The sequence below is a fragment of the Varanus komodoensis genome, unplaced genomic scaffold, assembly GCF_004798865.1.
Source record: "Varanus komodoensis strain SLA01 unplaced genomic scaffold, ASM479886v1 scaffold3, whole genome shotgun sequence".
Taxonomy (NCBI): domain Eukaryota; kingdom Metazoa; phylum Chordata; class Lepidosauria; order Squamata; family Varanidae; genus Varanus; species Varanus komodoensis.
The window spans coordinates 22199145-22775860 of NW_025335761.1; the positions used below are offsets into that span (position 1 = coordinate 22199145).

At 41.4% G+C, this 576716-nt stretch overlaps 5 protein-coding genes and 2 long non-coding RNA genes across 10 annotated transcripts; 3 read left to right on the forward strand and 4 right to left on the reverse strand.

Moving 5' to 3' along the window:
- The first annotated feature begins 30589 nt into the window (after positions 1-30589).
- On the forward strand, positions 30590-33924 carry SRP14 (signal recognition particle 14). The gene is made up of 5 exons (XM_044435724.1): positions 30590-30732; positions 31938-32010; positions 32868-32980; positions 33335-33367; positions 33558-33924. Exons 1-5 carry the CDS (start codon positions 30709-30711, stop codon positions 33645-33647), a joined length of 333 nt encoding a protein of 110 aa, XP_044291659.1. The 5' UTR covers positions 30590-30708; the 3' UTR covers positions 33648-33924.
- A 398-nt stretch (positions 33925-34322) lies between these two features.
- On the reverse strand, positions 34323-94217 carry EIF2AK4 (eukaryotic translation initiation factor 2 alpha kinase 4). 4 transcript variants are annotated; one of them, XM_044435721.1, is made up of 39 exons: positions 93942-94216; positions 89376-89491; positions 87656-87758; positions 82341-82514; positions 80705-80782; positions 78384-78532; positions 77615-77730; positions 74098-74255; positions 72987-73522; positions 71525-71634; positions 70381-70538; positions 69728-70149; positions 67844-67913; positions 66850-66933; positions 66028-66150; positions 63696-63800; positions 63174-63231; positions 61293-61372; positions 60579-60680; positions 59777-59827; positions 58856-59092; positions 56950-57025; positions 54893-55014; positions 50632-50681; positions 48885-49053; positions 47880-47996; positions 47564-47629; positions 46419-46589; positions 45355-45489; positions 45165-45272; positions 44414-44542; positions 43017-43103; positions 41084-41196; positions 39634-39692; positions 39227-39324; positions 38483-38551; positions 36719-36763; positions 36120-36238; positions 34323-34630 (listed from the first exon to the last, which is right to left on the reverse strand). In XM_044435721.1, the coding sequence occupies exons 1-39, from the start codon at positions 94101-94103 to the stop codon at positions 34573-34575; spliced, it is 4983 nt and encodes a 1660-aa protein (XP_044291656.1). In that variant the 5' UTR covers positions 94104-94216; the 3' UTR covers positions 34323-34572. The 4 variants fall into 4 exon arrangements, 3 of the variants coding, with proteins under 3 accessions (XP_044291656.1, XP_044291657.1, XP_044291658.1); XM_044435722.1 differs by lacking the exon at positions 80705-80782; XM_044435723.1 differs by lacking the exons at positions 87656-87758; positions 89376-89491; positions 93942-94216 and adding an exon at positions 81602-81675 and having other exon boundaries at positions 82341-82410.
- Positions 94218-101818: 7601 nt separating this feature from the next.
- On the forward strand, positions 101819-138822 carry GPR176 (G protein-coupled receptor 176). The gene is made up of 3 exons (XM_044437130.1): positions 101819-102698; positions 134958-135210; positions 137445-138822. Exons 1-3 carry the CDS (start codon positions 102473-102475, stop codon positions 138550-138552), a joined length of 1587 nt encoding a protein of 528 aa, XP_044293065.1. The 5' UTR covers positions 101819-102472; the 3' UTR covers positions 138553-138822.
- A 10263-nt stretch (positions 138823-149085) lies between these two features.
- On the forward strand, positions 149086-232208 carry FSIP1 (fibrous sheath interacting protein 1). Its single transcript, XM_044437129.1, has 12 exons — positions 149086-149116; positions 150800-150931; positions 151761-151923; positions 153475-153576; positions 154715-154893; positions 155571-155664; positions 158542-158634; positions 159458-159570; positions 161366-161476; positions 163311-163475; positions 187982-188116; positions 231666-232208. The coding sequence occupies exons 2-12, from the start codon at positions 150806-150808 to the stop codon at positions 232206-232208; spliced, it is 1824 nt and encodes a 607-aa protein (XP_044293064.1). The 5' UTR covers positions 149086-149116; positions 150800-150805.
- Positions 232209-251164: 18956 nt separating this feature from the next.
- On the reverse strand, positions 251165-273201 carry THBS1 (thrombospondin 1). The gene is made up of 22 exons (XM_044436059.1): positions 272884-273201; positions 272462-272556; positions 270146-270720; positions 269550-269625; positions 269074-269270; positions 268350-268475; positions 266025-266118; positions 264266-264439; positions 263690-263866; positions 263281-263454; positions 262826-262953; positions 262561-262713; positions 261144-261362; positions 260512-260619; positions 259720-259879; positions 258819-258937; positions 257620-257854; positions 256859-257086; positions 255706-255977; positions 254754-254851; positions 254474-254613; positions 251165-253697 (listed from the first exon to the last, which is right to left on the reverse strand). The coding sequence occupies exons 2-22, from the start codon at positions 272526-272528 to the stop codon at positions 253690-253692; spliced, it is 3528 nt and encodes a 1175-aa protein (XP_044291994.1). The 5' UTR covers positions 272529-272556; positions 272884-273201; the 3' UTR covers positions 251165-253689.
- Positions 273202-298352: 25151 nt separating this feature from the next.
- On the reverse strand, positions 298353-304439 carry LOC123026616. Its single transcript, XR_006415337.1, has 4 exons — positions 303944-304439; positions 303141-303331; positions 301865-301957; positions 298353-300772 (listed from the first exon to the last, which is right to left on the reverse strand). It is a non-coding gene; the product is annotated as an uncharacterized LOC123026616 (long non-coding RNA).
- A 127831-nt stretch (positions 304440-432270) lies between these two features.
- Positions 432271-444178, reverse strand: LOC123026904. Its single transcript, XR_006415409.1, has 3 exons — positions 444085-444178; positions 440364-440494; positions 432271-432738 (listed from the first exon to the last, which is right to left on the reverse strand). It is a non-coding gene; the product is annotated as an uncharacterized LOC123026904 (long non-coding RNA).
- Positions 444179-576716: the final 132538 nt, after the last annotated feature.

Here is a 576716-nt window from a genome sequence, read left to right on the forward strand (position 1 = left end):
TTCAGAAAATAATCAAATATGTTTGCTATTGCTGTATAAAGACTAAAGGGCTTTCTGTGTGGAGACAACACTGAGATTGCCACATAGTTCTGATGCATGGTTTATTTGATCGATGGGTTGTTGAATTCTGGGTTTTGAGATCCCAGTCATGTTAATAATCTATGGTTTGTTAACCATGGTCCATCAAAGAAGAGGAGCCATAGTTTGTGGCTGGGTTGTGAACTCTGGGTTATTGAAACCATGGATCTTCATTATGGGTTGTTCATGAATTGTTTTACCAGGCTACAGGGACATCCAGCAACAGAAGTTTAAAAAAACAAACAAACAAAAAAACAAACTCCCAGATGCTTTGCTGGCCAGTATGTCCTCACTCTGAAGATATTTGGAATATGAGGAGGGTACAGGTGAAGGAGGAAGGAAACAACAAAGGGAGAGAGTTGTCTTTCTGTCAGACAAACCTTGGGTAGGGCAACAAATCATGGGTTAATGAATAGAAAACCTATGTATCATAGCCCTGTAGCTGAATCCTGAACAAAGGCAAATTACTGAGATGTTAAACCATCTTAGTAAAAGGTTGTGGAACCAACTTGGATGTTAGAGGCCCTGCAGTGCAGCTGAAGGAAAACAGAATCAGCCTTTTAAGTGGGAACGTTATGTACGTGGACAATGAGCTGAGAAAAGTGCACTTTATTGAAACTGCTTAACCCACAAAACCTCTTCTCTGTGATGATAGTGGTTTTGTTACCACAGCAATAGGCCTCCAGGCAGTCGTAGCACTGCAATGTCATGTCGCAAGCTCTCCATTTACAGTTACTGCTTCACTCTCTGCTGCAGAATCACAGATGCAGCTGACAGAAGAAACCACACACCACAGACCTGCAGGTGCTCATGGGGCCTCTGGGGAAGAATATTAACCATTTCCTGTTAAACAGAACTCAAGCACAGGAATCCAGGCATAAGAACTGAAAATCACCAAAGCATTGCAACATATACTCTGGTTGGAACTTCCAGGGGCATATTTGCTGGAGCAGCAAGGGCCAGCTTCAGAAATCTTAGGGGGCCTTTGGTAAGATTTCCAGATACTGGCCCAGGAGAACAGTCTTAATGATTTCTGGGAGCAAGAACTTCAGAGTTATGGGTTCAGGCCCAGCTGGAACAATGCATGTAAATCCCACAGAGATGGAGTTTTCAAGTATGGATGGTTTTTATTTCTTGCAAGGGCACATATTTTGCTCGGATGAATGAAACTACAAGACAAAGAACACCACAGGCAAACCCTTTTCTATCACTTTGATGAAAACTTTGGAGAGTTTTTCAGGCATTAGATAAAATAGATTTGTGGAATCTCCCTCTAGCCTCTAGGGCTTGTCATGCCCATCCTTGTGCAAGCTTACGCATTCACATATTTATAGTGGGAATATTAAATCTCAAGCCTAGGGGCCATAGCAGCCTGCCCAGGGCACCAACCCAGTCCTCCAGGCTTCCCCACAGGGCCAGACCCCTTCTCCTGGCCCCATTCACTTTCTCTTGATGACTGCCTGGTGGTCCCTTGGCTGTTCTGAAGATTTTCCCCCCATTCTGAAAGTTTGGAATGTTTTTCCTAAGGTTTAGGCAGTAAGAGCTTTAACCTAAAATATGTTGGTGCCGTTGCTATTTTGGACCTTGCCCCTTTGTCTTCAGCCCTTTTGGCTCCTGAGAGCGTCTCCAAAATTGAATTTGGACCTTGGCCTGAAAATGGTTAGACACCCCTGATCAGTGGAAACAGACATTCCTGTATGGTACTATGCACCCTTTCCTCACCGAATGTTATCCAGATATATTAGGCTGTATCTGCCACCTTTCCCATCTGGCATGCGATTCAATATATCTGGAGGGCATCAAGTTGAGGGAAGATGGTATAGCAGGGAAGATTATCATATTAGGGCTGGGAAAAATCAGTTTCAAAAAATGAAACTCACAAGGTGATCTTTGATCAGTCATTTTCTCAAAGGGTTGGTATGTGGAGAAAATGAGGGAAAGAGTATCCTGTCTAAGCTCCTTGGAGGAAGGGCAGGATAATTATGCAGACTTTGTGGCACTAAGGGCACGATTCTTTGCACAGATCAAGCAGAAGAAAACATGGTGGGGTCTCATGCTGGTAGCCACAGGACTTTTATTTTTGCTTAAACTTGCAATAAAATTGCATCTTAAGAGCAGTTGTTAAAGGGTGGAAAGCGAGAGAGGACCATCCTTCCTATTGGACACCCTCCTTCTTTTAAAAAAAAGTAATTCCCACGAAAGAACCCTAGCAGCCCTCAGGATGAATCTGTTGATACACACTAGCCTATCCAGCTGTTTCTGACCCCTTTGACCCAGCACTAGGATCTAATAAAAGGAAAGGTGCCTTGGATTTGCTTAGAGACACTGAACTTGTGAAAAACCTAAGAACATAATTAGTGGCTTTGTAACCACAATCCTTCTCATGGGGACGAGTCTAACACGAAATTCCATTTTAAAAATGCAGCATCAGCATCTCCCTCTCCCTCTATATATAGGTGCAGCAGGGTGGAACAAGGAAAGGCATCCATCACACACAGAATTCCATCAAAATCAGTCTAATTTATGTATCCACTTGAGCAGCATCTTGGTTCCCTATATAATATGCAGGGTTCATTGCAGGGTCAATGGTCTAAGAGAAAGATTATTTCAGCCTATAATTGGATACTATATTCCGGACTCAACAGGAGTGAGCAAACTCACTTCTATGGGAATTTTTCAGTAAAAGTAAGCCCCTTAGCCATTCCTGATTGCTGTTTTCTGCAATAAAGTGATAGACTCAATTTCGGACATCAGTGATTTTACCAATTAATCAGCAAATTACTTGGTGGCATCTTCAAATTTCCATCTTAAAAGATCAGCCACTTTCAACCTCTTAGTCCATTATAAAAAGAGATTTTGAATGTTCAGCAAAAGGGTACCATTCAGGCATGGTGCCAATGCACCAGACATGCCTGGGTGTAGTTCTCTTCAGCTAAATCAGAAATAACTGTGACTTTGAATGTTGTGCACTCGTGTGCAAAATAAATACATCATGCATTCACATTGCATGGTTCCAGTATAGCATTTGAATATAGAAACTCAGCATGCTAGGGTTTTTCTCCAGGGCTTCCATTGTTCTTTGAAACTATTTCCATGACTTTTTAAAAATTGATGGAAGTCTGGTATTATCTGCAAATGGCAGAATGGAACCCCAGTGTAGTCGTGCAGTTCTGCTATGCTACAGCACCTCCAAAACCCTGGAAAACATGTGTAAAAGGAGCAAATGTAAGAAGCAGAAGTCTTGGTAAACTGGCAGGTTGAAACCTCACAAATGCCTTCATTGCCCCTTGAAAAATCATAGTGTCCCAACCAGCTTAACATTCTATGTACACTACAGAAATAATTTAGTTTTATACCACTGTTAGCATTATTTTATACCAAAGAATCTTAGCAAACTCTCTTGCTTCACATAAATTTACCAATGTGTATATAATAGTTAATGTTGCCATGTGCTTCACTATGTCCAGAATCCAGATGTGAGGAACCTGAAGAGTTCACAAACCCTACGTTTATGTGACTACAAAGGATTATGTAAACAGACCCTGAATGTGAGTGAGAAAGGAAATGGGAGGGGTTCAAAGGACATGAGATAAATTCAGAGTAGGGGAAGTTTAGGCCATTCTTAATTATATCTACCTAAAAATTAGTGGAAGGCCATCCTATCCCATCCCATCTTTGGAGCATTGTGTATTAGAGGTGTTGAACCACAGCCAAAACTAATCCCCTTGGGTTCCCAGTCGGCCCCTCCATCTGGGGTTCCCCAAATGACTTTACTCCTTTTCCTTGGTGAATTCTTGACTTTTCTGTAGACAATCCCTCATTCTAAAAGGTTGAAATGCCTTTCTAAGGCTTAATGACTGGCAATTTGCAGTAGAATATACTGGCCTTCAGTATTTTTAGTATTTTGACCCCACACTTTTTGCTTCCAGGCCTATCCACCAATGGAATATGTCCTCCAACATCTCCTCTGAAATTAGATTGGTCCTCAGCTGAAAGAGGTTCAACACCCTTGCTATATAAAAATAAGAATGAGCCAAAGTCCACATGGATATTTTGTCTGAAGTTTTGTATATGTTTGACAGATGTATATAAACACCTCACTGAACCACTGAACTTCTCTAATTTGTTTATTCATCATCATAATTTGGTGGAATTGGAAGCTGTAGCTGTTCTGCTTGGTTAATTTAACTGACTGTGTGAGAGGCAGAAATATATCAGGTAAAGCTTTTCCTGACACAGAGACAAAACAATGTCCAAAATTTCCCCTGCTACATTTCTGCCTATTGGTGCAGAAGTCTGCCAGAGAGAGAGCGAACAACCTTAGCTTGAGCAAATTCTGGACGAATGACTCGCATGGAAGTTTAGGCAAGTGACGGCTACGAGGAACGATGGCTTTGTGTTGCCTCCAGTATTGGAGGTAGCAGGCCAGCTGCTGGGGAACATGGACAGGAGGCTGCTGTTGCACCTGTCCTGCTTGTGGGTTTCCAGTGGGCATCTGATTGCCCGCTGTGTGAAGAGAAAGTGGTCTAAGCAGGATTCTGCTCTGATCCAGCTGGGCTTTTATGCATCCACAAGATGACTCATGTGGTAAATAATGTATGAATAACTTTTGATAAATGAGTTGTGTTTACACTTCACTGACACGCTATTCTGTTAACTGAAACTATCCAGGATCTAGTCTTGGCTCACAGGCTTGGCAAATAGTGTGGATGACACATCCAGAAAAAAGTATGCCTTCTTGGGACCATTCCTTGGCGCTCTTGGGACTGGCTCAAAGTCAGTAGTTGCAAATGATAGTTCTGCCTTTTAGAGATGAAACATGGGACAATCAAGGACTGTCAAAAACTGGCTAAGAACTTTTAGAAGAGCAAACTAATGAAGACAATAAAATATCCTGTCAAAAGAACAAATCAACTATCTTAAAACAACAGAAGCAATCAAAGCAAGACCAACGCAAAAGCAGAATAGAACCAGTTCAGATGAAATTTTGAAAGGATGGGGAGAATGCAAAGGCTCAGTGGTTACCACCTGTTTTGTCTCAGAAGCATCAGAAAATGGGTCTCTGGCGAGAACATCAGTATAGAAGCAGGTTTGTATGGAAAAGGCAACCCATCACGTCTCTTGCCCTTTGAATGGCATTTTGAAATTGTCTGGAGGCACTGTAGTCATTTCAAAACTAGCAATATGCATTTTCTAAGGCTGATCACAGCCATATAATTTAGCAGTCATAGCCTGGATTAACTGAAATTTCTGCAATGTTTTTAAAGGCAGCCCCATATATAATGCATTGCAGTAGTTTAACAATGAAATTACCAGATTATGAGTACCTGTAGCCAGTAGATTAATTTCAGGAGGAGCTGCTAATTTCAGGAGGAGCTGGTGAAATACGCTTCAGAGGATAGAGCCCTTTGGGGTCTATGAAAGACAAGAGTTCTGACCTCACCATCCCACATGCAAACTGCAGATGTAGCCCTTGGTGCAAGTTGGTGCACAACAGGTTGAACATCATGGTCTCCAGTCTAGGCAAATAAGCAATTTCTCTATCTTGTCAAGATCATGCTTCCGTTCTCTGACCTTCAGCCTGTTCATCTTGATACTTGATAATCCCTTGGTCACTATCAAGGGAATAATTCACACCCCACCCCAAATATCCAGAATAGTTCAGGAATTTGCTTTTTAATGTTAGCATATGAAAAATGTAGTTGCATATTTAAATTTCCAAAGTACGATTCCTGTAACTAGCTGAAACCATAGTCTATAATTCAGTCACAATTCTATTGTAGGGGATCATGGAAAATGCAGTTCGCAAATAAGAAAATGAGGTGTCCCTAGGGCTGGACCCTGCAACTTAGGGCACCCCCATTAGGCTACACAGAGTAGCAAATGCTGGGGCCAGCGGGCCAGCCCAGCATCAGTACTTGGGTTGGTATAATAAGGCCACAACTCTCCAGGGGTGAGAATTCTTGCTACAGCACAGCAAGAACCCTTTCACAGGGGAGGGTGGGGCATCTAGACATACATGATCATGGTTATTTATTATGTTTACTTAAATACATTCCATCATTTTCTGGAACAAAATTGTATGTATTCTCAAGTAAATGTGTGCAGATTCAGGAGCAAACACCATTTTATTCCAGTAAGCAGGATGGTGCTAATGTTTAAGTGGAACATGTGAACCTGTAAACTCAGTTGTTTAGGGCTAAAACAATCCAGACTTAACCCAGAGACAAACCATGGATTAATGCTGGGTTGTTCAACCCTTAAACAACCCAGAATTTCCAGGTATGCCTATCATGAATTATCTGTTCCTGGGTTGGTAATTGAAAGCTGAAGCAGGGAACAGCACACTCACTCACTTGGTTCAGGCATGAGTTGTCTTACCATGCAAACCACCTTTATGGTTGATTATCAAGACGTTTAGTTAGGTTCTATGCTCTGTTTCTATTGCTTACTGTACCCTATTTCTTGTATCTTAAAACAAAAGAAAACTGTAATGCAACTTGCAAAGTGCTTTTGAGCATTTCCCAAATTCCTCTGAATGACAAATCTAGAGCTAAACCTTTATCTTCTGTTACTATAAATATGTAGGCTTTCTTGCCACCTTTGATTTTAGCACATGCTTCATCTGTAAGAATTGACAGATACTGATGCCAAGATAATGGCCTTTCTTGAAGATCCTGCCCTGTTACCTCCAGTTAGAAAGTGGAATTGCAGCATGGTTTAGCACAGCTGAGAGTTTGCAGACCCTTCTAAAAGAAGATTCAGCTCAAGTCTGGGCAAGTCCTTATCTGCAGTGATTCATCACCTGGATCAAAGTCCTGTCTTCTGAAATATTTATTGATGACATATTCACATTGGCTCCATGTACTTGATGAGAAAGAGATGATATTGTCACTATGTGCCAGAACTGGGAAGATGCTAAAGCTGGGCTGCATCTCCCAGTACCCCTGAGATAGCATCAACCTGGTAAAGGTGGCTTTAAACTTTCCAATTTAGGTGAAGTTTGAACTAGAGCAGACCATTGTCATTTAGGGTACCAGTCCAGAATAAATCTGGACTGGTACCCTAGAATAAATCTGGGTACCAGTCCAGATTTGGGTACCAGACTGTAATCAGTCCAGAATAAATCTGGACTGATTACAGTGGGAGGCAAACAACCAGATTCAAGTGTCCAAGACCCCACCCACGTTTTGAATATGCTCTCATCGCTTAGTGAAACTTTTAACATTCTTTTGTCTCCAGAGCAGGAAAAGATTCACCTGCTTAATTTCTTGGAGAAAGGCTGAAGAAAAGTATAAAACACACACAAGCATTTAAAAGGATAAGTTGCCCTAAATCTCTCAGTTGCACGTTCACTCTCCTGGTTTTCTCTGCTCTTTCACCTTTCTGTAACACTAACCTCCTGAAAACTTTAGAACGCTCTCTCTTTAAGAAGGGCTGCACTCTGTGCCCAGCTGTTGACTTGCCTGAAGGTGAGACCTCTGCTTAAATTCATGGCTCCAGCTGTCAAAAGCAAAGAAAAGCAGCTTTTCCTTGGCGGCTCTCTGCTTTGGGTAGAGTTTGACATCTTCCTCCGTCAGCAGAATTTAATCAGCAAGGAGTACCCACAGCCTCTCAGCTCCACCACAGCTCATTTGGGGGGAAGGAGGGGGACAAACTCTCACTAATAGAAAAAGGAGGGGAACTGAAGGCACAGCATGCTGAAAGGCACATGCTCGCCAGTGCCTATAGGAAATCTGAAGCCGAGCTGACTCTAGAGACAGTCCCATGATGCCTTTTGATTAAGGAATTGCTGCTTCCATTAACCACAAACCTGAACTCTCACTAGATTACAGAAGACCTGTCTCTCTTGCAAAGTTTGTTGCAGCTCTGTTCCCTACTTCCAGCTGCTCATGAAATGCTGTTTTAATTTTCAGACCCTGGACCTGCACAATCTTATGATTGTGGTCCGTCAGTTGTTAGGGTGCTTCCAGATGATGCTTTTATCCTGCAACTGCCTTCCCTCAAATACAGAATCTAGGGAAGGGGCATGTGTGTCCAGGTGTCATGATCTTCCATTCATAGCTCTCTCGTGTTTTCCCAACACTTCTTCCATCTTTTTTTCTTACTAGGAAAACAGTTCTAAGGAAGAAGTGCTTTAACTTGGAGCCCTGCACTGAGCAGGGGTTGGACTCAATGCTCATATTAAACCCCTTCCAGCTCTACTGTTCTAAGATTCTATGAAATATTGAAATAGCCACACAATCTCTTCTGATTGGTAATACTACAAGCCCATAGACTAGAAGCTCCCATAGTCACCTGGGTTTAGAAAAGGGGTTCATTCTCATGTCTTTCTGTCCGTCTGTCTGTCTTTCTAGTGTAACTTCCATCACTATAGAGATATGCTGGATGTTTTGGGTTGTGCATCAGTAGGCATTTTCTATGCGAATTATTCATGGTTAGTTTTCCCCATAAGCTAGAAAGTCACTTCTATCAAGTTCAGATTGGTTAGTGAGTCTAGGGACTTAAGGTGCTATCCTGTGCAAGTTTAGCCCTCTGCCCCCACCCCAAAGCCTACAATTCCCAGCATGACCTAGCCAGCATAGCTACCTGGGAATTGTAGGCCTTTTTCAGTGTGAACTTGCCTAGGATTGTACCCTTTTTCCTTTGTTCATACCATGTCACTTTTCCTGCATCTTGAATCATAGATGGATGACATGGGCAATGAGGCATCTAGAAAGTAACCTTATCATAGCTCAATACACACTTATTTTAACCCTTGTAGCAGAAGCCAATTTAAAGTCCTGTGTACTTTTAATGTGTATACTCTGGCCAATGAAGGCAGTATGTACACTTTGTAACCCAATGTAAACAAGAAGTATTGTAATGTTAAAACATGAAGGGATCTAAAGTTCCTTTAAGTGTTATTCTGCTCATGGGTCACTCCCAATGAGGAAGGCAAATTTCACACATTCATGCTTGAGGACAGACAATAGTATTTAAAACTAGCAGAGCTGTGATAGTTGCTATTCAGAGATTGCAGTCTGGATTCTATTATCCTTCATTGGTCAATTAGGAACTGAAGAATTTTGAAGGACCACAACAACTCTGAAAGGTGTTTGACAAAGCAAATAGTAGGATGACTGTGCTTTCCCATGACAGTGATGGCTCTTGGTATACTCTCAACTGCTTATGTCTGAACAGGAAATGCCAAGGTATATAATGGGTTCAGGATTCTGAGGGCTAGCCCTGGTTCTGTCTACCTTCAACCTTCCTGCATTCAGTATACACATATCTCTCCCTGTTGAATGTGGAAGGCTTTCTGTGATCAGGAACCTAAAAATAAAGAGTTGGAGACTGCCTCCTTGCTTACTCCATTCTGTGGTATATTGAATATATCTTAAGGGGGCTGTAATGGAACAACCAAGTTTGCTGTGACTCTGGTTTTGTCTCCTCCAACTGCATGTGCATGTGTGCATATTGGAAGATAATGGGAAGTCTGCATAAACTGCTTTGCTTTACTACTAGAACTTTGCCTTACACAATGTTGTTCCTTACAAAAATGAAGCTGTTTACCACTTTGCTTGTCTCTGCTGAGTTCTGTTTGATCCGACAGCACTCAGGAAGTCCGAGTAAGTACATTATAGCCCCAAAACCCACAGGCAAAGAAATATAATAAATTCAGTGCAATGGCTAAGGGACATAATGAAAAGTGAGCTCTTCAGACACTAGTTTGCAACATGTCTGCTGCACCAGACCGGAACAATTGCTCTGTCGTGAAGTTGTAGAGAACTTAGGTCTCCAAGGGAAATGTTTTCAAACCTCAGGGAAAATGCTATGAAAAATATCAAATATATTTCTTATTAGGGTTATTAATTATTCTTCCGTGCTTTTATGAGCCATTTTAATAGTTTGGGCTGGATAAAGAAGTCTGCAGACAACTTGGCATCTGTTTATCAATGCCTGAGACCAGATACAAAGTTCATAGCTAACAACCTGTGACATGCTGACATATCAGTCACTGCAGAATCTTCCAGAACTGCAGACTGTCCTGAAGATCTGTATCAGGTAGAACAAATTTGTTTACCTGTGGCAATGTACAGCCTGCACACAGATAGGCATTCATCTTTAACCTCACAGACCATCATTTAAGGAGAAAGAAATGTACGGTAACGAGTTATTGGTCTCCCTCTGCCCTTTTTGCTGCTCCTCCTCCTCCTCCTTCAAGCAGAAATGTTCTGCCAGCACACTTGTCTTGGCAGGCACAATCGCCATATAATAAAGCCAGCTCCAGCTTGTTCGTGATTCACACAAGCTTCGAGGGTGCTCTTCACCCCCTCCTGTGAGAGACAAGTGCAGATTGTTAGATACACTGAACAGATGCAAGCCTCCAGGATTCCACACAGAACTCTAAGCAGCACTTCGTAAAAGAATTTATGCACTGTGCTTCCATAAATCAGGGCTTACACCTCAAGTACTGTAGCAAATGTATGTCCCACATTGCCTGTGAGGTGTGAAAGACTTCTCAGCGCAGTGCTGAATGATGACAGGTAATGTACTGTCAGCCCACAAGGTGGTTTTCCTTCAGGAGGCATCCATTCACACCTCCTGTTAACCACCTGCGTAGGCAGGTCACAGCTAAGGCACTGCTTACCTGTGGAAGGGCAGTTGCTCAGTGGCAGACCGCAACCAAGCATCCCCAATTTCATCCTTGGCATCTAGAGACAGGGCTAGAAAAGCCTCCGCTCTGAGAACCCAGGAAGCCAGTGCTGGTCAGTGGAGGCAAAACCAAGGTGGAGGAACCAGTGGTGTGATGCAGCAGGGCAGCTTCCTGTACTGGTAACTCCATGGCCTTCAGCCTGAAGCGGCTGCTCCATACCAAAGCTCCTTGAAGATCCCCGCCCGGATCCTAACAGGCCAGTGCATCATTTAATTTCCCTTCACTCTGTGAGAGATGAAAGCCATGTGCATTAATTCATATTCATGGTTGAAGCCCCAATGGGGAGGGTGTTCAAGGATAGACTGGACATGCACATGGTAGGCATGTCATGAGTGGAGCCAGCTGGAGCCAGGGGTCAGACTAGATGGCCTGGGAGACCCCTTCTGACTCACTCTGTTTCTATATGTCTTCCCTATATATGGTGTGTGTGTGTGTGTGTGTTCTACATAAAATGGAAAGTGCAGCTGAGGGGAGCAAAACCAGCCCTCCCTCAGCTTGCCTGATTGCACTTGGTTACTTCAAGCACTTTCCACCAAGCCCAGTTCCAGCAGCAGAAGTGCGGCAGCGGGCAGTGAGGCAAGGTGCCCCCCTCATCTCTGCACTTCACTTCACACGAAGCATAGGCACCCCCATCCCTGCTATATATCAGGGCAGGCATGTGAATAAAATGCACCTGGCTGCCTCTCACTGTATATTTGATACCTGGCAGTTGAAAGGTGTGAAGCCGCTCTGTTGAAAAGCACATCTGGTGAGCTAATGCAAGAGTTATCTCTGTGGTGTGACACCCTTCATTTCATGTGGCAAAGAGACTATGGTTGAGTACATCATGCGCAGCAATGCCCTTGAGGAACAATCCTTCAAAATGCACGGGAGGCCTTTAAGCCTTCTTCCTTGTGAACCCTTGAGATGCCAACTCTGCAGTTTTCTTGGTTTTTTAGTTCCTTCCCTCCTCTTCTCTTGTTGCATCTGTGATTCGTACATGGAAATCAGCACCTGATGTTGAAGTGCAGTGTGTGTGTGTGTGTGTGTGTGCACTCATGCATGCATCGACTTGCCATTTGTAGAAGAGCTCTAATCAGAATGACATTACAGTGCCATCTCTCAGACGTGGCCAACCCACAAGCAGTCAGAACATTAGAACTTAAGAGGAGCCATGCAACAGAGGATCCCACACATGGAATATGAGTGCATCAGCATTCTCCTGTACAGGTTGCCCAGAGGAAGCCTGCCTCAAATACTGAAGGCAGCACATTACCATCAGGACCTACAGCCATTGATATCATTTTGGAAGCAGTATAGACAAAACCAATAGGAAGAGATGCTTTAGGTATGGGGTTTCCAACTTTTTCTGTAAAACATTTACATTCTATCTTTCCTTAAGAAGAATTAAAGGTAGCAAACATGCCATTAAATATGCCTTTAAAAATTTCAAATCTTCAAAGCAGCAGCCTCTAATTTAAAACACCTATAAATATTTACATAAAATAAAAACCAAAAATCCCTTTCCCAAAAGAGGACTGGATTTAACTGGCTAGCAAGGGAGAGGCATTCGTGTGCATAGGATTGCCAACTTTTTTCCCTGCCAAGGCCTCAGTGCCTTCAGTATGCAGAGCAGACATTTAGCAAATGATGCTTTAGCATCGCCTACTGAACATTTTGGTTGCTGTACAACAATCAAGGGCCTGCTAGGGGAAAAAAGGCTGACTTTAGCAAGTTCACTGCACCATATCCCAGCTTTCTTGCCAATGATAAGATTATATATCTATTCCAAGTACTGGGACTCAAGGAAGGTTAAAACATTAAACAGGTATAAAATTAAAACATAGATAGACATATGCAAACATTAAAATATAATTAAATCAGTGGAATATTAAAATTATTTAATATTCCAAAATTAAAAATGCCCAAAACATGTAGAATAGAACTAATCAAAGGCAGTCTCACAGGTCCAAACTATTCTCAAAGACCTGCTAGAACTGGAGACTTTTGGCGGTCACCAGTCTAGCCATTCTGGGAGGGACGTTCCAGAGCCTTGGGGCAGTCACCAAGATGGTCATTTCCTGTGTTCCCACCAAGCATGTTCTTGTGAAAGCGGTGGAACCAAGAGAAGGGCCTCACCAGAATAACTGAGGGTTCAAGCAGGCTCATACGGGAGAATACAGTCATTCACATAGCCTGCACCTGAACTGTATGGAGCTTTGTAGGTCATAACGAGCACTTTGAATTGTGCCTGGAAACAGACTGGGAGTCAGTGAAGCTCTTTCAGCGAAGGAGTTGTACGCTCCCAATAGTCAGCCTCAGACAGCAGTCTGGCAGCAGCTCTCTGAAGCAGCTGGAGTTTTGGAACACTCTTTAGAGGCAGCCCCACGTAGAGCACATTACAGTAATCCTAACAGGATATAACTAAGACTTGTGTCCCTTCAGCCAAGCCAGGCACCTCTAGGAACGGGTGCAGCTGGTGCACTATTTTCATTGTGCCAATGCACTCCTGGCCACCACCAAAACTTGGTTCAGGGCTGAATCCAGAAGTGCACCTAAGCTGTGGCCCTGTGTCTTCAGGGGATGTGTAGCCCCATCCAGCACAGGCTGAATCCCTTTTCCTTGATCTGTTCTTTGTTTGCCCACATCCAGTCCATTGGTATTGACAGGCACTAATTTAACACCAGAAGAGCTTCCATGGATTGAGATGGAAAGGAGAAAACGAGCTGGGTGTCATCAATGTACTGGTGGCACCAAATCCCAAAACGTCAGGTAACAGAAACCTAAGGAACTTCACAGTTCAACCCCTCTGGAGTTGGGCAGTCACAACACACTCTAATACCTTACCCCAAAAATGTAATAATGGAGACTGGGTGATAATTACTTAATACTATGGGATACAGAGAGGGCTTTTTCAGCATGACTTCATCTATGCCTCCTTCAGGCAGGCTGGGACCCTGCCTTGACTAGAGGCGGCACTCGCCGCACTGCACACCCACTCAGCCTATCTCCCTTTGGCTGCCTTTGTGAGCCAGGGAGGGCAAGGATCCAGAACACACACTGTGGCTCTCGCCTCTCCAGTGATCCTGTCCGTATGCTTAGGCTGTACAAATGGAAAAGTATCCAGGGGGACAAGCAGGAGACACAATTACATCCACTGGGTCTGCATCAACTGCAACACCCAGGTAACTTTGTCTGCAATGTGTTAAGCAGTTGTTCACAGCAGACTGCAGAGAGGCCCAAGTCCTCCTTGCGTGAGTCCATGTATAAAAGACCTGGACAACTGGAAACAGCTCTGCAGAGCAGCTCTTTGCAGATGCAACAGCAGCAAAAAGCATCTCTACTTTCCCGGTCGCCACAGAGCAGGCCTTCAAATAGGCTCTAGACTGTGTTTGTTCTGATTCATTCTATCCTTTTCCCAACCTCACTCTAGCCATTCATTTCCTTGCTACCAACTCCCTAGATTACCAGGGTGTAGGGGTGGCTCTGCTTCAAATGAGGGGGTGCTCAAAAAAGATACCTGGTCACTTCTTTCCAGTGATTGGCCAGGGCTTTAAAAGAGTAACAGGAAAATCTCTAAAAGCCATTGGGAAACCATTTGGATCTAGTAGTCCCCTTGGGCAGACCATGTTAATCAGCTCTGAACTCCTGCAGAGGTTCTGTGTATCAGTGAGTTGAAAGCCCATCAAGTAGTAATCTGTCCATGACAGTGGTCCTTCAGAGGATTCCTCTACTCTCAAATCACTATCAACCTGTTCCGCATGGGAAACAAGATCCAGCAATATGGGTGGGACCACATACCACTTGGGACAGACCCATGGTTGTCACGGTGAACATGAAGTCCTGAGCCACTCCCAACAGGACAGCCTCAGCACGGATGTTGGCATCTCCCAGCACAACAAGCTAAGGCGTTTCCAACCTCAGCCCCAACACTATCCCAGCTCAGGCATCGAGTCTGTTGAGCAGTAGGGTGGTGGGTACACCAACAGAATCCTCATTCTATCCTGGGCACCCACTTTCTGTCCAGAACTCATCTGGAAGGCACCTGGTTGGTCAAGGCTGTTTTGGAAAATAGAAGTGTTATGCTGATGAAACACCAAACATGTAAGTGTACGACACCTCAGAAATGCATGCAAAGTTTTGAACAGCCATTGAAAGATGTGTTTAAAAATGTATACACACATTTGTATGATGCCCATGCATTATGTATTTGCTACCAGTGCTGCAGCTGCTAGCATGTAGATTTGCCTTAAGTTTCAATGTGCTATGATAAGTCTAGGTGGCTAACAGAGGAAGGCAGGAGACTGCCTTGGACCAGGTCAGATTACCTGCCCCTCTAGCCCAGTACTGGCTGCCTGACAGGCAGTAGCTCGGCAGAGGGTCATTTTCATTGCCTGCTTCCTGACTGTGCTCAGTGGAGAGGCAAGAGACTGAACTTGGGTCTTTTGCAGGAAAAAACAGGTGTCCATCAAGCATGCAGCATTGTCTTCCTCTCTTCTTTAATGAAGTTCAGGTACACATATAACCAAGAAGATGCCCCCCCCCCTTCCATACTATACTACATTTTATGGTTTATCAGAAATCTAAATTGTGAATGCACAGTGCAGATATAAATGAGATGGAAGCAAGGGAGAGGAAAAATCCAGGCCAATGGTTAAACCATATACACAGGAACATCTAGCAAGATCGCTTTCTCTTTTCTTGCCCACATATTGTCCCTTTGGCCACCTGCTTGAAGACAGTGTGCGGTGGAATGTGGCGATATGTCCCAAGGTATTCCCAAAACCCTTCTCATTCAAAGGAAAGATTGATTCATCAAACTGATGATCTAATTCTTGCAGCCATACAAACAATACAAACATTTGGTAGATGGCTTGGTTCTGACATTAACATCAGATTGCCAGTTCTATATTCCTGTGCTGAGACTTGAGAGGAACACAGATGAGTGATAAGCAGGGAGGGAAATTGTTCCCTGCATGACTCATAGGTATCCCCCCAAATGTACAATCCCCTTGAAAAGAGACAGCAAAGAAAACAGCAACTCCCACTCTTTAATCAGCACCTCACAGGCCTCTCTTTCCCACAACTGTATTTATTTTTACAGAAAATGAATAAGTCAAGGTCTTTGTTCAAACATAGTATCAGCTGTAGTTTGCGTAGTCCTGAAACGCTAGCTTGGTAATCGGTAGAGAGAGCTGGGAAAAAACAAGGAGCTGATATGCATCTTCTCTCACGCTCCTGAGCTGTGTTCAGTGGTGTTCTAGCTTTTTGACATGTTCATGGCTTACAGGCAAATGTAGTGGTGAAATTCAGTCATCATCCTGACTGCTACATTCAAATCTGTTTGTTAAGCAGCTATTGACAATAATTCAAGGGGTTTATACTGTCAACTTTGCATCCCGTTCCACTACATCCCAGAGTACAGAGTTCCACTGTTACATTAAAAGACTATAGTAGAATTTTTATTTCATTTTCCAGCACTGGTTCCTTTCTGTCCCTTCAGCAGCCCAGGGAGGCAGGGGGCAGCAGTGGGAAAAGGAGCAGCACATGCTTCACCCTCGTCCAAACTCCTATACCACGATTAGTGGACCCTTGTGATGACTTGAAGGAGAGGCATATATAAATTATAAGTCGTATTATGTGAACCATCTTACAATAATTATAAGGTATATAAGAACTTTTAAATACATAATCCATCAGATTGATCTTCCACTCTACTGTTCCTGTCCAGGTGAGTCCTAACCTGGAATGCCTGTACCTGTTGTTGGGCTCTTGGAACAGGCTACAGCTCCTGGAGGCATTGCTGCCTCCAGTACCCAGCAGGTTCCCTGCCTGAGCTGATGGACATGGCCTCAAACTTGATATTGAGGACAGCCAGGCCATTTGGCTTGGGTGACTTTAACTTCCATGTTGAGGGAATGATTTCTGGGGCACTTCAGGATTTCACCACTACCATGACAATCATGGGGCTGTTCCAACATATCATTGTCCCAATGCAGGTGGCAGGATATATTCTTGATTTTGTCTTCATTAAAGGGCAAGAGGCTGCTGATCTGGCTATGGAAGGCCTAACATTGGGTACATCATCCCACTGGATCACACTTGACTGAGGTTTAGATTTCTGGCTCCATTCCCCCTCTGGAAGGGCAGGTAGCCTATTAGAATAATTCACTCCCAAAGAATGATTGCATCTGATGAGTTCCTGAGGGTTCTGGGTATGTTTCTTGCAAATATGGCTGGTGCTTCTGCTGAAGCCTTGGTCTCCTGGTAGAATTTGGAAGTAACCAGGCTGCACTGCTCCCAAGAACTCTCAGGCTGAGCCTACATGTCAGACTTGCCATTACACCACTGCACTTCTGTAATCTTCTTAACTAACATATATTCAGTTTGTCTCTACTGTTGCTCATGGTTTCCATACTCTAATCACATGCTATCATATCAGTATGATAAGTTCTACTTCTTCCTAGGAAGAAATTAAAATATTGCCCACTTGCATTTTTACTCTCCCCATGTCTGCCTCAGAGGTGGGTCAACATAAGAGGTGGAAGGATACAGTAGTCTGGAATAGCATCTTGAAGTCCTGAGGGAGAAAATATTCAAAGATGATATTCGTAGACCAAATCCCCAGCAGATCAGCAAGTTCTTTGTGCAAGGCTTGCTTTTGCTGTTCTTTTACAATAAACATGATTCAACAAAAAGCCACAATCCCACAGCAGTAGGCATTCCCTAGTGGTGTGTTTCCTGAACTTCCTACCTTCCAAGCAGCTGAAACTGTAGACATGATGTTTCCAAACCTGGTTGCTCCAGAGGCCAAGGTCAGCCCTGACATCTGTCATCACAGTGAATGGATTTACTTTTTGCTAATATTCCATCTCTTCAGTTGGCCAATATTTGCAGAGAATGAAACTGCGCATGATGCTCTTCACTAAATGGAAAACCACTTGACCTTTGTAAGGGTTTCGGGTCTTGTCCCACGCAGCTTTCAGCCATGGACTATACTGCAGGACTCATTTGTCACTTAGGCAGAGGCCAAGCATTAAATCTGCTAATCTCCTTCAGATTTAAGAGGCTCTGGGCTGCCAGGATTTCTCTGCCAAAAGATAACTTTACAATCCTGATAATAAGGCACTCAGCGATATTTAAATGTCTGCTGCCTGAGCTTGTATGACGAATTCGATTCTGACAAGCTATTGCTGACCTTTTAGATGCAGCAAAACAGAGCCCAACCAAAGGCCTCCACTCGAAGGTGTCTGAATGCTTTTGCCAAGCGGACATTGGGGGAAGAAAAGATACAAGAAATCTTTCAAGGAAGAAGGTTTGCACCTGCAATAATACGTAGCTACGTATTACAGTGGGAATCACTGATAATATGACTCACTGAAGACATTTAGTTTATGGTGCAAGTTTGTGTGCATGGGGTGAAAAACTGGGTCTGAATGAGTGCGCCAAAAGTGGTACTGTATACCAAAGCTTAAAAATAAACAAATTTTAATAAAAGGCTTTTGAAATGAAACAGCAACATGAGATGACCTTGCTGACCTTTCATCTTCAGACTAGGAACATAGAAACATAGAAACAGAGTGAATAAGAACGGGTCTTCTGGGCCATCTAGTCTGACCCCCTGCTCTAGCCCGATCCACTCTTGACATGCCTACCATGTGCATGTCCAGCCTATCCTTGAACACCCTTACCAATGGTGCCTCAACCACCTCCCGTGGAAGCCCATTCCATACCCTTGGGATCCTAACTGTCAGGAAGTACTTCCTCGCATGCAAATTAAACCTTGTTCCTTGAGCTTGGCTCTGCTGGAGTATGTCCTGCCCTCCCCTGCAGGGCAAGAACAGGTCTCTACCCACCTCCATGTGATACCCCCTCACATACCTGTATGTCGCCAACAGATGCCCTTGGAGTCTCCTCTTCTCCAGGCTGAAGAGACCCAGTTCCCTCACTCTTGTGTCATATGGCTTTCCCTGCAATCCGGCCACCATCCTTGTGGCCCTGCACCGCACTGGCTCTAACCTGGCTGACATGGGAACAAGTGAAGCTTCCTTACACCAGGCCTTGGTCCCCCTGCCCAGCACTGTCCCCACTGATTGGCAGTGGCTCTCCAGGTTTCAGGGAACAGTTTTTCCAGCTCCATCTGGAGATGCCAGGGAACAAGCACGAACCTTCTGCATACAAAGCAGGTACTCTGCCACTGCAGCTTTCATTCTGGACAAGGCCACAGAGCTCTCAGGCAACTCAGGATTTCCCACTTAGGTCAGTACAACATGCGGCAACATTAACTTTTGTGTTGAAGTCAGTCTGTGGAAGTTTCTATTTGTGCACAACATCTGCATACTAGTGAGATTGTCCCTTGTGTGGAAGAAGTGGCCAGATGGGAGAGATAGTGTCCTAACTCATGGCAGATTGTTTGGCCCCCTGAGCCATACAGGATTTTACAGCCTGACATTCTTTTATTCTAGATTATGTTGTATACAACATAAAGTTGGTGGAATGTCCAGGCCCAGTAGTAAAAATGGAAAGTGCATTAAAAACTGATGAATTTGGAGCATGAAAGAGCTCTGTGCCCACTTTTCTTCAGATTACTTTAAAACTGTGATCAGATGTTCAATATATTAATAACAAAATGGGCATTTCAAATAGAGCAGGTTCTGCACAAATAATATATAGGGAACAGGTATGTGAGTTTCAGTTAATAGGTCATGATGACATTTATACTTTGATTTTAAAAGAATGGAGATATTTTCACGGATACTGCTTTTCATCATTAGGAGCCCAAGGAACACAGCTGAAGTCTACAAGGGACTAAAAAAGAGTGAATGGGTTACCAGTTACTAAGGGAAAATGTCAGAATTACCCAGGAAACTACAAGCAAGGGACTTCAGAGTTGGTAAATTAAAAGGATAAATAACTGAGCCATCTAGTATATTAGGAGCCTTGAAGACGCCACACTGCTAAACATGACAAATGGTTTTGTAAAGAACAAATTAGGTCAAACCAAACTGCTAGTAGAGAGAAAATGCATGCATCTTGATTTTCTACAGGTTTACATTCATTAAGAGATTAAATTCACATTAGCTGGATGTATTATTGGTTATATTCTTATCTCATGTTTCCTCCAGGGAGCTGTGATTTAGCAGCATCCTAACAAAAACCCATTTAGCATGGATGCAACCCAGAATCAAATGAGCCAGATGTTTGAGGGGTAAAAGTCAGAGGTGGGATATCACCTCAAAATGCAGAGACAATCACAGGAAGTGCAGGTGGTTGCAGTGAGCAGTCAGGACCAACTGCAGGGCAAAGAGAGGTCTTGGAGGGCATCTCCTGTTATGCATAGCAGAAAATGGTCAAAAAAACAAAATCAAAATGCAACATTTCAGCAGAGAGTTTGTGGAGATCTCTGGCAAGTTTTGAAGATTTGAGATAAAAGCTCTACATAATGGCGAGCAAAAGAAAACAATACACTGACCACGGCTGTTGTGCAGGAAACAGGGCTGTCCTAAGACATGCTGAGGCACTACAACAAGTGGGTTCCCACCCCTCATGTAAAGATGCATAACAATGCATTTTGTTCTACATTTATATGCCACTTTTCTTCCTCTTGCAAGAAAGCCAAGGGGGCTTACAAGGTTCTCCTCATCTCCATTTTATCCCCACAATCATAACCGTGCAAGGTAGGTTAGGCTGAGAGTCCATGACTGGCCCAACGTCACCCAGTGCATCTCATGGCCAAGTGAGAAATAGAATGTGGATCTCCCAGGCCATCCACCGTACCACATGAAAGCCGACTAAGATTTTCCATCAGATGAGACAGAAAATCTCACAAGCACCTCTCCCCATCCCTAGCTAAAGATGTGTGAAGAATGTGGGGGTTCTGGCAGTGGGGAATCCATCAGATTCCCTGGGCTCAGCTGCCTGGACTCGGGGCCTGTTGCAGCCCAGATTCTGAGGTCCTGCTGAGCACGCCCAGTGTTTACACAAGGCTCACCGGGATCGAGCCGCGCGCAAATGCTGTGCAAGCAACGTCCCTCTTCTGCGCCTTCAGCAATAGCCTTTGTTTGTGCTGCTGCATGGGGTGCAGAACAAAATTTCTGGGTGTGCAACCTTCCTTCCGCAAGCATTTGCAGACTCCCTCTCAGCCGGGCTTGCTAAGACTAGGCTGGAAGCCCATGAATGCTAGAGGTACGGATTCTGTTCAGTTTCATCCCGGCCCCATCCCTAGCAGTAAAATGAAACAACAGACTACTTGCTGCCCTTTCCTGGCACTCAGTACCTGTAGCTGAGGTGATTGCCTTACTCTGCCTACTGTAGAACTAGCCCGGGCAGGGAGTCAAAGAAAGCAGACGGGGCGGGGCCCGGTTGCGAGGCCCCTGTTTACAGAGCAGAGCTCCGGAAGTGCTCCTGGTTAGACTGCTCGGGGGCAAGGCCTCTGACTGCAAGCCGGTGGCCTTGGGTGTGAGTGACACTGTCCTTGGCATTTCTTCTCTCATCATGTCATTTTAACCTGTCCCAGTCAGTTCAGGGAGAAGCAAGGAACATTTGGTTTCTTGGCACCCCACAGCTGGATGTTCTCATTCCATAATGATGCAACAGTCTCTGATTCTGAGGGCCATTTGCTACAACACAACCTTGATTTCTAGTAGGTAGCCATAGACTGGGATTCTTTAAAGTTTTGAAAACTTAAATTACTTGCCATTTTAGCAGCTGCAGTGTGGTCCTGTATCTGATGGCTTTACAACTTTGCATCTGTATTATATTTGATGCCGTGTTCACATGTCTACTGATTTTATATTGTGTTTCTATTTTTAGTGTGAAACACACCATTTTATCACTATTTTATCATGTTACTATGCTTTAAGTTATACTGTACAATGCTTAGAGGAAATCTATGTTATGAAGCATTAAATATTATTAACAATAATTTAAAGCCTTCCTTTTGTTCCAGTAACTTTTAAGTTCTACTTCATTGAGGATGACTCAAGTTAGCACATTCTGTTATGTACTCACTGTTTGGATTGGGTTTTGAAGAGGAGTCTAGAAGTATCAATATCTTTGAGGCCCTGTAACATGCCAGTCTTGCAAAAGTTGGAAGCGGTTTGCTCAGCAGTAGATGGTTAGGTGTTGAAAATAATTGAGAGATAAAGGAGCAGGCAATCCAGTTCCCTGTATTAGGTTTTGTTCTTTGAAAAACCTGCTTTCTGTTGTTGAATGGCACTAGCCTCACTTTAAACAAATATAGCTATCTGCAGACTTACATTGAGCATTTATTTTTCTTCAGGTATTTATTTATTTATTTTGAAGTTTTTGTATGCCGTCCTATTCGCATGAGCCTTGGGACAGCTTCCAACACAATAACAAGCACATAAACAATAAATATTAAAATCCGGATTCAAAATTAAGCATACAGGGCACTCAAACAGTTTTGCCGGAAAAGTGTCCCAACTGCACCAAAGGGCCAGCTATCATTTATAGTAGGAGTAATTGTGTGAGCGGCCTTTATAAAGGGACCCAAAGGTCCAGGGAGCCCAACTTAGATTGGGACCCTGCCCTAGGCCTACAGGAGCTTTAACCCTTCAGCTCTCGCTGTACCTCAAGACTCTGTGCCTGTTGCTCACTCTGGGAAAAGTGCCCATTCACTCCAGTGGGAGATTACACCCCTCTCCCTGTTGCAAATAGGCACAAGAGATCTCAGAACCAGATCTCAGCCACATTGCAGGGCAAAACCCACTGCCACCCCCTGCCAGGGTCCTGATCCAGACCTGGTCGCCCGCACCTGCATTTCACTTTTCAAAAGTCACAAGTGCAGTTGCGAATTACATGAATGGCGACTTCTCCAGGCGGACCCTCAGAGGCACAATGCCTGGCCTCTGCCACCCTCCCATTCCGTTGGTTCACAATGAGCTCTTGTTCGTGGGTGCAGGCATGAAAGGGCCTCGCTCAAATGAGTCGTGAATTGTGAGCCATTATCTGCTATTAACTCATCTGCAATATGCTGCAAGCCAGCGATGATGTCTGAGGCCATCACATCACATTCTCTTCGCTGTGTGCCGCCTTTTAAAAAAGCCTCCATGATCCAGGTTGAAGAAGACATTTTTTCCACTTCAAGCATAATTTAGTCAATATTCAAATCTTGCGCTCAGAAATGTTCTTTGCTCTTTTAATTGTTAGCTCCTTCTGAGTTGTGGATAGTTCCCATGTAAGAGTTCTGTACCTTTGTTTTTTGCCATCAGTTTTAAAATCAAGCAGTTAAAACTGTTTGTTCTGCATGGCTTGTCAGGGTGCGATTTGTCAGAGGTCCAGGCTCATCCAGCACAGAACAGGAGCAGCAGCAGAGGCAGTTTTCATGTCTCCATCCCTCTCGCTCTGCACTTCCACAAGATGCTACTTTCCAGTGTCTCGCAATAGCATTTCCGAACAGGAAGGAGGGAGGCTGGAGTGGCTTCAAGACACTTCATATCCTGGCTGCGTCAGTCTCCTCCCCTTCCCTGAATGCCCCTTTATCCCCTCTCAGAGCTCCAATCTTTAGCCCAAGCTTTGTCTCAGCCAAAGCAGCTGTGAATCTGACCCATCCTATGGCCCCCAGGTGATGTCTAGGAGCCATAGGATCATTGCATTAATACTTTAAATATCTTGGCTCCGCATTATGTTTTTAAGATTCTTTTCTGTTCTTGTTTCTGTGGTGGCTGAATTAAAATTCCTTGAATATTTAATGGTAAGTCACCTTGAAGACCCAATTAGGACCAAAAGATGACTTAAAAGTTACATTCAAAGCCCAAATACAGATTGCATACTATTTTTGAATCTTCTTTCCAAGGTATATAACTATGGAAGTGGGCAGGGGACAACAGAATGGCGTTCAATGCAGATAACGACTTAATTATTAACAACTTAATTAATGTAACTTAATTTATATTGTTTTATTGGATTCTATTTATTTATGGTTGTGAGCCGCCCCGAGGCTTCAGCGAATGGGGCGGCATAGAAGTCCCCTAAATAACTAACTAACTAACTTGGGGCATAGGAATGGGTGTCACAGATAAAGGATGGGGGACAAGTGGCTGGAGAGCAGCACTTGTGGGAGAGATCTCGGGGTACTGATCAACTGCAGGCTAAACATGACTCAGCAGTGTGATGTGGCAGTCAAGAGGGCAATGCCACCCTTGGTTGCATAGTCAGAAGCATGGCTTCTAGATTGAGAGAGGTATTACTGTCATTCCCTATAACTCTGGTGCACCCTCAGTTGGAGTATTATGTTCAGTTCTGGGCTCCACATTACAAGAAGGATACAGCCAGGTTGGAATCAGTGCAGCGCAGGGCCACAAGGATGGTGGCTGGGTTGCAGGGAAAGCCATATGAGGCAAGACTGAGGGAACTGTGTCTTTTCAGCCTGGAGGAGACTCCAAGGGGATCTTTTCTTGACATATAGGTATGTGAGGGGGTGTTACATGGAGGTGAGTAGAGACCTGTTTTCCCCTGAAGAGAAGGGCAGGACACATTCCAGTGGAGCAAAGCTCAGGGAACAAAGGTTCAGTTTGCATGCCAGGAAGTACTTCCTGACAGTTAGGATCCCAAGGGTATGAAATGGGCTTCCACGGGAGGTGATTGAGGCCCCATTGGTGAGGGTGTTCAAGGATAGGCTGGACATGCACATGATAGGCATGTCATGACCGGAGCTGGGGCTCAGACTAGATGATCTGGGAAACCCTTTCTGACTTGCTTTGTTTCTATGTCTATCTTTCTTTAACAGGATTGATGAACTGGCTTAGTTATTCTCAGCTTACAAATTGTGCCCCTACCTGCCAGTTTTGCCTCACATCTTCACATACTATTTCTCCCATGTTTGCGTTTTCAACTTCTTGAGATACTGTGCCAGTCCTTCACTTTCTAGTACTTATATTACCCAGAACCTCTATTTTGGGTATTTCTGTGCCACTACTGTATTGTTTTTCCTATCTCCTGTATTCTGACTCACTGTCACATACTACCTGACGGTGATGTATCAAGGGGTATTAAAATGCACAATCACTTCAGTTTGAAGGTGGACCTTGAGAGAAGCAGGGCCTAAGGCAGTGGTGGAGAAGCTATGGCACACGTGCCACAGCAGGCGCGCAGGGTCCTCTCTGTCAGCATGCAAGCCAAGTCGCCCCAGCATTGCCCCAGCAGCCGAGCATCGGATCACAGTGCACATAGGGGCCATGCGCATGCTCAGAAAGGAGCAGCAGTGCCAGGCGATGATTTCACAAGCCACAACTCATTAGCCACGACTCATCTGAGCTTTTGCATGGTCGGTCAGTGCTCTGCCAAGGATATATATATATATATATTTTCTTGGACTGGCCGTGAGTTGTTTTTTCTAAACTAAAACCTAGGTATTCAGGTTTGATAGCAGTGTTGGCACTTTGCGATAAATAAGTGGGTTTGGGGTTGCAGTTTGGGCACTCGTTCTCTAAAACTTCGCCATCACTGGCCTGAGGTGATGTCACTCCTTGCATCTTCTTTAGGTTTCTCCTCGGGACAAGATGGCACTCTGCATTCCAAGTGCAGACGCTGCCTGGAGCAGAGGTTGCCTCTTGCTTCGGCGCTGGCGATGGAGCAGTGACCTGTGCCGCAGCGCTCAAAAGCCCAGGGCCGGCTGCATGGCACACAGAGCTTAGTCTTCCGAAACCTTGCAGCAGTGCCCTTCCACCAGCATCCTCTGCTTGATGCCAAGGCCTCATCCTGCCTAGCGATGCTTTAGCCCCGTGCGTCCTGCACTGAGTGGCAGTAGCTGTCGTCATGCAGGGTTGTCCAGGGTTGCATCACCCATGGATCCTTCCGCCTTGTTTTCTGGTTTGTCAACAGATGGCTTCGGATGGCTTATTTAGGGTTCTTCTACACAAAGGGCTCCTAGTGCTAAGAAGGGCCTTGTGGATGGAAACCAAGGCCCTTTTAGTCCAGGATTCTTTTCATGCAGCGAGAGGACAAGTAGGACATGAACGCAATAGCCCCCTCCTGCCCATGTTCCCCAGCAACTGGTGTATATGGGCATACTGCCTCTGATACTGGAGGCAGCATGTGGCGGTCAGGACTAGCAGCCACTGATAACATATTCCTTCATAGAGTTGTCCAGTCCCCTACTTAAAGCCATCCAAATTGGCAGCCATCACGGCATCTTGTGGAAGTGAATTCCACAGTGGAGCCAATCAAGACTGCGATGTGCTTTGCTTGACTTCACAAGCAATATGAGAAGCAGTTAAAATGAACAATTATGTGAATAATAATAATTAGCACAACCTGGAACAAAGACTCTATGTAGCTGGCAAAACAGCATAATAATGATGTTATTATAAGTTTGTGAAATGGCTCTCATCTGGATAATAATTTATCTTGAAGTTCCAGAAATATTAGTGGCACTTTTAATGTCTTTGGAAAACTTAATCCATAAAATATTATCTCAAATGAATACATCTTTCTGCTCCTAGTATGCTGGCTTACACAACTTCAAAGATGGTGGCTGTTTGTCATTATGACTCACATTAAGTATTATAGCATGGATCTGAGTAATAACAAAAGGCCAGCTCCCACTGTTAACTTTTCTGAACTTCTCATTCAGAAACGCAGGTTTATTTTTAGTTTCTCAATGCAATCACACTGCCTCCTATCGCAACAGTGGCAAAACACAAGTAGGTTTCTGTGAAAGGCTGTGTCAGAAATAAATAGGTGGCACTCACCTCCAAGGCTCCATAGAGAAACAGGAAAAATGTTGCAGGTCATATCTGAAAAGATATGTTAAAGCATCATTATTTACATATTTTTGCATTTTAAAATTCCATCACTTCAGACTCAAATCAGAGCATTCAAGTTTCATTAAAGAACAGTAAAATATGAGGAAACTCAAATAATAATAAAACTCTTAAAAAAAACGGCAGATAAAAGATTAGCAAGGCCTCTGCCGGTTGCCAGAAGGGCGGAAAAAACAGTCTTGGTGCAAGATGTGCCTTGAGGACACAGCTCCAGAGAGAGGGTGCCATACTGAAGAGGTCTTTTCCATATTCCCCACCTGCCTCGCCTCATAAGCCAGGGGCACCCAGCAAAGCCAGGCACGATTGCTTGCCCTGCTCTTCTGCAAGCAGGGTCAGGAGCATGGTGCTGTAAGTCCCTCCCTCTTTTTGTTCTGAACTTTTAACTCCCACTAGGGAGTTAAAAAAGAGAAAAAGTCTCCACTGATTCCATGGAATAAGTTAGGAGACCATTTAGTTTGGGCAGATCCATGAGGAAGTAGAGTGGGTTGCTTGGATGCACCAATAATAGCCATTAGCTCAGGGATAGGAAACATGTGGCCTTCCAGATGTTGTTAGATTGCAACTCCCAGCCTGATTGTACCCTTTGGTTTTTCTGGCTGGGGCTAATGGGGGTTGCAGTCCAACTACATCTCCACCCCTGCATTAGCCCCTTTTAAATCCTCTCTTGCACTCATGTAGAGGGTTGGTGACACTGGATACAGTCAGCCAGTGGGTACAATCTTTCTCCACCCTGTGTGTGGAGGGGATGGCTGAAAGAAGCTATTAGCCTTCTCCAACCTTTTGCTCTCCGGATGTATTTGACTACAATGCCCATCATCCCCTAGCCAGCATGTTTTTGCTCCAGGTTGGGGAAGGCTGTATTAACTATAGCATTGCCCAGGAAGATTTTGTATTTCAAAGGTCTGGTTGGAATTGGTGTGAGAAAGGCTTCCTTGGACGGATCAAGGGAAATCCAGTCTGTCCGGTATTTAGATGTGGAACCTTTGAGCTGCAGAGGTGTTCAGACTTGTACATCTTGGATGCTGCAGTTTTCACTTTTTGGAAGCAGTAGTTCTGCCACTGTGGAGGTTGGGAAAACAGCTATGGCTGAAGTCCATGCCCACAGCCCCAACCCAAAGTCTCTCGCTGCAAGGGGCACAAGAGAACATACACCACCGTTCTGTCGTGTGCCCCTTGCACTCTGCTGCACGCCCACCATCTCCGTCGCACTGGCCCTTTCAGTAGCTGAGAGAGCTCAGCCTGGCTTCATGAGATCCAGGCAAGCTTTCAAAGCACTGCCACCGCTGCTGCTTCCAGCTGCACAGTGGCAAAGGGACAGGCACGCAACCAGGAAAACAGAGGCTGGGTGGCCACTGTTCTACTTCAGCAAATGCCACAGCTGGTGGGGCTCTCCAGAACCCACAGGGCAATGGTGGGCCATCCTGCTGGGCAAGTCAGTGCTTCTTGCTCTTTGTCACCTGATGTGAATGTCTCACCCTCCTTCATCATAAGGCCAACCTTGCTTGAACCGCCCCCCCCCCCTCGCATTTTTTGTACATGTGGAAGTAGTTCGATTAATTAATTAATTAATTAAAAGCATTTCTACCCCATCCCCTACAAACGTCTTGGGACAGCTTACAATAAATAAGTAGAATAAAACAAACCGCACAGCATCTGACCACTAATATACTAAAACCCCAGTTAAATCCCAATTAAACATTAAAATAGCGGGAAAATAGAAAGGGTTTTGCCTGATGCCAAAAAGAATATAATGTTGGTGCCAGGCTAACCTCTCTGGGGAGCATATTCCATAGTCGGGGTGCCACCACAGAGAAGACCCTCCTCCAGGTACTGTACTCTCCCTCCTAATCTCCTTCAAGGATGGCTCCCAGAGCAGGACCTCCACCTCAGATCTCAAGGGGTGGGAAGAAGGTACTTCTTCAGGTAAAGGAGTAAAACAAGCAGCTAAAAGCTTTCAGAAGTACTGTGTAGACTGGATTTAGAACCTGGACCCATGTCTACAGCAGAAGAAGATAAGCATGAGTTGAGAATCATGGAGCACCCTGGCAGTGTGTACTATGTGTCGTTTTCATGAGCAAGCATGCTCAGTGGGGTGGGCAGTTTATGGCCCTCCAGAAGTTTGGGCCTACAACTCCCATCGTCCCTCACCATTGGTTATGCTGGCCAGGGCTGATGGAAACTGTAGGCCAGAATATCTGGAGAGCACAAGTTGCCTACCCCAGATGTACATAACTCCTTTCCGTGTTATGCTCTCAGTTATGGGTGTGGTTGTGGTTGTTAGTCTCCCATGTTCTTTCAGAAAGAAGTTCAGAATTACTTCAGTGCGTAATCCTTTGACTTTTCGTTTAAGGCTCCAACCCTAAGCATATTAATCCATTGTACTCAGCAGGATTTATTTCTAAGTAAACATGCTTAGGATTGCACTGCATGTGATCATTGTGAGATGCAATGTCATTCTTCTGCCAGGCTTCTAGCTTGGTTATTTAAGTCTACACGAGTTGCTCACTATTTAGAGGAAAGCCCCTACAAACCACAGTGTGTCTTCTATGGTCCCACAAAAATTGAGTCCATCTTCTAGCCTATCAAATATAGCTTTTTCTTACATCCCACTCCTTAACGCTCAGTCCTATGCACACTGATGTCTGAGTTAACCAGATGAGATGTATGCCTAAATGGACATGTACAGGATTGCATTACAAACCTACTCTGTTCTTTCCCCTGTGCCTCTTGTACTTCCTTGACTTCACCCAAGGATACAAAGAGTTTACTGATGCCATATTGGCTCAGAGATTGTGCTATGAATCCTAGGGTACTTGCAGATTGAGGGCATCTAGCACTAGCAGGCAGAAGTCATGGTGCACCTCAGGTCCCCCCCTCCACCTGATTTTTAGGGGTAAGTAAAATGGTGGAAGCAGCAGTGGGAAAACACTGCAGGGGTGCAGATTACAAACTCAAGACAGCATCATCTGGACCCCATGCTAAAATGGCACGAATGACTAGGGAGACTGCACAATAAAAGCCTTGTCTGGTACCACCCCCAAAGGCCTGGTTTCAAGTTTTGCTCCTGCCATGAACTTGCCAGATGGCCTTAAGGAAGCCACTCTCTCTCAGCTTCAACTTCCATCTACAATATGGTAATAATAATAATGCCAATATAAGAAATGTGAACTACTGTATCCTGAACATTTTTAAACACCATATTATTATTACTGGTTATTTCTAAAAGGCTGTAATAATGTATTGCTTAACAAATAGTATTGCCGTATTAAAAAAAATATCTGGAAAGTCTCATGGGTGTAGGAATCTGTGGCAGGAAGAAATTCAAGTTTTTAGCTATACTAAACTTCACCTGTTGAATTTTGGGGCTTCAAAAAACCGGAAAAAGAGGATCATTCTCCTTTTTTAGTTTTATCAACTCCTTTGAAAGATTGCCTTTCCCAACCTGGTGCTTTCTAGGTGTTTGGGACTCCAGTGTTCATCGGCCTCAGCCATACAGTTATTGGTCAGGATTTCTAGGAGTTATGGCACAGGCCATCACATTCTTAGGGAAATAACTTCATGGACTCATTATTTGGTGAGGGTGGGGGGCGGTGGATGAATGCGTGTGCATTGGTGAAAAGGTCCCTTCCCAATCCCTTTTCGAAGTGACGCTTTTGAAAGTCAGAAATACAAGAATTATCTGGCATCGCTTATTCCAGGCTTCAGCGCCCTGATGCCACCCAGATGTTTTAGAGGACTCCTCTCGTCCCCAGCCTGCATGCTGGAGGGTACCGGGTTGGGGAAGACTGATTCAATTGATGACTCCCTTTCAGCTGAAAATGCCAAGGGCTGAACGGAGACCTTCTGCGTAGTGCATTACCCCGCACCACCCGGCTAGCGAGCAAAGGCACCGGGGCGAGGGGCAAGGCTCGCGGCTCTGCGCTGATTCGCCAGCTTCCTTCGTGGGCCGACAGGCTGCAGCGTCGGCGGGAGCCGCGCGGGGGCAAGAGCGAGTCGGCTGTGCTTTCCTTTCTAGCCTCACCGCTCGCTGCATTCCCGAAGCCCCGCTGTTTCCGGGCCGGTTATCCGAGCCCGGAATCGTGACGGGGCGTTTGCTCGCCCGCCCGCTCGCCCGCCTTTCGTGGTTGCCCGCACGGCGAAGAAGGCGGCGGAAAGAGGGCGCGAGCCATGGTGCTGCTGGAAAGCGAGCAGGTGCGACGGGGCTGAACGCGCTCCCGGTCCCTGCCCGGCTGCCCGAGTGTGTGGCGCGGGAGGTGGCCTCGTCGTTCTTTGGTGCCCGGGACGCCACTTGGATGCAGGGGCGGGGACCCTGTGGCCCTCCCGACGTCGTGGCCTGCGACTCTTACCAGCCCTAGCAGAATAGCTGATGGGGAGAGGAGTTGTAGGACAGAACTTCTGGCGGACACTAACTTGCCCCCTCCAGCGCTTTAGCGGGTGTGGATAGTAGCCCTCGCCCACTATGTAGAGCCGATGCTGGTGTGGGTGGCGGCGGGTTCAGAATCAGGCAGTGGCGCACCTGGGTAGGTTACGTTGCAGAGCAAACGTGTATTTTCCATCTGCCTTCCTATAATTGTGGAAACACTGGGAAAGGGCTTTGAGGTGCGCCGCGTCTAGAGAGATACAGAGTACTGCCTGCTTCGGCATGTTTCCCCTGTAGAATTATCTTTAACCAGGTTAGCGAGAAATTCACGCAGTGCTTATTCAGAAACTTTCTTCTTACCACTCTGTATACTCAAGGATTGAGTCTGAGCACAAATTGAGGCCTTGGAGCTCTTCTTGTTCGGCTTGCATGGCAGGAACCGGGAGGGGAAGCTAGGCACAGCCCACTGACTCCTAATGCTTTGGGTATTGTTGTCACGTTATCATTAGAGGTATGAATGTATGAGGTAAAATTCAGAAGCATTTCATATAACTAATTTAAACGTGATGACTTGCACTTTTACTAAGTTCTATTAAGATTTCCTATTCAGGGTACTTCTTTGAGAAGTTCATATCTGTATTGTGTTTAAGATACTCAGCTTTAAAATTCAAACCTTATGTAGATCATTAGAGCAGATCATTGTAACTTTCTGGTTTCATTCGTATATTCATCCAAAGCCAGATATTGTTTATGCAGTTATGGACTGGTGGCAGGCTTGTGTACTTTTTCTTCTCCAATGGCGCATTTGGTATGGAGATCCTGGTTTATATTTAAGCAGAATTCCCAATAATATCCAAACAAGGAAACTCAGATTTAATGTTGGTTAACAAACTAGAATATTATCCTGGTTTACTCTCCTGATTTGTAAATTGACAGAAAGTCAAAATTTTAAACAGCACTGAAAATATTTTATTATTCAGTAGCTAGGATTTTTTTTCCTGTGGCCGTACTTAATCAGAAATTTTCTTGTTTGCAGTTTTTGACAGAGCTAACAAGACTTTTTCAGAAATGCAGGACTACAGGCAGCATCTATATAACATTAAAGAAATGTAAGTATTAACTACTAAAACAGTTTTGAATAGTATGTTTTCCTTCAATTGTTCCTTAAAAAAGAAGAAGCTATGAAGGATTTTTCTGTTGAACTGCAATTCAATTAACATGCTCATCCTGAAAAACTTGTAATCTCAGTAATGTAGTATATTACATAGAAAACAGTGGACTTTTTTAAAAAATCTACAATTCTTAATTTCTGTGTTTGCCCAAGTTAGATTGCAGGTTCACTCTTTTTGAAGACAGTACTTTAACCAGTGAATGAAGTAGATAGTGTATCTTTTTCAGCCCTTACAAGAGTGCCGCCGCCACCACCTAATGTCTCTTCAACATGTGCTGGGCCAGATAGGCCAATTACTTCCTGTCCAATGTGGGCATCTCCATAATGTTTTTGGGTAAACATTCCTGTAACACTTTCTGTGTTGCTGGGCAAGGAACAGTCACACTTAAAAAAAACTAAATCAGTAAGAAGTAGGACAAGCCCTAGGTTACAGAAATATAAGCAGATCTAAATTTTTAAAATTTCTGACGTAAGGAGAACGAAGTTTCCTTCTGAGACAGCATTAACAGGATTAGATCATGACCGAAACATCCTTTGGCTTTTAGTGAATAAGCTGTATGTGTACTTTTTAACAACCCTCTTTAATTGTACCTAGTTTAACATAGCAACCTGACATTCTAATAAAGATGTTTTTTCTCAGTTTGTGCATTTAGAATTATCAATAATATTTGATGCAAACTTCAAAAGCCTAGAATTACAAAGCCTGCATTATTACACTGTTCTTTTGCCATCCTTGGATCTTAGGCAATTCATCCTCCTATATAAATATGTATTTTATGCTTCTGTGTAATATAGACGATGGCAGGACAAGACCCATTCCACGCAAGGGCCACGTTGAAGGATTTGAGCCGGTAGACAACAAATGTCTTCTTAGAGCAACAGATGGGAAGAAAAAGATAAGCACAGTGGTAGGTAGTACTCTTTGGTGGATGTTTTCATTCAGCTGAGTTCTAAAGTAATGAAGGCCAAAAAAGGAAGTCCCTATCTTGAGTGCTAACTCAAGTTGCTTGGAGATTGTCACAATAAGGCAATATCTGAATCTTACTCTAACTGTATAGAGTTTCCCAGTCTAAATGATTCAATCTCTTGGAAGATCAGTTTTCCTCTGAAACTTTGATCATGGCCTTGAGCCATATTGAGATGCTGTAGCCCTTTTAAAAATAATTTTCTGATTTATTCAGTTAAAATGGTGATCAGAGGGATTTTTTAAAGTATTGATGTTTCATTTCAGTAAGTTGTATAACATGATTGATTTCTTATAGGTGAGTTCAAAGGAAGTCAACAAATTCCAGATGGTAAGTTTTTATCTGATATTCTTCATTTTCAGAATGTTTTATGGATGGGCTTCACATGCTAAAATCAACACATGAATGAAGGTGCAGTGCTTTCTAGAAAAAGAAGGCCAAGTTCAATTATATTAACACTGAATCTGCAAGTCATGGCACTTGAATTTATCTTCTTTAAAGCCCTATTTCTTGGTTGCAGGCCTATTCAAATTTGCTCAGAGCTAATATGGATGGCTTAAAGAAGAAAGACAAGAAAAGCAAGAATAAGAAAAGCAAAGCGACACAGTGATGGAGCAAATGTTTCCATATATATGATGGACCCAAATTATAGCACGTGCCCTCTTTTCTTTATGTTATCCTTTGACTTCCCTTCCATGTGATAATTAGAATGTAAGCAACTTGTTAAAACAAAGTACTCTGGATTGTGATATGCAGAAGTAAGTGACCCCAAGGCATGTATATTGCACCTGCTCATTTTTGTATCTGGTTTCATTTTTTGAGACAGTTATTATTGGGAAAAAATGAGCATTTGAGAAATAGTACAAAAATAAAGAATTAATATTTGATGTGCTTTTATTTATACTGAAATTCATACCTTGCCTTTATCTCTGTGCTGAAAGAGTTATGCTTTAGGATTGGGCAGAATCATTCAATAGTGTTCCTTTGAATTCGGAAGATTATGGCCTTCCAAGGTAGGGCAAGAAGGAACACAGAGGTAAGAAGAAATTGGAGTGATAAGTTATAGCCTAATGTGGGGAGATGAGTGGCTGATGTAACTTGCAGATGTTTCCAGCTGTCTCTTTCTGTGAGAGAAGATAACTGCTATTTCAAATGCAAAGGGGTGGTAGGAAGGTAGATATGACAGGTGTGAAAATGTAATTTGTAATTAGCACATGTTGAAGCCTTCACACACAAATGTTTGCAACAACTGCTCTTGCTTTAAATAATGATGTGAGCCTCAGAATATTTTTAAAAAGTCATTGTACAATATATTCTGAAAAGTTTACAGCTATATATAATAGACATGGAGCAAGTGAGGCACAGAGGCTATACCCTGAACACCGTTCCAGTCTTGCATTTGGCCCCAGCCATTGGAATTTCTCTCAGGAACAAGAGCAGGCAAATGTTAATTCACAGTATTGGAGCTGGAAGCACATATTTGGTTCCAGGCAGTCCTTTGCTACTGCCACAGTAATCTCTTTAAATGTTCATAATTAAAATATGATTTTGTAATAGTCATCTCTGTAACTGTAGAGGACAAGCACAGGCACTCTGAAAGAAAGCAAGCAAAACACTGGAAATTGTTTTAGCCATTAAATGAATAATAAACAGGAAGTCAAAAGGGATCTCCTGCCCATCTAGTCTGACTCTCAGCTCCAGCCAGCTCCACTCATGACATGCCTACCATGTGTATGCCCAGCCTATCCTTGAACACCCTCACCGATGGGGCTCCAACCACCTTCCGTGGAAGCCCATTCCATACCCTCAGGGTCCTAACTGTCGGGAAGTGTTTCCTGGCATCTAAATTGAACCTGGGTTCCCTGAGCTTTGCTCCATTGGAGCGCGTCCTGCCTTCCTCTGCAGGGGAGAACAGGTCTCGACCCACGTCTGTGTGACATTCCCTCACATACCTGTATGTCACCAACATATCTCTGAGTCTCCTCTTCTCCAGGCTGAAGAGACCCAGTTCCCTCAGTCTCGCCTCATACCCCACCCCCTGCAAACCGGCCACCAACCTTGTGGCCCTACAGTGCACTGACTAACCTGGCTATACCTTCCTGTAACAAGGGGCCCAGAACTGAACACAATACTTTCTCCACTCTGGCCTTCAATTGACCAAAGTTGGCCCTCGTGAAGTCCCATCTTCTAGTACTTGTCCTACCGCTGATTCCAATTTCCAAGATGTGTGTTTGTGTCATAATTTGAAGAGCACAAGACACCTGAAACTTGCCATATGTATTTACAATGTGCACCTCATAGTTACTTGATTTTTGGAACTCGGTAATTAATTTTATTTAATGTAAATATGTCTGTAAGTTTGAAGCATGCAGTATCACTGGCAGTGGACAGAGGCAGACGTTCCTAAGCTGTGCATAGCTTTGTCACTGAAACAGTCTGAAATTAGTGGGTAGCCTAAGGACCATTTTACAGCTGCCCTCCACTCACTGCTGTAGGGCATCTCCCACTCCAAGCATTAGGGATGTGTTGTGTCAGGGACTCTGCCTACATGCCATTCGGTGTGGTTTTACACAGACAAACTAGGCATGCAATCTGTCCAATAGCTTTTACAGCTATGTAACTTTGCTTGAAGGCTGGGCGATATCAAACTTGGGGCTTTTCCAACTGTAAGTAGATAAAGCCAGCTCTTAGATGATAAAGAAGACTCCATTTCAACACAGATGTTGCACTTCACAGTCTGTCAGGATGTTCAGTGAATTATGTCCATGTGTGGTACCCATTCACTTGGACAGTTAAATGGGGCACTGTTTCCCACCACAAATCCCACCTCAATCCAAATCATGGTGTATTTCTGCTTTGGTCTTGTCTCCGTATCTCCAAAGTTACAACCTTTTAATGGAAACCCATATAATTTAAGATTATAATTTAAGTGCATATAATTTAAGCACTCAAAGCCCTCAAGACTCTTTCTAGATATGATGCCCTGTGCTGACCATCTTCACAGAATTTGCAAAATCACATTCAGGGTCCCACATCAGAATCCCATGCCATGTACACACATTTGGTGTACAAGTACTCTCACCTTTTTTCAATTTTGATATTGTAGATTTCATCACAAACCAATTTAAGGTATCTTTGCTTTGGCAATCGTGACATCAGTTGTTTCACAGTTGTATAGAACGTTTGCTCGTCTGCATCACACTGAAAAGGAATCAACCATTAAGGAAATTATTTTATTACAGAATAGGGGTGTTTCCTATTGAGACATTTCTACTGTTGAGAATGTCAGTTTGGTTTTTGATACTAACTCTTCAAGCTGCGCTCAAATGCAGGGGCTATAGGTATATTTAAATAGGCAACTTAGAGAAGGAAGGTAGGTAACTAAGAATGTGGAACTTTCCTATCACCCACAACCATTCTGTGCTATCTTACCCTTGATTCATAGTGCATTCCTATACATGCCTACTCAAAGGTAACCCTCACTGAGGCTTACTCCCAAGTGAGCATTGAATCTCAGGCTTGAAAAGGTTATACTTAAAAGGGGCAAAAACTAGTTTCTTATGCCCCAGGAAGTATCTTTTTCTTGCTGCATGTGGCAAATGGAATGGTTAAGCTTAATTCCTGAGTTATTCATCTTAACACATGGTTTTCATAAATTCAATTAGAAATTCATAGTTTTACCTCTAATGATAAAAAGTGTATGATAGTTTCTTTGGGCAGATCTACCTGCAAAAAGCAAGACACAGAATGTTAAATCATGGTATCTTAAGTACAAGATATGTTTGAGATGCAGGTTTCATCTTGCATTTGTAAAAAAATCCCCCTGTTCTGAAACAGTAATTCTATGAACATTTGAATATTCACCCTGTGCACTTCTTAAGTATTTCCTCCAACAGCCATTTATAATGAATTGGAACTGTACCTTCCAGGAAATAAAGGTAAAATGTGAATTGGTAAGGGAAAACAGTAACCTTGAACTTTCTGAAATCAGTCACAATAAAGTGCACAGGTTCCCCCCTCCCAAACATCCAGCACATTATCCTGTTAGTTACTGCTGGTTGTCAACCAGTGATGAGGTGGAGGACAGGGCTGTGAAGCAACCTATTTCAGGGAACATTCTGTTTGGGGTACTGTGCAAGCTGAAGCTATGACATTTATCCACAGGGCTGTCATTTATGGGAAAGGTGACAGGCTGCAAAGCAGTTCTCACTCCCAAAAGAGAGTGCAAATGAATATAAGCAAGAGAAGACTACGTTTGAAAGAAAGCAAGCTAATTAGAGGCTTAGAGTCTTTGCAGTAGATGTACTGTGCGGTGAGGAGGGGTGGAAGAAAAGCTGTTCTTGGTGCCCTTCTCATAAAGTGCTTATGTTAATAGTGCTTAAGCTTAGTGGGAAATCTGAGACATTGCCTCAAGAGCCCCATAGACACATAGGGGTCTTGAGTGGTGAACAACTAGACTGGTAATGGGAAAGACCAACACCAAATGTTCACACTCCAACTTAGCCTTTCATGCTCCAAACCCTACAAACAGGATGGAAGAGATTCAGACACTCTTCTTGATACCATTAAATTACAACATGGTGGAAACAGAATTGTAGCTTTGTCTGTACTGCCAGAGTTCCATATAGGGAGGAGAAATCCATAGGTTTCCCCCAGAGGCTTGGATAAATCAAGAGATTTAGGCAACTGCCAAGCAAAAGCCCTACTTTCTGGAATTCAACCAGAAATCCAAGTAGCTTCACCACTGATTTCTAAACCCCCACCCACAGACACATCTTTAAAACATTATTATTTCAGTCTGCATTTCATTAATTGATTTTCATAGGATTAATCTGTACTGCTCATTTTACAAGACAATTTTATTTGGACAATTTCAGAACTACACACCACTTTTAATAGCTTAAGTTCCAAGGTGGTTTAGAAACCTTTAATATTAATAGCTACTTCTCTTTTTATTTTCCTGTTAAATGTTTATAAGCTCACCTGGCATAGAAAGGTTATAAGGCTACCACATTCCTTTAAATTTGTAAAGTATTAGCTGCAGAGGCAGTGCCGCTACACCCAGCACCTTCTCCCGCTGCCTCCTTCAAAATACTGTTTGCGGAATCAGCTGATAAACTGTGGTCAACTTCAACAGGCCAGTTAATCCAAACAGTTTATCCCTAAACCAAAAAATGAGTAGTAAATATTAAAAGGGGTAAAAGTTCAGAAAATATGATCATTTTCTTCGAAGTGAGGGATGGCAGTGGAAGTGGTAGTGCTGCTATCAAGGGGACACCTTCCTTCCTGGAGAGCAAGCCTCAAGAGTTGCTACAAGTAGATAGAAGTCAGAAAAGTTGAACTAGTTATTAGAAACACCTGTCTCACTGAACAAACTGTCAACTTCAGTTACTTTATGAGAATGCATATCTTACTTAATTTGGATTTAAGAGCAAAGTGACTTACTGCTAAAATTTCAACTTCACTTGTCTTCAGTTGCAGAGTGGCAATGCAGGTTTGGAGTTTAGTTTGCACCTGGATATTTCATGCAATTCAAAGAAAGGTGTACACATAAGCTGAAATTTCTTTTCAAATTAAAATATGAATAAGCAATTCTGTAAAAGTGCGTATTCTTTGCGGCCCCTGTGACTCATGCATTTCTGAAAAAGGCAGTTTTCTACATCTTTGTTCAGACTCTAGGGCCACACTGTGTCAGGGCTCAGCCAAGGAATTCAATTTCAGAACCAGGGCGGAACCCAGTATATTTTCCCTGTCACAAAAAGAAATCCTTTCCAGTGTCTCTCTTTACCCACCACATCCAGAAACTTCCTTCCAGAGGAGTAAAGGATCAGCTAGACAGGAACTTCATCTCCCTGAGTGGGGGAGGGAAAGAGACCCATCCCTGAAAAGGGAAGCAACTTTACTGAGACGAAGAGATTCAAATATTGCCCACCAAGTTTGAGGTCAGAGTAAACTGTGGCTTTCTCCCCTCTCTCAAGAAAGGGCTGTAACAATGCCACAGAGCATGCTCTGCATGCAGGAGGTGCCAGGTTCTGTTCCCAGCTCCTGCAGGTAGTTTTCCCCAGCTAAATGAACCAGTGTTCTGACTTGGAAGAATACTCTCCCTGCTCTCCACACAATTTATGGTGAAGCTACATGGCTATGAGCACACAGTAAAGCAGTTGCTGAAGAGAGAGCCATCCTCAATACCTGGCTTTCATACCGCCGCCTGGTACTTGCAGATAACTTCTCAGGTGGAACAATGGAGACATTTGGTATTGCTACAGTCCCATGTGATTCAAACAAACCTAAAATGGTACAAAGATTGTGTTAGTCATATTTTATGCGCCCTCTATGCATAAACAATACTGTAAAAACTATTGCTTGTAGTGCCATACACTTAAAAAGAATCTGGATACCAGGCTGCACTACTGTAGTTCCTTGCAAAAGTTGAAACACAGACATAGCAATCAAAATAAGTTTCATGAAAATTGCATTTTCCATGGAAGTTGCTAAAATCTAAAGCTATATAGCCCCTTGAGAGCAACCTGTTATAATAGAAATCAGTTGTTTAATGAACAGTACTAGATTATTCTAATTATATTGTTATGACATACCTGAAGTGCTAGAAAATGATCCTTTTAGATTTTGTGCTGGCAGATTATCAGATGTTTCTCTAAAAATGAAATAAATAAAACAAACAGGTCAATTAAAAGATTTTTACTAGGTAATGTTATCTCTTTAATAAGACAGAAATGGAATTGTCAAGTACTTGACAGCAGAGGCAAATTGAAAATAGGATAAAATTATAACTGACTCAGAGTGCTTAAATAAACATGTCTAACTATGCACAGGATTGACACATAGCAAATCTCTGTTAACTGCATCCAATTAGATGAAGGTTTGCCTTTCCACAAAAAGGGCTCCTTTCCTTTGCAGACGGGCTCAAAGGCCACAAAAGTTTATCAGAGGAGGAGGGATGGGCAACCATTTTTATGCTTTCTCCAGCATCACCACCTCCCACACTGTTCTATATGGTCACCCCAACACTTCAGAGCAGATTCTGAGGCTAGGGGCTGCAGGAATAAGTGAAAATCATGTCAGCCTCTTTCCACTCACAGTCTGGATTTAACCCACAGTATTTTATGAATGGATAAAGCTTTAATACAAATTTAGAAACAGCTTAATAATACTTAACCAGATGAGGACAATTTTGTATTTTACATTTATTTTCAAATATGCACTTATTTATCCTGAGCTACTGGCGAAACCCAGTATCTGCTTTGCAGGGTTGTACCAGAGCAAATTCAAATAGCAAGATAGATTATGTCTGGCTTTCTAAAACACACAGACATGCAAACACTTTTGACTACCATTCTTTACTGTTAAAAGAAAACACTGGTTCTATGACAAGTAATAGTGGATTGATTAGACTTAGCTTAGGTGTTTGGTGATCACCCCAAAGTGTGCTTAATTGTCAGCTTCCATTGTTTGCCGCAGCATCCATGTAAAGTGGGGCCATGCACAGACAGTGCAACATCACAGACCTACCTAAGGTTACAGTGCTGCTGAGTGCAACACTGTCTAGCTCAGCATGCATCACCTGATTTGCACAACTCAGGCTGATGAATTATATCCTAGGAACCGTAGGAAGAGAATAACTTTAAAATACAAGTTAACTTGCATCAACCCTAGGAAATACTGAGATGAAAATGAAAATTGGATTCTAAGCAATGAAATTTAAGGAATGAATGAATGAGTAACTTTTTCTGTGTTTATGCAACTTGATACATTTTGATGCAAAATGATTTGAATTTAGTGTGCAAAGATGAAAATATTTCAGGAAAAGCTCACCACCACAACTTATACTGAAAGTTGCACTTAATTAAAGATACATTGGAAAAAGAAATAACATGGATGGGTGGTACACTAGTTGTAATTTTAAAAAAATGAATCATTGAAAAAAATGATTCACATCATTTACATAACTTGCTAATTCAAAGGAAGATCTTCATTTCTAAATTGCTTTCCAACCAAATATGTTTAAGTAAGTATGAATATGGCTACCTGTTACTTCTTTCATCACAGAATTTGGTCCTTAGTTTCTGAGCTAAATGCTCCACCAGATCAGACTCCAAAACTCTTTTTTCTGTTTGCCTTTCCTTCTCAAATGATTTAACCTGAACAAATACAAATTAAATGTTTCAATTGTTTTTATATTCCTAAAATTGAAAAAAGTAAACAGAATTAAAAACAGGGAGGGAAGAGACATGGGTACTACTATAATGTGTTGCAAATAAAGATTGCCTGTGAAGCTGCTGCAGAATGCAGCCACCAAAATACTGAAGGGGGCTAGGTGAGCTGATCATGTGACATCAATGCAGTGTCAGTTGCACTGGGTGCCAGTAGGTGTCTGAACCCAATTAAAGTGCTGGTTTTAAGCTTTACAGCCTTAAATGATTTGTGCTGAAGTAATTTGATTTTTTTTCACATATTCTTGTATCAGCCTGCTTGCATTCAGAGGTTATCAACAGCATTCTTGTCATTTGCCTGTCCCTAAGAACTATTTGGCTGGTGAGTGCAGGGGAGAGGGGGTCTTTCAGATGTAGCCCCCATGTCTGGAGTTGGTTTCCATCAAGGATTTTTTAGGTCCCCTCTACATAACTTCAGGAAAACTCAGAACACCCACTTGTTTTCACTGGCTTTTCTGCGGTCTGTGGACTGCAGGTATTCTATTGTTTTACAACATTTTATTGAATGTTTAGTTACTTATCATTATTTTATTTATTTTGCATATATTCTTTTTTTAATTTTGCACACCAGCTCAAGAGGGGGTTACCTATAAAGGCAGCCTAAAAACAGCATTGTGCAAGATAAAGCATCAATCCTTATTCTGAAAGGCTTTTCTCCATGATCAAAATGTGCTCCAGCAGCATTTGCCATTCCTTTTCCAGGAAACACAATGTGATAACTACTCTGTGTGAAATGAATGGGTGAAGAGAGAAGGATCGCTTCCTTCAATCCATTTCAGAAAAAATATGTAAAAAGGGTTATGCTGGATCAGGCCAAGGGTCCATATAGTTCAGCATTTTGTTCACGCAATGGCCAACCAGCCACCCACAGGAAACCTAGAACTAGGACACAAGTACAACAGGTTGTCTTGCACCCAGATTCTCCAACAACTGTTGTACAAAGAACTATCATCTCTGATACTGGCAGCAGCACAGATCCACAGGAACTGGTAGCCACTGATACCCTTATCTCCATGAATTTATTTAATCCCTTTTCAAAGTCACCCAAATTGGTGGCCATAACTAATTCTATAATTCACCTTTATGTGCCTGAAGAAGTTCTTTTTATTTGTCTTGAACCTCTCCCTGACCTCATGGGATGACCCCTGGACCTACTGTTAAGGAGAGGGGGAAAGTCCCCCTACCCACTTTCTTCACATCCCATGTTTATTTCATGTTCATTCTGATTTATTATTGCTCTTTCCCACATATGCACAGAGCACAGGAGATGGAGCATACAAGACTCTCTAAACTAGTAAAAATACCACCACACAGTAATTTGGACTGAAAGGATCCAGTGTGCAAATGCCTCTTGACAATCCCCCCACCCTGCACTGCTGCAAGAACACATCTTGCAGAACCAAAGGATTCTCTGCCCCTGGAGGGGAAGAGAAGTCCCACTGTGCAAGCAGAGTTCCCTTCCTACTATTTGGATCCAACGCACTGATGACAGAACAAAGGCAAGGCATCTAAGGCAGCCTTGTTGCTCTCTGTCCCTTTTTCAAAAAAATAAATATATTAAACATCTATCTATGCATTTATTATAACAAATATTACAATTATTTATATTATTTTGTAAATTTATATCTCACCTTTCTTCCATCATATGTCCTCAGACCAAAGCAGTACAGCAGTTGGGCAAGTGAGCAAACAGAGCGGGGGCACAGGAAGGGCAAGTGTGTGTTTAAAGATTCCTATCAACATTTTACCTTTACATGATTTCCTTCTTTATCGGAGATGAGGGCTACATAGGTGATTCCAGAACACCTGCAGTATTCCTGTAATTCTTCCTGAGACTAAAGCAATCACAAACAATACAAAATATAAATATGAGTTTCTACATCACCAAAAGCATTTTCATTCCAAAGGGGGAAGATACAGAGGCATCCAGTATGGTTACAGTTCTGCCTTTGGCTTACTTGGATCAATCACGATTTTTCTGCCTGACCTACCTCACAGGGTTGATGTATGGCACTCTGAATTCTCCAAAGGAAGAGAAAGATAAAAGCAAGTAATAAATACATTTCCTAACAGGCTCATGTGCCTCATTTTTCTCAGCTTGGTCAAATGTTAATGGTAGCACTTATCTAACATCCCTGTTTGAAAATGTGACTTCCATATAAGGGAAAATATATAAAGGTGTATTCTCTCTCTCCAAATTGCCACAACAACAAAAGTACAAGTCCTTACAGTACATTCAGTTGATACTGTTGTATCACATCCCATCCCTTTGATAATGAACTCTTATGAGAAACTACCTTAACAAAATGTTTGCATTAAGGACTTGCTCCTAGGTTCCAATTACCAAAGGCAGTTTCTGACTGGTCCAGACTGTTGCAACTTAAAATGTAGCTTAAAATCCATCCTTCACATGCAAGTTCAACCGTAATGTCATAAGTCGAGCTGGCTGGAGCTGGGGGTCAGACTAAATGGCCCAGGAGACCCCTTCTGACTTGCTCGGTTTCTGTGTTTCTGTGTAATCTCTGCACTGTGCCAGTGGGACTGGCCAGAGGTAGAAGAGCTACCAACCCCACAGGTTAAAAAATCCCTAGGAGGAAGACGGCAGCTTTGGTGGCCAGTGACAGTAGGCTTTCCTGCAGATTGCAGGTGGATGGGATCTTTAGCTACAGATGGAGAATACTGGCGGGTGGAGTTTTGCCTGGCTGCAGGTGGGCCGGAGGACCTACAGGCAGGACTATGCTGAAGACTCACTAAATTTACTGGCCAGGTGGTAATGGTCACTCTGCTCTGCTCTAGTGTGGCACCACTTCAAACAAAGAAAGCGTAGCCAGCACCTGAGGCAGAAACCCCAAGCTTTGTCCTCATGGTGGCAAAACAGCAATTTGCTTGGTTTCAGTGATGCCCTACAATTTGCCTCCTGAGTTGAAATACCTCAGAGAGCCTAATGGCAGGCCTAGCTCTGACTGTGGTTGTCATCCTGGCATGGGCATCTCGTGAGCGGAGCCGGCTGGAGCCAGGGGTCAGACAAGATGGCCCGGGAGGCCCCTTCTGACTCGCGCTGTTTCTATGTTTCTATCCTGTGGCTCCTAGAAAGATATAGATTAGGTCTGTGAGCATGTAACCCAAACCCACAAAGAAAATTTACCTGGGACCAGTCATACATGATTTCAGCAGCAATTCCTGCAGCCCAAAGTTTCTGAACAACATTGATTGCTCTGGTCATTGACATCTGGCCCACACTAACAACTAACAGGTCACAAGTGCTCAATGTAACCTGGAGAAAAAAAAGGAGAACAGCAGGTTATAATATCTGAGGAATTGAAGTAATTTAAACTGAATGTTAGGGAATCTTTCTTCAGTAACATAAAGGCACTTCAGCCTGCTTAATATCCTTCAAAATATTAGTTGATTATATTTTTATTAAAATACAATTGCTAACATTAATAATGATGGTGTATTCTATTATTACTACTGATTACATTTTCATACTACCCTTAACCAAAGCTCTCTGGGTAAGTCACAATATTATGTAACAAATCCAGATCTCTCACAAGCCCAACCCTGCTTAGCTTCCAAGATTAGGCAGGATCAGGCACTTCAGGTTATACAGAAGCTTTATTTGTTGGGCTACATGTAAGATATATTTAAGACAGTTTTACCAGGATGGAGAAAGATCACAGACTGAAAAGTAGACTTGAGTAGACTTGTTTCAAGTAAAAGGTTACATATTTTCCCCTCAGGTTCCTATTACATGGCTCTCTGCACAATTTAATACAAGAATTACTAATCAAAAGGCAATTTGCTCTCAATTCAAGTAACTCAGAATGCCCAGGCAAGATCTTTACTGAGACTACCTGAGAGGACTTAAAATAGGTAAAGCAGAAAGACAAACGTACTGGCTCTTCCAAATTCAAAACTGCTGAACTTATTCTGTCTATAGCTATGCTGACTCCAACTGCTGAAGGAACTGGACCAACTGCTTGTGGACCTCTGAATTGTGGGATCTGAAGAGATGAGAAGCAGAGTTAGGCTAAAAACCACTCATTTCCTTCTGTCTCAGTAAAAGGTATAGTTTGTAACACTCACCAGATGATCGTATCTACCCCCAGCAGCGAGAATGTCAGTAACTATTCTCTGTCTGCGTTTTATATATGCAATAAATTGGAATATAATTCCATTGTGCTGCTGTATTTTATATACCAGCCCCAAATTTATGGAAACCTGTAAGATAAAAAGTTTAGTTTATTTTGTTATCCTAGCCACAGGTGATTATGAGCAGCACAGCCCAGTTCACCTAGAGAAATGGTATAAATATATGCCCTCCCGCCCCTTGAGATCAGCAACAGATGCCCTTCTCCGGGAACCCTCTGTGAATGATATTAGGAAGGTGAGTACCCGGAGGAGGGCTTTCTCTGCGGTGGCGCCCCATCTATGGAATGAGCTCCCCAGAGAGGTCCGCCTGGCGCCGTCGTTGTTTTTCAGCACCAGGCTAAGACCTTTTTATTTAAAACTTATTTTAATTGTTAATTTATTGGTTATTTATAGGATTTTAAATCTTTTAAGCCGAGATGCACCAGGTTTTAATATTTTCATTGTACAATTTGTTATATTTTGTTCTTGTTGTGAGCTGCCCCGAGGCTTTGTTGTGATGGGGGTGGCATAAAAATGTTTTAATAATAATTATAATAAATAATAATTATAATAAATGCTTAGGGTAACACATGCACAAGGAAAACATGCATTGGACTAAAATGGTTTACTTATTTATTGTATTTATATCCTGCTTTTTTCCTTCAAGGAACGCAAGGAAGTTTTTATTATCCACCCTCCCATTTCAAAGTTCGCTGGGTGGTTTACAAATAATTAAAATCCCCTGAGGAAAGCAGCAAGTGACCTAAAAGTATCTAACGTCTTTGAGCTGGCTTTACACTAGCTGGGAAAGGTTAAAGACTGCTGGGCAAACTCAACCATTCTTTCTCCTTTGTGCAGTAAAAGCCACATCCCTTACCCCTTGATATTACACCATGCAAAATGTTACATACTACTCACTCAAGATGACTAGTTTCAACTTGTGCTTTTTGTACAGCATTTAAAGATGAAGTTATGTGTTTGACCTACAAGGAATTAGTTATACAGTCCACTTCACAAACCTGAGATTTTATGCCAAGTTTCTTTAACAGACCCATTGTTTCTTCTAATTCCTTCATGCCCAGTTTCACCATTGAGGTGACCCCTGTCTTTTGCTTTAACATTGTGTTTAACAAAGGGGTTAGATCTTGCAACTCTCCTTTCTGCTCAATAAATCTGTAGAGTCGTACAAGCTGAAAAGCAAGTCAGAGAAATACAGTATATACATGACAGCCCATAAAGTAGTAGAAAAATTCTAACTGCTACCCTGTAAGCATCTATGAGATTTTTCCTGTAAGCATCTAGCACTAAATAAAAACAGTTTGATCATCCTAATATCTATGAACTCCAGCTCTAGTCATCCAGCAGCTCTAGTCATCACTGGACCTGGCTCTTACTGGATAAGATACAAGAAAAGATTGAATAATTTTCCCAGAAAGTAATTGCCCACTCTTGGAACCCTCTGATACTATCTATGGAAGAAATACAAATTTAAGCACACTGGCTGGATTTGCACATTGCAAGAAGCCATAGTAATTTCTTATCCTTGTTGGTTAGCTGTGTCATCAGAACCCAGGTGTGGAGTTTCAGCATGGTATGTCTGGTTTCCCCAAACCACAGTAAGACAGGGCATTTTGTTCAAAGGTTTCCACACTTCACCACACTTTCTCATGACAGCTGGACCTGGATGCTCCATTTTACCACTTGTAGAGAAGAAACAGAGGGCCATGGAAAGAGCAACAATGGAAAGGGGGCTGGAATGGCTGATTAGTGATACAGAGATGCAGATATACTTGGGAGGGGAAAGAGGGAGAAACCACCTCAAAACCTCCATGGACCAATCAGGGAAAGGCAGATGAAGTCATAGGGAGCCTCTTTGAAATCAAAGAGGGATTTTACTCCCAGGGACTGCTGGGATGCATGGTGAGAGCTAAAGGACCAGTCAAACTGTGAGTCTGTTAGGCTTTGTGTGACAGGTAGGCTCAAACAATAACTTACATCCTGTGGAAACTGCACAGAGTTGTCTGCTGTGACATGTGAAGCCGGTCACTGGACTTAATTGCTAACCATTCTGAGACTCCTTCAGGGTGGAAAAGTATGATATAAATGTATCCACAAACAAACAAACAAACAAACACAGCATCCAAGTAAATTTCAAATTACTTACACTGTTTGATGACAGAGAAATATTGTAAAACTTGGCTTCCACTTCCCTTTTAGTTAGTTTTTCAGTCTGCAGCAAAATAAATGATCATTATAGATTGTTTGATAGTGCCTTATTCCTAGTTTTATTTAAAAACACATAATGAGAAAGTTAAAGTGTGGCATTAAAGTTTCCATTCTATCACCCATAGCTGTACAATATTTACATGCAGATCCTCAGAGAGTGTTGAGGTAAATGGTTTTAAGATTCAGTATGCCAGTGATTATTGAACAAATTTAAATTTAAAATTTAGTGATTATTGAACAAACAAGTGCCTTACCACAGCCTCATACAGAATGGCGTAAACTTGATTGAGTTTATCTTCAGGTATTCCACAATGCAGGAGGATAGCTTTCAGTAAAGCTGTGTGATTCAAGAAGATGCTGTAATTTCTTTCCTAATAAAGAGAAGAGAGTTTAGCTTTTATTCCTATTACCTGTTCTAATGTAATGGTATCCACATGTCTACATTCACTAATTTTCTATTCTTACCCCTCCTAATTCAAAAAACCCTGAAACTCAGTCAGCCCAAGGAGTCTTAAGATTGTTTTTTCCTTGTATCAGCTCTTCCCAATGACAAACAGCTTTAAAACTCTACCTGAGTTCAAAAATAACTTGAAATGTGTATGGGGGTGGTGATCAGCTACTGACAGGAAAACAAGCCAAAACTCTTACATCAGCCAAAGCAGCTTTGGCAATGAAGGCAGGTATATCAACTGGCATTTGCAGTATGATCTTTTAAAGCATTACTTATTCATTAAAAGTGTAATACTACCCATTCAAGATTCAAAGGGCTTAAGGGGGTTTGGATGGTGTACTGGAACCTCTCTGCTGGTTGAGAGAGGTGCTGCTGCTGGCCCCTGCTCTGCCCAGGGTGGTGCAAACTACCACTGGCTGTTCTCTTGCTGGGGCAGGGGTGAAAAGCCCTTACAGATGGTAATCCGGTGGTGTTTTGTGGGTGGGGAGGAGCCAGCATGGATCTCTGTTGGCCCTAAAGCCATTCTGATTCCCTGACTTGCCTGGAGCTTACATAGCAAAACCCACAAAAAGCTTCCAACCTGCCCTGATTATTGTGAGCTAGCAGGGCTTTGAATACACAAACCCATGTTAGATTGCTCTGTGAGATAGTTTTAAGGTTGCATTAGATAAAAATTAGGCTTATTCCTACTCTTGTCTTCTGATAAATGGGTGTGAGGAGGCAGAGATTGTCTCCTCTAACCCATCAATATTACACTAACCCAACAATATTACAAAAGTTGGAAAGAGTGAGGCAGCAGAACACCTACCTGCAGCACAGGAAACTCCTGGATTATTTCAGAAATAGTGTAGATTGTTTCTGCAATGGGTAAAAAACTGTTGCCAGCAGGGGTGATGATATCAAATGCACATTCTAAGAGTTCTCGTGGGTGACAGCGATCCAATTTTCGAGGCCTGAAAACCCGCTCAATGCAATATCTAGAGGGGAGAATGTGACCATTTAAACATATGAAGCTGTTTTCTACTGGACAGGACGCTGGCCCATCTCCTTCCTTTCTGTCTACTCCAACTAATGGTGGTACTCTAGAACAGTTTTCTCTAATCAGGTGACCCTCCAGATGTTTTGATGATGATGATTTTTTATTTACCTTTCTTTTAAAAAAGACATCAGCTGACTTATAACGAAGTTATTAACACCTGGCTAAAACCAATTTCCATTAAAATATCATAATAAAACTAAAACATCTATACAAGATAAAAAAGTTATTGCATGCCTTGAAATGACTGGGAATAGAGAACAGTTTTGACTAGGTGCCCAAAAGGTGACAATGTTAGTGGCAGGCAAGCCTCTCCGGCAGACTGTTCCAGGCTGGAAGGCTGCTTTGGAAGAGGCACCCCAAAGAGGGCCTTAGATGTTGATTGCAGTGGATTGGTAGTTTCATAAGAGGAGAGGAAAACCTGTATACCACTGGATTTGTGGTTCCAGGCCACATACAGCTTTATATGTCAAAACCAGCACACTGAACTGGACTCGGAAACCAGTCTAAGCATGTAACACCAATTCTGGCAGCCAGTACAAAAAAATCAGAATTGGTGTTATATACTTAGACCTTCTGGTCTTGGTTACAAATCTGCCCGCCACCATGGAGGTGCCAGGAACTCAATCTGGGACTTATGGCTTGCAAAGTATGACTGCTGCCACAGCATCTCCCTTACAGGTCAGTTGTTGTTTTTTTAAAGTAATAAAAATATACACATGCATGTGTTTGTCCAATTTATTTTATTTATTTAAAACTTTTATATGCCATCACCACATGTCTTTGCATCTTGGGACGGCTCACAAACGTACAATTAAAACAATAACAAATTCCATAAAATTATATAAAAACAAAAAAGCGACTGTTAATGATAAAATATTGATTTTTAAAATAGCAATTAAATAAAAAGGTTTTAACCTGGCACTGAAAAGAATATAAACTCAGTGCCAGGCACACCTCTCCAGGGAGTGCATTCCATAATCTGGGTGCCACCACAGAAAAGGCCCTGCTCTGGGTAGATGTTCTTTTTATCTCCTTTAAAAAGGGCTTCCAGAGCAGAGACTCTCCCACATATCTTAAGGCGTGTGAGGGCAAGTAAGGAAAGAGGCACTCCTTCAGGTATCTTGGTCCCAAGCCATTCAGGGCTTTATAGGTTAAAACCAGCACCTTGAATTGGGCCTGGACTTCAACTGGAAGCCAGTGTAGCTGGTAGAGGACCAGCGTTATATGAGAATAACGACCGGTCCCCGTCAGCAACCTGGCAGCTCTGTTCTGTACCAGCTGAAGTATCCAGACCATTTTCAAGGGCAGCCCCATGTAGAGCGCATTACAGTAATCCAACCGGGAGGTTACCAGAGCATAAATCACCATTGCTAAGCAGTGCTTGTCCAGGTAAGGGCACAGCTGGTGGATCAGCCGAAGCTGTAGGAAAGCACTCCTTGCCACCGCCGCCAGCTGGCAATTGCTCTTTGTCCAATGTTGAAGAAAGGAGGAAATAATTCATTCCTTATTCTCTTACCTTTTCAGGTTTGTTATATTATTTCTAGCTACAAATCTTGCAAAAGGAATCTGAAGGGTAAAAAAGGTAAAAAGCAGAGTATAAGTTGTAAAATAATCAAATAAAACAAAGACAGTTGGAAATATTTTTAGAAATTATTACATTTCTTTAGCTAAACTAAGGTACTCTACTATCCAAATATGAGATGGCTTGATTCCATAAATGAAGTCACAGTTTTGAATTTACAAGAGCTGAGCAGGGCTGTCATGGATAGGGCATTCCAGAGGGCTTTCATTTGTAGGGGTGCTGTAAGTCAGACACAACTTAAATGCACATAACATCATCTCAATATTCCATTAGTCCTATCAGCTCCCTTTACTTAAGAAATCAGGAGAATTCTGTCAAGTGAGTGAGCTTCCACTTGTACAATGGAGACTCCCCTTTCCCTTCTCTCCACTGCATGCTCCCGTGTGCTCATCAAACCCTACAGTGCAGATTTTGGGAAAGGTTCAGTGGCTGAAAGAGACAGAGCCCACTGCATACTACCCATTGTTTCTATATCTTACCAGGAGTTTATTTTAATTTCTAAATGGTAATTGATAACCAAATGGCTATTTATAATTTTATAAATTAAAATTTATAAATATCTAATGCCATTATTTAGATTTTCTAGGAAAATTTCCCTCCAAAATTAAACTGTTTCTCTACAGCAATAGTCCACATTCTAATTTAAGTCACTAGTCACAGGTCTCAGTTAGAATCCAAGGCAAACCATTCAATATCACCACAGTCCAAGTCTATGCCCCAACCACTGGTGCTGAAGAGGCTGAATTTGACTGGTTCTATGAAGGTCTACAACACCTTCTAGAATTAACACCAAAAAATGATATCCTTGTCATCATGGGGGATTGGAATGCTAAAGTAGGAAGCCAAAAGATAACTGGAATAACGGGCAAGTTTGGTCTTGGAGTACAAAATGAAGCAGGGCACAGGCTGGTAGAATTTTGTCAAGAGAATACGATGGTCATAGCAAACACTCTTTTCCAACAACCCAAGAGACGACTCTACACATGGACATCACCAGATGGTCAACACAAAAATCAGATTGACTATGTGCTCTGCAGCTAAAGATGGAGAAGTTCTATACAGACAGTAAAAACTAGACCAGGAGCTGACTATGGCTCAGATCATGAGCTTCTTGTTGCAAAATTTAGGCTTAAATTGAAGAAAGTAGGGAAAAGGACTAGGCCACTCAGGTATGACCTAAATCATATCCGAGCACTAGACCACTCAGGTATGACCTAAATCATATACAGTAGAGGTGACAAATAGATTTCAGGAATTAAATCTGAGTGCCTGAAGAACTATGGACGGGAGTTCGCAACATTGTACAAGAGGTAGCAACTAAAACCATCCCAAAAAAAAGAAATGCAAGAAAGCGAAATGGCTGTCTGAGGAAGCATTACAAATAGCTGAGGAAAGAAGGGAAGCAAAAGGCAAGGGAGAAAGAGAAAGATACACCCAATTGAATGCAGAATTCCAGAGAACAGCTAGAAGAGATAAGAATGCATTCTTAAATGAACAGTGCAAAGAAATAGAAGAAAACAACAGAATAGGGAGGATGAGAGATCTCTTCAAGAAAATTGGAGATATGAAGGGAACAAAGGGAACATGCAAAGATGGGCATGATAAAGGACCAAAATGGCTGGGACCTAACAGAGGCAGAAGACATTAAGAATAGGTGGCAAGATTACACAGAGGAACTATACAAGAAAGAGCTTAACTTCCCTGATAACCATGATGGGGTGGTCACTGACCTCGAGCCAGACATCCTGGAATGTGAAGTCAAATGGGCCTTAGGAAGTATGAGCAACAACAAAGCTAGTGGGCGCGAAAGTCTTACAGCTGAACTATTCAAAATCCTAAAAGACGATGCAGTAAAAGTGCTATACTCAATATGCCAGCAAATTTGGAAAATTCAACAGCAGCCACAGGATTGGAAAAGGTCAGTTTACATTCCGATCCCAAAGAAGGGCAATGCCAAAGAATGTTCAAAATACTGCACCACTGCACTCATTTCACATGCTAGCAAAGTTATGCTCAAAATCCTACAAGCTAGGCTCCAGCAGTATGTGGAATGAGAACTACCAGAAGTACAGGCAGGATTTTGAAGAGGCAGAGGAACTAGAGATCAAATTGCCAACATACGCTGGATCATGGAGAAAGCTAGGGAGTTCCAGAAAAATATCTACTTCTGCTTCATTGATTATGCTAAAGCTTTTGATTCTGTGGATCACAACAAACTGTGGCAAGTTCTTAAAGAGATGGGAGTACCAGACCATCTTATTTGTCTCTTGAGAAACTTATATGTGGGTCAAGAAGCAATTGTGAGAACTGGACATGGAACCACCGATTGGTTCAAAATTGAGAAAGGAGTTCGGCAAGGCTGTATACTGTTGCCCTGCCTATTTAACTTAAATGCAGAGCACATCATGAGAAAGGCGGGGCTAGATGAATCACAAGTTGGGATTAAGATTGCCAGGAGAAATATCAACAACCTCAGATATGCAGATGATACCACTCTAATGGCAGAAAGTGAAGAGGAACTAAAGAGCCTCTTGATGCAGGTGAAGGAGGAGAGCGCAAAAGTTGGCTTGAAACACAACATTAAGAAAACTAATTTCATGGCATCTGGTCCTATCACTTCCTGGCAAATAGATGGGGAAGAGATGGAGGTAGTGACAGATTTTATTTTCCAGGGCTCCAAAATCACCACAGATGGGGACTGCAGTCAAGAAATTAAAAGACGCTTGCTCCTGGGGAAGAAAGCTATGGCAAATCTAGACAGCAAACTAAAAAGCAGAGACATCAACCTGCCAACAAAAGTGCGTATAGTCAAGGCGATTGTGGTGAAAGTTGGACCATAAGGAAGGCTGAGCACCGCAGAATTGAAGCCTTTGAATTGTGGTGCTGGAGAAGACTCCTGCGAGTCCCTTGGACTGCAAGGAGATCAAACCGGTCAGTCCTAGAGGAGATCAACCCTGACTGTTCTTTAGAAGGCCAGACAATGAAGATGAAACTCAAATACTTTGGCTACCTAATGAGAAGGAAGGACTCACTGGAGAAGACCCTAAGGCTGGGAACAAAAGAAGAAGGGGATGGCACAGGATAAGGTGGCTGGATGGAGTCACCGAAGCAGTTGGCGTGAGCTTAAGTGGACTCTGGGAGATGGTGGAGGACAGGAAGGCCTGGAGGAATGTTGTCCATGGAGTCGCAATGGGTTGGACACGACTTCGGACTAACAACAACAACAAAGTCACAGGTCTTTTGAAATTCTTCCATTGAAGAAACTGATAATATTATGATACGGTCCTAGGGGGATGCCAGTAAGTCTCTAAATGCAGAGGCTTACAGCTATCCAGTGTCGCGTAAATGACATGACAGAGGCAATCATCACCTCCTCACTTCTCCTGCTTTTTATTTTTGATAGATGACTGTTTTCAGCTGTCTAGTTATGGCACTTAAAGAAGGAAAGGGAGGCTGGAGCAGCATGACAACCCCTCAGAGCATGGCCTCTCCAGTCACCTCTCCACCCCCTTTGACACCTCTCTGAGGTTGTTTTCCTGTCCTTGGAGAGCAGCCAACACAGTTATTTCTGTGCTGGCTGAAAGCTTGTGGGACAGAGAATCACAGTTCTGCTTCTGAGCTCCAAGTTCAATGCATTGTTTCCAGCACTGCAGTACGAATCTGAAGTATCCTATAGACTCCTAGACAACATTTAGGAGCCTTGGGATCTTTTCCTTAAGCAATATACTTTGCACACAGTAAAACTTTCAAATGTTTACTAGTTTATCCTGATGAATGTTCCTTTTTTGTTAGATTTAATGAACAAAACATAGCTTAAATGAGAAGGAAAAGCATCAACAAGCTGTCTAAACTCCTTCAAGAAATTAAAATGCTTCCATTTCCTCTCAAACTGCATAATCATACCAAATAAGATCTTTTCTGTACCAGTTAAACCTAACTGAATTGGTTTGTTATGCTGAGAATGGCTTGTTGGCCATGTTAGATCTAATCTGCCTTTAGTTGGAAACTGTCTCCCTGATATGCAACTTCCCCACATCTGAGGATAATTTAAGGGAGCCTGTGTGTCTGCAAACAAGCAATGCCCTATATGAATTCTGAAATGGTAAACTATCTCTGCATCAGATTTTAGTCAGCAACAGAAAGAAAAAAAGGTTGGAGAGAGATTAAGGTCTTTCAAGGTCACACTGATACTCACCCTAAGATCATAAGGAAGCATCACTAGCATTCCACTGTGGTCCATCAAATATGACGCTTCACTGTATTCATACAGTTTTCTATTCCTAGGCAGTAGCAGAGGGGTGTGCAACTTGATAGCTCCTATTCAAAATTGTTGAAAAAGTATAAATTCCATAATACAAACAGGGGACCATTTTTGGAAGAAAGACAATTTTGGAAAACCAGATTACTTTACACAACTATCATGTGTTTCAAATAAAAGCATTTTGTATTCATGATGGGGTTGTCAGACTCTAAATAGGACAGAATGTTTGTCCTCTGTAATAGTTGCAAAGGAGTTGTTGTTAGTCGTGAAGTCGTGTCTGACCCATCGCGACCACATGGACAACATTCCTCCAGGCTTTCCTGTCCTCCACCATCCCCCGGAGTCCACTTAAGCTCACCCCAACTGCTTCAGTGACTCCATCTAACCACCTCATTCTCTGCCGTCCTCTTCTTCTTTTGCCATCTATTGTTCCCAGCATTAGACTCTTCTCCAGGGAGTCCTTCCTTCTCATTAGGTGACCAAAGTATTTGAGTTTCATCTTCAGGATCTGGCCTTCTAAAGAGCAGTCAGGGTTGATCTCCTCTAGGACTGATCAGTTTGATCGCCTTGCTGTCCAAGGGACTCACAGGAGTCTCTGCCAGCACCACAATTCAAAGGCCTCAATTCTTCGGCGCTCAGCCTTCCTTATGGTCCAACTTTCACAACCATACATTGTAACTGGGAAAACCATAGCCTTGACTATACACACTTTTGTTGGCATGCAAAGGAGGGTATTGCCTATTTAATATCAGTGTAGACTATTCCCTAGCGCTGGATAATTTCCTAGGATTATTTAACATTTTGGCAAACTTTTTAATTCCATAATTTTTAAATTTATCATCTTCCTATAAAAACTTTGGAGTGAATGATCTGATTATACCAACATTGCCTGAAATCTTGTGAAATGGTTCAGAATGGGTGGAATCCAATGTTAGTCCTACTTGGAGCAAACCAATTGAAATGGACCTTAAATCAATTTAGGTATATGGCAATCAATAAGGCAAGATTGCATATAGGCTAATTTATGCACACTTGTCACAGACCAATTGCCAATTGTTTATGCAAAAGTCCCCCAAAAGGTGGGGAAGTGTCAAAAGTAGGTATGGCAAAGAGTTATCAGTATCTTCCACTTAGAGATGTAATCTTTTTGATTTTACATGTTGAACTGAGACTTTTCAGTGTCCTCTATCTTTTGAACACTTCCCCAAGTCTCCAGGTACTTCAGAATGTGAAGTTACTCAGTTCCCCAAACTTTCTTGGGTCATTATTGGAGCACTTACTACTCTGGTTACTGCAATTCCCCGACAGTTCTAAAAACAAAAGAAAAACCCTGATGAGGCATAGCTTATTGGCAGGGTGGCTTCGGGTGTCATGTAAATCTGCCCACTGTCTTCACTTGCCATTTTAATGAGTTATCAGCAAGGAGTTGATCTTCACTAGGTGATTGTAGGACTGTAAAATCACTCTTCTTTGGGGAACTGTCACATCCACAGAGATCACAACGGACAACTGTTCCAAACTGCATTTTGAACAGTGAAAAAGCTATTCAACTGATTTATTCATTTTGTTGTTACTGTTACTATTATTAATCCTGCCTCATAGCCCATTTAAAATATATAAATAACAATACAATAATCAAAATGAAATAAGTGAAAACAGTAACACCAGTATAACAAAAAGTCAACAACCTACAGAAGTTAAAATAAAATTAGTGCACAGCATAGCAGCAGATATAATAAAAACACAATAAAAGAGAACTTATCTATTGAAATATTTGGATAATTAAAAAGGTCTTTACCTGGTGCCAAAAAGAAAATAAGGATGGCACCAGGTACACTTCCTTGGGGAGCATGTTCCAAAGATGGATTGACAGGAGGCAAAGTTCATCAGTCCCCCTATATTCCTTCAAGCACCCTTTAGTTAGCAAAGTGATAGACATTATGTGAGAATGGAAGTGAAAACAAATTTACAAATTGTATAAATAGACATACCATGTCTTTTAAAGATTCGGCTAACTGTCTCACATACATGCTGTTGAATCTTGGCTGCCCGAACTGAAAAGTTACCCTAAAAAATCAATAATGAAGATGAAACATAAGCAGTACATACATACTAGTCAGCACAGAAAACATTTAGAACCCAAGCACTAAGTATTTTAGTCCACTTTTTTATGTGAATATTTTCAATGAGATAAGTTTGTTCTATGGTCATTTTTAATACTATTTATAGCCTAACTCTTACAGTATTCTTGGTAATATGACATTTTGTTTCAGAAATTAAAAAATCCACAACAGCCTAAGAATCAAGATGTTATAAATCTTAGGACATAAAGGGCAGTTGTACTGCAGTAGTCAAAATACTCAGTATTTGCTAAAAAAAAGCTCCTAAAAATATTTCCTCTCATTCAACAGTGTTAAAAATAGTGCTTTTCACAGTTCTAATTAAGTACTAAGGTACCAAATTTGGAAAATGAAAAGTTCAACAGTGTTTTCTTGCTGATAAGGTAAGGAGTTGCACTGAACAGTATTTCATATAGTGGTGTTCACAACACAAAATGTTTTCTTGTACATGAAAGATGAGGTTCCAAAGCCTCATTACACTCAATGAACTCTGGTTGCAGATTGTAGCCTGCATCCTGAGGTGTCTTTAGCACACCACATGCCCATTCTGTATTGTAATTAACAGATGAGTAGTCCTACAAACTTGTTCTTGGTCCACAATGTCACAAAGTGTCCGGTCTAAAATGTTCTCAGCTTTCCACCTCCCAGCTTTTACATTTTTAAAAACTTAAAAAAAAATCCTGGTATGACCAAGTCACCTTACACACTCTATAGTTAAGATTCTAAGCTAAAACCTCAAACAAACAGAATGAAAATCCTCTGAGGGAAAGCAGTGCTATTTTTAAACGTTAGTAGGTCAAATCATTGTTATGCAGAGAAAAATCAATGAGTCTGCTACGATTATGCAGATCTTCTCAGTTTGTATAGCCTCAGGAAAAATCAAACCATGTATTACCTGTGCTTGCTGAAAGCCAGTCTTATGCTTAAGGGAAAATTTCACCCAAAACAAAGGTTTTTAGGTGTTTGTATTTTTATAGCCATGGGTAATTTCTCCTGGGTTATAAAATCACCCTAGAAGTAACATATTTTGTGCTATTAATGCAGGATTAGGGAATCCAAGCCATCAGTCTAGTTTGGACAGCATGGCTACCCAGGTTTTAAACAAACTTTGGGCAGCTATGAGCAAATGTAAGAGATAAAGCAGGCTGGCACCCACCCAGCTCTGCTACTTTGAACAACCTTGACCCCAGGCTGTTTATTGGAATGTCTGAATCCAAAATCTAAAAGTCTGGGGGAATAACAATCCAGACTTGTAACCCAAGAACTTTGGACTGTTTTTCCCTCAAGAATCTCCAGGGTATGGGTATGATAAACCATCTGGGACGAGCATCCCTAGATAGTTTAGTATAGCAGGAGCAAGTGAGACTCAGCACACTTGGTTCCTCCTGCTTCATTATTGATTAAGGGCTTTTTGCAGCCTGTGAACTGGATCACACACTCCTTTCTGCTGAGCCAGGATGCTGGTCTGCTTAATAAGAAATGTCCATCTTATGTGCAATTGTCACTGGTGTGTGGAACATTTATGATCAAGAGCAGGAAATGTATTCATACATATTAACCTCTAGAGTCAGCACAGATATATTTGCAAGTCCCTTCATACACAACCAAACAAAAAAAGTCAGAGTTGGATCCCTGTAATATCCAGTGCTGTTCGCATAAACTAAACTGCAATATAGATGAGCCCTGAATTATTAGATGAGATGTCTAAATATGGCGTTCCAACATAAGAATTCATGGCCCAATGGCAGCTATGGCAGTTGCTTGTTTTAAAACAAACCTTGAGGATATCACTGTCATAGGTGTAATCTATTGCAGGAGAGATGCGTTGTGAGAATATCTGACCCATCATTGTCCGGTAAGCTTTTCCATCCACATTGGCTAAAGTATGATGAAGTACTTCATGAAGTTCAGACTCCTCCATCTGAGGAGGTGGCATATGTTCACTTTTTAAAAGCTCCATAGCAGTTGGTCGCTTCGAAGGATCATGATTCAACAGCCAGGTGATAACTAATTTCTAAAAAATCAGACAAAATGCATAGTCCATGAATGAAAGGTATTTACCTGCAATCATTTTTCTCTTGTTAGTCCCAGGACTTCCTGATAATACTTTCAGCATAAAGGGTTCTATCCAGGGGTGGCCTTGGGCTAGCAGAAACAGCTTATGTTCTTACAAAGCAAGACACCAAACTTGTGTCCATCTTTTCAGCTTTTTGTCTACTGCAGTGTTTTCTCTTCTCAAGGGTTCTCCTAGCCCTCAGGGCTAAACTTTAGGGGTTTGTGGAGGGCTGCAGTGGGTAGGCTCTAGTGAAACGTGTGTATTCCACTTTGCATGAGAGCTAGTGTCTTCTACTAATGCAAAGCCATCATTAGATGCAACCCAAAGTTATTTACAGCTTTTATTCTCCTGCTAACATCAATCTACTGGTGGTGGCATAAGACCCAAAAGTACAGGATAAATTAATCTTTCAGAACGAAGCTAATGAGCTCTGCAGGCTGTAAAATACTCAATATTCCTTGAAAAATATACTTCAGTGTAATTTATTACATTCCCTTTGTGAATGTTCTTTTCCTTTGTTTCAAGTGTCATAGCATAACAACTTGGGCATGTTATTAGTTTGAAACAAAGATGGGGAAAATAATGATTATATATTTTTAGCACAAAATACAGCAATTACCAAAAAAGAAAAAGTATGAATACCTGCTTTGCATTTTTCATTTCATCGAAGTCTTTTGGAAATTCAATAGAAGGCTGAGAGATAAAGTAGATTAAAAACAGTTATGGACAAAGTAACAAAGGATATGCATACCAAAAGCCAGAATGTTTTTGGCATTCATAACTGTAATTTAGAGATTGCCTGTACTTTGGTTAAATTCCCAGCTGTAAGTCCAGTTTTCAAAACCAAGTTTTCATCATTTGCAAAGTAGTAACACTAACAATTGTTCTACTTAGCAGTAGAGATTCTGTGGTTCTCTGAAGCATTCCACAGTCAATGTAGACTTCACATTTGCAGAGACAGACTGATTATGCTTTGTACTAGGTGCATGCCAAAGTCTACTCACATGCCTACTACACCACTACAAAAACTTTCCCGACTTTCTTAACTAAAAGTAGAAGTGAGGCATAGGGCAAAGTTCTCTTCATGCTTTTTACTGGGTAGGAGATAGGTTCTCTATTGTCACCATTAATATTTATACCAGAATTTATTTTTCAGAATTTATCTGATACACTGCAACAAAAAATTGTATCTATGCTTTCAAGACTTTGCATTGCTGTCTGGGAGTGCGCATCAGTAAAAGCTTATAAACTCTTGGAAAAGGTCACTAGGAAGATCCAGCATAGATTTATTAGACAGAACAGTACGTATTTTTAGTGCTTGAGCTAAAGTTTTACAAGCTCCACAAAATAAGCAACAGATCTTGCCTTTAGGGGATTATGAAATGTTTGGCCTGTTACCAAATTGTGCCTGACAGACAGCTTGTCATGAAGCTTTTATACATACATGCCGTAACTGACTGAGAACAACGATCCTTTCCGATGCAGTAGTTAATGGATGGTAGGACATCTCAAAGAACATTATACCCAAACTGTAGAGGTCCACTTTCTAGAATAAAAACATTGAAGGTCTAAGTGCAGTTACAAGGCACAGAAAAGCTCTAATGCTGCTCATTCCCCTAACTTTCCAAATCTGATCGGGACATACACAGTGAGTCCCTAAAGTCCCACAGGTCAACAGCTCATTCTTAATATAGTTGTTTTACTGAAGATTCATTAAAAAGCATTCTCATGATTGCAAGCATAATCTTAGGGCATTTGCAGCAGCAGTTAATTCACATTTTGCAGTAGTTGCTGCTATTGTATTTTTCTATATTCTTATGTCAGTGCCTAATGCAGACTCGAGTGGTGGGATACAGAGATCCACATATGCAAGAGGAAGACATATACACAAGTTCAAGGAAGTATCTCACCAAACCCCTTTTCGTGTTCAAGTTCCTGCACCAAAGATCACCTTGGGGGGCTTTTCATGAGGGAGCAGCACAGATATTTCAGTGGAGAAAGTTAATGACAGAGCCACTTCATGCACAAACAAAACTGCCTTCCACTGGTGCACTGGATCCAAAAAGCTCCATGTATCCTTGCCCCACACCCCGTTTTGTTCCAGTGTGCATGGAGCAATTTCCCCAACAGAACAATACTGTTCTTAAGATACATTTACCTGATTATAGGTAGATTTCGTATTTCCTTGCACTTCTGGACTCACATAAAGAGCAGTGCCAACCATTCCTGTTAAGCTACCTGTTAAGGACATTTAGTTTTCAATAATTTCATAGAAGCCTCATAACAGTAAACAGAAAAAATTATGAATTTAAACCATTTCTTTAAAATTGAAAAGTCTTAATTTTTAAAAAGTATGTGCCTAGCTGGTGATATTGGTCAAAATATTTGGAAAACCACACCTCCTTTATAACCTCCTGAGCAAAGCAGCTAAGATTGACTTTATCTACAGTGGTACACTAGATGTAATTACATATTCCTTCTGAATGTATATATCCACTTTTTAATATTATTTCTACTACAGCTCTTCATACTCTAGTCTCTTAGCATGGACTTCCCAGCCTTTGATGCAGCTATTAATTAATTTCTCTCTTATAAGGTTGATCTGATCACCAATTACATCTTCTTAGAAGAAACACCATGAAAAATGCCAACCACATCTTTTGATGAAGCAACAGTACAGCTTCCCTGTCAAGTTGAAATAATGAAAGCCAGCATTATGCTCAAAATATTAAGGATCTATCTGTGAGGGACAACTGCTCAGACACAACTAAGTCTGGAGGCAGAATGCATACAGAACTAGCTTTGGGCTTAAGGAAGACAGGTTCCTGCAATAAGAAGTCCCTGGAAAGATACTGAATTGGGTAATGGTTAAAAAACACTGGAATTGCCCAGGCAACTTGCAACACAGTACACTAGACAGAAAGTAGGTGTGCTGGATATGTAGAGACAAGTCAGAGATGGACTTGGGCTGGACTAACTAGACGATACAGCAGCTGGAGAAGCCCTGTTGAAAGAGATGATTAGAGCAAGGTACTGGAGGACACCCTTCCCCAATATGGCACCCTCTGGATGTTTCAGGCTAAGACCTCCCAGAATTCCTGATCATTAGTCATGCTGCCTGGGGTAGGTGAGAGTTCACGTCCAAAACATCTGGAGACCATCAGGCTGCTGTAGGAACTCCTGCTCTGAGGATAAAGTGGCTGAAGTAAATGTTAATGATAAATCCAGAGCAAAAGCAGAAATCAGAGAAAGCATGTGAAGTCCAAATCCTTAGAGGAAGTCAATGGATTTACTGGGGTTCAGCATCCAGGAAGTGCTATCCAGAAGGAGCAATACTTTGGTATCAGACAAGGAAGCAACAAGCATCAAGGGATCACAGTGGAAAAGCCTGAAGTCAACACCAAGGCAGACAGGTGGAAAATTAGCTTTAGAACAGGTGTGTGAAGAAGATGACATTTCCAAATGTTTTTTTACTTCAATTTCCAGCATTCCTAGACATGCTGGCAGGGAGGTAAAGTCCCAAACACCTCAAAATTTCATCTTATACTGATCTCCGGTTTAAAATACTACAGCACAGCAAGGATGAGCACAGATAGAAGTCTCAGTAGGCCCAAAGCACATGATGCCTAGATGCAGCTAGCAACTAACTCCTTTTTCTTTTAATCTGGTATAAATGCAGGGGAGATGTCAGGTTGGAAAAGATTGCTTTTGTGGATTATTTGGATACAGAAATTGCAGCAATTAAGTGAGGGGAAGTTGTGCTTACTCTAGTCTATACTAAAAAAAGGGTAAAAGGCATAGCTGCTAGCTACAGGTTTAAACTAGCATATGCTTTGGATCATAGTGTTCCAGATTTCAATGTAACTGGTAGTGATGAGTTTGAATTACATCAAGGTCTACCCAACCTCAGACTACTTAAAAGTTGAGCCTGGTAAGCACTCAGTGGCAATCCAAACATGATCCTGCAATCTGAAGAGCATTAGTTAATTGCAAGAATGACTCTTGATCAGGTAGAATAAACACTTTGCTTTATACCTACCTGAAGGATCACTTTTAGCCAAACAATCATCTGAAATTCCTCCTCGTTTAGTGTCTGTCTGAAAAAGCAATGAAAATAAACCTGACTATATGCAAAACTATATGCTGCTCTTTAATGGATCTTTAATTAAGAGTGTTTTGTTCTACAATGTATCTGTGCAACAGATGTCCTCTTAATTCCGAACTTCACTCAGACATGAAATGCAGAGTTATTTTGGGCTTATAACCTCTCAGTGTAACCTACTTCACAGGGTTTTTATAAGGATAAGAAGTAGGTTTGAAGAAACCATGCACTTAGCTAGGAACTCCTTGAAGGAAGAACAGGATAAAGCTGAAATAAAAACTGCTGAACTCTTAAAGTATGGCATCGTAACAGTTATTAACTCTTCTATGCACATGATGGTTTTCCATAATGTTCACAGAAGGTAACACTAAAACATCATCCACTCTATGTAGCAGTGGCATTTTCAAGATCACCTAAAGTATATATTTTAGGGTTCAACTTTTCCTCAACATTACTTACTGCATATGCTGGGTGATCCGTGGCCAAACCAAAGTCACCAATTTTTACATGATCTCCAGAATCTAAAAAAATGTTTACAGGTTTCAGATCTCGATGAATCATCCCCTTTTAAGGAAACAAAACAAAAGGTTAATATGAGAGAATTAGCAGATACAAGGATCACACCTCTGGATATGGTTTTGGCTTAGAACATATGAGACTGTATCCTGGTTTTTTTAGACTGCTTCTTTAGATCTCTTCTCCAAAGAGTGGTCCAGTGTGGGTGGAAGCATAGCTGGTTAGGATAAAGGGGAGTGAATTTTCTATGGCTGAGATTGCCTGTGGAACTCCCTGCCATGAGAAGTTCATTATGACTCTCTCCAGGCTTTGTTAGATAATTAAGGTAGGCTGTTGGTCTCCAGGCTTAGAGCTCTCAGTGGTGTACTGTCCTGTGCAATATATTTCAATCTGCAGGACTTGGCTCCAACTTCGAAGTGGTTAGTTACAGAATCTGATGTTTCTAATTTCTTTACCACTTTAACTTTTGTAATATGTCCTGAGCATTGCTATTACAACAGAAAAGCAAGATATAAACACATTATTTTGATAAGGAACATAGGACTAGTTAAATGTAGAGTTCAAATATATGTCCAAAAACTCAATTCAATATTACTACAGTAACATGAGCACAGTAGTCCAAGTGGAGAACTTTTTCCTCTTGTCCTTTCTTGTCCGTCAGTACCAAACAGCCAGAATGCAGATAAGCCACGCTATGCCGGAGGCTATTCCCAATGATCCCAAAAGCTTTGGGAATGCTTTTGTTGACAATACAACAGGCAAAAATCAGAAGGACCTCTGAAGCTCCACTGTGCATGCAAACCTTCCCAGTGTTGGCTGCTGGCCACTATTTAGAACAGGGCTGCTTTGGAGCACCAAGCGAACATACAGTCTTGGAGCCAAATGCTCCTTTTTGCAAACAGAAAGGCTCTTCCAGCCATGGAAAGCTTTTGATCCAGAGGAGGGCTCCAACTGGAGAAAGGTAGGGAGGAGACTGCTGCTGATTCCCTCCTTGCTCTACAGAAGATTTTCAGAAGATACAGAAGACATAGGCAAGTAGGCAAAATCAGCATAGGTTGCCTCGCTTTCTGTTGGTGAGAGCAAAGTCTGAATCCAAGCCAATGGTTATTAAACAAGGGACTGCAACTCTAAAATCTTCAGAGGTACATGAAAATAGAGACAATTTCATTAGAAGCTTATCCTAATAATATGCTTAAATTAATAACTGTGGCTAGCAGAACTTACCACAGTAATATTATATAATAGCTAACTGTTCCTTTTAGCTTTTTAAAAAACTAACTATAGCTCAAACTTTTCCAACCATACTCAATATATGAAGAACTGAATCTGAAATGTCAGTTTGCAAATCTTGATCTTCAAGTTCTGAAAGTTGGAGGATAAAGTACCAACTAGATACTGGTGCCAGTTTTTTCACATGATAGTCTGTTTCTTAATAGTGTACACATAATTTCTGGCCAACAACCAGTTTCTTTCAAATGGCATAGAAGACTGACAAATACAATACAAGCAAGAGCAGTATAACAAGTTGCATGCTACTAACCCTAACCCTAAATATACCTGCCATTGCTTATATTTCTAGTAATTTCTAATTTTAAACAAATTGCATTTAAAAATACACATTGACTTGAACTCTCTGAATGGATGAGGAACCTCCGAAACTGCAGCATTCTTGAGACTTGGTAGTTGTGATCATGATCCATGGGAGGGATACTACTAACAGTCCAACGAAACAGAATGCAAGTATAATAAATGTATTTTAAAGGGCATATTGCGTCAATATAAAGTAAGGAAGGGCAGCAGTAACAACAGGCTGAATCCAGATTAAAGTTTCAATTTCATGCACATTTTCCAGGAATAGATCCCATTGAATTCAGTGAAACCTACTGTTGAAAACACATCTAGATATGATAATAAATGAAAAATATATGCTGATTAAATAAGGTATTGCTCTAAACAATATGAGGCCTGGTAATGTGAACCAGTATGGTGATATGTAGTAGGACTAGTAGTAGAAAGATGTAGGTTCAAACCATGGTTCAAACCATCACTTAGCCATGAAGCTCACTGGGTCAGTCACCTTCTTTCAGCTTACACTACCTTAATCCCTGCAATTTGTTACTCATACAAAAATACCTGGAAACCACCTATGAAGCTGTGAGGTCCTGAGATGAAGGGCAGCGTTTAGTAGATAAACAAATATAACAAATACATCCTGACAAAGCTAATGAAATATGAGTGATTTTAATTAAATGTGCTTGGCATGAGCATCACTAACCTTTTCATGGATATAGGCTAAGCCATCCAAAATTTCCCGGAAAAGCCTCCAAAGGCGGCTGGTATCTTCATAAAGGCCTTGGTCAATGGTATCTCGTAAGGTGCTTCTTTCACAATATTCCATCTTTGAATGCAGCACAAAGAAACACAGTTGCAAAAGAGGAAATTGCACCCTCCTAATGGTTATGCTTCATTCTGGACACACAGTGCTATCATCACTGTATGTAACAATTACTGTTCTGCTTTGTAGACTACCCTTTTCTTCAGTGCAGAAGTATAGTATAGGGGTGGTATAGAAATGAAATAAATAATATTAATAATTAGTATGTGGGATTTTAATATTTGTTATGAACAGGATATATTGTGCAAACTGAACATATTATTAGGCAGTAAGCTTTTGAGATGGGGCAAGACAGATCTCTCTATCCAGTTTCTTGTTGTATTTTATGGACTCTTTTATTGTATTACTAATTTTCATGTAATATACACCACCCAGACTGCCCAAAATTGGGCATACATTGTGGTATATAAATTTAAAAATGAATGAATGAATGCTTTTGAAATTCATTCAAAGTAAGTGAGGTATGTAACACACTTTTAAAAAGCACCTGGATTCATCCATACTCACATTATAGAGAACACAGTGGGATATGCTCTGAAGCCATACATTTTATGCCTGATAAAGATAATAAGGATTTCACCAGTAACCTTACCCTGCAAGCTCCTAACTTTGAATGCTGAACTTTCTGACCAAGAAAAAAGATTATTCACATATGTAATTATGCATAAGCAGCTCCCTCTAGTTAGTCCAACAAATTCTAACCTGAATGTACAGATGGTGCACAGTCTGAATCATCGACATTCCATCCTCTTCACTAGGACTGTCCTTTTCCTTGCCGTCTTCATCCTGTGTCACAGAAACATATAAATGCAAATATAGGATGCAAACAAAGGTCTCCAAATACAAATACAAACCCAGATTCAGATACCAACCCCATTATGCAGCCTTTCTCAACCTTTTTACATTGGTGGAATTCTTGAAATAATTTTCATGTCTTAGGAAGTCCCTGCATAAAAATCGTAGCAATGTGCTATTTATTTCAATTTTGCTGCACTTGTTTCCAATTAATTTAAACATTATTTAGTATTATGCTATTAAGATTATTGATACAATCAAATAACTTGTATGTTTGTATTATAAACACACACGTGAGATTGTGAAAGTATGATGTTTAATTTTACAATCTCTAGTGAAAGCCCCAGTCACCAATCAAGACCTTTCAGGGAACCCCAGCTGAGAAAGGCTGCTTTAATCTGACAAAATACTTTAATCATCAACAGGTTTAGTATGTTTGCTCATTAAAGCCAGAAAGCATAGCTTGCTTTAGTGGCTAGGAAGTTGGAGTTATGGGTTCTAGTGCCCATGCTGCCATGAGCCCACTGGGTAACTTTGAGCCAGTCACTGATATTTAGTTTAGCCTACCACACAGGGTTCTTACAAGGATTACCAGAAAAGATGATTGTGTACCTTGAAGAAAAGGAGGGATGTAAATGTAGTAAGTTAAAATTATATGACTAGTCAACTGACCAACATGCCAATCCTAGGATTGCTGGAATGAGGCAGCAGCCGTATTAACTGTCTCTCTTTACATCTGGTTTCTCCTGTGATTTGCAGCTTATAAGGTAAGTGTAGGCAAAGAAAGATGATAAATGTTGCATTGGCCACTTTACAATAATAGTTGTACCACATGAACTGTATCAATACCTCCAACATAAGTTTTATTACAGGAAAATGTAATATATAGTTTTATATTTACCACCACAGCATTTTTACTGTTGTCTTCTTCATGATCAAAAATTATATCACTTTCAGAGTCTGCTGCTGGCCTAAAGCAACAATGAAAAATGGAAAAATCAAAGTCTGAAAACAATGCTTTCCAAACTATGTTCTACAAACATAGATGCTTACTGGATGTTTTACAAGGTAGCATTACATAATAACATGTTGAGATTGAAGTTTTAATTGATCTTGCACAATGCTTTTTGTTTACTGATCGTGTAAACATGTATTTTCTTGTGGGTTTGTTTTAACTACATTACAAACCACTCTGGAACAGATGTTATGATGGGTGGTAACTTAATGCAAGAAAATAATCATGAAAGATAAGATGCTCAAAACACAGTTTATCTTTCATTAAAGTTGATGTCTAGCATTGAACAGGGTGGCTAGAGCCCTGAAAAAAATGAGTCATGAAATTGCAAAACTAGGCATTTCTCAGATTTTGCAATGATTTGTTTGTGTTTAACAGTAGCTGTTTGTCTCAGGAAATCACAACCCACAATTATATCAATAACATGATAGTATGGGCTTATACCTAACAAAAGGAATTATAGGTATATAGCTGAGCATGGAAAACAAAAGTAGTAGGTGAGAAAGAAAGCACAGATACATAATCATGCAATCCTAAGTATGCCAGGTCAGAAGCAAGTCCCACTGTGTTCAGTACTGGATACTCCTAGGGTAAGTCTGTACAGATATGTGACCTTAATGTTAGCTATCAAAATTCCTGAGATAGCTCATAGTGCAAAAGATTCTGTAGCTTATCCTGACATTTTTCTTCATCAAAGTCTGACCTGACGTTTGATTTACCTTGCTTGTAATATACAATATTATAAGTACCAGTAACAGAATGAATCCTACTCCATTTTGAGCTTGATAATCCTCTAGTTGAAAACATGTACATACTAGTACACTAATATACTTTTGGTCACTTCCTTGTTCTCACTAGACCACAAACCATGCACACACCCTCTTGTAGTAACAATGAACCAACTTTCCGTGCTCTGACAGGTTATTATGAGTCTCATTTCAACATTAAGAGGCATCCCATTCAATTCCATCTCTTTCAAAACCAGTTAATGCCAGTGTGTCTATTAGCAGTGGCAATATCAAGTTATGGTTTGTGAGCCGCCCCGAGGCTTATTTATAAGTCCCATGAATGAATGAATGAATGAATGAATGAATGAGAGAGAGAGAGAGAGAGAGAGAGAGAGAGAGAGAGAGAGAGAGAGAGAGAGAAAGTTGCATGATATTTCAATGCCTGACTTGCAAGCATAGACACATCCAGATCAAAGATCTCAGACAATTTCTGCATCACCTCATACACAATTGTTTACAATGCAGGAATCAGAATTCAGCTGCAGTAAAGTCCAGCACACCTAGAGGGTGCAAGGTTGTGTTGCACATGCCTGGCTTAATTAACCTTAAGAAGACTTCTGATGAGTTTCAAATATTAGCAGGTGTATGGTAACAGAACAAAAGAAGAAAATCAATACCTAAAACCTACCCTGGCTTGGATCAAGAGTTATAGTGAACCAAACTTTGCTCCAAGGAAGTGGGAAAAGGAAACTGCAGATGCTTTCTCCCAGTTCCTGTAAATTTTATCCCAGTTCATAATGTTTTGAGGATCCTCAACAACAATCTAAAAAGTGGTGTGGATAGGATAGGGTGGAAGCTGCAGAGGGAATAAGCTAAAATCATTGCTGACCCTGTCCTTTTATCAGTAGAAGCCTCCACTAGACTGCAGCCCCTTCCACAAATAAGAGAATCTTGACATGAATGGGAGGGCAACTCAAAATCTAATCTATTGACAATAAATGTTCTGGGATGGAAAGGGTAATACCCCATGTCCCCTACTCACAAGAATGACTGTGAAAATACTCCTCCGCCATCATCGTCGTCATCATCATCGCTGGATTCTTGATCAGCTGCACTGAACCTGGCACTTGATGATCTCTCACATGAAGTGCTCCACTCCACTGAACTGGTCAGAACGGGAGGAGGGGCATTTGCTTCTATGTCATCCATGGATTCCTCTTCAGTTTTCCCATTCAGAGCCAGTTTCTCAGATGCTTTTTTCTCTTCGGTGGTTTCTGATGCCAGATCATTACGCAAAGGCCTTTCATGTTTCTCTATCCATGCATTGTAATACCGTACAATGTTCTCATGGTTCAGACGTGACAGCAACGTCACTTCCCCTTTAATTCTTCGAAACTGCTTGCTTGAGGGATTTATGTGAATGCGCTTTACTGCATAGCAGCAGCCATCCAGCTTGTTCTGGACCTGATCATTGAAAATATGACATGATCAATGTTTCAATCAAAATCTCACAGCTCTGTTCCTTCTGGGCAGTACATCCAGTCTCACCCAAAAAAGTTCTGCTGAGCAATGCTATATTATTTATCATGCGCGCACTTACTGTTTTGCTATAAACTACTATATAGAATGATCATTTACATTACTGTTTACACATGATAATCACAGGAAGATCACAGATCAAAATGTTTTTCGTACCTTAATGACTGCTCCAAAGGCTCCTTTACCAAGTAGTTGTAACTCTTCAAACTCAGTGTAATAACGGGAAAATTGCCTCTGTGTCTCCGTGAAGAATATATCACTTGCAAGCTGACTACTAGGAATAACAGTTTCAAGATCATCTATTCCTGCTGAATCTGAAACGGAAAAAAAAAATAATGAGGGACACACCTATCGGCTGAAAGCTTTTTGCTCATACAGGCATTTAAATATTGTGCGTGCGCACACACACACACATCTATATACATTAGCTGGATGAAACAGTTACAATGGTTGTGTTGATGTTTAGGTTTATGCTTTATACATCTTATCAAATGTATTATTGCTGTGCATACCATCTTGAAATTCTTTTTTTTATGAAGGTACCACTATATATTGTCCTGCTAGTTCAATACAATGGCTTTACACTTTGGCTTTCTTCAGTACCCAAAGTATATGAACATTTTTGGGAAAAGGATTAAAACTTAGTTGACTTTTAAGATTAACAATTAAAACTTTTTTGAAAGAGCTTGAACTTTCATAGGTTTCAACTTCCTTACATGTTAAAGTGGGACAGTGGGTGATATTCTGCAGCTATTTGTTGTCATTCAATGGATATATTTTCACTTTTATTTTTGAATACAACTGAATTCATCTTAGGACTTCACTTTCTGCCTTTGTGAATATTTTAAGGCTGCCATGATGGGAGGCTATGGGTGTGGGCTCAGGCATGTTTGCAAATAGTTAAGAGATAAATACCCATTAAATTAATATGTTCCATGCTAGGAAATAGTCTTTGCAGGAGATATGTGAAATAAAAATTATCCTCTGATGTTATACAGGCAAGTATGTTATTATATAACTTTACTTGTTATAATTTGTTATTGTTAGAAATTACAGTCTTGTATAGTTCTCTCAAAGAAAATGTTCAGATTAAAAAATAAGCATATATCAAAAGCTAGAACAACTTCAAACAATGGTCTTATAATACTGAGAAGCATTTTATAGTAATGTATTAGATCTGTTGATTAATACTTAAGCAGTATCCAAGCTATCTGAATACACTTTGCTTTTACATACACAATTATGTGTTGATTCTCCATAACTAATATACTAACATTTTAGAAACTGTTGAATTATTTACCATATGGGCTCTCTTCTATTACAGGTATTTTCAATTGCGGTGGGTTTAGAAAATCATGGTGTAACAACTGTTGAGGGCTCCATCGTTCTTTATCTTCCAGGCAAACACACCTGAACAGAACCAAAATAATATGAGTGTAAAATTGGTATCAGTCAACAGATCAGGTATTTCTAATGTCTGTGTTATAATTTTGCAACTAAGGCTGTACCATTAAGTAAGCTAGTATGATGTCCTCCTGGATCAACATCTGTTAGTAACGAGATATTCAGGGATAGTAGAGTTCTGGAGAAATCAAAATTAGCGTAATCCCCCCATAATGTGTCAGTTTATTCAGATAATGACCATATCACATTTAGCACCTTAAAATCACAACAGTGTACCACACAGTAAATGTTTAGCATAGGAACAGGCAATGCTGAACAGATTCCCCCCTTTCTTCTGCATACCACTGAAAATCTGATGGACAGCTCTGGGGAACCCCCTAGAATAGAGTGAGGAAATGGGGGCCTAGCAGAAGAAGTGGATGACCTCTTATGCAAATGGAAGTCTGCTCAAATGACAGTGGATGTTGCCCACAATACACAATGACCAATATGACTTCACAGCAGAAATGCAGAAGCTCTTTGAGCCTGAGAGCCAAATTCTCAGGGGTCATATTCCAATGGCATGTGGGGATGAAACAAAAAGGAGCCAAGCCAAAAATGTGAAATATAATAGTATATTTGAGTTTAAAGTTCTTAGTGCCAGTTACTAAGCTTCAAGAAAGACAAAAACCTGCACAGAAACCAAGAAGCTACCAATTGAACAGTGGTCAGAAGAAGAGTAAGTGGGCATAGCCCTCTGTGGAATCTGTGAGAGCAAGACTGGAATCCTTGGAAGACCAAATGTGGCCCCTATGTCTGAGGTTCTGGGCCCAGCTTAACAGTCCTGTATTGGTTAAAAATTTCAACCAATAATCCTCTGTGAGCCTATTTACTAAGATGTTGTTTAGGTAAAAAGCCTCACAGAAAATAAGTGCACACTGAAGTACTCAAAGCTTATTTCCAAAATAATTTGGAAGCAGGAAGGATCAAGCAGAGACTTGGACAGGACAATAAAGGATGGATAAGAAGATCCTTTTTATGGTTCCAATCTGAATTATTTTCATGCCTACAAGCAGAAAGTATGAAAGGAAGTGAAATACTCTTTGAAGTATTCAATAGTCCTCTCATTGCTAAATAAGAAGCTCGTCTCTTTGGCCATCTTGAATTAATATGGTAAAACATTTGAAGTTTTTCTGGATGCACAGACTCAACCAGGACACATAAACAGTTTCCTTGGCTTGTAATCCTTGAGAGTTCATTGATGTTAAAATGACTATGAACACCACTGCTGGAATCCCCATCTTAATTAAACATAAATCATAGGCATGTGGGTTATTTATTTGTAATTTTATGAGGTAGAAAATGAGAAATGTACATACTTTTTCAAAAAGTCTTGAAAATCAGCAGCCAAATCGCTTGGAATTGTGACTGGATATTCCTTAGTGATATGCCCCTGGCTGAGAGCCAACAGCAACAAGCCCAAGCACCATACATCGCCTTTCTTCCCTGGTTTGTTTGGCAAAGCATCATTGCTAAATCGAACCCTGGTTTGCTCAAATACATCCTCTTTACAGATATCTGCCAAGCGTTTGGAAATACTGTAGTCTGTCACCTTGATATTTCCTTCAGTATCCACCAGAATGCTGGAAGCACTCAAAACCTTGTGAACCACTGAATTACTATGCAAGTATTCAAGGGCTGATAAAAGCTGGGTTGTGTAATGACGCAGCTGATCCACAGGAAGAGGAATCTCTTTATCCAAATACATGGAGAGGCTGGATCCACTAATGTGCTCCACCAAAATGTCTACTACGATCGAATCACTGTGCTCTTTAAAGTTCATAGATAGGTAACGGACTATGTTGGGATGATTTAACTTCACGAGAGAGCTGAATTCAGTTTCTGCTCCCTGAATCTGTTCAAAACAAACAGGAATAGTGAATTTTTCCCAAGTTAACAATTTAGTTATCACCTCTCATTAAAAGGGCCTTCCATATCAGACACTGTACAAGTTCATGTAGAGTCAGTAAAGGAAGATGAAAATAGGACACAGGTTGCTCACTTATAAACAAACCCAACACTCTGCAAAATGCTTCACTAGGATCTGGATGGTGGGATAGAAGGTGACAGAATTTTGGTCATGGCCATGTGATGGCTGTAAGACATATGGCATTAAACCTAAAGTTTAATAGGTGGAACTTTAATTTAAGTTCCACCTATTAAATACTGAAAACCCAACCTTCTTCTCCAAGTTTCTTAGCAAACGCTTGCTACAGAACCTACTAGCTTCTTCCTTACTATTATACCAAAGCTATCCAGAGAAGTTTCTAGATTTATTGTTTAAATCTCAATCAGTTTATCACTATTTTCATATAGCACATTTCTGATGCCTAGTGCTCCAAGACTGTTCTAGTATTCATGTTTCAAGAGCGCCTATCCTCTACCACATGAATGTAAGGTTAAACATAATGCACATGAAAGTGCTGTTACCTGTTTTTTGCATTTCTCAACTTTTTCCTTTTCCTGACTTGTGAGAAATTTTCCCATTTTCTTTTGCCACTTAAGTACCCATTCATGCACAAAGACAAAGTTGCCAGTGCACAGCTCCAAAGCATTGTAGACTGATTTACCAAGCTGTTCATCTTTTTCTATAAACAGAAATATGGATAAAGGTATTGATGAATAGTTTTATAATTCCAAGACCATTACAAAAATTAATTTGTTCCAAGTTTTCATCAACATGTCTTTTCAGCATCAATTTGCTTAATACACACACATGGGAGTGAGTGTTCACCAACAATATTTCCAACAACATTTTCAGTGGTAGACTAAAAATGCTGGGTAAGCAGTGTAAAAATACCTTGTATGGAAGGTTACTTAATAAAATCTTAATGTTCTTAATGTTCACAGTCCAAATAAAGGGCTGCCAGTTGAAGTTTGAGGCAGATTCAAAGTGCCGGTTGTTGTTGATAGTCGCGAAGTCGTGTCTGACCCATCACAACCCCATGGACAACATTCCTCCAGGCTTTCCTGTCCTCCACCATCTCGGAGTCCACTTAAGCTCATACCAACTGCTTCAGTGACTCCATCTAACCACCTCATTCTCTGCCGTCCGCTTCTTCTTTTGCCATCTACTGTTCCCAGCATTAGACTCTTCTCCAGGGAGTCCTTCCTTCTCATTAGGTGGCCAAAGTATTTGAGTTTCATCTTCAGTATCTGGCCTTCTAAAGAGCAGTCCAAGTTGATCTCCTCTAGGACTGACCGGTTTGATCACCTTGCTGTCCAAGGGACTCACAGGAGTCTCTGCCAGCACCACAATTCAAAGGCCTCAATTCTTCGGTGCTCAGCCTTCCTTATGGTCCAACTTTCACAGCCATATATTGTAACTGGGAAAACCATAGCCTTGACTATACGCACTTCTGTTGGCAGGGTGTCTCTGCTTTTTAGTATGCTGCCTAGATTTGCCATAGCTTTCCTGAGTGGTCTAGTGCTGGGATATGATTTAGGTCATATCTGAGTGGCCTAGTGCTTTTCCCTACTTTCTTCAATTTAAGCCTAAATTTTGCAACAAGAAGCTCATGATCTGAGCCACAGTCAGCTCCTGGTCTAGTTTTTACTGACTCTATAGAGATTCTCCATCTTTGGCTGCAGAGCACATAGTCAATTTGATTTCTGTGTTGACAGAGAAATGTGTACACATGTCCATGTGCAGAGTCGTCTCTTGGGTTGTTGGAAAAGAGTGTTTGATATGACCATCGTATTTTCTTGACAAAATTCTACCAGTCTGTGCCCTGCTTCATTTTGTATTCCAAGGCCAAACTTGCCTCTTATTCCAGTTATCTTTTGGCTTCCTATTTTAGCATTCCAATCCCCCATGATGATAAGGACAACATTTTTTGGTGTTAATTCTAGAAGGTGTTATAGGCCTTCACAGAACCGGTCAACTTCAGCCTCTTCAGCACCAGTGGTTGGGGCATAGACTTGGACTACTGTGATGTTGAATAGTTTGCCTTGGATTCAAACTGAGATCATTCGGTCATTTTGGAGATTGTATCCCAGTACTGCTTTTCCTACTCTTTTATTGACTATGAAGGCTACTCCATTTCTTCTGAGGGATGCTTGGCCGCAGTAGTATACCTGATGGTCATCTGAATTAAATTCACCCATTCCTGTCCATTTTAGTTCACTGATTCCTAAGATGTTGATGTTCAGTCTTGTCATCTCTTGTTTGACCACATCCAGCTTGCCTTGATTCATGGATCTTACATTCCAGGTTCCAATGGAGTATAGATTTTTACAGCATTGGACTCTCCTTTCACCACCAGATACATCGGCAACTGAGTGTCCTTTCGACTTTGACCCAGTCGCTTCATTCTTTCTGGCGCTACTAGTACTAGCCCTCTGCTCTTCCCCAATAGCATATTGGACACCTTCCGACCTGAGGGGCTCATCTTCCGGTGTCATATCTTTTTGCCTTTTGGTACTGTTCATGGGGTTTTCATGGCAAAGATACTGCAGTGGGTTGCCCATTTCCTTCTCCAATGGATGTTTTGTCAGAGCTCTCTGCTATGTGCAAGATTTTAATAAATAGAAAAGTATCATGGGTGGCCCTGCACAGCACAGCTCATAGCTTCATTGAGCTACACAAGCCCCTTCGCCACGACAAGGCAATGATCCATGAAGTGCCGGTACTAACATTCAAAGCTCTAAATGGCTTGGGACCAGGTTATCTCAAGGACTGCCTCATCCTATCTGTACCTACCCAGACCCTGAGATCTGGGAGCTCCTGGGGAGCTCTTCAGGGTTCTTTTCTGGGAGACCCTTCCAAAGAAAGGGCCTTTTTGGTTGTGTCACCCCAGGTGTGGAATGAGGTGTGGAAAGAGGTATGCCTGGCACATACTTTGTATTCTTTTCAGTGCCTGGCGAAGACCTTTTTATTGTCTCAGCATTTTAACAGTTTAATATTTAACTTCATTTTTAATATTGCATTTTACTCTGTACTGCTGCTATGCTGATTCCATTCCTAGTGTGATTTTGTTGTTTTAAGTTGATTTTATCTTATATGTGTGTTTGTGTGTTTTAAATCTTTCTTAACTTTTGTTAACCACCCAGGGATCCTTGGTATAAAAATGAAATAATTAAATAAGGACTCATGTGCAAATGGTAGGAAGCTGTGTAAAATGCCACAGCTTTGTTGCCTATTATCACAAATGTTTTCCACTACTAGTTTAAAATGTGGCTTGTCTCTTTAGCATCCAGAACTGCTAAAACAGAAACATACTAGCAAAGCACTAGCTACCTCTGTGGCTCTTTTCTCTCCATACAAGGAGAATTTGTTCCTGGAATCTGTCCACTGTGTGATAAACAATAGTGATTTGCTTTCTTTGATGGTGGTAGTTGTCTTTTGTTGTCATGCCACTCCTGTTCAGCCTGTATTCCTACAGCTAAGTCTTGTGTTTTCCATTTCCTTGCCATTAGGGTTTCTTTTTTATTTAATCTTTAAACATGTTCAGTGTTCAAACTGTTCTTGTTACTATAACTAAAGAAAGCCACCATGATACTTTTCTATTTATTAAAACCTTGCACAGCTGATAGCTCAATAGCTAAGAACTATTGATGTTTTTTTCATAAAAAAATCAATAAATGTTCCAGGGTTTACATGCACTCTAAACCTCTGGATCTTGCAGAACGATTGTCACAGCCCAGCTATCCTAATTTGTTGCTAACAATGCACTGAGGACATATATTGAAGGGTGCTTAAATTAAGAAATCTCACATCTGGAAATAATAAGATACATGTAATGGTAAAATAAAGAGATGAAGGGAGTGGTACCTTCAAAATATTAAGTTATGAACTGCACATTTTAGCTTCCTCCTTATATTTCACATATAAGACCATTTTATTCCCTAGACCTTTAAAAGAAAACTTTTACTATCCTCACATTTCCATCTGTAAAAATAAACAAATGCAACAAAAGCTCTTATATATAGTAATTGTTCCACATACCTATGCACTTTCCTTTGTGTACTTTAAGCTGACCACTGCCACTCGTGTTGAAATGAAGAACTTCAGAAGATCCTGGAGAATCATCACTACTGCACATAGAATATTGCCGCTCTCTCCTGCAAAGCAAACAAACGGATTGAGTTGCTCATATATACTCAGTAAATATTTTTCAATAAACTTAAAATGCCAACCTAAGTCAGCCTTCTTTAACCTGTTTCTCTCCAGTTGTGTTGAACTACAATTCCCATCATCCTCAGTCAGTACGACTAATAGGATATTCTACACATGTTGCAATCATAATGTTAAGTTCCTGCATCCAACTGTATTTGGTTCAGTGACAATTGAAATTAATGTTTAAAGGAAATAAAACTGCCATTGTTAGTGTACAGAAGCAAAAAGAAACCTACCACTATACTCTTCTTTTTTATTAAAACTGTATAGATGATAGCTTCAATGACTTCAATGAATGAGTAGCCATCATTTTGACAGTATTTTTCTGCCTTTCAGATAGCAGTTTGCTATGCTGCATAATCTCAATAAAAGACCCATGTTTATATACATTCAAACTCACTCACTCTGTATTTTTAAAGCTGGTCCACAAGGTTATTTTTTCCTAATCCATACTTACCAGAATTTTACAACAGTTGTATGAAAAAGTACAGAAAAGTGAACAAATTGGTCCACTCATCTAGCAACTGTGAGATGGGATGTACACACATGCAACTGAATAGAACACTCCCAATCCATTCAGGGGAACAGCGATACATACTTCGAACGCCCTGTAGAATGTGCACGATGTTTATTGTTCCCCGCATGTTCTGTTGCACCTCCATTTAAACTGGCAGTGTTTTTGTTCCCTGCAGCTTCTCTACTGGTACAGATGTCCTGGTTTGTCAAGGCGGCATTTTCCAAATGTTCCTGAAAATACAGAAAGAGGTGCTGAAACTCCCTCCAGGGCATCTGAATCCACAGGCCAAGGAGGGCCCAAATGTCCACAGTTCCTCAAATGACCACACCACCTTCCTCACATGCTTCCACTTCCTTTCCAGTACCACAATTATTTTGTTGGTTTTCCAGCTTTTGTCTGGTTTGAGTCTTGCCCTATAAAGCAGAAACAAGTCTGCCAAGACGTTTTTTGCCAGCAGTAAAAACTTTAAGCTTTTTTTTCACATTTTGTTTCCTTCTAATTTTGTTTTTAGCTTGCCCCTTACTTCTCCCTGCTTGCCATTGGAAACGGAAAATTAAATTCAGACCTTGGGCTGCTGCTTTAATTAGCTCAATACATAAGGTTGGTGATGGGAAAGCAGTATGTCCTTTAAAGCATGACTCTTTTCCTTGGGTTATTACTCATGATGTCAGGACGGTCTCTGTGAAGAGCACTGGTCACGACAAACTCACTACTTGAGATAGCAGACAGCAGTACTTATACATAGGTAATTCCTTGTGCAAGTAGACTGAAAATTATCACATTAAAGTGCATAATCATACCAAGATAAAGTAAAACCAACTAATTCTACATGAAATGGGACCAAGCGAAAACTGATACGAACACTTCCTGCTAGTGAAAAAAGGGATTTGGGGAAGCAGTACAGAGAATCACAAAAGTCATAGAGTTTGATCCCAAGGCCTGCCTCTCCACTAGAGATGCATGAGGAATTTGATGTGTGTGTACATGTGTATGGGGGGTAATCTATGGATTTTCACAGTTTGCCCCCCCCCCCCCCCCCGATTTCAGTTGACCATTCTTTTGCTGACAGCAGCTCACTATGGTGCTAGCTAAGCCATTTCCAAGACAGGCTGTGATTTGTACATTTAAAAAAAGAACAGCTAAGGAAACTCGATTGCCACAAAACCTGATTGGCTTCCACAAAGCATATGCTTCTCATGTGATTTGAGAATTCATGTGCTTGTTGGAAGCTGATTTTCAGAAAATGTGCAAAATACTGTGATCTGAGATAATAGCAAAAATAGCACAATTTGCTTAGTGTTTCAAAAAATATGCAAACTGCAGCCCATCTTAGAGATGGGAGTCCATGGAAAAATCCCAACTTAGACCACTTCTAGTCATTAGATCAGAAGCAGGCAAGAAATCTACTGCATTCAAAGAGCCAGATTTCCCAGCATTGGTACATCACAACTTTCTGCAATGTAAGCCCCGCCCCCAACACATTTGCACAAAGAACCAGAATTCAGCTGAATGGAGGGCAGTAATTTCCTCCAGTTCTCCCTTTCCATTGCAGCTTCCAGTGCTGCTTTTCCTACTGTTCCCCAGTACACCTCAATAGTCTGGAACAGTACAAGGGCAATGTATGTCAGCAAGATTAGGGACCTTTAAGCATTGGATAGATCAATACAGATTCTGTGAAATCCACTGAAAATTTGGTACATATAAATTGCAAGCAAGCATCCAAAAGGAACTGGTCCTCTCCCCCCAATCCTGTACATCTTGCAATATATAACAAAGGACAGAAAGGGTTGACAAACAACTCAATTGTCAGCCACAGAAGTACTGAACATGCATACCGGCCACCAAACTTTGATTTCTGTTTGGAGGTTTTTAAACCAGATGACTAAATTGTTTAACCAAAATTTGGAGACTGCAAGCAAATCCAAGCCATTGCTACAAAACTTTAAAGCAGGGATAGGAAACCTATGGCCTGTGAGGACTCCTCATCTGAGCTGGCAACTTCTTTTGATGGCCCCACCTGGTCTGCCTGGGTGAGAACAGCTCTTTAACCTGCTCTGCTCTCTGATGGGAGAGAAGTGCTTTTCCCTGTGGAGCACTGAAAAGCAGATGGCCCACTTAGTGAAATTTCTGACTACTTTATCTGTGGCACCTCCCAGCATTTGCTGTGCGTATACCTAGGAACATCTGCAAATGGAATGTGGTTCTCAGGACAAAAAAACTGCTCTACATTAAATCTGATTGGACCCCTTCTCAGAGAAATGTATTTTTATTTTGCATACTTGTAGGCTCCAAAATGAGATGACACAATTTTTGAAGTATTTTACAGAGTTTTAATTATTAATGAAGAATTATGCACATATTTCTTATATTCTGGCATCAGAACAAAGATTTTTTAAAAATACCTGCTTTGCCATTTCTTTCCTTTTTCTTTCTTTCTTTTCTTCTTCTCTTTTCTGAATCTCATCAAGAATTTCACGTTGCTGCAATAGATACTACGCTTATCTTATTTCAGTAGAGTGAAAAGACTTTGAACTTAAAAAAACAGTTAATAAAAAAACTTAATGAAAAAAAGTTTCACCCATTGCATATGCAGACAGTTTTAGAGAGCAATCCCGGCATCACTGGGGGCAAGGGGCATCAGAGGGTACTTTGGATTCTCACATCTGTACTCAGGTTCTCAGCACTCCAATCTGCCTCCTTGCCTCATAGCTGGTGTGGAAAGAAGCGGATCAGATGCCTCTCTGACATCAGAAGCTTGACCTTAGGGAGGAGGGTCATGGGCATTCTGGGCAGTGGGAGGAGACTGAAAAGGCCAGGATACAAACTATTCTATGTCTTTGTAGCCTTCTTCCCTCCTCCTCAGAAGAGCCACAGCTAGATGGCTTGAAACTGTCATCTAGGAAAATGTAGAGCAGATAGTGTGGATAGCTGGTGATCACCTCTACCATCCTGTTTGCGCAGGATGCTTGTAAGCTTCTGAGTTTGGGAGGTTTAAACATTGAGGGCAAAGCCCATAGGATAGTGCTCTTAGACAATGAAAAAAGCTGAAAAGAGGATGGAAGGCAAAATTTAGTTTCAGAGAATATTGCTGTGGAAGGAGGAATACATATGCTCCTAAGTTACATGCTAAAAACAGGTTACTACAGAAATGATGCATGAAACAGTACTGGGTAGAGAACCTTAACGAGGTTCAACAGATCAACTTAAACCTTCTTCCTTACAAAGCAAACAGAAATAACATGAACACATTTTGGACAAACGTGAGCTAGATCTACAGGCAGTCATAAAAATATACTCACCAGTTCACTAGAGATAAGTGAGCCCAGTCCTCTAGTGAGCAGCATAGCCAGCACAGATCTCATTTCCACCACAACTTTTGAACAGGTAAGAAACAGCAAGAGAAATGCCTGGGGTTTTGTTCTGTTTTGCTTTTACTTTTTACATACCTTACCCAAATGAGAACAGGTTATGCCTCTCTCTCAAGACCTCTGTATATGCCAAAAGACTCCTAGCAGCAGTATGGATTGATGGTAACCACAGATATTGGTGGCTAGGAAATTGAGCCAACATTTGTGGGCCTTTGTATACATGCTTAGCAGGTCATTACTTATTTTAAAATACACAGGATCATGGCCATCCATCTCCCCATATCAAGCCAAATTTTAATCTTGGTGAAAATTCAAACAGAACTTGAGACACAACTTGACAAGGCTCTCAAGGTTGTTTCATGCACCTCCTCTCCCTTTTAACTTCACACAACCTTGTCAGGCAGTTAGGCCTAGTACAAAGTCAACCAGTGGACCTCAAGGCTGAGTGGAGACATGAACCTGATTCTCCCAAGTCTCAACCCAAACCTCTAAACCTGACAGTACACTGGCTCCTATATGCAAACAGAGAGTTACCGGATACATGCGCAACCCTTATTCTACAATCTTAATTGAAGAACAGTTTTAATAGCTCCGGAGTACAGACAGAGGTTGTCTGGCTGTTCATATGTAGAAGGGGGCTGGGTGGGACAGAAATATGAGAAGCTCTCACCATTTCCTCTTCTTTCCTCTTAAGATCCTGAATTCGCTGCTGTTCTTCCTGGGCTAGCCTTTCCTGTTCTTTTTGTTGATTCTTCAGCATTTCTTCATGGAATGATTTTGAAGGGGGTTTATTGTAGTCATTGAGAAATGACTGTATATAATCTGCCAGTTCGAAGATCATCACCTGGATAGCAATGGCAAAAGTAAAATCTGATGCATTTAGATTAAGTATCAATCATAATTGCACTTATTTGAGGAACTTACTACTGATCTCAGTGGAACACTAATTTTTTATTTTTAAGCTGGCTAGCAGGAGCAGTCCATGCCAAAAGCTGCTTGGGACCTCTTTTTGCATGTAGTTTGGTGCTAAGAATTCCAACTGCTTCTGCTGTATGCACACTTTTGAGACTGAAAACAGCCATGCATAAAAACCATTCTAATGTTATATTGATAATAACAAATCATGTTGGTAAAAGAAGAGTTTCAAAATAATATCTTAGCAATGCCTTTAAAAATGGAACAGTAAAAAAGGAAGCATTTATTTTTTAAAAGACACAACTAATCAGAAACCTCTACTTGACAGCATTCAAGTTCATCATTCAGAAATGTATATGGTGCACTATTAATGGTATTCTATCAGAATGAAGACAAATGATGATGACATTTTAAGAATACCAGTGAAAGGGAGAACTTGATCCATCTGCCTTGTGAATAAAATCTGAACTCACATTAATCTGAGAACAGATAATCAAGATTTACAAAGTATAAGGTCATTATTACAGTTCTGCTCTGCAGAAGATACTATGATTTAAATTGTAATTGCAGATATTAAGATCACATTATCCAAGGAAAGGACAAATTGCATTTCTCACTATAGAAAAACCACTTTTGCTTTCGACTGGCTGAAAAAATGTAGACAGATGGGGCAGCTAGTTGATCAAAGATAAGGTTTCTGTATACTTCTTTGCAATATAAGAATGCATTAGTTTTGCAGAATAGTTAGCAGAATCCAGGTGGCAGTTAATAAGGCAAGGTTCCCCTGCATGCCACAGCAATAGCCTAGAAGCTGCTTGTAGGATAGCTCTTTCCCTATGTGTGCTTACCTCTTGATTTCTAAATTCCCATGGCAAAAAAAAAAAAAAAAAAAAGGGAGATGGAGATCAATGCAAACTTAATTGCAAACACTTAAAGGTGTTAGGGCACACCTTTCCAGGCACCCCCAAAATAATTGTATATGAATAATCTGTAAATATTTGCTACAGAAAACAACGGTGCATTTCCATCTACTGTGTTAATTTGAACAAAGTTAAATGTTACCTGTTTATTTCACATAGCAATGAAGATCTTTCAGTTATAACATTTAGATATTGTTGGTATGATGTGATGGTTATATTACACATTTATACCATATCTTTCCACTTTCATGATGAAGAAAACTAGCAAAACCATCTAAGAAAACCACTAAGAGCCTCAGAATAGTAAAGAATAACACTAGGATACTAACTTGCAAATTATCTGAAAAAAGTAAAACTATCTGTGTTGAACATAATATCCAAAATCTATTAAGCCAACCAAGAGGATCACAAAACATGTATTACCAAAATATTATCATCATCATCATCATCATATTTCTATGCCGCCCCTTGCCGAAACCTCGGGGCGGCTTACAACACAATAAAATACATTGAAATACAATAGAACATAATAAATTACCATTAAATACAAAAATACAAAAAATACACTGAGTTACAAATATAAAATTAAAATTATCAGGATAAAATAAGTAAATAAAAATATAGGAGGAGAAAAGAGAAGGAAGAAGAAGTTGCCCTGGCCAGATCATATGTTTTAACAATTAAAATGATGTTTAAATAAAAAGGTCTTTACCTGGCGCTGAAAAACCAGTAACGATGGTGCCAGGCGGACCTCTTTGGGGAGTGAATTCCATAGGTTGGGCGCCACCACAGAGAAAGCCCTCCTCCGAGTACTTACTCTCCTAATTTCTTTCATGGAGGGTTCCCGGAGAAGGGACTCTCCCACAGATCTCAAAGGGCGATCGGGCATATACGGATGTAAGCGCTCGTTCAGGTAGCCAGGACCCAAGCCGTTTAGGGCTTTATAGGTCATAATCAACACCTTGAATTGGGCCCGGGCTTCAATGGGAAGCCAGTGAAGCTGACGGAGGACTGGAGTCATGTGAGCATAACGCCCTGTCCCCGTCAGCAACCTGGCAGCTCTATTTTGCACCAATTGAAGTGTTCGGACCGTCTTCAGGGGAAGCCCCACGTAAAGCGTGTTACAGAAGTCTAGGCGGGAAGTCACCAGCGCGTGTGTCACCGTCGCCAGGCAGTCGTACTCCAGGTAGGGGCGCAGCTGATTTATCAGCCGAAGCTGAAGGAAGGCGTTCCTCGCCACCGCTGTCACCTGAGCTTACAAAGAAAGCTCCGGGTCGAGGAGTACTCCTAAGCTGCGGACCTTATCCCTAAGAGGGAGTGTTGCACCATTCAGGACCAGGTCAAATCCACCCTCTCCGAAACCCAATCCGCCAACCAACAGGACCTCCGTCTTGTCTGGGTTGAGTTTCAGTTTATTGGCCCTCATCCATTCCCTTACCTTGGCCAAGCACCGGTTCAGCACAGCCACTGCCTCACCTGGATTAGTGGAAAACGAGAGGTAGAGCTGGGTATCATCAGCGTATTGATGATTCCGCAGCCCACACCTCCTGATGACCTCTCCCAGCGGTTTCATATAGATGTTAAATAGCAGAGGGGATAGAATGGAGCCCTGTAGTACTCCATGGCATAACTGCCATGATGTAGAGACATGGTCCCCCAGCACTACCTTCTGGAATCGACCGTTGAGATAGGAGTGGAACCACTGCAAAGCAGTGCCTCCAACCCCCAATCCCACAAGCCTATCCAGAAGGATACCATGGTCGATGGTATCGAAAGCCGCCGAGAGGTCCAGAAGAACCAACAGGGATGCACTCCCCCTGTCCTTCTCCCTGCACAGGTCATCGTACAGGGCGACCAAGGCAGATTCAGTACTGTACCCGGGTCTGAAGCCCGACTGAAAAGGATCCAGATAATCAGTTTCATCCAAGAGTGCTTGGAGTTGTCCCGCCACCACTCGCTCCAACACCTTGCCCAGAAACGGGATGTTGGCCACAGGTCTATAGTTAGTGGCCATCTCTGGATCCAGTGACGCTTTCTTCAGGACCAGTCGTATTACCGCCTCCTTTAAAGGGGCAGGCACTCGACCCTCCCTCAGAGAAGCATTAACCACTTCCAAGATCCAGGTCCCAATCCCGTGCTTGGAGTTATTTATTAACCAAGACGGGCAAGGATCCAATAGGCAAGTGGTGGGACGTACTCGTCCAAGCACCTTGTCCACATCATCGGGCCGCAATAATTGAAATTCCTCCAATAATTTTGGACCAGACGGTAGCATTGGCGACTCCTCAGAGACCTCTGATTCATTAGTGGAGTCCAGCTCGTGACGAATCTGAGCGATTTTCTCCCTGAAATGCCTGGCAAAGTCGTCACAGCGGGCCTTTGAGGGTGGCATTGGATCTTCCTTAGGACCCGGGCGAACCAGGCCTTGTACCACTCGAAAAAGCTCCGCCAGACGGCATTGTGAGGAGGCAATGGAAGCGGAAAAAAACTTCTTTTCGCCGCCTTCACCGCCACAGCATAGGCCCGATAGTGGGCTCTCAAGTGTGTTCGGTCAGATTCATCCCGTGATTTCCTCCACCTACGCTTTAGTTGTCTCCCAACCTGCTTCATTGCCCGCAATTCAGGTGTATACCAAGGGGAAGAGCGGACTCTGCCCGGTGGGAGAGGACGCTTGGGAGCGATCGTGTCCACAGCCCTGGTCATCTCTCCGTTCCACAGTTCGACCAGAGCCTCGACAGGAGCACCAGTCTTGTCAGCCGGAAACTCCCCCAGGGCCTTCAGGAATCCATCCGGATCTATCCGGCTCCGGGGGCGGGCCCATACAATCGGGTCCGCACTCTTATAGAGGGAGAGGCCGCTCTCGAGCACAAACCTCACCAGGAGGTGATCTGACCATGACAGGGGAGTCAAACATAAGTTCCTCACCCTCAGGTCATCCTCTTCCTGCCCCGTCATGAATACCAGGTCCAGAGTGTGTACACGTTCATGGGTTGGGCCAATGACGTGTTGAGACAGGCCCATGGCCAAAATACTACCAAAATATTACCAAAAAACTTGCCCCTGGAGGCAGGGGGACGACAAGAACAACAATCACATACATACAAATTAACAAGTATAGCAAAGTATTTATTGGTTGGCAAAATGAAATAACTGTGAAGTCCTACACCAGCTTGTAGATCTTCTTGGAAAATGAGTGTCGTAACACTGAGGCCACAACTGGGAAGGCTTCGTTTTGCCTCCTCTCAGCTCCCCAGGCTTAGCTTTACAATTAGTGGAGATCCATGTAATGTCTACTCACTCAATGACACAATGCTAATACATATACTGCATGCAATGGGGTAGATTCATACTAAGTCATTACTACCTTTCAGTCCCATTGATTTCAATGGTAATTATGGTTAAAGTTTGACTAAACTCAGCTCTATTCCAGCATTCCTTATCTATGTGAGTTAAATACATGGGGAGGTCAAACATTTATTTATTTATTTAAAGCATTTTTATGCCGCCCCCTTTGCAACAAGCCTCGGGGTGGCTTACAAAGCAAATAAACAAATATTGAATAAAACTTTAAAATGCTAGAACCACACCCTCCTCATACATTTCCCTCTACACATGGAGAACCACCTTCTGAAAAGGAAAACCTACTCTACACATGGACAGTCTCCATGTATTCTGGAATAATGGAAAATCATTATGGTCTGTTACTTCATGTAAGCTTCTGTCTCTTCATACCCATATAGAGCCTTTATCTCTAGTCTAAATGGGTATGGATATGCTCAGACCTTATAAGAAAGGTATTGCACGGCCTCAACCTAAGGAAGTAGGTGCTTGTCAAACTCATTTAGAGCATAAGAAAACATATGACAAAACTTGTTTCCAACAATGTAAGACATATTAGGGCTACCATCCTAGGATGGTCTCTATTTTCATTGAGTTCCGATAAGGTCAGTTGAGTTCAGACAGTCCTGCAGGATGTCATGATTAACAAAAAAGAGAACTCATGGTTTAAAATTCACAACTGTCAGTAGAAGCTGAGGTTCTCAACACAATCTCTCAGGTTCTTGATATGTACACAACACAGCACGTCAGACTCCACTTGACAAGCCACATGCGTGTTGCTCAATATTGAAGGCAAAATTAACAAGCTTACCTCTCCGCAACGCTCTTTTGCCAGTTCCTCTAGCCTGGATTTTAACAAGTTGATGGTTTCATTTGATAAACCCTTTGCATTTTTAAGTTCAATTTCTGGAACGCTACAGGAAAGAAATTATTCACAAGAGAGGAGATGCATATGTAAGTTATATAACAGCATTGCACTCCATCATTCAAATAAATAATCCTACTTCAAAAGTGTAAATAATTTAAAGGACTTATATGCCACCATTTAGTGCCCTCTCCTCAATATAACCAACTTCAGTCAAAAGCTTTTTTTAAAAAAAATGAGAGGAATCCACAGTAAATTAGTGTTCTGTAGGAGTCCAGAGCAGCTTGCAAACAAGCTAATTTTGATGTCTGGGTGTTCTGTAGCCACTACAGATACCCTCCCCTCTTCTTTGGCACTACACTGTTTGTGGAGAGGAAGGGGTGAAAACATATTCTGATATCCCAAAGTTGCTACCTATGCTTTAGGGCAAAACCCTCTCAACCTAGCTTACTTAAAAAGGATAAAACATTCTGTTTACAAAATACAACAGAAGTTAAAATATTTCAAGAATACACAGCCCCCCTCATAATACAACTCACAAAAGAAATAGAAGACAATATTAGCATATCATAATTAAAAATAGTGTAGAATAAAAGGGGTTTTCTAAGCCTGTTCAAGAGACGGTATTGAAGGGGTCAAATATGAGGAGTTCTGCAAATATGCAGTCAATGAAAAGACTGTTTCTAGCACTTGCCAGACTGAAGCAATTTGTCAATGTCTAGGCATGTATACGGTATCATATACGCATAGGCATGTGAACCCTCAATAAACATTCAGCTGACTGCATTCTGTACTAGTTGAAGCTAATGAGCTGTCTTTAAAAGTGTCCTTACTAGAGTGTATTGCAGTAATCTGGTCTGCATCAGTAACTGAGGCTAGGTCTGCCTTCCCAAGTTTGATTTACAACTCAAGTGTTAGCCTAGTTTGGTAAAGGCATAAGCCACAATTCTACAGAGAATGCTGAGTTCAGGAAAACCCTGAAAATGTGAACTTGGTCCTTTAGGGAAAATACAATCCTATCCAATACGTCTTCCATTCAGAGCAACTGATTTCTCTACCAACTGTACCTCTGGCTTATCTGGATTAAGCTCCAGATTGTTTACCCTAGGCATCCAAGGAAATTTGAAGGAGAAAAATTTGTGAAGTTGCGAGTGTTAGTGAGGGAGGGCAATCTGGATAAGATGAATAGCTAAGGAGGGAGAAAGGGTTACAGAGCTCTGCATAAAGGACCCAATCAGGCTTCCTGTTCCTACTCTAGTGTAAAAAGAAAAAAAAAGACATATCTGCCACCTTCATCTTTTGGTCCTAAGGCCCAGCTGAGGAGATACCACTGGTGCCTGTGTAAACATTACACGTTTTGTAATGTTTACAAAATGATTCATTTTGAATCATTCATTTTCTGTTCATTTGGTACAAGAAACTTCTGTAATCTCAACAAGTCGTCTGCCACCTTGACCTGAAGTTGGCAATCTTCATCATTACTTTGGTTATCCCATGCATTGAGAAGCATGATTTGAATAGATTTAGACAGATAAAACCCTTTCCATATCTCATTTTAGTATTTCTAACAGGTAAGAACACATTCAGTTTAAATAACAACAAAAACTGTGCAGGTGTGCTCTTTTTCTAATTAGTAAAGTACAGTATATATTTATTATTTACTTACATATCAGGATAGGTTTGTGGACATCTGACTCGCAGGTCAACTTTAGCATAGACTTCATGGTCACCGGCTAAGCCCTGAGGTCGCAAAACTAGATTGATTTCTGTAGAACACCGTACCTGAAATATTTAAAAACCACAACCAGAGAGTTAATTCTTATATTGAAGGAAAGCAACTGAGAGCCTGGGTTGTCAATAAAGCCCTCACAAGCTGCCTATTTGCATCCAGCATATGTATTAGATAACAAGGCTGTTGCTTTCTTCTGTTGTTATTCTCACTGAGAAGGATGCAATTAGAAGAACCCTTTATTCAGGAGAGCTTTTGGCCTAGACAGGGGCTTTTGGCCTTGGTTCAATGTAAAATATGGCTCATTTGAAATACAGTCACCAAACAAATTAGGGAACAGTGTGAACAGTTATAGAACATTCCAAGGTTCAGGGCAAATCAGTAAATCACCATCACATAATAAAATGTCGATCATTATGACAGATATACTGCAGAAATGTGTATAAGACTGAACAGATTGGTTGAGTGGGGGAGAATGTGCAATGTCCGTCTCTCTCATTGTGCATCCTCTGTAGAAGCCTGCAGTGAGTGACTGGGTTCGCACAGTAACAGTGGCTTGTCATGGCCTATTTAAGTCACAAAGAGCTGCAGCATTCCTCTAGAACCCGCACATTAACCACAATCCATGGGGTCAGATGTCACAACAAGCCACAGTTGCAGCCTGAATATTTAAAATGGCTGCATGCACAGCAACCATGCAAACTGACCCAGTGAACCAGGAAACACAGTTGTTGCAATAGTGTCCTCAAATGCATTCCTTTACTTTTAACAGTAAGGTTAAAAGTAACAGTCAATATCAATCATTCACATATGGGATAGTACCAAGAATGTGGGGGTGAGCGTTTCCTCACTTATATCTCCAGAATGAAAATAAATCATACCCTTATTTTCAATTCTGGGTAGCTTCTCTTCATCTGCCTAAACCAAATTCAGCTTCTTGGTTGAATGGATAGTCATGCTATTTTAAATAAATCTCCTAATGTGTTGTTGGTAATTTAGAACAAAGCAAGCTGTCAGTATTTTTAAAATAATAAAAGTAACTCTGTTTAATCACAGCTGCTGTAAACATTCACAAAAAGACAGACTACAAGCTTCAATGGAGTTAATCAATGTAATCTAATCAAATATAGGTTTTAAGCAAAGGTGGGACTGACAAGAGATAAAGCTCTTGAAGCCTATTGTGGTATATCTGTGAAGTATTTTCACCCTTCAAGAAACAAACTTACTTTCTAGTCTGTACCCAAAGCAAACTGTTTCAAACTGCAATTTCTCTGTAAAAGGCAAAATGGCCCACATTCTTCAGGTGGTTCAACCTGCCCCTGCTGTCCATTGTTGTGATTGTGAAATACATAAATTGATCAAATCAATCATTTAAAAGCCAGAAAGGTTTTGAAAAATGATTACTATCCTTTGAAGCAAGTTATCTTTCAGGTACCAATTTATTTTTCTTAAAACATTTTTATTAGAATGGACAAAGGATATCTGCCTACAATGTTTTAGAATGACATTATCACAAAGAAGTATAGCTATTGGTTTTGGAGACAGAAGGATTTTTCTTTATAAGATGCAACATTACGTATGTATGCAGAAGTAGTTTACTGAAGAAATTCTGTTCTCTCTGCATTTGGATGTATATACTTTAATCACCATTTTTGTCTATACAGCCATTCAGAAATAGGACTGCTTATACAAATGCATTTAAGGCATGAATGCTGAATTTCTGTTAATATTGTGATCTGACATAGGCTTTTTGTTAGTCTTTGTTGTAAGTTCAAATTAAAGAAAAAAAGAAAAAGAACAACCCAACAGCAGTAACATACAATAATAAAACCCTCAGAATTTGCATCCAAGAGAAACCATAAGCAGATTAAGTTAAAGAAAAGCTGCATCAAGTGTCACACACAAATGTCTTGGGACAGCTACGTAGTCTTTTGGGGAAATTAGCATGAAGAATAATCCTACTAATTATTCTTAATGTAACAACATGCAAAACAAGTTAGCACTGTTAATTTTAATATACACTGGGCACTTCACCGTTAGCAGCTGCACTTGGGGAAAAGTAAAGAAAGGCAATTCCCTTTGATACTTATCATCTCATTTACTCAAATGATGTCAAGTAATAACAAAAGCACCTATCTCTTACTAAGCTCTGGAGGGAAAAGGGAAAAAAGCTACATCATGCACACCAGGCACATTTGCTTTACATTACAATTGTATCATCAGTTCTTATAGTTCTCTAATGTACAGTTACATTTTTTAGGCTTAGCCATGTGCAATGCAAAATCTGTAATCTGTAAGTTAAATAACATCACAAAAGTTAATTAATCTATCAATCCTAGAGGTTAACACTACAGAACAAAAGTTACAAATATGTTTCAGGTTTTCCTATATTATAAATTCCACAGCTGTATTAATAGAAAAATTTTGAGAAGAAACTTTTTTGTATGTCGACTTAGTCAAAAAGACCACAGATTTCTAAGGCTTCTGTAACATTTTAATTTTCGCTATAGTAATTTTCACTATATACATACTAATAGTATAATTTCTGGAATAGGTAAGTTCTAAAACCTATTGTGTAGGCCTAGAGTCAAGGCATTAGTAACATAACATGTGATTGACCAAGCTTAAAGTAGTCCCTCAACTCTAAATGACACACAACCAGGAATTGTTCATCATCATCACCATCACCATCTGTCTAGAAAAGCAAATAGGAGTTTATTTAGGTGTTCTAGGTGTCTGACAACCCTACTAAACTACAGCAGGATCCCTGTATCCTCAGGGGATAGGTTCCAAGCCCAACAGATGCCTGAAATAGCAGATAGTAGTGAACACTATATACTGCACGTATACATTTCTTTTTTCACAATTTCATGGATAGATTTGTTCTTACCACACATCTTAGCAACCTCAGCATACTTTTTTTCTTTCCCTGTTACATTGAGAAGTTTCCACTGAAACGAAGGACTTTATGACGTCTCTTTCACATTTTATAACTTCTCTTATGAACCAAGGTCAACAGTGGCCAAGTGTGACTGTGGTAACTGGACCTGCAGATACAGGGGTCCTGCAGCGCAACTGATGGTGAATTAAGTACATTAAGCTTGGTAAGTTGCAATTTTGCAGTAACTGGACTTTTGAAAGTAATCTGAAAGATCTGGCTGACTTTGATAGCTGAGTAAGATTTATGGTTACCAGAATACAACTGCTGTTCCACCCACCCACAAGCTGAGTGAAGGGTGGGCTCTTGTCTCTGGTATACCAGTCTGAGAAGGGGAAATAAGGGTTCATCTCTGCAGGTCTGTTTGAGCTTTAGAGGTGTGTGGAAAGATCTTTCTGCTTTCAAGAACGTCACTAAAGTTCACCACAACACAGAAGAACAACTCCCCTTTCCAAATGGTGTAGCTTGCTGGATCAAAAGAGAGAGTCATTCTTGGTGACACAGTGAGTGCACTTCTTTCAACACTTCATTGCCTTTCCCTGACAAAGCATCCAGTTGAGACAGTAATCAAGCCTTCAGCTTGACATGTCACAACAATGAAGAGCATGATGAATATATGGGAAAGAAATGCATATTCCTAGGGGGGCACAGAAACCTAGAACAGAGGAATTCTATGCTAGAAATTCTCCAGTTTTATTCACAGAAGCTACTCCTGAAATTAAAAACAACAACACCATTCCTTCTCCCAAATGCCTTCTATATTTTAATATTATTATTTTACCACAGTTACATACCACAACTTCATCAAATGATTCCAAGGAAGTGTACAATAATAAAAAGAATAACAGTCATTAACCTAAACTACAAGCCAGCATTAAAAGTGCCTTTTACGGGACACACAGAACTTAAGAGTCACAGCTAACTAGGAATGTCTGTTGAGGACCGTTTCACATAACAGTGACTGGCCCATCCATGCCACTTGAAATCATTTCTGCACAGCTCCTGCCCCATGCTGGAAGGTGTTTATAAACAGCAACTGTTTGCCACATGGCCGCCCAGCCACGCAGTCTGCTTCCGTACAAAATATTCCCCGCGGTTTGCAGCAGACCAAGAAGGCCACTAGACTGAAACAGCTCCCTGGGCTGACTTGTTGCTACTGCGGCTGCTCAAAGCGAAAGAGGTCGGACCAAAAGAAGTCAACCCCCTAGCACGGGCTACTGAAACTCCGCATGTCGGCTCCTTTGCAAGCGGCAGCAAAACAGAATGTTCGGGTTCCCGCAATATAAAAAAGCATTTCACTGAAAGATAAGCAGCCTGACTAGGAGTGCAAAAGGCCTAGACAATTAGAGAGAGATGAGAATTGACCTTAAGTGATCAACCTTAGGAAATACCACGTGAAAATAAGGGCTTGGGGCTAATCAGGCAAGCAGACAAGACCTAAAGTGTAGTCTCAGGTGAGGAAGTCCCTGGCCCAAACTCCGCAGGGCGCTCCCCTAAACGACCGCTACTCACAACCCCCGTTGTCGTCACCAGCGCCCGGAGCGGAATAGCCTTCGTCGCGTTACCTTCCAAGGCTGGCGGAGACTCAAGTCTTGGAAGTCCCGCCCGTAGATGGATTCCAGCACTTGCAGCTCGTTCTCCTGGCGGTTCTGGTAGCTCTCGGGGTGGTCCTGCGAGGCCTCGGTAGCCTCGGCCCGCGCCTGCCACGTCCCGCGCGGTCGGGCCATTTCCGAGAAAGTTTAAAGCGCAGGGCAAGCGCGGGCAGGGACGAGCGCCTCAAGCCCAGGCCGCCGCAGCAGAGCCTGCCGTCCACCATGGATCCGCGGCGGGCGGAACGAGCGACTCTTCCGTCCTGCTAGCAGGCCCCACCAAATGCCGGTGCTGCCCCTGGCGACGATGTGAGGAGAAGAAAGCGAGCGAAAGCCTTTGGGTGCAACCTCTCGTTCGTCTCCTATGCACATAAATAGGCTTCGACGCGAGACGTTGTGTGTTCATGGTCCCTCCAGGCACGGACGTTTGCTGAGCTGCGGTGTTTTCAGCCATGGTCGCGGGGGTTTATCAGAGCTAGGAAAGTGTCGTATTAGGCCCCTAAGAGGTATTTAATCCAGCAGTTTACCTGGGTTACTTCCGTTTTATTTGTGGGAGGAAAACCATCCATTTCTCCTCCCAGGGTGAAGGACCCCCCTGTCTTTCTCCATTACACAACAAAAGGGGGTAGAGTGGATAGAACAGAATTTAGACTTAACATAAGGCTTCTGTTGCGAATAACGGCATCATTCAGGAAAATACTACATTATTATTGCTCTTAAATAGCCACAACAATAGCGACAAAACATGGGACAGGCCTTGGACAATGTCATTATATATTTGTTGTTGTTAGTCGCGAAGTCGTGTCCAACCCATTGCGACTCCATGGACAACATTCCTCCAGGCCTCCCTGTCCTCCACCATCCCCCAGAGTCCACTTAAGCTCACGCCTGCTTCAGTGCCTCCGTCCAGCCACCTCGTTCTCTGCCACCCCCTTCTTTTCTCTTCAATCGTTCCCAGCATCAGGGTCTTCTCCAGTGAGTCCTTCCATCTCATTAGGTGGCCAGAGAATTTGAGTTTCATCTTCAGTTTCTGGCCTTCTAAAGAGCAGTCAGGGCATCATATATAGGACCTGGAAAATACCAGGAGTGAAGGAACATGGTGGGTTTAAATGGTGGGTTAAACTCCTAACTAGAGAAGTCCCCGGTTAATGAAATTTGTAGCATCCAACATTTCAAATGTTACTTTTTTAGTTTTTGTACATAAAATGTGCCTATCCTTTATGGTAGTTTCTCTAAGGCAAAGCACACCCCACATGGTTCATTCTGAACCTTCTGCTTTCCTTGAGCACCCACTATCTGAAGACACAATCCTATGCATGTTTAGACAGAAAAAGAGTCCTATAGCTTCCAGTTCAGTATTAGAGGGAGGGATAACATATTTGTTAGTAAGTTGGGGAATCAGTTAAGTGCAGTACTTAGTACTATCTAGAAGTACTAAGTAACTAATCAGCTATCCGTAGGGATAGGTTTGGTGAGAGAAAGTTGGATTTGGGTATCAGGAAAGTAAATAAAACTCCACACCTGTTTTTTGCTGATGGCAATTGTTTAAAGGGTAAGCAAAAGGATGGGCAATGAGTGAGAGGCGAGTGGGCTCACATCTTCACCAATCATTAAGGTTATCTCCATTGTAGCATGTGTGCAGATAAAAAGGGTTAAGGAAACAATTGAACATAACAGAAAAGATCTGTATTTACTATTATTATGATGATGATGTCTGTGGTGAATATTGGAACTCAACATTCAAAACATACATAGTTAGAACATTAATACAAATGTACAAAAGTTAAACTCCAAATCAAGTAGAATATAGGGTGGGCCAAAAGTATGATACAAATTCCGGTCAGTACCAATGTTGATCAACGATTGTGAGGTGAACTCTTTCATTTCATCCACCTTATGAGAGCCTCCTGACCTATACCTACTTTTGGTGCACCTGTATATAAAATACCAATATTATAGCATTAAAACAGTATAGAAAAGAGAACTAGTCCAACACCATCTCACAGGTCTGGACTATTTGCAAAGAACTGCTGGAACAGAAACGTTGCTTACTTCTGAAAACATCTACCAATGAGGATGCCAGTCTAGCCTCCCTGGGAAGGTAGTGCAAGGGGAGCTTTAGGGTAACCACTAGGAAGGCCTTTTCCTGCATTCCCACCAGTGTTCCTGTGAAGGAGGTGGGACCAAGCAAAGTGCCTCCTCTGAAGATTTTAGGGTACAATTAGATTCAAAATAGCTGCACCCAAGCTGAATAGAGCTTTGTATGTTATAACTAGCACTTTGAATTGGGCCTGGAAACAAACTGGGAGCCAGTTAAGCTATTTCAGCAAGGGAGTTGTATGCCGTCTATAGCCTTCCTCAGAGAGCAGTGTGGCAGCAACTCTCTGAACCAGCTGGAGTTTCTGAACACTCTTCAGAGGCAGCCCCACATAGAGCACATTACAGTAATCCAAAAAAGGATGTAACTAACGCATGTTTCCCTGTGTCCAAATCAGACAACTCCAGGAAAAGGTGCAGCTGGTGCACTAGTTTTAACTGTGCAAATTCACTCCTGGCCACTGCTGAAACCTGGGCATCTAGCCTTAGTTGAGGATTACCCCAAAGTTCAAACCTGAGTCTTCAGGACAACGAGACTGGATCCCTATTCCTTGATCTGTCTTTTGACTGACTAGGAGCACCCCTGTCTTGTCTGGATTAAGCATTAATTTTCTGCCAACAGACCCCAATTTAGCACCAAAACAGATTCCTTAGAACAAGATAAAAATGAGTAGTATTAGGTGCCATCAGCATACAGGTGCCATTGAACTCAAAACTTCGGATAATCTTTTCCAACAGTTTATATATTAAATAGCACAGGGAACAAAACAGAAGCCTGAGGAACTCTACAGGGAGTCAAACAAGAATTCTCCTGCACCATCTTCTGGGTTTGCTACTCCAGGAAGGAACAAAGCCACTGTAAGACACTGTTTTCAATTCCTATGGCAGTGAGATTACTAAGAAGAATTCGATGTTCACTGGTATTGAAAGCTGCTGAGAGGTCCAGCAGAACCAACAGATACACACTTCATTGTCTAGCCAAAATAAGTCATTTACTAAAGCAAACAAAGCTATTTCTATCCCATAATCAGGTCTGAGATGAGACAGAGATATTCTGTCTTATACAGGAATTAGATCTCCTCCATTAAACACAAATGACTAGCAGTTGTAGGAAACCAGTGTCAGTTCAGGACTGAAACAATGAGGAATGTTTCTTCACCAATTTTTAAATAAATAAATAAAATTTCCTCCCTTTAAGTGGTTATTATATTAATTATGCTGCTGGCTCAGAAATGCACATTACTTCTAACCAATTCTGGAAGGAAAAATACTAGCTTTAACTGTTCTGTTGAAAACGAGTTATTGAGTAAAATGGAATGTTTTTCTTTAATAAGACACAACATCCAAAATTACATGTAGTGTTAATGAGGGTCCCCTCTAAACATATAAATGTGTATTAACACACATTATAATAAGGGTTTATATTGGCTGTAACATGTCTTACCAAATTTGTCCCATTGATGTACTTACCCACAAGGCTAAATTAGATTAAGGGTAGTATCTTCCTGGAATTCTGTACGTAGTGGTGAAAATCTCTCCCCGACCATCCTACTTACAAAACGTGGAGGTATGCTATTCTTTTCCTGGGCTGTATTCATGCCTAGTTCCTCAATAAAGTACCTAATCTAATAATGGCATATTGAATCTAGTGTGCCTGCTAATTCTTAATGCTTTTGGGATCAGATTCTGATTAGGATCACTGCTTGTAACTTTCTTACACATTCTGGTTGTATAGGCCCCTTCAGGCTTGACTTTACAAGTGGCTGCTTTAAAGGCACTTGTAAAGTGACAGCACAATGCTACACATAAATTACTGAGTCAGTGCGGCTTCCAGCCTTTCATGACAAGCAGCCTGCCAACAGTAGCATTCATAGTCTCTGACGTGCGGGGGACAGAGTCTGTTTATTGAACTCTGCTAAGTTATGAATGACTGTTTCTTTCCATTTCTTTCTTTGCAACAATACTCCAGAAATGCAATGATTCTTTGTGCCTGTGTAAACATATAGGGTTATTTTCAAGGTAACATTTTTGCCAATACCCCCAACATATTATACCCCTCTACATCTTATCCCATATTGTTTCAAACAATTCCCCAACTCTCAGGAGCAGCTTTTTAGTGGGCAGAGGGATTGTACTAGTTAGGTTAGGTTGGCAGGACTTGGGTGTTCCACCTAGGTACAAGCAAACATGCTTTTTGCAACTGGAAAACCAGGACCAGATTGAGCCCAGAAATGAAATCATTATGTGCACCCATGCAAATATATGATTTTTATTTCTAGCCATTGGTATAGGGAAATTTATTGTAGGTTCCTGTGGCTTTCTGTCACCGTGACTTTTGTAATTACAAAAGATTTATAATGCCTTACAGAAGTATTTGCCCCCATTAGACTTCCACAAAAGTTAAATAAATAAGAACAAACTAGTACTTGTTGGTTGCTTAATATTCACCCCCTTTACTGTAACATGCCAAAATAATCCCTAGTGAAACCCACTGCCTCCGGAATTCAGTGCAAGTAGCTGAATAGAATCTGTGTGCAGTTCTAGTACCAATCCTCATAAATATACCTGTTACTGGAAGACATCAGAGTTCGTTGGGGAGCATCTCTAAAAAAATAGCTTTATGGAAAACTGGCAAGAAGAATGGCCTTGCTAAAACAAACCCATATCAAAGGCTGTTTGGAATTTGCAAAAGGGCATGTGGGAGACACAGGAAATATAATTGGTTGGGAGTGGGAGGCTAGATAGATAGAGCCAAATCCAGGAAAATTCTAGAGGAAAATCTGTTTCAGTCTGCAAGGGACCCGAGACTAGGACCAAGGTTTGACTTCATAGCAGAATAATTACCTTAAACACACTGGCAAAGTAACCCAGAATGGTTTAAATAGGAGGACATAAATGTCTTTGAATGGTCCAGTCAAAGCCCAGGCCTCAATCCTATTCAGAATGTGGCAAAACTTGAACACTGCTGCCCACCAACAGTCCACATGCAATCTGGCAGAGTTAAAGCAATTTTGCCAGGAAGAATGGACACACATTGCAGGCCCCAGATATGCATAACTAATAGTGACTTATGCAACAAGATTCACAGTTGTACTTGCTCCCCAAGGTGTTCCCACCAAGTATTGACTCAGAAGATTGAATGCTGATATAACCAACAAGCATCCATTTGGTTTGTTCACTTTTGTGCCAGGATAAAAATACTTTGCTACTTTTCTGTGCTGAACTTCTTATGAACAATAACGGATAACAATGTTAAAGTCTTTCCTTTTATTAAATAAACCTTTAATGCAACAGGATTATTATTATTTCACCATTGACATTTAATAAAATAGCAAAAGCTAAGATTATAGCATTATACATTGACAGAGATAGAGCTTGTTTATATAATAAAATAATAATTCTCAAAAGCAAGATAAATGTATGGACTGTGCCTTACATTTGCATTGAAAGACCCAAGATGTTTGATTATTCCTAGTGTAATTATTTTCTGACTACAATATTGTTGCTATAAATAAATCTAATTCCTGTACAAATTTTGCATGACAGTTCCATATTCTATTACATTAGATATCTCCTATTTTCTTCCCTTCCTAGTAATTTACTTGACCCTGAGTGACTGATGCCAAGGCATTCTGAGCTCTCCTACACAGTAAGTCTTACTACAGTCTCCTCAGTAAGACTGAAACAGTTTTACTTAGTCTCTTGTAAAACTGAGATCAAGCACTACACAAGGAGCATTTGCTTTTCTAATACATAACCTCTAGGTGGCATTGTAGTATAGTAGAATAGTGCAGTTACACAAGGGAAACCTGTACCTTCTTGAGCTTTTACCAATTTGGTGCTGCACTTTCAGGGTTTCCTACATGAAGCATTTATTGTGCATTAATTGTTCCTTGTTCATGTTGTTTCCAAGTTCTTTAAACATCATCACTCTCCAGTTTTGCTTGTATGTCAAACCAACATTTTGGTGAGATTTTTTTAGAGCAGGGAAAGTGCAAAATAAAGTGTGATTTCCTCTTGTGTATTTGCAGTATTCTGCTATACTGCAGTACCAGCTGGAGGTTAGGTAGCAGAAAAGCAGAAAAAAAATGTTCTTCATAGATCTCAGAACCACAATGGCTTATAGCAGAAGTAGATACGGCAGATGAACAGCCACTTAACAGTCTAATGTAAAAGCTCTTCCTCCTCTTAAAATAAAACAAACAAACAAACAAAAACACTTGCTGGAAGTGCTGGCTAGATGCAGAAGCAAACCGGAAGGTCATGATATTGTGTGAAGAACCATAAACAACCATGAGTATGGCATGACAAGTACCTTGTGGAGAGAAGACCTTTATCAAGGTCAAAACATTGTATTTGAATGTGGGCGGTGGTTCTACATTTAGACATTCCTAGAAGGCACTGCTTTCCTTGGCCTGCTTCAGCCTGGCTTCTGGAACAGAAATATTGTAGTCTGTGTCAGGAGAAACAGAGAGACTGCATCGCTATTGATTCATTTAGATGTCTGTGCATTGTTGCTACTGCCTAATCATGTTTCCTTCCCAATTTGCTGCCTGGGATAGTGACTAAAGGCACTGTTCTTCACTGGCTCTGTCAGGCCCACCTTCTGTAAAACAGGGTATTTCATCAATGGGAGTTAATGATAGGATACCCTCTCCAGATTAGCTGGGAACCATTCCAGAGTTTTTGGAATAGGGTGCCAATGAGGGTTTTATCCCTTCTAGTTGACAATATGCTTTTATTGTGCCACCACCTGCCTTATGAATAGAATTATTCAGGGTGGGACCTAGCCCTTGTAACAATCCTATGTTTTTCTGCTGCTTTTTTTTCTCTTTTCTCTTACTGCAAGAAAACCCATTAAGCAGAACAGGGCAGAAACATTTTAGGAAGCCTTCTAATTAGTAGACCTAAGAGCCCACGGGTTGGAAACACTTAGAGAAAGTAAAGAGTGGATTGCATTTTAAACTGGGAGAGAAGCAAAGGAAGTGGGGCAGTTTTTAAGTGGTGTTAACTGGAAATTGGGATGCAGTAGGAGAAGAGAGCTGCATGAAGTTCCTGGGAATCTGCTAACTACTGTAGCACTTCCACTATGTCCTGTATGTATATCTGGAGATACAGTAAATGCACCAAGACATCTTGAGTATCTGTTACTTTCACACAAAGGAAAGCTGCAGCGGCTTTCTTGAGCTGGAGAATTGCAACCATATAAAGTTGAGGGCCAGCTAAACACCATTTTTCCTATCCGTGGTCGAATCTCACTTCTAGAATATGCTAGTAGTCATATGTGGACTCCCATCCATATTAGACGATAGATTATATGGCTACCTGCTTGGCATACATCGGTTTTACGGGAGACTGTGGATTCGTGTGTATGTAAATTTTATAGAGGAAGGGCATGGTAGCCCTAGAAATTGCCAGGTATTGCAACCTATGAAGTGTTGTTTTAAAACCCTTTAATTCTTTATCCAGCAGCAAAATCCCAGCATAAAGTATATGCTCCTCCTATTTAGCATGTATTTCTATTCAATAAATATACATGAACTTTCTGATTTCTGAATACAATTGCACAGTGTAGTTTTTACACAAAACCTTGAAGAGAGAACTCCAAAAGGTAAAATGGCTGCCACAAAAATAAAATTAGTGCGCATCGCGGGCAGTCATGTGATTGGCGCGCGCGCTTTCTGTCAGTCAGTCTGTCTCTGAAAAAAGGCAACAAACAGACGGTACCGAGAGCGCCAACAAGCCTCTGATGCCTTCCCGGTGCGATTCTGCAGTCCGTGGAGCGACGCAGACATGGAGACGCGACTGGCAGGCGCTCCTGCCTGCCATGTCACAGAGAGAATTGCGTTTGATTTGAAGCTGCGCTATTAAAATAAAGAAAAGTGCACGCACACGCGGGCTTTTGCAGTTCGCTGCAAACCGAAGCCGCGCTAGCCTACGGATTTTTGACAGAGGAAATAGACGCCGCCGTCTCCCTTGCAAGGATGTGACAGCTGAGCCGAATCTTGGCATAGGAAGGAAGAGCTCCAAGGGGTCTCCTCGTCCGATGCGGGCGGGTCACGATCGCTGGAGTGGAAGCGGAATTTTGTCTTCGCGGGTGCGCGCGGGTTGCTGATGTGAGCAGCGGCACCGGGAGAAGCCAGAAATATGAGGCAGGCGAGTGCGAGGGACATGCAATGCTTCCTCTGCCCCCGTGCCTTCCGTGAATGCCATTCTTTGCAAGACTGAGTCATGAAAAGTCAGAGCTGCTGCTTACCAGGACCCAGAAATGTTGAATGGAAGCGCCGTGGAGCTGAATTTGCAGAAGCAGTTTCTGGCGGCGTGCTTTGTTTAGTCAAACGCATTGGAGCTGCACGGGGTGACTCTTAGGGAGGGAGGTGAGAGGGAAGGAAGCAAGACCCCCCCTCGCCATGGGGTACAATGCAAGCTGGGTGTCAGTCAACGAAAGTGAATCTAGTGGTGGGCCTTATCAGGTTGTTACCCCCGCTTTGAACGCATCCGGGACACAAATCGTGGGCATCAATCGAAGCGCCCATGGGATGGGAACTTCAGAAAACGAGGAATATAGGGAAGAACAAACGTATCGGCATTTTACTACTGTTGTGCAAGTTGTCATCTTTACAGGCTCTCTGCTAGGTAAGTAAACACATTGTAAGGTTCTCCCCGCACTCACATACTTTTTGTTAGGGTTGCTGTGGCTTGTATCAGGCGGAGGACTACAGGGAAGGGATACCCAGAATAGTAAGTACTTCGAGTTTTTACTTTAGAAAAGCTACAAATATCGCAATCCAGCTCTATTTCTCCAAGATGAAAACATTGTGTTTTGTCAGGCTACAATTAACATTGGGTGTGTAAAGGCATATTTAGAATAATTATCTTGTATTATGTACCAGGTTTTCTTGACAACACCTTGTAAGCACAGGTGTTCTTTGAAGAAAACCCTCCTTACAAATTTACGCTGTAGAAGTAAGTTTATATTCCCTTTTCAGTGGAAAGAACACCATATTATCATGTTTGAGTTATAGTATCAATGTAAACTCACATTAAATAAATAAAACTTTATAATTGACTTTTCAGTGCACAGAAAGTTAATGATTCTTGCCCCTCTCTCCTTATAACCATGCAAAATGATTTTGAATGTTTGCTGCTGAAGTAAGAAATGTCGTTAAAATGATACTGAGGCCAGCATTTGGAGCCCTTTGTACAATTTGGCTATTTTAAGTTCCATCAAATACAGTGGAATAAACAGCCTCACTCAGTGTATGATTACAGTTTAAGGCTTACAGTTATATCCAATGTCAGCCCTACTTGCAGTAGATCCATTGAATTTAATGGGGCTTAAGTTAATGTTGGTTTCAACCCTTTGTAGTCAAATAGCTTGCATACTTTTTTGCACTTTCTGAAGTGTGTAAGCTGAGTGATACTGGCCTGCCCAAAAGGTGAATTGTAGTTTTGACAGTACCCCAATGCAAAGTCAATGTTCTACTATGGCATGTCTGCATAGTGTACCTCCACTTTCGAGAACTTCATGCATAGTAACAGGTTGCATGAATGCGGCTGTGTGTGAGGATCTTCCTAGCTGAATGTTATGTGGCACTTACCACTTGTTCTGGGGAAAGGGGTGAGTGCTTGTCTGGAATTAGTTTCTTCTAAATAGGTGATAAAGCTCCCAATACTGATGGTGCATTCATCAGTGCGCACACATGTTGTGTAAGAATATTCCATACTTACTACTAGATGTTGGGTGCAATTTTTGTCTACACAGCAGCTTTCTGCATGTGTAAATTGCATACAGAGGTGCACATCACTTGGAGAAGTCTTGTTTGGTTACCTGGAACTCTTTCTAGGTACCCCCCTACCCACCATCATGAAAAGAAATCTGGACTTTTAAAATCCTGAATTATGAGTCAAGCAATACCTTTATTAAGACCCTTCAGGTACACACAACACTATAGGCAAGATTTCAAGATCTCCATCTCTTATTCATCAGAAAGGTGTTTCCAAAAATGTGGGGAGCAGGGGAAGCTACCAAGACACGCCATCCATTTAACTCTCTGTCTCTTTCTCCCCTCTGTCTTAAGATGCTGCCTATGCCCACTTGAAAATAGTCAGCCTTTCTTACCTCTCCCAATCTGATTTTTGTAACATCTTTCTTGCTACAATTTTGTGCATGCTCAATTTGTCTTAAAAATACTTCCTGGCAATGGACTTTGGAATTCTTTTTACATACCAGGATGCTTATTTTGTTTTAAATCCTATCTAAATACATGAAACTGACAGCTGAAGAATTCCAGTCTTTAGGTTCTATTTGTTGTTAACCATTATATTTACTTTTTTTATTAGAAAGGCTTATGCAAACCTTCCAAACATTTGTACTGTCATACTGACTGAAGATCCATTAAAATATAATCATTTGGTGTTTTCACAGTTTCTAAGATAAACAGGATAATTATGGTAACATTGTTTTCAAGCTGTATTCATTGGTAGTGGATTAATTGAGTTATTAATGCATTAACTTTGAAAAGACAGGCACTTGACCACATGAAAGCTTTAACACTGGGATTAGCAAGGATTGCTGGTTATTGATGTCCTTCTGAAAGTTACCATAATTTTCTTAGGCTAAGTTACCTTTGTAGATTTGGAGATGCTACAGTAAAACATAAGTTTTATGATCCTGCTTCTTTGACACTTGTCTGATGTTTCAATTAGTTTGGAAGACACTTGGAAGCAATGGAGTTTTACTGCTTTCAAAGTGCCACTAAAATTCCAGCAGCTGCAGAGTAGAATCCTCATCTTGTTATGTGCTGCCCTCCCTAGATCAAATGTATGACCTGCTGATCTAGCAAGTGCATTTATGAGCCTTGGAGTTTGTATTTATAGTAATACGTATATCACACTATTTCTACCTATGTGGCTTTCTTAGGTATGTTTATTATAGTTCAATAATATTTTTCTTGCATATTTCTTGTATAATTTTCTTGTATAGTTTTACCTCGGTGAATTCAAGATGGACGCTCCACAGAGTCTTTGGTTTGGTGTAAATATAACACTGCCCAATTGCCTCTTCCCCTCTCATAAGATTTTTGCTTTCCTTTTCAGTTCTGAAGCTGAGTAGGGTTACTGTTAGATAATATTCACTGGCATTTTCTCAAAACATATTTAACATCCATCTTTGTAGTTGTGACTAGAAGGCATTTCACAAATGGTGGTTTTGGCTACTCATGGTTAGTTATTGCACCGATATCGCATAGCATGGATATCTTCATCTTCCCAAACAGAAATTCTTGAGTGAGAGCACAAAGGAGATGGGGGAAAAGGGTGCATGAGCTCTTGGGATGCTCCCAAATCCAGTTTCCTGTCCACAGCTTGCACAATCTGTGTTGTTCTGTGCTGACTGTGGATCCATCTGATATTTCTTCCATCTAGCCCACCTTAACTAGCTTGCTAATCAAGATACCATGGGGCACTTTGTCAAAAGCTTTGCCAAGGTAAAGTTAGATAATGTGCACAGCATTCCCACAGTCCAGTAGGGAGGCTACTCAATTAAAAAAAAGAGAATTGGATTAGTCTGGCTGAATTTGTTCTTGAGAAATCCATCTTGGCTTTTACTAATCACTGCATTGTTTTCAAGGTGTTTGCAGACTGACTGCTCTTAAATCTGCTCCAGAATTTTCCAAGGATTGATGACAGAGTGACTGGTCTATAGTTCCCAGGTTGTTGTTCTCTTTTTTTTCTTTCTTGATGATAGAGACAACATTAGCCCTTCTCCACTTCCCTGTCCTCCTCCATGATTTCTCAGAGATAACAGACAGTGGTTCTGAGAGTTTTTCTATTGCCTCCTTTATGACTTCTAAGATAGAATTCATTGGGCTCTGGAGATTTGAACTCATTCAACCTTGACCATTTGTCTATCAATCTTGAGCTGCCATCCTGCTCCTTCTGCTTATACTTCCCTTTCATCAGGAAGATCATGAATCTTCTTTTGGAAAACTGAACCAAAGTAGGAATTGAACACTTCTTCCTTTTCTTTGTCATTTGTTATCATTTTGCTATCTACATTGAGTAGCTGAACCACTGCGTCTTTCCTTGGTCGTTAAGTTTGGACATATCTGAAGAAGGCTCTTTGTTGCTTTTAGCCTCCCTCACTAGCCTCAGTTCATTTCTTGCTTTAGCCTTCCTAATGCCATCCCTGCAAGTCTGTGCTACCTGCTTTTATTCTTTTTTTTTTTTTTTTTGGTAGCCTGGCCTTCATTCAACCGTTCCTTTTCGTTTTCAGATCATCTCTAAGCTTTTTGTGAAGTTACATGGGTTTCCCTTGTCTTCTACCCCTTTTCCTTGTTGAAATTGTTTGTAATTGTGCCTTTAGAATGTCCTTTTCTTAAAATTCCCACCCATCTTGGATTCCTTTTCTCATTAGAGTCCCTTTTTGTGGAACTTAGCATTGTTCTGAGTTGATTAAAATTGGCTACATTTGACTTTTGATTCCTTTGGCATCAAGAATTCAAGTATGACATAGTCACTTTCCCCCAGAGTTCCTGTAGCTGCCACTTTGTCCAGTAGGGTCTTCTCTGTTAGTGTCAAGTCGAGGAAACCTCTTCCTCCCTCCCTCCTTCTGTTTTCTGTTGGAGGAAGTTATCAGCAACACAATGTTAGGAATTTCTTGGAGGGTCCTTGTTTGCAGAATTTTTTTCTAACAGATATTGGAGAAATTGAAGTCCCTCATAACAATGATATTATGCATCCTTGAAACACTGGCAATTTGGTTTTCAAAAGTTTTATCCTCCTTGACTGGGTGGTCACTAATAGACTCCAGCCACTGTGTTCCTTTTATTCCTTGCTCCATTTATATTAATCTAGATGCTCTCAATAGAGCTATTGAGCTCATCCTCCTATATTTCTGTGTAGAGATACATATCTTTAACATATGTGACCCCACCTCTCTTTCTGTTCCTTCAGGTTGTATCCAATGGGTCTGCTACTGTCAGTTTCCAAAAACCCAGAAAGAAAAAAACAAATTCTTGTGTTTACTGACAGCTGAAAACCATTGCCCTCCAGTACTTTCTGCTGGGTCTAGGAAGTCACTCCAGAAGCATAATCTGTTGGGGATTTTTATAAATGCTGGATGATGGTTTTAATAAGGATTTTCTAATTGAGTTAATTCCTGGCAATGAAATATAGCTGATGCTTTTATACATATGTTTTGGCAATACCCATTAGTTCCTTCATTTTAAGAGAAGTTTATTGCACACATAAATTTTGTACTGGACCATCTTTAATATTCACTAATAGGCTCATTTTCTTATTTATTAACTTTATGACAATTAACAGATGGAAGGGGAAATGGATTCTCTGGATTCTTTTGGCAGCTAAAAGAGTCATATTACAGAACTGGAAGAATAAACACACCCTATAATAAAATGGATTAAATACTTAAGAAAACTTTTGATACATGAATGGGTGACAAAATGGGCGCCATCTTCAAAGGGATACAGACCAGATTTATTGACGCCTATCTATGATTGTATGGAATGTATACAAGCTTCTAGCAAACTCATGCATGCTCATTAAAAACAGAAAAGTTTAATTTAGCTTAGATTTTTAAGAAATTGAGTACACGAAGGCCCCATGTTGGGAACCCTTTATGACTGCCCTTGCTGGTATCTATGGGCACCACACTAGAAATTCCTGCTCTACACTAATGTAGTTTGAACTACAAAATACTAAATGATCCAAATATTAAAAAACTACAAATAACTAACCTTAAAAAAAATCTGACTCATTTTCTGTATCAGTGACACAAATCCAGAAATCCAGTATTGACCCACCTGCTTCATGAAAAAATATACGGAAAAAATCCTGAATATGCTGTACTTACCTTTAATGTAAATAGAAATTCCTAAACATATTTAACAAACACTGAAAAATGAGCACATATCCACTACATTGGTGTAAGAGCTAGATGGGCCAAACTTTTATATTGTTCAACCCATATTAAACAATATAGAAAAGATAATGAGTGACTACTTCTATATAGTGGTGAATAAAATGTCTTAGGTAACAAGATTGAAAACCTTAAAAGTGGGATAAATTCCAAAAGATTACAGCTTTTTTAGCTTTTATAGCAAAAAAAAGCAAAAGTTTTAATTCTTTCCACATTTGTGAAAGGTTGCTTTGTCAAAAGACAACATTGTTTATAAGAAGCACCTAATGAAAACAGACTGCACAACCTCTTTCAGCTATAAAACATGTGCTAATAATCACCTGTAGCTGAAGGACATAGTCTGGTAAAAATGAAAGAAAGGTGTTTTTCCCATGAGGTTGTTCAACAACTCTAATTTTGGATGTATCACAGAGGCACATAGAGGTTTGAAGACACATAAAGCATCCTCAGTGTTGAGGCTAAGCAGGTATGGGGCTGGCCTAAGCTTGGAGAGGAGATCATCTGGGATCCACATGTAGCCACCTGGAATTCCACAATGGGAGAAAGGTGGGATAAAAATATAATAAAGATCCAGACGGTGGTGATAAGCATTTCCTTTTCTGCTACGTAACTTTTAGATGGCACTGTGGTTTAATAGAATAATACAAATACACAATAAGAAATTGTACTTTATTTTGCTTTGACAGTTAAGTGTCACATTTTCCTTGTTTCAAAAGGATCATTATGTCATCTAAAGAACCCATAAGCAATTATTTGTAGGGGACAACTGGTCCGGATAACATTGAATGTCTCTCCCTCATTGGTCAACACACTCTCCTGGATGTGTCCTCAGCCAGCTGCTGCTGATTATTTTTCATTGTTCAGCTGTTTATCCACCAGAATAGCACAGTTGCACTAGAGTGGCACTTTCCTGTGCTGCCATTCTCCATGCCAATGCACAAACATATCCAGCCAAACCCCCATCTCCTCCCTGTACCTCTCTTGCTTCAGATGTGTCCATGCTTTCCACAGGACATGCAAGCACTAGAAGGGGTTGCCTCCCTGCCATAGTAATACAGAGGACATCAGTGCAGGCAGGTTGTGCCCCTCCCTACCCCCTCTTGCTGTAGCCAGTCTAATGTCCCACATGCCATCCTCAGAAACACCTCCCTCCACTTTCACCTGTTCCATCAAGTGCAGAGGCTGCTCACCAGGTACCATGTCTCCTGTGCCAGGTTGTACTATCAGCAGCTTCATCTGGTTCTGCCCCTCACTCCTCTTCACCCAGTTCCACAAGTAGTCCCCCCTCCCACAAGAACCACAACCTGTTGCAAAACATCTTTAATTTTGCAGCTTCATGGGAACTCGGGGACAAGGAAGGGGGGGCTGTGCTAGAGAGGGAAGCATTCCAAGTGTTGTTAATTCCAGCAGTCTCTCTTGCTGGTGCATGAACTCTGCTGCCCTGCAGTTATGCTCACACACTGTTCCTTCTACAGCATGCCACTCCATGCTAGCATGCACCCAGCCAGTGGATGGAGATGCCCTACATTCGCTATGCCCGGCACTGCCATGGTGGTTTAATGTTATGACTGAACCCAGCCATTGTGCCTGCACACCTCTTTCCAGGGTTGTGCTGAAAAGCTCCTTACTGGTTTGATAGCTCTATTAGTGGCCTAGTTTTGATAATTAGTGAATATAACAGTAGTCACATTGATAATGATGTTCACCATTTTCAGAATTAAATTACAAGGAAAAAGCATTCAGAAATTACTTAGCATTTACATTAAAAATGGTGAGAATATTTACCTTGAAAAGTTGACTATAAGTCTATGAAAGGGAAGGAAGGAAGGGAACTTGTTCTTTCTTTCCACAAAGACGTATTAGTAGGGGAAATGATATGGATATAAACATACAGAGATCCTTTTATTCAATAATTTATGTGCTTTTGTGTTGGAAGGAGTTAAGAGTTTATCCCCTCTTTCAAAGAACCTTGTAATGTTATTTAGTTGAATTTTACTCACCCAATGAGCTTCATGATGGAGAAAAGACCACTTCTCAATTCCAGTCCAACAATTTGTTCACCCACATTAGTTGTCTTGATTGACGTTCTATTAAGCAGAGCTTCTTCATGTGAATATGAATATACTGCACAGGCACAAGGAAACTGCAGCTGCCTGACAACATATTACATACCTGGAGGTATGGGCTGAAGTGCAGGTGACATTCAGCTCTACCTCTTTTTTTCATCAAATCCAGGAGAGGCAATGGCTGTTCTGAATCAGCGTCTGGGCTAAGTAATGGACTGGATAAATACACTGAGACTCAATTCAGATAAAGAGGTGCTGTTGGTGGGTGGATTGTCTGTTCATTAGGGAGATAGTCAACCTGTCATGGATGGGGTTTCACTCCCCCTAAAGGACAAGGTTTCGCTCCCCCTAAAGTTCATAGTTTGGGGATGCTTCTGGACCCAGAATTGCCACTTAAGGCACAAGTGGACTCAGTGGCATTGCACACCTTTTATCAACTTAGGCTGATTTACCAACTACAACTCTACCTGGACAGTCAGAGTCTAGCCACAGTAATCCATGCTCTGGTAACCTCTCGTTTGGACTACTGTAATGCACTCTACATGGGGCTGCCTTTGAAAATGGTCTAGACATTTCAGCTATGTATGGCAGCATGGGTGTTAACAGGGACTGGCCTACAAGATCATATTACATTGCACTGCATTGGCTGCCAGCTGAAGTCCTGGCCCAAATCAGAGTGCTAAAATTAGCATTCAAAGCCCTAATTGGCTTGGGGCCAAGTTATCTGAATGAACCCCTCATCCTATAGGTACTTACTTCAGCCCTTAGAACATCCTGTGGGGTCCTTCTTAGGGAGCCCAGTCCTAAGGAAGTAAGAAGGGTGACAACCAGGATAAGGGTATTTTCAGTTGTGGCATCCTGTCTCTGGAACAACCTCCTCAAAGAAGTATGCCTGGAGTCTACCCTTTTTTCTTTTTGATGCCAGGTGAAAACCTTTTTATTTACCAGGTATGTTCATAGTTAACTTTTTTAGTCTCAATATTGTTTATTAGATACTGCTGCTGTGCCTGTCTGCTAATTTGATTACAGTAATTGTTTAGGTATGTTACTGTTGTCATTGTATTGGCCTATTCTATTTTATTGTGATTTTTTTTTCCTGTTTCTTGGTTTTTATGTTCTTTTAACTGAGTACACTTCCCTTTTGGCTATTGGGTGGTATAGAAATGAGATATATGCATGTATAATTTATGTGGCTGGTGGTCATGTTAGTAGACCTTTAAAATGCACTTCTCTATGCCTAGGATTACATGATTTTCACTAGAACTGTGACATGTGAGGAGGGAAAATTTCCTCAGCAGCTCTGAAAGTGAAGGAAGTGATCTTTGTCAGTATTATGGATGGGGAGGTTTCCCTCCCCATGAGCTGTAGTCCCAATGGCAATTACCCCCTTTAAAATCTGACACAGCTGCAAGGCATGCATATAACATATGTAGTAGACCATGTACCACTAAGAGAGATTTCCTGGCAGAGATTGCTTTTCAAATGGCCACAATTTCAATTTCATACCAGTTTCCCATATGTAACAGTGAGTACTTAAGTGATTTTGTCCATGATGAGTCCTCAAGAGTCCCGGATGAAGTGAACACAGATGAGATGCTTTAAAGCCCAGTAGAGACAAGTGGCAGTAGGCAGTACTAAATCCTTTCTCTGTTCATGCCTTTCTCCTTGAAATTGTTGCTTCTTTGCCTTTTTATTTCATTTCCCCTTTAGTTGAAAAGGTACTGGGAAGAGTTAGCTTCCAGGTGAAATGCTGAGATCAGACCTACTGTCAGTCATATGTTTTACTCTAATTCAGAGATTATGAAGGCTAATTCAGGTAATTCACTTTTGCCTCCAGACTGTCACCCTACTCCATGGCTGCTAGGTGACCTAATTTAAAGGGGGGAAAACAATTATAAGGAAGAATAATACTGCAGAGCGTCTAAAAGGTCAAATTTGGCTTGTTTGCAAGCCTCAGGTGCTTTTTTGCTTCTTTTTTCTGCTTTTAGACTATCTTGCAGCATGAAGTAAGGTCCACTTAGTTGTTGCCTGACCCTGCTCTTAGTTATATCTAGAAAGTTGAACAAGCTTTCCCCACCATCCTTTATTTAAGAGAAATTCATTGATAGAAAGTTCTGATCTGGTCTCTGGGATTGAAGCATAATCTTTTGCATTGAATACCACATACCAGTTGACCTAATTCAAATTAGAGAATACAACATTTGCGCTTTATCAAAACTGAATCAGTAGTTAAAAACACAATAATTACCTTGCAAGGAAAGAACAAAGACTGCTTGGTACAGAAGTCAATTTCCATTGGTAGCTAGTGTCCTGGTGAAGAAAATTCTGGATAATAGAAAACTTTTTAAAGTTATTTTCTAGCTCACATATCTTTCACAATGAAGATTGGGAAGGGGAAATGAAAGGAATTCTGTGAGTTTTTCTGGTTTTCTGTTGCCATGGACACACTTTCTTCATGTGTTTCACAAGAGATGTCTTCTTCACTGTTTTATTGAAAGGCACTGGGACTTGCGTTCACACATTATTAATAAAACAATATCCAAGAAAAAAATATTCTTTTGACAATCAAAGAGGTGCAGAACATAATGATGTGCTTGTACTTTATGCTTCATAATGATTAATACCACTATGTGGCAGTCATGGAATATACAGACTCATAAATATGAAGATAGCTGCTTTTATATACCCTTCCTTCAGCAAAAAAGAGAGGGAAACTGCAGGCGTTACACATACTTCTGTAGTATCTACATTCCTCTGTAGTGTCTTTCTTTAAACAATTCATGTTTGCCCAGTAAAACTATGCTGAGACTGGCAGACAAAGGATACAGAGCCTCATCTCTTTACATGGTGTGAGAAGAGAGCCTCCTTTTGGCAGTCTTTTTGGTTTTATGCTTGTCACAGAGGAGGGATGGGGCACTACCAGCCTGCTGATTTGCCTGCATGGAATTCTATGTACTTCCCTGTACACACATCCTAGTCACCTCTGGCTGGTGTTCTGACCTGGGTGGGCAGAATGAATGCGGGCAGAATGAGTGCCAAGAAGCAATGCATTCTGAATGCAGCTGAATCCTGCACATTGATTTACACTTCTGTTTATCTTCTGTCTTGAATATGTGGGTCTTTTGTGTAATCTTTAAGAACTGCCATCCTAAGCAATTGCTACAAGCCTGTTCCTAGCTTCGTTTGCAGTGTAACTGATTGCAATTGAAAATGACAGAGACAGAGATGCAAAATAAAAGAATGTCTACAGGTCAACTGGAATAATCTTGTTTCAGCCAAGCAGAACTAGTGACTGCTTAAGCTGCAGCTGTCATATTTTGTTTTTCACTTTAAACTGTGGCAGCTGCAATACCTGTGAGGCTATATAGATCTTTCTTGCCAGTAGCTTTTTGTGTGAAAAGTAGTTGCTAAGATTTAGCGAGAAAGTTCAGGCTGCCTTCTAAAACAGTTATGTGAAAGTTCTTTTGGAGCCAGAAGAACATGCTTTCCAAATAAAATAGAATAGGGATGCCAGCAAATCACTTTTGAATCAGTTGCTATAGTTTGACAATTTATACAAAGCAAGGATTTATGTTATTGCTTGTGTCAGCCTTCCCCAACCTGATTGTTCCAGATGTGTTAGACAACTCCCATCATTTCTAGCCAGACAGACTAAGGTTAATTTAGGGTTTTTATTTTTTATTTATTTATTTATTTATTTATTTTATATCCTGCCTTTTCCTACAAAGGGCTCAAGGCAGCTTACATCATTCTCCTCCTCCATTTTATCCCCACAACAACAACCCTGTGAGGTAGGTTGGGCTGAGAGTGTGTGACTGGCCCAAAGTCACCCAGTTGGCTCCATGGTCGAGTGGGGAATAGAACCCAGGTCGTCTGAGTCCCAGTCCCATGCTCTTAACCACTACACCACACTGGTTAAATCATGAGTTGCCCTTTCTTTGTTTATATGCTTTATTATAACTTTTTAAATCTTGCCCTTCTTCCATCCTTTCTTTGAGGTTCTCCTCCTTCCATCTCATTTTATCTTTATAAGCCCTGTGAGATAGGTTTAGCTGAAAGATTAAGTGGCTGATGATCTGATGAAAAGTGGTGAAGGAGCCACCAGGAACAATTTGATCAGTTTTTCTTTTGAGTCATTCCATCTTCTTCAGCAGCAAGAGCAACAGAATTTCTGTCAGCCAGCAACATTATATGTATTCTCGGCTTTTCTAAAAGCAGCTATTTGTTACGCACAGGTAAGTGATTAGTCTGTTTCACACTTGCCTCTAGTTATGTAATTCCCATAGCTGAAGGTCTGAAGTGCTTCCAGATGGAAAACTCCCAACACACTACCAATTAAAAGAATTAGGCTGCTATTCCATCATTGCCTCCTGAACAGTTTTTCTGTGGAAAAAAAAACAGGTTCTGTCAGTCACTGGCTGTGGAACAGCTGCTTGATGGAAGCTTAGGTGCTTCCAGATGGTGGGCTCCAGGCATTATGAATCCAAAGACATTATGCAGTGAAGGGAAAACACAAGATGGTTACAATTGGAATATGTTGAGTCCCGACTCCTTGTTCAGTTCTGTAAAAGAAGCATACAACCATAACAGCAACCATGCTGGATCAGACCAAAGGTTCATCTAGTTGAGCACTGTTTTCTCAGTGGTCAGCCAGCTGCCCATGGGAAACCCAAAAATAAAATATGAGTGCAACAACTCCTACCCATCAAAGTTCCCCTTCACCTGGTGTATATAGGCATTCTGCTTCTGTTCTGGGGTTGAGCAGATAACCATGAAGATTAGTAGCCATTGATAGCTTTATCTTCCATGAATTTGCAGAAGGCATCCGAATTGGTCTTTTATCTGCACACCTTGTGGTAAAAAAATCCCATATTTCACTATGTGTGAAAAAGTTTTTTAAAAAAATCTGTCATGACTCTCCTACCAGTCAGCTTTATGAAATGACCCTGGTTTTGGTATTATGGGAGAGGGCTTTCCTCTGTACACTTACCTTTTTACACTTCTGTTTTGTCTCCCCATTTCTCTCTGTCTTTCAAGTGGGATGCTTTCAGCTGTTGTAACTTTTCCTCATGTGAGCCAAGACAGAGCTTACTTGAAATTTGTATCTAGTAATTCCACCCTTTCCCCATTTTACTCAGTGATGTGGATTTTGTGGGAAAAGAACTGGAAATTTTTCCAGTTCACTAATATGTTCTACTTTTCAGTAGCTTCTGTATAGGTCTTGTTTGTTTGTTTTTTTTCCCTTCAGGATAGTTTCTACATGTTGTTAAATGCTTATTCATTCATCTTGTGGTACTAACATACTCCTGCTCACAATATGTACATTTACCAACTTGTCTTTTTTCCTTCAGTGCTTTCACTGTAGTGACACCACATGTGTTCTTGTGCTTCATGTTAGCTCAAAGTAATTGCTAGATGACTAACAACTCTGAAGACTAACAAGTCTGATGTGAACACTTGTAACTTTGAAATGAGACACTTCACTGAGGAAAGTGAAAGTCATCTTAGTTTCACTTTAAGTTTTCCCCGCAGTTTGTTATGAAGAATGGTACCAATAAAGGTACCATTATTAAGTACCTTAAAAGCAAATACACCGTTATTAAGCCTGGTCCAGATCCAGTCTAGAGCCACCTGTACTGCGCACAAGAAAGTGTTCCCGCCCTTTGTTTTTCAGTTTTCCCACAGGCAACCTAGCACTAGAGTTTGTCAATGCTTTACTTAGAAGGCTAAATTACAGAAGTTCATATCCTATATTTAGCCCATGTAATGTAATTGATTACAGGAACATTCCAAGTCAGACTGTGAGCTCCTTTAGCCAGGTGCTGTTGACAAAAGCCAGCAGCGGCTCCAGGGTTTCAAACATGGTGGAGGATATTGGGGATTAGATAAGCAAAGTGCGTGGCAGTGTCTTCTCTACATACCCTGCTACTTTATCACTGATTTTGGTGTACACTAAAGACTAGGTGATACAGTTCAATTTTCCTTGTGCTGTCCAGCGTGCTTTAGCAAATAATCAGTCTTTCAGAAACAATTCAGGCAGCATAGAAGGACTCAGAATGTACTCCAAAGAGCACCAGAATTATTCCATGGAAAAGCAAGAACTGTTTGATCTCATAGCATAAAAGAGACACACATTTGCCATGACTGGATGTCTAGTTAAAAACTCTTGCACTGCACTTGAAAATGGCACAAGAAAAATGTATTTCACATGGAGTTTGGCTGAAAATACAAAAAAAGATCAATACCAAAAATAAGTTTTCATGAGAATCACCCAAATTCTCATTTGACTCAGCCTGCAGTCTTACAGACACTTTCCTGAGAGTAAGCTCCAGGAAAACAATAGGACTTGTGAATGAACAGGATTGCTCTGTCTATAAAATAGGAAGAGGCTATAGTGCAATTTCAACCTTTCAGTCTAATGGATTTTTCCTACCAGCTTGTCTGAAGCTAACACTGGCCATCCTGTTTATGTGTTGGCAAATAAAGACATCACATAGGACTGCCTACCTGGTGTGAATTGGCGTTCAAAGCCCATCATCCTCAGAAAGGCTTGTCATTAGTTGGGGACAATGAGATCTGTATAGTAACACCTTTGGAATGTGATGCATTGGGAAAGACTGACCTGCAAGGCTAGCATTTTACTTATTTGAACAACAGGTAACAACAAACAATAATGGTAACTGCATACAGAATGTCATGAGACCACTCCTTAAAAGGCCAGGCTTGGATCCAAGGGTACTGGATAACTATCCACCCATTGTTAATCTCCCCTTTTTGGACAAGGTGTTGGAGCAAGTGGTGGCCATGCAGCTGCAGGCTACTCTTGGAGGATACAGATTGGATCCATTTCAATCGGGCTTTAGGTCAGGGTTTGGAATGGAGATCACCCTGTATGATGACCTGTGGAGGGAGAGGACAGGGGGAGTGCAACCCTGTAGGTTTTCCTTGACCTCTCAGCAGCCTTCAGCACCACTGACCATGGTGTCCTTCTGGACAGGTTGGCCAGGGTTGGGGTTGGAAGCACTGCTTTGCAGTGGTTCCACTCCTACCTGGCTGGCCAAGTCCAGAAGGAAGTTCTGAGGGACTGTTGCTCTGCGTCATGGCAGTTACATCATGGGGTACTGCAGGGCTCAGTGCTATCCGCCATGCTTTTTATCATCTATATGAAGCTGCTGGGAGAGGTCATCCAGAAGTTTGGGCTGAGCACTCAGCAATATGCTAATAATGCTCAGCTCTACCTCTCTTTTACATCTCAACCAGGTGAGGCTGTTACCATCTGAACTGGGGCCTGAACTCAATAATGGACTGGATGAGGGTCAATAAACTGAGGCTCAATCCTGACAAGATGGAGGTGTTGCTAGTGGTGGTGGTGGGGGGGTCATCTGACAGGTTGGAGGGGCATTGCCCTCTCCTTGATAGGATTGCATTCCCCCTAGGGACAGGGTCCACAGTCTGGAGCGCTCCTGGACCCGAATTTGTCCCTGCAATATCAGGTGAGCTCGGTGTCCAGGGGTGCTTTCCTCCAACCACGGAGGATATACCAGCTTTGTTCGTTCAGACAGAGCCTGAAAACAGTCACCCATTCACTGGTAACATCCAAAATAGATTACTGCAATGCGCTCTACGTGTGGCTGCTCTTGAAGATGGTCTGGCAATTACAGTTGATACAGAATAGGGCTGCTCGGTTGGTGATGGGAACCCCTAGAGCAGCGCACATAGCACCTATACTGAAAGATCTTCATTGGTTATGTGCCTACCTGGCCTTTGAGGAGTCCTTCCTGTGTGAGCCATCCCTTAAGGAGGTGAGTGAGATGGCCTCTAGGAGGAGGGCCTTTTCTGTAACTGCTCCCCATATTTGGAATGTTCTTTCCAAGGAGATTTGCCTTGCTCGTTCCTAACTTTCTTTTTGGTGCCAGGTGAAGCCCTTCCTTTTAAAAAAAATATTTTAATAACTAATGCCACAAGACCTTTGTTTTATATTTTTTGTTTGTATTTTTTGTTATTTTAATGCGGTACTGGTTTTTACTATGTTTTTATTGTGTTTTTATCTTGTGGTTGTGAGCTGCCCAGAGGTGTTGTGGAACCATTGGGTGGCATACAAATTTAAATAAATAAATAAGGTCTCTACAGCAGTTGGCTGGTAACATGAAATGTTGCTCACACAGAAGTGCATCATTGGCAGAAATGTTCATCCTCTACTTCAAAAGCAAATAAACCTTAAACCCAGTTGCTTTTTAGCTGTGCATCTATCCCATGCATTATAACTGCCTGAGATGCTTGAAATACAGCCCTTTTTGGCTTAGAAAACTGTTTTCTTTGAGAACACTCTGGAAAGTTTGAGCCAATATTCCCTTGTGCTGCATAAGTCTGCACCCCCAGTACCTTATGTGCGAGCATTGTGTAGAGTCCTGACTCATGTGGGATCCTCACACAAGCAGCTGCTCACATAGCCACCAGCAGTGCCGTTGTCCTTTCCCCCTTCCCCCGCCACATCATTGTCTGGGTCAATGTCATGCCCCATAACTATAATACATTTGCCACTTCAGAAGGGATGACATGCTGACCTTCTGTTTTTCTTGAACCTTTAGGACATTTTGTTCTGTTTATGTGTATCCTTCATGCAGCAAATTATATTTAGTGAAGCCTGTAAGGGGTTGCATAAGATCACTGCAGAGGCAGTGTATAGCAGGCAGCAGTCACGAATGCTACATTTTAGTAGTCAGCAGAGAATTTTAAATTATGGCACTCTATTCTAAGTGTAATTTCTGAAAATAGAGCATCCAGAACGCAACATTTGGAATTGTAAAAACGATGGATTGCTCTTAATATGTCTGGAAGCATTGGCTTTTATTATCTCTCAAATACATTTAATTTAATTTCTGTTAGCATCACAGAAATCAGACATTGCTAGATGCAGGTGGTAGATATGAACATTCCATTTCCTCATTATTTTTTGTAAGAGGTATCTTGTTTGCCATGATGATATGCATTAGTTAGAAGAAAATATAATGCTGGCATGACTTATTGATATGAAAAACCTGTGTTCTGAAGTTAGCCAAAAATGGCTCATTGGTGGAAATTTGCTGTGATTTTTGCAGACTGTCTTGTTGGACAGAGAGTGGCCATTTGCTGACTTGAAGGATAATTTCATACAGCTCTTATCTGTTGACTTAAAGGTTGAATTAGATGTATTAAAGATTCAGATTTTCAAGCGTGCCAATCCATCCATAAGGGCTAGGAACTTGAACTATTAATTGGTTTGATATAATGATTTATCATATAATAATATATTATTATAGATATTATATTTATAATATAATAATAACAATCTGTTATATTGTCTGTCCAACAAGACAGCTATGCATAGGCAGAGAAAGAAAGGAAGCCACTGTGGCTTGCTGTCCTGCCCAAGTCTGCTGGTTATGTGCCACCAAATTACCATAATTAGCTGCACCAGGCACAGTGTGTTACAAACCTCCCTGCAACCTAGAGCAAGCTAGGAATTCTGGGTTTATAGCCCTCCCTTGCTTGGTTCATACTGCATGACAAAGCACACCCAGTGAGGGTAATTATAGTAATTCAGTGGTGTGTGACTGGCATATATAGCGTGGGAAAATACCGTATTTTTCACTCTATAAGACACACTTTTCCCCCCCTCAAAAGTAAGGGGAAATGTCTGTACGTCTTATAGAGTGAATGTGGGTGTACTTGACACCTGGGATGCTGCCGGCCCGCCTGCACCACGTGGCACCACCTGGCCGCACGCGGTCAGCATGCGCTGCTCCGCCCCCCCCCCCCCGGTGCAGGTGAGACCTGTGCTGCTTGGGGAGGCGTGTGGAGGAGAAGGAGCTGCAGGCTTTAACCCGCTGGCCACACCGAGAGACAGACTGCTCACCCCCATCGCCTGGGAAGATCTGCCATGGAGGAGGAGGACCCGCGGGCTTTAACCCGCCAGCTGCATGGAGAGACGGACTGCTCACCCCCACCGCCCGGGAAGACCTGCTGCTGCTGCGCCGCCTGGAAGACCACCGCTGGCACGCTGCCGGCCCGGCTGCACCACACCTGGCCAGCACGTGCTCGGCGTGCCCTGCTCCGCCCCCCTCCTCCGGCGCAGGTGAGAGCTGTTAATCCCAGGTTGGTGTGTTTTCAAATGGCAACCCGTCTTTTAATGAAGCCCATGGGGAAGTGATCGGGAATGTGCCTGTGATTATCAGGAAGCTTTCCATGGATCCCTCCTCTAAAAACTAGGTGCATCTTATGGTCAGGTGCGTCTTATAGAGCGAAAAATACAGTAAGTTATTTTCCAAATAAGCTTATTTTCCTTCCCCCAATTGTGCAAAGATGTTCAATGATTTAGCTGCACTACCTTTTTCCTGATGTGGAAATTTAATAAATGTGGTGATTTTGGAGGAAATCTTCCTGTTCTTCTTCCTGTTCTCCCTTTCACTCTGTCCAGATCTACTCTGGAGGACACATCAAATGTCTGTAGTGAATTTCTTTTTTCTTTTTAGCAGGTAGCAATTGGGAAGGGGAATCTGTTTTGCCAACATTGTCCAGTATAAACTAGTGTTCATTCTATTTCATTGTCAAGAAATGAATATTGCCTATGGACACTGACCAATGCAACATCTATAAGAGTAGTAATTTCCTTATGATTTATATGCCATTTTGCCGTTTCATGGATGTAAGTTTAAAAAAACTAGCCCTATTAATGCCTGGGGAAATATATAGTTAAATCTAGAATGAATGAATAAATATAGTAAATTATTTCAAGAAGTTGTTATTTATTTCACTTATACCCCTCCTGTCTTTAGCTGAAGTTTCTCTGGATACCAGTAGCTTCTATTCATCAAGCCATGACTGTTCATAGCTTTGCTACTAGAGCAAAATCTAAGTGACAACTAAACTCACTGCTCTAATGGGCTCTAGTTCTGAGATCTGCCAAAGAGTTGTTCTTGCCATAACACAAATTAGCATTTTTTGGTACCAGGTAAAGAGGGTCTTCTATGCCAAGGCTTTTAAAGACTTATCTGGTTACCCTGGGGCTTGAGGGGATTGCCCATCCAGAGTGTTTTACCAAGTCGGTGTTATTGTTTAGCTGCTTTAAACTTTTAATGTATTTTTGATATTATATCTTTTATTGTGTTTTATTATCTGTTGAATGGACTGTTGTAAATTGCCCAGACAGCTTCAGCTGTGGGGCTTTATAGAAATGAAATAACCAAGTAAGTAAGTGCTATAATAGATGTGTAGCTTGTTGCTGTGTTCATGGATCTCTGGATGAAGACAGCAACTGCCAAGCAGCACTAAGCCAGTGCTGGATGTCAAGTGCAGTACAGTGCCAGTGGTTCACCTGTAAAAACAATTCACTGGGCTCAGGGCCATTGTCTCTGCCTGCTTTAATCTCTGTGCTCTTGTTTGTGATGAAATTAAAAAAAGGGGAAGTAATGCAAACTCTGAGCAGGTGTGTAGGTGTGAGGAGGGGAGTGATTTCATTCTCTTATTTGCCATTTGTTCTTCAACATGATGTTTTGTTTCCTAGCAACAAGAACTAGATGGGAGATATCTCTTCATATTTAGTAATATAACAACAGAAAGAAGGAAAGGAATTAAAATAAATAAAAATTATCCTGAAATAGATTTCAGTTTGGTAGAGATCTGAGTCAACAGAGTCTATTAATTGCATTACCTGTATGTTGCTTTTGTAATAGCTGTGTTTTTGATGTGAAGTAATCAGGAGCACTGCCAGATCTGTAGCTGGGAAAGATTTGTGTGCTGCTTTTCTCATCAGCTTTAATAAGTGAAGAGGAATGCAGGCACTGAAATATTGTATGTGTCCCAGAAATGACAGAAATGGGTTTAATTGACAGCACTCAGTTGTAACATTTGTCCTACTTATTGTTAGAAAAGGGAAATATGCAAAATGAAGTCCTGTATAGATTTTCATAGGGACACAACAGGAAGAAGGGCAGGAAGACATGGATTGTATCACAAGGAATGGGATGAAATAATCTGACAAGAAAATAACTTTTAAAAAGTATGTGCATGGGGGCAGCATTTTATTTTCATAAGGGTCCTTGGAGCTGCTCAAACTGAATCAAACTGTTGGTTCAGATCCCTTTAATTCTGTATAACTAAGCTTAAGTCAGAGGTGTGCAACTACTGGCCTTCCAGGTGGTGTTAGATTGCAATACCCATTAGCTCTAGCCAACACAGCCGTTTGTGAGGGATAATAGGTAGTACAGCCTAACTATACCTGGAGAATGAGAGGCTTTCCACTGCTGGCTCAAGTGATGCCTCTCTAAGATGCAGCAGGATCATGCATCTGCCCCACCTTAACTTGGCCCTGCATTGTGACATTGGGATAGGAGCTCACTGAGTATGGAGATGGCTGCATGGGAATCAATGTTTGGATGAGACAAAGACTTACTTGCTACAGGACCATTATGACAGCACCCTGCACAAACCATGGCAAGTTCTGCTGCCAAGACACGGGTTCTAAACCCACTACACTTAACAGATAAGTTGTGCTCAGCATACCAACTGCAGACAACCAACACAGCTTTTGGAACCCCAGCCTAGTCAGTACAGTGTATATACAGTGCAATTCACAGGTGCACAAAATATCTGGCTAGGGGATTTTGAGCATTGTAATCCAACACATTTGAAAGGCACTAGTTTGGGAAGGCTGCTTTACAGGGGCGATGCAATGCCTGTATGGGTTTTGCTAATCTTGGTGCAGCCCTGTGATGATACAAGTGCTATGTGGTAGCCCTTTGAAACAGTCTGTGCATGAGAGCTGTTCCAAACAGCAAGTCATTTTAAGCAACCATCTTGCCATAAAAGTGGTCATGCCAGATATCTCACCTTTATGATGCTCTGAAAAATATTTGTGGTGGAGGCTTGCAGCAGCATGGAAACAAATCACAAACTGAGAACTGAACTCTACGACAAAGTTGCAGAAACAAAATGGTTCACTGTGCAATAGCTGCCACACAGAGCCTGTATCTTTCATTTTAATATTTTTCTTGATATCCATGTATGTACAAACACAAATTGCATTCCATAGATTTTCTTCAAAAGCATAAAATGTTAATTAAAATGTTTTTTTAAACATGCATTCCCAAAGGTAAATTGCAGTTTAATGGAACATTTTTACTACCTTTTCATCTGCATGTTGAAAACTGACTAAAATTGCCATCTGTTAACATGCCTTCTAAAAAGTAAGCAGCACTGAGTTCAGTGCGACTTCTTCCCAGGTAAGTCTCCAGAGAGCAGTAGCTTAATAGTGCAATCCGATACATGTCTCTTATGAACATAAGAGCCATTGACTTTATTGGAGCTTACTCTTAGGTAAATGAGTATAGGATTGCAACTTAATGTAACACTATGCACTCAATCATGTATTGATGTTCCAGGTGACTCTTTCCATTAGAAGGCAGCTTCTCTTCATGTTATTATAAACAAATGAGACACTAATTTCCTGTTTATTCTTTGACACTGTATTGTGATGTAGCCAATATATAACCTCACTGCTACTATAGGGAGAGGGCATATAAGGGTTCTTTTTCTGACATTGGCTACTTCCTTCTAAGATATTTAATCTTGAATAACCCTTTGAAGCAATTTATCCAGAACAGTCATTAAGCTAACTGTCCTGTAATTCCTTGGATCTTTTTTTTAAAGACTTGTGTTACATTGGCAATTATTCACTTCTCTGGTACAGAGGCTGATCTTAGGGATATACTACATATTTTGTAAGAAGTTAAGCAATTTTATATTTGAGTTCTTTAAGAACTCTAGGATGAATACCATCTGGACCTGGTGATTTACTGACTTTGAGTTTGTAAATAAGGTTGAGAATGTTGTCTTTTGTCACTACTATCTGCCTTAACTCCTGTTCAAAATACATAAGCCCAGTAAAAGGTATCTGCTCCACCTCCTTTGCTATGAAGACCAATCAATTCTTAAAGGTTCCCTGTGATCCCTTGTCCCACCTTTCTCCCACCTTATTGCTCCTTTAATTCTATTATCCAATGGTTCAACTGCTTCTTTAGCTGGGTTCTTTCTTCTGATAAATTTATCCTCTTCTTCTATCAGGGCCCAGTAAATTTGGGATAATAACTTTTTTGGTGTTTGGAGACTGTTAGTAACATTTTAAACCAAGAAGTTAATTTATACCATAACTCCTCACTGGATTAAAAAGATGAAATGCTTGGGCAGTCTCTAATGAACCTTTGGGTTATGGGGCAGCATAGAAATAGAATTAAATAAATAAATATCTAATGTGTGGGGGCTAATGCAAGTCATATTGTGCTAGCAATATGTGTGGGCTGATTTCCTGGGGAAATACTGGATCTTCTTAAATCTTATACAAGCACCCACATATTATTTCTTTATAGCAATTTTATCCTGTGCTTTACAAAAAGGTGGCCTACAAAGAGATTTCTTAGGCCTGAACAAAACATGACACAAAGGCTAGGGAATTGGGTGGTGGGAGGAAAACAATTCAAACACAAGATTCTTGGCTGCAAAGTGCAGAAGTTCATGGATGGTGGAAGTGCTGCTGTCTCTTCTCTCTCAGATGGTCACAGCAGGGAGAGTAGATGGTAACACATCACCCTTCATTAGAATGCACATATCAATCCATGATGTCATATTCTGATTTGTAGTTCCACTCCCTGCCAGTTTATAGACAAGGCCATTCTACTTAACAAATGAAACAGAAGCTCACTGTGCATTTTTTACTTCCACAAAATGAAAGGAACACAGGATTGATTATCAGTGCTATTTGATGGCCATCTTTTATTTTACATTAGAAGAAAAGCCTTTAGTAGAATCACTATAACACACTGTTCTAAATTTATTACCTTTGATCACAAGCATGGAGTAAATCTTTTCTGATCCTTGACAATACTTGATATATGCTGATTTGTGCTTTTGGTGGACTTATGCTCCTTCCTTGCCTAATTCCCATAATTTGGTCTATAGTAATTTGCATTATTGAAGGTATGATGGTGGTCACAACCAACCCAAAGAAACCTGATGCCCCGGCAAAAACCCTGGTACTCAGACCTGTCCCAAAGGAATGTTCTTCCTTGCTTCAATGACAACCCATGGAGGCCACCTCCAGGGTTGCATATATGAAAAGGGAGGAAATGAAGGAGCCTGATTAGCTTAACTAATGTTATTTGCTTTTAGCTTAACTAACGCTATTTGCTTTTGTAAACAGCCGCTTGCATAGGAGCTTGGTTAGCCTAACAAATGCCATTTGCTTTTTGTATAACTGCTTGCTTTGGAGAGAAAAAAGGGAAGGCAAAAGGATGTTGATAAAGAGGCAGTGAGTGAGACCCCCGCAAGGACTGGCACGCAGTGATCACACTCCCCCTGTGAGGGGATTGGACATAGATAAGCACCTGCACGAGGCCAGGCATGCAGTGGACATGCAGACCCCGCAAGGTAGGTAGGTAGGTAGGTAGGTAGGGGTGTGTGTGTGTGTGTAGAGAGCGGACACCTGGTTGCTTTGCTCAGCTGAATAAAGAAACTGAATCTCCACCTGACTGAACCTCATTGGCACTTGTTTTAGTGGGTCTGTAAGTCACCTGGCTAGCAGGGACATCAACACTTTTGGACTACACTGTTTCATACTCTTTGAAATATTATTTATTTATTTATTCAGCCATTCATTCATTTACAGTATTTATATTCCCACTCTTAAGCAAAAAAAATGTTCCCAGAACAGTTTACAAACATAAGGAACATGACAGTCCTACCCTCAGGCTTACAATATGAGTCTAAGAATTACACATGGGAGACTAAATATAGTATCATGTGGATGTCATCATTATTTATATACAGTGTATTTAATATATTTGTTTTTATTATTGGGTTACTCTCCATTTTGTGGTTTGTAATAACGATACAGCCTTTAGTCATCAGTTCTAGTATTTTGATGTCTGGCAAAGTGTGAGCTTATTGTTGTCTCAGCCTGCCTTTCACTTGACAGGGTGTAGTTTTTGGTTTAATAACATCCTTTGGAGAACATCTTTGTTCCCATGATCTGCCAAAATTAAAAAATTAAAAAATCCCATTACAAAAGCAGCATGAAATCAGAGGATCTGTACAGGGTTGATTATCTTTTTCCTAAGATAACAAGTAAAATGTGCTTAGATGCTTATCCCCACATAAGATATAAAACCAAGTATAGGTTTAAAAAGGATTTGCAGTTTTTATATTGTCGTGCAATTAATGTGCCATTTTCCTGGAAAAAAAAACAAATAAATTTGCTTCAAAACTGGCACCTATTTTTGTTTGCTGAGTTAGGTATAAAACAGAAACAAATGACTCAGCGAAGCCTGTGATCTAAGCGAGTTACATGATTTTAGCTTTGTGAAATGATTGTTGCTATGGTAACTGTAAGCAGCAGCCTGTGTTTCTTGTGCTCCTAAAGGGAACAAAACTTGGTGATGGGTGAGAATTGTACACTTAGGAAAAAAAGATGAAATAATACTGAACAGGTTTGTTTTATCAATTAAGAATGGCTCAGTTCAGCCAAAATTAAGCTTTTTAATTTCCATTTATTTCCATGGGAGAGGAAAACACATGCTTCAGGCATTCATCTTATGCAGACTTACTTGGAAATAAGCTACTGAACACAAGCAGTACAACCCTGTGCCCCCTAGACAAGAGTCTGGAGGGCTATGAGATGTTTCAGACTCCAGCTCCAATGTTGAAGCTGGGATGCCAGCATGAAGCACCCCGCCCTCCACCCTGAGAAGGAATTTCGGCTGTGTTCTGGAGGCAAGGGGACGAGGAGGCCAGCACTGTGAAAATATCCCTGGTGCCACCTCTTTTCCTCCTCCGATGAAGTACCACAGTAACATAGCTGAAACTGGCTGTCCAGCTGCTTCACAGAGTGAGAGGAGTATGGAAATGAGTTAATCCTTCACATTTGGAGGTTTATGGGGATCCCCATAGGATTGTGCCCAGGAGGATTTAATTATCAGTAAACACCATATGGTTCTACCACTAAAATCCATGAGGCTTAACAGCCCTCATTCTGCTGGATCTTGCCCAGTCTGTCTTTTTAAGTAGCAGACAGATGTGGTTAACTGATAAGAGAAGACCTTGGGATTGTGGAACACCTACTTAATAAAACAGAATGAATATACACAAAGACCTTGCCTTAAGATAATATTAGCTTCACATGGCACTTTTTGGAGTCTGTTCTCATTTCCACTCTCTTGATGTCCTACTGTTTTGATCAGAATTATTGATCCCTAAACCAGACTAACAGAGCCCCTCCCCCAGTGACTGATTTCACTTCTTATTTGTTTTCTGAAAACACAATTAATATATCTTTCCATTCTGCTTACAGTATAAAACTTAACAGAATATTTGAATGATGTTTTTAAAAACTGAGTGAAGAATCTCTAAATAAGGGCCAATTTCATAAGTATATCACCAGGTTTATTCACATCCCATGACTTTATTTCCACATGTTGGAGTCATTTGGTTACTATACAATAAACCCTTTAGGACCGCTTTACAAGTTTAATCAAGGTGTTGAAGTCCTCCTGCAGTGACTGTAGCATCACATTTTTCATGTGGAGAGCCATGTGTCTGAAGAATATTGAACCATGAAAACAACTAGTTATCACAGCAAAGAAATCCCTCTGCTATGAAATTATACCACAACTTCAGTTTCACAGATGTCATGTTTTTTAAACTTACTTCAGGCTAATGCTCTTTCTCTAGCTTAGTCTTAGATACTTCCCTTTAGCATCTCAGAACTTTCATCCATGCTGCTGTAGTCATATCACAAGGAATGGAGGTGATCTTGAACCCTTAATTAAAGTTTCACCACTTAGCTTGTTAGAATGTTGGTGGGAGAATTTAAGATATCAATACTAATGATGCTTAAGATGTCCTTAAATGGCTGAAGCATGCATAAGTTTCAAAGAGAGAAAAACATATTCAGGTAAAATACCCATCTGTGGTACTAATATGCTCAGTTGGGCACAAGGTGAATGGAACTCAGCTGACATTCATTCAAATGTGAACCCTGTTGAGTCACAGTACAGTGCTGTGTGCCAGTGTAAGGGGATGCTTAACAAACCTCTGCCTAATGCTTTTGTTGGAATTTGGAACATTCTTTTCAGTATTCTTATAAAATCCTGTTAGGTACAAAACCAATTAACTTTCAGATTTTCAGATTCAGAAGGGAACCTAATGACTATAACTCAAGATGAGCAAGAGAGAATAATGACATTATTGTTGGCATTCTAAGTAGACAGACTACAATAATTTGGCTAGTATGGAGGAGAACCAAAAACCTTCAGGATGACTTCATTGAAAGAACAGTTGAGTCCATTCAGAATTTGCCTTGAGGAAGTCAGTCACAGAAGGAAGCAAAGCAAATGTTTATAGCAGAAATGATGGGTTGCATCCAGTTATATCCCTTTACTGATGGATGGTTCTGATCCACTAGAGGACTAAGGGAAGGATACTATTGGGTACAACCTCACATTTATTGAAGGTGAAAGATTTGTGAAAATAAAAAGATATTTAAGGTGTGACACCTTAAAAAAAAAGCCCTCCCCCAAAGGAATGAGTTCGACTTTCCTTGCGCAGTGTTCCCCCTATTGACACATATCCCATCAGCCACCACACCTGAAATTCAATCCCATGCTAGATGGCTGGAGTAGCTCCTGTTCTTTCTAGGGGATTCTATGGTAGCTGTAAACCAGGATCACCAAAGTCATTATGCTATGTCTGGCTAACCTGAGAAACCATGGTGAATCATGGGGAAAAAGAACAGACCATTGTTTCTAAAAACAAAGTGCACCATGCCAAAAATACCATGACACATTTTGGACAACACAGTATCCTGCACAAGAAACCAGAATGACTGATTGTGATGTATGTACCTGCCCATTGTCAAAAAAGGATACATATCACTGAAAAAGAAAGCAAAAGATAGTACAAATTTCTACAAAATGTGCAAATGTTCATATCTATGTACATATATACATTTTAAAATAATTACTTGAATTTACATTTCACTGAAGCCAAGCCTATTTAAGAATGAAGGCAGGGATTCAGCTTAATTTCAAAGCCCCCATTCTTAAATTAATTTGCACTCCCCAAATCACTAATGTCAGTTCATATTCATTTAATTTATCCCCAGGTGATCCAGTTCCTGCTCCAAAATCAATTTCCTTTCAATGGATTACCTTCAGGAATTCCATCTTCACATCATTCCCACTCAAATTCAGTATGAATAGGGTGTGTGATTCTCTTCAGATAGTGTAGAAAGGGGGGTGGTTCTTATTATGAGTTAGGCAATCTGTGGATGTTTGCTTTCTCTCATTTGTTAAAAATTAAGCCAACTAAACAAATGATGGCAACTGAGCTGCGGCTGTGTACCTAATCGCAACCTCAAATGTCCCTGGGTATGGAAAAAAACATTGTTTCCATTTTCCTTCCTTTTTTTTTTCAAAATGAAATAGAAAGGACATCATTTCCCTACCCACAAAATTAGTGTGGGGCAGCAGCAGTTCAACAGCTGGTGTGCCTTTGGTTGGCTAAGGAAAGAAAGTCAGAGCAATGGCCAGCACATAGCAGTCTCTATGCATGGTACTGGCTGTATGGAAACTGGATACTGTCCAAAGCAGCTTTTGGAATACTGGCCAATCCCATTAATACCACCCTGGTATTGATATGCTCTGTTTTTCCTTGATGTGCCCAAAACAGGAGCCAGGATCTATGGGAATTGAAGCTGACATTCATTTCTTTTTCAACAGGAAACAAATGTAAGAAAAAGCTTCTGGAGGAACTGGGGATGGGGGAGACTACAACTGGCCCCGCCCAACTTCTGCCATGGATGGTGCAGTCTGGTAGGGCTTAGGGAGTGGCAATTTCTCCACCATAGTTTCTTCCCCATCTCCTAGTAGGCTAGTTCTGCCCATGCGTGAAGTTCTTTGAAATATAAAACCCAGTGAGTTTATTCTGAATTGCTCTTAAACCAAGAGTCCCGTTACTGTACAAAATTTCCCCTCAATTCCATTCCAAAAGCCCCTCTACTCCAGAGCATCTGAACACTTTGATTTGCTCATTTATCAATGCTCAGACCAGCTGCCAATCAAAGTGAAAAATAAAATGCTGAATGGGATGGAGTGAATGGGGTCAAATTAAACAGGGAGTCCCATTGGATCAGCTCCATTCTTTAAGGTTTTTTGTTTTAACTATCTGGGAAATCTGTGGGTTTTTTCCTCCTCCTTTTAACTGGGAAATAGTGAAGATTTCATGGCTGGGAAGTATATGGAAGGGAAAATGTGCTAATTTCCTTTCAATTTACTTCCCAGGCTTGAAATCCCTGAATATTTTCCTATAAAATTACAAATTTCCCAGATGTATTTTTTAAAGGAAAAAGAGGAGGCAGAATGGGAGAGTTCAAATGGGTCACCCTCCTCACTGGCTTTATTCACTCGGTTCACCTAATTCTCCACGTTTTTTGACAGCCATCATCTGGAACCTCAGCAGTAGCTCTCAAAAGGAGCTGCAAAAAGTAGGTGGCCTTAACATCTCCCCTTTCTGGACTAGCAAAAGCTTTGGGCAAGTGACAGAGATCAGCTGCTCCCAATTTAGCCTGTATGTCCTCTCGCCTTATCAGTCTGTTACCATTTGGTAGTTGACAGGGGCAAGCAAGACTTCAACCAAGGTTCAATTTAGATGCCAGGAAGTACTTCCTGACAGTTAGGGTATGGAATGGGCTTCCACAGGAGGTGGTTGAGGCCCCATCAGTGAGGGTGTTCAAAGATAGGCTAGACATGCACATGGTGGGCATGTCATAAGCAGAGCTGGCTGGAGCCAGGGGGTCAGACTAGATGGCCTGGGAGGCCCCTTCTGACTCGTTCTGTTTCTATGTATACTGGAAATATCTAAGACTGCATTTGTGCAGCTTTGAAAAACTGACATTCACATGCATTTCTGAGGCCAAAGATAATAAATGACCCCTATGTGCTTTTTAAAAGCTCCAAAAACTGACAACCTGGTGGCAAATGAAAAGGGGTCATGATCAGAACAGGGACATGAGAAAAAAAGCAGAGTGTGTCATGAGGGAGCTTGGGATACCAGCTGGAGGACTCAGAGTTGAGGAAGGAGAGGATCAACCCATGGTGAGCCTGATCATCTGTGAGGAGCACCATGGGCTGTTAGGCAAACAGCCCCACACAATGTAGCTTATTTGCAGGGTAGGATGTTGTAATATATGAATTCAGTCTTTCTCTGAATAAGTGCTCTTTGTGGGAGAAACAGAAACTTGAAAATACGTCTTTTTGTTTAGCAACAAATGTGGTGCTATTTGGATATTTATATAGATAGGAATTGAACATTAGCTCCAAAAGATTGAAAAAAAATCTAAGCATTGTACACTGAAAATAGTGGTATTAGTTAAGTCAGATGGTTGCTTGAGAATGAAGGAAAAAAAGAGAAATCACCAATAATGATTTTAAGGGGTGGTGGGGGGTTAATTGTTCCATTCAGATAAAAAGCTTGTGTGTTTCTCCATAACAAATGTGTTTAAAGTGATTCAAGCAGGTTGCTTTTTTAACATTAGGATTTACTCTTAGATTTTGAATGGCTCTTATTTTAATAGCTTTCATTCTCTGGAAAAGTTAAATGATGAAAATGTTACCTTATTGTACGCGTATAACTGAATAATGGATTATATGAGCATGCAGTAATCGAGAGACAGCTCTCAAGACATTAACTGAATGGCCTATTACCTATTATAGGGATGGGAAACCTGTGACCCAGAGTAGTTTTACATTCAACCTGCAGATATTTAGGTCCTAAGCAGATCGTTCAGTGAAACATTCACAAGATAGATGCCAAAAGCATATAACTGAGCCTTTGCTGAGGGCCTACAGCTCACAGAATGACTGTCCTTTGCAGAAGTTGCTCAGTGGCTCAAGTGAATGTGGGTTGTTGTTGTTGTTAGTGGCAAAGTCGTGTTCGACCCATCACGACCCCATGGACAACATCCCTCCAGGCCCTCCTGTCCTCCACCATCCCCTGGAGTCCACTCAATCTCACACCAACTGCTTCAGTGACTCCATCCAGCCACCTCATTCTCTACCATGCCCCCTTTCTTCTTTTGCCATCAATTGTTCCCAGCATTAGGCTCTTCTCCAGGGATTCCTTCCTTCTCATTAGATGGCCAAAGTATTTGAGTTTCATCTCCAGTATCTGGCCTTCTAAAGAGCTGTCAGGGTTTATGTCAGTGTTATTATTTAAAAAACAACAACAACCCCACAGCCAATCTGAATGCAGTCCCACAAAAATTCAGCCATATTTTCCATGCATACTTAAAAGTAATAGTTCCAAAAAGCTTTGTATGACTCACAGCCCATTTCCATCCATGGTTATTCAGATGTAAGAAAGTTCAGATGCACCTGCTCACCTGTTGACAACATGCAGTATTGCTGGCCATGGGCCTGTTTGGCCCATGAAGGGACCCATACCTGTATATCAGTGCATGTGTATGCCTTGCTTGTGTGGCTGCTGAATGTGCAGCCATGCATTGGGGGCAGAATCTACCCCTTCTGTTTGCATTTAACACATCCTACATATTCCCTACATGTATAAATGCAGGGCACATGTGCAAATTCACTGCAAATAAGCCCTGTTCACCATTTGCTTTTAGTATGCCTGATCACTCTGAGTGCCATGGAGGGCTGGTCCACACAATCAGTTCACCATGCGCATTACGTTCGGAGAACCATAAACATGGCCACATGGACTCGAATAAAAAAAAGTAACCATGTGAACTGGCTGTAGGAAAATACAGTATTCCTAAAAACTATGATTTTCAATCCTAGCTTACTTCACAATTTGTATGAATATGTATTTTGACCAATTGACACCAAGCCTTCCAGACTATGAAAAACAAATGCTTTTTTGTTTTACAATTTTGTGAAATTAGATAGCAGCAGCAACACAGAAATGGAATTTGCAGCCACCACTTCATCATATCGTTAAGTGCTAATGCAGGTAAGATCTTGGCAATGCCCGACTGATAGCAGTTATGAATCTGAGGTTCCTAGAACACTGGGCCCACTTCCTGACCCACTTCCCCTTACCATAAATGCTGGCATTTACTTCAGTGATGTTTCTTAGAATATGACTCGGGGATTAACAGTGAAGTCCAGTGAAGAAAGACATTCAGGTGAGAGCCCTTTTCAAAGTCAGAGATTTCCTGAAGAGACCAGCCCCTTTTAAAATGTCACAAGGACTTGTCATTGCGCATAAGGATCAACTGCATTACTGGAATTTCATGTATTATCTGGAACTGGATTTTTAAATGAAATCTGCAATATTTCTTTTGTATTCATTCTACAAGTTGAATGGGTACCCTGTTCTATCTGCAAAGGCTAAAGATCTTTATACAAGACAAAATAGTTCCGTGTAAAATCAAAGCATCAGTTTTCGGTTGGCTGCTATTGTATCTCTCCTGAAAATCTGTAGAGTAAGCATGATTTTGTTAAGTTAGGGCTTTTGTGCATCCTTTGCTTGGTGTGAGGCACAGCAGTGGTGATGCCCATTGTCACTATTTCTCTAGATGGCTGTCACGGCTATGTAGGTTTAGTGCCAAGGATAGGGAGGAAAGAAAGGATGCTGGGATGGCTGTTAGAATCAGCAAAAGGCAATGGTCCTGGCCTGCTCCCCTCCGAGGCCCAGTTGCAACCTTGTGGGGGCAGCCAGTGGGGCTCTTGCCTCGCTGGCTGTGAAAGGGGTGGGAGGGCATTCAGTCTTGGAGTCCCAGCTCTGAAGTTGTAGGGCCTTAGAGATGGGCAGCAAATAATCCTATGGCTTCCCAGATTATGTTGGGAGGTCATCAGATTGTGCTCTAGATGAGCTGAGTACATCTTGAACAGGAAAAAAGTTATGTTCCCTTAAGGTGGATTTTCCTTTGAAGAAATACATCAGGTATCAAGTCATTTTGCTAAATATTTTATTCATTCATTCAGGATATTTCTAGGCCGTTCATCACTTTTGTCTCTGGATGACTCACAACAGTTTTTTCACATACCAAATAGAAATGGTGGGATAAGACTACAGTGTTGTTATCTGCTCAATCAGTTAGAAATATATTACAATAATGATTTGCCAGGGATTGTTTGGAAGTCATCTCTGGAAGAAGTGGCCACTGGGCTCTGCCATGCTTTTAAGTAGCAGCAAGCTTTTAAGTAAAATTTGAAAACATACTAATTTACATTGGCCTTTTCCAAATATGGTAGAATGATGTAAATTGGTGACCTGCAACAGCAGGGGGTTAGACCAAGGGCCTTCTTGACCCCTTTCAACTCTACTTGGCCCCTTTTATGATTCCATTATGATCACTTTTGTTTCTGTCTGTATTGCTGGTTTAACTGCTATTTTATTGCATTTTCACTCTTTTTAATATCATACCAATGTTGTGCTTTATTTCTGTATGTCATCTTGGGAAGACTTCTGCCCTGAAAGACAGCTGAAAAAGATTTTAAGCCAACAGACAAATAAACATATAAATAAAATAATTGTATAATATACCTTTTACTGAAACTGTGTCTCATGCTGCAATCTTTTACATATTTATGGGAATCATCATTAATTATAGTGGGACCTGAATAAATGTTCTGAATAAACATACATAGGATTATCAACCATCCCACTTTGTTGGAGGAAGCTAGACACGACAATGACAATTTCAGAAAAGAATGTAGTGGTGAATACATGATGCCAAATACATATTTAAAGAACCGATGCCATTATTTTATATACATCTGTGAATATATTTATGTATTTCTTAATTTTCATGGTTTGCTTTTGTTTTTCTTCATCCAGGAAACTCTGTGGTATTGTGGTCAACATGCAGAACTTCAATTTTTAAGTCAGTAACTAACCGGTTTATTAAGAACTTGGCCTGCTCTGGAATCTGTGCCAGCCTAGCCTGTGTGCCTTTTGACATTGTCCTCAGTGCCAGTCCACACTGCTGCTGGTGGATCTACACCATGGTCTTCTGTAAGATCATCAAGTTCTTGCACAAAGTCTTCTGCTCAGTGACAATTCTCAGCTTTCCTGCCATTGCCCTGGATAGGTAAGACAGTGAGTTGACTCATAGATGGTTTTTCATCGCTCATCCTTTATGACTGAGATAAGTTTTTGAAACAGGTTTTAGACTGATTATTAATAGTGACTTGCTAAGGTTGCAGCTGCCCTCTCCCTTGCATATTTTCACTCAGGGCAACTTTCTAACTTTGCAGCCATTCTGTAGGATGAATTAGGTGGACAGAGACCAACTTGTCTAAGATGAAAATGGCATATACTGGATTTTTTTAAATGTCTGGGCAACTTCTCTTCCTCTAGATGAAACATGTGGCTTGCCTGGACTTACCACAGCTCAGGTCATGTGGTTGATTCTGTTCTCAAGGTCCTTAAAGAACTTGAAACAGATGAGCTCTTGAAGTATTCAACACTATCAGGCAATGTGGTGATGATCCCTAAGATGATCTGGCCCTGGGAATTAGTCAGATGATACTGAAGTCAAACAAGACAAAACCAGGTATAGCAGGTCCAAGTTTCAATAAAGCAAAGTAACCCAAGTAGGTAAGGTAAAGCATTGGAAGGACAGCTCTGCATGGAACTTGGGGAAGCTTTGAAAACTTCTTCAGTACAGGCAGTGCTAGACTGATGCTTAAGTAGTGCTGCTGCTTATTCTGGATGGGTTAGTTTTGCCCCAGTAGGAAAAGCTGCCTTAGCCAAAGGTTTCCTGTCAGTTTAGCAGCTGCTGGCTCTTACAGTGTGATGAGGACTGGAGCATCTGGAGCATCCAGGCTGAAGTTTCCAGAACTGAGGTGCTGACCTCCATAAGCCAGAGAGGTGCTGGCCAAATAAGGCTGCTTCGCTCTCACCCTTCCTGCATTGCTGTATCCCCCAAGATGAGTAGTCACTCAAACCTTGAAGTCACGTGATAGACTTTTGCTAAAGAGAATATGCATTTTTCTTCTTTTTAACTAGATTTAGAAATCTTTATTTTTAAATGACCTGCAAACTTTGATTGTCATTAAAATAAACCAGTTTTCTTTATTTACATGTAATCCTGTGCTTAAGTTTTTTCAAAGTCTTGAGACCATTTTTATCAGATAGGTAGGCCAGAAATAAGTTAATTTTTTACCTGATTAGGGAATCTTATCTGGGTGGGCAAAGTCAGGAGGTTTGGGTGAAACCCTACTTGCTTCTTCCTTCCATGACATTCTCTGAACTTTATGGCCAAGCAGGATCCACACAAATTCTGCTGCCTGGGGAGATGGACAAAATAGTTCTCCCCATCCCTGACATCCCTCAGCTAAATTTTACTTCCTCACTAGCAGCAGAACAGCAAGCCTGAAGGCAGCACGCCTGAGAGCAGCAGCACTGGAGAGATGCAGGACAGGCCGTGTGGTACCCACAGCTTTCCCCTCCAACACTGCACTTTTGTTCCTTGAAGCAACCAGCTCACTGTACAGAATGGTAGCACTGGCTCCATGGCCGAGTAAGAAAAACAGGGATAATCAGTTTTAGGCCCAAATGATCTGCTGTGCTTGCTTTTACCCACACCAGCAATTTCCTCTAGAACCATTTCATTTCTCTGCAAATAGTTTGTTCACACACACACACACACACACACACACACACACAGGATTGAATGATTAGCTCTCTTTTTTTCTTTCTGTTCCTATTATTAGATTAATAGTCTATTTTTTCTGTTCACTTACAAACATATACAACAAACACAAACATAATTTGTTTTGATATAGTGTTACAGTTTCACTCCAGAACAGAATAGCACAAGAAGAGGCAACTTGTTACAGCTGTGTCTAAATTGTGGAAGTAACAGGTTTCATATTAATTAGATAAGATTAACATAAAATATAAGGTAAGGTTCACTTGGTTGAATGCATTTTTCTAGTACAAAAATGAAAGTAAAGGCAAAGGTGAAATCTACCTTCAGTTCAGTGGAGAATTAGAGATTGCAATGGGAGAAATAAAAGGAGAACACAGTAGAAATGTTGCTGTTTTTGCTGATGGACTACAAGCTTGATTTTACTATTTGGCCTTCTTCATTCAAGACTCAGTTTGATCTAAATAATAATTCAGGCAGTATCTTTCTGCATATTTAAGAATCTGGTGATATTTCTGTATTAGGGATCAGTGCCAAATCAGTGATTAAAATTTCCCTGGATTTAAATCAGACCATCTGGGGGAGGTACCAGGTTTCCATTGTAATTTGCATCCTGTATTTCTGTATCTCATGCAGACCTTTTCCTCCCTTCTCTGTTTTTGCTTTGATAGGTACTATTCAGTTTTATACCCACTAGAAAGGAAGTTATCGGATGCCAAGTCTCGAGACCTGGTAATCTACATCTGGGCTCATGCAGTGATGGCAAGCATTCCTGTATTTGCTGTGACCAACGTATCAGATATTTATGCTATGTCCACATGTACTGATCCCCGGAGTTTCTCCATTGGCCACTTAGCATATGTCATCATTTACAACATTACCACTGTGATTTTGCCAGTGGCTGTGGTGTTTCTTTTTATGTTCCTCATCCGCAGAGCACTGAGTGCCAGCCAGAAGAAAAAAGTCATTATAGCTGCCTTAAGAACCCCTCAAAATACAATTTCTATTCCTTATGCCTCTCAGAGGGAATCTGAACTTCATGCCATGTTGCTGTCCATGGTTATGATATTTATTTTCTGCAGTGTGCCCTACATGACTTTAGTGATCTACCGCACTGTACTGAATGCTTTGGACACTTCTGAATACTTGATTCTCACAGCCATCTGGCTGCCCAAGGTATCACTGCTAGCCAACCCCTTGCTGTTCCTCACTGTTAACAAATCTGTACGGAAATGTTTAGTAGGGACTATGGCACAACTACACCGAAGGTATAGTCGGAGGAACATTATCAGCTCTGGAGGGGCTGCGGATACCAACCTAGAGTCACACGTCCGCTCTGGTAGCCAGCTTCTGGAAATGTTTCACATTGGACAGCAGCAAATTTTCAAGCCCACTGAGGATGAAGAGAATGAAACCAAATCCTTTGGCTGCACTGACTACCAGCAGAAGGAAATTCCTACCGCCAGCTTAGATGTGGAACAGGCTTTAGTTCAGAGGTCTTTGCCTCATGCTGTTGCAGACTCGGCGGCACAAGTGGCACCAGCCATGCCAACAGAAGCAGAATTGGCCAGTGAGAAGTATTCCGCACAGCTAGGCTTTGGGCCTTTTGAGCTGCCTCCACAATGGCTGTCAGAAAGTCAGAACAGTAAGAAGCGATTACTGCCGCCTTTGGGAAACACACCTGAGGAGTTAATCCAGACAAAACAGCCCAAGTATAAAGCAGAAAGAAAAATTAGCAGGAACAATAAAGTCAGCATTTTCCCCAAAGTGGATTCTTAGTAAAAGCAGGCATTTTATGTGACGAGACAGGGCCATATATGTGATCCTATGGATCTTTGTTAGGATGAAATAAAGGCTTATTTTTTAGTGCCAATTTGTAAAACCAAACTGAAAACAAAGCTTTCCTTAGGAATGGTTTCGATACAAATATCTAATCTTATATATTTCTCTAGATTCATTTTTCATTGTATACAAGACTAAATTTCCAAAGGGGTATTTTTGGGCTTTTCCTGCCCAAAGATGGCCTGTTCCTCCTTATCCTGTTGTGATCTTTACAATGAGAGAGAGAGAGAGAGAGAGAGAGAGAGAGAGCGTGCGAGAGCGAGCGCGCGCGCGCTGCTCTGGAATTCAGTAAATATGCAGCTCCTTAATTTTTTGCTTCTACAGAAAAAGCAGTAGGCATCTCTTAAGAATACCATGTGACCTGTCAGTTTGGGATATCTTTTATTGGCCAGGATTAAACAAACACTGAGCATTTCAATAGTATTTTACAATTAAGTAATATATTTTGGCATGCTTTGTACTTTGAGGGTACAGTCCTATGCAGACTAGGGAATCCTGGGAGTTGTAGCACTTATTTGTGTCTAAATATGCATAGGGTTGTGCCTTTAAAGTAATTTGTAATCTTGTTGAGGCAAACATGAGCTAACAATATATATGCTTATTATATTGGATATAAATAAGAAATATTTCCCTTCTAGGGATGATATTTATTGGGTGGAATACTATTGGTTTTTGGAAAATTGGAGGAACAGCAGCACCCTAATGGAGGTAAAACACAGAAGGCACCAGAAGCTGTTTTGTTTGTTTTTAAAATAGTTCTTGAAATGCACGTTAAATGTTTTTTTTTTTCCTGGTAAATCATGCATGTATGACCCTTAACTGAAATGAAATCATCACTCTGTCAGAAAGTTTCCTGTTATTCTTCATCCAGAATATTTCCTTTACCTCCCCAATGTAGCATGGCCACTTCCTTGGTTTCTATTGCACTTTGGTGGTGGTCTCATTTTGTCTGGTACATAAGGCATTATAAAAAAGTGCCACTGTCTGAGTATAGATTTGAGTGTAGCACACTTGCATATGCTCCATGAATTATTTATATAAAATATTTATTCACTATGGTTTACAGGCCTCAAATCTTGCAGCAAATCAGTTGTTAAGAAATTAAATAATTTCAGGTTTTAATTATTTGCAGTCTAAGATTATATGGTCTGTGCCTGATCTGTCTTTACTGTATCTTGGTATATCTGAAGGAAAAGGAAGGGTTTTAAAATGCAGGATTTCATAGAGAATTATTTTAGCACTGAATTTTAAGGGATGCTGTTATTACTAACATTTGTATTATGCTAAATGAATAGATGCAGGGTTGGATTTCTGACCCGATTTTTTAAAAATTGGCATGCAAAGTATACCAAGAGAGTATATAAATACATGGAAAAATCTTCAAATTATGTGTCTTGAATAATCAAAATTTTATGAGACTTTAGAATAGATATAAATGGGGAAAGCAGAAAATGGTGCTTTTTCATTTTTTTAAAAAAAACAAAATACATATTTAAACAACATGAAAAATGTGATGCCATTTTTTCACGAAGATGCATAGTTATACGCTGTTATGTCTTTGAACCATGGCACTTAAATTCATTTGAGGACACGGTATGTTCAAATGTCTACAGCAGTGAGAAATTTGTTACCAACCCCCAGCTGTTGTTGGGACTCTTCCTCTCAGCAGTCCCAGCCAGCATGGCCGGTAGTTGGTCATGATCATAATCCAACAACACCTGGCGTGCCTCAGCACCCCCACCCCCATGCACAGACAGATCTAACACATATGAACGTGTAGCATATTATAAATAGTATATGTCTAAGTAATACATGTAACCCATTCCAGATTATATCATGCAGTGATCATCCTTTATGGTACAACAGACTTCACAGATCAAAGCTGATTATGGTAGCAAGCATCATAAGTGTACTCAGTCAATTTGCTGCAGATTACTTTCTCCCCTCCTGTATATCATGATTGTGGCTTATTTATTATTGCGCTCTGTGCCAATCTGAAATCTACTTTGTCTTTTGCACTGGTTCGTTTGCAAACATTTTCTTTTTCAGGAGTTGCCTGCAATTCCTCAAAAAGAGTGACCCTGATCTTACTCTTTCAGCCTCACACTTCTGCTTTAGAATAGATATTCTAGGCATGCCGAGCCATTGGCTGGGAGTTCCGCTTCCTAATTGAAGTACTTTCTCCTTTGAAAGTGTGTTTTTCATGAGAACAAACAGCCTTTTGCCATGTTTATAGTAAACAACCACATAAGAACAGCATAATATTTAAAGCAAGAAAAAACCAGCATAAGCAGAGCTTATGGAACACAGAAGTTCTTCCTTAAGTATTTCTGAAGCTTCAGAGGGATCTGTAGATTCTAAGGGATCTAAGAGTTATTTCTACATGTTACTGATAACAAATTTTGCAATAAAACATGTAAATACTTTATTACTTTAAAGTGTCAAGTCTTTTTCCCCCTCTCTTTTAAAAGCTACACTTTACACTGTGTTTTTCTATCCAGAAAATGAATACAGTTTTGGAATATTACTAGTTTATCCTCATCTCAATAATCTTCATATTTGAAGATAATGTATTTACTTTGACTGAATTAAGCAGAGAACTCAAACCAGGGGAAACATTTTTATTCTCATGAGATTTCAGCCACAAAAAACTAGAATCCTTAAATTAGTTGTTACCAGAAGTAGCTTTCTGCGGTGATTCCAGTTTCTGGAATACAAACCCAGTTATGTTGTTAGCTGTCTTCTAACCAAAAATAACTTTTTAGAACAGGAGTGGACCATCTGGTGCCCTCCAGATGCTTTGGACTACAACCAGTATAATCACTGTTCATTAGATATGCTGATTGGAGCTTATGGAATTTTCAGTCCCACACATACAAAGTGGAATCTTTGCTTACCCCTGGTTTTAGAGGGGATGTCTGTCTGTGTCTGTCTGTCAGCTTCCTATCTTTGCTTCAGGAACACATTGAAGGCTAATTTCTAGGACTGGTGATGCAATCTCTTTATCGCTACCTCTAAATGTAATTTAGCCCAAGATTGCATAGTTATTAGGTAAAATTGTTAAGATTTGGGTTGGTCCCTAGTAGGGACCAACATGTCACATTCACAGCCCCAAGACAACAGGTATTACCAGATCTCACCAGTGCTCCTACATTCCCTTCTATCAGCCCTGCCTTTTTCAATGCATAATAGTTCTCCTCCATTTACTTAGAAACATAGAGCGAGTCAGAAGGGGTCTCCCGGGCCATCTAGTCTGACCTCCAGCACCAGCCAGCTTTGCTCACGACATGCCCACCATGTGCATGTCTAGCCTACCCACACTGATGGGGCCTCAATGACCCTGTCTTGAAAAGTATTTCCCAGTTTTTAAAAATGTGCAAATTTCACAGTTTAAAAACAACTTTAGAGGTGGCAGAATGAGACAGATAAATGGGGCTTTATTACTTCAACTTTTGTTCAAATTACTAAAAGATCAGCACATGTTTCAGAAGCTGGAAAAAAAGGCCAGTTGTGTTTTTTTGGAACCTCTAGGGGAGAAATCATGGTGAATAAAGCAGCTTGCACCTGGAGTGGTGGTGGGTAGAAAGGGGTTGCAGGTAGAGTGGAGACAGGGAATGTGCTACAAAGGAGACCAGGATACTGGCTGGAGGATCAGGGGTGGTAGGGGAAGGATAGCCCTTGGTGAGCCTGATCATCTGATTCTATTAATGCATATTCACAGGGTAGGTAGCTAGGTTGGGTGAATTTACCTGGTGCTTCAGCTGCTCAGAATCATAGTAATCCACAGAGATGTCACAGCCTCTGCAGTTATAATGAGTTCAGCCATTCTGACTTTATTTATTATTTATTTATTAAAACATTTTTATGCCGCCCCATTCGCCGAAGCCTCGGGGCGGCTCACATCATTAAGTTAAAATAATTATAATATAAATTAAAAATATAAATATTAAATTAAAATACAACAATACAGTATAAAATAAGCCGCCCTGGCCAGATAAAACCAATAATGTTAACAGTTAAAATGCCGCTTGAATAAAAAGGTCTTCGCCTGGCGCCGAAAAACAAATAACGACGGCGCCAGGCGGACCTCTCTGGGGAGCACGTTCCATAACTTAGGCGCCACCGCAGAGAAAGCCCTCCTCCGAGTACCCACCCTCCTAATTTCTTTCATGGAGGGTTCCCGGAGAAGGGCCTCCCCCGCCGATCTCAAGGGGCGGCTGGGCATATATGGATGCAAGCGCTCCTTCAGGTAACCAGGACCCAAGCCGTTTAGGGCTTTATAGGTCATCACCAACACCTTGAATTGGGCCCGGACTTCAATGGGAAGCCAGTGAAGCTGACGGAGAACTGGAGTCATGTGGACACAATGCCCAGTCCCTGTCAGCAGCCTGGCAGCTCTGTTTTGAACCAGTTGAAGTATCCGGACCGTCTTCAAGGGTAGCCCCACGTAGAGCGCGTTACAGAAGTCGAGACGGGAAGTCACCAATGCATGTGTCACTGTCACGAGGCAGTGGGGAATTGTGCAGCCTCAAAGCTAGGAAGCTGATCAGTAAAGAGGCTCACACTTTAAAGCATTAAGTTAACGGATTAATTTTTCCATGCATCTGTAAAAATTGGCATTAGTCTACAAAAGCATTATGCCATAGTAAATGTAATATGCTGAAGGACATGCATTTTTCCCCTATAGCAAAACAACTGGGGCACAAGGTACCCTGTGTTCCATCATGACCTTTAACTTCAGCTGGAAGTACTCACTTGCATACCTCATCTATGCCCTATAGGATATGCAGAGAAGTATTCTCATTTGTTGGAAACTCACTAAAGTGGGAGCATGTACATCATTCTGAAGGTGCTTACAAGCTCAAATTAGATTTAAGGGTCAAGGATAGAAAGGTTAACCGTGTTATTCTGTGCCTTGGACATGACTTGGGGACATGTTATCTGAAGGAATGCCTCATTCCATATATACCTACCCAGACCCTGAGGTCATCTTCATGGGTCCCTCTCCAGGAGCCCCCCCCCCCCATTACTGGGAGAAGGGTGCTTCTGGTTTTGGGACTCCAGCTATGGAATGAGCTCCCCAAAGAGGTGTGCCTGACACCTGCTTTGTATTCTTTTTGACACCAGGTTAAAACCTTTATACAGTGGTACCTTGGCTCACAAACTTAATCCGTTCCAGGACTCTGGTCATGACCCAAACTGGTCATGAGCCAAATTAAATTTCCCCATAAGCTTCAATGTAAATAAGGTTAATCCGTTCTGTAACCATTTTTTAAATCAGAAAATGTGAAGCAAAGTGACAACAACAAAGATTGCGGCCATCTCCTCCCCGCCACCCCCAAGTGGGGAGATGGCCACAATCCCAGTTGCTTTTGTGCAAGGAAGGCATGTGTGATCAGAGGTGCGTGGCTGCAGGAAAGACAGGAGCAGCAAAGCAGAGCCGTGGGGAAGATGGCTGAGATTCTGCCTGTCTTTCCTGCAGGAGCGCGCCTCTGATCAGGCACACCTTCCCTGAACCAATGGGACTGATTGAGGCCATCTCCCCATTCGGGGGAGGGGGAGATGGCTGTGATCTTGGTCGCCACCCAAAGCAGTGTTCGCGACCCAAATCAAAATTTTTCAGACATTTTTGTTTGTGACCCATTTTGTTTGTGAACCAAGGTGTTCGTGAGCCAAGGTACCACTGTATTTCCCCAGCATTTTGACGTTTAACTTCTTAACTTCAGTTTTCATATTGCATTTTATCCTGTACTGTTGCTATGCCTCTGTACTGATTCAGGTAAAACTGCTGTGGTTTTTTTGTTAATTTTTGTTGTATGTTTTTAACTGCCCAGAAAATCTTGACTATTGGGTGGTATAAAATGACACGATACATAGATATTTTAAATTGAACTGTCCTGGTCTTTACGCAAATGGACAACCTAGAAACAACCAGATCACTTAGCTAAATAATCATGATTCACTTAACTCAATTAACCAGCAGCCCAAATAAAGATGAATACGCCTATGGATGTCTTGTTCTCATTAATACCACTGTGGTTTTTCCGCTGAACTCCAATTCCAGCAAACAATTATATTACATCAATATTAATGTAAAGTAAACTTCTTCAATTTTACAGTAGTCTTTGTGGCATGATGTAAGCACATTAATTCTCTTTTACTTCATCTGCATGATAGTCATCTTTACTAACTCTTCTTTTAGGCCTATTTCCTACATTCAAGCCTACAAGGGAAACATCTGTATAAACAAGCTATACAATAGAGAGTACCTGCTTTGCATCTTTATTGTAAAAGCTAGACATATTTTTGGTTTTTCCATTGGTTTCTCTCCATGTTATAATGTCTGGTTTATTTTACAGAACATTCAGGGTACAATTGTAATGACATTCTTGGTTGTTCTGCTGATATCCAAGATTTTTAGGAATGAACAAAAGGCAAGCTTGTTTCTTACTAGTTTATGGCTGCAAAGATGTGAGAACTTGGAAAATACTAGAAAAAAACAGAAAACGAGCTGCCTCTACCATTTCCCCCCAAAATATTGAAAGAAGCCCACTGCACAGTATTTCCAAAAATCCATGGAAGAATGTGAAGCTTTTTCAATTTTCTGTTCCCCCCCCCACCCCCATTTTTCCTCTCTTCCCCTTCTGACTAGCCTTCATAGCAATAGTTGTAGTCTTATATACAACTGTGTGGGAGTAAGTCCCAAGGAACAAACATTGACATAATCCTGAATGAAAACATACAAGATGGTGCAGAAAGCCTACCTTTTGACTCTCAAACCACATATATGCCTCTTCCAGCATTAATCTGTCGGTTGCGATGCTAGCAGAAATGTTAATTGACTTACCAGATAATGAGTTTGGAACTATGGACCCACTTTAATGTGTTTTTCATAGCACTCTTAAAAAATTACTGAACAAAGAGTGCCACCTACAGAATTTACTAGCAAAAATAAATGTCAGTAGATCCAGAGATGACAATAAAGGTTTTGCAGAGGCATTGATACACATAAAAGTAGTATGAGCAGAAAAAGTGATATTCTTCTGAGGCAAGGAATTAATGACTTTGTCAGCTTTATGGAACAGTAGAGAATGAATGATGCTGTTATAGGAAAGCTCAGGTTAGGAAAAAAAAAAACCATATTATTTTCCAAAACAGTGAATTGAACCTGCTTTTAACTTCATCAGGAAATTAGCATCAATTATTGCCAACAACCCCAACACATTCTAGCAAAAATCAATTCACTTAAGAAAGGAATAAGAATGGTTATGAATAATAGTTTGAAAGGTCATCTTCAATGCTTGTGCTCTTGCAACCAGGCCTATTTAATACAGTTTGCTCCAAAGGGCAACTTAACTTACTTAGCAAGAGAGAAAGGCAAGCAATTCCAGAAAACCACTAAAAAGGTCTCTATGTTTGCTTTTGTTCGTATTGCTTTCCAGGACATTTTCTAGGATTTTGCCCAAGTACTTTAAACAGGCTAATATACAAAATTACATTTGCCCACAATCTCAGGAACTTTGCAGACAGACACCTGCCCCTTTTTATGAGTGCCCAGAGACCAACAAGTACAGCAGGTGCATTCTCATGTAAGAGAGTTTCATTACACCTACATTGTAAACTACTGTATCTGACACTTTGGCTGATAGCAATTCTTACCTGACTCCAGGAACAAGCAGCAAATTGAGAGCCAGTGGAGTGTAGAGAGTCAAACTGGGACTAAGGCAATCTGGGTTTTAGACCCAGGTCCATCATGGAGCCAGAATGGATGACTTTGGGCCAGTCACAGTCTCTCAGCCCAGCCTTCCTCCCAGGGTTGTAGTTGTGGGGATAAGATTGAGAGCAGCAGGAGGGAGATGTAAGATGCTTTGAGTTCTTTAAAACAAAAAAGTGGCATATAAATCTAATTTAAATAAAATAAATAAACAAAAATAAATGTGCTCATGGGTGCCAGGGCCTTCTCAGAGGTTTCCATGTCACCTTTGAAAGAAATTACAAGCATCTCCAGCTGTACAGATGGATTGAGATACAGTGATCCCTAGTGAGTGGAAGCTGGGTAATATGAAGCTGAATGAAGTGCCTGTGATATTGGGCAGAAAATAAGTATTTCTATTCTGAAATACAACAAAATTAATAGGGGAACAGTGACCTCAGCACTATCAGTTACAACATATATGCAAGTACAAATTGCTTAGAAGGGTCAAAATGGCCATATTTACAATTTAATTAAGCTACAGCAGTCAACATTAGTAATCATGGTCAAATCAAACTATACATTAGATTGCCTCTCACAGTTTTCACTACATTATTTCAATATGATGCAGAAGAACACTGGCATACTGGACCAGTCTTTTCACTGGTCACTTTCACTTTATGTGGCACAATATTAAATTATGGAATCCTCTAGCACAAGATGTTGTGATGGCCAGTAATTTGGATAGCTCAAAAAGCTAGATTAAAGAAATTCCTGGAAGATCAGGCTATCAATGGTTACTAGTAGCTGGGGAACATGTGCTGCTGCACTCATGTCCTACTCATGAGCCTTCCATGGACAGCCTATGTGTGAGCAAGAACACTGGGCGAGCTGGGCCTCTGCCTGACCTGGTATGACACTTATTTTCTCAGGATCAGAGTTGTTCAAAAACAGGCAAAATGGTAGCAGTATCCTGTCTGAGTGCAGTGTGCTTATATATGCAATAAAAGTCTACCTTACAGCATACAAAGTATCTGGCAAATTTGGTGTCTATTATTTCTAACCCCCATACTTTTAAGCACTGTACATATAGAGTTAGTTCTTTGGACTATTTCCAGCGCTAGGTAATGGATATTACCTTCATATTGGCCACCACCAATATGAAGTCCAATTATTTGTCTCAACAAAGATATTAAATACAAGACCTGGTTGTTGTCGTTATTACTTGGTTGACATTCTCCCCAAACACTACTATTTAACTTAGTTTTGCTATTTAATTTCAAAGGAAAAAAACTGTTCAAAAATACAGGGTTAGTCAAGAAAGTCAAATCTCTCCAACATGCTTGGCTATTATTTAAAATCAATAATATAGTAATATAAATTTAGAAAGTATATCAAAGATTTTGAACATTATCATCAAATTGAAGAAAATTCCAGAGTAGTTAAGCAGAGTCAAGGTGAGGCCAGAAGAATTTTAAACATGCAGCATTACTCCCACGTGGGGCTTGGTTTTCTGTGTGTGTGTCGCCCCAGATAAAAGAAGCTCAGGCAAGAAAGATGATGCACATGAAAAACTTGTGTTTTGGCTGAATTTTCCCCCTAGGTTTCAGTTAAGATAAGAATTGTTTTCATCTTTCAGCAAATACATGCAATTTAAAGTTAATGCTTCCTGAGTCTATGAAACATGAGGAAATCTGCATAACAAAGCTTGGTGCTTTGATCCTGAGTTAAGGATGAGTTGTGATTTAGTCAAGTACACTCACGACACTAAATTATTCAGTTAGGTAAAACAAAGTGCAAAATATCATTTCAGAGTAAAGAGCTCCAGAAAGATCTGGCCAGGTTGCTAATGCTAGAATGCCTCCCTGACTCCAGAAATTAAGACATTAATGGAGCTATAGGTATTTTTCTGCCTAAACATTCATAGAATTGTATCCTGATTCAGTTTTTTTCTTTTTAAGGCTAATGAACAATATCCCTCATATTGATTTAATCACACTGATGAAAACTCCAGCTTTGAGATCCTTCTACAGCAAATGATTAATAAACCCACTACACATTCTGCAAGCACGCTCTCTACAAAATCAACCGTTAAAATGTATATGCACCATTATGTTTATTCATAGTCTGCCTGAATTCAATTAATTTACTTCTAGGTAAGCATGCAGTGGTTAACTGCCTCAAAGTGATCCAGCAGTTCTCTGTCAGCAGCCTATACACAGTCTTTCCCAGTGTTGTGCCTTCGGGGTGTGAACAACAGCTGGGCGGTGTAGTCCAATGCATCTTTAAATCACCAGGTTGGGGGAAAGTGCCACAGAACGTAGCCACCTTGATCCTGATTGAAAGTCATTTTCAAATGCAAAAGCAAGGACTGGCTGATCACGTGTCTGTAACACAGGTTGGCTAAAAGGACAGACGTGTGGAGGAAGAGCGTTATCGCGTCCATGTGGATTTAGAAAAAGACGGAGAGAAAGCCTACCGGCCATTCAACCAGCTCCGTTTTAAAACATCTACAAAACTCATTAACTGCTTACCTATAACCTATATATGTATGCGTGCGTGCGTGCGTGCGTGCATATTAGTAGAACCTATATCTATAACTTATAACGAGACTCTAAACCCAATTGCAGAAAGCCCATCTCGGGCCCTAAGAAGCCAGAATTTCCACTTCCGCCCTTAGAGTGTGCCCGATTTCCGGCTCCGTTGCGTCGTAGAGGTTGCCTGAGCAACCAAGAAACGAAGCGCCTCGTGTTTGCCGAGGGTTTTCCTCGTTCCGCCTTTGCGGTGCCGACCAATATCCTGCTTGGGGTGAGTTAATGTGGGACTTTGTTTATCAATGATGTTTTCCCTCCTCCTGTTCTGTACAAGAAATGCACAGCTCTTCTAACCAGATCCAAAATCGAAGTGTTATAACGGTGTGGCCCAATATTTACTCAGAAGCAAGTCCTGCTAAAGGCAAGGCTCTTTGCTCCCACAGTATACAGAGGGTGGTACCGTTGGATTGCATGCTCGTCGATCGTCAGAGTGTGGTCTTCTTGCCTTTTCCCAGTATCTTTGTTTAACTGAGATTCTGTTCTGGTGCCTTCATCAACCTTTAGGGTTATACCTTTCATTTTATGTGACTGTTTAATCTAGTTCTTTGCGGGTGAGTGAAGGAAGCAACGTTATTTATATACTAATGCTAGTAATGTTGAGCCTTTAACAAAGAAGAGAACAGAACCTCTACTAATTTGCTTTCTCAGACACCCAAATGCATGAAATGATATGTACAATCCATTTCGTTAAAACTGCATCTCTAGATTTTGTGTGTATGTTAATTCTTTCAAGAGCGGTCACTTTTAAAGGTTGTGAGCTTGAAGACATAAAATGTTAATATTTAGTTATTTGTTTATTTGTTCATATTCCTACTGATATATGGATAAATAGGTATAACTTTCATTGATTAAATCATGCAATCATTAATACATAACCAGGCCTGAGAAAAACCCTCTTTTCTAGAATTTAGCATGCGTCCATCCTTGAAATGTGGCTGACACTAGCCAGGCACCAGTAAAGAGAAAGTTAGTTGGCACTTTACAGATAGCAGCAGCTCAAACAAAGGGCAATTCATCCCATCCCATCCTGTCCTCCTTCTCTTCTATGTAATAGCACTCCATTCTCCCTCCCCACTCTTTCTTTCCGAGCATCGTCTTTGCTATACAAATGGGAAAGATCATACCATTATGACTTTTTATTTCTGTAACCTATTGGAAAGTATTGTAAGCCATCCTGGGATGTTTGTTAAGGACAGGGTAAAAATATTGTAAATAAGTAAGTAACTTAACAGTGTTTGATTTCCAATGTACATCATAAGATAAAGCAAAAACAGCCGAAGGTAACAGAATGCTGCAGCTGAAAGTCAGGAAGCTCTTTCTCTTCTTATGGCTTCATGACTATTATTTGGTGCGATTCCAAATATGAAGGGAAAGGTGGTTGGGCTGAGTGGCATTTTATGAATCTGCTTATCACTCTGTAAACTTGAATGCAGATTTGCATGACAGCTAGAGAGATAAGATTTGTTCCATGGTTTTGCGCAAAGAGCTGACATGGCAGATAAAGCTGGTATGTTAATACTGAGTTGAGCAGTGCTTAGGGTGAGTGAGCATATAATTGCTTTTCTGTGGCTATAGCTCACAGCACAACTTACCTCTACTGCCCCTGAAGCTTCTGAAACTGTAGCATAGTGGAGTGCAGTTAGGAATTGAGTTGTGAGTTGCACTTCTAGTAAGAAAATAGCATAAATTCATAATCAGGAACACAGCTTTGGACATGAATTGTTCCACTTGTATTCTCTGTGTACTAACAGAAACAAACTCTTAATAGCCCATGATTTCCATAAGGTCCTATAAGTAATTTCCATCTAGTAAACAGTAGAAAATGTAGAAAAATAAGAAAGTGATCAATATTATCATATTTAATATACTTTATGCTTTCTTTATCTTCTTATTTAAGACTGCAATGGATATTACAAGGGGAAACCTGGATGAAATTTCAAGGCCAGCATCTAGCTCAAGAATTAATCATGCAAGCAAAGTTTTAAGTGCATCTTTAGAAGTTTTAACACCAGAACCAGACTTGCTCAAGGTAGCTATTACATCCACAATATTCCTTGACCTGCTTTTTCTACAGTGCTTTCAAGGTTCTGTATAGGGGTCAACAAATGTTGGCTCAGCTTATGAGTCATTATTATTATTATTATTATTAGAACATTTCTATGCCACCTCTTGCCAAAGCCTCGGGGTGGCTTACAAAATAATAAAATACAATACAATATAAAAATAACAATATAAAATTAAAATTAATAATATAAAATAAATAAAAATAAACGATATAAAAGAAGTTATAAAGGAAAAGTTATAAAAGGAAAGAAAAGCAGTCGCCCTGGCAATGCAGAGGAATAGAGTCATCTTTCATTTGTGTGTGGTACAGAAAATTCAAGAAACCATGGCAGAAGAGGCTCTTGAGTATTTTTAACCTGCAGTGGAAATGAGACCGCCAAAACAGATTTGTGTGGTGCCAGATGCCCTGTTCTGGGTACCTTCACCCCAGGTGAATAGCATAAGATAGATGGGTAAATAAAGCCACAAATACTTACTTGGAGTCCTTGCCCATAGATTTTTACTAATACCTGTGGCTTAAAAAAACCGAGCTAGCATCTGTAAACCTTCCTGCCCTGTTTCCTGAAGGTAATTCTTATCACAAATGACTTGGTGAGTGACTATTTATAGGTTTGTTGTAAAATATTATCTTATCCCTAATAGTTGCAAAGTGTTGTGAAATCCTTAGATTTTATCCTATAATATAATGTAGCTTATACTTTATTAATGGTTCCAGATGGTAATACGGTTTGAGCAACTTGAAACAAGAAGAGTGATATGCTCATTAAACTCTTTATTTGCACAATCATTTCTAGGTTGATTTTTACAACAATCCTACAGAAGACAAGTCAAAAGAAAATTATGGTGAAATTGGAGAGGAATATGGAATTAAAAAACTGAAAACCTCAGATGAAACATTTGAAGGAAAAACTAATAGTAGTCACCAGCTTGTGATACAGAGTTTAAATCAGGTTAAAGGTATAAAAATTAATACAAATGCAGTACAATCCTTTGTATGTTTACTTAGAAATAACTATCACTGTGTTCAGTGGGACTTTATTCCCTAGTGAGTGTGTTTAGAATCACACTCTTAGTTTTTTAAGCATAGAAGTATTCAATATTCTCTGAGATAGCTACAGTGTTAGATGAGAAGTACATGAATGTTAGTTCTTTGAATCACCAATAAGTTTTATTTGGGTTTTTACTTTTATTTTCTATTATACTGTTAAGCTTTTTTGCTTTTATGTTGTATCTTATGTTGTATCAATTTAATTGTTGTGCACCAGCCAGAGAACTTTGGCTATAAGCAGTATAAAAATGTAATAAATAAATAAATGGAGTATTTACGTAGACTTCTAAGTGATGTTGAAGGAGGTGATGCTTTCATATACAGCATGCCACCAGTCATGATAAATGAGGAACATGCAGAGCTATGGGCAACACTTGAAATACTCTGTTTAAAGTAGTGCATGTTTTCTAACATAATTGGAAAGGCAGTGTAGTGGTTAAGAGCATTAATGTTAAGACTGGGACTCAGGTGATCTGGATTCTAGTCTCAGCCCAGACTTGGAGCCAAGTGGATGACTTTGGTGCAGTCAGACTCTCAGCTCAACCTACCTCACAAATGGTGTGAGGATAATCTTGAGAGGAGCAAGAAAATAATATAGGCTGACTTAAGGTCCTTGAAAGCAAAAAAGGTGGAATATAAATATAACAAATGAATAATAACATTAAAATAATTGCATTTCATTGGGCTATATGCAAAATATACTATTTGAATATTCCAGAATATTAACTGGAACTTGCCAGACTAAACATATAAATACATAGTGGCTATCAGTTCATTTCCAATACTGATTTACAGAGGTTTTTAAAACCATTTTTCCTTAAGTTTTACCTTCTCCTGTATCAGATCAACATCTTTCACTGCCCCCTGTTGCTGACTCATGTTTGCCATGTGGGTACAGGACCTACTTGGTCATAGCACCTCAACTGTGGAATGTACTCCCTGGTGAAGCTGCCCAATTCATTTTTACTGTTAATCATTGAATAGTAAAAATACAGCTTTTTATTATTATTATTATAACATTTCTATGCCGCCCCTTGCCGAAGCCTCGGGGCGGTTTACAACACAATAAAATACATTGAAATACAATAGAACATAATAAATTACCATTAAATACAAAAAATACATTGAGTTACAAACATAATAATATAAAATTAAAATTATCAGTATAAAATAAGTAAATAAATAATATAGGAGGAGAAAAGAGAAGGAAGAAGAAGTTGCCCTGGCCAGATCATATATCATATCTTTTGTAGCTTTTCAGTTGGGATTTTTATGATAATGCAAACTGGTTATCTGTGGAGCTGCATCCTTTCTGTACTTTTGCTTTTATGAATTTATTTGTGGTTGTTTACTAACAGATTATTCATTCCAGACAGCAGCTTACCTTGTAGTAATGCCACTTTCACAATTCTTCAGCTCTTAACAGTGCTGGTAATTCTACACATGGCTTCTGTTTTCAGAATATTCTTCAAGCTCAGCAGATTCTGAAGATGACTGTATTGAAAGCAGACTATCTTGTTGCAGCCAGGTTTCTCAGAATAAACTAGCCAAACTACAAAAAGGTATTTATCACATTTTGTTGAATCTTGTGGTCCAGCAGAAAAGGCTTCCAGTGTGACTTACAAATAAATCAAGACAACCCCTGCCATTAGACATGCCTGTTTTAAAGGGGCTCGGGGGGGGGGGGGGAGAGGGAAATGTGGACATTTGAGCACCAGTTCTTAACGTTACAAAGTTAACAGTTGGCATGGAAGTGGGTTGCTCGCAGTTAAAGAAAGCAAAACAGGAATGGGTGGACATTTGAAAAATACTTGACAAAGCCAGCTATTAACTGGCCTTAAAGAGGAATTTGCCCAGCATCTCATTATTCCTGCTTTGGCAGGTGAGGCATCCACCTTCCATCTCAGTCATCCTGCTGTTCTTCCTCACAGGACAGTTAGTTCTGAAAGTCTCTTAGAGGGGTAAGGAGGGTCCCGGACAATCCCATGAGAGCAGCAGCAAATGACAGCTGCCCGTCTGCTGCTTTTGTTGCTACTGAATTAAATATTCCTAACTGCCCTCCCACCTCCATGCAATAAATGGACTTGTAGGAAACATGGTTTTCTATAGCATTGTTTATCCAATGCCAACAGTAAGTAATTGGTGAACAAAGAGAGCCTGGCTTTTTTTCCATTTGACACAAATACTCTATTATAATCATTTGCTTTTTGTACAGCAGCTTCAAGATCAGTGTTGCCAATTTAACAACCTCTTCCCCTGTGCTTTTAGCAACAACTGCATGTCTGATCTGTTATAAATAAGTTTACAGACATATTAAATTCAGTCAATTTTTAAGTTTGCAAAAGGGAAAAACATATCTGAAGCAACAAGTGCATTTTCTTTGGTTTCACACGTGTGTTTTAGCAGGCATCATCTTAGAAGAGGCATTCTTCCTGTGAAAAGGGAGAGAATTCTTCTTTGAAAGTGGTGATTTTCATAAGCAATTTTCATAACTATTTGCATTAATTTTTTTTAAATATTCTCTGATACATTGCTGCTCTAGTTCTAAACTGTCTGTTGGCCAAGGGTCTTCTATTTCTCAATGGATGTCTGTAGAAATGAGATTTATCAATCTTAAGTAATTCTGTTTGAAATACTTCAAAGAATTTTTTCTTACGAAAGAACAGAAATTTGATTTTAATGGTCTATTTTATATTTAAGTGACAACCAGTCCTTCAAACTTGGAAGATACTAAGGAGAGAGATGTTGATTCACTTATTCTGAAAGCTGTACAGAAGATGAAAAGGTTGGACAAAATATTGGCAAACAAACTATCTCAAGAAAGAGCAATTAAAAAACAAGGCAGAGAAATGAGAAGAAAACTCTGGGAGGAATTTCAGGTTAGAAACATGTGATTTGATTCCAAAATACTATCATGAGCAAACATTTTAATAAATTAACATGATATAGAACTGTGAATTTTACTTAGATATAACTTGCTTGTTGGCTTAGAAAAACAGATGCTTAACCTTAAACTAGAAAATACATAGACATGTGGCAGGGAAACTCCCAGATTCAAATGCTCTTGTACTATAGTTGTCTGTAGAAACTGGATTCCATAATCACCTGGCATGAAACGTACACTATGCTAAATCTGTGTAAGCAATTATGTTTTGTAGTTTTGTGACAAGCACCTAGATAGCATTCATTAATATTATCAGTATTGAGTGATACATTGAGCACAATATTGATAAAAATTAATATGCATCAAAGATTAGAAATATGTTTGCAATTACAGCAGGCTTGAAGTTGTGGTAGACAAATCAAATGTTACTAGTCCAGTTATGTGCAAAAATAGTTGTTGTACTGGGATATAATTTATCATGTAACCAAAATGTTATATAAATCAAGTGGGAATAAAGACCAAGTATGAAAACCTGCTTTTGAATGTGGGATTCTTTCACTAACTTGTGCACAGCTCTTTGCTCTTCATTTTCTGGGCTGTATATTCTATTTATTTTATGTTACATACACTAATTTGGGGATGTGTGTGTCTGTATTCTTTGTCTGTATACAGTCCATATCATCTCGAAATTCTTCAGTGATAACTGAAGAGGAGGAAAACACAAGCAGATTTTTAGCATTGACCTCTCCATTACCTGAAACACTTGGTAAGTGTTAAAAATAGACATTTACTTGTCACCATAAAGACAGCAGTCCTAAATGACCTGGCATATTGTTACTTCCACAACTCTGCTGACTTACACTGGCTCAGGGAAGAGGTGTTATGGAGCAGTGAGGGAGTTCTGTTGGGCTTTTTAGCCTAGTGGAACTGTTCAATCTCCCACTGAAAACAAAGGGATGGACAATTAACAGTTCTAGCTTCAGTCTGGACTAGCTGAAGGGTTTGAATGTGAAGCTTCTTGAGGAAGCAGAGGAGCTCTAAATCCAATAGTTCCAAAGCTTCCTCCATCCTTGGAATGTCCAATTTTGGGGCCTTCTACCCTGTCTAACTCCTTCCAGGCAGAATATCTGGATTGTCAGCATTTTTGTTGTTTATCAAGCCATCTCTTACCCCATGAATGAAAGCCCTCCAAAATGTCCTGTCTGTGTTTACTTTATAATTATATCGGGATTAAGTGTCAGGATAAATTTGCCAGATACCACTATTGTTGACAATAAAGAAATGCTATATGCAAGCTAATCCTATGCTTCTTTAATCAGACATAAGTGTTCAGTGGGGTTTACTGTCAGGTTGCTGTGCATGGGAAAGCAGTCTAAGTGTTATATAGCTTTACACAGTGAGCAAAAGTCCTTTTAAGGCACTTGCAATCAGTATGATTAAAAATTAAGTAAAATCCTGTACAATTTTAAACTTCGAACGTCAGACCAGCACTCCATGTTATTTAAGATGGTTTTTAAAGGAATGCTTTCTCTTTTTTAGTAATCTCTTTTTAGGGAGACTAAATCAGTAGATTACCAAATATTCACCTTCACCCAAGAATTTGCCCATTCTGTATTGTCCCCAGTGTTTTCCACTAGCCACTTGCTAATATGCAAAAAGACATAACGCCCTTGATACACCAGTGTTTTCCAAATGCTAATTGAAACCTCATGTTATGATATGATACAAAAAATACAGGAGTGAGAGGCAGAAAATACTATTTATAAAATACCTCATGCTTGTTTAGGCAGCCTACATAAATAAAAACAAATGATAGGCTCTGCTTGTAAGCTTGCAATTTAAAAAAAAATCCAATAGCTGCCATATTTGTACTAAATTAAAATCAATGTTTCCAACTGTATTTAAGACAGGACGTGTGTTACTTTAAATTGGTGCAAGGCTAGTTTGTTACCATTAGATGTCAGCATTTGATAATGGAATATGCTTGTATTCTTATGTATGCTTAGTCTTTGTGCTTCTAACTAAGGAGAGATGGTTTGTTCAGGTGTTCCTGAGTACTAAAGAGCTCCACCCCCATTTTCTTTTACTTTACAAAGGTATCTTTTGCTGTACAGATCATGTGCTTCTTCCATATTAGCCAGGACATCTTGGCATAGTTTAAATAGTTCAAGGATCCTTTTTGCCTGGGGCATTTGTACCGCATACCTGCAGTCAAGTCCATTTGATCTGACTTTAGAACAGGCACTTGGTTTACTTAAAAATAAAGGCTGGAATGCAATGAACTAATTTGCTCCTTTATAGGTTAGCATTTATTCTATCTTGGTGTGGTTGTGGATAAACCTCTAAAATAAATTTTGCTATCACACTGTAGTTGATTAACTCTTGAGTTACCTATTCATGAACAATGAAATTTAATATGGCCAATTTTGTCTCTGAAATGTCCTTTGCATCTGTCACCCCTGAATTAAAATAGGAGATTAGTAAGTGATGTACTATCTTGATGTAATCTGTCCATGAAGTACAATATTAAAATACAAGGATTAAGCAGATAGCAACCAACAGAGAAAGATATAATACTAGACTAGCAGCAAAATAAGTCACATCAGACATCAAGAGCATAAATTTGAATATTTCAACTTATTTAAAAGGCTTGAGTGAATAAAAGTCTTCACCTGAGACTGAAAAGGGCATGAAGTATGTGCTAGATGAGCCTTTCTGGCTTGCTTCTTCTGCAGCCTGTGTGTGGGAATGCGCTCCCCAAATAGCCATTAACCTCATGTCACCTGGCAGAGGCTTTCAGAACAAGATCTCTGAAGGGAATCTTTTTGTTTTAAGTGTATATATTTTAAAATAACAATTTATGCATACAGTAAATTTGATATAATACGTATATACAATCTCATCTGGATTTCTAGAACAGGGTGCATGTTTTTTCAATATCATTTGTATATGCATTATATGTTTCATGTATAAAATCCAATAACGGATACCAATTGTAAAAAATCTTCCTTGTTTCTACATACATTTGATACATAACTGTATCAGTTTATTGCAAAATAGGAATATTAGAATACATTCCTTTGCTTCTGCAAAAATTAATAATAAAACAAAATAACAATAAAAGTTTTCTGGATCTGTATCTTCTCTTTTGTCTTTTTGCTCTTTTAAATAGCATTTGAGGATAAATAATGTATTAAAGCATAGAATCTTCCTATTTGTGGAAAAGAAATGCAATACATTTTAAATCTGATCTCTAGGCAGGGCTAGAAGCAACTAGCTCCCTCTTGACAATGAGGAATGGGGAAGGAGTTATTAATGACATCATCCAGGTGTTCTGTGCTTACCATTTTAGACAGGGCTAGATGGGGCACCTTCACACCAAAATTGACATTTGACTACCTACTCTGTGGGCAGCAAGAGAAGGATGCTCAGAGCCTCCTCCATACCTTTACCAAATTATCAGCGCTCTGGAAGGCAGTGCTCATCACAGTGCCTATCATTTGTGTGAGATTGGTTTCCATTCTTACAGATATTAATTAATAAAAACACAATTCTTAATTCATGGTGAATACAAAATGGTTATTTTTGGCTATTTTGAAATATAAAAATGGAAGAATTATTTAATAGTTTATTTCATTAACAGAGCCTTCCATTGTTGAAGAAGATGAAATTATTGGTAGTGTATTTCACACACAGATCCATCCAGAAAATTATACTAGAAGACCAACAAAGCAAGGTATAATATATATTACTACACTTTTGTTTTTTTCATCTGATTTTAAAAGTACAATTTCTCTTCCCAAAAAGATATGCTGAATATCCCAGTTTGTGTCTAAACAAGCGATTCAAGAGTTTTTAAGCTATACACATATGCTAACTATCTTGAATCAATCAAAAGGAATTCTTTAGTCTGATTCATATGTAACAGCTGCAGATTGTTGGTTAATTAACTTATTAACCACTGTTTTCTGGAGCTGCGGATTACTGCCAGTTTGAACCTGTAGCTTTTGATTAGATCTTGTCCTCTGACATGAGAAGTATGAGTTAATCATGGATTAACTAACCAAAAACTAAGCTGCAAGTTCTTGTTAGGTAAACTTTGGGTTGTTTAACCCATGATTATGCAATAGTGACTAGGTTCACATTTCACACAGAAACATCTAATCTGAGGCTGCAGATTGAAAATCACCACAGCACATTCCACAACAAATCATGTGCTAATCCACAATTTGCCATTGTTGTGTGTGAACAGGGTCTTCCACTCCCAGGGAGACAATTCTAGATCTAACCCATGGTTAAGTTTGGGCAGTCTTGCTCATTAGCTTTTACCTGCATGTAATTTGTGTACAGAAATGTAAACAATGATTTGTACTGCCGTTCATATAATTTAGTTAAACATACAATTGATAAGGTTGAATTAATACATTAATAATACTGAATTTCTCAATAATATAAATAGTGAATGATGGTAATGGTCTTATTCCATGTATAAAAGACAACTGTTCTTTATCTGTTTGTTTCGCAACTCTACTTTTTAAAGAATTTTCTCTTATTTCCAGGTAGTTTAAGTGAAGACAAAACAAGAAGCTCAATAAAGAAAACAGAAAGCATGCATAAAAAAAGTGAAAGTACCTGTAAAAAATCTCCTGATTTTGTTAAAAAAAACATAGAGGTATGTGCTAATGAACTATGTTGGAATTCATTGTCAAGTCACATCATTTGAAAGTAATAGTTTGTGATTAATTTTGCTATTTTATATTTTGTATAACTGCTTGAAGTCAGGTAGCTATACAACTTGAGTTAGGGTAAGCTTTGATTTCTGATTGCTTTCAAATTACCCAGTTTTGTTAGGAAAAAGATTCTGATCTATTATTATTATTATATTCTCCTCTATATAACAGAATAACCCTATAACAGAATCTCTTAATTCCATACATTTAATACTTTTTAATATCATGATCCATTGATGCTATGCCTGTGACTTCTGCTGACAGGAAACAAAAATAAGACTTATAACATTATTTGTATTATTATTAGAAGATACAGAAGTTTTTTAAATCCTCACACAGAAGTGTGCAGGAGTACAGATGCTATGATTTAGTTATGCATCATAAGAGTGAAAGATCTGTGTTGGATCAGGTGAAAGGTGTATTATTTATTACATTTTCATCCACCCAGTACCCAAAGTTTTCTGGGTGATGTACACTGGCTGAGTAATCCCGTTTCATAGTGGCTGTGAGGGCAAAAATACTCACCCGCTGTTGTTTTCCAGCAACTGGTATTCAGAGGCATACTGACTTCAACCTTGGAATTTTTATATTGTTTTTGTGACTGGTAGCTATTTGATAGCATTATTCTCCATGAACTTCTGCCCTCTTATAAAGCCATGTAAGTTAGTTGCTATCAACACTGCGGTGGCACCCCACCTATGGAATGTACTCCCCAGAGAGGTCCACCTGGTGCCGTCGTTATTTGTTTTTTGGCACCAGGTCAAGACCTTTTTATTTAAACGATATTTTAATTGTTAATTGTTTTTATTTATTGGTTTTGAACTATTGTCAAGATACTCTGAATTTTTAATATTATTCTATGTTGTTTATCTTCTTTGTAAGCTGCCCGGAGGCTTCCTGCGATGGGGGCGGCATAAAAATGCTATAAATAAATAAATAAAATAAACACTTCTGGCAGTGAATAAGTTTAACTAAGTATTGATTGAGGAAGTTATTTTGTCTCTCCTTGATTTCCTACTATTCAGTTTTCTTGGGTGACATCAGGTTCTCTTACTATGAGAGTGGAAGAACTTTTCGATCCACCATGCATCTGTGCTGCTACTAAGGTTTAATCACATAAAACAGTAGCAGACTTATACCTGAACCTCCTCCCATTCTTATTTCTTGTTCTTCCTGACAATTTGCCCTATGTGCCATCTTTTTCTTCAGTTCCATCTGAACCAAATCAATGTGTATGTATATAAGACAGGAGAGGGGAGGGCTCAGTAGTTTCCATTCATATGCCCTACGGTGTACTAATTTGCCACTGCAATATATATATATATATATATATATATATATATATATATTCCTTGACCTATTGATTCATGCTGTGGATGGCACCAGTTGCTTGAGCACTGGGGCTAGCAATTACCTGTATAGGGTGCTTTATTTCTCAAGCACATTTAGTTCTTGCTTTTGCATAAAAATCTCTGCTACCAGTTTTTCCATTGTGGTAGAATTGTTAATACAAAAAGCTATGTGTGAAAAACTTGAAGGTACCTTAAGTTCTTTCCTTAAAAAACCAAATTAGTCATCAAATGTAACAAATTTTTGTTTGATTTACTATCAGTCTAGCTTAAATTTCTTTTAAATTATTTTAATTGATTTTCTTTTGTGTAACACATGGGGAAATCCTACTGTATCACAATGGAAACAAACAGCTCCTCATTCTATTATCAAACTTTCTTTATTTAGTTGGTCAAGGATTCAACAAGTCCAGTGGTTATGTTAGAGGAAGAGAAGAAGAGACTGTCAGAATTGCTACAAGATGCCGAAGATGAGAGCAGTGAGCTTCAAGTCATTGAAGTATGGAGATATTAATGTATCTTGATTCAAATTTTATTTCTCAGAGTTTAAATCCGTACATGTGCTTCTCAGTGCAAAGTATTCATTACCATACTGCGTTCCTTTGTAAATTCCAATGGTACATGAAGTGAAATCTTGAGTCTTTGAGGATATTTGTGTGTAACATCTGACCTACTACCTTCATGCCTGTGTGTACATGGACACTTTTTTGACCATTGGGCGATTCATGTAAAATTAAAAAGTCACGTCTGGCTAAAACAACTACTCTTTATAGCTATTTTTCTTTATAACAAGTATATAAGTAACCTCTTGGGAATTGTCACCTTGCTACTATTTTGCACTGGCAACTGAATATTTTATAGTTTTGTACAGACCTCTGGTGTTAAACAGATAACTGACATAACATGGATCTCCTGTGAGTCTAGTTAAGATTGGGAAGAGAATACTTACAAAAATTCTAGATATTTCCAAGTAGTTAGCAACTTACAAGGAAATCCAGTCCTTTTTTATTCAGGAGTGAGCCCTACAGTGTTTATTGGTCTTATTGCCAAGTAACTCTAACAAGATTTATATTTGAAAAATGACTAAAGGAGCAAACTTAATGATAAGAAGTCCATAACATGAACATAAAATATATTATTATATATTTTTGTATTCAAAAGGCTTAGCACGCATTTGCCTTATTAAGCATTTAACATCACTGTGTACCTTCCTTAAAATTAGTTTGATCTCTCTTCCCTCAACTCCCAGATCATGCTTCATTGGATTTTGTGGAGTTATATTTTAGAGACCATATATGGGGGACGGCCACTTTTGTTGGAGCCTATGACAACTTCATAAATGAAAATGCAGCATTATTAAATGTCCATCTTTATGAAACAAAAGTCCATATTCTAACACTGTACCATATTTTGACACTGACCCAGAAGCACATGTGGATATGGCTTTTCTTTATTAAAAACGTGTGTGTATGAATCTTTTGCCTTGAAATGTACAGGAGACTACCTGAGGGCCAAGACCAAGCAGCATGCATCATGCTTTGCAGTGCTTATTCATCTAGTTCTCCTTCATGGTGGCTTATGATTGCCATACTAGTATGGGTGCCTCTCCACAGCTACTGTAGAATAATCTGTAAACACAGGGGTACCAAATGCTCAAGCTTTTTCATTACATATATACAGCAAAATAAATGTTGCCTATTGAAGGCATCCCATGGTATTTCCATATTTGTATGCCTATGATTTAGGTGCCTAAATAATTATTTTCCATACAACTGGAAAATATCATAATTGATACTTTTGGTTAACCTTTAAGCAATTTCAGCAGCTCATTACAGGAACTTGCTGATCCTCCAATTTTCCAAAACTATGATGCATCTAAAGTTCTCCATCAGTCGAATAGTAAGTATGCTGCCAGAAAAACATGTTCTGAATTAATCGGTTGATATGTAGTGGCAGCAGAAATATTTATACAGAAAGATTAAAATCAGTAGGGCCATGTGAAAAGTAAAAAAAAATGTAAATACTGAATGTATCTTAAGATGTTACCTTGATATTAGAACATAATATTTTTCTTTGGAAAACTGGATAGTGAAGCTGGATTTCAGTCACTTACTCCAGAAGATAGTTTCCTGAATTTTCCTATTCCAGTTTCTATGAGCTATAATCAGGCCTTCCTTGCTGAAGTGAAGGTTTTGCTATGTACATAGCTTTGGATCAGATTCTATATTCATTTGCCCTTAGTATAAACTTTATCTCTCCTAAGAAACATGAGACATTTTGATCTTATTTCTATCAGTTGGGAAAATACATTTATTTTTTATTTATTTTTATAGGATGAATCAACTGAACTGTTAGTACCAGGCGAAGGATATACTCCTGAACCAATGGAATTTCACCACCTCACAGAAATTAGTGCTAAACTTGAAGTGATAACTTCTGATGGAGATTTGTTTGCAGTTCAGAGCTCCTGTTCAATAGTACCCAAACAGATTTATCAGGTACTGTACAATTGAAGCATGCTTTATAGATTACCTCCTAGAAGTTTGTGCATTTATATATATATTTACAGGATTGGAATGATAGTTAATCTCCCAAACACCACCACTCCTTTCTGCTCTGCTGGCAGGCTCCTAACAGAGCTCAGGAAAAGTGGGAGCACTCCTGTATCAGTGAGCCCCAAATTAGCAATCGGTTTGCCCTGTAATATATTAAGTCAGATGATTACTTCCATTTTACAAGGAAGTGAATTCCCTGTGAGGAGAGAGAGTGAAGGAAAGATGATGAAAGACTAGGAAATCTGGAACCTTCACTTTGTACTCTGAGCTAATCCTTAGTAAAACTGTCAGACATGTACATCATTCAATGTTGGATTTTACAGTTACTACTTTCTTTCACTCCCCTAGGCATTTAAGGGTGTTCAAATTCCAACAGAGGAATAATATGATCTCACAGTTTTCTTTGAATTCCTTCCCCGCCCCCATCTGCTTTTTTCCCTAAGGCAATCCAAGGTAAATCTGATCTAGCACTCCATTTAGCAGTTTCATCAGATCCAGTTCACCTCAAAACCAGTTTCTCTCCACTCACCAGCCTGTACCCTCTTTTTTCTACAACTTACCTATGCTCCTTTTTGCCATACTGTTATGGCCTTGGAAGAAGACATCTGTCAGTTCCTTCCCGAGTGCTTGACGCTGCTATGGTAGTGAGCCAAGAACACTGGGAAAACATAGTGCTAGCTTTCTTCATTTCAGGATAATAAATACTCCTGCCACCTCGTCCTCTTCTTCCACTACATTTGTATCCCTCCTTTTTTCCTGTTACAAGGAACCCAAGATGGCTGACATTCTCCTCCTCCTCCTCCTCTGCATTTTATCCTCATAACAGCCCTGTCAGTAGGTTAGGCTCAGAGCACATAACAGGCCCATAGTCACCCAGTGAACTTCATGGTCGACTGGGGACTAGATTTCCAGTTCTATACTGTAACCACTGCACCACATTGACTAGGAACAAACTTGCTTTCTTACAGAATTTTAAGTGTTAAAACTCCATGTTGAAGCCAAATAAAAACAAAGGAGTCCCAGACCAGGCTATTCCTGTGATCATGAACAAACAAACTACAAACAGGATTATTAGCCTATGGCCACATGCTTCCAGTATGAATGTTTCCAACTGAATCTGTTTCAAAATATTCATGTTACAGTTCTGCCCTTTAGTAGGAAAAGCTTCATGTTTGGTAAAAGAATGCTCTCTCTTCCCTTAGGGCTTAGGAATTTGAACTACTTGATATTTTTACAGGAAAGCAAAGTTGAATTTGGGAAAAAGAAAAAGGGAAAGGTCTCTCCATCCCTTTTAACCGAAGTCTGCTTTGAGTCAGCCTGGCCAGGGTTTACTGCTTACACCAGTGCTAGGTTAAATCTGTTGCTCCACATGGTCAAACTACATGTTATATTAATTACATGCAAACATTTAACATGTTTGTCAAATAAATAAATAAATAAATTAAATAAATGTCTACTGCATGGTGGTATTGTGAACAGGATACATTGCAGGAAGTTAAAATTATAGAACTATCTATGTGACTAGTCTACCCCCTAGAATGGGGTTTAAATCTTTCTATTTTTTTAAAATGGCATTAATAGGAAATATGTCTCATTTATCACAAGGACATTCATTATGCATTTCAGCATTCAGTGTTAATTCCATTCTTTTAAGGAAACTAATTTGGGTTTGATAATTAAACACGACATGGTTATTGATGAATGTTAATTCAAATGTTACATAAACGAATACATATAACAAGTAAAAGTAGACTATAAACATAATAAGGGTACAAGCCTATGGCGATGCCTATAACCCTCTGAACTCCAAGGATTATAGGCATCTTAAGCAGTGGTCTTCTTTCATCCCCAGCCTCCCAGAATGCCCCCAGACTCCTTTGAGGTTGCTCAGAGAAGAGCTGGTGAAGTTCTTTCTCTGCTGGCTGCAACAGGGGGCACACAACAATGCTGGGACTTTGAAAAATCATATGGTTATCTAGACACTGTCTAACCAATCCACAGGATTGTGCTGTAATTTTATTTTTATTATGTTGCTTTTGTTGTATTTGGGATGCATTTTAATAGAAAGATGGGATATAGGTATTTTATAAGACTATGATGGTGCTCTTTTTTGTAATATATGTTAAACTATTTGGTTCGAAAGGTCAATTGATTCCTAATAAGACTGCTGAAGCACTTTAAAAATGAACAGAAGGTTAACATACACTTCTACGGTACTTGACTTTCACACACTGTCATCATTTGGCAGAAAAACGGCAGAACAATAATCAAAGGAAATTTCCTCATATTATTCTAGTGGAATATGCCTGAAAGCAAAAGCCTAATTCTGCTATAGTCCCAGGGAGCCTGTAGACCTCAAAGCTGTCACTGGTCCAGAACTGATTATTATCCTTCCTGGGCATTGAGCCAGTTCAGTTTTATGGGAAAATGCCTTCTTTTTGGAGAAGAGAGGCATTAGTTTAGCAGGCTAATTAAAAAAAAAGTAGTTTAGAGTAGGATTGGAATGTAAGAATACAATGTGGAGGTATTTGCAGTGATATATGTTTTGGATTGTCAGATCCAGAATTCATCATAGTTCATGGGTAGATTAATATGTTCTAGCTAGCATACAACCAAGATGCATTTAAAACATTGCAGGAAGGAATACAGTGTATAACATTAATTATGCTATTATTTATTTAGTGCATTTCTATATGGCTTTTTTGCCAAGGCATTCCCAATAGTTTACAGTTTTAAAATACTGAAACAAACGTTACCAGTCCTCCCTCTTCAAACAGATACATACTCTCAGTATAATTGAAGGTCCCTTACAAAGTGATGACGGGAGTTCTCTTGCCTGGGCTTCTTTCCTGCTTTTCCTTAGGGCATACTGGGAAAGAAGCCCCAGGGCAGCTGGGGAATGGTCTGCCCTAACAGTCCTCTTGGGCCAGGAGCTGTTGGCAAGAGCTCCTCTTGCTTTTGCATAAATGCAAATGAATGTTTCTGATGGAATAGTTGTTGACATTCACTGCCATGTTTTTGTTTCATTTCTATATAAGTAACTGCCTGTGGAATGTGTGTGTCAAACACTTTTGCTCTTTAGAGATTGTAAATGAAGAAGCTCTGAGTAGAAAAAAAAACTGTGTCTGTGTACATGTTTGTACCTGCCAAATAATATTAATGCCACGCATGTGAAGTGGACTCCAGTCCAGGAGTCTGCAACACAACGTCTACAAGGCCAGTAGATGCATCTGCCAAGCTATTTGCAGCAGGGTGGAGGTTGTTATTGTCTCACTATACAAGCCAGTGAAAATCACACAAATGTGCTTTTATAGGGAATAAAAAGATACTCCTGCCAAAAATCAGCAGGGAGGGGGCAACAGAAATCTCACTGAGGGATAGCTCTTATCTGACTTTTTGTAATAATAATTTATTATATCTTGTATGAACTACTTTAATCTTTGAATCACTTTATGGGCATTTGATTCCAAAACAGCATAAAAATAAATTCTGTGTCAGCCTGCCAGCAATCCTTGGCATGGACCATGAGTGCTACCCTCATGGGCCACCAAACACTTGCTTGCTAACCTGAAATGGAAAGATGCAACAACTGTTGATTTTAAGAGGCAATGGTAGTAGGTAAAAAGAGGCCAATTAGTGCAGCTGGGATGAATGAGGAAAGGCTGATGGTGCTATGAAGTGAGAAACTTGCAAGATCAGGCAAGATGGACATAGTTAAGACTGAGTGGGGGAAGCCAGAGTGGGTCATCTCCTGACGTGGAGAGTCCACAAGTCGGGCAGGTAAGATTCAGCTCCCTTGGTCAGACAGAAAATCTGCACATACCGTGGTACCTTGGCTCACAAACACCTCAGTTCACAATCGAATTGGGTTGCGAACAGAAATTTTGGCAAAATTTTGCCTCAGATCACGAACTCCGCATTGGGTGACAATTGCGATCGTGCCCGTCTTTCCTGCACGATTGTGCTTGTGGGAGGGGGAGATGGCCACAATTGTGGTCTCACTCATGCATGGAAGACGGGCATGATTGCGGTTGTGCTCAGGGGGAGGAGATGGCCACGGTCGTGCTCCAGGGGAGAGGGGGAGATGGCTGCCATTGTGCCTGTCTTCCCTCCATGAGCACAATCGCGATCGCAGCCATCTCCCCCCCCCAGCACGATTGCTATCACACGTTTATCGTTTGCACTCTCACTCTAAACAATAACCTCCCCCAAGCTAGGTTAGTATTCTCTACTGTACTGTGCCCCTCCAAAACTAATTTGTTTTGCAATGTCTTATTGTTGCTATATGATAGCATCTGAAAGTTTTAAGCATAGAAATCTGGATCATGGGGAGGAGAACAGAAAGATGGAAGGAAGGGAAAAAGTAGACATTTGCACATCTAGTAGTATATGCCACTTCCACAAGCCCTGTTGTGAAGCTTCTAGCACTGTCCGTGCAAAACTATTGTTGCTGGACAACTCATGAAACTTTGGTTCCTGGCAAACAGTCATGGAGCAGCAGTGAGAAATACTATCTTATAAAAAGGAGCCAGGTCATACATTCCAAAGTAGTGGAACACAGAGCTGCTTTGGATATTGCTGTTCCTGTTTCAACAGGAAAGGGAATAAGAAATATTTAAAATCTGTCAAAGAAATATAGAAGGAATTAGTACAAATAATGCATACTCCTTTCTTCCACATCTTTGTAATGTTTAATTCAGACTTAAAAGTAAGCATGTCTTACTTTGAGGGTCTTAAAATGTGAATCATCCTTGGACATCTGGGGTTGCTTTCAAATATTCTCCTTAGTTATCTCATATAAGTATTTATTATTTACAGTAAAATAGTTTATTGGTGATAAGTGCAATATTAGGAAAGGAAAATAACTTGGTTTAATGTGATCCAATTAGAATGTTGGACTAGAGATTGGATAAAGAAATGAGGCAGATGTAGAGATGATACCAAATATGAAGAAATGATTGTGGAAAAAGGAAAGCAAGATAAATGAAAGTAAAATGATAGCAAGTAAAACCTGTAAGATACTGTTAGAAGATCAGATTGTAGAAAGAATATTAGTAACAAACACTGGGAAAATATCTGGGCTAAGAGGATACTAAAATGTATGTCAGTAAAAATAAAGAAAATTTTTATAAATTAATATGGAAATGGTACTTGACCCTGATGCAGTTGAATTGTATAGATAGTAAATATTCCAGTTCATCTTGAAGATGTGGCTGAGGAATGGGTACATATTTTCATATGTGGTGGGAACATGAATATAGAATAAAATTTTGGAGAGAGGTTTTTAAAGACAGTAGTAAAATACTAAGTTTAAATATTGAAATATGCCCTGAGATTGCATTACTTTGAATAGTTGCTAATAAACAATGGAGTTGGAATAATAAAGAATTAATACCAAATTTAATAATAATTGCAAGATTAATCATAGCTAAGAATGGGAAAGTAAAATATGATTATCAATTGCACAATTGGTATAGAGAATTCTGTAATTTAACTATTAACCATTAATTAACTTGTGATATTAAAGTGAGAAAGGGGTATTTAAAGAAAAATTTTAATGAGATTTGGAGCGCATTTATTGAATACTTGCTTTAAAAAAGGAAGGAATTTGAACCTTCACAAAAGTCATTGCATTTTTGGAAGGTGAAATTTTTTTGAAATAATTTTTGAATGATTCTGAACATGTATCCAGTGGTCCCAGTGATGGGGTGCGCAGTGTTTTGGGGAATTATTTTAATTGTATGTTTAATGTTTTTCTTTTAGTTGTCCATTTTTTCTTTTAATTGTATTTTATATGGTAAAATTAATAAAAATTGTAAAAAATTGTTGGTTTTTGAAATTTAAAGCAAATAGAGACAGCCAGGAAGCATTTTGGACATATATTTTCATATACCATAGCACTGCAAAAAATAAAATACTCCACTGTCTCCTTGAACAAAACTCTTTTTCTCTTACACTGATTGCCGAGGATTCTCTTTGTCTTCCTTTTGTCTTCCTTTTCTTATGTTTCAGCCATCTCATTTCTGCTCAGTACTCTTTGCCCCATATAATTTACCTCTCCTGTTATTTGGATCATGTGATTCACATTCTCACAACTCTGCAATCTTCCTTGCATCTAAAACAAATCACTTTTACTTACCTTCAAAGCTCTCTGTAGCTTTGCCTCATCCCTTCTTTTTGTCCCTATTGCCCAAATATCTCCTGTTCCCTCAAACTACTTTGCTCGGTTTCTTTTGCTAATATCTGGCTGGAACATTTATGTGATGCCACTGCTTCTCTCATCTGTGAGAAATTTCCTTGAAATATTCCTCAAAACTGATTCCAAACGGAACAAGCTCTTCAGTGGGTGTTTGCTCACATTCTTTGTTTGCTACTCTTGACTCTCTGTTTCCACACTTCCTATGTGTTATCTGCTTTGTTGTCTGAATTCAGGCTGTAAACTTCTTGGTGGAGACCTGTCTCTTTTGTTTACTCCATCAAGAATCATAAATCATTAATAATGATGATGCTAAAATTTTTTGTTACTTAATATTGTATAAAACTGCTGTATAAGTAGGACTTGCCCAAAACATTGCAGAAACGCTCCTGTTCAAGCTGCTAGCCAACCAGCTAGCCATTCCTTTATTTGGAATACAGTAAACCTGGAGAAGGAAATCATTGGTCATGCTGTTTCTGGATGATGGGATTTTAGTCTAAAACATGGGGGGGGGAGCCATTTTGCTAGTCTCCATTATAAGTTGGGGCTCAAACAGGTTAAATCACACTCCATTTTTCTTTTCAAGCTGACATCCAGCATTCCATGTTCCTAGTGATCGTTGAGCACATACATTCTAATTGCACTTTTTCTGGAATGTAATTAGCACCCTGCTGGTAGGAATGTGGGTGTTAAACATTTTTGTGTACAGGGGCACTGTGTTTGCTATTAGAGGAAGTAGTAATACTTACTAATCAAATCATTTTCTGTTCTACTGTTCTTGAAACTCCAAATGCAACTTTTTCATACTAGTTTATGCTGCATATGAAATCTGTATCTAGCAACAGCAATGCATAGTAGAATGTCCCAGGCATGTGTTAGACCTGAGCTACAAAATCTGCAAGATGCAGAATTGAACCACATAGCTCCAAGTAACTTCCATCAGAGCAAATTCATAGTGGCTGACTTCCCCAAAAGGTGAACAAGCTGAAATAGTTGCCATATTTAAACCATCTGTTTTCATTTCCACTTATTTATTCACATATTGTATGCTCCAAATATCCAGTCTAGTCTGCCAAGGTTTATGTTTAATGATAATTTCAAAGCAATTCCCCAAATAATATTTCATCATGTGTAAAATATAATTGTTAGCAGCATAGAGATTTGGTTTCTACCACTTTACTAAATTTCTTGAGCATAGACATTTTAGATTAGTGTGTCTTTAATCCTTAACAAATGGCTTTAATAAGTGCATATGGGAGGAGTTCAGCTTGGCTGTAATAGGAAAGTTGTATCCAGAGTTCTTTTCCATGATTTGTATTGATGTTAACTTGGGAATAGTCCTTAATCAAAACCTTCTTTTCTCTGAGGCATTTCTTTTTTCTTATGCCAGTTTTAATTAAATCATTATAGCTATGCCTGTTGCTTAATTTGGTTTATTTAGTTATTTTATTTTGCTTGTATTTCTTACATATCAACTTTTTTTTAGTAGAACATATTTTAAAGGGAAAAATGGGTAAAGAACAATGTACAATAAAATAATAAAGAAGAGTCTTAGAAGTGTCTTCTTTGTATGCTAAGACAAAGCCCTGTCCTGAACAGGTGCACAATGCCCAAGAATTGCTGTGGAAGGGAAGGATCATTTGTGATGCAAAATCCCCTTTCATGAAAGCAGTTTCTTATGAAATGCAGCTAAAGCAAGTGTGTTCATTTCAGGAAGTTGAGGTAGCAGTCCAAAAAGGAAGTGTAGCTCATTCCTTTTAATTATTTTCCATTAAGTACGTGTACAGACATTCTTCTGTGACAGACTACTGTCCCCCAAGAGGAGCAAGTGATATCTGCGCAAGTGCCATGTCCTCAAAGGATTTCTACTGCTATTAGTACACAATCAAATCAAGGATGTCCTTGTTTAACCTCTGTTTAAGGCCTGCTTGGTATAAACATTGCAAGTGAAGAATGGAGTTAACATTTTAATGCAGCGGTTCCCAGACTTTGTTGAAATGTTGAACATCATGGGCAGTCTTGTAAAATAGCTTCCAGAATGGCTGCCATGGTTGGATATGGCTGGTTGCAAAACACTGATTTTTCCTAGAAGGCAAACTGGTGAGGCTGATGAAATTTGCTAAGGAACCTAGGTATAAGGCAGATGTGCAGGGTCTGAGCTCCATAACCATTGCAGTCTGTCCAGTTTTGTGCTTCAACAGGATTACTCTTTTGAATCTAGTACATATGGTGTTGGAAGACAGATTTGTAGCATGGCAGTGTTCCAGTTGTAAAATATCAGTTAAAATAAAAATTAGGAGGTGATGGGTGCCAAAAGAAATGCAGGTGACCATATATTTAAAATATAGTTTATTACCATTCCATAAACTAAAATATAGTTTATTACCATACCAGTATTAATTTCTGCTATTTACCAGAGTCCACAAATCATCTATGCAATCAATGAAGGACACACATGAGCTGCCCCTACTGGAAGTCCCTGTAGTTCATGGTAATTTTTGTATGTGTCTGTATGTTAGTATTTGGGTGTAGGCTGTTAATTTCTAAACATTATCTAAACAATAGTGTCTTTCTTCATTTATGGTCTAATGTAACAAAAATGTGTTAATCACAAGTGCTAAATCATTTAGATATTTACAGTTAAGATAAAATTTTGAAGTTAATTTACTTATTTAACACTCTTGTATACCATCGCACTAGCCTCATGGCTGTCTGGATGCTTTACATAATAAAAACCGTTAACAAAGCGTAAACTTAACATTAACTTAGTAGATTGGATGCAGCTTAAAAGATAACAATTAAAATTCCAAAATTCACTAATTAAAATAACAGAGTTATAATATGAACTTAAAACAGTCAACAGTTAAAATGCTCCAAGAATAAAAGTGTCTTAACTTAGTGCTGGAATGAATACAAAGAAGGCACTTGTTGCACACCTCTGGGGAGTCAGTTCCGTCAATAGGACGCCATGACTGAGAAGACCCTATCCTGGGTAGCCACCATCCTAGCTTCCTTTAAAGGCAGCTTCTGGAGCTGGACCTCCAAAGATGATCTTAGGGTCCGGGTAGGCCTATATGGATGGAGTAGTTCTTGCAGATATTTAGGTCCTAAATCATTTAGGACTTTATACATTAAGATGAGCACCTTGAAGTGGGCCCAGATTTCAGTGGATAACCAATGCAGTTGATAGTGGATGGGTGTTATGTGTTTAGTACTACCAGTCCCTGTCAGCAATCTGGCTGCCCTATTTTGCACCAATTGAAGCTTCCACATGGTTTTCATGTAAAGCTCATTACAGTAGCTCATTACAGAGGTTACCAGGGCATGGCTTACTGTTGCTAGGACCTGCCTGTCCAGATATGGTTGAAGTCCCCCCCCCCCCGATTTATATCCTGCCTTTTTCCTACAAAGGGCTCAAGGCAGCTTACATCATTCTCCTCCTCCATCTTATCTCCACAACAACAACCCTGTGAGGTAGGTTGGGCTGAGAGTCTGTGACTGGCCCAAAGTCACCCAGTTGGCTCCATGGCCGAACAGGGACTAGAACCCAAATCACCTGAGTCCCAGTCCCATGCTCTTAACCACTATACCACACTGGCTCTTACTAAGTTAACAAAGTTAACAAATTAGCCAAAACTGATAAAAGGCACTCCTAGCCACTGATTTTACCTGGTACTCCAAGGACAGCTCAGGATCCAGAAGCCCCCCAAGCTCTGTACCCTGTCCTGTAGAGGGTGTGCAACACCATCCAAGACAGGGCAAATATCCCACATCTGGACATGGGAGCCACCTATCAACAGCACTTCCATCTTGTCTAGATTAAGCTTCAATTTGTTTGTCATCCAACCCATCACCCTGGCTAGACACTGGTTTAGAATTGTCACCACCTCACCTGGGTTAGATAAAAAGAGAGGTAAAGCTGAGTGTCATCAGCATACTGATGACACTTTAGCCCAAACCCCCTGATGACTTCTCCCAACAGCTTCACGTAAATGTTGAAAAGCGTGTGTTATAAAATGAAGCCCTGTGGTACTCCATCACATAATTGCCATGGTGCAGAGCTACGCTTCCCCAGCAACACCATCTGGAATTGGTCAGCCAAGTAGTACCAAAACCTCTGCAAAGTAGTGCCTCTGACTCCTAGCCCAGTCAGTCCATCCAGAAGGCTACCATGGTTGATGGTATCCAACACCGCTGAGAGTTCCAGAAGAACTAACAGGGACTTATCCCTCCTGTCTTTCTCCCAGCAAAGGTCATCCCATGGGGCAACCAAGGCAGTTTCCGTACCATAACCAGGCCTAAAACCAGACTGAAATGGGTCCAGATAATCAGTTTCTTCCAAGAGTGCCTAGAGTTGTCTAGCCACCACACACTCATGCACCTCTCCCAAAAATGGACTATTGGCCACTGGCTGAAAATTATTAACATCTTCTGGATCCAGATTTGTTTTCTTCAGAAGGGGCCTGATCACTGCCTTGTTGAACAGGGAGGGGACCAGTCCTTTCAAAGAATTCACAATATCCTTTGGCTTGAATAACCAGCCAATTTGAGCAAGGGTCAAGTAAACAGGTGGTACGATGGACTTGTCCAAGTATCTTGTCCACAGCATCAGGCTGCAATAATTTTATTGAAACTTATCCAATAAAATAGGACCAGATCATGCACTAGATGCTTCTACCCAAGGAACTACATTTAATGTGGGGTCCAACTCATGGCAAATCTGAGTGATTTTGCCTTTGAAATGCTGTACAAAATCTTGCAGTGGGCTGCCAAGGGCTCCACCTGATCTTCCTTAGGGCCAACATTAAGAAGCCAATGAACTACTCAGGGCAGTTCTGCTGGGTGGCATTCAGAAGGCACAATGCTGGCAGGGAAGAAGGCCCCCTGCACTGCCTTCACCACCACAGAATAGGCTTGTTAATGAGCTCTGAAGCATGTTCGATCATATTCAACATGAGTTTTCCTCCACCTGCCTTCTAGCTGCCTACGCACCTGCTTCATTGCCCACAGTTCAGTATTTGCATCATGGGGAGCCAATCGAGCTCTGGCTAGTGGGAAAGGCATTTAGGTGCAATCATATCAACCACCTGGGTCACTTCTGCATTCCACAAAGTGACCTGTGCTTTGACAGGGGCATCAACCAGAAAATCTCCCAAAGCCTTCTGGAAGCCATCTGGAGCCATTAGACAACAGGAAGGGATCATCTCAATAGGCTGCCCACCCTTGTGGAAGGAAAGAGAAGCTGTGGGTCTATCTGCCCATGGTAAAGGGGTTACTGTTATACTCTTCACCTCCAGATCATCATCTTCCTTCCCAGTCAAGAAAACTAGGTCAAGAGTGTTTCCTTTTTCATGGATGGGGCCAGTGATATGCTGCGAAAGCCCCATGGTTGTCATGGCAGCCATGGAGTCCTGAGCTGCCCCAGAAAGAGCCATATCAGCATGGATTTCTAAGAGTTCTTTCTAGAATAGTGTGCCTTTCCTCACTGAGTAACACAGAGCTATCATATGCCATCTTAAATGATTTCAGTAATAACTGGTTGAAGCTAACACTATGTTTTGGTCCAAAGAGAACCAAATTATCCCAATACTTTATGTTGCTTTTCAGGACAAGTCCTCTCAAGGTGGCTCCGATAAAACAGTTCATTAAAAAATGTATCAGTTAGTTTACCAACTCTCAAAACATATGCACCAACAATAAAAAGCCTAGCACAACACTTAATTAAAAGCACCTTGAAATAATTTTTTGTTCTGTTATGTAGTGTTGTTGTTGTTGTTGTTAAGGTTCACTTAAGTTAATAAAGATGAGCCTTGCAGAGTTTTTTCAGCCCAGTTTGACTTTTCCACATTTTGTTGTATAAATTGGCATTGTTTCTACTTGATGTACACATGATACTGAACATTGTGAAGGAGAAAAATATTTTTACTGTGACACAAACTTACATAAATTAAAACAAACTGGCCCTTGTTGGTTGCATAAATATTCTGCCCCCACCCCCGCTCTAACATATTTGAATAAGTTCTGGTATAACCCATAGCCTCCAGAAGTCACATACTATAAGTAATTGGATTGAGTCCACCTGTGTGCAGTCCCCATGCTACTTGATCACAAATTAAATATATCTGCTTCTGAAAAGCCTCGGAGTTTGTTGGAGAGCACGCTGAAGACCAAGAAGGTACCAAAATAGCATAATGAAGACCAAGGAGGTACCAAAACATCTCCAGGATAAAAGTTGTGCAGAAGCCCCAATCAGGGTTGGGCTTAAAAAAAAATCCAAATTATGAACATATGCCACAGCACCATTAAATCCATGAGTACAAAATGGAAATAATATGACTTAACTGTGATTCTGTCTAAAGAAAGCCATCCACCAAAAATTAATGACTCAGTAAGGAAGACATTAGTCAGAGAAGCATCCAAGAGGCCATTGGTAACTTCTTAAGAAGTTGGAGAGCTCTGCAGCTTAGCGAGAGATACTGTCCATGGGACAATGAACATCTGGATGTTCTACAAAGCTGTAAGTGTCATGGGAATAAAGTCATTACTGAAACAAACTCAAAGCCTGTTTGGAATTTGCAAAAAGACACATTAGACCCAAGAACCTTTTTTCCATGAGATTTCTGTGTCTCCCATAAGTCCAACATGGAACTTTCTGATGTTGCTGCAAAATGCTCTCTGTGGCTTCAAGCCAACAGTGCTCATTGCTGCTCCCCCCCCAACACAGTGAAGTATGCAGAATCATGTGGGAATGGTCTTTCTCAGCAGGGACTAGGAAACTGGTCAGGATTGAGGGTAAGAAGGATGGTGCCAAATACAGGTTAACACTAGAGGAAAGCCTGTTTCATTCTTCAAGAGACTGGGTGGAGGTTCACCACAGCAGGACAATGACCCTACGCACACGGGGTGCAGGGCAAAATGTGAAGGAGGCAAAGGGTTGAATACCTCTGCAAGGCATTACATTTACTTTTTTAAGGAGGAAGTTGCTTTTGTGACTACAACCAAAAAGACCCTGTGTCTAGCACTTGCTATTAGTTCTAATATTTAGTAATAGACAAAATGCTTATTTACTTCTGTATACCCTGATGTACCTGACTGCCCAATCTTGGAAGCTAAGCAGGGTCAGGCTGGTTAAAATCTGGATAGGGAATGAGCATGCATTGTTTGGCAGTTTATGTTAGAATGTGACAAAGAGTCCTATAGTCATATTTTCAAGCAGTATGTGTAATGTGAAACTCATCCCATATTTTCAGAGAATGTTCCTTAAATTTTTCCCTGCTTTAAGATCCTGCATGTATGATTCCATGTCTTCATATACCTTGGGCAAACATGCTGGGTTTGACCTGAGGGCATCTGAAATAAACTTTCTGGCTTGACATCTTGCTTTGAAAGACTTGGCTGTATTGCATAGCTTCCAATACAGTAGTAGAAGTCAACAAATAGATTAAAAGTAGTGGTTGAAAAGAGAAGACTACTTAGAGTTAATGCCGTATTTCTTAGGTTTGTAATGGGAGGTGGTTGAAGCCCCATCGGTGAGGGTGTTCAAGGATAGGCTGGACATGCACATGGTAGGCATGTCATGAACAGAGCCGGCTGGAGTCAGGGGTCAGACTAGATGACCCAGGGGACCCTTCTGACTCCATGTTTTGGTATAAGTCTGAGCATTTTCACATGATAAAAATCTCTGATTCATTTGCATTTTATAATTAATGTAAAATTAAATCAGTATTTCCATAAGCCTGTATCCAGTACCAATACAGTGATAAAATGGGTGAGTTTACACAACACAACAACCCACTCTGTGAATAAGCTACCCAGTGTGAGATTCTGGATGATTGGGCTCACTATGGGTTTTCCACCCATTCCAGAGTTGTGCTGGTGGTAGGAACAGGTGTGGTGCTGTTCACAATTTTAAAAAAATAGCTGAGTGAACAGTGGATCTGTACAATGAATCAGAGCATCTAAATATAAATTATCTATCTAAATGTAAACTAAATGTTTCTGAAATGGCAATGCAGGATTTTTTTAAAAGCACACACATCAGATATACTCCAGCTAGAAACTTCTACCAATGGAAGGCTTCTGTCAACAGAACAGGGAGGGTGAAGGCTTGGTTTTGGGTTTTGGCATTTTCTCCTGTTCTCCGCCCCCCCAGCCCCCCAAAAAAATCAGCTTTAAAAGGTCCAGAAGCAAAAACAGAGGAAATAGGGAGGCTGTATTTTTTTTCCCCTAGGAACAAATTCATACAAATTACCAATTAATTATCCATTAACTGACTAAACCCATGTGATTTAATTACTGTGTTTTCCTTAATCAGGTGGCAGCTGAAGATTTATGGCCATAATGTGTTTGCACTCTGCTGAGTCTTTCATCACAATAGCATATACCAAAAACTCCCAATTTTGTAATCTGAATGATAGTGTATTTCCTTTGCACACTTCTGTGGGATTAAGTTCAGCTGAATCTAATAAAACTCACTTCTGACTAGGCATACATAAGATCATGCTGTAATCCTATTTAAGGGCAGTTTCCTCATTGGTGTATTTCTGAGGACAGAGTTGCAGAATTTGGCTAGGATTCAAAGCTGCCAAGGGCAAACAGAAAGGCATTTCTGTTCACTGAATAAGGTATGTCATTTCTGCTGATTCCCACTCAATTTGTAGCCTCCAAGCTATATCCCACATCAATCTCAAGGGTCCTCCATTCAGCTTTCTGGGAATATTGTGGCTGTGTGTATGGCAGCGGGAGTCCCATTTTGTGAATAAAATATGACTCACAATTCTTAGGATCCAGGCCTTTGAATGTATTTATTTTTAGCACACGGCATGCACAGTACTGGTTATTTCAGTAAGCACTCATTTGTTTTGACAAAGAAATAGTGGTTTTCTAGATGTTGTAAGAAGAACTGATCTCACTGGTATACCTGTAGACAGAGCTTTTATTTATGCTACAAAAAACTTACCAGCACCTTCTATTCTGTTGCCTATAAGCCTAACTACTTTTAATTTCAATGGATGTTTTGGCTTTAAGTGAACAGTATTTGGAGGAAATAGTGTGCTTTATGTCATATATATGTGGCTTTAATTAAAATTTGGATAGTTTTATTTTGGCAAATTTTGAAAAGACATCCACTTTCTTATTATGTGTAGCCAGACATAACCTTTGATCATTCATATTGCCAAATATTAACTCAGTTGCTTTAGGCTCAGGATATAAATGATGTCATAACAGCAAATGAGATGGATGGAAAGTAAGCTGGACTTTGTTGAAACTTCCATTCCAGTGATGAATAATACTATTCTTTGTCCCTTGTTCCCTTCTCTAATCTTGATAATAAAACAGATAAAAATACATTCATTTGCTCATGCTTTATATTCAGATTTAAAACAGTGCCTCAATTCACATGACATGGAGATCCATCATGAATAACTAGCTATGGTGGGTTGTCATGTCATCTGAACCAAGACTGCTTCCTGAAGGCTTATTTGTGGAAAAAATAAGTCACCTGACAGCCCATAGCTTGTTTTATGGGTTTTTTATTCCTCTTTCATCTGAATCCAAGCAACCTGCTTGGCAAGATAAGCAAGAGCCTTCCTCAAGGTAGAGGCAGCCTCTCCACTGATATCGAAGCTGTACTTGGTGTGATCATCGCTAGTTTATGACTTTCCCTTCACCACTTTTTTGGTGGTGGAGGAATGTGCACAAAGGTGTTCATATTTTTTTTTAAGTTGGTCTTTTGGAGGTGTGCAAGTGCGACAACTGTCTGATATGTGTAGTTTTGTCTGGTCTATGTCCTTAGAAGTTTCTGCTGTCAAAGGAGGCAAAGTGCAGTGGGTAACATAGACAGAAATTGTCAAGGTAGTGATACATATAGTCTAATGCATATAGCATATAGTCATGAACAATTGCTGAGCTGTCAATTGCAAATCACCCAGAAAAGAGAAAAAAGTAAGTGTGCCACAAGTAGATAGTGATAATATCTCCCCCTTAGTAATATAAGCATCTCAATGTTTAGTGTTGAATTGAGTGTTCTCAGTACCCTCCATATTTTTCACACTTCCCTGGATCTCCAGCTATTCACAGCTCTTTTTTGGAGCTCTTAGTGATATAATTATTGCATTTCCCTATCAGTGTTAAAACAACCCCCCAAACAAACAAATAAACAAACAACCCTGTGAAGGTGACTGAATGGAACAGAGTGAATGGGGCTGCATTACAGGGGGATGGGCAGTGGAGGGGAAGCCCTAGCAGTGCTGGTGCTCCATTTACTGACATCTGTAAGGCTGCTTCTAAAAAAAACAAAACAAAAACAATCTGTAAAATGCATGTGTTTCTTTTTAACGAGGAAATATACACAGATTTAAATCTGGGAAGTAAATGGAGGGGAAATATGTGTGAATTTCATAGATGGGAAATAAATGGAAAGGAAATCTCCCTCTATATGGGGTTGTGCTGTGAAGGACACTGGGATACAGGCTGTGTCAAGGGGGGAAGAGGAAGAGAACAACTGACAGCCTGATGGTTGTTCTATGAACAACTCACCTTGTGTAGCTTATTCACAGGGTGGCTTAGCTTGTGCAAACTCATCCAGTGCATGCTTTCATGCAGCATGTGGTACAGATGGTGTTAAATGCAAAGATGGTTTTAGAAGTTCAAAGCCCATTGTTAAAACTAAAAGTTTGCCTAGTGCACTAATACTAATCTACATAAATTAATTAGCAGTATGTGAAAACCTGTTACTGTTTTCATGAACTGCTTTCTTAAATTTCTTCCAGATGACACGTTTACTCTGTGGCCTATCTACAGACACCTTTACATGTCACAAAATTTATACTTGGAAGACAATTCCACATAAGAATTTAAGCAGTTTCACATGGATCATAAGAACTAATAATAATACTATATGGTCACACTTCTGAAATGGTTTTAAGAGAAACAATGGAATGACAAATAGTCCATCGCTATGTGAGAATAGGATGACAACCCCTTACCTCTCTGACCAGGCCTCAGCATCAGCAAGATACATGTAAATTACTTGCTTTCTCACCTTAGCTACTCTCTGTGCTGCTAATTGTAGCTTGCTGTTGCTGGATTGGGGCTGAAAACTGTGCTTGAGAGGGAACACAGAGTATTCCCCTTATATTTACATTCAGGACAAGGGGCAGGCAGGGCATCTGTGAGGATGACCTTGTCTGTCTGTCATAGATGGGCTTGATACAATCTTCTGTGTAGGAGTCCCACTGTTTATTTGGGACTCTAGAGAGAAAAAAAAACAAATCAGTTCTGCCTGTGCGAAAGTGTATAATAGTCCATTCTTCGTCATGGCCTCTGTGCATCACACATATGGGTGCTGCACTTGCGTAGTGCCTGTGGCCGGAAAGATTCAAAGCTTAACGGTTTTGGCGGGAACTCCGCACCCCTCCCCCCTACAGTATAAGAAGGGGGGGTGCTTGCCATTTCCTCAGTCTTCTTGCGACCGCCGTTCGCTGTGCCTCGAGCCTTTCGTCTCTCAGTTTGTACTACATTGTATATCTTGTTACCTAACCATTGTTTTCTCTTAGCTTGTTAAGATTCCAAGTTATTACCTGCCCTGTTAGAAGTTTTCTTCTCATCCCCCTTTTCCTGCTCTCCCCCCCAAAGTTTTTCTCTCTGTATTCTTACCTTCGCTATCTTCTCTTTTTCATCCTCGATGGCTCCGCGTGCGGCTTTCTGCAAGTGTTCTCAGTGCAAATCTAAAATGTCGCCTACTGATCTGCACGATGTGTGCCTTCTCTGTCTCGGAAAAGAGCACAGGACTGATAAATGTGGCCACTGCCAGGCCTTTACTAAGCGGGTGAGGAAAAATCAAGAAAACCGTCTGTGCAAACTCTTGTGGGACCAAGCCCTGCTTCAATCCGATCAACTGGCAGGCAAATCTGCTGCTCCGTCCTCCTCTTTGGCTACATCTCTGCCCCACCCATCGGCTGATGGTGCCCCTTTATCAGAGAGTCAACGCTCCTCTACATCTTCACATAAGCAGAAGGAGAAGAGGAAGCATAGTGGGTCAGACAAGTCCTCAGGCCATAAGAAGCCTAAGAAGGACAAGGTGGATAAGGCGGTGCGCAAGTCTAAGAAAACTGACCAACCTCGGCACCATGATTCGGGCTCATCCGTCCTGTTGATCCTGACGGCCACTTCGGTACCGACACCAACTGGACTGGCTCTTCAGCTGGCAGTGCAAGTGACCCCGCCTGGGTCCCCGCGACGGGTTGCTCCTTCTGTCCTGTCTTCACCTGAGCACCAGGAAGCTGCCATGTTGGGATCCATCTCTGATGAAGAGATTCGAGACTCTCCTCCAATGGCATGCTTGCCCACTCCTCAGCCATCGCTTAAGCCTTCCCCGAGGGCCCCGCCTCAGCAGGTGCGATACCAGGAGCATGCCTCCATCCATCCCTCTGGAGAATGGGTGCAAGAGTCCCATAGGTCAGCTCATCATGAACCATGGGACAACTATCCACCCTATGGGTATTACCCCTCAGTATGCAATTGTACCCTCTCTCCGTTCCTAAGAGACATCCCATCGACCTCCAAAGTGGCTCAGTTCAGACGCCATACTTCGCCTGTCGATTCCTCCTCCAACCTTCTGCCTCATGATGACTCGGATTCGGAGGATTCTGAAGTAGCTTCCACTTCGCCGGGCGCTGTGATCACCACGCAAGGTTCCAGCTCACCAGAAGAGCCTTACACAACGTTTGGGGAATTAATGGCGAGACTTACGAGGTCACTGGAGATCGAAGCCCAGCACTGCTTCGATCCCAATACCGATAAATTTTATAACATCGTCAAGGGTGAGCAGTCCACTGCCATCATCTTGCCGCTTATCACCACCCTTCATCAGGTGATGATGGAACCATGGAATTATCCCAATCAGCCACAACTCACTTCACGACTATACAAGTCCATGTACTGAGTCCATGAGCAGGATATCCCATTCCTCCTGCATCACCCGAGACCGAACTCAATTGTAGTAGAGTCGTCTCAAGGCCACGAGTCAAGGGGACACAACACTCCTCACAATAAGGAAGGACGTAAGATTGACATGTTGGCTCACCGCATTTATGCCGCCACAGGTCTCGGCCTCCGAATTTCTAACTATGAGGCTACGCTGGTTCGCTACCAATATTTTCTGATGCAGAAATTAGAAAATATCACAGCGTCGCTTTCGGAACAACAGAGAGACCTGACCCGGATTTTCACCAATGAGGCAATGCATATGGTGGTCCAGCAACTCTCCACGGTGAGACACCATGTCAATTGCGACTCTAGGGCTCTCGATGGTGCTGTAGCCCTCCATCGCCATGCCTGGCTCCGGAACTACAATTTTCTGGATGAAACAAAGCGCTGTATTGAGGACATCCCTTTCGATGGCTCAGGGCTGTTCAATGCCCGGATGGACCGCAAGATGAAGATAATTCATGTATCAAGGGTGACAGCTCGTCAGATGGAAGTTCCCAACCAGTCTTGGCATAAGTGGTCTAGGTCCTGTCCATCCTACCGGTATCAGCCCTATACACAATTCTCGGGCTGATAGCAATTCCAGCCTCACCAGCAGCTCCAGAAGCAACAACCACAGTGTTTCCAACAGAGCCATTGTCACCCTGATTCGGACAAATGCCAGTGCTGACGGACCGAGCGAACCTCTCCTCATCTCTTGAACCCACCCTCCCCTCTTCCTTTTGGGGATCAACTGCAAAATCGACTCCCCATTTGGGAGTCCATCACATCTGATCAGTGGGTTTTTTCCATTGTACAGCACGGATACAGAATTGAGTTCGATACCGTACCCCCGCCTGGACCGATCTGATTTACGCCTCAGTCATCGGTTCTCGTAGATGAAGTTCAACAGCTTCTGCATAAAGGAGCAATTCAACAACTCACATGCTCCAAGGGGTTACACGGTTTCTACTCAAGATATTTCACAGTTCCTAAGCATGATGGTGGTCTTCATCCGATACTGGACCTACATGACATCAACAAATTCATCAAAACAAGGAAGTTTTGGATGACCACCCTTCAAAACATCCTTCCGTTGCTCAGGGGAGAGGATTGGTTTGCTTCTTTGGACTTAAAGGATGCCTATTTTCATATTAACATCCATCCATCTCCCAGGTGTCTTCTTCATTTATGGTTGGTTCTGACCTGTTTGAATATAACGTTTTGTCGTTTGGACTGGCTACTGCTCCCTGGGTCTTTACAAAATGCATGGCCCTGGTGTGTGCGCATCTTCGACTCCAGGGCATTCAAGTGTACCCTTACCTGGACGACTGGTTGATTGTCTCCTCGTCTAGAGAAGGCCTTCGGTCATCAATTCAGACTACTTGTACCCTCTTAGATAATTAAGGACTGTGTATTAACCATGAGAAATCGTGCCTTGCTCCCTCACAGATCACCGATTTCATCGGAGCCCATCTTGGCTCTATGATAGCGAAAGCCTTCCTTCCACAAGGGCGACAAGACAATCTTCATGCATCCATCCGTTGAATCCACATGGATGGAACTGTTCCAGCACTATCGGTGCAGAAACTCCTCAGTCACATGGCCTCCACAGTCTCCATAGTCCCACATGCCAGACTACAGATGAGGCCCCTTCAACTGTGGTTCAACGGTCTTTTCCAACTCCAATGAGACTCATCTCAGCGGCTTCTCCGCCTTCCGACCTTCGTTCTCCAGACCTTTTCATGGTGGACTATACAAAACGATCTGTCTGTCGGCATTCCATTCTGTCCACCTCACCCAACTCTGACTCTGTTCACTGATGCCTCCCTCACTGGGTAGGGAGCCCTGTGTGCCGGACTCCGTACTTAGGGCACCAGGGACTATTGAGAGACCGCCAAACACATCAATTACCTAGAACTGCTGGCAGTCTTCAAAGCCCTTCGGTCATTTGAGGGCACTCTTCGGGGGCAAATTGTTCAGGTTGCCCTCCGACAACATTGTGACTGTATTCTACATAAACAAACAAGGCGGAACAAAGCCCGCCTCCCTGGCTCACCTGGCTATGCAACTGTGGGACTGGTGTATCCCAAGGGAGATTACCCTCCTCGCCGTTCACCTAGCCAGTACCGACAACGAGGAGGTGGACACACTCAGCAGGCAGATGTCGACGACCCATGAATGGGAACTACGTAGATCGTCAGACCTGTCATCACCTCTTTCGGACATGGGGCTCTCCAGACAGATCTGTTCGTCAGTCACACGAACAAGGTGTGCGAAATTTACTGCTCCCATGCAGGCATTGGCCCGGGTTTGAAAGGAGACACTCTAATGATCCTGTGGGTGAACACGTTCTTTTATGCGTTCCCCCCAATTCCACTTCTAATGAGAGCCCTTGCAAAAATCATTCACGACAACACTCAGGGAATTCTCATCACTCCCTGGTGGCCCTGCCAGCCATGGTTCCCTACTCTTCTCCGTCTCTCCGGCAACACCTTTTGGTGACTGCCTCTCATATCTCATCTGATCACTCAACAGAACGGAGCTGTTCTTCACCTGGATCTTCCTTCACTCATTCTGATACCCTGGCTCATTCGATGAACAATGCTGCTCCTTCAGTACTGGCGGCTTCAGTGGCTCCGATACTGACCTGACACTTTCCAGATACAGCTCCTCGTTCTCCCTCGATACCAACAAATGCCTCATCAGATCCAAGTACTCTGCATCCCAATATTCATTCTCCAGTCTGCACTAAGACCTACAACCCGCCGATCTTACGCGGCTAAATGGAGGTGCTTTACATCTTTTGCTGAATCTAATAGCTGTATTGCTCATTCAGCCTCCATTGAAAGCATTCTTCAATTTCTCTTATCACTACATCAGACTGGACTTAAACCGTCATCTATCAAAGTTTACACTGCTGCAATCTCCCACTATTGTGGCCATGTGTTGGGTTCTTCGGTATTCTCTCATACCCTCATTCGTCAATTCCTTAAGGGACTGCAGAATTTACAACCACCAGTTAGACCAGTTATTCCTACTTGGAGCCTCTCTGTTGTTTTGCAGGCACTCACCAGACCTCCTTTCGAGCCCTTGGCGACTACTGACTTGCGCCTCTTGTCTTGGAAGACTGCATTTCTCGTCGCTATCACATTGGCTAGAAGGGCCAGTGAGCTCTGTGCACTCCGTATAGACCCTCCTTATCTCAACTTCCACAAGGAGAAGGTTGTTCTCCATACCGATCTGGTGTTCTTACTGAAAGTTGTGTCTCCTTTCCATATCAATCAAGACATTATCTTACCAGCTTTCTTCCCTACTCCATCTACACCGATAGAACGATTGCTTCACTTTCTCAACGTTGGTCATTGCCTTGCCTTTTACAGATCTCACACAGAGTCTTTTTGCAAATCTAACCGGCTTTTCATCAAGTACTCAGAACATGACAAGGGCTGTCCTGTTGGATCCCAAAGACTTTCGAAATGAATTATGCAGACCATCGATCTGGCGTATCAGCTTGCTAAATTGGACTTACCTGTCATGCCCTGAGGGCATTCTATGAAGGCAGTAGCAGCTTCTTCTGCTTTTTCTGCTGGCATCCCAATCCAAGACATGTGCAAGTCTGCCACTTGGACTACTCCTTGCACCTTTGCCAGACATTACCGCCTTGATGTGCATGCCAGACATGATTGCTTCTTTGGCCGGGCAATCATTTCTTCTGTTCTCCAATGATGACACCGCCCGCCTCCGGGTTTGGTAAGCTTGCTTGTCACCCATATGTATGATGCACAGAAGACATGACGAAGAAAGGCAGGTTGTAACTGTCGTTCTTCGAGTGGCTATCTGTGCATTCACACAACCCACCCTCCGGCCCCTCTCGGTGTTGGTGACTGGGTTTATGCAGTACCGTATTTACTTTAATATCAGATCCGTAGGTGGCTTTTTCTCTTAGTGTATGGATTTATTGCATGTGCTTTTCTACTATTCAGCAGATTCCCTGCAATGTTTAACGCTCCCACGGGAGGGGGGGGGCGGTGAACGATTGGTCTCCAGTAGACTGAGGAAATGGCAGGCACTCCGCCTTCTGTGGCGGGGAGGGGTGCAAAGTTCCTGCCTAAACCATTAAGCTTTGAATCTTTCTGGCCACAGGCACTGTGCAGGCACAACATCCATATGTGTGAATGCACAGATGACCACTAGAAGAACGACAGTTACAGGTGAGCAACCTGCCTTTCCTTTTTTTTCCCCACTTCCTCCTCAATGGAAAATCATACCAGAACATGTCTGTCTATTTAATATGGATAGTCATGCTTTTCCTCACATTTTGTCCTCACTCTGCATCAAATCAGAGAGACAAAGAGTGTGCATGTTACAAGAAAGATTTGTTTCATTATGATTTGATTTAGTTCCCCTAGTTATTCATATGCAATAGGAGTAGAAGAATGTGGGTCTAGAGGAGTGCCTTATTTTGTTATTCTGTGGATCTCTCTTTCCCAACCCTCTGCTTTGAGACATGATCTCAATGTTAATTTCTGCACAAGTTGATTTCTTTTAGCTGGGAATGCATACCATCAACCATATATAATTATCAGTCATGGATCAAACAAACTGTATGTTTCTGCCTGGTTTAGGTGCTTATTGAAGTGCAGAAGTAGGGGTTGGAGGATTGAGCAAAGAGTAGATCAAAATGTATTTCATTTTCTACTTGTTTATTTTCTACAAGTCCACGTATCTAAGTGTAATCATTGTGGAACAGAAGTCATTACCAGTATTTACTGTTACTGGTATCCTGTCATTTGTTCAATCCAAGCTAAACTGTAAGGAAACATTTGGTCTTCCAGGTGGCTACTTCAGGGGAGAGGGATTGGTCAAGAAGGCTTTGCTTTTCCCCTACAATTCTATTATTGTTTCCTATTGTTAGGATTAGGACTGAAGGTGGCGCAGTGGTTTAAACCGCTGTGCTGCTGGGCTGGTTGATCGAAAGGTTGCCGGTTCGAATCTGCACAATGGGGTGAATTCCCATTGCTCTGTCCCAGCTCCTGCCAACCTTGCAGTTCGAAAGCATGCAAATGCAAGTAGATACAAAGGTACCACTTTGGTGGGCAGGTAACAGCGTTCCGTGCACTTCAGTGTTTAGTCATGCCAGCCACATGACCATGGAGACTGTCTGCGGACAAACGTTGGCTCCCTCGGCTAGGAAATGGAGATGAGCACCGCCCCCTAGAGTCAGGCATGACTGGACTTTAATGTCAAGGGGAAACCTTTACCTTTACCTTTTTATTGTTAGGATTCTTTGGCTTATGCAAATAGAAAACTGGAAACAGTTCCGGGTGAAAAGGTCTTAAGAGACACTAAAGAAGAACGTGATCAACAAAATCGGCTTAAAGAGATTGACCAGCAGCTGAAAAATCTGGAGGAAACTGTAAGTCTGCAAAAGTTTGTTAGTTTTAGCTTAAATCAGCAGTTATATATAAGAAAAATAAAAATTGCCTTTGTGTACTAATTAGCATTGAAAATGTGTGCTGTGCTGTGCGATCTTGGTAGTATTCTGTGTTATAGAAGAGAAAAATTATACAGTGATGCTTCTAAATTAAGATACCCTTTTGCAGATAAAATACTTTTCACCTGCTTATATATGTTTGTAGGGTTACTAATAAATTGTCTTATGTTAATAGAGAATGAATAAAAGTTAAATTATATCACTCCATGAAATGTATTGTTGATGTACTACTTCTCGGAATACATGCCATTACTTATCTGTTCCATTACTTACAAAGACACAAGAAGGGGATCTCAACAGAATCAGGGGAACCTGATTATATTTAATTAAAATGTAATTAAATCAGTAAAGACCAATGGTGGTAGGTACAGAAGCAACCAAAAAGCTTTCCAGAAGATGAAAGACTCTTTGTGTGAGTGTATGTGTGTACATGCACAGTTGGAAGGGAAGAAAAAAAGAAGTTAATATCATGTTGCATCATTCTCATTAACTTCCTGGCATAGGAAAAGTGACAGAAATTATTGCCATTTCTATGGATGGTAGTGAGGCTTTAAAGTTAAGGAAAAAAGAGAGAGGCAACCCTTGGCCAGCTAAAGAAAAGTAAATCAATCCCCTTTTATTGATTTGAGAAGTCTCCTGACCTATTGAAGGCAGCCACAAACCCTCTTCTGTACCTTCACATGGGACAAATTTTGGGTCAGCTTTAAATATTACCGGCCATAGCAACTGAACAAGCCACCCATCTCCTTATAATGTCTCCCATCCCCCCATAGCTCACCTGCCTGACTAAATTTTGAAAAAGGTGGTGGCAAAGAAGGTGTGCAGCAACTGTAGACTGAGGAGTGGCCATTGGGTTGGCTGAAAGTTCCCTTGGATTGGAGACTTGCTGTGATGAAAGTATATGGGAGACAGTGCTCTCAAAGTGTCTTGTCATGAAGCCAACTGGTGAAAGATTCAGCACAGGTAAAAGGAAGTGCTACTTCATATAGCACATAATTAAACTTTGGAATTCACTTCCAAAAGTGTAGTGTTAACCACCAATTTGGATGACATTAGAAGAGGATTAGACAAATTCAATGGAAGCTCGTCTTGAGGGCTCTATGCTACCTCCAGTATCAGAGGCAATGTCCTATCTATCTATCTATCTATCTATCTATCTATCTATCTATCTATCTAAAACTTTTATATGCCATCCCCTCATGCCTCGACATCTCGGGATGGCTTACAACATAGAATTAAAACAACAAAACAGTAACAAATACAGTAAAATTATATAAAAACCAAAACCAAAACAATAAACAAAAAAGCAACTGTTAATGATAAAATTAATTTTTAAAATAGCCATTAAATAAAAAGGTTTTAACATGGCGCCGAAAAGAATATAGACTCCCTCTCCAGGGAGCACATTCCATAACCTGGGTGCCACCGCAGAGAAGACTCTGCTCTGGGTAGTTGTTCTTTTTATCTCCTTTAAAGAGGGCTCCCAGAGCAAAGCCTCTTCCACAGATCTTAAGGGGCATGAGGACATGTAAGGGAAGAGGTGCTTCTTCAGGTATCCTGGTCCCAAGCTGTTCAGAGCTTTATAGGTTAAAACAAGCATCTTCAATTGGGCCTGGACTTCAACTGGGAGCCAGTGGAGCTGATAGAGGACCAGCATTATGTGAGAGTAACGGCCAGTCCCCGTCAGCAGCCTGGCAGCTCTGTTCTGTACCAGCTGGAGTATCCGGACCATTTTCCAGGGCAGCCCCACGTAGAGCGTGTTACAGTAATCCAAGCGGGAGGTTACCAGAGCATGTATCACTGTTGCTAGGGAGTGCTCATGAACATTACTGGTGAACATTGCCAGAAGGTTGATGTTGCACTTACGTCTTGCTTGTGTGTTTCCTGTGGACAGCTGGTCGGCTCCTGGATGGACAAAATTCTGCACTAGATAGACCCTTTGTCTGGTCTGTCACAGCCCTTATGAGACTAGTTGAATCATTGAGAATGGGTGTGTGGAAATGTATAGCTTGGTTATATCCAGAGGTGGGAAACAGAGGGGGTGTTGTGAGGAAGGAGGCAAGTTATTTTTTTCCCCTGTTGATCTCCAAATCTAGTTTTTCATTTTGTCTGGCATTGGAAGCAATTCCTAAAAAATGCATGTATATTTATATTGTGACAAAGTAGTCAAGGCCATCAACATTCCACAGGATATGCTTCTTCATTCATCGTTGGCTGTTAACCCTTTAAAGGAAGGAGTATTTGATTTAGGTCTTTTCTACTTAAATTAGATTCCTTTCTCTGGTCTGTTTGGAATCTTCAGCTTTGAATCCTCTTTCCAGGAGAATTGCTTTAATTTGCCTTTGTGAAAGTATTTGCACAATTATAGTTAATAATGATAGCAAGTGTTCTGTTGTATAGTAATATGTAGAGATATACATACTATATGAGTGTAACTAATGCTGTGGATCTTTTTCTTTTCTTAAATACTATTCAAATGTTTTAATTTTTCCTTTTGCTTCTTTTTACGCTGTGGTTTGGTTGTTTTTGTATTGCATAATAAAAATAAGCAATAAAAGAAGGAGGAAACGTAGTAATTACTCTCCTGAGGAAATGTTCTGTGAAATGTTTATAGCTATGGTAGCCTTTGATCTAGATACTAGGGCAACTGGGGTAGTAGCATTTTTGACAGCATTCATATTGCAGATAGTGGGGTAGAAAGCCCCAACGTTCTTTCACAATTTAGTCGACTAGAGCAGAGAAAGAGCTTTGCTGTAAATCATTTTCATCCATCCCTCTAGTGGAAGAGAATCTAGCAGGCAGACTAGATTCCCACAAGCCCTATTTGTATGTGTTAAATCATAATTGTATTTATTAGCACAGTACAGTGAAGTGATGCTAAGGATTAGTTATTAAAATGAATTTCCTTCTGTCTTCTCTAGTTTATTTCTAACAATGGTATAGCAGTTCATCTATCTGTATTACACACGTACTGAAATATATTTTGAAGCAATGAGACAGCAAAGAAAGCAGACCAATAAATATTTTCTTACATACAATCAATTAACAGCTGTTTGCCAGATTTGGTTTCTTTTTTGTTCCAGTCTTTCTTCAAATAGTTTCAAGCAAATTACTTTTAATATCCAAAGCAAGCAATTCTCACTTTGTGGTCATATTAGCTCGGGTCTTCCTCCAAAGCATCCTTCTTCTCAGTGCCAGTGTTTTTGCCTAGGACAGGGATGGAGAACCTCTAGCTGGACAAACCTCTCAATGTAGGCTAATAAGAGTTTAGAGCCAGTCCCCCCAGTCCCCCCCCCCCCCGGCCCCTCATGTTAAAAACACCTGTCTTATTCCCAGCCTTGCCATTCTTTGGAGTCTACCTTGAATAACAAGCAAAGGTTTTGAAGAGCCTGCAGCTGGCTTTTTTTCTTGAACTGATTGCCAAAATGTAATCTTCCTGACCTTGGGTGAACTTTTGAGAAGCACTTGGACTTTCTGGAGTACTTTGCCATTCTTGGAGTTTTTGTTACTTTTCCCAGCAGTATTGGGACACTTCGTAAATCTCCTGAGTTCTGGTGTACCTAGCTTTGAGTATCTTGCTTGGTTATACCTAAAATTTCCTCCAGGTGGTCCTGACTAAGCTTCAATAAAAATTCAATGTGCAGCAAAACAAGTAAACATTTAAGGGAGGGGGCAGGAGTTACTTTGTTACATCAGAATAGAATTGCTTTTGCAATTAATTTGGATGCATAGGTTAAATTGGGTGGTACTTCTGTACTGTTGTGGTAGACTATATTCTACTTTTTTGAGTGTTAGGTGAGAGTTTTATTTTTGGCTTGAATTTCTGAATGGTATATGACATTTACCTCTGAGTAGACATGCAATATATTTCCCTGTGTCTTTTCACAGAAGACAGTATTTAGTATGGTAGAGTCTACTCAAAATTGCTAAGCATCTCATTTTGGCCTCTACTACTTTGTCTTTGGAATGCAAGACTGCCTCCTAGTACTTTTCCTAAATTTGAATTCAGCCCTTGGGCTGAAACAGGTTCTCCACATTTCACTTGGAGAAGTTCCTGAGGTAGGTTACAAGTGGGAAATATGTGAGAACTGAAATTCCATGTGGATTTTATATAAAGTCTTTATGATCCTACACAGAGAATCACTTAGGAAAGGCCAATTTGGGGATGAAGAACTTTGACTGTAAACATTATGAAAACTTCTTTCAAATATTTGCCTGTTAATAATGCCAGTTAATGCAGCTGGTCAAGTAGACTAGAACCTATGAAAACATGTTTTATTAAGAGTCCCATAACATGCAGCTTAGCCTTGCAGAACCAAAATTAATAATGCCCTTCACTGATGTTTATGTGGAAGCGACTGAGATTAAATAGCGTGCATCAGGCTCATAGCTTCAGTTTAAAAACTTGGGCAGCTGCTAAACAAAATAAGTGTAGGTTATGTCATATCTTTCTGTCGTTGACCTTTACTCTATAGCCCCCTTTGGTTACTGACCCTTGCTATTTATGGGAATACAAGCCTGGGCAGGGATCCACAGTTTGGTGGCTTAGTCTGCAATAAACAATGACTGGACTTTGGAATGCAGTGGGCTACTGATTCATTAAAATACAATGACTGTTAACAGGTCAGTTCCAGGGTCTGATTAGTATTAAACAGTTTCTTGGAATGTGCTGTGCATATAACCCCCTCCTGCATACCAGACATTTTTACTGACTTCAGAAGATGCCCACAAAACCTTATGGGGTAGAAACTATTCCTTACTTATTAAATGGTAAATGAGTAAACCACCTGTACTGTTGCATAACCAATAGCCAAGTTGGCATTTTTTTCTGTTGTGAAGAACTTCTGCCCAAGTTTCCAAAAAAGATGAGAACGTCCACAGTCCAAAGTAGGAATGCAGCATCCATCTGGTGGAAAAACATTTGCCACTTGTATGATTGAAGTGCATGTCTTCAACATTGCACTGATGAAAATAAGGGCATGCTTGTGATCTCTATATTAAGGGTTGCTGCCTGATGATATGCACACATGCATGCATGTGCACAAACATTCACAAGTCTTCTAAACATTTCTGAAGGTTTTGTTCAATCCACTCTGTGCTGAATTTACTTACTGTGTATTAGCCTTCCATACCCTTTTTAATTCTGCTTAATATCAAAGATGATATTTCTCTGTATCACTCTAATCATGCTCTAATATCACTGAGTAGTTCCTAGTATTATATAAATTGAAAACTGCTTAATAACACAACACATTTTCAATACCCATTGCTTGACTTTTGTTTTTCTCTTTCTTCATATTGGATGTGCCTGCACCATTTTTTTCAAAATCAGCCTCCCCAGCCAAGTGAAATGGCACTGTACCAGGATGTAGGACCTCTTTCAGATTAAGGGCTGAATTCTATTATGAAGAAGCTCTGGGTGGGGCTGAAGGCAAAACTGGGCCTGGGGAGAGAAAGATCCCCAACCTATTTTAGCTTAAAGCTCTAGCTACCAATAATTAATCCTCAGGAGGGTCATCTCAGCTTTCCCAAATGGAGAAAAAACTGTACAAAAAGCCAGGAAGCCAGTAAACAATCAGTGGCAGAGGAAAGGGGGTGGGGTGTTCCTGGGGAACCCTTGAGAGGTTAGATTTGGCTTCTGAACCTGAAGTTCTACAGTTTTACACTTCATGATTAGTGTTCTTGTTTATGTATTTAAATTGGTGGCCACTACAGACAAGACACATCCACTATTTATTTTGATACTTTCTTCTTGCAAGGCATTCCTTAAGGGCAAAAATCACAACAAAATAGGGATAGTGATGCCCCATGAGCAGATGTGAGAAAATACTGACTGTCCCTAGCTAGTTGCAGCATGTGGAAATGCAGGCTGTCATGGCAGATTCCATTAACTAGTTAGAAAGGATGAATGGGTGGATCTCTGTATCTCTGAAGGCAAAGTTTGAACAGCATTTGCTTTAGCCTGTAAATCTTGCAACTGCTAGTTTCCATATACTCCATCACCATACAGGATAATCCTATGAATGTTTACTCAGAACTGAGTCTCACTGGAGCAATCCTATGGGAGGTGGGGTGGAAGGAAAAGCCAGAATTTCCTACACCCTCCTGGGCTCATTTTAGCCATGGCAGAATGTTGTGGGGCAGGAGGGACTTTTTATCTTTTAAAAAGATAAAGCTTTTAAAAAGCTTTCTTCACAACAGTTTGACGCTCTCCTGCTGCCATTGGTTCCAACAGAAGGGGACCTCCCCACCCATTGCTGGGAGGAGTGTAAAAAATGCAACCTCAAGGGGACTTTGATTAAGTAGAACTGCACCAGCTGTTTTCTGAGTTTTGGAAAATGACTTCAGAGAGTGGGGAGGGAGGAGGGGAAGAGTGCATTTTAGGGGGCAGCATGGGGGAGAAAACAAAAGCAACCAAGATACAAGCTACCCTGAAGACTTTCCAGCCTCCTTTCCCTTTAAGATGCTATCCCTAGGTGATTGAAAAATGACCATCTAGCAAAAATGCAGAGTGGGAGGAGGGGGGAAGTGAAAATTGCTTCCCATGCTTCTACTTCTCTGCATAAGTATGACCCTCCAAGTCTGAAGAAGACCACTTGTTATATTGAAAAGAAAGGATGCTGTGATTATGTTAGAGCATGGGTCCTCAAACTACAGCCCGGGGGCTCTATCTGGCCCGCCATGCCCATTTGGACCCCCACGCACGCACGCACGCCACCGCCCACCTTGCCCTGCCCACAGGGAGGCAGCGGTTTGCTCACTTGGAGAAAATGATCTCCGAGTGAGCAAGCCGCTGCCTTGTGTGCCCACCTCGTGGCATGTGCCTGCCCCCGCCCACACCTCCCCTCCCCTCTGTGTGTGCCCGCCCATGCCTCGCCTCACTGTGCCTCGCTGCGTGCCCTGCCCCCGCCTCAGTGCGTGTGCCTGCCCCTGCCCCTGCTCCGGGCTGCATGCACTGCCGGCACCACCTTTCCGGCCTGCGCCCAGCATTGGCACCTTTCAACTGGCCCCCTGATGGAAAAGTTTGAGGACCCCTGTGTTGGAGCAAATGCATTTGTGGTTTTTTGTATGTATTTATTTGACTTGTGCCCTGCTTTTCTACTAAAAATGGTACTCAAGGAAATCACTAAAAACAAATAAAGCGAATACATTAAACACAACTTAAAACAAAGAACACATCAATAACAGGATGAAAGCATCCAGTGCAACAGATCCAAGTGTGTAGTCATAGAAAGATATAAAATATTAAGCCTATTTGATACAGGGAGAAGCCTATGAGATAACCTGCCAAAGGCTATCAGAGCATCCATACTGGAGATTCATAAGCACAAGCCAGCCAGCATACCAGTGGGAGCACATTCTCTGGGCACCACTATGCCACAGTTTAAAAGGAAGAGATAATTACATAATTACAAATACACAGGCTACATACACATCACACTAGATGTGACACAGCATATCAACAGTCCAGGGTGTATACTAACCTGAGCAACAAGCATGCTGCATTCCACTCCATCCATATTCTGCTGCTATCTGCTACCACTAGCACTAGCTCTCAACTCTGCTCAGCTGCCGCTGCCAGTTTTCAGCACCAGGCAGCCAGCTGCCTTCTGTGATGTATTGACAGAAGAATACAGGGAAGCACAACTTCTGGACCTTTTTTGGTGGTCATGGTGGTGTCTCCTTAAATGAATGAGATCAGATTTTAATATTACTGGTAACAGATTAGTATAAAGGAAATCAAAATGAGGGAAAGAGGGAAATGATCAAATGGATACTTATTTTCTTTTGTGCGGACTGCTGAAATAGTTACAATTCTTCCAAGATTATTTGTATTTTAATTAAAAGATAAAATAGCATTTTGGCTGGTTGACTATCTTTTGTTATGTTCAGCCTAAGCATCTGTATTGAGTTCAGTGGAACTTGCTGCTAAGTGTATATAATATTGCAGTCATGGTCTAAAAAATAAATTGTGACATTTTTTCATGATTTCTTTTAGATGCCTCTGTTCTTTGATTGGTTTTTAACTACTTACATCTTCTGAGCTTAAAGAATACAAATCAGGATGTAAATATTTATGAATATAACTGAAGTATAGCTGCAGGGACTGAGTTCTTACACATCAACTAAAGCACTGGCCACCTCTATAGCAGTTCTGTACAGATTCATCATCTATTGCTTCCACCATTGCCTAGATTCTGTAGCCTGAATGTTAGAAAACTGCTGCCCAGGGATTAAGTAGTTGAAGTTGCACCAAATCCAAGCCTGGAGACTAAATTGCCTCCCCTGCCATCTGCCCGCTGCAGCATTTCAAAGCTCTGGAGCTCTGCTGTTATATCACTGTCAGACTACAGTGGCTACCCAAATAAATGGGTGCAGACAGAAATCTTTGCTGCCATTGCCTACCAATCCAGTTTGGGAATGGGGCAAGGGAGACAGAAGGCACAGCTGAATCTCTTCAGTTATAACACTGCTTTGAAGCTACAGCTTCCTAGCCAAGCACGCCACACCTCAAAGCCAAACTATGCTCTCTCACCACCCAACAAAAGTTACTGAGCATTCCAGGATACACTCTGAAATTTATAGTTTACATTCATTTGGAGACATAATAGCCTAATCCTGACTTGGATATTGCATAACAATGAAAATGGTATTTATTGGAACATCCCTTATTTTATCTATTATACAGGCTAAATGTATCTTTCTCCCATTTTAACTCTCTTCCTTCCCACTTCCCTAATATTTTCCTTGTGCCTTAACCGTCATTGGCTTATGCAGACCAATAGTAGTGTAATTGCTGTTCCAGATCAGCAGCAACTAGTGTCTGCACAGGACCTTGGGTGCCACTTGTCAATGTCATCCTGTAAAAATGGCGCTGTGGTAGAGGCCGTGGGGACACAGCCCTTTTTGTATGTTTGATCTTGACCTTCATTGGTTGGTATTTCTAAAGCCTAACACCTTCTTACAACTATTCACTTCATATTTAAAGAAAAATGTATCCAATTATTTATATGACACAAGTTAGGCACTGGAGTTCCTTGTGGTGCACTATGAAAATGCCAGAACAGGGAGGGTGCGTTGTATGAGTCACTGCATGTGTTTTCAGTAAGAAAGCTTTGATAAACAACTGCTTATGTAAGTCTCCCCCATTTTTTTCCATGTGGATCCCAGAACCATGTGCAAATAAAACTAGTGGCACATTCTTCCTGGAAACAATTATAAGAATGAAGACAAAACATTTCACACATATTTTTTTGCCATAAACAATATGGAACAGGAAAAAAGTTAAATCCTGGGCAATTACTTTGTTCAAATGCCTGAAGCTACTTACAGTAATATTCTATATATCTGTAACCTTGAAAACTGTCACTAAAGGAGGGGCAGGTTGAAATGCAAAGAACTTCTTCACGTATTTGGATCTTAACCTGGTTAAGACTTTAAAGGACCTTGAATTAGGTCTGGAAGCAAATAGGCGGTTCCTTCAAAGTAAGTATATTATGCATGAAATTGGCCTTACCAGTTGAAAATCTGGCTGCCATATTCTGCACCAGTTAAAGCTTCCAACTCATATTCAGAGGAAACCACAAATAATGTAGTGCAGCAATCCAGGGGTTATTAGAACATGAATCATTTTAGAGGCTGTCCTGGTCTAGAAGTGACAACATCTGTTAAGCTGCAGTGCACAAAAAGTACTCAGTGCTACCAAGGACAGCAAGGTCTTGGATATCAAACTGTGAATTTCTTTTTCTTTCATTGGGGAATGCGATCTAGGAGAAACACCCTTTTCAGAGACCCACGAACCATATATCCACAATGCCCCCATCTTATCAGGATACAGTTTCTGTTTATTGGCCCTCATCCAGTTTGTTATGGCACCCAGGTGCTAGTGCAACACCTACCCAGCCCCTCCTGACTCCGATGTCATGATGTAAGAGCTGAGCATCATCAGCAGACTGAAAACATTTTGGAACATTGGCAGTCTCACCCGACAGCTTGATATAGATGATAAAAAGCTTGTGGGAAAAGATGTGACCCAGGGGTTCCCATAAGAAAACACCACAGGATCGAGTAGAAATCTTTGCAGTGCTATTTTCTGGAAGCAGCCGATTGGAACAAAACTGACAAACCACTGTACCTCCAAACTTCAGCACACAGTGTTGGTCCAGAAGGATGCTCTGATCAAGGGTGTCAAAAGCTGCTGCAAGATCAAGGAAAATTAAAGATCACATTCCTGTCCCTCTCCCAAAAAAAGGTCACCCATTAGGCAGCCATGTGTTAAAATCAGGTCCTGAAACAGATTGAAATTGGTTTGGATAGAATGTTTGTATGTTCTATGTCTTGATCAGAGCTGCTGTGGTGTGATGTTTAGTGTATTGGACAGGGCACCTGAGAGATCTGCGTCCTAGTCCTCACTTGACCATGAAGCTCCCTGGATGACTTTGGACCAATCACTGATTTTAAACCCAACTCACCACACAGGGTTGCTGCTGTGAGGATAAAATGGAGCAGAGCAGTACTATGTAAGCTACTTTGGGTTCTTTGCAAGAGGAATAATAGAGGGATATAAATGCAATGCAACAATAATAATGAGAGAGCTTTGGTTGTGGGGTGGTATAGAAATGTGATGACGACCACCACCACCATCTATATCTGTAGCTCAGTGGATTGTATATAGAATCTCCCAGGCTTCATGATGGGTAAAACAGCTTTCTGCTCACCTTGTAATAAATGAGCTCTTTTGAGCAGCCCAGCAAAAATTGGAAACCACTTGAGGTTCCTAATCCTGTCACAAATGCACATATGCCCCCCCACCCACAAAGCTAACCTGCCTCTTTAATATTCTAGACTGATATTATTGAGATGATAATGAATATAAATCATATAATTTGGAACCTGAGCAAAAGGTACCTTTTGTGTTTCCAAGTAAAATGAAAAGCATTACTTTGTGCCTCCATTGCATCCTCAAGTAGCTGTCCAGCAGAGCTCTTCTAGATGTTAGAGGGGTATTAACTTTCTCCCAAGTAAACGAGGTCCTGTCCTGTCAAAGATTTGCTGTGACCCTTTTTGCATTGCATTTGAAGGACAACATTGCTGATCTCAGCATGAAGGAGTGGATCTTGCTATCCTCAAGGAGGCAGCCGCTTCTTAAAAAAACAAAAACAAACCTCTCTGGACCCAACAGTATTTGATGAGTACTGCCCAGTAGCAAATACTCCTTTTTTAGGTTAACATTTGGGGGCTAGTGGTGGAGCAAGCACTCTTGGAGAAAATGTATTATCTAGATCTATTTCAGGCTGGGTTTCAATCTGGTTATGGGACTGAATAAGATTTGGTCTTAATTGGGAGATAGATGGGGAGTGTGACTCTGATAATTTTACATGATTTCTCATCATCTTTTGATACCATTGACACTGCTATCTTCTTAGATTGATTTCCATGGGTTATGTATTGGAGGCACAGTGTTATAGTCTTTATGGTCTTATCTGAAGAGTCAATTTGGAAGATTAACATTGGGTGACTATTCCTTGAACCCCTGGCAATTAAGTTACATTGTGTTCCCCAATGTCATTTAACACTGAATCATAGAATAGTGGAGTTAGAATGGGCAAGAAGGCCCTTGGGTCCAACCCCCTGCTCAGTGCTAGGCACCAAGTTAATCCACCCCTCTCAGATGGCTGTCAAGTTGCATCTTGGATGCCTCTAGTGTGGGAGATCCCACAAGCTCTCTAGGTCATTGGTTCCATTGTCCTACTGCTATAACAGTCAGGAATGTTTTCCTGTTAACTAGCCAGAATCTGGCTTCCTGTAACTTGAGCCCATTATTTCATGTCTTGCATTCCAGGATGATCAAGAAGAGATCCTGTCCTTCCTCTTTGTGACAGCCTTTTCAAGTACTGGTAGAGTGCTATCATATCGCTCCTCAGACTAACATGCCCAGTTCTTTCAATCTCTTTTCACAGGACTTTGTTACTAGTCCCTGGATCATCCTTGTTGCCCTCCTCTGAACCCTTTCCAACTTGTCTGCTTCTTTTTCCACTATGTTACCCAAATATGGACACAGTACTCCAGATGAGACCCAACCAGTGCTGAGTAAAGGGGAACTAGTACTTCATGTGATGTGGAAATGATCCTTCTATTTCTTTGGGGAAAAGACTGAGCCAAAGTAGGAATCAAGCACTTCTGTCTTTTCTTTGTCATCTGTTACCATTTTGCCATCCACACTAAGTTGAAGCCCCATTTCTTTGCTTAGTCTTTTAGTTTGGACATATCTGAAGTGGGGTTTTTGTTGCTTTTAGTCTCCCTTGCTAGCCTCAGTTCATTCCTAGCTTTAGCCTTCCTGATGCCATCCCTGCAATCCCATGCTACCTACCTGCATTCTTCCTATATGTATCTATATGAAGCCAGTGGGAGTGGTCCGCCCCTAAAGCTGCTCTGGAAGCTGGAGTTCACACTAGAGTTAGGTTTAGTTTTTCAGGAGCTACCTCTTTTCAGCATATAACTCCTTTGCAAAAGGAACTGCACTGACTACAAATTCACCATCAGGCCAGATTGAAGGTGTTAGTGTACTAAGCCCTGAACAACTTGGGACCAAGATTCCCAACCTGCTGAGTCACTGAAGCCACTGGAGGATAGTCTCCTGGTGGCTGTACATAGATCTATAGCACAACTAGAGTTCAAGGAGAAGAGCCTTCAGTGTGGTAGCCCCTTTTCTAGGGAATTCTGTGTCTCAGGAGGCCAGGCTAGTGTCAGTACTACTACTTCTACTACTACTTCTTTCTTGATGACCAGCCATGGTCTTAAATTATTTTTTCAATGTTGTTAATATATTTTTTATTTATGTTTGTTTCTTTTAACCTCATCGTTTTCACTGCTCCACAGTCTGTTTGGATGTGGAGTGAGATAGACATCCAATAAATAAATACATAAATAAACAAAATTTAGTGCTTTTGGCCGTTTCCACAAAATTTGGCCAAGAAGATATTTTCACACAGTGTCCTCACTTTGAAAGCATCTGTGTTCCAGTGTGCTAATAACATTTTTCTGTGTAAATAAGTTTCACTGTTCACTTCAGAGGAGGGGAACCTGTTGCACGCAAATAAGCTCTTCTCCATTGAAATGAGTGAAGGAGCCCTTATTAATAAGAGTTAACTCCATGTGTACTGATCTTAGTACTGTGCCCTTGTAACAGTAGGAATATTGTAGCAAATACGGGCTTTGGAAGATACTCTCTAAAATGTATAGCTGTCTACATAAATGATGAAGTCACTGAACAAGTTATTTTCATTAACCCATAAAATAATCACCTTGTCTCATCTACCAAACAGATTGAATGCAAATATAAATCAGTTTCTAGGGATTTTTCTATTGCTTTTGTAGTGTATGTACTCCAACATTCTGGTGGTCAGATGGAGCCACCAGACCATAAAATCCAGCCAGCGAGAGAGCTGGAGCTAAGGGGAGTGCAAGGATTTAAGTGATGTGAAATTCTGTTGTTTTGGGCATGTGTTATGTAATTGCTGTCTATGCAAGGCTGTTAAAATACCTGCTAATAATAACACGGACACTATTTTATAGCTGCAAGAGGAGATAAAAGAAGTTTCTTAGTCAGCACTTCAACAATATCACAGCACATGTCAGTTTTATTATTGTGGGGCCTTCAGTTTTGGCAGATGCGCTCCATTCTGGGCATAGTGTTGTAATTACCATATAAATTAAGCAGCTAAATAAGCTTCGTACAGCCTTTTCCCTTCTCCCAGATCCAGATTGCCAGTACTGCACTGTGAAACAGGCATAATTCAGGCTAATTATGTTTAGAAGGCCACATTTTGAAATGCTGGCCCTTCCTTTCTATTCAAACTGGTCAAAAGTAAATGGAAGCTATTTAGTTGCAGTGCAAACAGAAGGATCATTATTTCTGCACTACACACTCTCCGAATAGCATTCCAAGAATGAGTTTAATCCTTCCAGGTTTAATTCATAGCAGCTAATTATATTTCTGCATACATTCTTATGTTTAAATTATATTTTAAAAAAACTTTTGTGAATTGTAACTAGTTCTTTAATTGGAGAGAGAGGTACTTTTTTCTTTAACAAGCATTGAGCTTTCTGTTGTAGGCCGAGACACGGTTGACAACAGATGTGGTTATTTTGTCTTCACTTGGAAAATTTTATTAGAGTATTCTGAGCAAAACCAGCATAAAATTAATTTTATTTTGGCATTTATTATGCCTTTTCAGAGAATTAGGCTAGACTGTGCATTCCTGTCTAAAAATGAATAAAATGCATTGTTTTTAAAACCACTATGTGGAAATCTACAGTAAAAAGATGTAGTTGTATGTTTCCTTTTAGCTTCTTGTTTGAATATGGCCTCTTTCACTCTGGGCTTTCTGCACATTTACAAAAGTAGCTACTTTTAATTATAAGAGGTTAAAGTGTTTCTCTAAAAGAAGGCAGCAAGTGCAGAGTGATAACTAGCAGATTTTGCAGCCTGGGCAAATCCTGCCTTAACACCCAAGGAATTGTCTTTTGGATTTTTTGTATTTGTGACATAGATTGTATTATCCCCATTTATCTGCGTCTTCTTTCTCATTGCATATGCTCAGAATAAAATTGTGGGGTTGGATGAAGGATCTGCTTTCTGTTGATGGAGGGCTTCTGCGCATAGAATAGAATGGGGGACATCCATCACACCGCAGCTCACTCTGTCCAGCAAAGCTCTCTGGCCTTCATTTTCAGAGGGCTGGAGGGGTTATTTTGGGGAGGAATGGGTGTGCAAACCTGTTTCCATTAACTCAGTTGTGTGTGTCTAAATGTGTATTCAAGCTCAAGTCTGTTTATTTGAAGTTATGCTACTTTGGATCACCATTAGAACCAACAATTACGTATACAAAAAGAGGGAAGCGTTGCATGTCAAGATTTGATTCCCTGTTGATCATCACTTTTTGATTTAGTAGGCTCAAGAAAAGAATTGGACACTGACTTCCCATTTTCTGAATAAGTATAAACTCCCAATTAGTATTAAGATAGGGGTGGTTAAACAATTCTACTTGTTTGATATGCAAAGGAACAACAATAGCAACAAAACTCAGTTATATTATCTAACCAGCAGCTTGGCTTGCAGTCAGGTGCAGAATGATTACGTTAAAGTGGGGCATTATTTTCGTGATCAACTTATTATTTATTTATTTATTTATTTATTTAAAACATTTCTATGCCACCCCCATCGCAACAAAGCCTCAGGGTGGCTCACAACTTCTTATGGAAGTTGAAAAAAAATAGTGGGAACATGAGTTGGGGGGCAGGGGAAATGTCAGCTGTCAAGTCAACATTGATTGAAGACATCACAATGAAAATATTTCATAGCTGGGATGAGCACACATTGTCACCTTTCTGTGTAAGAAAGGGACTGAACTTTGCTTAATCTTTCTGTCTTGTAAGTGTAATGATTTTTTAAAATAAAATTTTGCAAATTGTATAATTTGGAGGTGCCAAGTTATTAATTTTGAGAGTCACAATGTAATGTGTCATGAAGTTAATAGATACTGTTTTCACATATCAGACTTATTGCAAAATACATTGGGTACAAAGGATACTCTTTTTCTCCTATAAAGGAAACTAGCCACCTGTGATTTTTCAGACCTCTAGACTTGTGATCAGAACTGTAATTTGCATGAGTTGAACCAGGATAGCTGAGAATTCTGTTACAGATTATGTTCTGTTTCTCCATATCCTTTCCTAACAGTAGGATTAGATCTGTATGCAGAGGCTGCAGTCCTATTACACTTAGGTGGTCGCAAGTTCCATTCAACTCAGTAGGTCATGTATAGTTGATATGTGTAAGATTACACTTTTATTTTCATGTAGTTTCCATTGGAATCAATGAAACTAATGTCATAGCTAAATTGTTTCATTGATGCTACCCAAATTCAAGCAAATTATTCTCAAACCTTTATCTGTATCTATCTATCCATCTATAGTATACCCCCGTGAAGTTGCGGTTCAGCGTTCGCGACTTCAGTTTTTCATGGGATTTTTCTCCAAGTGAGTCCAAGCTGATCTCCTCGCCAGTAAGCTGGCGCATCGCCATGGGGCAGCTTACTCTCAAGGAGATCGTTTCGTTCGAGTTTGGACTCGCTCGGAGAAAACGATCTCTGTGCGCGCTTGCCCCTGCCTCAACATGCATGGGCGCCTGCCCCCTAGCCCAGCCTGGCCCACACCTCCCACTCGCACCACCTTGGTGGCTAGCGCCTATTGCCCATTGTCGGTACCAAATTCACGGTTTTTCACAATTTGCAGGTGCTTTAGGAACGTAACCCCCGTGAATTTTGGAGGACTACTATATATATAAATAAATAAAATTACTGCATTTATTTACTATAATTTTTCTTCTGCAAAGGACCTGAAACAGCTTATATGGCTGTTCTTTTCATTTTATCCTCACAACAATCCTGTGCTGTAAGTTGATCTGTGATGGGCCCAAAGTCATCCAGTGGGAATTAGATCCTGGGTCTCCCATTCTCAGTCCAGCCACTGCATCATGCTGTCTCCCAACGTGTATATATGTATATGTATATATCTATATGCATATATCAGAACAGTGAACAAAAGGAAAAATCCTAAAAAAAAGCATCTCAGGTTCCATCAGCTTCATCTGCTCTGCTCTAAATAATTATTTATATCCTTTTGAAATTCAGAATATATTTGTCTGAAGTGCTGCTTTAGAAATTATATACCCCCCCCCCGCCCACACACACACTGAATTTAGTAAAAAGGGTTCCATGCACATATATTACATTTCCCTAATTATGCCCACTCTTCCCATCCCACAAAATAAAATACTGAAGTAAGTATGGAACCTTTTGCAAACTTCTGAGTTCTCTCTTTGTACCGCAGTATTTTCAGAAAGATTTTAAATGTATTGCATGTATTTTTGATGTAATTGTTTTTGTCCTGTTTGTGTTTCATAATCTTTGAACCCTACTAATAACAAGAATTTCTGCAGTGTAAAAATTAAAGGTGCCATGTTTTTAATGTCATTAATCCTATAATTTCCAGAGCAATGTACAACCAAGTTCTGTAATTTCACTCACTTCAGTGTGTCCCTTCCAAATGTTACTTTATGAATAACTTCCTAAAGCTATGTTTTAGTATTTGACTAACTGTTAAGGAACATGGTTTTGGTTTTAATCTTGGTTTTACCATTGTATGGTAAATTGTTCTAAGTAAGTATTGATGAACAATTTTGAAAAGAAAAAGAGAGAGAAAAAATTAAGAGAATGAAGTATTTGGGGGAGACTGTGCACTATTCAAATAAAACTTCACTACGATTATGAAGGCCTAACAGATAAACCATTTATTTATTTAAAACATTTTTTATGCCGCCCCCATCGCAATGAAGCCTCGGGGCGGCTCACAACAGAAACAAAATACATAAATAAATAACAATATAACAATAAAAAAATTATTTAAAAACCTCCGGTGCATCTCGGCTAAAAATTTAAAATCCTATAAATACAAATAATTTAACAATTAAAATAAGTTTTAAATAAAAAGGTCTTAGCCTGGCGCCGAAAAACAAATAACGACAGCGCCAGGCGGACCTCTCTGGGGAGCACATTCCATAGATGGGGTGCCACCTCAGAGAAAGCCCTCCTCCGGGTACTCACCCTCCTGATATCATTCACAGAGGGTTCCCGGAGAAGGGCATCTGTTGCTGATCTCAAGGACACAAGCGTTTCCTTGTCAGAAACAAATCCCACTGCTGAGAAGAAAGCAAATGTCTACTGCAGCCTTCCCCAACCTGGTGCCTTTCAGATGCTTCACTCTGATCAGCCTGAGCATAGCCAGAGGTCAGGAATATGATTTCCATCCTGCATGACATTTATGTGTTTTACGAATGGGTTATGTACAGCTGTGCTATGAAAAATAAGAAGCATTGAAACTTTCACTGAAAACAAGAAGGAAAACAGTCTCCTCCAACATTCCATTTCTGTAGGTGAAATTACTTGGTTTAAAAAGTTAATTGCTGCAACTATATGAGTTAGCTAGAAAATGCCTCCAAGAGCTACTACACTTTAAAATGCAGTGTAATTAATCATTAACAAAAGCTTTGCAAGTGAATGCCCCCTGCAATGAGTTAATTTAGTGTGCAAAGGCAGAAGGTTGTCATATAAACATTTGAAGTGAAATGCGTACACTTGTGATAACCTTTCATTAATTATTCTTGATTTCAGAAACAATTATGCAATCTTTCCCCGTAGTTATACATATTTCAGTTTAAATTCTGTATGGTAAATGCACCCTGGAAATAATTAAACTTGACTGTTCAAGTGCTGCATGTTAAAGTAAAAGTGGATGAATATTTTATTTTATCAGAAAGTTTCATACTTAAAAAAATAAAATAAGTGAATTTTTTACCATTTTGACTTCCTAGATCACTTTGGATGTGACGAAGACCAAGAGCTAAGATTGGTAAAGCTTACAGAAACAAACAAACAAACAAACAGAATTACACTTCCTTTGTCTGATGCCTCACATAAAAAGATGATAATCTCTTATTGATCCTATTATTAAAAACAAATGCTTACCAGTTGAAAATGACTGGAAAAATTAGAACGGGGTGGTTTTGCCCTATAAAAAATTTCCACAAAATCTGTGCCTTTAGCCTACTTTTTTCTTGTTGTGAATCCCATAGTGTTTCTTTGGTTTGTTAGTGTCTAATCTTCAAAGCTTAAACTAGGTTCAAGAGGAATCAGATACAAGGGTAGAAAATAGGCACTTGGCATAAACTCTGTTTTTCCCTTACCAGTTCAAAGTGTTGAATGGCCATACTGCATTTAAATTGCTTTAGTGAAATTAAAGAGACAAATCAAGACTTTAAAAACACTTAAATGACTAATTCAGAGTAATTTATCTATGTCAGGGCAGTCCAACTTTTTGTACCTCAAGGGTGGCATGAGGACTTCAATATGGAATCTGGGGGCCACACAATGAATTGCATTTCCATATTGTAAATTAAAGTGTTCACAATGTATTTATTTTAATATACACATTTTAATTAAGCATTAAACAAGGAGGAATTAATTTTAAGATGATTTTAGGTCTAAATGAATGAAAGAGATTGCTTTGTGTCCTGTGATCTCTGGAGCAATCATAGGCAGCTCCTTCTCTGACCATAGCCCAGGTACAGCAACTGCCCCTCTGGGGTGACCCACCCCTTTTTTCCCTGTTTCTCCCACCCAGAAGCCCTCCTGTGTGACCGCTGGCCCCCCTTCCTTCTTGAAATAGGCACACTGAGCCTCTTGTTCTTGAGCTGACAAACTCCCCCCAGCAAGCACCATCTGCTCTAGCTAATGACCCCAAAGGCTCCTCCTGAGAGCTTGCCACAATCATGCCCATGCCATTGCTGTGATCTGGACAGGGGGAATGGGAGGGGGGCTACGAGCATCAAGAGTGCCACAGAACAAAGCCTTGTGGGCTTTATGTGGCTCATAGACCATGGGTTGGACCATACCAATCTATATCATTTCCAGGATTTATGCACTGTTCTATAATAAGATTTCCAAGTGGTGAACAATAAAAAGAAGCAGAAAAATTAAAAGACAGAATTAACATTTCATATTAAATTAATAGAAACATGGCTGGCCAGTCAAAGAAGGCATGTTTGAATAAAAATGTCTTCAGCAGGTACAAAAGCAATGTTGGTCCCTGCTTGATATCAACTGGGAGTTAGATTGAGAGGGGGTCAACTAAAGGCTCTAGTCTGAGTGGACTCCAACCATTCTGTGCCACACAGAGGAACACAATCAATGCTTGTGTCCAAAGGTGGGTAAGGTCCCATAAGGGTCATAAAGTACTGGGAAATGGCTATAAATTCTTAAGCTGAACACACAGTCTTTACATTCTGTTGGATAATGTAAGGAGAAGTCCAGCTAGGTACTTTGTACTCACTGCCTTTTTCTAATTTTTGTCAACCAACTAGGAAGTGCTTTGGATTTTCCTGAGAAGTCAGATAATTAAAAAAAGTTGTACTCTCGTTCTGCTCCTTCTTTATTGAATCTATTCATATTTCATCTCCACAACTCATTGTTACCTTATGACTTCAAGTTCCCTGTTCTGCATTTCCATAGTACCACCATCTCTCCTTATTTAGCAAGTGCTATTGTTACATTTTTGTCTTTTTCTATCTTTTCTAGTAATTTATATTAAACTGTATACTGGCCCATATGCTAGAGCAGGGGAGCTTGGTGCCACCACTTTTGGTCCAGGAACCAGATTGCCCACTGGGCCATGTCTAGCAAGGGGATAGCCCTTCCTAAGGACATTTCTCCTCCCATGATAGCACTGTTTCCGTGACACCCACTTTTTTCCCTTTCCAATTAGAGAAAGACACAAGACTCTGTACCCTTCTCTAAACAGAAGGCAGGTAAGTGAGTGCTAGTACTATTGGTGTGCAAGCTGGGTGGAACTTGGCCAGTGCTCACAGTAGCTGGCTCTGCAAGTGGTGGTTGAATAAAACAGCTGCCCTGTTCACATCCCCATTGAGTCAGAAGGAAGGACTCCAACTTGGCTGGGGGTTGTAGGACCTATTTGCTGCAAGCACTGGTGAAGCAGGACAGCTGCTTGAACAAGCTGCCTGAGGATTCTGGACTCTCCTCTGTGGGATACTTTCAAAGCAGGGTTAAATAGAAATCTATTAAAGATGCTTTGGGTGTAGGGATATCCTGTCTCTAGGCACTTGGGACTTATCTTGAGGACAAGGACTACTACATCATTGCTTTCCTTTCTACAGTCTGGATTTTTAGATCATTTTCCTTTTAAGATAAGGAACGCTAAAGGTCATGGTGAGATGCACAGTCTGTATTACTGATTGCTGTAAACAAAAATGGAACAGTTTATAGGAACCTGATGAAAAATACTACATTACTCTTGCTGCAGGTTTTCTGAAAATGCTTTTATACCAAAACTCCATACTATTTCATATACAAATTTGGAAGCTGTCAAGACTGAGTTAAGGCATTTTGTTGCCTGTTAGAGAACCAAATGCTCCCCTTCCCCCAGTCCCCAAGTCTGGTCAATTTATTCTGGCATCAAGGCAGTTAAATTTCCCAGTCTCTTCCCCCCCTCCCTGGCAGTGAAACTACAGTAATAATAAATCAAATAACTAACAAAATCCTGTCCTTTCAGGACACTCAATATCAGCTGCCTGTGGCAGCCAATTCATTCTGCCTAATTGTAGGACTGGTCCTTTATGTGTATAGGCAGGTCTGAGTGTGAATCACCACTTTAGGGAAACACCTATGTCCCTGAAAAATCCTTGTTCACCTTCCTTTATCTGTGAAAAACCAAATCTATGAGGCATATTTAATCAGTGTGAATTATTTTAATATTTTCTTGTGCACTAAAGGCTTATAGAATAATCAGGAACATTGTTTTACAGATTATTTATTCAAAAACCTATGTAACCACGTTTGTGCTCAGTCAAATGAATGCTAATATTTATGAAAACCTTTCAAATGTAAAGGGACTCATTAAGAGAAGTATGCATAAACTCAATAAAAGTAAAGTACATTTGAGGTAGTCTGGCTGTAATGTCTGTGCTTTCGACACTGTTACTGTCAAGTCACTTATTAACATTCCATTATCAGTGAAAAGAAGCCAAAAAATCCTGAGGATCATTGCAGAATGACAGCTGCAAGATAACCTCTTAAAATAAGGCATGGACTTCCAAAAGGCAGGATGGATTACAATTCAGGTTTAAGTAGAACCTTGGTAAAAGAAAGGCCCCCAGATAGAAATTATGAATTCAAATACATTTGCATCAGAAGAGCTAACACAAGGTTGTCAGATACTGTGAAAGTTGTCACTTATTTTGTATTCTATTGAGAAATGAATGCTCTTCTGAAACTATGGTCCATAGAGGATTCTAATGACATTGAAAACTTTGCTCATGAAAATGTTCAGAATCCTTGGATTGTTAGAATCCAGTTGAAATTTATTCTACTTGCTTTAAAACTTAATAAGAGGTAAATTATGTGACCTATTTAGACTCCTTGTGATGTTCTTTACCTTCTAGTTAGCAAATACTGCCTTATAGGTGCTTGGGTGAAGTCCTATCCTCACCCTAGTGGTCCAAATTAATAGATGCATTCCATTGTTTCTGTGGCAGCATATATAATATTAGCAATTACTGCTAAGTTAAAATAGCACAAGTTTAAAAGTAGTGTTTCTGTAATTTAATGTGTGTCTGATGCAGACATGGTGAAAGAACAATGATTCTGTGATCCCAGCCTACAGTCCTTCAGGACCTGGGTATCCCTGCATAAGAACTAGGTTAACTCTGTTTTAGATGAGCAAATGACAAGCTAACCAGGCTTTCAAATTCATGAGTGTGTGTGTGTGTGTATGAATCAACAAATAGCTAAATCCAGTTAGACCTGATTTGATACGAGTTGATTTGCAGAAATCACTGCTGATGCTTTTTTCTGCATATATCAAAACATTACTTGTTAATGGCTACAGACCAAAGCTTCTGCAGACAAAGTTACAAGGGACCACTGAAACATATTATAATCCGCACTTCAATCGTGAATACTAATAATGTAGTAAAATTGAGCAGCTCTGTGGCAAATGGAGGTTGATGCAAGCCATGTGTGACTCTTGTTTATGTTGAATCATACACTGATACTGGGTCACTGGTGTCCATGTGGAACATATCTGTTAATGTGATTATACATCCATAATGCAATAGAGGTTTCCTAAATCTAACTTGTAGAACACTAGAGAAAATAAAGAGTTCTTCATACCATTCACTTTTTGTATCCAGCCCAAAATTATTGTCCTCATCAACAATTACATCAGATTAAAATCCTTAGGGTCTGGTCTGAACTGTAGGTATAGGATGTACAGCAACCTTGCTTAAGCTATAGCAAAGCCCAGTCTGGTTATTACTTGGGTAAGAGAACAACCATGACACCCTATTTATTTTGCTTTACTTCTATAGAAGAAAGGCAAGAGATACAAATAATGAGTATCAAAATGTAACATACAATCAATAATTTTCATAATCAAACCAAAATGGTATAATTAATTTCATTTTTGTATTAAACATCCTAATAGTGCAGTCATATTTTCTATCATTCTTTATCAGAAGTAAGACCCACTGGCTTCAATGTGACTTTTATCTGGAAAAGCGCATGTAGGATTGCAGTTTACGCTATAGCAAAAGATGAAACTTTAGAAAATATCAACAAAAACTACTGGTTCCAATGTGAAATAGTATACATATATTTCACATTATCAAAAGTGCAACTAAATCTTTCCCTCACACCAGTCTGAGCAAACAGTAATCTATGCAATTTTAAAAAGACGCGTAAGTGACCATTTAACCATTCAGAAGTTAAAGCATTAATCTTTGTCTTAGACAAAGTGAATGCAGCTAGAATAATTCTTCACTCCTTTCTCATTTTTAAAGAATTGAGTGCTTCATTCTCGCCTTTTAGTCCTTCTGTTGCTGTTTTTTCTTTCTTTCTCTGGACATTTAGAATGGCACACTGTGCTTTATCAGGTTGATTAAAAACAGACAAGTCCAGCAAATTCAAAGTATTCCCATATGTCTTGATAAATGTGAAATAAAACCATGATTCTCAGAGGCATTTGCACATGGGCAGCATACTTCATCACATCGTATTTTTACAAATGACATCATGAGAGCTCCCGATAACTACAATCTGTGAGTTTTGCCACATTTAGGTAAGGTCAGGCTGTGGGGCAGATCAGAAAATTAAATGTGTGGAAACTAGTCTAGACATAAATATCTCTATCTGTGACCTAATTCTGTTCAAATGTATGATTAATATGTGATTTTCAGACAACTTAAAAAGTAAAATGGGATTTCTATCAGTTTTTTTCTCTAGTGAAAACTAAGCAGACACTGTACGTTCTTTCACTGCACTAAGTCAGCCTGTGCACAGAGGACAAATCTCTCCGCTAGCAAAGGGCAAAATCCCTGTAGTTACATTACATTTCAGAGAAAATGTGTGGCACCTGTCTTGGTAATCCTGTTCAAAGGCATTGAGCAATATATCAATCAGAGACAACTTTGGGTCAAAACCCAAGACTTTCTACTGGTTGTGCAATGACTACAAGCAAGTATTGGCAATGGTATATACTGTATCTTGCCTAAGCACTGGTTGCCATAAATGCAAGTTGTTCTTGATACTGATGGTACTATTTATTGCTTTTGCATGAAGTTAAAATGCAAAAGCAATAAGCAGTACCATCAGCATGGTGCTGCTAACTGACAAACAATGGCTACCACAAATCCCTTAGATTTTTAGGTGCTGTCCAGCCTGATTTATACAGTTAGCAGAATCAGGTAGCAACATTTTCTTTAGACTTTATTTTTACATTATAGCTGTGGGATTGAATATTTCTGTGTCCCATTCTCCTTGAAGACCTCTCCTTGTTCCCCGAAAATGTTCTGAAGGGAACTTTGAAAATTCTGTCCCCTGCAAAAAAGGTCATGAACAGGTTGAACTGGTACCGTTCAGGGAAAGCACTACTACTGAATCTGCTGGGTGTGTACATGTAAAACTACCCCATCTGTAGAATTTTCTTCTTCTCAATATTTGTCAACCCCTAAGGATCTTCTGGAGACATCTGTCTCCAGAAGATCCTCAGGGGTTGACAAATACCTTGTGTGGACAACATTTGGTAAGTGCAGATAGGAACACAGATGAGTGTATGAAGCTGCCATGTGCAGGCTCAATCTAACCCAGGGCAGGGCCAGCAGAAGCAGTCCTATTTCCTTCCTGCAATTTCTAAGCCAGAATTTAGTTCTCTAGGCAGGACTACTGAGTCAATGCATTATAGCATCTCATTCAGTATTGTCTCCTCTGACTGGCAGCAGTCAGAGGAAAACCTCGAGGAGATTCTTCTAGCAGAAGGAATTAGAGAATGAAACTGGGAAACTCTGAATGCAAAGTATGTGCTCTAGTTGGTTATGTGTATTGAAGAGATAGCTGAGGATGAGTCTACACCTACCATTTTGAAATGTCTAGCTTTAAAATATGTTTAAAATGTCTCTAATGTTTTATAACATCAGATATTTAGAGAGTTTGCACTTGTTTTGGAGCTCTGTGAGTAGGATATGTTATAAGTTTAAAAAGTAAAAGAAATTGATTACTTGGTATGTTTGATGAGTTTATTTAAGCAAGCCACTGCAACAGGATTAGGACATGGTCCAGAGCAAAGAAATGGATGTGTGGAAGAAAACCATACATTACAGCCAGAGCTTTCTTTGCCGTTTCATTGTACAGAGCTATGACAGTGGTGTCCTCCTGTTTGCTTCTGACTGAATATTTATTCCCTCAGGGAAAGGCTGTGCCTAGGCTAGGGATAACACACTACTACATGGATAAAGCATGTGGATTCACACATATGTTGCTTTGTATCAGGATGAATGGTAATTTGCAATGAAACAACAGTGCTATGTGAAATATATATATTTGACTAATTAAAATGCAGTCCATTAAATCATAATTGAAATATAGATAGAATAAGAACTCCTTAGGATTTATTTGGAACCTTAGCTATAGCAAAAGAGTAAAACATTTGGGGATTTGTAGTTGAGAAGAAACATGATAGAAACTTATGGAAACATAGATTTATGGAGAAAGAGAATTTTCTCTTGTTCATAATACCGGAACTCAAGACCACCCAATGAAACAGCCACTACATTCAGAACAAGCAGCTGAAAAACAACAAAGCCCATAACATAATAAACATGGGGAATTTACTGCTCCAAAATGTGATGGCTACAACTTAGAAAGCTTTAAAAATGTGAGTTACATTTAATTAAGTGCATAGCTTTAAAAGATGAAATGGACAAAAATTGGAGAAAGTTGCTGATTTCATGCCTTGCTTGCAGACTTTCCAGGAACATCTGGTGGGGCAATGCATTTTATTCATGTTATTGATAAGGGAAAAAGTTGTCCTGCCTTTCTGATACCTGCTCTATCATTTGAGGCAGCCTTCATCACTTGAAATCACAATTTCACAATAAAGCTGTAGCATCAGCAAAAAATAATATATAGTAGAGGTCAGTCTGACAGATAAAAGCAATCTTCCAGTCAAGATGTTATCTACCCATAAAGGCACAAATATGCTGAAATAACTTGTTTGGTGGTGTAAAACAGCAAGAACCATATGAGGCAAAGTGCTGCGTAATCTTCATACTGCCACAGAGAGGGCTGTGTCTCTAGTTACAAATAGCCACACTTTCACAATAGACAGGGCACAGAAAGGACCTCTCCACAAGGTCTTTGGCAAATCTCTTGGGAAAAGTACGCTGGATTAAAGTACCTAATCCATCAAGTTAGTTATTACTGTTATCTCTTTGTAACCAACTGCCTTTATCAGTGGTGCAATTGAGAAATTTTACATCTTGAACTTAATGGTCTTATGGAGGACTTTCGCTGGCCATTTTTTTTGTTTTGTTCTGAGGCACACAACTACCACTTCTCTTCTTGCTCCACCACTATTCAGTGCCGATATGTTACAGGAAATTATTCCTGAAAACATTTTGAACAACTTTGAACAGGTGCAGTTTCAATTTTAAAGTCTTATAGCACTGTGATGGCTACAGGTATAAATTTGAGGTTGTGGGGGTGGGAGTAAAGCTGTAGTCAGCAGCGCCATCTTGGTGCCAGCTCACTGCTCACCTTTCTGTCCCCCAGAATGCCTCCCCACACAGCTCTGGACTTCCAGCCTCAGAGCTGCAGCTGGTGTGGTTCTTTTCATGCTGGCTGTGAGTGTGGAAGGCAGGCGCTCTGAATTTGCAGTCCTAGCTCCAACCTTGGACTGCAGTGAAGGATTTTGTGACCCATAGTCACCCCAGCTTTCCATGCACTCTACCACATTGACAGTAGAGTATTATGAACTCATGCCTAGTAAGTTGAGCCCTGGAGATTATTTTAAATTTCCATCCTTAAGTTTGAGGCTATTGAAGATACTGTGTTTGCTTTGGTAAAGTCTACTTTGTTGTGTGGAGGAGGGGAGAGCCTATCTTGAGCCTTAGGATGGTGGGTTACTACTCTATAATATCACCAGTTTATTCATCTTGAATAGCTTGCCTGGGAATCATGAAGTCTTTTCTTAATCTACTTCAATACATAGTCCCATTACATTCATTAGTTCTCTTGGCAGAATGAGTTACGACAGTTAAATGACTTTCCACCCCAAGCTAGTATAATAATGTTTGAGAAATATTACCGATAATTTTCCAGAGAGCCCTCTGTTCTGAAACAAAGCAGCCTTCTGTTGAATCCTTCGAAGACCTATCTCAAATATTTGACACTCACATTGCCTGCTGATTTAGTAACCATGATAATAACAATTTCTCTTGACTTTGAGGAAAGTGCAGCTCTTTAGTACAGGATCAAGCTATGAAAACATTAATTCAGATCAGAAATCGAGATGTATATTTTAAATAATTCTTATTGCTCTAAGTGTGGAAAAACAAATTTCTGCATGCCTTGTTGAAATTGCCAAGCTGTTAGGAAAACACATTGTTTTCCATTTAAACCTCTGAAATTGCAGTGTGGTCTCCCAAGCTCTTCAGAGATGTGTTTATTATAATTCATCAGTGGCAATTGGGCTTTGTAGTTAGTGGACAAACTTCCAGAACAAGATTTAATAAGTATGTATCCCACATTTCCATGTAAAATGTCCAGTATTGATAAAAGCACAATACAAATGAAAACCCATTTTCCAATTCATAATAGGCAATAGCCCATTATGAAGATATAGATAAACAATCAAATAAGATATAAACAATCAGATAAGAACAGACACATTTAGACAATGGCAGCCAGTTTAAAATACATTCAGATTAAAATACAGAACAGCAGAGCAAGGCAAAATAAATTGGAAGGATGCTGTTATGCTCTTGTGGGATTTCCATGGTCATGTGGTTGACCACAATGAGAACAGAATGCTGGACAACAAGGCTTGTGGTCTAATCTCACAGGACTGTTAGTATACTCGTAACTGGGAAAATGCCTGCTCAGATGCAGTTTTTACCTGCATGTGAAAGAGCATCAATGAAGGGGCATACTGTTCTCTTTGTAGGGAGTTCCAAAGTCAGGGTGTGGCTGCTGAGGCTTGTCTTAAATTCCTGCCTAATGTGCATCAGATGCTGGCAGGGTAGAGAAGGGTCTCTAAGGAAGATCTCAACAGCTTACAGGCTCTTAGGGGAGATGTTGATCCTTCAGATAGTCTGATCCCAGACTGTTTAGTATTTTATTGGTAACACAACCAATGGATCTGGATGATGGAAATGATCTAGAACAAAGGCATGATTACTCTGAAGTAAATCCTACTAAAGGAGCTTGCTGCTTAGTATATGTTCTTAAGATTACAGCCTTCATTTAGCCCTGCCTTTCTCATGATGTGCTCTGCATATGAATTAAATAGGCAGGGTGACAGTATGCAGCCTTGCCGAACTCCTTTTGCAATTTAGAACCAATCAGTGGTTCTGTGTCCAGTTCTCACTGTTGCTTCTTGACCCCCATATAGGTTTCTCAAGAGACAGATAAGATGGTCAGGTACTCCCATCTCTTAAGAACTTGCCACAGTTTGTTGTGATCCACACAATCAAAGGCTTTAGCATAGTCAATGAAGCAGAAATAGATGCTTTTCTGGAACTCCCTATAGCTTTCTCCATGATCCAGCATATGTTGGCAATTTGATCTCTAGTTCCTCTGCCTCTTCAAAATCCTGCCTGGACTTCTGGTAGTTCTCATTCCACATACTGCTGGAGCCTAGCTTGTAGGATTTTGAGCATCACTTTGCTAGTATGTGAAATGAGTGCAATGGTGTGGTAGTTTGAACATTCTTTGGCATTGCCCTTTGGGATTGGAATGTAAACTGACCTTTTCCAATCCTGTGGCCACTTTTGAGTTTTCCAAGTTGCTGGCATATTGAGTGTAGCACTTTTACTGCATCGTCTTTTAAGATTTTGAATAGCTCCGCTGGAATACTGTCACCTCCAGTAGCTTTGTTGTTGCTCAGACTTCCTAAGGCCCATTTGACTTCACATTCCAGGATGTCTGGCTCGAGGTCAGTGACCACCCCATTGTGGTTATCAGGGACGTTAAGCTCTTTCTTGTATAGTTCCTCTGTGTAATCTTGCCACCTCTTCTTAATCTCTTCTGCCTCTGTTAGGTCCCTGCCATTTTGGTCCTTTATCACGCCCATCTTTCCATGAAACATTCCCTTCATATCTCCAATTTTCTTGAAGAGATCTCTCATCCTCCCTATTCTATTGTTTTCTTCTATTTCTTTGCATGATCATTTAAGAAGGCATTCTCATCTCTTCTAGCTATTCTCTGAAATTCTGCATTCAATTGGGTGTATCTTTTCCTTTCTCCCTTGCCTTTTGCTTCCCTTCTTTCCTCAGCTATTTGTAAAGCTTCCTTAGACAGCCATTTTGCCTTCTTGCATTTCTTTTTCTTTGGGATGGTTTTAGTTGCTACCTCTTGTACAATGTTGTGAATCTCTGTCCATAGTTCTTCAGGCACTCTGTCTAGCAGATCTAATTCCTTAAATCTATTTGTCACCTCTACTGTATATTCAACCCAGCAAGTCTATAGGTGTCTAATATGGGTGACTGCTTAACACCTGCCCCTTCTCACAGCCCTTTCGTGGGGCACTAGTTTACCTAAGCACTTTGGAAGACTAACCTATCAGCTGGAGTGCCTGTTTTAAACTGGCATAAGGTGAAATAAATAAAAAGGAGCACAAATCCCTTTAAATTAGTGCAATACTTGACTGACTGATCTGTGAATTGGGCTGTCCAGCTTTAAGAACTGGCAGAATTTGTCAGCATCAGAGCCTGAGTCACTCTGCAAGTGCCTGCAGAGCCAGAAACAGCTTTGCAGGCACTTGCAGGGAACAGCTGTGTGGCTATTATGTGGTGCAGCTGAAGCCCTGAAAAGCTCATAAAAAGCTTCACTGCACTGCTGCTTCTTGCTACAGCAACATGAACTGTCTTGGTGATCACCTCATGCTCTGGCTTCCTATATTGCCTTGCTTGAATCTTTGCACCTACCCAGCCCAGCTTCTGTTCTTGTCTCTTCCTGACCTTGTCTTACTAACTACCTGTACCTATCCTGCCTGACCTTGCCTGCTCCAGAAAGTGATTGTCTTCCTGATACTTGACCTTTGGACTGTGCATTTTCCTGAACCTTATTGTCTTGCTGGCTTTTGATCTGGAACTGTTCTAAGATGTGCCCTTCGTCTCTCACTTGCCAAGCCTGGTGCAAGCCTCCACCCTACATTGGCACCCTGTTCCTGGTGTCTTATCTGTGCCTTTCTGCCACCCATGCCCTGGACCTTATGGAGTTACCCATCAGGAAGCCTTACAATCTGTTGCATTTCAAGAAATAAAAGTAGTAAGTGGGAAAGCAGAAAGAAATAATGACCTAAATTTCCCCTGTATCAGTTAAGCTCAAATGAGAAGAAATGGAAATAGGAGGGAACTAAATTGGACAGTGTGACTTTTATTTTCACTTCTATTATTTATTATTGCCATATCCGCATTCTTCAGAAAAAAACTTGACAAAGCTACAACCTTCACTTCCTGGTGTCAGAGTAGTGAAAATGTGGGGTTTATACTAAACAAAATGGAGAAATAATTTGCATTTGGTGAGTTTTTAATGGGACTTTCATTAAAATAGTCTAGCCCTTAAATGTTCAAGAAGATACTTTGCATAGCTTGCAACCAAAGGAATCTTTTATGGAAAGGTGTGATGTGATCATAGTTCCCCAAATGCTGGGGGTGTAGTTTTACAAAACTGAACCTCTTGCTTTGTGAGGGGTCAAGATTGGAGTTAGCACTGAATGTAAATTCCTTTGCAAGCTCCTGAGAATATTTCCTCCAGGGCTTGAGTAAAGGTATTGGTAAGCTACTGTGAGGAATGTTAGATTTCAGCTGTGCTCAGCAAGGTGTGTAATTTTTAGGAATTCCAACTGAAAAACAAAATAGAAATCCCTGACTGTTCATTTTTACCAAATAATATTGGCAACACCATCCTCTGCATGTCTCCTCAGAAGTAAGTCCCATTGAATTCAGTTGGAGTTGCTTACTTGTAAGAGTGCAGAGGATTGCAGCCTAAACTTTTAGCTTTGATAGTTTTACTATATCATTACATAAAATAAGAGAGGGCAAGAGAGAACTGCTATGAGTTGTGTGATAAAAACTGTACTTTTGGGAAAGATCCTTGTTCAAACAGGATCTTTGAAAAGAAGGTTGCTGGTTAACTGCAAAAACATGACTTTTGCCAAAAAATGTTAGTTTGTACTTCACTAAGGGGCACACTAGATGCTTCCTGTTTACTTGTACCATTACTGCTGGATGGAGGCCCTGGTCGTTCTAGCTGATGCTGAGGGGTGGCAGTTGCAGTCCACATGTTCTCCCTGGCTTAGGGACCGAGTTTTAAAGATCTGTTTTAAATTGGCTCATACTGCTGTTCTCTCTCACATTCTTAGTCATGGTTGATTTTAATATACAATCACTGTTTTAAGTTATGAGTAATGTTTAATGATTGTAGTTTCTAAATTTTGTGAGGAACTTTTGCTTGTTAGATAAACATATTTTAAATAAATACAATTATAATTGTGGCAAATGGGTCTCTGAAATTACATGTATCTTCCAAGTACCCTTGACAAAGAATTGGACTGCAGCATGGTTTCTGCCAAGTGGTGTGTAAAATGGCTCCACCTTCTGGCTCTAAGGAAATATTAATAATACTATACTAATAATATGCTTTAGGTATTTTAGCATGAAAAGTTTTCAGGAATATACTGTGTGTGTGCCCTATGAAACACTTGCATAGGAGGTAAAAATATGGAAAGTGCAACAATTTTGATTCTTGGATTAAACTTGGCATTCCTCTAAGAGCAAGTGAGAAATGTTAGGTTAGTTGAGTTTCTTTAGTCTTTTTTTAATGTGCTCTTGTTCCTTTTGACTGTTACATAACAGAAAATCAGTTGGCTAAAGTATTTTTTTCCAGCCATCACTTTGCTTATGTCCTACTTGTGGGTTTCCCACAGGCACCTGGTTGACCACTGCAAGGACAGAGTGCTGGACTAAATGGACTGTTGGTCTGATTCAGCATGATTCTCACTGAAATTTCCCTAGAGCCTCTTGAAATGATATTTTAGCCCTTTCTTTCTTCCTCCAATGTTACTGTTTGTATGTCTTAACCAAGGATGGCTTTGCAAACAGATAGTGTACATTTCATATGAACTCATTTAAGATGTCTATAAAATAATGAATCTTAGATTTAAAACTGAGACCTGCAACTATCCTAACCTTTCCTGTAAAAGCATTCTCTGTTAATAATAGCAATAATGCCCTGTTTAACACAGCATGTGGAAAAATGCACTTGCACAATCATATGAAAAATATCTATGTGGGGAACCTAGCATACCCCTCCTCTTTGATTCCCTTGTGAGTTGTGTATGTACTTATCCATTTCACAAGGGACCAGCTTAGTGCTGAATTTCTAACATCACAATCTTATGCCAGTCTCCTCAGAAGTAAGTCAGGCATGTATTGGATTGTGCTGCAAATGAATAATGCAGCAATTCAAGCCTCTCTGGAAGTCTTATCTCTAGATTCTCAGTGTCAGGGATCTCTGTGTGATTGTTGGTAAAGAGAAAACACATTTCTTTCTATTGACCTTTCATGTTTCTCAGTTGCTCTGAAAAGGAGGGAGGACAAAAAGAATTCCTCACAAAAAGCTATGGGAGAATAAAAACAGCCAGTCATATTCCTTATGCCATAGCACTGGCTTGGATATATTACTATGTTACCTTAACTTCATACAGATAAGCACGTGCCATTCCACAGTGACGGCAGTTATGTGAACCTTTGTAGAACAGAGCTCTTCAAAACAAGACTGCTTTCATGGTTTGTCAGATTGGCACTTCATGTAAGTGGAAACTGTAGCTAGAACATTTGGGATTATGCTTAGTGAAAGGTACTTTAATCAGCTGCATGGTGACATGGCTGAGGGACAGGCATATGGGGTCAGAGAAATACACTGGAATCCCAAGCTATGCACATCACATTTCTGACCCCTCATTACAGGGGTTGGGACACAATGTATTGGGCTGTGAGAAAAGAACACTGGGAAGAGGCATGCCCCCCTTTGTCACTTGGGCTGAGGCTTTAAGGGGACTGATTTATCATATGTGTATCCTGCCTTTTCTTCAGGGAATCCAAGGTGGCATACATGATCTCCTTTGTATTTATCCTCATAACTATCATGCAAAATGGGTTATGTTGCAAGTCAGTGATTGGCCCAGTGTTAACCACTGAGCTTCTTGTCAGAGTGGGAACTACTACCCTGGTTTCCCCAGTCCAGTCCAACACGCTGACCACTTCTACCACAATGGCTCTGGATGCTGTCCAGGGTGCGGGCAACATGTGGCATCCAATAGCCTGGCATATAACTCCTATTAATTCTCGCCAGTGCAGACAATGGCAAGGGATGACAGGAATTGTGCACCTCCAGATATTTATTTTTATTTATTTTATTTAAAACATTTCTATGCCACCCCCATTGCAACAAAGCCTTGGGGTGGCTCACAACAAGATATTACAAGTTGGCTACCCTGTGCTGAAGAGTTTAGGTTGAACCTTGCTCCCAGTGTTTCTATTTATAAATAGTATTTTTTTCTACTGTATTTTACGTGCAGCACTATTGTTTTCTCCTGCTTTGCTTATGAGTTCTACATATACAGCCCCCTTGAATATCATAGCTTCCTCTGGTGCAATCAGCTGGTTTGGCTTTCTGCCTTGTACCTCTTGGTATTATTTGAGAGCGCTACTACCATGCCATTACATAAGTTCTAATCAGGGCTACCACATTTTCAGATGGCCTGAAGTCTCACTGAAATGGGATGTATTCTGTTCATGCTTAGGATTGTTCTGTAGATCATGAGATGAAGTGGGGGCTCATTTGACATGGGTTTATCTGCCTGACCTTCACTTTGGGTGTACACCTCTGTACACCTTCCCCTCCTCTTACAGCAAGCAGGGCTCCTAGTATGCCTCACAGTTGGAGAGGGCTTGAGGACTGAAAGGACAGGGAAAATAACAGGCAGGAGAGTTTGTATCTTTGGTGTCTCTGGCTTCAAGAAATACCATCGGTCTCAAGTTGCTGTCTAGCAACATATACCTATGGGCTAGCACAGGGGTCGGCAACCAGTGGCTCCAAAGCCGCATGTGGCTCTTGAACGCCTCTGCTGCGGCTCTGTCACTCAAAACACATGCCGGCACAGCCTCTGATCTGCTCAAAGCTCCACTCAGGAACTGAATGCAGCACTAGCTAGTTAAGTAAATCAGCTAGTTAAGTAAATTGCTACATTCCTCTGCTAAACAAGCTTCCTGCAGGCTCTCATGTTACATGAAACAGGGTTACACAAAACTAAACCAAACTAAACGCTGCTGAAAAGATTCTTTTTGTCCCAATGTAATCTCCTTCATCTCAATGTTAAAAGCTGTGGTTGGAACCTGTCACAATTCACATCACTTGACCGTTTATCTGCTAATCAGTCACTGCTTTCCCCCCCTCCAACCATGGATAAATCCAAAGAAAAGAAAAGTTTCTGAAGAAAACCGAATGTTTAATGGTAAGTGGGTGGATTCATTTGCTTTTACTGCTGACGAACTTAAGGGGTTTGCAGCCCTTTAGCACTGACTTTGACTCTGCAGGAAGCTGTTTTCCTATTCAAAATATATGAAAGGAATCCTACTAGTTTATAATGTAAGATTAAAAATAACAGTTTTTAGTGACTGAACAAGAGCTACAGCTAAATCATAATGAAGATATAGATCGACTTCTTTGCTTTAAGAAGATTCTTATAAAAAATCCAGCAACATTATTACATTGGGAGAGGGATGTTTGTTCAATATTTCACCACGTGATAAAAGGATGAGGGCACCCAGAAGCAGATGGCATTTTTGGTTTGCTGCAGGTGGCATGTTTGGTTTGCTGCTAGTGGATAATAGAAGTTTGGCTTTTTATTTAATAAATACAAGGAGGACTCAGATAGACATTGAGTATTTTATTTGAAAGTAACTTTCAACCCAGCGTCTTTTTTTTCGGAGTTCAAAATGTTTTTGTTGCATGCAGAAATAAAAATTTGTTTTCTCTGTAGCAGTTCATTGATTTCATAAATGCAACACACTATAGTTTTTGTATACATAGCATAAAGGTAAAAAAACTATATATGCAGTGTTATCTTCATTTTAGATGTCAAAAGGGTTTTGCGGCTCCCGGTGTTTTCTTTTCTGTGGGAAATGGGTCCAAATGGCTCTTTGAGTGTTAAAGGCTGCCAACCCCTGGGCTAGCAGAATGTGCTTTGCACAAGCTCAGATGTACTGTGGTTTTCTTCACTGACACATTCCAGGGCTGAGTCCTAGCAATGAAAAGTTCTTGCTCTGTAATGAATCCTGCTTTTTAGGTTGATGGTATGGAAACAGTGAGCCAACATTCCAGGTTAAATACAAGATGATAATAAATTGCTCACATTGGGGGTGGGGGTTGCACACATTATGCATCTATGTATTTGAAGAAATGGGGAACAGCTGACACTTTGAATTTAATTATGTAGCTCCTGATGGAGTTGCTGACAGTGATTATTTGTACATCTGGCATAAATTTAAGGAACGGAAATACAATGATACCAGTGTTCAGTCTCATTTTTCTTCACTGCCAATATATGCCTGAATATTTGAGCAATCACTGTTTTCTACATAATTATTTCTAAGACTATAATCCTATGCACATTTACATGGGAGGAAGCACCATTAGATATGATGGCATATACTTTTAAGTAAACATGAGTGGATTGTGCTTGGAGCCTATCGCTTCTATACAGCTGTGGGAACTGCCTTCTGTTAGATGAGATGATTGGCCTATCTAGCTTGGTATTAACTACAACTTTCCAAAGTTTCAGAAGTTCTTCAGAGCATCCAAAAGGACGGACTACATTAAATGCAGAGTGTGTAGCTGATTCTTTAAAAATCATAGTATAAATACATGGGGCTTTGCTCTGGATTGTGACCTCTGAGCATGGGCTTGGCGGGTCAATTAAACCTTCCCACACAGCTCTCCTCTCACCAAATTTACTCCTTGCACATACATCCCAACCACAAACAGAAGCAAGATCCTCCATTGATGCCTGTGGAATTTGGTTAACCCCTGTTCAGGATGGGGATGAATTTAGGGGAGAAGGAGAAAAGGTGGTAAGGTTTTAAGCTTCTCCCACTCAAGCCACTTGTGGTGGTCTTGACCCACATCAGGGGATCATATTCTTACACTATTTTTTAAAGTTAGGATCAGCTGCATGCAGACCTTTAAGATAGTGTGTAGTAGGGCTCCAACGTGACAAGTAGGAAGAGAAGTCCTTAGTGTTTCTTCAACACTCGGGTGTAGGAATTAGGATATGCCTGAAATTTAAAGGGGAGCACATACTGCTCTTTCCTCCCACCTCCTCTGAGTGTGAACAATATAGACATAATTGTTAAATTGCTTTGTATGAACACAGTGGAAGTATATCAGCATTATTCAGAATGCCTTCTTAAATGTGGCATCTATTAACAAACACTTTTCATAACACTACAGAAGGCCTGAATTTTATTCCTGGATTGTCCTAACATCTTTCACTAGTTTGTGCCAGAATATAAACATTGAGATAGTGGGCACTGACGCCAGTTCATATCTAACTGTGTGGAAAATAAAAGCAAACATGTGCAAACTTGATAAGTGTGTTGGCTTTTGTAACTGAAAACAGCCAAAACCACATCTAAGCATTCTTGGCTTGCTGAGGTTGGAGCCATAGCTAAGTGGTATGCAGCGAAACATGATTCATATTTTACTCTTCTAAAATCTCTTGGCATATAATGTTAAATAATTAAAGATAGGCTATATATAGCCATATCTGAACAATTTGAATCTGAATGTCCATTCTTCTCTGTGGCCTCTGTGCATCACACATTTTGCAGTGCCTATTGTGAACATGGCTCCCCACTTGTTTCTTATGAGTTGCCACTTCAGTGTAATATATATGTCTTATTTGCTGCCACACAAAACACTAAAGTATGAGCTTTATAATGTGTACTTGGTTTCAAGGAGGGCACTGAGATGCCAGGTTGGGGACACCTCTTGCAAGCTGGAGGAAGGAATGGGTACAAGTGGAGTAGCACCGCCCCCAACCTGGTGGCACCACCCACCTGTCCCCCTCCTCCAGCTCAAATGCATGAGGAACATGGGCAGTCAGCTGAGCGGCATGATTTCCTCCTGTAGCATCACCCATCTGATTCCCCCACCCTTTGCCTGAGCGTACAACACATGGTCCCTGCTCTAGCCATCCCATCTGAAGCAGGAGATGAAGGTACCTGACCAGCTCCCTTGTCCTCTCTGCCTTGCTTCAGGGCATGAGCCTTGTGGTAACAGGATGCTTGACAGGTAAGACAAACCAAATTTGGCTTGCAACTGCAGCTGTCAAAGAGAAGAGCCTTATTCCTCCCTAGGGTGTCTCCTCAGGATACCACCTGAAGGACTTAGAAGGAAGGAAAAGGCAGCAGAGAGCAGTTATCACCATGAGCCTGATTGTCTGAGATAAAAATCCATGAACCATGCTACCATACAGGGTTGCTTGTTGTGAACCCTGCCACTGTCTGAAAGACTTGTAGACATGTTGACCTAATGTTAATTTAAAAGTCTGGGTCCAGGATTACTTTCCCTATGTATTTTCTGTTAGAGCTTATATACACTTTGGAACCAGCTCCCTGAAGGTGTTCACCTAGTGTCCTCTCTCTAGTTCTTTTGATGCCAGGCAAAAACCTTTTTATTTGCCTGATGTTTTACTAGTTAATTTTAAGTGCACTTTTATTTATTATATTTTAGTGCTACAGTGCTAAATTGTGTCTGATGGAGGATGTTACTGCGGGGTTTTTACTGTGTCTTGTTGATTTTTTTTTTTTTGTTATGTATGTTCAATTCTTGGTATATGCTGTTATTATATTTTTGTAAACCACCCAGAGAGCCATCCTGGCTAATGGGTGGTACAGAAATTTAATAAATATATTATCTCTTCAGTGGATAAGGATTTGCTGCCAATTCTGATAGGCAGGAAACCAGATTGCTGTTTCAAGAGATTATGATGCTGACAATAGATATCTTTCAGCATGGAAGCAGTAGGTTATAGAAGAAGAGATCAAAGGCCACATTTGCAATATATTACATGTATAATATATCCCAACAAGTTTATCAGTCTGAAGAACTGATGAACAGGACAATGCACACCATGAAAGCGGAGTATTGTGTCTCTGAGCCAAAGTCACAAAACATAAAAATAGTATGCTTGCAATAATCATTCCATGGTTGATACATTTATATCTCATTTGTTGTATATTACCAATTAATGTAGCTTTGACAATCAAGCAGAACCAGTGGAGAAGGCATCTTGGTGGTACGGCATTTGAAACCTGTCTTTTTAACTGTGCATGTGTCCAGGGCATTTTAAACTGTCATATTAAGGTTCTGGGCCATTAAAAAGCAGCACAATTTAACTTTTGCTGATAGCTTATAACCCAGACACTGCAAACAGCCACAAACTGTTGAGCTTGAAAGCCTGGAGTCACAACAGGATTTGTGTGCAAAGTAATTACAAATGCACATTCCTACCACATGCAGCAGGATTTATCCTACAGACTCATGTTGCTGAGGAATTCAGCTAAGCTTCAAAGACCCTCAGGTAGGAAAAAGGCATCTGGGGTCAGGAAAATATAACACTACTAGCCCGCCCCCAGCCTACATTAAAAAAAACCCTGCAAAAAAGGACATTAGTAAGCATCCAGGTTACACAGCTGTTTTGCCCTTTGGAGACATCTTTCAGACTGTATGAAGTTTATGGCAGATCTTCGTAAAAAGACAATTGTAAATATTTAATCTGTTTAATAGAACATAGCCAATGTAGAGACAGTTTGGTGCAGAAGACTAGGACTGGGGTAATGCAGTCAGATCCCTTCCTACCCATGAAGCTCAGAGCCACTCATTGGGTTGCATCCTAACTTATCTCACAGGACTGTGGTGGGGATTAAACTGGTGAAAGAGAGTCATGTACATGGCCTTGAGCTCTTTTGAGGAAAAGGTAGGATATATCCTAAAAGGTAGGATATAAAATACCTAAAACACTGGCAAAAGGACTGGATTACTCAGTACCAACAAACTTGTTCACCAAATATTAGTACCTTTCTGCAAAAGATCTTGAAACTAGCACCATTAATTCTACCATTACTATTAATGAAGAATTTAATTTTTACCATTTGAACTTACGCAGTTCATGCTGTGGAATCCATTGCAAACTTGAACACCATCTATAGTTGAATTCATTTCCAAGTTTGCAGCAAAATTTGCAGAACTAACTAAATTTGTTTATTTATACTTTCATTTATATGCTGCCCTACCATAGTCTCAAGATGGCTAAATGAATGAAGTGCAACTGAAAAATGCATGTTTTGAAAAACATGCTCAAATAAATGTGCTTTAATCAATGCGAAGAAAGTGTTTTCAAATAGTGTACACAGTTGATGTATAAATTTGAAAAATGAGAATGAAAATCTGCATGAATGTTCATGCAAACAGAACTGTAAGTTTTATAATAATGAGCTTGCATTTTGCTGATTCTCATATCCCTATCTATCTAGCAGTTCACAAGATGTGATGAAGACTGTAGCAATACCGCAGACCCTGTGCTTTCTAAAAGTGCTTGATTGCAGTGAGTGATAATTTGTCAATTTGGCAATATTTAGTGAATGGGCAAGACAGGAATACTAAAAGAAAAAAAAACAATGCAACAAATAATGATAATTTTGCCACCTCACCCCCACCCCAATGATGCCTTTGCTGTTTTGACAAATTCAACAAGCATAGCTTTACCAAACAAGGCAATGTATTAATGAAATAAACTTTCCCTGCTAAATTCCTGTCTAATCAGCGGCTGGTATAGACAGGTTGGTATTTTTCTGCAGTAATAAGAGTGATTCTCACATATCACTACTATAATTTTCCACATTCGATATCTATGTCACTGGTTCTAGCACCTTCCACTCCAGTTTCCATCAGTCCTTTACCCACCATCCTTTTCAGCCTGCTATGGGGAAATGCATGTTCCTGCTGGTGATAGCAGATAGGTGGATGAAAATTGCATTGGAACCAGAGAAATCAGGTCCCATTGATTTGAGAGGCAGGGCCAAATATGTGCATGCATCTTTCCCATTGAAACTCAAAGGGTTTGGCTTTGATTGGATTGTGCTCCCTTTTGGAGTTCCCATAGGAATTAGTCCCATCAATTATAACTAACTGGAATTATATATTTTTGTGCTGCCAAGGAGCAGGATGGAAAGTTTAGATTTTGCTGTCGTGTTCATTTTCCCAGTGTATTTTGAAGCATAGGTGCCTTCACTAAGCACATACCTTACAGTCTCTCAGCTCTTAATAACTGAATAACTATGAAATGTTTCTACCAGCAAGTGTTCACAATGAAAAAAGAGAAGTCCTCACAAGTGTAACCCAATCTTCTAATTATTTATCCAAAAGTCAGCCTGTGTGCTGATTGCCTCAGCTGATTTATTTCTTGACAAGGAGTGTTTGTACAATGACGCCAACAAGAAATATGAGAAGAAAGGAAACCCCTTAGGGAGGGTTTGAAGAGTTCATTTACAGCTACATCTACTGAATAGGGAATTGTGGATGGACACAGGGAAAAAACTCTGAATATGAGAATTACACAGAATCATACAAATCCTGAGCACATTTTCTTGAGGACGGATTGATTCACACAATGAAACCATTCCTTTAACAGTCATTTGAAGGAGCCAAACCGATGTTTATTTCTCTAGCCATTATGTTCTTACCAGACTAGATTTTTGTACAGGTGCTGGGAAGAACTAGTAATTTAAAGCTACTCTGATGAGAATTACTACCATTTTTTTCCAGATAGAAGCTCTATCTAGCCAGAAGCTCTGTACATTTAACAACTTGAATTCCAGGAAGACAGCCAACTAAAATGTTTGCCATTCCATGCAAAGGAAAATTGACTCGTTAAATACTGACCTATCAGTAAACTTTGAAAGATGGAAAGGGCATTCCCACAAAAAAGAGACAATCCTATGGGTGAAGCAATTATGGTCTTAGCAATAAACATTATGAAATCCACATTTATTCCAGTTGTATAAAAATGACAATTTTAATTTAACTTTTTTTTGCCACAGCACCTTTCTTTAAGAACAGTCTAATTTCCAGGTTCCATGCCTTTGTCAGAAGGGTGAGAGATTTTTTAATTAATGCGGTATTGCTTTGTCAAAAAGAAACTGAAATGTATTAGTTATTTGATGAGACCATGATCTAGCCAAAGTTGAGCACTTTTAAACTTTGCTTTCAATAGGATGGTTAAACTAAAACCAATGATAATTAAAATGCTTAGTTTTGGCTGAATTGTGTCCTTTCTTTGGCTTAGTGTAATAACACATAGGTACCAGCTTTTAAGCATTGGCAACAGGGAATTTTTAATTGGCATATGAAGCATGTTCTGTGTCCATAGCATAGAGAGAAAAGCATTAGAAATAAGGCAGGTGCACATAAACAAAAACAAGGCTTTTTTTCAAGGCCTTGAATTGTGGAATATTCTAACTGAGGTGGTCTGTCAGGTAGACAGGACAGGAATTTAAGAAGCACCTATTCATCCAGCCTTTGAGGTTTTGTGGTGGATGCATTGGAATTTTAGTTTTATTAACCTATGCTGCTTTTGAACACTAGTATTCTTTTATTTCTGTTTTAACTGAGATTTCATTCATTTCTTTTAAAAAGTTATCAGATTATAACGATGATGATTACATTTAAATCCTTGCCTAATTTGGTCAGATGGAGAACTAGAACCCAGATCTTCCACAGACTTGCATTACTTAGTTACTTTTAACAAGATAGTTGCAAAGCAGGTTTGAACACATAAATATAGTCATGGTCAAAATATTTGTCATGGTCTGATCTTCTGCAGCAGGTGATCTAGGAGACTGACAGAAACTATCTAGTCCAGTTGTATCGTTTCCAGGAGTTCACCTGCCTGATGAAAAAGCCTTCTTGCCCTAGACCAGGGGTCGGCAACCTTTAACACTCAAAGAGCCATTTGGACCCATTTCCCACAGAAAAGAAAACACCGGGAGCCGCAAAACCCTTTTGACATTTAAATGAAGATAACGCTGCATATATAGTTTTTTTTTACCTTTATGCTATGTGTAAAAAAAAAAAAACTATAGTGTGTTGCATTTATGAAATCAATGAACTGCTACAGAGAAAACAAAGCTTTATTTCTGATGAAGTAATAAAATGAAGGAGAAGGAGATTACATTGGGACAAAGATAATCTTTTCAGCAGCGGTCCATGTAACAGGAGAGCCTGCAGGAAACTCGTTTAGCAGAGGAATGTAGCGATTTACTTAACCAGCTGATTTATTTAACTAGCTAGCACTGTGTTCCTGAGTGGAGCTTTGAGCGGATCAGCGGCTGTGCATGTTTTGAGCGACGGAGCCGCAGCAGAGGCGTTCAAGAGCCACGTGCGGCTCCAGAATCGTGGGTTGCTGACCCCTGCCCTAGACCACTGGCCTTCCATACACTGGCCTCACTTTAAGGACCCTCCATACCATGCTTGCCTATCATTAATTTAGGATCTTTGCTGGGTTGCACAAGATGAAATCTTTCAGAACAGCATACATAAATTTTAATAAGAAGTGACTTGAAAAGGCATGTGATACTTTTTAAAAGTTGCACTCATTGGAAATGGCTGCAGTGGCCCCCATGTTAGTGGCAGCACCATTCTAAAGTTTCTTCATGTGCTTGTGCACCCAAGCATCTAATTGTGTGACCTGAAGTTTACATTTGCACTGAGTGTTTGTAATGGGCCATAATTAGTATTACAGTATGGCAGGGAGGAAAATGCTGCTGAAATGGTGGCTAAGAGGTTTTTCTTTATCTTTCTGTTTTCTGGCTGTTTATTTTTGCACCCATACACAAAAGTATTATCCTTGTAAATTTATATTGTAAGACATTCAGACTTATGTGCAGTTGGCTCCCAGGCGAGCTTCAGATCAAGTTGGGAGAAAGTTGTGTAATTTAATAAATATACAAATAACAGGTGCATGTCCAATTATAGATCATATTAAACTTTTCTTAGTCCATTGTGAAACTTTTGCTTTGTTTCAGAGTCTGGTTTGTACCCTTTGGCATCAGCAGTCAATGCTTCTGTTATTTCCCTGTGCTGTTCAAGCTATTTTACCATATGATGGCATTATTTATGGTTACATTCTGACAGGGAGAACATTTCCTTGTTTTTTCCAGACTGATGTACTGCCTTGTCTCTCAGAAATGCAGCTTAATGCCCTTCTGGAAAAATGTGTGCCATCCCCAAGAAGTGTAAACAGCCTTGTCCTGACAAAATCTCAAGGATCTTGTTTTGAGAGAATAAACCTTTCTGGGGACTCACTGGAGAACACAATTCCATTCTTCAGGAATGAACCATTAGATGATGTCCAAAGTGTGAGAATGCCAGCTGAGCAAGAAATGGATGGAGCTGAAGATGATAATATGTTCTCAAAGGAAGTGATGGTACCCCCTGACTGTAATGTTATCAAGGCATTGGTTGAATCTCACCTTTCAGAGAAAAAGGAAAGTGATAACCAAGAGGAGATGCCATGTACTAGTAGCTCTGAAAGCTACTTCATGTCAATGGCCCTCTGCACAGACAGGCCAAGAAAGCCTTCCTTTCTTGATGAACCTTTTTATTGTATCAGCATGAACAATGAGCTATCCACAGATGTCGACATTCCTGGCATACCACTGAAAACCAGAGGAGGTGAGGTTCTTAATAAACCTTTGGAATAAGCTTCTGATTATCTTTTTAAAAAGCAAGCAGGTTCTCACCAAAGGTATGCACTAATGTATTATAATTAAACTGGAAGAACCAAACAAAAAATCCCTTTCATAAGACACAAAACAATGCCAGAAATAACACAAAATTTCAAAATATTTTCTGACATTCTTGAACTGACATAAATAGTTGTGGGATTAGTTCTCTTAGAAAATGTAATAAAATAATGATTGATCATGTCAGCTAGCAAAAAGTTGGACACACAAACATGAATTGTCTCTCAAATAATAGACAAACTTAACCCTTGTGTTCTTGGTGTCAAGAAATTTACAAAAATTGTTCCAGAAAGGATAACTGCTTGCATTTCTTTGACATAAAGCCAGTATGATATAGTGGTTAAGGGCATGGGACTGGGACTCAGACGATCTGGGTTCTAGTCCCTGCTCAGCCATGGAGCCAACTGGGTGACTTTGGGCCAGTCACATACTCTCAGCCCAAACTACTTCACAGGGTTGTTGTGGGGATAAGATGGAGGAGGAGATGCAAGCTGCCTTGAGCCCTTTGTAGGAAAAAGGCAGGATATAAATAAATAAATTCTAAATTAAGAAAAGAGAAAGTAGATCACATTAAAAGCTCATTTTCTGTTAGCATTTAAGATTATGAAGTTGACACTCTGTTTTGAGCCTACTGCTATAATAAGCAAGATTCTACCTGCCCTGGAAGCCCTGCAGCTAATGGTGTTGGCTAACAATCTAATAAATAAATAAATCCTTCAGAAGTCAATTTATGTATATTTGTTGGTTGTTAATCTCCTCTAGGTGTGCCAATGCTTTTGGAGCCCTCGGCAGGGCTTCTGACTTTTCTCTTTGAATAGTATCCTCCCATGCTGCAACATGTTTTCAGAGCATAAGCTTCAATAAGAAGTATATCGGAATGGGAAGTGTCAGGAGCCTATATAAATGTGAAGCTCAAACAGCTAGCCAGGAGCAATTTTGAAGTAGATGATAGTAAGTAATCTGAAGCATAATCCAAACAAGATGGGCATAGGTGCAATCCCAGGCCAATGTAGACAGAAAAAGCCCTATAACTCTTGGTGTGTTCTAGCCAGCATATCTGTGAGTCGTAACCCTTTTTATTGGTGTGGTTTGAATGGCTTGGTCTGGGTTTTTGTTTTTTGCTTTCTTTGTTTTTGTTTTTTCAAGCCAGTGTAGCATAGTAGTTAGAATGTTGGACTATGACTTGAGAGACCAGAACATGTAATCCTCATAATATTTCGACCACAGACACAGAGTTAAAGCCAAATTAGATGTTCCAGTAAATGCATGGCTGCTGTTGAAAATGCATGTCTAATTCCTTTTCCCACTCTGTCTCCACATTGTCCAGTAATGCCTGGACTGATGCAGTCCAGATGTTTTGACTTGCAATTCCCAGCAGTCCAAGCCAGCATGGTGAATGGCATGAAATGTTAGGAATTGCCATCCAACACATTGTTGGGGGGGGGGGACTAGAGGCAGAATTCCAGAGTTCCATTGCACACGCAGAACCACCATTTATGCAAGAGAGATTTGGGGCTACTTACAGGAAGCCCCGATATGAGCGGAAACACTTGTTTCTGGAAGGAGGCGGATTAGAGGAGCTCCCTTATGGGAGCTCTGCTAACCTGCTTCCTTCCAGAAAGAAGTGCTTCAGTCCATTCTGATTTGCTGTGGAAGTGCTACATCATCATTGCACAAGTGGCAGGGGCACTTCTGTGAATATGGAAGAAGTGGTAGACAAATTATTTGTTATCGGCAGCTGGACAGCCATCTGTTGGGGATGCTTTAGCATGCAGCCCTGCACTGAGCAGAGGGCTGGACCCCATGGCCTTATTGGCCCCTTCCAGCTCTACAGTTCCTTGGTGCTGATTCTAGCCCACTTACTTTGGGCTTTGGTCATGCTCAGTGTTGGTGTACTGTCTTCAGCATGCTTTCCTAAATGCAGAGCAGCCCTTGGGCTGAAATGTGCCTGATTACAGCAATAACATTCAAGTGCTTTTTCATCTATAATATTGGGCCTTTTCAGTACTATAGCAGTCGTTTTATTTTTGTGCAGATGAAATGAAAGATGAAGATGTGAATGAAGAGTAGCATGCTGCCAATTTAACCATTATTTCTAAAATCTATTTCATTTGTTCTTGATTTACTTAATTAAGTTCATTAAAGAAATAATCATCCATATGTGAGCTATAAACATGGAAACACTTTGTCTCACAGTAGTTTTTGACTGATTATTTTGTTGCTGTTGGACTTCTAAATAAAGCATGCTATGTTTAGTTATTTCTGAGAATAATGTGCATATATGCTGATATTTACAAATGTAAAATATGTAGTGTTAGGCCTTTCTACCAAATTTCTAATTGTAAAATTATAAAATTGCAGAATTTATTTAATTTAAAGGCCTGCTTAGACAGAAAAAATGTCTCACAATCCCCAGCATTCCCTCACCAAGAATCCTGGGAATTGCTGTATTTTTCAGTCCAAATATACATAGAAATTTATCTTCAAAGTTTTAGGATATAAACTGCAGGAGCATGTATACTTATTTTACATCATAACACACACAGTATGGCACCAGATATTTATAAGGGCAAAAACGGTATTTTGCAGTTCTTTCTGAACAGGAGGAATGCTGAACTTGGGATAGTAACATGATAGCTGCTTTTAGTTTGAAACTTGATTTCCTTCTACTTAAAGAGATCAGGCCATATTGTATTTATACCTGTGTGCTGCTGTGTGCAGGTAATTTCTACAAAAATCTGGAGGGCCAATAAATAAAATGTAATGCAGTTGCCATGTACATTTATTACTATTACCTGAACTAATTTGTATTGGGCCTTCTTCTCCTATAGAAAAGATTTCAAAGATTGCTGAGACAGGCTCTGATCCAGACAAAGCAGAAGGGCCAGAATCCAGAAAAATGCCATGGCCAGTGGTCGCACAGATAAGTCAGTTTCGTTGAGAATCAGACAGGCCAAGTTTAATGACCATTCTAATGTGGAGGAGGACCAACCTAGCATCATTAATTTTCCATATTAGATTCTTAAACTGCCAAATAGCGGGCACTCTCTGTGAGGTTTGGTGACAATTTCAATCATTTAAAAGCATAAAATACAGTGTAAAAATTAATCGATGAACATGGCACCAAATTAAGAGGCTGAATCAGTTGAGATGCATCAGATGCTTCAAGCAGTAGGGCCGGAAACAGGAGGACCCACTTTGAAGATGTAGCTTGCTCTTTTCAGTTTCAGAGAAGAGGTACTCAGCATCTTATCTTTAAGCTGCATTTCCTTAATGGCCAGTATTCTAATTTAGCTTGTTTCTTTTGTTATTGACAAAAGTGCTCAGTTATCTGTGCTCTTCTTTGATACTACAAAGCTAGCCTAGCTGGTCAGCTTTAGCATTAAAGAATTAGAAATGCGTTCACCTGGTCTTTTGGGAAGGAAGGGGAGAAGAAACCCCAGACAGCATTCATATTTGCAGGATGTTTTAAAAGTTGCCCCAAACTGCAATCCTGTTGCAGTGTCTGTCTAAATTTGTTTTAGTTCATTTTCATAACTTATTTAATTATTTCTATAGTAACTGTACACTGCAGTCAAATAAAACAAAGAAATAAACCCTGGCTTCAGGTTTATAACCTAGCACCACAATCCAACTCCAATCATGTTAAATCCTATGCTGCTAGTTGTGCAAAGATATGGCTGGAATTCTTAAAATGCAAACCAAAATGCACATTCTATCATTTGTAAAAATGGTCTGTGTCTTGCTCAGAACTCATCAATTTATCATTGCAGCACAAAAGTCTTTTACAAAGTGGCAAAATACACAATGAAAGGGAAATAGGAAAGGATACATCAAACTGCCTTTTTGCAGTTAAGTGGAAAGAAAGATGCAACATTATTTAGCAATTATTCATCTTTTTATAATTGTATTGCACTGTACAGCAATACTTAAAATGTTAGGCCTCTGCCTGCAGTTTTGCAATTTAAAAATTACAGACAAATGAAGGAGGAAGGTAGGTGGGATTAGGAAGAAAACAAAAAGGACTATACAATATGAGTAGAGCAGGTGATATTGTCGGATATCAAGAGGGTTATGATAGATTATGCCTTATAACCACATGTGAAAAGAACACTGAAATATGAAGGTTAAAGTATAAAAGCCATTTTCATGTGCACAATCAGGATTATAAACCCTGCCTGCAGCTGTGTGGACATCATCATGAAATGAACCAAATGTTGACAGGATCTCCCCTTGAAAGAGGAACAATACCAGCACAACAAGACATGTACCATGATGTCACTCATCTGCTGACAACCAACACTGGTATCTTATCTGGCATCTGATATGTAGCCAAACACACATTTCCCCCCTTTTAACAATTTTCTCTAAAATATGAATATTGTTGCAGACTGTCCAACTGTTGCAATAATTTTTGTTCCAACCATTATATTAATGAGGCATTTGATGTTTCATTTTAAGCACATGTTTTAGGTACACATCAAGGGTCTCAATCACCCTATGTTAACAAACCAGGTCAGTGTAAGTCCCATCACCCCCCCCCCCGCCGCCTGCCACCCTGCCAGCTGTATCTCCATACTGTTCCCAGGGTCTGTCTGGACCACCCCTGCAGCTGCCCTTGGGTTAATTTCTACCACCTTCATCTCTTCCCTTTACCTTTCAGGACCTTGAACAACACCCTGCTCCTCAATCTCATTGAAATACTCAGTTTCCTCTTCTGAATTTGAATCAACAAAAGTGGCACAACCAGCTTCCTGCAGGAATGCCTGCCTGGACCCATCACCACACTTGTTGTCAACACCTCCTAGGATGGTGATACATTGCTCCTCCCATCCCTGCCCCTGCAGGCCTTCGCCAACACTGGTCCCAAGTTAGGTTCTGCTACCTTGGAGCCACAGCCAGCATACAAAGAACTGTGGAGGGCAGTCCCCAGTTGGAGCTGGAACTCTGTTTAGACAGCATCTAATGGCCCTGGTTTGTGCTCTTAAGTCCTAAACATGCATAGGATTTCATGCCCTAAGTCCTAAACATGCATAGGATTTCATGCCCTAAGTCCTAAACATGCATAGGATTTCATGCTTAGGAAGTCAAGCAGAAACATGATGTGCCCCTTTATTACTCCTACTCTTCCCCCTGCTTTTTCCTATCTGCTGCAAAGTGCATTAGACCACTTTATTCCATTGTTAGCCTGCATATATTTAAGCATTTCTTTTCACAATGTGTTACCGCTTTGAATTTAAAGTTCTGTTTTAGCATGCCACATTGCAAGAAGTCCATTGAGAATGATTTCCCACTACAAATACATCCTCTCTGCCTCTTGCAGACAGCAGTATATGACATGTGCTTGTCCAGAGCAAGCTCCACTGAGCCATATTCCCAGCAAGTGTGTCCTGGACTGCAGTTTCTTTCCTGTTCTCACAGCAATGGGATAAGGAGGGCAAGTCCCCCCACCCTGCCACTTTCCTCTAGGTTACTCTTTCTATCACATGCTCATTGCACAATCTTGGAAGCACATGTTTCCCCTTTTACAGCTGCCATTTGAGAGAAAATGACAAAACCAAATTTCACATGCTTTCCTCACTTTCGGTTCTCTTACAGTCTTCTTTCAGGCAGTTTTCCCATTAACTACCGCTTTCTGTGGAAAGAGGACTGAGTCCTTATTCACCCATCTGCCCAGTGAATTTGCACAATCTTGGTCATGACCAGTAGGGAAGGGATTCAAATTTCTGAAAAGTATCTCTTTGAAAAAGATGCAGAAGTAAAATCTTCCTCCCACTGAGCTGCACTCTGCACTCTTTCTGCCGCTGCACTTCCTTTAAGCGTTCTGCTGTGAGCTGTATATCTTGTGTTCTGAGCTCTTGGCTTGTCTAGTGCCCTCAGACACTTGACCTTTTACCTGGCTGTTTTAACTCTTCCTAGTTCACGTTGCTGGCCTTCAGATCTGCTACTGCTTTGTTCTTGGGACACCATATCTAGTATGAAGGCCTCACTAGGCAACACTGACCTAGTTCTCTGACCTTTTCTAGCATTCAGGTCAATTTCAAACATTCTGCAGAACTTCACCTCTAGGAGTTCTTCCATGGCACAGTTTTTCTCTGTTTCCGGAAAGGACTTTGCTTCCTTGTACAAGGTCCCCTGGATGTCACATAAAATTCCACTTCTGATTTTGACTGTCTTACCAGCCAGACTTTAGGAATCTCAGTGGAGCAACTGCCAAAATGCCTGGGCTCAATACACTGCCCAGGTTACTGCTCTCCATGCCATCTTCATATAAGTCAATAGACTTCATATAAGTCTATTTCCTACAAACCCAGTGATGGGTGCAAAGCTATAGGCTGAAAAGCCACCAAGGAGCATTAGGCCAAACAGTGGAACTTTCAAGCTGTGATCTGAATATAGTGGATAGTGCAACTTAGTGCATTAGTGCCACACCCCTTAGTGTTCCAGTCTGAGGCTACTCAACATAGAGTGCAGAGATTTGCCAGTCACTTCCAAGGCATCTGCTTTGTGGATGCAACATTTGCACTGCTCCTGGAAATGCAGTAGCTGGCACTTCCATAGCTGTCCATTTCTTCTGACTACCTCTTTTCCTAATAGTCTTTTGTACCCACTGAAACTAGGATAGGATTACATGTAGATGCCATGACTTTCCCTGAAGCCATGGTCTCAAGAAGAGTCTGATTCAGAGATGGAAGGATTTTGATTTCGTGCCTGGTGAAGTGGGATGGCAGGATGCTGGGAATCCATCCGTTTCTAGTTTCACAGAGGAGTGCAGACAGGGGAGGCAGCTATTAGTTTGCCACAACAGCCAAAGCTAGCCCTGGAAGGAGTGTCCAAGTCACAGCCTGAGAACTGTTCTTTCATAAACACCTGAGAGGCAGACTCAACCAGGGAAGGGGCATATCCAGGGCTATCTCCCAGACAATGTCAGTGGTTGAAAAGGCATGGGGAAAAATACCCAGTGAGCTGGAGTTTTCTGCTTCAGGAGCAGATTCCTGTAGGTCTGAACTGATAAGTGAGGAACTTTAATCACCCTGCCCCTGCATAAAACCTGGTGCAGAGGCAACAAGAGCTTTGTGGGCAGAACATTGCTGGTACTGGACACTCCTTGGCCTGGAAGGCAATTGAACCCTGAATTATTGCATGTCTTGAATCCCATGCCTTGTGATCCTGTCTTGGATTACATTGCTGGACTTGTAATCCAGCAATGTTTTGGCTCCTGTTTGGATTATCTGAGTTTATTTGAACATGGGCATGGAAGAAACTCTGATGTGTGGCCTCTTGTGAGGTACCTATGTTTGTGTCCTGCTGAAATAAAGGAGTTTGGTGTTTCTTTAACACATAATTGGCTGCTGATGTTGAGAGGAAGCTGACGATAGTGAAACTTCCTCTTTCATTATACACTTTTGGAGTAAGTGCAATATCGCTAAGCAAGCAGAAATAAACATGTAGCTTAAATCACAACTGACTGTATCTCAGTCTTGCTGTGTCCTAACATCGCACCTAGTTAGCCAAGTCAGCGTTACCACGGCAGCGATGTTTTATTCAAGGCATTGCTCATCAACACAGGATGTTCTGGCCTTAACCCTTAACCACAAGAGTCTGCTATGGGGAGACATTTCCTGTTGAGCTAGCTCAGCACCTCAGGTTCCTGACCTCTAAGTGGTAGAATCAGAACTAGGCTGCTGATGCTTAGCGAGTTAAGAGTGTTACCATCTGCCCCTTCCTGTGCCCATGCCTATACATAGGCAAGTGCCATCTTTGAAGTGATCTTAGTCCTACATGGCACTGAGTTAGGCATGCTTGGAACTAATGGAAAGCCATTTGGATGTTTTCTTAGCCTGGGGTCTCCAACAGGGGGCCTGTGAACACTACTGTGCCAACAGGTACTGTCCTGGCACCTGCCAGGCTCCTGGCCCCTCCTGACCTCTTGCATTTTTGAAAGTATTTTCATCAGCATCATTTAAACTGACCAGCAGGCATACTGCAGAGTGAGGAGACAGCCTCTAAGGCCATCTTTATTTCCAAGAAAGCTTATGCCAGCAATAAGATCTGTGGAACAGCTTTTAGATGTGCCTTTGTGTCCATGTATTTTTTGCTGCATTAAGACTCTGGATGTAGTACCTGCCCATACACATTGTGCCTGAACTATTCTGTTTGTCAGAAAAGTGTTCCAAAAGAAAAGTCTGGCAGAGATAGGAGTGATTGCCAGTGCACGTATTTACTCACTAAATGTCACAGTATGAAGTGGGAATTACTGATGTTTTTGTCTGCTGTCCTAGAAAAGGACCCATTTTTCAAATGGACTGAGGAAGAACACAAGATAGAAAAGCTTTGGTGGCTCACACTGAAGGCCTGTTCTATAAATCTTGCATGGAGCCTATTTGCAACCCCCTCATCTGTTCTTTGCTAACGGATGAAACAGCAGAGACTGCCAGTATTGTTGTAGAGATTTGCCTCCTGCGTAGCATGCATCATCAAACTGGCCTATGAGTTCTAGGCTTATGGATGGTATAGAAACTGAATGAATGAAAGAATAAATGAATTGGCAGGTCCTGCTTCTGGATCCTCCTCAGGCTTATTACACTCGAGCAATGGCTACATTGGTGGTATTTAGCAGAGCTGTTCCCCTTTATAACTGCCATGTTGTGACACGGTCAAGGCTACTGGCTTTCCTCAGGCCCTACAGACTGGAAAGCTAAGCTAGAACTGATGGCTCCTTTGGACTATCATTTCAGCCATTCTGCAATAGAACATCAACCCCATGTCTGCTGGTTAGGTTAGCTTGCTACTCACCTGTATGTATGCAGAGACCATGAAGAAGAAAGGCAAATTGCTTAGCCCTGACAGTAGTTCTCTGAGTGCTTGTCTGTGCATTCACATAGCCCATGCACTATCCCTGCTACTGTTGACATTGGTGCTGAGGTTTTTCTCTCAGCTCAAGGGACTGAGGAAATAGGCAGGGCTCCACTGCAGGCTTGTGCACAGGGATGGTGGGGAGAGTTCCTATCCAAAATTCCTTAGCTATTGAAGGGTTGCAGACAAGGCTCCATGATGTTGCAGAGCCTGTATGCATAAATGAGTGGAGAGTTGCTCAATGAATTTCCATAAGATAAAAACCCTTGTCCTTTTAAGAGATCCTTGTTGATTATTCAAAATTGTTATATTTTGTACATAATGGGGCTATTGCATTGTTAAGCTTTTAATCTTTGTTCAGAAAGCTTTGGCTATTAGTTCAACCAGAATTGGAAGCACCCTGATTTTGTCAGTTTCTCTTCAGTTTCAAAGCTGTTTTGCCACTTTTCTGAAGTTAAGTGCCAACAATTTGATTCGATTCTGGCTCCAGTAGTGCTTGTTCCTTTTATTTAGCCCTGGCTTGTTCCAAATCATTACTAAGCACCTACCTAATCTAAACTCTTTCTCCCTGCATTACCATCTCGTCCATGTTTTGAGTCCCCTCAGAGTTGCCTGTTTCTCTGGCCTTGCAAGTGGAAGAGAAAGCTTTGGAGAGAATGACTTGGAGGCCATGGCTCTCTGCTTCCTATGCAGTAACCTAAAATTGGCTGCTAGAACAAAATGACTACATTTCCCCATATCCATGGTTCAGAGGTGTGCCACCACTGGTGACTTCACCCCAGCGGAATCTACTAGATGATATGTAAGATCCACACTCTTCACATCAGGCAAATACTTCATCATTTCATTTACATACCCATCACTGTAGGATCCAGGTGTTTCATGCCAAATCTTTTTATTCAGGTAACAAAAAACAAAGGATTAGAGGGTTTCTGCTTGATTCTTGGTAGATGATGTTGAGCTTTTATGTAAGGATTAGGGTGAGTACTTCTTCATATTGAGGAATGTCAAGGATGTATTTTTAACAAAGGAGAATTGTGTGCTTAATTTCTAATAAGACCACCTAAGCCCTACTCGTAAACTCTGGATTTTGCTAGTCTGTTTGCATATGCATGTCAGGGGATCAACATACAGGTAATGCTTATGCATGGTCTCTGTTATTTGTTCATACTGAAGTTTCAGACTTCCTTTTGGCAGGCTAAGGCTGGAAATTTTGTTCCTAATATTTATAAATTGGATTGATTATTTGCACATAGTGTAAGTCACTGTACCAAAACATGAAGGAATGCAGCATTAGCTTCCAATTTTTGAACCATTTAGGAATGAAATAACCCAAAGTTTTGGACTTCTTGTATACACATCTTTTTCTGAATAAAACGATTATTTTAAGCAAATTTCACTGAGTTCTGGAGATCTATTCAAAGGTGTTCTTAATGTCGTTCTTTAACTGAAACTTTAAATCTGTGTTCTAATTCATGCTGTATACCTTACTTTTGTCTTTTCTTTCTAAAGTACACTATATTATTACAGTGCCCTGCAATAACCCACCCACCCCACCACCTGCCTGCTCTTGTGTGTATATGATCATGTTCATGCTAAGATAACATTGTTTTTGAACAAATTTTGGATGCACTTATTCATGGAAATTATATAGAGTTAATTGTATAATCCAGGTCCACCTTCCACTTGGGACATAGCATTAGTGGCCTCATACCTATCTGTAATCTTTCAGTTTAATTTGGGAAAGACATGATGGAAAACTTTATATTTCCAAAACTTTTTAAAAAATCCATATCGAGAGATAGAGAAGAATAATATCTAAAATTTAAATTGCTTTGCCAAAGATTAAGCATGTTAAGTATGTTCAGTTTGAATTGAGTTAGTGCATCGCCTGCCCCCCCCCCCCAAAAAAAAAGCTCCTAGCTGACTTCTTGCTTTCCCAACTGAGGTTCTGCAGCACAATCCAGCAAGGGAGCTACTCATGCAAAAGCAGCTGGCTTGTATTTGTGTGAAATGGTAAATGGTTGGTACATGTACGATTCAGGTAGCTCTCAAGATGCACTTCTGAATTACAAAGAACATTTGGGCATCGTGTGCTCTGGTGCTGGCCATATCCTCATACTGGCATTCTGCTAGGTTGGGATAGGGCTTCTATACTGTATCATTAAGATACTGGGGCCTTGTTGGCTTAATATTTCCCCTAGAAGCAGCAGAAGGAAGAGTTTAACACTACCTTTTCTTTCAAAGTAGATAAAACCTATGGTTATATTCATAGCACATACTGGACCCAACTTCAGCTCCCTACTAAATAATATGCAAGCAACTCCAAGTAGGAAGTGGATCTGGATTTATTACACCCTTGCTGCTCCCTGTAGGCACAATTTTACCACCCAGGAATGACAATCGAAGCACTGTTGAAGCAACAAGCTAAATCCTCTCCTGTCAGACATCTGGCATTAAAGTCTGTTTTAACTTGTGTAAGGGGTGGTGGTAGGAAAATGAAATCTATGTATTAAGTTTTCTCAAGCAACTGCTAGCAGTGGAAAAGTGGACTTAGAGTGCCAGATTTTGCTATGCTTTCCATAGCAACCTCAGTGAATCCAGAGAAGAAATCTACCATAGCCTGCAAAAAGTGCAACACAAGGCAATTGTAATGTATGGCTAGGGAAAAAGGAATAAGAATATATCATGCACAGTGGTAACATACACAGTTACAATAAATGAACATATAACTATAACTTTCTGGAATCCTTGTGCATCTCCTGTATTTAAACCTAAGTTAATTAGTTGCCTATATAAAGCTATTAATTTCCAGAAATGTTGAAGGAAATGTGTTCTGTGCATATAGAAGGTGTCTCTCCCAGATCATATTTCTTACCAGGCCTAGCCCTGCTTAGCTTTCATGATTAATCAGGATTAGGCACTTCAGGCTTTCCAGAATTATGTCCACAGTTGGCCATGAACTGATATTGCCAGGCTTATATTTTCCTTTCTGCCAAGGGGGCCACAATCAGACACTGGAGGCCAAGTATCACCTTTAAAATGGCCTCAGTTTAAGAATTATTTCTTTCTACTTAGAGCAGCCAGAAGACCACTATTGTGTTGCTGTTCGTGTCAAAGTCAAGATTTTGTTTTCAAGGCTTACTATAGTGTTCTTCTCTTCCTAGTGTCAGGATCCCATCACCTTTAGACTTCCTTGCCTGTGATGACCTGCTGTTTTATTGGGAAAATTGACAACAGAACTCTGGCTTAGAGGAATCTGCATCTAAGAATTTGCCTGAGAACGTTTAGTGAAACATTTAGGAGAAACATTTCCTACCCCTGGCAGCTGTTGACACACAAAGTGAAGCTTTTGCACTTTGCTGTCAGCCCCTGCTTCAACCACTGCTTAAGGGCCATCACAAGCTTGGGTTGTCTGAGCCTTTATTCCCTTTTATCCCTATTAGAACAATAATTTTAAACCAATCTTGAATCAAAGGTGCCTTATCCAATTATTCTGCATGCACTGTTGTTGCTTGGTCTCCATAAAGGAAGCCTGAGCTGGGACAGGGCATAAATATAAAACTTGTCCTGCTCCATTGACATCATACAAAGCAAGCAAGCAATGGCTGATGCAGATATTGGTATCAGTTTTTCTTACGAAGCAAGTTGGTGGCACTTTGTGCTTGAAATTCAGTTCCTTTCCAATAATCTTGTTTTAAAATTATATTCTATTTATCAGTAATTTATATGTTTAGAAAAATGCTTCCTTTTTTAAAAGGATAGATCACTTAAAACTATAAGCTATAGTCATCCATTTCACTGTGGCAGTGGATGTTATCCAGATGAACCTGGCCAAATGCCTCTCTGACATTAAGTGAGACTGCAGGGAACCATTTACAGCATACAACTGATTCCATTGAATATCAGAGAGCTGTTCTACAATAATAGATTAGGCACATAAAAGTGTGCTTCATCTTGCATTGTGTGTGTGTGTGTGTCTGTGTGTGTGTCTGTGTCTGTGTGTATGACTTTGGCAGGCACTGGGAATTTATCATATGTGGATTGTAATTTCATATCACCACCATGAGTCCTCATTCAGAAAGAAACACCACAATGGCTAGGAATGGTTAATGCAAGCCATGATACAGCTGCATCACTTCACAAGTACTCAACTATTTCCACAGAGCAGGGGACCCAACCTTTTGGTGGGCACATGTGGCTCTTGGTAGCTTTGGCAGAGTGGATGGGTGAGTTTCGAAGAAACTGGTGAGTTTCAAAGAAAAGAAACTTGGCCAACAGCTTAAGTACAAGGCAAAGGTGATTTCTGCATTCCAAAGCATCATACTATTTACTCATCCCAGTTTACTGCTCCAACACACATTCCACAGAAAAGAAACTGATGAGGTGCCAAGACCAGTAACTTGGCCAAGAAACCACATATAAAGCAGAGGTGCTGTCTGCTGCCCAAATGCCAAATCACCTCTGTGCCTCCTGCAAAGTACAACCAAAACCCGTTTCACAGATGTTAAACTAGTGATGCTCAGGGAATTACACAGAGCAAAAGAACAGGTCCCCCCACAGAAACCCAACCTCCCCAAAAGTTTTTTTTTTAATTTAAAAATAAAATAAAAATCAGAAAGGATGAGGAAGCCTAATGGGTACCAACCAACACCTACTGTTGGCAGCAACAGACACAGTTGGAGACCCTAGTTGAAGAGAGAAGAACTAGTTGGAACAACACGATAGATTTTGCACTGACTACATGATAAGTGCACTCTGCAGACAGATTTTGCACTGACTACATGATAAGTGCACTCTGCAGACTGAATAGCTACTTGTTTTTAACCGAGGTTTCAAAATAATCATAGCCCAATGTAAAGTGCATTACAGAAGTCTACTCTGTAAGTGACAGGAATCACAACTGCTAGGTCTGAATCTAAGAGAAAAATGTGCAGCCTTCTTACTCATGAAAACCATCAGAAAGCACCCCTGGCTACTGCAGATACCATGTGTATCCAGGCTCACCAGTGAACACAGTAGAACCACAGAGTGGCATGTCTGAGAACATGTGCATAAATGCTCAGAGTTGCGGTTTTCTGCCTCCTCAAAGGGTCAGCTGCTTAGGAATGCTGCAGAAAGCATCTTATGCATTGAAGACCCTTTCTAACCCTTCAGAAGCAAGCAAAATGAGCAGGTGACTTTCTGTTGGTTAAAAGTTTGGAGGCAGCTCCTTGGATGGATAGCATTTTGCTTCTGTGGTTCCCTAAATGGATTTTAAAGCATCGATGAGTAGACATGTCTAGAAGTCACGGAACCTAATCTGTTCAGGCAGTGGTCTTCAGCTGGTGAGTCATGAGTCAGCTTTAAGTGACTGTAACATTGCTAATCCGGCCATTTGTTCTTCTTCTTCTTTTTTTAATGTCTTTACCTTGCAACTCCAGTGAAGGCTGCATTGTGAATAGATGATTAAGTGGTGAAAGACTGAAGTGTAAATTTAGACATGTGCTCTATTGTTGCAGCTCTGGAGCAATTCTGTGCACATTTTTGTCATGTAAATTGCAGCAATGATGATGCCTCAGCAGCATTGGAATTGTGGGGGATTGGGACAGAAGGGGCAATGCCTTGTTTCCCTGCTACCACTCTGACAAAGTGTTTCTTTGAAGCTCTTTGCATTTCCAGTTATGCCAGTGGAGCTTCCCTTGAAGTACTTGGGCAAGTGGGACAGATTCTGCTGGTGTACTGCTCACCCTGCAACTCATCAGTATCCCTGTCTGAGCTGCAAAGTAGTCTCAGATGTGATTTTGGGGTCCCCCAAATTGTTGGTGTTGGGGGACTTAAGCATTCACACTGAGGACCCTCTGTCTGAGGTGACTCAGGATTTCTCCATGACAACCATGGGGCTGTCCCAACATGTCAATGGCCCAATACATGTGGCAGGGCATACTCCAGACTTGGTTTCCATGGTCAAATTTGAGAATGGTGCTCTGTGAGGCACTTTGACTCAGTCCCTTTGTCAGATCACTGCCTGTTGAGATTTAGCCTCATTCTGGCTTTTTCACTCTGCAAGGGGATGGATCCATTAAGATGGTCAACACCTAGAGTCCAAATGGATTTGGATATTTCCAGAGGGTTTTGCAGGGTTTTCCAGGTGATATGGCTGACTCTCCTGTTGAAACCCTGGTCACTCTATGTAATATGGAAATGACCTGGGTGGTGGACACCATTGTTCCTAAGCACCCTCTTTGTTGTAGAGCTCCTACAGCTCAGTGGTATACCCTGGAACTGAGAGTGATGAAACAACTTAGGAGATGGCTGGAGTGCAGATAGAGGAGAACTCTGAGTGAATGCAATAGGAATCTGGCATGTGCCCACCACAATAAGGTATATTTTGAGGCAGTCTGTGTGGCAAAGAGCAATAACTCACTGCCTCTTTTCAATCCTCTCTGTGCTTCCTAGTGAAGCTTTTAAGGCAGTCCAGGGCTTATTACAGTCTGGCCCCAGGGACACCTTGGAACCATCCTTTGCCTGCTGTAAACTACTCACTGGGCACTTCCAGAAAAAAAAAATCTGTTGTATCCACTGGGACTTGGACTCCAGAGTTACAACAGTTGAATCAGTGGAGCTATCCAGAGCTCAATCTCATCCAGTTTTATTGGATGAGTTTCAGTTGGTACAGCTCAAGGATGTGGACAATGTGCTTGGACAGGTTCATGCAACCACCTCTGTACTGGATCCGTGCCCCTCCTGGCTTATAAAAGCCAGCAAGAAAGGGATAACTGGCTGGGTCAGGGAGGTCATCAGTGCCTCTCTGTGAAATGGAGTGGTCTTATTCTGTCTTAAAGAGGCAGTGGTGAGACCACTTCTCAAGAAGCCCTCCCTTGACCCAGAAAATTTGAACAGCTACAGGCCGGTAGCAAACATTCTTTTCCTGGACAAGTTTCTAGAGAGGGAAGTTGCCAGTCAGCTCCCAGCAATCTTGGATGAAACTGATTGTCCTAGATCCATTTCAATTGGGGTATAGGCCTGGTTTTGGCACAGAAACAGCCTTGGTCACCTTGTATGATGACCTATGCCAAGAGCAAAACGGGAGTACAACCTTGTTGATACTGCTGGACCTCTCTAGCAGCTTTGGATACCATTGACCATGGCATCCTTCTGGAGTGGCTGGCCGAGATGGAAGTGGGGGCAGTGCATTGTAGTGGTTCCACTCCTACTCAGGGGGCCACCTCCAGAAGGAGGTGTTCAGCCCATTGGATTCACCAAAGAGCATGGAGTCCCTCAGGGATCTGTTCTGTCACCCATGCTATTTAGCATCTACATGAAACCTCTCAGTGGGGTCATCCATCAGCATGCTGATGACATGCAACTCTATTTCTTCTTTTCATCATCAGCAGGGAGACTATGAATGTGATAAATCATTATCTGGCTATGATAATAGACTGGATGAGGACTATCAAACTGAAACTTAATCCAGACAAGACTGCTATGCTGTAGGTGGGTGATTCCTTTGATGGGATGGAGGGTATTCAACCTGTTCTAGACAGGGTCAAACTGAAGGAGCAAGTTCATAGCTTGGGAATGCTTCTTGATCCATCTTTGTCACTGGAGGCTCAGGTGGCATTGGTGGCGCAGTGTGCTTTCTACCAGCTTTGGCTGGTGGCCCAGCTGTGCCTCTACCTGAACAGGGATGGCCTGGATTCAGTAATCTATGCTTTAGTAATCTCTAGATCAGATTACTGCAATACACTCTATGTGGGGCTGTCCTTGACGAAAGTTCAGAAGCTGCAGCTGTGCGTGAGGAATGCAGCAGCCAGATTACTAACTGGGACCCAGAGGTCCGAATACATAAGACCAGTTCTGACCCACCTGCATTGACTGCCTGCAGGCTTCTGGTCCCAATTAATGGTCCAAATAACAAGTGTCTTGTCAACATTACTTGTGTTTCAATTGAACAGTGGTTTGAATAGCTTGAATCGCACAGAAATGCATGGGGATTCTTGTACAACCTTGGAAAAACTACCAGAAGACACATTTACCAGGATCTATACAGAGCCTTTGCTGGTGACAGCTATTTCAGTTTTGATGGTGCATATCTAAGCTGTGCCATCTCAGTCACATTCTGCCTCCTGGAAACAGCTCACCATGAAATGCCCTATAGTATATCCATGATACCAAAATGGCGGATGTCTTCCCAGACATCTGGGTAGAACTATAAATTTTCCTGACACTTCCAGTTAATTTGCTAGTGACAAGTGCAGCTTCTTATAGCTAAAACTCATCAAAACAGTCCTGTGATCCAGCATAGCATCCTATTCACCAAAAATGACTTTGCTGAAAACGTGTGCTACAGTTTGCACAAACCAAAAGCCACTTCCCTTAGCAGTAGCAGTATATTATGCAACACAGTAGAACTATTGCTGGTTTTGTGTTTTCTTTCTCTCTCTCTCTCTCTTTTTTTTTTTTTTTTTTTGGGTAACAGTTCCTATGGTTTAGAATATTTTTATATTCAAGATGTTCTAAGTCATAAATAAAAAGGTATCCATCTTTTTCTGGTGTGAATGTCATCAACATATCTTAAAGCTAATTGAAGGAAGCTCATTCAGTACCCAGACAACCAGTAGAAGCTTGGAAAAAAGATTTGTGGGCACTTGCTTCCTTGTCTCCCTGGTTCACTGCAAACCGCACATTAAAAAACACAATGACTGGGTTCAACATGATGCCTCCCTCAGCTCAGCTGGTGCCCCAGGCTCATGCACCCCTAAGGCTAACTCTGACTTTACAGGTTCCATAACTCAACCCTAGTATTCAAAGCAAAACGGACTCCCTTATCATGCATTAGCCAGTTAAACAGTGCTGCATATATGCAACTAGTACTTGTGTCCCCATTGCTATTGGTATAGCTGAAATAAATTAAGGGAATTTCTCAAAATGAAAGTATTGAGTATCTTTGTGTGTACAATTTGTTGTTTTGTATGTTGGCGACATACAGGTATGTGAGGGGATGTCACATGGAGATGGGTAGAGACCTGTTCTCCCCTGCAGAGGAAGGCAGGACGCGCTCCAACGGAGCAAAGCTCAGGGAACCAAGGTTCCATTTAGATGCCAGGAGGGACTTCCTGACAGTCAGGACCCCGAGGGTGTGGAATGGGCTTCCACAAGAGGTCGTTGAGGCCCCATCGGTGAGGGTGTTCAAAGATAGGCTGGACATGCACAAGGTGGGCATGTCATGAGCGGAGCCGGCTGGTGCCAGAGGTCAGACTAGATGGCCTGGGAGGCCACTTCTGACTCGCTCTGTTCCTGTGTTTCTATGTATTCTGGGTTTGCTTTTGCTTTTAACCTTAATCAATGCCTTTGCAATTTGTTTGGCATTCTCAAATAATTGTCCTCTGCACACATGAAATGTTGAAAATGGGACCATATTGGAAGATGTGAGGTTATAGGCTGAAGGCTACTAGATGAACAAAGCTAAGTAGAGAAGGGATTGGGGTAGCTCATTCTTACTGTGAGTGTATCCAGATAAGGCGTGCCTTCTTACTGACACTCTGTCCAGTTGCTTGAAGATGTACATTGGATTAGTCAGAGGAAACATTTAAGATTCCATCCAATATGGCTGCTCATGACTCTTTGAACTTGGGAGAGTTACAGACAACTAGTGGAAGGCAGGAGGAACATAGAGGCTAGGATTGCGCACCAACGCATTTAGTTTGCTGAAACCCATCTCCTTGTGCGGAGACTGATGTGCCACTGGGATCCCTTGGAGGATGGCAGTGCTTCCTCCCTCCCACCCCGCATCAGCTCCAAAGTTCATCTCCCAGCTTCTGAGCCTGGCCAGCTTAGAAAGGATGCTGGCTATGAAGTCTGGGGCTCCACAGTTGGAGTCCTCTGAAGTTGCAGACTCTGACTTATCCTAAGTCCCCTCAGACAGTATTTGTAGGTCATAGGAATGCATCCTTATGCAACTTTCTTTCAAAGCAAATGGCAGATGGCACTACAACAAGACTAGCACTGAGCAGCTGCTGCCAGCCCTATTTTTATAGAATGTGCAGAAGAAGGAAAACATGAACCCAGACACAACATTGTAAATATAAATTTCTGTATTTTATTGTTTCTGGTATGTAAGAAGTATTGTAGAATTTACACAGCTTTTAAATTGTAAAATGGTTAAAATGTGTACAAAATATACTCAGTTTTAGAAAAAAGTATATACCAATAGCAACAACACTGGGGTTGGGAAGCAAACAATTCTTCAATTCAGTGTGCAAATATTTTATAAAAATAGAAACACTACAGCTCTACAGGTAGCATTTCCTGATAAATTATTTAAATAGCATATCTACACAAACAGGAGATTAACTATTCCAACAGTAATGAAAAAATAATTTATACAAATACAAGGAATGGTATACAAACCGATGGTAAAAACAATCTAACACACTTTAATAAATTGTTCTCAGCATTGCTTCAATGCTGTTTTCTTACTGGGAGCATGCATTTCTGCAAAACAATTTTGACTATGTACAACTTGAAATCTTTTTTCCTCCTTAATACTACAGTAGCTTTAAATTTTGTTAGATAGTTAAACTCTGCTTGATCCAAAAGTTTTTTTTCCTTACTTTTCTCAGTCAAACAACAATGAGGTAATATTTGTACATAAAAGTTTCACCTTTGACATTCTTTCTTTCCTAGTAAGAAGAAATTTGTAAATAAAGGTATGCTACCCCTCATACCATGAGCATTTAAATAAAACTGGTGAGGCACTTCTAATTCAGCAATCACACCCTGGTTACCAAGATGTGCGTTCTGTGTAAGTCAAGCAATTCTTATTCTCATTTCTCCCTTTTGACCACAGCCTCCTCAAGGCAGGGATTTTCTACTCTGCCCTGTACATTGACCATTAGGAATGTACCATAATCATAAAGGAGCATGAGAAAGTTGATGAAGGCAACAATCCACCGAGAACATCTGTGCAAATCCTGTTAAAACGAATAAGACTGTAGACTAACAGTGGATTGTGACCAATGTTAATGGAAAGCTATCTTGTGTCCTCTCTTCACATATAGGAGAGACCAGGAAATTCAATGTTCAAACATTTTTGTGGTTTGGCAATACAGCGGGAGTACCCTAATAGGGTACTTCTCCAGCTGTCTTATACAGAAGAAAGAAAAATACATGTAGAACAAGAGAGAAATCCTATGCCCATCCTACTGCTTTTTTCTGCGTCCCACATTGCTTATGGAAACGTTCTCTTTGCAGCTTAACTATCTTCATATGCCACTATCTAGATTCACTAGGGAACAATAAATAACCTATATTTACAATCTTACAGTCATGAAGACATGTAGAAAAACGATTATGTGGATAGTCTTGACGCATTGTTTCTGTTTCAATCTATAGTCTTTTGTTATTCATAAAGAACAGTTTAGGTAAAAATAAATATTTTACATTTTCTTTATCTACAGTTGCTCTTCTACAAAAATCAATATTTTAAAAATTAAAAGGAAAAGGAAAAGCTGCATTGCATTTTGTAGAAAAGGATTTTGTATTTAATTGTATTTGTCACTTTTTGTGCCTTTGTAACCATGAGAAACAAACATAGTTCTTTGCAGACAATACAAGTGCTAAACTGAGATGAAGATGCTTCTTTGGCACCTTAATGCTCTTGTTACATCTGCACTAGCTACATTTAGAATCAAACCTGTGGATGTATGTCCTTCATCGTGGCCTCTGTGCATCACACATTATTGGTGCTGTAATGGCACATGTAAACTTACTCTTCCCATCTGTTCTTCTGAATCGCCTTTCTTACCAAGCAGATGCAATCCAGTGTGCCAATATGGTTGTTCCTATTGCCCCACAATGGAATTCTTGAAATTTATTTAATGCTGCAAGGCACTGGCCAGCTAGCATAGCTAGTTTTCCTATGTAATCAAGCAAAGTAGTTCCCTATGAATTGAACTAGAATATGGTTGTAAGTCCAATGCACATTTACAAGGAATAAATCCTATTGAACTCATTGGGACTTGCATTTGAGCAAACATGTATAGGATCGCACTGTTAGACAGGTATGTAACAGATGCTCCAGTTTCCCTGGATATAAACCCCAGAGAGCATAGTCCACTTTCAAAAAGGGATGTGGTTGCCTCTAAGTTCTGCTAGTCTTTCTCCTGTCCTTCTTCTATAAGCTGAAGTGTATAGCTAGTTTCTAAGTAGTCCACAACACATTATAAACATGTTCTTATTAGAAAAGTGCTACTCCAATGGACCTCCAGTTAAAAAGAAGCAGTGAAAATGCCCAGAAGCACGGATGTCTCTCTCACAGAAGTGACTAATTGCTCCTGAGGCAAGAAACGTTCTTATTCAAGAAAGACATTTGTTTTCTTCTGCACTAACAGAAATCAGGCAAGAAGTGTACTTTGCTGTTTTCTCTCTCAAAAGTATTCTCTTGAGGCAGGTCATGTATTTTGAGTCTCTATTTTATGACATTGGAAGAAAAAAGAGCAACGATTTTTAAAAAATGGTCCCAGGGCTTGTAGAAACAAAACATTTCAGAAGGTGCAATACCAGCATTTTGAAATAATCTCTGTAATGAATTGCTTTGTGATCATGGATCTGCAAGAAGAAAAGGAAAATAACAAATGGTCATCATTATATTGACACAGTTATATTAATATATTCATAATTGAGGAGCAACAATTAGAGGCCAGCTTCTAAAGAACTTCTTTGAGTGTCTACTTGGTGTGTTTTTTGTGTGTCTTTTCAAAATGTAGCATCATACCTGGGAAACTGTAGCAGATTTTTTCTAAACTTTTTTTTATAAAACATCTGTACCAAACTGCTATCTGTAGTTCAGATAAAGTGATTTAATGTGTGTGTGTCAGTATAGAGGATGGTGAGAACAGAGTCAAATTCGCTAACTCCATTTGAAATGGTCAGCTCTGTCCAACATAAATAGTACAAGTAGGCTTCCAGTCAGAAAATACGTTGTTTCCTTTTCCCCCCACAACCTTGCTGTGTCTCTCCCCCAAATTGACTCTTTCTCTCCTCAGAGACAGATATTTGGAGGAGGGAATCTGGTCCACTAGCCAATCCTGTTCCATTGGTGGACAGATGCAATTGGCCATGACCCAATTCTGTTACATCCTCTTGAAATTGATTACTAAACAATACTATTTCAAAGTTGATTGTATTCACTATTAAATGTTACTTCGTGTGCAGTTTCACACAGATATGAACTATAATTTTAAAAATCTACTGAATACATAAAGCTAAAGTGGTTATACATTTAATTTTTTGATGTATTATTTTTGACAAGCAAAAGTCACCATAGGAGGTACCTGAGTGCATTTCAGAAAAACTAACTATACTAAGGAAGTGTGTGATCTTACCTCTACACTCATATTTAAGATCTGAGAAGAACACCATTTCTTGAGAGAAGACAAATAATCCTAACCGACCCCCAGCATAGGTTTTGTCATAGATTGGTCCAGAATCAGCCATGATCTTCTTTCCTTCAAACATTACAACTCTGCAATGAAGGGCAGCACCAATTAATCTTAAGCATGCTATAGTACGATTCTTTATATATTCTTTATTTGTGGAACTAGCCATTGTCCAAAAGATATTTGTCCTTTTCAAGTTGTTTTAATACTACTCTGTGATTCTTACCTGATAAAGCCAGTCTTTGGTCTGTGAGTGAGACGCCATCTGTAGGCAGTGAAATCTTTCCAGCCTACACGACGAGGATCATGCCACAGAGTCCGCACCTGAAAGTTCAATGTATGACTTAATGATTTACTGAGAATAGGCTTTTACTAGGTCTCAACTATGTGCACTTGCAGATATGACAAAAGGAGGCCGCCAGTTGGCCCAAAGACCTTAATGGGCGACTTAACAGTAGAACAAACAAACATGATCAATGGCTTTGGGCTCCCTTTTCCTTATGCTTCTCCACAGTATCTGCAATTTCTGAATGGCCAGAGGAGAAATATGCAGGCCTCACACTTCAGATGAATTGTGCACTTTTGCCAGTGAAGATGATGCACAAGACTGACTTTGTGCAAGACAGAAAAGCTCAGAGAATAAAAACTAGTCAAACTTTCCTGTTCCACCAGTTAATTGCATCTGAATATCTTTAAGTGAATTCATTTATAAATGAATGTGGTTAATTGAATCAGTAAAAGAATATCTCTATAGTACTAGCGGCATTCTGAGAGTCAATTCATCTAACACTTTTGTTGTTGTTCACCTTAAAAAAGTTCCTGTTATGGTTATGTATTCTTTCATGTGGGCAAATACAGTCAGTGATTCAGTAACCACGGAAGTGTACACCAGCTTCTGTAATTATAAAAACTAGAAAAGCTTCTGACTGCATGGATTTGGGAAGCTACCCTTGCCATTGAAGTGAATGTAGCTCATTACAAAGGAACTCCTGTTAGGCACTAGAGTGACCACAAGGCCCTAGATAAGGGCTCATGTTTGCTAGCTAACTTTCACTTTAGCTTGCAGTCATTACTCAAGTCAGTTTGTATTTTCTCAAACAAGTCCTTCCTATAATACATTCATGTTCCAGGCATCTCAGAAAGACAGAATAGAGTTCTTAGTGGAAACAATCTCTTACCTGTCCAGTAGTATTTCCAGTGTGCCAAAGTGCATTACGAAGGTGTATTCCAGGACCTGTGGTGGAGTTCACTACTTTGATAGAAAGACCTGAATATCCCTGAGCTTCGGTTGGCTTAGAATCCCAATACGTCTGGGTAATCTGCTTCCACATAACCACATAAAAACGGCTACTGGACTGATACCCAAACACAAAGCCCGCATAATCATCATCCCTTTCTGTGTTAATGAAGAATGTGCCACTGAAATCAACAGCATTAAATTCATCGAAACCTGGATAAAGGAAAAAAAAACCCTGTTAGAATTCTTGTAATTATCTTATACTGTTTCAGAAATACATCCCCTCGTGCATTATACAGACCCTCTTTTTTTAAAACAGTGTACATGTGGACCTTTTAATTAACAGTTTATACCTCATTTTACTATGAGACTGAGGGACTCTGTTGGCCTTTGACCACAGACTTTAAATTACTCTGCTGGAGGAAGGGATTTTTCCTGAAATCACAGTGGAAGTAAACTGCATCTCCTTCTCTTGGTTGCTATTGCCTTAATGCAGGGCGGGAAGATGGCTTGTGTGCCCAGTGATAGTTCTCCACAGCCTGAATGATATCAACAGACTTGGCCATGCTCCCTGCCATTCATTCCCTGGTCAAAGCACTGCTAAGGAGATCCTGTGCACAGTGAAGACAGCTCCCTGAACAGCAAGCTGGGGGGTGCTTCTTGAGCCAGTGCATCCATTAGGGCAGCTATGCCTGCCTGGCACCTTCCTGTAAGGGTGGTGGGAAGATGGATGACGATAGTGTGGATTCTGCACAGAGAAATCCCTGCTAGTCTTTAGAGATGAGACTCTGGGAGAGGCCTCACTCAGGGTCCCCCATCCATGTCTTAGCTGCTCTGATGTCACAGAGGCAAGGTCACCTAGGGTTAGTCCACTAAGAAGGAATGGGGTCTTTAGAATCTGAACTCAGAAGTAAATGAGCCAGTTGATAAATGTTATCATTTGCCTAGCATATTGCCAAGAGGCATGGGCTTTCACCTGAACTTGGATGGTGGAGAAGCAGAGCTTTTTAGTGAGGAGCTATTGGCCTCAGAAAAATGACTGTTCCTATTTACATAAATCTACTGAACAAAAAAAGCCAAAAGTGCCTGCTTACCAACTGCAAGTCCGGGATCACAGTTGACAGTCTGAACTAGCTCTTTGCCTTGGTGTCGCACAACCCAATTGGGATCAATCTGAGATGTTCCTTTAGGATCCAAAGGAACCATCTGAAATCTACGGAAGTCTGTCTCACTGATGTCAACGTTCTCAGGGCAGATGTCGTCAATGTCTAAAACATTATCTTTGTCAAAGTCATCTTTGCAAGCATCTCCACGCCCATCACCTGTAATCAAAACAAAAAATGGGCATATATGGAGGGATTGGGGAAGAAATTTAAAAAATGTTGAGCAACATTTCAGATTTACACTACCATGTTCTCTTGAAATATCGATTATAATTAACTCTTCTAAGAATGTAGCTGAAGTACTTTGGTTGGCATCAATAATAGTAATTGTCATCATCATCTCCATTAACAATGGCCATCGAAGTGATAACCTGGCAATTCCCTTACAATATAATTTTGCTCAAGCTAAATTCTATTATTTTCCTTTTACATACTGCCACAGGTCCAAAGTTTTACCAGTCTGCAGCTGAAGTCCCATCTGTGTTAAGCATCCCCATCATTTTGATAAAAGGACAGACCCATTCTTTGTCATTGCCACTCTGCTAAAGTGACTGGCAAAATGGACAGCATACATATTCTTCCTAGTAAGGATTTTTGGAGGATGTTGAAACACTATACTGTGTACCTAGTGAAATGCTAGCCAACGCTGCTTAACATTATGAGAGAATCTGTTGGTGGCATATGTATCTTACCGTCAGAATCAAGTTGGTCTGCATTGGGAACCAGTCTACAATTATCTTTTTCATCAGGGATGCCATCATTATCATCATCGTGGTCACAGGCGTCACCTTTCCCATCCTTGTCATGGTCAGCTTGATTTGCATTGGGAACATATGGGCAGTTATCAAGATTGTTTTGATGGCCATCCTCATCAATGTCCTGGTTGCTATCACATTTATCTCCAATGAGGTCAGAGTCTGAATCCATCTAGAAGGAAAATGTAGGAACTTGTTAAAGCAAACGCCACAGGACACATCACAAGTGTACCCTGACTAGTACTAATACAGCAGTGAGGAGCATATTAAGAAACTGCTGCTGTTCATTTAGTCTGAGATGTGCTCCACTCCAGTGGTTTCTTGGTGAGGTTCCAATAATCAGACGGAGTCCCTCATTTCAATGGAGGGAACAGGACAAATCTAGATTCCACCAATGTACTGCAATTTTGCTGGCACTATTCAAACATTCAAGTTATGCCCCTGAAGCTATTACTCCTACTGTCTTGTACATGACAGGACTGTACAAGCTTCAGCTGCCGCTGCCTTAGAACTAAAAATTAAATGGGAGCGGTTCAAGTGTGTGCATGTGTGTTTTCTAAAGAAAGGAAAACATAGTTCTTAGAAGAAAACACAAGATGCTTTGTATGTGCATTGATGTGCAAGCAAATTCATTGCAGTCATAGTATCAGGACATCTTGTGTCATATATACTGTACTTGCAATCACACCCTACAATGTTCAGCATATGTTCTGCTCTAATGGTAAATATCGGAAATATGACTGTTAAAATTGTAATGTGGTGTGGGTTCTTTTATCTTAAAAAAAATCTACATTTTATCAAAATTCAGCCTCTGTGCTGCTAACTGAAGATTTCTCTTAATTGTTATCTATACTGATGACTGACATGGTAGTAATACAAAATACAGCATTTCATAGTTATCCATACAAGTTACCTATTAGCAGAATGCATTGTGTTTTATGTACTCAAAGGCTTCATGGATTTGAAAACAAATTAAGATGCTCCATATGGAACCCAGGTAACACTTTTGTTCTTTCCTGATTCAGCTGCCAAGTGACGTATGTTGCAATGGTATGTGTGACAAAAACTGGATATCACAGAGTAAACAACACTTGCATGCCCAGGGCAATATTTGTGCATTAGGTTATTATGCTGACCTGATCTGGATTGTGTTCCATAGGGCAATTGTCGCACTGGTCTCCAACGCCATCCAAGTCTGTGTCCTTCTGATCGACATTGTACAAGTACTGGCAATTGTCTCTTTCATTGAGAATACCTAAAAATGAAATGATCAGTTTAGCAATTTCTGTGACTTGGGCAACACACTTGAGCAATGTAGACACATAATTGCAGAATGTTAGTAACTGAAAGAAAGCTACTCAAGGAAGTTCAGCTAAAGCCCACTTGGCCAGGATCATCTATGGCCGGGATGAAGAACCACCTCCAGATGTTGAGCTGCAAATCTCATCACTCCTTACCATTGCCTCTGCCAGCTAGAGCTGCTAGGCTGATGCAGCACAACAACATTGCAAGGGTAACACTTTCTCCACCACCAAACTATAGCAATCCTGTGGCTCTACAATCAAGCTGTATCTCCCAGTCCAAGTATGACCAAATGCACACGTGCACTACATTACTGATTAGCAGAAATAGCCCTAACATGAAGCAAGGTAAGGCAGTAGCTTTCTTAGACAGTAAATCTGGGGCAATACTAAAGGAGACATGGAGCACATCCTATGGGGAAGTTCCACACAAGCTCCAATGAAATGACAAGTAGAGTCATTATATTTAAACTAGCAGATTAAGCATCTATACTTGGTTTTATTATCAATTTGAGCCTATTTTCCCGGGCAATCTGAGGGTACAGCTCACAGTTGTTTCACTGGAACTTGCATAGAACATTGTCAGAATAAACTAGAAACCTCGGAACACATCATATTCGATGAACTAGATGGGCAGAATTTCCTGTCAGCAGTTGCTTTTTTGCTACCCTGTAGATGACCCAGACAGGCCAGTAACAGCAGGGCAGGTACAAGAAGATAAACCACAAAACTGTACCATCTCCATCAATATCCACAGCACAGGCATCTCCTTCTCCATTGTTATCCGTGTCTATCTGATCTGGGTTGTGGTTGTAGGGGCAATTATCACAACGATCACCAACTTCATCCCTGTCATAGTCATATTGTTGTGGATTGTAAATGAATGGACAGTTGTCCTGTGGAAGGAAGACAGATGTAAAAGCTGTATTAAAAAAAGGATCCCAGGTTTGACACATGCATCTTTAGGTGCATATCCACCTATTATCTATCTGACAGATTTGCATAAAGATAAGAACAGCAGCAAAAGTTCTTTCCTAGAAGGGCACATGTCTCCCTTTTCCATGTGAAGGAAAATAATTTCAAAGCTGGCAAGGGTAGACAGCACGCATCATTTTGTGGCAAAATCTGACACTTAAAATATAAACAAACTTGTTTATTAGTCTCAACTTTAAGTGACTATGAAGAACTTGACCCTGCCTTCATTTTATATTTAGGGTGCATTCTCTCCTCCTCCTTTGCACTGTTAGATGGGCAGAGCATGGATGGTGGAGAAGGATGTAGGGGAAGGTGCTAGTGGAGCAGCCACCACACCCTATACCCTACTGTTTTGCTGTACGCAGGATAGGAGGTGGAGGGAGTTTTTTCTTTGGCCCTCCAACTGGCTGCAATACGAGAGAATTCACTAAGCCATCCCAAGAGCTCACTAAGTGCCTGCATTCCTGCAATACTTTTCAAATTTCTGTTCTGCATTCTCAGCTATCATGTGCTGTTGTGCATCACAGAACATGGATGTTTCTGTTAGACTTACTCTGTCATCTGGAACCTTGTCATCATCATCATCATCGTCACAGGCATCACCTTTTCCATCCTTATCATAGTCTTCTTGCCCAGAATTGGGAAGGTTGGGACAATTATCCTGCAAAAAACCAAAGGCACAATTATTTGCTATCTAGATTTAAATTTCACACTGTCCACCAAAAGGTGCCCAGATTTCAAAAGCAGAATCTGACAAGCATTTAGTTTTTACTAGTGACACTATCAGTTCATAGCACTGTTCAAATTCATTCAAAATAACCAAGAACTATACACTTTCATATGAATTTCTGAATGCATTTCTTCCAGCTTTTTTGTATATAATCTCCCCTAATATATACATTGGTGCTAGCAATTTATTCAATTTATACCTTTTTGTATAAATTGTTTTCCCTAATATTTTTGCATGCAATTTCTCCTAATGTATGCATTTTGAGCAGAGAATTGATTCACATACTTCAGGTAAGTGAGAAAAATTAAAGATAATTGCACTTTATTTTACATATTAGTTTGAGAAGTATGAATTAAATTGCTTCATAATAAAATGCAGACAACATGGACTTCTTTCTATCCTTAGTTCAAAAAGGGAAGGATGATATGTGAGAGATAATGCAGAAATATGCTCACTTTAGTGCAGTGGTATGTAGCATTTGCAACACAGGGAAGGTTTATATTTGGCCATCCATCTAAGTCTGTGTCTTCTCCACAGATAATGCCATTACCAGCATAGCCTGGTTTACATTCACAGCGATACATGGGGTCACTGAAGTGGCCAAGGTAAATGCATCTGGCATGCTTATTGCAGTCATGTGATCCATCAGTGCATGGGTTGCGTGGCTTGCAGACCTAAGAGACCATACAGACACAAGAACATTGTGAATACTGTCCATTCCGTTCTTCTTTTGAGACGTGAATACAAAAGCAATGCATAGACCTTTTCATCCTAGGTTTTCTTAAAAAATTAAAAATAAATGGAATGCTTTCCATGGATAGATTAACCAATTACAATTTTGGACAAATCAGTTTTCTTCAAGCCAAGTAACCATGTGCATGTCTATATAATATATCCATCACTGATTTAGGCTTAGATCCTAAGTTGTTCCTCTTGTCTCCTCCAACTCCATCCTTCCTTTACAGCCCTCTGAACAATATTGCCCACTATTCCTGAGTCTGCCAACCTGCAGGAGCAGATGGGAGCCATGCTGCAGGGGGGAGAGAAGCCTGCATTCCATAAAGTATATTTTGTTTAATTTGCAGAAGGAACATCGTGATCAAACGTAGAATCCAAAGATGGTGGGCTATGTGTGGCTCCAAAGCTGTTTTGGCCTCTGCTGGGAAGGGCTAATGGAGTTGCAGGATGAAACACCTGGGGAACCACAGGTTGTCCACCCACGATATACAAGGTAGTGATGTCTGAAGAGTATTCTTAAACTAACCATGACACATGCATGATGCTGTTGCTTTTGAGGCATAAGAAACATTCATTCTAAATAAATGTAATTGAAGCACCCAGCTTCTACCCATCACCATAATCAACATAATGGTTACTCCACACTATCAGGTTTTTCCAAGTCATCATGTGTGCGGGATATGCAACCTCATGGAGAAAGGCTAGTCTGAACTAGGTTGAACAGAAAGCAGATGTTGGGGCCCCAACTCCCAGAAGTCCCTGCCACCATGACCACTTTTATCAGGAATGCTGGGATAAAACACCTGGAAATCTACTAGGCTGTACAGGCTGGGGTCCATTTCTACAACTGTGGCTGCTGCGAAAGTACAACTGTGATAATAGAAAGTGTTGCTTGTTTCTTGTGTGTGCACAGCTTGGCCTCTGAGTCTATGAACAAAATCACGCAGAGGAAGATGGCAGTGCGGCTATGCCTCCAGTATCTTTTCTGGTATTAGATAAAGACATAATCTCTTTCCAGAGAAATTTGATTTCTGGAAACATGATCTTCCAGATCACTTCCAGCGTGTCATAAATCTAAGAAGGGCTGGAGTTATTATAAGCAGGGCTGGGAGCATTTTCAAATTTTGGCAGTACCTGCTTGTTTGCTATTGCATTCTCCACCCCTCGACCAAAGGGCTGTGTTCCAGTATATCGTGGTGGGCAGGGCAGGCAATGGTACCCAGGCTCAGTATTCTCACACCTGTGCACACCACCAAGGACAAAGCAGGCATCTGGGACCTCTTGACACTGGAGGGTAAAAAAATGAGATAGAAGAAAAGAGTAGTTTTTCATTTACTTATATTTGTTTAAAACATTTTAACCCTCAAATTAGTTTAATAAAGAATTCAAGTCCACTTACCTCATCAATATCTTTACATTTAACCCCATTTCCATGATAGCCAGCAGGGCAGGCACCACATTTCCAGGAACCATCAGGAAAACTAGTACATTTTGTCCCCGCAAAGCACGGGTTAGACAAGCACCCATCTGAGAGAAGACAGAGGTGGGGTTCAGAATGTTACTGGCTTCATGCAGGATAACAAATGGCAATTAGCTTACTTTAACAAATACTTTAACAATTCCCTCTGTACAGTTTTCTTTTACTCGTCTTGCCCTATAATTAAACAAATTTCTAAGCTAAATTATATTAGTAGGAGATAAGAACAAAATTGATTAGTAAGCAGCCAAGATGTGGCTGCATCTCCATTTTCTTCTTTGAGACAATTTAGGTAGTAGCAGTCTTGGTTTTCACATAGCATTCTGCAGAAGGCACAAAGACCCAAGAATATGTTGTTTTATATGGTAGCTACCCACCAATTGGACAATCTTGCTTGTTGCAGATCTGGGTGTCCAAAGCTTCACCAATACAATCCTTCCCTCCATATTTTGGCTCAGGATTGTTGCAAATGCGTCCACGCTTCTGCACTCCTCCTCCACATGTGACAGGGCATGTGTCCCATGGTGACCATGGTCCCCAGTTTCCATTTACTAAAAAGAAATAAACATTCATTAGAACATAAGCATCCAGGAAACAAAGCACAAGTACCCCAGGTAGTGTTATGTACCTTCATGGTACCCTCACAAAACAGATACAGCTATTGATGCTAAAAGCTTAGCATTTTTAACATTTACTTCTTTCTTTGTGGTTGCCCCAATTAGCTGACTTAACAGAAGAAGTTTAACCTCTGTTATTAAACAAAACAGTTTTTAACACTAAACTTACTTGGGCAAGGACTTTTCTGACATGGCATGTATTCTCTTGCTTCTCCTTCACAGTCTTTGCCACCCATCTGAGGAAGTGGAGAATTGCACAGGCGGATTCGAGTGATCACTCCAGTTCCACAAGTAACAGAGCAAGAAGACCAAGGGGACCAGTGGCTCCAGGCACCATCCTGTCTGACTATAAGCAGATGAACCTGTTACCAACTGCAATGCATCAGGCTTTCTTATGCAATTAGCACTTCTAACACTAGCAGATTAAGACTTTAACATATTGCAGTAATAGGTGGAGATATACAATAAGATACAGAGATATGCCACACACTTGGTGACAAGAATCATATCTGACTGGTGGCATGAAACTGCAAGCAATAATGCATGCATCAGCATTTTCACTGAGTTTAGTAAACAAACATCTCTGTTAAGAGATGTGAATATTTATATTGGTATTAAGCTGCAGGCCAGGCAGCTAAAGTATGCTAAGTGGCAAGAAGCATTAAAAAGGCTTTAATATATTCATGTAAAAACAAGGCAAGAATAGACTGCCTTTATTTTCTGCATAAAGCACTGAAATGCTTACATCTCTTATCACATTCCTGCATATTGCAGATTCGTGTCTGCACAGAAGAGCCTTCACAACGATGGTTGATTCTGTCACAAGAGCGACCTCTCTGCTGAATCCCGTTGCCGCAGGTTGCAGAGCATGTGGTCCATTCAGACCAAGGAGACCAAATATCTTCTGCAGAGTCACTGACTGTAAAGAGAAGCATTTTCTTGTTTGAATCCTATATGAGAAAACTTCAAATACCTATTCTGTCCTGAAACACTTTTTAAATCAAGCAGTTCAAAATACAGTGTTTTTCCTTCTCTATTTCTTGTTTGAAATAATGTCAGTATTGTAACAATAATCCCCATTGTCAAGTAATCTTGTTTCATATTACTGGAAGTTTGCAGGTACTTTGTTGTCTGCTCTATGCCTTCCTTTAATAAAACCAACTGCCTAGGTTTTAAAGGTCTCACTGTTGCAATTATTGATTGATTGATTGATTGATTGATTGATTGCCTTAGTATGCCACTCCATAGCCACAGGCTCCCTCTGGGTGGCTATTTCAGGGTGACGGGGACTGCCACAATTTTTTAAAACTAGCATATTTAGGGGTGGTATTCATTGTCCTGCTTCATGCAACAAAACAGGGTGACAAGCTACCTCCCTGCACCCATGTTCTGCCTTTGTTTGTTTTAACTTTCAATAACTATCTGCGCCACTCAAGAAATCATGTAAGAAGCATTCTGAACTAGATTAAAGGTCACAAAGGGATCATGTTCAGTCATATCTTGCAGACCCACAGAGCTCTATTCCACATTGTCCTTCTGCAAGCAGCTATACAGGCCTGAAATTGTCTCAGGATCTTTGAGTTTTTGTGAATTTTCTCAGGTCAAAATATGGCTGTCAGGTTTTTAAAGGTGGAAACCCAGTGAAGAAAACAAGAAGGTTGGATACCTTGAAAAACACTGAGATGGCAAGTCTAACTATTTGGCTGTGGGTGGACTCGACCACTACCTTAGCAGGATGGCTAATCCAGTCCTGAACACATCACAACATAAAGCTATTGTGTACAACAGAAGCAACAGCTTGTGCTTATTTCTAAACAAAAAAATGTCCATTAGAGCTTTAGTTCTGAGCTTTTCCATTTATTTTTAACTCACTTTCTTGTAAGACACTCATATTTTGGATGGTACAGGGGAAGAGAAAGATTAAATCATACATGTTAGCTATCCTTGAACAAGTTCAATTTTCTCCCCTACCTAAGATTTTATGTTCTGGTGTGGGTGGGGGGAGGGAATTATAATCACAATCCCATTTTTAAATAGAAGAAAAAAATCAGATACAACCAAGAATTTCAGATTCAGGTTATGTGTTACCCAGAAACAACATGACATATATTTAGTGTGGGTACTGGAACACTCAGGGGAATCAATTTAGGGTTTTATTAATTTCAGTGTTCTTTGGAATGTTGAACTATAAACATTTTGCCTTATATGATATCTTTATTTGAATAAATATCCCCAAAAATAAATAGGTTCACCACAGCTGGAATTTTCTCATCTAATATATTTGTATTTTAATAACTTCCCTTTAATAAATGTGCAGTATACTCTAATTAGCTAATAAGTTTACTGTGCTAGTATACACTGACAGTGTGCCTTTCCGTTCTTTGTCGTTGATCTTAAACAACATAATGCTATATCCCATGATGGCATTTACACTTCAGAATACAATTTCTAGTAATCCAGCAGAACCTAATTACTGTCAAAAATGTTAAGCTTTAGCTACTTACGCCAGCATCGTGGGCAGCATTCCCCATCGGGAACAGTGGCATTGGAACAAGGCATGAGAGGACATGACACTTTATGGCAGATAACCACGGAATTCTAAACAGGAAATAATGATATTATCAGACACTTTTTAAAATCTTGTAATGACTAAATGCTACAGCCTATCAGAGATAGCTCTTAGAAGAGATTCAAAGACAGTTTAAATATTATACCCGATTTTGCAAAACATTCCAACTTTAAAAACCAATCATGCAACCAAGGACACATTTAACAGTGGTCTTGAGATCAGGGGCAGAAATAGAGTGTGTGGGGAGGCATTGTATTCTGGTTTCTACAGGAAGAGGTGAAAGCAGCCAGGATACAGGTGCGTGAATGGAAAAGTGAATGCAGTGATGGTTCAGCACCCTCTGCTCTCATTCGACTCTCCTAAGCTTTTTAAGGCATTTTTCATGTTTAAAAAACCATTAACAGTTCAGCCTTATGAATTCAGTGTGACTTACTCTTAAGTGAGTGTACGTAAGATTGCAAGTAATGTCTAGTTTGGCACTTACTAAAGCCTACTGAGGCTGGCTGAGGTCAAAATGAACCCAAGAATAGCAACCATTTTAGTCATTCATAGACCTGATTGAGTTATTCCTTTGTTAATATTAATCAATGGCTACTGCTAAATCTTGCTGAATAGCCTTCCAGTTCTAGTCTTAGAAGGTTAGCAAAGATCCTCAAGCTTTGTCCAGTTGGTAGTCTGAATTTCAATGGATTACATGAACAAAGATAAAATGGATTTAGTAGAGTTGGCTCACAATCCAACAATCCACATTATAGCTGGATGTGACTTTGATCTTATGCCAAAGAACTTCTCAACACAGGAATGAATGGTGAGTAAAACAGTTTCCACATTTGCCAGTTCTCTTCCTTAAAGGAAGGATAAAAGATAATGTGTTTTTGCAGTTTTAGAGACTAACATAGCCAAAAAGCATAATAGATGCCAGTGACATATAGAAAACCATAGCACCATTAGCCAAGTCCAAATGAAAAAGAAAGTAATTCCTACAGTTATGTCAGTGCTTAGCATTTTGAATTGGACTTGAATATGTAAAGCAGCTAGATTTTGTAAGGGTAATCATGCTAATCTGTCACAGCAAGGAGAGCAGAATCCTGTGACACCTTATTTATTATTTAGGAAGCCAAGGGATAGGGTCATCTTTGGAAGATTTATTGCCACCAGATATTTGGACTACCATACAATTTGACCCTATGCCCATGAAAAGCAGCTGCAAAAGACTGCCTATTTGCACAGCAGAAAGTGAAAGGGAGGAACCTTATTTGCTCTGGCTATTTTTAGCCTAGAAGTGCACCTCTAAGTTTTTCACTCAACAGGGAAGTGCACTGCTTACATGCATCTTTCCACTGAAGAATGAAAAAGATATGGAAATGTGGCATAATTCTGACAGAATAACCAGAGAGAAATAAATGTTAAACAGCACCCTTCCCTGCCATGACATTCACAGCCCTGCTCTCTGAGTTTCCTTTATCTGGAGGTATCAGGGAACAAACCTGAACCTTCTACAGGTGAAGCATACACTCCTACCTATAAGCAATTATGAAATTGTTTACCCAGTTACTGGAGTTTTGAAAGTAATTTTGCAGCTATGCCAGTCACGTGCAGCAAGATTTACTGCCCTGTGCCATCAGAAACTGTCAGGCTATATGGTGGGTGTGGGAGCTTCAAACCCATGCCAGGACCCTACAACAAGCCATGGGTGCCGGGGTGGATGCAAAGTCACACCTGCTGAGCATATGAAGGAGAATGCCTGGATGGGGCTTTCCACTGCGGTTAAAAACTTAATTTACATCCAGGTCTGCCTGAAAGCAGCAAATTGTGACTGCTGCAGTGCACTTCATAACATATTTAACATATTTAATTGGCTTGTACATTTTAGGGATTTGGAGAATGCCCATGCTAGTTGTAGTATTATAGTACGGGAATACTTCATTGTTGCTGTTATGGGCCATCTCAGACTTAAGACGACCCTATGAATGCAAGCCCTCCAACATGTCCTACTCATGACAGCTCCATTCAGCCCTTCCATGTTCAAGGCTGTGGCTTTCTTGTTAGCCTAATCTTATTCCAATGTGCTTTAAAAATCTCTTATCAAATCTGTATTTAAGACATTTTTAAAGCATTAACATAAGGAGGAAGATGTTTTGTATGTTGCCTCTACTTCTATGCACAGTCTGCATTTCTGTACAGTGGACCACTTGGGTGCATGATGCTGATGGCAAATCAAATATGCATATATTTTTATGTCAAGAAAAAGCGCCTTTACCTGGCAAGTACACGTAGTGCAGGTGTCAGTGGTCCACTCAGCGGTGTTCTGGTACACAACCTTATTATGGAGGCACGCTCCAGGACTTGTCTCAAACTGACCGCCAACCAATTCCATAAGGCCATTCTTAAAGAGAATTAAAGAAAAAAGAGTTTCATTGAATTTTAATAGAGGAGTTTAAACCAATTTGAGTTATACAGATAAAGAATTCGTTTTGACATATGGTACTTGTAGGTAAATCCAGTTAAGGAAAATGTATGGCACTCACTTCAACTACACAAGTAAGGTTGTGCTGCATAGATCAGTTCACAAATACACGAGTCAGTCATTTTTTTCTATTCATTTCCTCTTATATGTGGGCATCATGTGTAGAAACCAGGGAGTTAACTAGTCTATACAAAGATATTTTCTGCAGACAGAGTGGCTGAAAAACCTGCCACTATAATACTGGAAAAGTCTGCTGCAGACTGCATCTCTTCATACAGAGCTCAGTTTTTACTGAAGTTTTAGCTCATAAATGCCCATGTTAGTCAATCTGTAGATTTCAAACAGCCTTGGGGCAGTGGGGGGAAAATTCACTTCCTATTTACTCAGCACAGTTGAGTAAGAAAAGGACTGTCTGGTAAATGGGATGGTTTGCATCAAGAAAATGGCCAGCTGGCTTGTATGTACCCTTAGAGACCAATTGTCTTGTTTCATTATCATGCACTTAATCAGCACTTACCACTTTGTGGACTGAATCCTGAAGGGTTGTAACCAGGGCACGCAGACTTTGCAGTTCCACAAACACATTATTTAGTTCATCGCAGGACAATCCACAGATTGCCTGAATGTCCTTTGTTTTATGGCCAATGTAGTTAGTGCGGATTGCTGGACGGGAGCCATTCATGGGATTGTCCAATTTAATAAGTGTCCGGGTGGCTAAAGCAACAAAAATGCATGCATATTATGTACAATCTCTTAAGCAACTTGAAAACCATGCAGCAAAAATGCACACTTTCTATAAGGCAGCAACTTGTTAGCATACAATTTCATTCTGTGCCCAAAATTTGAATCAGCGGGTTCTTCTCACTGTCATTTGAATCATATGTTTAATAAAGTCTTCCCCAACATGGCACCCAATGTGTCAGACTACAGTCCCTGCTATTTTCGGACAAGATGGCCACTGGCAGTACAGTTGAAGACACATGGCAGACTTACAGCTTTCACAGCCTTTGTTCCTCAGGATGGCTTCCAGTGTCGTTCCAAACACAAACCGCACGTTCTGCAGCATTCCCTGCGGACAAGAAAATTACAACTATTATCAACTTCTGATGGAAAAAAAATGGAAGGTCTGCATTGTAAAGAAAGTTATGCATTTCTAAAATGTGTCTGTTTACATATTAATACATATCTTCATATGAAGTTCAGCAGTCCTTGAATAAATTTAAGTGTTGAAATTGGAGCATTTTTCATACATCAGAGCTCCTGCCTGGAAGGTATGTAAATGTATAGCCTATGCTAGCCAGAATGCTCATCAGCTTTCAAATGCCTCTCTTTCATGTTCATATGGGCCAGAAAATGAATTGGTTCACAGATTATTGAGATCTTCTGTCTGAGAATGATCTTAGATCCTTTTGTATTTGTTAACAAGCAAAATGGATAGTAGTTTCTTCTTTAGGGCAAATAGGGAAAAATCCAAGGCAGAAAAAGCCACTTTGAAATCTGTTGCCTCAACTGACTGCTTCACTTTTCTTCATAGTAAGATGAGTCCAGGTAACTTCCTTTAAATAAAGCTGCTAGGATAGGCATCTCACCTGGAAGTTGTCATTGACTCCTCCTTTGGCAATGCGAAGTCTGGCACTGCGGGCCAGATCTCTGGTGAAGATGTTCTGAATAGGGATTTCTAGTTCAGCATTCACCATCTTGTCACAGCCCACATACAGTTGAGCCTGATCCTCCTGGACAAAGAGGGTGATGTTGTTCCACTGGGCATTGGGCAACTCAACATCCTCCACTGACACTAGAGTCTGATTGCCAGCCTTGGGAAAAACACTCAGATCCAAGGTTTTTGCCTTGCCATTCAACACCAACTTAAAGACATAGCCAGAGTTGTCCTTGCGTTCCACAGCCAGCAAGGTGCCAGGGCTCCTTTTTATTGGGCGAAGGTTAGCCAGCAGGATGAAGCCCTTCTCAGCTTGGATGGCATAAAGAATGTCTTGGAATTTGTGGTCAGGAATAGCAGGGATGCGGTTGGCATCATCAATGCGGTAGGCAGGGCTGGAAATCTCGGGTCCTTTTACTGGATGTACCCCTGCTGGCTTGCGTGCACCCTTACGACCAAAGCCAATTAACTCAAACAGATCAAACACACTGTTATCATCACCAGACTCTGTCAAGAGAACAGAAGAGAAAGAGAGCAGATTGAATATTGCAGGCTGAAAAAATATGTATCTGCTGTTAGGAGGTGTGCCAAAGAATATGCCAAGGTCCTTGTGAAAAATGTGGCACAGCAAACAAACAATTCTAGGCTGCCCCTCAAAATCTATTCTATTTCCAACCTCATCATAACTCCCCAAAACCACTGTCTGATTCTGCAACTGGGAAGCACTGGTGGGGAGGTTGCAGCAGCTGGTGTCTGATACTCCTACTACTTAATGCTTCATAGAGAAAACTCTCCCTAGTTCACGTCTCTCTGGCCAAACTTACGGGTTCAAGGGTGCAAAAAGAGAGTCTTTTCTCATTGCATGTCCAGGCTTCCTCAGAAAGCCAAGAATTCTCCTTGCCTCCCCTGCCCTCTCAAAGACACCCAGCTGAGGCAAACTGGGAGAAATGCACTGAAACAAACAGGAGACTGGAATGCCTGGAGCCAGAACTGGCTGTAACAGCCTGTGTGGCAGGGAAGAACCAAAGGAATGAGCTCTGGGCGACAGGGAGAGATGGAGAGCCAGTTCTGCATGCTCTGAGGTAAAAGGGAGACAGCCAAATTGGTGCGGCTAGCAGAAGGTACAAGGCGGTTATTATTTGTTGTGTTACATAGTCTGCTTTATTCATCTCAAGCATCTTACATACTTTCCTCAAATAACTGTTTTTACGTGGGGAAACCTATGATTCAATAAATAGAGAACATAGAGTGGCTTTGCGGGGAGAAACTCCTGCCCCCCCCCCCCCAAGGAAAATACTAGGCTTAGCCAGGGCAAACCTGATCTTAATGCCAGACTTGGGCAGGGCTTTGATCCCGTGAGGTGAATCCAGCCTTCCCCAACTGGCTGCCCTCCAGATGAGTTTAACTACCTGCGGATTCTGGGAGTTGTAGTCTAACCCCTCTGGAGGGCGCCCGGTTGGCAAAGGCACAGCTAGCTTCTTCCCCCAAATGTGGGATTCCAGACAGGCTCAAGCCTTGACACCTCTCGGTTTCCTCATTAACGTCTGTATCCGAAGCTCCGCACGCCGCAGTCCGGGCTCGCGCGTCGCGCCCGGAGCACCCCCGGAGCCGCGCCCAGGGTCCGCCGCCGGGGAGCCCCGCCCCCGCCAGATCTCAGGCGCCAAACGACACGCCAACCGAGGCGCGGGGCAAGCCCGCCAGCCGGGAAGCCCCGCCACAAGGACCGGGTGCCTGGCAGGGGGGCGGCGAGGCACCGCGCGCCGCGGGACTGGCCCCGGGCCGGGCGCCTCTTCCCGCTCGCCGCCACAAATGCTCGGGAAGGCGCTCGTTTCCGTGCGCCGCTTCGCCCCCAGGCAGCGCAGGCGGAGCGTCGTGGGGATTCTGCCCCTCGCACCGCACGCTCGCCCTGTGGAGAGTCGCGCCCGTCTCGGACGGGACGGGGGAGGCTGCCCCGCGCCGACGCAGCCCGCCGGTCCAGCCCTGAGCGGCTGCGGCTCTGTAGAGGTCGCCAGCGGGACCTCCCTCGCCGCCTTTCTTGGACGTGCGCTCGCGTTAGCAAGTGGCGTTCTCCAGGCTTCCCCAGGGAGGCGGTCGCTTTCCTGTTCCTCGAAAACCATCATCAAGCCCGGACGGCCGAACACCTTTGCCTGCCGGACCGACCTTCAGCGCTGACCAGCTACGATCCCCGCGAGGTCCGAGCGGAATGCCTTCCTTCCGCCCCCAACCCCACCTCACGCCGCCCATTTACCTGGAATCCGGTTTGTCGCGGAAACCCCGAGCATCAGAAGGAGAAAGAGGCCGCCTGATAACTCCATGGCAGAGATCTTTCCTCGAAGGAGCAACCTTGAAACGAGAAAGGGAGACCTCAGCCCGGACAGCGCCGGCGCTGGCGAGCTAACGAGGAAAAAGAGCGTGCAGAAGGGTCGCGAAAAGGAGGAGTGGGTGGAAGAAGACCCAAAGGAAACTCGAGGGAGAAATCAGAAACACGGGATGAGTGAGATAGAGGGAATGGATCGTGCGAGAGAGAGGAAAGAGGGAGGAGGGAGCGAGTGAGCGCTATTTTAAAGAACAGACCTGCGGTGGCTTCATAACCGCGTTGGTCTGTCTTTGCCCGCTCGCAATATTACTACGCAGGAATAGGAGGAAGGAAGCAACTTCTCCAGCATTTACCTTTCTAGAAGAAGGTGATGGATCCCAAGCAATAACCAGCTACGAGGGCAAATACGTCCTGAAGCTACCCGGGGAAGCGCGATCAATATCCTTGTGAAGCGCGTCGATATTACCCTTAGTGGGGTTGGACGGCGTCGTCTGTGGAGCCCCCAGAGCTCTGCGTAGTGCCGCTCAGCGTCCCTCTGCGGTCCTGCAGCAGTCCGAGTCAGCGAGAGCGCCTTGCTGGTCGAGGGTTGCAACGGGTGAACAGTAGCTTGCAGCTCCCGTAGGTTTCCCTTGGCTATCACCTCTGGCTGCTTGCACTGGAGTGGCTGCACAAGCTCCCCTTGCCTTTAAGGGGTCGCTCGCATTCCTGAAAAACTCTGCCAGCCAATCAGCGGCCACCGGGCAGGAAGCGGGTTGGTGTTTATCCAGTTACCTCACAACAAGACAGAAGCACGCGCGCGCGCACACCCCCCCTCCACCCCTCCCGAACGCAAAGTGTCAGGAGAGAGTTAAGTGTGGGGAGGAAGGAGCTGTTCAGATGAATGGCACTATTTGCCACTGGCTTCCATGAGATGGAGCTTGCATTGCTCTTACCAACAGCCAGCCAGCACTTCGCAAAGCCATCAGGCAGGGCATGGCTAGAGACCTGCTAATCTGCACTGCAGGCTGCTGTGAATCCTTGGGAGTTGCAGGTCCTTGTCGATTCTTGCCTGCCTGTGTGCATGGACACGTGGGACCGGTTCCATGAAACACCGGGCGACAACACACCTTCAGGGGATGGGCTACATCGTCCTGTCTCCAGAGCCCTAACCTCTCTGTTGTTGTCTGGTCAAGAGATCAAAGGTGAACAAATGAGCAGAGCTAGGAGATTACTTTCTCTCATTCTCTCTCCCCCCTCACCTATTCTCTCCAGGCAGCATTCTGGAGAAATCTGGGCCTCCCTAGGGAGTCCAGACAGAGCAAGCACCCCACAACCTCTGGCCCTCTGCTTGCCCTCTTGATCTAGGCAATGCAGCAGGAACATAGCTGGGCAATTAAAAAATTTTGGACCCAGGCATGCAAATCTAATAGCATTTCTGTATGGTAATTTATATTGATATATGCCGTTTTAAAATTAATAGCAATGATGGAGGGGGGGTTACATGAGGCAAAGCCAGCCAATTAATCTATTATCCAAGCTGCTTTTTTTTTTAAGTTCAGTAAATTTGCCCCTTGCCCTCAAACACCCCAATCAGTAATTACTATTCAGTTACAATTAATTGCAGTCTCCCTCACTGCCTTCACTTTTTTCTTGGGGGAAACTGCTGCCAATTGCCATACAGTTACAAATAGAATAAAAGCTTCTATTGGCACTGGTTTAGTTGCCATATGGAGAAAGGGGTGTTCAGGGAGGTTTCTGTCCCAGCATGTGGAGGGGGGAAGGTTAATATTTCCTTCCACAGCTATGATGCCCCTTGGAAATTGCTCCATGCATGGTGATTAAGATAAGGAAAATCTCTTGCATTGGCATAGGTGGGTCCTCTGGTCTCTGGGAAATAGTTCTGGGGTCTGAGAAATAGATTTAGGACCAGAGTCTCATGGATGTAGGCCTAGCAATGGTCTTGGAAGCAGGAACAAGCTTTCCCAGTCCTTCCTGCCACCCTTTCCAGAGATGGAGGGCACACTTCAAAGGGAAGGGAGCCGTTGCTCCTCTCCTTTGCCTCCACTTTTCCCTCTGGGCTTGAGCCAAGTCTGGTTGGCTTCACATTAAGGCCAGACCTCTGATTTGTGCTCGCCCAAGGAGAGAGAGCGCAGGTGATGCAGGCAGCAGCTGCTTCACAACACTCAGCTTCTATCCTGGCAGTCATCTCTGGTGCTGATCTGTGGACTGCACAGCTGGGAGAAATGGGGTTGTAAAGGCATTGGCTGCCCCTGTCCTGATCTCTCTGCTGTGTCTCTTCAGAGCTGTGTCTCTGAAGCTGTGTATGCGGGAGAGAAAATTGTATACTGTAGAGTGAGGGAAGTCGTAAACACGTGCAGCTGAGGGAATGCATGCTTCTTTCCTCTAAAATTCCCCTGAACACGATGGGAGGAAAAAAAACCCAACAACATTATTGGCTTTGGGCTAGATGAGGTGCTTTTCCCATTACCTTCTCTGCTCAGCCCACAGATAAGAGAAATATGCTCACCGTCGCTGACTGGTCACTGGGAATGTACATTAGTGACCTTTCTCGCATGTGTTTTTCACCATCCCTTTCCGACTTGCGCACTTCCCTGGCTGTTGCCTTCCCGCGGGCGCGTTCCTCGCAGCCGCATGGGGGCGCCCTGCGAATTCTTATTGCGCCGCTGAGCGAGGCGGCGCAGGAGGAGGAAATCGCGTTCAAGTTCGGCATTCCTCAAGCGGGGGTGGGAGGTTGCCCTTTTCCTTTTATAGAAAATCGTGGAGTTGAACGTCAAACGACTCCCTCCCCTGCCCGTCCATCGCGTCTTTTCCGCATTGCCTTTTCGCAGCGTGCTGGCTCCCGTTTGGACATGATCTCAAAGAATACCATCCAGAGAAGAGAGCTCCCCCCGTCTGCTGCTAAATAACTGGGAATGAATGAGACCTGGCACGGCTCTCCCTCTCGACTCCCGTCAGATCTTCCAGGCGGACTTATAGCTCAGGGGTGTGTGGGACGCTTTAAAGTTATCCCCTGCCCTCGTATATCTGCACGGCTCAGTTTGGCTGAGCAACCTGTGCGGCGTTGCCAGTGTGACTCTGGCTGCCCGGAATCCCATTCATACCTCCCGTGTGGAATGAACCAGGGGCATCCTGGGGTGGGAGACGGATTTCCGAAATCAGACGGATTTCAGAAATCCGAAGCCAGCTCCTCAGCCTCATCTTCCTCTTCCGAACGGGGGCAACATGGAACTGCTCGCTTCCACCCCCGACCCCTCCATCACCATGGGGCTGAAGAACGCGCCCATACATCTGAACATGCTAGCAAGACTCCCTAGCCTTCTCAGCCAGACGCTCTTGTAGCCGGTGGCAAAGTCTGCAAGCACAACGGATTGATTAGAATAATTAATTGATTAATGGCACACCGCTGAATCAAACGGCCCACATGTGGAGTTTAATCAGAGGACCCTCTCCCACGAAAAGTGTTCAGAGCCAAATGACAAATTGTTTTGTGTAAATAATCTCACCCCTTCTGGGCACATTCAAAAGCTTCTCCAGAGGAATAAATGATTTGTTTCTGTCTGTCAAAAGAAACGAGACGAGTTAGTTTTGGTACACATCCTCTTTGTGTATCTTTTACTTTCTTGCTAGCATTGATTAGTTAATTGTGTCATTTACAAAAACAACAAATAGCCATGGTTTTAATGACAATGTAAAAAAATACAGTATTGGAAGGTTTTCAGTGTTGGTAAATACACATTAGGGGGAATAATTTAGATGTTTTTAAAGGGGACATTTGGTTTTGGATGAATTTTCACAAACTTTCTCATTTGGGACTGAATCCAAACGTACAACAAGATTTCTAGTTTTATATTTGTCTTTCAAAACGGTCAAGTACCACTCCAAAGGATGACAGCAATGGTTGGTTTAAAGCACTCCTCAGGACGTAAGTTGATATTTGGCTGCTGCATTAAACTGGTATTGCTGCCTCAGTGATGTGACCTGTTAAGCCTCATGTCAGTGTGTGCAGCTCTGCAACTGACAGCCACAACCTGGAGTGAGACTGGGAAACACTGAATATGATGATGTGGTTGAGAGCGCAGGAATTGGGACTGGGACTCAAGTGATCTGAGTTCTAACCCCTGCTCAGCCATGGAGCCACCTGGGTGACTTTGGGCTAATCACAGAATCTCAACCCAACCTACCTCACAGGGTTGCTGTGGGGATAAGATTGAGAACAGGATGAAGAGAATGATGTAAGCTGCTTTGAGTTCTTTAAAAAAGAAAAATCTAATAAATAAAATGATGATGATCATGGTTATGATGAGGAAATATGAATACTAGGGGATCCTTACATATAGGGGGAACATTTGTTAGTGGAGCTCCTTATTTATTTATTTATTTATTTAGGAAACTTCTATGCTGCCCCATTCGCCGAAGCCTCGGGGCGGCTCACAACCATAAATAAACTTCAAAATAGAATAATATAAATTAACAATATAAATTAAGTCGCCCTGGCCAAAGAATAAAATAAAGAATATTAACAATTAAAATAACATTTGAATAAAATGCAGTTGCTAATTTCAGCTTTATAGGAACTACCCGTGGCACTTTAAAGTGGCATGGAGTTCAGCACCATGGATAGCTCCCCAAAGCTCAGAATAAAGCTGCATTGCATAAGGAAGCCCATTAACAGAGGAGTCATTGATCTCCTGCATGGTGGGAGAGCAGCCAGTGGATTGGGCTGAAATGTCTTCCCTATGCTCATTATACCCAGCTTTTCCTCATTCTAGCTCTTTGTTGTAGAGGGACTGTGGAACGCTTGAATTGGTATCTGGAGGCAGTTTTGGAACAAACAACACAGAACAATCTGTCACTTAATTCAGACAAGGCAGAGATGTTGTTGGTAGGAAAACTAAGTACTTTGGATGGAAATTCATATTTGGCCTTAGAGGAGGTTGCATTTCCAATGGATCAAGTACATAGTTTGGGAGTTCTCCAAATGAAGATACTTATCGTGGATGCTCAGACAGTGGTAGTGGCCAAGACTGCTTTTTACAGATTCAGGCTGGTACACTTGCACTGATCTGGAGAGGAGGAAGCTTGCTTCACTGTGTCCCAGTGATGCCCAGGGCAATAATGGTAGTGTCTGTAAAGGCAGTTCAGAAACTTCCGCTGATGCAAAAAGCAAATGCCTGAGTGCTAGTGGGTGTGAAGCGATCCAATCTTAGCCAATGCACTCCCAAGCCACATTTAAAGGGATGGCCTGTGAGGGTGCAACTTGGTCCAGGTCCAAGTTATCTGAAGAGGGCTTCCTTCACCTGTCCCAGTCTACTTCATTCTGAGGTTATCAGCTGGGGCCCGTCTTGTTAGCTCACCTTTGAGAACAGTCAGACTGATGGAAACTTTTCTAGCAATGCGACTTTTCTTGCAAGGGAATGCTCTTAGGTATTTGTACATTCAACTCCCATGAATCAGTGTGCTCTGATGCTGTTAATTTTTAAAATAAATTCTTCAGTACTTTCAGTAGCAAAACTGGAATGTTATGAATGAAAAGACCATCAGCAATTCAATTTGTATACATTTTAGTGGGAAGTTTTTGTCTGGAACATTGTGATAGTAATTTGTCTGGATTCAAGAGAACAGCTTTGTCAGACAGTCTGACTGATTCATGTGCAAAAATATCCCAAGATGTGCTTTAGGAAATTCTTCACTTGTGGATTGCGATAGCAGCGACATTGCATAATCACAACTTGAAGCAAATTACTATGCTTTTAACTGGAAGCTGTGATTGTGCAGCTAGGATATTTTATTGTTATTGTTATTTTATAATGAAGCCAAGGTATTGAGTGGGGGGCAAGGGAGGCAGAATTCACTCATAAAAATGTGTATACAGGTGGGAATAATCCTCATGACCTTAGTAGCTCAGTTACAGTGGCTGCTAGTGATAATGCTGGTGAGTGAGGAAAAATAAAGGGCTTAGACAATAAAATATCAATATGCTTCTAGCTTTTCACAGGCAAGCAGTAAGATGACAAGACACTGCAGATGAGGATGTTACTTAAGACCACAAAAGTTAACACAATGAGATTACTTTGGCATGAGTCAGGTCAAAATTACTTTTGATATCTTAGACAACATCTGAAGTATTTTTAAGTCAACCAAATAGCTCCAAATAACCTATCCACTGTGATAAATTAAACCACTGATACAGAATAATATGGTATACATTATTATAGATGAATAGGTTGTACTATTTAGCTTGAAAAATAAAAGGATTACCAACAATACGGTTATTCCCCCTCTATGATATAATTTATTATTTATTTATTTTATTTATTTAAACATTTTTATGCTGCCCCATTCGCCGAAGCCTCAGGGTGGCTCACATCAATAAATTAATGTATCCTACAGGTTAAGAATAAAAAAAGAAGACGAAAAAGCAAAGGAGTTGAATCAAACTTTAATTCGCAAATAAAAGTTAGCAAATAAAAGTTTAAACCCGTTTTATTTTTCTTTGGTACAATTACATAAAAACCAATGTTCATGGGTGAGCTCCATGCAGCTAAAAGATTGTTGGCATTTTTAAATTGCCTTTTTCTTCAGCAAGCCATCAATCATTTCATCTTTCTTCTGAGTGTTTCAAGATGATGACACTCCACCCACAAGGGTCCTGTTTTTTCTCACACTGTCCTCTTCACCAAAGAAGTGTTTGACATAATGCAAGCAACTGTATCAGCCAAGGGCTCTTCTTTAAGAGCTCTGGGATGAGGAACAAAGGTATGCCAGAGCATAGTGTCTCAGCTTGCATTCCTGAAAAGCAGAGCTTAATCACTTGATCTTGTTTTTATGTCAGGAGCAATTCAACACAGTTGCAAAGATACAATCTAAACAAATGCTGTGGCAGTGGACATGTCTATAAGAAAACAAATGTTTATTTCTCTTTGAAGGAGGAAACAGAATCAGTGAGGCTGGATTATAGGGCTGGTTATTGACTCTAGAAGTGACACAAGTGAACAAAAACAAAAAACAAAACCCCCACCCTTGATTAATTGATTAATAGCACGAATTACCCAGCTGGACATGTGGGAAGGACCAAGCCACTGCAGTAGCTTTTATATTGTTCCTTATTGTCATTATACCATCACAGAGTAGAATTTCCAGGCTTAGAATTGTGCCAAACGTTCTGAATTACACAGGAAAATTACAACGATCTATTTAATATTTCAGAATTGCCATCTTTCATTAAAAGGATGTTTCAGACTTGAAATTTTACTCAGCTCAGCTTCTGTCTTTCCCCTATATAATCCTTTGGAATCACCTCAAAGCTCTTTCCCCTTCCTATTGTGTTTTTTCTTGTAACATATCCTGTATGCTGACATCTCAAAAGAGAATTCTTTTGGCAGTGTTTGGTAGGAGATATTTTAGCCTACAGACAAATATCAGTATAAGAGAATTTGAGTGAAAAATATGAAGTACTTGTGTATTTGTAGCCTTCAGAAAATAGCTTTACCTATGAATCAAATTATCAGTCATCTAAAATATATTTTCATTACTAAATGTACAAGAACCACATGCAATGTTCTGGTTTTCCATAAAACAGAAAATAAGAATAAACTGGGAAAACTTTTAATCCCCGTATTTAATAGATCAATAGAGCCATCATAGGGTAGATTCCTTAACTATTACTATTAGTCACTTATTTTTTATGTAGCAAGATATTGGTACTGAGAAGTTCCACCTCACTGCCTTTTTAAGTGTCATCCTAACTAGCACCTGCTCTCAAAATGTTCTGCTTATCAAAGTAGGCTTCCATCGCTGGATCATGAATTATATAAATTGACTCTGTTGCAACCAAGGTAGAGGGCTACCCAGGAAATCGATGTGGCTTCAGGACTCCACAGCGCCAAAGAGGGCACTCAGGTACAATTGTGTCAATTGTGTCATTCCATAGTGTGACAAAGACCCCAACAAAATTGTTGGCTCTGGCTACTGAAAACCCCAAAGATGTTCAAGAATCTCTCTGATTCCTTAAGTCTCCATGGGCAGACCATATGAATGATTCCCCCATCTGTGCACGAAGGGACTGGCACCATGAGACCGAATTTGGTGCAGTGAGACTGGCACCTATGGCAAGACAGAACAGGAGCCTAAATGCTCTTTTCAATTTTACACAGAACTTCTGGAACAGAACTTCTGATCTCCCCCGCCAGCACCACCACTTTTCCAAGGAACCAAACCTCCAAACAGAACATGCTTTTCAGTCTATTTATGTTCAACACGAATCTTTGTTGTTTCTACTTTCCTTACAAACTTAGCAAAGATGCAGTCCTAGGTGATGCATCTTGATGATTGTAAGCCTCCAAATTCCATTAGAAATTGTGGAACCAATATTTGCTTCCTTCTCTCCTCATCCTGCATTTTTCATTATATGGGATTTTTTGCCCATGTAGGGCAAATCATAGGATGATTCAGGGTAGGAGGGGAAAAAAGCTGGAGAAAATAGTTCATACCCTGGCCTCACCAGTCCCCTACCTTCCTTGTCTATGAAACACCCTCCTTTCTGGCTCTTCAAAGTTGCTTTCCTTGGAGGGCAGCCAGACCAGTTCTTTCCATTATGATTACAAGGAGCGGCAGGGTTGGAACTCTGATCCACATTATATAGCATTGGTGATCATTAATGCTATGTAACACATCCATTCTGTGACTCCTTTGGCAGGCTGTGAAAGTGGGCTTTTGCAAGCAAGGAGGAGTGTTGGAGACATTCTCAAAATGAGAGGAGGTGAGGAGCTTGCTATAAGCAGTGGGATCTTTCTTCTTTTAAAAGAAGTTTATCTCTGCCAGTAATGGAGCTTGAATCAAACCATGTTTTTGTAATGACACTATATTGTGATGCAGCATGGTTCAAGGGGGAAATGGTTGTGAATGAGTCACAGGTTGGAGCTCCACTGCTGAGGTATTCATATTCTTAACATGTGTATTCAAAAGATATTAATAAGTCAGTTCCAATAGCAAAATTAAGGGATGCAGGTGGTGCAGTGGTTTAAACTGCTGTGCTGCTGGACTGGTTGATTGAAAGGTCACCGGTTAGAATCTGCACAATGGGGTGAGTTCCCATTGCTCCGTCCCAGCTCCTGCCAACCTTGCAGTTCGAAAGCATGCAAATGCAAGTAGATAAAAAGGGACCACTTCAGTGGGAAGGTAACAGCGTTCTGTGCACCTCGGTGTTTAGTCATGCCGGCCACATGACCACAGAGACTGTCTGCGGATAAACACTGGCTCCCTCGGCTAGGAAACGGAGATGAGCACCGCCCCCTAGTCAGGCATGACTGGACTTAATGTCAAGGGGAAACCTTTATCTTTACCTTAATAGCAAAATTATATTTATCATGCTCTGCAAGGCATATTTTCAGACTGAACCCTAGACCAAATCATTGTTGTCCTTTTTTAAAATCAGGTATGGACAAATCCTGGTTTTACTGAGAATTTTGGTTTCTCTCAGTTTCTAATTTCTCCACTCTTGATTTGAGCTTGCTCCACTTGAGATACTGTTCAAAAACCATGCACATAATACATACATACATACTTCTCTCTATGCAGTTCACACATTTTTGTGAGTAATGTTTATTTTAGCATTTTTGAACATTATTGTCAATAATAATGTTTTGTGTCCATTGTCCCCTAATATACACATTTTTGTACTCCATTTTTCAGTGAAGAACTCTATTGCAAAATGTTGAGAAGCATGAGCTTCAAAGAATAACTGAGTTTTGAGTTGCATCTTGGCTTGAACATGTGACATTAGGTATGTTTGCATCTGCATGTGAACCAAGCATTTTTCTTTTTTACCCCAAAACTAAAAAGCATCTCCTCCCTTCCTCCCCGTCCCTGCCCCCATCTCTCTTTGCTTTAACTGAGCTCAGGTTCCTTGGAAAATCCACTCTGCTATTAACATTGTTTAATAAACCTCAAGGAGCGCTGGGGGATCTCTCTTCAAAGCAGGTGGGAGATCAGCTTTAGAACAGTGAAAAGCCAGTCACATCGTGTGACTTGACACGTTTGTGTTACAGACATCCTGCCAGTGATGCAGGTGGTGAAGGGTGCACCCAGAAGAAGAGTATCAGCCCTGCAGTACTTTCCCTTTTCTTGACTAATGCCCACTCAGAACTACAGTACAGTCTGCTTTTTGGTCACCTGGAATCTGATCAACTATGACTTTGCCCTTAAACTTTTGCTTTGCTGTTGAAACTTGTAGTGATGGTATCTAAAGATGGATGTTGGAAAGAATGTTGCAATGAACGTCATGCCTTCTCACCTCACGCAGGGATTCCTGATTTGGGTCATCTAAATAAGTAGTTGCTTCTTGTACATAGGGCATCATCTCTCTCATTCCCCCATTTTATTTTTTTAAAAGCTAGTTTCCTCTGAATCAGATTCTAAGTATGTTGCTTTCTCTTGCCACCTGGAGATTCAGAGTGGCTCCAATACTAGCACTCTGTCAAACTCCCCAATCCCCACAAAAAAAGTGTGTGCATGGATTTCACTGATGTCAGTGAAAGAGTTGCTGGCAGAAGGACAGCAGAAAGGGAATGGGCCCTCGGGAAGGTGTCCCACAGCCTGGGAGCAATCACTGAAGAGACTCCTAGTCTCTTCTGAAGGCAGTAGTTCTCAAGACCTGGACAGGCTTGCATAAGAGAAGGTGCTTCCTCAGATAGCCTGGCTACAAGCCATATAGGCCTTTAGAGGTTATAACCAGCAGATGAGGCTCAGTTGCCTCTGACAGCTGTGCCAAAGGCCAGCTGTCAGTGGTGCTCTTGGCTGGTCACTTGACAAGAGTTTCAATAGCTGTTCTTGCCAAATGGCTCTCTGGATTTCTGGCTTTGGCGTTTATATCATGGTAGGTTGTGTTTTCCAGGTTTGGATGACACAACAGACTAGTAATGGTAAAGAAGCATGATTGCGTTTTCCCAATTTCTCCTACCAGTTTCATGTATATGTGGAGGATAAGAAGGAACCCTGAGGACCCCCAGGCCAAGGGCCATGGTGTCAGGCAGGAGTCTTCCAGCACTGCTTCCTCAGGTTGTCTTCCAAGAAGGACCAGAGCTGCTATATAACAAAGCTTCCCAGTCCCACCTCAGGCAAGCTGCCTCAGAATGGTACTGCCTCATGGAAAGCTCTAGCAGAATTAATAAGGGACTGAAGGAACAAAGACCTCCAATCTCTAGTGATCCTTTCCATCCACTGAGTCGGTCCACGTGCTGAAGCTGACTCTCCATTACATTCTGCCACAGCCCTCTGCCTCTTTTGCTTTCTGGCTCCCATCACCACCCCCACACACATTTTGAAGCACTGATTTGGTTTGTTTACATTCTGATTGTCAGTGATGTGAATTGCTGCTTTCAGCAAGGGCATCCCCTTATTTTATATCACCTAATTAATAGGCATAACATAGAGGACGTTGGGCACAATGGACCATTTCTTCCTTTGATTGGATCATAGTGAGGCAGCAATGGAAATGGAAGGCCAGACCAAGAATCTGCTCATGCACACAGAGATCTCTTTGTACAACTCCTGAGTGTGAAAGAGAAGCATATTTTAATTGCTGGCTTATAGTACATTTTAGAGAAGCGGTCTATGAATAGCCACCTGATTTTTAAACACCAAGGCAATTGCCCACATGTTTGAAAATGACACACAGATTCTCTGAATTAATTGTTCACAGTAAGCGCTCAAAATTTTCTTTCTTTCCTGACCACCAGTTTCTCTAAGAAGCATAGTGATTTGAATCCCATTGAAATTAATGGGGTTTTGAAGCTAGGTCAAAGGGCACAGCCTGTTTTTGTTAAAGGTAATATAACTAGAGAGAAGGAGAATTGTACCTTTGCTCCAATGTTGCCATTTAAGTAGAAAAAGGGACAGTGAAGCAAGCCCTTTCATGAACTCAATTTCCCTTCAAACGAATTGTTCCTGGGAAATGTCCTAGGATTACAGTCTTTTCTGGGATTGCAATGCCAACAATCTTGTGGTGAGACCTCTGGAAGGAAGTTAACAGTGCATTCATCTAAGCATCCAGCAACATTTTCTGTAGATCTGTTGTTGTTACGTGCTGTTAAACTGTCTCTGACTTAAGGCAACCCTATGAATGGGTGCCCTTCAAACATCCTGTCCGTGACAGCCCTGCTCAGCTCTTGTAAACTCAAGTCTGTGGCTTCCTTTATGGAATCGGTCCATCTCATGGTGGGTCTTTTTCTTCTTGTGTGGTGGTCCCTCTTCTAACCTGCACTTAGAAGGACTCGCATGACACAAAGCAAATAGGTTGAAATTCTATTTAAAAATTCTTTAAAAGGTTGTCAAAGCATAACATGAATTTTAGTCAAAAAAGTTCTCCTTGTCACTGGCCTCGATTAAGCTGCTTTCTGCACTCATCCTCTTTACTACCACTCTGGATTGGCCCTCAACCTCTCCGCCTGTGTCCTTGAAGCCTGTTTTGTTCACTTAGGGCCGTGTGTTCCTTTTAAGGGTTCATCCTATCTCTCTTTCTTATCTGAAAATCTCTCCATTTCACCGAGGCTGGGTACATGGCATTTTTGGCTCTAAGGGTCACCTGTGAAGCTGGCCTGGGAACTACCTGGACATTTGCGTGCGTGAACACAAACACTTGATATCAGCATGTGCACCACCCACAGATTACTCTTTTCTCACTCCCAGCAGTAGCAGAGAAAGAGCAGTGAGTATGAGGACTGCTGTGGAAGGGAATGAAGAACTTCATACAGCTGCTCTTCCTAGCAAGGAATGGATATCTGTGGGAGAATCTGCCAGGGAGGAAGCGCGGCCGTGACCATTTGGGGGTGGGGTGGGGAGAGAACTTTTGTGGGGTTCCAATTAAGGCACTGGGGGACCGTGTGCAGCTCTGGCTGAGTTGCTTCAGCTCCTTATTTTCTGCTTCTCAACATACCCATGGCTTTAAATCAGCTGTGCCACATTGAAATATACACTGAATATCCTTGTACTTGCAAAAGCCCCAGTGTGTTCTTAGGCATCTTCACTAAGGAAAGTGCATATTTCCCTGTTTGGGGCAGGATCTGGGTCCCTCCTTGGGTTGTCATACAGAAGCTCAAGAAGTGGAGCACAAGCTTATTTGCATTTTTGTATCCTTCTGCTTGTTGATTGTTTGAAGCTATTTCTATGCAAAAGTTTATGTGCATTGCCTACAACATTTGCAGTTCATTTAGAGCATTTCAAAACATTTTGCAGCACACAAATTCTTCAGAAACTCTGCTCATTCCTAAAGTAGCTCAGCATTTTAGAAGTCAGATAAACCCAGTATGATAGTGGTGTGATACTTTCTCTCTAATGACCTGTTTTTGAAGATGCCCAGACTGTGACTACTTTTCCCATTTATTTCTGAAATTAGCCAATCAAGCATGAATTTCATTAAAACATGGTCATTTTATTTTTAAAAAATCTTGTAATGCAATTCAACTTCCAAGGAAGTGTTGTGAAGCATTAATATTTTTAGATCATTCAAACTCCAAACTGTGTGAATGATGAACAGTAAGAAAAATAAAGAAATAGAATTGTGTAAAAATAGCTTAAGAACAAAAGGAGAATGCATGCAATGTTCCCAGTTTTTCCTGAAACTCCCATACTATTATACTTAGAAGCCTAACTGTGAAAGGGAACTTGGTGGTTTATGAGCATCCTCTGCAAGGCAGGAGATGTGGCAGAGGCCAGCTGTCCTCCCATCCTCCACTTTTCACCTGACAGGCTTTTTTTGCCCCTATAGCTGGGGTGCTATATGGTCTTCCCTCTGAGTTAGATTTATACCATGCAGCTAGAGTGCTATTTGTCCCTCCCTCAACTCTGCCCCTGACCTCAGATCAGGAAATCCAAAATATCCTGTGGGAGGGTTGCGGTGTTCCTCCTCAGAATCTGGCCCTCTTCTGTTCATCGGACTTCTTGTGCCCAGCCTTCGCTTAGGAAGCAAGCCAATCTGAGAGGAAGTCCTCAAATGCTCCTGGGACTCTGGGTGAGCAACTGGCAACCTTCTACAGTGCATGAAGCACAAACAAAGATTGCAGAGCACGGTGTGAAAAAGGGACCCCGCTCGGTGCGCTTGCTGGGAAGTCAGACTTACAGGCAGGAGAAAGCAGGCTGTGGTCCAGGGAGCCAAGCCTAGGGAATCTGATGTATTCCCACCCCCAAAATGGGTTCTTCACACATCCTTACCCTGTGGCCCTCCAGACCCCTCAGGAAGCTGAATTCCATGTCAGATAAATCTTTGGGATTGCATCCAGCAGTGTGTTTGGGCGGAAGGGGGCTGAAAGCAAAAGGGGTGGGAAAGCTCTCCTCCAAATACCAGCGTATTTCAGCTTAAAGCCTTTATTGCCAATTATTATTATGCTTTAGGAGAGGTATTTCGAGTTTTCAGAATGCAGAAATGCACAAAAGCTACCGTATTATTGGTTGGGTCAAAAGGGGGCTGGATCAGGGGAAGAAAATATGACATTTGGGGAAGACCATGGGGCTAGAGTGAGACTCTGGGACTTTAGAAGCTATAAAAATTGCACAGCTTGCCCTAATCTGGTAATTTAGAACAGAGAAATTAGGTTGAAATAAAAGTTTTGTCTGAGGATAAACATTTTATCCTTTAAAACACTTCTTTATTAATATTTCAAAGTTCTGTTCTAGGCTGATTCAAAGATTGGCTGATTACCCAAACCATCTTATTTAAAACCACTAGCCTGTTATGATGCTTTTAAAAGGAATTGGGATGGTGGTTTAGAAAAAGGACTCTGGGATAAACAGAATAGAATACCTCAAATCCATACCAATCACAGAATTAGTATTGATTGATTAGTTAATAAACATTGGACAAGGGCTGGCAGTTGTTTTCAGTTGGGGACACATCAAATGGTAAAGCTAAATAATTGCTTAGTACAGTTTCCAGTGGGTTATGCTTGGAAATGAGGTACAGAAGCAAACGAGGACCTAAATGAAGCCAGATCAAGGCAAATTCAAACCCCACCAAAAATGCAATGTAATATTATGGTGACCACAGTTAAAAGCGTGAAGGGTGAGATTTGCTGTGAAAAATAATACAGATGTTATTTCAAGCACTTTATGAAACTACAATAACATTCAGAGCATGTAATAAACATGCCAGTGTTGATTATGAGCATATTAGGCTGATGATTTATACTTCTTAAACTGCCCAATCTGTCCTATATATCATTGAGATCATTGGCTTTTTACATAGTGTTCTGCATTTTGGACTGTGCTTAACATGAGCAACTCGCCTGCCGCATGGATGCTAATTTAAGAGTACAATCCCATGCACATTTTTCCTTTCAAGGACCTCAAGGTGGCTTACATAATTCTGCAGGACTGAGCCATGTCCGTATCCACCACCCATACATCTTTCTGCAGGACAGAAAGTCCTGACAGGCTGTCCTGCCAAGGTTCCTGTTGAAGCCATGCTGTAATACAGGCTGGTCCTGGCAGAATACAACCTGGAATACAGGCTTGGCCTAGTGACAGAAATTTCAAAGGTAATTCTTCCAGATCCACTGAGAAATAGCTGCATGGGTCTCCTGCCCCTCATACCAGGCTGCAGTTGGTGTAGGAAGGTTCAGCAGGAGTGAAGTCTGGTCGCAGCCAGAACCTACCATCAATCTTAGGACTCAGGACAGGCAGTTTTAGATTCTCCTCCAGCAACACATCTCCCCGTCTCAAATGTTGTGTAGGATGCAACACACTATCACATCCAGCACAATGTCCTCTTCTGCACTGACTAAAGTTACAGAGACCCCTGCCACACCTTTACCCATCAGAAGGTGCACTTCACAGGGAGTCTCATATGGCTGTGCTAGTAGTTGAAACTCTTCTCCTCGGTTGTTCTGGAGAAGCAGTTTGGTGCCATCAGCCGTGACTGCAAAGCAAAAGCCTGGCCACCAGGTTCAGGAGGCAGATAAGTTTTCCAAGTGCATGGGGACTTCTAAAGAAGACACCACTCTCTAGTTTGTCATCCAAGGGAGAGTTCCAGAAGATGGCTGTGTTGTGATTCCACCTGGCCAGTGCAGCATTCACATCTAAAAACCTCCCCTTGGAGTGCACCAGTGCCAGCAGCACCATACTGTAAAGACATTGCTGGCTGTAGCATTCCTTGCCCAGTTGGGCAGTGGGCTTAAAATCCAGACTTGCATGGAATCCAAGCCCCCAGCTTCCAGAAGCCCTTCATGTTTCTCTGCTCATCCCCCACCTTGAGCATGTCTGCCAGGTGGAGCTGATTGATCATGTGGTCTGTTTCTTGGAAGATCTTGCATATGGTAGACTCAGCCACACTATATGTGGTCCTCAAGGGAATGTGGCTGATGTTGAAAGCCAGTTTGTACAGGACGATTGCAAAGTGCTTTCTCAGCCTGACTGCACGTCTCATTGCTGTGTCATGCCATTGGCATGAATCAGAAATGATGATCTCAAAGGTGGTCCTGGACAGGGAAACAGTCGCACAAAACAGTGTCATTGCAAGCATCCACATCTAGCATGGAAATCTACACTGCTTCCTCAGGAAAAAGGGCCCAGAGCCAGACGAAGCATCTGTCAGCAGTTAGTTCCTCAGTCACCATGAAACAATCATGACACTTCTCATCCTGTCTAAACCAACAGACATTGTCATCAGTTGCTGGCTGGAGAAAGGATGAGGGCCTATCAGGTGGAATGTTGCTGTGAGGATGCTCTACTCTCCCCGTCTGGCACAGGCAGGCTCCAAATTACAGAGGATTCTGGGCATTCAGCAAGAAAACCACTTTTCCTTGGATGGGAGGCTCCTCATGACTGGGATGCGTCTCTGAAAGGACCTGCCCTTAATGGCAAGTACAGTTGGAGGGGCACTGGGAGCTGCCATTTGCAGCTCTCCTTTTCCTCCTCAAGTGTCGTGCTGCTGTTGCTGCTTCTGTGGCCAGAGAGCAATGTGAAGGAGAAGGAGGAGGGGGAAGGTTGCAGGGCAGACTGACTGGGTTGAGAGGTGGAATGCAGATGCCTCCCAGTTGCTTTGTGCCATGAAGAGAATGGGACAGAGCAGGTTGCCTCAGAAATGGGAATAGGAAGATGTGCAGAAGGAGGCATGAGGCAGCAGGTCCCACCACACAGAAAGGAACAGCACATTCTGCCAGCACACGTGGTTCAGAGAACATGCTGCACCTTGAAGTGGCAGGAGGGAGGCCACAGTGCCACAGTGAAGGGGCCACGGCTGCCCATGGAGCAAGGACTCCTCTGGCTCAAGGTACTGAAAGGTGAGAGTAAATTGTGGCTAACACACAACCATCGCTCTCCCCACATCAGAGATCTTCACACCAGCAAGTGCCTCTGCCAGAGGAGGAGTACTGGGGCATTCAAGAGGAGAGGGAGGAGAAGGGGTGGAGGAAAGAAGAGAAAAGGACACCACGATTAGCCAAGGAAAACTTCGTACAAGACTGGCAGCCCTCCCAGTCTTCTCATCCACCACATGTGTGCCAGTGAGTTTTCAAGTCTTTAAATCTGTCCTGATGGCATGAAAAGAGGGCTTGATGCCCCTTTCTATCCATTGCTGGGAAAAGTGGGAGATGGTGCCTTTTACCCTGCATGTTCATCAACAAGAGAAGGATAGATAGTTGCAACTACTCCAGGAGACATAGTCTTGCTCAACAGCATGGACAGCTTCCCCACCCTGCCTGGATGACTGGAAGGGCTCCTGCCACTGCCATTCTTTCCAGGAGATTCTGTGGTAGTTGCATATCAGGACCAAAAAAATATGATGCCTGGCTTGGGTGTAACAAGAAACCATCATGGTCTGGAGAAGTCATAGAACAAGCCACTGTTTCTTATTCTGGTGTCCAAAGACTAAACATACCACACGGAAATACCACAACTGGATTTGAACAACATGATGGACAAGTCATGGTAAAAAAACCACTGTGGCTTGAGGTGGGATAAGAATCCACTCAAATCAGGTGCCAGATCTTTCTGGACATGGAACTTTTGTTCTCAGTGAAGTAGAGCCTTCCTTGAAAAGGACTGAATGATTAGATTTGTTTTCAATTTTTTAGCGGTAAACTATGGATCTGGTGCCCCCTGGACTGGTGCCCCCTGGATGTGTTGGACTACAACTGCCAGAAACCCAATTGGACTTGTTGCCCAATCCATCCAAAGTGCACTGGGTTGGGCAACTTCAAATGGGGAATGATGCCCAGTGTGCTTAGCTGAGGAATATGTCATGAAGCTATTTTGGCCTGTGCTCTTTCTCTGCCTTTTTCCAGTTAGGTTTCCCTTGTATCCTCATGTATGAAGCCTCATGTATGAAGGCTGAAATACTCAAGGAGTCATTCCCATTACTATTTTAGAGTTTGGAAAATAATATGCATCAAGCTCAAAAAAACCATTTTTAAATTGATCGTTACTTGGTATACTTAAAATTATATTCTCTACACTGTTCTGAGAGTGTTGCGGTAATCGAACATTATAGAAATGTCTTAAATAAATAAATCAATAAATGAGCGTCTCTTATGCCTATTCACTGCTCTTTCATCTTGTGGCATGGAAAACATCTCTGGAATGTCAGCATTTCTGTGGCTTCAGTTAACTCTACATCAGCTGACATGGTCTTCTGGATCTTTTGTGGTGCTCATGGATCTTTTCTGTAATTCTTATATACAATTAGATATTTCAGGCAGGAATTTGTTGTGCTAAGTCTAAGAGAGTATCCCTTTTTCATGTAAGACTAATTTCACTCACTGTTGATGATCCAGGCAAATATTTCAGTAAGGCAGGGACTTACTTTGCCTAGGCAGCTTGTTTGTATGGGATAGTGCAATCCAATACATGTCTCTTCAGATACATAACCCATTGAGTTCACTGGGAATTAATTCCAGTGAAATGGGTATATTTGCACCCTGCAATCTTTGAAGATAACAGTGCCAAATACTTTGAAGTGTGTGTGTGGTGGGGGTGGATAGAGGAAGAGGAAATCTGCTTTATTTCCATATGAAAACAAAAAATCTTTCCCTGTAAATGTTAACACCAAAAATTGAAAGGCTGGTTCAAATGTGCACTTTCATAAGCTGACCCATATTGTCAGAAATTCTTAGGTGAAGCTGCTGCAAAACTTCTGCTGTACTTGGTGGAGGTGCTCAGTTAATATAATGACAGAACACCTGTATCATTTCAATTTATCTTAGAAAATTCCAACCAAGCTGAAAGTTATTTTGCATGGCTGAGTTGCATAGTTGATTTTTATTCCAACCCAAAGGAAGACAGGAGGGATTGCAAGTCTGCACTTAGTGTGTTACTTGCCAATGGAGATTTGTGTTAAAACTGAGAATGTCACTGCTCAAAAAATTGTCACAAAGTAGGCATACATCTTGATTTTCCGTGCTGAAAGTTCTTAATTTGCCCTGATAAAATTCCTTTTCACATTTTGATCATCTTATTTCAGGTCAGATTATTTCTTCTGCAAAATACACTTCATTTCAACATCTGTCCATGAACTTTTCAATTACAAAATAGCTGCTTATATATTCTAATTTGCATCCCCCTGTGTGCCATGGTTTCTGATCTATTGAAAATCACTGTTCATGCTATTGAAATTGTCACCTTCAGCAGACAGAAAATCACAGCATAAAAATCATTACTTCCAAAATGTTTATTGGTCAAGAGATGAATAGGAAAATATTTATGCTGTTACATATTAATTTACTAAAATATCAATGGCAAATATCAGGGTTGTAACTAAAGCACAAATTTCAGTGCAACTGGATGGTGAATTTTTGAGGTCTTGGATTCTGAAATTACATTTTAGCTCTCTTACTCCCACTTGGGTTTGAAAAAATATAGATGGATAAAATATTCAGGCCGCCACATCACCTCTATTTATTTGCAAGTCTGCTAACTGCTTATTCTGGAATAGATCCACTGTAGACCACCACATAAAGTAACGAGGTCAAGTATCAGTGCTTAGGAATGTTAAAATAGGCAGCATGTGGACTGAGTTGCAAGAATCAGATTTTGCTAAAAGTAAAAAAGGTACCCATATCAATTCCCATTGCACTGTTTAAACTTTTCACTGTGAATGTATGTAAGAGTATATGTGTCACTACCAGCTTCTTACTGTTTTGCAGTAATTTTGCCTGAACTTAGCAGGGTGCTTGTTTACTGATGCTTGACTTGTTTTTTGTGCTCCCCCTGTCCCTGCCCCATATTTATTTGAAGGCATGTTGAGAGCCCGGAGTGAGAGAATCCATGCTGTGAGCTTTGTACATCTGGTAAGCTGCAAAATAATGGACTGCAGCCAATATGTTTATGAGAGACCAAGGCAAGAAAAGTTACAAAGACTATAGAGTTAGACTCTAGACTTTTTGGTTCTTTTCTGAGCAACCATTACAGAATATGGAATTTTAAAGCTGTGGGTTTTAGCATTAATCCCTTTGGGACTGGGGGAACTTTCCTGAAGAGAATAACAAAAAAGCCTGTTTTTCCCTGCCCTTCTCTGACCTCATATGTAACTAGCTTGATTCACATTGTAGCCTGCTGGTGGCAGAAATTACCATTTCTGCCAGTGGATTCGTATTATTATTTAATCCTCAGAAACTAATCTGGTATATCTTATTTCAGTAAATCTATCAAAAATTTTTCCTCCTGGCAAGGATTTGGGCTGAGTTTGTGTTCATAGGGGGGAGTTGGTTCACAACAACAACAACAACACCCCCTTCCACATTCGGATCAAAGATTTCTGTGGAGAAAGTTATTCAGCTGTGAAGATAACTAAAGAAAGTTTGCTTGGTTATATTGATAGACAGGTGACAAATAGCCTAATTAGTTTATAGACACCATAGATATCTACAAGAAAGTTGCAGGCTCCCAAATAGTTCTGTTTAGTGATGGAAAGAAACAACACCAATTAAACTTGATGACCTGATTCATATGACATGAGGGTCCACTGTGGCTTGGTTTATCCATGGAGACGGGTGTGTTCTGAGCTGTGCACCCATGTGTGTCATTTTTTACATGATGACTGGCTTGCTATGGCTTGTTGTGTCATCTGAACCCAGGCAGTAAGTGTTCTTTGAGGGTTAGACAACCCACAAAGAAGCCACGGACTATTGGTTGTCTAACTAATGCCTGGGTTTTCATGGCATGACAGGCTATGGCAAAATGCTACACATTTTCAAGGAATCATCTTTTTCCCATATGGGATCATGTCCATTCAAAAATGGCACCTGCACAATAAAACAGCTCTTACAGATAAGCATGGTGGACTGTTGTGTTGTGTGAACAGGCACAGTACAGCAACAGTTATATTGTGTGGGATCTAATGCAGTTTTGTTGTGACACATAAGTGTGCACTTACTAAAGTAGGGGATTTTTTAATATTGAACACTAAGTGCTATTGACAACACTGGCACCTCAAGTGAAGAAGGATGCAAGACTCTAGAGATAAACCTGGAAAGCAGCATTCCTGTTTAATATGGGCAACATCCAGTGTGGCTGCCTCTGACCTCCAAATCCAGAGGTCTAGGGAAACCCCATGGAAGGAAGCAGGAACATGGATGCTAGAATTGCCTCTGCATTCTCCTTGCCCTCCCATACATGTAGACGGCTGATTTTAGCCATCTGAATGTTTTTTCCTCCTTGAGAGGAGGAGAGGGCAAGGTATCACCAGGATTTTTTTTTGTTTTGTTTTTTGTTGAGCAGGGGAGGATGTTGGTAACTTGATCCTCACTCCCTGAACCCCCTCACTGGCTACAAAGATAGTCTTCCAGAGTCCAGCAGGCAAAGAAAGGACTCTCTGCAAGGGCTGAGGGAGAGCCTTCTAAGTCCAAAGTCCCAGCTCCAACTGAACCAATCCTATGGTTCCTTGGGCAATGTCAGGAGGCCATAGGATTATGTCCTAAAGCAGTTTAAACATATACATCCAAAAGGTTGTTAAATGAAGTAGTGATTAGCTGGTATCAAATGACAATGGACATTTTTGGGGTTAAAAGTAAGATGATCAATGTGTCCATGAAATTGGACAGTGTTACGGGGTGTGTTGCCTGATAACTGGGAAAAGGGACAGACCCAGAGAAAGAGATAGTCATAATTTAATAGATGGAGAAGAGGATTCCTTGCAAATGTAAAACAGCTGACAGATCTGGCAGAGCTTTTGGACTGCAACCCTCTGATTTCATAGTGGCTAAATGTTCTTTTTAAAGCCAGGATGAGCAATTTCATTTTTGAGGATTAGGAAAACCAAAGTAGCTACTAGAAAGTCACCTTGGATGTGACCTACAGTGGCAGCCAAAGAGGACACTACTGAGTTAGACGGACCAATGGTCTAATTTGGTAAAAGACAGCTTCTTGTATTCGTATGGTAGAAGCGGCCACAGGTCCAGATTTTGGGGAATTTAATAGTAATTAAGGTAGAAGAGACCACAGGTCTATAGATCCCACTGGATGCTGTGGTCAGCCATTTAGGTTATTTGATGAAGTGGCCTGAAAGCAGTAAAAAGACTTACTCATTCATCTGTGGATGGCTGCAGGAAAACTGGTTGTCTACCATTGGAAACAGGCCTGCATGACCATCCATAAAGAACTGGGAAATGAAATGCTTGGTGATAATTAAATATCTAAGGGCACAATTTTATGCATAGTTGGCTGGGGCATGCTGAGAATTGTAGACTTTTTTCCCCGTCTAAACTTGCACAGAATTTTGCCTTGCAGCTCTCTGTGTATATTTATTACTGAGAAGTTCCTGATACTTATACTTAATGGCTCAGATTAGTTGCAGATCTGAACACCCTCAGTCAGTGTGGGTATGCATGGACACATGCCACTTCTCTGTTTTCCTTGTATATTGGATGTGGTATAATTCTCACCCTTCTTCTGGATGTCAGACGTGGGTCCTCCATATGGTTCAGCGCATAGCAACCAAAGTTAGCTGTTATACGGAGACTAATAATCACCCAGTGTGAGAAAGAAAACCTTAACTGTCGAGTGGACTGTGAAGAAAGCCTGACAGTGATGCCTGTTTTACTCCCATAGTGATGAAAGTTTCACTGGAACCAGTTATGTCCTCTATAGCCCAACTAAATCTGGCTTGAAGCGTTATCCTATTATCCTATTATCACCACCCAGAATTGCCATGCTGTCAGCTACCAATTGTTGTGAGCCGCCCTGAGGCTTTGTTGCGATGGGGCAGCACAGAAATGTTTTAAATAAATAAACAGAAAACCAATGAGCCAGCAGGCAGTAGTAGCTACTGCTCCTCCTTCTCGCCGTCAGTGTTGCCTGAACCAGAGCAAGAGGCAATGGTGAAGAGGAGGAACACCTCCCAGGGGCTCCTGCCAGTGGGCCATATTGGGATGTAGCCCCTCAGCAAGTGTCTAGCAATGCGTTGATGCTGGCCATCCAAGGCCGACAAATGGGCCTGGAAACAGGGGAGTTTGTACAAAAATTAGCAGAGAAAAAGAGATAATGGAATGAAGATAGTAAGGACTTGGTCTTCAAAAAGTTAGTTGCTCAGACCACTGAGGAGCCGGGCTAAATCTGATCCAAGGCTTTAGAGGATCAGGGATAACTCCATTAGTCCCTCATGGGCCTTGACCCCTGATGAGTTAGAAACTGTAGTGAAACCTTCCTAGACTTTACAGAATCACAAAATCATAGAATAGTAGGGTTGGAAGGAGCCAGAAGGCCATTGGGTCCAGCCCCCTGGTCAGTGCAGGGCTCCACCTTAAACCACCCCTCTCAGATTGTTGTCCAGTTGCATCTTGAATGACTCTAGTGTAGGCGAACCCACAACTTCCCTAGTTAATTGGTTCCATGGAACCAATGATCACATACAAGATCTTAGCACATCAAGGTCAAGACCAAGGTCAAGTCGACAGTTGGCTCTTCTGGAATATTGCAAAGGTGGCAGAGAGAGTGGAGCTAGGTTTGCTCACCAGTGGCTCAGCTTCAAGACTGTTGATAGACTTGACAATGCATGGTGACAAACTTCAGTGCAATTCTGTACAAATTCTGTGGGAGCTTTAGAATTGTTGTGAACTAACAAGCACATCTCTTCATTCCTATTTAAATATCTGAAACAAAACATTCCATATGCACTTTTCGTGAACTTCTCTGGCTATTCTAAGGGACCTGAACAGAAATAAAAATCTGGCAGGCATATTCTCAACAAGTAGCGTTTTCTTAAAGGCTCACAGGTTTTAAGTCAAGGGTTCTCAGGAGCAAAGGACTGAAGCAAATGTTTAAAAGTGGGATGTCACATGTATGCTCTTTTTAAAATGGATCTATAATGTATTGATAGATATTATGAGGTTAAGTTTTGGGTGGGGGGTAGTTTTTTCTTAGACAGACTAAGAGCAGCAGATATTTTAAAGGCCCTTCCTCATGTCCTCTTTCAGAAACCATTTCCAAAATTTACGATAAAATGATTTTGAACTCAGTGCACACTTAACTGCATTTGGCATGATAGATGCTATTGGAGAGTGTCTTTGTTTTGAACTAAGCAATGCTTTATCTTTTCCTCATTCTTCCATCAGTGAAGAGTTACCATCATATGATCTTGTTGGTAACTGATTTATCATTTTGCTACTGTAAAGGTCTTGATGTACTTGAAATGCAATATGTCTTGTCCCCCTAACATAAACCTGCTGTTCAAATTAACAATAGTGTTTTATTTTGCCAGGAAAGGATATTATTTATCTATTTTCTTACAAGCAGTTCTTTAAAATGCAATGTATCACAAGACAACTGGAAACTCAGAAGCTGTGCAATTAACAAGGAGAAGATATTTCTATCAGGGCCTTTACTTACCAAGATTGAAAAGTCTATGACTTTCCTTCTTCAGACACCTTTCTATTCTTGCCAGTTTAGCTTTTCACCTACTGGCCCATCTTGCATGCTGCAGCAACTCAGTTTTCTCTTAAAGCTTAGGATATTGTGAGTATCCTTCCTCATCTAAATCATTAATAAAGTTGTTGAAGAGCACTGGGCCCAGGACTGATTTAGCAGCCAATTTTGGATCCACCTAATAGTTTTTCCATCTAGTCTAGTTTTTGCTAATTTGCTCATCAGAATATCATGTGGCACTATGTCAAAAGCTTTGCTAATGTCTAGGTAGATTATGTCCACAGTGTTTCCTTTGTCCATTTGGGAGGTTACCCAGTCAGAAAATGACCTTAAATTAGTCTGACAGGATTTATTTTTGATAAATCCATGTTGCTGTCTATTAATCACTGCATTTTCTTCAAGATGCTTGCAGATGGATTTTTAAATAATTTTATCCAGAATTTTTCCAGGGATTGATGTCAGACTAACTGGTCTATAGTTCCCATGTTCATCTCCCCCCCCCCCTTTTGAAGATAGGGACAATGATAGCCCTTCTCCAGTCATCTGGCACTTCCCCTGTTTTCCAAGATTTATCGAAGATAATAGCCAGTGGTTCTGAGAGCTCCTTCACTAGCACTTTTATGACTCTGGGATGGAGTTCATTGGGCCCTGGAGATTTGAACTCATTTATTTCATCTAGGTATTCCTTGACCATTTGTCTCTCAATCTTGGGCTGCCATCTCTCACTTTCAGCTTGTACTTCCTCTTGGTTGCAGATTTCCTTGCGGAAGGAAGCTGAGGCAAAGCAGGAATTGATGATGATGATGATGATGATGATGATGATGATTATAACATTTCTATGCCGCCCCTTGCCGAAACCTCAGGGCGGCTTACAACACAATAAAATACATTGAAATACAATAGAACATATTGTATGTTCTATTGTAGAATTGAGCACCTCTGCCTTTTCCTTTTTGTCTGTTATCACTCTGCCATCCACTTTAAGTAGCTGGACACCCTTCTCTTTCTTATGTCTTTTGTTCTGGATGTATCTGAAGAAGACTTTCTTGTTCTTATCATCCCTTTCTATTCTCAGTTCATTTCCTGCTTTAGCCTTCCTGATGCTATCCCAGCAACTCCTTGCTATTTGTTGATATTCTTCCTTCGTGGCCTGGCCCCACTTCCACTTCCTGTATACGTTCTTTTTTTTCCTTTCTTTCAGGATGTCACTTAAGTGTTTGTGAAGCTATGTGGGCTTTCTCTTGTCTTCCACATGTTCTTCTTGATGGAATTGTTCATAATTGTGTTAGAGAAACTTCTTCAAACAGTATGTCATGAGCGCAGCTGGCTGGAGCTGGGGATCAGATTAGATGGCCTGGGAGGCCCCTTCTGACTCACTCAGTTTCTATGTTTCTTTTTCAAGATTTCCCACCCCTCTTGGACTCCTTTTCCCTTAAGGGTGTGTTGCCATGGCACGGCGCTTACCATTTTTCTGAGTTCATTAAAGTAGGATTTCCTGAAATCCAGGATGCTTGTGTAGCTCCAGTTACCCTTTGTTTCCTTTATAATTGAGAATTCAAGTATCACATGGTCACTGTCCCTAAAGATTTCCCATGGCTGTTATTCTGTCCATCCGGCCATCCCTGTTAGTTAGTATTAAATTGAGGATAGCCAATCCTCTTGTATCTTCCCTCTACTTTCTGCTGGAGAAAGCTGCCAGGAACACATGCCAGGAATCTGTGGGAGGAGCCATGATTGGCAGAATTTGTCTCCCAGTATATATCAGGGCAGTTGAAGTCCCCCATGATGACTTCTTGGAAATACTGGCAAGTTGTTTTTTGAAGGTTGCATCCTTGTCCTCTTTTTGACTGGGAGGTCAGTAATAGATGTCAGTAACTATGTCTTTCTTATTTTTTGCTCCCTTTAAATTAAGCCAGATGCTTTCAATGGGGCTACTAAGTTCCTTTTTTTGTATTTCTGTGCAGATATACGTATCTCTTAGGTACAGTGCAACTCCACCTTCCTTTTTGTTCTTTCTATTTTTCTCATCAGTTGCAGAGTTCCAGTCATGTGAGTCACCCCACCAAGTTTCAGTTATTCCTGTAAGAGCATAATTGTCCTCATGTACTGTGAGCTCAAGTTCATGTTGTTTGTTTCCCATAACATGGGCATTGGTGTAGAGACAGAAAAGTTCATTCTCACTATGCACTTTGTGTCTTCCATGCTTCCTATGACTTTGTGTCATTTACAGTCCAGCCCCCAGTAGTATGACCTACTTGTCTTAATTTCCAAGTGGACATTTTTTTGTATATACATTTCAAAGCAATGTTTTGGCTTTCTTATTAGCATTCCCAGATGGTTTATATTGAACTCTTGGTAGGGGAAATAGCTTCTTTTACAGCTGAGTTTTCTTCTCTGTATTTTTAGTGGTAACGTTTTAGCGGTTGTATCTGGTTTTCAATATGAGGCCTACCACTATGATATTTTCAACTGCCATATTGACACTGAAAAAAGAACAGTTGTTTAGCATAAACTTCAGATTATTCAGGGAATGTTTACTAAGAGACAAGAAAACTTTTCAGGCCAGAGCTCTCTCTAGGATTTTCCTTACAAGAATGGAAGTCAAGTCTCACTCTCATGGCTCCACAAGTTGTTGTTGCTCAGTGGCAGAAAATGTGCCTTCCAGGCTGAACCCTTGACATTTTCAGTTCATAAAGGACCAGGCAGTAGGTGCTGGACAAGATCTCTGCCTGAGGCCATGAAAAACTGCTGCGTGTCAGAAGGAACTGTACTGCACCAGGTGGACCCACGATCTGACCTGGCATAAGGCTGCCTCCTATGTCCTGCACCTCCAGTGTTATGCCAGTTGTTGAAGAACAAGAGTTGAAGAAAGTTATTGCACTCATGCCCTGCTTTTGAGTTTCCATTGGAATCTTATTGGCCACCGTAGGAAACAGGATGCTAAACTACATGGGCCTTTGGTCTGATTTAGAAAACTCTTCTCTCATTCTTAAGCTCTTAAAAACAAAACTGCCCACAGCTATTAATATAAAACCCTAAAATATTGTTATTGTAAATGCAAGTTTTCATCCAGCAAAGTCTTTGGAGACCTCACACATGGAACCTCTCAGTAAACACATGCAGTGTTGATCTATACTTGATAGTTGTCACAATTTTTGCAATAATACTTTCCTCTGAAAGGTAGTTCTAATACCATAAAAAATGGGACCATAGTAATTTCTCACTATCCAAGAAGTGTTCTGCATGCTCTACTTACCACTTGGCCCACTGAGAGGTGATGTAACTTTGAGCTGCCTTGGCTTATTGCAAACGTATTTGTATAATCTACAAGAAGAACTACATGTAGCTGATTATGTTGGCAAGGATTCATTTCACGTCTCTTCCAGGTTTGCAGGCATCCTGACAAGCAAAACAACAAAGCAACATCATAGGGTAGTGGGAGACTGGAAGTGAGAGAAAGTCAATGACCCTTGTGACTCAACAAGTTGTTTGCTCAATTGACAGCGATCAAATCAGAAAATACAGAAGTCTGGAAGTACAAAGATAATGAGAGAGGAAAGGTAGGGGAGATGCCATTGAAAGAAAAAGGGGAATGAAATGAATAGTACAGAAGAACTGAGGTGATAGAGCAGCTAAAGTTTGAAGAATTTCAGCACAGGCTTTGGTTCTTTTCCTTTTCTTATACATTCAGCTGCTTTGTGTTTTAATCTGCATCTTTAATCTAAATATTGGATTAGGTTGGGCTCAGTTCAGCATTTTTAATCTGTCAGGATTTCTGCTGGTGGAAAGGTGTATGTGTAGGAGTGAATTCTTGCTGATTCCCCACTTCCCTTGCCACAGACTCTTACTCTGCTGTTTGGAGGGTCTCTCACATCCTTGGAGCAGAGTTTTGGAAAACTTCAGCAGGACAGGGAAATTGATTATTGTTTCCCCCAACCTGCAGAGTCAGAAGGTGAGCTCTGATGGATCAAAAACCTGGTGCTCATGGAAGGAACCCTTCCACCTGCAGGATCCAGCCCTTTGTTTCTAAGATGGCTGCCATTTTTTTCTTTTTACCTTCTGCTTTTATCTAACCTTTGTATGGTTTTACTGTGCTGCTGATTATTTTCTAATATAAATTATATTGTTAGTCACCTTAGGGTTTTTATGGAAAGAACAGGAATGAATTACGGATTTCTGTATTTGACATTGTATTTGACATTTCTGTATTTGACATTTCTGTGATGGGTAGCAACATATGCAACAACATTTCTTAAACATCTTGGAAAAACTCAGCTATGGTAGCAGTGGTTGCATGCATCAGGAATTAGCCCCTTTCCAATCTGTTAGATTGGAATGTTTTAAATAATAACAACCATAATAGATTCTTGGGCAGGGGGAGCTCATGGCTGGAAGCCAAATCAACCTGCATGGTTCCCTATCCCTCCCACCATTGTATTTCCACAATAACCCTGTAAGGTATGCAAGCCTGGAAGACAAGTTATGACTCACCCAGGTCACCCAATAAAGGTCATGCATCTGCATCTCCTTGGTCCTAATCTGATATGGTAGCCAGTCTATCACCCTGGTTTCAGTGTGTAGAACCTTTGGAAATATGAGAAGGAGATTGTGATGGATAGTGAAACAAGGAGAACGCATGTTTGGTCATGAAACAGTGCTAAAATACCATTTGGAAACAGAGCAGACTAAAATAGTATGGAGAAACTCATCAGGGACCTGTTACGTTGTCTCCCTCTCTTATTCTCATATCCCAAGATTGTTCTTGGGATATATCATACTGTCTTTTTATTTGCAAAGCTCATTATAATAATTTAACTCACAGTAAAAGCCTATGTATGGACACTGAGAAATAAGTCCTATTGAGTTTAATAGGACTTAGGCCCAGGAAAGTGAGGATAATATTGCAGCCTAAAAATATTTTTGCTTTCAAAGCAAATGCCCATCAATAATTTCTGGTTTTGCATATTGATCAGACAATGGATGAAACAGCACTGGATTTTTAGTCATGAAGTGAAGTGGAGAGAGCAAGAGAGAAGGCATGATATCACAACCCCCTCTGTGACACCAGCATCTGAGAAGAATGTCACTTAGCAACAACAGCAATGGATAATCCATCAAAGTTCTAGAACAAATCCAGAAAGGGAAAGGATGCTAAAGCTTTTCCTTTGTCAGTGGCCCAGGAGGCTGTTAACCATACTAGTTTCTGCACCGAGTATTCAGCCCCTTAGCTAGCCTGATTTCTAATAACTTCTACATAAAATATTGAAATAAGACTCCTATCAACAGAGGAATATTGATTCATGCTGAGTCATGATCTTTTTCTAGACTTCTAAAATGTGGGTTGGATCCAGAGTTAATTAGTCATGCTTAGAGTGGACCCACTGAAATTGATGAGGCAAGTTAGCCACGATGAAAGTAAGTCACCTATAATCTTATCAGCAAAGCATGTCCAAATTAGCACAGTAAAATACATACAGGCACCAGGCTAACAAGCCTGAATTTTAGTTGCTTGTTGCTTTTGATCATTCCTACTACAGACAGGAATATCTCATATCACTATGGACATATAGAGAAGTTGCTGCTGCCATCAGTCCCATTACCAGAGTGAGCAGCAGATCCAAAGACTTCCTACATTACCCAGGGGCAGTAATGAATGAGAACATTAGAACCAATCTTTGGGTCCATAGCACTTGCAAAGGTGCACATTTGACCAAATACAAAGGCAGAGATAAAGCTCACCATGATTCTAAATTTTCTAGTGGCTTACTTCATATGTGATGTGCTCAAGTCCTTTACTCCAAGCCTTGAGTAAAACTGGTTATGAGTCTCCAAAGGGGTATTCACAGAACGCCTCTTTTCTTCTTCCTGTTGCCACTTTCATCTGTGCATTGACTGAGTGCTGAGTCAAAAGTCCCTGGCAGTCGCATTTGAGTCACCAAACTCCTTGGTGCCCAGACTCTGAAAGGAAAACCAAGAGGCTTGTGGCACCTTGAAAATTATCAAAAATATTCAGGCATAAGCATTCAAGGTCTGCTATCTACTTCATCATATGCAGAAAGTGAATAAATTTTTCATCTTGTGAATTCATCAAAGCCTTGGGTGGTCTCAAGAAGGCTATTGTGGGGCTGGAAAAGGTACAGGAAAATTATAAAGGGGCTGTACAACTGCCCTGGAAACATCTGGAGTTACATATTTAGCTGGGGAAAAGGGTAGCTAAGAGGAGACACCACCAAAGTGCATAAAATTATGCATAGTGTGGAGAAAATTGATAGTAAAAAGTGCTTTTGCTCCTGTCTTAAAACACTCCATCATCCAGTGGATAAAGCACATGGATGACATGGAAGGGCCTGCCCCTCTCCTTTCCTCAACAGGTACATCTACAAAGAATTTAGGGACCAATTGGAGCAGGGCCTGCCATACTATAAAGGCAGAGACTACTATTTTATATAGAGCAGCACTGGTATCCCTTGGCTAATCAGAGGTGAGGGTTTATGGGAGCTGTAGGCCAAAACAAGTTGCATGCCATTGAGCTAAATCATAATATGAGCTAGGAAAGAACAAAACACATACTTGCTCCAGATTCTCTCTTCAACCTATAAAAGTTCCATGGAGAAACATCGTGAAACATCATGTCAGAACTAGGACAGGAAAGTAATATGCAAAAGCTTGTCAACTTTTGTGGAAGATAGGATGGTATTTATTGTCATGTGGCTTTCCAAGTATATTTCTCCAGTATTGCTCATCTGGGGGAGACAAACAGCTGGGTTAAATTCCATCCTGTTGTGTCATTGTGGCTCATTTCTTTATCTAAAAACGAAAAAAGGGAAAAGGGGTTATAAATAATCCCTGACTTCTGACGTGTATAGATTCTTAGTGTTCTTGATAATGGGCCTTTCCCTCATTTTTCAGCTTACTAAACACAGGTCAGGAATCATCCAATGCTATGAGTCTCCTGACAGCCAATGTGTCACATCTGTAAAAGAAACTCAAAGAGCATTAAGCTGTCTGCTTGTTCAGGGTGTTTAATGGGACCTCACATGCCTGTGCAAGTTTTGTGTAACTTCTTAATGCAGAAGGTATAGATGAGATTTTTTTCCCCTGGGTGCAACACTAAATTGGAAATATGAGGGATTTCCCATAAAAGTGCTTAAGGTGCGTTCATGATGCCCAGGTTGCTACAGCAGTGCTGCAGGTTCAACATTTTATAAAAGGAAGTGTCGGGCGGACATGGCTGCGAGGGCTGAAACCACAGGGAGAGCCACAGGACTCTAATGGCCCACCGTGGGAAGCTGCTTGCCATTCAAGCCACAAATATGGAATCGTTTCCATGTTTGAAACAGTAGGCTTTATATGTACCAGCAGCCTGGATGCCAGGAACCATGGAAAACACTGTTTCCAGAGCTCTTGACATCCCTAATAAGGACTGGGTGAAGCCTGCAGGAGCGCATCTGGGCTGAATTTCACAAGAGCACAAATATGTTTTTTTGGAAAAATAAATACTTTTACCTTTAACTGGTTTTGAGTTGACCTCAGAAAACTCCCCCATGACTCATGTATACTCAAATTCTCTTAAGAGTTACTGCAAAGTGAATGTGCATTCAATGGTCCTAAGTATGTATTCGTGCTTATGTCTGTGAGAACAGCTTTGCTTGGCGAATCAGATTAAATCTCATTTCACCCAGCATCAGATCTTGCAAGCCTTCTGACATCCAGGCAGCATGAGCTTATCTGGCAGGGGCTGGCCAGTTCTTCCCTGCTTGACCTTGATCTGCATTCTAGGCACTCCTGCTCTGGGTGAACAGGCAGATATGCGCATTGAACAAAAGGAAGAAAAAGTCTCTGATAATGGAGTGATGGCAAGGAAGAGAGACATCAGAAGACTTCTTTGCCTCCATTTCTTAAGAAAGAAGAGTTTGTATAGACCCTTCCTTCTGGCAACATAAAGCACAAATCACAAGCTTCTTCAGGTGCTTGCTTGAACACACAAGAGCTCAATGTGTGCACTGCAGTGGGGCTGCACACACTGATCTCACACCCTACATCTCCGAATACTCTGGCCTTGTGCCCTCCATTTAGAGTCCATGCTAGACCATTGATAAGGTAAGGTCTATGGTCACATGGTGAGTTCTACTGTTGCTCAATGCAGATAGAACCATTCAGGCTATGCCAGTTTGACATGCCAAAGCCTGAGCTGCACAGGCTGGGCCAGCACACATGGAAACTCATGGAGGGCAGCATGGATAGCCCTGTCCCAGTGAGCACTTACACACTCCAGGGAGTACCTGAATAGGGCTCATAACAAACTGGTTTGATCCCCAGTTAAGGAAAGCAGAAATATGGATTTTTGGTAGATGAAAATGCCTAACACAGGGAGGGAGGTGCAGAGGGGAATCATAGAATCACAGAACTGTAGAGTTGGAAGGAGCCATCAAGCCATTGGGTCGAATCCCCTGTTCAGTGCAGGACTTCAAGTTAAATCATCCCTCTCAGATGCCTGTCCAGTTGCATCTTGAATACCTCTAGTGTGGGGGAGTCCACAGCATCCCTAGGTAATTGGTTTCATTGTCCTACTGCTCTAACGGTCAGGAAGTTCTTCCTCATATCTAGCTGGAATCTGGCTTCCTGTAACTTGAAGAGGTGCATGACCTTCTGCAGTGCTCATGGTTCCCTGCAAGGGAGCGTGCATATGATCAGGTGCCTCTGGCACTTTCAGAAAGCCCATCTGAAGGCTGGCTCTTCTCCCATTCATTATGACACTGGCATATCTAATGATCAAGGACAGGACAGAAGAATGTTGGGTATTTTATCTAGATGGACATTTTGAGCCACCTGGATAAAGTGCTAGGATAAAGTGCTAGGACAGGGGAGGGAAGGAGGCTGGGCTATGGATTGGAATCAGCCAAAATCCACTCCCCTGTTCTTCTCTCCCTGCTCTCCAGTACCCCTCATCACCACCACCAGGGCCCAGTTGCAACTTCAGTGGGGGCAGCCAGCACAGTTCTTTCTATGCTGGTGGGGGACAAAACACTGGCTGTGTTAGTAGGATGGGGCAGGTTCTTGGTCTGAGGCCATAGGAACTTGGAACTGGAACTTCAAAGCATCTTGTGGATGTCACGAGGGCACAGAATTGCACCATTACTAATGTTTTGAATCAACTGCTTAGAAATTTCTTTTAATGGAATATGTAAAAATACAGCAGAAGTTTGTAATAGTTCAAGGAAGCACATATGCAGAAGAAACTACCTCCTGGGAGTGCTTGTTGAAAAAAGAATGTTTTCAATAGGCACCAAAAGTCAAAAAAGGTTAGCTCCAGTCTAATCTGTAGGGATAGGAAGTTCCAAAAAATGAGCACTATAACACCAGAGGCTCTGTTCTGAACTGTCATGGATTGGACCTCCAAACTCTTCAGCACCACCAGGAAGCACCATCTGGTCTACCAGCCTGGTTAATAACTTGGCTGCCACTTCCTGCACCAAATGCAACTTCTGGACCACCTTCTAATGCAGCCTTACATCAAGGCCATTGCAGGAATCCAGTTTTAAGTGCATGGACTACAGTGGTCAAGTTATCCCTGTCAGGAATGGTCATAGTTGTGTTACCTGCTGGAACTGGTCAAAGGCAGTCCAACCATTGATGATATCTAGCCAGTGACAGCGATGGATTAATAAGCATTCCAATTACGCAGGCAACTGACACAGTCCCTGGACATGGGAACCACTCACCCATAAAGCCTCTGGCCTGCCAGGGCTCAGACTAAGTTTCTTGGCCCTCGCAGTGTCCATCACCATATTCAAACACTATCTAATACTTATCCCTTGCTACATGGTTATATCTTAAAATAGTTGAGTATGAGCCTTCCCTCGGGGCACATGGAGAGAGCCTCAGAGTTTATTTCTGAGTGGAAAGATGGGTAAATAGGATCAGGTGAAAATAAAACTTAAACATGTCATATCTCCTTCCTTTAGTTACCACATTCAGCTCCAAGGGAGTGGTGAATTAATATTGCAGTAGAAATTCAATCTTGCGGTATTTGTAGCCTAGCCAGGAAAAAAACAAAACAAAATTAGAATACGAGAAGACAGTCTTATTTTGCAAGCTATTCAGGCTTGCTGAAAGGCTATTATCATCTTCATCATCACATTTCCATTATTTATTAAATAGTGAGCGTGTGATAGTACAATGATTTTCATTTAAGATAGTGTCCTTCATACCTGAAAGATTAAATTATAGTTTAATTTTATTACAAATGGGACAAAACAACAGCAGACATGCTAGAACATCGTGTCTTCTTTTGAGGCTGAGGTGCTATTAGGACCACTGGATACAATTATGAGGCAGCTTGGACACAATTAGAGAGAGGAATTTCAGAATGATTACTGAGGTTTCTTACATAACTTTTATGCAGTTTTATAAGATCAATTAACTATACAGTTTGCAATGGTAAAAACTCAGGGAGCTGTTTTGACACATTCTGTTAAATGGATTTGCTTTTTAAGATTCATGTTCCAATAATCAGGACAAAACCAGCGAAAAAAACACCCAGGAGTGCTTTTATTTTGGAAAAGGGGTCATATTTGATTCTTGCATTGCAGTGGTAAGAATCCTCAGTGATGAAGCCCCAGTGACAAAGCATCAGCCTGCAAGGGAGCTAAACAACTGGGTGAGTTTTACTAATCTCCTTATATGGCTGTGTTTTAATTTCTATAGCTAAGCATCCCACGGTCATAGACTATTAGCTGAAACCAGGACAAGGGCACAGCAAGAAGGCAAAATCCCAGAAGGGAAACCCCTTGCAAATTTATAGTTAGGAACTACATTGGAGAGGGAAGTCCAGCTGCAACCTTGCTCAAGCAGGGCGCTCCTATGTAAACTGAACCCAGGTTTAGAAAGGGAAGGAAATGAGCCACTGTGCAGGCCTAACTAGTGGAAAAGGCTGCTTATAAACATAAAGTGAAGGTTAGCCTTAGTTTGGGACCAGGGTAGGCTCAGACTTTTAGTGCTATAGAGAAGCTCATGAATGAAAACTCAGGAATACAGCCATTCTAAAATTGAGAGTCCAGATTAGCACTGAATTCTCACCTAGATTCAAATGACACCAGATTCCTTCACAAATCACCTACCCTTTGTCTGTTGCCCTCTCCAAAAACCTCATACACTATTATCCTTTCTATCACCACTCTCAGGGCAGACAATTAAGAATTAGCATACATTTCCCAATCACTGAAAGCTAAGGCAAACTAGGAGTTTAGCCACAGCCTCCCTTGCTTTTCAAATGCGGCCCTTCAACCAATTTGGTTGCTGCAGCACCTGAGCCAAATTACCCAGAGCTATATAAGAAAGCAGGCTTGAAGGAGCCAGCTCTCTGAGTGTGATAAGGCATCAGCCTACAAGGAAATTAGGCAACCAGGTAAGTTTGGCAACAGGGCAAGGAGGCCAGGGTAGAGAATACTTCCCTCTCTTTTCCTAATCAGTGGGTTTAACCTGTGAAGGAACAACCAAAAGCAAATCTTTCACATATAGTAGTAAAATAAAGAAATAAAATCTCCTAAACTGGAGGTTTTCCAGGTGAAGAAACAAATAATACCTATTAAACCCAGTTATAAAGGCAGAAAACTAGCAGGGATGTGGATGCTATCCAGTATATTGTACTGAGGGTTTCACATATGAGTATCTGGTCCTTGGACAGAAGTCATGGGGGTGTGCTTGGTGTAATGAGCTCTTGGCTCCCAAGGAACAAGTTTATTCCTTTGAAGCCTAGGACAATGACCTGGAGCAGTGAGGTGGCCTGATGAGATCCTTGGAGACCAAACAGCACGTCCCAACCCCTGAGTGACAGCTCCTCTGCTGTGAGGGGAAATGAGGGTCTCAGGGAAGGAAGTCATTATTCTGAGGAAAAGGGAAATGATACCTTAGAAGGGAACAATTCCTCTCATACCAGTGATGTGCATCCAGGGAAGGGGACAGTTTTCTGATAGTGGGACAATCAGTTATTAGACAATAGTTATGTGTGATGTTCATGTAGACTGCATGGTAAATTGCCTACCTAGTGTAAAGATTGCAAATATTATGCACCATCTATATAATCTTGTAGATAGTGCAAGGGGGAATCAGTGGTCCATGTTGGAACCAGCGGCATCAGGAAATGTAGTCATGAGGTCCTGAAAGTCAAATTTCGGTTGTTAGGTAGAAGGCTGAAATAGAAGACCACCATGGTAGCTTTCCCAGAAATGCTACCTGTTCCGTGCACAGGGCCAGCTAGACAGGTGCAGCTGAGGAGTCTCAGTGCATGGATGTGACAGTGGTGTAGAGAGGAGTGGTTCCAATTTGTTAGGCCCTGGGCTTGTGCAGGAGGGATGGGCTCCACTTGACACAAAATGAAACCAGGCTACTGAGACATAATGTAAAAAGAGATGGCAAAGCTGCTTTTAAACTAAACCCTGGGAGAAAGCTTCTAGGAGCTGGAAAATGTCTGATTTGGGTTAATTCACCTCCAGGGGATGAAGATGAAAATATTTCTGATTGCCCAATGTAGGAGGGGAGGAAACAAACCAGAAACATATGGTGAGACATGATAACCAATCAGAGGCCCAAGTGTAAAAACATAAATTGCATGTGCCTGGAGAAGGCAACAGTCTTCTATGCAAATGCTTGAAGCCTCAGAGTGAAAATAGCAGAGCTGGAGTGCCTGGATTTAAAGGATAGGCTAAATATGGTAGACCTCGTGGAAACCTGGTTGAATGGGAGAAGCGAAGCAATATGGTCGTCTCTGCATATAAACTGGATATATAAGTAAACAAGAAAGCTATTAGAAGATGGCTTCCCTAAAGTAATAATAAAAAAGAAAATCTTGCACAAATCAGGAAAACAAGAGGGAGCACAAACTTGTATAAGGGAAATGCAAGCAGATATTGAGAGAAGCAAAGAAACATTTTAAAGAGCTCATTGCCAACTATATCAAAGGCAACACTGTAGAATTATTTAAATCAATAAGAAGGAAAAATAAACAGTTGGGCCACAGGATGGTAATGCAACTGAAGAAACACACTGTTGCATTGAGATTTTAGGCTGCAATCTTACACATGCACACTCACAGACACTCTGTGCCTGACTCCCACTCTGTTCACTTGGGCATAAGATGTCCAGACTATATGGATGTCTTACTTCCATATGTAATGAAGTCATCCAGGCAATCTGTTGATTGTCTTATCAAGAGCCCTGCTGAGGAATGTTCCATGCCTAGGGCACTGCTGTCACCCCTAAACAAATTACTGTACTTTGAAGTTAGAGATCCACACCCTAAGTGTACAGAGAAATTGTCCCCTCCACTCTGCACTTTTGCAATCATCACCCACAGAAGTAAAACCTAGATCCACCAGTGACCTCAGTACCTGTTTTTTAATCCTGAGGTAAATGCTTCCCTGCACGCATGTCCCTTACCTAGAAAGAGAGCTTCTTGTCTGCCTACTTTTGCCTATCATGATGTTCTTGAATGGAATTGAAGGGTTTGAAACCTTTTGTTTTGGTCTAAGCTCCCCGCCATGCATATTTCAAGGGTTCCTTAAAGGCTCAGCTTGTCCTGTGTTTCCCAACAGAGCTTGGAGTCAACCTCAGGAGAGTGTTGTATAAGAGCCTGGCATCCAGTTCATTCATCATGCAAAAGGAATACAGTGCAGCACTGCAGCCTCATCTTTCTTCAGAAGGTGAAATCTGATCAAAGTTAATCCATGAGGAAGGTCCCCTTTTTGAATGCATTTTCCCCAGATGCAATGTTAAAATGTAATTTAATATGTTTACATTGCCAAGAATTGCATTGCATTGCAGCATTTGAAGAATTGCAAAATCCAATAGTTAAATTTTAATATGCACATTGGTCTAAGAACAAGTCAGTTCATGTAGGAATTCCTCAATTTCTTATTAGTCTCTCTCTGAACAATTTTGAAAATGAGAGCAATGGAGAATAACCGAGGAAGCAGCCCTTAGAAATTTACTCTGGAGTGAACATTCAGAGACAAAAGCTTTTCTCATTAGATAAGCAAAGGGCAAATAATTTTCCTATTTAAATGCCACAAGACTTAAAATCTTATTTTAATAAGATTTAAAACCCTAACCCCTGCACAAAACCCCACCTCCCTCCATAGCTTTTAAATACTTGTGAGAGCAAGAGGTATAAATGGAGAATAGGAAGAAAGCAGTTTAAAGAGAATTGTTGGAGTTATCTCAAAGCAGAACAGGATAAAAAAGAAGAGAAAATAGCTCTTTTTCAAATACATGGTTTCTTAAGCAGTGACATGGTATTGATGGTGTTTTGGCTTGTTGGTTGGTTTTTCTTCACAGAGACACTAATCAAAAGACAGTATTGCCTTGGGATAAAGGTGTAAAATAGGAAATGAGCCACTGAGGCTTGGCTGTCTGCCGTGTGTTCTGACCAGCTACAGAAGTGGAAAGCAGTGACTAAGCAAAGAAAGCTAAAGAGCATCCTAAGGCCTCATAGCTCCTTAAAGGGAGTTGGTTGCCAAGGGAAACAGGCTGCTATGAAGAGGGCACACATCCCTTTATCCCCGTAGGCCCTGAGAACCACTCATCCCACCATAGGCTGTGTCTGCAAGTTCACCCCCACCTGGTAATTGCAAGAAAACACTCTAGATTGAAAAGCATGCAACCAATGTCAAATCTCTGCCCTCAGCATTGTCTCAAATTTTCCGCTTTCCTTTGCATATCTAAAACATTCTTCTTCTACCAAATAAGTGAAATAACTTATAGTCTATGTTTATGTTTTAGTCCCTGGAATGGCTCATGATTGTCCAGCCTGAGTTTTCAATTTTGCCTGAGAACGCTGGGTCCTTTTCAAGCAGTACAATTATAGTGTCTGCATAACATGAGCTAGAAAACATTTTGTTGGAAATGGTTATTTGTCTGTTCTCTTGCATATGCTTGGAGAAATTTGTTTAGTTTGCATTTTAATGCAAGATCATAAGAAGAACACAAGATATGGGAAGTTTATATAAATTTGCACCTTTGAACTAACAGCAAACCAGCTTATGAACTGAAATCCAACTGTTCTTCAAAAGGCACACTTTTAAAATTTGCAATGGAGATCTCCATTCAGAAAATTCTTACAGAGCTGCATATTAAGGGAAAGGGCACACAAAATGTGGAAAATTTGTAAAAATTGTAAAAATATGCAAAATTTTAAAGAAAAATTCATGTATTGGGAGAAATATGGGCAAAACACACAAGAATTTTCATGAAAACATGAATGAAAAAAATATACTTAAAGCATGGAATTGGAAAAGGTCAGTTTACATTCCCATCCCAAAGAAGGCCAATGCCAAGGAATGTTCAAACTAACGCACCATTGCACTCATTTCACATGCTAGCAAAGTTATGCTCAAAATCCTACAAGCTAGGCTCCAGCAGTATGTGGACTGAGAACTACCAGAAGCACAGGCAGGATTTCGAAGAGGCAGAGGGATTAGAGATCAAATTGCCAACATACGCTGGATCATGGAGAAAGCTAGGGAGTTCCAGAAAAACATCTACTTCTGCTTCATTGACTATGCTAAAGCCTTTGATTGTGTGGATCACAACAAATTGTGGCAAGTTCTTAAAGAGATGGGAGTACCTGACCATCTTATTTGTCTCTTGAGAAACCTATATGCGGGTCAAGAAGCAACAGTGAGAACTGGACATGGAACCACTGATTGGTTCCAAATTGAGAAAGGAGTTCGGCAAGGCTGTATACTGTCTCCCTGCCTATTTAACTTATATGCAGAGCAAGCACATCATGAGAAAGGTGGGGCTAGATGAAACACAAGTTGGGATTAAGATTGCCAGAAGAAATATCAACAACCTCAGATATGCAGATGACACCACTCTCATGGCAGACAGTGAAGGGGAACTAAAGAGCCTCTTGATGCGGGTTAAGGAGGAGAGTGCAAAAGTTGGCTTGAAATTCAACATTAAGAAAACTAAGATTATGGCATCCGGTCCTCTCACTTCCTGGCAAATAGATGGGGAAGAAATTGAGGTAGTGACAGATTTTATATTCCTGGGCTCCAAGATCACCGCAGATGGGGATTGCAGCCAAGAAATTAAAAGACGCTTGCTCCTTGGGAGGAAAGCTATGGCAAATCTAGATAGCATACTAAAAAGCAGAGATATCATCCTGCCGACAAAAGCGCGTATAGTCAAGGCTATGGTTTTCCCAGTTGCAATGTATGACTGTGAAAGTTGGACCATAAGGAAGACTGAGTGCCAAAGAATTGAGGCCTGTGAATTGTGGTGCTGGAGGAGACTCCTGCGAGTCCCTTGGACAGCAAAGCGATCAAACCAGTCAGTCCTAGAGGAGATCAACCCTGACTGCTCTTTAGAGGGCCAGATCTTGAAGATGAAATTCAAATACTTTGGCCACCTAATGAGAGGGAAGGACTCCCTGGAGAGGAGCCTAATGCTGGGAACAATTGATGGCAAAAGAAGAAGGGGACGGCAGAGGAGGAGGTGGCTAGATGGAGTCACTGAAGCAGTTGGTGTGAGCTTAAGTGGACTCTGGGGGATGGTGGAGGACAGGAAGGCCTGGAGGAATGTTTTCCATGGGGTCGTGATGGGTCAGACATGACTTCGTGACTAACAACAACAAAAAGTTTGGGACAAACCAATCTTAAGACTGGAAAACTGAGAAATGGAGAGAGAAACCAAGTCAATCATTTTGCCTATTTCTACTTTTGCATTTCATTTTGGGATATCCATGACATCAGAACAAAAGAACATGCTTGGTCTTACTCGGCTCGGTTCTGCTTGAATGGCTGACAAGGAATGCTTCTAACATCAGTCTTTTTTGTTATCCAGTTTCATCTATATCTCTCAAAACAATATATGACACCTATGAACTCTTTATGTAAAGAGCAAGGAGGGCAAAAAATTGTATCCTTTAAGAAATTTTGGTTTCTTTAACCAGATTCCCAGCAGATCCACTCTCAAATCCACTACAATGATTTACTCTAATCTCAAAATCATGAGTCTGAACTCATGATCCAAATCACTGGCTTGTGAAGCGTATGGAAAACATTACCACATCTGAGGCAGCTTTTGTGAAATTGGAAGAAATGATAATATTCCAAGATAGCACAGCCTGAGGTAATATTAGGGCAGATAAAATAAAGTATAAGTAGAATTTTCCCCCTTCTGAATTTTGTCCAGACAGACAAAAATAAGCAGTGTCTCCTGTCCTGTAGGAGAAGGTCTAAGCTACATGTTATGATGGAGTTCTCTGCACTCACTCTGTAATATCATGTGCAGCTATGTCTAGAGAACAGCAGCTCTAGAGTGCAGCAAGCTGTTGTGTGCCCTTTTCTTCATCCTGTTTGAGGTCTTGTTAAGACCACAATTGACTGAAACAGGGATTGTTGTTGTTCTTGTTAGTCGTGAAGTAGTGTCTGACCCATTGCGACCCCATGGTCAGCATTCCTCCAGGCCTTCCTGTCCTCCACCATAGCGTTCCTTCAGTAGATTTTTCTGTACAGCTCATCATTACTGCCCATTTTAAACACATTCCAACCATCAAAACTACACCAGGACACCTTGTTTTCCTAACCATAACTGAACCCTCGTGCACACCCCTAACCCAAATCGAGGGAGAAGATGCCAGAAATGATGAGCTGTGCAGACAAAGCTACTGAAGGAACGCATTTTAAAAATAGACCCTTCTTGTGATACCTTCTCCCTCAATTAGGGTTAGGGGTGTGCACCAGGGTAGGGTCAGGGTTAGGAAAACAAGGTATCCTAGTGTAGTTTTGAGGGTTGGAATGTGTTTAGAATGGGCAGAAATGAGGTGCTGTGCAGAAAAAGCTCCTTAAGGAAGGCTTTTTCAAAATAGCCCCTTGCACTGGAATCTTCCCCCTCAGTTATGGGTAGGGGTGCGTACCAGGGTAGGGTTAGGGTTCGGAAAATGAGGTGTCCTGGTGTAGTTTTGATGGTTGGAATGTGTTTAGAAAGGGCAGAAATGATGAGCTGCGCAGAAAAAATAGTGAAGAAACGCTTTTTAAAAATACCCCCTTCCAGTGGTATCTTCCCCCTCAATTAGGGGTAGGGGTGTGCACCAGGGTAGGGGTAGGGTTGGGAAAATGATGCGTCCTGGTGTAGTTTTGATGGTTTTAATGTGTTTAGAATGGGCAGAAATGATGAGCTGCGCAGAAAAAGCTACTGAAGGAAAGCTTTTTAAAAATAGCCCCTTGCACTGGTTCCTTCCCCATGAATTAGGGGTAGGGGTGTGCACCATGGTAGGGTTCGGGTTAGGAAAACGAGATGTCCTGGTGTAGTTTTGATGGTTGGAATGTGTATAGAATGGGAAGAAATGACGAGCTGTGCAGAAAAAGTTCCTTAAGGAAGGCTTTTTCAAAATAGCCCCTTGCACTGGTATCTTCCCCCTCAATTAGGGTTAGGGGTATGCACCAGGGTAGGGTTATCGTTAGGAAAATGAAGTGTTCTGGTGTAGTTTTGAGTGTTGGAATGTGTTTAGAATGGGCAGAAATGATGAGCTGCGCAGAAAAAGCTCTTCAAGGAAGGCATCTTAAAAATAGCCCCTTGCACTGGTACAATCCCCCTCAATTAGGGGTAGGGGTGTGCACCATGGTAGGGTTATGGTTATGAAAACGAGACGTCCTGGTGTAGTTTTGATGGTTGGAATGTGTTTAGAATGGGCAGAAATGAAGAGCAGTGCAGAAAGAGCTCCTCAAGGAAGGGTTTTTCAAAATTCCGCATTCAATTGGGTGTATCTTTCTCTTTCTCCCTTGCCATTCACTTCCCTTCTTTCCTCAGCTATTTGTAAAGCTTCCTAAGACAGCCATTTTGCTTTCTTGCATTTCTTTTTCTTTGGGATGGTTTTAGTTGCTACCTCTTGTACAATGTTGTGAACCTCCATCCATAGTTCTTCAGGCACTCTGTCTATTAGATCTAATTTCTTAAATCTATTTGTCACCTCTACTGTGTGTTCATCAGGGATATGATTTAAGTTATTCCTGAGTGGCCTAGTACTTTTCCCTACTCTCTTCAATTTAAGCCTAAATTTTGCAACGAGAAGCTCATGATCTGAGCAACAGTCAGCTCCTGGTCTAGTTTTTGCTGACTGTATAGAGCTTCTCCATCTTTGGCTGCAGAGCACATAGTCAATCTGATTTCTGTGCTGACCGTCTGATGATGTCCATGTGTAGAGTTGTCTTTTGGGTTGTTAGAAAAGAGTGTTTCTAACAACTCTTTTCTAAAGAGTGTTTGCTATGACCATCGTATTCTCTGGACAAAATTCTACCAGCCTGTGCCCTGCTTCATTTTGTCCTCCAAGGGCAAACTTGCCTGTTATTCCAGTTATCTTTTGGCTTCCTACTTTAGCATTCCAATCCTGCATGATGATAAGGACATCATTTTTTGGTGTTAATTCTAGAAGGTGTTGTAGTCCGTCATAGAACCGGTTAACTTCAGCCTCTTCAGCACCAGTGGTTGGGGCATAGACTTGAGCTACTATGATGTTGAATGGTTTGCCTTGGATTTGAACTGAGATCATTCTGTCATTTTGGAGATTGTATCCCAGTACTGTTTTTCCTACTCTTTTACTGACTATGAAGGCTACTCCATTTCTTCTGAGGGATTCTTGCCCTAGTATGCCCTAGTATACCTGATGGTCATCTGAATTAAATTCACCCATTCCTGCCCATTTTAGTTCACTGATTCCTAAGATTTCAATGTTCAGTCTTGTCATCTCTTGTTTGACCACGTCCAGTTTGCCTTGATTCATAGATCTTACATTCCAGGCTCCAATGGATTATAGATCTTTGCAGCATTGGACTCTCCTTTCACCACCAGCTACATATGCAACTGAGTGTCCTTTCGGCTTTGACCCAGTTGCTTCATTCTTTCTGGTGCTACTAGTACTAGCCCTCTGCTCTTCCCCGGTAGCATATTGGACACCTTCTGACCTGAGGGGCTCATCTTCCGGCCTCATATCTTTTTGCCTTTTGGTACTGTCCATGGGGTTTTTATGGCAAAGATACTGGAGTGGGTTGCCATCTCCAGTGGATCACGTTTTGTCAGAGCTCTCTGCTATGACCTGTCCATCTTGGGTGGCCCTGCACGGCATAGCTCATAGCTTCATTGAGCTACGCAAGCCTCTTTGCCACGACAAGGCAGTGATCCATGAAGGAGAAACAGGGGTACTGAACCTCAAGCCCATGAGCCAAATCTGACCTGCCTGGAGCCCCACTCTGGCCATGTGGGCTTCTTCAGATAACCCTAACCCTGCCCTGCCCAGCCCCTTCCTCTCACCTTTCATCATTCAATGGTGTCTTCACTTATGCATGATATTTTTCCCACTCTAAAAGGCTGAAATGAATTGTTTTACAGATAGGTAGAGATCTTTGTGTAGGACACATGGGGCTGACTGGCATTAAACCCAGGCTGGTTGGTCCTGTCCCCAGCAATATCAGTGAAACCTGAGCTAACTCAGGTATGCAGGGATTGAGCAATCACGTGCCAAGAAATCTAGTCCTAGCCTCCCAGGTGAACAGAAGAACCACCTGAATTCAAATGAGCCAATTAGTGCCTGTGGTAGGAATTTCAAACCAATGAACTGCTATCCTTGTTACCTGGTCAGCAAAGGTATAAAAGGGAATTGCATCAATGCTCTAGGTTGATTGCCCTTTTGCTTGTGGTTGAACTATTCTCAAGAATAAAATCCATCTGTTTCTCTCTCATTCTTGTCGAGCTTGATTTTTAATTACATGTGTATGCCACCCGATAGGCCAAACGCTGTTTGGGTGGTTCAAAGAACGGCAAAAACAATTAACATAAAATCATAAAACCATAACACAAGATTAAGACCATAAAATCCAATATACAGCATAAAATCCAATGTGTCTAGAAGACCAAGCAGGAGAGTATAATGAACAAAAAATGACAAAAAGCAAGCAGCAATATTAACATAATAAAACCAAAAACACTACTAAAAACAAGTATTAAATAATAACATCTTTACCTGGCAACAGAAAACTATTGTCCTTATGACTTTGCTTGTGGGTTTCCCTTCGGTATCTGTTTTCCCTTTGCGGGGATAAAGAGCACTAGGCTAGATGGACCTTTCACTTGGTGCAGCAAGACACTTCTCAAGCTCCTGACCCTCCCAGCACTTCATATGCAGCCAGAGGCAAACTTGCATCCCTTGCATCCATGTGACCTGCAACTCACCACCAAAACATAGTATGGCTACTTATGGACTCCTCCAAATGAGGACATGCATGATCAAAAAAAGAGGCCAATAATTCCATGACCATATGCTAATTTATTTGTACACAGAAAGGCAACTTTAGCTACATTTTTCAGAAGTACAGTATAACTCACCGCACTGTGGAAGATGGTCACCGGGGGATGTGTGTGCCTTCCAGCTGAGCTTGCCTTTCCAGTGGTAATTGCGGTTGGATGGCTTTTCTTAAAGCTTTGGACTTGAATTGGATGGAACGGCTCTTCAAATAAAGACACTTGCCAGGAGAGGCAAGTCCTTTGGCAGCCCAGGAAGCAAATGACGCTAAAAGAGTCATGGCCATCCTACACGTGAATCAGGCCAAGTTCACCATGCACAGCAAATCTGAGAGCGGAACTCAGCATTATAAGACTTGTGCAGTGGCTGCCAAAAGCAGCAGTTCTTTGTTTCTAGCTTTATTAATAGCTGATAGCTTGGTGTACAACAGACCCGAATTATTCTACTGCCATTACAATCTTATAAGAGAACATTTTTGTGCATCTCCAGCTTGAACGATAAAGCTGTTCTGCAGCTGCTCTACTAATGACAATAAATGTTAATTGGCAGGCTTAAAAACAGCACAGAACTGATGATGGAGCTGGGAATAGTAACAGCTGCTAGTTGTTTTATTTGCTGGTTGTTTATTTGGTTTTGCATAGATCGGGTATAATTGAAGACAGCCCTTAGGCAATGAGGCATGCTTGCTGCAATTGCTGTAGTTTTCAGTCCTCACCTTGGGAGAAAATGTGTTTGGATTGATACAATGGGGTTTTATTGTATAATACAGGAAGTGTTTAAATTGTAAAGGATGATGTTGACTGCTACAGACCCCAGTACAGTGGAGGGATAGATGGGAACTGAATAGTGTCTGTACATATACAATCTCTCTCTCTCTGAGAGAGAGAGAGGGGGGTGTTCCCACATAATGCTACGTTATTCCTGTGCAGTTGATGCTGTCCCTGGCCAGATGTAGCTTAGCCTCACTTCTTGTCCTCCAGACAGTTTCTTGTGAGGGGATGCAGCTACCAGGCCAAATGACGTGTTCCACCTCTTTCTGAAGAGATGCATAAGTAAGAAATCCCATGAGGTGTAGTTTCTAGGGAAACTGACCTTTCCATTAGCAATACCAGAGTCATTGCAAAGTCTGGACTGGACAGCTGCAGTGTGATGAGAGGGGATCTCATTTTTGGTGTATTTAAAGCTTTTTAGTTCTTCAGTTTTGTTTTGAAACATGGCACTATGTTTTTAACCTGCTTACCATTGCTGGTGGCTTTTACTGGTTTTATGTTTTAAATATTTAAATATTTTATAATAGGATTTGTCAGTTTGTATATTTGGGTTTTACTTTTTCAGAAGTACTCAGTGAGTTTTGGCTATTAGGCATTATAGATGAGTAGATAATGAAATGAAGCACAGAAGGTTACCAAGAGCTCAGTAAAAATCTGGTTTTTCTGTTAACCAGGAAGGGTCTGTTAAAACCTGGGGACAATCATCATCTGCCAGGTTATTAATTAATTAATTGACTAGATTTCTATCCCACCTTTTTCTTACAAAGAACTCAAAGCAGCTTAGGTCATTCTCCTCCTGCTTCTCTCAATCTTATCTCCACAACAATAACTCTGTGAGGTAGGTTGGCTGAGAATCTGTGACTGTCTCAAAGTCACTCCATGGCTCAGTGAGGACTAGTACCTTGAGCCTCAGTCCCATGCTCTTAACCACTACACCACATTGGCTGGTGGGCTGTTCTGCTCGATGGATTAGAAGCTGTGCACGTCTATTGTAAAAGTACTGCAAGTACAGAGCTTTTTACACTTTGCAAACATTTTTCCTTGCTTAGAATGACTTTATCACTAGAGAGTCCTAAGATAGCAGCTCCTGAATTTCCAGGTCAATATTTTTATGTTTGCACTTCAAAAGCTTCTGACCTCCTGGAAGCAGAACTTATATTTGCTCCAAAGAAGTGATCTGAATGCTGGTCCTGGATCAGCTGAACTTGGCCTAGAACTGATGCTTGATTCCACTGATGTAATGGAAAGCAGCCATGAGTAGCCTTGGCCAGAAAAATATGAAGGACAATGAGGAATAATGAAAGCAGCTCATGCCACATATCTTTAAAAGACTTATTAATTCAGAGGGCTTCTGGAATTTTATTTCCTAGTGATGTGTAATAACTTCACTTGCTAAAGTCCATGTTCCACTTAAACTGTAGAAATCTAGGAAAGCATCAACTAATATGAACAAATAATACTGCCCTATATATTGGCCTGGTTCATGCACTGAGGCAAAACTGAGTTCTTTTAAACTCTGCCTTACCGTGAGTGAAGCTGCAATGTCATTTAATTGCTTCTGCTTGCCTTTCCCTACCAACAAGGGGAGGCAAGCTAGCCAGGAACTTACCCACCCCTGGCATGATACAACCCAGGCTTGTCAGAGGAGTGACTTGCCCAAATTCCTGGTTCAACCATTCCTGGGACAGGCAGTCTTGCCTTGTTTAGTTGTTCCCACTGGCGTGAGAAGCCCAGCAAAGCCATTGAGCAATGTGCACTAGCCATCGATTGCCTTGATTCAGAGTATTGGCCCATGTAAGGGGCAAAACAGGCATGTTTAGATAGGGGAAATCTTATAATTCTCAGTATTCCTGGAATGCTGACAGTTAGAGGGTCTTTCTTCATCCAAACATGCATGCATTTATGCCTTATGCAATTATCTCTTCTGACTAGTTGTGTTTCTTAGATCTCAGTGAACATCAACAAAGCATTCTTATGTTTTAGTGGAAATTCCAGAAGCTGAACCTGGCACCCACTTCTGACTGCAATTCAGACCCTCAGAAACTGAGTTATTGCTTCATGTGAGCATACCATTGCAAAATAAAAAATAAAAAATCAGGAGATAAAGAGCGCCATAAATGATTATCAGCAATTTAATTAAATTCAGTCTTTGGCAATAAAAACAGAAATAAAAAATTGAGATGACATCAAGAGGTAATCATGAAGATTTAAACACCTATGTCCTGATTCTCAGCAACAACTATAGGGTGAAGTTACTACAGTAGCAGAAATTCCTTCATGGGATGGTTTTCCCCTTTAAAAAAGTAGTGCCCTGTTTATGGGTTTCCCTCAGATGACACTTCAGTTTCCATCCACATAGTTTTCCCTGGTCAGACACCTGCATCAGCTGAATGCATCCACTCAGTTCCCTTTGCAGACATTCTTTTATTACAAACAAGATCACATTTTTAATGGAGCAGTAATTCCCTGGTAAACACCACCTCCAATACTGAGCCCTGGATACCATGGCAACACAAACAGGCATCAGATCAAATTTACAAGTGAGAAGGATTCAGACTAAGGGCTGTGGCAAAACAGAAGAATGGTTAAATTACCAGAGAGAGCAGGGATTATTCCCTGGAATGATTGCTTGCTTGTTTGTTTGTTTAGTTATTATTGTTGCATAAACAGGTCAGATTTATTTTTTCAACCTGAACTTTTTATCTCATAGATTAAGCCAACTGGATTTTTGAAAATGTAAATATTTATTAGCTGCCTTTCTGGACCAAGTCCATCAAGTCATGTAGAAGTTTAACTGTGATTCCAATGCGTGTCAAGCAAGTCACTACAATGCTTATTTTGTTGCAACAGACCTAAGAAGTAGGTCAATATTTCCATTTTTCAGAAGGGGAATTGAGGCCATGAAATAAGGCCACCCAATGAGATTGTGACAGAGATGGATTTGAAATCCAGTCTTTCTGCTTTATCTTCAATACTTTGCCCGCTGTAGTACCCATAATAATGCTCCATTTTTAAATTCAGTGGTTTCAAAGAAGCAATGGGTGAATGATAAAGGACACACCCATGTAGCCAGAATTAATTTGTTCTTCCTGCTGCCAAGAAGAGGAGTTGCTGCACAGTTTAAAGAGTAGCTTGCTCCCTCCATGGTATGAGCTACTGGACTTTTCTATATATGGCATTTATCGTGCACTTGCCATTCCCTACTCATGGGGTTCATGTGATGACCTTGTGACTATCTAGTCTTGCTGCTATGTCTAAGGAACACTTTTGGTGAGGGCGTTTCTTGCGGGGGGTATATTTTTTGTTTTGGTTTTGAGCAAGGAAAATGTAGTAATCGTGAAATGAAAGAAAGCACAATTTCCTCTTGCATATCTGCACTGTTCTGCTACAGCACACCAGTAGCACATTACCAGCACTTCCTGGAAAAGCAGGAAGACAAACACTCCTTGTGTGGTGCTTTGATCTCAATTCTGCAATGAAAGCAAAATTAAAGGATTCACAGCCTCACACAGAAGAGGTCACTTCTACAGAAACAGTGAACTCAGTTTTGGGCTATATAAGCAATTTGTTACTGTATGCAAACACATGTTACTTCCTTCCATTCTTTGGCTGCAATTCAAGTTATTGTAAACATACACACAACACAGAGAAATTACTTTTACTTGTACTCATTTTTCCTTGGAAATTAAGTTAACAGTGAGAAGCTTCTCTGGGTGATTAAAATTATGTTCACTAGCCCTCCAGTCCCTGTCCCCAATATTGAGCTGAGTTCAAGGTGCTGGTGTTGATCTTTACAGACTAAACAGCTTGGGAGCAGGCTAAGTGAAACATCATCTTCCACTAATACCTCTCCAAACCCTAAGGTCATCTTCAGAAATTCTTTTCTGGATGCCACCAACCTTTAAGTTAGGTGGATAGTCATTAGAGGCAGGGGTGTCACCATTTCAGTGGTGACACCCCAACTGTGGAAGACCAACCCCAGGGAAGTTCACCTGACACCTCTGTTATGGCCTTCATAGTATTCTCTGCAGCAGTTTTATTCTCATCCCATTTTAATTGCTTTAGAATACCATACCTTTTAGTTTGATTGTGTCATGTTCAGTTGAATGCTAATGGCTCAGCATGTATTTGCAAATAGCCCAGATAATTTATTGTCAGTGAGTGGCACAGACTTGTTGTAAATAAGTAAATAATAAATAAAAATGGGATTTGAGAATGACTAACTCTTTCTGGATTTGGGCCATAGAATTTCCATCACAGAAGCATTGTTTTGCTTGTTTCTGTGGCTGGCAATGAGAAAGTTGTGGTTGAATTTGCAGATCTTTCCCACTGGATTGCAACGAATTCCATACAAAAGGGGTCAGTCTGATTGGAGTTGCAGTCACATAATGTTTGATTTTTATTGTTATGGGACTCCAGCCATCTTGGAAAAACATATACCCTCTGCAAGATAATAAAATGATCTGCACAGAAAATGAGGCCATTTTTAAGGAAAGGAATCAACATCCTTACAAGTTCAAGTCTCATCCAAATGCCATTTTGGAATCCTTTCCAGGAAACAAATAAATGGCCCATTATTGCTTCTTGTCTGCTACAACAAGCAACAACCCCTGACATGGTTTTGCTGGATCTGATTCTTACTACGCAAACCCAAGTCTGCAAAGCACTTTACATTTCAGAGAAGTTTGAAATGCCCTGCCACTGCCAATAGCCTTCTGCTGCATAGGAAGAGGAAATGCTAGAGGACCTGTGTATCACGCATCACTGGCATCTTCCTCTGGGTGATGGGCTGAGGAATCTGAAATCCTGCTGAGTTGTGAGACTCCAGCAGCTCCAACCATGATGACCAACAGTGAGAGAGGACCAGAGAGCTAATCCTACATTTCCTCATCCCAGTTCTAATAGGTTTTACATCTCCTGCAGTTGCTGCCCATCTAGGAAATCCCCAGCTGTTTCTTAGTATATATTTTCAGTTCACGTTTTGAAAAGCAAGTGCACATTGAGTTAGTGACATGGTCATAGTGTAATAATCTGGGATTGGAATAATGTATTCATATTAAATCACATTTCCTCTAAACTTACCACAATGCTGTTTTCACTACCTGGACTGGTTTTAGGAAAGGAGTTTGGCTTTTCCTAAAACACGGAGAGAAGAGTTTGAAGACTCTGAGTGAACAAATGAAATCCTTGACTGCAGAATTCTTTCTTCTTCAAGTGATGGGAAATTCAGAGCATTTTTTCTTTAGCAGGGAGAATACCTTCCTCAACTTGGTGCCCTCCAAATATTTTGGACTACATTTCTCACCTGACCACTGGCCATGCTGACAAAGGCTGCTGAGAGGTTTAGTCAAGCTTATCTGAAGGTTATCAGGTTGGATGCTGCTAGCGCTACAGTCTTTTTGTTAACATCTGTTTATCCATAAATGCATAGATGGGCAGGAATTATGGGACTATAGCAACAAACAACAGTAATACAAGATACACAAGAGCATCCACTGAAACTGCAGCAAAATCTTAAATGGCTCTGAACCTGTAACATCAAAAAATATTTACCATCAACATTTCTTAAGCACTTTTAATATAGTGATAAATATTTCATTGCATCATTCAGGGTGATTCTGTTTAAATAGCTCTTTAAAAAAAGAAAACCCTGCCATAATCAAATATGCAGGAACAGTAAACAGCAATTAAACTGAATGTGAAGATCATTAGTAGGAAGATAAGTCATGTTGCCAGTTAAAGAAGGCACCTTTTCTTTGCCTACCACTGATCTGTTCCAAATCACTCCTCAAGCGGCTGTCCTCTGGGAGTGAACTGCCATGGGGGAAAAGCACTTGTGGATCTGATAGGGAAAACTGAATCAGCAGCTATGACAGCAGTTAAGAAACCTGTGGATTCTACATTGCAAATGCCAAAATGACATGCTATTCTTTATATGAATTTTCATGCAAAACGGAGGTGTGGAACCCTCCTGGGATCCTAATTTGAGCCTTGTCCCTCAGGATCCATTCTCTTTCCCCCAAGTTCAACAGTCTCTCTCTCCCCACATGCATCTCTTATGGTTTAATTATTGGCTGTAAGAGCTTTAAGCCAAACAATGCTTCCATTCATATGTGACTCCAGAAAGCTTCTCCCAAATGGAATACAACCCCTGGACTGAAAGGGGTATGACACCCCTAATGTAGTCAAAGCGTCATATGAATCATATCTTTGGGTGAAGGGATTGGTGTGTCTAATTGATTAGTGCCTAGAAAAATACACATCAAAAAGTGCAGACATATATGTATAAAGTAAACTCATGCCTATGCCGTTGGGTCTTCAGATCTTTGTGAGGGGGGTTACTTTAGTCAGTAAAATAAAGGGAGAGACTCGGCTAATCAGCTTCCAGGGGAATGAAGCTGAGACAGTGGCTTTAAATAGTAACAGATGGAGAAGACTTGGACTGGCCTGACTGCACCTATTATCTTCCTACACTATACCAGACGCGGCATGATCGTGTAGTCTTGGTTTGAGCTCTTCCAGTTAGCATTGTTTCTACTGTGGCTTAAGCTTGCAGTGTGATGCAGCCTGATACCAGATGGGGGAAAATAAAGGTTGTTCCTATTGTCTTGTTGAAAGATAGAGCAAATCAGAGGGCCAAAGCTAGGCACAGAGAGATCAAGCTCTGTCCTAGGGACTGTGAAAAATGACCAGTGCCTAAAAAGAAGGATTATTGTGCCATATGTCAATAGCATTCACAAGACATGAAATGCTTTTGCTAATATAAACAGGAGCTTGCTCCACAGGTATGGCTATGAATATGTTTAGAAATCCATCTTATAATAGACAACGTGGTGAATTGCCCACTCCTCTGCTAGGCTACCCATATCTGCCCCCTTTATCCTCTGGACAGAGGCGAATGGCATTTTCCCAGGGCTCTTAGATCCAGCTGGATTCAGAACAGATGGCCAGTGTAAGCCTGAGCTGTTCACATTCTCTTTCTACGCTTTTATTTTCAAAGGTGACTTTGGCAGTGTTATAGAAAGACACACACTGGCTTTGCCCATAGGGTAGCAGAAGCCGGGGAAGGGAACAGTGACATTACACCGTGCAATTGTAAAGTATGCTGCTTTACACGGTGGCACAAACAACATCACATGTTCCTGTCCCAAGGAGCTTCCAATATAAGTTTAGATGGTGGCACTAACAGGTGAAGGAAGGGAAAGAAAGGATTTGCAGGGAGGAAGGAAAGAAACAGAATAACATAGAATTAATTTGAGTAAACATGAAAATGCTGTATACATTCAGTTGCCAAGCCAAGGCATTTTGTTTCCAATAGGCATTAAATTTTGAATTTTTTGCTCTGGTTATTGCTCTCTTTACTGGACTGCACATGCACATGCATGTGCGCGTGTGCACACACACACACACACACACACACACACACACACAAAGATTATATTATTGTTTTTGGGTGGTGATTGATTACAAACCTCCCAAGGACATTTGTCAGTTGAGTGGCATGTAACTATAATCAGGCAGATGGACAGACAGACAAATATTGTTCAGATGAAAATAAGATTTACCCAAAATCTTTGAGGAGAAGTTAGCAAATATGATGAAAGAGTCTTAAAGGGTGCATCAACACCCAATGTATAGGAACAAGAGAGTCATTGCTGGTGTACAGTTGCCATCATTGTAGAACTGGAAGTGGCAGGACGTTTCTTCTTCTTCTATTCCAATGGCACATTCATTTGGATGATTGCAAATATTCAGATAAACAGAAGGCTTGCTGCATGAAAGGAACTTTGGCTTGATGCCAGTTTAGAATAGAGCAGGGAGATTTCAAGCCATTTGGGAGGAAAACAGAGGGGAGATTTACAGACAGTTTGAGATCTGGCACTGTAGCCATGGGCTGAGGCTGCCTGCTTTTCACAGACAAAAATCAATAATGCAATAATGGAGGCCTAGAAGGAAAGGCTGAAAGAGCTTAAGAGCCCGCATCCAAGGAGAAAGGCACGCAGAAGCCATCGCTCTTTCTCAGATATCTAGACACCACTTTCCAGGCTAATACTAATAATAATAAGAAGAAGATGAGGATGAGGAAGCAAATAATAATTTTCAGATAATATCTAATAAAGCACTTTCCAGTACACAATGGTTTATTAAAACCATGACAAGAACGTAAATTTCACAAGAAAAAAGAAAAAAACAGCAACTGGATAAATCAACTAGTGGAGGTCTGTTCCTGCTGCTTCTTGCAAGGGCCATAGCTATGCAGCCCTCAGGGGCAGAGCACAGGCTATCCATGTGCAGATCCCAGGATGAATCCCTGGAATGTCTAAGATAAGGCTGGGAAACCTGACTGCCAGTCCATCAGTGTAGATGACACTGAGTAAGACAGGTGGTCAGTGGTTTGACTGAGCATCAGGGAGATGTTCCCAGCAAGGCTTCTCCTCTTCCATGAGGGCAAGGTGGTCCATCCATAGCCCCTGCGGTACCTGATGGACAAGAGGTGAGCTGCTGACAGGTGCACCTGTGTACCTGCCTGTTTGAGTGCTAGCTTCTGGTTTTTTGTTTAATCCTTAAAACCAAGTGAGACCTGCCAGCCCTTGAAAGAGAGGACTCCTTCACGCAGAGGAGGATCCTTTGGCAGCCCTTGAAATAGAGAACACCTGAGCACCCTAATTTAGGGTTAGGTTCAGATCCACATTCATCTATAATGTTCAGTGATTGCCTCAGAGACTTCCTATACTGCTGGGTTTTTGGGTGTACAGTGTGTGCTGGAATAGCCCTGCACGCTGCCCTGGAACTCCCTCAGGCAAGAGAGAATGCAAATGTATTAAGGCCTGGTCGGTGCTGGAGACGTCCCACTCTGTTTTGTTCCAGTCCATAAGGGGTAGCAAACACTTCGGCCAAAGCTCTTAGTAACAGCTTTGCTAACAGGAAGCCCTTTCTCACTGGCAGATCTCATGTTCCTCACAAAGAATGATGCTCTCTGCAATTCATCTTGACGTGAGACACCACCTCAAATTTTCATGGCAATCTTACAGCTGCTTGTTTAAGAGGAAGCCCTATTGAAAGCAATGGGGCCTACTTTGAACTAGATACATTTACGTTCTCAGAGAGCTTAGGTTTTCCAGGGCATAGGTGAAGTTAATTTCTTGTTGTGTAAATTCTGCAAGCTTCAAAGTACCATTTACTGAATAATGTGATCTGTATATTTAGAGTTTCAGTCAGGTAGAAGTTCTGCTGTGGCAATTTTTCCATTTAAGAGCGTGCAGGAGCTTGTGAGAGTCAATGGACCTCAAGAAATGGCATGTATATCTTACAGGAAACCACTCTCTACATATAAGGACATCATTCCGGTGTAACAGACTATCTGGTCAAATAGAAGACTTTTCTCAGCATTCCCATTACGTCCGCAGAGTTTCTTTTCCCCTCTTTTTAAAACATTTTTGTTTTTCAGTGAACAATTGGCCCACACATTTCCCTGAAAGAAGGAGATGCCTTGGTTGTGTAATCATGCCTTGGCTGATAGGAGGTTTCCTGTGAAATCTGTAAATCATCTGGACAAAGTTTTTATTTTTTTAATGAAAAAGCAATATATTATTAAAGCTGTTTATCCTCATTGATACTCCTTATTTATCATCTATGGCTAAACATCCACCCCCATCTCATGGTAGTACAGATCCATGCTGATACAGCTGTTGTGCTGGATTCAAACTACTAGTGGACAAAAATTGGCAAGCGCAAAAAGTGGCTATTAATTATGTCTGCCTCTTCTGGCTAGCAGCTGCATTTGTTTGGGCTTCCGCAATGTGTTGTTTTTCCAAATCTGCTTGTTATACTTCAACATTTCCAAGTGGAATCATTTATTGGCTCTTAGAAGAGCAACAGTTGATGCTTCTGGTATAATTCTAGTCATAGAGTGTCAGACAAATTGGCATTGTTTTTAGACTTGCAACGTGATGACCAAGGCAAGTGTCCCCAGACTTCACTGCATCTCATGCCTGGCTGAAGGACTCTCACTGATTCACAGCCCTCAGATTGCTTCCAAAGACATGCCAAGCACCAGAAATAAATCAGCCATCTCATGCATTTTCTTGGGTGGTTTTTCTGTGGTAGACAGGTGGAAAGGGCAGTATCACTGAGGGCCAAACCAAATGTTAGAGGGACTGTCGCATTTGTTGTTCATTTCCCTGTTCTGTTCATCAATAGGGACACATGGGTAAGGGAAGGTAAACTTCCCTTCCCTTCCCTTCCCTTCCCTTCCCTTCCCTTCCCTTCCCTTCCCTTCCCACCTGTGCTTGTTTCAGGGTTAGGAAACAAAGTATATTCCAGATCAGTGGTTCCTAAACTATGTCCCTCAGGTTCCATGAAAAATCTCAAAAATCAAATCTAAAACGGATTTTAAAATGAAGCCACATGAGGTCAACTATTCGATTGTCATTTGGTGTCCGCAGAAATATATCATATCATTTGGTTACTAGGACTCTATAGCATGGTGTTGGGAATAACTTAAATAATTCAATTGGGATATTACCATATAATTGCTTTATTCATTTGTTATATTTAAAATGTTTTCTCTTTCAAATCTACTACATTATGCAAAGCACTCAGGCAACAGGAGCAGATGAAAGAAGGAAGAACGTTGTCGGTTCACAATGCTTAGTAAATCAGGGATAGCATTAGGGTTCTGTGGAAAAAAATGTCTTCAGAAAGGTTCCATGGCCAAATAAGTTTGGGAACCACTGCTCTAGATGTTTGGGTTGGTCTGACTGGATGGAGGATGGTCAAACTTTTCTGCTTGGGGTTTCACTCCTCCTGAAGGAATAAGTTCAAAGACTGGGGGCATGGGGTTCTCCTGGAATCATCTTTCTTGCTAGCAGCTTTGGTGGCCTCAGTGGCATGGAATACCTTCTACCAGCTTCACTTGGCAGCCTAGCTGCACCCTCATTTGGAACAGGAATAATCTAGTTTCAGTAGTCTGCTCTCTAATTTAAATTACTGGAGCATGTGAGGTTGCCTCAGAGATGGTTCAGAAGCCATGATTTGTGCAAAATGCTATAGCCATAGGGACTAGAAGCCCTGAACATTTAACAAGTCTGGTCCACTTGCATTGGCTGCCTGTATATTTCTAAGCCCAATTCAAAGTGCTGGTTTTCAGCTATAAAGTCCTATGTGACAAAGCCAAAATGCCTCACTGAGCATCCTTTCCAGCAGGAACCTGCTTGAGACACTTAACTTTAAGTGCTGGTTCTGAGGCAGAGGCAGAGGATAGTAATAAGGGAAAAGGGCCTTTTCAGTGGTGACCCCCTCTGTGATTCTGATGCACCCTTCCCAGTGTAGTCTGCCAAGCAGCAACATTGTCACCCTTTCCATGCCAAGTTAAGACTTTCCTTTCCTTTCAGGAATTTGACAAGATAGGATAAGGCTTTGACTGGTCCTAGGATTCTAATTTTGTATATAAATAAGTTTACTTAGATGATTATCTATGCTGTGTTTTACACTGTATTTTAAATACTTTAATCTTTTGTAAACAATCTGTAAACTATAATCAACAGTCATACAATCCTCTTGTCCCTGAGCACTGTCCATGCTGGCTGGGTCTGAAGGGAGTTGTAGGTGAAAAACTCCTGTCCTAGGGATCTTTCTCTTTGTTTGAAACAGGCGAGGTAGGATGGCCATGGATTCTGTGTTACCAGAGGGCAGTCCTCTATTTGAAGGCATCTTCTATTTCAGGAGTGGTCAACTTTTGGCCTTCCTGATGTTGCTGGACTCTTTTGTCCCTTCTTTTGTCTTCTGCTTTGGTTAAGTATATGTGGCTACCCTAGGACAAGAGAAATTAGGCTTGCCTCCAGATCCTCTAATTTATATATGAGAATGGGAAAGACGCATGACTAAACAAACCATGTTCTCATGTCTCATTTGGCCCACAGCAGGGCAAAGGACCCTCTTGTTGCCACTGAGTCACCAAAGTCCACCTAAGGATCAGAGGACAAAGACTTCCTGTATGATGTTAGTCCCAGAGTTCTTTCTTCTGAACAGATCCTTTTGTTTTGCAGAGCCAAGACAACTGGATCAGGCTGCTCAGATGTGTGAAAACCACAGGAACTCTATTAGTCGGCTGTTTAAAAACCATCTGCTTACTCCTCAGTCACAAAACACCCCCTCAAAGGACATTGAGTCTCGCCTGGGACAGATGCAGCATGGAAAGATATGACCAAAAAGCACATGGGAGAAGGCAACGGCCAGCCCAAGGCATTCCGTTGCTCTGAACATTGCTGTTAAAATCCCAGAGAGATGCCTTCCAGCTGTTCTGCGTGGTACTGTAGAGAGCACATTTTCAAGGAGGTGCACTGGAGCAGTGGTAGTGGCATTTCAAGGGAGCCTGGGACACACTGCTTTATGGCACTCGAAAGACTGACTGTCCAAAGCAGTCTTGCTCCAGGCTGGCTAGAGACAATGGGAGTTGTAGACACATCTGGAAGGTGCCGCGTTTGGGAAGGCTGAATGGTCAGCATGTGGAGGGGGTTTGCCACCACGATCAGGAGCCTGCTCCATGTTTGGCCAGGTTTAGAACATCTGCATAGAACTTAAATGTCTCTTGACTTCGGAAGATCCACACTTGGTTTCAATGTTTAACATTAGTAATAGGCTTCATTGAACTGAATCCTAAACCAGCCTAAATGCTTGGCCTAACATATTCATCCATCCATCCATCCATTTTATTGCTACATTTTTATAAAACCCAATAGCTGAAACTGAAGCAGTTCACAACAATTAAAACCATCACATACAGCACGATAATATAGACGTTTAAGAGTATACTATAAAATAAAAATAAAACTCTAAATAAAACCTAGAAGTGGTACAAAGGAAGACTAAAATCAAGGGAGGGTCAGGCCTTCACATGCACTGAGACGAGCACAGTGCTGGCGTTAGGTCACCCTCTCAGGGAAGCTCATTCTACAACTGGTGCTACAACGGAAAAAGTCCTCCTTTTAGCAGTCACCCATTTCATTTCCTTTGGCAGAGGCTCCAGAGAAAGTCTACAAAAAGCCCCTGATGAGTCTAGTGACAAAGAACAGAATTAGTTGCATATTCTATATATATCTCAGCTGAGCTGCAGCGCTGCAACTCAAAAGGAAATTAATCCTTCATGCTTGGCAGGATATAAATGCAATGCAATAAAAATAATAAGACTGTTTATCAATAGATTTTATTTGACACTTCAAGGAAGTATGCTACATTGTTGCCCGAAATGCATTCTTCACAGAATACTTAACCATCCACAGAGAAGGCAAATGGGCCATACATTAAAGACATTATGGGTCTGTAGGTCACAATCCTATAGCCTCCCAGCACTGCCTGGGGGCCATAGGGTTATTTGGAGATCGAATGCTATGGACCTGAGAGCTCAGAGTTGAGACTCCAAAGACTGAGCCCCTCCCCACCACCCATGCTGAAAAGCTACACAGGCTGCCCCTCCAAGGATGTAAATGGGTCTTGGAGAAGAGGAAAGGGGCATGCCGGGGGGGGGGGGCGAGGAGAGGAAGCTGGGCCAATGGTTCAAATCATTTCCTTTTAATACCTCAGGCTCCTCCTGTGTCCCTCACTGGCAATTCATCAAGATGGCCTAAAAGAGCTGCCTAGTTTAAATGCCCCATGGAAGGTGCTGTAGCGGTGGATGCGTCCTCTGTGCCTTGCTCCAGGCACTGGATGGAGCCTCCGTGTTTGAAGGCTTGCAAGCATCTGTAGTGGGCAGCACTGGACTGAACCCAGATACAAGTCTGAATTACAGAATTATTCCTGGATACTGCATCTGGGAAACAAAATGTGTAGCAATTTAAATATAAATTTTCTGGCTGTGAATTTTGGCAATAGTATTTGAGGACTTGGAAATCTGTCAAATTTCTTAAAATTAAAAGTCCAGTTTATTGCTCAATGTGACTGTTTCCTCTTATTAAGTTTTAAACATAGGTCACCAGCCTATATTTCCTTATATCCCCACAACATTTGCAGTGTCTGAAAAACAATATTAATATGAGTGACCTTCATTTTCATATAGTGGCAGCAAAGTTCTTCAACTGGAGCTTACTTTTATGTTCAGAACTTTGCAGATCCACAGGAATTCTGAGTGCTGCTAGCAAAAAATGCATAACAAATCTGAGGTAGATTGTACCATTTATTTCCAATTACATCTGACAATTTTTGCCCTTTCTCTCGTGACCATGTGCCTGGATTTTAGGTCACTGGAGTGTGCCTAGTCTCTCGTTATTTATCTATCACAGTGGAAATCTCAAAAGTCTTGGAAAACCTTCTATTACCTCAGGCTAAAAGAGTTTTGAGGAGACAGAATGAACTCAGGAAACCCTACTGATTTTTTTCCACAAACTTTCTCCTCCCCTCTGTTTATTAATAATGACTCATTTATTTTATTTTATTATCAGCAAAGAGAAATTCCCCAAATGTCTATTTGTCTATGGAAAGTTGATGATTCAGCCATGATGAATGTGCATTGCCAAAATTTATCGATGTCCCATGTGGGGATGTTGATTCCACTAGTACTACTGGCTGAAAATGCAGCTGGAGAGAGAAGCTGGAGTGGTCATTTCATAGTCCTTGGATTTTACCTAACAATGGCCAGGACCCACTGCTTGTGCAAAAGAGAGTGAGTGGCTTCAAAAGCAGTTTGTGTCTGGATTGAGAGAAGTCAGTGGAGCTTCCTTCTGCTCATTTCTGGTTTCTTTTTAAACCACTGTCTCTTCATTCCACTAGCAGTGTCTTCCATGGGCGCATGAGCAGTGCCACTTTTTCCAAAGGACAGGGGAAGGGAGAAGGAAGCAGCTGGTATGAAAAACAGGGGGAGACAGAAGAAACAGAAAAATCCAGACACTGGGCTAGATGTTGTGGCCAGTTGGTTTGCCATTCAGCATCAGCTTCAGCCTCAAATGAGCCACTGCTGGCCCTGCAAGGGCCATATAACAATGTGAAGCATAACATAAGAAGCAACAAATCCTTTCCCTGCCCAGTTTCTGAAAACATAAGACCATCTGTAACTCAGATTTCTTTCTTGCCCTGGCCAAAACACATAGGATCCTGAGGGGGCAGAGAAAACATGAGTCTATTTTAGCAAATTCATAGAAAATTTAGTTGGTGCAGAAGGAAAAAAGGCACTTGAAGCCAAACTGTGTAGAATTATTTAGTCACTAGGTTCTAGGTGATGTACAAATCAATAGGGATAACATTCATTGGTTAAATCATGCAACCATTGACCACATAACCACGCTTGAGAAAAACCCTCTTTTCTAGAAATCAGCATGTGTGCATCCTTGAAATGTGGCTGACGCTAACCAGGCACCAGGCCAGAGAAAGCTAGTTGGCACTTGACAGATAGCAGCAGCTCAGACAAAGGGCAACTCATCCCACCCCACCCCACCCCGTCCTCCTGCTCTTCTGTGTAATAGCACCCCATTCTTCCCCTTCCTTTGGAGCATCTTCTTTGGTATGCAAGTGGGAAGGATCATGCCATTGTAACTTTTTGCTTCTATAACCTATTGGAAAGTGTTAACTGTGTTATGTGTAACCCTTTAATGATCAATGTATAAAAGGGCCAACTGAGGGCTGCTCAGGTGCGCCTTCTGGAACGATTTGTTGGTAGCCAGTTATTCTGAGCAAAGCGCAGGGAACCAAGGTTCCATCTAGATGCCAGGAAGCACTTCCTGACAGTTAGGACCCTGAGGGTATGGAATGGGCTTCCACGGGAGGTGGTTGAGGCCCCATCGGTGAGGGTGTTCAAAGATAGGCTGGACATGCACATGGTGGGCATGTCGTTAGTGGAGTTGGCTGGAGCCGGGGGTCAGACTAGATGGCCCGGGAGACCCCTTCTGACTCGCTCTGTTTGTTTCTCAAGAATAAATCCTTTAAAAGAAAACCTTCCCCTGTTGTGTATTTTGAGCACACACACACACCAGGACATGGACCGTTGGGTCAACAAAGGGGTTCAAAAGTGAAAATGAAAAGTCCATCTTCTGTTGGTAGAACATTATCCTTTATCTTGGATTTCCCCCTGGATTTTGAATTTCTTATAATTTCCAAGCATGCCACTCCTCTTCTGCTTTGAAGACGGGGACAGGAAATTTACAGGGCCTGAGTATGTAATAAAAAAGGAAGTTATGGGACCAGCTGGGGGCATCTGAGGGGAGGTAATTAATGTAGTGATGGGGCACGGGAGAGATGGCATTGGGTGGTGGGCTAGCCAGGTAAAGGAACAATCCTGGGTAATTAATGATTGTGCCATGTTCCAGTCCTCCTCACAACTTCAAGTTTGGTGGTTGCCATATCAGCCTGCCCTTAGGGCTCTGGATGCTGCTTTTAAATGTCAGACTGATGCATGATAAGACTCCTTCACCCTTGATTTAATAGTGGGTAGGGTGGCTGAACTGGCATCTGTGAGTGACACTAGGGGTACGTGAACAGAAAGGAGTGAGCATCTCCCAGCTTGGCCCACTGGAGCACTTTACACTGTAGATTGGAGGGCTGGGAAGAGGGAGCTGCCGGGCTCTATAGGAATTCTCCCTCTCTCTCCAGACTCCCTGTCCATCTGGTTCCTAGTCTGGAGTGTACCGGGCCATCAGGACAAATTGGGGATTCTGCTAGTGTACCATCTACCCCATGACTGAATGGTTTCCTTCCCTCTTGGTTGCAGGGACCCTGCTGGCCATGGGACGGGGGGCGTGGGGGGAGGTGACATCCATGCCAAGGATCAGGATTTCACAGACTACAGATCCATGGGACTGTCCCAGCATGTCACCAGCCTAACACATGCATCAGGGCACATGTCAGATTTTTGGCTTTTCCCAGCTGGGCATGGGGATAGCAATCTGAAGGCGAGGGATTTTGAATTAGTTTATTCAACATGATCAGGTCATGACAACAGCTTTGGTCTCTGCAGGGTAGGAGACCTAATAACATGATCTGCCCCCAGAGGCTGATGGACCTAGATAGTTTCCCAAGGACTCTTGGGGTGGGGAGTTTTCCTCTGGAAGTCCTGTTGAATCCTTGGTCAGTCTCTGAAATACAGATATGATCTGGGCAGTTGACACAATAGAAGTAAAATTAATAATTATAATAATCTGAACATATCTGGCATGTGGCAGATATGTGGCAAAAATCTGGCAAGCAGTCAAGAAAGTTGGAACAAGACAGCTGAAGAGCAATACAAAAAAGAGACTCTGAGAACAAGAAAACTTCATCAGTCCTTTCAGGTTGCAATTCTATGCTGGAGAGGAGAAGAGAGCCATCCAACTTGCATAGTTGGAGCATGCTGGGAGCAGTAGGCCTTTCTCTGAACATGTATAGGATTGTACCTTCAGTCCCCTATCCTTTTCATTTACATGGGCTATGCTTGTTAGAAACGATGGTCAGGATTCTTCTATAATTTCTGTACTGTGCTGGTACTGAATAGAAAAGGAGTAGTGACATCTTCATTTCAGTTACTTTCAACAACCTACCTAGGAAACTGCTGATCAGACCATGGATCCATTTAGTTCAGTACTTTGACACTGATGAGATATTGAGCATTTCAGGCAAGATTCCATCCTAGTCCTGCCCGGAGAAACTGGGACCTTCTGTATTCAGAACATGCATTTTGCCACTGAGCCACTGCCTCCTACCTTCCTTAGACCTAATCTAAAAATACTTTTCTGCTTTCCCTGCATAGTTTGCCCAAATGTTCTCACTGACAGAAGGGGAAATTTCTTCAGGTATTTCTCCAGCTTCTTCAGGACTCCTCCAATGTCTGCAGCCTGCAGCACTACCTTCTCCACTTTTCCAGGGTCCTCTATCCCACAGAAACAGAGTTAGGACAATAGCATGGATTTCCGGAGTGGAGCTGAAGTCTGGAGAAGATGGCCTCCTTTCTCCAGTGGGAACTCTGTACTGGAACAAGGGCTCTTCAGGACTGAAGAAAGAAGCTCTTTTGTCTGTGGGAGAGTCTTACTGGATCCAGCTCATTACCTGGGAGTAAACTCAATATATATTACTACGACTAGATTTTGAGCAATGCCTTTTTAAAGCAAAATGCTTTTAGACCACTTATGGTCCAGTACAACAATAAACAGCATTTATGGAGTGCTTTGGCATGTTTAAGAGATTTCACATTAATATTTGTAACAACTCTAAGAAATTGGCAGTAATCCCTATAGACTAGTGTTCAGGAATTCCAGTTGTGAAGTTGGTCCACAGGCTGATATTACTAAAAACCATCCTCTCAAGTGCAAAGAGACAAAAACAACACTAGCCCAAAATCTGGAAAAATGACCATCCATGAGCTTTTTATAGTGCTCTTGTTCACCTTGTTACTGGTAAAGGCACAGACCCATAGTCTTAAAAATAATCAGAAAGGAGTTGGCAGTTCTGTGTGCCAGCTGTCCAAAGCAAATAAATAAAAAATAAAAATAGGAATGACTTTTCACTTTAAAAAAGGTTCTTAAGTTTAGCTTCACCATAATGGAGTACTTTGAAAGGCTGTAGTCCCATTTCCCACCCCACCCCCTGCAGCCATTGTTTTAAATTATTGAGTTTGGGAAGGGTTGTTTTGTTTTGTTTTGAAATGCTGTAAAATGCTAGGATTTAACATGTTTTAAACAGATATAGATGGAGCTTATGGACTTGGAGTTATGTGTGAGTTAATGCATGAGTTAATGGATATTACCCTATATATAAATGCATAGTGATTTGAAGTAAAAATTACCAGAGGTAGTTGAAGTTCAAAGCACATCCCAGGTTTGATGCACATGTTTCTGGAGTCAACAAGCACCACAAAAATGAATCATGAAAATAACAACTGAATGGTTAAGGGGACCCCCCTGAGCTTCAGTGGTGAGCAGAAATGAATTCAGATGTTAAAGAGGTCTGTTATGCTCAAAATAGGACTGTTGCAAAATCTTGGCTTTTTTCTTTTCTTTTCAATATGCGGTACAATAAAGTAACTTGAAACACTTTTAATGAAAAACACTGATGGAGTGGGACATCACTGTTGGAACCTCAAACACAATCCTGGCCTGTTTATGTGCATTTGTGTGCCTGCTTCTTTCAAGCATGCCTGTACAGAATGACATCTGTTGTATAGGGCAAACAGAGGGAGAAAACTCCCAACCTTGCATCTCATGGAAATCTTTTAAGGCAAGGTGACACAAAGTTGCTGAAACAATTAACTGTTCAGGAAGAGGAAGAATCTGAGCTATGGAAGTAAAACAGTTCATGTTCCTGGCGAGAGCACTAACCTCACTTCATTCCATTTTATTTGCTGCTGAGGTCATCTATACCTATTCACTTAACTGATCAGAAGGCAGATTTCTTCTCCGCAAGGCTATTGGTTAATTTTTAGCAGAATACACACCACCGGTGGAACAGATTCCCCCTCTGCATGCATCTCCCTCCATGTCCCCTAAATATGCCCCAGAAAGTTGGAGGACCCTCCAGAGTTGATGGAGGCATGAAGAGTGTAGGAGGAAAAGGAAGGGTAAATCTCATTTGAAGACTGGAAGTCCATTCATTGGATGTGGGATAGACTGCATCTGTTTCAAATATCCCAGGGACAGCCCCAGATTTCTAGCTCTCTCTTGCTCTCCTTGCCTTGCTTTTGCATATGTCTTGTTAAAACTTGTCAAGTTATGTTTGCCAGAATTGCCAGTCCTTGGGACACAGGTTACCATGTCAGGGTTTCTAGGCCTGAACTTCTAGAAGGGGAAAAGACCCATCCTGTCTTTTGTGTCCATGCATGTCCACACAGGAAGCAAATGGCTAGCGAGTGAGAATGTTGCTCCATCCATCCCACTGTAGTTTATTCCGACTGTCAGTGGCTTTTCAGCATTTCAGGCATGGACCTTTCCCAGGTACTGATCTGGAGATACTGGGGATTAAACATGAGCCAGGAAAGCATGCACTCTGGCACTGGCACTGAGCTATGACCCTCCATCCCTTGAACTTGGCAGGTCCTTTATAAGACTGAGAGGCCCAAAGGCCCCCATCCATCTCCATTAGAGAGAAGTCATTTTTTGGATCATGCCTCTATTTGATTCCATAAAATCGTTGGCAGTTATGCGACTCATCCATGCACCCCCTTTCACAGAGATCCCTGAACTGTTGCTTGTGCCCCATTATGAGAGAAACGACCACCCAGAGGGATCTGGGCTTATATTTTTCACACTGAGTGTTTGTGTATGAACCTATTTCTTGCAGTTTGCAAGGAACTGTTGGAATTCTCTGAATTGTTTCCAAGTCTTAACTATATTGTAAGCCCAGAGGCAGAAATTCCTGCCTGGGCTCTCCCCCACCCACACTAAAATACAAAAAGCTTCCTAATGAACTCCATCCATCCTTTTTCTGCCACCAGGCACTTTATTTTATGGCAACCCTGAAGAATTCAAATATTTCATTGTAGAGTAAGCTGAATGGGCTTTTTCCTCTTGAAAAGCAGAGGGCTGATTGTTGTCGTTTAAAATCTAATTTTAACAGGATATTCCATATTTCTCTTCTAATCTACTACTACCCTGCCTTGAGCTGTTGTTGTCCAAGTCAACTCATTTAGAATGAAAATAAAAACCTGAACTGACAATAGCCAGGGCCACGGTTGGAGTACTTGCTGTTTGTCTGTCGCTCCTGCCAGTTACAAAATGTTTTGTATCCAGAGTACAGAGGCAGCAGCAGAACTTGCTCTCCTGAGAGACCAGCAAAGGTGTTTGTTCCATTCTTCGTATTTGGCTCCAGTCACTCTTGGTAATTGTGCCTTTTGCCTTTCTTCTAGACTGTGGAGACCCCCTTCTCTCGGAGAAGGGCAAAGGTTGGAAACAAAACACTGTGGCCTAGAATGGAAGGCAATTTATTCCCATGAAAATGGGCACTTTCTAAGCTTTTTCTAATAAATAGGAAGACTGAGGAATTTGTCTGGCCATAGTCTTTTGATGTGATGTGGTAGCTAAGTGCAAGCATTTCTGAGGTGGGGACTCGGCCTGGGTGGTTATGAGGATTACATAGATCCTTTGTATGCCGCACTTTCACATAAATGGAAGCACTTCCCATGCATGCTGAGGGAAAGTGAGCTGGATCCTGCTCTCTGATCATTGCAAAATGGTTTTCCAAGAGGAGCGACACCATCCTTGCTGAAGTAGCATCTTTTGGAAGTACTAAAAGACCACTATGGAAATTCAACAGAGCTCCTAGAATCCTATTACAACTCTACCATTTGGAAATGCATTAATGTGAAAAGTTATGAACACAGACCTAGGAGATGATGCTTCCTAGTGTGGGTTCAATTTCCATGTGTGGAAGACAAGTGGACGTGTGTGACAAGCGTAGAGCGTTTTCTTTTTCTTTATGTTTTAATTTGTCTTGCTTGCCATAAGGCTGTCTGGGCTGGTCACAACAGTAGCTAAAATAATACAGTTAACAACGCTTTTAACAACACACAATAAGGAATAAAAGATCAACAGTAAAAGAATAAAATCAATAAATAAAAGGTAGAAGAGAATGCCCGTCTGAATGGTGCCAAGGGTGTCTGTGAGCCAAGAGAGGGGGGTATAGCAAAAATATCAATTTGGTTATTAAAGCTTCATGTATGTTCGTATCTAAGAATTAATATCACTACGAGAGCAATCCTGGGGTTCAAGAAGAGCATTCTAGGAATCACAGGACTTTCTGGGTTCCCTCCCAGAAGCAGTAGACAATGCCGCAACTTTGGGAGGGAGTTTCATAATCCATTCCTCCCTCTTCCCTTCTTTCTCCCTCTGCTCCTTCCTTCACCCCCTCACAGCTGCCAGAGGAAGAACCATCCCACCTTTCTGAGGTTGCACAAGTGATGGGAGAACCTCAGAGCAGTTTGCAAGGGAGCATCCTGCTAGGTGAGGAAGGGAAGGGGAGGGGAGGGAAAGAGACCAGGACATATGGAATCCTACATATGAGATCTCTGGCAGCAGCACTGCCTCCACCTATGAACTTCCTTTAGATGGCTCAGAGGCTTGCCTAGAAGAAGGAGCTGAAGGAGGACAAAGAAGTGAAAATGGCCTCTGAGTTTGGAGGCCGCCTTTTTGCTGGGGAACCTGGACAGGAGGGTGCTGCTGCACTCTTGCCTCTCTTGGGTTTCCTGCAGGAAGCTGGCTGGCCACTGTATGAACAGAGTGCTTGCCTAGAAGGAGCCTCCTTATGAGTATATGAACCTGTGGCCCATTTCCAGTGTTTATGGAGAATCAACGAAAATGGCTATTAACTTTTAATGAGAATATATAAATATATATATATATATACACACACATGCCCATTTTAGCAGACAACCAGTCAGCAGAGGCAGATCTTGATCCTGCCCCTGGCAATATGTTAAATGTTGGAATGCAGTTCAGCATGAGGATATTAGCGGAGCCATAGTTACACCCTTCATATCTCCAGCAGAAAGGTAATTATATTCTTAGAACTTATGCATTGGTTTTGCCTGTAATTTAAATCAGGGAGTAAGCAGTTATGGTACCCAACGGTAACAAAATATAATTAAAAATGATTTAGTTAATGGGTATGTGTATGTGAATCTAAAGTGAGTACCATGAAGGCTTTTTAGATAATTATAACTGTAAATATATGCTAAAAATGTAACAGAACAAAAACCTAACCCAAAATAATCATATTGGTTAATGAGAAGGAAAAAAAACAAAAACAAACTTACCCAAAAGTTCCAGATCCGCAGTCTGGAAATGCCTTTATGAAAAGCCACAAAAGTGTGCAAATTTTTACATTCTCCTGAAATTCGATCAAGCTAGGTTACTTGAGTGGAGAGATATTTTTGAATCACTTAGCCTGATGAAATGCTGTAGAAAACCCCATGCTAACAACACTGAAAATGAAGGGCAGGGGAATATCTTCTATAGGTAGTTGTTGGTGTATTGCAAATAATTTTTCCAATCCATATTGTAAAGAATAATGAAGAAACCAGCACAGTAAAAGAAAATGGATGGAAGAAACAACCACCCTTTCTGTTTGTATCCCTTCTCCCTTTTCTTCCACCAACTAAAAATATATGGGGTCTTTTTGATGCAGTTGTACGAGTAGAGAAAATTCTATGGACTACATTTTTGTTTATCTCATTTTCTGCCAAATCCCTCACAGTGGGAAGCATAGGAGGGAGATGTTAAGGAGGGAGCAAGACAGAAAGGCAGAGAAGCGCATACGCAAGTTTGGCTTGCTTTGCAGGACTGGGCCAAGTAGAACAGGAAGCCTGCAGATTCTGGAGGGCTGGATTCATCCCAACTCCAGTCAACATACTTATGATGAATAACTTGGTCTGTCTGTCTGTTTGTTTGTTTGTTAGATTTTTAGCCTGCCTCAATATGCATAAGAAAATAAATTATTAAATGCCATTTCCTTGTAGCTTCTTATCTAGAAGTCTGACCGTTTTTGAATCTTTAGAAAGGCTGAGTGGGTAGCTGCAGGATGGACATACAAGTGCTTCATAGTAGGATGACAGGGTGTCCTACTTTGCAGAGAATAAAGCCAACCTCTATGAATGAATTTTCCAGGGTTTTTTTTTTTAAACTACAAGCTTCACTACAATTTTCTGATTTCTTCTTTTCCAACTCAACCCTTCCCAACGCTACATTTTGCAGCTTTGTGTTATTTCCTGATGCATGTTGCTTCTTACAGTTTAGTTCTTAGGGAGAAGGGAAAAACGTTGGGAAAGACCCAGTATAGCAAGAAGGCATAGGAGGGAACAGAGAAGGAAGAGCTGGAAAGGAGGGAGAAGGGTAGAGAGATGAGGTCGTGGTTAATTGGCTTGTGCAGTGTGGCATGTTCTAGTTGTTATTGGCACAGGGCTTTAACTCCACACAGAGTTTGAGGAAGTGATGCCAAAGGGTTTGAATTTTCCCCTCTTTTTGTAATTTAATATAGAATATCTTTTCATGGGCTGCCAGTGCTAGGAGGTCTTAAATCCAAGTGTCAATATTCAGTGTGGTTTTGGATTTCTAGTTTTGCATGATTATGTGTTTGACTATCAGTGTAGATCTGGCAAAGTATCTTCCTGCCTTCCATCAGGTCCCAGCTGCCAGGTTTATGGCCCACCAAGCGTTTATATCTTCTATTATAGGTGATTTATTTGGGACCATTCTTACCGTAACTTCTCTTCAGAGGGGCTCTGATTTGACATTCCCATAGAAGGTATGTGAGGTCAACTTGCTCAAGACTCCCATACCTAGCCTGTGCGGCTGTACCAAAGTGTTGGAAGCCAAGTGCTGCCAGGGATCCTCCGCACATGATTTTAGTTATTATGTTAATCCTAGCTTAATATCTAACATTTGTTTCCTTGCAGGCCTGCTTTCCATGCAGGGTTTTTCATTTTATGTTCTGTATCCCATTTGCTTTTATTTCTAGTTAAATAATAGGAATGACTTCCAAAGGCGGATCTGCATGTATTACTTAGCATATCCCCTTTGCTTCTCTGTTTTGACAGTGCATTCCTTCTTGGGGTTCCTTTTTCTCGTCTTCTCCCTAATGCCCAAAAGGGGCTGCAGAAAGCTATCTCCAGAGAGTGGGGCCCGCTGTCTTTGCAGCGCCTTTTGGATGTTGCGGGGCATGGGGTCAATAGATGAGCTGCCAATACCTCCACTTACTTTGTTGCTGAATTCAGTGGTGTAGGAAAAGGGTTTTGGTGGGACGCTTATTTTACCTATCATAACATTTATAACCTGACCCTTTCCTCCTGCAGAAAGTCACATGGCTCACATGGCCCTCCTCTGCTCTACTTTGTTATCACAACAACCCTGTGAAGTAGGTTAGGCTGAGAATCTGTGACTGGCCCAAAGATGGGTTTTATGACCAAGGGACGGACTTCAGTCAGGGTCTCGTGAGTCCTGCTCCAATTCTCTAACCAGTACCCTGCACTTTTACCCTCAAGGAGTTTCAAAAGGATCACATCTAACTCATAAAAACTGCATATAACCCTTTTAGTGCCTCATAGGAGTATGGAATGGTTTGCTGCTGATATTGCTGGCAAACCACCCCGCTCTTTTTTGAGGTGCTTCACAGCCTGCTTGGTGCTCCATGAAGTACAGCTGAGAGGAAATGGCCCAGCCCTATTACAGTGTGACGAGAAGCCCCTGTTCTTTTGCCACTTTCTGTATTTCTGCATACCCAAAGCCAGCCTGACTCTGAGAAGCCTTCGAAAAGAAAGGACCACATGAAGCTACTCCCATATCTTATTTACATCACTTTAAAGTTCTACCTCTATACATCTCTTACATCAGGCAAAGTTGCCAATAACTGCATGTGCAAGAGCAGAATCCTTCCAAGTCCGTCAGTGCGGTGTGTTTTAAGCTCCTCTTTATTTTTCTAATGCAATCAATGCTTCTTTATATCTGAAAAGGGCTCAGGTTACACACTAATGGGTATCCTGCACTGAACAGAAACAGGTGCATACAACAGGAGCCATTTGTTCAATGTAAATAGATCTTAGAGGCTACCAGAGATGTCACTGAGCTTGTCACCTCTTAATTGGCCTCAGGCAACTGTGCTTTTAAGGTCTGCAAGGCAAGGAGGAGCAAACTGGTGTTTCCTACTATGCTTCCTGTAGCGGAGGAAAAATTCTGAAGTGTCCTACTTAGCCTTTGAAATCAAAGCACGGATATGATGAAAGTTCCTGTAATCTCTCAAGCTCATGTTATATATCTTGACTTATTCTCTCTTGGCAAAAGTGAGATTGGTCATTGCTATTTAGTCAGCTTTTCAGTTCTGAAAAAAGATGTGAACTTTGACATTCACATTTTGCGCAAGCACAAATGTACGCTGGCTTATTCACAAGGCTATGCATTTCCCAGGAAAAGCTGAAGGCAGAAGAAGGGGAAGACCAGCTATGAGATGGATTGACTCCATAAAGGAAGCCACAGCCTTGAATTTACAAGAGCTAAGAAGGGCTGTCATAGATGAGGAATCCCTTTGGGGTGGAAATCTGTTAGATTCCCTGGGCTTGCCTCACTGCACACCACCTTTGTGGTGGCCCTGAGTTCCTGGCAAGCGTGCCCAGCATTCTCAGGTGCTCATCAGGAAGCAAGCCCCACATGTTGCACAAGCAGCACCCCACTCCTGTGCCACACAGAGCTGCGGTTTGGGTCACTTCACCTGACATGGAAGAAGGTTGTCAGCTGAGTGTTCACGGACTTTGGTTTTTGAAGACTGGGCTGAGCACAAGAGGAAGCCTGCAAATGCTTGGAGGGTCAGTTTCCTCTAAGTTTGTCCAAACTCTAGTCATGGATAGGGCATTGGGAGGGTTGTCATTCATAGGACCACCGTAAGTCGGAGCTGACTTGGTGGCACATAACAACAGGAATGCACACTCTCTGTCAGGCCTCCTAATCTTGGCCTGCAGCAGGATTTCCACTACTTCAAGGGAAGAACAGGAGATAGTGGGGTATAGTCTGCATCGACCTTAAGATGACAGTGCACGGTTAAGTTGCTTTTCTTGAAAACAACACACTGAGATTGAAGTCTCTCTTGAAATAAAGATAACCCCCGCATTCTGACCTGGTTCCTTCCCTGGCTGAGAAACCAGTGGCCCCGACATGAGGCGAGCTATGCTGGGACAGGACAACGTCTTCTCCTGTCCAGCATTCTCTTTGCACAGTGGCCTGGCAAGTGGCCCAACGGGAAGCCCTCAAGCAGGATGCTAGGGCACAGCGCACTCCTGCTTCTCCTCCCAGGCAACTGCGCACAGAGGTGTACTGCAGCCTTGATGGGGGACATACGTAACTGCCAGGACTAGCAGTTGGCAGCATCCAGTGTCCTTTGAGTGCAGTCCATGTTGGTGGTCATCACTGCATCTTGTTCCATAGCTGAAATAATTCCACCACTGCATGAATTCCATCACTGAACCATTCCCCCTCCTCCCCCTCAGCTGTCATCTACCAGCACCCTCTTCATCTGGCTGCAGGAGAGCAGTAGATGGGACAGCAGCTCAGCTGCCTTTTGGCTGCTCTTCTACCTGGATTCTTTCCATTTGAGCTGGCTATAATAAAAACTATGTAATTTTAAGAACTGGTGCCTGAGTCTGCTTGTTTTCTTCTTTGCTCTCCATCCTGCTTGCATCCTGTGTCCTCTTTTTTCGGTGTAGACAGGGACCAAGTTGCTTTTAACCTCTGTACAGAATAGTAAATTTTAGGTTCATTAACAACAAGCAACAACAGCTGCTGCTGCAGCAGCAGAAGCAAAAGCATAACAACAGCTTCCTTTGCAACATTACCATTTTACTTGTCATAGTTGTCGTGATCATACAAAGGTAATGTAAAGAGCAAAGTCTTCCTAGGGCAAACACCCAGTAGCCCTGTGCAATACCTGCTCTAGGAAGTGGTAGGCAGGAAAACAGAGGGGGCTGAGGGTTTTTTGTTTTGTTTTTGAAGTGGTCTTTTTTGGGGTGTGAATTAAGTCCTTGAATAATGAAGCACCCAACTACCTGTAAAGTGCAGCCCACTGATCTCTAAAGAATAGTGCAGAGAAGAAACAGATACATAAACTTTAGAGACAATACATGTAAGTATCAATAGACTGGGCTAAAATTGTGAATGACTGTACAATGGAGAAAATATAAAATCTGACAAAATAATAAGAAAGGTTGTCCATCCATCCATTTGTCCACATGCCCATCAGTGTTCTAAGGTCATGAAACATGAACACCAGAAACTTGACATGCTTACTAAGTGGACTGCGGGGATATAGAGCCAAGAGTTATTTTGTATTTGTTTTATAAAGGCATTAATTAATTTAAATGTACCCTCGTGGTTGAAGCCTTTGCAGTTGATACAGTCTGAAGGCAGGGGTGATTCATAGGCCAAGGGGCAGTTACCTGACTGTCCCTCATGCCCTTTGGGGGAAAATGGAACAAACAGGCCAATGGAGGGCGTTATGGCAGGGAGCCAAGTCTTGGGGCACCAGCAACTATGGCTCCACTTGGACAGGTTGGGCACGATGCATCCGTCTCTGACAGCTTGAAGCCTTCACTGTATGAAATCAAGGGCTCTCCCAAGCTGCGCAAAGCCTGGCTTGTTCACTAGTAAATACCTTGTGTGTTTCTTCCTATCGGCAACCCGGCAAGCCAGCCAGTTGTGTGATTTCGTTTCCCCACTTGGTGACATCCACCCTTCAGAAAGACTTGAAAGTAGCCTGCACAGTTGTCACAATGTGCATAGTTATTGTCCCCCAAACCAAGACTCAAGCAAGGATCTTGAGATGTCTGTCTTCAATCTATTTGGGCAGAATTCATTTAGAAAGGTATGAAAAAAGGTTGCTTCACTACAACTCCTCCTCCCAGTTCCTTCTTAGAAAACACCATGTACTTTTTACTTAGATGCATAGGAGAGAGAAAGCAGAATTGATTTGATTTCTCAAGAGAGGGTAGTTTTGTAGGAAAAGGAAATTCAGAATTTTCAGGAGCTTTAGTGGGTGTGTTGTTTCTTTATGAACAAAACTACTCTTGTTATAATTTCTGAAGCTTGGCACACATCAATTGCCTTTCCATAGATATATAGTCAGTCACAGAGTCTCAGCCCAACCTACCACACAAGGTTGTTCTTCTGGGAATAAGATTGGGAGCAGCAGAAGGAGAACTGTATAAGCTGCTTTGAGTTCTTTAACAAAGAAGGCAAGATAGAACTCTAATAAATAAAGTAAATATATAGGTGCAGAATAGTAAATTTTAGGTTCATTAACAACAACAAGCTATCTAGGATGACTTGATTCCTTATTAGAGATTCAGCAAGCTTTAATGTATAACCTTTGGCTCTACCTTTGCAGATGAGATAGACAACTCCTGAACAAACCCCAGAATATACTGCCTCATCTTCCTTTCTTCTCCCTCAAAACTTGCTGCTGCTGTTTTTCTTTGTACTTGTTAATGACTGTATCATCTTTATAATTTTCTTCTGCAGGTAATGAAGGTATTAAACAAACAACTTGCCTGTATACTTAGAAATTGTGTGTCCTCTCTATACCTGCAGTTGGATGTCCTCTTTCATCCTCCATCTGGCTTTAAGGAGACGTATTTTCACTGTGGGCCCAGACTTCATACACAGCGGTTCCCCCAAGGCCTGAGCCCCTTTTCCTGTGACCTCAGACATTCTAGCCCAGCTAGTTCTTAGAATAGCTGTGCTTTGCAATTTCATTCCTTGCTTTGCTTGAGCTTTTACACTGATTAAGTGACACGGTTGCTCAGTTTCAAGGTCTGGGCTTTGGGAAACAGGCCGAGGTGAACTAGAACCTGGGAATTAGGAACTGTAGGATGAAGTCAGAAATCAGGATTGAAAAGCTAGACAGGAACAGAAGACAAACTTTTTTATTTCAAAGCATGAATACATATAAGAGAGGAACCATATCAAGAGATGTTTAAGCATTATCCCACATGACCATCGTAAATTTAATGCTTCTTTCCCCCAAAGCATGATTTGGGTCAAGATCCTGGCTTAACTGCTCCACTATTCTCAGTTTCACAATGATATCACTTAAAAAGTTTTATCACATCCCTCTGTAAGTTGCAAATCAGAATGGAAAATGATGTCCGATGCTAAGAGAAGCGTGGTGCCTTTTGGTAGCTGACCCAGTACATTCTGTACTTTGATAGAAAATGACTCTTTTTTCTTTAAGACTAATTTAAATTCCTTCATAGTTTACTTATTTGTAGGAATGTTCCCCATGAGTCTATCTTCATATGTTCCATATTACAAGCACACACAAATATTTCATAGCGTAGTATGTATTGGATGCAAGTGTTTAAAATAGGATTCCCAGAGCCATGTCTTCCAAGGGTCTTCTCTGGTATAACTAAGCCGGGTTGCCACAGTGTGTGTAATGTAGGTCAAAGTCCTATGCTTCTCCGGCAGTGGAGGCAACTCTACAACAATGGCTGCAGGAACAATAGCCAGTGCATCAAAACTATCACTTATCTCCAGAGAATCTGGTAACATAACAGGCAGATGATGCACAATGTAGCAGCTAGAAAGAGAGGACAGGATCTTCTCTGGTGATTAGTCATATTCTTCCTTCAGACCCGATTGTATTGTCACATTTCCAGTGCCAGAAATGTCAGGCTGATATGTAATTAATTACTGCTTCTCTAACAGAATTTTAGGGCCTGTGTTGTTGAGTCAGCATTGTGTATAAGCCAGGATGGCACAGAAATAAAGGTTGCTGTGGAGTTATTTGGCAAACCCCATGGCTTCAGAGGAGGACAGGAATGATCAGCAAGGGTATGAGTGAACAGCCACAGAACATTCCCATTAACGGAACACTAAGGTTCAAAAAATGATGTGTTACGGCCAATGAGCAAGCCAATGAAAGAGCAACTCTATGGCCTTCTGATGCTGTGTGGGGGTCCATAGAAAAAGTCCAAGTCCTGCTGCCAAACTTGGAAATGGGATCCTAACTTCTGAGGGCCTTCCCATCCACCTATAATGGTGTGGTTCTTTCTATGCTGGTTGGGTTCAGAAGATGGGAGCCCACCTTCAGAGTCAGTATGAGGGGGCAATCCAGGCGTGGGGAGGGGAGGGGGACTGGCCTCTGAGGAACTCTGGTGGTGCCTCGGCTTCTTTCCACACCAGAAGGAGACAATATTTAGATGGCTGAAGTTGCCTGTCTAAATGTTATGGAGGGTAAAGAGAGTGCAGAGGCGATCTTTGCCTCTGTGTTCCTCCCGTGCCACACTGGGTGCCCACAGTCCTCTGTATTCAGAAGGTTATGGGCAGCAGCACCAGATGGCTCCCTGAAACATCCTCCAATAGCAGCAATGCGCATGTGTGCATGGGCAAAAGCAGAAAGAGAACTGTACTGTCATGCTTACCACATCCCTGAACATCATTTGTCTGTTGGGGCTAACTCAACACTTGTGCATTTAGGTGTACTGCTGAAATCATCGTTAGAAGATATAGAGCTTAAGATACGTCTCTGATTGTGCCTGTGTTGTAGTGTTGTCCAGACTAAAGACTATATAGAAATTGTGTCAAACAAAGCCTAGTATGAAGAATTGGGAAAGGCTTTAGAAAGGTCCTGGTAGAAAACTGAGCCAAAAGCCATTGAGAGAGGGCTAAAGAAACAACTTGCCCACCTCTCTGGTGGATTGAATTCATTTATGTAGGAAAACGTTCTATTGCATGAAGAGAAAGACTAAAGGTTAGAATAATAAGTAGAGGATTCCACATGTATGACTTCCTGAGCAGAAAGTATCATTCATTCTGAGGAGGCTATTAGAGCTTGGAAAGAAAACTATAAACTAAATATAGATCATTCATTTTATAGACACACAATATGACACATTTTTCCTGGATTCACATTAAATATTTGGTTGTCTCCATTTTAAAGAGAGAATGCGTCTATCAGGAAACATGCAAGGTGTGATTAAAATGCCCTTTCATGCCATTATATTGCTAAAGAACATTTTCCTACAAGCAGAATCTTGCTGAAGTCTTTTGTATGCTATTTATTTCAGTTTCAACTGAAGGGACTGAGCCATGCTTAACTTGAAGTGGATTGTGGCCCAGGTTTGTGGTGCCATTTTTTCTTCACAAAAATGGAAACATAATTCTTATGGTACAGGTCTAGTCTAAAAGGACTACTGTGAATTACAGAAGGCTTCAGATGATTCCCAAGTTATATTATTTTCAGGAATACTGCCTATAAAGTGGCCAAGAGTACTCTCCCCACAAATAAAATCAGTTCCATCCTTCAACAATTTAATATTTTCATACTGTTGAAGGATGGTGGTTTTGGGCATATTCCTATGGCCTTCTGATAGCAGCTGGAAGGCCATAGGAATTCATAGTGTCCCAGCTCCCAGACTGCACAATAGCCCTTGCACTACCCCTGTGCAGTCAGCTTGGAAGGAACTGTGCCAGCCGCCACCCCCACTGAGCTTAATACAGCTACATATAAGAACATCTGGAGGCTCTCGAGAATTACACACACTTGCTTACCTCAGTGCAGCATAGGAAGAGGCAGCCAGCAGACTGCTCAGCAAATCTACCAGTGCCATTTCAGGGTCTTCTTCTCATACATAAGAACAGCCGTGCTCTATCAGACTGATGGTCCACCCATTCCAGCACTCTGTTCGCATGGTGGCAAACCAGCTGCTCACAGGATCCTTAAGGATGCATGCAAGAGTTCCTCCTGCCCAAGCACCTGAGCATCTGGTGATGCAGGCTTGTTGCCTCTGGTAATGGAAGTAGCTCACAGCCAGCAAGATTGGTAGCCATACAGCCTCCTCCTCTATCAACTTACATTAACACTTAACATCAACTTTAACATGCAATACATTACATTAACATGGACACTTAAGAGAAGGGCTAGCTAATGCTCACTTTCTACCAGTGTTTTTCCCACAGAGACTACCTTATTTTAGGGCACAATCTGATGGTGCTGAGCCTCTTCCATGCATGGAGGATTATAGGCATCCTATTCAGGGTGGGAGGAACACGCTGGTGAAGGTGACCTCAGCACTCTTCACATTTTGGCCAGCTAACTTTGGTGCTTTGGAGGCGAAGGAAGGAAGCTGAGGCACTGTCTGGCTACATTGCATCTTGGTGACACCAGTGTCTCCGATACACCCTGGAATGCCTCCTCAAGCCACTTTTAGACTGCAGAGATACACCATCATGGTTCTGACCTCAGCACTGCAAATCTGAATGAAGCTGGCCACTGTCTAGAGTCTGTAGGATTGCTCTGCCCATCAAACAGCACTTTAAAGTTTTAGGCCAGATTTTATATCTTGCTTGCAGGTTTCTTTCTGGGCATTTCATCACATAAATTCCAGGGCCTAAAGGAAAGGTTAAGACAGAAACTAGTCTGTCATGGTGGCTTTATGACCAACCACAGTAACATCACTTCGCAACCCACACACACACCACAAATTAAGTGATCATCTATGATGGCAAAGAACCTCTTCTTGCTGGCATACTTGAGATATAAATCTGTGAAAAAGACCAGACCTCAATGTCTTTATATAAAACCCACATCTGGAACAAATTCATGCATTTGTTAAAAAGCATGCATTTAATTAGTTCATCAAATTCATATACACAATTTCGAAAAGTGAACAATTTAGACTGTGAACTGAGTTCTGTTCTCAGTATATAAGATGGGAATGCACCCAAAATTTGGCCCTGTCTGTAAGGTCAACTTGTACAAAATAAAGTAAAAGACAGAAGGACAAAGTGGTACTGTATGTCTGTATAGTATGCTTTTACGACTTTATTAAAAGATAGGTGAAACTTCCTCATAAGTTTATTTTGAGACTGCATTTCACAGACTCCTTGGAAGTGTTTTTTATTTACATTTGTATATGCTGCAGTTTTCCAAACACAATCCAAGGTGATTTTCATGTGGGAATTTTCTTTTTTTTAAACAGAGGTACAGCTCCATGTTTGTCTTTTTGGCCTTTCATTTCAGGTATGAAATTGGCCAGCTGTATAAATCTAAGGTCCAGATAAAATCCTCCTTATGGATTGATTTCCCCTGTCTACAAAAGCACTGAAAAGTTTACCTTAATATGGTTACTCAGCTACTAGCAGTGCAGCTAGATTTCCCCCTGTAAACACACCTTTCCTAATGTGGCTGTGCAGGTGAGTATTTTGCTGCAAATTGTATGAAAGATCCTTTTAGTGAGGCAGCCACAGAAGATACAGTGGAACATTCTTGATGTCTAGCCTGCAACATTACAGTCTGTCTAAACAAACACCAAGTTCAGATCAGAGCCTATGGACAGAGGATAACCCCTTCTACAAACAACATTAGACTTTGAAAGCCAGCCCAGCAAATATGCTGTATCTTTCTATTCCTTCTTGCTTGGGAGAAGGGGTGCCTTTCATACTTTCATCAAAAGGGCCTTTGATGTATTTGAACATTTGGGCTGATCAATGACAAGAGTAAGGTGGTCCTCTTGAAGTTCTAAAGGGTTAGAGTATCAAGTCAAGCTGAGACATGAACTGCAAAGTTTTGCCAAGGCTGTGTATAAACTCAGATTGCCCTCAAAACACCCCAAATAGCATCTCTGATGTGCCGATGTGCATCAAGCCATGTTGCTGAACTCTTTGGCTTACACAGAGCTGGGGAGGGGAGCTACTTTTGAGACTTTTCTTCTCTGATTCATGGCATAATGGTTCCAAATGTCTGGGGCCCATATTTTAAAAGGGCAAAAATGCAAAGTATTTTCCTTTTTTTAAGTCCCAAGGAACATTTCCCAATAAAAGAAGCCTTTATAAAACTTACAGTGGAATTTCTAGTGAAAGTATCAATCTGAATCACAACTTTACAGCCTTAATCTTTCCCCCTCCCCCCAGAAGTTGCTGTCAATCTGCCTGCACAGCTTTCATATTTATACAACTGGATCATCATTTAAAGATTCCTGGTAAGGCTTTACTCTTGGATTCTATGAAAGCCAATAATATTCAAATATATTTTCAGAAATCATTAGGAGGATTTCCATTTTCAAATTACCTCAGAAAGTCCTGAACATAAGGAAAATTTGTTAGTCCCCTTGAATTTCAGCCAATTACTTTTGTTCTGTAATTCTTAATATTATAAATCCTTGCTTCATTTAAAAGTGCCACAAGTCCTTGCAGTTGGAACATGGGTTTCCTAGTCCCAAGTCTGAATCAAAAGTGTGTGACTTGGGTTCTTTTGTCTTAATGCAGCATAAATACTCTCACATTCTCACACATATGGTCACCATTTTAAACAAATTGTAATGCATTTTATTGTGAGATATATTAAGGACATTATTTGATACTGAAGATGTAAAACATCATGTTGAAGATGCATGTTGAATCAGCACCAACTCAAGTCAGTTGAGTGCATCTGTACAAACACACTGCAAATTTCAACATGAGCAAATCCACGTGGAGCCCAGTGCAGTGGCATTACATGAGAAGGGCTGAACCCTCGGATCTTGGCTTAAGTGTGAACTTCCTGTGCAAAACAGCACATGGGACCTGGGCATAGGCACACACACATAGGCACACATAGGTACTCATCGATCTTGGCATAAACCATGAGGCCACTGCAGTTTGTGTATATTCAGTCCAAACTTTAGAATTTCCTTCTATATAACAAAGCTTGACCATAATCCACTGAAAATGTAATATGGTCATCATTAAGCCTGAGGTGTATTACAAGTGGATTCCCCGTGTCTGCATTTACATAGTCTGTGTTGTAACCATGACTAAGCTGTCCAACACATGAACAGCTTGAATACTATTGAATTTTATCTGGCCAGGGTGGCTTATTTTATTGTGTGTGTGTGTGTGTATTAAATTATTATTATTATTCTAATGTATATATTTTAATTTTTATTTATGTTGTTCTAATTTATTGTTGTAAGCCGCCCCGAGGCTTCGGCGAATGGGGCGGCATAAAAATGTTTAAATAAATAAATAAATAAATAAACTCCACCATCTTTGCACATGCTCAGTTCTTGCTTACTTCATGTTGGTACCCGCAGAATGATTTCTTGAGCTCAATTATTTCTCTTAACCAATGAAGTCAATCAGTGGCAGCATTTGGATTTGAAACTACAATGATCAATCATGTAGGGAGAATCAGGCATACAAATTTGAATTAATGAACCAGGGCTGTTGTCTGAGTGTGTCTAAACCAGAAGCCTCATTGTAAATCACAAGGGGGTCAGTTTGCCCCCTCACTGATCATAAGTGTCCTGTGAAATCCCCCCTGTGGCCGAGGGTGGCAGAAGCCCCGGATCCAGCTCGCATGTGCTTACTACTATTGGGAGGCTTCACTGCATGGGCAGGAAGAGGTGCAGTCTGCCCAGCTCCTGATTCATGTAGTTGTTGCTGCTGTGATGTGTTACTGAGTCATCTTAGACTTGTGGCAACCCTGTGAGTGAAAGCCCTCCAAAATGTCTGGTCCCCTCGTAAAATGCATTGTGTGCTGCAGGGTCCTCTGCAAAGGAAGAAAGAAGGAAGAAAGTGCCCATTGTATGAGATATCAGGCATTGGCATGAAGTATCCATTAGACACATGAAGCAATTTGCATACCAGAGAGGGGTATGTCTGTCCTTCCACTACTCAGAGAGGACACCAGCAGCAGAAACGCAGGAACCAGGGCAGGTCTTCCTGTTTTATCCCTGTGTATGATATGAAACATGGTGTGAATTAGGCCTGAGGCTGTGAGTTCTGTCTTACCCTTGTCATTGGATCATAGGAGGGTGCACTTCAAGATGAAATGGGGTTCTCTGTCTCTACCCCTCAGCACCTTGCTCTGTGCTACTGGGCCTGGCTGCTACATGAAGTATGAGGGTGATTTTGCTGCATGTTTGCTTGCAGGTTATGTAGATGTACTCGCAGTGGTGGCTAGCATTAGCACTTGCATTCAATCCCAGTGAGCTGCCATCTTAGAGTGTCACATTTTTCTGACCTTGCTACGTAGCAGGTGCTTGATTCACCTGTAGTTTCATTGGGTGATCTGCTATTCCCGCTGGGATCATAAACAATCAAATCATTATCCAGCTTAAATTATTCCAAACTAAAGCAATAGCCATGGTGCTTATTCTGTAAAGATACCTCTGACTCCTGTTTTAAATGCCTTCAGGTTTATGAATGGAGCTGTATTCCAAGCTGACAGCTCTTTCAACAAAGAAGCTTATCTTGAGCTGCAGCTGCCAAAGATCCGTAGGATTTCTGCAGGTATTACCACATGGGCAGCAGTGTTGTACAGCTGTGGGCAGAAAGGTTGTTTATCCATCAGGAATATCCAGGAAGCCAAAATAGGATCACATGAGACCGAAATTATTTCAGTGTGCGGAAACTTTCTCTCTCTGTAGGTGGCATTTAGGAAGAATGTTCTCATAACTAAAAGCCACAATAACCCCAAACCATATCAAATGTAAGAGCAAGATTAAAGCTGCACAATCTTCCTCCAGAATTATTTTCAAATGGCATATTTTATAGCACCCCCCCCCACACACACACACACACGCACACATACAGACACTACCAGACAGGTCATTTTGATTTAGAAAAAAAAGTCAACTAGAGTCTCTTTCATTTCCACTTGGCAATCCAGCCTAGTTAACTGAGCCATCTTACTCAAGTTTTAAACCAGGGAGAATGTCACTTTTTGATTAAACACCTTTGGAATAACACTGTTAATTCATATTTTAAATTGACTTCTTGTAGCTCAGTTCTGACGTCAAACAAAATCTGAGATTCCATACTATAGGCGTGCTTCAGGATTTCTTGTGAGTCAGGTACAATTATTCTAAATGAACCTTTGGGTCAAGATAACATTGTCTAGACAAAAAGATGGTGGTTTTTCTTTTCTTTAAACAAGAAAAAAATCCAGAAGTTTAACAAGTATTAAAGGCTTGACTGAACCTTGCACAAGTATAAGTCTTTCAAGATTTAATTTAAATTATTATACATTTTTCCGATTGAAAATATTTTACACTCCGTCAATAACCACATGACTCTTAAGACTCAATTAGTCATGTGTGAAACTTCATGAGAAAACAAATACTTTTTTTAGAACAGATTTTGTTTAAAGCAAGACACTTGAGAATTGTGGTTTTGTTTTGTTTTCAAATTTACCTCAAATGCCACTTCAGAGAAAACATCCCTTTGAATATTTTACCTGTGCAGGTACTCATTTGTATACTGACAAATGGTTACCGACTTGATTTGGGAAGGCAACTTTTCATGTGTTGGTTCAAAAAATGGGATGCAAACTTCTCTCTCATGGCATGGCTAAATGAGAGATGCTGAGAGTTGTAGGTGTTCCTTTGTCTGATTATGTATCATGTTGCCTCCTTAGAATCTCAAGTACTATATTCCAATTTGGAGATCACATGGAACTATGTGTTGGCCTTACATGCATGAGCAACAGAGATACATCAGCTCATGCACTCTTTCTCCTTCCTCTGCTTTATTTATATTAAATTATTTAATTGAGTTATACACCATTTACCATTTCTTAAAAAACAAATATCTAAGTGCATTCCAAGAAAGGCTAAGATACATTAAAATGCAGCCTAATGAATGCAAAGGAACTGAAAACATTTATGAAAATGTTAAAACCCAAACTTGACATACCATAATTAACAATCTGGGCAACGCAGTCAGGGAAGGTGTGAGTGAAGAGATGTCCCTTTACTTAGTGCATATGACACACCTTAGCTGGTGTCTTTGTAATCCAGAATATGGTATAGGCCCTGAGTACGGTCTGAAGCCACATAAGGCTTCCACCATGTCGAAGCTGAGCAAGTCTGGGGCTGGTCTGAGTTTGGAGGGGAGACCACGTGGGAACTGCATGTAGCCACCTTGAGTTCCACAATGGGAGAAGGTGAATATGAATGTAATAAATAAATAAATACCAGAGAGCGGGGAAAGTGTTTCAAAGCTGAGTAGAGACGGCCAGCTCTGGGCACAACCAGCAAGACCTTCTTGACATTTGCAAGCTGTACATCAGCTGCCCCCCAAAAATTCAATCAAACAAATGGGTATTTAGATGTTTCCAACTAATGATGAAATCCACACCTTAACCAAATAATGAAAGCCTTGTTTTCATTATTCAGTCTGTCTTTCTCCCATCCTGAAACCAGACCCAAACATTGGTTCATTGGTAAAGGTTTCCCCTTGACATTAAAGTCCAGTCATGCCTGACTCTAGGGGGCAGTGCTCATCTCCGTTTCCTAGCCAAGGGAGTCAGCATTTGTCTGCAAACGGTCTCCATGGTCATGTGGCCGGCATGACTGAACACCGAAGTGCACGGAACGCTGTTACCTGCCCACTGAAGTGGTACCTTTTTATCTACTTGCATTTGCATGCTTTCGAACTGCAAGGTTGGCAGAAGCTGGGACAGAGCAATGGGAGCAAACCCCATTGTGCAGATTCAAACCTGCAACCTTTCAATCAACCAGTCCAGCATCACAGCAGTTTAAACCACTGTGCCACCTGCAGCTTCATTGTATAACCAGAATCAAATTTATTTATTTGAACTCTCAGTGGAATTCTAGCAATTTTTAATTAAGTCTGTTGGATGATTTGCCTAAGGGGAGACTATATAAAAATCTCAAGGGTTAGTCCATTATTCTAGTGTTGCTTGTGTTTACATTTGATGCAAGTTTTCTGAATAACATGTTTTAATTTAACTCCACAAAGGATTCATATCTATGAATATGTGACATTAGACAATCTATTCTGCATTGGACAATGTTGCATGCAGTACAGTATTTTGAAATTGGCTTAAAAGACATGAACATCTCATCATTTCAGATCCAAAAACAAACAAATGACCAAAAATGAGAAAATTCTACATTCTTGATCTAAGGCATAGAAACATCCATGGAGTCTCTTTCATTAACTTAGGTTTTGGATCAGGCTGGCAATGTCACTCTGCAGATACAGAGGACAGTTTGGCCATTTCCTGTTAGGGCTGTACTTGGTTCTGGGTATTGTATGTCTTCCTAACTTTGGCATCTGTCATCTTATTGCTTCTCTGCTGATTTTTCTTGGGTGTTCTGAATGCCCTAAAGCATTTGGAAGAAAGGTAAACAAATCTTTCATTTGTTCTCTGTTCCAATTCATATCCTCTCTCTCTCTCTCTCTCTCTCTCTCCCCCCCCCCCATCTCTTTCCACTGTCATGGATGCTTTCAAGCAATAATAGCGTATCAAATGTATGTTTTTTTTTCTTGACATTCTCCATCTGTTGCACTGGTTTTGGTGAAGTACTAATCAAGACAAAATGACTTTTGGGGTGGACTTTTATATGTTGCAAAAGTCTTGTGAATGGTTAAAATCTCTGAAAAGTTCAGTGTGTTCAACAAAGCTCCTCCAGATGTCATTTCCTATTGTTATTTATTTATTATCACATTGCATTTATATCCTTCCTTTTTTCCTCTAGCAAGGAGCCCAAGGTGGCTTACAAGTTTCACTTCTTCTCCATGCTACCCTCACAACAGCAACCCTGTGAGGTAGGTTAGGCTGAGTGGCAGTGACTGGCCCAGAGTCACCCAGTGGGCTTCGCAGCTGAGTGGGGACTGGAACCCAGATTGCCTCAGTCCTGCGCTCTTAACCACACTGGCTTACCACAGCCGCCATCAACAAGTTTATGGCAATTGAGTTTTGCAGTTGACCCCTAACTATGCAGTTGAACTATGAAACACATATTAGCATTAAGGCTATCAGCTTTTATGTTGTGGACATTTTGCTCCATGGGACTGGTTTCATATTTAAAGCTGAACTACAGTGTAACACTGAAGTTTCCCTTCTCAGACCTTGCATCTTGGCTGATAGGATCCAGTTGTCCTGTGACACCTTTGCCCACTTATCCAACCCCATTCAAGCAATATTATTCATTACCCTTTTATAGTGGCCTTCCATCAAAGTATTCAAAGAAAATTTGCCCTCATAGCCTAGTTATCTCTTATCCAGCTTATGTGCCAGGATTGCTTAGCTTTGGTGGATCACTAATTTTGTATGTGTATCACAAGACTTGAATGACTGGATTAGCTTTTATGCTTTTCTTTTCTGGGTGATTAATGCATGTTTACTTTCTCCTGTAGCCAGCATAGTAAGCTTTGGTCACAAAATGTCCTTGCCAGTTAGCTGCACTACTCCGAGCATCTTTTCACACTTTGGTAAATCAAAATTCTTTACAATTCTTATAATCACAATTCTTATTCTCACATGAGCTGCTCTTGGATGCACTTTTTATGCTATGGTCTGCAGTGTTACCTCTATTGGGTTGTATAGTATTCATAAGTCTTGGCATCTCCATGGCATTTCAAACACACCACCATTCTAGCTAGGTTTCAAATACATTGAGGAAAACAGCTATTCGTGAAATATTTTCCAGTATGATGCAATTCCAAAGACTAATTTTCTAATTGTGGTTGCTCTGCATGTCAACCTGATGTGGAAAATCTAAGAAGTTCACCTTCCTATAAATCAGTTTTATGTGCTAACCCTGCAAATGAACATGCTTTTGTTTCCTTCCTGTTTCATGGGACAAAGAGCTGTGGAAAATGACATATTTCAAGGATGTTAAAACAGTGGTAGAAACAAGGGAGGGGGATTGACTATGCTCAGGCCAGAGAAAGAATGGATAGAATGGGGAGTGTTTGCCTAAATATTTTGTTCTATAAATAGAGATCAACTGACCATCGGGGAACATTAACAGTGTAAAAGGATGCATGTCTATTCAAAAGTATTTACTGAGTTAGTTTTAAGAATTACAGACTGCACTTTCATCTAAAAAGGATGCTTAATACAGTTAAAATGTAAAGCATGAAACACCAATCTGTAACAGTGAAAGGCAAAGTTTTTTAACCAGGTAAAAATACAACAAATTGGCATGCCTGGAGCCCCCAATAAATAATGAATAAACAAATAAATGAAAATGAATAAGCAGGTGCCACAAAGAATATGGTATCAGAACCAGGAGTATCTCCCTTGAGTAGGCATTTCAAAGTCTGCTACAGAAAAGGCCCTCTTTTTATACATATACACCTTCTGTAGTTGGAGTAGGAAGATCTTTTAAAGATCTCAGAGCATGGCCAACTTGGTATGGGAGAGCTGTCACATCAGATAACTGGGCCCCAAGCAGTGCAGTGCTTTAAAAGTAAGCGCCAGCACCTAGAACTGGGGTCAGCTGCAAATGGGTAGCCAATGTTGTTCCTTCAGAACAGATGCAGCCAATCGTGTTCAGTGCTTATTCCCAGAAATTGAGAGATGATTGTAGCCCAAGGCTGTCTTGGTCAAATCCTAAACAATCCGCCATCATGAAAGGCGAAGCCATCCTGGTAGGCACATTTGCAACAATCAGACAGCAAACTCCGAGCTCTCTAGTGCTGCTTTTCTGCAGTCACCAAATCTGTGAGGGGGGAAGGGCTATGTCATTGGCCACACTTCCAACCCCAACATGCCAATTGGCCAGGCCATGACTATACACAAGGAGCTCCTTCTCATTACTGCTCAGTGCATGGCCATTGGGGCAAAGGCATAACCTACAGCCATGTGAACGGTGGGGACATGACCCATGTGTGCAATGCCACTTTTCCCTTATATTTTAGTGAACTCATGGGGGGCACTTGCACACCTCTTGCACCGTAATACTCCTCCCTTAACTTCTAGAGACCCAGAGAATGTGGGCAGGGAGAAGACTAGAACTGAAACCAGGAGAGCAACGGAAGTGGTGAATGTACCCTAACAAAGATTTTCACAGGGCAGAGATTCCCCAGGGCCCATTGGAAGGAATGTGCCTTAAGCCGCAAGAGACCTAAACACCACACAGCAGGCAGCATAAGGGCCCAGCAAATCCTGACCACCTCCCACATGTTCACAGGACCATAGCAATGTCTTGTAACCGCTATGCAAACTTGATGTCAAAAACAGTTATGCTCGGCTGCTCTTTGGCTCTTGCATCAAAATGCTCACATGCATCAAGAACGCCTTTTTTCCAGATTGGCTTCATGTTCCCCGTTATTCATAGACAATGAATAAACAAAAATTAACGAAAACTCTCTCCATGTGATGCCAGAAAAGCAAAGATAAAACGCACATAAACATGAACAAAAGAAATCACCACAATTGGTGGAAAATTAAACAGAAGGAACTTCACAGATGGTGAGAAACCAAGACATTCATGTAAATATTATTGTTCCTGAATGCTCATAATGAATCTAGCATTCATTTTAGAACATATTCAAATAAGAGAATCACAAATGTGAAGTGAAATACATGTTTGACCAAAAAACTATTAGGGCTCAGAGAAAGTACCATTATGGTATCCATTTATGTGATATAATTAACAGTGAAACAATTGTATTGTTTTTGAAGATACATTAGGGAGATGTGGTATTAGTGTTCAGAGACCAGAAAGTCAAACTAGCAGCACATCTAATTTAGGAGGTATATTGAATTGTCTCAAAGATGTCAAGTAAAGGTCAAAGGGGTGACAGAAAATGTATTCACAAATCTGGGTCAAGAGCACTGCCATTGATTCATGTGACACTCCATTAATCAGTTTTATTACAGGGTCACAAAACCTTCAATGAGAGTAGCAGGTGTCAAATATTATGTTGCACATGGAAGGCTTATTTGAAGGGTGCATTTCTATAAATAGACATTTTATTGATTCTTGGTGGAAGTGAGAAATGAGTTCTTCTAGTTTATTATTATTATTGTTGTTGTTGTTATTATTATTAAAATTTCAAAGTGATTCATATACTCTTGTCACTTATATTTAAATAATATAAGTGACAAGAGTAAAACTAATATATTTTACAATGCAGTATTAAAACAATGTAAAAACTATGGGCATACAAACCAATACAAAAGGCCATAAGAGAGAGTAGCATACAATCAACTATCATTATTAAAAACCCAAGAACGCCTTGGTGAACAAGTCTGTTTTCAAGAGGCATATGAAACCTACAACATTTTCTCTCCTGAATTTTACAGGAGTGAGTTTTTGAGAGCACGGGCACCACCATCTCTTATGTTCTGAGAGTCACATTCAGATTAAAACAGAAGAAAGTGTGTGGCTTCCATTGCATTAATAGAAAATAACCATTAAAATATCTGCATAGATAAGAGAGCAAAGCCTAAAAGGTACCACCTATTCTAAACATTTTTACTCAGAACTAAAACCTATTAGATTCAATAAGACTTACTCCCAGTTAAGTGTGTGGAGGCTCACATTCTTAAAATAGCTTTATGGCACCAGAATTTCTGAAAATTATTTGAGTGTGGTTGGAATTTCTTCATTCCAGTTGTGAACAGTGCACCCTGAAGGGGATAATGGGAAGCATCTTTTGGATCTTACTGTCAATAGATTCACTGTGTCCTTTGAACAGCTAAAAGACAGCTATTAAAACATTGGAGGAATAAGCTTTCCAGTGGATTGAGGCCCTTAGAATGCTTTCAATATTTGAATGGGTGGCAAAGGGATGTCACCTTGTAATGGATACTTAAGATAGTTTTTCCACTTTTGTTAAAACCTATGTATAATTCCTAGAAAGTGATTTTCATTTCATTCATTGTTATGTATAGATATAAATCCATGAACATACATTAAAAACCAGGGGAACAAAAAACTGAATGAAAGTTTGTGAGTGCCATGCTGGTACACTTTCATGGACACCATTGAAAGTTCCATGGGAACCATACTGGGGACTTCTTGCTATATGAAATACCATATATGCAGTATGATTTGTTTTACTTTATAAGAACTTTTGGTCTTGTTGCATCCAACCAAGGTCTGTCTGGTTCTAAATCCTGTTTCAGGTCAAAAAATGTCTAGCTACATGTTTCAGATGGCTTTCATGTTTGTTGGTCCCTAGACCTGGTTCTGAAGAGTATTTTTTGCAGATATGGGGAGATATGATCAGTAGCATGGCTTATAGCCTTTATTATGCTTTCCTCCAAAAAAGACTTAAACACAAATGCCTAAGCTACTTATGAGGCATTAAGAAGAGATTTTAACTATTGATGAATATCAATACCTATAAGATATTAAATTCATTACACTATTGATGAAAAGCAAGGCTTTGTGTATATTCCATAATTATTTCATAAGGATCATGGGCTGGGGGTTCATAGAAAATCAACTTCTGATTTTCTGAGGATTCCATTCTCTCTAACCATAGGAAAGGCTACATTTTGGTGTCCTATGACATTTTAACTTTGTGCACCAACTAAATCAAACCCATTAAGGCTGTCATGTTTACTTCTGCTCTTGGCCAATCTCATGTGTTTTGCCAGGGCAACAGACAGAATGGAATTATAGCCAACTTGCAGTGAGAGTCAGCCATTGCTTCTTTGTCCCAGAATGCTGGGCGTTGTCTGATACCTACAGTGCTAAACAGTGATTCATTCATCTGTTTTGAGGCTAGCTGAATGTTTTGATTTTTCTGTTTCTTCCTCATGCTCTGCTTTGTGTACCACCTTGCTTGGTGAAAATGGAAAATGTAGAAACTTGTGCAAACTTCTGTGACATTTTTGTGGGTTGTACCAAAGGTATTTCCTGATGGTCAATTCTGCTTTTTTTTCTTATGGATGGATTTCCCCCACCCTCTCATGAATCAGCAGGGCTACCTTTGTGTGTAGGTTTCTTTACAGTTCCTGTTGTGAAAGTATTCCTGCTCAGACAAATTTGTTTACAAAACTCAAGTTCACTGGGTTGCCTCTATGCATCGACCTGTCAATTGAGATGCCTCCAGGTTGCAGTTTAAGAAATGGGAGCGTTACTTCAAACAGGCTGTCTCAAATACTGACACATGCAATTTATGTCAACAGGAGCAATTCATTTAAGCAGGGCATAAGGCAACTTGAAGCAATGATATCTGCATAAGTAAATGTAAGGCTACTGTCTCCCACTTCCATGCTGATTGTCACACTATCAGATTAGGATGTTAGGGCAATTGTACGATAAATAAAGGATCAATATGAACAGGTTTGCAGCAGGAGTATTTGATCCTCCTAGTGCTACAGTCCAAAGTGTTGCAATATGTGCAAAGGCGTAGTTATGATTGTGCAGATTGTACAGCTGCAGCGAGCAACATTTATCTCAGGGTCAAATGTAGATATCTGCAGCATATCTGCACATGTCTGCCTCAAGAAAATCCTCTGCAATTAAACATACATTCAGTTCTTGATGCACTACAGCATTTTCTTTTCTTCTTCTTCCAAGCCATAGATTATGATACATTATGACTCCTACTCATACACCCATTAATAACTGGGCTCAGTCTGGGAAAGAGCAAACCACAGTTTACTCCAGAATTAGTCTGGGAGGCCTTTGTGTATATGAAGAATCAGTAAGGAATCACTGCTCCTGTGCTTTCCCCTCCCAACTTATTGTATCTCTGACAGCTGCATGAAGCACTGCTGGGGCAAACAGGCATCGTTTCCAAGCAAGATTGAGTTAAGGTTCCTGTTTTCAAAAATCAAGTAAAAAATTGCATTTTTAAAACAAGGAATTTGGAACTGTTTCAAATTGTAAAACGTACACACCAATATGTGACATTAAAATTGGCAATTCACCTACTTTGATATTAGCGTCATTCATTTAGCCAAATTGTGAATATGATAGGTGTCATATTCTGTGATACACTGATTGGTACTATCTTGCACATCAACTGCCAACTGTAGTCAGATACTATGCCAAGTTGGGTGGTAGATAGTATTGTGGATAGTGCTGGGATGAAGTCAGTGGTTGTGAACTACTTTGGTACCAATAATGCAGGGCCATGTAGTTGTGAATTCCTAAAAGTCAGATAAAATTGCTAGCTAGATGGCTGAAATCCGGGACCACCAAGGTAGCTTTCCCAGAAATGCTACTTGTTCCACATGTAGGGCCAGCTAGACAGGCACAGTGGGGGAGTTTTAACACATGAATGTGACAGTTTTATTGAGAGGAGGGTGTGGATGTGGCAGGGATACAGAGATTTGTTAGGCCCCAGGGAACTTTTGGGGACTAGCCTGGCTGTACAGGAGGGATGGAATCTACTTGAACCAAAATGGAACTGAACTGTTGGCAGATAACATAAAAAGGTGGGAGAGCAGTTTTTAAATTGAATGCTGGAAAAATGCTGGCAGGAGGTTGGAAGTACCCTTTTCAGGTTAAATGTACCCTAGAGGATGATTTTGTAAAAAAAAACAAAAAAAACCCTAAAGTTTCCAAAAGTTGCCTAAATGTAAGAAAGAAGCCACAAGCGTATGGTGATAAATGATAACTACTTGGCCTGGTCTAAGAGTTAAAGCATAAGTTGCACGTATCTGGAAAGGGATACTGTATTTAGCTGCTTCTGTGCAAAGGTTAGAAGCCTCAAAGCCAAAATAGGAGAGCTGGAGTGCATGGCTTGAAAGAAGTGAGATGCAAAGGCCATTATGGAAACCTGGTAGAATGGAGGAAGCTGATGGAATATGGTTATCTCTGGATATGCACAAGGGAAGAGCACTGGAAGTGTTGTTCTGCAAGTCAAAAAGAGCATAAAGTTCTGAAGACTTGATCTAAAAGGAGCAGACCCCTCAAGAAGTACTGTGGGTGGTAATACCTAGTTCCAAATCTAATTCAGTCCTAGGGATGTGCTGTTAACCTCTGGGATGTTCTAGGTGATTTTGAGATGCAGAAGGAAAACAGGAACATGTCAAGAAAGACACTATTGTATAATGGGTGACTTCACTTTCCCTCATATTAACTAGATAAATGTATGTTCCGTTCTGACAAAGATGTTAAAATGTTGACATCTGAGTCTCAGTGTGGTGCAGAGGTTAAGAGTATGGGATTGGGACTCAGGTAATCTGGGTTCTAGTCCCTGCTGAGCTATGGAACCAACTGGATGACTTTGGGACAGTCATAGACTCTCAGTTCAATCAACCTCACAGGGGATAAGACTATGAGCAGGAGGAAGGAAATGATTTAAGCTGCTTTGAGTTGCTAGTAAAAAAAAAAGATGGGATATAAATCCAATAAATAATAAAATTATTGATGTCCTAAATGTCTTTGCTGTAGAACACTTAGCTCTACAACTGATCAGAGGGGAGGTAGTCCTACAATTGTTGCCCAGGATCTAGAATGACATATAAATGTTGTTAAACTGATTGGAAACAGTGACTACACTGCTATGACAGTTAATATACAGTAAGACAATAGATAATTAAAGAGGTTCAACATAGTCACACTTTACTTTAAAAGAGGAAACTTTTCTAAAATGAGGGAAATGGTGAAGAGGAAGTTGAAGGGTGGAGTCAAGAAGCTGAAATTTCTACAAAATGCTTGGAAATTACACAAAACCACAAATAGGTCAGACTGTACATAAAGCACAACCTAGGAAAGGTAGCACAAAGTCCAAGAGGTCACTGGCATAGTTAATAAGCAGTTAATAAGTTTTCCTTCAGAAAATGGAAGTCTTACCCAAATGAGGAAAACAAAAGGGATACAAGCTTGTACAACAGAGAATCAAGCAGAATATAAGAGATGCCAAAATGTGTTTTGAGGTGCCTATCACTAACAACATTAAAACTAACAATAACATATTCTTTAAATATATCAGGGAAAAGAAACCAGCCAGAGAGGCAGTTGGCCCACTGGATGATAATGGAATTAAAGGAATACTAAAGGATCATAAGGTAATTGCTGAAAAACTACATGAATTCTCTTCACATGTCTTTGCAGCCGAACATGTACAACAGCTTGCTAATCCTGAATGTATGCATTGGAGGGATTAACACAGATAGCGGTGACAATCGTACTGATAATCTTATTGGCAAACTGAAAGTTAATACATTGTTGGGCTCAAATGGTATCTGTTCTAGAATTCTTAAACAGTTATTATTATATTATTATTATTATTATTATAACATTTCTATGCCGCCCCTTGCCGAAACCTCGGGGCGGCTTACAACATGATAAAATACATTGAAATACAATAGTACATAATAAATTACCATTAAATATAACAATACAAAAAATACATTGATTTACAAATACAAAATTAAAATTATCAGTATAAAATAAAAATATAGGAGGAGAAAGAGAAGGAAGAAGAAGTTGCCCAGGCCAGATCATATGTTTTAACAATTGAAATGATGTTTAAATAAAAAGGTCTTTACCTTCATGGAAAAGTTTGTAAAACTGTAAAAGTTTCCTTTACAGTCAACCTCTGTACCAGTAGATGGTAGAATAGCAAATTTAACACCAAGATTTAAACAGGAAACCTAAAAAATTATGGCCAGGTTAGGTTAAGAACTGTTTGTGATAAATTAATTGAACTAATTATTAAAGATAGAATTAGTAAGCTTACAGAAGAACAAGCCCTGCTGAACAAAAATTAGCATGACTTCTGCAAAGGTTAGTCCTGCATCACTAACCGTTCAGAGTTTTTTGAGAATGCCAAGAAAGACATGAACTGGGGATGGAACAAAGGGAAAGATGAGGAGGTTTAAACCCGTGAGCCCTTGGTTTAATCCTGTGCTTTGTATAGATGCGCTGCAGGTACAAGCTTTTCAAACTGTTTGAACTTGGGGAAAAGTTGGGGAATAAATGAAGGGTAAAACAAACCCAGCATACTTTTAAGAGTGAGCACTATAAACGGTAAAGTCCTAAATGTAACCATAAATGAAAAATGTGTTTATTATATTAATACGAATCAAGAAGCACCAAGCAAAGAAAAATAACCATTAACCATAAGTATTAAAAGTTCCCTACAGATGGTTTCAGTATGACATAATAAACCATAGTAAGCTGGAGAAAATGACTTTAGCAAAAGGAAATATTTCTCAAAGAAAAACATTAATCAATACTGTAATAGAGAGAAGTTAAAAGCAGTGGCTGGTTTCCTACAGGCAAAATAATTCACTTTTGGAACCCCTAATTAGCTGTGCAGTAATAAAAGCAATGCATGACACCCAAGGGAAGATACGGATAACTTCTGGAGGTCTTGAATGATCTAATGGTCGGAAGCAACTTACTATGCTTAGACATTGCAGTCGCCTTCAGAAATTGTCTGGCTACCATTAAATATCTTATGCTTTCTGGTATGCAGCTGGGAAAAACAAAGTAAGGATTTCAGTATTCTCTGTCTGGAGGGAAGTGAAGCACTCCAAAAGTGTAGCATCTCTTCAAGAAAATCCTTGTTGCCTTAGTCATTTTCAACCTTGCATTGTGAATTAAAATAGAGAAGGTCACGCTGACCATACTTCACAGAAGTTGCTTCAGAGAATATGTATGTTTGGGTTTGTAAATATGCTTGTTTCTGATTAATACTCAGGGTCTAATCTTTTGACATCGAGTTTTTCCCTGATTTTGAAACTGTGATAATAAAAGGAGGATATTTTTAAATGACTTCTCTAATCAGGATTTTCATTTTATGAAAGCAAATCTGTGATTTCCCCATCTGCCCATTCAGTGGCCCAGTTCTCATTTAATGGAAAAGCACATTTTTGCCCTCTGTGAATGGCCTACCTGAGCCCTTGCTTCCCTGCTTCCCTCACCTCTTTAACATGTTAGAGGTGGGAATTGGCCATGTCCTCTGCTTCTTTAAATCAAACCCAGTTGCCCATTATGTTAGAATTGTGGCTTGTTTGAACTATGGTTGGTGACAATATAATAGGTTCAAACTGCTGGCTTGTGTGGAAAGCATTAATAACCATGTCTTGGGATGAATTTCAATTCAGTTTTATTCAGCATAAAAACATATGAAGCTGTATTTCTTTTGCCCTCAAGTGTTTCCTGAATTCATGTAGCAGTTCTAGATTCTTTAGTGATTTTGAATAGGGAAAGAGAACAATTTCTTTATTCACAGGATTAAAAATTTAACATGAATAAACCTCTACCATACTTCTTCTTGGCTACATTTTTCACTAAACCAGACAGCCACTGTGCCTTTGCTGCAGAGGTGCTCTAATCCCTTTATCTTCTCAATTGTTATTTCAGAATTTTTTAAATAAGTCAACAAGAAATGTATAAAGGTAAAGTAAAGGTAAAGGTTTCCCCTTGACATTAAGTCCAGTCATGCTGGACTCTAGGGAGTGGTGCTCATCTCTGTTTATAGCATTGCAAAAGTAGCCAGACCATGGTTTTTATAATGTGAGGAAGCAACCTTTGTTGTTCCTTCTTCCCAGGAACTGCTGGGTACAAGTGGAAACCTTTGTTGTACCCACTCGGGCCTAATTTTCATTCCTGCAACATCTTTTCATCATCTTAAGATTTTACGCAAATACGCAACAATCATTTCCAGCTTTTGCTTTGCTTACCATCTTGCTTAGAATTCTGGAGAACTCAAAGCTTGCACAATATTTTGTGACATTCCAGTTGGCTCCAATAACATTATTACAGTACTTTGAAGTTAGAATTTTTTATTTTGGAGTCAGATAATTCTTGCTAATTTTTAAGTTTCTTATGCAAATCAGATGTGTTAAATTAGCGTGTTCAAAATTCCAAAAACAAAGTTAATGCAGATCTGCCTGCAACTACATCTGGTCTGGCCCAAGCCATTTTTTTGGCTTGAGACAAAGTGAAGGAACTTAACACATAAAACTGATCTAGTATTTTTTGTACCCAAGGCAGAAAATACATGTCCCCTCACTAGCAGTAAGAATGCAGTAGTAATAATGCATCAAATAACTAATAATTTGCAGTAATTTATGAATGCCCAAGAACAGCTGCATGAAGAGTCTGACTGACTGTGTTCTCTGTAATGGCAGAACTTTCCTTGAGCTGCTAAACTTAGTTCATTATCTCTTGCAGGGATGGAATCTGGTTTATTCTTCAGTGTCCCATGCCTGACCTATCTTGCATGCTTGTGCTCTTTACAACAGGAGGCACCTTCGGGAGGTTCACTCCACCCTCCCGTGGCACGCACCTCCAGCCACATACCAAAATAAAAACATATAGAAAAGGCACCTGCAGAAAGATGAACAAGTGAGTCCTAGATTGAGTCTTCCAGAACTCTTCCTGGAAGCAAAAAATGACAGAAGTGGTTGTACTTCAAGCACATTATGAGGAGGCAAGAACAGCTGAGAGGGCATTAATGCAAGGGAAAGTTGAAGGCAGAAGAAGAAGAGGAAGACCAGCTATGCTGCCTATGTGTCACCTTTGCCAGAGGAGGCATGCCTACTTGCACCAGTTGCTAAGGAGCTTGGGTAGGGGGAAGTTTACACCCATCCTGCTTGAGCGATCCTGTGGGCAGCTGGCTTGCCACCCTGAGCACGCACTGCTGGACTAGATGGACCTTCAGCCTGATCCAGCATGTTTGTTGTTGTTGTCGTTGGGTTTTTTGTTCTTATGAGTTGAATTAACTCCATAAAGGAAGCCACAGCCCTGAGTTTACAAGAGCTGAGCAGAGCTGTCCAGGATAGGGCATTTTGGAGGGAATTTGTGATAAGTTGGCAATAACTTGATGGCGTGAAATAACACAATGATCAAGCTGCAGAATGCCAGATGGGTCAACATGAGCCTTTGGCACTCTGTGGCCGCCTTGGAGCACCTGTGGCCCATGGGCCATATGGTGCCCTCTGTTGCTTTAGATTGATTTGTCGAACCCTAAAACTCCCATTTTAAAACCTTCTGGATTTGCCCATAAAAAACATCCAGTGACAGCATCAGGCAGGTGGAGATACAGAAGGAGTAAAGGGCATGATGGGTATATCTTGTCCTCATATTAGATTTCCAAAATGGTGGTGGTATTAATAATTCAGTTTAGCAATCCTACTCTAAAAATGTGTTTCACTTCATTTTTGCTTCCTGTTGATTCATGCTGAGAACAGCCACGGCAGAGAACTTCTGTGGGGGCTCCAGAGGCATCTAGTTAGCCATTGCTGGAAACTGAATACTGAACTAGATAGGCCTTTGGTCTAATCCAGAAGAATGATTCTTATATCTTAAGGTAGCCTAGTTTTGATTTCCAGTGCATGTTTCAGTAGTAATTTCTATGTAAAATGCCTTTCTTTCAAGCAATCATGGCCAAGTTCCATCCAAAAGAGAGAGAGAGAGAGAGAGAGAGAGAGAGAGAGCGCATGCGCACATGCGCGTGCGTGCTTTTTGTTTAATAGGAGCGCCCTCCTCCCTGTCCTGCACTTCATATACTACCAGCTACATTCCTATATCCACTTATTTGGAAGTAAGCCCCATTTTGCTCAAAGGAGATTTCTTTAGAACAGACATATATAGGGTTCTGCTGTAAATGCACTTGAATTATCAGAGAGAAAAAGAGAAAAATGATAAAGATACTTATTTTGAAGGCAAAATAAATATTTTTTCCTTAAAAGGACATAATGACAAATGTCAATGTTGATAGACAAGAAAGCAAGTGAGCGAGAGAGAGACCATGGAAAATCAGACCCTGATCCACTCTAACAATATTCAGAAAAGCGAGCTAAATCTTTATCTTTTAGACAAGCCCAAAGAAATGTGCTTGTTTTGGTTTGGTGGGGGTGAAGTGAAGAAAGTTCAAGGAAGGCCTACAGCCTTGCTCATATGGATATTTTTTTGCATCACAAAATGTTTATGTCACCAGGCCAAGAATTTTTAATATGCTTTTAAAAGAGCTATGTGTCTACCACTGTGTACAGAACAAAATCTGACTTTGTATGGGATCAGTATTAAAAGCTTCAGCTAGTCAGTCATAAAACAGCTGGGCCCCCCAAGTGACGGTTGACACAGACTGTGCGATCAAAACGAGCTGTTTTCTAGTGTCATTTTATGATGTTGCCTCTGTGTGGTTTGAAAATTATGCTTCATACAGCGGTATATCTAGCTGTCGACATGCTTGAAAAGGGTAGGGAGGAACGGGAGTTTTCAGCAGGCATTGGAAGAAAAACCATTGAGGAGTGCCGTCCTATGAATGTTTAGAAAGAAAAAGGTCCTTCACTGTTCAGCATTCCTCAGCCAGCAGCACTGGCTGGAAAATGCTGGGAGTTCTAGTTTTCTGTCTGAAACGGCCTAGGATTGTGCCTTTATTCTGCTGGCAGACATTCCCCACAATTTTTTTTTGTCCAAGAAGTTCAGTGGCCAGTCTGCATCAGTGTCTCTCCTGTGATGTTTATGGCAGTATTGAGTTGTCTGAGAGGAGTCCATCATTTCTTATCCTCTGGAAGCCAGACTTTAAAATGGGTAGTGGCTTTCCTACAGCAGCCAATGATAGATATTTTGGCATCCAAATCAGTAGATTTCTGTCCATTACTTATCTCTTCTATAACCATGCTGGATTGCTAAGTATACCAAGTTCCTTGACTGTTCTGGTTTTCATGGGATGTACACCTCTTTCCTTTCACTTAATTTCCCTCCCTGATGTTAAGCCTGAGATACATCAGGAATTCATTGCTTTTTGCTAAACAAATAAGGATGCAACTCTATGGATATTTACATAGAAACAAATCCTACAACCCCCACCATTCCCCAGCCGGCAGAGTATTTTTCTGACTAAATATATGCATTTGATCCTCCTGGACCTGCCTCATGCTGCTGTTAACCACTAGTATGAGACTGCCTGCACTACTGAACAAATAATTCACTACTCACATCACCACCACCACCACCACCAACAAGCATTCACCCCTTGAAAATATGGTGGTACCCCACTTGGGAGTGTCAGAGAGACTGAGAGCAATGCCGAGAGTCTGACTGAGAGCAATGTCAGACTCTCATTAGAGTCACCCAGTGCAGAATGGTCAAAGTTGAGACACCAGACTAAGGTGCATCCACCCTCTTCAGGAGTAATGATCACATCAGCAGAAGAGAACGGATCTCTCTCATGGTGATGGCAGTAGAGAAACTCCCACTGGGGACACTGGCAGAGGATCTTTCACAGACAACTGCAGTGATGCTTAAGCTAAGTTGCTCTACCTTTGGATTTCAGGCAAAAGCATTTCTCCCATCCCTATAAAGTCACTTCTTCAAACAGGGTGCACGTGGCAGCACATGGGACATTACAAAGAGGGGAGTGTTCCTGCTTTCTCTCTTGTCCTTCACTTGTATCTTCTCTGCAACACCCCTCAGGATTGTCTGCTACCCTCCTGTCCAGCCTCCAAGAGTACACTTCTGCCCAACGAAGGGTGCCCAGTCACCATCCAGAAAGCCTTCATTGCTTGGCACCACCACCTCTGCACCATCCCATGTTTTTTACTTCCTGGCAGTGGGGGTGCCTTGCCAGACCTGAGTTTGGATATAGAGAGGATACTTGATGAGCAGGATGATCCTTCCTTTGGTGCCTTCCCAGAAGGGGAAGCCAGCTTTGAAGCCCATGAGTGGGAAGAGGTAACACAGCAGGGAGGAGCACAGTTTGACATGGTGGAGCAGGGGCCACAAGCAGGGCAGCCAGAGGAGGCCAGGCAAGTGAGATTCCCCCCACCCCCAGAGGAACATCCACCCGCAAATGCATCTGCACAACAAGCACAAAGCACATTGTAGCCATTACCTCCACAGAACTGGCTGCAGAATGGCCTATTGAACTACTTCAACCAATGAATGAGCAGGAAAGCCCAAGACAGGCAGCCAACTGCCTAGTCGCATTCTGGGTGAGTAACCTCATCAGGCAGAGCATGGCAGCCTCAGATCCCATGGATGAGCACAACATGAGGGCTGCACAGCAGCTATGGACCAGAAGAGTACCAGGCACATGGAGGTAAAAAAACTGCAAGATGCTGTAACCACGTAGGATGTACCAGTCCAAAGTCTTTTATTCTGGAAGTAAATAAGTCAGGAGAAACGCAGTAGCTCTGACAGTGAGGCAAGATGTATGGCTAAGGATGTATGAAGAATCCATTTTGGGGGTGGGAATTCCTTGGATTCCCTAGGCTCAGCTTCTCAGACTTCTGTCCACTTTCTTGAGGCCATGAATCCAACTTCCTTGTGAGTGCACCCACTTCCAAAAAGTGGACCCCAAGCAATCTCTGCACTAGCCATGTCCTTCCTCTGTGCAAGTGATTTCAAGCTTTCCTTGTGCCGGCTGTCACGTGGAAGGGTTGCTGGGTGTGCACCTGGGGTTCCATGAGTGTGTGCAGACCTCCTTTCGGCCTGGCTCACTTTTCAATACAGGGGTGAACATGAGAGGAAATGCATGGACTAAAGAGGAATGGATTTACAGAGTTTCATCTTCACACTAGCACAGGCAGTAAAGGGGTATAATGCAAAGTCCAGATGAATACTATCAACAGACCTTTGGAAATCTAGCAATATAAGGATAATTCAAGTCTACATTTCAACAACAGATCCTGAAGAATAAGAAATAGAATATTTCTATGTCAGCAGCCAAGAGGAAATTGTTAACATACCAAAACAAGACATTCTGATAATCATTGATGACTGCAACACAAAAGTAGGAAGCAAAAAAGAATCAAATGTTGTGGGAGAATTTAGCTTAGGGGTCCAAAACAAATCAGAGAATGACTTGTAGAATTCCATGAAGTCACGCATCTATTTATTGCAAATACATACTTCAGGCCACTGATCAGATTACTGTACATAGAAACACAATCAGAAATCAAATATATTATGTAATTGGAAATACAAGATGGAGAAGTGGTACTCTCACTGCCAAAACAGGACCAGGATTGTGGTAGTGACTGAACAATTCGAGTACAGCAGGGAAAGTTCACTAACAGAATCATAGTGCAAAATGCAGTTTAAATAAAATTCTTGGGGAATTTAAAGTACAGATAAAAAATAGATCCGTATTACTGAACTCAACTGACAGTGAATTAGAAGACCTGTGAACTGAAACCAGTCATATGCCAATTCATGTAGCAAAAAGAAAGAAAAAACCTAGATAGATGACAGAAGAAACACCCACCATTGGTAAGGACAGTGGAGAAGAAAAAGCAAAATGTGACAGAAATAGGGTCAGATTCCTGACTGTACTTTTCAGCAACTATTATGTAGAAACAAAAATAATGACTACAATGGTCAGTGCCAATAAATAGACAAATAACAAAAGAGGAAAAACTAGATCCCTCTTCCAGAAGCTCCAAGAAATCAAAGGTTAATTCAAACTTAGTTTAGGAATGGTGAAAGACCAACAGTGGAAAATAACATCTGACCAGGATAAAATATAGAGAAGGTGGAAACAATATACAGGAAAAACTGTACAGACAAGATAAAGGGATGACCAATTCAAATATATTAGCTTCTCCAGTCTTTGCTGTTCTCCATCCCTGGAAACATCCCCTTTCCTCCCTCTCCAAGACCTTCTTGACCTTGGAGAACAGATGGCATGATTCTCTTCATGCTGGCTGCGAGGAGGTGGGGAATTAGAGTTGCACTTCTGAACTCTGAGGTTGGAACACTGCCTCTGACCTTAGACCTAGAAGTCCAAAATATCCTATGGTCCCTCAGATGCTGTCTAGATTTGTTCCCTGAACATTTGTTCTCGATATTCCCTTGTGCAACTTGCACTGCGATATTAATGGAAAATGCATATGGAAGCTGCCCTGGGAGAACAAGCCATAGCTCCAAGGTGGAGCACAGGCTTGGCATGCAAACCAGGTTCAGTCTCTGGCATCTGGGAATGAAACCTTGGAATGGTCCCTGCCTGAACTTCTGGAGCGCCACTGCCCGTCAGTGCTGACAATACTGAGCCAGATGGACCAGTGATCTGGCTTGGCATAAGGCAGCTCCCTATATTCTTAGGGCAGCCTATCATCAAGGTTTAAAGGAACAAAACAAATGGATCACACCACCATGTTTTCCAGTATTTAAAGCAGAACATAAATGTATGCAAGATAGTTTAACTATGAATTCACCTCTTCAAGTGTATCGTGGTTTATGTAGCTTTCCCATAGGCTCTCCTGCTGGATACTTTGAACTCCGATTCCTATCTTCCCTAGTCAGGCATGCTGTAAGTCTAAGACATCTGGAAGGCAGCAGGTGGAGGAAGGCCAGGCTAATATATTCCATGCATTGTAACTTCACTCCATAATCCATAGCTGGCATTCACCAATTGATTTTCCTGGGCCAATTGCACAGTAATGGTCTTCCTGGAAGATGTACAGCAGCTGGTGGTAACTGTATATCACACTGAATATTATTAGATTCAGGAGATACCTGGATGTAGCAATTTCTAAACATTCTGGCCGCAAACCAGCAAATCACTTAGAGGATAGGGTGCCCCACATCCTCCGAGAAGTACAAATGCCATCTAGGAAGATGCCTAAGTTGCACTGCTTGTTTTGATGTCTACTTTCTCTTTGGTGTCTTGGAAAAAATGCTTTTAAACATGGGCTTATCTTTAAATTCCTGAATAACCTCTTTGAACACTGTCTAAATTTGTAAAGTAACTCACAGTAATCACATCCCGCAAGTTAACACGTGTTGGATTGCAGCCAGGGGGCCTGGTACCTTGCTGATCCTAGTTCTAGATTGTTTATTAGCTCTAATAGGCCAGGCATCTGCATTTGTAGGTATCCCTGGGCTGGGCAGTTCTCCTGTTGTTACTTCCAATCTGACTGTGACCATCTCTGCTGTTTCCAACACAAGGTTGGATTGTGTGCATACCACAAATGCATCACAGCCACCTCCAAAGTAAATTAAGGGCCACCCAAGTGATAATCAAGTTGATACGTTGCCATGGAGTTAGCCAAGGGATCACTGGGGGTGGGGGGAGCTGTTGGTGTGCACTGCATGTGAACACAAAGATGTTTGATGACTCATGTTTAGTTATGAATACAAACCCTGAGATAAGGTATTTGACAAGAACACATGGCTGTATGCACAGAAATAAAGAATGTTATTTGATTCCAGGAATATCAGATGGACCTTTTTAAAGGCTCACGGAAATCATTCAAGGGTGGGAATTGAATGTCAGCTGTATTATCACCAACAAGCACTGAACAATGAAGCATTGTAGGTATGCTGTACTGCAAAGGGTAGTGTGTGAGGAAGACATGAGATAAACTCAGCCATACCGAATCCTTTCCACTCTGACCAGCTGCATAAAGCGTACTCTGATCTAAACTTTAACCATGTAGAAGAATAACATAACACTCATGCAGGGGAACAGAGTACACTTGTACAACACATCTGTAAGGCTGATCAGAATGGGAAGGGAAGCTGCACAGCGTGCATCTGTCTCTCCACAAACAGCTCAGATACACAATGGTTTCAGGACTTCCAACCATCCCTATGGCAGGAAGAAGCCGCTGGCTGGCTTCAAAGGATGGTGCCTACTGGTGATATTCTCCAGAAGCTTATTCAAAAACTTTAGGGGCTTGGAAAAACCCAACCCAAATGAGAAAGCAGTCCTCAATTTCTTCTCTGACTGAGATCAAATTCTGAAGTGCAGAGAAATTCCTGACTATCCTCATACTGCAATTGCAGCAGCTGCTCTTGGGAGAACTACATCTTCCATAGTCCTTCAGCCTTTGTGCCCTGGTGTGCTGCTGCCTAGAGAATTAGGGAGATGAAGTGGGAGGGGAGGAAGGGGAGCCTCCCTCGTCTTTGCTCCTCAGTCCCTTCAAACCCACCCATTGTGCTGCCTGGGAAGTGCAAATGCAAGCTTGGAGTGAGGAGAATTTTGGGAATAGGGGGAGGCATTTTTATTGGCATGGAAAATTGGCGTGGAAAATTTATTTAAGCTCTTATTTCTTTTGGAGGAAAACTCATAATCCCAGGGAGCACAGAGATAATGGTTAGAATAAGCATGCAATTCTCTTGCTCAAGCAGCCTCATGGGCTACCAGTCTGTTTCTTGACAGAATCCAAAGTGCTGATTATGACTGATAAAGCTCTATACAACTGGGGCCCAGGCTATGCAAGATACTAACTTCTCCCATAGGAGCCTACCAGGTGCTTAGGCCCTTCTGAAGAGACCCTTTGTTTGAAACCACTTTCAGAAGCATGCTCGGTGGGGGCAGCCCAAGGGAGATTCCTTCTGCTGGCCTCTCCCAGGCCTCTCCCTCCCTCCATCTCTGCTGTCCTTCTCTCTGCAAAGACCATTTCTTTCAAGAAGTCCTTGGACCTGTAAGCAGCTCTGTGGGTTGGATATTTCCCCTATCCTTATGTTTTATTGTATTATAATCTTTTGTTTTATTGTTTTGATCAATTTCAATTGTGTTTGTAAGCCACTTTGTGTGCCGGATTTTGGTAGACAGTTGGGGTACATATTAAGTCAATACATTCTTGCATTAATCAATGTTAAAGGTAAATGAGAGTTCCCTGTTCATAAAGGTGAATCACAAAAAAGAAAGAGAAAAAGAAAACAAGAAAACTTCTGTCATTACATTCTTCAACATTCTAATGTTGATACAAATAACTCTTCTTAAGCTAATAATTCAGAATAGGGCTGTGGTGACACAGCAAGGCAGGTTATATGGCATGGCAAGATACCTAGTAAGGGCCAGGCAAGGTAGAGGAGCTGAAACACAGTGAGCGGGAAAACCTGCATTGCTGAGACAACATGGCAAGTCAGGATGCACAGCAGAGTAAGATAAGACATGGCAAGAAAGGATAGGTGCAGCAAGGAAGAATACTGCTCAGGCTATTCATAGGCATACAGCCTCTGAGACTGCTGGTTGGAGAAATCAATCAGGACTAGTAGCCTTGGATAGTCTTCTCCTCCAAGAATCTGTCCAATCTCCTTTTAAAGCTATCCAATGTGGGAGGCGTAATTATACTTTGTGGAAGTGAATTCCATAGTTCAACTGAAAAACAGACATTACTGTATGTATATGAAAAATGAGCAGTGAGAAAATAATGATAATTAACTTTGATGTGTTTGGTTTTGCAGAATACAAAGATCTTGAACTCTTTTGTTTATTATCAGGGATACAGCATTGCTTCTGGATGAAAGCCATACTGAGGAGCTTGGGTTGGAGGCAGGCCTAGACATACCTAGAGTAGATCCACTGAAATCAGAGGAACTTAAGTTTCCATGACCCATTGATTTTAAAGGGTGTAAGTATGATTAAGTCTGGATTCCACCCAATATGCCAGTGGTCTGACTTCTTGTTTTCCTTAACACTTCATTATATTGGGGTCTCATTTCCTTCTGTGCCATCAGCCCTATCCAGTATAGCTAATGATGATGCACCATGGGAATCGTCAGTCAAACCATCTGAAGGACCACTAGTTTCCTGTTCATTCTCTACGCTTTTGGCTCCATCCTAACTTATCTAGGATACTTTATCTGATTTTAGGATTTGCCAAAAACTCTTGCTTGGAATGAAAAAGTTCCTCTTCTGGGCCACAGTTCCTCTTAAACCAGAGAAATTGACCAACAGTTGCATTGGATCTGATGGAAACTCACACACTGCAGGAGGAAATTTTTCATTGGCAAAATGCCACAAAATGTTCAGATATGATCATCTATTCTGCCCCCCACACAATTATTTGCTCTTTGTGGTGCCTGCTGTTTCCTTTCCCTCAATTGTTACCTGTTCTAGCTGGGTGCTTGACATCTCCATGCTCCCTGCCAGTTTTTGTAACCCCAGGCAAAAGATGGTTTATCAAGCTCCATCATATGTGGCTGTCGGGTGGGAATGTGTACATGTGTTCAGCATGCTGGATCACCAGCACTGGACTAATGATAAACTCAGATGGTGCATTTGCCATGAGCAGACATCCTTCACCACAGGTACCTAAAGCAGAACAATTGTGTGGATTGCTATATTGATCAGTTTCAAAAATGTGGGGGAGACTGTGGACTGGGCAGTATTTGGCAGAAAACAGGCATAGCAAAAATTGAATTTTGGAACACTTACAAGGCTTGGCTGCCCAAACTATTATGCAGCCAAGCCTTGTCTTTCCTCCTCCTCTTCCCGTTATGACTTTGGAATGAAAAAGTAGATGTGATGACAGATTTAATACATTTTTATCCTACATCTGCTCCCTACTATGCTAGTGATTCAGACATTCCACTCCAACATAGATTCCCTTTCATGTATTACTAGAATTTTTCTTGACTAAAAGATAAAGCGTTTCTCTGGTGGAGACTGTCCACATTGTTCTCAATGGCATGTTGCAATACACACTTTGTGAAACTATGCCAACATAATCAACTACTGGCATGCAGCAAGTTTGAGTTAACTGTTGTAGCATTGGTCATTTGCACTGGCTATTTCTAGTTGAACAGAGATCAACATCTGAAAAACACCTTCCCAGAACATCAGCTCAAACAAAATGGTGAGCTTTAGGGGTCCCTTATTCTTTATCTGCTCAGATTAAAATCAGTTCAGATCCCAAATCCCTCTTTCTCACTCATCCAAGCCCAAAATAATCCAAACTTCCTTCCACTATGGATTTGTGGTAGCAGTGAGAGAGCTAATAGAGGATGGGGGACCTCTGCTCTCTGCCTCCTCCACTTCCTTCGATCTCTGGTGTGCTTGTTATGAATGCTTGATCCTGAAGAGTTTTTATCATTCCTGCTGGTAGTGATCTGCATGCTCCGAACAAGCACCAGCACTGCTCCAGGCAGGTTAGTTGTGCTGAAAGGCGATGATGGTGAGATTATGATAAAAATAGATAGAGCTCTGGCTTGGAAAATGATCAGAGTTGCTTCCTTCCTTTATGTATGTATGTATGTATGTATGTATTTATTTATTTATTTATTTTCAGGGTTTGGAGTGGAGGCTAAAATCAATAGAAGAGTGTGACTGAGCTCAGCCATCTGTTATCAATACGGTAAACAAATGCATTTGCAATTTGAAGTGCTATCCTACTGCAAATGCATCATGCTGGAAACATGAAGTAAAATACAAAAATAACAATATAAAAATAACAATATAAATAAATAACAATATAAAATAAGTCGCCCTGGCCAGATAAAATAAGCAAATACTGTTAACAATTAAAATGACGCTTAAATAAATGCACCGCTAGGCATCGTTCTCCAGGAATATCCTGATCAAGAAAAATACCAGAGGTTGCTTCCAGGGAAACAGTGCTTGAATTAATTACAGCTGTGGATTCACATGCTCTTCAGAAGTTACTCTGGACTACTGAAATGGGATGAGATGTCCAAATGGAAAGGTCTTTCAGGAAAAAGAAGGCTAAATATGCACATCTTCAAAAGATAAGGCAGCACTCTTATTTTGCAGCAGCTCCAGGGCAATCAAGATTCATTACATATGAGCTTGGGATTAAGTTTATTGGCCCTTAAACTTCTTCACCAGATTTCAGTAAGACCAACAAGGGCAATTAAATCAATTAATACTGTATAAGAATTAGTTTATATAATTACATTAGTGAAACACTAGGTCTGGGGAGGGAAGTTTTGTAAATCCTCACTAGAGAACAATCCTATGCATCTTATGGAATCCTACCAATGATCTTTTTCTGTCTCAATATGCATCAGATTGTTCCCCTAAAAGCTTTCATTCTGAATGCTTCCCATTCCAAACTTCAGTTTTGAAAAACTCATATAGGTAGCCTCTCTCTTCAGTCTTATGATATTCTCTCCCCACACCTTTATTTTATTTTTATGCAGTTCATTTGCAGAATTTTAGAATTTCATATGTCCATATAAATGGTAAACTCCAGACTGACAATGTATAGCCTAGCAGGAAACATAAGCACCTCTCCCCAGTATTCTAGTACATCTATTAAAATATGTTTTAAACTGGAATCTTTGGCACCAGATATGGGGAAAAAGGCCTGTCCTATAATTTTAAAAGAATATATTAATTTTTCTTCTAAAATACGAGAAAAAGAGATTAGAACTAAATACAGACATATAAATAAAACACACAAAATAATTTTTAAAAATATTGTGCACCCCCGCCCCTGGATCATATGTTACATGTTAACAGATGTAGAAAATCATTCATTCTTTCAGGACATTCTCCCACTCCAAAACGGCAATTATGCTTTTGATGGTTTAAATCCATTCCATTTTAAAAAACAACAACAACAACACACACATACTCAGTGAATGTGCTCCAAATCTCATTAAACTTATTTTTCTTTATATGCCCTTTTCTCACTTTAATATCACAGGTTAATTTATCATTGATAGCTATATTCCAAACTTTTTGGTACCAATCACACAACTGATAATCATATTTTACTTTCCAGCTCTTAGCTATGATTAAACTCACAGCAGTTACTAAAAAGCCTTCCCTATAATAACCTCATCTCTAACATTTCTATACCTAATAAGCCTACATGGAGCAAATATCATCAGATCATATAACTCAGGAAAGTGAATCAAAACAGAGATACATGCTTAGTCAAAGGCACATCTCTGTATCATATGATCAGAGAATTACACCGAGGCTGAGATTCTGCAACTGAGACATTAAACCACACAGAGAGAAGAACTCAAGAAATGATCCAAGCCCCCTCCCCATCTGTCTTCCCACCTGCAATTGTGTATAGCATTTCATAACTCAAAATTGTGAAAGAATAGTTACGAACAGGCAATAAAACCTTCCACTTAGCAAGAAAAGATACTGACTGGAAGTCAGAAATCTCCTTCCCTTCCCTTCTTTGCCAGCTTAAGACCAGAAGGTAAAATACCCTCCCAACTCCCCAGAAATGGACAATAATGCCTGTGCCAAGGTCAAAAGCAAGAATAAAGAGAGCAGATTTTTATAAAAATCCTAATGCTTCTGCACCAGACCCACATAACCTGTTAAGCGTTGCCAAAATAGAAAAAGAAAAAAGTGGGGGGGGGGAAGGAATTGCATTATGCCCTCAAAAAAGGATAAAAGAGGACATCATTTTCATAACATCTGTAAATGTTTATATAGATGAAAATTTAAAAATAATAGCAATACATTGAAATGGCAATACATCTCACTGTAGCGGTGAAGACCAACTACATGACCCTATGTGAGCATACATATAGCTTGAAGTGCCTGATTCTGCCTAATCTTGGAAGCTAAGTAGGGTAAGCTAAGCAGGGTCAGGCCTGGTTGAAATCTGAATGGGTGACTTGAGTCCTGCATTGAGCAGGCAGTTGGACTCGATGGCCTGCTAGGCCCCTTCCAAGTGTGTGATTCTATGATTCTATGTACTTTCTACTCAATTTCATGTCCAGGCACTCACTCTTGGTGTAATATGAGGGTCCCTGCTTTTTTCCCTCCTTATGCCCATTTGACTTGAAGCCAGACTTGGACTGGACACCTCTAAGTACAGGACACATTCAAAGATAGGCAGTCCTCTGTCATCTCTCCAAAACATAGGACTGCCCTAGTATTAGCCAGAGTGAGGTGGCTGCCTCAGGGAGCAGACTATTGTAGAATAGCATATATTTATGTATTATTATGGTATTTTAACAGTACGGCATGGACAAATACATTTGTCCTATATACCAAAATAACTTGGCTTGCTTTAAGCCTGGTGTGCCTTGACTTGGGTGGGTGAATGGTGCCATTTGCTCTCTGCCTCAGGCAGCGAAATGTCTTGGACTAGTCCTCACAGATGAATAGAGAACACAGCTCAACAAATCCTGCGCAATGAGCACATAACATGCTAGGAAAAGGAACCAGAATTGTTCTAGGGGTTAACCCTGAGCCAGCATGTGAAATGACTAACTGCGTATTGCCTGTGGCTACTACCTGTTTGTACACGTGCATCGAACTCCCACTCAGAAATTCACTTCTACATAGCCAGCAAGGAGTGGAACCTTGAAATATGACAGCTGTAGCAATGGATGAACTGCATTTTTGCAATGCAACTTTTACACTCACAATGCCACCCAATGTTGTAATTAGTTGGCTTACTGGTCAAACTTTGCCTGTTTGTAATGCTGACCTTTTTAAAGGGTCTGGAGTGGAATTTTGCATATTTGCTATTAAGTTCAGATTCAGATTTGATTGTAAGCCTTTGAGTCCATGGAGTCTGTGTCTGAACAAAGCTATTCCCACAGGTGCACTGAGTGGGTTGGATTCAGCCTTCCCTTGCTGATAGTAAAATGTGATGATAATATCACCTCTTTCTCTTATTCTTGTCAGATTGGATTTGGATTGTGAATGCTTGTGGTGTGTTTGCTTTTATTGTGTCTGGTAAGTAACTCTGCACTCCACTTAGAGCTGTTGGGGAATGGAGTGTTCTTGTGAGAGGTCTTACCAAAAGCAAGCAAACCCAGTCAGGTTGGCATACATAACATGGTGATGCAAGATGTCATGACACAAGGTGCATTTCCAGATTGCAGCTCCTAACAGCACTTTGATATTGCTTGTTGCAAAAGCTCATTAACATGGAACAAGAGTTCGTCTTAAGGGAGAAGTCTCCCTTGTGCTGACATGACTGAGCTTGCTATTATCCAAGGAAATTGTGAATTCACCCAGGGTAAACTCAGGGAGCCACTGAGAGCTAATGTGTTGTACTGGTGAGCATGTTGGACTCGGTACCTGGCAGAGCTGGGTCCTAATCCCTAATCAACCATGAAGCTCACTGGGTGACTTTGGGCCACTCACAGTATCTCAGCCTAACCTCCCTCACAAGGCTGTTATTGTTAGGATGAAGTGGAGTGAAGAACTTTGTAAGTCACCTTGGAAGAAGAAAGGTGAGATATCAATGTAAAGCACTACTAATTCTACTAATAATAAAGAGGAACGATGAAGTCTCATTGAACAGAGGCAGCTGAAGCTCATACAAGCGTGGACTTCTTGCCTATCGAAATACACCTTGCTCATCATTCAAGGCAGGCTGAAGGCATCAACATGCTTTGTTGTCTACATGTCTAATCTGCCTCTCTTCATAATGGGAAAAAGTAATCCATTCTTCCCAAAAATCTTGTACAAAAGGTTCATTTCCTTCGTATTTCATCCCAAACGCATGTTGCAACAGGGTATGTTTGGCGTGAGCATGACACTCTTAGCAATGTTACTGGAAATTACCTCTGAGATATTCCACAAATGATATGCTTAAAGATCAAAATGCTGACAATTAAAATAAAATGTGTCACTGGGAATATACAGTGATGGGTCATCTGTACTTTCTATATTTAAACCTGACTTTTATTCCTTTTATTCATTGTATCTACGGTATGACTAGTGCTGGCTAACAGGAAAAGAGAAACTGGAATCCTTCTTGCTAGGCTGTCTGTCTCACTTTGCTCTTTTCATGAGCCACATGCTTCCCATCTGTACGATAATCTCTTTCTGGAGACACTCCTATTCTGATGCTGAATAGTCTCATGAATCCAAGGTAACGCTAGACATGTTTTTCTCAAAGACAGGCCTCCCATTATTTTTACTGCATTTATATTCAGCCTTTTTTCCTCTTCCGAGGAACTCAAGGCAGCGTACATAGCTTAGTTTTATCTCCACAATAACAACCTGTGAAGAAGGTTAGGCTGAGAGGGAGTGGCTGGCCCAGTCAGCCAGTGAGCTTCACCGTCAAGTGCAGACTAGAACCTGGATCTCCTGGGTCCCCAGTCCAGCACTCTGACCACCACACCACACTGGCCCAGGCTGCAGCTCATACAGCTTTTGAGCTTGAAAGCAGTGTTTGATATGGAATAGGATCCCCCCCCACCCCGCAACCCACTGGGCTAATGCAACCTCTTTGCATGACGAGCAGCACAATCATTTTGTGTCTACTCCGAAGGATGTTCTGCTGCATCAGTGGGACTTATTCCCAGGTGCAGCCATGCAGAGCAATTGGATCCATGTTTATGCAGAAACAGACTCCTGAGTGCCATAGGACTCATGCTAAGTAAGTGTACATATGTCTGCAGCATTAAGGTCAAACTTCACCACACATTAATAAGGAGACCATAGCTTATTCTTGATTTCCTACTCAGGAGTAGGTACATGCACACCCAACTTGGATCGGAACTAGGATGCCCAAGGAGAGCATGGTTAAAGCTCCCGCAGCTGCTTGTTTGCTGAAATCCCTACCCTGCAAGCCGGGATTTTAAAAAGAAAAGCTCCATAGATGCTAATTGAACCCTTTTGGTTTTTTGATTTCCATGACCTTGAAAAACTGTGGGGGCAGTGGGGTGATGAGGTTTATTTTTCCCTTCCTGGTGCATGTTGGTCTCAAGTAAGAACTCAAGAGAGGTGTCAACTGCATGCCATGTAATTGCTGTAATGTGTGGGTTGAGTTAATGTATGTCTACTTAAAGGAAAAGACATGTAATGCAATTAGAATTACATCAGGAAATTGCCACTTGGCTTGCTGCTCAGATCTTGTCACACAATTCATTAATTCCTGAATGCTAATAGATGAAATTCAGAAATCAGTAAGCTGTGATTCTAAGTAAAGCCTGAAATGTCCAGGATTTCTGGAATGATGGACAGAGCTAATTAGGGTTGGACTAAGTGACCATCATAGCCCTTTCCAATTCTACTGCTCTATAATTCTATGATGAGTTCCATAGTTTTTTTTATGGAATGGGTAGAAAAAGTCTTATTCTCATCTATCCTGAATCTCCCATCAATCAACATCATGGGATGACCCCAGGTCTCGTATTGTAGGAGTTACAGAAAAGTGTTTCCCTTTTCACCTACTCTAAACCACGAATAATTCTGTACACTTTTATTATATCTCCACTTACTTTTTCTACTCTAAATAATCTCAATTGCTGTACCCTTTTCTTCTCTTTGTTGCCACTACCTGCTTTAATTCCTCAGACTCCCTTCCTGAATGCATAAGTTTGGGAACAGGTATCTGTTCTGTATTCGTTGCTGTGAAGACCAATGAAAAGCATTCATCCAGCATCTCTGCAATCTTCTTATTCTCCATTAGTACTCTGTTAATTCTAATATCATCCAATAGTACAACTGCTTGTACAACTAATGTAACCATTAGTGAGGAATCATCGGGATGACGGCCAGTGACAAGTGGGGTTCCCCAGGGCTCTGTCCTGGGGCCAATCCTGTTTAATCTTTTCATAAATGACATGGAAGAAGGGGGTGAACAGTCTGCTGATCAAATTCGCAGACGATACTAAAACTGGAGCAGTAGCCACAACTGAGGAGCAGGTACTCCAGATCCAAAAGGATCTGGACAGACTATGGAAGTGGGCAGGAGACAACAGGATGGTGTTCAATGTGGATAAGTGCAAGGCACTTGGGGCATAGGAATAGGTGTCATAAGTACAGGTTAGGTGACAAGTGGCTGGAGAGCAGCACTTGTGAAAGGGACCTCGGGGTACTGGTTGACTGCAGGCTAAACATGAGTCAGCAGTGTGATGCAGTGGTCAAGAGGGTGAACACCACCCTTGGTTGCATAGCCAGAAGTGTGGCTTCTAGATCAAGAGAGGTATTACTACCACTCTACATGACTCTGGTGCGCCTGCAACTGGAGTATTGTGCTCAGTTTTGGGCCCCTCATTACTGAAAGGATATAGCCAGGTTAGAGTCAGTGCAGCATAGGGCCACAAGGTTGGTGGCCGGTTTGCAGGGGATGGGGTATGAGGCAAGACTGAGGGAACTGGGTCTCTTCAGCCTGGAGAAGAGGAGACTCAGAGGGGATATGTTGGTGACATACAGGTATGTGAGGTGATGTCACATGGAGATGGGTAGAGACCTGTTCTCCCCTGCAGAGGAAGGCAGGACGTGCTCCAACAGAGCAAAGCTCAGGGAACCAAGGTTCCATTTAGATGCCAGGAAGTACTTCCTGACAGTTAGGACCCCAAGGGTGTGGAATGGGCTTCCACGAGAGGTCATTGAGGCCCCATTGGTGAGGGTGTTCAAAGATAGGCTGGACATGCACTTGGTGGGCATGTTGTGAGCGGAGCCGGCTGGTGCCAGATGTCAGACTAGATGGTCCTGGAGGCCCCTTCTGACTCTCTCTGTTTCTATGTTTCTATGCTTTTCTAGCTGGTTTCTTTCTTCTGATATGTCTGATATATTTAAAGAACTTTTTATTGTTGGCCTTGATGTTGTTAGTAATAATAAGAGTCAAAATCTCTTATTGTTTGCTTGCTTCTCCCTTGTGCAAGCTTGGCTCTCTTTTGTTTCCTTCCTTTGGGCAAAACTTCTATTTTCTGAGGAAGCCTTCTTCTCTTTCCTATCTTCCTTGACATTGCTTACAAGCCATTCTGGTGACCTCTTGGACTTTGTGCAACCTTTCTAACTTGTGGTATACAAACTATCTGAGCATTTTAAAGACATTTAAGCCTTGTGACTCCCATTTTCAACTTCCTTTTTACCATTCCTCTCATTTTAGAAAAGTTTCCACTGGAATTAAATGTTCCTGTGTTGGACCTCTTTGGCAATCTTCCACTTAAATATATGTGGAATCTGATAGTGCTGCGGCCACTTATCTCAGTTGGTTCAACATTACATGTCCTGGACAACTCCATTTAGGATTAAATCCAGGATTGTCTCCCCTCTGGTTTGTTCTAGGGTACTGTTATTTTGGACATCAAGAAATTTAACCTCTCTGTCAGAACTGGGAAATGCATCCAGTCAGTGTGGAGGCAATCATTGCAAAGTTCTTCCATGATTTCATTCTCCATCTGAAGATCTCCCTGAGCATTCTGCTCTGGCACATTCCTAGGACTAAATCAGTCTTGGAACGAGGTGTTGTCACCTACAGTTCTTTTGTGGGGGAGTCTGCACCTTTTAGGTTTTCAAAACAGCTGTATTCTATCCATTCTTTCATTTGCAAAGCAAGACTTCCTCCCATATGCCCTTTCCTGTACTTCCTGTACAGTTTATATCCAAAGGAGACTGTATCTATCATATTCCCTGGGCTTCACTCCCCAGACTCTGGCCCACTTAGCAAGTTTCCAGAGCTTAAGTTCCTGGTAAGCGTGCCCAGCATTTGCAGGATGCTCACTATTAATTGAAGCCCCACATATTTTGCAAGCCTTTGTGCAACTACACCTGATGGGGAAGAAGGATGTGGCTAGCAGTCATGCAGGGCTTGCCAGGAATCGGGCCCCACATGACCACTAGCAGCATCCATTTTTGGCACCTGACACAGAAGAAGGTTGGTCATGCAGGGCTCACCAGGAGTGGAGTGGAGCCCTGTGTGACTGCTGGTAGCATCCCTCTTCCATGCCATGGGCAGCAACCAGTTGTAGAACTTTTGTTCCGTGAGCATTGTGCTGTGTGAACCAGAGATATTTGGCTTTTGGAAAGAACAGAAATTAATTAAAATTAATAATTCTTGGAGTTCCTCTTATCTCAGCTCACTTTGCAAGAGCAGGCCAAGCATGAGAGGAATCCATGAATGCTAGAGGAACAGATACTGCTAGGGTTTGTCCCTACCCTAGTACTAGCATTTGACTGTTTATCATGTTTCACCATATTTTCATGGCTTTCTTCCTCTCAGAAGATGTTGTCTTCATTCCCTAAGGATTATTTCACCTGAACTGGTTGCTTCACCACCCATGCTAGCTTTCCCCCAGAGAGTAGTTCAAAAGTTGCTCTGCCATCCTTTTTATGCCTTCACCCGCAGTCTGTTTGCATTATGGTTCAACTGGAGTCCATCTCTCATATACAGACCCGGCTTGTCCCAAAATGTTCTCCAGTGTTTATCAGTGATGAACCCCTTACCTCAGCTGCACCTATCTAGCTGGCCTTGTGTGTGGGACAGGTAGCGATTAAAAGAAACCCATCTTAGTGGTCCTGGATCCCCTTCTTCTCCCTAGCAAACTAAATTTAGCTTCCAGGAACTCACAACTACATTTACCTAAGTCACCGGTGCCAACATTGACTATAACTACTGACTCCACCCCAGCATTATCCACAAAGCTGTGCAGATGGCATGTGATATCCACAATCTTTGTGCCAGATAGGCTAGTTTCCATGTGCTCCATGGAACGATCACTAATCCAGTTGTCTTTGTGTCTAATTATCAAATCCCCCATTACCACAAGCCCCCCACTCTCCACAGACGCATCCTCAATGTGAAAGAATATTTGCTTATCTTCCCTGCCTTGAGCAGATCCATCTGCAATGAGTCATCAGGCTGAGCATCAAGGCACAGGTAGGTCACCTCAGCAGTTTTCCCCACTACAGCACATGCATTTTATTTTTCCTTAAATTAATTATTGCTAAATTTGTGTTTATTATTATTGTGTTTATTTTTTTAAACAGAAAACACCCCCCACCCATACTTCTACTTCTTTTTTGTCCCATAGTTTGATCTGCAGGTGCAGGAAGCTAAGTAGACTTGAACCTGTCCACTGCTTGGAGCGGAGACCACCTTGGAATCCCAGGTAGGCCTTGACTTTCATGATGGAAAAAAGGTGGGATATACAGTAAGCATGGTTAACACATAAATAAGGTCCCCAAATAGATAAGCGACCAGTCAGCTGTACAACTGCATATCTTTCAGTCAAATGAAGCTTTTGTGAGACTTTTATCCTGCTATCACAGAATTTCACAGGGGAGAGGGGAGGCAGACAACATTACCTTCTTATTCTAAACCTCACATGTTTTTCCATTGATTCTTCCAACTATGTGTATTCCACAAAAAATCCACTGAGGAGTAAAAGTTGGAATAGCTGAACAATGTCTTTTGACTTATAGTGCTTATAGGAGTGTTGACTTATAGGAGGCCTCCAACTCAAAGCACCTGGTCAGAGTGGTCCTGTGGTCCTAGACAGACCTGGAGGGCATAGGAAGCACTGGATTCCCAGGCTGAGGTCTGAAAAGAGATCTGCACTTGGGTTGCCCTCCATACCTCTGTCACAGCTGGAGTGGAAAGGACTTGCTGGCTACTTCTTTGAGGCTGGAAGTTCAACCCTGGAGAAAGGGTAAAGGGGGCACTCTGGGCACAGGGAGGGGAGGAGACTGGGTCCACCAGGATATCATACACCATGGCAGTGTGCCATTCTCTACCCCCATGCCAGCTGAAGTGCCACAGCTAGACAGCCAACATCTGCCCAGAGAGTCCTCCTGGACTATTGGGTAATGAGAATTATAAATCATTCATCTAGCAGATTTGCAGGGTGGGAGGAACAGGAGGGTGATGATCACTTCCACGCACCCAGTGTCTTGCACAGAATGTCCATAATCCTCTGAGTAAGGAGGCTTCCAGGCACTGGACTGTGGCTGCTGATATAAATAAGTGTAGCTGTAACTATTCAGTCATAATCCAAAAATCTTCCTCACATCTGGATTAAGTGAGAAAGGTTCAAGGCATGAAGAAGTGGAACAGGATGAAACGTTCAGATTGCAAAAGGAAATATAATCATTTCAGGATGTCTCTGTCAGTTGCAGAAAGCCACTTCATTTGTTTTGCTGGCTGCAAATGAGAACAAATAGAAGCATGGGGGAAAGCGTCAGAGGTTCCTGTCCCATTTCGCCATTGGCCTTTTGGCAATGTGAGGTTATCTTTGAAAGGAAAGGCTACTACGCAAGACATTTTCATAATTTTTGTTGAGAATGCAAAATATGTTTAGTGTTTAGTAACAGATTTTATTAAATATTTGTTCATTTGCACACATTTCCACTTTTGCTCGGAAAAGCAGCTGAATCAATCTATGGAAGGCTGCCATTTCCTTCAGTGTCTAGTTATGATTTCTTGCATAGCACCTAGACAAGTCAGAAACAAATGATGAACTTGGGTAGGGGGTCACTGCCAAAGATGGTGCAATTTAGAGGTGCTTCCCCAGCATTGTTTTGCAAAGGAAGCAAATTTACACAAGGGCACTTTTCTGTGAGGTAGCATCTAATGATGAAAGGCAGCAGAGGGAAAGGAGGTCAGCAAAAGAGCGTCCACTGCTTGAGGCAGGCAGACTTGCTACTGCCACGGGGATGGGGGCGTGGGAGCTGCTGCCGGGGTGCGGGAAGGCATGGGCTGCCACTGCTGCCACCCACCATCTCTCAGTACCTCGCTTGGAGGGGTCCGTTTTCAGAGCAACACATTGACAGGGAGGCAGTCCTGAAGATCGCCTGTGCTGCACTTGCGAGCCTGTGGGCCCAGGGCAAGGGATTTGGGCTGAGTGGGCTCGTGGGGAGGCCCATGGGCCTTTGCTGCAGTTGACGTGGCTCAGCAGAGTGGTGACCGACACTTCTTCAAGAGAGTATAGGGCAGGCAGCAGTGGCAGTGGGGCTTTCTCAGCCTGTCAAGGTTCCTCCCTGCGATTTGGTGGCTTTTCAGTTTCTCCTCTTCACCCTGCAAAAGCAAACACAGCTGCTGTTGTTGAAGCAAAGAGAAAATGAAGTGAGTGATGCTGGAACGGTTTGCCTCTAGGTCCAACTTCCTTCACAATATTCATGGCCCTCTGGGAAGCCCCTGGGCTGTGGAGGGTGATATTAGCTTGCACTGATATTGTCTTTTGTGGATGGTGGACATAGCATTTTGCTGGGTTACTTATGTTCTTTATAAATGCCACAAGTAGGCAATGGTGAGAACACCTGCTGTGGGAAACAAACCTTCTTCTGGCTTCAAGAAGCGAATAGGCCACTGATGATGCCACACACTTATTTCCTGGCTTTTGTGTATTTCTGTTAGAAGGACAATTTAGCTGTTGAATTCCTAGAAAGGAAAATGTGGACTTGCTAGCCTGACTGGATGTCCTGCATCGTGCTGAGGGACTCTCTGCCCCTCCTCCCAAGCTGGAATCTCTCTTCTTAATCTCAGAAACATATAGGCCGGTTGCCATTATTTATTGGTAGGAGATAATATGTATAGAGCCAGAAATCATTAGCTCACATACTTAGGGCTAAGACAATGTATTCAGTGCAGTTCTAAGGGCTGCGAGCCCTGTCTAAATGAAATACTTTTCTTTCTCCATCTGGCTGAAAGAATGAATTCTTTCAGTTCTAGGGGCCAGGACACTGAATGGGGCTTTTGGAAAAACTGCATATTTTATAGTATCAGGGGAACCCAATAGCTGATTGAATCTCATGCTTTCTAGTGTGCTTATTTACTGGTCAGTATAAAAATAAGTTTTATGATCCTGTTACATGAGTTCCACTACATGCAGCGAGACATTCCAGGAGCACAACGCTAATGTGGGTTTGGTTTCATTTGAAAGGTCAATGAAGGCTTCTTGATATCTTCTAATATTTGTATTTATTTACAAATATACAGTGTAGGTTGAGGCAGAGCTTAAACAATCACATAAACTGCATCTTCTGCTCTACAGGAGATTTCTGGGGAGACAACTGGCATCCTAAGAGGATTCTTGAGGTTAAGACTCCCCTCTCTGGTCTGTTCTCATTCTGCAACAAAACTGCACTCTTGTCTTCTTTTCACCCACAAATGATGTTAAGACCTCATATCCATCCAAGGAAAATGGAAAGTTTCTGAACTACTTCTCCCCTTCCAGAGTATCTTCAAATGGTTTTGTAAACTCAAGGCTGAGGCTTCCTTTATGGAATTAATCTACCTTATATTTGGACTTGCACTTCCTCTGCCTTCAACATCCCAGGGAGTCTTGCCTTGTTACATTGTGCCTGAAGTATGATAGCACCAATTTTCTTCATTTTTTTCTCCCAGAGAAAACTCTGGCTTGATTTGATCTAGGACTGACCTGTTTGTCTTTCTGTCCATCCAGTCTATTCACAAAGCCATCCCCTAGCACCGTGTTTCAAATGCATTTATTTTGTTTTTTTGCAAGCTCTCTCCACTGTCCAGCTTTAACCCCATACATAGTCTTTGGAAACACAATAGTTTGGTTGATCTTGGCCTTGGTCTCCAGTTATGGTCTAATGCTTAGTTCCCTTGGCAATATATCACCTATGGCTGCCTAGCAAAACCTGTGGTGGTCTAGACATTTTCCTCAGGTTTCCCTGTCCATTCCTCTCTCTTATCACAATATTTTTGTCCAACTCAGTTATCTAGGTCTTGAATATAAAAGGCAACCTTGAGCATTATATGTTTAAATTCTTGCATGGGTGTGAAGATCATTTATCATTCTTTCATTGGTATTCTCATAGGAGAACATATTTGCTTTTGTATTTCTACCCAATGCCCTTTTCACTTTTAATTGGTAATTCTAAGAAAGTACCATCCCATTTAGGATTTCTAAGTTGGGACGGAGTAGAAAATTTGCCACATTATTGGTCACCCTATGCTGCTCACAGTGACATAAGATCACTGTTTAGAAAAGGATTCCTGGTAACTTGTTAACAACAGTATGGCCTTTGGATAGAATTGCTTGCAGAACAGTCAAGCAATGTAAAAGCAAAACCAAATAGAAGCTGAACAAGTAATTGATAATTTTCATGATTTATGACACTATGAGTTATTTAACTGTATCTTTATTCTATTTTAGAGTTGTTATGACTTGTCAACATTACTGATTCACTGGGTAGGAGAAAGCCAGCAAGAAGTTGTTCCACAGATATTTTAAAAGATTTGATGTATATGTTGTTTGATTTTTGGCAATGGGTCTGCATTTGTTTGCTCTAAACAATACATGGATTCAAGAATGTGTGTCATTTGCTAAGGCTTTATTTCTAAATTAGAAGGATTAGGGGGTAAAGTTCTTTCGCTTAGGATTATCATGCTCATGTTTGATTGAGCCTGTATCTTGTGGAATTCAGGCACTTCATCCAGTGCAAATATGGCGGTCTGGAACCTGGTGGGGGCAAAGCTTTTGGAGAATGGTGCACCTACTTTGCGCTAACTGTGCTGGCACCAGTTAGTTTCCAGGCTCAGTTCAAAGTGCTGGTTTAGCCTTTACATCCCTAAACAGTTTGGGACCAAGTTACTTGAAGAACTGCCTGCATCTGTGTAGATCTGCATGAACTTTAATATCTGTTAGAGGAAACTTGCTTATTTGCCTACATTGGCAGGCATGAGAGTTAAGCTTTCATATCAATGGCTTCTTATCTGCAGAATTCTCTCCCATATTCATGGCTCCATCATGCCATATATATATATATATATATATATATGGCATATATATATTTATATATATATAAAATTCAGGACATCTTTGGCCAAGCAAGGCTTTTCATTTTTTGTGTTGAGCTTGTATGTTTTTATTGTTAATGTGGCTTCCTTAAATGCATTTATTGCTACAGTTTTAAAAAAAATAATGCAGTGTATTGTATTTTAATTTTTGCTCCCAAAATGTGCATCTTGCGAGTTCATATTAAAGGAGAACTCCCATTTGAACTCTCATGGGTGAACTGATTATTTTCCAAGGAAATAAATTCACCCATGGTAAGTTCACCAACTCTGAATGGCTATTAATTTATGTGTTTTATTAATTATACTGCTGTTTTATTTCTGGAAATATTTTAATCTCACAGATGTTATTGTTGTGAGCCACCCCAAGGCTTCAGTGAATGGGGTGACATAGAAGCCTTCTAAATAAATAAATACATGTATTAATATATTTTAATTTTAATTAATTTTTATTGTAGATTTGTGTTTTTACTTTTACACATTATTTTTTCATCACTTTGAGTGGGCTCGGTCCATAAAAGTGGCTTATTCATAGATGAAAAAAATTAAAGAAAGCAGTAGAGAAGACAATTACAGAATGTTTATTATTTAAAAATAATATTTGAAAATGTAAGAATTTAATTGTAAAATAATTGAGTGGTGACTTTCTATTCAAGAAAGGGGCTCGATTCCAATGGAAGCTTCCATGAGTGGAATTATGAGAAGGCAGAAAACAGTGTCGGTGTTTGCATGGAAGCTGCTGGGAGAAGGATATTTATTAAAATTGCCTCAGTCCCACTTCTATTCATGGAAGCATCTGATAGTTTGAAGCCTGCTATGTGAACAGAAGGGCACCGTTAGATCTAATTTATGGCTATTTAATACCCTTTGTATTTATTTATGCATAATTCAAAATATTTCAACTTGAACTAAGTCATTATCCTGACTTGACACCAACCTTAGACAGATGATACATTTGGTTGTCTGCCTTTCTTATGGAAATTGTACCCAGAAAAAATATGCAAGAATTAGACAAATATGAATAACATCACAGGCTCACACAAGACCTCTTCACATGAAAATCACTTAGCACAAGTGATACAGAAGCAAATGCATCAGCCTTACTGAGTTGGAATTTCCTGCATAGTGGACATACCGTGCTCAAAATCCAAATGATGGCCTGTCATGTTTTTCTAGTTAAACAGGAGCCTGGATGATGTGCTTGTGGTTGCAATGCCCTCACTTTAAGGTAAACCAGTATAAAGGTCAATTATTTATTTTACTTGCCATTTTTCACTCTGACTCTTTGCAAAGTAATTGCCTTGTTTCTTTTCATAGTTCTGTCTCATTTCTTAAGAAATAAATTCCAGGATAGACATTTGAACTATAAAGGATTGCTTTGGTCTGAGTTAAACAACTTAAGCATCTCTCTAATGTCCCATAGAAGCCACCATTCAAAAGTGCCAACTTACTCGATTGATCCACATATTTTCTACCTCCTTGAGGAAAAAATTAATGCCTTCAATTCAAGTGTTAGAGAAATCATATAAGTGTTTTCTTCTGGAAATCCAGAATTAGCAGAGAAGGACTTCATTTTGGCTTAATAAACCAAGATATGAATGAAGTTTTGGGCCATGAAGGGAGCCCCTTTGCTCCTCCCTTCATAGTGGAAACAAGCAAAGAGGTAAGCGAGGGTGTTTTAACTACAGATTCACATCTCATTCAAACCTTGAAATTCTGGTTTGCAGCTAACGAAGAAGCCAATTTAACCTTTTTCAATGAAATGGGATATCCTGGTTAATTAGAAGCCTCCTGGCTTAATTGTTGCTCAAAGAAAGGGATGAGCACAGGGGAAAGGGTTGTTCATATTTCAGCTTATTAGGTCAATGTATTATCATGTGAAGAGAAAGCTTAATAGGCAAAGATTAAATTAAAACTAATTGAGAGATCATTGATTGATTGATTTTATCAGATGACTACTGACTCTTCCAAAAAAAACTCGCTATAGCTTTTCAAGTGGTTTCCAGTTCAGGCAGCATACAAGGTTAGACCTGTATAGCTTCAGTGCTCCATTTTCAGAGCATAACATGCCTTCAGACCACTGTCTGATGCAAATTCTCCACTGAAAGTTTGCTGCAGAGATTTAAAAGCTCAGATTTTCACATAGCAATGTGTATTTCATCATTCAGCAAGTGCATATTAAATTCATGTGAAATTTGGCTATGGGTGTGGCAAAGAGAGACAAAGAGACTACTCAGAAGTTGATGACAGGGGTTAAATTTCAGGTGACTCAATTTCTTTTGCTTGTTTTGAATTCAGATATTCAAAAAATTGTTTGGAATTTGTAACTCAGAATTAAATGCTTCACATCCAGAAAATGTAGTAATTGGTATTAATTTCCCTTCCACTCCAGCAGAGATGAGACTGGACCATGTAGAAGATTTCAGCAAAAGAAATCAATTAGAAAATGCCCAGAACAAACACATGGGCTCAGAACAGGGACTGTCTGTTCCAGTATTAAGGTGATGTCCAAATTATTAGGAAGGCTATACCTAACAAAATGTCTTTCTGCTCTACAGTTGCTCCATCAGGAAACTATAGAAGCTCATGGGTGCTATTCATTCTGCTGCCATATCAGGAGGTATATCAGAAAGATTATTTTTGCCTGAACCCTTCATTGGCATGGGTTGGACACAGCTAAACTATAGTTTGGCATTATGAGTAAAAACCCACTGATTTTGTGTCCCTTCTCCTGCATTGTGGACATAAAGAGAAGAATGAAAAAATCTTCTGTTTTCAACTAATACAGTCTTACATTTCATTTGAACCATAAACTGCAGTTAGCTTTAACTATGGTTTATCCAAATGAACCACAATCAAAAAGTGTGCTTTGATCTTTAAACAAACCATGTTTGTCCCATTCAAATGAAATGAAAACCCTGGTTATTGAAAACAGAGGAGAATGCCTCTAGTCATGCCTCTTGGCATCACTGGATGAGACAGGAGTGGGGAGGTGTAAGAGCCTAAAGCTGGTTCACATCACATTAAACTATGGTTTAGTATTATCTCATGACTGCGACTAGAATGTTGACAGAATGAAATCTCAGTACAGATCTGGCACACTGAATTGCTATATAGTTCTGACTTCTTTTTAGAATTAATATTGAATTATATTTGTACATACTTGGCAATAAATGTCTCAAACCATTGCACTAAAAATAGAGCTTTTAAAAAAGGGTATTTTCCAATGTATGTTCAGATAATGTGAAAATCAGATGCAGCCCTTGAAGTTTATAATATTCAGTTTCTGCAAGGCAAACTCTCATAAAATAATAGAAAAATAAATATAGCTTTTATTATGAATAGTTTCTAAATTAGGACTTGGTGCAGCCTAGGTTAAAAAAGTATATTGTCTAGGAAAGTTTATTGAAGTTCAGTTCATTTTCTTACAGTAAATTTATTTTCAGAATGTTATATTAAAGGAAGCATAATAAAAAGAGTTGCTCCTTCTAGCTGCTTCTTGCTATTGGAGAATAACATCCTGGAACTGGCTCATCACAAAGCTAGTTTGTGGCATTTCACCAGACACCAAAGTCTAGTCTGCTGTCTGCTGCCTGTCCTTCCGTCCTTCCGTCCTTCCTTCCTTCCTTCCTTCCTTCCTTCCTTCCTTCCTTCCTTCCTTCCTTCCTTCCTTCAATACCTCATGAACTGAAAGGTCTCACAAGTTCAAAATAACCATGTATTTTGCTCAGGATACGGATGGAACCTTTGTTCAGGTCCTTTTCTCAACTGCTGATATATTTAGAAGGTGAAGAAGACCGAAAACCAAGCTACCTGCGAAGGCAATACAGGTCTGTTCCAATCAAATAGAAAATGCGGAGTGGGCTGGTTTTACATGTTAAGTTTGATTTTAAGAGCAAAAGAAGGTGTATTGGCTGAAAGATAAAGGGGATCCCTAGCAAAATGTCATAGGCGAACTGGCTTCCTACTCAATATTAGTGCCCACTCATTCCTTAGCTATGGGCTTACTTAGTGGCAGTGCCTTGGTCTGAGAAGTCTTTCAGCCATTTTAAGTTTCCCACAGTTCACACTTACATAAAAACTCCTTGCTATTATACATCAAGTACACCAGGGAGGAAGTTTCTGGCCCGTGCCTTTACCAGCTGTGCTTTTCGGTGTACATGAATATATATTTTTTATGATGGGGAGCACTGAAAAGAAAGTGCTCCTCTACATAAAGCCTGAAAAGGCACAGTTCATCCTACCTCATCCATCTTTTGCTGCCATTTGTAGACCTGTCCAGACCATGGAGATAGGAGTTGGTACAGATGCTGAGTGTGAGAAAGATTATCAGTGCAAAAGTTAAATAGGGAGTCATTTTAGAGATGTGTAATTGTTCTTTTGAGGGAGGGAGATGTTTGACTACATTTTGCAAGATCATCAAAGAAAAGGACAGTATCACTGAGCAGCAAAAGGGTGGGAAGTATCACTGAGGACTAGGTGTAAACATGGGAGATCTGAATTCAAATTCATAGAAAGGAGTTGGAATGAGCCTAGAAGGCCATTGGGACCAACCCCCCTGCTCAATGCAGGACTCAAATCTCCCCTTTCCCCTTCCTCTGATCCATGCATAGTTTTGAACACCTCTGTCATGTCTCCCCTTGCTTGCCTTTTTTCTAAGTTCAACAGTCTCAGCTGTTGTTACCTTAGGGGAGTTTCTCCAATTCCTTGATGTCATACCTGCCCTTCTCTGCACTTTTTTTTCCAGTTCTAAGTGCACTTTTTTGGGTGCAGTGAGCTGAATTGTAAACTATATTCTTAGTGCGGTTGCACTATAGATCCATTTTGCATCTGTAATTGTCTGCTTACATCCTTTGTGCAAGCTTGTGCTTCCTTTTGTTTCACTCACTTGGATAAGACTTCCATTTTCTGAAGGAAAACCTCTTGATCTTTACTAGCTTCCTTGACACTGCTCATCAACCATGTTGGTAACCTCTTGTTTCTTGTGCTACCTTTCCTAATTTGTTGTATCCGTACTATCTCAGCTTCTGCTACAGTGGTTTTGAGTAATCACCAAGCATTTTGATGAGTTTTAAGCCTATTGACACTCCCTTTCAACTTGATTTTTACCAGTTCCCCCATTTTAGAATAATTACCTCTTCAGAAGTGAAATGTGACTGTATTGAACTTCTTTTGCAATCTTCCATCTAAATGTGAACTAAAACTGATCATGTTTTTTCAATGTTTTCAACTGTTTCAACAACTTTTACATCTTGTACTAGGTCCACCTAGGATTAAAACCAGGATTGCCTCCCTCTGGTTGGTTCCATGACAAGCTGCTCTAGAGGCCAGCTGTTTAGGACACTGACCCCTTCCAAAGCACTGAATGAGTTGCATAGTTTCATGGCCAGCCCTACCATGCGGCCAAGTGAAGCAGTCATCTCAGACAACATATTTTGGGTATCCTGAAAAGACAGCAATGTTCTAGTTATTTCCATGGTTATTGTTGCATTTTACTGCACAGGAGGGCTGCTTATGGGAATTTCTGCCTCACGCCCCCAAATAAACTTGGCTGGCCTTGGGTACTTATGTACCTTGGCTTGAGCGACTGGGGACTGCCATGTGCTGCTCACCTCAGGGAGTGAAAATGTCCCAAAATGCCAGCCCTGCTTCACAGTCATTGTGTAGCTTGAAGATGTACTGAGCCTCGATTCATCCCAAGTATCTAGAGCCATCTCAAGTTATCCCATGGCAATTTTTGCTCTGAATAATGTTGACTGTAAGGAGAGATGTAGGTAGTTCTATGCCAGCAGCAGCATTTTCATTCCTTTGAAATTACTGGAGCTGGAACAGAGACTATTAATTGAAAGAATAAACATCTCATGATTGCTATTTTATCACACAAAAAAGATGTGGGCATATTCAAAAGGCAAGTTTTCTATCAAGCGTGCTATTGAAAGAAAGGGGAGCTGCTCAGCTCTAGTTCAGTTCAGAGAGGGTAATTCAGGAGAATGAATCAAAGGATTATGCTCTTGGATTATGTATAATGTATGAGTAATAGAAATGGAGGTTTCCAACTTCCATACCTTACATCAGTATTCCTTGTTCAAGATTTATTTTGTCTTTTAAAGCTCTTATTATACTGCTTCACTAACCCCCCCCCCCCACAATACTTCCAAACCCACTATAAATTAAATTTAAAAGTACTTCCACTGTAATTTATTGCCCCAGGTTTATGGAACAAAGCCACTGACTTATCATATTACATGTATCACAAAAAGCAAACAAAGATTTTATTCCCATAAACTAAGACCAGAAAATTGAGTTAGAGTTCATTGGATAATGAGAATGTTTCTAGTTCCAGTGCTTTCCTGTGATGAGAACAATTCACATTATGTCGATTTAATTCTCTTTTCTTTTTTCTTTTTAGGTTAATATTGATTTATATAACCTGGTACATATAAGGACAAAGACTTGAAATTTGCTTTTGCACGAACATTTTGAATAGTAACTATTATGTAAGACCTCCACTGGGTGGCAACTGGAAGTCTTCACTGAGATGTACCTTCTTTAGGAATGTGCAGTTGAGGGATGTATGGACTGACAGCTGGCTGGATCTGTCCATTTCTGGTCAGGGTCCATTTCACATTTCATTCCTAAGTCCATTCTGTCCCAGATGCTCATGAATTTGAGATCACTTTTAAGCTTTTACGAAGATCTGTATTGCCATAAATTTTGAACAAATATTGTCTCACAAAATATTGATTTCTAAAATATTTATTCCCAAATACATATTTGATATGCATTTTTGTTATTTTGAACTGCGTCACAGAATTCTAAGAAATATGAAACCTGAAGGATAACTGCACTGTGATTCAGTGTTAGAGAGCACGATTTGAGAATTTTCAACACTTTAATTTCTCAGGTATCCCCACTACAGAGATCTGACTATTTGACAACAATAACACCCCTGAAATTCAAAGAGCAGCTTGTATATGTATTTTAGCATACTCAAACCTATGCCAGTCTCATACATTTATAACTGCAGACCTGAGACCAAAGTCTGGCTTGCCTGGAGTTCCAAAATGGCCTCCAGAAATGTGGCAGATGGCCACTTCCCTCCTCATCCTCTTTTCTTTAACTGCAATCAGTTACTGGTTTCCAGGCTTTTGTGCAGTTCCATTCTAAAAGGCTGAAATGCCTCTCCTAGAGCTTGCTTACTGAGAGGAAAAACATTAGGGTAAAATATGCTGATATTGGGGGTGTTTGGCCTACCCCTTTTCCTTTGTCCCCACCCATCACAAGAAAGTGTCCCCGATAAATTCTCCAAATGGAGTTTTGCCCTTGGACTGAAAGGGAGTAATCATCCTGGATTTGGACCTGGTGGTATGCCAGCCTCCAAAATGCAAGAAGCTCTACTGCCACCATCTCTTATGACACCCTTGCAATGCCCCCTTTTCGCCTTCTCCAAGGCCCAGTGGTAACCTCAGCCCAAGGAAGGGGGCAGCCCGCATGGTTCTTTCTTTGCTGGCTTCCAATGCGGCAGAGCAGGGGTTTGGCCTTTGGGATCCCAGCCAGGACTATGGAAACCTCAATAATCCTACCCCACTCAACAACAATGTTGGAAGCTCGGAGGATTGTGTCCTCACAATATTAATAACAATGACATAGTATAACCAGGCCATTAACAGGGCATTTTGTAACTGATCAACAGTAATTAATAGGCAGAATGGGAGGGAAGACCAATACAATTGCAGTGATAACTTCATTATTTTCTACATACTTATAAAAAAACAAATAAAGGATGGTGTGGGTCAAAGTAGAAACCAGTCTTCAGTACCAACTGGCACTTTTCTTGGGGATAGAATATGGCTTGGCCCAGATTTGCAGATGGTAGAACATGGGAGATGATGATAGATCATGGGAGTACTAGAACGGACCAAATCACAGTGGTATGCAGGTAAATAACAGCATGTTCCAATGCTTCCTCATCAGATAAAAACCACTAGTACCACCAAAGGGCTACTCTAGAGCCTCTCTTCCTGATTGAATTTGCTTGATTTTATTTTCAGGGAGTGCTCCCCCCCCCTCGTGTGTTGGCTTGGTTTTTTTTTTTTTTTTTTTTTTTTTTTTCATTTTCTGTATACAGAATTTGAAGCAATCACAAATGGCATACCCAAGCTGTGACCCTGTGGACTGTGCCACTTGTTATCGAGACAGTGGCAGCCTGCACTGAAGAAAACACCCCATTATAACAGTAAAGGAATTTGGTGCCTGCAGTTCCCTGTTTGTAACATTCTGTGAGGTTCAGGAGGACATCACAGCTTGGAGTCTCTGGGCGAACTCAGATGCCCTGTCTAATTCGCCTCAGGATTTAAGTACCCAAGAAGTGGCCTTGATCTACCTAGCCCAGTGTTGTCAACATTGACTGGCAGTCTTCCAAGGCCTTCCAAGGTTTCAGGCAGAATTTTTTCAGCCCTAGCGGGACATGCCCAGAATATGGTCTGAAGGCACTTAAGGCATCCACCACCCTGGAGGGGAGACCACCTTGGAATTACATGTAGCCCCCTTGAGTTCTACAATGGGAGAAAGGTGGGATATAAATTTAATAAATAAAAATTAAAGCCAGGGACTGAACCTGGTTCTGTCTGTATACAAAGCACACAATCTACCCCAAAGCCATGCTTCTTCCCCTAAAGAATCTGAAAATAAATTTGATGTAAAAGAAGTTACCACCCACATTTCAGGGTCAAATGGCTGAAGTTGTGGGTGGAAGAAGGAAGCTCACATTCCTAAAAACCCCTTTTTTGGTCAGATTGTCTTAGTAAGAAGCAAATGCATTTAGCTAGACTCCTTGGCTGCTTCATGCATGCAGACCAAAGCTTTAAGAGCAAGCAGACATCACACCTCATTTAGATGGTCTAACTTTGTGGTTTAATAGCAGCCTCCTGGTATAAAGCACATTTAGATGCTTACAGCTTTTCCACCCTACCTCATGGCCTTCTGGTTTTGTAAATAATGGGGACTGTATTTTGCTTTTGCCTTTAAAAAATAAAATAGGATCTTCCAGGCTATTTCTCAACAAGCAGTTTGTGGCTTCCATTCCCATTGGATTCCATCATCTCCTTGAATATCACAAAAAAAATAAAGACTTGTGGATTAAGTCAGCCTGCCCCAATATCTGTGAAATTTAGCCAGATTGTTGATGCATAATTTGGACAATGAAATAGTGAAGTGTTTCAGTAAACTCTCAGGGGGATAAAGAGTAAATTCTAGCAAGTCTTTCTGCTTCTGCATGGCAGGCTTCATTCTTTTATGGCCCAAACCTCAAGTTAACCTCATTTGGAATATTCTGTCATAATATAGTCATGATCTCACTGGCTGGGTTAGCTTATACCCTTGCTCTAATACAGGAAAAGTGGTTCATCAAAGGCACTTGGCAAAGGAGTTCAGAATTGCTTTCTTTACATATGCACAAGACTCTATCTCTCTACAGTCTACCTTCCTGCTATCTAATTCCTTATGTCATATCATTCCAGCTCTTTATCCTCTTCATGACTCTTTTCTGAATCCTTTCTGCCTTTGCTGTGGATATAGTAATGATAAATGGGATTAAGGTACAGGAAGCAGGTTCCAATTAAATGGTCAGAAAAACCCTTTCCCTCTGTCAGGCCATTTGGGCGCTAGAACAAATCGCCCTGGGATGTTTTGTCTAAAGCAGAGTTTCCAAAGGAAAAGCTGAATGAGCTTATGCATGGGATGTTACAGGCATAATAATTATAGGCTTAGGACAATAGGGTGGATTTCAACGATTCTGCATCATTTTTGTAGAATGTAGCCACTTGAAAAGTAGTGACTGAAAGCAAACCAGAGCCGGCTATTTTTTGTTTCAACTATGTGGCACAATTATATTGGTTTTATATCAGAATCACTGCCATGCTTTCCTTAAAAGAATATTGGCAAGTACAGTTTGGTGAGGATGCCAGTAAGATACCTCATGGGCACAGGAATTTGTAGTAAATGTTGCTGCGCTGAGGATTCTGGAAGAAATGCCTCCCTACTTTCTGAATCACAGTTCCCAGCATTCCCTGAACAGCTTGGGTGATGCCCAGGTTCAACTGCGCATGAGCGTGCCTGGCCATCATCCCTTCAGGATTTGTTTCCAGTAGATAGCCTTTTACAAAAATAACAAAATAACTCTTCATAGGCCATGCTGCACCCACAAAGTCAATGTTTATCATTCCATTTTCTTCCTTTTTCTTCTTTCTTCTTCTTGTTTTCCTTTTTTCTTCCTCAGTAAGGTTAAACATGTTCAGGTGGCTGCCACACCCCATGGATTATCACTGCATAAGAGTTGGAGGAGCCATTGGCCCTGCCCCATCTATGGAGTGTCAATTAGCCACTGCCCCTATTGTGGGAAAATGTTCCTCTGCAGCCAGGAGTTTTCTTTGCTCATCCCTGCATGATCTGGAAGCCTGTAAGGACTGACCTCCATGAGTTGGAGGTCTTAAAGTAGCCTTCTTCAGCTTGGCACCCTCCAGATGTGTTGGATTTTAACTCTTGGAAATCTTGGAAATCTCAGTCACTTGCTGAGCCGGGTGGGAATTGGGGAAGCTGCAAATTTGGAAGATGCAAGGCCAGAAACAAGTGTAAAGTTTCCTTATGCCAGGAAAGTGTAGATGCTTCATTTAAGAGATCTGTTTTGTTTCCTACAAGATCCCCAAGGTCCACCCACTTGGCCCAGATGCAAAATGGTAGCTCAGCCAGGAGGCACAGCCAATGGCTTACTAAAAAGTAGTCAAACTTCTTTCGACCCATGGGCACATTTGGGAACTGCTGGGGGACCACCATTGTAGCTTCATCATGGATGAGCCTGGTCTTACAATGGCTGTCCCTGGGGCTTGAAAGTTCAAAGTGAGCTAAAGAGGTGGTGAGGCAGGAAAGGAAATAACAAAGCTAGAAGTGTGGAGGGGGAAAGAGAAAGGTGAAGGGAAAAGCAGGGAGAAGAAGTAATGCTAGAGGCTAGAAAGGGAGAGAAAGGAGTCTTTCCTCACATTTTCCAAGGTTTTCTTAAATGTTCTGACAAAGGAGACAGAGGGTAGAAACTTCACAGGTGCCATTGGGGTGGGCACGACTTACTTGGATGACCAGCATACACAAATACACTTCTCCTTCTGAGTTAGTACAAATTAGGGGGTTTGTATCCAATGTTAGTCTTAATGACGTCCTAGTCATTTCACTGGGTCTTATCTAATTGGCTTAAGGGTGGATACAATGCCACTGCTGATGGATGCAATGACACAATTCTGTGTCTAATGTAAGTGCCATTAATAAACACTGGAGGCTCTATAGCGAAGCACCTGTGGTTTGACCTGTAGATCCTCATCTATCATACATCATTCTATGGGAAACTGATTAATACCACAACCCAGATGAGGGGTACAACTATATGATACTGCAGTAGGTATTTCTCACCCAGTTTACAAATATAAGATGGCCTCGGGTTCTAATTATGCCTAACACTGATTTTTTCTTTTTCACAGAAGCCACATTTTCATCAATCCCCCAATTGTCTTCAGTCACTTTTAGGTCAGATCCTGTTAGCTTATACTTGAGGTTGAGATCTTTTGCCCCAGTGTGCACCACTTTAACATGCTTACATTGTACCACTCTTGCCATTTTGATGCCATTTGCCCATTTTGCAGAAATTCTTTTGGAGTTCCTCACAATCCTGGCTGTTTTAACCATCCTGAACAAATCTTCAAACTTGACCTCTCCACTGCTCACTCATTGCAGAACTCCTGCATGCAGGTTCACACATGCAAAACTCATGTATATAAAAATGAGCATTGAAAAATCGTGCAATCCCTCTGCAGTAATGAGTAAACTTGATTTGTATATTTCCCCTATTGACTTTCAGTTTTAGTAACCCACAGCAGCAATTTGGCTTATGAACTAAGCAATGAAGCTTAAAATCCAAATGTTTATCTGCTGTGTTATGTTTCTAAAGGACAAGCTACTTAATGTGGGAAGATAGTTAAATATTAATGGAAAATTCATGGCATACCTTTGCTCTCGCCTTAACGAAGGCTTCTGCTTGTTTTAAGATACGGAGCTGAACAAATTGTTCTCCCCCAAAATTTGAATTAGTCATTCAAGGGATTTTATTTTACTATTTATTAAGCCTTTGGCCACCCACTGGGGCTGGGTGTTTCTACTCTAGTGGTTGGACCCAGGCTTAGTCATTCATAGAGTGGACCCACTGAAATAAATAGAACTTAATAAATGGAATTTTTATCTGTCATGCCATTTATTTCAGCAATCTAGGTATGGTTAAGACTGGATCCAATCCAGCATGTTAGTGTTCCATCTCTCCTTTTCCCTTAGGAGCAGCAGTTCCTTCTATACCAGGGATAAAGTTCCCTCTGTGCTTTTGTCCTGTCCTGCTTCCTCTAATTTTCATCCCACTGATTCCAGTGGTTTTACTCTAAGTATGGTTAACTCTGGATCTAAACCTTGGTATTTAGTGTGGCACTGCCACTCACATTTGCAAGACTCAGTCACCAATGTCTAAATTTCCTGTATTTTCCAGTTTTTTTCCTACAGTAAGATCCAATTAAAGGACATAAGATCCAACTTTTCATTTTTTTAAGGGATGTTATAGTAGAACAGCAGTACAATCTCTGCAGATTTAGATGCCTTTAGCATGATTCTTCTATCTTTTCTTAAGAGGAGAGTTTTTGATATGAGCACTAATATAACAAGAAGGTGATCCTATCACAGTTTAGCACATATTAATTGTAACTTTTTTGATAGGCATCACTTGGCAATACTGTGAATTCTCAAAACTAAATGATGCTAGGATATTATTCTGGCTAATTTAGAAATTGAAACGTTAACAAAACACTTTATAAGAGCTCTGCAATACTAAATGGAGGGGGGAAAGCCCTTTCCAGGCACCACCATATTAGTATTTTTTTCCTAATTAAGCACTTTAATCTACATTCCTTATTGAAAACAAACATTAATCACTCAGTGTTTTGACATTTTAGGGTAGGAATGGACAATTCTTCTTAAAGGATTAAGTGTTTATTATTGCTAAATAAATCAGGATAGCTTGGATTTTTTTAAAAAAATGTTTCTCTGGTGAATAGGTCCTTCAATTTCCCACTGATAGCAGCTATGATATGCTATTAGTGTAGATGATATAATGTAGAGGTCATATCACCAGTGAGCAAAACAGTGAGCAAGTGGGTCACAGAATCAAATCCTTCACCCAACCACATGATTGTCTGGACCAGAGCAAGAAATGGTGGACAAGCAGGTTACAATTATGAAGAAGACAAATTTCAAGGGGAACTTTTCAGTGGACATCCAGCAGGTGCACAGCCATGCTTACATTTGACAGCAGTTATTGGATCTGAACTCCAGAACTAAAAGAGATGGCAGCCCTAATATGAGATGGAGCGACTCCATGAGGAAGTCACAGCCTTGAGTTTACAAGAGCTGAAAGTGTCCTGAGAAGGACAGGACATTTTGGAGAGCGTTCATATATAGGGTTGCATAATACTACTTGTAGCAAATAACAACAACAAACTAAAGGTCACACTTGGCTTTGCAGGAAGCCAGTCTTCCAGTTAGTCCAAGTTGTTGTTGTTGTTTTAATCAAAAATAAAAATTAGGAGGTGTCAAGGAGCTTGGTGGGTGCTGAGAAAGGTTCAAAGTTTCTGGTAGTGGCTCTCCAACGCAGATTTCTTCCAGACAGTTCAGTTTGTTGATCAAGTTGTGTCTGACTTAGAGCAACTGTATGGAAGAATTCCTTCTGAACAGTTCTCTCCTTGACAGCCCTGCTTAGTTTTGTAAATTCAAGGCTGTGACTTCCTTTAAAATCAGTCCTTCTAATATTTGGTTTTCCTTTTCTTCCCCCACCTTTGACTTTTCCTAGCATTATCGTTTTCTTCAGTAGGTCCTACCTTCTTATGATGAGTCCAAAATTTTACAGCTAGACAGTTCAATAGTTGAAGTTTTTATACCAGAGGCACTAAGAATAAAGCCCAGAACATGTTGCATGCCTATGCATATCCTCCTTGTGGGTTTCCTACAGGCAGCTTGGTTGTCCAGTGTGTGGAAAGAATACTGGAATAATTGGACCCTTGTTCTAGTCCAGTATTGCTCTGATGTTCAGATCTTCCAGCACAAATTCCCTATTTCAACTTGCAGATTTAAAATCTTTCATTAAAAGCAATTCTCAAAATCAATAAATATAAATGAAACTGATACAGGAATGGGACACTAAAACCTCATGGTTAAAATAAGGTTTTGGGAGGAAAAACACTAAAGATACTTAGAAATATAGGATTTGGAGCTAACCAAATTTTCTTTAATTAGCTGCCAACTTTTCACTGTGATTTGGAAGAGCATAAAAGCCAAGAAAAACAGTGCAAAGTGTTGGGCAAGTTAGTTAAAATAAATAAACTGAAATGTTTGATTCCTTCTTTTCAGAGATGTTTCACAGATCTTGGCCATATGAGCACAGAGAGCAGCCCGCTGATAACTGTCAGCAAGTAGTTCAGAAGAATCGTATCTGATCTTAGAGACTGCAATATAAGAAGTCGAGTATGATTGGTTTGTTAAAGTTTCCTGACTTCTCTCTCAACAGGGCTCTGCACAGACTTTTCTGCTAGCTGAACATTTTTTAGACACTTGCATTAATTGCTGTATTTCAATTCAAGATGAAATACATCTGAGCCAGGCTCAGAAAAATAATAGGCAGACCAGCTACAGGAGTGGGGGCCTGTTACACGTCTCCAGCTCACACTGAACCCTGATCTGAAGCACAACTGTCACCTTCCCCCAGGCTATGCAGTGAGGCCATGGAGTTCCAATTTACTGTACCTGGGAAAAGGAAGAGGGAGCATCAGCAAATAAGTCAGGACAGGAAGCCCATTCTGCGCAAATTAAACATAGGAAGACCTGCCTGTTCCACAGTTTTGCACTGTATAGTATTAATTTCCACCCAGGAGCATGGGTGACAGGAAGTGATTTTTCAGTTAATAGAACTGGGTTAGGAAAATGATACAAGATCTTCTGATTCCTTTTTAAGAAGATCTTGGATCATTGCCATATAAATAAGGGGGACCCTGGCAGAGCTTGTCCCTTTCTAATCCCAATATACCAGGCACCATGGATATTTCAATATGAACTTCTTCCATTTGATTTGGACAATTCTTTGCCCAAGTAGAAGCCTGTAAATCAGTATTTACAGCCTATACCAGGCAGATGCAAAGTCAATGGTTCCGTGACCCATTCCCCACCCCAGATCTCCTCCTTTCCACTATAGAAATCATGACTATCTGAATTCTTTGGCCTAAATTCAGCATCGGGTTATGTCAAATAAGGGCAAACCTTTGCTGCCCTGCCACCAAATGCCAGTGGGAAACTGCAGCAAAAGGTCCTGCAAAGAGGGCTGAGGTGCAACATGCAGTCCATGGGTTGCTTATTGTCTGCTCCTATTCTAATTACATGAATGGACAAGGCCTGTTGGGAGTGAGTAAGATGGCTGCTAAGGGCACACATTCTCAAGGGCTGCTGCAGGTCTCCAGAAGAATCAAAATCAGAAGGAAAAGGGGGAGAGGAACAGGAGAGGGCCTAGGAATGAGGGCCATCCCGGGAGTCTGATGAGAGAAGCAGAGTCACTTATCTCAAGGCCAAATTCCCCAGGTATGCAGGTAGCCTCTGAGAACGTCCAAGATGTACAGTTTGTGAGGGTCAGGGCTTGGAGTAAGGGAGTTTCTCAGTCACAGATAAGGCAGCTCTTGACCCCATGACAGAGAGGATGGACCAGCTGGAGGATCACCATGCAGTGAGGAGGTGTGCTTGTTTTCAGGACCACCCCCACCCCCATGGGATGGAGCCCAGGCATGCTCATAAGGAGAGTTCCTAGAGGTGAATACTAGATTGGATTCAACAACCACTCTGTCCATGCTCAGATATTCATTTTGCATGTTTTGTGCTTTTGATTGATAAAAAGGAAAAGGACTGTGGCTTTGAATGTGTGAAGGAGGAACTGCAGCTCCAGACAGGGCCCAAGCTTGACAGGCATCTCAAGTAGTCATTTAGAGGGAGTATTACTTCAATAACTCAAGATCTCTCTTTTGTCTCATTCATCTGAGACAATTCTGTTGACATATCCAGTGGTATTAAGTGCTGAATAAGTGTTGGATGAAGTGTTTTAAGTGCCCCTTATGCCTGGTTTTACTGGCAAAGAGGTACATGCAAATCATCCAGCTTGTTCATACTAGGAAATAGTTGTAGATAATTAATAACTTGTTATATTAAACAGCACAATTCTACCAGATGGAAGTGGCTAGTTAGAAGTCTCCACGATAGTGCAATCATGTGCATGTCTATGGAAATGTGCGCCCCATTAAGTTCAATGGGGATTATTCCTACAAAAATAAGCAGAGGATTCAAAGGATTCATTTTATGAAATGCAGATTGTTTAATCTCTTTCCTTGACTACTGTGAACAAATAATGAAATTGTTCAAGAATGGATTGACTTTTAGTCCACACTAAAAAGAACAGCATAAGAAAACGTTTTAATGTACACAGAATTTAATAAATAAATGATAAATATAAACCTATTACACATAGCAGATTCCCATGGAAAGCTTGGGTTTATGTCTGAGCTTCTGAGTAGGTTTGTCTCTTCTGTCTAGAAATGAGTAATTCAGCTTGGTCAACATCATAAAATAATGTCAACAAAAATTCCATAGAGTATACAGCAATGACTGTGCATGGGAAACATCTACTATTATAAACCATGGGTAATGCTGGATTTCATAAACACTTTTAGATTATTTTCAGGATACACAAAGCATAAAACACTCTCCACTTGATAATCTGCCTATCTAAGGCTGCAGATCAATTTATGGTGGGAATCTGCACTCAGGATTTTTACCATCATTTGAACATGTGACTGAGTGGTGTGTCACAAAACACATAATCCAGATTGACCCCCTCACCCTACTGCCGTGACATCCCAGATTTCTTCAGTACAGTTATATAACAGCTTTTTAATATGGCGCATTTTTCTGCTGTGTATATTTCATTGTGTGTTTATCTTGTGATACTGGCCTCCTCCCATGGCTTACCTCTCTCTTTCTTTTTGCCTTGTCCAGTGGAGAGAAAATGCTACTTCCATTCTCCCTTCCCTGATTTTTTCAAGCCTTCCCATTTCTCTCTTGTGTCTTTTTTATTTTCTTGTCTCAAGGGATCACCTAACTGAAATGTATGAATATACATCCTAGGATCATAGAACAGGAGACTTGGAAGGGGCGCATAAGACCATTGAGTCCCTGTTCAGTGCAGGAGACCAGGTTAAACCATCTCTGACAGAGGACTGACAACTGCCTCTGGAATGCCTCCAGTGTGGGAGAGCCTACAACTTCCCTAGGAAATTGATTCCATTGCCATGCTGCTCTAAGAGTCAGGAAGTTCTTTTTGATGTCTAGCCAGAATCTGGATTCCTGTAACTTGAATGCATTATTGCATGTCCTGCACTCTGGGTTGATTGAGGAGAGATCCTGGCCCTCCCCTGTACTTCAAGCCTTTTAAGTCTTTGAAAAGTGTTCTCATATCTCCTCTCAATCTTCTTTTCCCAAGGCTAAAGATTCCCAGCACTTTTCATAGGGCTTCCGCTTGTGGAAGTCTTCAGGGAAGAGGACTGCATGGCTTCCAGGAATCACTTTTTCAGGAAAGGGAATGGGGTGACGGCCCTGCTGGCTTCTTCACCCCATGGAAAATATGTGATGACAGCAGGCCTCCCCCCTTCTCTCCCCACAGCCTTTTCTTCTTCTGTCCCCAACCCCTTTTGGTTCTTGTGGGGGGGCAAGAACAACTGACAAATCCTTTAAAAAAATTCCACTCCTTTGCACCAGTAAATATGGACATAAGCTTAACAGATGTAATAAATAAGTAAAGGGCCTTCTCCCCTGTACACATCAGCTTTCCAACTCCTGCTGCTCTGCCCAATTGCATTTGTGTGTCGCATTTTGGATTGCAGTGAAAACTGTTCTGCGTTCATTAGCATTAGCATGAACACATTTCGGAGAAATGCTATGACAGCTTTCTTGGATTCACAGGAGGGTTCTATTGTAGCAGAACCCTTGACGATTGTGGCTTGATTACGCTTTATAGCTGATGTTGTGATGTGCCATCAAACCTCCTGTGACTTATGGTGACCCACTGAATAAAAGTTCTGCAAAATGCCCTATCCATGACAGCACTGCTCAACTCTTGTTTATTACAGGCTGTGGCTCCCTTTATCCACAGCCTTCCTTCCAAATATCCATCGGATATTTGGTCTTCCTTTTCTTCTTCTGCCTTCAACTCTCTCTAGCATGATTGTCTTTTCCAGGGAGTTTTCCCTTCTTATGAAGACAGCAAAGAAAGATTAGCAGTTTATATTTGTAGAAGTTTAAAGGACATTTCAAGTAATCTCCCACCTCTGTATTTCCCTTCCCAGATTTAGAATTTTGCAAGTCTGTCCTAAATTCCTAGATTTCAGTCATGGAGGTAACTAGGGCCAGTTATTTTTAAGGATTAACAATCTGACTTGGCCTCAGCAAACTCTAGGACTATGCTTGCCTCTGACTGGTCGTTAGAAAATAACAGCAGAGCAACTTCTACCAGGGGTGAGCAACTTGCAAACCCTAGATTATTGAGTTTTTTATTTTATTATTGCAGTTCTATACTGCCCGATAGCCAAAGCTTTCCAGGTGATTCACAGGATATACAGATCTCTAACGTGCCAAATTTAAAACAATACCAGCCATTCTAATAATAATATACAGGACCTGAGGGAAACAATGGCATGGATGCTCCATCAAATGCCTGAGAGCAGCAGACCTGCTGTTAACCTGGCACCAAACCGATGACTACGCAGAATGCCTTCCATCACTGAGAGCCCAGCACAGAAAGGGCCTTTTGATTTGTTACCACACTTTGCACAATCTTGAATTTACAAAAGCTGCAGGGGTGTCACCATTTTGGCTCACCACTGGGGTCACCATAAGTTGGCGATGACTTGATGGCACATAACAACATTTTGTTTCACTCTTTGGAAAATAAATTAGGTCTCTTTAAAAAGCTCTGAAGACCTTTAGGTTATTCTCCTCATACCAACATACTCACAAACATACTCTTAAAGTGGCTTAGTCAAGCCAAGGCAACTTAGAGTCAAGGATATTTAGGAAGAAGCAAACGCTGTGTCAAAGGTGACATTCAGTTTATTGAACAGAATGATGAAATATGGATGCAGAATAAAAACAAGCAGAAGTTCACACTGCTCGGATTTGTGGCCATACCGATTCTCTGAATAGGCCAATGGATGCTCCTTGGACCTCCAGTGCTGCACAAGAGACTGAGTGTCAATTCCTCTCCCAAGGCTGAGGACAAAAGTCAGTACCTCTTGTCACAGGTTTTATACGGTTCTTCTCTCCCCTAGTTTCAGAAGCTGTGAGTATACATAGTCTTTATGTAACCCTGGGAAGATGAGGGAGCTTTCCATTCCCTCCCATTAAAAAATAAAAATAAAAATTGCAGTGGGATACAGTATCTAAATTTGGCATGGACAGAGAAAGGGGGAATCCGCTCCTTTTTTTGTGAAGTGCATTCTCCTGCAGCTTTATATGGCATTTTGCTGTCATATTTTGACAACAAGGCTCCATGCAAATAGGGGTGCGGGGGAGACATCCCCTGGGATACTGCAGGAGAACTGAGAGGGGTAAGAAGGAGAAGGGGGGGAGGGCAAAGAAGAAGGTCAACGTCCCCTGCTGTGCCTGTTTGTCTGTGAGGCACAGGGAATTTTACCTACAATTTTATCAACTTCAGAGAAGGGCAAACCAAGTTTTTGTTCATGTTTGCCTGAAAAATGGGTTTAGTGCTTTTTGGTGGTTTGCTTTATTCTTCACATGCTTACATAACAATAGCATAACAGTATCACAACAGTCCCTTTCATTCCAATAGGACTGTGCAGAGACTCTTCCCTTTGATTTTTCATCTGGTTTTTGGTAAATGCAAAGAGAGAGGGAGAATGCCTGTAATTCAGAGCAATGGGAATAACTGACAGCTCTCCCCCACACACAAATTAGGAAACAGAAATATCAAAGAAATGTTGCAATGTCATTAAATGCCACAAAATACTTGTAAGTAGAAAACAAAATAGGAAAACCAAAACCAAAATAGAACAGAAAAGAATCCAAAAAGAACAAAAAAACCCACCAAAATAATAGATCACAGGGTGTTTGAGGAATGTTTGCAGAAGTCATTTCAGGTGCTAGTGGTGAAAAGTGGTTTACTTAGAGCTGGTCTGTACAAATGCTGCAACCAACCTTGGCTATGGCACATCAGGGGCTATTTGATAGTTCTTAACCCTCAAGCAATCCCTGCCACGCAGGTCCAGATGACATAACAAACTATGGTGACCCCTTTCAGGGATTGGCTATTCAAAATGGGTTCCTGCATGCACTGTAGCCCCCTGTAACTTAAGTAAACCATGGTGGCTTGTGGGATTTTGCAAATCAGGTCAGAGAAAGCAAAAAGGTCAGGGACTCATGGCCATCTAGAGTGCCTCCTAACCTCTCCTCACAGAAGCCACTATAAGCTTCTCACCAATTATTGAACTAATCTTTGCTTTACCTCTGTGTGTAAGGCTCTGAAGCATTTGAATGAAAAGTGGTATTGAATATTTTTTAAAAATAAACTATAGAACAATTTTTGCAAATCACAGTGTGTCACATGGTCTTCCAGAAAAGTGCATGCAAAGTAGATAAGCGGCAGTTTATCAAACACATGGCCCAAGGAAAAGACTGTAGCAAAAGCTAAATAAACAAATTACTCCCAGGTCACCAGAGAATCTGCTTTGATGAAGAATCTTGCCTAGAGAAATGTCTCTGTGAAGTCTGAAAGCCATTCTGCCTTTAGTTAAGTCATCTTTTTTGTCCAATAATTAAATTCTGCACACGTATTTCATTCCCAGCACCAAACCTGCACTTAAAACATTTTAGAGCAGTCTCCCCCAACCTGGTGCCCTCCAGATGTTTTGGACTACAATTCTTAGGATTCTTTACCACTGATACTTGTTGGCCAGATGGGAACTGAAGTTCTCAACATCTGGAGGGCACCAAGTTGGTCAAGCCTATTGTTCGCTAAGAAGCAATTGGTCAGAAGGGTGGTTTTGGCCTTATGAAGATATTGGTTGTTTTAAACAGAGTAGTGATATATAAACCCTAGTTTACATCACTCCAAATTACATCACTCTGACTATGCAGTTGGGAGGTAAAGCTAGTTTTCAAAAAGAGTGCTTGTTAAATGTGTGAGCCAGAAAACTGGTATTCCTAGGACTACACAGACATGGCCACACAAGGCAGGATCAGAGCTGGTTAACTCATGTTCCTAAAGGAGAAACTGCTTTCTCATAAATCTGAGAAATATATCATAGTTACTGGAGAAAAGCACTGAACAGAGCATAATATCCTTTATCAACCCTCATATTGTTCAGCTAACAATGCTATTGATTTTCATCCAGAGAGCTCATGCAAAGTCCTAATGTCAACTCCTGCCAATGTATTTATATTTATCAACAGGATGAATGTCTAACCTGAGGATGAATTTGGCAAAATGCACAACTGTGGGGAAGGGTGGAGTTGCTGGCACACCTGTCCTGTCTTACTTCTTCAAGAATTTCAGTAAAGTAGTAACCCAGGGACCACTTTACAGAGAGGACAGCACTGTCCTTTGTTTGAAGACATCCTTTATATCATGTTTAGTTGTGTGTTGTGTATGAGCACCAGTGCAGACCCAGACAGCTTTCCTGATGCCTTCCAAGATGCCCCCCCATCCCCCAATTTCTTTCTTTAAATGTTAACAATTTTCTTGCCAGCAGCTAGGATCTCTTCAAAGCCAAGTGAGGTCCCCCAGTTGCTACCATCTTTGTATCCTATGAATGACTCTCAGCAATAATAGCAGCAGTGACAGAAGCAATGGTGGTGGCAGCAATGAAACCAGTACATTGTTGGGAAATCATGGGGGCAGGCAATCTGGAAGCACACAAGGGAAGTCAGGATAGCTGTGGAGCTGCTGGTATCACTTTGAGGGACCTTATGCAGCCCATAAGCCATAGACTGGACACCCCTCTCTAGAGATTCAGCTGCCATCAGCACTGTATTCCTCCTGGAAACTCACAGATACCTGTTCGGCCAGGTATGTTTAGTTTTTCTTTTTAAATTGAAAACACTTGCACTTATGTTTGGGTGGTCCTATTCTACTTGTGGACTGCAAGTCACTCAGTCATCTGAGTTAGCTACTTGAGGGAATGATGATTTATTCTTACTTATATTCTCCAAAATATGAAAGGAGGACCAACCCTGAAGCCTAATTTGTCTATAGCTATCAGCATTCTCTCCAGTTTGAACTTGAATGGTATTTTGTTGACAGTGAGTCAGTAGATAAAATATGAAGCAAATATTCAAATCCACTGCCAGAATTGACAGCATTCATTAAAAAGAAAAGTAGCTAATGGTTAACAATTGTTATAGTACATGATCCTTCTCTGGCAGAAAACAGATCCCTTGGATTTCCAAACAAATCTCTAATGCAGTCAGAACTGCCACTGCTTAATGCTGGAAATCTTGTCTTTGACTCAAAACATAGAAGAAATGCCAGATTGAATTTTTAAAAACTTTAGAAATTATAGCCTTTGTATTATATGTACATGTAAATGAAATGACCTGGAGCCTTCAAACAAATATGTATAGTTGAATATTAAAGAAAGGGGAATGTTATTTGCTCAATTGTGAGGTTAAGATGGTAAAGCTATCATTTGAAAAGGAAAACTCTTTAATGAATATTTATCACTGTTTCCCCCCACAAACACACACACAAATTACTTTAGCATTCTTTGGCATTGATCATCTTACTTATTTTAAGGGATGATCTTATTTTAATGTCAAAACAATTTAAGACGAGGGTACAGGACGTCCCATGAAGAATAACTCAAGCCCAGCTATCCTGATGGCAATTTCTTTGTGTTGACTTTAACCTTGAAGGTGATGAAAGAAGACCTGAAATGCTGAAATGACTGAAGAAATTAGAGCCGAAATAAATACCTGGTAGAGCATCTTGGACCATCTGCAATGCTGATTTAGCCCAAGACAAGAAGTCCTGGCACTTCAGGTTCTCATGCCGAATCCTAGGATCTGTATATTTTTCAGAAGCTGAGGGACCAAGAAACATGAGTACTGCAATACCAGTAAAAGTCTTTTTCTGCACAATCTCCCCCTCCATCTGAAGCCAATAGTTGAGGTCCTGCCTGGGTCTACTATATCTAGATGTGCACAAAAATTGCTTAGGGTACAATCCTAAGCACCTTTAGATGGGGGAAAAACAATTCCCAACATTCCCCATGCACGAGCACTGGTTGGAAATATGATGGTTTTTTTCTTGAGTGTTTCTACTGCTGTTGCTATTATTTTGTGTAATACCTATCTCTGATGGTAAGCACTGATTTTGACTGTGATTTATTATTTATTATGTATGTTTTTATTTATTTTATTTTAATACTGCCCATTAGCTAAGGCTCTCTTGGTAGTTAACAAAGTTGAGAAAAACAAAAGATTAAAAAACACAAAATCAACTTAAAACAACAAATTTCCAAGAGCAATTGAATTAGCACAGTAAAATGCACAGAAGCACAGTAAAATGCAATATTATAAAAGAAATTTAAAAATTAAACTGTTAAAATGTTGGGAGGTTAAAAATGTCTTCACCTGACACTGAAAAGAATACAAAGTAGGTGCCAGGTGCACTTCTTTAGGGGGTTCATTTCATAATAATAAAAATAATGATTTTAGACTCGTAAATGAAAAGTCTGGATGAATTTTCCTTTATGAAAAGCAATGAATGTTCTAGAGTCTTAACAGCATATAACACACTTAAGAACTATTGCTAAACAGAGCCCCACTTTTCAACATTTCCTTGAATATCTGTGGTTGTGACTTTTGAAATGTATTAACTTGCTCACCCTGAAACTGCTACCTTTTCCAGTTGGCAAACCTGTGAATTCTAATGTGGATCAAAAGAAGAGGATGCAATTTCCGACACAGAGTTGATGCTTCAGGACTGTTCCTCCCTGCTCCTGCTTTTTCCATGCTTTCCTCACGAGGGCTAACTCACTTATTTTTTTCCAGTTACAACTAGTGATGCAGCCAAATTTTGCAATTAACTCAGAGGTCAAAAACTACGCATTCCTCAGGCTCACGTGGCACAAAATGCATCTAAAGTATGGCATTTCTGCACAGGTACTGAGTAGGTTGATTTAACCCTTTTCTTTAGGAAGAAATGTGATGATGTCCAAAGTGTTTGAACTTTTTCTGCAAAACAATCATGCTCAAAGAAACAGCCATACAAGTTGCATATATCTTTATATACTGATCCATAGGAGAGTAAACATTATGTAGAAAGACCATGTGGGAAAGATGGGATACATAACTTGTTGATTTTCCCACCCCCCATTTTTGTCCTTCAGGGCCCCCACTTCTCACCCTCTGCTTGGGCAGTTCCCAGATAAGATTTGGGGGCTGCAGAGGGAGAGCAAACCTGCCCTGTTGATGGAAATAGATTTCCTCTGACAGATGGACACAATTGGATATGATGCATATAGTACAATGCTTTGATTGCCTTTTATTTAATCCTGAAATGAACTTTCAGTCTTGTGAAGATAAGATGCTTTCAACAGGGGTGGTGGTGCAGAAACCTTCCTAAAGTATGGGAAGATTGGCTGAACAATTGATGGGGGGAGGGTGAAAGTTTGGTGGTAAACGTTTGTTAGAATTTGCTTTTCGAAGTTTTCATCTTTTGGGGGTGGTGAGGGATCCTTCAGCTAAGCCATCACTGCAACGATGCCCTGGGCGAACTGCACTCTTTCATTGCATAACATGATTTCTGGTGGGAGATGGTCTGTATTTATTTGGACAGGAATGGCAGAATGCTGCTGCACTCCACCTGGAAGGAGCACTTGCAGGCAGTTCATCTTGAAGTGGAGGTTGGCAAGGGTGATCACATCAGAGCAAGCAAAGCCAGTGTGGTTTGAGCACTGGACTGCACTGGGCGACTTGGGGTCACTCACAGATGCTCAGCCCAACCTACCTCGCAGGTTCATTGTGAAGATAAAATGGAAACGAGGAGAACCTTGTAAGCCAGTTTGTGTTCCTTGCAAGGGGATGTTAATATCATGCAATAATAATCCTCTATGCTGAGATTTGTAACCCTGACTCTAATTTTCCACTCTCATTGCCTTCATTTTCTTTTGGACTGTCTGAGAGCTTAAGTTGTCTGAAATTCATCTCACAATCTGCCATTCTTAATGAACCAACTCACAGAGTGTTGTGAGGATGAGATCGAGAGGAAGAGAATTCTGTAAGACACCTTCATTCCTTGGAAAGAGAAAAGGCAGGCTAGTAATACAATAAATGAATAAATAAGTACATTTCACATCAGGTTGGAAGCTGAGCAATAACTTTGCCTCTTTAGCCTCTCATTAAACATTTCCCCTCTCCAGTTGCAAATTCTAGCAGGGAGTAAGGTTGCAGCGAAAGCTTCAATGCATTGCTTTTACAGAGCAGCCTTGAAACAGCAGGTAGTGCCATCTGGAATGGATGTGAATCCTTGCACAATAGTACCCCCCCCAAAAAAACCCCCACCCCTTTGCATCTGCTGTGGCAACATCATGGCCTGGTGTTTTCCTTGCTAGTACCAGCAGTGGAAACCCTTCCCTTTGCTCTGATCTCTTTTCAGAGATCGCAGTGCCAGCCAAGAGCCTGAACTTTTTGACTGGGTTTCCCTTCTTTTACTCAGTAGTTGGTGGAAGAGTTGCATGAATCTTGCTGACCCATCAGAGGTGAAGGCTGGAGGCCTTCCATCACCAAGGTCGTGATTTCTAGTAGGGGAATTTCTTCTCTGTTTGAATATAATTTAGATACAAAGAAAAGAAAGAAACATTCCCATTTTTCAAAGAGACCAGTTTTTGAACTGTATTACTCAAAGTAGTTGCATTTGTAAAAAGGATAGCAATCTAACTCAGCTAGGTTATGCCTGTTGCTGCAAGTGTGTTTTCAATTTCTCATTTGGACAATGCTGACCCTTTCTGGTTTTTCGGCAGGAATGGTGAGGTGGCAAGATATTCAGCTTTTACCAGTGCTGTAACAAATGTTCTTAATTTAACGTTCATTTGGAAATGCTGTTTTTGTTACTGTTACCCTAACACAGACTGATTCGCCTCCCTTGGGGAAGACCCAGACAGTCCCTCCCACAAGGAGACGCATCCCAGAGCCACTTGCATGGAATGCTTGCTGCTTGCACGTGACAGTCTCCATGTGCATGTTGCTACTTTTGGTCCCTAGCAACAACCTCTGGCCCACTTCTAAGCAGACATACACAAAAACCCAAGGAAGTTTTGAAGTCTGTGTGCATGAGTAGACAACGCGAAGCCACGGGTCACCCCAATAATCCCAAACAGGCCAGGGAAAGCAATCCTACTTTGCCCTCTATAGGCCAGGACCTTCCAAAACTGTCTAAATCAGAATAATTATTATCATACAGGTAATTATTATTACATTTTTTTATGTCACACTCATTCCCAGTACTGAGACTGAAGGCAATTTATAACATTAGAAGGCTTGTATAATTAACACATTCGTAGAAGTGGGCAGGCCCTGTCGTCAGGTTTATAATCTAAACTGAAGACATGGCACACAAGGAACGGTGGATAGGGAGAGAAACAGGAGGGACATATGCATGTTAAACAGTTTTTACAGGAAGCTTAGCTGAAGAGATGGTGATGGGGACAGTTTACTTCTCCTTCCCCTGCTCAGAGGGCAACTGGTTGGAATGGCCTTTGTGAGTGGAGTCCCTCCCTGTCATTCTGCCTTCTTCCTCTGAGCCAGCACTAAAATATAGGAAGTGGCCTTATATGGACTTAGACCACTGACCCACCCAGTGTAATTTGGACTGTGTCTTGTCCCACCTCCCTTGGAGATGCCATGTGTTAGACCTGGATCAGCACAGATTCAAGTTGATCTGCACACTAACCGTGTGAATAGAAATCTTGGGTTTGAGGGGGTGGGAAGGAGTGCCCATCTGCATTATTAAAGGCTGTGTAAGTTCAAGGTTTTCTTAGTTCAAGAAAGAAACAATATTTGCCAGTGTCCATGGGGGTTGGTCATTACTGGGATGGCTGCTGTTTATCATTTCTGTGTTTTGCTTTTCTGTTAGCAAAGAGTTCATCACTCAGGGCTGCAGAGAAGTTTGGACTTGTGTCTCTGATTCAGGTCCAACAGCAACAGATAATCTACTAGGACACAACAGATTCCAGAGAATTTCCCCATCCTTGTCTCTGTTTAAAAATAATTAATAAATAAAGGTCATCCTTTTTCTTCCCAGATGTTTTTCTCAAAGCCATTCAGCAGCCTTTTGCAGCAGCCTTTCCCCCACTTTTTTGCCAGCATTTATGACACAGGACCCACCACATGGCGATTTTCAGCTAAAAGAGAGAGCAAAACAAATGAGGGAAAGTTTAGGGAGGCCAATTTCTTTTCTTCCAAGTTCTTTCTGACGAGGATGGTAAGACAAACAGTGCTCAACAAAGCATGATTGACAAGGAACAAAATTTATTTCTGTGTGAAATACGTAGAATGATCTCAGAAAGTTTCATAATTACTTTTTAATAGGCTGCCTAATAGAGTTGCACTGTTGTTTCATTTTCAGTGGAGTGCCACAGTAAATGTAAAAGTAAATTTACCTTGCAGGCAGATTGAAATGCAGTAACCATTTTATTTGGAGACTGTGCTACTTACAAACCTGTGGACAGACAACTGTGAAGGAATTTGGGTGGCATCTTAGCAGCATGAAGGAATGCTTCCTTCAGCATTTCAATCTGGAATAAACAATAACATCTGGCAGCCTTAAACTCCCAGAACAGTTTTCTTTAGCCTGGTGCCCTCCAGATGTTGTACTACAGCTCCCAGCATCCCCACCAGCCTATTTAGAACGCACCAGGTTGGGGAATAATTGTCCTAAGGTTATTGAATTAAGAAGGTGTTTAATTATTATCAAATGAGTAGATGTCAGAGTTCCATTACAAGTCAAATAATATGCCCCTACTCAGCATGGACAAGCAAGATGCATGAAAAGGTGTCTGTGCAGATCACTCACCTGGAGTGGGCACTCTTGCCTTCACTGCTTATGCGCAGGTGTGCTTTCAGCTTGTGGGGTAGATGTGATCCTTCACTCTCACCCCATGCACACACCCTGTTTTAGACTACAGTACATATAAAGTAGCTATAGCTTGTATTATGAAAAAATGCTGGTTTTATTTATTTATTTATTTAAAACATTTCTATGCCGCCCCATCGCAATAAGCCTCGGGGCGGCTCACAACATCAATAAATAAACCATACAATAAAACCCCAATACAATAAAACCCCAGTGCCATAAAACCTCAATAAAACCTCAGTGCATTCTCAGCTAAAAATTAAAAAAAAACCTAGTTAAATAAATAAATTAACAATTAAAATAAGTTTTAAATAAAAAGGTCTTAGCCTGGTGCTGAAAAACAAATAACGACGGTTTTGCAGTCTTGATCTTGACTGTATTTGGACCAGGTATTTGAGACTTGCTATAAAACATTCTATAAATGATGGGGGTACCAGACCATCTTAGTTGTCTCTTGAGAAACCTGTATGTGGGTCAAGAAGCAACAGTGAGAACTGGACATGGAACTACTGATTGGTTCAAAATTGGGAAAGGAATACGGCAAGGCTGTGTATTGTTACTCTGCCTATTTAACATATATGCAGAGCACATCATGTGAAAGGCTGGGCTGGATGAATCACAAGTCGGAATTAAGACTGCTGGGAGAAATATCAACAACCACAGATATGCAGATGATACCACTCTAATAGCAGAAAGTGAAGAGCAACTAAAGAGCATCTTGATGCTTGTGAAAGAGAAGAGCACAGAAGTTGGCTTGGAACTCAACATTAAGAAAACTAAGATTGTGGCATCTGGTCCTATCACTTCCTGGCAAATAGATGGGGAAGAAATTAAGGGATTAACAGATTTTATTTTCTTGGGCTCCAAGTTTGCTGCAGATGGTGACTGCAGCCAAGAAATTAAAAGATGCTTGCTCCTTGGGAGGAAAGCTATGGAAAATCTAGACAGCATATCAAAAAACAACAAAAATTTGTAAAGTCAATGCTATGGTTTTCCTGGTTGTAATGTATGTCTGTGACAGCTGGACCATAAGGAAGACTGAGCACAGAAGAATTGACACTTGTGAATTGTAGTGTTGGAGAAGACTCCTGAGAGTCCCTTGGACTGCAAAAATATCACATCAGTCAATCCTAAAGGAAATCAACCCTGACTGTTCTTTAGAAGGACAAATACTGAAAATGAAGCTCAAATACAAGGCAAAAGGAGAAGGGGATGGCAGAGGTTAATGTGGCTAGATGGGGTCACTGAGGCGATGGGTGTGGGGTTGGGTGGACTCCAGGGGATGGTGGAGGGCAGGAGAGCCTGGAGGAACATTGTCCATGGGTTGCGAAGGGTTGGATGCAACTTTGTGACTAAACAAGAACAACAACAACAAAACTCATTCTCCCAGCCAAATGGAATGTGCAACACTTAAAAAGTCTTTATAACTATGACTGAATTAAAGTCTCTAGAGCATTGTCATACTGAGCCTTTATGAGACTGCAGTGAGGGACACGCTATCCACTCAAAGGATGGGGAATGTCACTGCAAGTAAGAAAAATGCACTTGGTTCTGGGAATGTGTGCATGCAAAGCATGCAAATTAACCAATTTCCCCCTAGAAATAATAGTAGAACAGGAAATGGCTGTGATGTCTGAGTGGAGGACAATTATTCTCCCTCATTCTTCTAATGTGAAGGTGGGCAAGTTAGCGTTCCCAAGATGTTTTAACCTACAATGCCCAACATCTAAGTTGTTGCAACCTCCTCTTGGACATATACTATAATGTGTTGAGGTGGTTAGAGAGTGTCAGAGAAGGCAAGAGCAATGCCACCAGGAGGCCAGACTCTCTCAGTACCAGACTAAGAAGCATCTACCCTCTTAAGGAGTAAGAGTAACATTTGCAGAAAAAGCAAATGTCTCTAATGGTGATGGGGCAGAGCAGCTACTGAAGGGCAGTTACCAGGCAGCAGAGGTAGCTGATCTGGAAACTAGTGGAGAATTTTTCACAGACAATGGCAGTGACATCCAAGCTAACTCTGGTTAGTGATGCACAGAGGATTGCTAAGGATAGGTGAGAAACAAAAGAAGAAGGTTAAAGAAAGAGGGTCAGAATCACGAATGTAATTTTTCTGTGTCTGTCCCACAGAGACAAAAACAATTACAATGGCCAGTGTAGGGATGCAAAGATCAGGGTAGAATCCAGCTCTCTTGTGGCCCATGCTCAGCCCTGTCCAGGAAGCAAACCAAGCAAAGACCAAGAGAGCGCAGGAATGCTAGCTGTTTGTTTGGTCAAAGTATGTAAGGACCATAGTATGTAAAGACCATATATATTCAAACTATAGGACCACTGCACTAATTTCCCGTGCAAACAAAGTGATGCTCAAGGTGTTGCAACAAAGAATTTTATCCTATAAAGATCAAGAAATAACTGATGTTCTGAAATGTCTGGATTCTGAAAAGGAAGAGGCACTTGAGATTATATCATATATACATTGGCTACTGGAGTGCAAAGAATGTCAGAAGAAGATCTATATTTTAGACTATAGCAAAGCCTTTCACTGTATGGATCCTGAAAAGGTATGAATGGTCCTGAAACAATGGGTGGGCCTCAGCACCTGATCATCCTGGTGCTTAAACTCTATTGTGGACAAGAAGCTACTGTTAGGAAAGAATATGGAGAAGCAGAATAGTTTCCTATAGGTAAAGGCATCAGACAAAGGTGGATTTTATCTCCCTATTTGTTCAGTCTGTATGGAAAACATATAAGGAAACCTAGATTAGGATTGGAGGAAGAAGTGAAAATTGGTGAAGGACACATCAATAATTTAAAATATGTAGATGATACCAGATTACTGGCAGAAAGCAGCAATGAATTGAGATGACTCCTGATGAACATAAAAGACGAAAGTGCAAAAGCAAGCCGAACGTTAAAACAAAAATCCTGACTACAGAAAAATTCCACATCTTTAATATCGACAAAGAAAACAGTTGAAATTGTGAAAGATTTTGCATTTCTTGGCCTAGCCATCAAATCAGATCTGTAGCCAAGATGGAGATTTGGAAGGGCAGCAATGAAGGAACTAGCAAAGATAATCAAGTGTAATGCCAAGATTATCCACACTGTTGAATTCCTGATAATTATGTTTTGGTGTGAATCCAGACAGTGAAGAAGGTTGACAGGAAGAAAATCAGTGCATTTAAAAAATTCTGGGAAAGAGCTTTGTGAATACTCTGGATCAACAGAAAGAGGAACAAACAAATTAAATCAAGCCAAAACTTTCCCTGGAAGCAAAAATGGTGAAACTGAAGCTGTCATCTTTGGGGCATATCATGAGAAGACAAGACTCACTAGAGAAGGCCATCATGGTGGAAGTTGAAGACAGAAGAAGAAGAGGAAGACCATATACGAGATGGCTCAATTCCATAAAGAAAGCCGCAGCCTTGAGTTTACACCTGCTGAGCAGAGCTGTCAGAGACCAGGGAGAGATGTTATTCACAGGGTCACTGTAAGTTAGATATGACTTGACAGCTTATTAAAACACAAGTTGTTGTAAACTATTTGCCACAGTTGTGGGGAGATTCAGGCTTCATGGGTTAAAGTCCAGTTGGCCAGTTCCATAGTGGGAACTGAGCTGTTCCTCGCAGAAGGAACCAGAAGTTAAGCTTCTATTAGGCAAAGTGCAAGTCATCACAAAGTATTTCACTTCTCTATACTATAGTTTGGCAAGAGAATGGTTATCCAAAAGAAGTATTAAGCATGGATTGGACTCTGGAATTTGGTATTTGCCTATTCTGTTTTCATTTATCCTGTTACTCAGAATTCTGGGCAAATGGCAGTGCCATAGTACTGTAAGCAAGAAAATATGATAATTTTCTTATTCTCATTAAATGTAATTGTGGTTGACTAGAGGTTAACCAATAGTTTCAGGAAAAAATGTACTATTTGAAGAATTTCTCTCTGCATTCAGTCATTTCTTTCTGCAGATGACATAACCAAGAGAACAGAGGTAAACAACATCATTTTGCCAATTCTGAAAGCCAGAAAATTTGTGATTTAATGCTACTGACAAAGAGAAGAAATTCATTCATATTCCAAAGCCTATCAACCTTCAAATGCTGCAGAGAGAACACAAAAGATAAAATAATTGTCCTGCTGAACTTGATCATGCCAGAACATGTAGCTCTAAATTTATGTTGTCATATATAGACTTGCCAGACCATATAGTTATTTATTGATTGTATCTCATATAATGTTGTACCATAAAACACAAGCAAAATAAAAAAGATGTGTCAAGGTAGCCCCTAACAGGTCCAGATCATGGGCAGGTGTCTAGGGCTAGAACACCAAGACCCTGAATGATGGAGGTGGGTGGAGATCTTGGCATTGAGGTAGGGTCAGAGGCAAAAGCAAAGTCAGGAACAAGCAAGGGTCAGATACCATCAAGGCACAGCAAGACTGGAAGCAAAAGCAAAGTAAGGAATGAGTAACTACTAGTAGAATTTTATTTTATGCCGCTCTGATCACAGTCAGAAATGACAGAGGCCAAAGTCTGAAGCCAGGCAATCTAAAGTAGTGGAAGCAAAGGAAGGGGAGCATGTTAGCTCCAACCTCTCCATCATCAAGTTCATTGTCCTTAACACATGGAGGGTGTCTCTGTGGAGCAGAATGCCTCTTCTGCCCATGCAGGTTCTCCACCTAATCTGGAAGACCAATTTTCCAGCAATCTGGATTGCTCACCATGGACTTCCCTCAGCCTGGCCACAGGTGTCCCAGGGGTCACTGCAGCAGGACTGCAGCAAGACTAGCTCGCGTCTCCCCCGCTCCACGCACACAATTGTGAGCAATTTCCGGCTCACTGCCACTTTCAAAATTCCATTCTACAACTATTAAGAACCCCTTCAGTGTGCCTGATAAACACCTTGAAGGGACTGTCAGTGACTGGGAAAACTTAAAAAAAAACACACTGAAAATAGGCTTGGTTTTTTTTGTTTGTTTTTTTTTTAAAGCGGATACACTTGGGCAGCTATGTGAATTTGAAGCTTAAGTTGGGCAATACCTTGAAGGTAGGCTAGAGGAATGGAGATTGTAGAACTGGTCTCTCGAACCAGCTTTTATGATTTCAGGGAAAGAAAAGGCTAATGTGCAAAAAAGCCACAGGAGCCAAAATGGAAGGGTAGCAAGGTTGGGCCAGCCACTCCCAAGAGTCACTGGTGGCTCTCCAGGGAAGTTTTGGAAGAGTGGCAAGGGTGGATTGCTCCTCTTGCTGGGTGACATGCTAGCTGATTCTGATAGTCATGCTGGGATCGGACATCCAGGGTGGGACAACACAACAATCCCTAGAATGAGCTGTGGGCTGCCAAGGTTGCTTGTCTTCAAAGAAATCACCCCAAGTGAATCTGTTGGGGTTGGCACCGCATTCCAAATGATTTGGGTAACAATTCACAATGGGTTGTTGTCTCATGTGAGCCTGTTGCTGAACAGGAATGCTTCTAAGTGCTTGCATTTTCAATGAAAAGTTATGGTTGTATTTAAGCCTGAAGATCTTCCCCTAAAACACACATGCTACAATTTCAGCCCAGTCAGAAGCAAACATAATTGAGTTCAGTAGTGCTTACTCCCAGGGAACTATTTATTTATTTAATTTCTATGCCTCCCAACAGCCTAAGCTATTTTGGCACTTTACAACAGATAAAAATACAACAAAAATACAAACAGCATTTTAAAAATAGAGATTAGCATACAAATATTTAAACCAAATTTAAAACACATATACCAAGTTATGATAGCTTATACAAGTTAAATCAAAAGACCTGTTTAAGCAGCTAACAAAGCTCCAATAAAATAATTAAATGCCCTGTGGTGGATAGTCTTAACCTAGCACCAAACGGATATTAAGGTTGGCAGCACACAGACCTCAGTGGGGAGCTTATTCCATAATTGGACGACCACAATGAAAAGGCCCCTCCTCTTGTTGCAATCAACTCAGTCTCCCTTGGAGGTGACAATTGGAGGCAGACCCCAAATCTCAATTGTAGCATCTGGGTAGATTGCAGTTGGGAGAGATGTTCCAACAGATATTGTGGTCCTAAGCCATTTAGGCCCTTATAGGCTAAAAACAGCCTCTAAAACCAATGTCCAGATATGAGCATGCTGAGCCAACTGCTGAGGTTGGTAGAAGGCACTCTGAGCCACTGAAGTCGCCTAGGTCTCAAGCGCCAAGGATGGCTCAAGGAGCACCCCAAGCTACTAGGAACCTGCTTCTTCAAGGGAGTGCAACCTCATCTAGAACAGGTTTAATTCTCTCCATCCAGTAACAAGAACCTCCCAGTAATAGTATCTTAGTCTTGTCCAGTTTGTTAGTCCTCACCCAGTCCATTGTTGCACCCAGACACCACTTTTTTATTTTTTTTATTTCGATTAATCTCCTGCCTTTTTCCTGCAAAGGGCTCAAGGCAGCTTACATCATTCTCTTCCTCCATCTTATCCCCACAACAACAACCCTGTGAGGTAGGTTGGGCTGAAAGTCTGTGACTGGCCCAGAGTCACCCAGTTGGCTCCATGGCTGAGCGGGGACTAGAACCCAGGTCGCCTGAGTCCCAGTCCCATGCTCTTAACCACTACACCACACTGGCTCTTTATTACATCTGCAGCCTCCCCTGATGAAGATGAAGAGGAAAAGTAGAGCGGGTTTGCCATTAGCACACTGATGACAACACATTTCAAGACTCTGGATGGCTCCACTCCACAGTTTCATGTAGATATTAATTAGCATAGGGACCGTGTTATGCCCTAGGAGCCCCATACTGGAGAGTCCAAGGGACAGAGCAATATTACCCAGACACCACCATTTGGTACAAGTTATCCAAGTAGGAATGGAAGCCCTGCAACACAGTGTCCCCAGCACCCAACTCAGACAGTCATCCCAGAAAGATCCTATGGCCAATGAGATCAAAAGCTGCCAACAGGTCCAAGAGTGTTGATGGAGTTACAGCCTTGCCCCACTTCTCTGTCTTGGCGCAGGTCATCATACAGAGTTACCAAAGCTGTTTCCGTGCCTGAACCCTGACTGAAATGCACCCATGCAATGGACTGCAGTCATGTTCTATACTGGTAAACTTGTATCATAGCTTGTTTGTACTGGATGCCTGTATTATATGATGGAGGTTTTAACTGGGTTGTTTGAGTATAAATAATAAAAATCAGACATATCAGTATGTCTTTGTAGCAGGAGTATACATTCCCTTTGGAAATGTGGCTATAGGAAATGCCATATACCTCTCGGCAAGTGTGCTTTCAAAGCCTTGTGAAGCCCAAAGAGGTTCATTCAGTAACTGGCTTGTTGGGGTTGTAAAAGATGACCTGATGGAACCTTGAGATAAATGGAAAGCTTGCCTTTCTGCTAGCAATTGTAGACACCAAGATTTTGCAAATCAAGATCATGTTCAAAGCACCAACCTCCTAGCCCTGCAAAACTGATGCAATTTGTCCAGCGGAGAGCAGCTTTATTAGCAGTTTTCTCCCCTTTGATTAATGTTGTTTTTCTATGGCTTCCAGGGGAAGTGATGTACTAAGTAAACACAACAAAGCATAGCCATTCCTGGCTATGCTTTTAAAATAGTCCAAGAAAAATATAGCAAAATAACTTGGAGCTGAGCCCACAAATTTTCCTTTCTGAAGTTACTCAATACTTTCCTTTTGCATTGTTTCAGGGGACTGAATGTGGTGAAGACCCCTTGTTTCTAATGATTCAGAAAATGGAATAGTGCTACCATCCAATCTGTGCAACATAAGTATTTCTATAGGTCGGCCTAAACACATTCATTGATTTCTGTTTGAACAATGCATGACTGAAATCTATGCAATTAGGATAGGGGATGATCTCTACCACAGTAATACAGTATTGGAACCTGCTACAGATGGAACTGACTGAGGTCGTTGAGGCCCTATCAGTGCGGGTGTTCAAGGATAGGCTGGACGTCCACATGGTGGGCATGTTGTGAGCGGAGCCGGCTCGTGCCGGAGGTCAGACTAGATGGCCCTGGAGGTCCCTTCTGACTCGCTCTGTTTCTATGTTTCTAAAGATTGCTGATTATAATAGTGCTGTGCAAAGGATTGTGTGCCAAAGACTTGTTGGAGAAGAACCTGAAGCAAGGACTGGGTGCAGATTATCGACATAACAGTGACCATTCTAACCAGTGCCTGGATGGAGTGATAGAATGGGTGAAGGCTGATAAATTGAGGCTTGATCCAGATGAGATGGAGGCACTGTTGGTAGGTGGGTCATCTGTGCATGTAAATGATGTCACAGGAGGCTATCAAAGTAAATCATAAAGAATCTTTATTTTGGGATAAGCCTAGAAGATATTTATACCCAGTAAATGGTGAAGCAAGAACCCTCCTGGATTAAAGCACTGATTAGCTAAGAGAGGAAAAATGGCAGAGATTGAAGAAACAAAATATTTTCATGTAAGATCAGCTATGGTAGACAAGTGGAATCTCCTTACTATGTTTGGTCTTCTTCTATGGAAATTTTACAAACATATGGGATTAAACTAATATATCTGTGATTTTGGAGTTTGTACTGTAGATGCTTTTTTCATTACACTTTTGTATTGCACAGTCATTGGAATCCTTTCTATACTGGCTTGGATCCTAGGTTCTTGTCTGCTGTATGGAGCATCCCATGAGTGGAGAAGATCTTCTCAGCTCAAAAGAAGTTTCAGCCAGTGGAAAGTGATGGAAAAGCAACTTGGACTGATTCCTCATTCTTATGCACTCCCTTGTATTCCTGAAAATCTGCCCTGAAGGACTGGAGAAGAAGCTGTCAAATACTTACATACATCTAACATCTATATATCTATTTACACACACACACGTTTTGTCATTAATCTTGGTTTGTAAACTGCCCTGGAAGTTTTGCCAAAGCATAACAGGTTTTTTAAAAACATACATTCATACAAGAATGAGAAAAAACAAACAAAACATTTTTCAGCCACTCCCAAGAGGATGATCTCACAGATGTACTTGAGGGGAATGGAGATGACTACTAAAGCTGTACAGAAACAGGATTGGTCAATATTACCCCTTCATTTGCATTAGTGCACCATATGCTAATATTGGGAGAGCATGAAAACAAATGCATCCAGGTCTAGATGTTCAGGAAGCATTTAAAGATGCACTGCTCCAAGGCCAGAATGTATGCGCACCTAACTGTTAAAACCACAGGGAGTAGACAGCTTTAGTCCCTGCAGGAAACCTATCCTTTTCAGGAGGTTGAAGAAAACGTGTCACATTCTTCAAATAGGAAAGAGGATTTAGCCTTGACAAAGAGTAAATGGGAATGGCTAGTTGGAGTTGGGACAGTTTTGGGTTATAGAAGTTGATTTCTGCTCTTTTAATGTCAAACTGTTCTTGAGCAATAGAAATCACAGTGAAGCCTGATTTCACCGGCCCAGCATGTTGCCTTCTTCCCATGCTGATGCATGGCTTTTTAAATTTGTTTTTAAGTTTCTCCCCAAAGACCAGTCATATGAGTTATTGAAGGCTGCCTGTTCTTTTGCAGGATCTGGCAGTCAGACAAGCTACTGGCCTGCTCTCTGAAGCTCTTGAGACACTGCTGAGGATGGCTGGAGTGTGCACGGATGCCTTTCAGCCCAGCAGAATCAGGTGACTTTAGGAGCCAAGAAGATCCAATTTGGCCATATATACCTTCAGGTTCTAATCTGCCTCATCACTCTCAGCAACATATTGCTCACAGACAGGCTGAGGCTGTCCTTTCGCTCTGCCCAAACCTGCTGAACTGCTGCCTTGCCTCGTCTTGCAGCTGCTAGCCATAACAGCCAGAATGGTCCCTTGTGAGCTTCATCCACACCATAAAGCAGATGTCCTGGACCCCACACTTGCCAAGCACGAGCATTCTAAATAGCCACATGAATAGATGGAAGTGGCTGTGGGTCCAGCAAAGCCGAAGGAATCTTTCCAATACGGTGTTTTTTGTCTTTGTTTTTTAGGGGCTATAGAGAATTATCTCTATGCAGTAAAGCTTTTGGCTCTGTGCCTCTTCTGAAAGAAGACAGGGCATGTATTGCAAAAAAACAATTGATTAAGAAGAACTAATTATGGATTTGGAACACATGTAAAAGCTGGGCGTATTCCAGACTGGAGCTAGGCATGTAATTTCTTTTAGAGGAAACCTGCTATGGACTTCCCCACCCAGCTCATACTACCCAAACCCTTTCCCTTTGGTTTCCTTTCCCTTCCACCAAACCTTGATAAATTGCTTCAGCATCATTCATAGCAGAAGCTACATGCTCTCCAATAAATGAAAGTAACACCCAATCCATTCTACAAGTTTACAATCTTTATACATTTACTCCTATTCCCTACTCTTTTTCTTACCCTTGTCAAATTTTGCTATCCCCAATGCTCAAGGTTTATGGTAGCCCAAGAACGACAAGTTCTCCACTGCTGCTGTAAGCCTACGGTGGTTTCCACAGGTATGAACCTCTTCTCAAGTTGGTGGGTGATGCACCCATCATTTCCAGGCTAATGCAGCCCTCTGCCCAGGCACACTGTCACAGTAGTTGCATTGTACAGCCCACATTATGTGGGCCATAAATGGTTAGATAGTATTGGAGTGGAACTTGGGACGTATTGAGCCATGAAACTCAATGGGTGACCTTGAGCCAGTTACTGACTCTCAACCTAACCTACCTTACAGGAATGTTGTGAGGATAAAATGGGAAAAGGGAAGAGTGCTATGTAAGCTACCTTGGTTTCCTTGAAGGACAAAGTACAAGATATACATGTAATAATAAACAAACATGAGTATCTTTAAAGAACTAAGGAAATGTCAACACATGCCCAGTAAAGATGTATTGGTTAGCCACCCTTATGTGGAGGGAATGAGGCGTATAAAGCAAAGAAGAAGATGCTATTTGTGCTATTAGGAGATGGTAGCTAAAGGAGAAGAGGGGCCTAGCTAATTCTTCTGTCTGACCTTGAACCAAACAGCCGGTTGGTAATTTTAGAAGTCATTATGTTGAAGATTTGAAATAGTATAAATATTTGTTCTGGCTATGTTCCTTTTTTGTTACAATAGTCCTCAGATTTTCCTTTATGTGTAAAAAGGACTGGCAGCCATCTCTATACAATACGACTCTAGAGTGGCAGTTCCTTCCATCAAGATCCAACCAGTCTTTGTACAGCAGAAAGATAAAGCAGCAGAGAAACCCTTATTATAATCCTTGCTTTATAACACATAGAGAGCAGGCTGGGAAGAGGTAATATTAGTCACATGCTCTACAATGGTGCCCTCTGCTCTTTTGTTGGCTGGTAAGGACAGCCACCTTCATTCATGTCATCCACTTCTGCTGAGCGACAGCAGATACAGCAATCAAGCCTAGTTTGATGTTTTTCTTATGTAACGGCATTCAGTCTTTCCCTGAAACACAACTTTTGAGACTGAAATATATTAGCATACTTTATGATTCCATAAACAATTGTGTACCCTCTAGAATCTTCCTGATAATAATGTTTTGTGGCTTCAATCCTCTTCCAGGTCTTTCTCAGCACTGATATACTATCCTTCAAGAAAGGTGCTACATCATTTCTTCCCCACAGCACACAGCTTATGGCAGAGGCTTCGATTTGTAATTGTTCGTAAATATTATTTAGAATTGTTTCATCAATGTGCAAAGGAGTAGTTACTAAGACAGTATTTTAAGAGCACAGGAAAGTGCTTAGGGAGTTCAAAGTCTGTGTACTAAAATAGCCCTAGGACAAGTCACACAGCTGTTCTGTTCCCTCAAGTCATGGTTTATTGCAAGCACTCTGTGTTGGAAGTGCCCAGGTACAGCTAGAAGGTATAAGAACAACAAGCCAGATTTTTGCATTTACTTGTTTCCCCTTGAATTTCATTTATTTCCTTTCCAATTCTACCAAAAAAGATTTTCTGCCTATCTGGGAATACAAATGGCAAAATGATTTAGCAATGCCTTAATTACCTTTGGGATATAAGAAAAACAGAGAGGAGGCTTAACGTGACTGCTCTATTGTATCCTTTTTGGTCTAATGTAGACCTTGTTAATGTATTTCTTTTCTTCATGCAGAAAACCCCCCTACCCTTTGGTAATATTAGCAATCTGCTGATACTGCAAAAGCCACCTGCGGATAAAACTGACATGACCTGCTTCTCACAGGTATCAAATTCATTGGTTACCCTCAGAAAAATCCAGGTCAGATGTCTACCTGCATTTGCCATCTCTTTCTTTCTTTCTTTCTTTCTTTCTTTCTTTCTTTCTTTCTTTCTTTCTTTCTTTAAAAAAACTGATCAGGAAAGACAGGTGCTAGCTTGGTTTTCGCAGAAATTTGATAAAATAACTGAGAAATATAGGGCCAAGTGTGGATGGGAGACGAGAGGAGAGGAGAATCCAATATATTCTAATTGTCTGGGATGACAGGTTAAAGATTACAATAGCATTGCACAAAAATTATTTTAACTGTATGCAGGAGAGCCACTTACCAAATACCCCCACATGCAAAGAAAAGTGTTACAAGGAATGAACATTATTTTTTTAAAAGCCATAACTATATACAGCATCTTCACCTTCTGCCATGCTGTTTAATAGTGCAGAAATGAGGATACAAGTTAACACAAAACATGTACTCCTAAGGGAATACTGTAAGTGACTGAAAGCCACAGGAATGCTAGGGAAGGCCTAGGGTTTGAAACAGGCCTAGTCATTAAAAACAGAAATGGTTAGGAATGTGCTTGATAAATTATGTAATTTAATAGATTTTCAAGGCAAGGCCCCCTGCCACAGGAATAGGGCCAGAACTGACTCCATGGTGAAAGTGGTTTCAGAGTTACAGTAACTTCAAAGCTACAGCTAAATGAAGGTGCATTTAAAAGCCTGGTCTGAAATACTTCTGCCATAACAGTACAAAAGTTTTACCCTCTGGGTATCTTACAAAATGGTAGCATCTCCAAAACTGCCAGTCACACACAACTCTTAGGTGGCAACCTTTTATTGGCCAACTAGCCCGAGAGGCCCCTTCTGACTCGCTCTGTTTCTATGTTTCTAACTATTTTGGGGCCAATAATTATGTCACAAGGTATGTGGCTGAAGCAAGCATCATCTGTTGGGAGAAGAGTGCATAGAATTCCTGACTCTCCAGATTGACCAATTTTGTTGGGAAGTAGGCCCTTTCTGGCCCCTCCAAAAAGGGGACCATTAATGATGTCTTAGGGTATGTGGCTGAAACTGGTGCCATTTGGTAGAGGACATCTTCCTGTATCTTAAAATATAGAACCTGACTGCTTTACCTGGGCTTACTCCCAAATCAAACTATTTTATGTGATCAGAGTCATAACCATTTCTACTCTACTGAGATAATAAAGAATTCATTGACCCAGAGAGCGGCAAGAGTGCTAGGGGATGATGTCATTAACAGGTGCGAGGTGGAGACACACATCACTGTTTTATTTATTTGTATTGATTTTTTTAAAGATTTCTATATACTGACCTTTATTTAAAAAAAAAATCCAAGACAGTTTACATAAAACCGGTTTACCAAGATGTGTATGTTGTAAAAAGGACATGTAACTCCATTTAAAAAATCCAATTGGTGTTGCAAAGTGTCACCAGCAATAGAAAAGATCCTTGATCTTCCTAAACTTACTGGACATAGAGTCAACTGTTTGAAAAACAAAATTGAACAAACTAATTAATCAATTACCATCATCTGAATCATTTAGGGGACTCTTCATAGCGCAGATGGCATCTGTTTCCAAAATGCATGGGAACCCTGAGAAATAGAAATTGTTGACACTTTACTAAAGTCACCAATGATAAAATCCAGTATATTCTTTTGCTCTTAAAATGTTTGAGCTTATTCCAATTGTTTGCCTGACAAGATAAATCAATAAAGAAGGAGAGGAAAGAGGAGATGCTCCCAAATGGATGACTCCTAGCATTGAGCAGCTGTTCCATCTTTTCCTTAAAGGATGTTTTGTGGAAAGGAAAAAAAGATGGAAAAAAGGTAAGAAAGCAAGTAAGGGTTAGAAATGGCAAATGACACCATGTGAAACTGCTGTAAAAGTCCATGGATGATGCAGGGTGATTCCTAATAAACCTTCTGGAAGTACCCCAAAACTACTAAGGAGTAGATTTGTACCACCTGGTAATAACAAAAGATCTGTAATTCTGGACAGTTATGAAGATTTCATTTTCCTTGACACAAGCATTTAATACAGAGAGTGTCAATGTGCACAGGCTGGAATTCCAACATTTTGTTGGATTAGCTTTCCTGTCAAAACCCCCAGGAATTTCCCACAATTCAGCCAGTACCAAACGTTACTACTGGCTGTGGCAGAAACAATTAAAGACCCCACAGAATAGCTGAGCAATGCCAGCAGAAGAACATCATTGTGACATATGATCTGGCTATTGTGAAACTTGTTCTTATAATAAAAGTAGAAGGAAGTTCTAAATTTGACAAATCGCTCCCAATGCATGGTGGCTTTCACATCTGCCTGCCCTGTGAAAAAGTTGGCCAGGCTAGTTCCTCCAATAGTCAAAGTTCTTAAAAGAACCAACATTGGCTGCCATGATCAGGTATGCAACATTGTGAACAAAAATTAGATGCGCTTCTGATTTTACTGGAGCATGAAGGGTGCTGTGCAGCTTTTTCTCCTGAAGGCACGCAAGTCTGATGTTTATAGCATTCTTGGTCCTGCGGTATGGCATGGAACCCTGAGAGAAATGAGCTAATGTATTCCATACTGTGGATTGTAGTAAGTGGTTCAGTGAAGACAATTCTTTTGAAAAGACAGATTCCCAACTGATTTATGACCTTTGAATATCATGTACATCACCAAGTAACATTGCTAAATGCCACAATGACACAGTTGTGTAGTTAATTTTTTTGAGAAACTTTTCATTCTTAAATGATGAAGTAAACATTAGGATGGACTTGCAGTCAAAGGACAATTAACAGCACAGAGTTGTCAGAAAACTAGCAGACTTACTGGAAGCACCTATGTGTAAATCCTTGCCTTAGATTTCATTGCTTCACTGGATATCACAACACAACGTTCTTTGAAGAGAGGGCACAGGCTGTTTTTCTTTATTAGGGTTGGGGCTGGAGTATAGGAGAGTGGAATGGGGAGTTAATCTTGGGATTTCTTGGGAGTTGTATGTTAGCTGTTTTTAAAAGTGACATGAATAATACAAAGATGTCCATCTTACTTTGAATTAATTGCTAACATACTGCAGACAGAGGGAGATGAGAGAAAGAAGCTTGCCTACGACCACCTAGCGAGTTCATGGCAAAGCTGAGATTGCAACCAAGGGCTCCCCAATTTGTAGCTTAGTCCCTCAACCACTATACTATGCCAGCTGGCCCCACTCCTTGAGTACTACACCCATCCACATGAGCACCTGCTTCTGCAGCAAACCCCACTCTGCTTGCCCATTGCTGGACTGTGGACTGGACTGATCTGGAAATTTCACCTCCAGAACTGCTTTTCTTATTTTAAGTAGATATCCTGCTTTGCCTTTCTGACCCTGATGCAGCTTCCAGACTTTCTCAACATCTCCTGCTGCAACCAAGTGCAGCTCTGGCCTGCCCCTTTCCCTGCTTCTGGAGATCACAGGATCAGCTCAAGATATTTTGCCACCTAAAGTGAAGGATAAGAGAGTGCCCCTCCCATTCCATGTGCAGAAGCCAACTGAATAGGCCACTGAGTGTTATTTCAATACTAGCATCAGGATAGCATCCTCTATCACACCTGAAGAGCACAGGGTCCAGGACAGGCTATGAGGCATAGACAACTCTTAACAGAGGGCAAGAGCTAGGATGTTACTCCACTGTCCTCAGCATTTGCAGTCTTGGCATTTAGTCATGCCAGCCACATGACCACAGAAACTGTCCATGGACAAATGCTGGCTCCCTTGGCTAAGAAATGGAGATGAGCACCACTCCCTAGAGTCAAACACGACTGGGCTTAATTTCATGGGGAAACCTTTACCTTTATCTAGGACTAGTCCTGGGCAGTCATTCACTCCCAAGTATCAGCGCTGTTCTAGCTGTATATCTTGATCAAAGGTCAGAGTCATTAGTATGAAGAAGGATTTATGATTAACTCGTACTGAACAATTATAATAGCCACTTCAAAAGGAAATCTGTATTACAACTTTTTCCGTAAATGTGGAGCAGTATCTCAAGATCAGAATATTGATTTTGTAGGATGACTTTTCTTTTCTTTTTTCTGTATAAATGAGCAGTCTGATTCCCTCCTCCTTTAATAAAGTCTGCAGAAGTTTAGCCAACAAGAAAACATTTCTAATAGGAAATACTTTTTATACGTCTTTCCAACAGTATTTGATTTAAAACTGCTAAAGCTATTACCTTTTTGCTTTTAGGTGGATCGAAGCCCAGGACTCCAAAAATATGACTACACTTCTCTATTTGTCTGTCGATCTTGTGCAGTAAACTCCCCAACTTGGAAAGGATCTGAGCCAAATGTCTTTTGGTATCTTCTGAAATGTAGAAGTCAAATTTAGAATCTAACTCTCCTCCCCGCATGAAAATATGTCTTGGACATGAACATCTTCAGGACTTCATACAGCATCAATTTTGGCATGTTTACTAACCATACAGGAAATAGAATAGCATATGAATTCATAAAATGAGGAATGAAATTAGATGCATACATGGTTTAAGGAGAATATCAAAACCAGATCCCACAAAGGGTATTTAAAGGCTATGGTTTAGTTATCTCATTAGGAAGAACTCTGATTCAACACTATTACTTTATGTTCCTCCTTATAGCTCTTTCTCTCTCTCTGTTTCTGGTTTTTGTTTGGTCTGATGACATTTTAAACTGGTTAGTTCAATCCTAAACCATAATTTACTAGCCATGCCCACCATGACCACAACGTTAGAAGTGTCTGCCATATGTTAGCAAAACATGTGGTATCCCAAAACACGGTGACTCATGGTTCCTGAATTTAAATCATTTTCATGAATTTAAATCATTTGTTGTTTAATTGCATAGTTATGAACATTATTTTCACAGCAGTCATTCTGCATGATGTTTATATATTTGTGTGCATAATTACATTACCACCAAATTTAGGATTCAATCCCATTGACCCAGTCTGAATGATACAAGTGTGGTTAATAAGATATGGTTGACTACGCCACAACATTCTGATAAGCAAATTAGTAAAAACTGGACTAAATAGAAAAACTATTAGGTGGATCCAAAATTGGCTGCTGAATCAGACACAAAGAGTGCTCATCAATGGCACCTTCTCAAATTGGATGGAAGTAACTAGTGGGGTGTTACAGGGTTCAGTCCTGGGCCCAGTGCTCTTCAACATCTTTATTAATGGTTTGGATGAGGAAGTATAAGGAAAGATAATCAGATTTGCAGATGATTCAAAACTGTGTGGTATAGCAAACACCCCAGAAGACAGAATAAAGATCCAGGGCGATCTTGATAAACTTGACCACTGGGCTGAAAGCAACAGAATGAGATTCAATAAGACAAGTGCCAAGTCCTCCACCTAGGAAAAAGAAACCAAATGCATTAATACAAGATGAGGAATACATGACTCAACAGAACTGAAAGAAAAAGATCTTAGAGTAATTGTGGGCAATAGGTTAAATATGAGCCAACAATGCGATGCAGCCACCAAAAGGGCAAATGCAATTTTGGGATGCATTAACAGAAGTATTACTTCCAAATCATAAGAAGTTGTAGTTCCCCTATACTCCTCACTAGTCAGACCTCATCTGGATACTGTGTCTAGTTCGGGGCACCAAGATTTAAGAAAGATGCAGAAAACTTTGAAAGGGTCCAGAGAAGGGCAACAAAAATGATCCAGGGTTTTGAAACACTGCCCTATGAGGAAAGATTGAGAGAACTGGGCATGTTCAATCTTGAGAAGAGAAGAGTGAGGGGAGACATGATATCACTCTACAAGTACCTCAAAGACTGTCACAAAGAGGAAGGTCAAGATCTCCTTTGGCTGATACCAGAGTGCAGAACATGGAATAATCAGATCAAGCTGTGACAACCCAGATATAGGCTGGTCATCAGGAAAGGTTTCCTCACTGTCAGAGCAATACGACAGTGGAACCAGCTCCCTAGATAGGTTATGTGCTCTCCCACACATTCAAAACGAAACTGGACAGCCATCTGAGTTAGATGATGTAACTTTGTGTCCTACAACAGCAGGGGGTTGGACCTGTTGGCTTTCATGGCCCCTTCCAACTGTATGATTCTATGACTTGTTACAGGTTAATCACTCCCACATGTGGAGGTCACATGCTGCCTCATTACCCTAATTGCCCTTGCTGATCTCAGGTCGTTATGATGTCCAAATCCAAAAAGTGTGGCTTGTTGGGATGGTTAACACATCATCCAGAATTGTGGCCTGTTGTAGTGTTGTGGGATGGTTGGTTATCATCCCAACAAAGTACCCTCACTGGGTTTGGGTGACATGAAAAGTTGTGGTTGATTGCAGCGATCATGAAAATTAGGTCAGTTATTTCAACAGGAAAGAATTAATCTGGAATTCTATAATCACCTCGGAGTAAGGACCATTAATCTCACAAGGACCTACTTCTGAGTAGACATAGAATTGTTAAACATGTGCCCAACTGTCTCATTGATGAAATTGTGGGAATTCGGCAAGTACATGCCTATAGGTTCATGCCCACTGGTACATTCATGCTTATAACTTGCAAAGTGGAACCAACTAATCAAACATTTTCAGAAAAGGAAAATATGCCTATGGGAAACTTCCCCATTATTCCAAATGGAAAAATGTATTTAACTTAACCATTATGACCAGAAATGAAAAGTCAATTGAATCAGCAGGTGATGAAAATTTCGATCTTATTCCTCTCAACAGGAAATGATGGCACGGAATGTATTGGCACGGAATGTATTACAGCTACCTTTTCACCTGATTCAGAAATGCTCTTTCAGGTCACAAGAAAGTACTCATCCCTGATAGCAGCCATAGACCCACCCTTCTCTGTTACTTTTTGCTTGGGTGAGACCAGAAAGGAGCATTAACAAGTGGTAGCGATGGAGGACAAGCCCCATTCTGAGATGGATCTAAATTTGAAAGGGCCCATTTAAAAATGGGATGATGTTTGCCAAAGCAAGAGATTTGAAACCATGATTTGAACTACCTAGTGGGAAATTTGACTTCTTTAGTGACCTGGAATTTCTTTGTTTGCTCAAATAACATGTTGATATTCATAGACCCAACTATGCCAGGTCTGCTGTGAACCTTTCTACTCATAAGTGACCTAGACAACCCCTGCACCCAAGTAGGTGGCAGAATATTGCTTTGGAACAACGTAACTGTGATCAAGGCACTCCAGAAAGATCTTCCAAAGATCAAAGAATGAATGTAATATTTTCCTTTCTATGACTGTGACATCCTCTCAAGATTCCAATTCTAAGAGTTTGGCTATTCAGTGTCAATATCACATGCAAAGCTTCATATCCAACCCCAGGGAAATCAGCTCACTGCTGAAGTCCCTTATGGGCCAGGGGTCATCAGCTTCCTTCATCATCACTTTAAGGACTGCAGTTCTGCCCACGCAAAGAGACAGGGGCACATAGTTATCCAACACTGACCTGAACAGGCAGGGCTAAGACCAGGAAAATCGACAAATAGCTAGGACAGGCCCCTCTTTAACAATACCCTTCAGACCTTTCCTTAGTAACTACCTGACTTACTTCATTTGGCAGGGGTACCTGGGAAAGGCCTCAGAAGAAGACTTCAGGGTCTGGATAGGTATCTATTGGAGAAGCCATGTCCTTATATAAAAGGGGGAGGAGAAGGAAGCATTCCTTTCAGGTGGAATTTAATGGCAACAATTTGAACTGATCCTAGAACTCAAACCAGTACTAGAAATGGACTGGCAGACAGCCAACAGAGGTCACTGGCATAAAGTGATTGAACTGGTCAGTTAATAATCTTGCAGGTAGCCTTATTTTGGACTATCTTTCCAAATGGTTTCCAGTGCCACAAAGCATGGATCAATCCAAGTAGGAGGTTACAACTCTAACTAGTGTGTGTTAGATTAGCCTCTATCATACCTCTGTCAAGTAGAAGTTCATAGTGGTTTAACTTGAACAGTTACAAAACAAATGGATGAATTTGGATGTATTACTCTGAATGATGTGATTTACATCTAGTTGCCTGTGGAGGAAAGAAAAAAGTTAATTTATAACACCAGGTCCTGGAAAAATGCTCTTAGAAAAAGTGTGAGGATCTAACATTCCCGGTACTTTTTTTGCTGGTCAATAATGTTAGTAAAGCAGTGGATCTTGTTAGTATACTTTTTCATATTGAGTGGTATGTCATTCACATTATCCATGGCATGATTTGTGGAAATTGTAAATAGCAAACAATTGTTACAGGAAATCTTATACTTACAGTATCATAATCTGTTTCTTGCATATGCAAGATATCTGGACATGTGCCCCAATGGACAAGTTTGATGTGAGAACATTGTGAAATTTTCATTATTACCACACCATTTATTTCTGTTTGCTCTAACTGAGGGACAAAGCAGATGGTGATACCAAATGATCATTGCATTCACACTACATTTGTCCTTGTGAACGTGAGCCTGGAGACAACCTGTGAGCACAAGAAAAGTAACTGTTGCAGTGACTGCACAGTGAACAGTGTGCACAACCTTGATGGAAGCTGAGAAAGTTGTACGTGGGGGAAATTCTTTTTACATGATTTTTTTGGGGGGTGGGGAGGTGGATTTGTTGCCACTCCATTTCTAAAGTTATTTAGGTAACCAAAGGGGACTTACGCCTAATTTCAAAAAGAAATCCATCCCTTTTTTCAGATGGCTTGAGAGGAGAAGGACAGCTGTGAAGTACAGGTATCCCAGTCTAGAAATAGCGTTTTCAGGTAGCAGCGTTGGAAAGATACCTCTTTGAGAGCAACCGACCACAAAAGCAGACAAACCTTCCTCCACAGTGTTTTTCAGATGTCTTAGACTGTAACTCTCCTAGGCAGCATGTCCATGATGACTGGCCAACACATGTTGCAGTCCAACATATGTAGATGTTCTCATGTTAGATTGGCCCTTCTTTATAGAAGATAGAGTGCCCTTCTCCATAGAAGATGGTCCTCTACTTGAAAGGCTGTTAAAGGACAGTCCACTGTTTGAAGGTCTGCCTGGCCCAAGTCTGGTTTGAAGATGAATACCCATAAGAGGGGAGAACCAGAGCCATCCTAAAGCTTCCCCTTAATGATTCACAGCCAGGGGATAGCCTACTGAGAAGACACACAGATCACCAGGTCACAGTGTACCTCAGTAGCATGAACATATATCTATTTAAATCATAGCAACTATTTGTAAATTCACACTCCTATGTGTATATTAGCATATGGAGATTTTATGCAAATTGGGGTGCTCGTCTTGTTTTGAATGATGCATCCCCTCTTTTTTGGCAGAGCATAAAGGGTTGGGGATAGCTGGAGGAGGCAGTCCTGAATTTGCTGGTCCACTGGGTCTGATGTAATATAAGGCAGGTGTGAGGATATGTGGGCTTTATTCCACATGTTGTGCAGCTTCCTGTTCCTGCCCAGCTGCTCTAAAAATGAAAAATGGTTAAGAGGAAGTGAGGAAGTCTTGGGGAGCAATTTCCTCAATGTCAGGCTATCATCATGCTGTCATTAATGAGACCTATGGGTGGCATAATATGTCTTTGCATTTTAATTCCATAGCAAAAAAAATTAGAAAGCTGTCAGAGGTGCCCATGAACTCTTCAGTCTATCCATAAATGTAAATCATCTGGAAGAGGAAGCCGTAGCTCATGGCTGGATCAAAATATGGCATTTGTGAGGCTCATTAGAGAGCAAAATGTTGGGACGTATTTTATTTCCTGAAGTGGCTGAATGGCACTTTCAGCTCATCTCTAATAAATGGGGAATCCCAAAGCACCACCATAGCAATTCCTCAAGAATCGTGATTCATTTTTTCTTCTGCAGAAACCACAACCAACCCTCACCTATCTGGGCTTAGGAAGACTGTGCTTTCAGGTCCAAATGCATGACAGCTTTTATGGAGACCTGAATTTCAGTGTTTTTCCTTTTTAGAAATTAATTGCACGTGCTGTAGTGTTGAGCGACCTCATGGCAAATACTCTGTATGGCCCTTTGTACTCCTGTAAACTGGGCTCTGCATGTGCATTGGCATCCCAGAGTTATGGGCAAAGTGAGTAAGGAAGTGAATGATTAAAAAATAACAACTGTGTAACTTGTTGGCCCTGAGCTCAAGCCCACAGGAAGCAATGTGGAAAGGCTGTGGATATTCATTGGAAAACAATTTTGGACCTATGGAAATAAAAACAGCTATTCCTGATATGGCACAGCACCTTGGTTGGTTTCCTTAAATAATGTTAGATAATGGCCATACATACTATGGTGTTTCTGAAATAGAACCTGATACATATTTTTACATATATTGCCTTCATATGCAGAGATGTGATTAAAGACTTTTTTTCAGGAGTAAGCCCTACTGAACTCAATGGGACATATTTTTGAGCAGACATGTATACACTTAAGCTACCTATCATCTATTTAAAACTATTTCTAGACTTCCGTAAGGTTGGAATCTTCTCCAGGGGGTACACAAGATGAAAACCACACAAAGTGGATACAATAAAAATCCATTAAAACATTTTCACTACAGTTCATTAAAAGCAGATGCTATTGATCAGTTCTAATGGTGAAATTACTTACTTGTTGCATTTAGAACAGGCATAGGCAACTTAACTTGTGCCAAAAGCTTCATGGAACGTTCAGTGGATGGTCAGGGGCTGCACACCAGCAGATGCACATGTGCAAGGTCATTTGCATGACCCACATAGTAAGTTTTACTCCCCTTCCCAATCTATTGCTGGAGGAAAATGTGGAGCAGCATCACTGCATCACTGGAGCAGCATCACTGGGATGAGGGTGAAGAACACAGAGGATCCCTTATTTACCCACTTCACTTGTCCATCTAACCCAGGACACTCAAACCTGACCAGCAACAACTGCTCAGGGTTTCAGCCAGGAGTTTTTCCTGTTCTTTCTGGAGCCATCAGGTTAAAGGTTAAAGCTCTCCCCATCATGGTGATGTTGCTGAAGTTCTCTCTGGTGGGAAGGGGGCCTTCACTGCAGCCCAACATCAGGAGTTCTCCAAGGAAAAATTGCATGCAGGGCAACATGTTGCACACCCTTTTTTCCCCACAGCATTGGGCTTCTGCCAATGTTTTTGGGCTGGCAGGAACCCAAGGCTCCAAGGCTACACTTGCAATGGTGGTGGACTTTTCATTGGCTTCATTGGCAGGAGGGGTGCGGAGCAAAGAGGAGGCTGCACAAATGGCCAATAGGCTGCATGTTCCCCATGCCTGATTTAGAACATTTCCAAGTTATTTTTCATTTTCAGCAAGGCTTTACAGCAGCTCAAGATAAAAGAATAAAACCACAATTTGAAAAGGAAGCTCTTTTATGAAAGACTCACTGAAATGAATGGAAATTCTATAAAAACACCGCTGGAGCTCTTACACAGCTCCCACTCACTGCAGAAGGGAAGAGATGAAAATGTGGTTTTATGCAGGCAAAATCTTGCTCAAGATCAAACAGATAGTTTTCACACTGGTGCGGGAACTACTTCAAATGCGCTTCAGTGATTTGATCTTCAAAAAGGATTCATGATAGGACAATGCAGGAGATGATGGACTGCTGACAACATTATCTTTCTGTTTGTGAATTTCAGAGAAGAGCCATGACAACTCTTTAAAGGAAAGATTGCACCCCATCTGCAAAGTGCACACTAATGTTTTGCCATTTGATCCAAAGCAAAACATAGCTAAATCATTTATAGGGATTGCTTTACAGTGTTGCAATAAATTCACATGATGATATACTGATATGAGAAATGTAAGTATGGGATTGAAAACCAGGGAATCAGCACATTCTGACCTGATGAAATTTTCAGGATAGGAGTTAGGGTATAACTGGAACTGCCAGAAAATCTCCATTTTAAGAAGGCCAATTATTAGATTTAATGCAAATTATTTGATGTAATTTTACATTTAATTTGCTTAACATAATTCATTATATTTAGAAGAAAAATGTGTTGTTATGTTTACAGAATGTGTTCTTAAAGAGCTATAAAAAACAATTTGTTTCTGTTTGATTTGCTGCTATACACCACCAGGCTGTTCTTATTAAAGCAATGAGCAACAGACAGGCAGTTCCATAAGTGCACAAGTTATAGATCTTCCATATGAGTGAAGATTTTGCAGGATTACTTTGACCTGGAATGCTTATTTTGGAATTTCCTTGTTTAACTTACATTCAATGTATTTAATGGAAGCTTAATTTTCCCATAGCTGTTTCTAGATAGTTGTTCTTAATACAGTGCCTTGTTTATGGCCATGCAATAGAGAAATACAAAATACCCAAGATCGGAAACAACAACCAAAAGTGAAGAAATATATGGCTTCCCCTGTCAGGCCCATGTGCTCACCCTACATGTACATGATTAGAATCGTTTGAGGAGGGCAGGCGTGGGCTCATCAGCCACACACCCAGCGTCATGGTCTTCCATCAGTTCCGTCCACCTCCATGTGTCTGCAGCAGGGGGCCTCCTCTACTTATGCAGGCGCATATGTGAATTAGAACTCCGCAGGTTCTAAAGTAGAATGGATTCTGCTGCAGATATTAACCCTCCATGGAGGACAAGTGATGGGATGGGTCACAGCTCCACCTTCCTACTCACAGGATTGTAATTGTGCAGGGTGAGCGGTCCTTTGGTACCAATGTCTGTGGTCCTTGTACTGTTTTTGTCAGTTTGGCATTCATGCCTGTTTCTAAGAAGAAAACTGACGTTGATTGTTCTTTTTCTCTCCTTTGTATGGAAAGGAACATTTTCCACTTCTTTGTATGAATGTACTCAGCAGCTTGTCTATGTCAGGCACAGTGCTGTTCAGTGGTTAGTGCTGGAGGCATTAAGACAATATTCTGTACCCTCTGGCCTTCCTCTTTCACACACCTTTCCCTCTTCTACTCTGTCGTTTCTTCTCATCCTCTTCTTTTTGATTGTAAGTTCTTTAGAGCAAGGTTCTCTCTATTCTAGCCTGTAGAACTGAATATAGTACAATTTTCCCTGATGAAGCTGCAGCAACAACGATGCTGTCACAAAACAAATAAACAATGAATGGATGAACATTGAAGGCTGCTTTTTATTTCCATTTACCGATGTTCAATTTTCTAGCGATCGCTCTTAGGGAAAGATCCAGTGGTATCGTTAAAGTAATGAACTATTACTTTAATATACTAAATGGGAGCTTGCTACTTATCATTTTGGTAATCACAGTACTGTTTACTATTGGAAATGTGTTAAGACTTTTGACTGAGTTGCATTTCTATTATTTAGAAACAATATATAAAATGTAGCCATATTTTCTTCTCCTTTCCCTCAGGAACAGAAACTCTCTCCTGTCCCTAGGCTTTGTGGAAAGTTTTCCACATAGAAAACAGAGGATGGGTTTGCACCTTTTATCACATACAGGAAGTTAGAAGTTCCACCGCATTGAGGAAAGTCTGGTATTATCTGTGAATGGTGGCATGAAATTCTTATGGGTTTGTACAATTCCACTATGCCACAGTGCTTGTGCAATGGAACATATAAAAAGGCAAAAATCCCAGGGGAAAACATCTGAAAAGGGAGCTGATTTAATCCTGTGAAGAATCTGGAAGCAGAAGCCTCCATAAAGTGGCACGTAAAAGCCTCCTGTAGAAAACCCACAAACTGCCTAACTTCTGATTACTTTAGGTCAGATAGTCCATGGTTACTGGGTTTGGACCACACTACAAATTGCAGTCACAGCTTAAATAATTAATATGGTTACTGGCGTATGCTACAACCAACCCACCATGGCTTAAGTAAACCACAGTGGATTGTCTAATCATATCATTCAGATTGCTGTATTTTGACATTTTATTCACATTACCAAAGCAAAACTAATTAATCTTCTTTACATTAAAAGGAGATAGAGATATTCCATCTCCATAATCTTAGAAAAGTGACCATGTTCAGTTTCAGCACATCTTGCAACTGCCACTTAAAATATGTTCTTCTTTATCAAAGCTGGAACCTTTTCATGTGTTCAGTTAGTTTGGCATAACCTCTTAAATGTCAATAGGGATTTCCTAGGAAAATTTACAGCTTTGACATTCAATTGTTTCTGGAGGCACCACTTCAAGTCTCCTCATCTGTTGCATCACAGCAATATTCTAATTCTTTCTAATTCTTATTCTTATTGCATTGGATTTATATTCCACTGTTTTTCTTCTTGTGAGGAATCCAAGGTGGCTTATATAGCATAATTTTATCCTCAAAAAATAACCCTGTGCGGTAGGTTGGGCTGAGAGTCTATGAGTGGCCCGAAGTGAACTTCATGTCCGAATGGGGACTAGAACCCAGATCCCCCAAATCTCCAGTCCAGCAACTAACCACCAGGCCACACAGGCTCTCAGTGTCATAGATGGATAACTGTTATAAAGAAGATAAAGCCAGAGAAGCAGTACAGAGAAAGTCAGGACCTAGTCCTGTTGGGCAGTCCCCACCTGCAAGATATGAGGTAAGCAGGGCTATTCCATCAGCTCCTCTGAAAGCCCATTTAGTATTATTTTCTCTCCACTTCCCATATCTTTTTCCTTCCCCCCTCCCCACCCAGATTGTAACTGCTACTTTGAAGCCTTTGGGGCTGAGGAGAGGAATAAACAAATATAAATTAATAGGCTCTTATAACCTTTCTTCTTCTTATCTCTTCCTGGCCTTTGTTTCCTTTTCATAGACTTTTTGGCATGCCTTTAAGAATAACCTTGCTGAATTAGACTGAGGGTATCAGGGCACCCAACCAGATGTTTCTGAGTAACTCACAAATAAGTATAAAGGGGATGAGTCTATGCCATGTCACCATCATTATTCTGGGATGTCCTGCTTTTGAATTTAGATCTTCCATCAGCAACATCTCCTGCACCTGATTCTTTATCAAGATGTCAAGGCAGCTAAGTGTGAAAAGTTCCACTATTCAGGCTGGATAAAGCCCTTATTTTGATCTCCATGAGAGCCAAACATTACACCAAAGTCTATTGAAGTAAAGTCTGGGAATTTATTATGGCGCCTTCTGTTTTCAGAGTCCTCAAGAGCACAATCTATTCCAAGATTTTATTGGGTGAATTACAGAATTATAAGCATGACCTTGCCTGTAGTAAAACTTCAAGTACAGTTTGAACCAGGTTGTTATCTTTTTCATGTGTTCTATGACTTACAAATGGAGCTGTAGAAGTGGAATTTGCTGAAATTAGCAGCAGGTTTATAAGAAAATGGGCAGGGGGCAGTAATAGAAGTTAATAGGAGTCCAAGGGATGAGAAGATGGATATCAGTCAACATGCCTGTGATTGATAAGGGAAAGGCATTCCTACTTCAGGTTTGCAACAAGTGAAAGAGCTACTGACCTTCTAACAAGAGCCTGCAGCATCAGTAACTAGTAAATAGGGCCAGCTCAAGACATTTTGCTGCCAGAGGCAAAGAAGTAAATGGATCCACACTCTCCAGGTAAATGCATAATATCCAATGTCAGACAAATTATTTTGCAGTAAATCTAGCAGTAAAATGCAACAGCACATTTGAAAACTGAACCTTTTCTACCTTAGTATCAAAACTAGCTGTCTGAGGCATCTGACATGCATGAGCCACCCCCAGTAGGCTTGGTTCCGCACACAGCAGCTGAAGAACTTTAGGTATCCTGACACATGCAAGTCCCTCTTAGTTCTGTTCTCATAAAAACGAAGAAGGCATTGGTTGTCTCCTTTGAGGTCTGGAGAAGTTAAAATTCCAGAGGGCACATTCTATGGTAGCAAGTTTTGAACACTGAACCATCTTTTCACACACAAGTATGGTTTAACTCAACTCTTTGAGCAAACAAAACAAGCTCTGGTCAACAAAGGGAGATGAAAAGACCCCTCTGAGGAACTATGCCATTAGATAGGGACACATTTTGTCGGCACATTTGTGGAATATGAATCTGCTTACGTGAGGTGAAAGACTAAGGTTTCTACCTTCCAAAAAGCACAGAAATAAATCCCCTGATAAAGAAACTGACCTTCTCAAAATGCATTGGGAGATAAACACTTGTACAGGCCCTTTCTTGTGTTTGCTATTTCCCACCCCAGGTGTAGAGCCAGTGAGATGTTTAGCACAGGATAAATCTCCTCTAAAGTATTATGGGCATAAACTCAGAGCACCCAGCAGTATTTCTCAAAGACTGCAATCCTGTACCCACTAATGAAGTGATCTCCAGTCATTTCAATTGTGACTATTTCTGAGCAGACACTTACATGATTGTGCTGTTAGTGTATTCTTCATTACAATTTTCCCAATCTTAGCTACTTCCTTCTCATCTCCTGTGGGATTTCTGGGCTCCAACTTGTCCTATTTGTTCCACAGTTTCTGCCTCTCTGTACTCAAGCTCAACTGCTTGCTGATGTAACAGAAATTAGTTGGTTTTGTTGAGAGTTTTGTTTTGGAGTTTTGTGGTTTAAAAAAACAACAACAAACAGACTGGTGTTTTCCAGGACGTTTACACCTAAAGTATCCTTTGTACTTTGTGGAATTTCAGACAGCCCGAGTTATCTTGCTACTACAGATTAAACAGAGATTGTTATAAAATGCCATTGGATTGAGTACAAGGTCTTGTTTCAGTCCAGAGATGAATAACCTTTAGATTTCTTGTTGTTGTTGTGAGAAGTCGTATAAACACCACATACCAAAGGAATGACTTTCCATGGAAAATGATGAGACTCTATGTTCATTGCACTTTGCTAATATTGACATGTTTGACTACAGAAAATGCATGGATACTGCCAGGATTCAATAAACTGTTCAGCTCAAGCAGCAAAACTACAGAGATGCAGGCTCATCTGATCCCTTCAAGCTAACACAGAGTTTTATGCTTATCCAGTCAATTCCTGGTAGTCAACAACAGCAAACCTATTTTGGAATGACGTCAGCTTTCTTCACAATATTTTCCAGCCACTATTTGAAAGTCGTAGAAATTGTTTATTCAATTATCAACAATCATTGTCCAATTATCTGATTATTTAATTTATGATTCTTTGGTACTAGCTTGTATAGCATAAATTACAGACACTTCATCCCAATCAAAGCAGAAAAAAGCAAAATCTCCTTAGGGCAGGTCCCTCATTGCAGAGAGTATTTTCTAAATAGAGCAGTTTGGCACTTGGCCATTAAAAGGAGCAATCATTTTGTGAAATATTGGTGCAAGGATATGCATACTCGCCTGGAAATAAATTTCATTGAGCTGAATGGAACTTTGAGTGGACATGTCTGATATAGGTTAGTTTGAGTGACTGACACAAAAAAGGACAGCAAAGAGAACCAGAGGATTTCTCTAGACTACAGGAATGAGCTTGAATGTAGGAAATGAGGGTCAGTGTAAGCAAGTGCAAAATAATGCACTTTGTGTTGGAAGGATTCCTAACTTTATGTTTGCAGTGATGAGGTGTGAGCTCTCAATGGTTGGTTACCAAAGGGGACTTTGGCTTAAGGTTGATGAACTGATGAAACATTAACTCCATCTGTGGCTGCTATGAATAAGGGAAATTCGTTTTGGGGGGTTGATGGAAAGTAAGTTATTGAAACTAAAAGTGCCAGTATCATAATACTGTTATACAGATCTGTATACATGGAATACCGTGGACAGTTCTCGTCACCACATCTCAGAAAGTATATTGTACAGCAGGAAAAGGCACTGAAAAGGGCTATCAAAATGATTAAGGGACTAGAGCAGGTTTCCTATGAGACAAGGTTGCACCTTTGGGGTTCCTTAGCTTCAAAAAGTGAGAAAAGAAAAATATGATATAGGGATATAAACATATGCATGGAGTAGAGAAATGGGAATATCTCAGAATGCTAGAACCAGTTATTCAGAGACCTGGAAGATTCAGGTCAGACAAGAGGAAGGACTTCTCTGTAAGTCAATAGTTGATCTATGGGATTTGCTAACTACAAGATGTAATAATGGCTGCCAACACAGATGGCTTTAAAACGAAAAGTTCTTCTGTCCCTTCCTTTCACCAGAGTTTCAGGATAGTAATACAGTTATAAGGCACAGCATCACAGCATGGTTTGTGATCCTTCTAATTGTTCAAAAGATCAGTTTGTTGCAATTCGATTTCTTTTTGTGCTACTTGATTTAAACCTTGGTTTAAAAGATGAGGGCAAATATTAGAAGGGTTGACTTCATGGTTCCGTTTCTGGTTCTGCATGTTACAAGGGATCAAGGATGAGCATCACTGCTTCTAGAAACAAAATGTCAGTAGGCACACTAAAGAGGGAGGTATCAGCAGGCATGGGAGAATCTCAAGGTTTGCAGAATTACATAGAAACAAGAAAGGACTGAGAGAAGGCAGGCAGGCAGGCACTGTCAAAACACCCAATGAGGACTTTCAGTGGCACCAGAACAGAGGAGAGGCGATAGCTCACTGGAAGAGCACCTGTTGCATGCAGAAGGTCCCAGGTTCATCTCCAGGTTGGGCTAAGAAAAGATCCTGGTGAGCAGCAAGGAGTGTTGGGTTCTTGGTAGGCCTAGCAGTGTGTGCCTGTGAAGGACACTGCTGCAGTCAAGTGCGGTGGAGGACACTGTCACATCACAATGACTAACATCAGTTTCAGCGACCAGTCTGGTTGGATTTTATAAATGGAATTGGAAGGTTCCATCTTATCTTTTGTCTCAGGGAGCAGGCTGGCCCACACAGCGCATGCAGCTCGTGATGTACCTCTACAGGTCTTGTTCTACTTCTCTTTTAACACCTGAGGAATAGTTGGCTCTGGAGCAGAAAAACAGGGACACACAGCAGGAGCTCAACAGTTTCTAACGGCTATACCAGAAGGAGACAGGAGAGGACAATGTCTCTGCATCAGTCTTGGCTCCTCCCCTTCCATGACAGTTTCCATTCAAATTGCTTTGTGCAGGAACTGCATAACTTTAAGGCCTGATGGCTGAACATTATCCCTCTCTCTTTTTCTCTTCATCCCTTTTTCCTTTGATGCCTTGCGCCCTTTAGATTGCAAGTCTGCATGTAGGGACTGTTTGTTACTCACCTCAGGAGCCTTTTTGGCTGAAGGCCAGGGCAAAAATCCTTTAAATAAGCAAATAAACAACAAACAAATCCAAGCTGGCAACACATTCCATAATTATGTGGTAGCAAAAAAGAAGGGCAGAGAAGGAAATATATGTAGAAATAATTCAGCTGACAGAAAAGTAATATAGAAAGATAAAAGGGTAACTAAAGCAAAAGCAGGGAAGGCACTTTGCAGGAAGAAGATGTCAGCCTCCTAACAGTATTATTAACCTGTACTGTAGATTTTTTTCCAGCACTGTGTGCATGATGCATATGCTGTTACTCATTTTGTTTGTTGCTATTTCTCTGTATTTGTTTTGGCTTTACAATGATTTTATATCAGGTCAATTGATAAATGTAGCAACTAAATCAATGAGTCAAAGTTCAGTGTTTGTTTATGCTCTGTGACCTCATCAAATTAACCAGAGGCTAGTTGTAAGGGATAATACATTGTTAGTATCAAAAGTGATTTGAGAGAGAAGTATTTTTATCTTGATGTGCTTGTAAATAGGGAAGGAAGAATTTGAATCTAACACTATCTGATTAAAGGATTTCTGCAGTGGCAATCACCAGCACCACCAAAACAACAACCCAACATCCTTAACAATATTAGTCTTTAAGTTTAGTTGCTCTGTTTGATTTATTGTTTTGTTCTGTTTTATTATTGAAATTGTTGTTTTAACTGTCCTTTTAAATATTGTAAGCCAACCTGAGATCTTATATAATAGGACGGCATACAAAAGCTTATAATAAATAATAATAAAATTAATAAACAATATTGCCCTAAATCAAGCTATACCTCTCCAAGTGCCCCAGCTTTCCCTCAACACAAACACTATTTTTAATGAACATATTTTATTTCTAAGAGCTTGAACTAGATTTCATATGGGTCAGAAAACAGCAGGTTCAAAGGAGTTGTTTAATGTGTTGGGGCTCAGAGCCCACCGTTGCCCTGTACTCACACTTTAGGACAGGTTGCTTATCCCTGGCCACACCTTCCCGTAGCAGCCATTCTGTGAGGCCCAGGGTCCAGAATGGCCAGGTCAGTTTCTCAGATTGCAAACTGTGCCCATGTCCCAAAATGTTGCCCACCCCGTCCTAAGCTGTAGCTCATCATAGTAAGTGCAATCCTGTACTTGGGAATATTTAGATGAAGGTCTGTAGAATACGGGGGACGCTGTACCAGTGGCTCTTTCCCCCTGACATAGTTGTGCATGGGATTGCTTGGCCTGCAGTTTAAGGAAATGCTACCAGACACTAGTGCAATGAACAAAACTACATTTCTGCAACTAAGGAGTGGGGCGAGCATAGCCCTTTAGAGTGCAAAAATGCAACATTTTGAACGCTCACTATGAGCAGGACTCTAAATAATCAACACTTGGGTTTTCTCAAACATTTTTGGGAAACATTTTTACTAGTTCACTTACACAGAATAATAAGGCCATGCACATTGATTACTGCTGTCCCAGTTACCCCAGTTCAGAGATCAAGTGGTGCAGGTGGTGGGAGAAGAGCCAGAGGCAAGAGGAATCTGCAGACGATGGACTGGAATGGCTGCAGCAGGGGAACCAGGTGAAGCTGGTGAAAGGGGCTTTGTGCCACCAAGGCCGGGTGAACTTTAAGTAACAGTTGAATCCAGAACAGGATATGCACCTGATTCCCAGACGTGAGCTATCCACAGTTGTCCACATATCTAGGATTTTGTTCAGATTCATTGGCCCTTGAGCAAACCCAGCCTGTAGTCCAGAAATTAATGAGAAAAATATATTGATGCACCTACACATTTTTGTATCACCATCAGACACATAACAATGCCCACTTCAAAGGGATGACTCCAAATATTGTGAGCAGGACAAAGAGATGTGTGTGTGTGTGTGTGAATGTGTTTGAATGTATCTGCTTAAAATGCAAAAGAGGAATTGGCTAAGTATTTCTGCAGATTCAACCAAATATGCCACTTACCTTTCAAATGAATGTAGAGAAAGGAGTTTATTTTAAGATGAAGTACACAGATTCTCTGGGGAGCAATGGCTGGAAATGAAATGGCCACCTCTTGCATATTTTCATCCTGACATTCCAGAGATGTCTACCTTGATGAAAAGAAGCAGAGCGTGCAATGATCTGCATTCTGTCACCGAAATGGACTGCAGATGACTCACTGTTGGCCTCTGTGACTCATTCTTTTTTCACATAACAATCTGACAGGATACAAGGAAATAAAGAAAGAAACAGCTGGGTCAGAACCATTCCTGTAACAAATACCACATGGAAAGCAGCAGTGGGTTGGTCTACTGGCTTTGGGAGTTGGCTTGCTTTGTTTTCCTTGTTGTGTCCATGTCGTGGCTTTTCCACAGGCTAGGAGGTGTTGTGTGCTTTGTGTCATCATGAGGAAGAAAAATAAATTCTTTCTAAATTGTACTTTCATATGATTTGGTCCGGGAAGACCAAGGCCATCCTAAGCCCAACAGAGCTGCACACAAGCATTCCTGCAGAGGTTATAGCCACATCCTTCTTCTCCTTTAGCCCCACCTCTTCCTCTCCAGCTCTGGTACCTCCCCCACCCCCGCTTTCATTTCCTCCACAGTGTTCCACTTCTCCCTTTGCCCAGTTTTCTGTGTCTCTATTCTCCCAACATTTCCTCACGTATTTTCCATGCCATTCCCATTACGTTACCTTGCAGGAGTCCAAAGTATTTGGAAAGGGATCTCCATAGGCTCTCTCCACCAGCATTCTAAAGCAGAAATACCCGAGGCTAAATCCAGCCCTCCTGGGGTCTAAATCTGCCCTGCCAGGATTTCCCCAATGATCAAGTCCCCTTTCCCCATCTCAGCTCATTTCCTTGCAACAGGCAATCATTTAATTTTACTCATCTGTTGTGCATGTTCAAAGGATTGAAATGCCTCTACTGGCAGTAAGAGCTTAAAGCAGCAAAGAAAGCATGTAGGCCAGGAGCAAAGTGTGCTGCCCCAGTGGTGCATCTCGTAACCCATATGGGCATTTCTAAGGGATCTTCTCTGTTGTGAAAAACCCATCTTTTTACTCCCTTCCTGTTCAGCATAAATATCTTTGAGTGGGCCATGTAGGGTTGGAAAAGAGCAATGGATGGAGGGTACAGCTTTGAACTGGGGCTGTGCTCTGTTTGTCTTTGTCTGCTTTCCATGCACTTCATCCCATCCCACTGTATCCCAGCGCAAAGCAAGAAATAACATGTGCCTGGACAAGTCCCATATGGCGAGATCTGGACAGCCAGTGAAAATCTCTGAAATTCAAATTTATCACCCTTAAGGAGATTTTGCAACTCTTATTTTGCACCCCTGCTGATTTACATTATCTATCACACAGTGTTATTATGGAGACAAATTAATACTTCATTGTAAGCTAGGTGGCACAGACGCAAACTCTATCCTTATGATGTAAAAATGCTTTGCCTGTTTTTCCAGTCTGGCATGCAACAGTAGCCTAAGTAGGATTTATGTCACTGACAAGGGAATTTTATTTTATGACTAGGGAATAAGTCCCATTGGACTCTGTAGGGGGAATGTCTGGATAAATTTGCCCCATATTAGGCTGTAAAGCAGATTTTTCTACCAGTGTACTGCCAATATGCCTTTCCTGTTATATAAGAGCTCATGGTGTATGTATATCTGTTTGTTCATTTGATTTCTATGCCTATAGATACCTGAAACTCTCTGGGTAGATAACAAAAGTGCATAATTATTACTTAGAATTTTATTTTAACAAACACACTGGTCATCCAGTTTATATAGGCTTTAAATTCAGCCATGCTTTTTAATTCTGAGAGTGAGAAAACATGTATGAATAAATCTTATACAGTCAAGCCATACAGTGCCATACTGACTGAGGTGCCATTCAAGCAGCTACCAATTCGGTATAATTCAGTAAATAGCAGGTGTGGATTAGGACCCTGGTGCACTGATACTATATTTTAACCCTCTGCTCCTCAATACAGTTCCACTCTGTGTTAGCCCTTCTGGACCTGCTGCTTACATTGGAAGAAAAACTCCCATCCATGCCGATGGAAGCTTTTCTTCCAATGCAAATAGCAGGTGCAGGAGCGGTAATCTGGACTGGGACCTCAATGGAGTCAAAAGTTGAAAGAGCCCCTCGCCCCCTCTCCAGGCTGCTGATCTGGATGATCACACAGACCTGCTACTTACTTTTTAACTCATCCATGCAATTGCTGTTTGTATGTGCTTGAAGGGCATCACATTTAGTTTGGCCCAAAATTTCACAGAAGATTGGCTCCCTGCAAAGGTTACATCCAATGTCTGCCATGTAGACAGGGATATTTGCTACTGGCCTGCAGTTGTTCAAATTTTCCAGGAGAACGGAATGTTTTTTGAGAAGTGGTCTCACCACCACCAGTTTAAAGCAGCATGGGCCTCCTCTCTCAAAGAGAAATTGATGACATCCCTAGTCCAGCTGCTTCTCCCTTCCTTGCTGGCTTTTATAAGCCAGGAGGGACAAGGATCTGTACAGAGGTGGTTGCATGAACCTGCCCACATCCTCAAGCTAAACCAACTGATACTCATGCAATAAAACTGGTTTCAACTGCTGTAACTCTGGAGTCCAAGTCCTGGTGAGGAGCAGGAGGAATTGGACAGCATCTTTCCCTTGAGCCTTTTCTATCTGAATTCCATATTGTCCCATTTTATTTGTGTGTGTGTGTACAATTGCACCTTTCCCAAAAACTGCAAGTGGCTAACAACAAAATGCATATACAATAAAATACAATCTGACAATGATGGGGCTGAAAACATTACATACGTCCACATTTTATGAGGAGTAAAATATGTCCCCTAATGCACTTGGCATGGTGGGCTGGAGACTGCTCCTTTGGAACTAGACTAGTGGTAGCTCCAGTTTTTTTAGCACCCTTGAACAGGATACCCTCAATGCCCCCTCCCTCAAGGAGTCTGCCCTCTTGCCACCATTGTCACCAGCCCCTTGCCATCTTTCTTGCTTGCTTGACAGGCAGAAAGTCATTGAGCAGGTCAGCCATGGCATCCACAGCTCCACATTGTCACGGACACCACTGCCTGGGCCAGAGCAAGGGGCAGGCGAATGAGCAGGTTGCTGTGCTGAAATGGACGAATGATTCCAGGGGTTTTCGTCAGAGGTTGCCTGGTGCAGTGGGGGCCCTCAGAGGTGCCTCCCCACGATTGCCCTTGACTCAGACCCTGATTCATACTTTGGAGACTGGGCTCCTTTGGACCACTTTGCACTTGACATTAAGTGCATATGTAAGACATTTATGTGTACCCCTGAAAAATAAGCTGTGAATAGGACAAGCAGCTGCTTAAAAACACGTGGATCATACAAATATTCCCAATGGCCCAGGTAGGTGGTCAATCACCGCTAAGAATATTCTCAGTGGCAAGCCTTGCTTTGGGTATAATGCATGAAACTGCCGTAAGTCAAATGTTGACTTGAGTAAGTCACTGTCTCCCAGTATATGTTTCCCACCTGCATAATGGAAAAGTGACCCCTTCCTCAGGGGCTGGCTTGTCCCTTCCAAATATCAGTACAGGTCTCTGGGAAGGAAACATGACTTGCACTGTGGGGCCACTTCCCCATAGCAAGCCATGCTGTGAATATGTTTCCCCTTCAAGTTTTTGCCCAGTGACACAGAGATGAATTACTCCCTTACCCCTCTTACTTTCTTCCTTGGTTGCCCATTTCCAATTTCACATTCCCTAAATCCTTTTCCAGGTGGTGACCATTGCCAGGGGAGCTTCTGCAGTCAGCAGGCCAGGCATCACCAGGATGGTCCAGCCATGGCAGAGCCCTTCAAGGGGCAAGCTGTGGAGTTAGCCAGACACCTGCACGCTCGGTTCTACCAAGGCCCCCATTGCTCTCCTTGGTAGAAGTGTACAAAATTAGGCATCGTGCAGAAAAAATGGATAGATGACTCTTTCCTCCCTCTTTCCTAATCCTGGGCTCGTGCCTTTCCATCACATGGACCCCTTGTACACCTGCAATACCTGAATAGGGCTAATGCTCATGTGTGAAAACAAGCTCAAAATCATGCTCTGTAGAATCATTATTAAATGATATAACAGCGTAAACCATTCAGGAACATGCTACCCAGTAAGACTTGTCTGAGTGCTTGCACAGCTTGGCTGTTTCATTCAGACAGTGCCAAGAGCAGTTCATATAAAAGTATTTGTTTCAAAGTTCACATAACAACACTGCTTAATAACACTGCTGTGGACGTGCTTGCTGTAAAGTCTCTTAACCACACTTATTCCAGAATTGGTAAATCCACAGGCGTGAGATGCCTTTCCCCCACAGGGAGCGATGCTCATTTAATTGAATCTAATCACATGTCATTCCTATTTTTAAAAATGCTATTTTAATGTTGCCTTAATGTATGGGTGGAGGTTCATTACAACTGTAAAACTGATCTTTCCCAAGATATCAAACTCTAACCATTATATAATGGAAAAATTAAGCAAAGATACAAAACCCAGCAAATCTGCTTAAATTTAGGATTAAAGCATAAGCTTGTGTCAGAGATGGTTTGTGGCAATGAAAAATGGTGCAAACCCTACTCTAAATGGTCATTTTTACCATAAAGCTCATTTTTACAATTTTTCATTTCCATGATCCATATGTATAGTTAATGTATACCAAGTTTACTAATTTTTTAGCTTTACATTACTGAGATCTTTGTTCCCTTAATAACCATCACCTTTTCTATAATAAATTATAAGCCACTTGAGTTTTGGCTGCATTCATGTGTAACTATTTTTTTCTGATGTGTTTACATATTTTTGTGCGTGTTCTTATCAATGCTGTAGATTTTTTTTCCTAAAAAGCTTCCATGCAGTTCACTTGAATCACTTAGGCCACAGATAAACCTGAATTAGGATTTGCTTAGGAATAAGAAATACTGTAGCTCCTCGTTTTCTGGTGTTCGCATATCAGACATAGACCTTTGTCTATTGGGTATTATAGAAATTGAATAAATAAATTAACAAACCTGGCATTCATTTTTAAAGCAATAATTCTAAGAGCCAGGGCAGAGGATTAATCTCTACCAATCAAGCCAATGCATGGGGCTGAACCCAGCAAAAGCCTCCTGTGGGAGAAAACAGTGGGAACCATCTCCACTCCCTGCCCACTCACCCAGTTTCTGCCAGCAGAGCGTGCTGCATCAGACTGCATTGGGAGATGTTCTGCCACTGAACTAAACCCTGCTGATCCAAACCATCGAATGTGAGTGCATCCCCCAGCCCAGAGCTGTTTTCCCACTCCTCACATGCATCCCTGGGGCTAGAACAGCTGCTATGCCTGTTGCTCAATTCACAGGCAAAACCTGTATGCTTGATTTACTCTCTGAAGCTTTGGCAATGTGGTTTTAATTTTATGTGAGAAGGTGGCCTTTTGATGTCCCAGCCTGGCTTTACATGCAAGGTTGGTGGAAGCAGGAATGGCATTTACTCCCCTCCACACATTGGGCTGGATCCAGGGAGCTGCATTTTTCATCAAATTCATCTAAATGGCAAATTATAAATAGGCTACCTTCCAGTTACTGTTAATTTTATCCTGTAATTGTAAGCATGTCTGGTGCAATCGAACTGTGGTTTGTAGTATGATAAACAATGAAAGAGGTTTACAAATAAAAAGGGAAGCAAAACTAAACTCATTGTCCAAAGCTCTGAATGAAAATCTATCTCCTTAAAGATGAGGGCGGGATGGTCTAAAATGTAACCAAAGGGACCACAGATCCTTCGGTTTCATTTCCCACAGTGGGGCTGCTGCCTGCTAGACTCACTCTTCTGAACCGGCAAATGTTGGCCATGGTGAGAGAGGGGCTAAGCAGAGGGTTGCTTTGGAGCAGCTACCACCCACCCTTTGGCTCATGCGGATGTTTCGGAAGAGTCACATCAGCTGTGAGAAGTGGGCAGCGTAGTTCTCCAGAGAGCTGGCTGGGCCTGGAGTGCCTGACTTGAGGGAGCCCCTCCTGCATCCCAGGCACTGTGGGAGGGGCATTTCTGGAGATCCCCGCAGTCATGGCGGGGGTGGCTGGGAAGTGCAGGAGGGAGGGAAGTGTAAGCTGATGTGTGCTGTCCCCTGGGTGGCCTGGTACATAAACCAATGACTGTTGCCAAGCTGGGAACAAAGAAGAGAAAAATGCCGTTTCACCACAAGTGTTGCTGACAAAGCTAAGAAAAATATGCTGCTGAAGAATCTCCTTAGTAAAATGCTTCGAGGAAATGGAGTTGACCGGACATGCATTTCAGCTCAGATTAAAAAGGCGCGGGGGCAGTGGCTGTTCTAGCAAGGCTTTTCTGCTTTTTTCTTTTCCTTTAATGTAAGGATGAGATGTGCAAGATTCAGCTGGGGGCAGGAAAGAAAGGACAATGTAGATTATATGCCTTTTTTCTACTGTAAAGTTCATCATCTAAAAAATGAACTATGGCATTCAACATGTAATCCACACTTCCCTGTGATTCACCATCAAAGTTTCCATCTTCTAAAATAATAACATAAAATCAGTTCCTGTATGTCTTATTATTTGGTGGAGTGTTTAGGCAAACACAAATTGCTTGCCACCATGATATGTATGGACCAAGTTCAATGAGATGTTTGGAGATCCTTGATCAAATTTTGCATGTGTTTGTGTTAGTTTAAAGAAGCCATGTGGATCCCTGAATCAGACTGGGGGGAAAGTATTGGGAATGGCGGGGGGGATTTTACCATTTCCTGATTCAAATCTTTCATCCAAAATTAGTATTTGTCCCATGGAGCAAAACATACTCAACAGATAGTGACATTCTACTTATATTTATTTAAGCTATTCTAACCTGTCTACCACTGACATCTCGGGGCAGCTTACAAGAGAAGAGCAAAAAAACAAAAAGAAAAAAACAAAGCACACAAAACAAAGCACAGCATCAAACACCTCAATATGATAAAACCCAAGTTAAAAACAACTAGACATTAAAATAATGGGAAAATAAAAAGGGTTTCGCCTGATGTCGAAAAGAATAATGCGTCGGCGCCCGACAAACCTCTCTGGGGAGTGTAATCCAAGTTGGGGTGCCACCACAGAGAAGACCCTTCTTCGGATAGCCACCCTCCTGATCTTCAAGGGGCGCTCCCAGAGCAGGACCTCTGCCTCAGATCTCAAGGGGCTGGAGGGCACATAGGGGAGAAGGAGCTCCTTCAGATATCCTGTACCCAAGCCATTTAGGACTTTGTAAGTCATCAGCAGCACCTTAAATTGGGCCTGAACTTCAATTGGCAGCCAGTTTAACCAACGGAGAACTGGCGTTATATGTGAATACCCACTGGGCCCTGTTAACATCCTGGATGCTCTATTCTGAACCCACTGAAGCATCTGGACCATCTTCAAGGGCAGCGCATTGCAATAGTCCAATTGGGAATTTACCAGAGCATGGGTCACCATTGCTAGGCATTGCTCATCCAAGTAAGGGCACAGGGATGTATCATCTGAAGCTGAAGGAAAGCGGTCCTCACTACTGCTGCCACCTGAGACTCCAGAGGCAGCTCTGAGTTGAGGAGCACTACCAGACTGTGCACCCTGTCCTTTAGGGGGAGTGCAACCCCATCCAGAACTGGGCTAAAGTCACTTACCTGGAAGGCTGAACCACCCACCAACAGGACCTCTGTCTTGTTTGGATTAAGCCTCAATTTTTTGGCCCTCATCCAACCCATTACCCCGGCCAGGGACCAGTTAAGAACTGTCACTGCCTCACCTGGACTAGATGTGAAAGTGAGGTAGAGCTGGGTGTCATCAGCATACTGATGACTCTGAAGCCCAAACTCTCAGATGACCTCTCTTAGCAGTTTCATGTAGATATTAAAAATCATGAGGCATAAAATGGAACCCTGCAGAACTCCATGGCAAAGCTGCCATGGCGCAGAGCCATAATCCCCCAGCACCACCTTCTGGATTTGGCCAGTCAGGTCCAGGAGAACCAACATGGATACACTCCCACCGTCCCTCTCCCTGCACAGGTCATCATACAGGGCAACCATCGCAGTTTCAGTTTCAGAGCCAGGCCTTAAGTGTGACTGAAATGGGTCCAGATGGTCAGTTTCCTTCAAGAGTGCCTGGAGTTGTCCTGCCATCACCAGCTTGAGCACCTTGCCCCAAAACAGTATATTATCCATCGGCCTATAATTGGCAGCTATCTCTGGGTCCAGAGTCACCTTCTTCAGGACAGGCCTGATCACCACATCTTTCAAAATGGGGGGGAGGAACACCCAGTCCTCCCTCAGAGAGGTGTTGATGACCTCCTGGACTCATATACATATCCCCTTTTGGACTTTAATGAGCAGCCATGAGGGGCAAGGTCAAGCAGACAAGTGGTGGGTCAGAGCAAATAGTGATTTGGAGGGATTTAAACCCATCAGATTCCATTGATATATAAACATAAACACACATGTACATGAGCCTTGGGTAGCAACCAGTTTGTCCCCTAAGAGAAGACATTTAGCAACGGTTGAAAAAAGAGAAGTCTCAAATAACATTAATCATTTTTCTCTGGTCTCTAGCTGGATGCTACTTCATTGCCCTAGCAATAATTGAATTGCAGCATGGTGCAACTTGACTTATTTTATTTGATGAAGTGCAGAATAAAATGCATTTTCCAATTGGATTGCAGGACTGGTGTACCAACTACTTCTTTGCTACTCATGTATAAGTATTTCCACCAAGGTGCTATTTCCCTCCTATCAAACTGTTCAGCTGCGATTCATAGAACAAAGAGCTCTTTCCCTGAGTCATTTTCTTGCCAGCGTTACTGTGTGCTTTCTGGGAGTGAGTCCTCTAAGTCACAGAGAAGGAGAATGTCAGATGAGAGGAGTGTCACTTAGTTAATGTTATTACAGGCTTATCTTTGGGCAGAGTCCCTTCTGTCCCATCTGGAATGTCTTTGAACTACAAGTGCCCAGTTGGATATAATCTCCCACAAGCATCCAGAGTAGGTTTATAGCTGAGCCTTAGTGAATTCACTAACTTGGCTACAGAAAGCACTGGCAGTTACTCATGAAAGTACAAGTGATCTAACAGCGATTCATCATTGGACTACAACCAACACATGGCCAGACATTGAGAGATGTTATTTGTTATCAGTAAGGTTAGCCTTGCAGCAGTCATAAAACCATAGGACTTGCAGAAAGACGCCTTCAGATTTAATGGCTGTTGTCATTTCTCATTCCCAAACATTATTCAATAAGAAGTCAGGAGTAAATCCAAAAAATTATGCAGAGACTCTTATTCTAGCCCAAAAGATATACTTCTAATGTCATCACCCGCATCCTGAAAATTTTATTAATTTGGCATGCCAACAGGCCCACGTAAGGTTGATTAACTGTGGAAAAAACAAATTTGTACGATGGAATGCCAATTTCTTTAATTGAAGAGCACCCAACTGCACACCAAACCTAGCCTTAGGGTCTGGACTAACCCATTCCTGGGAAAAGAAAGATCTGGCAAGATGAAGACAAAGAATTTTAAGACAGCATGAAGTATCAGAGTTCATGGAAGGCTGGGCCTTTGCAAAGCTGTCCTAGGGTTTCTCAGCTCATACAAAAACAAAAACAAAAATCTCCCTTATATGCAATTGAGAAGGCTTTAAAATTATGGAAGCACTGAATTCTAGTGCTTCCAACCCTAACCCTTGTACCAGCATGCATCTTTATAGCTTCTCTTCTCTTTTTACACTGCCCAGTAGCTCAAGTTCTCAGGGTCATGTACAACAGTCAATACATACAATAAATACAATATAAAATATAAATAACAGTACAAATCATAAAATTACAGTAAAAATTCAACCCAGAATTTAGCCGCTTAGAAGACCAATAATATAGGGACTAAGGGTACAGTCCTCCTAATTGCATCCTTGACCATTGGAATCCCCCAAACTCCATGGGCTGAGATCATGCCACGCAGGGTGGGATGAGTAGTAGAGATTATAATTGCCTCCCTGTCTCCCCACCCTGCATATTTTGCTAGGCATAATTTAACCCAACATCTGTAATATGAGAATGGCAATAGAGATTTAGCCATTGCAAGGGTTACTGGGATAACATGTAAGCTACCCTGAGCGCTTCCGCAGAAAGACGGGATATAAATGCTTGTAATAAATAATAAATGAATAATATCTGCAAAGTATTTTGAAACACTCCGAACTGTCAGAATATGAGAAGGTTGCATTATTATAATTATTTTCCTTGGCCTAGATAATTTGATAACCAGACACAGGTTCTGAAGAGAAAAAACAGAGCTTCTTCCAGTATACCACATATATTAAATAATCATATCTTCTCTCAAGGTTTTGAATAAACAGGCCCACTCACTAATCAGTGAATGGAAGAGGCTGTACCTTAGTGGCAGAGTATATGCTTTGCATGCAGAGTGGCTCGTATTCAATTCCCAACATCTCCAGGTATGGCTAGAAAAATTCCTGCCTGGAACCCTAGAGAAACCCCTGCCTAAGTAGTATTAGGCCAGACCAACCAATTCTCTGACTCAGTATAAGGCAGCTTCTTATGTTCCAGTTAAACAGAACTTACCTGTTTAAGAACTGATCCGATCGATTCAAGTTTGAACAAGCAAATTGGAGCTGATGGCTCTTAACAAAAAATATAATTGAAACCATTATAGTGGGTAGCATCCAATCATGTTCTTCCACAAACTCTTGTGGAATTCTGCCAGTAATTCACATACTGGCAGAACTTCAGCAAATCTTTCTGTTGCACAAACATAAGAAGCTGGCAGCTTCTCTGGGAGCTTAGCAGAAGAGGGGTCAGAGAAGCAGAGATGTCCCTCATTTTGAAGCCTTAACATCCAGATTAGAGAGAGGCTTTGTGATGGGCTAAATTAAGTCATTTAGTTACATGGCAGGAAAGCTATCATAGCTACATCATAATTCTAAAGTAGATGCCTAGTCTTGAAAACGTTGCTTGTAATATCCTTGTGTTTCTCTGACTGTCTTCTCTTTTGTTTGGAGTTATCAACACCTGGTACTGAAGTACTCTACATATGGACCCTACCTATTTAGACTCTTTACTCCTCTGGGTTTTATGAAGAACCTGCTCAGAAAAGACTGTCATGTTTTTCATAGACTGCACATTTTGTGAATGCTAAATTATGTGTCTCTGCTGAAGTAGACACCAGATGGTGCTTGGGACAATCCTGGTCCTTGGACTGCCTGATGATGAACTCAGACAGTGTAGAGATCCCAAAGCTGAAGACTTGTGCATTGAAATCTCTATTTGTAAGGATTATCTTTGACTTTCTGATGAATTTGTTTGGAATGCTTAGATCTGATAAACCTGAAATCATACAACACAGAGCTTTCGATGCAATTGGTATTGACCCTAATCAGTTCAGATCTTTCTTCTGAACCCTGCCATGATTAGACTGACTATTAAGGAATTCTAAGCAGCTCATCTAGTCCCATTAATCCCTTTTCTTTCTTTCCAAAAAAACTGGAAGAAAGATGTTTTTGCTCCTGGTTTCAAAAAGCTTTTGTTGGTAATGGGGTGTTGGACTTTTAGTGGGATCAAAAAAGAACTTTTGATCTTCTTATCTGTCTTGATTTTCTCTTGATCTTAAACTTCACATAAAGGTTTGATTTGCAAATACCACACCACAAGAGCCAAATTATAAACCTTCTAGTACCCAAACATTTCCAAAAGTGGAACAGGGCTGTAAAGGACAGGATATTTCAGAGAGCACCCATTCACAGAGTCGCCATAAGTTAGAGATGACTCGACAGAAGTTAAGAACAACAACGGTGCATAAACAAGGATTTTTCTGTGTCATTGACTCAGGTTAAATATGGACACACCTATATTTCACTTTCTGGGTGTCTGAGTGGATTGTTGGTAGACATACCAGAACATGAAAGCACAATAATTTGAGACAAGCCCAGTCTGAGTGCCTCAAATCATTTTCTCCTCTGCAGGAGAGAGCACACCTAACACGGACTGACGGGGCTGCTGACTCATCCAGCTGCTTTCTCAGCTGTGGGATAGGTGCTTGCCAGTGCTGCCCTGGCAGGTACTGTTGCTCCCAACAGTGACCTCCTTTGCATGGAAAGGAATATGAGGCATTCAGGAGCCCCATGCAGGTGTTCTGTACCTGGGAAAAGCAAGCACGCAAGGTGAGGCCTCTATCCAGGCCTCTATCTGTGCAGTGCGAGTGTGAAACCTCTCCTGACTCATGTTTGGAGCCAGACAGTCATCCTCTACATGTAGAGGCTGACATAGGCAACGATGCTTCCCCTGTGCCCTCTCTTTGAACCCTCCTGAGTAGAACCAGAGGCTCTGTTTCTTGCCTTCAGCATGTAGCCCCGAGGCAGATTTGCTGTAAGCTTCATACAACCAGGTTTCCCCGGAAACTATTGCAGAGTGGCCATATGTGCTCTTTTGCAGAGGGAAGTCTTCTGTTTCCAGTACTGCCAGAGAACCATCTTTTATGAGAAAGTGTCCTCTACTTCAAGGACAAGTCAGGCTTAAAGATGAAGAACCACATGGAGGGAAGAGCAGCAAGGGCCCAGCAATTGCCCATGAATAGTTACCAGACGAAATAGGGAAGTGTGAGGAATCTGCTTTCAGGATGGGAATCCGTTGGATTCCCTGGGCTCAGCTCCCTGGACTCTGGTCTGCTTTGCCATGGCCATGAATCTGAATTCCTGGTAAACACACCCAGCATTCTCCCTGTGCTCACCAGGAATCGAGTCCCACACAAATGTTGAGCAAGCGGCATCCCTCTCCGATACCATGAAAAGCAGCCTTTGCTTGAATTGCAAATGATGCAGAAGAAGGTTATTGCACAGCCTTCATTCCACAAGCATTCTTGGGCTTCCTCTCAGCCCAGCTCACATTCAAAGACAGGGCCGAGCATAAGAGGAAGTCTGCAAATGCTGGAAGGATGGATTCTCTGTCACAGCCAGTAGGAAGGTCACCTGGTCTCAAGCTTTCCCCCCTTGAAACATAATTTATAGTAAATTTATAATTATTTCTTAACTTGCATTTAAACAAGTAAATCAGCATAAGTGCATTTATGCAAATTGGTGCACTTTTTCTTTGCCAAGGTACAACTGACCATCCTAATTCTTACGTCATTTGGATCTGAATGAATACTTTACTCCACAGTAGCATTAATGATGTGCTCTCATCAAATCTTTAAAGTTAACTGCATGCCTTGAGCCAAAGTGACACTCAAGTGATTTTGTTTCACTTTGAATATGTTTTTTGGAAGTGAGAGGCAGGGAAAGTGAAGAATGCATTCTTATTTTACTTCCTTTGTTATTCTAGAATTTGATATGGAAATAAAATGGACAAATCATCTTGTCTGAGAGTTACGTCATGGAGTGCCCATCTGATCTTATTCCAGCTACATGGGATCCTGAGCAGCTTTTGCATGACAGAAGGACATTTCAGTGGCCCTGCCACATGGGCAGTGGCTTGTTGTGGGAGCCTTTTCCATGTGGTTGGCTCACTGAAATGGTCTCTCCATTGTAATGATGCATAGGCAAGTCCTACCTGGCCAGGAGGATGTCTAAATTGCACCAGGCTTCCCCGGAGCTCCCAGCAAAGCCAGCCAAAGGGGTTGGTCATTGGTGGGCTGCTGCAGAACTAAGAAAGGAGCTGTTCTGAGCCATTTGTCTGCCCTGCCTACTTGGATTGCTAGCAGTTTCCAGCATCTTTATACAGGGATCTCTCCTTGTACTGCAGCCCAGAGCCCAGAGCCTTCCAGCCCTCTCAATTTTTGGCTACCTCTAAATATTTTAAAACTCAACACGGTCCCTTTGAGTATTTCAGCATGCTATTACATAGGAGGGCTGATTAAAAAATCATTACACTTTCTCAAACTTTGGTGGCTTTGCGTGATTCAATGGCCACTTGCCAGCTTTAAGCTCAGAGGGCCAGTGTTCAAAATATGGAAAGACAGCAAAACAAATCAAGCACGAAAGCCATTTGTTAAACTAAATTTCAGGCTTCATTGGATTTTGCAGGAAAAATAACCTTACAAAAGGCAAATTCACTTAAACATGGAACAGAAGTCATAGACCGCTTCTATTAATTAGCTTTTAAATAGGTGCCAGGCACACTGAAATAGTACATTAATTCTCAAATTGTTTCCCTCCCATGAATTCCTCACTTTAGCCCAGTTCTCCAATGAAACTGTTGAGTTCTCCCTTGAAAAGACAGCTATTTCTGGTCTGTTTGAGAAGCAAAAACATACATAGTCACATGCAGGCACTTAGTCTGTTACAAACTAGTGAGTCAGTGATGTATTTAAAAGAAAGCAGAGTTACTACTTCTCTGTGTCCCCTTAAGCTGTCTCTACAAGAAAGACTTCTATTCATATGCTATAGAAATACAGGTTGGCCTTGCTCACACTGTGCATACTTGCAGAGTCCTTCAAAGAGAAATTACGCCCATCCCTTGTCCAGCAGGGAAGGTGGTCAAGATTCAGCTTCATCTTGCCCCCACTGCCAGGCACTTAATAACACTTCGTATTTAGACAAGAAGACCAACAATGAAATGGATTGCTTCCATCAAGGAAGCCACAGTCTTAAATTTACAAGAATTGAGCAGGCCTATCAAAGATACGACATTCTGGAGGGCATTCTTTCATAGCAATGCCCTAAGTCAGAGATGACAGCACATAACAACATAAAATGTTATAACTTATATAAAGTATAAAATTTAGAAAGTTATAATTTTATAGCTTTTTGGCTGGTACTAATAAAGTCATTCTCCAGTGGACATTTTGAAAATCATTCCAATGGAACAATATGGTTGCAAACTTGTTAAAACTTGGCAGTTCTCTTTAAAATTTTATTTTGCTCAACTTCTTTGGAAGATCATGAATTATCTTCTCAAAGTCAGGTTCATTTTACATGTTCACATTCAAGAGTCAAACTATCTTGATTAAGATCTTTTATCCTTTTTTAGTGTACAATTGTTATACTTGTTTAGTAGGGATGAGCAAATTAGAAAAACTCAAGCTTTCTGAAGTTATCAGCATGTCTTCCAAAGGTCAGGTGGCATCCACATCACATTGTGAGCACTGACTCGATTTTGTTTTCATAGTTTGAGCCTTCTCCCTCTGTTGTAGAGAAGGCCCTGGACCAGAAATTAACCACTTGCAGTGTAGAATATCCTGTGCTCATTGTAGTAGGGTTACAGCCTCTGCTAAACCCTCCTGGACCTGGAGCCCCAGTAAAATGTACGTTCTCACCCCTGTCACCCCAAACATACCTCAGGTCTTGGCTGCAAGAATTCGTAGCCAAGGTGTGATTCAAAACGGGGAAGATTTCAAACCTGTGTAGGAAGCTTACATGTAACCTCCAAGGCAGCCATCCCAGGAGAGTCAATGAAACAAGATAAATAGAACAACTCAAATGCGTAATCCATGTTCTGCTCCTCAAATGACAACCATACCCTCTACAAAGAGGCTAGAGGGCAGGGAGAGCTGTGGTCTCTGCAGAGGGACAACAAATCCTCAAATAAACTAAACAGAAAATGCCAGAATCCACAGCAATTGAAGATTGGAAAAATAAGTTGGCAGAATACTTAGTGATGGCAAAATTAACTAATTATGTAAATAGAAGACTGATTGAAGAATTTAATGAAAAATGGAAATTCTATTATATCTACTACAATTAATAGGATGTAAAAGGAAGATCTTTAAAAAGTAGTTGACAACTTATACTTGATTTGAAGCAACTGGAAAATCTGTTGGTATACAGAATAATAATTTCCTTTTTCTGAACTTTCATGGAGTATTGTATGATAGAAAGATAGATATTTTTAGTCTCTTTGACATTTGTGGGCTTGAATGTATTGGTTATACTTGTTTAAAATGCCTTGGCAATTTTATTTTACTTTATATATATAGACCCTTCTTTTTCTGTACTCCACTCATGTCAAGAAAACAATTTTCAAAATCCTCAAATCAAATGGTCAGTTACAATTAAAAATGAAATCCTCTGAGTGATCAGTCATAGATTCTTTCGCAAGCCGTCATGGTCAGGCCAGTGCCTGGGATTCCTGTGCTTGGGATTCTCCTCTTCTGCTTTTGAGTAAGAGCAGCTGTAGAGGGGTGTGTGTTTGCAGCAATAACAAACAAGACAAAGATCTTCAGTGGGAAAACAGCGTAGGAGAAAGAGTTTCCTGCTCCCTCTGTCCTGTTGTTCTATGCTAAATCCTCCACCTAAATACATTACTTTATATTGAATACACGAGTACATTACTTTATTGAGAAGGAGAAGCCCAGGCACAGGATGCAAAATCATGGCTCATGTCAGGTCTAGTTTGACCCTGTTGCTCTAATAATAACTGCGTCCCCCTCCCCATTACTAATTTAGTCTTGCTAAAAGGTGCTTGGGTTAGAGCCCTGGAGGCAGAAATCCTCTGTCCTTGTACAAAACAAACACAGCACTGAAAGCTTCCTGTTCCACCCTGCCCATGTAGCACTAATCCTGCCCTGGAGCAAACCACCTACATGAGTAAGGAGGTGATCTGACTGTCTGGGCAGACAGCGCATGGCCAGGGAGCCCTCCTGGCTGCAGCACTCTTCAAGCTCAGTGGGTGTTTGCCTCAGCTCCACCAGAGCAAGAGGCCACGGGGAGCCCTGGGGTGGCCGCGCATGCCCTGCCCCCAAGGGGGTGGCAGTTAACATGTGCACATTCTAATGTGTGTATCTATTGGCCAGGATTATTATAGCTTAAATAAAAACTTAATTCCCCATAGTGGGAATACGAGTCAATGCTGCATGTTTGCCCAATGGCTTGGAGCACCTTTTGCCCACTGTGGCTGGTCCATCAGCCACAAGCTGCCTTAGGTAGGGATAGCCTGTCTATAGTGGCACAGGTTCTAGGTTGGATTACCGCAGTACATTATACCCAAGACTGCACCAGAAAGCAGTACAGAAGTATCAATTCATACAGAATTCAGCAGCTAGAGTTCCAGTTGGCTGATTTAGATGGCACCGTGTTACATCTGTCCTGAGCAACATCACTTTTTTAAATGGTTTGGGACCTAATACAGCAGGTATTTGATCACTTTGCACCCTGCTCTCCTTCCCGGAGCATCTGACGCAGAAGAGGGAACCATATTTTCACTAATATTTTATTTAGCATGGATTTGAAGATGCCTATAATGATTGCCATAATAAGAATTGTGTAAAAAGCAACAATAAACTGAGGTTCTATCCACACAAGAACAGAGCCAGTGTGGTGCAGTGGTTGAGGGAGGAGTAGAGACTCAGGCGATGGGTGCTCTAGTCCCCGCTCAGCCATGGAGCCAGCTGGGTGACTTTGGGCCAGTCACAGACTCTCGGCCCGACCTACTGCACTGGGCAGTTGTTGTCTGGATGAGGCTGGGAGGAGGAAGAGAATTATATAAGTAGTCTTGAGTTCCTTGGAAGGAAAAAAGGTGGGGTCTGAACAGAATAAATATAATAAATAAACGCAGTGGCTCTGTCGCTGTGTGGTTGTCAGACTGGGGTGGTGGTGTGCAGCCTATTTGTCCACCCTCTAAGTGAACAGGTCCAGGATCTGGGGCTGCCAATAGACACACCACTGGGGGCTAAAGTGGAATAAGTGTCTCAGAGGACCTTTTATTTATTTATTTAGAAAGCTTCTATGCCACCCCATTCGCTGAAGCCTCGGGGCGGCTCACAACAATAAATAAATAATAACAATATGAAAAATATAATTGGAGATGTCCTGGCCAAAGAAGTAAAATAAATAAATAATATTAGCAATTAAAATTACATTTAAATAAAAAAGTCTTCACCTGGTGCCGAAAAACAAATTACGACGGCGCCAGGCAGACCTCTCTGGGGAGCGCATTCCATAGATCGGGTGCCACCGCAGAGAAAGCCCTCCTCCGAGTACTTACCCTCCTAATATCCTTCACGGAGGGTTCCTGGAGAAGGGCCTCTCCTGCAGATCTCAAGAGGTGGGCGGGCACATATGGACATAAGCACTCCTTTAGGTAACCAGGACCCAAGCTGTTAAGGGCTTTATAGGTCATAACCAACACCTTGAATTGGGCCCAGACTTCAATGGGGAGCCAGTGAAGCTGACGGAGAATTGGAATCATGTGAACATAACGCCCAGTCCCCATCAGCAGCCTGGCAGCTTTATTTTGAACCAATTGAAGTATTCAGATCATCTTCAAGGGCAACCCCACGTAGAGCGCGTTACAGAAGTCAAGTTGGGAAGTCACCAACGCGTGTGTCACTGTTGCCAGGTAGTCATTCTCCAGGTAGGGATGCAGCTGATGGATCAGCCAAAGCTGAAAGAAAGCGCTCCTCACCACCACTGTCACCTGAGCTTCCAGTGAAAGCTCTGGGTCGAGGAGCACTCCCAAGCTGTGAACTCTGTCCCTAAGAGGGAATGCAACCCCTTTCAGGACAAGGTCCAGGTCCCCTATTCCAAAGCCCGAACCACCTACCAACAGGACCTCCATCTTGTCTGGATTGAGCTTCAGTTTATTGGCCCTCATCCAGCCCATTACCTCATCCAGGCACCAGTTCAGTACAGCCACTGCCTCACCTGGATTGGTAGAAAATGAGAGGTAGAGCTGGGTATCATCAGCGTACTGATGATTCCGCAGCCCACACCTCCTAATGACCTCTCCCAGCGGTTTCATGTAGATTTTAAATAGCAAAGGGGACAAAATGGATCCCTGTGGTACTCCATGGCATAGCTGCCATGGTGCAGAGCCATAGTCCCCCAGCGTCACCCTCTGGAATCGGCCATTGAGATAGGAGCAGAACCACTGCAAAGCAGTGCCTCCAACCCCCAATCCCGCTAGCCTATCCAGAAGGATTCCATGGTTGATGGTATCGAAAGCCGCTGAGAGGTCCAGGAGAACCAACAGGGACGCACTCCCCCTGTCTTTCTCCCTGCACAGGTCATTGTACAGGGCGACCAAGGCAGATTCAGTACCGTACCCGGGTCTGAAGCCGGACTGAAATGGGTCCAGATAATCAGTTTCATCCAAGAGTGCTTGGAGTTGTCCCACCACCACCTGCTCCAACACCTTGCCCAAAAACAGGAGTTGGCCACCAGTCTATAATTAGTGGCCATCTCTGGATCCAGTGACACTTTCTTCAGGACCGGTCAGACTACCGCCTCCTTTAAAGGGGCAGGTACCCGGCCATCCCTCAGCGAGGCATTAACCACTTCCAAGATCCAGGTCCCTGTCCCGTGCTTGGCGTTGTTAATTAGCCAAGATGGGCAAGGGTCCAATAGGCAAGTGGTGGAACGTACTCGTCCAAGCACCTTGTCCACATCATCAGGCTGCAGTAACTGAAAGTCATCCATCAATTTTGGACCAGACGGCCTCTGAGGCACTAGTGGAGTCCAGCTCGTGACAAATCTGAGCGATTTTCTCCCTAAAATGCTTGGCAAAGTCGTCACAGCGAGCCTATGAGGGTGGTACCAGATCTTTCTTAGGGCCAGGATGAACCAGCCCTTGTACCACCTGAAAAAACCACTTGAGCCTCTTAGACAGAGGTATCCTAGATAGGTATCTCTATGTATACAGATAGGACTACTTCAACATTTTATATATGTGGGGTGGCTTTGGAGCTGCTGCTTCTCATCAGCTAGGATTCGCTCACCCTATTATCCTACTTTACCCATCTGCCCTGTGTGTGCAGGTAAAATCGTTCTACCTGCAAAGGAAATGGAATCTCCTATGCTGACACCCCACTGCTGTTTGAGTTCTCCCACCCACAGTTACGTTATCATTTACAGTGAGTGAAAGGATGATACTTTCAGTGACTTTATGTAGGTCAGGATGGACAGCTTGTGACTCTCCAGATGTTGTTGGATTGCAACTCCCAGCATGGCTCACTATTGGCTACACTGGCTGGGGACAGAAGGCTTTCAAACCCTAACCCAACAACATCTGGAGGCTCACGAATGGCCTCCCCTGATATAGGGTGCAGCTTCCACTGTTAGAGGGAAATACTGATATTTTCCATGCACAGGTGCTATTTGCTTACATTTTATACTGTACAGTTTACTGTACACATGCATAAAAAGCAAAGCTGAACAGCGGCTTGTTAAATATTCAGTCAGAATCCCACAGAATCTAAGTTTGCCTTTGGGTATTTAAATGGGACATTTTGTTTCTCACATTGCCTTAAGGAACAAATTAAAGTAGTGATTCCAGGAGAGAATGTCGACCAGCACATCTGCAGCTATCCAGCCTGGTCTCTGACAAGCTGTTGCCAGCCCTTTGCAAGGGCAAATAAGGCAAGGGGTGGTAAACAGTCCGTTGGCCATGAATTTGTCAAAGAAACATAGCAATGTAATTGGGGTCAAATTTGTTGCTCAGCCAAGCATTCAGGGGGTTCATTGAACAGAGTAATTGGGAACAACGTCTATTACAACATTTGGTTTGGCAGGGCAGATTACTGAGCTCAAGAAACCCCTCCTGGGATTGCCCAGCCGCCTCGATTAGCTTACAGTGACAGCTAGAACTAGCAGAGGGAATTAGGTTACAGCAAGCCAAGAGGAAACCAGTTTGGGGCAGCAGTTGCTCCCTGTGGGAGACCTGTTAGGCAGGAAGCAGGAAAGACTGGGATTCTGTTGATTCTCTGCTTTAAAGTTCCTGCTTTATGAGCTCATAGATTGATACCCCCACAGCTCTCATGCCTGCCACTAAGTAAAGAAGCATTTGTTTCAGAATTGGTTTGCTATATGTTTACCTAGTGTCGCTTCCTTCTTAACCAGTTGCCTTGCTAAGGTGTATATTTCTCAAGGGTGCATATTGAGGGGCAACAGATGGGGCCACTGAAGGGTCACATGCAACTGCTGTATAGCAAGTCAGACCATTGGTCCATCTAGTCCAGTACTGCCAACACGGGCTGGCAGTGGCCCTCTGGGGTTTCAGACAAGGTTTTCCAGTCCTACCCAAGATGCCTGGAGCTGAACTCCATGCAAAGCAGGCGTTCTCTCAAGTAGCTAAAGCCCTTCCCTCTCAACTTGAGCTATCACTCCCATCAGCCCTAACCTGAATGGCCAATGGTCAAGAATTGTATGAGGTGTAGTTCTGGAGGAAACCAGGCAGAGGAAGGTTGCGGTGGATTTATGCAACATGCCTGGAGCATACACCATAAATGGAAGAAATCAAAACAATGCTGGGAAAAGCAGAGACACTCACTGCACTGTGATTGCCTGCGTTGCTCTCTGACTTTAGCTGGCAGATGCAGAGTGTGTGCAGTATCTGCCTTTCGCAGTGAGCAGGGATGAGCCAGAGGTGAAATACCACAGGGAGCTGCCAAAATACTTGTGGAAATTGCACAACTCAACCCACCTGCTGTCTCCTGAAGGATTCTGTTCTCATGTCATATCTGCAAAAAAGAATTAAAATAAATGAATCGGCAAGCAAAATAAAGAAGCCCTTTATTCAGATGATGGCATGGGAACAAAAATCCAGTGACAGTTTCATTTTTAGTCCCTTTCTTTCTCTCCCTACCTGAGAGGCTGGAATGCATTATGTTTTTTATTAAATATGGTGAAAAATAATATGGTGAAGCAGTTGTTTCCCATCTGCTAATGGGAAATAACGGTTGAAATTCTGGTTTATTGCTATTGAGATGCATGTGTGTCAATGTATGTTTCTTTGGAAACCAAAGGCAAGATCACCTACACTATTGTATTCCCAACTGCTATGTATGGGTGTTAAAGCTGGGCAGTGAAGAAAGATAACAGGGAAAAAATTGACATGTTTGAAACATGGTATTGGAGGAGAGCCTTGTGGATATCCTGGACAGAGAAAAGGATGAACAAGTGGATCCTGAATAAAATCAAGCCAGAATTTGTGCTTGAAGCAAAAACAATAAAACTGCGGCTGTTTTACTTTGAGGAGATCTTGAGAAAGCAAGAGTCCTCACAGAAGCCAATCATGCTTGAGAAAGTCAAAGGCATGGAATGCTGGTGCCTCTAAAACTGGAGTCCAAAGAAAAGATGAATGCATGAGGAATTGGGTACTGGGCTGGCTTCCCAAGTCATGGTAACCAATAGCAAGCAAGAATAGCCACCTGCCCCACTCAGATCATGAGATGTGCTATTCAGGATCTAGACTGCCCCACATGCTAGGCTATATTCCAAGTCCATGCACTCCCTCCATGTCCCTATCCTACTCACTGGTAACTGGTATGACATCCTTCCCAGTCAGGTACATTGGAGAAGTTTTGGACTTGAACTTCCAAATGATAAGGAATCCAGGCAACTGTAGTCCGAAATATCTGGAGGCAACCAGGCTGGGCAAGGATGGTGTAGGGCATATCGTATCTTCATTGAATGCATGCAGGATGCATGTTGAAAGCATAGTGCAGTGGTTAAAGTGTTGAAGTAGAGCCTGGGAAACCCAGGTTCTAGTCCCCACTTGGCCAGGACTCTAACCAGGTGACTTTGGGTCAGTCACTCACTCTTTGCCTGACCTAACACATGGGGCTGCTGTGAGGATAAAAAGGAGGAGAGGTGAAGGATTGTGTCTGCAGCCTTGGGTTCTCTGAGGGAGGAAAAAGGTGGTCTAGAAATATAATAAAAAAGAAATATGCATGCTCTCCCTGCTCCCGACCGCCACACGTTTATCTTAACGTACATACAGATCCTGTCTGTGGAGAACCCTAAGCAGAATAGGAAGGGTGAGTGGGATCCATGCCATAGAGGAGAGCCTGATCATCAGGCAGAGCTCTCCCCATGCGGAGTCTATGCAGACACTGAATCAAATGTGCTGAGTTTAGGCAGGGGCAAGGCTGCATGATCCTGCTGCTCACCCATCCCTCTAATGTTACCTGTGAAAAGGACTTGTAGGAGAAGAAAGAATGGAATATCCACACACAGAGCAAGGGATGTAGACTTGCTGAAAGAAAATATTTAGAAACACCATAACCTAGAATGTTGTTAATAAAAATGTCACTGATCAGCATCTGGTGTTTTGACTATGCAGAGGAGCTTACTCATTTTTTTAAACACCAAGAAAACAAGCAAGCAAGCAAAAAAGACAGCTTTTCTCTGTGGGTGAAAAGGATTAAATGATGCTGTGTGTAACTTATGCCATTTCCTTTCTTCCTTTCTCCCTTTTCCCTTGATTTCTTGAGACCTGATTTCTCTTCTACAAAAGCCAAGGCAAAGTCTGTGGCACAGATAATTGTGGCATGGTGGAGCACATGTCAGCGCCAAACAATGGCCTTCTCTGTATTTTTGAGACTATATGAAATAAAAGTTAAAAGCAAGTTATTTGTGGTTTCAGTCTGTCTGCCAAACCCAGGTCAAAGCATGGGCTGGTGCAATCAAACAGCAAAACGCCGATCACACACTCGTTTGACTGTGTCCCCAGCAATCTCGCATCTCTTGGGATGATGAATGAAGTCCCTGGTTCCACCTGTTTTGCTGGAACCTCCTCAAATTCAACCAGCTGCAGCAAGCTGGGATCAGCAGAGATGCAGCACAACATCTCAGTTCTGAGCTATGGTGCACATGCAGTGCATATAATAAGGAATCCAAATGCAGCAAAATGGAAATTAAATTTTGGAGCCCTTATTCGAAACTAATTTTCACATTATTTTTTCTTATTTACTCTAAAGTAAATGCAGATGGTGGATCTGGACTGGGGACCCAGAATACATTGTGGGGGGGGGGTCCCCTTCTTTCCCACACGTGTAATTTAACTCCTTTCCCACACCTGCAATTTTGATGGCAAAACAGTGGTCTATAAAGGAACTGAGTCACTTTTTGTGATGCATCCAGACTGAGCCACTAGTGATAGGTGGAGGATTCAAGCCAGCAACCCACTCCACTAAGGAACCAATTCAAATCATCTCTGTTGCACCTGGAGTGAAAATGAGAGGGGAGGACAGACACTGTCTCCAGTACCAGCTTGAAGAATTCTGCCATAAAGCAATCCTACAACTGCAAAATGAAGTAAAGATATGACACCAAGGGCCAAAAGCAGTAGGAAAGTGGGCTAGAAGAAGCTTCACCCCGAGCATTTGGCTCTGCTCCACTCAGAGTGGCTCCAAGCCTTTGCAGTGTTGTTGTTGCCTGTGGACAGGCAGTTCACGGAGCTGTGTGGAGCTGAGCCAAACACAACAAACACTGTTATATCTTGCTTGGCAATTCCCCCGCTTCTCCTGCTGAGTCTGCTTAGCACAACCTCAGAGCGACTGAGCTGGCTCCCGGAGTTTTGCACCTACTTGTTCAGCAACAGCACTTTGGGCCTGGGGTAGAATCTAGATTTTCTTCAAGCACCAGTTTGTTTTGCCTTGTTTCTGTATCAGTTTATAAATATTTTGCTCACAACTCTATATGGCAATTTGTATGTGTTTTGTATGATGAAAATCTGTATGCATTTCCCCTAATATCTACTTCCACTGCTTCTGCTTCTTGTTTGCAAACACATTTCCCTCATGTATGCCCTTTGTGTATTATTTTTCCCTAAGATACACGTTTTTGTTCATGCCACCTGCTTGCACAACGTTGAATTTCAACCCAATGTATTTTGATGTACAGTCACTACCACATAAAATTGGTTATTCCAAAGTATGAATGGAAGAATCTGTCAGTTGTGGTTTCTCCCACATTTGAATTTTTTATCAAATCTCATGTTATTTCTATCAGGTTTCCATACACATGACATAGCCATTCTTGAGTTCATCTCAACTTTTTTTAGGGTTCCTTCTGAATAAGTGTTCTGTCCCCCCTTGCTGAGATACATATATGGAAACAAAGATGATGACAAGGAAGCCACTGAAGCATTGTAGGAGCATGTAATAGAATAGTGGGATTGTGTTGCAAAAGCATACATATTGCATAAGAACTGAATTAGTGAATTAATAGTGAATTAACTTTATTATTTCAGCAGCTAAGTCTGAAAAGGCCGCTCATAATCCTTGATGAAATAGTACTGTCCTCTTTTGGGAGCTCATCATATATGTATTTTGGATTTCAGATTTAGAAACCTGATATGCTTTTCTATGATTCTGAGAAAAAGACCATAAGTAGACATCTCTGATATTAAAGAAAATTTATAATGGGGAAAATAGAATCAAATTACATACAAAAAGACAACCAGTAAGTCCATTGTCCTTGTCCCCCACCACTTCTCTATCATTAATCATCACAATCTGCTGAGAAGCAGAATCAAAGAAATACTTCCTAAACAACACACAGAGTTGTGTGGGTTTGTGAGGGGTGAGGCTGTCATACTTCTGTCATCCTTGATCATTTTAAAGTTCTCTCTATCAAAGTGTGTGCAGTGCTTAATGCTGTGTTAGGTATTCCTCCAATAATGCCTGTATTCTAATACCTACATTATCAATTTGTACAATTGTTCCATCCATAAATGCCTGAGTTGTGAACAATGAATTACAGGCTCTGAAAAGACAAGATATTTGTGAATGAAACATTTTCTTGATTAGTAAAGTATGTGCCCCAAACATGTATTATTTGATGCATATTATTGAAAATCAGTGGCTTTTCTTAAATATATTTTACTTTTCACTGTTGTTTAGAAGAGGGAATTGCAGCAGGTAGCTGCATTAAAAACAACATCTGCCAAAACTAAGTACAAGAACTCTTTGGACCTCTTCCTATTTTCTACTAGCCTTAAAACGAAACTCCTGTTGTAAGGCCTTTGGGAGCTTTTAATTCTACCAAAGCCATACTCTGTTTGGCTTCTGTTGTGGCAAGAGCTTAGCATTGTTAGGTGAGCTCTGGTTTACAAGGTTCCATTATCCTTGAGGGAGGGATGTGCCAAATTTGGTCTAGACAGGTCTCTTGGGAGGATGGAATGAGATAGTATCACAGAGAGCACTGAGTGGTCCTGGGGCTAGAAGCCAGAGAAGCTTGTCTGCGTGCCACAGCCACCCCCAACAATCAGCAGATTTAGACTGAACCTTAAGTAGGGGTTTGGCTTTCTTTAGGTTGATTGACTGAGCTCCATGCTGACCGAGGTCTCTTTTCTGGGCTCTTTTAGTTACTTTAGACTGTGGCATCATGCAGTTGGCTAGGTCATTTTAGTGCCTTCATGGATGGATTCCTCAGAGGAATCATATCATGGCATCCTGACACTGACAAGAATCCAGGCCCTACAAGAGTCAGAGTTTGAGGATAGTAATGTGACTTCTTCTGGATGTAGGTAGGTGGTTCCTGGGGTTTTTCTTGGAGGTAGAGCCTTAACATCTCCCAAGAGCTTTCTCTTCTGAGGAGGAAGAGCCAGAATCTTCTGAGGATGAGTTTTCTGGGTCCCAGTTTATGACAAATGAACAATTTTCTATTCTCTTACAGAAGTTGGAACACTGGCCTTCGGAAAGATTTGTTCTTTCAGCTGCTTGAATGTTCTTGAACAAAACTGCCATCACAGCTGCTCAGCCAACAAGATACCATGATCCCAGAATGAGCAACAGCCAGGATCTTGACACAAAGGAAGATGAATCAGCTGGATCAGCAGGGCCACCAGAGCAAGCTACAGAGCTGCTGGATCCAGACGCAGGCCTGGAATCATGCCTGAGCTGGACCTGCTTAGCCAGAAGCCTCTTGGGCCAGAAACATCCCAAGGGGCATCATCAGAGACTTCACCCCTAGGCCAGATGCTTCCAAGGAGCTCACTCCACTTACATCAGGGTCCTCATGCTTTTTAATGACTGCTTGTTAGTTCAAGCAACACAGCTAAAGGGAGCTGACTGAGAGATTATGTCAATGCTCAAGTCAGAATGTTTTCTGGACCTTAAAGACCTGCTGTTCTTCAAGGAGGGGTCAGATCATCTGGCCCAAGGAAGATGAAGGGTATCAACTGGGTACCAAATCTTTTTTGAACAAGTTTGCTTGGAGCTATCCAAGGTCCTGCAATTCCACCCCTATGTACCTCAGGCTTATTTCTTCCCCAATGGACTTCTGCTCATGGACAAGATAATGCATCAGGGTAAGAAACCTCAGTGAGTTCAATATGAATGCAACCATTATTTGGAAGCTGTCCTTCAGATATTTCTCTACATCTGATCCATGGACTTGTCATGGTGAACAACTGGATCTTATCCAATACCAATTTTAAAATATTATGAATATACAAATTTACACTGATGTAACCTTAATGCTGGGCTTCTATGCCCTATCAAAGGTGTTTAGGACTTGGAAGTCTCAAGTAAGGCAAAATTAATGATCACTCTTCTGTCCATTTCTTCCAATGGCCCACTTCAATAATTCCTTTCATCTACCCCATATTTTGCAAAATCCATGGCTGATGGGGTACTTTACCTAATAATTAGCTGCAATATCTTAACATGCAGGGCAAACATCCATCACATGTTCTAGCCTCTTTGCTGTCTTTGCGAGAAGCCAGCATTGCTCTTCCAAGGTCCTATAGGCACTGCTATTCATCCCTATTGCCCATCTCTACAATAGGGAACATGAGCTACTGGAGGGCTATCCAATCTAACATAGCTGAAAAGTTAAGCAGGGGCCCTCCTGGGGCTTTGCACAGATTCATAATCAGGGCCATACTAACTGCCAAGCCTGCCTCTGTTAGACTGAGAAACACCGAGACAAACTCCTCTTCACGATCATCTCAGGTCTTTTTTGTATTATTAAACACTTTAACAGTCAGAGAAACGTGATCCTTCCAGCAAAAGAGAGCCTCTCAGAGCTAGCCTGAAGATGGCATTTCTTAGAGAAAGCACTCTCTGTGCAAGCAAGGCATGTTTTTCTAAGTCCATCAATCCATTTGAATTTGGCATCAAGAGAATAAGATTTCAGACAAAGAGGAATGAAATGAGGATAAAATACTTATCAAAGTCTGCGGTTCCTGAGAGCAGCTGCCTTCCTCCTGACATTCCTTAGCCACAGTGTAGATTTCAATGAGCCTTTACAACAGGCAGTTAATTATCATTGTAGATGTGTAGTTAAGGGGAAAGCTTTTGAAAATGTGCAGCTATGGTTGTACACACGGGTCAAGCTGGGGCAGGTCTGCGTTGATCTCTGGCTCTCAGGGTTAAATGTTTGCCCTGGTCAGCACAGCAGGGAGACCCAGATATTGAGAGCAGCAATAGGCTTGTGCCTGCTCCGTGTTCCAGCCTATTTTCTTCTCAAATGCTGAACCGCTGCCAGTGAGAGCACAGTTTGGGCTTTGGAGCCAACATAAAAGAATGTGTCAAGGGAATCCACTTAACGGACACAAGGCTTGTCTCCCTCATGCTAATGATTCCCAGAGTGCAAAGGCTTTTACCAAATGGCTTTATCTCACTTTGTTTAAAAAATGCCCACATCCCATGGAACAGAATTGGCATGTTTTGACAAGAGGGTCACCAGTCTGAAAAGTGCTATAGAAATGTTATACATAAATAAATAAGTGCATACCTCATCTCAGGTAATGGAATAAAACCAAGCAATCTGAAGCATATTTACCCCAGTGAAAATCATTATTCAAGTTTCGGATTTGCCTATCCAGTATCAGGTAAGAGGTTCCTATTAGTCTGAGATCTTCTTGCATATGTATGAATTGCTGTGCAAAGTGTGTCTTGTGAACTGTGATGTTGCATCATGTTGTGTTTCATGATGTCACAGATACTATGTTATGTTGTGCCCTTTGACTGGCAGTTCCCATGTGCCCCCCTGTCTGTCCTACTGTTGGCCTGAAGTTGGTGAGTGGCCATGGTAAGAGTGGGGATGTCAGAGAAATCCGCAATAGATTCCAATGATTGCCCATTTCTATGAACCCAGATTGCCCATTTCTATGATTCTGCAGTGGACTGACTTTCCCTGAGTCTCATAGATATCATGGACTTGCACTTAAAAAAAATCTTTCTGCAATTTTACACAAATGTAATCAGAAATATATTAAAACACTGACCAAAAATGCACATTCCCCTTAACCCTGCAATAGACTAAAGGTTGGAAATTCACATCTGAGTATATTTGTGTGGGGGGCAGGAATATGAATTTATGCAAATATAAATGAACACGTTCATTCAAAATCTAATTGGGTCAGAGTGGACAATAGAATGAAAGATACCCGACAATCTACAAAATGGAAGAAGAGGCTATCAGTGACTCCTAACCTTGCTAGCTATTTGCTGTGTCAGCTGTCAGAGGTGGCCTGCTTTCGTACACCAGTTGTTGAGGAGCTTGGGTAGGTGAAGGTCTTGCACCTATCCTGCTTGAGTGTTCCTGTGGACAGCTAGTTGCCAATGTGCACACGAGTGCTAGACTGGACGAACCATTGGCCTGTCTGAGTGTGGCTGCTCTTATGTTCTCGTCCCGTGATGAAACAGTGTGACTGGGACTTGCAGAAGAGAGGCTTCCATCTGTCAAAGTCCAATGTGCCTTGGCCTGCACTGTTCCATTGCCCACCTTTTCCTCCTTGAGCTACCTTTCCAGCACTCTTCACCATGTCTCATCTACTAGCATTCAGCTCAAAAGTAAACTTCTTTAATAAAAGGAGAAAAAAATCTGTTCAATAGCAAAAAGAAATTCCCTTGCTTGTCTAGCTGAATACAGTAAGAGTAATAAACTGTAAAAGAAACCTTGAACCAGGGCTAAATAGTAAGTAGTGTGTGTGTTACTTTTGCTTTCACACCCCAAACCTCTACACCGATTGACTAAAGCACTAATCCCATCAATTTCAGCATGTGTGCAGAAATTGCAGAGTTTTGTTGATGGGCGATGCAATCCTTTAGGATTTTTCAATGACGCACCCATGAGGAAAGAAAGTGCTCTGACTTTGTAGCAAGGTCTCTCAGCTCGAAGCATCCTCCCCTTCCTCACAGCTGGCCTGGAAAGAACTGTACTGGCCCTGACTCCGAAGTCACAAGAGAAACCTCAAGGATGGGGTTTAGAGGGCATTATCAGGGGCAGGTGTGGGAAAGAGGTACCACCACATTGCAAAGTATCCTGGCAGTGCCTCAGCCTCCTATCCTCGAACTCTGAGGTATCACACTTAGAAAGCCAAATGTTTCAAAGTGATGAGGCCCTGCGTCTGATCCCTGTAATCCTAAGAGCCACGAGGCTGCTTACTAGGACTGGCAGCTGAGGCCACGTAATGCCAGTTCTGTATCATCTTCACTGGTTACTGATTGACGTCTGGGCCTGATTTAAGGTGTTAACACTGACATATAAAGCCCTGAACGTTTAGGGCCTTCATATCTGAAGAAGCATGTCCTTCCATGTACAACTGCCTGAACTTTGAGATCTTATGCTGAGGGGAGCCCTCTTTGAAAGAGGTTAGAAGAGTGGTTACCCAGGGAAGGGACTTTGTGGTAGCACCCCAGCAACGGAACCTGTTCCCCTTGAGAGTTGGCCATTTTATTTTATTCACTTCATTCATTTCAGTGCCAGGTCAAATCCTTTTATTCACAAGTATTTTAATGGTTGAATGTTTTTTACTGTGTATTTTTATATTTTGAAGATTAAATTTTACTTAAGTACTGTTATGGTTCTTGCCTTTTGTAAGCCATCTAGAGGTCTATTTTGGAAGTAAGAAGGGATTGAAAACTGTTTTAAATCAATCAATCAATCAATCAATCAATCAATCAGTCTTTGGCAGATTGACAAGCCTCTGGGTTGGATTGCACCCTTAGTCACGCTGACTATGTAGCACTCACAATCAGCCACAGTCTGAGCAACAAAAATACCAGAATGTTTCTGGTAACCACCCTTACATACAATTACAGGCACTGCAGAAAAAATAAAATGAAAAATCTTCCAAGAAACTACCGAATTTTGAGCTTCTGTAGCATTGCTGCTCAGAAGTAAGACCCATAAAGTTCAGTGGGATGGTGTTTAGGATTACTCTGGAGATGAGTCCGTTTCTATATGCACACATCTTGCCAAATCCGCAGGGGACCAGATGCAAAGAGTGGCAGGGTTCTTGTCCCCTAATCATCATGCAGAAGCGGGCATTTCAAAGGACTCACTTAGAAACTGAGTCTCTTCTTTACCCAGCCCTTCCTGGAGTTGCTGGGGACTGATCTAGGCCCTCTGCTCTGCCCCCGAGCTATGGTCCCTTTTTATTTTTCTCAGCCCCACACAGTCCGAGTAAGTAGAACCACCTTGAAGTTTAGTTTTCTGAAATAAAGCAAATACAAAGAATGATATGACATCAGGATCTGAGGGAAGTGAAAGCTTGCAGCAGCTTATCTTTCAAATGTACATGTAAATAGAAAAGTATACTCAAAGTCATTTGGATTTCTGGGTGAAAGTTCACCCTGCTTATTAGCAAGGCATGGGAAATGTTTCACCCAGCTGTTCAACACAGGTACCTTCTTATCAGGCATTCTGAAGAATAAAGGTGGAGAACAGAGCTCTCAGTCCAAGATGAAAGGCCCAAACAGGAAATGTTCTCCTTTATTTAATGGATTGCCCAATTAAATAGCTCCAAGGATTAGGCTATACAGCACCACTGATGGTCACCCAACTACATCAAAGACTGAGCCGTTTTAATTTACACTACCAACAACCTTCACATAGCCCAAGTTTGTGGGCACATGATGATATGCAGGAAGGTATTTGCAAACAGAGGCTCATGGCTTCTCTTAACAAAGCCCAGTTCTCATTCACCTTTCATCTATTTTCACTTTCAAGTTCCATTGCTTCCCAAGACCATGAAGGAAATTCAGTATTGTAAGGCTGCACTAAGGCAGCAATTCCTTGCACATCTCTTTGGGATGTTCTATTGTACTCAGCCAGTCTGAGTAAACACCAGAGGAATCAAACTGCAAGTGTTACCTCCACATTACCAGCTCAGACTCGGATCACCACATCTCATTTACTTTGCACTGAGAAGTCAGACAGTGCTATTGGCAGCTAGTTGTCACTGCCACCACAGCGTTTCCTTTGCTGTATTTTCATTTCCCCCCAGACCTCTTTGTGGTAACCCATTTTGCAATTCAACCACAGCACCAGACTTTTCAATGTAGTGGACCTGCTACTTTGCCCTTCGTTTGTAGCTTCCTTTTGGCAATTTCTGCCAGTTTTGTTGCTTGTTGTTTCTATGTTTCTTGTGCCTGGTCTTATACCTTACCAAATAACTCCAAGGAACACAGAAAGCTGAACTAACCCATATGGCCATAAAGTGCTATATTGCCCACACTGACTGGCAGCAAGTCTCTGGAGTTTCAGACAGAAGTCTTTCCCAACCCTCCAAGGATATGCCAGGGGTTGAACCTGGGAACTTTTGCTTGCAAAAGAAAAGGGCATAAGAAGAGCCATGCTGAACGAGACCAAGAGTCCATCTCATTCAGCATTCTATTCTATATGAACTATGTGTTGTGTGAATACCTTCATGGGCCAAACCTGAGTTGTAGCATGATGAGAGAAGGAAAGTGTCTCCTTATTCACTTTCTCCAGGTCATGCATACTGTTGTTCCCTTTTATCATGTTTTCTTAGCGGGCTTCCTGTTTCCTACAGAGGACGCTGGATCTCATAGGGCTAAAAGCCGCTTTAAGTAGAACCAATTTAGGTTGGATAAATGGCATGGGAAGAGAGGGTTAAATGCCCTTTCCCCCCACAAGTGGCACTTTCCCAATCAAATTAGTAGTCCCCAGTGGCTGAGCTGAAGCAAACAAGCACATAACTGCAGGAGAGATGAATCTCTCATATCAAGAGTATCTTTATTATGCTCATTCTAATAATGAGGGAAATTATTTGGAAAAGAATTGTTTCTCAGAGGTTGTCAAAATGATTTCTCCCAGAAAATTAAAAGTTGGCCATGATGACTTGCCACTCTTAAAAGTAAAGAACTATAACTTTTAGCTCACATCTGCCAGTTCAAAATTTCATTTCTTCCTAATATTTTTGGCCATCTGATGCATCATTATTTGCTAAGCTGACTGAATTAAGTGTTATCTGCAATCTTGGAAAGCTCAGCTCTCCATCCCACTGCATAAATTATATTTCTGTAAATATATCTGTGCTGGAAACTAACACTGCCCCCTCTCATACCTCACTGCAACACTGAATACTTTCCATTTATGTCCATTCTACATTTCCTGTCCATTAGCCAAATGAGAATTCGCACATGCATTTTTCATTTAGCGCCATCACTTCAGTGATGAGCAGTGGAGGCCAGTGGCATAAACTGATTCAGCGTAATCGGCATTTCCTGCTGTGCTTATGAAGAAAATTGTGCTGAAAGAATGCATACCTGCAAGTTGCTAAATACTTAAAAGAAACCTCTCTTCTACATTTCCATTTCTTATTTTCGGAGCTGTTATGCTTAACAAGCTTTTCTAGTTGAAACCTTTGATCAAAAGCTAAAAATATATGTATTCCTGACACAATTGTTCCTCTCTCTCCTCTCTCAGGAACAACAACAACTAGTGGTTGCTAACCTAAATTATACCCCTTGTGTGCAACCCAACCTCTCTTTCTCCTGCCCTAAGTGCTTAGTTTCTGGAAAGAAAAATACTGGGGCTCAAAGCTCTATTGAAAGACCACCCTCTAATCTGGAAGCCCTCCCCCCTCCCCCAGTCCTCAATGTGAGGGAACTCAGTAGGCAAGATAATTCATTCTACATCTTCCCCGGAGCATTTTCATTGTTTTTACTCCCCCTCATCCAGGCTGAGCCTTTGCATTGAAAACACATGCCAGGACTGAGCCAAAATGAGTCCTAGCATGTATAAAATCCTGCCCAGAATGTTTCCTGAAAGTTTCAGCAGTTTGGCGGGGAAGTTTGGAGCATGCCAATGAAAAGAGAAGATCCCTTTGTTGATTGCTTGAGTGCTCCACTTTCTCCATTCTTCTGATCCCATAAGGGTAAGAGGGAGGGTGGGGGATGCTTCTAGACAGGGCTACGAGCACTATAAATCACTGCTTATCTGCTGTATCTTACAAGTAGAACTGGAATTGACTATCTGCTCTTCTGGGAGTCTGGCATCTTTCTAGGAGCCTGGGAGAAATTTGTTTGGTTCACTTTTTAAAGCAAAACAATTTCATTGTGCACTTTTAGTTCAATAAATGAACCAAAATTCAGTTCTCACTCAAAATGCACACTTTTCTGAATGATGCAGTGGGGTTCATCACTGAGGCAGGGCAATTGTACAATTAAAGCCTCACTACAAGCACTTCTAGGAGACCTTACAATCTACCTATGCAGGAGCCCATGGAAGTCGAAGTCCAACCTGCCTGGTTCCAGAGAAGGCCATACTCCTGCCTGTGCCCTGGCCCTACCCTCCTTCCCTAACCACTGATGGTTGAAGGGCTTCATTGTTTTCGGCAGTTCTTTCCTGAGTCTCAAAATTTCAACTGACCTCCTAGGGCTGAGTTACTGGCATCTAGACCCTTAAGTTAAAACACACTGGCACTGGGGGCAATTTTGGCTCCACATGGTATTTTGGACTTTTGTCCCCATCTGCAACTAAAATCTGCTTCTCTCTCCACAGCCATCATCATCATCATCATCATCATCATCATCATCATCATCATCACCATCACCACTACACACACACACACGTGTCTCCCAAATAAAATTTGGTCCTTGAACTGTACCCAGGATCTGCAAGCACAAAAGACTACTGAACCCACCGAGATGTCCATGTGCATCAGTCGTGGCTCCCTGTGTAGCTCCTGGATACCAGCTATTTTACAAGCAGTGTCCTTGAAGTCCAGGTGTTCCAGTTATGCTGTCATGACTATTGTGTTAAGAACTAATTTTCTTCTAGGATTTTTGGGCTGTTTTGTAAAGCATGGAAATCAGAGAATCACACAGTCGGAAGGCACAGGAGGCCATTAGGTTCAGCTGTCTGCTCAGAGCAGGACTCAAATCACCCATCCAGATTTCAACCCAGCCAGACCCTGCTTAGCTTCCAAGATAAGGCATGATCAGGTACTTCAGGCTATATGCAAGCTATGGGGTGGATACTTCAATCAGGATGGATTGGTTTTAACAACTGATGTCTACTGCACACATTCCCACAGGTTTCTGGAAAGGAATAGTTTTGCAGTTGAAATGTAGCCAGTGAAAGGGTCACTCGACTTAGGGGGGGTTTCAGTTTTGTCCAGCACCAGGGCTACTCACATTGCACCAGGAGGCAATTGTGCAATGTCAATACAGCATTTTAGACTTTTTGTAATAGGACAGGATAGGAAAGCTTTAAAAAAATAAACGGATTTCCCAGAGACCTGAAGTGCTTGTTGTTGTTAGTCGCGAAGTCATGTTCGACCCATCATGACCCCATGGACAACATTCCTCCAGGCATTCCTGTCCTCCACCATCCCCCAGAGTCCACTTAAGCTCACACCAACTGCTTGAGTGACTCCATCTAACCACCTCATTCTCTGCCGCCCCCTTCTTCTTTTGCCATCTATTGTTCCCACCATTAGGTTCTTCTCCAGTGAGTCCTTCCTTCTCATTAGGTGGCCAAAGTATTTGAGTTTCATCTTCAGTACCTGGCCTTCTAAAGAACAGTCAGGGTTGATCTCCTCTAGGACTGATCAGTTTGATCACCTTGCGGTCCAAGGGACTCGCAGGAGTCTTCTCCAGCACCACAATTCAAAGGCCTCAATTCTTCGGCGCTCAGCCAAGCGCTAATATACAAGTGCTAGTTTAGTAAATAGCACCATTGGAAATGGATCCCTCCCTTGATTTTGCAATTTAGTTGGAAGGAGGAACTTTGGGATAGAAAGTTTAGGGGCCTCCTGTTTGAATGGGGTGTGGGTGGTTGAGGGATACTTCTTTAAATCTGCCTGTCTCCATGCACATCTACTCCACTGTGATCAACTTCTACAGCTGTAAATCAGTTGATATTACAGAAACAAAAAGAGTGCACACCTCCACTCCTCACAAAGGGCTCTGAAAACTTCTGCTCAGGGAAATCAAAAAGCATGAAGTACTGGTATCATGTCTCTATAAATGTAAAAACTCTAGATATAGCTGCACATTTAGATGATAATTAAAGGCAACTTTCTGCAAGCCTGTGATGAGATTAATTTAATATCCTGTTGTGCCAAATGCTCTGGAAGGGTGCTCTTGGATTAGATTTCTTTAATAAAGGAGCCATTCAAAATAAACAACATGACCTCACCCCAATACAGTCTGTAACTTACGGTAAACGGAAATTCCACAAAACCATAATGAGAAACATACTTCAACAGATGTAAGATTGAGGATGAAGAGTGAGATCTAATTTGGATGAAAATGTACTCCCAAAGGCTTTTCCAGATATTGTACATTGCATTTCTCATTATGTTCAAAAATGGATTTGTATGAATTTAAGGAATAAAAAATCCTGATGCAATCAGTGTGATTTATCCTTACTTGTGATATCATAGTAATGTCAGACAGACAGCTATTAGAAGGGAATTCCGTTTCTAGCACAGCAAAGTTCATACAATCACTTTTCCCATTTCATTTGCATATTTTAAAGATAGGGATGGGCAGGAATTTTGCTTTAATTGGTTTGGTTAAGAAATTTCGCCACATTCTCAAAGTTCTCAATTTTCAAGAGAGAAAGAATGCAATTGTTAAAAATATGTTCAGTAATAAGTTCAAATAAAGTAGCCAGGTCATAAGGTTCCAGTGTAGGGAACTCTGAAAATAATGATAATAATAGTGATAATAATTGTTTATATTTAAGACTTGGTGGATTTTAATGTTTGTAAACCACCCAGAGAGCCCTCTGGACTATTAGGGCGGTATATAAATGCAAATAAATACATAATATCACAATTTTCTGGATTCTCTGTAAGAAGTTACAATTGCTCTCATGGGTGGGGTGGGGGGATTTGTTTTCTTCATTTGTACCAAACGTAATTCCTGGGGAATGTAGCCAGCAATCCTATACACAATTACCCGAGAGTTGGTTCCATTGAACTCATTTGGGCTTACTGAGTTGCCAGATATAGATTTACATTCATAGGCTGCAATTCTATACCCACGAACATGAGAATAAGTCCTGCTGAAGTCAGTTGACATGCATGGGATAGCACAGTCTGGAGAGTGGTGTGTTTGCTTGTTTAAAGAAACCCAGGCTGTAAGCCACTGGCTAAACTGCTACAGTTGGCAAGTTAGGTAGATAGACCTTAATTCAGCCTTTCACCTCCCTCCAGATGTTTTCAGCTACAGCTTCCAGCATTCCAGGCCATGGCCCATACTGGCTGAGGCTACTGGGAGCTGAAGTTCAAACATCTGAAGGGTCGAGAAATCTGGGTTGGGGCTATGCTGCCTTATATGGCCTTCACACTTTGAAACATTGAATGCTTTTATTAAGACAGTTCCGGAATGCCTACCATTTATAAGAATTTATGTCATACATGGTGTTACTCCTTCTTTATACACATCATTCAACAAAAAGTGTTTGTTCTCTCACCATGATGGAATTGTTTAGTTTGAAACAGAAATTAATCATTAAAAGCATTGCATTGTATAAACATTTCTCAATATTCCCTTTTTGCATCTGTTATGGCTCACACTCCGGGACCACTTTCCCTCCCACATTAAACCACTAAGCAATTTATAAAGGAAGTTTTCCTCCCCTCTGAAACCCATTGTCACTCTATTTTACACCATGACTCACTGCTGTCCACTTGGAATCCCTAAGCACCACTCATATCAGGATCCCATCTGTGATCACATGGACTTTAAAGCCAGGGTGACATCATCTTTCTCTTGCATTATTACACACAGAGAGACAATACACAGGACCTCTCTTATTAAGACCATTCATTGCTTACATATTACATTCATTTACTCACTTTGCTCTTTTAGCAACTTTAGATCTCATCCTGGCCTTCTAGAGGAGCCAAGTGTCTTTTGGATGCTTGCACATATTCCAGCCACTCGCCAGCAGAGCTGCTGCAAACCCCCTCATGTCTCTCCCAAGACATTCAAAACAAAACACTACACTAGGCTTGCAAAAACCTGAAGTGAGAGTGCAATGAAAGGAAGACACAAGACACAATGCCCATGTTACCAGCATCAAAAGTCCACAATGGACAGCAGGCAGCGACTTCATCATTTCACTCCATCACAACTCCATACCTTATGAATACTTTTGCATCCAGAACTCAGCAGAGTGCAGCTAGCTTTAAGGAATGCAGCCATCATTGGCAAAACACCTTCTCTGGGGTGAGTATAGGAATGTCTATGGATTGTTAAAAAACGAATCTGGAGCAATCCAGGCTGTTTGACTCAGGCCTGAGGAACCTCGGAAATGCAGTCAGATGAACAGCATAGCATGTCTAGGTCTTTTTGCTCCAACTCAAATGCCCTGCTCTCCATACTTGACTTATACCACTTTTTAAAATGAAGTTATTGACTAGACGCTTTCTACTAGAAATAGAAGGCAGGGCTGTGCCCTTGGTGTTCAGAAGCCGCAGGGCTCAGAGCATCCTGTGTCATGTGAGTTGAAGCAGGCATGGCAGGAGGAGCACCAGATGCAATCAGTGACTCCTCATCCTCCAGTCTATTTTCAGGAGAGGAGCTGTTCAGCCTGCTAGCAAGGAAGCTTTGAAGCAGGTGGGACAGTGGTGGGATGAGCCTCAAAATAAATTGCATCCTGGTCTCACCAGTCTCCTGCCCTCCAAACATGCTGAAATGACCCTTTCCCTGTCTCCAAGGTCAATTTTCCAACCTTGGAGAGGCAGCCAGCACTGTTCTTGCTGTGCCAGTTGAGAGTGGGCAGGGGACAGATCTTCAATCCCCATTTGGTGTACCGTCTCCAACCTCAGAAGCAGTTTACTGAGCCACTTGCCTAGGGACCATATGGTGGCTCTCTCAGTGTCTATGGGGAATGTAGATATTACAAAAGCACAAGGAAAGAAAGGTCTCAGGAAAGGTTGGTCTCTCTCTGGCTTAAGCACTTCTCTGGTCTTATATGGTTTGTTTACTAAACATGAGCTATAGGAGCATTTGTCACTTTCTAAAGTAGGGACATCATCCTGCCGACAAAAGTTTGTACAGTCAAGGCTATGGTTTTCCCAGTTGCAACATATGGCTGTGAAAGTTGGATCATAAGGAAGGCTGAGCACCAAAGAACTGAGGCCTTTGAATTGTGGTGCTGGAGAAGGCTCCTGAGAGTCCTTTGGACTGCAAGCAGATCAAACCAGTCAATCTTAAAGGAAATTAACCCTGACTGCTCTTTCAAGATGAAGTATCTACAGATACTGAAGATGAACCTCAAATACTTTGGCTACCTAATGAGAAGGAACAACTCATTGGAGAAATCCCTGATGCTGGGAACAATTGGTGGCAAAAGGAGAAGGCGATGGCAGAGGATGAGGTGGCTAGATGGTGACACTGGGGCAGTGGGTGTGAACTTGGGTGGACTCCGAGGGATGGGGGAGGACAGGTGAGCCTGGAGGAATGTTGTCTGCGGGGTCATGATGGGTTGGACATCACTTTGCAACTAACAACAACAAAGAGGTGAGAAGGAAATGTGGATAATTGGGAGAGTGTTGATGGAACAGAAGAAGTGGGAGGGTGTTGCAGATATCACTTTTCACTTAGAAACAGGAAGCTGAGAGAAAGCCCTGATGGAATTTTATGCAAGAAAGCAGACTCCCAAGCTCAGTCCAAGAGCATGAGGGTACTAGAATGCTTATAATCTGCTTTTAGAACAGTTTCTCCCAATCTGGGTTCCTTTCACTATTTTGGACTTGAACTCTCATCAGCACTAGTTTGCATAGTGCTGAGAATGCTGGGTATTAGACTCCTGGATTCATAGAATAGTAAAACTGGAAGGGACCTATAAGGCCATCAAGTCCAACCCCTGCTCAGTGCGAGATTCCAAGTTCAAGCATGCCTCCAGTGTGAGAGCGGCAATTGGTTCCATTGCTATATTGCTGTAAGAGTCAGGAAGTTTTTCCTGAAGTCCAGCCAGGATCCGGCTTCCTGTAACTTGGGCCTGTGTCCTGCATTCTGGGAGCTGTAATGCAAAGCATCTGGACAGCACAGATGAACTCTGCTCCTTCGCACCATTGAAAGCATGCATAAGCTTAATGGATGCAAAAAAGAAAAGAGAAAGAAAAAAAAAAAAGAAACTTAAAGGGCCATTTTTCCGGTGCGCATCCCCTTCCTGCCTCCTCCTGCTTCTCCTGCAATTTCATTTGTGTAGAACACAAGATTACAGTTTCAACTAGTGGATACTGCACTTAATTCCTTAGCACGTATCCCAGTGGTGGTAAACACACTTCATATAAATGTCATGACAGCACTCCCTGATTCACAGGAGAGGCTCTAGTGTAGATCAGGTTGGAGAAGGCTCATCTGGAAGATTAAGGGATTTGCCAGCTCATTCTTAGCTCCTTGGAGGCAATCAAATTGGAGAAAGGTATGGAAGCAAAAAGCACCAAGGCCCCCTTTTCCCTCCGTCCCCATCTGCGACATGATACACAATAGAGTTGGCATCTCCATCCTCATTTCCTGTGGGAAGGGCAAGGAGAAATGAAGCAGACAAAAAGTCAGTTTGAAAATAAAGTAAAACTCGGCCATGGTTTAGTGCTATGTTGCAAGCTAGAGCAAGCTGGAGCAAAGAGGCTCACATACTACCCTACTGCGCTTCTCTCCCCTCCTCCAATGTGGTAGGAGGGCAACACCAGCATTTAATTTCACTGCCTACTAATCTCAGTTTGTTACATACACATCCTAGATCATGGTGTATAACAACCTCTAGGTAGTTTAACAAGCTAGCTTCAGAAACCACTGATTGAAGTTTGCTTGCTTAGAACTGAGCAGAGGTTGTCATAAAGTCCCTGAGTTGATTCATTTGCAATTAGAAATCATGCTTCATGGAAAGTGAATTTAAATGGCACAAAGACCTTCTCCTGGATGTGCAGCTGATGGGAGGGGAATTTGCAAGCTGAAGACTTGTTCTGGCTTCTTTAAACTCAGCACTAAACCACAAGAAAATATTATATCTGAACTGGGCTATAATGCACAATGAAGCATAAGCAGTTTGTTTCGTCTAAATACTTCAGGTTGTAAATAGTAGATTTTTCAAGCTGTACTTTACGGTCACCTTTCATTTCTCAATGCTGATTTGGGCCATTGCTGCTTTTCAATAAAGTTCATTCCTACCCATTTTAACTAAAGCAAAAGGCATGGCACCTTGATAAAAGATGCAGCTACGAGTAGAACAAAATAAGTAAAATGATCTTTAGACACTCTCTTTTAGTTTCATTTCAAAGAATGGCATAATGGAATTCCAAATCAGTTTCAGAACATTCCTTGAGCCTGGAATGCATATCTTCCCACTAAGCTCCCAAAATAAAACAACGCTTTAAAAACAGGGAATCAGGCATTGGTATGAGAGTGCATTGTGCTATTTGGACATCTGAGATGTGCTGTTTGCTCGTGTTACTTCAGTCAACCACAGAGTCACACAGAGATCCATTGTGACAGACCATCAAGAACAAAGTTAAATCTTATTCTCAGTTGTCCTTCTGTGGCATATCACATGCACAGGTCTTCTCAAAGTGAAAAGTAAACCCTTCCTACCGCAAGATCCAAGAATCCATTTCCATACACCCAGTTTTAAAGGGGGCATTTATGGCATCATAGTTAACACATGGAATCTACTCTTCAGAAATCTGTTTGCTCTTTCATTTGGGATTTTGAAAGATCCTGGAATGAACTTATTTTTAACCACAAAATCTTCCTCCACCCTCTCCCTGCTTCCAAAGCTCACCCAAACCTTTCCTTCCTTCTGCTGTATTAGTTTTCCCCCTATGGAACCTACTTTCTTTCTTTTTTTTGGCCAAATGTGACCATGAGTACATGAATAAGCATGCTAGCTTCAACTGTTCATTATCTGACTCAGAAAAGCACCTGCGTAGAAGGGTCTATTGGTTAAGACATATTGTACAGCTGGATGGGTATCTGACTTCAAATCCAACCCAAAGCATAACAGATGTTTACTAAATCTACAGTCGTAATTTTTTATGGAACCACATTGTAAACCACAGGCAACTCCCAGTTTCACAGTAAACTGTTATGTGCACTGTCAAACCCTTTTAAAGACAAGGACAACTAATTTCATTTATTTAATTAATTGGTTTATATACTGCCTAATATCTGAGGCTCTACACTACACAGGCAAGGTTTTTCTAGTTCCTACACCTTTGAGATTAATTTTGCCTAGATTTGCAAAACACTTATATTCCAAAGACTCCATGCCCTAAAGCTGTTTTGAGCTACACTTTTTAAAACCACAATTATTGGCCAAAGCCTGCTGGAGATGAGGGGAGTTGTAGACAAACACATCTGAAGGGTCCCATGCTGCCTGTGGATTAAACTCTGGGGCAACTGAGACATCTCAGCCACAGCTTTTGCCACATGAAGGGTTTGAAGCAGTCTGCACAGCAAATCCCAAAGAATCAATTCACAGTCAAGGAAATACTTACAGGAAAGGTGTCATCATGTTTACTATGGAAAAACAATCATGCTAACTTGAATTTAGCAGAGAGAGAGAAAATAACATCAAGAAAAAGTTAGTATTCAGCTGGCCATACTATCAGTGATGGCTCCATCAAGGGTAGGGAGGTTCTAGCCCATGAGGTTAAGCTTTCCTGCAGAGGGCCCCAGTGAAGCCAACAGAGGATTGAGCATCCTCAGCAGTTCCCTGTCCTCCTCAAACCACCGTCTCCACGCTCCAGCTGTACCTGGGAGGACTGGGAAGGAGACAGGAGATAAACCCATGTTGTGATTGGAGATAACAAGGGTCCTTCCTGGCACTTACCTCTCAGTAAGAGATTGGAGATGACAGGGTGTATCAACAGGTATTTGCAAGCACTGGTCCTGCAAGCACCTGTCTTGCAAAGAGCTGCCAAGTCTCCTCCTGTACCCCACACTCCCCAATTTAAATGCAAGTGGTAAATTGGAAAGGTGGCATCCAACCCAACCAGTGCTTGCAAGTCTCTTTCCCTGTGCTTACAGGGTCATTGAGCTAAGAAGAAGAAGATCATTTCTCCTTCCTGGACATCTGGGGTGACTTGATCATTAGACATTCAAGTGAACCTGCATATCCAAAGAAGCAAAGGTAAGGATTATTGCTAATAGCTGGGACACTGCTATGCATATAATAAAGGATATTTGAAATTATTTTATTATATAATTCGTCTTTTTATTGAAACTTTAAAAACTGGATAAATTTCTAAAGAAATTCACAGCATGAATAGTATATTTGGATGTAGTATGAGATGGTGATAGCCACATGCTATCAAATCAAGGTGAAATGCCCAAATATTTCAGTCTGATTTCCATAGTCAAACAGATTTGAAAATATATCAAAGGACATGGTTGTAATACAAAGCCAACAGGGATTCCCCATTCCCCTTGACCAAATGTTTAAACACTGCCCAGAGATTGGTCCTCAGTTCCCGGACCAGACACTGGATTTAGCACACGATCACCCAAGCATAGAAATAAAATTTATTGAAGAAATAAAACACATGGGTGGCGGGGAATAAAACACTGGTGTTAAAATGGATAAAACAGGGTAAAAATGGGGAAGGGAAGGAAAAAACGTTTTAGCTATTTTACACATCCAGCCAACCAAGCACCCCTGCTAATCCTGGGGTTCTGGTGTGTCACTCAGACCCAAAAACAACAAAGTTAACCCTCCTCTGATCTATACAGAATATATACCTTCTACAGGTTTGTCCCATGTAGGGCATCCCAGGATTCTTCAACATGTAAAGCAGGCCACCAATTGGGACCCCCAAAGAGGAACAAAACACTTCTCTATTTCCTAGCCTTTATTCCCCCCACAGTAAATGAGCTGACTCTTGGGAACATGGCCTATTATCCAATCCTTTGATGCCACCCATTTGCTGCAGCTGCTGGTCATTAGTGATCTGGCATCTCCCGCATCCATGAGTCCAGAATCTTGATAACTCCCAAAAGTACATCACAAAAGGAAGTGAATTACTCCTGAGACCTTGGGCATTAGATCTCTGCTAAGTTGGCACAGGAAATTAAAAGCTCAAGTCTTAACCCTTTCCTGACCCAGGGGAACCAGGATGCCAGTCTCACAGGACAATGGTTTCCTCACACCTTTTTGGTGCTATGCTGTTTCATTTATTTATTCACCATTGAGAAATGACAAAAATTAGTTATCTCCTCTGGAAACAGAATTAAATTTGGAATTACATCCTGAGTCTAGAGACACTTATGCTCTGTGAAGTAACTGGCTTGTTCCTTCGGATGCTGAGCCGTGCTTTCCATTTGGTGTCATCTTTCTACACCCACTTTCCACTTTAAAAATGCTAGAGCTTCACAGTTGTAAATTCCATCTAATTATCTTGCAGTTATTTCACTTCTATGAGAATTCTGAAGCTAATACTAAACAGATTCTTCCCTCTGTAAAGTAAGTGATTGATTTTACTAAGGTATGCACGTTCTGTCCATCTACTGCTAAATTAAAATCTGTGCTTTAAAAAACGAACAGAGAACAGAACTTTCCTAAATATTCACATCCTTTTTTGCATCAATGAGCAGGACTTCAGGTCCATGCAGCCAAAACTATTTCTCTGTGCAGGCCAAGTCTGGCTCCTTGGATCCCCCAATCCAGCCCTCCAGGAGTTTCCCAAAGGACATGCTTCCTTCCCCTGGCCCCACCTGTTCACTTCTTACCACCCGTCTTTTTGTGCTTCCCCATCTTTTATGCACTTTCCCCCAGTTCTAAAAGAGTGAAATGCCTCCCTTAAAATTTAGTTACTAGCAGTCAAAGCATTAAGCTATATATGCTGTCATTGGGGGGTGGGGGTTACCCACCACTAAATGCGGCCCTGAGTGTTCCTCCAAACTGAAATTTGTCTCTGGGCCAACTGGTTCTACACCTCTGCTCCACAATACATTAGGCCTGAACTCTGGTCTAACCTGAGTATGTACTGCAGCCTTCCTCACAGGACTGCACAGGATGGGAGTCCGACTTCTTTTTGAAAAGCGAAGAGAAGAACATCCTTTTTTTTCTTTTTTTTTTCTTTTTTTGGTACCTCACAACTTCTCATACATGAAATCTGAATGCAAGACTTTTCACGTATTAAGACGAACTCTTCAGCTAGCTGTGCTGCAAAGAACCCTGATGGAGCTTCATCAATATTGTTAGTTACCTCTGATTTGCAAAAGCATTCATCCAAAATTTATTTTAAAAATGACATGCCTTTGATATTAAATAAAATTAGTTGATACTTGCATTGATTGCCTTTGCTTCTCAAGATTACCTTGTTTTTCTGCAATCAATTCTTACTTTAAAGAAATAGAATAAGAACCATAATGCATAGCTCTAGTATATTGTTCTCCATAGATAATATTTCCAATTTAGGTTAAACACTTGAGATTTTAGAGGATAAACATATTTCCCCCACTCCTTTCTTTCATCTTCTCAGAGCGAAACTAGATCCGGCAGATGCTCTGCATTGCACAACATTTGGAAAGTGAGCTCTAAACACTGAAGGTAGCTTGCGTCAACATGAAAGCCTGATAGGTCCCGGCTGTGTATATGTTTCCCTGATGTGCAGTCAGGAGCCCTGCTTTGTGTTTAAATTCCTTCATCTGAACTCACGCACCTATGACACCCCATTGGAGAGGATCCCATTTCATGAATTGCAAATTGTATGGAACGTTCTGCTATGTTTTATCAGGAATAAATGCCCATAAAAGTGGAACAGGCCTCAACTCCACATGAGGAAAAGGTCTGTCCGCAAGTCAGACCCAGTCTCCATAGCGATGTGGGCCAGAAAAAAAAATTCTCCATGTGCCAAATGTCCTGCATTTAATCATTGTACATCTGGTTGGTTTTTTTTCTCCCGCCTCTCCAGCAGATAAGCAAACTATGAGCACATACATACAAATTATACTTCCTTTTAAAAAGAAAGAAATCTGGTCAACCCTTCTTTCCGTTATTCACATCCGATGATCAGTCATAACATGGATGAACTGGGCACTGATACTGCCTGAAAACTCTTTACAAAGGTGGCATCAAGGGGTCACCCTCTGGGGCTTAAGTTGAGAATCTTTCATCAGAAGACCCGAATTCCTGGGCAGCCACCTGCCGCACCAACATACTGTGCACTGGCACTTGCTGAAGTAAAGTACAAGGGCCCCAGATTAGCTCTCCTTTTGCCCATGTGCTCATCACCTCCTGCTGCTTGCCCTCCTCGAATCTATCTGCCTAAGGGGCTTCCCTCGCTGCCCCGTGAAATGAAATGTTCTCCTACCTCCCCTGAGAGATCCCTTTTTACAAATACAGGTGTCCTTAGGAGAGTGGATCCTTTACAGGCATCCTCTCAGTCTTTAGGATATATGTACAGTGTTTGCATTTCATTTGTTTGTCCTGTGAGCCTGAGCCCAGAATCTCTTTATTACCTAGCAACATCCCTGAATTTTCCTCTTGTTGAGAAGAAGAGAGCTACAGGCGTCTTTGTTATGCAATTTCAGGATCTTTTGGTTCAAAAGATTAAAATAATCATGTAAAATGAAAAGTGCCTGCCATTACAATGGATGGGATGCGTTTGTGTTAGAAGAAGGGGTGGCAGAGTTTGTGATTATTGAAAGGACCTTTGGGGATTCAGTAGGTTCACATTATGGGAGGTCACTCATTTCCTCTCACTTTCCTTCCAAGCCAATCCAGACTAGACAATACTCTTTATCATGTTAAATCTGGCCAGCTAGCTGGCTTTGTGATACAAAAGGCATATTACAGAAAACATTAAATAAATATAAATAAAACTAAATTAATAATAGACACCAGGGCAGGTAGAAAAGTAGCCATTAGAAACATATGGCTCATATGAAGAAGTTGCTTCCAAACCAAATCTCCCCTATATTTTCCAAGCAATAGGAGTTAGTTCCACCCCCAGGTAGTTTCCATTGCTTGTAAGTCAGATGGCAGGAACATCAGGTGCTCCTCAACTGGTCTGCTCTTTTGATCTGATGTCAGAAGATGGGACTGATCATGTTCCCAGAGCTGCCCCCAGCTCTGGCTCTGCCTGTTCAACAGTGGTCAGTTCTCACCAGTCTCTTGTCTTATGTTGGTTTTGGTATCTCAGCTGAGAATTCTGACAGCACCTCTTCTTCCAGTTCTGTTACAGATTCTGAGGGAACCACCTTGGGATGCTGCATTTGGGAGAAGCAGGTCCAGACTTTAAATTCTGGAGAGTTCTTTCTTGAGTGTACCACTTCAGCCAAAAGGCTGAAGCATGGCAATGTGTCCTGCTTTATGGATAGGGTTCTGTGAATCAGAAACACTCAAGCTCACTGAAGTTTTCCAAATTCCATCTCAAAGATCAATCCAATCTGTGTCCCATTGATTAAAATGTATTTGTGCACTTTTTTTTCAAAATGTCATCAGATGCATTTTGGGGTGTCCATATATCAAATGGCAAGCTCAGACATGTATAGGCTTTGACCAGATTGCATCCAAAACCATGTTCAGTTTGGAAAGTGAACCTGGTAAATCCTGATCAAAACATTCCCCAAATGAATTTCTTATGTTGTTGTTGTTAGTCGCGAAGTCGTGTCCAACCCATCGTGACCCCATGGACAATATTCCCACAGGCCTTCCTGCCCTCCACCATCCCCCAGAGTCCACTTAAGCTCACACCAACTGCTTCAGTGACTCCATCTAGCCACCTCATTCTCTGCCAGCCCTTCTTCTTTTGCCATCTATTGTTCCCAGCATTAGGCTCTTCTCCAGGGAGTCCTTCCTTCTCATTAGGTGGCCAAAGTATTTGAGTTTCATCTTCAGTATCTGGCCTTCTAAAGAGCAGTCAGGGTTGATCTTCTCTAGGACTGACTGGTTTGATCACCTTGCAGTCCAAGGGACTCGCAGGAGTCTCCTCCAGCACCACAATTCAAAGGCCTCAATCCTTCGGTGCTCAGCCTTCTTTATGGTCCAGTTTTCACAGTCATACATTGCAACTGGAAAAACCATAGCCTTGACTATATGTACTTTTGTTGGCAGGGTGATGTCTCAGCTTTTTAATATGCTCTCTAGATTTGCCATAGCTTTCCTCCCCAGGAGCAAGCATCTTTTAATTTCTTGGCTGCAATCCCTGTCTGTGGTGATCTTGGAGCCCAGGAAAATAAAATCTGTCACTACCTCCATTTCTTCCCTATCTATTTGCCAGGAAGTGAGAGGACCGGATGCCATGATCTTAGTGTTCTTAATGTTGAGTTTCAAGCCAACTTTTGCACTCTTCTCCTTCACCCAGATCAAGAGGCTCTTTAGTTCCTCTTCACTTTCTGCCATGAGAGTGGTATCATCTGCATATCTGAGATTGTTGATATTTGTCCCAGCAATCTTAATTCCAACTGGTGATTCATCCAGCCCCGCCTTTCTCATGATGTGCTCTGTGTATAAGTTAAATAGGCAGGGTGACAGTATACAGCCTTACGAACTCCTTTCTCAATTTTGAACCAATCAGTGGTTCCGTTTCCAGTTCTCACTGTTGCTTCTTGACCCGCATATAGGTTTCTCAAGAGACAAATAAGATGGTCTGGTACTCCCATTTCTTTAAGAACTTGTCACAATTTGCTGTGATCCGCACAATCAAAGGCTTTAGCATAGTCAATGAAGCAGAAGTAGATGTTTTTCTGGAACTCCCTAGCTTTCTCCATGATCCAGCGTATGTTGGCAATTTGATCTCTAGTTCCTCTGCCTCTTCAAAATCCTGCCTGTACTTCTGGTAGTTCTCATTCTACATACTGCTGGAGCCTAGCTTGTAGGATTTTGAGCATAACTTTGCTAGCATGTGAAATGAGTGCAATGGTACAGTAGTTTGAACATTCTTTGGCATTGCCCTTCTTTGGGATCGGAATGTAAACTGACCTTTTCCAGTCATGTGGCTGCTGTTGAATTTTCCAAATTTGCTGGCATATTGAGTATAGCACTTTTACTGCATCGTCTTTTAGGATTTTGAATAGTTCAGCTGTAATACTTTCGTGCCCACTAGCTTTGTTGTTGCTCAGACTTCCTAAGGCCCATTTGACTTCACATTCCAGGATGTCTGGCTCGAGGTCAGTGACCACCCCATTGTGGTTCTCAGGGACGTTAAGCTCTTTCTTGTATAGTTCCTCTGTGTAATCTTGCCACCTCTTCTTAATTTCTTCTGCCTCTGTTAGGTCCCTGCCATTTTGGTCCTTTATCATGCCCATCTTTGCATGAAACGTTCCCTTCATATCTCCAATTTTCTTGAAGAGATCTCTGATCCTCCCTATTCTGTTGTTTTCTTCTATTTCTTTGCACTGTTCATTTAAGAAGGCATTCTTATCTCTTCTAGCTATTCTCTGGAATTCTGCATTCAACTGGGTGTATCTTTCTCTTTCTCCCTTGCCTTTCGCTTCCCTTCTTTCCTCAGCTATTTGAAAAGCTTCCTCAGACAGCCATTTTGCTTTCATGCATTTCTTTTTCTTTGGGATGGTTTTAGTTGCTACCTCTTGTACAATGCTGCAAACCTCCGTCCATAGTGCTTCAGGCACTCTGTCTATCAGATCTGATTCCTTAAATCTATTTGTCACCTCTACTATATATTCATCAGGGATATGATTTAGGTCATACCTGAGTGGCCTAGTGCTTTTCCCTACTTTCTTCAATTTAAGCCTAAATTTTGCAATGAGAAGCTCCTGGTCTAGTTTTTACTGACTGTATTGAGCTTTTCCATCTTTGGCTGCAGAGCACATAGTCAATCTAATTTCTGTGTTGACCGTCTGGTAATGTCCATGTGTAGAGTCGTCTCCTGGGTTGCTGGAAAAGAGTGTTTGCTATGACCATTGCATTCTCTTGACAAAATTCTACCAGCCTGTGCCCTGCTTTCACAAGGGCAAACTTGCCTGTTATTCCAGTTATCTTTTGGCTTCCTACTTTAGCATTCCAATCCTCCATGATGATAAGGACATCATTTTTTGGTGTTAATTCTAGAAGGTGTTATAGGCCTTCATAGAACCGGTCAACATCAGCCTCTTCAGCACCAGTGGTTGGGGCATAGACTTGGACTACTGTGATGTTGAATGGTTTGCCTTGGATTCAAACTGAGATCCTTCTGTCATTTTGGAGATTGCATCCCAGTACTGCTTTTCCTATTCTTTTACTGACTATGAAGGCTACTCCATTTCTTCTGAGGGATTCATGCCCGCAGTAGTATACCTGATGGTCATCTGAATTAAATTCACCCATTCCTGTCCATTTTAGTTCACTGATTCCTAAGATGTCGATGTTCAGTCCTGTCATCTCTTGTTTGACCACATCCAGCTTGCCTTGATTCATGGATCTTACATTCCAGGTTCCTATGGAGTATAGATCTTTGCAGCATCGGACTTTCCTTTCACCACCAGATACGTCCGCAACTGAGTGTCCTTTCGGCTTTGACCCAGTCTCTTCATTCTTTCTGGTGCTACTAGTACTAGCCCCAGTGGCATATTGGACACCTTCCGACCTGAGGGGCTCATCTTCCGGCATCATATCTTTTTGCCTTTTGGTACTGTCCATGGGGTTTTCATGGCAAAGATACTGGAGTGGGTTGCCATTTCCTTCTCCAGTGGATCACATTTTGTCAGAGCTCTCTGCTATGACCTGTCCGTCTTGGGTGGCCCTGCACGGCATAGCTCATAGCTTCATTGAGCTACACAAGCCCCTTCCCCATGACAAGGCAGTGATCCATGAAGGAGGAATTTCTTATACATTCCTATTTTCAGGGGATATAGGAAGGGCTACCACCAGACAGTGCACTGCTTGTAAGGTTGTCCTGCCCAAACCATAAAAAGGGCATGCACCAGTGGCTTTGAATTCGCCCCTTTGACAGTCAGCTCCTGGGCAATGGTAGAGTGAGCAGTGCTCACATCCTTTCCCATGATGGTGCAGTGTAGCATATTTCTATTTAAATTACAGCAATTATTTTATATATGCACTTACGTGTATTGACATATGCAGATTTCATATACATTGCATGTACTGAGTTTTAATCTACCCAGTTTTAATTTTCTAAGAACATACACCAGAAGTCAGTACAATACCTGATGCTGGTTTATTGTTTTATTATTGATTTTGCTGTATTTATCCTGTTGTACTTCTATAGCATTTTTATTGCATTATGTTTTATGGTTTTATCTATTATTGTCATCTATTTTTATCTGTCTTACTGTTATGATTACTTCTGGCAATGGGGTGGCATACAAAGAAACAAACAAACAACCATTTAGAAGCACATGTAATTGGGCACTCATTTAAGATGACTACATGCCTAGGGATGAATTATTTGATATTTTGCAGTGCTGCAAATGGTACTAAGAATGAAAGATGTTGCCTGTGGGGGTAAAAAAAATGGCCTTTTCAAAAAGGTTTATAACAGAAGGAAAAAATGTGGCTTGGAAAACATGAGGTCTCCCCCCACCTCGCGCCCCATGCGCCGCCGCCGCATTCTTCATTTGAAAAACAAAAACAAAAAAGCTTCCCATCAACTGTATTCTCCTGAACACTTTCCCCACTTAAGTTACTGATGAATCATGCTTTATGTATACTCAGCACATTTATTATCCTCTGATCCCGTAAAAAAATTTTAAAATTGTGCAGTTAGACAACATCTTCTACTTGTAACTCTCCTGTATTTCCCCACTGCATCTTCCATCCTGTTTCTTTCAAATTAAAAATATAAATAAGAAGTGAAAGATGTAATAGCTGCACTGAATATTTGGACTGGTGGTGCAAGGAACCCTCTGCCTGGAAACATCTCTTGACAATGTGTGCACCATCTTTCCACCAGCCTAGAGAGAGCTGCTGTCCCGCACTCTCTGCAGAAGAGGGGCTCCACTCTAGTTCCTCAGTAAGGTCACGAACCACAGAATGTCACATCTCAATTTCAAAAATAAAATAGGAAGCTGCAGAAGTGGAGTGCAATGGATGGTTGGAGGCAATGGATGGCTGGAACCTGAGCAAGAGCATTGTGGTTAGGTGGTGGAGTGCACTGCAACATTTTGTTGTAGGACCCACTTGCCTCTTCCTCCTCCTCCTCCTCAACAACAACCATATCTGAGCACAGGCTTTCCCCCAGCCCCTCTGCATTGTCATTCCTACTTTGACCAGAAAGCATTCTAAATGGAGGACACTTTCAAACTGAGGGATTTGTGAAACAGGACGTACAACTACCCTAAACTGCTGCCTTTCTCCATTTAGGAGAGCTACAAGCGAAGCATATTGGGACAATTAAAATATGGTGCTGGGGGAGAGCTTTGTGAATACCCTCAACTGACAGAAAGATGAACAAGTGGGTCCTAGATCAAATCAAGCCAAAGCTTGCCCTAGAAGCAAAAGTCACAATACTGAGGCTGTTGTACTTTGGTCGCATCAAGAGAAGGCCAGACTCACTGGAGAAAACTATCATGTCAGGCAGAAGATGAAAGGGAAGACCAAATTTGAAATGGGTTGACTCCATAAAAGGAAGCCTTTATGGAGACTTTATGAACTTAGAAGAAATGAGCAGCGCTGTCATGGACAGGACTTTTTGGAGGATATTCGTTCATAGGGCTGTCATCGGTCAAAGACAATCTGACAGTACGTGAAAACAAAAGAGCTTCTTTACACACAGTTAAAACCAAGAAGCCATCCAGTTGCTCCAAAAACATCTCTGTCCCTTCATTTGAAGGATGTGAACTCATGTTGCAGTGACTGCCTTGCCATTCCTCTCCATGCTCCCCCCACCCACAAATCCGGAGAGGATTCCTTGCATTCCAGAGGGAGCGCTACTGGTGAGAGCCATCCAGTCTTAGCCTTTGCCAGGAACAATTCTGCAATGAATATCTCTCTTCCTGCAAGGCTTCATCAGAGAGCATAGTTCTGGCTGTGACGTTACAAAACAGCCTGTCTTCATGCCATATAAGGACAACACTATTATGTATACATACACACTCTCCTCTCTCTTAGGCACAAGGTGGGCCAGGAATGCGTTTAACGTAAACTTTACCATGGGAGTTCCTTATGATGTCACTGTAAGAAGTGCATTCCCAAACTTGGCAGCCAGCACCTCAGAGTTTAGATTTTGTTGAAACTACGTTTCATTTAGCTTATTCCAAGCAGTTTTCAACCTGTGGTCAATTTTTTAATGTTGCAATTCTATTTTCACCACAGTGCATATTGAAGGGGAAATGTCGTAATCCATATCATAACTAGAAATGCTAGGTGTATAGGACTGTTTTCTGACTAAACATGCATAGGGCTGCACCCTTAATGGATTTACTAGAATACATATGTTGCAGTTTTTATCTATTGCTTTGGAAAAGCTTTTAAGTCAATAAAAGAGAAGTTACTGAGAACCAGGATTTATGAAAAAGTCAATGAATATATGCGATTTTCCTGAAGACCAGCAAAGAACAGGCCTGACAACTATCTCCTGATAGCAGTTGCTATGTTGCAGTTATATAATTAGGGTTATTCTGGACTGAAATAGTTGTAGAACAATACCCTGGAATGGTAGGGACACACTGATATAACTTTACCCCAGCATTTCCTGGACAATCTGCTGGCATAACATTCTCCACTGTGGAGTGGTGTCCAAAATACACCAGCACAGAATGAAGCTAAGCATGCTTCAGCAAGGGTGGTTGGAATGTGAGAATGCACCGCCATTGACCCTGCAAGCCAGATCACCAGTATTCAGTTCACTCCAGTAACCCAAACCATATTCATTTCATAGATGTCCATCAAATCAGTGATAGCAACCTTTGCAAAACAACCACACACTCTTCATTGTTATGCTTATGGATGTGGGTTGTCAAAGTTTTGTTGTGTATGTGTGTTTACACACATATAAAGCATCTATAAATACACATCATATATATGGTAATATTTTATCTGTGACTTCAGTCCATAGTTCCCAGGGAACCCTGACCAATTTCCATAAGAAACATACCAAGAACATTGTGGAAAAAAAATTAGTGTGTTATGAAAAACAGATGGTACTTTTTAAAGTGAAGAATGCATAAAACGTAATTTCAACATTTAAAACCTTGGCATTCATGCAATCCAGAATTTGTTATGACAGAAAGCATGCCATACAAAAAATGAAACAGCACGCATATAATTGAAAACGTTTTAAATATTGAGATTTTGGCTGCAGGAAATAGAAGGTATACCTCACACTAGCACACAACGATAAACAGAGACCTCTCTTGCCTCAGTGGCTGAACTGGGACTTTAACTCAAGTCTCCAGTGCCTTCAGTACTCAGTCTACCAGACATCACTGGCTGTCTTTATTTCCATTACATTTAAAGCAGTACTTTGTTCAAGCAGCATGTTACAAACAGGAGTTGCACTTTGCAGCCTATGGGCAGTTTTCAGTTCTACCTGTTCACCTCTGCTATGTTGTTCCAGCAGAACAACATAGCAGGTTACACTGCTGATGCAACCAAAACCTAGTGCATTTCAAGGAAGCCTAGAAATGAGCTGCAAAGCTCATTTCCAGAATGGGACAGATCAACAAAGCACTCATCCTTTGACCTTTTCTGTTTCAGAAACCAATACTTGAGGTCATTTCCGGTTGATGAAGAAGCTCTGGATTTTTGTTGCACCATGGGCAGATTTCACTGATGCACAGGCAGCAATGAATGTTGCCCTCTGGATTCCATCCTTCAAAGGTTTTTTTATGACATTCAGAAAAGCTTGAATAGATAGAAGATCTGAAGGCCAGTTCCATTCCCAGTGCCATGCAGTAGGCAAACTACAGTTCTTGGTTACCATTGCTTGCCCAATTTGGATGTTGCAGGTACTATTGTTATAGGGATCTGCGTATGTGAGATGAAAAGAGACAAGAGCAGAAAGAGGAGGGCAGAGTCTACTAGCCCATGGCCTAGTCATGGCCACCAAATCATGTTTGCCTCTGAAGCACTTGTGCTCCTCTCCCTCATTTGCAGATGCTGCACTTGTACTCTCCTCACCCAGTGATGGCAGGAGGTCTCGTAGCACCTATGTTTGCAGATGTGTTGGACTACAAATCCCATCACCCCTTCTGGGCTCCTTTGGGGAACAGTGATATAAATAAATAAGAAGCCCAGTCAGCATGACTTGTACCGGCTTGTATTGACAGTCATTGTTCTGTAACACATCTAGAGGACAATAGGTTGGCAAAGGATGTTATAAATGACATTTATATATTCTCTTAGGGAGAGCCTTTTATTTAGCCCCATGAAAATGGGAAGGTGTTGTAAGGAGTGATATATGAAATTAGGCTCCTCTGAGTGTAGTACTTTGCAATGTCCTGAATAATAAAATTGCATATGACAATCATATGGAAGACATATAAATTAATTGCAAAAGATAGAGCAAATTCATGCATGTTTACCTTAATTTTCCTATTTCGTAGATCTTCTAAGGTTGTATGATCTGGAAAATATTGTCTTAAGGAAGAGAAGAAGGGAATGGTGTTAGTTTCCTTCTTTGCTTTGTTTTTGAAAAAAAAGCAAGCTGCCAATTTCAAGTTACCATCTTGGGATTTTACCATTTCATTCTGCTGCAAGTGTAAATCAGATTTAACCTATAATTCCATGTATAACTCAAGAGAAGTTTATCATGTCCTGCTGTTCTCTAAATTTGGAATTCAAAACATGTTATGTGATATCTAAATATATCACAGCATTACAGAGACATTCCTTTTTCTTTATGCATTGAGGGTTTTTTCCAACAATACAAGTGACAGATGTCCTGATTCAGAGTTTTGTAGACATTTTGAGGTCATCTTTATGAAAAAGACAATCTGCCTAACCAAGGCTCAGTGAACAATTGCTGCCTTCCTTTATTTTTCCCCTTGTAGGTTTTATTCCTAAACTGGTATTTCACTTGTTCAGTTAGGCCAGCTTATCTTTATTAAATGGAAAAAATCTGTTATCTGTCTCTATACAGCCCCCTGAAGCATATTCAGAAATGCATGGAGGAAATAATGCATTCTTGTAACAGCATATTAATAACTTAAAATTGTGGCTAGGTTATCTTACAGATTTTTATTAACATGAGCTTTAAAAAGGCAATCCTATGGTTGAATTGTATAAGGGAAGCGATTCCCATTTGTGGATTGCTTATGTGTCCCAGAGCATTCATAACTTTACTGCATTTAGCCATGATGAAGTGTTTAACTGCAGTCTGTTTCACTGGAAAAGTGCCTGCTGACAGGCCTTTGACAGAACAAGAGGGACCTCATAAAGGCAAATGAGGGTGTTCAGCAGCAGGCAGAAGATCGTTCCCGAGGTGTGCCGAAATCGTCCACTCTCACATGGTTTCTGATCTTCTTTGGCCTGTTCAGACTTCTGTAGGATTTTCACCATGGAGTACCAAACTCAAACTGTGCTTCTGTTGCTACATGCCTATCCTGAAAACCCGTAAAACATCATAGCAATAGCTAGACCAGAAAGAAAGTTGGAACAGTTGCTTTGTTCCGTCCCCCACCCCAAAAGCGTTAGCAGGTATTTAGGCCTGCCAAATGCCAAGATCCAAATTTTATTTTCTTCTGTGGAAGAGTGGGGTGAATGGAGAGACATGATTTGTAAATTAGCATTGGGCTTTGTTTCACCTGATGGAAAGGCCATAATAGAGAACTCATAGTTGGAGTGTGGAATGAAAAGCAGCATTGACCGAATAAGACATTCACAGTCCAGCCGTGGAGTTGCATACCTGGTAACCACAGCCTCGAACTGATGCATTAGCTACATAGGACCCTGTGCTTTGATAAAAGGAGCCTGAGCTGCGTGGCTTTAAAATGTTGAAGAGACTTTAGGATCTCTGCTTTCGCTTTCAAAGAAAAGGGTTTCAAAGAAAACAACAATAATGTAGTGATGTTTCAAAAAAAAAAAAAAGGATGAGCAGCTGAGACAAACTTCTAGGACTGCAACACTATAATATCCCTTACCGAATGATTATGCTAAGAAAAGAAGAATTACAGGAAAAGCCCTGACTATAAAGTTAGGGAGGCTCTCCTACCTTGCTCCTTTCTTTACAGTTATTTATTACATTTTAAGCCTGTCTTTTCAACCCCTTGTAGGGAACCCAGGACAGCTTACATGATGCCCCTTTCCATTTAAACTTCACAACAATCCTGTAAAGTAGGATAGGCTGAAAGTCATTGACTTGCCAGAAGGCACCCAGTGGTCTTCATGGCCAAGTAGAACTCAGATCTCCTTCGTCATTCAAAACACAATAAAACACACCTATATTAGACTCCAGAGGAAGAAAATTAGGGAAAAAAGTAAATGTATAAATTCCTCCTTTGGAAAATTAGTCAATCTTTTTTCTATACCAGTTGTCTTTGCTTTTTGTGTGACTCAGGGAATAGTCTATGTTTACAAGACTAAGAAAACTATCTCTGCTGCTGAAACCACATAATCCAAGTGAAAGACATGCAAATAATTTCTCATGATCTGCTAAGTTACAGTTGAGAGATTTCTTACCACAATCATCAGTACAAACATTATTTCTACCAACAGTATCACAACTGTGACTTGATGCATAGTGAAGATACCTGAAACAGAAGCAGTATTTGTTTCTATTATATTATTGCTAACTTTAAGATATTATTATTATTATTATTATTATTATTATTATTATTATTATTATTATAACATTTCTATGCCGCCCCTTGCCAAAACCTCGGGGCGGCTTACAACACAATAAAATACATTGAAATACAATAGAACATAATAAATTACCATTAAATACAAAAATACAAAAAATACACTGAGTTACAAACATAATAATATAAAATTAAAATTATCAGTATAAAATAAGTAAATAAATAATATAGGAGGAGAAAAGAGAAGGAAGAAGAAGTATGGAATCAGAAACACTATTTTTACTTGTCCTGCCCTTTTCTATTTCTGGATTGTGCTTGTAATCTCACAGTTGCATGCTTTCTTGGGTGTTTTGTCTCCTGGAGATAATTTTAAAATATTTGACATGACAGTGCCTCATAAGCAGCTTGTGCTGTCTGGTAGTATTTATCAGTGTAGTACCCAAGTGGTAGGAAATTGTTTCAGAGAATGCAGCCCCTCCTTCCTTCTTGAACTGCTGCTTTTCTTGAGACTTGCCTTGTAATAACCCTCATGAACTCAGTGTGAAGTAGCCTTGCAGATAACTTCTGAACGGTGCAATTAGTGGTGCTGGAAACCCCGATAAGGCAAAAACATCAGGCCTAACAGTATGGCAACAACACAACTCACGAGCTTAACACATACATGTGCATATTTTTGTTGGGGGAGGAGATGAATAGAAGTTGCAGGCTTTTCCTGGTTACATGGAAGCAAAGATAAACATGCTTTTTTCTTACCCTGTTTTCATTGTGTCCAGGATTCTTGTCATAGCATGAGGTTGCAGAGGTTAAGGTTTCTGCTTCAGTACAAGGGGTCACACCCCAGGACTGGCTCCAGAGTTTTGAGGGTCTCTGCACATGAGGGACAAGGTAGTGAGCCTGCCTTCACAATACCATTGTCAGCAGCTGCTATTGCTTCTCATCTCGTCGGTCATCATTGCTTGCTTGCATGACAGGCAGAAAGCCAGGGTTCAAGTAGGATGAGGCACCTGAAGCTCTCCCACTGTTATCCACGAAAAAATGAGAAGTGGGTGAACAGACAGGTTGCATGAAGAGCAGCAGCAAGTGCAAGAGTTCTTATCAGTGGCCCCCTAACAAGCTGGGGGCTCTCAGACGACGTTCGACCATGCCTGTCTATGATGCCTATGCTGAATAACTCTGCAAGCCACAAGTGTCTACTGCCAGTCCAAAGAGAAGACACCAGGTTAAATAAGCAGACAGACAGACTGGATTGGAGGCATACAGTTCCTAACTTCCAGGAGCCGAGAAGACAGAGCACAATCACCCATCAAAAAGTGCAGTGGCTGCCTTCAGATTAGTGATGGAAGAAATGCGATGTATCTTAGAACTTTCTATCAGGCAGTAGCATAGGATTCGTTCTCCAGGATAGTCTGATTCCCAGGAGGCCAGGAGGTTTCTGGTATTCCAGACTGAATGGCCTGAACTTCCCTGTACAACTGGTGGCACAGGGACTTGGTACCACATGGTATCATTCTTTGGTTCTTGACACATATGTGGCCCTGAAGTCCTGCAGTGTGATCCTCCTTAGCAGAGCTTTTTTTGTTAGAAAAACGGTGCCGGAACTCATGAAATAATTTACCTTTCGCACGTAGTCAATCACTGTACACACACCCACACATGTCAGTTGTATAATGAAACATAATGGTCACTGACTGCGCACGTGACCACACGAGTAAGCGTGACCACACGACCAATCACAAGCCGAGCGGTGCCACAAGCCAAGCAGCACCATCACAACCAGCACGGACGAAGCACGCATGCATCGGATTCGACACACAAGCAGCCCGCATGCACCGTTTTAATTATTTTGCCACCAACCTGCTACGCTCAACAGGGCGATTCAAATCCATGTGAACCAAACATCAAATTTTCAAAAGTTACTTTTAAAACTTGGAAAATCTGTTGAAAAAAGGTGCTGGAACTCTGTTCTGGTGAGTTCTATGACAAAAAAAAAGCACTGCTCCTTAGAATCTTCTTGTCCCAGGATGGGTTCCCTTTAATCACGCAGTTGAAACAGTGGTACAGCTAGAGCTGGCCCTGGAGGCCACAGTTGAGGGTCTCATGGTCCAGGAGCCCCACAAATGAAAACTCAGAGAGTGGCAAGGGCAGAAGCACACGCTGTTTTATTCCCACCAGGAACACGCAACCATTTAAATGGCTTCAAAATGCAAAAATGCATGTACTCAGAGGTGTTGTTTCTGACTGGCAAACAAGAATGGGAAAGCAGTTTTAAAGCATAGAAGAGCAGGTGTGTGTGTGCGGGGAAAGAAATGTAAGTGGTCTGCTCCATGACTGACATAATACAGATAGCCATCTAAAGGGACCCCCATTAAACAGTTTCAGTGCAGGGTCTCCAATTACTTAGCTGTTTTTAAAAGAATAAAACACATATGCCCAGCTTGGTTGTGGGCTCAAGGCACATATAGACTCATTTTTTCTCTCTTGCTGAGCCAAAACAGATGGACTTTGCATAGTCCCCGTTCTGGAGGTGTGGAGATATAACCTCTGAATCATACACTCAGGCCTCATGAAAAGTAAACTGTGACTGACCAAGCCTCCTCTTATCAGAATTCTTTAGAGGTTGAGGTAAGGCAGCGCCGTCTGGACTACAATGTTCTTGGAAGGCTCCTGCTGTTTGGATCCATTTCCACTGGTATTCTCTTTCTGATGGGACAGGCCAGAGGCCGTGAAACTGAGAGTGGAATCACATTTGCAGTGGAAAGATTCCACAAATTAGCACTCGAAAGCTGTCTGCAGTACGGTTACACAGGCCCACACTACTGAACCTCTTCCTAGAAACCTTAGTAATGGAAGTATTAAAGGAAAAACTAGAGTAGCTTCCAGTTTATAAACAACATCAAATCAGAGAGCTGCTTCAAAAGCTACTAGGCATATTTGCTAGGACGGAAAGTACCCAAACCCGGCATGACTCAAAGGCCAGACAGTGTCAAACATTCTTACTTCACTCTAGGGATATCCTCAAATATTCTTCTGTCATAATCTCCATTGTAACCAAACCAAAGAATGCAAGAGAAGTTTATAGTGTGTGAGAATGAAAAGGCAACATATATAACTTGCAAGCTGTTTATAGGCTGAACTTTCCACTAAAACCATTTGCTCTGTTTTGTTTGTTGGTTGGTTGCTTGCTTTTTACAAAAGATAATTCAGGAAAATGTCAAGGTATTTTTGGAACATAAAACAAGATATTATGATGCAATGGGTCAAACTACACATTGCACTGCAGCTGTGTATAATGGTATCTCCTTCTCAACTGCAAAGCTCCTTTAAAAATACAGAGGAGGTGATTAACCCTTCTCTAGCAAGCTGCTTTCATCTCTCTCAGTAGTCTGTGTATCTTAATTTTGGTTTGGAATCTTATGGGGCTGTATTGGGTAGGAGAGAAAACTTTGGCAGGGAAAGTTGGCTTGGGTGCTCCCCCATAAGGCTTTTACAGTGTAATTGCCCTGCCTCATTCACATAATTTTACCAGAGGTCTAGGTAATGTCATTTTCAATTTGTAATTGTCTTAGATTTTCCTACTGCATTTCTCTGCCTCTTTCCTCATCAGAGAAGAATGTGTAATGGAGGAAGAGTAGCTGTACATGCACTCTTACGGATTGCAGGCAGAGCCCTCTATCTGGAAGCACCTTTAGAAATAAGAGGGCTACAGGTGGATAGGATTATAATATTACTCATGGTGCACAGAAAGCAAATAGAGAAGTTTTTTCACTGTCCCATAATAGAATTTGAAATTATTTCATGCCACTGATTAGCAGATGATTTAGAACTGAAAAAGCAAACATTTCTTAATGCCAGAATTAATATATACAATTCACTGCCACAAGCTACAGGTTCTTTTAAAAGTTATCAGATAGCAAAAGTTATCAGATAACATCATGGATCTGTCACTGGCTGAGGATTGTGGCTGCATGGAAGCACTGTGATCAGAGGTACTATTTTGCTGAGCCTCCCACACTGCCCTCGCTGGCAGGCAAACAGAAAAAGTAGGCTCTGTTCTTCTTGCGTTCTTTGTGGAATCCCCAGTGGGAATGAGGGAAATTGGTGTGATCCAGCCCATCTCCATGTTCAACAGCAGCCTTCTTCAGTCTGGTGTCCTCCAGATGCGTTGGACTACAAATCCAATAGCCAGTGCTGGCGGGAGATAACATCAGGTGGGAAACCTGTTGCAAAGCAACCCCTGCGAACAGTGCTGTGCAAAAGAGCCATCTGATACATGCTATACATGCAACATTGTTGTATGTTCTTTGGCTCATAAGGCCATTAAACACAAGAAGGAACTAGGCCCACTTCTGCCAAAATACAGCATTCAACTTACAAACCAAATCTGACCTGGAAGAAGAAGCAGGCTTGGAATGCTTAGCTGAAATGCCAAGGCCAACAGACTCTGAGATAAGCCAAGCAGCTGGCGAGAGCTACTGACCTCAGGGAAACACATTGTGGAAAGCGGGCGGAGGGGGGTTAACCTAATCAGTCCAGTGGTTTGATGCATCCGGGATTCCCACCATCAGGCCCATAAGCAGTGTGAAGCTCCCTAAACTAAACTAGTGGGCAGAACTAAATCCACAATTAGAGGGCTCATTAACTTGATGGATGCTTCTTGCTAACCACCTTTATATTACTCAGTTTGTATCACAAAGCCAGTCCTGCCTGGCTTGCTTTACCATAATAAAAGACTGTAGATGGGATCCCCTGGAAAGAGAAAAGGAGACCGGTTTGAGGAGAGAGAAACCAGCTCTCAGTAGCACACACTACAGCCAGAAATCCTGCAGGAGGGAGCTAGCCACTGTGTGTGAACAACCTGCCTCAGCATGCATGTGACATGAAGGAGAGCAGAAAGATTTGGGAAACAAAACGTGTTATATCATAGACTAGAACCTAGATTAACATTTGGCTGTTTTGCGTATAATTTATGTTTCATTTGTAAAAGCTCTGTGTTCTGAATCCTGAGGAATAGATCTGATCAGTAATCTAGCGGTAACTTCGTATTTGTCTAGTTAGAAGTATTGTTGAGTAGCAATGTGCTAGAAATCCAGTTTGGGAGTGGGAATCTGTTGGATTTCCTTGGCTCAGCTCCCCAGGCTCTTGCCTGCTTTCTCTCTGCCCTAAGTCTATTTTGTCCCGAGTGTTCATGTAGGAACACTTACTAGCACCCAGCAGGAAGCAAGTCCAAGTGAGACCATGAGGCTGGTGCAAGTGGAGTTTTGCTTCTACAAATGAGACTTGTGGAAACTTCTTTGCATACTTTGTACAAAAAAGCATGTACTTTGTGTGCTTTCCACAAAGAAGCCACTAGTGTTCCTGAGTAGGCACTATCTTGGTTTGGTTTGCTTCCTGGCCAGGGTTCTGTCTGGGAAAGAAGTCCAGCAGGCACAAGAGAGCCAGATTCTGGCCCGATCTTCACATTCCTACTCCTGAGTTTAATGAGGCATGCCCTCAAGTAGTCAGTACAGAACAGGACTACATCCTTAGGCTGCAATCTTGCTTCAGCTTACGTTACTGAATTCAGCAGTACTTTCTGAGTAGAACGGTAAGCCATTAGATTTCCCAGGAATAAAGCCACACTGAACTGAGACTTACTTCTGTGTATATATGTACAGAATTGCACTGTTACATCCAGGAAAGTATCCATTGCTGCATGGATGCAGTGGAGCCAATGCCAGTGCAATCAGAAGGTAACACTTGCTAAAGCAAACCAAAATGAACTGCAATGACAGCTGTAGCTTCCTGTTATGCTGGCAGCGTGTTCCACTGGCATAACATTACCAATGGAGGTACACAGGCTGCATTGGCTACTACCCCTCAGTTTCACAATCTGTGGCTATAAATTCCAAGGTGATTTTGCAAGTGAATTGTTCTTCTGTGTTTAAAAGGGCTTCTTTGTTTCTGTGAACTGACACACCTGCATTCTAGCAACTAATGCTAGTCAACACAGGACAATGCCACTTTCTGGTTGTTTGGCTCCTTCTTCCACAGGTATGGGAAGCATCAGTGCAGAATGTTTTGTTGCAAAGTTTAGTGGAAGTGAGCCTCTCCAAAAAATGTTCATGTGAGTCACCTCCTCACATGGATAGTTTAACTTGCAAGCAGCAATATAACCTGCTCCTTACTATCAAATTGTCATTGTTATTATTTCTACACTGCCCAACAGCCAATGACAAGTTGCCATTTTACAGTTTACAGTGGGAAAGGCAAGTTCATATGATATCCTGAGCACATCTCCCTTCTTCTGTTTCCAGATGTCAAGGTGAAAGATTTCTAACTACAGTCCTTTCTTGTCTTAGCCCAGGTAGTTGGGGTTGACTTTGCAAGGTACAGTGAGTAATATATAAATTGTTAGCAAGAAGCATCTATTGATGTAATGGTCCCTCTAATTTTTTGAGTTAGTTCTTGCCCATGTCAGAAGATGTTTCCAAACAGAATTCCCTTCCTTTCCCTCCAAACAAAGCTGGCTTCACACTCAGGGAGGCTTGCACTGGTTGTAGACCAGACAGTGGAAACACCAAATATTACATAGTGTTCACCTATGAAAGACAAGGTTTGACTTGACAATGAGCTACTGGTCTGATACATTCATATCCTTCCTGTTCTGGCCCTCCTGCTCTACTGTGTCTCTCCCTGGACCAGAGGCAGTCTGGTTCTCCCCAGCAGTTTGGCTGATATCACTGTTCATTCGCCTTGGCATTTCTGCTACACATTCTGACCCTGCTTCATCCGTTTGTTCAGATTCAGAGTCTGATATCTCTAGTATGGAATGCTGTTTTTGGGGAGAAGTGGTCCTAAGCTGTGCACATGAACTTGGTGCTCACATACTGCATTAATAGCACAGGTTGACTGCTCATAAGAGCAACACTTTCTGGACATTATGGCCTCTTTGCACTGTCACAACAGACTGAGAAGATTCATTTGCATCCTGTTTCATTTGTACATACAGAGCTGATGTCTCCATTGGTAGGAACATGGAAGCCAAGGAGGTAGCAATTCAGGGTAATTATGGCATAGATCTCTAGCTGGTAGAAGACTGTGATTCCACTTCTGCTGAAGTTAATGGAAGAAAACTTTTTAATTACTGTGAGAGTAAATCCAATCATTGTAAAGCTGTTTTTCCATCTTGTACTGTGATGGTGATATGAGAAAACAAACACATCGTTACTAGTTTATTTCCCAAACTGTCAGAGAATCAGCAGGACTGCGCAAAAACATGTATAAGCCAACAGCTAGCATCAAATCTGCTTGATGGGAGAAATGACCACAGAGAGAATATGTATTCATTGGCACTGAAACTTTCCTTTACAATGACTCCAGCAATTAAACCATGGCCGTTGCTCTTTTCCCCACCTGTCACTCTGAGTCACTCTGGAGTCCCACCCCCATTATTTTCCTCCATTGCAGTCTGGGCTATTTGGCAGCATTTTCTGTGAAAGACGTGTCCCTTCCCTGGTATACATGTCTGGGTTTTGCAATCCTTGCAGCAGCTTTTTTTGTCTTGCTCTGGACTGGTACAATTTGTTCTGACCAAAAGTGAGGTAGACAGGTTAACATTGGATTTCATATAATAGTAATTTGTGGTTTCGGTCTTCTACTTGTGATTCTATGGTCAGCACTAGTAATTCATCTGGAAAAATTAAGTGACAGCTCAATGGCAAAGAAATAACAGTGGATTGAACATCAGATTACCTAAATCTGCTCTTTATGTGATCTCATTTCACTCCTAATTACAGTAAATCTAATTTAAAAAGAGCTAAATTTATCAGAGGTCTGCTCCTTTCCATGTCAACTCAGAACATGCCTTGCTGAATTCAGTGGAACTGACTCCCAGGTAAGCGTGTAGATTATTGTTACTGGTGCCCCTATGGGGATTCCATGCAGGGCCAGCATCAGCAGCAGGGATGAGGCAGGAAAGAGAGCGGCTCTCTGCCTATCAAGCAGGAACAACAATAAGAAAGAGGGTGAGGAGCCATAGCAACTGGTGGTCGTGGTGGTGAGAAGGTAGACTCACTGAGCCATGGGACTGCTTGAGGGCATCTTGCCCATGGGCCCTCAAATCTGGAGCCAGCACAGATCCCGTGGGTTTAAAGAACATGGTGAGTTAGGGCCAGTTCAAAGATAGCCCTGTTTTGTATATTTTACATGGAGTACGACACAGAAGTACCCCTCCCCCCATGTAAAATGGGTCCTATGAATATATGGCTTTGCTCATACAGCAAAAAAGGGGAAAAAGGACATAAATAAGGGCAGTTTACTTAGGTGTCACACTCTTTGTGCATGTAGGCCCAAGTTCACATGGAAGGCTCTAAAGATTGGGGGTGGGTAGAAGCAGGGCTTATTTCCTGCTCCGTACAGCTTTCCCCAGTCTGGTGCCCTTGATATGTTGGACTGCAACCTTCATCTTTCCCAGCTAGCATGATTACTGGAGCTGCAGTTCCACACATCTGGAGAGCCTGAGGGAAGGAACGTGCACAACTTACACACTGGGTCCATGTGTGAAGTGGAGCTTGGGAACACAGTGGTTGTCCATGATGCCCTCAAACGTCACTTACTGTTCTGCATCAGGTCTCCTCTAGGGATATGGGAAGTGAAACGGATCTTCCTTCTCAACCCACAAACATTGACAGGGGACAGGGGTTGGGGGAGGATGAGTGTCCACTACAAACTGAGGGCTTGACGTGGTGAGGAGCAAGGAGAAAATTAAGCCAATACATTTGGGTCACTCTGATCCTTGTCTTACAGAAGGAAGGGCTTGTGCGGTTGCAGTCCCGCCCCCCACTTGAACATTTGGCTGCTCTTGGGTGCTAATAGCATCTGAAACAGCTGGCACTGCTAAGCCAGTTGCCAAGTGCAGCACTTGAGGTGGACATGAGTCAGTCCCATGCACAGCTAGGGCTGCTCTTGTGTGTGTTTGCGCTCCAGACGCCTGTTTTGCTTTTATCTCCGCTCTCTCGTGCTTTCCTGCTAAAGTGCACACTTGAATGCTTCCTGCCTTGTGCCAAAAGAGCCACTTTCACTGTATAATTTGAACGTCTAGCCCTGCCGTTTTCACTTTAATTTATTGTCATTTGTATTTGCTAATCACACCATAACATAGTTATCTGGCTGAGGTAGAGCATTTTTAAAGCAAGTTTTAATAGACATAAAATTCATGTCATATGAAGAACAATCCAAAATGAGCCCAGATATGGGGTGCATTTTCTGTTAGGAACATATTTTAATGCAACAGCTGTGCTTATGGTAGCCTAGGGCAAAGTATATTCTCACCACCTTTTATACTATCTATCTATCTATCTATCTATCTATCTATCTATCTATTTATTTATTTATACCATTTCTATGCCACCCCATTCGCAAAAAGCCTCAGGGCGGCTTACAACATTAATAAATAAACATAAACAAACAGTTATATAATTAGACTTAAAAAACTGGAAACATCTCGGCACATACATATAAACCCAATAAATACAGTTCAAAATTAACAATTAAAATAACTTTTAAATAAAAAGATCTTGGCCTGGTGCCAAAAAACAAATAATGACGGTGCCAGGCAGACCTCTCTGGGGAGTGCATTCCATAGGTGGGGCACCACCGCAGAGAAGGCCCTCCTCCAGGTACTCACCCTCCTAATATCTTTCATGGAGGGTTCCCGGAGAAGGGCCTCTGCTGCCAATCTCAAGGGGCGGGAGGGCATATAGGGACACAAGTGTTCCTTTAGATAACCAGGTCCCAAGCCGTTGAGGGCTTTATAGGTGATAACCAACACCTTGAATTTGGCCCGGACTTCAATGGGGAGCCAGTGAAGCTGACGGAGAACTGGGGTTATATGAGAACAAGGCCCAGTCCCCATCAGCAACCTGGCAGCTCTGTTTTGCACCAATTGAAGTATCCGGACCATCTTCAAGGGTAGCCCCACGTAGACCGTGTTACAGAAGTCTAATCGGGAAGTTACCAGTGCATGTGTCACTGTCTCCAGGCAATCATTCTCCAGGTAGGGATGCAGCTGATGGATCAGCCGAAGTTGAAGGAAAGCGCTCCTTGCCACTGCCGTCACCTGAGCTTCTAATGACAGCTCAGGGTTGAGGAGCACTCCCAAGCTATGAACCCTGTCCCTAAGAGGGAGTACAACCCCATTCAGGACAAGGTCCAGGTCCCCCACCCCAAAGCCCAAACCACCTACCAAGAGGACCTCCGTCTTGTCTGGATTGAGCTTCAGTTTATTGGCCCTCATCCAGCCCATTACCTCGGCCAGGGACCGGTTCAATACAGCCACTGCCTCACCTGGATTGGTTGAAAATGAGAGGTGGAGCTGGGTAGCATCAGCGTACTGATGATTCCACAGCCCACACCTCCTAATGATCTCTCCCAGCGGTTTCATGTAGATGTTAAATAGCAAGGGGGACAAAATGGACCCCTGTGGAACTCCATGGCATAACTGCCATGGCGCAGAGCCATATTCCCCCAGCACCACCTTCTGGACTTGGCCATTGAGATAGGAGCGGAACCACCGCAAAGCAGTGCCTCCAACTTCCGATCCCGCTAGCCTATCCAGAAGGATACCATGATTGATGGTAGCAAAAGCTGCTGAGAGGTTCAGGAGAACCAACAGGGATGCACTTCCCCTGTCTCTCTCCCTGCACAGGTCATCATACAGGGTGACCAAGGCAGATTCAGTACCATACCGGGGTCTGAAGCCGAACTGAAATGGGTCCAGATAATCAGTTTCATCCAAGAGTGCTTGGAGTTATCCCGCCACCACTCGCTCTAACACCTTGCCCAAGAACAGGATGTTGGCCACCGGTCTATAATTGGCGGCCATCTCTGGATCCAGGGATGCCTTCTTTAGGACTGGCCGGACTACCACCTCCTTTAAAGGGGCAGGTACCTGGCCATCCCTTAGAGAGGCGTTGACCACCTCCAGGATCCAGGTCCCTATCCCATCCTTGGCTTTCTTGAGTAGCCAAGATGGGCAAGGGTCCAGTAAGCAGGTGGTAGGATGTACTTGTCCAAGCACCTTGTCCACATCATCAGGCCACAACAACTGAAATTCATCCATCAATTTTGGACCAGACGGCAACATTGGCACCTCCCCCGAAGGTTCTGAGTCACTAGTGGAGTCCAGCTCATGATGCATCTGAGTGATTTTCTCCTTGAAATGCTTGGCGAAGTCATCACAGTGGGCCGTCGAGGGTGGCACGGGATCTTTTTCTGGGCCTGGATGAACCAGCCCCTGTACCACCCAAAAGAGCTCCGCCAGACGGCATTGTGAGGAGGCAATGGAAGTGGAGAATAATTTCTTCTTCGCTGCCCTTACTGCCACAGCATAGGCCCGATAATGGGCTCTTAAGTGTGTTCGGTCAGATTCATCCCATGATTTCCTCCACCTACGCTCTAGAAGTCTCCCAACCCGCTTCATCGCCCGTAGCTCGGGTGTATACCAGGGGGATGAATGGGCTCTGCCAGGCGGGAGAGGATGCTTAGGAGTGATTGTGTCAATAGCCCGGGTCATTTTCCCATTCCACGGTTTGACCAAGGCATCGACAGGAGCACCAGCCTTATCAACTGGGAATTCCTCCAGAGCCTTCAGGAATCCATCCGGATCCATCCGGCTCTGGGGGCGGACCAACACAATCAGGTCCACACCCTTACAGAGGGAAAGGCCGCTCTTGAGCTCAAACCTCATGAGGAAGTGATCTGACCATGACAGGGATGTCAGACACAGGTTCCTCACACTCAGATCCCCCTCTTCCTGTCCTGTTGAGAAAACCAGGTCCAGAGTGTGTCCACGTTCATGGGTCAGGCCAGTGACATGCTGAAACAGCCCCATGGCCGTCATGGAGGGCATGAAGTCCTGAGCTGCCTCGGTCAGAACAGTCTCGGTGTGGAGATTGAAGTTCCCTAGGACCAACAACCTGGGAGTCTTCAACACCAAGACCAAGATGATCTCCATCAGCTCAGGCAGGGAATCTATTGGGCAGAAGAGTGCACGGTACACCAACAGAATCCCCAATCTGTCTCGGTCGCAAGTAGAGGCACAAGTAGAGTGCCCAACACCAAGTACAGGCACTCTAGACCCGGCTTCAAGAAAACAGGAAGCCCCATGAGGGAAATAGAGGCTCGGTAAACCAAAGCGACGTGGTTGGTGCTGGACCAGGTACCTGAGTGGGCATAGTTGAGAGAGGGAGACATCCCCACCCTCTCCCGCCCAGGTCTCTGTAATGCAAGCCAGGTCGGCCCCCTCATCCACGATCAGGTCGTGAATGAGTGATGACTTATTTTGGACTGACCTGGCATTAAGCAACAGCACCGACAGGCCCGGGGAGCAGTTGACAAGACTATCTGGAACCCGCCGGCTGGGGGAATAACCAGAAAGAGGAACAGGTGTTAACCATCTGTCCCTCCTTCTACATGGACTCGTTAAGCCCCCAACGCCATAATGTCCATTGCCTGTAACCACCCCAATGGTGGAGCCCAATCACTTCCCAGGCAACCCCATACTCAAAGCCAGAGATTAATCCATTAAAACACTTAAAAACACATTAAAACACTTAAAAACACTTAAAAACACACCCACAATCCCTGCCGCCCACTTTAAGCAATCCCACCCGCTGGCCAACAGCAAAGACCCTGGCCAGCCCAGCCCCCGCTCGGCCCCGAACGGTCCCAATGGTGTCACCGCTCTTAGGTTGACGCACTTCGGCCGCCGGCCCTGGTCGCTGCCGGCCTGTTAAAGGCCGCGCGGCCCCTCCCCCGCACCCCGCCCCGGACCGGCGCGGCTCTCACCCATGCCGGAGGAGGGGGGCAGGAGCAGGGCCTGCAGAGCACTCAGTGGCCGGATGGTGGGCCCGCAGGCTGGCAGCGTCCCGGCTCCCGGTCCTGCGATGGCGCATTTTAGATCACATGCCCCTATTCTCTAGACTCAAATGGAAAGGGGGCAGAGGAACGGCTCAATCTCTAGATCCAGATGGGACCCAGCACACATGAGTAGGGCAGGGTCAAACTCTTTCTGCTCCCACAACCACATTTTCTCTCAATTTTTCCACACACTGAACTGGGCAGAGAGAGAGAGATTGCAACATGCAATATTCAATATGCAATATAGAACGCTGATCACCCTGGAGCCTTAGTCACACAGGCTTGCTGCTTCCCTGTCAGTGAATGGAAGAAGGTAGGCCAGGATGGGGTGACAGCATAGCCCAGTGCTCTTTTCAGCATGGGCGCTCCATGTACCAAAGAGGACTTGTAAAATGAATTAATATGTGGGACAGGATTGAGCACAGCACTACTGGTAGCAAAAATTGCATTATCCCAGTATAGCCTGAAGTGCCTGATCCTGCCTAATCTTGGAAGCTAAGCAGAGGCAAAACTGGTTAAAATTTGGATGGGTGACTTAAGTGTTGTGAATCGCCCAGAGAGCTTCAGCTACAGACAGAATAGAAATGTAATTATTAATAATAATAGGATTTGTTGCAAATACTGTCAGAGTTGCACTACATGCTACATTATTTACATTAGTGGATACCATCAATGGATACAATGACAGTGCAAGCTTTAGATGCCAAGTTTCTGCCCACAGCTTCCTACCAATGCAGTGTTGCCTATTTCACTGAGATGATGTTCCACAGGCATGTTTTATATAGTTATATGAAATCAGAAACCAATCCTTGAACAATCATATTGATAGTAATGTTAGTCAGTATTCCTTACAGTCTCCTGGCATTTTAATGGCCCTGCAATTTGAAAGCACAGAATAGGAATGGTCTGTTCAGCACAGAAAAATACTTCACATGTGGGTTAGAGCAGAACATCTACACAGATCTTTAAAAAATAAAACGTCAAGTTGTTAAAACTTTGCCTCGGACAGCAAAGTAATTTCTCAAGAATTTGTTCAACCTTTTACCTTGGACTGTTTCACACTTAAACTCGAGAAACAGTGACTAGTACAATAAAAATTATAACTATCTGGAATTTGGAATGACTGAGCTGCAATTAATTTATCCCTTGACGCTACAGACCCTTCAGAAAAATAACAATGTTCCTGGAAACGCTCCTGCAGGTCTTCATATTAACAGTAAATATCAAAGAGGCATGTCACCGTTTTTCCTATTGTGGGTCAGGTTTTTCTAGAAAGCTGAGCCAGCTCCAATTAGGGATCTCCTAACGAGCTTGGTTTCCTTTAAATTAAGATGCAGAATTGTGCTGTAGCATGATAAATATAGGAGTTTCTTGCTCAAAATTTTTATTTAAGTTCCGTGTTTGGAACAAATAATTTTTGCAAAATAACATTCTTGTTCTGGCTTTAAGAAAAACAGGTTTGTGGGTTTAGATAGATCTTGGAAATGAGAGCTTATTTAAAAATGTACTCCAGATTATATGAAGATTTGTGTCAGAACTAACATAATGCTGTGCTTTATTGTATTTTTGTTTATACCTAGCCTTTCTTTTTAAATTCCCTCTTTCCTTTTCCCTTCCCTTCACCGTGATTTTGTGTTCTTTCTTCTTTCTTTTTCTTAGATATAATACCAGATTAGGAAGGTGAGCAGATGAAAAGCACAATATTAATAGGGTTTGTTAACTGCCCAGAGACCCTTGGCTATTTGGTGGTATAGAAATGAAATGAATGAATGCAAAACCTGTAACTGGTTTAACAGGTAAAACACATAACTTACATCAATGATGTAAAGGAAGCAAAACATGGAAAATAAAAGGTGGATTCACTTATTGTTAAACAATAATCTAAAAAAAAACTTTTGGTAAACAAATAATAAGAACACAGCCACAGGACCACAGTTTTAGTCTACTAATTTTGTCTATGGATGTAGGAAGGTATGTAAGTCAGTTATAAGGAATATAAGTTATAAGGAATATAACCCCTTGCATATAAGTCAGACCACAAAGAATGGAATCTGGAATAGATCTGGAATAGATCAAGAAGTTGAACACATTTTTTGCGCTCTGGCTGACACCCTTACAGTCTAGCTCAGTGTATAGCAGGTGTACAGAACCTCAAGTCCCCCCATTTCCTAGCCACATATATACCTGTTTCCCTTGCTGCCAAATATTTTCTGTGTGGGTTTTAACTTTTGCACATTTTCCTATTCTAAAAGATTGAAATAAGAGATTTAAGCTCTTATAGGTGATATTTCTAGTATTTTGCTCTTTCCCTGTTTGCTTTTGGCTTTGCCCTCCACTGGAAAGCAGACTGCTAGAGCTTCTCTGAAATGGAATCTGGCCCTGAGGATGAAAGAAGTTCCACAGCTCAAAATTGTTCCTTCCCTAGCTTCTGCCTGAACATCCTGGATGGGAGTGCAATAAGTATAGGGCTTTGGGGCAGATGTTCATTCCCCAATGCCCTCTGGCAGAATTACTATTATTATTACAATGCCCCATAGAGCATTGGGCTCTCTGGGCAGTTTGCAGATTTAAAAATATACATAGAAACAACAAAATAATCAAATTCAGAAAACAATTAACAATAAATGCAACAACAAATCAAAAAACAGCAGCCAAGAGTCCCAGCCCCAAATGGTGTCAAACAGGCACCAAACAGCTGATCCCCTTTGACACCACCCATTGCTCTGAGTCCCTCAAAACTTCCCTCAATGGGAGCCCCCAGCCCCTGTGGAGGCGGGTGGGGTGGTGCCATTCCCTCTCCCCCTGCCCCCAACTGCACTCACCAGGGCCATGGAGGGAATCTGTGAAGCTCACCACACTTGAAAGTGAGTAAGACACAGTACCATCTAAAGAGCAGGGGGACCCACAAGACAATTCAAGTTCAACGCCTAAATTGCTATTTGAACCACTGGTCCAGGAGCATACTTAATCCTTGTCCTGTAGGAGAGCAGCATCCCAGTGCTGCTTGAGTGCTCCAAGGCAATTCCGCTGTGCCTGCATTAAGGCACTTTATCCTGTTAAAGAAGGAAGAGATGTTGATTTAGCCTACTTTGCTTTTGCAGATTGGTGCCTTGTCACATTTTCTTCCAGACGGTAATAGTATTATGGTAATTACTTAAATAGCAACCCAGGAATAGATATTTAGCTGGCAAATGCATAATTGTACAGATCTTTATGACACTCCTTCTTGGGAGGCCAGTTTTTGTGTTCCTGTCTTAAGATACTTAGGGCATAATTCTGCCACAACTAAGTACTTGGAGGACTCATTGATTTTAATTCAAAAGAGAAGACCCTTCTTAAAGGTCATTTAAAATGGGTGAGTCTTCAAAATGCCTAACTTTGCCTGGATCATATCCTTAGTACTGACCACTAGAATGTTTGTATTAGGACTTGAAACTGATTGAACTATAATATTTGCTACAAATTGGTCGATTGGTGTCCTTTTCTGTTAACACTGTTCCTTTGCTTGTGTGTGTGCATGTGTGTGTGTGTTGGGTTGGGTGGGATTCAGTTGGATTTTTTTTGCATCTCTAATTCCTCTTTATAAGTGATAGGAATTCCAGTAAAAATCAAGTGACTAAAACCTAAGGAAATCTAATATCTTGCAATGTAATAATGGTAAAAGAGAAAAGGCTCTTAAATGTGTGAGAACGAGACAAATGTATACATTAACTTTGTTTCTGGGTGCATGCCATTTTTACAGTTCAAGACCTGACTGGCCTTTCTCCATTTCAACAGATGTTGGAGAACGCCCCAGTGCAGGCAGGGAATGGATGGATTTGTGCCACTTGACCCATGCTAGTTTGGGTGCTTATACTGTGAGCTGACCCAAAATTTAAATATATGAAGCCATCATTTTAAGATCTTGGCTTCAGTTGCAAGAGTAAATTTTTTATTGTTCCTCAAATATGTTAATTTGATGTGGAAATTTGATCTGAATTTCCCAAGACATGTCTTATTTTAATTTGTTTTCAGGCCATCCAGTGTTCCATGTGTTTTCTTTCAGGCACGTGCAGTTCCAAAGCTATGCTTCACTTTTGATTCAACTTTGCAATTCAAGCTATATGCACACACCCGTCCCATTAAAACTACCATACATTAGAGACCAAAACCAATGAGGGAAGATCAATGTATTTTTTATATTGTTATTTTTGTATTTTATTGTATTTTATTTTGTGTTGTGAGCCGCCCCTTCGGCAAGGGGCGGCATAGAAATGTTTTAATAAATAAATAAATAAATAAAATAAAAATTGCCTGGAAGATAATGACAGTCATAATTGGGATAAATTAAAGCCACAGGCTTATTAAATCAAATGATTTTGCAACCATTAATAAAGCCACCAATATATTCTATTCTCCCTTCATTCAAAGCAGAGATCTCATCATGACTCAGTCTTCAACTAGGGGTTATTTATTCATTCTTTCTGGGTCTTTCTTAAAGGAACTATCTTTGTGAGCATGGATGGGCCCCATTCCTTCAGGAGAAGCCTTCTGAAAGTGAACATGCTTCCTCTCCATGTGTCAGTCGTCTACCTGGGCCATCCTCCTCTGGTGGTGACACATCATGGGGTCAAGAGCTGTGCTTCCCTCACCTGAGTCTGAGAAACTCCCCTGCTCCAAATCCCCTCCAGCCATCTTGGTTATTCCCAGAGAATTCCTGCCCACCTGGGGGGTCTGGCCTTGAGATAAGCATCGCTGCTTCTCTCAGCTCAGTGTCTTGGCATGGCCCACACTCCCAGCCTCCCTGCCGCCACCCAGCTCTGCTCCACATTCTGATTCCTCTGAATTCCAGACAGTAGTCCTTGAGAACAAGTGCCCAAAGCATCCATCCTTCTCACTCCCAACATTAATGTACTTTTGCATAAGTGAGCATCTGTACTAGTGCAAATTACCACTAATACCAATTGGCTGTATTGCAGATCTGCTTTGATCAATGAGCAGATGACAAACCAAAGATGTCTAACAAGCTGTAAAACATAAATGGAATAGATGTAACAAAATCTATTAAAACCATAATCGACTGTAAGTTCTTGTTTTAGATTATATCCACTTTGAAATACTTGCAGTTCTCTGTCCCCATCCAGGAATAAATGAATCTGTCAATTTGCTGCTGTTGTTGTTTAGTCAAGCTCATTCTGTCCTGTTTTTACATTTCCGTATAAGTTTGCTACTCTTTGGAATTGCAAAAATTCACATGGGCATTGAAAGCTTTTTCATAACACATTAATGTATACAATTCTGTATGGATTTTAAACAGACACATTTTAGGGAAAATTCACCCATTGATTAGACTATGCCTCTGTACATGTGTCCTAAAATGTGTTATTTTAAAAATGGGCTAAAACATGCCTGAGAAGTGTGAATTGGTTAAATCCATGATGATTATGATACCTTTAAAGCAGCTAATTTCTCCCACAAACCTACCTCCACCAATTTTTCCAAGCACATGAAAAACCAGCATTCACTAGCATTTGCACTAGTTCTCCTCTCTCCATTTTTATCCTCACAACAACCCTGCAAGTGAGCTGAGGGTCTGTGACTGGCCCAAAGTCATCCAGTGAGTTTCAAGTCCCAGTGGGAACTAGAATCCAGATCTCTTGAGTCTCAGGGACTCTAACCATTATATGAAACTAGCTACATCTAGTATCAGAGATGGTATGTTTTGTATTCCATTTGTTGGGAAACATAGGATTGCACTTATATATTGCTTGCCACGGGCATGATGTTGTTGGCCACTTCAGGGTTACATGGGTTACTTTGGTCTGATCCAGCAGAGCTCTTCTTGTGTTCTTGATGTCTTCCTGGGTTAGTCATTGATGCAGGGGAACAGGAAATTTTCAATTGACATTCAATGCACAAATAAACACGCTAAACATTTATGATGAAATGTATTGTATAGGATATGCAATTAATGTTGGTAATCAATAGTCATTCAATATTCAATTTATGTCATGAAGAAGCAGCCTTTGACAACCTGTTCAGGAAATTCTGTATTACTTGACATAACATGTCAAGAAGAATGCCAGTGATTTCCTCTTCAGTCCTCCTTTTTAGGTCAGCAATGGTTGCAGGATGCGTGCGGTACACTTGGCTTTTAAGTGTACTGCATCACGGTACATTTACAGACTGTGAGATCTGGGGGTCCTGGAGGCCTTGGAACGTCACCGGTGCCCAAAATGACGTGCTTTCCAGTTGTCAAATAGCTGCCCTCAGTTGTCAGGCAATGTGAGGTGGCTCCATCCTGTTGGAACTGTTGAAGCTACAGGTTTGGTTCCTGCACAATCTGCAATTTGTAGGGATGGAACTTCAACTTGTGCAGTATTCTTTGCATACTTTGGCACCCCAAATGTAGCAATGATGCGTGGTGTCAAATGGAGCAGCAAGGCCTCCTCACGATGGCAGCTCAAACAGCCTCAATATTCTCTGGTGTGAGGGCCGTTTGAATACCACCTGGCGACTTCTTTTTTAAGGCTGAATCCATTTCTTCAAAATTACACAACCATGTTGTAATTGTATGACAGGAAATGAACATGACCTTCTAACTGGTAATGACACCGAAATTCCCTTTGCGCAGTGGTCACACTCTCACCATTCTTATAAAAGGCTTTTACAGCAAATGCTTGTTGCGCACCACTCCACTGCAACTAATGGCAAGGGTTTTTAAATGAGGTCACACTGGTTCCAAACAATTGCTGACGCCCCAGGGCCACCAACTCCTAGTTCCAAAATTTCCCATTTCCCTGCACCACCTTGTATTAGCAGGCTTCAAGTGCTGGATTTTAGCTAGATGAGCTATTGCTCTTTTTGCAGTCTGAAGTCAATTGCTCACAGAATACAAAAGACAGTGTAAGCTACCAGTCTTGGAATGAGTCACTTTGAATTAATGGGCTTTCATATGACAACTGGAATAATAGTCATCTTGTACAGAAAACAGCAATTCAGGTTGATCCATTGTTTTCAAGTGTTTCGTTCATAGTCTGTATTAATGAACTGTTAGTTTTTTCATGGTGAAATTGTGTATTCTTAAAGAGAGTGATTAGTTACCTTATGCATATTTTGAATTATGAAACAGAATATTCACTCTCTTTAAGAAACAGAATATTCACTTCTATAATAATTCACTCTCTTTAAGAAACAGAAACAGAATATTCACTTCTATAATAATTCACTATTATAGAAATAGTGTTCAAATTCTCCTCAGATTTTAGACTAAGGCTTGTTATCTTTGATGCAATTCCGGGAACAGAAACTTATTAAAATGTTATGTAGATAGTAAGCCAGCATAGTTTTCTTTCCATGAATAAGAAGTGTTGGCTAACGGCTCCCCTCAGAGGTAGTACAGAAAGTGTGCACTCAACTAAAATCTGTGTTTTCCCATGTGTTTTGTTCTAAAAAGCATACTATGTCTCATTTGAAACTGTAGAAATACTATACACTCCATTACAGAAATCAGAATGAAGAACCTTCCTTCCTTCCTTAACATCCATGTAACTGTCACTAAAGCATAAACTCCTTTTTTTCAGGAAACTGTGGAGATTTTTATAGTACAGAAAAAAAAAAGAAAACATGTGCAGTACACTACAGATATGGACTGATGTTTCAGTGGAGGGAGCAGAGTTTGGAGGCCACAATGAAGACGGTGGGAGAATAATATTTATAAAATGGATATCCAAAGGTGTGAATACGTAGGTGGGGAGAGGGAAGAATCCAAACAGGAATAATAGTTGGAGACAGAACTGTCCCAAAGCCATAGGAAATGAAGGAAGTTTTCTAAAAGAAGCAAGACATATATAAACACAAAATTTAATTAAATAATATTAACTGTTTTATTGTAAGTCATCTTGGAAATACTTCTAGATTCGGCAGTGTACTAAATAAACTAGCCGACATGATTCATGAAACCAAAATAATATTTAAAACAAAGCAATAAATTTAACAAAATGCTAATTGAACCAACAGGTCTAATAAGAATCCTTCCTACTGTTTGTATAATTAGCTATTTATAAGGCAGAAGTTCAAATTATATTATACTTTGAGAGATTCTGTATATGCCTCTTTTATTCCTTCAGTTCCTAAACAAACTGTGCTTTTTGCCTTAATCCAGCAAGTCACAGCACTGTGCACAGAAGAATATTTTCCTGGCAGCACAGATCCCATTTACTTCATCCAGTTCTGAATGGGGCACGGCATACATGCATACCCCCCATGCTCAATATTCGTACCCTGCAATCAGAGCATGGTGTGTGAATTGCACCTTTGGACTGGGAAGCGTGCATGCATTGGCCATGTGCTGAATATGACCTATTAGTTCCCACCCACTTTGGACAGGTATGTTTTGAAATGTTTCTTCCTTTATATCCCAGTTCTCTCTACCAAAGGCCATCACACATGATTTGAATGAATACTGTTGAGTTATTTATAAATACTGATCTATTCCTATTGGTAAGTTTAAACTGTATGGATTGTCAACAATCGTATCACTAAATCCATACGGCTGAATTAAAAAAAAAATCAGTGGACTCTAGAGACTTCTGAATAAACCATGTACCTGAATTGTGCAACACATTGCAGATCCGAGCACTTGACCTAGAACCTTCCAGGTGGAGGCTTTTCTGAGTGCTGTCTGATATCCAAAATCAGTATAGAGAATGTGCAGATCCATGCATAGATATAGTTTCTGGTCCCCAGATGAATCAGCAACATAAGTGTGGAAGTTATCAAACATATTGTGCAAGAATGCCCAAGACGTGTGTTTCCTGGCTCCTTGGAAGATCTGTACAAAACAACAGCAGAGGTGATTGCTTGGCTAGCTGACCTAGACAACCAGTCATGAGACTGCTGCTGTATCCCTGAAGAAGTTTTGTATGTTTGTGTGGATTATGTGTATATATTTGCTCCTTCTCTTGTCATGAACTCAACATTTTCTAAATCCAATAATAAGTGTGGAAGCCAAAAACAGTTACAGCACAAAGTCCTGCCCTCATTGGTAGTTTTACCTTTCTCCTATTTTCTGCCCTCATCATTGGGAAAATGCCCGTTGGAAGTAGAGATAATTTTAGGTTGCTTTAAATTCTGTAGGTAGCCTCACAGCCTACTCATTAGTCTCCAGTGATCCACATTGTGGAAGAGCCGGAGCCAGTGTGAGCTCCAGGTTCTTGGGAGACCCTGAGCAAGGCACATACAGTGGGATCCTTCCCTCTGCCACTGCCCCCTCATTGCCCTCCCCACAATCCAGGCCTGCATCTACCACTTGCTTGATAAGCAGAAAGCCAGTGAGCAAACAGGCCACGGCACCACATGCTCCTTCTTCTCACCACCACGATTGCCTGGGTTGGGGGGGGGGGGGGAAGACCAGTGAATGAGCAGGTTACAGTCACAAAAGGAGGACTTCTCACTGGATGGCTTCATCAGGTGTGATGCCCACTTTTGCCTTCCCTTAATGCTGGCCTTGAACCCAACATTTTAAAATTACAGTAATCCATGCATGCAGCAGCAACATCTCCTAGTATTTTGTTATACTGCTTCATATATCTTGCCCTTTATAGTTATTTAAGACTATATTGTAATTGGTCACTGTACCTTGGAATAAAGGCTTGTAACAATGTATGTGTTACTGAAAATCTGTGGGACCCTTACTCTTGCAGAGCATATCCAAGTGACTCCATTTTTTCATTTCTTTCTGTAAAATAGAGCTTGGCTTTGAGATGCTTGCTGGGGAAACTCCAAAGCTTATCCTCTTGAGTAATTTATGTAGTGCTAGCTAATATTCAGCAGCACGTAACAGATACCAAAAAATGGTTCCCGGGGAGTGCCAAAAAAAGCAATATTAAGTGAAACATTCATAATGCAATTTATTTACTTTAAGTAAAAGTTGGGACAGAATTGGTTCCTCCACCCTTCAGTATCAGTGAGAGTCAATGCATTTAACATGGCCATACTGTAGGAACCACTTCGGCTTTCAAGTGCCAAACCATTCCTTGCTATGTATATTGGATTATTTTCTCCATAAAGCTATGAACATCCTAAAGAAAAAAGACTACATGATTAACCCTTGAGTTTCAACACAGACAGAAAAAAGCAAAGCCTTGGTGAGGTATGGCAAAGAGAGGGATAGGCATGTGCTTAGCCGATGAGACTGTGGTCTTCCTGTGGACGAAGAGTGAGTAGAAGTGAAGCCTTCCTTCACTATGAATAAGACACTGTGGAAGTGCTGTGTATCTCTGCTGTATCTTTTCTGCTTTCAAAGGGAAGGTAGGACTGGGGGATAAAGTAAAAGGCTATCAGAGGGCAATCCAAGTCCGGTTGATAGCTAAAGATGTTTAAGAAGGAAAATAAAAGGCATCTTCAAGTTGCCGATTAACAGTTAACACCTGGATGGCAGATTAGACTGGCACACCACTGTCCCTTTTTCCCTTGAGACATGAACTGCATTTCTATTTAAATCACAGTCATTACATATAAATTTGCTTCTAAACACACACACCAGCACATGAAAATTACATGCACGTATGTGTTCCTTTTTGCCAGCTTTTCTAGTGAAGTAGTAATAGCCACCATAAAGGAAGAAATTATATGAACTGAATTGTGGTTGTTGTGAGGTTTCATTGTGGTTCATTTTATTGTTGTAGGATATATGTTTAATTCAGTACTATTGTTTTATTGTATATGTTGTTGCTTTTATGTTTTGTAAGCCACCCAGAGAGTCATTCTAGCCAATGGCCAGGGTAGAAATTTAATAAATAATAATAGTAATGAATTAGCTCCCACTGCTTATGAATGTCCATGTGGAGAGCTCACGTCACAGACACATTCCGTTGTGTAATATGTCCACACAGAAGGAAGACCATTCAGGCTGCCGAACATGTCAGTTGGCCCAGTTGGGTCTTTCAGAAGTTCTAGTCTCACTATGTTGTCCACCTTTGAAAGGCAAATCTTAGAAATTGTCTCACTGGGTTCTTGAGATGATAAATGTGGCAGTCACTACAACCCAGCTAAACACATACTGAGGTGGATTTCTGCATGGGTATTCCTAGCCACAAAGGGAAATGTGTACAGATGCACAGTTTCTTTCCTTGATTCAGTACATGTACCATGAGATAGCACGACCTTTTTCTCCAAAGAGCTCAGAACTCCAAAGTGCTCATACATGGTTCTCCTCACACCCATTTTCTGTCCACTGTGACAATGTGAGATAGGTTAGGCTGAGAAATACCAACCGACCAAAGGTCATCCAGTCAGCTTTAAGGCTGAGTAGGGATCTAAACCTGGTTTCCCTGGTCCTAGTCCAACACTGTAACCCAGCCTTCTTCCACCCACTGCCCTCTGGATGCTTTGGATTCCAACTTCCCTGACTAAGAATGCTAGAAGTTATAGTTCAAAGCATCTGAAGGACACCAGGCTAGGGCAGACTGTCCCACCTGCTGCCACAGACACAAGCTGCGGTTAATTATTTGCACAATGCATGCATTCTCTGCTTGATCTAACAGGGCATCTGCAGCCTAGCTGTGGCTTCATGCAGGAAACCTTCAAGCATGTTAGCCTGTTTTCACTGTTGTTCTTTCTAAGTTAAGCCCCATTCATTACAATGTGTTTATTTGGATGCAATCCTAAATTTGGAAGGGAAAGCAGTGAGCTTCTACTCCCACGTTCCTGATCATTAAGATTTTATCTCCCCCTCCCCATATGGTTCCACAAAATATTTCACACACACTGTGTCAAATCACGGCCAACTGTAACACACATTTTTTAGTGTGTTCCATAAATACAATGTTTCGTTATGGGACAAGCATGGTCAAGGTTTTCCAAGTGGACAGCAGTGAGCAGAGTGACCAATTTGTTACTTTTCCAGTCAAACTATACTTTTCTTCATTTAAATGATCATCTGCACATCCGAAAGGAATGCTGGGTGGGGGGAGGCACAGAGAGAAAATATTTCTGACTATAAACAACAGCAATCTCCCAAAGTTTTCTGGCAAACTGCGCAATCTCTCCATCTTGCTGAAGTGAAACATATGTTAAGTTAGCATGCTGCAAAGATATCTTATTATTTATTTGTTTTGATTTTTATATACCACCACATTCTCATAGGTTTGGGGTGGGGCAGTTCAAGAAATTAAAACCAACAACACCATGGGCTTCAACATTTACTCTGAGTAAGATTGTGCTTAAACTCATGCCTGTGTGCTACAGAAGGGCCGAATGAGAACAAGGGGAAAGAATTCATGCTATTCCCTCAGCTGTGGTGTGTTGCCACAGTTTGTCACACCAAAGTCCCTTTATTGCACTTGCTGTGGCAGGGAATGACGAAAGGCTCAGGTCTGTCCCTTGTTTTGCAGAGTGTTGCTTTTCAGTCATTTTTAAAAACATGGTTTTGATAGCCTGACAACTCTCATTTGGGATGAGCTGACAATGAATGCAGCTGATGTATAAAAGATTTTGTTTTGTTTCTGAGTTCCCTTTTTGTTCCTTCTGCAAGAACCAACTCTAGCTTTTGTGGGAAGTCAGGCAAGAAACATTATTTTATTTTATTGTTTATTTGACTTGTATGCCTCATCACTTAGCCATAAGGCTCTCTAGGTGGCTCACAATATGTTATATAGCAATAATTAAAATAATACAATTAGCAATACATTTAACAACACATGATAAAATATAAAAAGGCAACAATAAAAGTAAAATCAATAGATAAATAGGATAAAGATATGAAATAATAAAGGGGACATAAAAATTATGTGTTCAATGAATCAAGCAATTTAAAACATCCTTAAAAATAGAATAAAATTATACATAAACACACAGTTAAACACTCAGATAAAAATTGTCTGGCACTAAATCAAATGTGGCAGCAGTGGAATAACAATATTATAACAATAACAATAACCATAAAAACCAGTTCAACTCACCTGCCAAAATAATTGCCAAAGAGCAACATTTTTAATGGACATCTAAACAAGTAAAGGGTTGATGCCAAATGGATCTCAGTTCGGGTGCTACTACAGAAAAGGCCTTTCTCCTTGCTATCTTCCCCTTTACTTTGTTAGGAGGAAGAATGTGAAGAAGGGCCTCAGATGAAGACCTCCATGATCGGGCAGGGATATAAGGAGACAGGTGTTCCCCCAGGCATGCTGGCCCCAAGCCATTTAGAGCTTTATATGTTATTGGAAGCACTTTGAATTGGGCTCAGATGGCAACTGGCAGACAACGTACCCTGCACAGAACTGGTGTAATATGTTCACGAATCCTTGTCCTCATCACCAGGCTGCTTGCCTCACCACCATCACCAGCTACTATTGCTACATATCTTCTTTCTTATTATTGTTGCAGGTGGAGACTGAGGAAGTCAATCATGGGATCTGCTGTTCCCTGTCTCACCACCTATGTCTGGACCAGAGCAAGAAGCAGGAGAAGAAGTTGCCATTGCAAAGAGTAGCTCTTGTTGGGATGAGGCAAATGTTGAATTTTCCTAATTTGCACATCCCTAGCATAAAGGGAGATTATTTCTTTTTGAACCTTTGTGACCTGCTTATTGTTTGTTTGTTTATGGACATATTCTAAGAAGCTGAACATTTTTTACCTTTCCTAAAGCTCAGAAGTCCCAGAAAGAGATTCCACAGGTACTTGATTCTGAGTTCCTGAATTCAACCTCCTCTTTTTCATGAAGGGAAACACTTTTTGAAAGCACACCAGCTTGGGTTATTCAAGTAAAGGTAAATAAATCCAATCATCTCCCACAAAGTTTTTAGTGCCTTCCAAAACCACCCCTGAACAGCCAATGAAGATTTTGTTCAAAAATTACTTCCATGTGCCACCGAAGTCTTCCTGCAAAATCAGTAGAGATGTCCGGATACTTTAAACAAGGAATTCTGCTGGTACTCTAAAATCTCTGGAAAATACCCATTTTGTAATTCATTTTTTCCCACGCAGTACAACTTAAATGCAATGATTTAGAGGGCATATGTGCCTGCTTTTCAAAGCACTTCAGGTCTTCAGTTTGTGAGTGTCTGTGTAGGTATTTAATCATAGCTTGTTGTGGGATTCCCATATTTATTTATTTCCCTTTTTTCCCTTCCAAGGAACTCAAGATGGCTTACATAATTCTCCTCCTCTCAGTCGTATGCTCACAACAACAATGGGCTGAGAGACTTTGACTGGCCCAAAGTCACCCAGTTGGCTCCATGACTGAGAAGGACTAGTTCCCTGATCACCTGAGTCCTAGTTCAACACTTTTAATCACTATCCCACACTGGCTCTGCTTGGCCACTTTGGGTGTAGAACATTGACTACATAGGGTCTGATCCAGCACAATTCTTCTCAGCTATTTTCTTAAGAAAAACAAATAGGCCAAAAACTTGTTGGTATACTGCCAGTATATAATTATTGCTATTTGAAAAATTAGACCTTCTTTATAAAGCATTTCAAAGGGATAAGCATGTAACAAAAAGGCTATTTTAGAAAACTGAACCTGGAAAGTTGAGTAGAGAAGGCTTGGTACTTCGTTTGCTCTTTCACCGTAACATGAGTGATTCCACATGATGGTCCCCTTCTAGCCATCCTGGCATGTGTGAGGGTGCCACATCAAGAGATTTGAGAAGAAAGATTACAAGGGCAGGAGAAGACAGATGAGGCATCCAGAGAAACCAAATGACAAGGGAGAGAGGGGGCCAAAATGCAAGAGTTCCCCATTCCATGAGCAGAGCTACATGCCCAGAACACTCATCCCTTACATTTTCAAACTTGAGTGCATATGGAAGTTCACCAAGCAAAGATTAGTTGTGCCTTAAGTGTCCAGAGATCCCAGTATGCCCACTTGCTTTTAAAAGTTAGAACACATTGGTGGACTATGGGCATTCATTCCTTTTGGAAGAGGATGGGAAGACTATGCAAAATGGAAGTCAACTACCACAGTGGAAGAACTATCTATTAAAGAGAAATCATCATTTTTTGCTGGATTGGTGTTAGATGATTAGAAGGACTAATATTAATACCACATTTTCTGGATCATTTGTCCCACTCATTAGTGACTCTCTTTAGGTGGAAATTACTCTGGTAAATAGTGCTCATAAAAGTAAAATGAACAGAATGACTCAATGGAATTAGGATTTGCTCAAGCTCATTATTTTAAGTGAAAGGACCCATAGGTTTAACCTATAGCCCTGAATAGTATATGGATATCAGCATATTTATACAGCACTCTTCTAGCACCCTAATGTTTGTTGCACTCCAAGTGGGCTCCAGACATTTAATCAAAGTGAATATGCAAGCATGTAATGCTGCTTGGAATTTGGAGACACCTCCTTACAGGGAACATTGGGAGGGGAGCTTGGAGATGATCCCTGGAAGAAGTGGGTGGAGCTGGGAACAGACTGAAAGGACCTTCAGGGGAAGTTTCCACATGCATGTATGCACACACAAACGTGTGTTAAGAAGTATATTAATTTCTTTCATGTGATCTGTGTACAAGTTCTACATTATTGCTAGTTGCATCTGTCTAAAACAAAAGATTTAGAGGTTGCTTCCTTTGATTCATACAAAAATACATGCAGAATGAGAATAGTATTCAGGGCCCATTGTATCCCACTGGTAGCACAATGGGAACCTAGCAGATCCTGAAACCATTGGAAATGAGCTGAGATGCTAAGTTGGTGGAACTCACATAAGAGGGTGCTGACGGGACATTTCCATGAGCAAACATCTTCATTCATTAGCACAACAGCAAGCTAGAACTTCCAAACGTAACCTTAGAAATGTGCCTGCAAAAGAATGAGCCCAAGTGCAACAGAGATATTACGTAAGGATTTCTATCAGGTTTTGCTCTTTTTTATTGTTTGGTTGTGGTTTTGGACATGCCCCAGCTAAGATGTTAGGATACTATATTTCATAATGCAATAAAACAATCTATAACACATTAAAACATAATAAAATATTGGCATTAAACTCAAATGAGTATATCACAAAACAAAGGGTGCTATATACAAGTATTGTTACAGAGCTCTGGTGGGGGAAAAACCTCACCTTTTCTATAGTATTTCTAACTTTGCCAACAGGACAAGTATCTTGTGTCCTGCTCCAAAGTGTCTCTATTGGCAGGGTGCACACAGAGCAGGGAGCCTGTGATTCTGATTTCAGAACTACAACTTTCTGGCCGACTTGAAGGTCTCCTTAAAACATACTAATCAAACGTGCTCTGCAGTGACTAATGGGTAGCATAAGTCTGCAGTGCTATACTGTCCTAATGCAGTTAGCCTTGTTGATCTCGCTTCTGTGAACGTGCACAGGATTGTGCTGTACATGTATTTCTCTTGTGAGCTGTTGCACATCATGGAACCTAGCTGAAAGGAAGCACATTTTACTGATACAAAAGCTGTCTTCCTTTGTCTTGAGGCAACTGTCCTAGAAATTGTCAAACAGAACTCCCTTTATATAACAGCTTTTATCCAAGTCCCCATATGTTCTACAAAAAGTTGCTTCTTCAGCATCTCCCAACAGATATGCACAATGAAATGTGATTGTTTCTCTCTGGTAGCTGTGTTTTAGAAGGTCTTTCCATACACAATGTTTGAAAGCCTAAACACTTGCATTTGTGAACATTAAAAAAACCTAACCAAAGAAATCCAGATGGGCAATCCCAACAGGCACTAATAGCAGCATTATTGCGAAATGTGAGTTGTGTCCATCTGTATGAAAAAAATCAACATTATACAGGAGAAACCTCCCTTTTGAGCTTACAAGGTCTGACTTTCAAAGGAATAGGAAGGGCATTACACAATTCCTGTTAAGTCCCTGTATAGCACACTTGCAATACATTTGCATCAAAACTGACATGTAAGACTATGAGCTATAGCCACAGAGGAATAGTTCCACAGTGCCTTAAACATTTGAAACAGGAAATAGAAAGGGGAGGAACCAACAGAATTGTTTCTGTAGCAGTGCTCCACTAAAATTGCTGTCAAAAAGTAAGAGGGAGGAAAGAAACAGCTGTGGCACTAGTATCTGCTTTCTTTGAAATTCATCAATAATTGGGTTGCTGATCTTTTATTTCTTCTTTCCTTTTTTGCTTGCTTGGTTTCTCCCAATAAAAATGAGTATCATGATCACTAGCAGCAGCTATGAACATATTTGCGTGTTAAGGGAATTTATTAGGGGAATTTGTTTTAATGGTGATTCATGATCAAGGCAACATGTACATAAAACTTGAACTGGTCCATGGAGAAGAAAAAAAATACCTATAACAGTAACCACATTGTCCAAACTTACAACAGAAGGAGCCGTAGCATTTAAATATTCAACTACAGAGAGTTCATGTCTTGGTTGGTTCTAATGAAACCCAGCAAACTGAGACCAAACCCCGGCAAGACAAAGAATCTATGAGTGAGCATTCCTGGGGTCAAGAATTGGGGAGTTTGCCTGCCCCAGATGGGGTTGCATCGCTCAGAAAGAACAAATATGTAGGCTGGAGATAATCCCAGATTCATCACTCTCAGTAGAAGCCCAATAGGAGTGCCTATTACCAGCATCAGTTTGCTAACTATGCATTTCCTGGACCTATGCCACTGCTATCCATGCACTGGCAACCTCACATTTGGATTCCTCTAATGAACTTTATGCAGGGCTGTTCTTGTGCTTGGACTGCAGTACTGCTACCAGTGCAGGATGCTGAATGTGCATCAGTTACAACAGTGCCGAAACAACAGCACTGGCTATTAAGTCAGGGTGAATATTTTGTTGCTGGCATATAGATCTCTGCATAACTAGGGATCAGGTTACCTGGAAGATCGCCTTCCCTGAAATGGACCCATGTGATCACTAAGAGCATTGAAGAAGCCTCAGTTGCTGTACTTTATGCTGCAAAGAACCATCTGGTGGCACACCAGAAGCTCTAGAGGGACACACTCAGTGGAATGTGTTCTCCTTGTCATGTGGGATTTTGCATGAGGCATTCTTTAGGCACCAGTCAAAGTTCACCAAGCCAACTGACTGGTTACACAGCCAAGTTTTTTGCTTGATAATAATCTGATTTAAAATATTTAATAGAAAATGTTGTACCAGCTTCAGAGATAGTTACATTTATACAGACATATGTAAATCTCAGAACTTTTCTGTATGAGGGTTTTGATGCCATGTATTTCATTGATCTCAGTTAAAATCATTGGCACTAAGGAACCATAATAATGTGGCTTGATTTTATACTTCAGGATGTTCTATGTGTCTTTGGCTTGCATCTTCTATTAAAATCCTAACTTTGTAAGGTCCAATGGCCAATCTGAATCTGATGTTCCGGAATGTGCGCAGGCATCCTGTGGAGACAGTTCAGCTGTTATAACTTTGGAAAACCCCACAACCTCAGTCAAGTCACAGAACATGAGCTCACACCCATAACCCAGGGTTAAGTCCTCTCAATTTGGCAATCTAGTAATCCATCCTTCCTTGATGCAACATGTTGGAAATCTGGATTTAATTTCTCATTGTCTCTTCTTCATTCAAGTGGGAACCTGCCCCCCCTCAAAAAAAAAAAAAAAAAAAAAAAGAACCTCACAGGAGTACATAAACTCACTGAAGAAACAACTTAAACTGAGAAACATTCTGAGCAATGAGCAGGAGGTATTCTGATTGAGATAAATCCAGTGAATGGCCCATTCTACATTTATAGTTTGCAGATTGGCTGGCGATGAGTAGTTCACTGACAAGGAGACACATGCCAGCAAAACACCTGATTATTTTGCTTTGTCAGCACAGCCAGAAATCAACAGCCTTGCAAAGAAGTCATCTCTGGAGCCTCAGCAAGAAGAATGTGAAGTATTTTCTAATGCAGAAGGTTAACAGAAACCTGAATTCTCATGTTGCAAGATCGTTAGAATACAGAGGCAGGGCTACAAAGCATGATCAATTTTGTGTCCATGCGATCCTCCCTCTGAAGCACCCAAAAGGGGAACATCAAGTATAAATCAGGATCTCTGTAGCTTCAGGCCAGCAATTTCTGCAGTCAACCATTTTTCTGTTGTTTCAGTCACTGGAATTGTTCCCAACACGTTATTATTTGGTCTACAGAGAGCCCAATTTCAGAAGACAGTAAAAACAAAAAAGGGTTGTGTGGCATCTTAAAAGACCAGCAGATTTATTCTGGCATCAGAAAATCCAGGGTATAGCCCCTCCTCAGTCATGAGGCTTACTGAGCCAGTCACTGAGCCTAATTTACCTCACAGGGGTGTTATAAGGTTAAAATGAAGAGTAGCAGGAGGAATATATAAAACACTGTGGGCTTCTCAAAGGAAAAGGGTGGGATATAAATATGACAAAAATGTAAATAAGCTTTTGTGCTCTACAGCTCAGTTCTTATAATACAGAGGGTATTATAGAGAGACTCAAGTTTTTATACAGCACATTTTGAGGAAGGGAGGAGAAAAATTATAAACAGTGAGGTCAGAGAGGATGTGCATGCAGAAAGTGATAAATGGACAATTAACAGTGGTCATTTGCATTAAGTCCTGTAATTGAATTTCCACAGTAGATATGGAGACAAGGCTTGGATCTATTGCAGGGGTCTGGACTCTGTGTTTGTATCTTTGCAATGTGACCTGTTGTTACAGGCTGTCCCACTCATCTGGCACAGCGAGGCTGTTTTCATGGAACACAGGTTGGAAAAAGCCATTTTTGCTGACACAGACACAGCACTCTCCCACCCAGTCTGCATTGTTCACTGCCTACATTCAAGGAAGTTGTCAGCAGACACCTCTGTTCCTCCTTCTCCTTCTGTCCCATGGACAGTGCAGTTGCACCCTGCAAAAGGCTGCACAAGAACAAGCCAGAGGGAGCAGAAACAGCAGCAGGGGTGAAGGGGCATCCAGGGTCTTCACAGGGAGAGCGGGACCGGAAACAAGTGTGAGCCGATCACCTCTCCTCACTCACTCTTTGTTATTGCACCAAATGGGTTCTCAAGGAAGCAGCATTGATGGTGTAGCTCCTGCTAAAGGCCCAGAAATCAGGCTCGCAAAAGGAAAGGGAGGGAGGGAGGAGTAGAAATGCACCCTATATGATATGCTATAGAAAGCAATATGGATGATATGGAATTATCACATTATGTATTCATTCCAGAAATTTCTGGGAAGATTGAATAGGAACAATCACAGAACTTTTCTTATTCAGTTGTAAAGGGAAAATCAACAACAACACACTCTTGGGTCATGGAGGTAGCACAGCTTTTTGTGCATATCATTTATCCACCTTTTTCTACTGCTTTCCTTTCTGCAATGCATATCCCAGTTTAGCTTTGAAATGACAGCATGCACAGGGAAGCATAATAGCCACATGAGCAAATCAAATCTGGGGGCCCATAGGATTATTCGGAGCCTCAGCTTCAAGATCCTGTGATCCTGGGTCTTGAATTCTACATGCCAAGCCCGCACCTCAGCCCCCTGCAGCCAGTGCAGGAATAGCAGAGCTGGTTGCCTCCTTGAGGGAGGAAAGCGGGGTGTGCTGGTGGGTGGGGAGGTGGAAGCCTGGACTAAGGACTCAGGCCAATTCCTACTGACATCCCAACCTCCTTCCCTCCACCTGCTTTGTCTAGATGGCTGGAAATTGCCATCTTGGTAAAAAGCACTGCCACAGTGCTGTATTCAGGGCCCAGGATGCACAGATTCCTCTCGGTCCAGAGGCTTGCATGGATCACAAGTGGGGTGATAGCATTTAAACAAGTGCAGCCCATCCAGCCAAGACCTGGCAGTGAGTTGCATCACTGTAATGGATGGGCTGAATGGTTTGAACTGGGAACAGCTGATGAGAACAAGTGGTGCCCTGTTGTTTCCTTTCCTGCTCTGCCATGGAGCAGAGTGTTCCTGGCCACTGTTGATTATAAACTCTCTGCAAAAAGTGCCTGTGGACAAGACATAGAGTGGATATTCTATTTTCAGCGATTGCAGTATTTAAAAATAAAGGCCTTTTTCATTCAAGTGTCCTGAAGTTCTGTTCTAAATCAGAAATTCAGTTATGATCTAAAACAGGGCAGTTCAATTTCTCATACCTTTATGGCTGCATGAGGACTTCAACTCAGAACCCAGGGATCACACAATGAATTACATTTCCATATCATAAATTCAAGTGTTCATATTATATTTATTTAATATAATATACACAATTAATAAACCGGGGCAGTGGCAGCTGTTTAATTTAAAGATGATTTTTAGAGCCAACCAAATGAAAAAGAATGCTCTGCAGAGATCACAGTATTCTTCTCCGAACACAGCCCAAGCACAATGACTGCTCCTCTGGGGTGGCCCACCCCTTTCTTCCCAGTTTCTCCCACCCAGAAGCCCTCACATGTGATCCCCTGGCCTCTCCTTCTTTCTTGGAATTGGTGCACTGAACCTCTTGCACTTGAGCAGACAAACCCTTCCCAGCATGCCCTGCTTATGCATTTGCACTTGTCAGCTAGAGTGGTGTGGGGCACGCTGGGGCGAGCTCTCAGGAGGCCGTTGGACCAACCCACTCTCTTTCTGTGCCTCAGAAAGAAAGCAGACTGGAGCAGTGGCCTTGGCAGAGCTCACCACAATCATGCCCCTGCCATCGCTGGGAGAGAGACTGGGGAGAGTGGGGGGCTCAGAGTAGCAAGAGAGCCACAGAACAAAGCCCCTGGAGCTGCATGTGTTGGACCACTCTAATTTGAAGGAAGGATTTTGGCTTCTGCAATGATAGCAGACGGCTGGAATCCAGCCCCAGTACACCTTTTCATTTCTTTGATAAGCCGTGGGTTTTGGTTTTATATATCACCTTTCCAGTATTTTTTTCCATGTGCATCATCCACCATTTCTTGCTTCAGCTTTACTTCGGTTGGTAGCATGTAATGGACAATTCTGGCTTTTCCACCCAAGCTGTATTTTCTGTGCTGGATAGTCAACAACGTTGCACATCTACACAGAAAATGCATGTTTGGTGCTCAGTTCACTGAAAGGCTTCTAGGGAGGTGCATGAGTGAAGGATTGGAGGCAGCAGGATCTGGCAGCAGGACCAGCAGAGAAAAATACTTTACTATTACTACGTGGCTGTCAGAGTCTTAGGGAATCCAGGCCAGAAGTAAAAGGGGGAAAGGAGAAAGAAGAATCAGCTGTCTTGGGTTTCAGGATCTTGGGGAATTTAAGGCAGGACTGATAATGGATGCCACAGGCATGAAATGATGGCATTGGCTGCAAATCAAAGAGGAAGGTCAACAAAGAAAGAGCAGATTTAATATTTGGAGTTCGAAGGATGATTCTTTGGCAGTCTGATTTCTTTGTCTTCCAAAGATGATTAAGAGGTGAAAATGCTGACTGCTAACAGAAGAGTGATGTGATTAGCCCAGAATGACAGATGACTGAAGATTCTCTGAGGATATAATGCAATTCCCTCGGGTTTTGTTGCACCCTTCTGGATCCAAGTTTTCACCTAAATGACAGGAATTCACAGCTGTGGGTCAGAAGATCGCCCTAGGCGTACTGTCCAACATGCAAAGTGGACAAAAAGGTCACATCCACTCATGATGTCCCCCTTTGTTGAAACTTCCTACACCCTTGGTGTTGGCTGTCATGTTCACCTTCAGCAGGGCTGAGCAACCTTTGGGGGGGCCTCTGGGGATATTTAACCATTTGAAAAATCACTATAGCCATCAGCGCAAAATAGTTGCCAAAGGGTGGTGGCAAAGGCAAGCAATCTGCTTGTCAAGACAAGGCAGTGGGGCCTGAGCCCCAACATACCAAACAATTCCTGTGAACCCACACTCTCCAGTGCCAACAGAAACCTGAAGGCAAATTCAGCAGCCCTCAGCCGGCTGAATGGTTACCCTCATCTTGGCGGCTAGGCGCAGCACAGAGGAAACCCTAGCCCTGCAGGTACTCTGAATCTATCAGAGCCCCACTTGGGCTCCTACTGCTGGTAAGAAAACCTGCTAACTGAAAGCATGCAGGAGTGGCCTGGCACCTTGGGGATGTCCACAAAGGGGTCTGCAGAAGCACCATGCTGCCCAGTCTAGAGCAACATCTGTAGAAGCCTGCAAGAGTAAGCTCTGACGGGTGATTTGCAAGCTCCAAGCGGGCAGTCCAGCACCACGGCCTCTTTCCACATTATTCCCAACTCAGCAATCACTTTCTTGCAGTGCAGTGAAATGGAACTGTACACAGTATTCTAAGTGTGGTCACATGGATGGAAGACTCTGGTTGTGAGATGTGCCTCTTGCTTGAGATGCAAGGGAAAGGCACAGGTGCACTATTAATTTGCATTAGGGGAGGGCAAGCTGCATTCCCTCACACCAAAGTAGCTAGGAGGCCAGGAAACCCATCTCACCATGCAGGATCCATGGGGCAAGTAGGTCTTGGTAGAGCGAATGAGTAGGCTGCCCCCCACGGTTATTTTTCAAGAGTTCAACTCACCCCCACCCCACTTCCAAAGTAAATGAATGAAAAAAAAAACACTATTTTCACTTGCTCAGGAAATCAAATGCTATGTATGCACGTGTGTGTGTGTGTGTGTGTGTGTTTTGCTTCTCCTTATATTTCTTTTTCTTCACTACCTTTGTTTTCTCATGGTTTGTGTGTTTTCGTCCCTCTCTGTTGTTTTTTCTGTCTTAGTATGGGAAAACAGACATGCATGTGGGTGGGGAAAAGAAGAGAGAAGAGAGAGGGAGAGAGAGAGGGTTGCTCCCAACATGTTGCAATTGGTTATAGTCTCGAGGCAACCATTTTGTGGCTAGTTATGCCCCCCATCAGCCATTTTTTGCTTGTTCCCATGGCACGTTTTAATGGCAAATGTGCTCATGGGCCCAAAAAGTTGGAGCCCCACATGTACTGAAAGATTGCAGAGTTTCAGGCTATCTACTGGGGCTCTATAGCAACCTGATGTTTGATGGAAAATATGGGAAATATGCCCAACATGATATAGTGACATAACTCAGTGTGATTCCTGCAATCTCATCTCGCATACAAGGAAAGGGTGGTGCCCTTTCCAATTTGAATCCATGCTCTTACTCTTTGAGACCAGAGTCTAAGAAGTTTGCATTAGCCAATAGGCACTGTGGGTAGCTTACACCCTTGCTGATGGCTGAACCTGCTCCTGCAGCTCCACACTCTGGCCGAGCATGTTGCACTGGCACTGCAGCATAACGCAGCACTAACGCACTTGGAAAAACTGCCTCCAGACGATGCGCAATGCTGTCCTCTTAAAGCAAACCAGTTCGTACATGCACAGAAATGAAAAGTGATTAAGCCTGAGGAGAGGCTGATTTATGGTCCTTCTGATGAAAGGTTTCTTCATTGCAAAGCCACCTGGATCCATATAGATATAAGCATTTGAGCAGTTATACGTTTAGTGCTTCAAGAGCCTTCAAATAAAGGGAAGTGCAAGAAGGGATCAATGGCAGCTATTTGAATGCAGTGAGAATGTTACATTTCCTGTGAAAGTCAAGCTTTTATTATACTGGGCTTGTCGGCAACCCTGTACCATAATGGAGAACCTCCTTCCACCCCCCTCCTAAGTACCCTCACCAGAATCAACAAAGGCAGAGGACAAGAGGTGAAGGCAGCCTCTACTTCTCCTCCCACCCTGCCTGGCAGTGCACAGGACTCTTGGAAGCCTTCAGTTCAGGGACTTCCAAACAGGGAAGGCATGATCAATAAGACTGTGCCCTAACACACTAATCTTGAGTCACACTGAATAATTTAACCCTTTTGATATTAACATGATGCCCCTGAATGATTTATTTATTTATTTAAGCTCTTTATATACCCTTCAATAGCTAGTGGCTCTCTGAAATGGTTCACAATGCATTAAAACATTACAAAATGCTCAAATAAGTAATACCTATAAACCCTATAGGCCCAACACATAAACCTTATCTATATTAAGCACATATTGAACACATAACAAATAAGCCTTGGGGTGATGGCAAACTGGAACAAAAACCATATAAAATGCAATGCCTAGTTATTGAATACAATACCTAGTTATATAATACCTAGTTATTAAAATGTTGGGAAATAAAAAGGTCTTTGCTTGGTGCCAAAGGACAAAATAGTTGGTGCCAGGTACACTTCTTTAAGGAACTGATTCCATAAACTTTGTGCCAGAACTGAGAAGGCCCTTCCCCTTGTTGCCCCCCTCCTTATGACCTTTGGGGGGAGCTATCAGAGAAGGGCTTCTCAGGAAGCCAAGGGACAGTGGTTCCACTGGGAGCTACTGCTTTTTGGTTCTCAGAGTGCTTTCATGCTGCAGTTTCTGAAGTCTTCTCTCTAACCTCTCTTCTTTCCTTTGCTGTAGCGGGAACAATTAAAAAGAGAGAGAAGATCCCTAACAGGGCTGAGATGAAACTCAGTCGAATCCACCCCTCTAGCACTTGCAGACCTCCTTTCAAGCTCTGCCCTGTCTTATACAGCAAGCTCAGCCCAGCTGAGAGGAAGTTTGCAGATGTTTTTGGAATGAAGGTGGCACAACTGGAAACCTTCTGCATCATGTGCAGCAGTGCAAACAAAGGCCGCTGCACATAGTGTGGGAGAGGGGCACTGCTTGTGCTGCACAGGGGCTTGAGCCCTGCATGAATGCTGGACATGCGCACCAGAATCTGGGACTCAGGGCTGTGACAAAGCAGTCCAGATTCCAGGGAGCCAAGCCCAAGGAATCCAGCAGATTCTCACCCCCAAAGCAGATTTCTCACACATTCATAATCCCCGACAAAATGTACAAGATGCAAGAAACCTACAGAACTGCACTTAAAAAAGAACTGAGTTTTAATAGCTTGAATACATAGAAATAAGCAAATAATGCATAATGCCAGATTATAAGAGAAGTCAATAGGTTCGGTGTGTAGACATCATATCAAGCACATCAGTCAATGGATTGCCCATGTATTACTATTTCAGCTAAGGCTATGCTTCCTCAGAAAGAATGGAGACCACTCCACTTAATTGCAGAGATAACAGCCATGCTATAAAATCTGATATCATAAGAAATAGACTACTTTGTATATATCTAAATTTGCAAGGATGAACTGGTCAATTGAATAGGACAAAATAATTGAGTGGTTTTATTTTCCTGGACAGTGGTAAGAGGGTAAGAAAAGGAAAAATTTGAGGCACTTTCTCAGGCAAAAATACCTTCTGAGTAATTTCAGCATAAATCTAACAGGTAACTAGATCTAAAAGTAGGGACTGTCCCAGGTGAATAGGAATAACCGGGCTGTATGAAGTCCGCTTTCAATGTTAGACTTATAAAGGCTCCCAGTGCACAGTAAGTGGGGCAGAGCTCACGTATTAGTAAACAGAGGGGGCAACTCTGGTTACAACTGGCAGTTTTAGCAAATCTGTGCTGGGATAAGGAGCTTGCGGCTGCTGCATTGACCACAAGGGGCTGGTGGTGGCCCTGCCCTTCCCTCCACTCCCTCCTTCCTATGGAATAAATAGCACTATGTACAATGTTCCTATACCACGTAGAGGGTTTTCTGCCACAGTGGTAGCTATTACAGACTTGGTGCAGGGGACGAAGCCAGCTCTTTGCACCAGTGCAGGGGAACAAAAGTTCCCCTTGTGCCAGCCATGGCTGCTTCGCCTTAGAGCTCATGTACTGCTGCCTCCACTCAGCAGGGCATTAGACTGGCCTCTTCATCTCACGAGCCAGCCAATGTCATATACAAATATCTGTTTTCATTAGATAAATACCCTAAAGTTAGTTTGCTGCCCATCAGACACAGAAATGTCTTTGAGCAGAAAATTCCCATGGAAAAGCTGGCTTAGCTATTTTTACAGGGCAGTGACTGGTACATCATTGCAGGGTGTGTTTTGCCACTGAGATACTTGTCCTGCTGAGGTTTGGGAAGCAGCCACCCTGTTTATCATGGCACATCTTTTTAGGCTTTAGCAGAGCTTCCCCAAGCTTCAAAAGAAGCTGTAGCCATCTCTGGAGTTTCCTAAACTCATAATAGCTCTGCTATAATAAGACACTTTCATCAGTGCTTTCCCTTTAATTCAGGAGTACGCAGTTTCAGGTAGACTTCCAGGTGTTTCGGCCTGCAACTCCCATCAGCTTAGTGAACATACTTGATGGTAAAGGGTGATGGGATTTCTAGGCCATAACATCTGGAGAAGGATAAGTTGCTCACCCCTGCTTTCAATCCCTCTTCTGCTTGGAGGTATGAGCTTATCAATCCTCAAGAGAATTCCAGGAGAGTCAGAAGCTTGGTTGCCCAATAGCAAGACATAAAAACATCAGACAGATGCTGCTGGATAAAAACCAACCTGCTTTCATTTCAAAGGCAGCCAGCCACGCATCCCTGGGAAGCTCACAAGAAGGGCATTGAGGCAACTGCAACTGCCCTCATCTATCTACAGCATCAGGAATTCATGCATACACCTCCAAGTTACTGGAGAATTAGAGTGGGTACTTTCTTATAGGTAAAAATGAGTAAAGATGTGCATACATATGTATATGCACATAAATCTACATTTATATAAATTAAATTTATATATGCCAATTCACACATATATGTGCAAATTTTGAAATACTATAACACAATACATCTTGCCATAATGGGGAAGAAGGTGGGCAGGTGAGTCTGTTCCCAGGTGTGACCTGTGGATGGACAACTTCAACAGTTGCCCATCAACTGGCCCCTGCTACTCTCTCTTCTTAGAGTTCTTTATCTTTAAACAGACTCAAACCATTCAAACAGGGAACACTTTCAAAAAATTGGTTGCCCCCTGTAAAATAGCACACATCACTGCCCCATGGTGTCTATGTCCTTCCCTATATAAGCAAGCTAAGTGAAGGATCCAGTCATCACTGCAGTGGAACTGAATTCAGAAACCTTGTGTAAACTTCATACCGGTATTTCTCTGGAAGCTTCATTTAACTAAAGATCCACCTGTACTTCATCTTGATGCTGGAATCATGCAGTACCCCATGGCTGAAGTAAGCCCAGTTCTGTCTGCCTCAGGAATCTTTGGCATGGTAGAAAGGGGAAAATGAGGACAGGCAATCAAAACCAAGACGGCTAAAGTTCCCTGTCTGTCCAAGTTAGGTGTGATATTGTTTATAAAGCAGCATGAGGATCCGTGTATTCTGGCTTCTCCTTACTCTGTCTGGGCCTACGAAATTTGAGCTAAATAACAGTAGGCAAAAATAGCCATACTTTGCATACCGTGAAGCACGGGGGTGGGGAGAAGAGAGATTAGTCACACTGTTCACTGTATTTGTCCAGTATTTCTGTGTTTGAAGTGTGCCGAATTACTGTTGTATTCCCACACAATAAACAAAACTGAAAATGCTTGGTGCAGCAGAGAAATACGAATTGCACTGAACTGTTGTGAAGGATTGTATTCACAGTTGTCAGACGAATATGCTCTGAATCAGCCTGGTATTGCTTCAGAAGCAAAATGTGTTGTAATTCATTCTATGCTGGGCAACCAGAAAGCCAGGGTCAAACAGCTAATTAAGGAGCTTTTGGTCAAGTTTTGTCCTAACATGGACATGAAAGGTAGAAGACTTTCTTAAGATCCCAATAGCAGGGGCTTTCATAGTTATTTTTATCTGCCTCTTGAACCATTTCATTCTTAGAAATGGTTCAGGAGACAGAGTTGATGAGTTCTGCAGGCTGCCTCCACATGCCAGCCTGAACAGCAAAATACATTTTTCCTTTGCGCATGAGCAGTCCAAAGCTTCCTTAATAACAACAACACAGAGACAAATGGAATTTGTGAAACAGTCAATTCATGAAATGGGCAGCAGCAAATGGCCAGATAATGATGGCTGAAAAATGTGCTTTTGCAACAGTGATCAGAAATACTTTGCATATTACATTTATATATGCACATATATGCAAGAACAGTTGAGATGGCTCACGAGGAAAAAACCCTAAGTGAAACCGGGCCAAAACCCATTTTAATTGCATGTTATTGTACTGCCGTGTCAGAAGTTGAAGCAAGGCATTCCCCTGCTTTCAAAGGATATACACATAGCTCTAAAAATATAGGTTAGATCAGAAATGCAGTAATGAAAGAGATTCTGGTAGTAGTAGCTTTGTTCTCTGTTGTACAAGAAGTAGAAGAAGACCATGCGTAACAGTGTGCAAGAGTTTGTGCATTTTCATCCTATTGTGAATCCTTTCATAGACCTCATAGAGCAAACTATCCAGCCATTTGTTGTGGTGGATGGATGTACCCTCACTGAAGAAACAATGCAAGCATTGATAAAAGCCACCGTGGTGCAGTGATTGATGTTGAACTTATTTTGGGGAGCACTTAAGTCAGTTTCCCCCAATCAACTACAGGACTTGGTGTCCTTGGACTAGTCACCACCAGCAGCAGCATCTAATTTGCATGTCCATCAAATGTGCCCAAATTGGCTCAGAACATTGAAAGGGTACCAAAACAAGAGGGCATACCAATGCCTTAATTGCAATATGCAGAAGTACACCATCCAAACAATTCATTTCACTAAAAATCATGTTATAACATTTCACATTAATTTCAAAATAGGCAATGTCAGTAAAGCTTAAGCTAGAACAAAATATACAAAATGTTTGCAATCCATTGGGGTATTAACAAAGAATACAAACTACAAGCAGTCAGCCCAAGTACCAAATGCAGAAAGCGACAACCAGATGCAGCCTGCAGCAACTGATTTCTCCAGCACTCTGCTCTCTCATGCTGGCAGTGTTCTTTAAGCTACAATAAAGCCAGAGAGTCTATTTCCCCATGTTCTTGATCATTCTGCTACTACTGGAGCACATATGGTGGCTGCTGATATATACTGAGCACTCAAGAAACCTGGCATTTCCCACTTCTCCAAAGCAGAACTCATCCTGTCTCACTCTCTCATTCTGGAGCAGTTCTTAAAACTGCAGCAGAGACAAATGTGGCCATATCTAGCCTCTTCACCTGTGCTCTGAATGTTTCTCTCACACTAACCTAGCTCACAGGTGTTTCGGAGAGGATGAAAAGAGGAAGGGGGAATCTCTTTCAGCTCCAGTGTCAATTCAGTCGCAGTGGTTTTGGGGGCTACATTCCAGCAGTGGAAGTATGAAAGGCAAAGGGGTGGAGCCAAAGGCAAGATGGGTGCATCCAAAAATACAAAGAAAACTGTATCTTAGCTTAAAGCTCTTGCTGCCAGTAAATAAGCCTCAGGAGAGGCATTTCAGCCTCTTAGAATGGAGAAAATGGCACAAAAGCTGGGAAACAGCCAACTGAGTGATGGTTCACGGAAAGAGTTCCGTGGCCATCCAGGAAACCTCAATGTTGCTATGAAGTCTTTGAAATCCTGGGCCACCTCAGATAAGATGCCCTCAGCATAGACCACCAGCCTAGGGGGCCTCAGCATCCCAACTGAGACTGCCTGTCAGCTCAGGTAGAAAGCCTGCTGGGTAACAGGGTGGCTGATACACTGCAGAATCCCCCGTCTGTCCTGCCGGACCAACACAACATGCAAAACCTCCAGTCAGACAAACAGGGATCCTGGAGAGACAGGGAAGGACCCTTATAGACCATAGCAGCTCCAACTCCCAGGCCTGTACGTCTTCCCTGGTGCACTGCCAAGACTAACTCCTCCCAGTTCACCCACTGAAGTCTTGGTACTACATGCCAGATTGGCTGCCTCATCCACTATTAAATCATATGAACAGACAGCTACTTGTTTTATACTGATCCGGTAATTAAGAAGCAGCATCCAGAGCAGTGTGGTAAACTTTATCTGCATGCTTCATCAAGGAAATACTTTACTTCGGGGGGAAAATATTCACAGGACCTGAAGTTAAAAAATCATAACTCCTGTCTTTGCTTCTACCTTTTGTTTTTCCCAAACACTCTTGCATTAACCCAGTTCCAGGAAATGCCAGGATTTGTTTGCTTGCTTGCTTGCTTCTGAGGCTGCAGTTACTTTCACAGAGCTTAACACACCCGGATAGTGCTTCACATCTCAGGTTCTACAAGGCTTAAACACTTCCGTAAGAAGGAAAGAAGGCAGGCCGGCCTGAGGCTCCTCAGCCCTGGGGTAGACAATATATTATGACCTAAGAGCCCTGGAGAAAGGTTGGGATAAATAGCATAGTAAATATTATAGTTCCCGCAATAAAGCAGTGATAAAAAGAGAAAATATGCAGAGCTGCATTCTCACAATCTTAGCATGATGTTTGGAGGTTCCTACCTTGTACAAATCCTGGTGAGACTCTATCTCGTGAAGGGTCCAACACAAAGGTCAACTGCCACAAGCCCTTCTAGATGCCATTTTGATGATAACACTGAGAAACCAATATGCTCTAAAATCCAGATTTGGGGGATAGCATTAATTTTGTTGATACATGCTATTCAAACTCTTTAAAATAAATATAATTAAAAGAAATGTGCTAGTCAAAGTGACTATAGGGTAAATTAAGGCTTGTCTTGAAATAGTAAGTAGTTAGACTAGGTTTTTCTTTTCCTCCCCCAATCCACAAATTATGTTGCTTGAGAGCAAACTCTGGAGAAGGTACTCAGTAAGTCAATGAGCAATGAATGTAGTTCTTTGTCATTTATTGCGGCAGTAAAAACATCTGGCAAGCTACACAGTACAGCACCTCCGGCAAACTGCTAGGCTGTATGGGCTAATCTCCATTGCTTCTTCAGTTGCTCAATGTTTGTAAAAGAGCATAATGCCCTGTCTCACAATTTTCATTAGTTTTAACTTCAGCACTAGGAACATTGGGGCTTTTGCTATTCCAAGGCTTAATGCATTAGGGGCCAAACATGGCAAACTATTTTTTAAGCAAAACACCTAGGGACATCAAACACATTTTTGCCCAGCTAGGACTCTGGTCAAAATGACATTGGCTGAACTTTCAAAGATGAAATGTTGAAGTGGATCTGCAAAAAATGTCTGTGCCAGACCCGCTCACACCTGCACAGAGGCCACAAATGGGTATTCATCAGCACTGCTGATTGAACGCATAGCAGACTAATTTTATATGTTTCTTTGCATGCAGATGTTGACATTTGCAGACACAGGAGATGTGGCTACATTCTGCCAGAGATTTTAAAGAATTTCTCATGTATCGATGGTGTGCCATGAAAGTCTAACAGCACAATGCCATACACATTTAACATCTCACTGAACCTAGTGGGGTTTACCTCTGAGTAGATATGTATAGGATTGCACTATCGTTTCAGTATATGGCCTACTGCATTCAGCACAGCATAGGGAAAGAAAGCTCATTTTGGCAGCCTTAAAATGATAGATACAAGACAGACTGGACGTTTCAGCATCCCAGGTTTGCATAGCTGGATTGTGAACATACAGTTTTTTCAAATGCATTTTTAGTTTAACTGTTTGTTCTTGTCTGTTTTTTCATAGTCTGTGCAGTAACTCATGCATAGTTTACATTAAATGGCTTGCCTCTGCTAGTGTTCTGTTTACCAAATACATATTGGTTGCTTATTCTAACACATATTTGAAGTTCCATCCGTGGAAGAGGACAAACAGTTCCCTGAGCATCCCCCTGTATCACTCCTCACATGGTTCGAAACAGGGGACAGGTGCACAGGATGAAGGAGAAACTGAGGGAAGTTCCCTCTTCCTCTGTTCATTGATAGAAGTCATTCTGGAATCAAGGAAGCTTCCATGAATGGATACAACCCACTGTTTCTTGGATTCATATGAAGTGCATATATTAAAGAGAATATTGAAAATGTAAAGTTGGCATTCACATGTGAATATATTTCTCCACCTTTTGGATGTTTAGCAAGCAGTTGAAGCTGGCAAGCACAGCTTTGGGTGACATTTAGAGTTATTTTTACCCATATACCAAGGGGACATATATTTAGGGCCTCTCATTATCAGAATCCTCAGAATCTCTAAACCAAAATAAATGGGCTCTGTACAAAACCTCAACCAATGTTTAGAATTATTCAGGAGATGTCTTGCTGGTGGATGGGCTTTCAGGGAAATAACTCAAGCTAAATTGGGAAACAAGCCAACACTGGAATCCTAACAGAAGGAGGCCAGATACTGCACCTATTTTGTACTGTCACAACTGCTTGAAAACCCCATAGCCAGGAGCATACTGTGCTGTGCTTAGCTTGCTCCAGGAATGACTGCTCAAGGGGGCATCCCAGACTTGTGCTGCACCCTAACCTCACTGTGGATATCACTGCTGAGACTTAATTGCATAAGAAGAGGCATGCTGGGGCAGACCAAAGGCCCACCTGGCCCAGTGTTCTGCTTCCACAGTGGTCAGCTTGCTGCCCGGGGGATCCCACAAGCAGGACAGTAGTGCCAACAACAGCTAAGTTTCCAAGCAACTGCTGTTTCTAGGCATACTGCCTCTAAGACTAGAGCCATGAAGTGGCCATTGATAGCCTTTTCCTCCATGGATTTGTGAAGCCATCCAAAATGGTGGTCAGTGCCAGATCTCAGGGAATGAGTTCCACAGTTTAACTCTGTGAGAAAGTACTTTCTTGTATCTGTCCTGAACATGTGTTCAATCGGCTTCATGGGATCTAGTAATCTGGGAAAAGGAGGGAAAATGTTTCCTTCTCCTTTTTCTTCACACCATGCATAATTCCGAGCTCCTCTATCATGTCTCCACTTACTTGCTTTTTTGGAAGTTAAACTGTCTTTGCTATTGTAACATTTCCTCAAGGAAGATATACTCCAGCCCCTTGATATCCCTGCCTTCCCTATGCCAAAATGTACTTTTAAGTGGCTATCAACAGAGCTGTAGTATGTTTAACCAAGTTGAGGGCCTACATTCATGCTTCTTCTCTCCACCTAAGCTTGCTCTCTGGAATTTGTATTTGGAAAGATCTCCATTTGTAAAGCAATAAAGACTTTCAAAAATTTAAATCTTGGCATGAGTGGTTAACAATATTCTCTGGGGTGCCTCCTTGTTTTCAAGCATTCACAAAATCTCTCTTTTATAGCATAGACCCATTCAATATGCTTTAAGGCTGCACATGACTCCAACCACACACACATATATGCAATCATACACACATGCTATGCTACTGGCTATGTTGCAACTACTGGCATGAAACCTCAGCAGTTTTCCCAGTATCCAGAATTTATTATTTTCTTTATCGAATTACGATGTTCCTATACTGCCAAGTGTTCTGAGTACTTTACAACAACTTAAAAAACATAAAGTACAGTATAAAAATCAAATGTTTAAGATTTAAAATGTTTACAGTACAAAATAGAAGTAAAATTGGTGAGGGTGTTCAAAGATAGGCTGGACATGCACATGGTGGGCATGTCATGAGTGGAGCTGGCTGGAGCTGGAGGTCAAACTAGATGGCCTGGGAGGCCCCTTCTGACTCACTCTGTTTCTAGGTTTCTGTGAAAAATTAGGATAAGATTAGCAGCAGTGCTAAGATTTAAACATACAAGAAAGGGTTTAAAACTGCTCAAAACAAACTTTCCTGGGAAAATAAAACTTCACCTGGCTTCAGAAAGATCAGATCAGATTGGCGGTACCAGGCAAGCATCTCTGAGATGTACATTCCATAAGTGGGATGCCGCAACAGAAAAGGCCCTCTTCTTAGCTGACACCCCCGACCCTTTGGCAGGATCATGCAGAAGGACCACTAAGGACGATCTTTGGGTCAAGGTCAGTAGCACAGTTCAGCTAGGGATCTACACTCCTGGGAAGGGTGATCACTCTGCACCCTTAGCCTTTGCACAATTGGGCTACCTTGGTGAAAAGTAATTGGGGAGGTATGTTGTCCACTCATGGCAGGCCAGCCACATGCTGATTTCAGAGGGCTGCGTGCAGCCCACTACTGTTTAAACACTAAATGCTACTCAGATCATTAAAATATTAAACTAGAGAAGAGCACTCACAAATCTCACTGTTCATTGAGAATGTCATTCCTACATATGCCCTTCAGATCCTAAAGCACAAGTTCTACTGAAAATGAAAACGTCTGCAGATCAAACCAGACATTACTTTAGTTGTGTATCATGCAGTGCGGTGAAATGAGTTTGGGGAAAACATGGGGAGAAGTTCTGATTCTGACTCTCTTTCCAAAGTGGAACTATCCTGTACTAAGTCAAGGAAAGGAACAGACAAGCTTTTTAGAACCATGAGCCCATTTGGTATTCTGAAAACTTCCTTATGCACAATCACAAAATGGTTGCCTTAAGAGGTGTGGCAACTCATGGAGGATAAGTTACCTGCCCAAAAGACCGAGTACAAGAGAGAGGTGGGGTCTGAGCTCTAACACAGCATAGATCATTTTGAATCTAGAGTCTTTAATGATAAGAGCGACCTATTTCACAAAAGGTAAGCTCCTTTGCTCTCCCTTCATTGCAAGCTCTGCCAGCTAAAATATTTTCCCTCTCCCTTTTTCTTTCATTACCCATAAAATGCTCTCTCACACACAGACCTACACACACACACCAAGACAGAAACATGCACACATCCTAAGAATTTTTCTGAGTCCAATTTGCAGCTCACAGGCATTTATGGGAAAAGACGATTGCAGCAACTAGAGGCCTTCACTTTGCTTGGTTAGAAAATGTGTTACAGTCGTTCCTGATGGCTTGACAGAGACGTCTACTCATGAGGAAGAGGCAGGAGCTAACAGTGAGAATTGGGGCTCTGTTGAGAAGTCAGGCACGACAGTTACTTAAAAAAAGAAGAAAGAAAAGTTGGGGGGGGGGATGAACCAGTTCAACAGGCACCAAGAAAGGTGTCTTAGGGTACACTCTGGGTGCATCAGTGTTCATAGTCACTGTGCCCCCTACTTCTGTGCTATAGTAAAAGGGGAAAATTAGCCTTGGCTGCATACTGTGCAATTAATGTAATGTACACTTTGGCCCTAGTTTTCTTCATGCCAAAGTAATGTTACAAGTAGCCTGGGTAAAATTGAAGCCAATTTGAGAGACTTCAAATTCCTGTCTAAACCATTCATATACAGCACTAGTAGAAGTGAGCCCATCTTTAAATTTTACCTTGATCTTGGCAAATGATTCAAGTAAGTCCTTTGATTGTGCAGTAAATTAGCAGGGCAGTCTTTCCAGCATTACACCCTCTGCTTTAAAAAAGCATTTTTGTCTGTGTTCCATACTGAAGGTTAATGCCTGAGGTGTGGTACTCATGGAAATAGTTGAACATTTGGCTGTGAGACAGAAAAACTAGCAAACTGATCCTCTGTCAAGTCAGGAGAGCCTGAGCACATTGACTGCAATGGGGACATGCATGCCTAAGTCCTCCTAGGAGCACACTGTGAAAGAAACATCAATCTGACTGACTCCAGGTGGTCAAGAGGCAACCAGCGCAATGAACTAAAATGAAGAATGTAGTCAATCATAGAAACTACAGATATAACTCACACTTTCATGGAGTTTTATTAGATAATAAAAGGCAGTTTAAGTTTCGGAACATCAAGTGCCAAGTTATACATTACCACACATTTGCATGCAACTGTACATGAACAATCCCTTTTCCATAGGGAGAAAGCACTAGAAAATGGTGAAAATGCAGAGGGGATGCAAGCGAACTCTTACCTGGAACTTTTCCCCACAAAGCATCATTCTTTTCCACCATGGTTCCCAATCTGTCCTTTTCTCCTAAGTATAGTCTAGAACCCCATGGAAAGAAAGCAACAGGGTACAGGAAACAGAAAGCAGAAATAAGCTTGTGGATGGTTGGGGCCAGCACAGCTTGGGTTAGCTACTTCTTTACACCACACCAGAGCAGTCCTCCTATGGCTGGTTGTCAAAAAGGGTTCATCAAGCCAATGTTACATATATCTGAATGGTAATATGTAGTTTGGCCCACAGAATTTGCAATCCAGATGTAACATTATTTTTACTAGCTTCCCAGAAAAAAAAGGTATTGTTCAACCATGAGTGCTAAATATTACTTCTGCTAAGCCACATCAGTGCCATCTTGGTGCTGGCTTGTTAAATACATTGTTCATTAAACTGACATTTTTAACAATGAGAATGACATGAACACTCTGGCTGAATTTAAGCTAACCTATTCAATTTCTAAACCAAACTGAACAATCCCAAATGGGGACTTCCCTAAAACACTGGGGTTAGTCAGAGTGGACATGAAAGTAAATGTAGTCCTGTTTGTTATCTTTTCTTCTAACACTCCTATAGAAGTAACCATTGCTAAATGGTTTCTTTTTGTTGGGCCAAGCTTTATTGGTGAAAGAACATGAAAAACTTTGAACTCTAGGAACAGTTTAAAGCAGGGGATGCAGAACATCAGGTCTGAATGCCAAATCCAGTCTTCTGGGGGGTCTCAATCCTAACTGCCAGTGTTCCTCAGAAGGCCTTCCCTGCTTTTCCACTGCCACCACCATTTTTCCAGCTCGTGGGCATCTTGTCATTTCCCAACTTTTATGCAATTTGTTCCCTATTCTAAAGGTTTAATTGATTCTCCTAAAGTTTAGCTGTTGATGGTGAAAACATTAAGCTAATATTCTGTTACTTCTTTTATTTCACCTTGTCCCTTTTGCTTTTAGTCCCATCCACCACTCGAATGTAGCCCCTGGGAGCTTCTCCAAGATGGAATTCAGCCCTTAGATTAAAAACGGTTCAGCACCCTTGATATAAACTATACAAAGACCTACAACTCTATAAGGAAGAATGGAGAAATTAGCAACTGTATAAGGAAGAATGAATAGCCAGATCTATTGTTCACAGTCTGTACTATATACAACCTGAAACCATATGAGTGTTGAGCAATTTATTTAAAAGCACCTCCATAAGAAAACTAGATATGTGGACACCGTATCAAACCTTTAGAAAAAAGACTCAGGCTGAATGTATGCATTAGACTTGTGGCATGAGAGTTGCTCCTCTCAGCCTACACTACCTCATAGGGTTGTTGAGACTGAGATAAGATTGAGAAGGGAAGGAAGGTTGTGTTAGTCACTTTGAGCTCCTTAAAGGAAAAAAGATATTATTATTATTATTATTATTATTATTATTATTATTATTAAAAATAACAATTTGGGTGCCATTCCATATCTGAAACGTATCCCCATGCATTTTCACCTATATGAAAAAATGCATCCACCCAAAGAAGGATTGCTTTGGAGCAGTTGGGATGGTCAAGTAGTTTTGCGTAGCTGTGATGTGGCTATGAGGAATGTAGCATATGACAGGGGTGGGCACAAAATAGTTGCTGATAGTTGTCTGGGTATATATGATTCCCAATTGATTCACAACAAAAAAAAATGGTCTGTTTATCCCTTTACCCCCCCCCCCCCGCCGCCCCCACTGAATAGACTGCTGTAATGAAAAACACTTGAAATAAGCAGGGCTGGACTTTCACATGGAAGGAGTGTGTACCCATTTCAAATTCCTAGGTTCAAACTGTTTGCAGAAGTGTTCTGTCCTTTAAAGCTTAGCGTATATCTCTTGTGCATGTTCTGGTTGATGGCACATTCCTGTGATATGGATGCACCACCCCAGTGAGTGCCTGTACTGGCTCTAATGCAAGTTCTTACTTGAATGTTTTCATGTTCTTTCACATAGCCCAAAGGGAGAGATACAACCAGGAGAGTGGGGCAAACTACCCACCTAATACATAGGTCACAGCCGTTTCAGACCTTGGACCCCACCGGCACTCAGTCTCTAATATGGAGCTCATTTTTATTACTTATTATTACAAATATTGACAGTAATGTGATTCCAGGATTTACTTCAATATTTAAACTCAATATTTTACTATTTTCTTTAAAAATAAATTTTGTTATATATTCACACTCCCATCACATATGGAATTATGTACTCCCCAACCACATCTCCAACAGAAATTAGAATATTTACTATCCATATGATTCAATTTTATCAGTGTTAGGTACCATTTTCATACTAGTTTATAATTTTTTACTTTATTCTTACTGACATACATTTTAACATTCTCTTATCCCACATATTTCCCAATCTTCTTTACTAATATCCCTTCTTAAATCTGTTTCCCATGTTGCTTTAAGAAGATCATACTGATCCTCATCTTTTAATAATACCTCTAAAAGCACTTTAAAACATAAAGGAGAATTTGAAGTGGTGCTACTGATGCTACTCAACTTTGGTCAGGGCATGACCAACTCTAGGTCATACCACTGAAGACAAATCACTCTAAATAGTATCAAGTTCCTGACAGACAGTCCAAAGGAAATGAATTGCAAAAAGTACATACAGTAACAGTTATTCTATTACCAGTGGTCCTTCACGACACAGTTGTGGCTAATAATGCAGATTTTGAGGACTACTCAAGGATTTCATTCAGCCCACACTTTTAAGTGCACAGACACAAACCTAATTTTTGTTTCCTGGACCAATATTAAGATGAGAATGCAGTTATCCCCCCTTCAGTTTTTTGCAACTATTCTAATTTTGTTATATACTCTTTAGCTCAAAATCTGTACCTAGGTGTACATAAATCTGCATATTTTAGGTTACAAGCATGGATAAAAGATATTTTGGGTATTTAGTGGGAAAAATGGGAAATAATCCAGATTTTCAGCATTTGTGAGAAAAAAAAATCAGATGCAGAAATGGAATCAATGAATTATGAATTAACATGTGCAAAACCAGAAATCGCAAACTGCAAATGGACAGATCCATCTGTACAAACATTCTAATGTTGGGTACACCAGGTAACAATATAGTATCATTAAGATAAACTTTATCCCAATTCAAACCATAGGAGATAGAACAGAATATCTCTATCAATTTTAATTCAGCAGTCTCTAATTGTAGAATGGCAGCATGTTTGTGACATCAGCAATTACTGTTCTGTGCTTGACTGCATTTCCCCCACAACAACCAACAACTCAAGATAACACTTCATGCACTGGGTGAAGTAAACTTTACTGCATGAAAGCTTATTATTTCTAAATAGCATGTCTTGGAGGAGGAACTCTGTGAGAAAATCTTCACTGGACCATTATAAATCACAAAAATTAGGACTGGGATCCATCCATCAGCTGTTTCCTTACAAGCTAAACAGAGAAAGTAGCATCAAAAATGATCCTTGTCATCCAAGAGATAGGGCCAATTTATGCATTTCAAAAACTGCATTTGTCTAACGGGTGGGATCCATGAGCATATAAGAATGCAATATTTAAACATAACTTATGGCAGAACTGGGAATTATATATGGTAAGTGAAATGACATGTTGAATCTATTTTCTAATGTTAATTCCCTGTCCACCAGACAAATGAGTCATTCTGGCAATGCAATTGCTATTATTTTTCACACCATTTGTGTCACTCTCTTAGTGCTTGAGGTAGTTTTAATGGCTGGCTCAACATGCCTAGAAACACTTCCACTGAGGATCTATAGCTCCTTATGCAGAATTTGGACACAATAACTCATAAACAGCTGGAGAAACATTCCTGTACATTCTACTGCACTTCTTACATTTTCTTAATTAATCCCATTCATAGAAAACGAGTACAGTTCCAAGAAAGCAAGGATGCTAAAGGTTGACTGAAATCAAAGAGTCCTGGAACATATTTAAGTGCTGAAGTCCCATTAAGCTCACACTGGACTTTTCCTCAGTTGCTTCCAACTTACATAAACATAGCCTTTTAATAAATTAATTAATTAAAATTAATAAAGAGAACTTCAGCAATGGGGCATTATAGAAATGAATTGTTCTTATATTGCCCGATAGCTGAGTCACTCTGGATGATTAATAGAAGTTTTAAAAAACACACAAACAAAAATTAACTTAAAACAACAAAACTATTATAGTAATTTCAATTGATCAGCACAGAAGTGTAGCAGCAGTACAGAAGAAAATGCAATATTAAAAATAAAGTTAAACTGTTAAAATGATGGGAAAATAAAAAGGTCTTCACTTGGTGCACCTGTTTGAGGAGCTCATTCCACAACTGGGGTGCCACAACCAAAAAGGCCCTCCTCCTGGTAGCCACCCACCTCACTGCCTTTGGAAGGGGCTCCAGGAGAAGGACCCACAAAGATGTCCTCAGGGTCTGGGTAGGTACATATGGGATGAGACATTCCTTTACGCTAACCCAGCCCCAAGCTGTTTAGGACTTTTAATGTTAGTACTAGCACCTTGAATCAGGCCTGAACTTCAATCAGCAGCCAGTGCAGCTGGAAGAGCACTAGTTTAATGTGTTCTTATGAGCCAGTCCCCATTAAGAGTCTTACTGCCCTGTTTTGAATCAGTTGAAGTTTCCAGACCATTTTCAAGGGCAGCCCCATGTGTAACACCTTGTAGTAATCTAATCAAGAGGTAACCAGAGCATGGATAACTGTGGCTAGGCTCTCTCTGTCCATATCGGGCCATAGTTGGTATAACAGCTTAAGCTGATAAAAGGTGTTCCATGCCATTGACAGTGGCAACTCTGGATCAAGGAACACCGCCCAACTACAGCCCTTGTCCTTTAGGGGGAGTCCATCCCGTCCAGATAGGTTGAATATCATCTAACTAGACAGATGAACCACCCAGTAACATCATCTCCATCTTGTCTGGATTGAGTCTCAGTTTGTTGGCCCTCATCAAATTCATTACCATGCTCAGACACTGATTCAGAGTGCCATTGTCTCTCCTGGGTTTGACAAAAAAGAGAGGTAGAGCTGTGTGTCATCCACATATTGGTGGTACCTCAACCCATATCTCCAAATAACCTTCCCCAGTGGTTTCATGTAGATGTTAAGTAGCTTATGGGATAAAATAGAACCTTGTGGTACCAGGGCCATGGCACAGAGCTCTATTCCTCAGCACCACCTTCTGGAATTGGCTGGTCAGGTAGAAGCAGAACCAATGTATGCAGCCTCTACTCCTAGGCCAGCCCAGCCCAGCCAGCCCATCCAGAAGGATACCATACCTGATGGCATCAAAAGCCACTGAGATGTCCTCCCAGTGGCAGTCCTGAGGGCAGGCTGGTAAGGCTGCCAGAAATCATCCAGCTGGGAGAAAAAATGGAAGAGTGGATAGCTCTGAGGTATCTAGTCCCCCTCCTCTGTTGGCTTGTTCATCTCCCAATGACATGCCTCCCTGACCACAGGAGCATCCCTTTGTTCCCCAAAGTACCCAGATACATAATTAAAATGGTACATGAAAGAACAATAAGAACAATGACTGAATAAAGAATTGATTGAAGAACAAACTGCTACACTGCTAAGTTGATCGGTAGCAATTGCAGTGAGACTGCCCTCACCCCACAGTGACCTGCAGCAGTCCTAAAGGGGTCACCAAACAGGTATCAAATGAGCAATGCTCCTTGGCATTGCCCTTCAGCTGGTGCCCAAGGCCACTGCCTTGCTCTCTGCTCCCCAAAGTAGCCACTGGTGGTGATGGCCCCACCTTTGGAGCACAGCTGCAGCCCCTCCAGCAAGAGGCAGGAAGCCACTCCACAGGGCAGGCAGGCAGGCAGGCAGGCAGGCAGGCAGGCAGGCAGGCAGGCAGGGGGTTCAGGTTGTATCCGATGTTAGTCCTACTTAGAGTAAACACAATGAAATGAACAATGAACGAGCATTCACATATTGCGTGTTTAGCCCATTGGATATAAATTATGGATTGACCTGACTTTTCCCAGAACTTTTTGGTATGCCAGTGGTGCTTATGTACAAGCTGCAGCAAAAACATTCCTGTACTCTAAAAGCTATGCACAGCTATGCTTTGCTATGCGGCACCATGTCAAGAGTGAACAAAGAGCCAGTTTAGTAGCTCTCTGCTCTGGAGGCTGAACTGTCTGGAAGTTCCCTCACTTTTTTTCCCCTCCACAGGTGAAAACCTTCCCTTCTGCTGCCTTTTTCCGGAAAACACCATGAAGGTCTTGTCACTTAGCAAAGGTATGTCATACTATCTGAAAGCTTATGGAAACCTGGTTTCAGGCTACTTTTTGGCAGGTCTGTTGGAGGAACACATTTGGAAGCCTGTCTAAAAGAACAATATTCTACAGTTGGAAGAGGAAGAGGAGGAGGAGCTGCCGCTGCTGCCACCGCCACCAACAAAGAAGAAGAAACACAAAATGCTGTCCCAAGGACCATAGAATTGATTCCCTAAAATCAGAGCAAATGCAATTTTAAAAACTTACAATTTTGATATTCCTAAAAATGCATCTTCCTGTAATATTAAACTCTGTGCAATTCAAGAGGTCAGCTGATACGTCTGAAGATAGATGGCATGTACAGATCTCCCCCTGCATATGTGTGTGCGCTAAACTATTTAATCATAGAAAAACAAGTATTTTGTATTCATGACACTCTAGAAAGGTGATACATGATTGATGACACAGTCATATATATAAATATGCTCAGCATAAAGAACAAACAACACTGCAGATGAGCTTAGATTCATGACTGCCAAGATCCTAAAAATTATTTACTGCCCAGTGGAAAAATGTTTCCTAACAAAAATAATTAGTTGCATCTCATGTATTGTTAAACAAACAAACAAACAAACAGGAAGCATATAAATACAGAATTATTGGACTTGTCATTCCAGGCTGAAGCCTTTGAAGCCTCAGAAGAAGTATGGTTTGAACTTTGCACCAATCATAAGAATAAAAATAAAGCATAGTCTCAGTTTAAAAAAATGCAGCCTATTTTGCCAGTGTCTCATCAGGAATATCGAAGCAGCTTGCATACAAAGAGTGTGTGCATTCCTAGGGAGCTGTCATGTGATCATAGGTTTTGGGACCTCTTAAGTGGTAAGGTCACTGGCCACAGGAGAAAGAAATGTTGGGAGTTAATGGACGTAATAGAAAGGAGTCTCAGTTCAAAAGAAAATTCTTGGAATATTTTCCTTTTCCTGATTAGGATGAAGTACTTTGAACACTGAAGAAAATCACAATATAGCAGTTTCATACATGATTCTGGAAACTTTCTTAGATGCAACTGAGGTTACATTTTTGTTTATTATGGCTTGGTTCCCTACAGTTTTTGATTATTATTCATTGACTGTTTATCCTATGTTCTCTTGAAAAGCTTTCTGCATGTGATCTTGAGCTCATCATTGTCTCATAAGCCCACCTATGCCTCAGGATTTTTGTGAACTTGACCTTGTCTACACAAGGAATTTCTTGTGTGCTCATCGTACACCCTACACAGTAGTTTATAGGTTCTATAAACCAACCTTCCTTGACCTTGTGCCTTCCTGACAAGTTTGGACTGCAACACCCAGAATTCCCAGGTAATTGGTTCTGCTGGATGGGAATTCTGGGAGTTGTGGTCCAAATGCCTCTGAAGGCCCCCAGGTTGGGAAAGGCTGCTTTAGATAATATTGTGACCCTCCTAATATTGTGACCCTCTAGATTCACTTTAAAGAGTACTTTCAGCAAGTTGTTTTAGAGCTGGGAAAATGTGGTATTACATTTTTAAAGTGAGAAAAAATGCTTTTTTCATTTGCATCTTAGCACTATCCTCCTACATCACTGTGCCACCTACAGGTTAAGTAGAAGAAAACCAGGAAAATAAACGGTTTTTAAATGGTTTGCTGTAGTCCTCAGATCCCAATTCGAAGTCAAAACCAAAATTCATTTCGCCACTGATTAACAGCTTCATGTAGGAAAGCCCTTTAAAAGGATAAACCACTCTAAAGAAGTTTCCCCTTTTCAACTCACAGTAATCCTGGGGACTGAGGAATGGCTGGATTGAGAGACCTTGACTAGCTCAGGGTCACACACAGCAAGCATTCCAGCTGTCTAAGGATTTGAACTCATCTCTTATACTAACCCAGTAAAAGATGTTCTTGTTTAAGATTCTATCTAGCACTTTATTAGCCAGGGCAGCACAGCCAATTACATGAAAGCAATAGGTTTGTGGACTACAGTTGCAGCAGTCTGACAGTTTTTTTATTGCAAAAGGGAAATTGGGCTGAGTGAAAATGCATTTCAGGCCTTTTGCAATTTTCAAAGAAATAGGCAGAAAAAATACTGAAAGCTCCATTAATATTTCCCAGAAAGCCACTGCCTTGGAATGGGGCATTCTTGGAAATACAAAATAGTGGTAACCATCAGATTTTCAGACTTTTCAAAGTTCAGCTCAACTACAGAAAAATATAGGCAGATACCATTGTATAGGAGCAAACAAACCACAACATTAGTAAAGGATTATTCCATAGTCCTTCTGGGAGACATCATTCAGGTTCAGTTCAATTCTGCTTTAATTCCAGTAAATAAACTCATAATGAAATTGCTTTGGCAAGCTCTGTTTCAGGTGCATTTCATTAGAGCGTGTCCTTACACGGCAATTACCAAGCAACACCATGCAAAAAATCATTTGGGTGAAGCAATTGCCATGAAAAGGTGACATGTTAAAAACATCTACTGATGACTACATAATATCCAAACATAACACAAAAATCTACCCTTATATTTAGTAATGAAGTATGTCAGCCCTCTTGGTCAAAGCCACTCCAACCTAATGACTGGTCCATGCTGAGAAGTATCTTTTCAGTATGTAAAATGAACTATGGAGGGAGTTTGGAGGGAACAGACATCGGTATGTCTGGGCTGATGGTCTTGGTGACCTAGTCCAGTTTAGGAAGCAACAGGAGAGCCTGGCTAGTGCACCTAACATGGCCAGCTGTCAGCACTTCACTGATACATCATCTGACCCCATGACAGGGACATGTTGTTTGACCTGGAAGTGGACCAGAAGCAGAACCTCTCCATGCTAGTCTATCCAGCAATCTGTTCACTGCTCATTTGCAGAGCTGTTGAGCACCATTTCCTCATCTCAAGGGATCTGCATTGTAAGGGATTTCATTGGCTGATTGCTGACTGGAGCCAAAAGAAGCTTTTGCTTTCCTGCATTTGTTGTGTTTGTACTCCAAAGAGCTCAAAGCAATGAGCAGATGCTTCCCAGGTGGTCTTCCATCCAGGCATGGTTTAGCCACAAAGAGACTTTACAAGGACCATTGGTATCTCTGTAGGAAAACTGTGCCCCCCATTCTCTGGACCGAGGCCAATGTTTATCCTTCTTTGGTACAAAGAAATGAAATCTAGGAATATTAATACTCTGATATTAGAAATGGATGACTTTTGTCTGCTTTCTCTTTTTAACATTAGAGTGAGAAATTCCTCCATGAGACAAGTCCTGAGTTATTGCACAATGTCTCACTCAAACTCTCCCTCAGGTCTGTAGGTCTGCAATAAATTATCTTTAATCCAAAGTCCAGATGTGAGTTTATCATCCTTTTTAATAACCTCTTTGCCCAGTAGACTCCACTTCTTTGTATATGACAAGGTAAATTTGGAATACAGTTTTTGAAAAGACTTTCAAGCCCTTAACAAATGCGTGATTCTGAGTTTGACATATTCACAGTGCTTAGGATTCCCAGGAAATCTAGACTTTCCAGCCATCCTGAGTAGCAAAAACATTTTCAACAAAGTTGCCTCCTGGATTTACTGCATTTACCCAACTGTCCATGAACTTGACCATCTTTCCCTCTTACAATGGAAAGGGTTGAAGGTACCAGAATAAGACTACATTTTAAAATCAAATTTCCCCCCTTTCTACTAAAGGCTTTCTAAACAAATGAGCAAGCAAACCAAATTCAAGCAATTAATATCAAATAACTATGGTGTATTTACATCTCCCTTGCCATATTTTGGATTGTGAAAATAACTGAAGACAGATGCCTTGTTTTGTATCACTGGAAGGCCAACCTGATTTATTGTTCATATTCAAATTAATGTGACAAATCTAATGACTGGCATGAAAAACAAGGAAGAAGACTCTGCCACATGGGAGAAATGCAGTGTTTTATTGAAATTAATTTACAAAAATATTCTATTATAGACAGAAAGGCAGCTAAGTATAGTTCCATTCACATTAACATTCAAAGAATTGCAGAAAGCTGAATCTCAAATAAGAAAGACAAAAGAAGTGGGGCCAAAGACAAAAGAGGGAAGGTCAGAAATACCAGATTTACCAGTATATTTTAATTTAAAGCTCTCACTAGCAGTAACTTAACCATTAGAAGCATTTCATCTTTTATAATGGGAGAAAACCACAAGCGAAAACAAGAAACTAGCAAAAAATCAGGGGTTGTACAAATGATTGTGCGGCTGAAAGAAAAGCTGATGGGGAACAAAGATCCTGCATTTGAATAAAGGGAAACATGGATCTCTGTAGAAGATGCAACTCTCAGTAGTTCCAACCTTAAATACAGGCAAGGATCCTACTTGTGTCCCTTCTGCTGGTCTTCTTTGCAGTCCACCCAAGTCCTTAGGGGAGCACTGTTAGAGGAGCTGCAGGTTGCATTCTGCTAATAGTGTGCATCCTGGGGACTAGAACTGATAGGGTGACCCAAAGATGTGGTGCAACTCTTGCAAGCTTCTCCCCTTTCACCCTCAATGCACACATTCTGGATTTTGGAGAAAATGGGGTAATAGATTTATTAAGGATTCGAGGAAAAAAGTATAGAATAGGAAGAGAGTTGGTCCGATTCTGAGCATACAGCAATTAGTAGTTTAAAGAAGCAAATCATTTTCAGTGCACAAGCAGGAAGCAGTTCGAAGCAGGAAACCAGTGATGAAGAACAAACAAAAGAGACAAATTCTAACAGCCCTGTGCTAACTTCCCTTTGTGGGATCTTGAAGATCCTTTATGTCTGTGTCAAAGTTCTCCTGATGCCTGTATCCCGTTTGGTTGGGGAAAAACCACACCTGGGCACCTGTACCAGGGAAAACTTTGTCATTTGCATGTCTGCTTCAGACAGTCTTACTTCCTAGAGGACTTGCTCTTGGATGGAAAAGAAAGACTCCTCACTTCCTTTCTCAGTGGAGTTTACCTTTTCTGGTTCTTCCCTTCTGGCCTGGATGAAGCTTTTTAAGAATCTTGGCTTTGTTTAATGACTGTCCAGTAATGGCTTATTCCCCGACTCTGAGACAGATGCTGCAAGATTCTTACTGCTCAGGTACCTGGCCAGTTTACTATTGAATAAACTGGCTAAGTAGTGGTACTTGTGATGCAGCTCTATGGAAGCATCCAGCATTCGCAGGCTTCCTCTCATGCTTGGCCCATTCTTATAAAGTGAACCAAATTGAGAGAAAGTCCATGAAAGCTTGTGGAATGAAGATTGCACAAACTGCAACTTTTTTCTGCATCATGTGCAGAAGCGCGAACAAAGACTGCTGCATAATGTGAAAGAGGGATGCGGCTGAGGCAGCATTTGCATGGGGTTCCATTTCCAGTGAGCATCTCACTGAATGCTGGGTGAGCTCACCTGAAACTCATAACTATGACAAAGCATATTGAAGTTTGGGGAACTGAGTCCAAGAAATCTGCTGGATTCCCACCACCAGTACAGATCCTTCTACATCCTTATCAGAGATGACAGATGGCCACGTCAGCTATATTGCAATGCCAGGGTCAGGTGTCCTGGCTTTTGCTCAAGCAGAGACCTGCAACTGATTAAAGCAACAACAACAACCAACAACAATCAACAACAACATCTTGAACCTTGGTAAGATGGAGTCAGTATGGTCTGACTAAGTGGACCTCTCCTAACAGCATAGCATTTCTCTGTGAAATGCTTTCCTGATTCATAGAACTGGTCATGTTCCTGCAATGAGAATGCAGCTGGTATGTAACAAAGTGGGGTAAATAGTCCACCTTGCCTCCACGGAGATGACACTGTAGCTACATTGGCCTACATCGCCTTATGCTTCACTTGATCTCTTTAGGATCAAGGTGATAGTCTACAACAGCGTTGCATTCAGTAAAATCTTATTAAATAGGTAAGACCATAAAGTCATTTTTCATGGTTCTTCAACTATATTTGTCTATGCTTGTGTGACACATGTTAACACCCTGATTCAGCAATGTTGCTAGTATGCTTAGACAGTTCAGGAAGTTCAGAAGGGAAAAGAAAAAGCAGCTGCTGTGGAGGGAACTGAAGGTCTGTATTCAAAGTTGTTTAAAAGTGGCTGTCACAGATGTGCAGATTTCAAAATCCAAGGAATTTGCTGTGAAAAGAAAGATTTGGTCTTCCTTCAATTTTAGCATACATACAGGGTCAGAAAGAAGGCAACCAAAGGATATTGGCTGCTGCTAGTCCATTCACTCAAAACTATGGGGAATATGGTTACAGTTTTGTGGAATGTACAGTAAACAT

Coding starts and splice junctions, on each gene's coding strand:
- SRP14 (XM_044435724.1), top strand. CDS start 30,709: ATGGTGCTGCTGGAAAGCGAGCAG. Junction 32,011..32,867: donor CTATATAACATTAAAGAAAT/GTAAGTATTAAC, acceptor TGTGTAATATAG/ACGATGGCAGGACAAGACCC. Junction 32,981..33,334: donor AGAAAAAGATAAGCACAGTG/GTAGGTAGTACT, acceptor GATTTCTTATAG/GTGAGTTCAAAGGAAGTCAA.
- EIF2AK4 (XM_044435721.1), bottom strand. CDS start 94,103: ATGGCCCGACCGCGCGGGACGTGGCAGGCGCGGGCCGAGGCTACCGAG. Junction 59,093..59,776: donor AAATGAAAAATGCAAAGCAG/GTATTCATACTT, acceptor CTGATTTTTTAG/AAATTAGTTATCACCTGGCT. Junction 34,631..36,119: donor AATATCAAAATTGAAAAAAG/GTGAGAGTACTT, acceptor GCTTTCTTTCAG/AGTGCCTGTGCTTGTCCTCT.
- GPR176 (XM_044437130.1), top strand. CDS start 102,473: ATGGGGTACAATGCAAGCTGGGTGTCAGTCAACGAAAGTGAATCTAGT. Junction 102,699..134,957: donor CTTTACAGGCTCTCTGCTAG/GTAAGTAAACAC, acceptor TTCTTCATCCAG/GAAACTCTGTGGTATTGTGG. Junction 135,211..137,444: donor CCTGCCATTGCCCTGGATAG/GTAAGACAGTGA, acceptor TTGCTTTGATAG/GTACTATTCAGTTTTATACC.
- FSIP1 (XM_044437129.1), top strand. CDS start 150,806: ATGGATATTACAAGGGGAAACCTGGATGAAATTTCAAGGCCAGCATCT. Junction 159,571..161,365: donor TTGTTAAAAAAAACATAGAG/GTATGTGCTAAT, acceptor TTCTTTATTTAG/TTGGTCAAGGATTCAACAAG. Junction 161,477..163,310: donor GTGAGCTTCAAGTCATTGAA/GTATGGAGATAT, acceptor TTATTTTTATAG/GATGAATCAACTGAACTGTT.
- THBS1 (XM_044436059.1), bottom strand. CDS start 272,528: ATGGAGTTATCAGGCGGCCTCTTTCTCCTTCTGATGCTCGGGGTTTCC. Junction 268,476..269,073: donor AGGATTCAGTCCACAAAGTG/GTAAGTGCTGAT, acceptor ATTCTCTTTAAG/AATGGCCTTATGGAATTGGT. Junction 258,938..259,719: donor TGTGGATATTGATGGAGATG/GTACAGTTTTGT, acceptor TTTCATTTTTAG/GTATTCTCAATGAAAGAGAC.